The sequence below is a fragment of the Peromyscus californicus genome, unplaced genomic scaffold (assembly GCF_007827085.1).
Source record: "Peromyscus californicus insignis strain IS unplaced genomic scaffold, ASM782708v3 Scaffold_3__1_contigs__length_106647218, whole genome shotgun sequence".
Taxonomy (NCBI): Eukaryota; Metazoa; Chordata; class Mammalia; order Rodentia; family Cricetidae; genus Peromyscus; species Peromyscus californicus.
Window position 1 is genome coordinate 84817685 of NW_026294551.1, and position 576716 is coordinate 85394400.

The 576716-nt window shown below is 37.9% G+C and overlaps 2 protein-coding genes and 1 pseudogene across 13 annotated transcripts in view; all 3 read left to right on the forward strand.

Moving 5' to 3' along the window:
* The first annotated feature begins 38471 nt into the window (after nt 1-38471).
* On the forward strand, nt 38472-39044 carry LOC128122625 (E3 ubiquitin-protein ligase RNF138-like; annotated as a pseudogene).
* Nucleotides 39045-325735: 286691 nt separating this feature from the next.
* On the forward strand, nt 325736-325924 carry LOC128122626 (small nuclear ribonucleoprotein F-like). Its single transcript, XM_052758256.1, has one exon. It carries the CDS (start codon nt 325736-325738, stop codon nt 325922-325924), a length of 189 nt encoding a protein of 62 aa, XP_052614216.1.
* Nucleotides 325925-567094: 241170 nt separating this feature from the next.
* The window catches only part of Tenm2 (teneurin transmembrane protein 2), a 1246916-nt gene continuing 1237294 nt past the window's right edge, over nt 567095-576716 (forward strand). For 3 of the 12 annotated variants that reach the window (XM_052758552.1, XM_052758554.1, XM_052758555.1), the window contains exon 1: nt 567663-568145. The gene's annotated coding sequence lies outside the window, so the exon portion shown is untranslated. Of the gene's footprint in view, nt 567226-567662; nt 568146-576716 lie in introns of those variants that run through there. The other 9 variants (XM_052758548.1, XM_052758553.1, XM_052758558.1 and 6 more) reach the window with 4 other exon arrangements.

Sequence of the window (576716 nt, forward strand, 5' to 3'; positions counted from 1 at the left end):
AGAAAGGAGCATGGGAGACAGAAGGAGGGCGAGGAGAAAGAGAGGGGGAGACAGAAAGAGAGAGAAATAGACAAACAGACACAGAGAGAAAGACATCCAGAGAGAGAGAGACAGACAGAGAGACAGAGACACAGAGAGAGAGAAATAGACAAACAGACACAGAGAGAAAGACATCCAGAGAGAGAGAGAGAGAGAGAGAGAGAGAGAGAGAGAGAGAGAGAGAGAGAGAGAGAGAGAGACAGAGACAGAGACAGAGACAGAGACAGAGACAGAGACAGAGACAGAGAAACAGAGAGAGAGAGAGCCCCTTTGCTGGTGCTGACTGTTGTGTATGGAGAATAGGTGAACTTATGTATAATATCAGAGATTTGTGGAGTTTTCCTGGCCTGAGGCATGGGAAAGATAAAGCATTGATTTGGTTTTAAAGGATTTTGTAAGCAAATGTATACAAAGTGTTTATAAAGGCCCTTGGAGGATGTTGGGAAAAATAGTGCAAAGATACTGCTGACTTTATAAATGCAGCCATTAATAGTAGCCGAGACTACCAGGTTTCTTATGCATGGTGCATTTTTTAGTTCTATTTTTACATGATAAAAAAGCATGCAAGTTCAGCCCCAGTGGCACCAGGTGGGTCTCAGACTTTGTAGAATTTGGAAACATTGATGTATGTCCTTTCCTTGAGTGGGTGACATTGTCTCTTGCGACCTTGAAAATAAAGGGCTTCTGACCTGGTTTTTAAGATTCCACTTAAGATTCCCAGTAAGATTACTCTTCTTATTTAAGAAAAAACTTCTCAGTACCTTGCCTGTATTACACACACACACACACACACACACACACACACACACACACACACACCCCACTTTGGAGTTGCCAGCTGAACTTGCTAATACCAGTGTTAGAGTCTTGACTCAGTGAGAGAGGCAGACCAGAATTCCCAGTAGAGTTATGCTCCAGTTACTCACATAGCTGTCCATGTACACTTCGTCAGCTTCCTTTCCTCTCCTATGGTACTCCTGACATCTCTAGCAGAGTTTCCTGGGATCAGGTTCCATTAAACTACATTTGAACACTTCTTGCTTGACAATGCTTTTAAGCAAATCTGACACATGTTAATGTGATTTCTGAAATGGTTGTAGATTCATAGGGTTAAAACTGATGTGGATAAAGTTTGTACTGAGAAGTAATTCTCTTTACTACACTGTCCTCAACAGAACTAACAAAGAAACCTACTAAAAAAATATTGGCTAAAAAGAAAAGGTCTTACTCATAATTTCTAAATGTGTACTTATTTATATATTTATTTTTATTTTAAAAAGTATATGTGCATGCTTGAGGGCATGTATGTGCCCAACTTGCATTCAGGAACCCACAATGGTCAGAAGAGGGTATTGGATTCCCTGTAACTAAAGTTACAGATAGTTGTGGGGTGCCATGTGGGTGCTGGGAACTGGACTCTGATCTCCTGCAAGGGCAGTAAGTGCTCCTAAGCACTGAGGCATCTCTTTAGCTCCACCCATGTGTTTTGGAAGATCTTGCTGGTCTCTAATACACTCAAATGTAAGCTTATTGAGAAAAAAAAATGAGATTCTCCCATTATTAGCCCTTGTATTTATTTACTCCTGGATTGAGGCTAACTTCATGTTCATAATACATGCCCCAGGGAAGTGATGATCATCTTCTTGAACGTTTTGAAGTAAAAGGAAACTGTGTTCAAACGCGCCTTAGACCTGAGAGTTGTATCACACTCAACATTGGATGTGGACACAATTTGTGAGTCTAATAAAATTTTGAAAAAGAATGCACTTAAATAAAAGAGAAGAAACATGGATTGACTTTCTAGATCCACCTGTCACATAGTATAGATATTAGGTTCTTGAGTGATGATATATTATTTCCCAATAATACCATTATTTCACAACTGATATGCTCAAGGGTAAGGGTATGTCCAACAACTGTTGTGGAGTTCTTCACAGTTGCACATGGATGCTGAAGAACTTTTACAATATTGGCAGTTTAGACTCCTCAAATTTATATGCATTGCCCCAACTTGTGTCCTATGTTGTGTGTGAGACATGCATTGTACAGTAACCACCAGAGAGGCAGTGAATACTACAACCATGGCTGCTCATTCTATAATTATTTTAGAATGTTAACTTGAATTTCAGAAACATGAGCATAGGGTCAAGAGGTAAATCAGTGGGTTAAGGTTCTTGCTGGCGCACCTGATGACCAGAGTTCAATCCCTGGTACACACAATGTAAGGGAGAGATCTCTATCATGCGAATTTGCTCTTTCAAGTTATTCTCTGATTATCCCACATGTTCTGTGACACACATACCTCCCAACCACAACAGATAAATTTTAAAAATCTGACTGATTAAAGTGAGTAAAGCATTGCAGCTCTTTTGAATAATTTTAGTTAAAATTGTAGTATTTTAAAATAAACTATATTTTATTTTTAAATTTGTATTGATCATTCAATAAGGTGGGATAAATGTGAAAAAAACGTGATTACCATTTTTACGTACATTTCCTTTAACTTACACTTTAAAATAAATATTAAATTTGGATTTTATGAATGTTGAACTGAATAATTTTCTTCCTCCACTGCTCTCTGCATCCACTGTAGTAAGTTGTATACTAACAACGTCTATGCAGCTAGCATTTTTGGATTATACATATGAGTGAAATTATGCAACATTTGTCCATCTGTGCATAGCTTATTTCACTTAACACAATTATTTCCAGTTTCATTTATATTTTTACAAATAAAAAAAAACTTTCATTTTTTATGGACAAATAATACCCCATCAATATATGTACCATATTATGTTTTTATTACCATCCATAAGCTGTATAAACACTTAAAATGATCTGCATTTCTTGGTAGTTGTGAATAGCACTATAGAGAACACAAATGTGTAGATGTATCTTCAGTGTACTGATTTGATTTCTTTGCATGTATACTCAGTAGTGGGATTGCTCAACATACCATAGTTCTTTACATTTTCTGAGTTATCTCCATACTATTTTCTAAATCAGTCATATGAGCTTTCATTCCTTCCAATGGTGTACGATGTTTGTCTCTTTACCACATCCTTGTCAGGATATTAATTTTTATTTTATCAACACCTGGTCAGACACATAGCTTGTAAACATGCCATTTAATCTCTTGTCTCTTACCCATAATTGATCATTTTTTACACACTGTAGAAGCTTTTTAGTCTTATGAAATACAATTTGTCTATATTTTAATATGATTTCTGTGTTTTGGAGCTGCTATATATGAAATGAAACAATAACAATAGAAAACCAAACTGCCAATGCCAATGTCCTAAAGCATTTCCTTAAATTTTCAATGAAGCATTGCCTTAATTTGTTCTAGTAGTTCCATATTTTCACATTTTTATTTAAGTCTTTGCAGCACTACGGGTTTACTTTTGTAACTGAAGAGAGATAGGGTCTTATTTTATGCTTTTGTGTGTACATACCCAATTTTTCCAACAATGGATATGAAAATGGCTGTCTTCTTTCAGTATATATTATCAGTACACTTGTCAAATATCAGTTGACTATACCTGTAAGGCTGCGCTTATAAGTTATCTCTTTTCTTCCATTGAGGGATATGTCTGTATTTGTGCCCACACCGTTTGTTGTTGTTATTGTAGATTTGTAGTCTATTTAACATTAGGAAGCATAACATCTCCTTCTTTGTTTATTTTTTTTTCAAGGTAGCTTTGGCTATTTGGATCTTTTATTCTTGTTTATTTGTGATTACCTATAAATCAGGTGTTTTTACCCCCCTCGCTCTTTGAAGAATGCCATTAGGATATTATTAGAGATTGACTCAAATCTATAGGTCACTTTCATTGCTGTGGATTACTTAATATTATCAATTGTTTCAATTCTTAAACACAAAATGTCTTTCCACTTTGTTACTGCCTCTTTACTTTCATCAAATGTGGTTATCTTGAATGTAGAACTGTTTTTCATCCCTTTTAGCAAGATACTTAAACAAGGATACAGTATCTTGATGAGACATATAAGAGCTTTTAGGGAAACTCCTAAAAAATGATGTAATAGAGTCTCCATTCTATTGAAGGAATGAGAATTTAGACAGGCTACAAACTGCAATAAAAGTCATAAATGAAACAAACCAGTAATATTAAACAGTGAGTATATCAAGAGTGTTTGTGGACAATATAGTTTAATTAGAAATTGGCAAAATATGATTTTGAAGAATGATTTCTAAAACTTTACAAGAATCCCTGTATTGATCTGATTGGGCCATATCCCCTTTAAAAGCAACTTCAGTAGGAGTCCAGTCCAAGAGAGAGAAGATGAATTGTGTGAGCAAGTGCATCAAGATCATGATGGGGAAACCTACAGAGAAAGCAAACCTAACTAGTGGGAACTCATGAAATTTAGATCAACAGCTGTGGAGCTTGTATGGAATTGGACTAGACCATCTGCATAAGTCAGACAGTTGGGTAGCTTGATCTGCTTAAGGGGCCCCCTGGCAGTAGGGTCAGAATCCATCCCTGGTGCATGAGCAGGCCTTTGGGAGCCCACTATCTATGATGGGACACCTTGCATAGCCTTGATGCAGGGGGAGGGGTTTGGACCTACCTCTACTAAATGTACCTCCCCATGGAAGGTCTTACCTTCTTGTAGGAGGGAATGGGGGGTGGGTTAGGAGGGTGAGGCTGGAGGGGCAGGAGGAGGGAAGAGGGGGAACTTTGATTGGTATGTAAAATGAATAAAAAATTTTCTTAATAAAAATATTAAGGCAATGGAAAAACTTTAGTTTATAAAGGTTTTTTTAAAAACATTTTTATAAATCAAAAAAGAACATCGAAATATGAAAAATAATTTACATTATATTAAAACATAGGAATATAAGAAGGTAAATGTTATGTGTATTTGAAGAAGTTCCAAATAAATACTGTATCTATAAATACAGAAATAAATTTCTTATTAATGTTAATAAAATGCATATTACTCTAAGAAAAACATAAATAATATATACAATATATTGTTATACCATATAATTTTAGTATATACAATTAAATAACATGTAGTTTTCCATTTCCTTTATAACATTTCAGCAATGTATCAATGAAGTGTTTTAAAGCAAATATAAAAGACACCCTATTGGTCTGCCTTAGGGGTCAGTTCAAGGTGACTCTGAGACTAGTAAGTCTGCTATCTGTTTTTGTAAATAAAGTTTTATTGCAACACAGCTATGCCAAAATGAAAGAATTGCCTGTGGCTATGTTTGCACTTCTAATGGCAGAGTTGAGTCATTGCTACAGAGACCAAATGTCTGATAAAGCCTGAGGTACAGACAGTTGGGTATTTCATAAAAAGGGCCATTAAGTGTCTAGAAAATATTTTAAGATATAATTAAAATTGCTACATAAGCACCTACATTTTATATCGTAAAGGAAAATCTGCCTGGTTTAAAGTGCCTTTTGATAGAACATCCATGCTACAAACATTTGATTGTAAAAATATAATTAGTAAATTTGATAAATGACAGTACAATGATATCAGTACTACAAAACTGTTACCTTTTGTTGTTTATTTAAATAAATTTGTGGATAAGTACCTCGATGCTTTTTGTTCTTTGATCAAACTTGCCTATGTACTTTAACTATATTTAAAAATATAGTGATCCAAATCTTGATTATTTTTCCAAACATTGCTAATCCACCAATGTGAGCCATAAGAAATGCATCAGCATTGTACATTTCTTATGAATTTGTTAGTTGAACACTTATTACAAAACCATTGTCATGTCACTGCTTTCACATTTAGGACATATATTTTTCTCAAAGTAGATCATGGACTATCTAAGAGACTTTAAGCTTGATTTCTTTGTAACTTCAACATGTAGACAGATGACATGTAGCCTCTGCTGGATTTTTAACACAGAGCCTACAAATATTACATCTGGACTTGTCTTTGCTTCCCAATGACCTCTTCTCCAAAGCTCACCACTGCTGCCATTTTCTGAGACATCCATGGAAATATATGTATGCAAATTAAGTTACATTTACTTTTCTAATTTCCCATCGATATAATTCTAAGAATTATAGTGACTGTCTCATCACCATCCCTACTGAGGGTGCCCAAAGGACTATAATAATGCTGGAAGAAGCTATAAATATTAGTGATATACCCCTAGGAGTAAATGAAAATCTTTCTCTTCTGACCTTCTGCACTCTAGAGCATATGTATTTTTTGTTAAAATTGTTTTGTGTCTTAGCTTTGTTTTCATAAATTATGTAATTTTAAGGGATGATGGGTGTTTCTCTTTAGACTAACAATGTGTGTGTTTATTAGTCCAGATGTGAAATTGAGAGAGCATTGAACTGGTGGGTAGTATTATTGAACATTTTTGAAAGATGTAGGGATCAGTGAGATTACATCTAATCTATGAAGCTTAAGTCAGAGCTCCTGCATCTAGAGGGGTGGCAGAGAAGCACTTGCCAGCTCTGTCTACAGTGCACCCCTCCAAGTGGGGGGAAAGGAAAGGATGATATGGTACCTGATGAAAACTTCTTGACCTTTAGAATAAGATGTAGGGTAGAGACCAGTCCTTCATTTCTTCCAAAACCTATAAATTTGTCGCTTCTTGGTATCAGAGATTCTTTTTAGTTTCCACCAGGAGGGATTTAATAGTATATTGAAATTGCAACAGGACAAAATTGGACATAGCATGTGGGACAGCTGACATCTGGATCACATATTTTATATGCTTGTATTTGTTCTGAAATCTGCAAATTTTAGACCACAAGAGAACAAGTCTTATTCTCCCCAGAATAGCTTGTTCTAGAAAGGTACTTTGAATGCAATATTGTTGCCACTAATTATTTACAAATCTTGGATGTACCAGAATCTATATTCTACAAGGAGTGAAGCTGACTGTCCATGCATGCTGAAGACATAATGAAGAACTCTGCAGTTTTAGGTGATATGCTACTCAAGTACTTTCTCCTGAGTCAGAGATGTCATCCATTTTCTAGCTTAGTGCAGTGCTAAGGTGAGAATCAACATTGTGATAGGCAGGTGTCCCTAAGCATCTAATTCTCAGGAAGTGACTTACATGCTGAAAAGATGCTCACTCATTTTACAATTCCTACTCCTTTCCAATATACTAATAAGTACCACTTTGGAAGAATCACACACAATTCACTTAGTCTTCACAATGAATTGAAACTGAGGCATTATGGACTCCTTGCAAGGATTCCTCATTTTTGAATTGGATGCTCTCAGAGTTTAAATGGCACTTCTTGAAAAGATTCATACCTTTTTTCAAAAAAGACCAATTTCAGACTTGTAAAGAAAATATGGAAAAATTAATGCCTCTGAAAGAAATCTTGAAATGCAGGGTAGGTTTATAAAAACAGATCGTGTAGCACAATCTTATTTCTATTCCACTAACCTTTTCTCTGTATCTGGGATTGTTTCTGATAAAACACTTCACTGATGGAAATGTAAACATCCAAGGTAAAATAGATTTTTTTAAATGATCATTTGGGACAGATTTCCTATAAAAAATGGGGTTTACTAAATTTTCAGGCATAGAACTTTCTATTACATGTGAATTTTTTATAAACCATAATTCAGAATAGAGGTTCCATTGGCCTAAAGGGAATATAATGTGTCAGATCATATTAAATGAGTGAGAGATAATAATGGTAATAATAATAGCTGAAATTTATCCTTAGTTTTCCCTTCTGAAGAGCTCAAAGTATTTTATATACCAAGAGATTTATTCTTCACCCTGTAAGAAGAGTATTTTCAGGAGAATGCTGACCCATCAGGAAGCCATGGGGAAATAGTTTCATTATCCTTTGGTGCTAACCTGTGTAGGAAGGATATTTTTCTTTAGGGTTTGCAATGAAGTGAAACATGTGTAGTCATTCTGAGCATATAGCTGTAGGGTCCCTGGAGACCTGTGTCAGGGTCTGTGGAGGACTTAAGTAAAAACACTGCAAATATGAAAATCCTAGGACATTTCTTTGTTCTTGGAGAATTCGCAAGACTTCTTTCTCTTACCCTAACAGCATGTCCACACAATGGGCTTTACTGGAGTTACAATAAACAAAGAGGATGCAGGCTAGCTACTCTGCAAAATTAATTTCATCCTGGATAAGATCCTGAAGAAAATAAATATACATCCAAAGAATCATAGTATAACGCAGTACAGCACAACATGTATGGGGGAGAGTAAACAAACTTACCAAAGGCATCTTTTGTTCAACATCCTTCACATATTTGAGACTCAAATCACAGTAAAAATGTGTCTTCTTTCTCTCCTTTGAGGTAATGGATAGTGGTTTTGACGAATAGCTCCTTTTCCATGTTCACTAAACCACTGATGAGGTGTGCATGGAGTCCAGTCCATCCTGTGGAGGAGTCATGAAGGGCCTTGGGACTGGCACTCTTCTCCAACTCTTCCCTTGCCTGACAAGGGCTTATAGACACACCATTCCCAAAGGGATGGATGGTATTTTTTAACCCGAGGGGGAAACATTATTAGTTACATTAATTTATTTGCTGTCATCACTTTTAACTCTGGAGGATGAAAAGAAGAACTTGTCTTTAATAAAGAGGTAGTTTGTACAAACTGAATTCTTGGGTTTTCTCTAGAATATTCCTAACATGTATTTCTCTTGCTCTATATGAACAGCTTTATGATCAGCATTCTCTCCACTGCAATAAAGTCCTATTAATTTCTAGACAATTCTTAATTTTTAAGCATTTGTCATAGTAATGCACTAATATCTGATGTCATACTAATGTCTGACAGACATGACCTTACATGTAACCATAGACCCAAGTTTTGCCCTTTGGGCTCAAAAGCATTGAATGATACCCTCCTGTGACATTTGCTTTCATGTGTGCTAGCAGCAGACTCATCCCTCTTTTTCATTTATCTGTTCTTCAGGATAAAATCTTTCTAATGAGCAAGAAGAAGGCATTACCCTAAACTCTGAATTAAACTTAGGAAAAGACAACTAAGTCTTCTACATGTGTAGAAGCTCTGTAACAGGGCAGCAGCCTGAACCTTTCAACATGAGACCATAAAGAAGATATAGAATCATCATTCATGGATTTATTTACTGGCTTTAGGATTTAATTGTTTTATTTGTAAGCTCTGAAAAATGGGATAGATGATGCTATCTTTTTCAGTTCTAAATCTTCATCCTTTATTTTCGAAAGCTGTTGGCAAGCTTACTGCTTCTTTGAGATTCTATTCTGTTTAGGTAGTAGTTTAATCCATGCCTGATAAGTAAATGTCCACAGCTGCCTGAAGAGGAATGCTCTGAATAGGCCTTACTAGAAGTTCACTTAACAATTCCAAAATTGAGTAACAGAAACCACATACCAGGTGTTACCCACTTCATGAATTTTAAGCTAATCTGTGGCAAGCAGATTCAGTAGAATTTGAGTCAGTGAATCTCAAAGATCTTACTCCAAATTATCCAATTGATATCCTGTTTTGTGACTGATAGCAATCAATAACAATTGTTTATATATGTGTGTATACTTGTCCTCCATATGTATTATAATGCAATATAACATGTCATATGTAATATACAGTGTATATGTATGTAATGTACAATATATTATATATATATATATCTAAATATATCTAAATATATATATATATATATATGGAGAGGGACAAGTTATATTATTCTCATACTTCCTTATGTAAAGATAACTGTTGATTGTATTCTAAAGAGGACCAAGGGAGGTTAAGTCATAGTAGCAGTTGTCATTCAGTGGATGAATTGTTGATTATAATACAAATGGCCTGGATTCAGGCTAAATTTATAAAAATTTAATAAATTAAGTAAAATTTAAAGTATTTTTAAAGTAACCAATCCAATCATGAACCAAACTATAGAGATCAAATATCCCAAAACTGATTTATCATTTTTTGTTAAAATAATAGGCACATGTCTGGAATCTCTACGTACATTGTGGGATTATTTGTTTCATGAGGCTAAAGTTATAGTTGTATTTCCTTTCTTATGCAGGAATACAAATAGGATCACACTTCGTCTTCCCTGAAGGAACAGTGAATAGTACAGTCAAGGCAGAATAAAGCTGCAGTCTGCTGTCCAACTGGGTGCCTTGGTAGCTCCTACAAGAATTCATTTCTCATTTGGGGTGAGTCTGTGTTTGTATGTCTTTGGATCTTTCCTGCGGCTCTACAAGCAATCTCTTGAGCACTGCACAGCTGTTTTTCCTATACTGTGGCATCCTTATTTTTCAAGTGGCTTCTGAGAGCAGATGTCCCTATGTGTTTTTGAAACTTCTTTTCAGTTGGTGCCTTTGCAGCAGAAGAAAGTATTAAGAGTTGATGTGGGGAGGAGGGTACTAAAACACTGATGCTGTATTGGAGCAGATGGGAAATAAAGAAAATAGATATTTAACTTTTATTATTATTATTGTGAATTTATGAAAGAATCTCCATTCAGTTCATTGGATTTAATAAGTATTTAATGAAAACCTGTACATAGGGCTTTGGCTAAGTTCTGGGGGTTGAAAGCAGGGATGTGTCACAGATGTTGAAGGAATGATATTCAAAACAGAGAGTACATTGACAAAGAATATATGTGAGTGGATTATCTCACTCTAGAGGCAAAAATAAAGTACAAAACTTTAGAATCCATGTGGAGACAAGGGAACAAACACCAACAGAGTATGGGTCTTGCTTCATGGGGCAGTATAATTAGGAATATAGATTTAAAAGTTGAGTTAAGGTTATAAAGAATTATATACACTCCTTTAAAGTATAAAGAGCTGCGACCAAATGACTGAGGAGCTGGTGATTAATTGGATTTGTACCTGTGGCACTTTGAGTAGAATGAAGCAATCAGAGCTGTGTTTCGGAAGGTGTTGTAGAGGACATACTGAAGGACTAGGGGAAATACAATAGAGACGAGACCTCTACTAGCTATTATACTGGTGAAGATATTAAAAGGTAGGATACAATCTGCTAAAACAAGTGTGCAATAAATGAAGAGAAATTGAGGTAAGAAAAATAAACATTGTAGAGAGTGAGCCTTGTGTTTTTCTTTCCCCTCCAAAGGGATGACTTAAAAGGACATCAGGATCAATACTTGTGTTGACCAAAATAAGAATGTCTCAAGGAAATACCATTTTAGGGATAGATATTATGTCTTTGCTTTTCTGGTACTTTAAATGGCTGTTGAAGGGAAACCTAGAGCTAGTATTAGGAAGACAGTTTTGAACTAGAAATAATATTTAGTTCTGAATTAATACTCTATCTGAATAGAAGTGAATGCTTAACAGAAAAAAGAGGTCACAGAAGACGTCAGGGATAACTAAGAACAATATGTTTTCATTTAGTGTGCTCACGCTAGGTGTCTAAGCACACACTCCAAGGTCTCCCAGGAAGTGTCTTGTCATTCAAGTTGAGGTGTAACTCCACAAATGGGAAAGTATCACAAACTCCATAAGCCAACGAGTCGGAGGAATAAGGAGAGACTCATATTTATTATCCAAATTAGAAGGATTTGGATGTGATAGGGTTTTGATGGCAACGTTGGGACATTGGTTGATTGTTGTTACTAAAACGAGAACCTAGAGCAGCTTTGAATTATCTAAACTTCAATAAATAAAGCTTCATATTTCACTTCTATGGAAGAGATGGACCATAGCTTACCGCGACATACAAAGCACTATGTATACAAATGAAGGTAAGAAGAATGCACAATATTTTTTTGGACAAATTTCTCATTTTTTGTTAATCATGCTAGACGGAACTTGGTAGCCTCCCTCCTTGGCCAGAAGGGACTCAACTCCTAAACTTAGTACCAGAAACTTCACAATTTGCCTTTGTCTCCCTGAAAAAGGCCCTCATCACAAACATCAACTGCACTGTCACCTTTCTGCTGATGACACTGTTTGACATTCATCTATGCCAGAGGGTAAACTGTCTATTTCTGTGTGATGGTCTGACTACTCCAATTTCATCTAACTTCAATTACCTTATGTTGAACGGCCATCTCATCCTAGGATAAACTTGCTTTCTAGGCTTGCCATTTATTGATAGCTTCTCTGATTGCTTTGGGATTTATACTTCAGAATGTTGACATTGTCTCACAGCAAGTGAAGTTCTGTCCAATACCCTTGTTGGTTTTAATTATTTAACAACACTCTCATAATATGTTCCATTAAAATAATGAAGAACGATATAATAAGTGAATCTATTGCACATTTTCTAACTCTTAGAAATTTATTTTTTATTATCAGGATGTCTTATCCATAATGTTAATTGATTGGTCTTTTTCTCATAGGGAAAGAATTTAAGAGACTGCAAGAAAGTCACTGAACATATACAGTTATTTATTTTAATCCTGATTGACATATGCCAAAATGGAAAGGGAAATGTTTCATAAAACTGTGAAATGTTAACAAGTTATAATCATACTAATTATCAGTAGGAAAAGAGGCAATTAGAATAAACAAACATATAATGTGATGGCAGAAAGTATAAAAAGCAAAAAGATACTAAAATTTTAAATGTAAAAGTCAATTATGTGACATCATTTAATGACATGCCAAACCATACTAAATAGTCAGTTGTCTATGTTAGTGTTAATCAGTAGTACCTCAGAGTACTTCAACCTGACTGGAATCAATTAATTAGTCTCTATAATACTGGTGTAATATGATACTAATTGCTATACACGTGTAGCATTTGAAATATTGAACCAAATCCATCAATAAAGTGTTCCGTGCTACTCAATTCCTGCTGGAGAATGTATGGATGACTGAAAAGTACTCAGAATTATTTTCAGAAAAATGACAGTATTTTAAAAAAGGCTATTGTGCTACAAATTTAACCTCAGTTACTTGGAATCCCGGGAGAATTTTGGTCAATTTTGGTGGAAATGGTAGGTAAGCCTATCTCTTCAGTTCATTTACTGGACCCGGTCATTCCCCAGGCTTTCTACATAACTCGGAGGAGAGATGGGCAGGCACAACCCTTTAAAGACAAGATTTCTTTCAGCACACTTTACTTCTGCTGGTGTGTTCTTTTTTGTCTATTCATTTCTATTACTTTATTTGAAAACTTTTACATGTCAAATATTTGACCCTTATACATTAGCAAACTTCCAAAATAGGGAACATTCCTTTAGTCACTCAATGAGCATACATGAATCCTGCCTTTGGAAAAGGCATAATTCTCAAAGAGAATTATGGGATACAAAAAGAAAACACATTACTTTCTTGTCCAATAACAGTGATTACTGCGAAGTTTTATGCTGCTGGATTCTTTATAATATATAGAAAGTTGTCTTTTGCAAAATACCCAGTCAGTATGACTTTCAAATGAGGAATCTGAATGCTTAGTCTGTCTTAGAGAAGTTTACCTTAGAGTGGCTTCCCATCTGAAATAATTACATCCCAATGAGCTACTCTGATCCTTAGCAGGGCAGAGCAGTTCCCTTACAGACACGATGCTAAGCCTGAAATCACATTGCAGGATGACTTCTTTCTTTCTGGTGTAATTGGCAAAATCTGTTTCATATCGAAGAAGAGTGTTTCCTAGGTGAAAAACACCATTCCTTTGGTTAGGTAAGTTTCAAACTAGAGGTTACCACGGGAAAGAGAGTAAAATAGGGCCTATGTATCATTTCTTCTGGGTACAAAGAGGACTATATAGCTTATTTAAAGAATAAATGTTAGCAATAAAATAGTTGTAATGAAAAACACATCATTCAAAAACAAGAAGACTGAAGATTCAGCTTTTCTCCCCGGGAGGAGTTGAGGGAGGGGTAACTGTGGTTGGCAGGTAGTGTGTGAGAGAAGAATAAATACATCAAATGAAAAAATCTACTTTTATTTTCTGTGTATGAGGTTTTCCTGAATGTACGTATATGTACTGTGTGCAAGCATGGTCCCCACAGATGTCAGAAGAGTATATCTGATCTCCTGAAACTGTAGCTACATTTGATTGTGAACTGCAATATGGGTGCTGGGAACTGATCCCAGGTCTTCTGCTGGAGCAACAAGTGCTCATAGCTATGGAGCCATCTCTTCAGCTATCTGCTTTTCTTAAGTTTTTATCAAGTTTTAAAAATATCCCTTCCCCTTTGTATTTCTTGGAACCAGATTCTGATATTGGATGCCTAAGTAGACTTCTCCGTGGAGGGTTGTGATTGTTAAAGAGTTTACTAGTCTTCCCTATTCTACATGAATTTCAGTGGCGTAGTCTATTCTGTGAGTTCTGCATATGATAAGGGGATTGGTGTTGATGACTCTACTTTGTGTTATCTTGGCTTTATGGAGGGGAGGGCATAATTGTTTAAAAATTTTGTGTCCTTATTACCTTTTCCTGTAAATATTCAATTTCTTTCACAGACATCTCTAGAAGCACCGTTAGTATACATGTTAACATTTTTATTTTTTCCTTTAAGGAAGGACTTCCATTGTACAGTCGCAACATTACTGGGCTTAATTGAACTAAAACAGTATGCATCATAGCCCATAGTCTGACTTTGCTCTCTCACCCTGATATATTAATTTTGTGTAATATGTTAATAAGACCTTCTCAATGTTTTGAAACCAAAAGGATATGAAATGTTAGGGCAGTGCACATTTCTAAGAGCCAAGTGCCATTCTTTTTCAGAGATGGGACAGGAAAAGGCAAAAAGGACGTGTACAATTGACTGCTGTCTTCAGCCATCCCCGATTTAAAAATAATAAAAGTAAAAATAAAAAAATGTAATACTCACATGAGCAAATATCTCCTCCATTTACTTTATTGGTTAATAACCCCCAAATTTCAAAAATAGTCTATATCCTGAGCAGCTGTATCTCTTTATTTATGTAATGTAAATATATACATTTTACAATAACCTCAAAATTCAGGGAATTTGGATTTCTTTGGAATTTTACTCTTTATACTTTGGTTGCTATTGTTATTTTCTTCATTGCATACCAAAAACTGATTTTCACAAGAGATAAAACTTCAAAATCTAATATGAAAGTTTCCTTTTTGCAGGGAAAATATCTTAATAAGTAGGCTGAGTATTAAAGAGAAACTCTATCACCTTTTTTACCTTCAAACAAAATAAGTAACTGATATTTATACCTGGGAGGTGGTGCTACATTAATTATTTAATAATACTTGAAACTGATTATAATACAGGGAAAGCTTGTTAACTCTAGTTATAATTGATTAAAATAAGCAGAACAATGATAAATCCAGGGTTTAACAAAAGGACAACAGAGATTTATTTTGGAAAAGTACTAAGTAATATATGCACACATGAACAGCCATAGCTGTTCACATTACTAAACGTACTGGTGAATTTGTGTTTCAAATGGATAGAAGAATGGATGTTTTCAATGAAGTCCATCTTGAAGGCACATTGAGTCATGGAAAGCATAAGATTTGCCTTATATCCAGGAAGCAAATTGTGTGCCAAGAGATGGGCACACAATGGGCACATAAGGCTGTGTTGAGAGTGGTGTTTGGGGCTCTTAATCTCTCTGTGCTGCACGTCTTAGAGTCCTCATGCACTTTAAAGGAGCATACTCCATTCTTTGTTTACAGAATGTCATTGATATAAAATAAGACCAGACTGCCAATGACTTAGCAACAGTTTCATTTTTTAAATTATTTAAAAGTAGGACATAACTAATGCCAAAAATCACAGTTATCCCACAGGTTACACACACACACACACACACACACACACACACACACACACACACACACACACCAGAGAGAGAGAGAGAGAGAGAGAGAGAGAGAGAGAGAGAGAGAGAGGGAGAGAGAGAGAGAGAGAGAGAGAAAGAGAGAGAATCATATATCAAATGAGATTTGTTATTTCTTTTATTATTACACTCCTATACTTTCTTGTGACTCTGACTTTCTATGTGATAAACACAGTTTTCTTTACAAGAATCCCTACTTTGTGTGCTATTGACAGAAAGACAAAGAGAGAAATAATGTATATCTTAGGACAATCAGGCTTCTGAGACAAGACAGTTTAGACTGAGTAACAGAAATTAGTTTCCCCAGGTCCTAAAATGGGAAGAATGGAGTCAAGGACTGGAATATGCCAAGTCTGGCCAGGCCTGGCTTTTAGTTACACAGTAAGATGTCTTTTCATTGTGTCCTCCCATCACAGAAGATGTTTCTTTTGTTATGGTTTTAAGAGCCCCAAAGATCTCTTTGCCCTCCAAAAGCCACTGTCTCTAACACCACAATTGGGATTGGTATTAAATTAATGAATGTTGGTGGCACATAAGCATTCAGATTATAGCAGTATGCAATGGAAAGTGCAATAAGATATGAAGTGGTTCCAAAACTCACAATTTCAATTTTAAATTTAAAATGCAAGGTTTCCTGTTAGAATATAGGGGAAGAATAGAAAGAAGAAATTCCTCACAAGTTAATGGAAGCCCACATACTGAGAGGCATGTATTAACTAAATGAGTACATCCCATAGATTTATGCACACACACACACACACACACACACACACACACACACACACACACACAGAGAGAGAGAGAGAGAGAGAGAGAGAGAGAGAGAGAGAGAGAGAGAGAAAGAGAGAGAATCATATATCAAATGAGGTTTGTTATTTCTTTTATTATTACACTCCTATACTTTCTTGTGACTCTGACTTTCTATGTGATAAACACAGTTTATCACTCTTGACTTTACTATTGACTCAGTAAAGAAAAAGCCACTTAAGATTTGTTGGTGTTCTGGCTGATTTTATGTGTCAACTTGACATAAGCTGGAGTCTTCAGAAAGGAAGGAACTTAAGAAATGTCTCCATGAGATCCTGCTATAAGGCATTTTCTTAATTATTGTTCAATAGCAGAGGGGCCAGCACATGGTGGGTGGTGCCATCCCTGGGTTGATGGTCCTGGGTTCTATAAGAAAGCAGGCTGAGCAAACCAGGAGAAGCAGCTCCTCTCCATGGTCTTTGTATCAGCTCCTTCTTCCGGGTTCTATCCCTGCTTGAGTTCCTGTTCTGACTCAATGATGGACTATGATCTGGAAGTGTAAGACAAATAAACCCTTTCCTCTTCACTTGCTCATGGTGTTTCAGCATAACAATAGAAACTCTAAGACAAATTGGCACCAGTGTAGTTGGGTACTGCTTTAGCAGATCTGACCTTTTTTTTAAGGAGGACTGTGCAAGGATTTGAACTTTGAACTAGAAGAGCTATTGAGTATTAAGAATGTTAACATTCTGTGGACAGTTTTGTGGGAACTTGGAAGGTAAGAAGGTTGAGAGCAGTGCAGAGGAAGGAGGCCTGGCTTGCAAAATTTCAGAGGGAAGTTTAAAGACTCTAAAAGGGCCATTTATTATTTTGAATTAAAATTCTGTAGTTCTGGCTAGCTGGGGCTGACGAATCAGCTGTGATTAACAAGATATCAGAACTACTAAAGCAAAACTTTGCTTTGCTGGGATACTTGATGCTAGTCAGCTGGAGCTAAGATATTAGCAGTGATTTAAAAGAGACCAGCATCATTGAAGTGTAATCTGGGAAGTATTTCCTGAGAGTACAGAGAAGCTATGTTCCAGAGGTGGCCAAGGTTGGATCTCATGCTGGAGGCTAGACTTGGTACTATGTAAGAGTCACTCAGGTGATACTTGTTTTGAAGGCATGAAGGCATCATGGATAGCAGCTGAGGCCTGGCACCATGAGAGGCCAGGAGAAGCCATTAGTGAAGGTGCCCTAGTAACAGTTGAAGGCCCAGAACTGAAGGGGTCATGCAAAGAAGTTGAGGCTTGGCACCAGAAAAAGAGCCCATGAGAGGCTATTTGTGAAAGTGCAGCCTAGTCACAGCAGAAGACTCCAGAGTTTTGGAGATGTCAGTACCATGGGAAGATCACCAAGAACAGTAGCAGCAATGGAGCCTGCTGAAGCCTAAAAGACACGCTGTGTGTGCTGCAGAAGGCAGAGTTGGAAAGGTGACCCAAGCCCTTTGGAGGAGTCCATAAGATCATGAGTGAATCCCAAATAATTGGACAGTGATATATTTATACTGATGGAGTTTGATTTTGCTTGGTGCAGATTATGATGATGCCCTGGTTCTTCCCTCTTTAAGAAGGTATTTAATTTTGATTTTTTAAAGGAGCCCAAAGATGAAAGGCTTAACTTTTAAAAGAGCTTGTATATTTTAAAGAGACTGAAAATTTAATGTGTTTGAATTTATAAAGACTGTGGGACTTTAAAAATTGTTTATGATTTTAATGTGAGATCTTGGCAATGAATAAGAAAGAAAGGATTATAGCTTAATAGTGATGTTATATTTTTATGTCAAGTTGACAAGAGGATCAGTTGTCCTGGCTGGTTTTGTATGTCAATATGACACAAGCTAGAGTAATCAGAGAAGGAGGAGCCTCAGTTGAGGAAAGGCCTGCATGAAATCCAGCTGTAAAGCATTTTCTCAATTAGCGATCAATGGGGTGGGCTCAGTCCATGGTGGTTGGTGATATCCCTGGGTTGATGGTCCTTGGTTCTATAAGAAACCTGTCTGAGCAAGCCATAGGAAGCAAGCCAGTAAGCATCTCCTTTTCAAGGCCTCTGCATCAGCTCCTGCCTCTAGGTTGCTGGCCTATGTGAGTTCCTGTCCTGATTTTCTGCAATGATGGACTATGCTCTGGAAGTGTAAGCCAAATAAATTCTTTCCTCTCCAACTTTGCTTTTTGGTCATAGTGTTTTGGCAAAGCTATAGAAACTCTAACTTAGACAGTTAGTATGCTACCAATGACCTAAAGTCCTATTGTTAAGTCCTGCCCCGCTAGATGTCATCACTTCCAGGTCATCCTATAGGCTGGAAACTGAGATTTCAGTACTTGAACCTTTGAACAACACTCCCTGTCTAAAATTAGCAGAAGTCACGGAGAACATCCCTATTCCATTGTTCCTCTGTCTCTGTAGGAATGGTAGGATCTTCTTATCACTACAACTTGGAGGTGCATACTATTGAATTTTCCACAAATGGACAAGTATAAGCTTTAGTTAAATGTCAGTATTTGATTTTTCTCAGTTTTTGAGAAAATCAAATAATATTCATTCTAACTTTTTGAGACCCATTTTGTAAAAATGTAAGTGTACTTTTATTGAAATAGTTAGAGTTCTCAATGCCTTTAAAATTTTATCAGTAATCTTTTTACTTTCCAGGAGAGCAGGGAGGGCTGGGACACGTGGCTCCAGACCAAACCTAGAAAGCCTTGCCAGTAGTTGTCCAAGCACAAGTTAAGATTTATCAACTCAGAGACAGTTATGGGAATCAATGACCTGATGAGATTCTAGTCACCAAAACACTCACCTAAAGAAAGCAAATGAATATGCAACTTCTCTGGAAAAAACAGTAGAGTGATGAGCTCTTCCTGTACTTACGTCCTTAGCTACAAATTATCTTACACTATCATAGCCATATTCCTTGTTGGCTTTTTTCTTTAAGACTTGGAAAACTTAGTGATTGGTGGTTATTTTAGGTGCCTGAGCTGTTACTAGGACAAAGCACCCCTACCCAGGTGCATCCACACAGCTGTGAGAACTAGATGAGGTGACTCATGGCGCTGCCCTGCCTTGCTCCCTTGTCTTTGTTCACATGGATGTGTCATGGCCTGCCCTTTGTCCTACTGTAAGAGAGAGGAAGAGAGCAAGGCACACGAGAAAGGTGAACATTGTCAGTAACTGGGTTTTGTAGCTGCCTCATTAGTGCAAAGCAAAAGCTGGCCAGGAGGAACTGTGAGATAGACACCTAGATTGTGGAAATTTGTCTTCTGAGCTTACATGAGAATTCCTCTTAGTGAGAAAACGCTTTTTGAAGATGTATTAAGGAGTCACACGGAGCAGTTGGCAAGACTGTTTGGGGCTGGCCAGGGTGATACAAGTTCATAACATGATAGCAAAGGTTCTCTGCTTTTGGAGAGGGGAGATAAGAAAAAGGGGTGGTTACAAAACACATCCAAACACATATTGAAATGCTGATATTATGTATTTAATTTACGTCATATTTTGCTGCTAGAATGAAATTCTGTCCCCTCTTTGTCATCTTTAAATAAGGTTTCCATAGCAGAGCTTTTGTGTGACAGTGGTTATATTGATGGTATTTTAAAAGACAAGTGAAACCCCTGGATAACTCATTAACCAGAGAAAATAATTGACCTTACGTTCATGCCACCCGAATTGCACTTAGTGGAAATGGGAATGGGTATGAAGACTTAAGAAAATCATCAACCTCATAGGATGATTGAGACATTTGGGAAATTTGATTGTGTGTGTGTGTATGTGTGTGTGTGTGTGTGTGTGTGTGTGTGTGTGTGTGTGTGTGTGTGTGTGTGTGTCTTTGCACAAGTGCATGCATGCACACATGCATGTGTGAACTAATGAGCATGAGTGAAGATGTGCCTATGCCATAGAGATCAGAGACTGAACTTAGGTGTCAGTACTATCCCTTCACCTTGTTTGAGGCAGTCTCTTGTTTACCAATGCAAATTCTAGGCCAGCTGTCCTGTGAAAATTCAGTAATACCCTGTCTCTGTCCCCATCTCCCCCAATAGCACTGTGATTGGCAGAACACTAGGATTAAAGGTGATGGCCACTATTCCTGGCATCATGTTGGTGTTGGAGATTTGAATTCAGGTCTTCAGACTTACTCAGCAAGTGCTTTATCCACTGAGCAATCTCTCCAGCCTGGATTCTACTTCAAATGGACAAATCACACACACACACACACACACACACACACACACACACACACACACACACACACACATACACATCACTTCTTTGTAAAGAGAACATGCAAATCCTTGCTTTGGATATTTTTGTAAATGTACAATATGTTATTAACAGTAGTTATCTAATTGTACAATACGATATCAGAATTATCCCTCCTTTTCCTGTAACTTTTTAGTCTTTGACTAATGTGTCCTTTTTCCCTTTCCAAATCTCTCACCCACAACTGAGAGCTACCATTCTACTCACCACTTCTATGAGTTTGACAGTTTGAAAGTCCATGTATAAGTGAGTCAGACAGTTTTTTCTCTTTGTGAGTGTTTTATATCTCTTAGCACAATTCTGTCATCATACATGTTTTCAATTAAAGAGTTAGACTTTTTTTTTAAAAAAAAAAAAAAACTACCGGATAGTTTTCTATTCTTAACATGCAGAGTTATTTTATTCTTAAATGCAAAACTCACTCATTCATGGACCATTAGGTCACTTCTAAGTTGGCCATTGTCTATAATGTGACCTGAAGATCAAAGTGAAACTATCCGTGGAATACCAAAGTCTATTCCTCTCCGTAGACATCCGGTAGTATAGTGGTCCTGGAATACACACTATTTCTCATTTAGCTGTACAATACTTCCAACTGTGCCTTTGTGCTCTTTCTGACATATTCTTGCCTGCAGTTATCTATAATTTACTGTTAATAGACACCACCACATCTGTAATGGTATCTTACAGTGGTTTCAATGTAGATTTTTCTGGTGAAAATAGAGGTTGAGTATTTATCCATACACCTATTGGTGATTTCTACATCTTCCATAGAGAAATATGTATTCAAATACTTGACCCATTTTTAATAGCTTGTATTTTTTCTACAGTTATAATATGTTTTAAAGTCAATTGGTCTGACTATTCAGCATTTTTCTTCTTCCTCATTATTTTTCCAGAAAGGGTTTCTGTGTAGCTTTGGCTGTCCTGGAACTCACTTTGTACACCAGGCTGGCCTTGAACTGAGAGATTCAGGTGCCTCTGTCTCCCGAGCATTGGGATTAAAGGCGTGCACCACCATCACCTGCCTCTCATTCTATTTTTTTTTTGTCAAAATTGTATTTAATATTGGTGGCTTTTATATTTCTGTAAGGATTTAGTATTATCTCTTCTATTTAGTGGACAATGTCATAGGGTGTATGGGTGGGATGCTAGAGTGATAGCTCTTTCCACAGACCTAGTTTCTTTCACTGATATTATATAATTTTTGGTATGAAGCTCTTTCACCATTTTGTTTAAAGTTGGTCTTGTTTTATTTTATTTTATTTCAACAATTGTAAATGGGATTATTTTCTTGATTTATTTTTTTTTCAGAGAATTGCTCAGTCTACTACCTTAGTTAAATTTCACATGTTGAATTTTTATCTTATGAACTTACAGATTATTACATGAATTCAGATACTTACATATGTATTGTTTTACATTACCTAGATCCTGTAATCTAATCCATAAATATTGCAATTAAAATTATAATGGGAATGTGTGTAAAGAGAGATGAGTATTGAATTTGGAAAGCTTGGAGAATGAGAGAAATCTAATTCTAGGATTGTTTTTTCTTTTTGGAAAAAGGAGAGTCAAACTCTGTACATCAGACTCTACGCTTTCAAAGGTCATAAAGTGCTTTCTAAATAAAAGAACTGTATTTGATTGTCTGAGTATAGTTATAGACTTTTCATGCTCTGAAGATGGACATAGGAGATGGAAATATAAGAAATCAAAACTGATAGAGGATCTGAGTCAGAGCCAAATTTCATGTTTGCATTCAGGGAATGCTCCACAAAACTTAGCGGTTCATCATTTCAGAGTGGTAGACAAATACATTCCTCAAGCACATCCACAAAATTAATGCCACACACATATTTAACACACTTCCTTGCACACACGTACAGATATACCTCCAATTCTGTATACCTACCACATCATTCCAGGACATCCAGATGAGTAGAAAATCAAGTAGCATATAGATCAGTGGTTCTCAACCTTCCTAGTGCTGCAACACTTTAATACATGTTTCTCATGTGGTGACCCCTAACCATAAAATTATTTCATTGCTACTTCATAACTGCAATTTTGCTACTATTATGAATAATGTAAGTATATGCAGGATTTCTAATATCGATCCCCAAAAGGGTCACAATCCACAGGTTGAGAACCTTTGATGTAGCTATTTAATAAATTGATAATAGATACTAATGTTTTCCATTCATTCTCTCATTTAACAAATATATCTCTTTATGAATATTGGATACTTTATAAGGATAGAAATTTCAGCCAAAGCCAAAGATAGCAAAATGATATAATAGACCATGTGTCAAAAATGGGTTCAGTAGTCAGTTTCTCTATTTTTATATACATTTCTTTCGTCCAAGATTCTAAGCAGCACTAAGAAAATAGGCATTGGGCAAAAAAAATTCTACAGGCCTCATTTGGCTACAAGTACTCTGAATTGTAGAATATTACATCACTGGTCACTATGATGGCATTGGAACAGGATCATGGCGTACATGTGTGTGATCCTCATGGTAGTTTTGAGAGGTGATCATCCAGGGGTGAAAATGCTTAGAAATCCAAGGAACACAGAGCTGTAAAATCAGATAAACAATAAACTACTGGGAAGTCAAGGCAATAGTGCTGCTCCTGGCATTTTATCCTGAATGTTTTATAATGAAGGCTTTATCCATAAAGCATTTTAATGCATCCCTGAAGGGGCCAGGACTTCTTCTTTGGTGTCTGCTTCTTCCGTGGCTTGTGTATGGAGCATGCAGAGAGGGGAGATTTTGGCATCAATTGTTGCTAGTCTTAGGGAAACCAAATCCAAAACCAGGGATAAACATTTTCTGCTATACAGTCTCAAAGGCACTGGTACTTACCATTCTTTGATAAGCAACAAAAGTTCAAGCAGCTCCGATTTTCTCTACAATTTCCTTTTCATTCAAAGATTCTTGATACCATATGCATGATGATGGCATTGCATATTTAAGAGAATATAAGAATTGACTTGAATATGTTTTTAAAATCCATATTTGTCAGTATATATTCTAGTTTGGAATAGTAAAAAGCTTTCCCACTTCTCTATCCTCCTCAGGTTATATCCCCCTACATTCAGACCACTTTTACAATGTCAGTGCTCTGCTATTAAACAGCACTATGGCTGTTCCACACAAAGAAATGTCTACAGACATTTGAGTATACAGTATGACTGCACAGTGCAAAGACCTCCCGAATTACAGTGCCAGCAACAGGCCCAGCCTTGTATTGTAGTCCTGTCTTCACCAAACATGACCATTTCACATACAATTCGGTAGTCAGACATGAAATGTTGAAAGAATGATAAATCAGTGCAGAGCTAAGCCTGACACACTGACCTCTGCTTTCCTCTGACACCTGTGCAGAGTTTTTGTTACTTTCTGTATATATTAAAACAATATTAGAATTCTTCTTGGATATCAGAATAATTCCCCTGTGCCACTCCTCATTCTAACATAAGGAACACGCATATGGGTCTCATGTCTTGAGGAAGGAAGTCCATTCTATAATGTGTGCTGTTCTTGTTTTTTTTGTGTGTGTGAGAGAGTGTGTGCATTTGTCTGACTTTCTCCACTCCACTAAATAATTAAGTTGGGTTGTGGTCCAGGAGTCTTGATGGAATATGCATTTTCCACCAGTGGGTTTGGCTTTTTCACACACAACTTTACAGAGAGTGTAAGCATTTACTGGGATGACCCCTTGCAGGGCATATACTAGAGCATATAGTTAGACATCCTTATTTTCCTCACAAGGAAGAAAGAATGTGTTAGCATTTTTAAAAGATATCTCTTTACGTTTTATTATATAAATCAGTAAATCAGTTGTTTTTTTTTTTGCAGGAGTCAAAGGTCATGACTTCTGCTGCATGACAATACTTTTCAGCTGAGTATTAAAATCTGGCCTCATTTTACTTTGTAATATAAAGCTTCACTTTGGCATTAATATCATTCAAAAGGCAGCTGCCCACATAATAAGTTCCTTTTAAACAAAAATGGAAAAAAACACATTTATCTCACATACTTCTCAGCTATAGCGGCTATGGTTTTGATTGCATTGAAATGAACTCCAGCCAATCAGCTCTCCTTCCTGACAAATGCCAGATCCAGGCATCTGACAGGATATTGAATAGCCAGTGGATTTATTTCTATATAATGTATCCATAGAATCTTTGATAGTGTGGGGGAGGGAAGAATGACTTTAAGTGTTTTCTAAGTTAATGTTAAAAAGGCCTCATCAACACGGGGAAATACTGCTCTAAGAAAAAATTATTGAGTTTTCCTGGACATTCCAACATGACAACTGGCAGAGGCAAAGTTGAATTTAGGCCACTTTGTTTGTGGCACTTGGCCTGTGGAGATTATGTACCTATGATGGCCGATCTGTTTTCTGCTTTGCTTTTTGTGAGTTGGCTGAGTAAATCCACTTTATTTATACATAGTTTAAGTACAACCAGGACAGGAAGTTTTCTATAAGGGTTAGCATGACTTTTAGACCCTGGAAATACTTTATGTTGCACACGTGTCATGAGAACATAGTTTGACTTACGGAGTTATGGAAAGTTTCATTTGGGTGGGTGTACTCACTATTTTGGTTCCCTTTTTCTGATATATTTCCCAAGTATCCACATGTTATAACTTAACTTGTAATTGTTAGGGGTAACATTTTAAAAAATGGTTAAGAACAAACATAACATGGAAATTAAACCATCAATGCCTCCTGTCACAAGATAGGGTTCCTCTTTGATGTTTGGTTGTAAATATGGGCAAGGAATTGATCCTGGTGAATCTTTCCCAGTAGAGGAATCAACAAAAGTCATAGTCAGTTCTATCTGTCAGTATGATTGGTGAGAAAACCTGTGTGTTAATGTCTCAGAGGAATGTCCTCTTGGCCAGAGGACACTGCTGGCACACAGGCAAGAGAAGCAATACTAGTGAAAAGCAACAGCAGCTAAAGATGCGCTTCACTGCTGTTACCACTGGGTTTCATTTTAAGACAAGATCTTATGTTTTCCATGCAGGCTTTTGCCTTACTGTGGAGGCCAGGGGCAAGGAGGATCTTGCTTCTACCTTCCGAGCACTTGACATTACAGGGATCTTGCACTGTACCCAGTCCCATGTAGTACTGAAAAAGCCAGAGCAGTGCTCATGCTTGCTACTTAATAGGCTACATCTTTGAATATGAATGACTTTTATTATTTTGTATTATTTCTCCCACCTTCTCTATTTCCTCTGTCTTATTTTATTCTTATCCTCCCTAAAATATCTTCTTAAAAAACTTATAGCCAAGAAATGGAAGCCCCCAGAGCACTCACACTGTCTCATAAATATCACAAATAGCTTTGCTTGTTAACTATAGAGGGACCTCATTAGATTTTAAGGGGATTCATGCATTAGCTAGGCTGACAGAAGTTTCTTACCCTGATCCTTCATGAGGGTAAGTGCTGTGGGATGTTCTGTATGGCAAATGTGTTGCTCTGATTGGTCAATAAATAAATCACTGATTGGCTAGTGGCCAGGCAGGAAGTATAGGCGGGACAAGGAGGAGAATAAAGCTGGGAAGTGGAAGGCTGAGTCAGAGACACTGCCAGCCATCACGATGACAAACAGCATGTGAAGATGCCAGTAAGCCACGAGCTACGTGGCAAGGTATAGATTTATAGAAATGGATTAATTTAAGCTGTAAGAACAGTTAGCAAGAAGCCTGCCATGGCCATACAGTTTGTAAGCAATTTAAGTCTCTGTGTTTACTTGGTTGGGTCTGAGTGGCTGTGGGACTGGCAGGTGAGAGAGATTTGTCCTGACTGTGGGCCAGGCAGGAAAACTCAAGCTCAGGTAAGCTATGAATCTAGAGTATCCCATGACAGAGAATCTCAGAGCTATTGGTTTGCCAAGATAGTCATGTGCCATAGAGGTTAAAACACAAGATAGTATTTCAGAGAAAGTCCCATCCTCTGACTTTCTTCCTTTAAAAAGAAAGACATACTTCCATTTCAGCATGTGCATATATTTAATGCACACAAATATATACCCTTAAACATAATCCAGTAGTCATAGTATTAACCAAAGCTCCTTTTGAAGAGAGTTTTGGAAGCTAGGACTGTGTCCTACCATATAATCAGAGTCCCAGAGGCTACAGTTATCAGAGACAACCATATCAAATTGATCCTGACCCTGCAGGGAGGGGTCTTCTCTCAGGAACAAAGCCACCTGCTCAGTGTGTTGACTTCTAGTGAGTCACTGGAATGGATCCACATGAGGACTAGGCACCAGTTCTTCCTGGATGCATGGCACTGAAACACTAGTATATTAAGCAACAAAACTGGATCAGAAACTCTTATAATGCTGACAGAATTGTAGCTCATTGGAATACCTAACAGGAAAATGCCGATTGGCTGAGACCCAATCAAATCTAAACAAAGCCACACTGTACTAGTAGAATAATAAGACAGAATGCTTGAGAGAAAGTATTTATTTGTTTCTTCATAAAGGTTCTGATCATTCATCTCATTTGTGTTCTCTGAGCAACTCTCCCTTCTATATTGTTTAATCCAAACCATCTTGAGTTATTTTGTTCACTGTGAAGTGGTACTGGGACACACATCCCCAATGAGAAATTCACATTTAATGAAAGAATAAGGACTTTTTCAACCTTATACAGAGCGTGTGTTAATTCATCCAGGTAAAACAAGGTTAAAAACAAGCTAAACCCAACAATTGCGTATTTGTAGTGAAGCAGAAGATGGCCAACTTTTACAAAAATTCAAGGATTCAATCATTGTTTAGTTATCAAACAAGGGCCCAGAGGAATATGGTTTATGTTTAAATTAAATTTAAAAATTAAAGTTGCTACTATGACAGTGTTAAAATATGTTTATTATATGTGTTCATTAACATGCTAACATTTCTGCTTATTATTCTTAGCAAAGAATGCTAGCCACTTGGCTCATACCAAGTTTCTGCTTGTGTGTGTGTGATTTAACTGCTCTAACATGGCTCCACTTTCACTGCCCCACTGTGTTTGCGTAGCATTAGCTGTGGTTAATAATGCCAGTAGGTAATAGTATAATAGACAAAAGATAAAATGTGTCAATCTTATTACACTATTTTAAAAAAATTGATCATGCATGCAAAAAACCTATCTCTTCAAATTGACATTTATTTATTTATTTATTTATTTATTTATTTATTTATTTATTTATTTATTTAGGGGTGGCGCTAAAGCTCAGAGGACAACTTGGAGGAGATACTTCTTTCCTATAGTGTAGTTCCTAGGGATGGTACTCAGGATGCCGTGACTTTGTGGCCAGTGTCCTCACACAAAGAGCCATCGCAGAGTCCTCTCTTAGGTTGTCAATGATACTGCCTTTGTATTTGGTCATTGACCTCAAAGTTCTCAAGATGCTCTGTATTCATGGTTCTATAGCCATTCCCAGGATCTCGTGATGGTTTAATTGCCAAACATGTTTTGCTAAATATGTTATTAACAACAGAGACATTAGTCATAATCGATTAATCTAATACAAAGTTACATAATTGTTAACAGTGGTTCTTTTTGCCTCATCTTTATTTATAATGAAAATTAATATTTCATAATATATGAAAGAAAAGAACATGGTTGTATGGCTTTTCACTGTATACTTGAAATATGAAAAAAATCACACCAAAAATTTAAATTCTTCCTTTGCTCCTCTAATTTAGTCCTGTCTACCAAAGTGATAACTTTTAATCATTTTTTATAAATACCCAGAATTTTCTCAAAAATATAAAGAGAGAATAAGAAGAGATTGTGTTGAGTTTATTGGTCTACTATGAATAAAATCAGTATGTGGACATTTACAAATGATGTATCTTTGCATTACTCATCGTTGGAGATCTTTCTACGTTAGTACATATGGATGCACTACTTTTCTAAGTGCTCTGTAGGTTTGAAGAGGCTAGAGTGACTCATAACTCATTTAACTGTTTCTATGTTGACATTTTAGAGGGCTTTCAACATTTACTCTTATATAGCTGTAACAAAAATAAGTCCAATTATAACTATTTCTCCCATATCAGAGGCCTAAAATTAAACATCTGTGTACTCAGAAATGGATCCTTTATATTTAGAGTTGTGACCCTCTAATGTAAATAAGAGTACATTATCTCTTATTATTTATCTTTCAGGCAAACTTTAACACCTGAATAGTATTGTAGCCTTCCTTAAGATTTGATTGAAATTTCTGAATCCTTCTCCATACTCTCTGCAATGGGATCGCTCTGTATCACCTAACCACTGCTTTTATTTTTCTTTGTCTACTTGATATGTAATGAATTTGTGTTTAGTTATTCCTTGTCTTGGCTACTCTGTTCTGCGCACTATCATGACTTTGGGAATTCAGATCAATGCCTATTTGCTTCATAATTTCTGTTAAATTGGTGAAAAAGTGAGTAAACAAATGAGCTGTAGTTTCACATATGCCAACAATGAGTATGTGTATTGATTGGGTTTCCTTCTTGAAAGCATAGAGACCTGAAAGATCAACTTACAAAGATTAAACCTATTCTTTTGAATATGCTTAGGGTTTTAGTAAAGTTTTTGTTAAAGACAAATAACAACCAACCAACAAAAACCCATCAAATGCTAGGGAAGTAAACGAAAGCAGCCCTTATTGATGTAAGAAAAACCTTATAATATACTAATCCCAAAAGATAGAAAAGAAGTAGGGATGTTCTGTGATCACTTGAAATATTATCTAAATCCAGCTTTGGGTAATGTTAAGGTCCTAATGGTCTTTTGTTTGTGGTTCTAGAGTCAGGAAGCACAGCCCTGGTGAGCTGAGCAGAAGGGATTTGTTTTCACAGATACATGTGGGGCCAGGAAAGGAGATGCGGAGAACAAATTCAGACTGTGCAAGCCACTTTATTCCTGGAATGTAAAGTCTTCCTTACACTAGCTGAATCTGGCAACAGCTTTTATCTCTCAGACTCCTGATGTCCCAGAAGATAAGATAAACCATCTAGTCTTGATGTGAAGACAGTGACTGATTACAGTTTGATCTGGTGGTGCTAGTGAAGGAGCTCTGTCAAAACCAAGCAGTTTAAATAGATTTCATCTAAATAATTTTCACGAGGTATTTTTTTTCCTGCTTTTTATTAATGACACATAATGGAATAAGCTAGCAGGACTTCTTAGAGGATTCTTGGGGATATTAGGAGTTCTGTTGACTATAATTAATATTGTGATATAAAGACTACTTCCTAGTTCTTACTGGAGTTTGGCTCTGAGTAACTCCCTTCAGTTCACCCATGCACCCTTCTGTTCATCTTTCTCTTGTTCTCCTGAGTTGTCAAACAGCATGTGTATGCAGACTGTAATAATTGCTCTTCTTTATAACTAAACAGGGAATGGGCATTTAAAGCATGTGTCAAACCATCCTCACATTGCTACCTGAAGAGGTCAGTACCCAGATGGTACTTCAGAATGGAAGCTTTGGAAACTCAATCCTTAGATGCTAATGTTCTTTACACAGTTCACTTTTTCAAACTTAACTCCCTATCCAGAATTTTATGAGTTGAAAAACTAATCAACTTGAAGATGCTTCAAATAAAAGTAATTCAGGGATTTCAGCACATTTCTCAAATGAAATAAAATGATAGTCTAGAATATAGTAAGGAGAAACAAATGGAATTTGGGTTTGATTCCTGAAGCAAGATTTATGTCATATTATAAACCTGCAGCCAAATTTAAATTGTGGGGAAAAAAATTAAAACTAGTAAGTAAGGGCTAAAGCTGATGATTAATAGAACATAATTTTAATCTCATCTTTTTATTTTCAAAGGAAATGCAATTCATTGGCATGATTATTTCTAACCAATTATAATGAAAAAAATCCTTCAGGCAATGATCAGTGGGGCTAGAGGAACAGTGAACTAAACTGTCAACCTGTATAGTTAGACAACATTTTGAAAAATTAAATGAGTGATAAGCTGTCATACCTTAGACGATGCAGAAATGCTGCAGATCCAAATGCTTGGGCCGTCACTTGTTGTGAGAGGAAACGCTTATTTTTGCCAACTTCATGCATATTAAACAGATACAAGCCGTGTGTAGCCAAAAGAGGAAAATAAAAATGTTTGGAATGCGAAAGTAACATTTTTTAAGGCTTCTCCTGTATGTCTGCTTTTTTCTTTTAATCTCTGGCATTTTATTGTTGGCACCATTCATTGGGCTTTAAACAAAATCAAATGCTTTTCTCTGAATAAGAATGAGTCACTGTCTTACTTGCATGTTTACCCAGGGTAGCTCAAAAGTTCACGTTGTTTTTCTTAGTGGCAGGAGCTCCAAAGGACACCATCTCTTGGGAAGGCCAATATGTTATATTTTGTAAATTAGTTTAGTTAGTTTTGCAGACAAAGAAGTTAATTGGTTGTGCAATGCACTCTAAAAAAAAGTATCTATTTTATGAGATCTTGATTTTATGTTTTTAGTTAAGAAAAAAATGGAGACTTCTTTTGCATTAGAAGATGACTATCCATGTCAAATGAAATCTTCAAAAATTCTCAATTTGAATCAGTTCTATGGATTCAAATCTAGAGTCTATTTTAAGAATTATTTTTAGTTTTGACCTAAAGACCAATTTGCCTCTAATTGTTTCAAGGATAATAAGTATGTGAGAACTTTAGAATCTTAAACCAAACTACTTGGAACAGATTTTAGGAAATACTGTGATAAATTTTAAATTCATATATTCATACTCAACTATTTGCATATTCAACAGACATTTACTGAGCACCTATTCTGTGCTTACCCTTGTATATAAAGATCAGAACAAACAGACCTGTGGCACAAGCCTTGATCATTGTGTATAAATGTTTTCAGTCAAGACAAGAATCAGTGCTGAAGAAGGCTGTTTTTCATGTACTAGCCGGTAGATGCATGTGAGGCTGTCTTAGAGATTCTGAAAGGTTAATTACAAGAATAATTGCTTGGTTCCATCCATGTTTGCCCTAAAACATACAGATAACAGTGTTGTACCCAAAGTCATAGCATTCTGTCAATCATAGATAGAGACAGACCCTGGTCTGTGTTAAGGATACTTTGCAGTTCAAGAATGACAAGCTTGTGACAGACAAGGACTAGTGTACACCACAGTTGGAAATTCTGCTCACTAGAATCTCACTGTGACTACCAGAAGTCTTTGACCACAAGTTAATTCAGTAAAGAAAATAATTAGAAAGATAAGGATGAAAAGAATCTCAAAGGGTCTTTTTTCTCCTTTTTTCATTATTAAGAATTTTTTTATTCATTTTACATAGCAATCACAGATTCCCCTCTTCCCTCCCCCCACCCCTCCAGCCTTCCCCCCACCAATCCACCCCCTATTCCCTCCAAGAAGAAGGTAAGACCTCCCATGGGGAGTCAGCAGAGCCTGATAAATTCAGTTGAGGCAGGTCCAAGTCCCTCCCCCTACCTCAAGGCTGTCCAAGGTGTCGCACCATAGGTAGTGGGCTCCAAAAAGCCAGCTCATGCACCAGGGATGGCCCCTGATCCTACTGCTAGGGGGACCCTTAATTTTTTGGATTTCTAAAGCAAGAGAAAAAGAAGGCAGGGAGTAGGGGGAGTAAGGAGGATCTGGGAGGAGTTGGGGGAGGAGAAAATACGATCAGAATATAGTGTATGAAAAAAAATTTCCACAAAACTATCAGAAAAAAAAAACTCTTAAAATGTCAAGGTTCGCCGGGCGGTGGTGGCGCACGCCTTTAATCCCAGCACTCGGGAGGCAGAGCCAGGTGGATCTCTGTGAGTTCGAGGCCAGCCTGGGCTACCAAGTGAGTTCCAGGAAAGGCGCAAAGCTACACAGAGAAACCCTGTCTCGAAAAACCAAAAAAAAAAAAAAAAAAAAAAAAAAATGTCAAGGTTCTATTGACAGTCAAGTGACCAGCAAGTGAAATAAGGTAATTCCTTGCTTTATTAAAAAATTAACATTGGCATATTGACACAACCTTAGAAATTATATAGGAAAATAAATTCCCAAATCTAAAAAAGTTGAAAGAGAAGTATTCTTTCTCTTAAAAAATATTTTACAGACAATGGATGGAAAATCTGTAATGAAGGTATTTATGACATGAAAAATAGTCTGAGATCAAGCATTGAGAAAACAAATCTTTCTTATGCTCAATTTCTTCTTTCAAGTTTAAGTGTCATGTTATATACAAGAGCCCAACTCCTCCCATTCACTATATCATGTTCATCCCAAGTGGCATGGGGGAGGGGAAGCAGGGTTTATGAAAAGGTTTGAGAGAAATTGTTTAATTCTCACTGTAGTTGGCTTTCCTAGGAACGATTATGCGCTCCTTATGAATGTGACATTGAAAATCTGTACTTTTTATAGTACGCAGTGGGAAAAAATGTAAGCTGTAAAATGTTGCTTTAAAAACGTGTTTAAAAACAGTGTTCTGACACTTTATTGCACAATGAGCTCTTACATTAAGCATTTATGGCAGCAACAAATTCACAGCATGCTTTTGATGCAGTAATAAAAAGCACCAAAATGGGTCCAACTGACATTTTACAGCCAGAACAAAGGGTTGAAAGTTTAAAGCTTGTCTACAGCTACTCCATGTTAGGTATTAGCTATGTTATCCATAACAAGATTACATATTACCCACCCCAAAACATTTCTAACAGTAAATTACTAAGTGAATCAGTATCTCAACCACTTTCAAGGTTAAAGATGCCCCAATCATAACGGCAAACAGATTTAAAGTAATTAGGAAGGACTTTGGTGTTTGCTTGTGACCAGTGAGAGCATTGCAGAGTTCATCCAAAATCCATGTTTTCTTGAGGAAGTGGTCCAATTCTTGTTTTTACCCTTTCCTGCAGGTCCAGGCAATCCCTAGACTTTCAGCACCCATTAATGGGAGTGAGTCAAGATTCTCTCACCCTTTTTGTAGAGTTCCTCCTTAGGTTTTGGCAAACTATTGAGTATGTGTATAACAGTTAGAATTTGCCAGCACAACCAAAAAGCGTGCAGTTAGCTCTGGTACTCCCTCCGCTGAAGTACCCCCAACCCCTGCAACAAATACTGCCTTCGATGACTATGGCACTTCACCGATATCAGATCAGTGTGGTGGCTGAGTGGCATCTCTCCTAGAGCTTATTCAAAATTCATGAGGATTTCTGAAATGCTAGTCGAAAATCTTAAGAGGCTGCGAGTTTGAAAACAGGTGTTCTGTTTAATTCTGCCAGCTCATGCACTGTCCTAAGTGTTTCCAAGGAGGCTAGAAGACTTAAGAATGTGTGGTTAACTAAATAGGTGTAGCATTAAATAGCATTGCCAAAGGATGGTGAGATAATCTGAGACTTTAGTTGGTTTATGACTTGATCTATGGAAGAGAACTAGAATTATTTTCTTAAGCCAATTTTTTTTTAGTGAAACTTCCACTGCCAAAAGGCTCATGACTTGGACATAGTGCCGTCCAGTGTCTCTGCATTGAAACTGATGCCAAGATGAATTCTTCCCCAAAGGCTCTTCCATTTGCCTGAATTTCATGTTCATAATTTTTGATGTTAGTGATTTGGGGATTGAGTTACATAAAGTTAATTTCCAGCCAATGTACTCTCAAAATTCTGAAAGAATCAAGTGTATGCCATTGATGGTCAAAGTATTTTAAATGTATTTTTATATCGGAGATCATATCTAGAATTCTGCACATGCTAAAAATGTATTCTAGCAATGAGGCATATTCATACCTAGATATTATCTATCCTCTATCATCATCTATCTCTTATATGTATTTTTATCTGATAGAACACAGTATTTCACTTAATTTATTTCTATTTGGTTTTATTGTTGAAGTATTTATCTAAGAGTAAAACATATACTTACAGTCTTTTGGAAAATATATCTTAAAAGGAAACAAAAATGTTAATGCAATTAACATCACCACCTTTAAGATCAAGGAACAATTCCTAAGTTTTTTATTTCCTTCTGAGCTGCATTAGATCCTTTTAATTTTATGGACTGTAATGGTGAATTGTATATATAAAATTGGTCCCAGCTTTAAAAATAGCACAAACCTCTCAGCCATCAGCAGAAAAACTCTTCTTGCAGCAGATAGCCAGTAATTCAGGGACTCATGAGCAGTCAAAGTGCAGAGAATAATTGTCAGTGGTGCGCTTATCCTTAAATGAATGTCTGTATTATACCCTATCCCGCAAGGTTCAGGGTGCATTGTGAAACAGGTCACAGAAAGTCTGTAAGATTCAGGGGTTGGAAATAACCACTATGGATGAGAATCTTCTGGAATTGGCAGGGCTGTTCCATACAGGAACTCAAAACAGCCACAATCATCAGCATAAGATCTGGATAAGCTGGTAACTATTCCAGCACCAACTGGGCTACATGAAGTTCATCCCTAAGTAAGTACCCATTGAGAGGTGACAGGTTCTGGAGGTGGGAGTGTAGGTAGCCCATGCTCCAGGGGATAGCCTCACATTCACCCACATGTGGACAACACCAATAAACCTCAGTGAGTTAATAGGCATGAGGTTGGAAGGGGAAAATTCAAAGTAGCTGAAGGTTGGGTATGCTCAAATTATATTATATACTTTTATGAAATTCTCAAAAAGTATTTAAAATAATTCAAGAGTAAAAAAAGGATGACTCCATCTTAGACTACTAGCAATAGTTGAGAGGGTGCCTGAACTGGCCTACTCCAGTAATCAGATTGGTGAATACCCTAACTGTCATCATAGAGCCTTCATCCAGTAACTGGTGGAAGCAGGTGCAGAGATCCCTGGCCAGGTGCCAGGCCAAGCTCCAGGAGTCCAATCAATGAAAGAGAGGAGGGATTTTATGAACAAGGGACATCAAGAGCATGATGGGGAAATGTACAGAGATGGTCAGCCAAACTAGTGGGAACTCATGAACTGTGGAGCAATAGCTGAGGAGCCCCCATGGGACTGGACTAGGCCCCCTGGATAGGCGAGACAGTTGTTTAGCTTGAACTGTTTAGGGGGCCCCCTGCCAGTGGAATCAGGATCCATTGCTGGTGCATAAGTGGGCTTTTTGGAACCCAGTACCTATGGTGGCACACTTTGTGCAGCCTTGGTGCATGGGGGAGGGGCTTGGACATGCCTCAACTGAATATACTAGGTTCTGCTGATTCCACTTGTCTTGGAGGAGGTGAAAATGGAGGGTAGGATGGAGAGGGTGAAGACGGAGGGGGGGAGGAGAGGGACATCTGTTGTTCGTATGTAAAATGAATAGAAAATTTCTTAATAATAAAGAAAAGAAAAAGGAAATAAAATAGCGCAAGTGGGTATGTTAAGTTGACAATTTAAAAACTGTGACACTATCTTAATGATGTCTCATTATGTCCTATTCTATATTATTGTTCATTTCATAATCTCTGAAAGGCAAGACAAGCTCCTCCTCCTCATGTACAAACAAAGAAAGTATTGTATTGAAAAGTTAAGAGTATATTCAGGAATCATTTACAAACTAGCACAATGGGGCAAATGAGTCATGCTGAAAAGAGGAATAGAGTTGGGAGTTTTGTTACAATTTCCAGTTTTTCTTAATTATAAGGTATATTATTTCTATTGTTAGATTCAAACCTTAGAGGAGTATCTGCTCCCCATTGTAACTGTGTACCCTGACCCACACCACACTCCATCTTACTCCAGTTTAACTTCATTTTTTTTCATATGTCTCTAAACTCTTAAAAACATGGACACTCACTGTTACCCATGAGAATAAGCCACTTGATATGTAAAATTACCACAACAAATTACAGCCCAAATTTGGAAAGAACTTTCTCTCTCCTCCATCCCAAAGACCATCTTAAAAACTCATTTTTAATACTTTTCATCACACCTATTAGTTGTTTTTTAAGGTCAGGCCACCAGTTGAAGAAGCTGTATTATGATAGTATTATCAACTCATTTTTACTTCAAACTGCTTAGACAGAAGTCACAATAGCACACAAAAAGTAACTTAAGCCCTTTGGCTCTGGATTTTAATGACATCAAGTCCCATAGGAAGGAGTAACGTAGGGCCTTGCTTAGGAAAGGCAGTTCAACTTAAATTTAGCCAATTGCCAGTTAGAAGGCTTCCTTTAAACAAGAATCTCTTGACATCCAGAAATGTCAGAAGAATTTGTTTTTAAAAATTCCTAAGTTATAACTTTAAAATGTTTCAAATACATATTCAATCAATTCAATGTGTGTTTCAGTCCAACCATGCTTCGAGAAATCAGTTTAAGGAATGGTAACGACGGAGTATCATTTATTTAGTCAATTAATTCAAGCTAGAAATAACTGCATATTTTTTAAAAATGGTGCAGATGAAATGGTATTGGTGGCAATAGAAAGTCTGTAAAATTTAGCAACTTCAGAAAGTTAATATAGCAACATGAAAATAAATATTAATTCTTGATAATGAAAATGATTAAATATTGAAAATTATTAAATATTGATAATTAAATTCAGTAATTTAGTCATAGTGATCTTTTTTAAATTATGAATTTGGGCTGATCAAATGCCTCAGAGAGAAATAGAGCTTGCTGCCAAGCTTGGTAATTCTGAGTTGGCTCTCTCCCAAGCTGTCCAGTGACCTCCACATACACACTGTGGAGTATAGGGTGTACGCACCATCTCAGAAAATAAGAAAATAAATGAAACTTAAAAGTGCTTTAAAATCATGAATATTTGTTGAAGTAATCACTAAATAAATGAAAATAAAATAGGTATTCAATCAGGTACATGAAAAAGAGAAAATGTAGTTTGAATGGAGTTATGTCCTATGCTTAACTTTTAGAAAATCCCTGAAAATTGTTTGTGGTGAATTCCTTATATTATTATGTTTCTAGAGCTTTTAGCTTAAGGTCTATATAAACAGTCTTTGGGGCACCATAGAGTTCCCCAAAGCATGTGAAATTGTATGCAAAATTTGGTGTCTGTCTGAAGTGATGAAGCATCCTTACAAGTGTTCTGATTGATGTGAAGAAGCCCGACATTGCATTCTAGTCTTAAAGGAATCCATCCCTCACCCTGTAAATTCACAACCAGTGGTCCAGACCTCAGAGGGTACAGGCCCCCTTCGGGGTGATTTATCAGTTCCAGCTTTATAAAATAGAAGCTGTCCTAGGCCTGAGTCCGGACACAGGTTCAGGTGTCTCTATGATCTAGAGAACCACTGTCTGGAAAGATTATTCTTACTAAATGACAGTAACTCTCATATCACATATGCAGTTCAGACTCATAGAAAATACACGATGATGTTACAGATCTTCGGGAGAAGTTAGGTACTTTCCGTAAATAATGTTAGGGGTTCCAGTTATCCTACTTAACCACTGGTGAGTGGAAGTGATGTATCCTGCAAATGATAGACACTCCATTTTAAAGGAGGCACATTATGGAAAATAAAATTTTCCACTATACAACCACAGCTATATGTATTTCTTTGGACCCCAACATGTGAATGCCAATATATGTGAGCCCAGAAACTTATTACTTGGAAATTCTAATTGATTTGGTCTCCTTTAATGCTAATTAATAAGTCACAGAAGAAAGACCCATTAAACAAAAATCAAGCTCTCTCAGGGAGTCGGGTTCAGGGTCTCCACTGCCACATGGGCCACTGTGGATGCCACCACCTTTCCCACCAACCCCTCACCATATCTGAGGAGCTCTTGGTGACCATGTTGTACATGGATGATGATTTCACTGCTGTGTCTGTCAAGAGGTGCTCAAGACACCATGGAGACCACAGCCTGTCAGCACATTTCCTGTAGAAAATGTTTCCTGACTGCAATGAGAAAAAGTGGAATACATTGTCCCCTATGTCACGGAAGTGTGACTAGAAGAGAAAGAGCATGTCCAGAATGGGCCTTATATCTTGAAGAAATCATGAGGAAGTTTTGGAGTAGCTGCTGGTGCCGTTCAAAAAAGATTAAATTCTACTGCACAGGACAGAGACATTCCAAATCTTGTAAGAAGTAACAGGATGAATATGATGCTTCTTCTGTCATTCAAAACTTTCAAGATTTCTCAAGATTCAGCAAGGAGCAATAATAGGAGTGAGGTATCTACATCTGGTAATATAGAAATTTACCAAGAGAATACAAGAATATTCTTGTATACAGCCAGATGAGGAAACTGAGGATCAAACTGCCGTGGAAGAGTCTTTTCAATTAAGCATCTGACGTGTCTAGACATCTCTGCATATTTGTACCTATAAGTGCCATTGTGGGAGACAACAAATAGTCACCATTTCAGTACTTTTCTGTGCATATTAATAAAAATAATAATCTAGTCTACTGTGTTACATTTTAATTTAAAATAAAGGTGGGCCACTCTAAAACAATAAAAAAAATCAAAAAACCAAAGCCAACCAAACAAAAAGCCCACAAATTGATAACACACAAAAATAAACAATTGAAGAAATTACACCTTTCTAACCATCTACTCTATTTAATTTTCTGAATGTTCGTTTCATTTATTGATTGTTTGTGGTGGGATGGGAGGTATGTGCATATGCCATATCATATTTGTGGAAATCAGATGTCAGTTTCCAGGAGTCTGTTCTCTTCCTCTACCATGTGGCTTCTGGGTGACAGACGTAGGTTGTCAGGGTTGGTGGCAAACACCTTTAGCTGCTGAGACATCTTGCCAGTCCTGTGACCACCTATTCTTTAGGAAAAGTGTATTTTTATTTACTTTTCATCTGAAACTTACACTATCCCATCAGCTGAATGTTGGCTAAGTTACCTTATAATGAAGAGAAGGTAAAATACGTGCAAATGTGCCTAATTTTCAGCTATTCACAGTCTTGACTTCTGCCCCTCTGAGTCTCACAAATAGCTACTGGCCAATTTGAAATTTTTTTTCTCTTTGACTCCACATATACCACCTCAAATCCTCAGTGATCTTTAGGATAATAGATGATTTACCAAAACCGTTCTATAAATCTGCAGCTTGTTTTCTTTTGTTTTGATTGCTTGTTTTGTTGTAATTTTTATTATTTTATAATTATTTGCTTTCATTTTTGTGTTACCAATATTTAAATATTTAATTATAATACGGCCACAGTTGTCTTACTATGACACAGTGGCTATGTCTGCTTATACCTGAGCCAAACAGAGTGAGTTTGTTTCTTGTCTCAGACACCCAGAGTGCTGTTTTGAGGAAGATTCCTATCTCTGCTGGAGTTTTGTTGTTGTTGTTGTTGTTGTTTAATCTGTAAGTAGAATATAAAAATACCTGTGCCCAGAGATACTTGTGATGGTAAATGAATAAGTGTGAAAACTCAGACAAGTGAACAAATAGCGATACTAACCTATAAATGTCCCAGTTAATGTCCTCATATGCCATTTACCCAAGGATCAACTCAGGAAGACTATATAGATAGTTGGGTCTCTGTTTCCTGTTTCTGCATCAATTCCTGAAACAAAGAAAACTTTAAACTTATTGATTCAAGTAGCTTTAAATCTTGCTGTCATTGGAAGCATTGTTTATTATTGGGTATTTCAAGAGCACAATCTACCAATACTTAAGCTTCTGAACTCATTACTATAAAGTATTAAAACCCATAGATGCAGCCTAGATGAAGAGACTTGACTGTAGGAGACTTATGTTGCATAGCACGATGCCATCGCATTTGTTGATCCTCCCCAATGCTATGGAGAGCAAGGATAATTAATTAGTCAATCAGTAATTCAGTCCTTAGCTTTTTTATTTTCCTAATGTAGACTTTATTCTTCACTTCTTTCCATGTGAATTACTCATTACTCATATATATTAAGTAATTCTTCTATATTGCTTATATATTGCTGTCATATAAGCCAAATGAGATATTCCGTTACTAAGTGTATTATTACCTACACTGGATTATCAAGTTAAGTCTCCTCTTTATTCTTGTTGCCAGTAACCAAACAAGCATCAGCATAAACAAAGGATCCGAATAAGAAGTAAAAGAGTAAAATATTGTGTTTTAGAGATCACTTAACCTCCTAACGTGAACCTCATGTCATTGCACATGAGACACCTACACATATGAGAAACATCTACCTCTCTTTCTCCTATTCTTCCACTGTCCCAGGCTAGATGCGGAAAGAGATAAAGCTGGACTATCATGCAACTGAGTGTGAGAGAACAGACAGATATTTTATTTTTTATCTTAAAAAAAAAAACTTCTGAATTTCCTTGGTGTCAAACTCGAGTTTCATAAATTATATCATAAATTTATTATATTTTAAACAACCAAGTATATTTTAATGCATAGGAAAATACTTCAAATTTATTTGTTTCAGTTGTGAATAAGCTGGAATTTAGACATATTTAAGATGTTGTTAGGCTGCTTATTCACGTGGCATGAATTGTCCTTTTGACGTCTGTAAGTCCTGGATGAGATCCTGTTTTCATTTCTGATCCTGGTAATTTGTGCTTTCTCCTTTTTCTCTGTTACCAGTTTTATTAGACATAAAAGGACCCAAAAACCTGAGATCCCCATTGTTGATTTTCTCTATGCTCTCCCTATTTCATAAATTCCTTTCTAAGAACTATTCTAGCTATATGCCATAGTCAGCTTCATTTTATTTAAAATATCCTTTGTGGTTTCTTCCTTGACCTATGGATTATTTCATAGTTACATTGTTTTATTTTCCAATTATTCCTGAGTATTTTAATTTTAACTATGTTATGGATTTCTTGTTTAATGATGTTACCAACTCCCCTTTACTATAGTCCATGTTCTTTCTGCTTGTAGGAAGCTGTTTCTGCATTTCAGTCTGTTGATATTCCACAGGCAAATGAGAAGGATGTGCACCCTGTTAATGAGAGTTGGAGCCTTGGTGGGTTGATAGTGGCATTCCGTCCTCTTTATCCCCACTGACATACTTTTCATCTCTTTTCACCAGTTATGAAGAAAGCAGTGCTAAAACCATTAGCATATTACTCACTGTTACCCTTTCATTCTGGCAATGTCCCTTTCACGTATTTGGAAGTTGCTTTATTGAGATTGCACACATCTAGTTTAGAATTTTGCTTTTGTTTAGGATTTTCTTGTTGTCTTCATTATGACTCATAGTTTGAAATGCTTATTTGTGATACTCTTTATCCACAACTGTTAATGTAATCTCACTAGATTTTATACACACACACACACACACACACACACACACACACACACGTATAGATATATATACATATACATATACTTACAAAAATATATACAAATACAGGTATACACACATGCATTATATATATATATATATATATATATATATATATATATATATATATATATATATATATATATATATTTGTATTTTGTATGTGGTGGGGGTGGGGGTGAATTTCCTTGAGGAAAAAAAGTGAAACAAATTTTGGAATGCTTTCTCCATCAAGTCTGACAGAGCTATTTGACTAGAGTTTAGTTCATTGATGTTAGTGTAACTACTGGTTTACATGGATTTAGACTATCTTGAAACTTGATTTCTCCTTGTCTTGCTTGCTCTCTATGCTTCTATTTCTTTTTAGATTTCTTTCACCTACTTCTCTACATCCCATTTTAAAATCATGAATCCTTGTGCTAGGACATCGGTTCCTCTAGAGATATGGATACAATCATTGTTGTCTCAGCCACAAATGTAAACATTCACCACATTGCCAACACGTCATGATCCAGCAACAGTGTGTTGTTGTTTGGTGCCCCTCCTCTTGTAACTGCTTTTCCAGAGATTTTAAACATACATACCCTGGTGATATCATATGACCCTAGCATTACATTTTAATAAACCATAGACCCTGAAAATTTAAAACTCCTGTGTGTCTACTTCTCCTTTCTGTATATGTAATAATTCATTGTATTTGTATGAATTTTAAGTTTCTGATATCCTTTATTCATGTCTGCTCAATTTTCATTCTATTTAGCATTATATTCTTTCAGGCTAACAAGGATTTTTTGTTTTTTGTTTTTGTTTTTGATATTTTCGGAGAATTTCTTTCAGGATTGGACTGCTGGAGACAAATTATCTCATAGACTATCTAAAATGTCTTTAAAAATCAGTAATTACATAATTTAGATTTGAAGTATATTTTTAAGTAGTATGAGATACTCTGTTCACTTTGTCCAGTTCTTTCAAGGTGTAATTTTGTGCTTCTAGTGAGAAATCAGCTGTCTTGTTAATTTTTTACCTATATCAACCTCCTTTACCATGTTGCTTTCACTATTTCTGATTCCTGTTTACTCTTTAGCAATTTTATGTAAGGTCCCATATTTGTCTGTTTCTCTGGTTTGAAAGTGTATCTTGTGGGTCCTCTTCAATCTGAAGAATGACTTCAGAATTATCACTGAAATGTGTCTTTTTCTTCCATCCATTTTCTCCCTCTTTCTTCCATTATACTATTTACACAAAAACTGTATCATTTGATATTGTCATCCAGATCTGGTGGACTCTGTTCATCTACTTGTTTCCATTGATTAGTCTTTACATTTCCTTGGTTATTTGTCTTCTTATATTCCCACATCATCAAAGAAATTTAATTATTCCATTATCATTACCCCTTCCTTTCTTGAACTGTCGTTTAGGTATTATTTACTGTTTCCAACTCTTCACTGGCATTTCACATCTGTTTATGCATTCTATATAGTGTTTCCACTTTACTGTTTCCAACTCTTCACTGGCATTTCACATCTGTTTATGCATTCTATATAGTGTTTCCACTACTGTATCTAACATATTTATCACAATTATTTTCAGCATTCCCACCAAATATTCTAACATATATCCTGTGCCGTGTCTGATAATGTAGTCTATTTTCTCTTTAGTTGATGGATCATATTGTCTTCTCTCTTAACATGTATTGTAATTTTATTTTCAAACATAAGCAAAGACTAAAAGCAAATGGCTTTCAGGTCATATTTTTTTCTTTCTGGTAATTAATATAGAGGTTGTTTCTATTTAATTCAGTGTAGTCTGTATTGGGCATAGTGTTAGCTTTTTTGTTTCTTTAGTTCAAAATTAAATATTTCTTCTGATGGCATCTGTCTGATGGAGTATCTGCCTCTCCTTGGTATTGATGGCTTTTGCTCAGTGGACAGCAAAATGTCCAGACTGCCTGTGCAATTTCTCCCTAGATCTTGTTTTGCTTGCAGATGTCAACAATTTCCATGTGCTTCTGTCTTAGGAATATCTTTTACCTTTTCTGTTTCACATCTAGTTCCATAACTATAAACAGCTGCTTTTTCATACCCATGTAGGGACAAAAGCTCAGGACAACCCTAAAGTTTCCTAGATTCTAGTTTATAAAGTTGTCTGGGCATGTTTCATAGGTAGATGGACAGATGGAAAATGCATTTGCAACTTGTCTGCCTTCCTGCAATGGTAGCCCACAGTTACCACATACACAGTATTCTCTGAGCTCCCTGCTTCACCATCAAATATGAGGAAATCACATGGTGGTTCCTTTTTTCTTTAGAAGGTTTCTCATTCCAAGTTTTGTCAACAATATTTTGTGAAAATCTAGGGGTAGAATATGATTCTAAATTTCTCTTCTTTACCATATAATGTGAAATTTTATAGATCTCCCACCAAACAAGGTATCTTGCACCTCAAGCTGACCTCTAACATGCTCTGCAGCCATGGAAGACATTGAACTTCTGATCCTCCTGCCACTGTCTCCTGAGTGCTGAGATTCCATGCAGGTAATCCCACACCCAGTAACTTAGATTGATAATTTTACCCTAATATGTACTTACACTTTCACATTTTGATAAATTTAGCTACTTTTGTCCACATCTGTTGAAACTCTAGCCCTTTCTGGTATTCTGTCAAGAAGAAAATCAGAATTCCTTGTCTCTTAGAAGGATCTCTCTCTCTCTCTCTCTCTCTCTCTCTCTCTCTCTCTCTCTCTCTCTCTCTCTCTCTCTCTCTCTCTGTTAAACCAAGCTCCATTGTGCTTTCTGCTTGCTCAGGAGCTCTAGTAGACTGTGATCTTTTTGATTTTCCAGTGTGCTACTGGTGAGCAAGAGTGGCTTCTTGTGGCTTTTGATATCCGATGAAACTGCTAGGTGAGAGTTTTTGTATGATTTCACTCTGCTAACATGCCTCATAAACTGGAATTAATCATGGCCAGAATATGTAATAATATGGTTCATTGACTTTTCCATATGCCAGGCAGTGTCTTCAACTTTGTCAATCTATTCATTCCTGTATTCCAAACAGCAATACAATTGCTAGATCCCCATATAGTTTAGGCTTCTGTAGGGGAATTTCTAGTTTCTAGAGGTTTGAGGAAATTGTCTAATATGCAAGGAGATAAGGATTGAGCAAGGTTAAGAAAAGCAACAATGTACCCCCCCAAAAATGAGGAGCAAATAGTGGTGATGCACAAGAAAGAAGGTAAGGAATAAGGTGGTGACAAATGGCTAGGAAATATACAAAAGATGTTTACCCATATTGTTCACATTGCTCTAGAATAATAGCAGATGAGACCTTGCCAGCTTGAAGTATTGTCAATGTAGGTAAGGATGAAGATTCTCATCCAACTGTAATTTGCAGGTTTATTGAAAAACACTTTGGAAATGAATATAATAGCATCAGTTAGTCAAACAGAGCATTTACATATTGTATTTGGTTGGTGCTTTGCAGAAATTCTTGCACAGTTACAACTTAAACTTTCATTTGAAGCATTTTTCAGAACTAGTATTTCGATCTAGACATTTAAATCATCTGAATTTTTGGGCACAGTTATTAGCTCATGCTAAAATAATTAGAAGCTAAACTACAAGTAAGATTTTTCACACTTCCTCACACAAGTAAGACTTTCTGCACGTAAAGTGCTCTGGTCAAATCCACAAGTCGCCTCAGAGAAACAGAAGTGTAGGAAACACATTGGGTATTTGGAGACCCTTAGATTGCTATGTTGATGTCTGCTTCAGGATTCATGTCACTCTCTAGACAGGTAGAGAGATATGACTACCAAGAGAAGAACATTCCTACTAAGAGATAAGGTCCCCATGATCTGTTTAAGGTAACGATGGAGTGAATTTTCCATTGGTAGCAAGTGTTGGTCATAGATGCTAATGTAGTCCTTTTGCCTCAGAAATAGATACTACATCCATACTTTTTAAAATAATAGCTGTTAATTGTACCCTACCTGAAATATGTGCCCAATTACTATAGCATAGACATTACTTATTTGTAGGCATTTCCCAATAGCAACCTCAATGTCTGCAATTAATGGGTCCTCCAATGAGAAACAATCTCTTATAACTAATTAAACACACAGTATTTGTTCAAATTATCCAATTAACGAACCATTTAAAATAGTACCTTAAAACCATTGTGTAGGCTGCAGCAATGGCTCAGTGGGTAATATGCTTGCCATGCAAGCGTGAAGACCAGAGTTTGGATGTTCAGATTCCATGTAAGAGGCAGAGGCAGTAGCCTATTTTTGTAATCTTACTGCTCCTTAGTGATAAAATGAGGATTCCGAGAATCATCTTAGTGTGTAAGCCAGGCATGCGCAGGAGTACATAAGAGATGCTATCTAAATCAAGATAGAAATAGAAGATCAGTACCTGAGGTTGTCCTCTGATCCACACATGTCCGCAGTGGCATGCACACATAGACAATAACCAGCATGAAAATACATGCATGCATGTCATACAGACCCCCCAAAACATTACAAACAAAACAAAAAAAAATGTCTTCCAACTGATGAGTTTATTCAGAGATTACAGAAAATGTCTTGAGGAAGTACCAGCAAGTTTTCTATAAGAGGAGTCCCCATAGAAGTATTATTCACTAATGTCCCTGAACTTGGAATTTTTCAAATATTACTTTTAATGATAAGGTTATGCCCATAGCCAAAATATATTAATTCATTTTTTTTCTAAATTCCTGTGAATTTATTCTAAGAGGCATAGCAATAAGTTGAAATTCATAATGCCAAAAGAAAGCACATAAACTTGATCTTGGATGTGCAGTTTATTTTCAGTGGAATCCATTTCATTGGGTTCTTGTCACATGGCTCCATCATTTGTGGGAATAACTAGGGTCAATAGTCAAACTTAACTCAAAAGTAATACTTTCCTGTGCGGACTGTGTTTGAAAAATGCATTGGGTGATTGTGCCATTTCAGAAGCCCCATCTCAAAATTGATCCACATCTAATGCATGTAGAAAAACATTATTTGTGTTCTGTTCTGCAGGGTCCAGCCAAAGTAGCTTTTCTGATTCACACCAATAGGCTCATGGAGATAAGCTATGATCTCTGACTCTCGCATGATTTTTTTTTTAATTTTCTTTGAGTGTGAAGTGTCAGATTCTGTCAAAATCTCTCAATGCCAGACAGCAAAAGAAAACTCAATTGACCAGATAAAATAAGATTCTTTTAGATCTTTAGGGGCATGATATCCTGTGTTTTGTTGAATAGTGAAGGCAAAGATGCTGTTGTTAACTGCCTGATTTAAACAGTATAAATGGTAAATAAAGGTAACTCTACTACATACCAATTCCGCCAAATGCATTCAGGGCATTGTACCTTCTTGATCTCTTTTCTTATCCATTTTTACACTCAAATTTCTTGTGTCTACTTTCCTTAATAAATTTAAAAGGAACATTTATGCTATTATTTGGTCAAAATGTTAAACTTTTCCCTCACCATCAGGGAATTTAATTTATCCTTCTTTAGTACACAAGTACATGCCCCTTGGGGCACTGATCCATAAACTACATAAAGGAAATTTTTCACATGGCCACCAAGCATGTAGACATATTTGTAAATCCCCTTTTCTCCTCATAGTGATGTACCATGGCAAATGAAATCCACTGATTTCTAGATTGTTCGTTTTCTGCTTTTATTAGCATGGTCATTTGTTGAATCTGCAGGAACACTGCTAGTTCAGAAGTCTCCCTGTTTTGTCAAACATGGACTTTACAGAGACTCTTTACTATTATGGAATCCATTCTGTACTGTGTTTCTTACATGTTTTCATTGTTTGAACCCAACCATATTTTTCCTATGGGCATAGTAAAATGGCAATGCTTAGGTACAATTCCTGTATTTAAAAAATTGTGTGAGACAACATTTGCAAACTATGTTTTTGTGTTACATAAGAAGTACCCATTACTTTGAAATTATTATTTCCTTTATGAAATTAATGCTCCTTGTGAATTTTAAGATATTACACTGAAATAATATGGGAATATCAGGATACCTCTGAGGACAATGGGTGGAGCCTTTCCCTTTTCTTGGAACTAGGGTCTTGATATCCCATGACCATCAAAGCTGCTTCTTATCTCAAAAAGTCTAAGAAGGGAATTCTCAGAAAATGGAGGATGAATTTTAGAGAGGAATTTTCATATGTTCATAAGTGAAAGCTTAAGAGGGTGAAAGAGAAAAGAAAACAAAAAAATGTATAACAGGAGGGCTCCCAGAGAAGGGGTACAATCAAGCTGTTAGACTCGGTACTTCACTTAGGATGGAAAGTAGGATGAGATGTGGGGAAGGAGATGAACTGGGCTGTAAAACTGCCAACACTCAGTCTTCCATTCAGACAGTGTTTTGTAGCATGAATCTTAAAAGATCTTATTAATAAGAACAAACCCAGAGCCAGGTATTGGGGTGGATGCTGAAAGATCAGAGAAGCAGAACAAGCCACAGCTATCTCACCTTGCCAATTCCTCAGCTGATCCTGTTTCCTCAAACTGGAAGCCTCTGTGTCCTCATTCAAATGGATCTCAGCTGAACTGCTGCTCAAAAGCCTAAAAGCTTAACCAGGACCTAGTCCCTGGTTTTCATGCCTTTATATATCTTTCTGCTTTCTGCCATCACTACCTGGGATTAAAGGCATGAGTCACCATGCCTGACTGTTTCCAGTCCGGCTTTGAACTCACAGAGATCTGGATGGATCTGTCTTTAGAATGCTAGGATTAAAGGCGTGTGTGTACCACCATTTTATGACCTCTGTATCTAGTGACTGTTCTGTTCTCTGAACCCAGATAATTTTATTAGGGTGCACAATATTAGGGGGAACACAATATCACCACATTGGGCAGTCCAATAGACCCAGCCACATAGATGTCAAGGTTTCTGTTCTTGGTTTCAGTCATATACTCACATATCGCCTATAGGCAGTGGTGTTCATTCAGGAGAAATCAATAAACAGGAACCAGAGCTGTCTTCTGGTATTGCTGGATCAAGCAAGGACATTACCAGAACAGTTACATGGGTGTCCTCTATTTCATCAATGTTTATCCCCTGTTCCCATCAGAAACATCCTTGTTTGATCATTTATGGAGATTGGAAGAGGTAATATCAAATATCTTCATGCTAGTGTTACAGGGGCATTGAAAGCACATTAAGGGAAATCTAAGTCATAACTAGCCAAATGATTGGAATTTTCTTCTGGATGGAATGCCATTGTCTTGTCTCTAAAGAGTAAAGTTGGCCTGGTGAATAACCTGAGCTAGGGACCAACTCTCATAAAGACAAGTTCACCTTAAGACATGCTAAAAAGATAAAAGAAACAACTAGCCATTTGATTAGATAATACACTTCCCCTTCCCAGAATTCCCACCCTCTGTGGAGTTGCTCAGAGGGTCTGTAGTGTTGGCCTGAATTTCTAAGTCCTGATTCAGAGAGGTCCAGCTTCCCCTTCTGCTCCTTTTCACTGACCCTCTTCCTCCATCTCCTTTTTATACTGACCAAAGCCACCTGAGTGTGCTTCCTTACTCTCTCTGTCCACACTATGTGTCTATTTGCCATGTAGCTGACTGTCAAGTCCATGTGATTCAGATGCTGTAGGGTTTTCTCTTCTGTAACTCCCTCCTTTAGGCAGCTGCTGAGTGCTGTGGATATTTCTCTGTATGCTGTGAATATGTTGCTCTGATTGATTAATAAAATAAATGCTGATTGGCTAGTAGCCAGGGAGGAAGTATAGGTGGAATAAGCAGAGAAGAGAATTCTGAGGAATGGAAGGCTGAGTCAGGAGACATTGCCAGCTGCCTCTGCCATGAGAAGCAAAGTGTAAAGTACTGGTAAGCCACAAGCCACGTGGCAACTTATAGATAAATAGAAATCGGTTAATTTAAGATATAAGAACTAGATAGCAAGAAGCCTGAGCCATTAGGCCAAACAGTTTAAATAATATGAGCATCTGTGTGTTTATTTGAGTCTGAGTTGCTATGGGCCCCGGGCAGGACTGGTATTTACAGAGGGTTTTTTTTTAAATGCTAAATAATTATTCTTGAGCTTATATTTAAATTTTTCTCTTAATTTTTTTATTAACAAAACTAAAAACTTTAAGAAGAGGCATCTATTTTCCAAGTATCATAAACACCCATTTTATACACCTTAAAAAGTCTCTTGCTAACATGGGATAGTCATACCATACCCCTCTGCCCAAGGCTCACGAAACCATGTGGAAGAGGGTATGGAAAGATTGTAGGAGTCCAAGGTGATCAATAAACTCAAGAAAACAGTGTTTTTCAAACACAGCAGAGAAGATGCGCATATGAATTCATATTGCTCTATATATGTTCCAGTCAATAAAATACCTGTAACAGAGGTGGGAAGGTAGGCATAAAACCCTACTGCTAACTGAAGACAGTCATTGGAAGGTTGACCACACATCAGGCAGGCCCTACTCCCCAAAACAGCTCTGTCTGTTACAAACTAGATTCGATGGATAAATTAAATGAAAAAAAAAAATCACAAAGTTGGGTGGGAAGGGATAGGAGAGTAGAGACAGTGGAAATGGAAGGAGACTGGGGGAAGTGAATATGTTAAAATTTTTAGAAAAGAAACACAATTGTTTAGAAATATATATAAATGACCTATCAAAGGGAGTTATTTGAGTTAAACAGATAAAAACATTTTCATGTAAAATCAAGAAATTATTTAAAATAAACCATATCAGCTGTCTAAAAATGTTAACAATTCATGTTGCTGTTTTCTTCAACTTTCTAAAATAACATAAAAGACTAATTAGTACATTATAAAAATACAACTCCCAAATCAACAAAATTGTCAGGTAATTTCTAATTAATTCTTGTCCTCACTGTGTTCCTGGAAAGAATCTTCTGAGATTGGATGTGAGCTTTGAGAAGTTCTCAGTCCACCATTCCATGAGTCTAATGTGTCTGTTTCATCAAACAATGGGTGGCAAGGTGCCCTCCATGGCCCCAATGGTTCACTTACCACTGCTATTCTATTAGATGCCTTGCCAGCTTTTCCAAACTGACCGTAAATAGAGGCAGACAGGTAGTAATTAGAAATTTATGGGAGATTGCATGAATCTGTTGAATAAAACATATATTTAGAGAAGCAAAAAGCCATTTTGGCATTGGAAAAACAATCTTGAAAGATTTTAGATATTTTTATTTTACTAGAAAGTTTTTTTTGAGAGGACAGGTAGGACCGACCCCCCCCCCCCCACCTTGGTTTTGCAGACCGGATTTCTCTGTGTAGCCTTGGCTTTCCTGGAACTCACTCTGGACAAAAGACTGGCATCAAACTTACAGAAATCTGCCTGCCTCTGTCTATTTAGTGCTGGTATTAAAGGCTTGTGTCACCACCACCCCACAGGTAGACCTTTCTTTAGCTATTTCTCTGGTGCACATGATCCTTCCTTGATTTTATTCTGTTATGTATATCTCCATAGAATATTTTAAGACTGTTTCTCCTTATCATTTATTTATATATCCACAAAAGCAGGGTTAAAAGATATTTGAAGGAAAAACTTGTCTGTAAATAACAGTATTTGTCCTCAAATGTTACCATAAATTAAACTATACAATAGAAAGCAAGGCATTAGGGGAAATACTCATTTTTTTAAACTTCTGAAGCACTTAAGGAGCACATACTCATATACAAATAATTGATGTGCTAATTACAAATCATTCTTGTCTGGTTTCTTTCCTCCCCTATCAACACTGGAGCCTCATTAGTGGAATTCTGCTGTAGATCCTGATGTCATTATGATTGCAGAAAACCTAAATCCTATGCCATGTGACTTTTTCAAAAGAAACACAGCATGCATCATAGTGAATTTTACTTTCTGATTTTCTGTGATTTCTGGGATGGAATTTTTATTTATGTTAAGATCAAGGTCAGAGACAAATGATTTTTGCTATATAACCATACTTCTGTGCAAAGAAAAGTTTACAATCTTTTTTTTTTTTTTTTTAACTTTGGTCTTTCTTGAGGAAAGGATCCTTAAAATTGTAGAATAGTGACATTTTCCAATTGGAAAGATCCTTAGAGTGTATCAAGCCCATCCCTTTTGTTTTAACTAGATTTGAACTGTAGGAAATTGAACCCTAGAGAAATTAAGTGCCCTGCAGAAGGCAGCCCATGTTATTAAATGTAGACTTCAGAGCGGCCTTTGAATCTTTGTCTATAACCATCGGTCCAGAGTTCTGGCAATTGCTATATAAAGTTATACAACTTTACATGTCACCTTGCTTTGATTTTATCTCTATGAGCTAAATATTGATACCAATCTTTGTGCTGTCTAATAGCTGATGCATTTGTATCCCTCTTGAAAAAAAAACTATATTCAGTAAAACGCTTATAGAAGTTAAAAAATTTCAGCCATTTAGAATATGCAAATTCACCTTACTTAGCTTCACTGTAATGTTGCATGATAAAATTATCTGAAATCTTTTCCTTGAACTTTAAGTTTTTATCCTATATTATAAAATACTTTTTATTGTTCTTCATTAGACAAAACTTAACCTTTTCCTTTGGTCTGGAAAATACATGTCATTTGTTTCATACATGTTACACACTGGGCACAGCTTTACCACCTCTCCACCTCTCCACCCCCAAATATTCTTATTTAGCATACTCTAGAACTCTGCAAAGTAGGTTTTTCTCTAACAATTTTCCATAAAAGAAACCTCAGGGAAGTTAAGCATCTTGTCAAGAGCTGCTAAGCTCGTGTGTATTAATGCAGAGTTGCAATCCAAGGAAATACCACAATGGAGGTCATGTTTAAAATATGATCATCTATGAGCTCTACAGCATTCAGCAAATGACACTGGTTTCCTTGCTTTTTTATAGAATCTACCATGGTGTTAAAGTGCTAAATGGTGTGGATACAGAATCTAGGATTCTTAAGTCAAATTTCACAAAGGACACAGTCTTGAAAATAATTCTTACAACACTTTCTGTTCAAGTTGTGCTTCAAAATCACATTACGCCCCACCCCCACATACCTCTAGTTTGCTATTAGTGTCTTACTACAGCAGGGCTGAGAAATTACACTAATGTTGTCATTTATAATTTGGGCATCAGCATATCAAGACAATTAGATGCTTCCTAAGAAAAACTAATAGTAATAATGCAGATGCTAATGTGTGTTGCCCCTGCCTCTCAAAGCACTATGTGGATCAAAAGCACATTTGCAGGGCATTTCTTTGAAGAACAGAAGAGGAGAGCACAGACTGAAGGAATTCAGAATAATGGAGTATAGCATACTAGGATGTTAGTCAAATTGGTCACAGAACTCCATGGAGATGGAATTTAACCTCCTCTGTGTCCTTTTGAGCAGCCAGATAAAATACCTCTCATCATTATCTACATGGGATGAGATAAAGGGTGCACTGGACCACCTGCGTTTGCCTCCTATGCTTTTCCTGATTCCGTATGTATGAACACAGGCAATTTTCACAAGTGCTATACTTTGCATTCAGAGAAGCCTTCAGAAGAGCAGCAGAAAGAATACGAATGTGAGCTTAGGCAAAGTCCTTTTTACATTGCATCTGTAGAAAGTCAGTCCGAGCAAGCTCAGAACTGGTCATCAAGGAGCAAGGTGAGGTCACAAGGATATGCAGTGGAAAACAAGAGAGCTCCATTCGAAGGCAGCTTGTACCTGACAATTTTACTCCTCACCATATATTTCAAAAGAGGAAAAAAAAAACATAAAACAGACAGGACATGTTTCTGCAATGTTAAAACAGCAGGTAATTTCAATTTGGAGCATAAATTGCCCACATCAGTTCAAAACTAAGTGCCTGTGTAGTAAAATTAGACATCAATGTCACCAGGAAATGAAGATAACCTTAGGGACTTGTGGGATCATAGAATAGACTGGGTCACAAAATGACATTTAGTCTATATCCTGCCCCAAGCATTAATTTACAACATATTTTATTATCTTGACATTTAAATATAGTTGATTGGCACTACTATTTTCCAGAACAAAGTTTTACCTTCTTGGGATGGCTATCTGTTCTGGCTGGTGGAACCACAATAGTAATTCAAAAAGTCTGTGCCATTCCAATTCTTACTTATAAATGAGGTTACTCTGTTACCAAGAACTCAGCCAACAAGCTTTGGGCAGGAAAAACAGAACACACTTTGTTCAACAAAATGCTTCTGTGATCTTCAGTATGAATAGGATCTCAAGGTAAAATTAGCTGTTTGAGTTTATTTTAAATCTCTAACCTCCATTCAAAAATATGGCAAACATCTTCATTTGTGTTTTGATGAGTTTATGAACACTTCACCAGAAATCTCTTCTAGAAACATTTTACGACCTTTCCTTTAGACTCATGCCCTTGGAAGTTTTGTTTGCATTCCATGGGTCCCAAATGAGGCTGTATCTAACAAAGCACATACATGCTTCCCTGTTTGATATGGTTTTAATACCTACTGGCATTTATAGATCCATATATTATCTCCCTTAAATAGAGTTATAGTTTGAACACAATGTTGAAGTAATAATATCTAGAATTTTCTCCAACACTCCTTCTCCATGGTATTTTAATACCAAGAATTTTATATTTATGTTCCATTAGTCTTAAAAAATAGTGTCCCCAGGAAAAAAATCACAGGAACACTCTAATTAGCTATTTATTCATCTGAAGCCATTCTGTGGCTCAATGGGCTAGGACTTTTACCTCAAAGAAGTAGTCAACTCCTTCCTAATTACACAGACTGACATGGCAGAACCAGTATTCTTTAAAACTACGTATTTCTAAAAGAAGGAATATTGAGACTTGAAAATTAAAACAGGATTCCTTCTTGCCTCTATTAGGATACTAGTGAGTTTTGGAAGTCTGTGCTCCTCTGATTCAGAAGTTCCTAAAGGATAGCCACAGTTTCTTGTTTATGACTTTGTAACTTATCTTTCACAACACTGACACTCATTCCTGATGATAAAGTGAACTCACCTTCTACTTGAAGATATTACATGAATACCACTCAGTTAAGTTTATTTATAATGTAAAACAAGTACTTTAAAACTGTTTCAGGCTAACCCAGCCTGCGCTATGCAAGATAGATCAGTAATAAAGATATCTGCCCAATTGAGAGGGGGGAAAGTCTTAAGATAAATAGAATTAATGGTTCAGAAAAATGTTTCCACTTTATTATTGAAATACTTAGTTATGTCTAGCAATTCTGGCCCAATTTTCATTATATAAATAAAGTTAGTGCATAAATTAATAAGATTCCATTGTGCTTCATTATCAACATTGAATAGCTAAGAAGTCTTCAATGAGATTTACTTCATTTTAAGCATTTCTATGGAAGTAGAAGCCCATTAATATGTAGTCTATGTGTTTTTCCTTTGTGTTTGATATGATCTAGAAAACAAACTGAAATATTGTTAAGTAAAATGAATGCAATTGAGTGTATACACATTTGGACATTTTCTTACCATCTTACCTGTCATTCATACAGGGGATACAATAACGTTTCGTGCTTTAAAAGAAAAATTTCTAAAGTGCTGAAACAATTTTACACAATTCATGGTGAATGTAAAAATAACCGACAATAGGGTCTTATGCCAAATTAGGCAGCACTTTGCAGAGGCAGGGAATAAAGGCTCCAAGTGAGAGGGAGCTGGGAAGGAGCATTCTCCTCCTTGTCAGAATAATTGGTTCATTAAATGGAAGGAGAGAAGGAGAGGAGATAAAAGGAGAGGAGAATTCCCACTATTAAATATGTATTGCACAAGTTCTCAACTTGCTTTGCTGCATCATGGCTGATGTACACAGACCCTAATAAGCAAGAAAGTGAATAGGGAGCTGGACTCCCAATTGTTCAATTCTGTCTATTTTTTTTCCCTCCAGTGATAAAGAGAAGGGTGCACTGGCTTCTCTAATCCCCAGGATCAGGCCCCAAAGCTAAGCAAAAGGAAGAAAGGGCTGATTGAAGTCACAGCAGTCAAGACCTTTGTACAGTTGTGATATGTGGATGTATATAGACACATGCCTGAATCAAAAGAGCACATGTGGTCAAGGGAGTGCTGTGAGCTGGCTTCTGGGATGAATAGTGCCATTATAAACATAAGTCATTATTAGGAGCCAGCATAAATAGGTTGGCCTGTCATGGGGTTAAGATCTATGATCTACTGGGACTTGCTACTCTTTCAGAGCAAGGGGCCACCACAGCTGTGTGACAGCAAAATCTGTCTTGAGAATACATCCAAGGGCCCACAGAAAGGTGGTCGCTCATGGACATGCTCTTTAATTAAAGTGGTTGTTGTAGAGAGAAGGTCGTCAATCTAAGGTGACCCTTGGATCGGGTTTTGATCTCCAACTAACTGTTCAGTTTTATTCAAGGGACAAAGAGTCAGGAGGGGACCAGAGGGAATAATATCAAGGCAGGAGACACATACACTTGTGATGTGCAAAACCATAAAAGGTTCAAAGTTTGGATTTTGGTTCAAATAAAATCCTAAGAGTTCAGATGTTTTTGTAAATGCTCTGAACTTCCCAAATGTAAAGAACCAGCTAAAAGAAGTCTCACAAGAGCACAACGGTCCTGGTCCTCTGAATGTTTGGCTACTTCACTAACAAATTCAGACAGAAAAATAACCATTAACCAAGTTGACATGTCCTATCAGGTGACAAAAGAAAGGCCTTGGGTGTTATGTAAGGTTATTTGTTCATATTTTAGCATATTGATTGTCCAAAGAAAGCAAGAGGGCAAGCAGAAATATAAATGATATGTATATGGTTGGAAATAAGTCTAAAGAGAAAATGAAATACAAGGAATTTTCACAAGCAATAGTTGATGGAGATTAGAAGTCAACTCAAGAATCCCAGAATATCATCTACTTACATTGTCTTTCATAGTACACCTTACCCTCCAAATTTTAAAGATGTTCCTATGCCTACTATAGATGTTTGGAAAGTGTAATGCTCAAATATCTTCTACTAGAAAGGAAGTAGCTGAGTAGCCTTCTATGAAGGATAAGATGCACTTTAATTGTATTCCCAATACATCTGGATAAGTACAAAGCTTGTCCTGAGCAGGACTAAATAGTAGCTAGAGTTTCTTCTGTCCTCAGTGTCTTCTCTGCCATCGTGACATGATGTTCTTTCAGATATCTGGTGCCTTTCTCTTCTGCCCAGAATACCCAGACAACCAACATTTTCTCTAGCCCACCATCTTAGTTCCTTAATCACTCAAAGGATGTTTATCTTTGGAGTTGAGTTTTAGCATAATAGTCTAAATGAATATGACACAAAGACACCCTGGCACTAACTTGAGAGAACAGCCTTATATATTTTCTTTTCTCGGGTAAGTTCCTTTTAGTAAGAGTAATTTATTAGTGGTGTGTCAGATTGGCGAGGGCAAAGGCTGAGGAATGAGGAATGAGGAATATCTTCAAATTCTGTTGTATGTACAGCTGTACTATACACTGATATACCCCACCTGGATCCTTTAAACCAGCCTCCAGCTTTGAGATTATCCATTTTTTGATATTGCATCATGGAGCATGCCTCTAACCTTGAAGATCACCCTCACCTAAGAACTTTCCTGTGGCAAGTTGTGGCCCTCAAATGACTGATACCAGACTTTCTTATATGCAACCATGACAATATTAAACAGTGACCCCCCCCCACTACAGCAGAATATCCCCGTCTTTGCTTCTGATTCAGTTGAAGATTCAGACACACTCACACTGTTAGAGTCCAGTCCTGCCTTCCTCACTGCCTCCTGAGATCATCCCAGTAATTCTCCTGCATGGAGTTCTTTGTACAAAAAGTATTTTGTATAAAACCTCATTTCTTCGTGCATCAGGTCAGCGCCTCCTAAGCTCCACTCTCTAGTCAAATAGTGCTGCAGATAGCTGAGCAGCTACCACCTAGCATGAAAAGAGGAGGATGTTGCCAAGAGGGCTAAAATCAGGCTGCATGGGGAAGAGCGGATAGAGGTCAGAAGGGGCCTTGGCAATTATAGGTGCATAATAATAGGTCTTAGCATAGCAGAGGAAAATCCCCACCTCTGTCAGACAAGCTATCATTCCATTTTCACCTCCAACCTGCAAATTTCAAAATCGATCCTCACTTTCTAGTTCTGCTCTCCATGTTGCAGGTACAAAAACATTTCTGAACAAACGTAATCTGATCATTTTCCTATAAATAGAGATCTTAATTATCACATTTATCCATTTTATTTCTTTTGAAAGGTTTTTGGAGGTTGCATATCAATGACATCTCTTCTGAAGGATTTGCATTTGAAAGGCTGTTGTTCAAATTTAATTCACATTTGACACAATGTTTTCTCCTGCAGAACATTCCCAGGTATCTGAAAATCCATTTTCAGCAGTCTCTAGTCTGCATCCCTCTGATCATTTCCCTTTTTATGACAGGGATATTCTAAGTGAATTCCATGTGTGTTGGGGGAAAAAAATAATCAGAAATGTTCATATCCTTTATTCAGTCTCATTTTTGATTTTTTGAACGGTACTTCCTGTATTGTCTTCCTGGTGGGGAGTGCTGCCAACAGGAATCTGCAGGAGAGTATCTCGGGGTTTCCTGGGGCTTCTGGGGCCAGAACAAGCATTAACCTGATGGGAGCACAGTGCCTAGTTGATGGAAAGGCACGATTAATTTCTAGCTCTGATTCTAGCTCCTCTCTGGTGAGAGCAAGCCTGTATGAAATCACTCCATACACCCCCATGGTTTGTTTTGCATGTCAAGCTCCAGCCAGCCATTCTCAGTGAAAACCCAAGTTACATTCTTTATCCCCAGGTTGGAAAGAAGGCACACTGAGTATTGCCTGGTGTTCTGTTTTGCTGCTGGCTGATCCTAATATTTTAGGAGGAAAAAATGAAAGTTGGCTATTGATAGGAGGGTCCAGCAAAGGCATGAGATGGTCCGAATTAGTGGCTGAGTATGTTGTTCCTGTATTAGAAAATCTTTTGTCCATATAGTTAGACTTTTTTCATCCCCACTAGAGAGGCACCAAATCAGATGCAAATGCTGGGTACAGAGTAAACTGCAGTATGGTGCTGTCATCATTTCATCTCTCATTTTATAGGTCTTGTCAGTTTCTGAAACTTGTTGGAGGATAATTGGCCTGAGATGTAAAGCCACACTCTGCCATTCCAAGGAACAAAGAAAGACAGCTTTCGCCCACAAGGCCGTATTTTGTGAAACATACCCTTCCTTTTTAATAATGAGCTGATACACAGTGCTTCTTCTAGGCTCTGAGAACTCTGCGGGTTTTCCCCCTGCATTGTCGTATAAGCCACTTAAACTGGTGCCATTTGTAATACTGTGGTCGGGCTCACTGAACAAGGAGAGCCTGCACTTGTTATCCGAACTAAAGGCGATTCCCTGCTCCGTTCTGCCCAGGCTGTGTGAGACCTGCAATACCCTTCCCTCATATTCAACCTGAGCATGATGGCATCAGAAACAGTGACAGGGAATAATCAGGACCCCGAGGAGGCTGCCTTCTGAGCAACTACCATGATCTTCTGGGTATATTTAATGTTTTCGATTTAGAAATGGGCAAATATTTGCTAAGAAATATAAATATGGAGATCTGAGCACGTCAGAACAAGGAGCCAGCATAGCCCATGAGACTCAGAAGGATAGGACTACCAGGAAACATTGTTGTTCAGTTTTGGTCGTCTTGTCACACCATTAGCAGTGGTATTGCCCCAGGCTGCTATATGCTAACATGCATGTCTTTTGTTTTAAATGCCTTGTTTGCACTGATAACTACTCAAATGTTCTTTAGAATCCCAGTCACATTACATACCATTTTCATTCTAATGTACTTCCTCCCACCATCTGCTCTGGGTGCAGTAGCTGGAGTACTTCTCTGGATGGTAAGATCCATTTTGCTATCCTTCTTAGGATTCTCCAATGGCTTCCTTGAGTATGTAGATTATAGTCACAGCTCTGCATCTTAGCATTGCCTAGGCATGGTGTTCCTGACCTCTGTGTGGCTGATGGGAGCATCCCCCTCTCCTCCTTCCCTCCTCCCTCTGTTCGAGGAACATAGATTTGCTTTCTTCCCCTGGATTGTCTCAGCATTCTCTTTATCAGCGCCTTTGTTCAAGTTATCCCCTCCTTACTCTTCCCTTAAATTAATTCTTACTCTGCTTCTCACCACACAGAGCAGAGCTTCACTGCCACCATTCAATTGAAGTCTTCATCTACTCAGTGAACCATAAATACCCATCACTCTGTTTTCCTACATCCAAACTTCAAAGATTTTTTTTAATATGACAGGTACCCCACTCATAATTATTCCATGGGTCATTTATCTTCCCTTTCCCTCTACTCTATAGGCGTGTCTTAACATTGAGGATGGTTATCTTCCCTCCCTCCCATTGTCTTTCTTATCTACAGAGCCTGGCAGAGAACTTGACACACTGAGTGGTTAAAAAATATTTACTGAATACTAAACATGTTCCTACATGGCCTGTTACATTTGCAACCCTGTTTTGTATCTGCTTTCATTTGGTCACCTAAAGAGTGGGACTGGGTCAGCATCAGGTGCGAACATTGCCTTGAACATTTTTTTTTTTTTGATGAGCTCATGAAGGCTCTTTGATGCTCTCCCATTACCTTGTACATTTCCATAACAAAGGGCAAAGTCAAAGTAATATCATTGCGCTTCAGAGAGGGCATCCCAGATGGAAAGGAGAGAGAGCATATGATGGAGGGCAGCAGCATGGTTCCGTGTCTTCTCAAAAGGCTGCTGGCAAAGTGAAAGCAGAAACAAGCTAAGCAGATGGTGGGAATCATTTGCTTTTGCAATTCACTTGTTTATGTTGCCTGCCTGCTTTTCTGTCAGCCTCAGCTCTTGAGCCCTTTTAGGCAGTCTTGTCCCCAGTTCTTATGGAAGTATAACCTATGCACACTTGGTATTTTATAAACATTGACTTTTGCAGAGTAAGTTTTATTAGATAGTTCAGGTACCTTGAAAAATTACATATGATAAACTTGACTTGAACCAGTGTTTCAAATTAGCTAGGTGACCTTGAACAGAATTGGCCAGACTTTCCCCATGTACATTTTCTCAAACAGCTTTCTCAGTGCTAATTACTCCAGTGATGTCAGGTGGACTCACCATCTGAATGTGAAAACCAAGCCTTTTTTTTTTGTAGGTGAATAGCATTACATGGCAGCAGTCGGCATTTTTAACATGCAAAGTTCATTTATTCAATTATCATTTATTATAGTGGACATTTTCTGCTAGTTGTACAGAATACAAGGAGGGATTGTCCTTGCTCTTTTACTTTATTCTACCTATATTAGAATTATGAACAAAATGGAAAATACATAACTGTTCAAGACTATAGCACAAACCAATTTACTTATTAAAAGTGCGTGATATCGCCAGGGTGTGGTTAATGTTTTTATTAAGACTACAATGTTGACTGGAATAAGACTTAAATTGATGACAAAATTGTGTTGTTGTTGATTTTAAGCCATCAAAAAAAAAAAAAAAACTTGTGCTTTTACAATCATATAGTGTCCAAACAACTTGACAAAAAAAAATGGTTGTTCCAGAATTTATATTGCTGATATTGTATTTGGGACTTTCTACGTGCTTCTTTTTCTCTGCAATAAAATCAGAGAATGTGTATTTATACTACATTTTTTTCCGTATTCTGAAACAACTTGTTTTAAAGAAAAAAAGAATGTAGAACACCAGCAAGATTTAGAAATAAAGTGGCAAAATAAATCCATGATCAGGACATGCATTTAATTTTAAGTATTATTATCATAGTACTTAGGCATGTTGATTTGACAGTGACATTTTAAAAACCAACTTGTGTGCTACATAAAGTATCCAAATTCTGTAAAATCCATATATTTAGAATTCAGTATATATGCCTGGAGAGATGGTACAGTAGTTAAGAGCATGTACTGAACCTGTAGAAGACTTTAGTTCTATTTCCAGCCATATCAGGTGACCCACAGATGTCCATAACTCCAGCTCTGGGGAATACAGTGCTTTTTTCTGGACTCTACAGGAACTGTGTTTACATGTGGATGTTCTCATACATAATTATACACATAATTAGGCATAAAATAGATCCTTAAAAGAAAATAGAAGAACCACAACAGGTCTCAACGTTTACCTTAATTTGATCACAAAGTAGCCTACCATCCATGTATAGATACAGGAGCTACATGTAACTTCTAGGTTGCACATGTCTTTATTACACATAGCACTACAGGCATATGCATAACTTCCTGCTTGAAACATTTTTTATTGGGCCCTAATTTCTGAGTGATAGAAATGGGCTTGGGTAGATACACTGTGACATGCTAGGTATTATGACTTAAATAACCCAAATCACTTAAAGAAATGCTAGTCAGCATACATATCTCAGAGGTAAGCATTATCTTTATTATTGTTTGGGATTAACAAAGTATCTACCCTTTCCCTCAGAGAGTTATCTTTATTTTTCAAGGTTATTTTGCATTAATTCTCAAAAAGATAATCTGAGACAAGAGATGCCACAAGATGTATGCAAAATCCATGAAGAATAGCCCTGCAGACACGAATACTCAGTTTATTTATTTTTCATTTCTTTCATTGGTGGGGATCAACACCAACTATCTCTTTTGCTAAGGCACTGTTTGCTCTACTCCCAAGCTGTGTCCTCAGCCCTATAATTTACCCTTAAATAGCCAGGCTATAACAATTTCCAGTTTTCAATAAAACATTTTGAACAGTGACTAAAAGCCATACTGGCAGTTTATTTCATAATTAAAATTAAGATTTTTTTAATTACATAAAAAATATCATTTAATCCCAAGTGTTTCAAACATATTTTTAAAAATGGAATCTCTGGCTATGAAGCATGAGAACATCCTAACAGAGGGAGAAATCAACTGTGACTATATTGCTTATTTGGGAATTTTTTTTTTTTTTTTTTTTTTTTTTTTTTTTTTTGGTTTTTCGAGACAGGGTTTCTCTGTGTAGCTTTGCGCCTTTCCTGGAACTCACTCTGTAGCCCAGGCTGGCCTCGAACTCACAGAGATCCGCCTGGCTCTGCCTCCCGAGTGCTGGGATTAAAGGCGTGCGCCACCACCGCCCGGCCCTTATTTGGGAAATTTTATAACAGAAATTTTAATTTCTACCAAGATGCTTCTTTTAGGAAAAAAATGTTAATATTTCAAAATTGGTGAAACTGCAAGTCTTCTAGAAAGTCTGTTCTATCTGAAAGGCTGTTAGGTTCTTTAGCGTGATTTAACTCCTTCCTGTCCTAGCCAGTGAAAAGTTGCAACTAATGGCAGCCCAGAGATTTTTGCCATGAAAATGATCCAAAGAGAGAAGTTCACATGTTGCCAAAGCCTATGAATGGTAAAATGATGCTCTACTTCAACTGGTTTTTGAAATAGAGAAAAATAGAGATGCTTATTTTAAACAAGCTTCAACAACTCAGATATATCCAGTGTGGAATTTTTAGGCTTAATTTATTTCTTATACTCTGTTCAATGACAGTGACTTGGAATTGGGAGAAGAGTGAAATTGGGATGCTATACATGCTCTCTAGGAACTCACAGCCTAAAGGAATAAATAAGAGAAAGCGCAGTGGTCTAGCCATGGGTTCACAGTGCAATTCTTAGGCTGATGTAAATAGTTATGCAAAGCATCTAAGAGGAAGGAAAAATGTGAAAAAACACATTAGAATAAATTCATCATCCCTAGAAATACCAAGGTCATGTTCTTGGATGATAAATAATGGTGAAATTATATAAGAAGCCAAACCCACTTTCAGGGACTGTTTTCTGTGAAATAGAGCTTTGTTATTTTATTTTATTTTATTCCATTTTCTTCTTTGAAACAGCATCACAGGCAGTAGGCCAAGCTGGTCTAGGATTTTGGGTCCCCTTGCCAGTGTCTTCTCAATGCAAGGATTCCAGCTGTATGTCACTATTCCTGGCTTGGGGAAAGTTAATTCTCTTTCCCTCAATGTTTTTTTTTTTTTTTTTTTAACATTTGAAAATTGTCATGATGATATTTTTTAACTAAATGTGTTGCTACAAAATTTTTAGAAAGATTTCAAAACAGGACCAGGCTAGCACTCAAGGTAGCTTAGTTGTCATAATTGTGGTGGTATTGCTAATGATTTTCAAATAAACTGCAATTAATCATAGCAGAACATTTACCCATCATAGATATTTTTAAATTTGTATATATAAAGTGTTACCATATATATGCAAGTCTTAAATATTTTCACTGTTTGGAGCTTTTCCATTAATTTTATTGAAATGTAATCCATAAACCATACATTTGCCCATATATTATACATTTTGATATAGTATGAAACAAACTTGATTATGTTTAGTGCATTCACAGATTGGTGTAACCATGCCACGGTCAATTTGAGGGTGTTTTAACATCTCCAAAAGAAATCCTGGTGCTGAATGTCACTTACCTCGCCTTTTCTCCAAACTTCCTCCACCCAAGTCCAGGTCGCCACAAATGGACATTTTGGCTGTAGGTTTGCCTTTTTTAGTCCAAATGAATAAATGGAAGAATGTTCTATAATACTTTAGGGGACTATCCTTTTTATACCGAGTTAATATTTTCAAGATTCATAGAGATAAAATTGATGTTAAGTTTCTTTTGTGTATCTACTTGGGTTAGTGCACATGCGTGTAGAGACCAGAGTTCAACCTCCAGTGTCTTTCTTTGGGCCATCACCTTTGTTTCCTGAGATAGTCTATCATCGGCCTGGAACTCATGGATCAGTTTAGACCAGCCTGAACACCAAGCCCCAGATAGCCACCAGTTTTCCCATTGCCAGCAATGGAACTACAAACATGGACCACCACACCTGCTTACTTTTGTAAAGCTCTCCTTGTCTCACTGTCAGTCTGCCTCTATGTATCTGTCTCTGTCTCAGTCTCTCCCTATGTCTTTTTTCTCTCTGTTTATATAGGGAGGAAGTGGGTGTGCACATGAGTGGAATAACTGTAACATCCAAAAGAGTGCCTGAGAACCCCTGCAACTGGAGTTACAAGTTGTTCTTAGCTGCCAAGCATGGTTGCTGGGAGCCTAATTCGAGTCTTCTACAAAAGCAGTATGTGCTCTTAACAACCAAGCCATCTATCCAGCCCCACATACTCAATTTTCTCGTGGATTCTCGAAAATAAACTCAGGTCCTCATGCTTGCCTAGAAAGTACTTTACCAGCTGAGCCATCTCCTAGCCCCTAGATTTCTTTGTATTAATAAATAATGGTCCATTTTATGAATAGACCACATTCTCTTTGTCCATTCATCCACTACATCAGTTGCCAGGCATTTGGGCTGTTACAAGTTTATGTCTGAGAGATTCTTGTGCATTGTGCATATCTGTGTATAGTTTTTGTGTGACTGTATATTTTTAGTCCACTTCTACTGAGGAATGGAATAGCTGGGTCATATTGCTTCTCCATGTTTATCCTATGGGGAGGGAGCAGGAAACGTATGGACTCTTCTCCAAGGAGACTACACTTTATCACCAGCAAAGTGTGAAGATGTCAATTAACTCCCCACATCTTTATTCTTTGACCTTCCTCTATGATAGCTGTCCTAGTAGGTGTGAAGTTTTATCTGTGTCATTTGGGTTTGAATTTCCTAATAGATCATGACATTGAGTGTCTTTTATGTGCATGGTAGTGTGTGAATGTTCTTTTGGATTAATGCCTACTCAGATTATTGGCCCTTTTAAAAATTTACACATTTTGATCATATTCTTTGTTTTCTCCCAACTCCTTCCAGATCCTACCCATTTCTCTATCCACCCAACTTCATGTTCTTTCTCTCTAAAACAAAACAAAACAAAACCAAAACAAACAGACAAGAAATCCCCAATAGGACAAAAAGAAATAATAAAAACAAAACAAAATCAAACAGAAAGCCCCAAATTTATAAATATATGGAGTCAGTTTTGTGTTGTCCAACTGCTTCTGGGTATGGGGCCTGTCTTGGAGAGTGTTTGATATACCCAGTGACTCTTTGGAAAAAGACTCATTTGCCTTTTCTGGAAGACAAGGATTGCAAATAGCTTATGGATTATGGGTGGGGCTTTATGTCTACTTTTCCTTCTCAGTGCTAGAATTTTATTTGGTTTGGACCTGTGCAGACCTTGCGCATAGTAATTTAGTCTCTGTGAATTCATATGTGTATCATTTCCATCTAGAAGATACTGTTTCCTTAGAGTCCTCTGGATTTTACAATCTTTCTGCCTTCTCTTCCACGTAAATCCCTGAGACTTGAGTGTAGAGCTTTGATAAAGATGTAGAACTGAGCACTCTAAAATTTCTCACTCTACATATTGTCCAACTGTTAGTCTCTGTGTTAATTACCATATGCTGAAAGAAACTTCTCTAATGAGGGTTGGCATAGCAATATATCCTTGAGTCCATTTTATTGCTATGGTCCTTTAGCAAGCAATGATGTTTGGTTTTCCCTTAGGCCCATGGCCTGTCGAATCTCAGGTTCTTGGCTACTCTATCAGTGTCAGATGTGGGTTTCATCTCACAGACTAGACCTTAAATCCAAAACAAACAAACAAACAAAAGATTGGTTACTCCTATAACTTTTGTGCCACACACCAGTATACCTGGCAGGCTGGTCAGAGGATTTGTAGCTTGGTTATACTGAAGACTACATTTTTTCCTCCAGTATCGTGCAGAATACTTTCCAGCACCATGACCACCAATCAATAGGGGCAGAGATTCTAGTCAGACACCAGTTCACCAGGTCAGTTGCTTTAACTTCAATAACATAATTATGTGTTGTCTTGATATCAGGTGTTAAGAATAGCCAATAACCTTGATAATAGCCTGTGATGCTTGGGGGAATTTGGGGGACCTCCTTTGACATTCAAGCTTTATATCGAATAAAGATAGAAAGAATGACTATCCTTTTCTTGTTCCTGTTCTTAGTGGAGATGTTTTGAGTTTTACTCTTTTTCACATGCTATAGGATGTGCGTTTTTCATACATAGTTATTATGTTGAAATATACCTTGTCCATCTCTAGCTTCTTCAGAACTTTTATCATGAAGGGATGTTGAATTTTGTCAAACGCCTTTTTTAATTTGTTGATCTGATCATTTTATTTCAGTTCTTGAGAACATTTATGTTGTATATTACATCTATTGAGTCATGCATGTTGAAGAGCACTTGCATCTCTGGAGTGAAGCCAACTTTATCAGTATGGATGATATTTTTCTTTGTACTTGACACAGGTTGCAAGGTTGCAAGCATTTTAATGACAATTTTTGTTTCTGTGTTCATCTGAGATATTGGTCTGGGATTTTCTATATTGTTGCTCTTGTATGTTAAACTGTTATGTGTTTATTATTTTTGTATGCATGTGAATGTTTCAAAACAATACTGGCTTGGTAAAAAATAATTTAGAAGCATTCTTTCCTTTTTGATTTTATGAAATAATTTAAGAAGAATTGGCATTAGTTCTTTAAAATCCTGGAAGAATTCTCCAATGAGTCCTTCTGAGTCTTGATCTTTGTAGGGTTTTTTTTTTTAATTTGTATTTTTATTTTGCAATACAATTCAGTTCTGCATATCAGCCTCAGATTCCCTTGTTCTCCCCCCTATGGCCCCCCTCCCCCTCCCCCTAGCCCACCCCCCATTCCCACCTCCTCCAAGGCAAAGCCTCCCCTGTGGACTGAGATCAACCTGGTAGACTCAGTCCAGGTAGGTCCAGTCCCCTCCTCCCAGGCCGAGCCAAGCGATCCTGCATAGGCCCCAGGTTTCTAATAGTCAACTCATGCAATGAGCACAGGACCTGGTCCCACTGCCTGGATGCCTCCCAAATAATCAACTGTCAATCAACTGTCTCACCCATTCAGAGGGCCTGATCCAGTTGGTGACCCCTCAGCCATAGGTTCATAGCCAGGACCCCAAGAAAGACACGGGAATCGCCCAATGACGGAGAAATGGAAGAGATCTACATGAACAGCCTGGTCATGAGTGGGGGTAATGAAGGGCGAGGGTCGAGGGAAAGAGAGCTTGGGGAAGCGGGAGATCCCAGCTGGATCAACAACAGAGAGGGAGAACAAGGAATAGGAGACCATGGTAAATGAAGACCACATGAGAATAGGAAGAAGCAAAGTGCTAGAGAGGCCCACAGAAATCCACAAAGATACCCCCACAACAGACTGCTGGCAATGGTTGAGATACAGCCCGAAGTGACCTACTCTGGTGATGGGATGGCCAAACACCCTAACTGTCGTGCTAGAAACCCCATCCAACTACTGAGGTATCTGGATGCAGAGATCCATGGCTAGTGCCCGGGTGGATCTCTGGGAGTCCAATTAGTGAGAATGAGGAGGGTTTATATGAGCGAGAATTGTTAAGACCAAGGTTGGATAAAGCACAGGGACAAATAGCCAAACAAATGGAAATACATGAACTTTTTTTTTTTTTTTTTGGTATTTTATTTCATTGTTGCTGTGGCTTTGAGTGTTTGAATTACTTCTTTAATCTCAATGATTGTGATCTGTTTAAAGTACTTATGTCAGTTTGGTCTAACTTTGTTAGAGTATATGAATTTAGAAACACATACGTTTCTTTTATATTTTCTAGTTTAGTGGGTTATGGTTTTAATGTGTGTGCAATTTTCTCTATTTCATAGTATCTCTTACAATGTCTCCATCTGTAATACAAGAATACGAATAATAGTGTTTTAACTCTGTCTTTTAGAGATTTGCTAAGGTTTTATTAATCTGTTAACTATTTTGAAAACTTACACTTCATTTCAATGATTTTTTTTGTATTATTTTCTTTTCCATTATATTTATGTTCTGGTGCTTAATTACTTGTTTATGTATAGTATTTTTTAGTTTCTTTTGTGAATTTTTTCTCAAGGCCCTAAGCTGCATAATTACATTACATTTTTTTGTGATCATTCTGATTTTTTTAAATGTAGGCACTTAAAGCAGTGGTCTTCCCACTTACAATTGCTTTCACTATTGCGTCTTCATTTTTTTTTTTCCAATTCTATGCTAGTTTTCTGAATTTCCCTCGTGATTTCTTCAGTGACCCTTTCATTATTTAATTTGGTTTAGTTTAATCTCTATGAATTTGTGAAGTTTCTGTGATTGATCTTGATGTTGATTTCTTGCTTTATTCCCTTTTGGTCAGATAGAATACAAGAACTCAATGTTTGCTATATGCATTGAAATTGGTCTTGTGTTGGCATGTACATTCAAAGTGAGAGAATGTCCATGGACTAACAAGAGGAATGTGTATTCTACAGTGCTTCCGTGTACAATTTTATAAGTGTCTGTGAAGCACATTGATCTGTGATGTCATTTAGCTCCAATGTGTCTTGTTTATTTTTGCTTTAGTTGATGTGCCTATTGTACAGAGTGACGCATTACATTCGCCTTCTCTTTCGGCAACAGGAACAATCTCTAACTTTATATGTAGTAATATCAGTTTTATGAAAATAGGTGTACCTGTGTTCAGTGTGGTATTTGACTTCTTTCCATAACTTCTATACTTTTCATTTGTTTATTAATTTTACTCTGATATTTTATTAGTTTTGAGGCTGCTTTAATTTGAATTATATTGAGTTCATATTCAGATTATTAAATGTTAATATGTATGAATAATAAGTATGTATATAAAAGTCCTATATAATACATCCTTGTAAGAGTCATATATTAGCACTAGGAGTTTCTGAATGATTTTTTACATTTTTCTACCTTCATCATAATATCATTTGTAAGCATAGGTAGTTGTTATTCCAAATTCAAAACTGTATGTTTCCCTGTACATTTCTATGGTCTAGTTGTCCATGTGCATAGACATTATACAAGTAGACGTTGCTTAGAATAAAGAATCATTCTTTCACCTTTAAGAACAATCTTAGCTGAGATTTTTAGTAACTTTTTAAAAATCAGGTTGAACATTTCTTTCTGTATGATATCATTAGGAAATTGTGTTAGCTTTTTGCATGTATTGTAATTATCATGTCGTGTTTTGACATTTATTATACTGGTATAATTCATGACACTAATTGTTTTGGTGGGTAGGCTGTCCTTGGTTTCATGAAATAAATCACATTTGGTCATGTTGACTAACTGTACTTTGGTTATGTTATAATTATTTGGGTAGTATTCGGTTGAACTTTTTTCCAGCTGTACTCTTAAAATATTAGTCTGTGTTTTATCTCTTATGATGTCTGTCTCCTCTTTGTGCAAAGATAATTACTAAGCTTATAGAATAAATGTGGGAGTGTTACTTCTATTTTTTGAACAGTTAATGAATATTGTTATCAACCTTTATTTAAATATTTGATGGAATTCATCAGCAAAGCCATCTGTGTCCTGGATTTTTGTTTTCAGCTGTTATATGAATCTCTTTATAAATTCAGATTTTCTATTCCTACAGTGGCTCCATTTCAATAGTTTGTGTCTTACTGCGGAAGTCATCGTTTGTTCTAATATATTTAATTTGTTGGTATAGACTTTTCTTATTCTCCTTTTTACCTATAAAAGTCCACTAGCCATGACCCTTTGTTTACTCCTGTTTTTATTAATTTCAACATATTTCCCTTTCCTTTTTGTTCAGCATAAAGTTATTCAAATTTCTTGATCTCTTCAAAGGAAATCTTTGCATTTTCTTAATAGTTTCTTTTTTTCCTGTTGTTTTTGATTTTTATTTGAAATTTTACTTCATGTGCTCAAAAACATACTTTAAATGATTTTCGTTGAAGAACATTTTTTTTCGTACAAAAAAATCTGATCATGGTTCCCCCTGCCAACTCCTTCCAGTTCCTAGACCCCCTTTTTATTCCTATTCTTTAATATTTTAATTTCCATTCAAATTTTCATTATTGCTTCTGTCTACTTATTTTATATTTAATATGTGCATCTTTTTCTAGATTCTTTAGGGGGATTTTATAGTATTGTATGAAGAGATTTCTTTTTGAAGATATAATTGATAGTTATACTTATAAATTTCTGTCTGAACAATAATATCACTAAATACTATAAGAGCAGCATGTTTTCTGCTCATTGTAATTAATTATGAAATGCTGTATCTTTATTATTTTTTAATTTTTAATTTTGTTTGTGTTATTTTATGCTATTTGAGGTGAACATATTTGAATTTTCCAAGTCAGTTTGAAGGTCAGAAACACTTTGAATAATTTGATTTATTTTAAATGTATAGAGCCATGTTATAGCGTATGTATCATCTACTGTAGAAAGTTTCCTGTGTGCTTTGCAGAATGTTCTGTAGATGTTGATTAGGTCTAGTTGACTTAAGTAGTAGTCAATAGCTCTCCTATTGTCTTGATGGTACTATAACTAATTATTTTTACCACAGTTGCAAGTAAACTGTCACAATTCACAACTGCTACTGTTGAACCCTTCCTGTTCAAGTCTGTTTTGTGTTCCAGGGATTGAGACAATGACCAAAAATGAATTGCTGGGTTAAGAGTTTTTAGCTTACAGGTTACTGTCTATCATCTAGGGAAGCCAAGACAGGGACTGAGGCAGCTGGTGGAAGTAGACAGGAATCCTGCCTGCTGACTTGTTTAGCTACCTTCCCGACACAGTCCCAAACCTCCTACACACCCCTACATAATCTAACTGGTAAGCAAATATCCCACAGGTTTGCCAACAAACCAGTCTGATGGACACAATTCCTCAGTTGAGATTCTCTCTTACCAGGTATTTCTAGGTTTGTTTCAAGTTGGCAGACATTAACCAGGACAAGGCATTAACTGTCTCTTCCTTCACTTATATCACTTTTTTCCTTCATGTGATCTGGAGCCCTGTTAGCAGTTGTATGTACGTGGTTGTATATTTTTAACTGTTAAATAAATCTCAATTGATTGAGCCATTTTTCATAATTAACATCCATATTTATCTGATAGTGTTTGAGACTTTTTACAAACTATTTTGGTTAATATTGTACCACTCCATGGTTATTACTGGTGATAGTTGCATGATTTTTTCCCAATTTTCTCTTCAGTTTATTTCCATCTCTGAGAGTACAGCATACCTCCTATTAATAGTATATGTCAGATTCAGCATAACTCATGAGAATATAATTCAGTATTAAAGTAATTGAAGAGGGTAATAAAAGGTTACCCCATATAATGCTTAACTTCTTTCCTAGTTTTTCTATTATTATATATAAAATATCTATATATTTCCTAACAGCAATAGTATACCTTTGTAAGTGTACTTACGTAATCTTCTACCTCATAGATGGTGAGAAAAAAATCAAATTTGTATTTGATTACATAACTGAGTAAGTGATATTGATTTCATTATTTGGCATGTCAAGTTATTGATTTCAATTTGTTACTTCAGTAAAGCTTTGTTCCCACTGTTTTCTTGCTATTAATCTCAAACACATTATATAGTTACATGATAAAGCTCAACAATACAACTACATATGATGTTTTACACAAACACTTTTTAAAATATCTTAGGAAAATCATCTAGAAAGAGAAACTAGCTCTCAAAATTACATAATAACATTACTTAAATCCTGCCGTTTTCATTTAAACTTCTTTTACAACATTTAGTTGCCTTCAACCCAAAGAAAAATCTTCAGTCTTTTTGAGGTTTTTTGGTTTGTTTGTTTGTTTTTGGCAGTCAGCTATGCTATCAATGAGTTCTATCTCTGTTCATCTGAGAATGTCTCCATTTCACGTACTTAAAAATCATATGTAGCATATTTGGTCAAAAAGGTTTCTCTTTCAGCACTTGACTCTCATCACACTGACTGTGGTCTTCATTGTCTCTATGGATAGTTGGCCATTAATCTAAATCAGATTTCCATAGATATGTCATTTTCCTCTTTCAGATTCATTTTTTTCTGTCTTTCACCTTCAGAATGACACTTCTATATGTAGCTCTCTTGAAATTCATCCATTTGAACTAATTTCTTATACATTGATTTTTTTTCTTTAATTAGCTTCTTGGATATATGGATAACCCCTCAAGATTAGTAACTTTTTAGCCATTGTTCATTATTACTTCAGTTATTTATACTTAGTTATTTACTCTAGTCTTACAATTTCACCCTGCCTCCCAATGCTGGGATTATAAGCATGTACCATAATTCCTGTCACAATTTCAAATCATTGCAATGTGCTCTATCTAATCTCTGCTGGGTACTCTCTTTATACATAGTCAGCATGTTTAATAAAGTCTCTTACAGCTTTCTGAGGCTCTCCTCATTTTTCTTTGTTCTTTTTTTTCTGCTTTCTTTTCTGATTACACAGTCTCTAACCAACTGTCTTTCAGTTTGCCAATTTTCTTTTCTGCCAGCTAAAGTGTAGCATTTAGCCTAGTGAGATGTTCAATTTTCAACTCAGGCTTTGTATTTTTAAATTTTACTGTCTGATTTTACATACTTTGTAGAATTTCTGTAACTTTGTTATTCTCTAAGAAGAGTTTGACACAATACTTGGCTTTACTGCCTGAAGCCTCACTCCTCCTGATGGTTAGCCTGCACTGGGAAGCCTATCAAGGCAAGTTTTATCTTTTTAAAGTTTTCTTTGTCTTTCTGTTTCTCAATTCTATATTTAGGAGTCACTTTCCTATGTTTATGTTGCTTATAAAATAATATTTTCTAAAAACTGTGCTTTTTAAGAAGTATATTTTAGTAAGTCTAGATGGATGCTAACCCTTCCTTTGGAGTGTTGGTTTTATTGGTGGTGATCTTTTTATCTACCTGTTTATTTAGTAACATTTCTGGAAGCCTCTCTCTCTGTTTGTGTATGTGTGTGTGTGTATTGTTCAGAGTTGAAGAAGCCCAGAGCCCTGCGCTTGTGAGAAAAATGCTCTTCTACAGAGCTACATCATCTTCCCTTGTAACAGATTTTGAAAATGCTTTCAATTACAGTGTACAGCTTCTGATGACATTCTGAAAAGGGTATGATTGTGGGCATGGGCACCATCTCTCTTGAGTTGGTAGTGGCTTTAGAAAGCTCTCTCTCTCTCTCTCTCTCTCTCTCTCTCTCTCTCTCTCTCTCTCTCTCTCTCTCTCTCTCTCTCTGCTTTCTACTTAGCTACCTGGCTTTGTTGACATCACACTCAGCTTTTAGTCTCCATTAATTGTCTATGCATGGATTAATATCAGGTTTTCAGCAAAGCATCATGGCATAAATTGCTTTGGTGTTTGGTCCAGTTAAAAATAATAAAAATTTTGGGGTCCTTTGAGGCTTGTTCCAACCCCTGGAGACCCCTTCATAGTTGTTCCATTCCCTAGTACTTCCTCCTAAACTTCCAATTTGTGTTGAATTTAGCTTATTGCTTTCATAGAATTATGGACCTCCTCTTAACTGTTGCCTCCAAACTCATCAGTCTTTGTAAGGCTACTCATAGGATTAAGTGTTTCTAGATACTGCCCCAAATAAACTCTTAGAGTAGTGCTTCCCAATCCTCCTAATGCTTCGACCCTTCAATGCAGTTCTTCATGTTGTGGTGACCCCCTAATTATAAAATTATTTCATTGTGACTTCATAACTGTAATTTTGATACTATTTTGATTTGTAATATAAATATCTGATATACAGGATTTCTGATATGCAACTCATGAGCTGTGACCCACAGGTTGAGAACCATTTCCTTAAGGGCTGCTTTGAAGTTGTCTGAATTTATAATCTATTTTTCTTCCAGGCAAAATCCCTGCATGTTGCCCAGGTGTATTGAAAGAACCTCTTTGTTGTGCTTTCTAAAATAAGAACAGTGGTAGAGTCTTATTTGCTCCTAGGTTTACAAAACAGTTGTCTTTTTCTCTCAGAATGAAACATAAGCTTTGGCATTAGTAGTCATAGTCTTTTCAGCTTGCTTCTCCTGGGATAGCATCTCCACTCCACTAATTACTACGGCAAGGATGACATGGGTCCCAGTATTCCCATGTTGCCATCTTTAGAGGCATATGGACCGGTGACTCTGGGGACAGAGAGTTGAAGGGAGTTCCAGTCTTCCCAGATGCTAGTAATAGAAATTGTTTGTACAGTAGAGAATCAGGGAAGTTGAAAAATGTTGGTGGCTTGCTCAAAGGGTGTCATAGCTCAAGCCTGGAAGTCAAGAATGGAAATGTCCTTTGCTTTTGGCTGTGCCTACCCTACTCTAAGGAAGCCTTCAACCAGTCAGAGATGTGAAGAAAATAAAGTAATTGTCCCAAATGGCACAAATCCTTGCTGTTTAGAAAACAATTTTCTACATATTGTAATCAGATATTTTATTATTTGCCTTATGGATTTAGAAACTTCTTGGATTTTATATTGTGATAGTTGTTTTGATCAGAATTTTCTGCTTAGGTTATCTTGAAATAGGGTCCACAGAGTTAATTGATATGCTTTTTTCCCCTGGTATTCAACCCATTATACAGATTAAGGCTCTTAGCAGTGTACATTTTGGAAGAAATCAATTAGCTTTTATCTCATTTGTCTCACTGCACCGTCAATGAATACCATTATGATACCTCCCATGAAAAAAACAGGTATATATCCTTATTATTTACTGAAGTTTTAAGTAGCAAATCAACCTTTCAGTTTGCCTTGAAATAGGTATCAGAGCTTTGTGAATGCAGCAGGAAGACTGCTGTAAGTCTATAAGGCCATATTTATAAAGGACACTCGACTTTTCCCATAAATATCTCCTTAATATTACTTCTAGGAAAAGCTCTTCAAGGCATGATGTCTGATCTGTTCCCATCTTTCAGGTTCATGTTTACTTTAGTTCAACAGTCAAGGAGACAAGAAGGTGCCTTTTTCAATCAAAGGAAAAAAAACAAAATTATTAGAAGGCTTAGAATACAGGCATTCAAGTTTTGAAGGCTGCCTTGACATAAAATTCTATTTTCAATTTCATCTGAATGAGTTTCCTGCACTGTATTTTCAGCTGAATTAGAGAAAAAAGAATTTATGACAAGCATTGACTTTTGAACACTTGGGTTAATTACAAGATTTCAGTAATGCCAGATTTTATTTTAACATAATTTTTGAAAAGTCTTAGCTAATTTTTAAATGAGAAATCTAGTCAAAAATATGTATATGCTTGCATCTTGACCAAAGGTGATTTAACTTTACTTCTTGACTGTCTGTTCTTACAACAGGAAAGCATCCAACAATTTCATAGCCATGTTTTCTTGTCACAATGGAAGGGAAGTAGTAATATTATCTAGCAGATTAAGGTGAGGGATATTATTAAACTTCCTGCAGTGCATAAGGGAACCCCTCAATAATACAACTTTAACATGAGAAAGACAAACGATGTCAACAGTGCCAAATTAAAGGACCACTTATTTAGGACTAATCAGTTCCACTGCCTTGTATCATAATACTCTGAACTTTGTTCTTCAGTGTTGAGCATTACTCACCAAGTCCTAATTCCTACAACTCTGACATACCTCAGAGATACATTCTACTGGCATTAATCTGTTTAGTAGTTCTACTGTCCCTTGGTACTTTTCCTTGCTCTTTTTGTAGGATACAAATGAGCAGCTGTGATGTAACAAACCATCAGGATATAACATCACTGTGAGGACATAGCATCACTGTGATGTAACAAACTAGCAGGATGTAACATCACTGTGATGTAACAAACCATCAGGATGTAACATCACTGTGAGGACATAGCATCACTGTGATGTAACAAACCAGCAGGATGTAGCATCACTGTGATGTAACAAACCATCAGGATATAACATCACTGTGAGGACATAGCATCACTGTGATGTAACAAACCATCAGGATATAACATCACTGTGAGGACATAGCATCACTGTGATGTAACAAACCATAAGAATATAACATTACTCTGAGGACATAACATCACTGTGATGTAACAAACTAGCAGGATGTAACATCACTGTGATGTAACAAACCATCAGGAGTGACTTCCTCTTAGAAAACCATAGCTGTCTTGCCCATGGGCTAACACATAATCAGCAGCAAAGTACAGCGTCAGACCCTCTAAGCAGCATCAAGGCTGTTAAAAGCCAGAATCTCAAACTTCATTCTTGATGCTCCCATTCTTTCCAAACTGCCAATAAATATTTTCACTGCTTCCACTATTCAATGAATCTAGTCCCCGAAATGGCCTTTTTGAGTTGCACTTCCTGGCTACTGGTAACTCCCTGTGGTCTGCTCTTGGATTGATTATAATCTGGTGGTCTCTGTGACTCCTTCCTATGAGTCTGTAGATACTTAGGTAACTTATACTGAGCAATCAGAACTCTTCCCAACACCAGAACTAAAGTATATGCTATGCAGTGGAGCCACTTAAGCAACACATTTACCATCTCTATTTAAATCTGAAGCCAAGATGTTTTAAAGTCTCATAAGGTATGCAGCAAAAGAGTCTTTTCCCACCAGGATCAGTTGCTTTTAGAAAGATAAAGAAGATGTATGTGTGAGTATATCTTTAACCCTGAGTAATGATCTATTTCCTACTGTAATGTGAATCTTAAAAGGTCTTATTAATAAAAAAACAAACAAACAAACAAACAAACAAAAACCCAGAGCCAGATATTGGAGTGAAAGCTGAAAGATCAGAGGAATAGAACAAGCCAGCCATAAGTCCTTGCTGCTAGGAAATCCTCAGCCCAAGAGAGAGATTTCCTGTATACTCTTGCCTTATATACCTTTCTATGCCCTGCCATCTTACTTCCTCTCTCTGCTCAGTTATATCACTTCCTCTTTCTGCCGAGCTCTATCATGTCCTGTCTGTCTGTATAGCCCTCCAGACCTCTATGGTTAACTAGTGCTGGGGTTAAAGGCATGTGCCATCATGCCTGGCTCTGTTCCCAGTGTGGCCTAGAACTCACAGAGATCCGGAAGAATCTCTGCCTCCCGAATGCTAGGATTAAAGGCGTGAGCTACCACTGCCTGACCTCTATGTTTAATATAGTGGCTGACTTTTTCCTCTGATCCCCAGGCAAGCTTTATTTGTTAGAGCACAAATAAAATATCACCACACCCATGCCTGGCTTCAACCAGATTTCAAAATATTTATCTTACTGTTTTTTTTTTTTAAATTGTATGTATGCGTATGTGTCTACAGATGCAGATGTACAAAAAGAGTATAGAATCCTCAAGAATACAGATGAGGATTTTTGGATTCCCTGGGCATGGAATTACAGTCAATGACTATGAATCAACTGATGTGGGTGCTAGAAATTGAACTTTGGTCCTCAGCAAGAACAGCATGCACACAGTCTCTTAACCAGTAAGCCATCTCTCCTACCCAGCCAGTGATTTTTAGAAGTGAGTTGTCTGTAAGTTGCAAACAAATGAGCCTGACCTTCCTGTGTTCTGTGTCAGCAGGATACCATGTTTATGGTTAAAACTATTGAGCTATCAATTAACCTCCTATCAATCTAATAAAGTGTTAATGGGCTACGTGTCTATCTCGCCTCAGTGTTTCCTCCTGTTTGGGACCCTCATAAATCTCAATATTATTCAACTTGTCATAATACCCAGGATTTACTTTAGGTAAATAAAAACAGATTTAATTTTTCAGTGAACATGTTGTATAGTGGGAGGAAAAACAGTACCTTGTTGTTATCAGATAAAACAAATAAAATCTGAAGAAATAATGCTTTACCATGCCAAGTACAGTTTTTAACAAATGAGTGGATGAACAAACATTGATATAATTGGCTTTTCTCTTAGGTGTTTTTATTAGTTGGTCTCATTGTTATTTGCTATGGTTATTATGCCATCAGAAATAAAAGGTGATAATTGGGATCATCAGAAAACATATATATTTTTTAATTTATATACTTAATTTATACTATAATTTAACCACAAAGAATCACGGGATATTCTGGTTCTCAGCTTCTTTCACCCATATGTTTACTGAATTGAGGGGGTCCTTGTTAGCAGACCACCTTACACTAAGGCCAGGGATAGAAACAGTGGACGTGCCACTGTGTTCCCTAAGTGTCAGCCTGATTTCTTAAATTTGAATAATTATGCCTCATTAAGAGTTAGTGTGGGAGTTAACTATAATTAAATTAACGCATTCACATTAATAGTACGAAGCCTACCTCATGCTGACCTTCACATACTACCAAATACTACTATGGTCATCAACAGCAGTATACAATGTGAGTAATTTCACTTAAATAGATTAATTCCAGATAATAAGGTTTCTTGTCCCCAAAGCTCTTTAATAGAGACTGGAATTTCACACAGTGTTCTTTTTTCTCTATTGAAGAACCTCAATTAAAATAGATTTCCAGATTTGCCAGTGTGTACAGCTTGCGTAGCACGCCCGGGCTCTGCTGATTGGTTCCACCCTGGGTTAGTGTCTTCTCTTCTGACCAGGGGAATTAGTGAGATGGATTCAGTGCCTGCTGAGTGGTGCTTCAACCTGTGTCCGTCGATACTGTGTAGGGGTTTTTCTGTACGTTTTCCATAAAGACTGCTTTCAGCTGCTAATTCAACCAATCATCCTTTCTACTCTAATAGTTTCTGTTTGCGACTTAAACTGCCCCCATGGAAATGTTGGCTTAAGGCATTATGCTCATCTAAACATTGTTAGTCCATTCAGCCTCCCAGAAGAACAGCAGAGAAACTCATCACAAAACCCTTCTGCCCCATACTGCACATCTAACTCTCACCACTGAGATGCAACATTCGACCATTCCATGCATTCAGATACAAGCAGGGCACAAATTAAACACAAACAAACAACTCTTTGATGTCTGAGAAGCAGTTGAAAAGGTTTGAGTGGAGACAAGTCACGACAGGAGAATGGGTTCAGGGGTAACTTTACAAAGTCATGCCGGTAAAGATGGCTCTGTATTCAGAAGGAGCAGTCCAAGTGAACAGGAGCAGAGGAATTTCAGCTAAAATTTCAATTAAAGGCTATTTCTATACTATGGGGAAAGTCCAAATGGCAAGAATATCATAGTAGAGAGTTTTCAGATTCAGCACAATATGAAAGTGGGCAGTAGGAATCGATTCTTGAACTGCAGAGGCAATACAATAATGCATGTATCCTAATATTCGCACTAGCAGAAAAAATTCAGAGCTGTAGCACCATATCCTTCCATAATGACACTGTGTTGATATTGATATGTGTAAGCACACAGCAACATGGTAATGGTTACAAAATTTGGGCATTTGTGGATCTCTCTCTCTCTCTCTCTCTCTCTCTCTCTCTCTCTCTCTCTCTCGTGTGTGTGTGTGTGTGTGTGTGTGTGTGTGTGTGTGTGTGTGTTTCCCTATTTCCCTTCCCTGAACCCTGAAATTTAAGACAGGGAAGGCAATATGCCTAACTTGCTCTTGACCTTGAGGTTATAAAGATAAAGGTTCTTGTAGTTTAATACATTCTTTCTTTGAATCTAAATCCTCCTTGTCTGCTCTGTAGTGACAACTTGGAAGAAGAATGTCAAATGTCTCCAATTCAGGATGAACTAGAATGCTATACCTAAAAGCCAAGGCTTCTCTTCTTGTAGTAAACATCCTGTAGGAGAGAGAGACTTGCCTTGTTGGAAAGATGATGTTTGGAAAGAAACAAAAGTTTTGATTTTAATCTTTTCCCATTAACTCACATTTTTGTCCTCACTTTTCTGTTGAGACTTTCAATAGCTTCCATATCTGCTAACAACCTGCATCCTCTTGCTAGCTTTCTAAGGATATCCCCATTGTCTTTCTTTTTTTTTTTTTTTTTGTGGATAAAAATTCATCTGTTTTGTCTTCAGTCCTACAAACATAGACATCGTTTACAATTACATTATCAATATAGCTAGGAAACATTACAAGGTTTACCATGTGATAAAATATTTAATTTCCTTACGCTTTATATTCCCATCTGAAAATTTTCAAGCATCGCCTCACAAACCATTATATTCAGTACCACTTCTGAAATTTATTGCTTTTAATTACTTCTTATTCCTACCCAATGTACAAGGTAAGAGCCACCATTCTGAAGTCACTGATTCCTTCATGCCTCCTGCACCTGGATTTAGTGCTGTCTGGGAAGTGGATTCCAGGGTGATTGCTTTGAATCTCCACAGTCCACAATCCAGCCTCTTAAAAAACAACCCGATTAAGGCATAAAGCCACAATCTGGAAAGTTCCAAACCTATCCAAGGAATTTACTGTTTTAACTCCTAATAGTACCATGTTCTTTTCTTAAACATCTGACATTTCCAGCCCACAACTACATAATGCAAATACAATTATCATTTTCTCAAGTAAATCCTTTGTTACACTTCTCTCCTTTTTTCTAAGGCAGGATATAACTAACATGTTGACTAGGCTGGCCTTGAACACAAAGAGATCCAAAGGCTGATATTAAAGGTGTATACTTCCATGCCTGCCACTTAATTACATTTTTTTTTTTATTTTTCTTTTTTTGATTTTTCGAGACAGGGTTTCTCTGTGTAGTTTTGCGCCTTTCCTGGAACTCACTTTGTAGACCAGGCTGGCCTCGAACTCACAGAGATCCACCTGCCTCTGCCTCCCGAGTGCTGGGATTAAAGGCGTGCGCCACCACCGCCCGGCTTTAATTACATTTTTTAAGAAATACTTATTCAGCTTAAATTCATAGTTTTCACTACAGAGAAAAAAATCCAAAGCTTTCCTTGTCTTTCCACCCCAATGAAATCTCATGTGCTCAGATATGTTGGGCTAGGGTGCTCCGTTCTCTTTATTCCCTGTGGGATAATTCTCATTAATCAGGAAAAACATTGCACCTAAAAGTCTGGCAGTAAATGTTCCCATCTGACTTCTCCTAATGAAGGGTTTGGTTTGTTTGTTTGTTTCTTTAACTCCTGTTGTTTGTATATTTGTTTTGATATACATGGATGGTGCAAGTTTTGTTTTCAATTTTTATTTAGCATTTTGCAAAAATATACCCTTACCATTTCAAAGAGATAGGGAATATCCTATCAGCCCTATGCAGAAATTAGAGGATCTCTACAAATTTTAAAAGGGATGCATATGAGTTGAACCTATTAATTCCTTAAATTGTCACAGGAAAAAAAAATCTGTCAAATTATTTTTGACATTCTATACAGTTTATTTTTATAATTAGTACTGCTGTATTCAGGCTGCTGAATTAGGTCCATTTCAGAGTATTTTCTTCTTACAGAACATGAATGATTACAAGTAGAAACTAGCTAGGATGAAGAATTATAATTGGATAAAAATTTTAAAAGGGTGAATTAATTATTAGAAACTATAATTAATCAGGGTTATTCTTCTCAAGGTTAACACTTTCAAATGTATTTCATAGGTAATGTAAAATGCATCACTTAGTTAAAGCCTTTTATAATGGTCATAATCCACCTTAGCACAGAGTCAGAGAGCAATCCTCTTCCCATGAAGTCCCTGTTTTGTTTAATTTTGTTACCTTTGCTCTGTCATCAATCCAGTGGTCAGCCCACAGAACAGAAGGCAGGATAATTACGTCTGGAACATTACCATGTGTTTCTGGGAACTTGGAGAGTTGTGGTCACAAGCAACGCCATTTTAGGCACTGTCATGCAAATTCATAATGGACATCCGGCTACTCTCTCTATGGTACACATCAATCTGCCTATCCAGCAGTTGTTCAACAAAGATAATTAGTAAAGTGTCTAAGTTGTTTTTAAATGAACTTACATTGCATAAGCTAAAATCTCTTTAGTACATTTATACTGATGAAGAATACACATGTACAGAAAGTATAACTGCTGGATTGAATTTACCTACTTATTCCTCAGCTCTCAAGCTATGTCCCCATGTCTCCTTCTAGTCTATCTACATTGTTTTTTTTTTTCCTCTGGAGGACAGGGTTTTTCTTTGTGGCTAAGGCTGGCTTCATAGTTGCCACCCTCTTGCCTCAGTTCCCAAGTGCTATGGTTACAGGTATGTACCCCAACAATTGATTCGGCCTCTGACATCTTCATCTGAATGCATTCTAGATTAATCTGCATAATGGTATATATTATGTAATTTTACCATTAATTATTCTAGCATGTTGCTCTAAGATATAAACCTTTTATTTTATACAACTTTTATCTTATACAACAATAATACTATTATTTTATACAAATAATATATAAAATTAAAAAATTTGCTTAATGTAAGTGTATATACCAGTATACATAAAATTTAATAATTTTTTAATATCACCAAATATTTGAAATACATTCAAAGGAGAATCATATCAATATCTTTATATTTAAATTTTATGTGTGTGTGTGTCTGTAGTACTTCTGTGATACCATTTTTGCAGATTAATTTTATTTTTTATCATGTGTATGTGTGTGTATGCCACATGTGTTACTTTCTGCAGAGGTCAGAGGCATCAGATCCCCTGAAGCTGGAATTATAGGCCCTTTGAGCCAGTAGTCATGGGTGTTGGGAATTGAACTCAAGTCCTCTGGAAGACCAACATGTACTCTTAACTGCTAAGCTAACTCTACAGCTTCTTGTGATACCATAATTATTTTTCTATATATCTGGGTGTCTTTTATTTAGATAGATAGATAGATAGATAGATAGATAGATAGATAGATAGATAGGGAGGGAGAGCCAGGGGAGAGGGAGAAAGCAAGAGTAAAAGAGAAATGAGACACACACACAGTCACACACATGCACACACACACACACACACACACACACACACACACACACACACACACAGAGGGGAGGAGAGATGTGAAATTGTTCTTACTTAAAATTAATGACAATTCTATTTGAGCAATGGGATTCAAGTTCCTTGTTTATCTAAGCATGTAACCATGTGTGGTGTGTGCTCATGCATTTGGAAATTACGTGAATTTCTCATGCTGAATAGATGTCAACACATCATTTTCTTTCAAATATTAAAGTTGTTTTATAGTTATAAATGGAGCTATACATCATTGCTGAATCCAGTGCATATGTATAAATTGGAATTTAAAAGGTATACTTCCTATACTTCCTATGACAAAATGTATATTATCCAAAACTAGTAAACAACTCCAAAAAAAAAAAGTGCCATGACACAGCAATGAGTTGTTTCTTGGCCACATTGCACGTGTTGGGGATGAGAACCCATCAGGACTGTTGACTGATGACATCCAGGATCTAAAGTGATAAAGCAACCAGAGATTGAACATCATCAGTTGCTGTCTAAACTGGAAATAAGAGAGGAGAGGCAGAAAGAATAACTTTGGGCAAGTTAGGTGACTTAATCCTGGCCAGAAACTTCTTTAGAGCTTAACCCCATGGCCATTCCCAATCCCATGGCTCTTCTCAACAATATATGTCCAACCATGAATCCCTAAGTAGGTTAGGATTGGAATATGTGTCAGTCTTCACTGATGCCTACCCCAGTGACTCAGCAACTGTCTACACATGTTGTACCTGAGCCAGGTATACGATTTTCTATTTACGTTATTCTTTCACATTCAAAGTACATCTATTCTTATTCCGTTGAGGTGGAAAATAAAATTTTGTTTAAAAGCACATGCAAAAACACAGTTGCTATGATAAAAACAAAAGCTATGCAATTGCATAGAGAATAAGTTCTACTTAGAGATGACTGGAGCCAAAGAATCCATGAGATAGGTTATCTCCTCAGGAGTCTCTCAGGCTTGTTGTCTATCATAATATATAACAAACACATGTCTACTGTTGCCTCATGCCGTTGCCTGGAATGGCAGATGGTGAGTTATGGTTGAAACTCTCTCAACTCTAGCCAAAATAAAGTCAAAGAATCCTGTAGTCATTTCATTAGTAAAGATTTAATGCTTCTCTTCAATCAAAACAAATAATCAAAACTCACACAACTTACTGGAACTTCAGAAGAATCAGTGATTCAAAGTTTGGCTCTCTTTCATTCCATTTTGGTGACAGCAATGCATAAATCTTCAATATACCTTTTCCAACACACTTCCCTCCACATCTAAAGGAATGCCTGATTATTGTGAGATTATTTAAAAGATATCAATAGAAGTATAACTTAATGCAGAAATGCTGAGACATAACCTTCATCAACCTGAGGCCAGGCATCTGTGTAGTTAAATTTTACACAGTGTGTGATGTCTCCATGGATTAGTCTTGTCATCTAATAACACATGTCTTGACATGTTTAATATACTTTAATTAACTTCATGATGCCACTTTATAATACTTCACAGTGCCTTAAATATGACTTCTTGTCATAGCACTGCACAGACCATTTATAGTGCCTGGATCATGCACAGATTTATTATAGTTATCTTAATCATCTTCATAGTCCTGGGTACTTGTATTGGTTCAGAATTTTAGCATATATCAGCAATATTGAATTCAACATCTCTGTATATGCATAGCATCCTCAGTTTTCTTTGAATAAGTTTTAGTTGAATAATTGCTACATCAGAATGTGTGTGTATGTTTTTTAGACTTGGTGTCTCTTGTTTATTTATCTTCCAATCTGCATGGCAGCTCATACTCATACAAGAAATGGAAGTGGCAACCCCTTACTTTAGAGACACATGCTGATTAGAGAATTGTGTGTGGCTGCCAGTGCAAGGCCTGAAATTGCAACACTTACTTCTCTCACAGTAACAAAAAATTCAAAGCCAGGCTGTGCAGGGAGACATGGCAGCTCTTTGATCTTATCAACAATAGGTGATACTTCTGACCAGCCTCTTGTTTGGTTTGGTGTTCACCTTTTGTTTGTGTGTTTGGTTAGAACATAGCCTCTTACCTGATTTTGTCACACAGCTACAATATAGTTGATATGACACCAGTTACTGTATATATATCCACATCATCGAGAGGAAAATAAATCTGAAAAACAATAGACAGCTGTTTCCCCAAACAATATTTCCTTTGAAGGCTCATTTTAGGAAGCCCCAATAATCAGTTGTTTGTACATTCTTGACCCTACATGTATCTTTTCAGAAAGCCTGGCAATATAAATTTTATCAGATATATTCCTACTTCTGAAGAAGGAATTGTGATGGAACATAAACATAAGATACAAGATGAGAAGTAACAGTTATAGTAAAGATAGTGTGCGTATATAGGCATTTATCCTTATTAATAGATCAAAGTTCTGTCATTGCTGTAGGATAATGCTTTTGTATTAAATACTGGTTTAATAAAAAGGTGACTGGCCAGTATCCAGGCAGGAAGTATAGGTGGGATAAGCAGACAAGGAGAATTCTGGGAAGAGGAAGGCTGAGTGAGGAGATGCCAGCCTGCCATCCAGGGAGCAGCATGTAACGGCACACAGGTAAAGCCACGGAAAACATGGTGACATATAGATTAACAGAATTGGGCTGAGTTTAAGTGTAAGAGCTAGTCAGTAGTAAGCTGGAGCTAATGGCCAAGCAGTTTTAATTAATAAAAGCTTCTGAGTGATTATTTTATAAAAGGCTGTGGGACTGTGGGTGAGAGATTTGTCCCGACTGGGGGCCAGGCGGGACACAGAAAAACTTCTGGCTACAATAGTTGTTACTTTTCAATCAAAATTTACAAGTAAAACCTAGAGTAACTTAATACAAAGATGAATTATAAAGATTTATTTGTAAATTTAAGGGTGGACATATACTTAGATTGTCAAATATATCGTTATTTTCTTTTCAAAAAAAATAAGAAGAGCAATTTGTCTGTTTAGCAATCAAAAAATTAAAATGGAAAAGTTTCAAAGTATTTTGAAAAGTCACTCAGAAAAATGAACCAAAAGCCCTACTGAAAATGATAAATGATCTTTCAAATTATTAAGTCACTTGTGGCAGCTTTCCTAATAGTGTCATCTACTCTCCTAGTACCTCTCATTATCCATTTTAATAATAAAACATCCCTGAAGGTAATTATCCTTTCTATTTCAGGTCTCAGAACCCTATCTCTGATAAACTTTTCTCCTTGTTGCTGACTTTTACAAATAAGCCATCAAACAAGTGTGCTTTGTTTTTTGAACATCTTCAATGTGAAGATTCTCATTATGAGAATCCATGTTATATACTATTTCTATGATATTCAAGCTCATAAGTAGTAGAACAAAGAGTAACAGCAACTGAATGAAATATTTTGAGATGTAAGGGGTTTTTCAGGCTCCATAACTTGTGTAAATTCCTGGAGCCTCCTCAGTCTTGGATTCCCAAAAAAAGGGAACTATCTGATCCATACATTTGGTTACACAAGGACACTTAGATTTAGAAACGTGTTGTGTGGCTAGTGAGCATGTTGAAAGAACTTAGGAAACAGAAATTGCTAGAAGTAAATTATATTTATTCAGTGTGAACAAATCAGAGTGAGGTGGAGGGATGAGGTTGAAGAGAGTTTAACCTGTTCTCTAAAATGTGAAAGAGAAAAGAATCCACCTTTCCTGGATGTCAGATTCCCATCCATCTGGTCCTTCCTAGTGGAGTTGGGCTTCATTCTTTTGATCGTTGCAGAGTGTAAGTCTTTGTATCTTTTCTTCCAGAGTCAGCTTTAAGCTCCAGGTTCCTTTATTTGTATTAAACACACTGATTTTGCAAGCCTCGCCAGAGAGAGAGGTGAAAGGGTCTCTCTTCCTGTATATTTACTCACCCACCAGGTTTTCAGCACAGATTGGATGTAAATCATGGATGGTAATAGACACAAAGAGAGGATTCATGTAACAATTTCATTCGAACATAGTGCAACTTGTATCATATTAGCAGAACACCTGTGAAAGCATTTACCATGTGATACTTGTTTGTCCAGATACAAAGTAGAAAACAATAGCTTTAGTTGTGAGGACATTATAGTTATTTCTAGTGGATCTCTAATTTTCTTGCTTCTACTGAGATACTGAAACATAAAGAAATACACTAGCCAGAACTCCAATCATGGGAGCTTCTGGAACTCAACCATAGGTATTTATAGACTACATTGTTTTTTCATGAAATATCATATATTTCAAGAATATAAGTTTAGGTAATAAGTAATGTCATGCTATTATAGATCTTATACTTTTTTAAATTTTACATGTGCATGTGAGTGTCTGTATTAAGTCATGCATTGGCAGTACTCTTGGAGGTAAGTAAAGGATGCCAGATCCTTTACTTGAGTTCCAGGCACTTAGTTGTGAATCACCCAATGTGAGGCTAAGAACTTGGGTCCTCTGGAAGAGTAGCAGGAGCTCTTCCCTGCTGACCCATCATTACATCTCCCGGAGAGTAATGTTTTTAAGGAGTCATCATCTTAAACTAGTTGTTCTTGACCTGTGGTTCAAGATCCCTTTAAGGGTGGTGTGTCAGATATTTGCATTGTGATTCACAGCAGTAGCAAAATTATAATTATGAAGTAGCAATGAAATAATTTTATGGTAGGGGGTCACCACAACATGAGGAACTGTATTAAAGGGTCACAGTGTTAGGAAGGTTGAGAACCACTGTCTTAGACAGTCCTGGTGTTCATGATTGGGCACAATAAGGCTAGCTTGGCAAGGATTGGGAGCAACTGGAGGTTGGAAACTAATTGCTACTCAAGAGCCAGATTGTCATAGCAGTGTGTGACACATCCTTCTCCTTACTATTGTTATGCAATAGGGTGTTTTGTTTAACTAGTAGCTGTTTTTTTACATTCTACACTACCACCAAACCTTCAATTCCTCAACTGAAGCAAAGTGTCCCCCAGAATGGATCCAGAATCTTTTCTGGTGTTAAATTTGGAGAACAAGTAAGGGTTATAGGCAAGATTTTAGAAGTGTTCAGAGAAAAGAAAAACATTTATTTGGAAAGATTAATTATGTCTACAAGGATAAAAAAAGATTTTTAGAAAACATCAGAAGAATGGAATGAGTGAAGAGGGGTTGAGGTTTCAGGGTTTGAAGACATTTTTTTTAAATTTATTTTATAATTTATTTTAATTTTACATATCAGCCACGGATTCTCCTGTCCTCCCTCCTCCAGCTTCCCTCCTCCAGCCTCCTTCCTCCAGCCCTCCCCACCCTCCTCCCAGCCCACCCCCCATTCCCATCTCCTCCAGGGCAAGGACTCTCCTGGGGATTTAGCTCAGCCTGGTAGATTCAATTGAGATAAATGAAGACCCCATGGGATTAGGAAGAAGCAAAGTGCTAGAGAGGTCCCAAGAAATCCACAAAGATACCTCCACAATAGACCACTGGCAATGGTCGAGAGAAAGCCTGAACTGATCTACTCTGGTGATCGGATGGTCAAACTCCCTAACTGTCGTGGTAGAACTCTCATCCAATGACTGATGGAAGCAGATGCAGAGATCCACGGCCATGCCCCAGGTGGAGCTCCAGGAGTCCAATCGGCGAGAAAGAGGAGGGATTGTATGAGCGAGAACCATTGTTGAGACCATGATTGGAAAAAGCATGGGGACAAATAGCCAAACTAGTGGAAACACATGAACTATAAACCAATAGCTAAGACATTTTAAGAAGTCACTGAGTCAAAACAAATTAGAAGGGTGGGGTGAGGCCTCTGAAAGGACCAGTGTGAGATGAGGGATGCAGATAGGAGAACCTCTTGTTATTCCATTACACAGTGCATACTGTCTGCTCCACTCTGCAGGAACTGAGTCGCTTGGGTCTCAGGGATTACTAGGTTGGCACACCATAGAAGTCGCGTACATTGTTAGGATTCTGTAGAAGATGCCTGTGCATATTCTTCCTGCATCGTACCTTCATGATGTTTCACAATGGTGTTAAATACCAGCAGAAATCTATCTAAAGGAGAACCCTCTTTCATGATATGAGAAAGAAGGTAGTCATGGATCAAAGAAAATGGTAGTCGATAATGAAAAGTAAAACTTTGCTGAAATTCTCTGACAGGTGTGTCTGTATGTGTCCTTCATTTAAGAACATGTTAGCAATTATAACAAATAAATGATAATGACTAAATGTGAGTAGATGTCATAATGATTAATTATGTTGATTATCTCCTACTGATGTCTCAAAAATACATTTTTCTCCCACTGGCATCTCAGGGAAGGAAAACACTCGACTCTATGCTGTTACTTAGAAATAACAAACTCCTTAAAATCTTATATTCTGGAAAAAAAAATACCACATGGTTAACAAGCAGCTTTCAAACTTTGGAAAAGCAACTGAAATATAAAGACATTTGAAGCCAGCTCTTGCTGCCACAGTAGAATCTTTTTCAAACTCCGTTTTGCCTTTGGATTGATTTTTAAAGTATACCTGTGACTGACAAGGCTTTCATCTCTGTACCCTAGCACAAATGTACATTAAAAGTAAAACTGAGCAGGCAAACAATAGTTGTAATTTACTTTCAATCAAAGCGTTTGCCTGGCTTAAAACCTTCTAGGATTCTTGCCACCTCAAATAAGATCTCTCTGAGGAAGCTTGCCATGTCTAGACAGCAAAGCCTATGACAAACTGCAGTAAATTTGGTTAAATGTTTGGATATAGCATTGTATAAAAGGCATCACTCCCATGGTTTAAGTGAACCTTAGCAGACATGACCTTAGAGAGTTATTGACCTTTCCTAAGCAGCAGCTTCTTCACCTGCTAATGAGGAAAACTAATATTGCTTCTGACATGGATTTCCTAAGAAAATTAAGTGAAAAAAGTTTTATTTCTCACCAAAGCATAATGATCGTAACTTAGTAGTTTTATTCTTAGCTATGGTAAAAAGATGATTCCTGGGGTTTGTAAAGCTTTGGGGTTATTTTGTCCAATATCATTTCTGTTATCAAGAATAGTTTGGGCCAGGTGGTGGTGGTGCATGCCTTTAATCCCAGCACTTGGGAGGCAGAGCCAGGCAGATCTCTGTGAGTTCGAGGCCAGCCTAGTCTACAGCGCAAGATCCAGGTCAGCCACCAAAACTACACAGAGAAACCCTGTCTCAAATAAAAAGAATTGTTTGAGGGTATAAAGCTGACTCAGGAGGTAGGCACTCTTATTGTGCAATCATGAAGACCCAACACTCACGTAAGAAGTCACGCATTCTGCAAACGTTTATTACTCTAGCTCCAAGGAACCTGATGGCCTCTTCTGGCTTCCATATGCACTCAGGTACATACATACATACATACACACACACACACACACACACACACACACACACACACACACAAAACACACCCACACACACACCCCACTTTATACATTCGACAGAAATATATACAAACATACATACAAAAATAGAAATTTTAAATATATATGCAAGAATTGTGTTTCCCATCTAAGATCAATTTGTGTATTTTTTAACTTAATAATATTAAAATAAGTTGGAACAAACATATTTTTATGCAATATTAATTATACACACACACACACACACACACACACACACACACACACACACACACACACATATATATATATATATATATATATATATATATATATATATATATATATATATATGTCTGTCCCTGAGAAAAATAAAGTGTCAAGTTGCATATACATGCCCAAATGAAGACCTCTTGGCCTAAATATTATTAGTGTTATGTGGGAGGCCGGCTCCCACCTTTTCCAGTGTTCCTATGAGGAGGAGAGTGGGATAAGAATATATTAGATAGAAAGATAGTGAAGAGGAGAAAGACAGAAACACGAGATAGCTACGGAAGAACCCATATCAAAACCCAATGGCCCCTTCTGTCTCTTCAAAAGTGCTTTTTATAACAATGCCAAGGCACAGGGCAACAGACCTCCCCCTTGCTAGATCAAAGCACACCGCACAACCAAGTGTAGACCCTTCCAAACACCTGGTAACCATGCCCGTGTTCAGTTCATCCCGTTATGCAGCCCTGCTGGGTAAAGCAAGCTCAGATTCTTGGGCCCTGAGTAAGTTCTCACTAGAAAATCTCTGTGAGTCTCTACAGTGTTAATATTCTAATATAATCGTATGTCAAAAATAACATCAATAGAAGTCATTTTAAAACTTTAGAATGTGAAAGTATTCCAGGGAGGTCACCACTTTTACAAAATCTATTAGCTTTTTTTCTTACTTCATCTCCCTTTATGGAAAGCCTTTGTAGCCAATTCAAATATCTTACCTACACAAACTCCTTTTACTATCTACCTCTTGTTTGTTATCATTTTTAAAGTGCGTATTCATGGGGCTTGAGAGAAGGCTTAGCTGTTAAGAGCACTGGCTGCTCTTTCAGAGGAACAGGGTTCAAAACCCAGCACCCACATGGCAGCTCACAACTGTTACTCTAGTTCCAGGGGATCCCATGCCCTCTACTGACCTCCATGTTCACCAGTGATACACATGATGCATATATATATATATACAGACATATATACATTTAGGCAAAACATCAATAAAAATGTATTTTTAAAAATGCACACTCATTTTGGCATTCTGATGTACATATTTAATCCCAAACTTTGAAGGCAGAAGCATGGAAATCAGGAGTTAAAGGCCAGCCTAAGCTCTAAAGTAAGTTCAAGGCTAGGCTGGGCTGGGCTTCATGTGAGACTTGGTTTCAAAAGTCAATTGAAAAAAAAAAAGAACAAATACACTCACTACTGTTTTGAATTTCATTCTTGCAAAGCATGTGCAGAAATGAATGCCTTCATATAACCACCATTGGTCAGTGTGAGTCAGTTCCCACCTATGTATGGAGATCATGAAATAAAAACTCCAGCATGGTTGGTCAAGCCTCAGGGGTCAATCAGGCTGAGGTTCACTCTACTACCTGAAACTTGTCTATAAGTATTCCCAAGGTAGGTCTGTTGAATATTTATGTTATAAATATTGATTGTGCACCTGCTGGCTTCCTGGCCTTCTCCCAGGCACAGGTGATATAGTTGTGAAGGGCTGATGAAATGCCTGTCTTCATACTGCACAGTATTGGAGAACAGATAAGCAAGTAAATATTTAATTGAATGTCAAGGAAAGACAACCTCTGTGTAGGGAAAAATATATCATTTGATGTGGGAGGTCATTTTTATATTGATGAGCACGTGGCCTCTTGTTTCCCACAACCAGGAAAACTGTAAGCATTTTTTCCCAGTGAATCTCGCTGTCATGGTCACCAGTGGAAACAATTCAGTCAAGATCTGCAAAGAACAAGACTGTCACTTAGAAAAGGGACAGAGCTAGATTCGTTTCCTCTGTTGGCATCTGTTTCTCTTGGTTTGAATAGTCCTCCCCACAGCTGATGCAACTGAGTAAGGAGAGCTGTTTCATGCTGCAGAAACAATACTTGACCGTCCTCCAAAAAGACAGATAAAGCCAGTGTCACTTTTTGGCTTCCACACTCTTTTGTACACCATATCTATTGTGAATATCACTCTGTATGTTGTGAATGTGTTGCTCTGATTGGTTAAGAAATAAAGTGCTGATTGGCCAATAGCCAGGCAGGAAGTATAGGTGGGACAAAGAGAGAGGAGAATTCGGGGGAACAGGAAGGCTGAGTCAGGAGTCACAAGCCAGACACAGAGGAAGCATGATGTAAAGATACCAATAAGCCATGAGCCAGGAGGCAAGGTATAGATTTATAGAAATGGGTTAATTTAAGATGTAAGATCTAGCTAGCAAGAAGCCCGAGTCATTAGGCCATACATTAATATAAGCCTCTGTGTGTTTATTTGGGTCTGAGTGGCTACAGTCCCAGGTGGGACTGGAAAAAACTCCAGCTACACATATCTTTGTTGTTTGTGACTGCATAAGCTAGGCAAGTTGTCCCACACGCTTCTGAAGGGTACCCTGAAACTACCTTACGTCTTGCAAAAAGAGCACTGCCTTTCTGCTACCGGCTACCATGCCTGCCTTGTTATGGCTTCTGGTGACTCCAGCTCAACTCTTCACCCTTGCACGAACACTTTATACTCTGAGTTTCTTGTTAATCATTCCAAGATTACATTCTGATCGTGAATGGTTTCCTTACTTTCCTTTTTCAAATGAGTTTAAATGAGAACACAAAAATTAAAATAGTTGCCCCAGTGATACATGTTACATATTTATTAGATTAAATGCTAAAGCCTAATAAGTCTCTACTTGAAGCAGCATTTGACGTGATGTGGGCAGGAAGTTTTACAATGAGCAGAAGGTCAGCCCATGATCATATTCAGAAGATATATGTTTCTGAAGTTGAATGAACTAAATCTGAAGCCTATGAGGTTTATTTTATGTTTTTTAAAAAATATATATTTCAAGTACATATGTAATAGGTCTCACTGCTGGAGATTACATAACTTGCATATCTTCACACAATAATGATTTAAAATGTAGATATCAATTTTAAAATGTGAAAAGACATATGCTTTTGAAAAATTCTTTCAGAGAATGTGTAACTGAGCGTTCTGAAGATTTCTGTGCTACTATTCTTTCAGCTTCAAACTGATCAGTTTTGGGGGGAGCTCAAGACGCCCTGGCATTTATTTTCTACCTACCATATGATCAGTGCGCAAACCCCCTAATGCTAGTTTCTAAATTAATATGGAAAGGGAAGATAGTGAAGAGCTTTTTGTTTCAAGATTTCCAAGTATCCCTCTCTGTTACCCTGCTTCATGGTTTAGAATGCTCTGCCTCAGGGTAAGCAGGGGTTCTCACTAGCCATGCTACTGCCATTTTAGACCACATGACTCTTCTGTGGTGGGCTGTCTTGTTCATTGCTATATGTTTAGTAACATTTCTCAATTCTGTTTACTTAACACAAGTAGCAGTCAATTAAAAGTGGCTCGAGAGAGTTCCAAATGTCCCATAAGGGGCAAAGTCATCTCTGTTTGCAAGTAACTGTGGTATTATAACTGAGTCTGTTAGCTTTCTTCCTGATATAGAAGTCAGGAATCCCTTCCCTTATGCCCCAAACTCAAATCTCACCAAACTCCTCCTCAGTTTACATGCAGTCAAGGGGGAAAAAAAAAGCATTCCTCTCAAGCTCTATTCTCCTGGGGTTGTAGGCAGAGCACCACCATGCTGTGAGATAACTATTTCCTGGGAACTGGTCCTCTGGGAAATTCCCCAGCATTCTCCAACCAGTTAGTTCATTTATTCTTTTCAAGCTGCTTAATTTTACTCAGCATGCAGCTGGCAAACAGATTAGTTGATTGGAATTTAAATCTAAACATTAAGTGTATACAAGCAGGGTAAAAAAAAATAATGACTTAGTTATTCCAAACTGCCACACATATAGACGACTATAGATTGATTTAACTATAGAATATTGGTTTTGTAAATGACAATTTTTTTTTTTGCTGGGAGTTGGACAAATTGCTTTGAGTAGAAGAGATTCACATCAATAGACTGCTTACTATAACTCAGTTTACCAAACTATAAGAAAGTTAGATATAGTCTACCTGAAGGAGAAATTAGACCATGGAAGCAGGGTTTGTGAAGAAGTGTCTCAAAACCAGTTTTGAGAATCATATCAGAAGTTTGAATTTGGATGAACCAAAGATTGACACCAAAGTATGTCTTGACAGGCTTAATAATGATGGAAATGGATTAAGGGTGTTATGTCTTCCCCATACATAATTAGAGAAGCTAAGAGAAGACCCCCCATGGCAATCCTAGAGATTAGACTATGGTCTTCTGGGTGTGGTAAAATCCTGTCTGAATAAGGCCAGCAGAGAAGGCTATGGGCAGAGGATGCTGAAAATGTCAGGTGTCAGCAGAGAGCAAAGAAACAACAGTGGTCCAAATCAAAAAGAGAGAATTCTAATCAACTTTTTCTCACACATCCCTACCCCTTTCCCTTCCCAGCCTTCAGAAGTCATTGTTTCATGCTCAAACTCTACATGACAACTGATAATGTTCTCTGATTGCTGTCTATAGAAGTCCTGATGCTTCCACCTCTCAGTGCCATGCAAGTAAACACCAATACAGTGATAATCCAATTGACAGTTTTATACTATAATGCCGTATCCCTTTCATTTGACTATATGTTACTTACTATGTGCTTCTTCATCACTCAGACAAGGATGCTCTTCTGTTCTCTTTCATCATCCTGGCATGAATGATGTTGAGATGCCGTACAGGATTTATCAGTTTGTAGTTCAAAAGAACCATTGAGAAAAAGGGAAATCACACAGAGAAGCAATTCAGAAATGCTTGTTTTCAGTTATAAATCCTGCCTAACATAGTAAAAATAATTGATTAAGGGAGACATTGACGACTGGAGCTATAATTCAATCTCTCAGCTTTGATTATAGTATAAACCAACTGGATTTTCTCAGCATAAATATATCACTCAAGTCAATCTTGCCTTATTGGTATCCTTTATACCACATATGCAATTATGCAGCTTAAATAAATGTCAGGTTCTAAACATACTGATTTCTCCAATGGATAATCAAGTGGGAAAATTCTCTAGAGAAGGAAAATAGAAATGAATACTTGGTTGGAGGTACATCTCAGTCAGTGTGAAAATGGTACTGAAATATACTCTAAGGAGGTCATTTGCCTTGTAAAGATTTTATAAAGAATTAGTAAACAAGAGTTCCAGATGCAGTTAAGACTCTGAACTTGGGTGTGAATAATTTAAACCTCTTTAGGCTTAGGAAATTAAGGGAGAAGAGTAAGGAAGAAAGGAGGGAGGAGTAAATAGGACAAGGAAGGGCAAGATGGGTGGGGGGAGACAGAAAGTGTGAGAAGAAGCAGGACGAAAAGTTAAAGAATTGGGAAAATGAACAAGAAAGTGAGAATAAAATGAAGAAAAATGTTGAAACTCGTGGCATACAATACACAATCTGAGTATCCTTTCTTCAAAATGCTGAGATCACAAGTGTTTCTGATTTTGGAATCTTTTCATATGCATAATGAGAAACTTTAAAGTTGGGAACCAAGCATCAGCATAAAATACACGTACGTTTCATCTGCACCACCTACACCGTTCCTGGGGGTGATGCTCCATAGGGTTTTCAGTGTGTCTTGAGTTCTGACTGTGACGTCTCACAAAGATCAGGTGTGGAGTTGTTTGCTCATGGCAGCATGTTGGCACAGAAATATTTTTGATTTTTGAAGCATTTTGTATTTCCAAATTTTAGGCATATGCTCAGATTTTTATTTCAAATGCATCTGAGACATTCTTAAGTAGTTGCTCCATTATAGCTCCATCCCGGCACTGAACACAACATGAAATTGTCCCTTTATACTTTGTTTCTTCTGTGTTGTCCTCACCTTATCTTTATTCTGTGTTGATCTATGCAACTAAAGCTTTATATTCCTCCAGCTACAAGTTCGGGCAAGATGAGGGCGCTTCCTTCACTGCCATCCTTATAGGATTAGCACAGAATAAAATTGCTGTGGGTTATTTCTTCATTTTGAACACATCATTGTGACCAAGAGGATGCTATCTGGTGACGAATACATCTGCTGGTAGTGGCGATGGGGAGAACCGGTCTCCAACCAACTGACAGGAGTAGAAATTGTGTAAGAAATAGCCAGCAAACGCCAGCTGGCACTCCGTCTAAGAGAAAATGAAAAACAAAGCTAGGTAGATAAAAAGGACAGATTCCACTTGGATGAGTTATGTAATTTTTCAGAGTGTAATCTCTGAGTCTGTAAATCAAGCACTAATACCCTGAGCTCACCATCCTCCCTAAGCTCATCACTCTGAAATTTAAATGAGATATATCACAGATGTGCAAGTAAATCAAAAGAAATGTTGAATTACTATTTTTTCAAGTATAAGGATATATCATTAGGATTTAAAAAATTAAAATACCATCTATAGGTTGAAATGTACTATTTCCTCTCTGGGGAATTTTGTGATTTCTCTCTCTCTCTCTCTCTCTCTCTCTATATATATATATATATATACCAGTAATTATTAGTTTCCTGGTCTCTGAGATATACAGATTATGTAAGAGGGCAGAATATACCAAGTGGCTGGATTTTTGTCTTATTTATATTAACTCTGGAATATGAATAAACAAGAATGAATTATTGTAATCCAATGAATTCCTTGTCAGCAAAAAGCAAATGTCCCCCACAGAGTATGAAGGGCACCTTTTGTCCTTGAATGGCTGCTTAGTACAATGAAAACATGTATTGGTTTGAGACTTGAATAGAACTACCTTCAAGTTTCTATTTTGCAATTTATCATTATTCAGCTCTCAGCAATTGGACAAGTGACAACTGCTGTGGCCTTTATTTTTTATTCTTTATTCTTGTCTGTGATATAGGGGTGTTACCCAGTTGGTGAGACATTAGTTTGGAAGATAAAATATGGTACAGAACTTTCCACATAGTATGTACTCAATAAACACAGATCTTAATTTTGATTATCAATTTTTTGGATCATTGTCTGAGGAGTTCTGGATAATGAGGAGCTTCCTCAGGACACAGAGATAATGCAAAACTTGAGTTATGGGGAGGAGGTCACTTGATAAATGACCTTTTTTATCATCAAAAATCAATGGTATGAATCAGTTTGATCAGAGAGGCAGAACCGCATTAAATAGTACAGACTAAGGGAAATTTTCAAAATACAGAATATATGTGCTCAATCTTTTGAAATATGTAGAGAGACAACATTATCATCTATAAAGTTGATGCTTGATGTTGCACTCAAGCTACAACAATAAATTTCAGGTTTTTAAAGTAAATTTGTGATTTAATATTAGACCACTTTCATGGAAGTCCTCAGCTCTGTGCACCTGCAGGACGTGCTCTATTCATCGCGTAGACATACCTGGCAGATTGTATGTCTGACTATGTACCACCTGGAAAATGAGATCCCTGAAAGATCATTAAGGGATGGTTGATGTGGTGTGTCTAAGATTCATCACTCTAAAGGAGCATTCCAAACTCAAGTACCTAGTAAGGAAGATCTTCCCATAAGGCCATTTGTAACTCATGTTCAAGAAGATAGAGCAACAGTTAGAAGTGGTGCACCATGTTCTATGGCAGACAAGCACCTCTAACTCTGGTTACAGGAGACCCAGTGCCCTCTCCTGGTCTCCTAAGGCACTCAAACACATGTAGCTTATACTAACACGAACACACTTGCATACACAAACATAACAAATAAAAAAGATATGAGTATACAAATGGATCCATTCTTTCTTTCACTCAAATTACTCCTTTGTTACTAATTCAACAAATGTGCATATTTCCCAATATATAGATATACATTACATACATATATAAATACATGCATATATTCATGAATACACATATTTTTTCCTGAAATGTTTGAGACTAAATGGTACATGTACAGTGCCTTTATTTCAAAAATACCTCTGTCTTCTACACTAAGAATAGCTTCCTCTTGAAAAACTCTTACTGTTCAAAACCAGAAAACTGGCTTTCAAACTATATGATTTTTTAATCTTCAAATTTATGGTCTTGGATAAGAATGCCAAGTCTATATTGGAATCTAAGCCAATCTACTGAATGTCTTTACCCTGGCTCTTTCCTCCATGTTCAGTTTTGACAGTCTCCAAAGTAGCTTTCCCCTTTCTTAGCATGTCCCTTTGGAAAAGCACCAATAGACACGTTTGTTTATTATCCCTTCATTTCATGTCCATTCATTTCATTTCATTTTTTTTCAAAATCAGACTGACAAATTGAGCCAAAAAAAGGAAATAATGTTTCTCGCTCATGCCTTAGGAAATGGCAGGTACTTTCCAGAGTTCGGTTTATATGCCTATACCACCTATGGGCCTCTATGTTATGGACATATGTGTTCTATGATTGACAATAATTCTTCTCATCTCTTAGAGCTGGAAAACTTGTGTAAAAATCTGGAAAATGAATAGTTTTGGTTTTGCTGAGCCAAAAGTCTCTGTCGCAATTACTCAGTGCACTGTAGCATAAAGCACTTGCAGACAAGACATGACAAATGTGTATGGCAATGTTTCAAAAAATACTCTAGACATTGAAATTGAAATGTTCTGAAATATTCATGTGTCATGAAATGTCACATGTAGCCAGGCTAACTTCATACTGAGGATGACCTGACCTTCTGATTTGGTCTTCTTTCCTCTCCTTCCCATGTGATAGAATGAGGGGCTGACATCTGACTGTGTATAGTGCTGAGGAGCCAAGCCTGGACTTCCTGTGTGCTAAGCAAGCACTCAACACACTGGGATGTATCCATATCCCATCTTTTTGATCTTTCTAACTATTTAAAAATGAAAAAGCAATGATTTGCTGCTGTGGGATAATGCTTTTGTACACTGGTTTGATAAAACACTGATTGGTCAGTAGCCAGGCAGGAAGTATAGGCAAGGCAAGCAGACGAGGAGAATTCTAGGAAGAGGAAGGACAGAGTCAGGTGTTGCCGACCATACATAGAGGAGGCAAGATGACAAGGCAGAACTGAGAAAAGGTACCAAGCCACATGGTTAAACATAGATAAGAATTATGGGTTAAGTGCAAGAGCTAGTCAGTAATAAGTCTGAGCTAATGGCCTAGCAGTTATAAATAATATTAAGCCTCTGAATGATTATTTTATAAGTGACTGCAGGTCCACAGGGGGCCAGGTGGGACCTGGCGAATCTTCTGGCTACCAATGGTGCCCAGACATGGTGGCAAGACTTTCCATCTAAAACTTGAGAGAACCTAAAAAGGAATTCTAAAATTGAGCTAAAAACAGCTTTCTACTGCACATCTCATGTGGGCCAAGATTCAGAGACACCAAGGTACGGAGACACAGTGGTGTGCAGACGTGAGCTACAGTATGGCAGGTTCAAGGCATGTGGGCTTGAGTGCAGCATGGCGGATTCCCGCAGCAGTACACAGTGGTGTCTCCAAACTGCAAAGCACACTGCATGGTGGATTTAGCTTTTGCTAGTACAGAAGAATAGAAAAAAAGAAGAGCTTTCTGGGCTACATGCTGCTGGATGGAGGCATGGACCCACTGCCTCCCAGAGTGAGCAGAAAGTATGGCTCCCAGAGTTGGCAGTGAATTACCCCTGCCATGTTGGGAAGCTGAGGTGGGTGGAGTCAGCAGCCAAGGCTGCTGCTTGTGTCCTAACCATGCTGCAGTTTAAAGCAAAAGATTCACAATAAGACAGATGCAGATGGCATAAACCCTAAACAGTTTACAATGTGTGTAAAAATGAATGTAGGCTTGGAAGAGAGACGTAAAGGAGGGTAGACAGTTATATAATGAAATATTTTTTTCTTTTTTAAAAACAAGGTCTTTAAAGAGAAAGTAAAAGTAATATAAAAAATGAGCCATGTAAAGATAGAAATCACACTGAGAGTCTATATTATGTTGTCTTTGGGATTTTTAACTGCAGAAAGACATTTGATTGTAAAGGCTGCTCAGTTAAACCAGTATGTATGTTTTAAAGGTACCTTGACTTCAAAATTTGTGTTTAAGGGTATGTTGCTTTGGAAAAGAGGTTCTGCTTTTGTTTCCACAGAAGATGAGAGCCTGTGGATTGCTTCCAAGCTAATATGGTTTAATCAAGGAAGACCCCCTTAGAGGTCTCTAGATGATCCAACATCCAGAACAGCTTCAGGGCAACTGACTCAGAATATAACATTACAGACTATTCCATTCAGGACTTGACCATAATTCTTTTTTTTTGGGGGGGGGGGGGGGGTTTCGAGACAGGGTTTCTCTGTGTAGCTTTGCGCCTTTCCTGGAACTCACTTGGTAGCCCACGCTGGCCTCGAACTCACAGAGATCCGCCTGGCTCTGCCTCCCGAGTGCTGGGATTAAAGGCGTGTGCCACCACCGCCCGGCGACCATAATTCTTAATTTTCTCAGGATCCCCATAAGATTACCACTGCCCACAACCAGCAGGAAGTAGTATGAGAATCTACGCCCAAATTCCCAAAATAGTGTTTATAAATGTTTATTTTTATTTAAAGAGGGTTGATTATAAATGTAGTCTATTTCTAAAAAAAGGGAGATATGATATAGATATGATAGGGTGAAAGGGTACATTATTGAATTTACTTTTAAAGAGCAACAATTTGTGTAAAATGTTTGACGTTGCTATAGATTTTAGTTTATCACAAATTTAAAGTTAACTTTGTTATACTATATATATTTCTATTCTCATTTAAGGTACCTTGTTTATGTAACTCATTTGAAATTACAATGTATAGTTGAGAAACACAGATTAATAATTAGTCATTTACAATTATCAAACTTATAGTCATGTTAGTTAAGTTTTTTTAGATATACATAGATATATTTCAATTAGGTAGATAATCTTCATACACTTCAAAGACCTACAGAATATGACATTTAAAATGTTTTAAAATGTTTGACTTTCTTGACATTAAGACATGTCTGCTCCTGACAGCACCAATCTACTTTAGAGAAAATAATGGGCATTGAATAAACTCATTATGGAGTTTGCTTTCTTTGTGGCAAAAGTTAGCCACTGGGCAAAAAAGAGCCCTTACAGCGACTGATTGACAGTATGTTGTATAAACTGGACGTGCAGGATCCATTGGAAAATGACCACCTAATTTGTCAAAACAAGGCAAAATGATCCTTCAGGTTTCTGCTTCATAGAGGAGATTGCCAGACATTCTACAGGACACAGAGAGAAGTGACTGAGAGACGCTAGGCCTATAGAATGAAGAAGGGTGCCCCAATGTTGCACAGGAACTTTGGGTGATTGTCCAGGTAGCCAGCTGTCTCTGTCATTCTAGATTTTTGGAAGTTGCTAACAATGCTCTTCCTGTTTACTTAGGTAACATTATATCCTTTTGAGGTCTTTGATGTAGTTGAAGACTACATAGTTATAATTACAATTTTCCTTATTCATGATAAAAGATAAATTAGATATGAAAACTTGGGCTCACAAGTATAGGATAAATAGGATATTTTCTTTGAATTTGACAAATATAAATGGACTGGATATTGTAACTGTGATTCTTGCTTGAAAATTATTCTATTATATATAATTTTACTATGTTAAGTTAAAACCTTCCTTTTTGATTAGACAGAAAAGTGGAAATGTTGTGGAATAATGCTTTTGTACACTGGTTTAATAAAACACTGATTGTCCTGTAGCCAGGCAGGAAGTATAGAGAAGGTGAGCAGATGAGGAGAATTCTGGGAAGAGGAAGGACAAAGTCAGGAGTCACCAGTCAGACACAGAGGAAACAAGATGACAAGGCAGAACTGAGAAAAGGTAACAAGCCACGTGGCTAAACATAGATAAGAATTATGGGTTAATTTAAGTGTAAGAGCTAGTCAGTAATAAGCCTGAGCTAATGTCCTAGCAGTTATAAATAATATTAAGCCTTTGAATGATTATTTTATAAGCGGCTGTGGGTCCACAGGGGGCCAGGAGGGACCTGAGAAATCCTCTGGCTACAGTTTGCTCCTGAGTTGTGCCACAGCAGGTACCAGGCTCTATTCTTACCTTCCTAATGCTCTTGATACTTGAATACAGTTCTCCATGCTGTGGGAAACCCCCAACCATAAAATTATCTCATTGCTACTTCATAACTGTAATTTTGCTACAGTGATGAGTCATAATGTAAATATCTGATATGCAGGATATTTGATATGTGACCCCTGAGAAAGGATTATTTGACCTCCTCGGGGTTATGACATACAAGTTGAGAACCACTGCTCTGTTCACTCACTCTTGCGGTGGACATAGAGATGCTGCTGCTCCATGTTTCTGCTTTTCACTAGCAGTATCTGCATCCTGTAGCTATCTCTGCTGGGAAGATTTTCTTCCCCTATTATCATTGCCCCTGAATGGCCTGATATAAGAGGAGGGAAAGCAGAGCTGTTTAACTTATATTTTATAAGTCTTTTTTTTTCTTTATTACTCCATATTTTCTCTCAGGTTCTCTCTTGTCTGTGAGTATTGTACTTAGAACTAATTGTCATCTATTACACATTATACAATACTATTAGTTTGATTAATTAATGCATAATACATCCTGGAGACTAATTTGTTTATTCCTAGTGGACTCATTAAGGCTTGCTCTATGAATGTGGGATTAGGTTCAGAAAGGAATCACCTCAGAATGATTGACTCACATGTCTGAAAAGAAAAAAAAGAATCCAACAAAGAAAAATAAAATGATCTGTCTACTTCTCTTTAAACATGGAGACTGAGAAAAAGATTTCTGATGCTATGTGCATAGATGTTGGCTTGTGGTGGTGATATTTGAGATATGGCTAACTTTCTAAAATTGATCATACAAAAAGGCAATTAAAGCAGTGTGCTAATATTTTCCTCCATAGGTGAATAGAGCAATGAGAACTTGCATCTGTGCTCTCATTCTGCATGCTGCTGCATATTTTAAGCTCAGTGACTTGCCACCTATGTGCATGTCATTGTTCCTCATAGAGGACCAACACTAATAACAGGGCTATTGGTAGGTGAAACCCAGCTAGCAAACATTTTGAAAAGTGAGATTGAGTATAGATTTCTCTGTTTCTCTTTTCTGTGGGGCTAAGGATCATCGACTCTAGCATTCTGGGGAACCTCTCTACAACTAAACCACCTCCTCAGCTCAAGAATACACTTCTTGGTTAGCTGGTTTTGCACTGTTTTCAGCCTTTTGAGGATAGTTTTTACACCATGGTTAGCTGAGATGGAAGAAAGCAGACTAGATTGTAATTCTTCTCTCCTTGGTTTCTGTAGCATTGAGGCTGAGCTCTTAGGCATTCTGACACAGCCTCTACCAGTACATTCGGGAATGTAAATTCTTAGACACCCATGCGTGAATAGTGTTTCCCCAAATGCTTATCATTCACTCAATACCTCTCTTAAGATTTTGCCTTTCCTAAAAGAGCTTAAATACAGCCATTATTGGGAATTTACTGAGCAGATGTGTGAGCCTGAAGGTTATTTTCATAAAAATCAGTCTGGGTGTTGCAATTAGAAGTCTTGTTGCCATTAGTACACTACTGGATTGAATATGGCTAGTACTTCCTCTTTTATTGAAAACTCTCTGTGGAATATCTGAAGGAGCTGAAGGAAACAATTGTATTGTTGTTATTTAGCCCGTACAGGGTTTGGGTCATCTCAGAATGGCAGTGGCAAAGTTCATAAATAGTTATCATTATTGGCTAGCTTTGGATATTTATGCTTTCAAAAATATAGAGTACACAATTTGTAATCACTTTTCTCTGGCCCAAGGTTATTGGATCTCTTTCACAAGAGTTATTTCAGTTTGGCTAGGAACCCAACTGTAAAGCCTTTGCGGTTTGGATGCAATCACGTCTGTAGGTCTGGGGTTGAAGCAGATGACCTCCATAGATAGACTGGCCTTGGGCAAAATTGTTAAGTAGACAGTTCCCAGTTCCATTTGTCATTTCACCAAAATGCCCCCAGGCTGTCCCATGCCTCCCAAGAGTTACTCTACCCATTACTTCCTTCATCAGGCCTGCTCCAATCTCAACACTCCAAACTTACCTGGTTATTTCTCTGCTCCCACGAGATTTCTGTTTGTAGGAAGTAGTATTTTAAATTAAATTATTTTAATATTTTTATAAGTGATTATAGTTTATTCTCCTTTGCCACTCTCTTCCCTCACCCTTCATTTTAGAAGGATCCCACCAGAACATCATGCATTCCTATGAATGAAGAACCCATACCACAAAGATTTCAATTCTCCTGGCAGAGTCAAGAGGATTACATTTTGAAAATTTTTTCCTGATTTTAAAAATCATTTCCTAAGGAAATAGATCGTACAAGGAGTCACTGCCTTTCCTGATGGTATGAACCTTCCTTGGCTGAAAAGGTTAATAAGTATTAAAGCAGACTTGCAAAAATAATTGGTTGGCAGGCCTCCTTGAAGCCTTGCAAACCAGTGACCAGGAGAGGAGCAGGAGCCATCTTCGAGGAGAAAAATACAGACACAGTTTATAACAGAGAAAGTTGGGAGAAGAGAGGCGTGACAAGAAGTGGGAGGCAGAGTGAAAGCCGAGCTGGATTTAGTTTGGAGAACCTGTTCTCCGCAGCCAGAAAGACAAAGAGTGGCAGATGGGATTTGCTCTTCTAATAATTGTTTTATGTGAAACATTTCCAACAAGCTGTAGACTCAAAGGAAGCTGTAGAACCAAAGGACTTGAGTGTTCGGAAGGAAGCTTTTAGTCCGTTTGTCCAAATCAGACACGGTAGAGGTGAGGAATTTCAAAAGCAATATGAAACTGACTTTAACTGAAGATGAAGAAATGTGAAATACAACATGGGAATGCTAGAGTCCATACTAGATCAACTAACGTGGTGGAATAAAGCTTCACCTTCATTCCAAGCCACTATCACAGTCCAGTTCGCTAATGGGGAGCTCAAAACTGGAAGGGAGAAACAGGGAATCCTGTTTTATAAGTTACTTGACCTTGAAGGAGGCACTCTATTTGCTAAGCCACGCTTGGCACCCTTACCTATAAAATCCAGATTCACACATATCAGGACCAAATGATCTACCTATCTCAGTATAATGCCTGGTATAAAGGGTGCAATCAATATACCTCTTGTTAACAGTGCTATCACTTAAACATCAGTGCCTCCATGGCCACAGAGAACAAAGAAGTCAACTAGCTTCAGAGCAAAGTGAAATTAGGAAATTTTGGCCACTGTGAAAAATCTTTAATGTACCCACATATGGATATTGTCTAAAATTTTCTTGGTAATAAAAGTTACTTTTTTATTTTTTTCTAAATACATTATGAAAAAGAATTACAGATATAGGTTAAAAAACAAGAATAGATTTAAAAGTAGGAGGATGTCTCTGGTCACACAATGTTGAGCGACTTATGGTAGCCGTCTTCAGTCTAGGTATATGAATTCCCAAGTTTACAGGAAGATTTTGCAGAAGGTCTGTAAGCATGTACAGGCCAAAGGGATTTGATTCTAAATCCCTTTCTGATAGATCTCTCCAAAAGTGACTAACCCAACATCATTCTCATGGGCCACTGAGATGGCTCATCAAGCAAGCGTGCTGTAAGACCAAGTGACCGAGTTGTTCCAGGAACCTGTGTGGTAGAAGAAGAGAAGCAACTGCTTCAAGTTGTCCTCTGACCCTCCACAAACTTATCTTAGAAAGTGTGCATCCTTCCTTCACATACATCAATAAATACAGTTCAACCATTTTTATAATTTTCATGTATCCTAATGTCTTACCCTAAATTTATAAAGTTTAAGATGATCTTATCTTTCTCTCACATCTAACTCTATGATGACAAATATGTAGAACTGAAATTGGGAACAAATATAATACTTGACATACAATCTCTTTCACAGGTTGAATTTTAATAAAAACATCTATGTCACAGCATTATTTTTCAGATATCAAATGTTTTTACTTATTGCCTCTTAATTATTATTATTATATATTAATGATAATCATTATGCTATCTAAATACACCTCCAATTAATCATTAGCCTTGCAACCCTAGAAAAAAGCATTTAATTGAAATATATATTTATTTTAGAAAGAGGAAAGAAAAATTGTAAAGTATTACACAATGAGAGATTATTTAAAAAGAGGAGATAGTTTTTAAGCAAAAATAACATTTTGAATATTCATTTTGTGCATGTACATGTGTATGTAACATATGTATGTAAATATGAAGATGCTTATCAAATTGCTGTAGGAATTTTAGCCTTTGGATGCATTTAGAAGAATGATGGATAACAAAATCTATGAATTGTCTACAGACATGCTAGTGAATTCTGTCCAGTGGAGACACTGACCACCTTCTTCTGTACAAAACACAATCTGGACTCCATCTGCCCAGTCATCGCTACACTTCTAATACACAAATGAATGTTCACTCCATCTTCCTTTAAGCCAGCTTTAACTCCATGTCTCCCGAGTTTCCTCTGTAGGGAGTTCAGCAGATCATGGTAATGTGCTCACCTTTACAGCAGTATTTCACAGCTTTATGAGAGTCTTGTGTTTTTTTTTCTTTTGAAAAATCACACTTAATAAATAGAATTATTCTATTGTCTGTATTTTTAATAACCTCAAAGTATATCCTCTGAAGTAACTTAAGTTTATGATGAAAAAATTTAGATGTCAACTTAAAATTTCACATTAACGAATTTCTTCATTTTCTTATGTAAAGGAAGCCATCTGAAAAGTAACATATTGAATGATTTATCATGTATGAGATTCTGGAAAAGGCAAAACTAGAGAGACAGTGAAGAGATTAGTGGTTGCCAAGAGTTGGTAAGGACCCATAGGAAAGTAAGCACACAACAGGAATTTTTAGCAGTGAAATTCTTCTGTGTGATAATAAAATGATGGAAATTTGGCAAAGACCATAGCATACGGATCAGAAAGCATGTACCCTACTCTGATCTGTGGGCTTTGAGTAATACTACTCAGTTGTTGACACAGGCAGAGAAGATGGTGTAGTGGGTTAAATGCTTGTCTTACAAGCAAGAAAACCTGAGTTCAATCCTCACAACCTAGGTTTTTATTTTGTTTCTTAAAGCTTTGAGGAGGCATATTATTTTTTTGTTTTGTTTTTTTAATCACAGCCCTGGGGAAGCAGAGATAGGTAGATCTGTGGGATCCAGACTAACCTATTTTATGAGATCCCTACTTCAAAAGCAATATTTGGTTGGCCCTTGTGAGACAACACCTGGGTTTGTGTTCTTACTTCCTTCCACACATGCCAGCACCCTCACATTTGTACACACAATCTCTCTCTCTCTCTCTCTCTCTCTCTCTCTCTCTCTCTCTCTCTCTCTCTCTCTCACACACACACACACACACACACACACACACACACACACACACACACACACACAAAACAGTTGTAGGACAGAAGAGTTACTCCATGAAGTTCTGCAGGAGATGGAAGTGGTCAAGGGCAGACCTTGGGATTCGTGGCTTTGTGAGAACTGGGGGAAAATCCTAGTTTCAATCTTGTTTTCTGCCTTCCTGAATATAGCAGGCTGTGTTTAGGAACAGCAGGACCTGAACCCTATTAATAGGCTCACTGATGATAACAAGTGGCCCAATGTTGTCTGGGGCAATACTGAACAGGGAAGTTGTTATGCTTGGAGACAGTGAGCAGCTTTCACTCTGCTATGATCCTAAACCTGTGCAGAAAGTGAAATTTATTAATGAAACATTTAGAAGCTGCTAATTAATGACCTCCGATTTTACTACTCTAAAGACTTTTGTTCCTAGAGTTATTTGGATTTTTCCTTTTGGAGAACTGTTTGCCCTCCCTCCATCCCCATCACCAGAGTCCACTGGATTGGGTGAGTGAAGAGGGTGATCTCACACACCCTGTTGTGGGACTGTTATTTGTGGAAACCTTGGTCACAACTGGAGAGAGAAAGCAGACAGAGCTAATACAATCCAGATGAAGTGAAGGATATTTTTGCTCTCTTCCATTCTTAAGCTTTTCCCAAGGCATAATTTTCCCTGTGCTTTATATGAAACCATGGAAGCCTCAATGTTTGTGCTGATGCAAGACAGAAAGACAGTAGATCAGCACCTGTTCCCATCAGTCCTCTGACACTGCCTGCCCAGAGTGACCATAGCAGCTCAACACTGGTAATTATATTAAAGAGTTTCTTCTGCCATGTCACTGTAAGAGATGAATATACTGAAAGATGGGCCTAAAAATCAAATAAAATGAAAACTACAGAGCTGTACTTTTCTGACTTCTGTCTAATAGCTAGTGGCATTGAACACTAGCCATGCAAATAGACACATTTTTACACTACCCATTCAGATGGCACCAACTTCTATAGGAGATATTTTGATTAATATGCATTTTCTAATTTTCTTTTAGTTTTTGTACAAAATATATTTTCAATATGTATCTGTATTTGCTCATGTTCCCTCTATATTACTCTCAGTTGGCCATCTTCTCCCAGGCCCCTGGTCCCTTTGCTATCCACAGGACTCTCCATTATGTATTTATGTCTAGATTCATGTATCTCACAAATGGATGCCCAGACTCCTTATTGTCATTTACCTGCTTCAGACCCAATAGTGATTTCTCAATAAACACTAGCCTTGCTTTTGGGAAATGCACTTTAAAAAGCAGCTGTAAGCATGCTCATCATTGCTAGGTTATTATTACTTCTAGACATTTCAGTGATTTGATATTCAAAGAGGGACATATAAATATTTATTCATAATTGCCTGATAGTCTTAATGCAAATCTAATATTTAATAAATTCATTTGGTTATTTTCCTCTTTCCTTGAAATATTTTTTCCTAAAGTATTGCCTTTTATGTGTGGTTCACTATGTGTAATTGTATCAATAATGCCACTAAAAATAAAACATAATTGTGTAGTTCTTTCTATCCAAGAATATATTAAACATACTTTCATTGGTTCTTTTATTTTTAATTTTGGAGTTATTTCTCTTGATTTACTTGTGTTTTAACAAATAAACCAATTTTATAGTTCACAGGAGCAGCCTGTTTTAAATATTCAGTGAAAGTTTATTTTTCTATGCTATTTATACGTAAATATTTTTATTCATTCTTGCTGCTCTTTCAGTGTTTATTTTTCATATTTCAAGCAAGTTTATGCCTAGGTATATTCATTTCCTCGGCTCTTTAAATACCTCTTTTAATATATACACATACTATCAGTGGCTAGAACTAGCTTTCATTCTTGTAGTTAGCTGTCTGGTATTTCCTTAAATGAAATACAATTGCGTGTTAAAACTGGCCCTAAGGCTGAGAGTTTCAGTGCTTCTGTCCTCCTGCTGTTAGTAATAATTCTGTTATTAATAACCGTTGGCCTTGGTATTTCATACTTGGGTGTTTTTCTTTCTCTATTAGGTGATATCTTTACAATGAGAGCGCCCACATGTGCAATTCTGTAATATTGACATATTCTCCCTCAAAGAAGTCATGCTATCTTGTAGTCATCCCAGCTATGTTGGGGAGGGTCAGTCTCTCCATAGTTTTGAATTCAAAGAACATTGTAAAGGTTTCATATTTCTGCTAACGAATGACAATTCCCATTTGTACATATTAATTTATATTTTTCTTAAGATGAATAAGATTGATTTTTTTTCTCATATGCTTAAGTTGCCTTTACTAAGTGACTACGTAGACTTTTGGAAGGGGAAGATAGGATTTTCATGACATTCTTAATTTTTAGGAACCTTTTCTTTTTTTTCTTTCATTTTTCTTTATTGAGAAATTTTCTACTCACTCCACATACTATCCACAGATCCCCCCTGCTCTCTTCTCCCACCCGCCAGCCCTCTTTCCCAAGCCACCCCATATCCCCACATCCCACAAATCGAGGTCTCCCATGGGGAGTAGGCAGAGCCCAGCACACTGAGCCTAGGCAGGTCCAAGCCCCTTTCCACTGCACTAAGGCTGTGCAAGGTGTCACACCACAGGCACCGGGTTCCAGAAGCCTGCCCATAGACCAGGGACAGATCCCAATCCCCCTGCCTGGGTGCCCCCCAAACAGTTTGAGCCAAACAACTGTCTTCTGTATCCAGAGGGCCTAGTCCAGTCCCATGTGGGCACCAGTCCACAGTTCATGGGCTTCCACTAATGTGGCCAGTCATCTCTACACATCCTCCCATCATGATCTCAACGTCCCTCGCCTGTAGAATCTCTCCTCTCTCTCATCAGTTGGATTCCTGGAGCTCAGCCTGGTGCCTGGCTGTGGATCTCTGTATCTGCCTCCATCAGTCACTGGACAAAGGCTCTATGATGACAGCTAGGTTATTTTCTAGGCTGGTCACTAGAGTAGACCGGTCCAGGCCCCCTCTGGACCACTGCCAGCAGACCACGATGGGGTCAACCTTGTGGAATCCTCAGAGCCTCCCCAGCACCCTGCCTCTTCCTATGATAGAGGAAGGATTTTTTTCTATCATAGAAGGATAAATGTTTTTCTACAGTATTATTTGTAAAATTTCAATTCATAGTCTGGTAATTAACTTTCAGTATATTAGTAAATCTGTCTTGTGTCTTACTTTCAAACGCTGAGGGCTAAAAGGTTGGTTTTCGTCCACTCCTTATGATGTATCCCATCTATATTTTCAGGTAGTAATTAATAAAATAATATAAGAACCCATAATTGATTTGAAATTATTCTAGTGCAGACTGTGGTATCTGTATTTGCTTTTATCTGCTATAAATTACTATACAAATGTTCCATAGTATAGAAAAGCATCCGTACTCTAGTGAGCACAGTTATCACCTACACTTACATGTCCTTATATACTGGCAATGGTGCTGGCTTTTCTGTTCTCCGGGGTTGCTGTGTCCATGCTTCTTGCACCATTAATTCCAACTGGGGACCAAACAAAATAGAGTGTTCAACATGCTTTGACTTTTGGGATGATCTTGTCATCAATTGCTCATCTTTCACATGTTTCTTATAATTATTCCTGTTTGGTACATTTTTTAAAGCATCCACCTTCCCAGAACAGATTGTTGTCTGTAGCGATTGTATTGTGTTTTATTCGCCTGAGATAATTGCCATTTTTATAATAGTGACTCAATCTATCTAAGATTTGAATGGGCATTTCATTTGTCTTACTCTACTTTTGGTCTTTTCTAAAATCTAAACTTTCCTTTTTCTCATTTTTATCTATTTTACTGCTGGAAATTTAGTCTTTCTACTTGATACCCCAAATGGTACTTTTCTCTGCTGCTTTTCTTCTAACACAATGGTTGGAAGGTACATGAAACCAACTGATACTTTGTGTTAATCTTATAAACGTTATTTTAATCATTTTTTGTTTGACATATTTTAAGATATACTTTTAGGGTCCTTCAGATACACTGTCTGAAATTCTGCACATAATTTTATGTATTTTTTTCTTCTGTTATTTTCTAGTCTGGTTACAATGACAATGTCTCCACCAAATAGTAAAGGAGAATGGATTTATTGGACATTTGTGTGATATTTCTGTCTTTAGTGGGAATTGGAATTTGTTACCCCTTTAAGTTACAGGTTGACTGTGGGATGAGCTGTGTATTGATGCAAGTTTTTATGTTGTTGGTTGATTATTGTCTGAAAGATTCAAAGACATGAACAATTGATATAGAATATAGATGTAATAATGAAATATATGTAAATTCCTCTACTGTCAAATGATTTTGAGCACTTGTTTTTTCTGACTACATGGTAGTCATGTGGCTTTTCTACATAGATCTACTCACAAAGCTATCAATGGGTTTGGGGTATTTCCCACCACTTTTAGGCAAACTGAAGTTGGCTTACTGCTTTCCTTATCTAGTGAGAGTTTTCTTACTTGGTTTTCTTCCTGATGGTTCTTGGGCATTATGGAGAAAAGGATTTCAATGTTAGTCTTTATGGTGTGATTACCTTTAATGGTTTAGTTTGTCCCAAATAATACATTTGAACGAACATTCGGAATATATGTATACTTTCTAAGAGATGATTATCTATGGGTTAAATTCATAAAGATAGAGCGGATTTGTAAGAATATTATGTTTTCTTCTTATAAATAATGGAATCATTGTCTTTTTCCATAGGAGAGACTCAGATGCCTTTTTATTTTCTTGGAGGTATCTCTTCTATGTTGCAGTTTCTCTCATAGGTCTTCAATATAAAACCCTAGAAAATATTCCTAAACTTCCTTTGCAACCATTGCCTGAGAATTTAAAATGTCAAACCTTCTCCCTAAATTCTCTGAAGTAGTTTCTCAAAAATATATAAAAACTTTAAAAGAAATTTAAGTACATTTCAATTATTAATCCATTTTGAGGGAGGTCATGAGTGCCATAGCACATGGATGGAATTCAGATGACAACTTATAGGAGATAGTTTTCTCTCCTTCCACCATATGAGTCCTGAGTATTAGCTCAGGTTATCAGGCTTAGAGACATTCTCCATGAAAACTTTTAAATGGTAAGATTAATAGCATCAATTTCATTCTTACTAATGTCTGATACCATAGATCATCCTATTTGTAACTTTACTATGTTAACTCTTCTCTTAAATATGTTTCACAAACAGGCATTTGTCTAAATGTAAAAATTAAAATGTCAAAAATTCATGTACTTCGTACAAATGGCCATTGAACATTCTACACATCTTTGCTCTTTACTAAAATATCTGCTGCTTTAATTCTTTCATAAAAGTGAGAAAAATAGTTCATGTTCCTTTAAAATCATTTTTTGCTTATACCCATAGTTAAAATTGCATTTAAATCTCAAGATTTCCAAGTTACATTTCTTAGAATTGTAATACCAAAAATAATTATCACTCATGAGTATTGAAAAAATGCTAAAGAAGTAGTATTTCTAGAATATTGTGTATTCCCCCTGACAATGTGATTTTTTTTTCTAGAAAAGGCAAGAAGATGTTAACTTATTATGCCACAGCTTCCAAACATTCATTGGAAGCTAAATAAGAGTAGTCAATCCATGTCCTCCAGGAGTAATAAAATAATCTTGTCACAGGTTTTAAGAGTTTGAATGATGTGGACATTTTTGGAAAACTTCTGAGGACCAAGCCTGTTGTCAAGGTTTAATAGAGGACAGAGAATTGAAAGTTGTAAAAGAGAAAAATCAGAATAAGGAGAATGGAATGACTTTGCAGTACTGAGCACACCCATAAACACCACTGATAGCACTCACCATTGCAGCAGGAAGAAGGAAAACTAAAAATATGTTAGCTATTAAAAAATGTATCACGTGGGCAAACATTTTCTTATCCTCATAGGATACACCTTAAGAAAGGATCACATATTTTTAGAACAAATGAGGAAACCTACAGGGGTGAAGGTAACTTAGTGTGCTGGCTGGTTTTATGTCAACTTGACACAAGCGAGAGTTATCAGAAAGAAGGGAACCTCAATTGAGAAAATGCCTCCATAAGGTCCAGGTGTAAGGCATTTTCTTAATTAGTGATTGATAGGGAAGGCCCAGCCAACTGTGGGCAATTCTATTTCTGGGCTTTTAGTCCTGGGTTCTATGTGAGCAAGCCATGGAAAGTAAGCCGATAAGCAGCATCTCTGTGGCTTCTGCATCAGCTCCTGCCTCCAGGTTCCAGCCCTGTTTGCATTCCTGTCCTAACTCCCTTCAATGATGAACAGCAATGTGGAAGTGTAAGCCAAATTAACCATTCCCTCCCCCACTTCCTTTTTGGTCAGGGTGTTTCGTTGCAGCAATAGAAATCCTAACAAAGACAGTGACTTACCTCATTCTACAGTGTGGCTATTGATGATTTTGTGAACAAGACTACCATGTCTGTTCACTAGACAGCATCACTGTTTTTGCCATTGCTCTGCACCAATTATTCATTATTTCATGGTTTTCTCCCTTTTAAATGGACATAACATTGATTTCACTTGTTAAACCCCCACTTCTAAGTTTTGATAGCCATACTTAAATGGAATAGATGAATTTGTGTGTGTGTGTGTGTGTGTGTGTGTGTGTGTGTGTGTGTGTGTGTGCATTTTGTGCCATATATTCTAAAAGTTCAGGATGTAAAGGTCGTGTTATGTTCATCTTTGCATCATCAGAAATAAGTACCCTGCTTTCGTGCTCACCACCCCCTTCAGTAAAATGTATAGGAAATAAATACACTGTCGTGTAGATGGATTTCTCTTTAAGTACATTTGCAGGGTACTGCTATTTCTTTGGAATTGGGCACCAACCTCCCCTGGGCTCTTCCTCCTCTGCAGGAACTATTAAGCAGGATAAAGTAAAAACAGGAATATCAGTAATTTAGTAGAACCTCAAGAGAGTGCCCTTGCAAAGGTGAAACTTGAGCAGGTGGAATACAGCAAGCCTGAGGCAGCAGCTAAGTCAGCTGGAGTAGTTTCTGAGGTCTTGACAGGAGGAGAACTGACCCATGGCTTCCCCGAAGCAAGGAGAAACATGCAGACTTTGCTCATCACTCAAAGGTTCTGATGAATCAGATGGAGCACAAGATCCATGGTTTGCTGTAGAGACCCTAAAACAACATCAAGGTCCTCATGGCTTTGGGCATCCTTCACTTTTAATGATTAGAACATCCAAGAAAAATGTATGGAAATAAATGTGGTTTTGTGTGTTTGTGTGTGTGTGTGTGTGTGTGTGTGTGTGTGTGTGTGTGTGTGTGTGTGTGTTTGTGTGAATGAACGAATGAATATATTCAGAGTGGGTGGATTTAGTAATATTCAATCCCATGTACACACTAACCATTGCAGTTTCTATGGAACTGATTTTAACAGTTCTTAAATGATCTTAAAATATTTATTACAGATCCCCCTGCAGAGAAATCCAGAAAAGGCTATGTTTTCATAAAGCGTATAATTTTCTCACAGTTGTTGACAATCTCCTTCCCCATTCTGAGAAGAATGTCAAAACCAGGAAGGAAGAGAAGTTCATTATTGTGGGGTCCATTTAGAGAACAAAAGTACGGCCTGGGAAGAGGTGGTGGTGGTTGATGACGCTGACATTACTGAGATGAGTGTCCCACAGAAGAGAAAACAGAGGATACATGGTTGTGTCGGGAAAGGAAAGAAAGCCATACATGTGTCTGGTGATTGAGTGAAATGAGAAAAGGACAGAGACAGAGAAGCCCCTGCAAGCTTTAGGAAGAAGGGTCTCCTAAGGTTCTAGGCAGTTCTTGTGCAGATCTGAAGTCAAAGAGCCTTGGATGGAGCATAGCATAAGACAAAATGTTCAGGTTGTCAACCACACTACTTCCCATTTTTCTGAAACATATCACTCACTAGATTTGTGATTGGGGAGCAACTAGCCTCTTTAAACTTCAATTTTCTGTCTCAAATTTATGAGATTTAAAAGTCTCAGACTTATAGATTTCGTTTGATCAAGGAAAGCATGCCCTGGAAGGAATTGAAGGGATGCACTTGTGTTTTCAAGTCATTATAATTCTAGTTGATGCTGTATGTAACTCTATTGAATAATACCATTTGGACCACAGACTCAAAAGGTTGTAAATGGACGTCTGTGGCTCTGTCAGTCAGCTCCTCCTCACTGTAACAGAATGCCTGAATTAACTCATTCATCAGAGAAAAAAGTTTACTTTGGCTCACTCTTTTGGAAGCTTCAGCCCATTATTATGTGTCTCTTTGGCTTTAGGCCTATGGCAATTGTTGACAATAAAGAACAGCTAGTTACCTCATGAAAATCTAGGGAGACTAAGAGCCTAAGGTCCCATCAACCCAGGGACCTCCTATCAAGCCTACTGCTTTAAAGTTGTACATCCCAATAGAACTATCTAGAAGCCAACCTCTGCAACCATGATCTTTTGGTATACTTTCAAAATAGAAGCTACTGTAATAACTCCATTAACTAGAAGAAAACTACGAATTTTTTGAGGTAGCACTTATTTTTCACTATTATAAATAACAGTAATTACTGAAGGAGAAAAGAATAGATTGACTGTGTGCAGATGGTTATGGTTTGTGGAACAGACTATATCTGTCTTTGTAAAGGCAACTCCACTGCCCTGTGAGTAGCAGGAGGTTGTTGAATTACTTTAGTGCTTATAGTACTGATATATGTGTCTATATTCTTTTTCTTCTGTTTGTAAGGTCAGGTGCTTTCTCTTAAATTTTTGGGGCTTAATGTATAATAAAAGACTCAAGACAGTTTGTAACTTTCCAGCATCATACATTCTAATGATCTTGGTCTACTAGGTTATAGTTTTGGGTAATAGTTATGTAATCCAATTAGTTCTCCCTATCTTTACACAGGGTTAATGAACATGCAGAGAGCACATTTGCTCCAGTTGCATAGTTTCTGTTAGCAAAAAAATAAAATAAAAATAAATTAGTGATTTTGGCGTTGTAGCATTACACAATTTAGTATCCTACAACCAACATGCCATGTCCATCTTTAGCCTCAACAGTTGACCTTTGTTGATAGCGGATCTTTGTAGTTATAATTAGTTAAGATGACATCATAATGGAATGGGTTGGGCCTTGAATCTATCAACTGATGCCTTTATGAAAGGAAAGGAAAAGACATGTAGAAAGATAGCCAGAGAGGACTTAGAATCACAGAGGATGTGGTGGAGTCAGAACTGAAATGCAGAAGCTATAAGAACTACCAGGGAATTCTGGGATTCCTGAGAAACTAATGAAATCAAGGAAGAAATTTTCCTTGAGGCTATCAGAGGGGAGAATGGAAGTGGCCAGAACCTTAACTTGAAAACTCCAGCCTCTCAAAATAATCCAGCACATCTGTGGTAATTTGTTACAGCATCTCAGCAAAACTAATACAGAATTTACTGCATCTCAGATCTGCATCTCACAGGTGGGCAGTGAAAGGGAATAAATAATATCACTTGTTTCCAAATAATAAAAATGCTAATTAATCATTATAATTTAAGTCTCAGGATGTCCTGTCTGACTTACTGACTTTCAAGCATATATTAAACCTATTTAATTCCCTTGAGAAATGATGCTGTTTCTTTTGTAAACATTCACTCCATCCTTATATCAGATGATGGCCCTAATTGTTATGCACCTGTTTTCATGTTAAGTGACATTTTGGTCATCTTCCTGTTTTATATATGCAACTGGAGTTAGTGGAAAGAAAACTTTAGATATTTTGTTCGCATTGTGGTAATCCTTTCTGTTTCCCCTAGCTATCTTCTATCAACCCTAATACTCTGATATTTTGTCATTGTGCATCTTTCACAAGGGCAACTTCATAAGATAACGAATAGTCTTAAAAGACAACTGCTTCAATCTTAAAAGATATCTCAGCTTCAAAATTCTCTTTGATGACAAGGATTCTTAGAACATTATCCTCTGTCATCTCCTTTTTCAGGGGCCAAGGTTGGTGGTACTGTCTTTGCAAATTAGGAATAAATTGTTTTTGTTATTTGCTCTACTCTTTTACTTGAAGGACAAAATGATAAATCTTTAAGTAGTAAATAACAAATGGATAAAGAAACATTGTCAGGATACTTCAGTTATGTTAAACTGCAAGTACACATTTTGACAGTAATTTAGTAGGACCCTTTCAGAGGGATCCCAGGAATGGTGTTCTAAGAAATGATGCCAGGTTATTTTGTTGATAGGAGTTTGCTTTTGGGTAAGCTATCAGAGCCTCCGGAGACACCAATCAGGCTGATTTCATGAGAATATGTGTATTATCCTTGGATATATTATCCTTGGAACATGTTTTATATTTCCATACTTAGAGTAAGTAATATGGCTAGATCCAAAGGATATCATTTATACCTACCCTGACTTTTTGGTACATCTGATGTATATTGTCATGTTGACACTTAAGTGGTATTTGTTCATGAATTCTCTGAAGAATCAGCCAATAGAACATCTATGAATTTTCTGAACCCTTTTATCACGCCTCCTGAAATAAGAATGCCATGGATTTTTACATAGTTCATATAACATGTCTTATCACAGGAAAGAATAGGGTGAAAGAGCAGAACTGAAATACCAGTGAGGAGTGCAAACATAGGTCAACCTCCTAAATAGGCTCATCTTTGTAATGCTAAAGAAATCTTTCTTTGTTTCTTTAAGCTCACAAAGATTCTCAGGAAACCTAAATGACTGCCTGCCAGTAATCCTTGTAGTATTTTCCAATTGCTTCTGTTAAAAACCACAAGATACTAAGTGATGTATCATAGCAGAAATGTCTAGTTGTCCCTGTCTACGTGTTGAGGATGTTTGCTAACCTTGTTAGATGTCTGAAGCTACAGATAAAACTGAATGCTACTTAGACCTTCTGCTGATTCTGAATAACCCTCCCAATACAAGCAAATGTCTTGGCATTATCCTGGAGAGTCCTTTGGTGAAGTTTTCACCTTGCCTTGGTGTTCTGGATGGGGCATCATACCATCATTAGGAACATATTGTTCATCTCTTCCACCTTACCTAAAATTTACTATGGTTATAACTTTTACTCTTTGAGGTGTGACAGAAAAACTAGAAAAAAATTCTGTTTGTCTCTTCATAATGTCATAAATAGAAGATTTATTCTTTCTATACATTTTAGAAACCTCAGCATAGACTTGTTTTTCTTTCCTTAAGCAAAAAACTTTCACCTTTTCTTTCATAATACATTCCATAGCTTTTGTTGAACTTGCTTCAATCAAGAGTTTTACTGTTTTTATACCTTGGGATTTTATTAAGAGTTTTTCAATCATGTGTATTCTGATCCATAACAGTGTTCTACTAAATGACTACAGTAGCTAATAGGTGACAAGTTGAGTGGATGGGCATAGAGTGTGGGTGCACTTGGTAAAGAGATGATTCATATTCTGGGAAAAATCAAATAGGATCAGTGGGTGAGTTCATCACCTATTTAGGTGATACAAAATTGAAAACTTAAAATTGTTTCTGAAAATTTCACTTAATATTTTCAGATCACAGTTTACTGAAACTAGAAATTAAAACTAGAAAAGTGAACTGCACAATTTCTTCATAATATTGATAGTTAGAAGTCTTTATTCCTGGAGAGGGAAAGGTTGATTTCTTCTTCACATTCTAAAGGAGAATCCCAGTATGTCTCTTCCTTGACTTCTGGTTATTTCTTCCAATCCCTGGAATCCTATAAAAGATAGAGCACTCAAACCATTGGCTCCACCATCAAATATGCTTCTTCTCCATGTCTAAAGTTCCCTACTCCTTTCTTTTCTTATATAATAATTGTATATTCACCACTCATTGAATATGGGATACCTTGAAATTCAGAATATTCTCATTTTGATGCTTTTAGTTATATCTGTAATGAACCTGACTCTAGATAAGACTGAATTCAAAAAAGAGTATAAGACATTAGGACTCTCTCTCTCTCCCTCCCTCCCTCCCTCTCTCTCTCTCTCTCTCTCTCTCTCTCTCTCTCACACACACACACACACACACACACACACACACACACACACAGAGAAGACATACTCTAGTATTGAATCAGCATATTCTAATTTCTTATGTTGTTAGGAGGTCACATGTACTAACCATCCAATATGAACTATTGGGCTCCTGGTCTATTCTGTGTTCTGAAACATCTTATGTATCTCAAGGTGTCATTTTTCAGTTGGGTACAAAAAAACAAAAGAGATTTATAATACTTTGTTTAATTTTTGGTATTGTAACTTTAGGAACCACAGACTGGACATCTGTGCTCATGTCCTCATCACTGTGCCCAATGGAGTATGTGAATTGCAACTTCAATGGGCTCAAGTGTTGATATACTCTCCAACACTCAAGAATTCACCTGGGCACCCAACTGGAAGTTAAGCCTCCTCCTGCCTAGAAACCTCTGACAGATAATAATATTTAGACCCTCAGCTGTTCATCCTGCTAGTCATTAAAAATAAATGGCTCTTGTAAAGAATATTAATTATAATAAACTTTTCTATTTAATAAAACCCAACCTTTCAGAATGGGACTGTGGCTGAACTCAGAGGCAGAGGTGAAGGGCAGAACAGAGTGAGCATCCTGTATCTCCAATGCTTCACTGAGAGCAGATGGTGTTCAGAATCTGTCCACTTGTGATCACTCCATAATAAAGATTAAAGTTGCATGTCCCCTTATGGAGGTGTGCTCGGCCGGCTGCCAATGTTCTGAAGCTGGTTCTTGGCCCATGTTGTTCCATATGAGGTTTTTCCCCTCTCCATTTATCTAAATCATTTCATAGTTCTAATAACAAATCTGTGCTTTAAAAAGTTAAGATATAAGAAAAAATACTGACTTTATGTTATTATTTTCTGTTATAGGAACCCATTAACAGTGATTGGACATTTTTATTGTTCCAGATCTTAATCTTATAATAATATTTTGAGTTATACACATGTTTGAGCTAGTGTCTATTTTTAAGTTGTGTGAAACTGATAATTAGACAATGAATATAGCTGGCTTTGTAAGTAAAGAAATGTGGTGTATAACAACAAGGTAGTGGCTATAACTAAAGTCCTCACACAGGGCGGGAATCTGTCCCAGGCAGTTCTTTTCCTGTTGTGCTGACTGGAAGCCATTATTTCCAGAGAATTAACCCTGTTTCAATACATACTTGTGAGATTCCACAGACATCCCACACAAGACCTTCAAATGACTGAAAACACACAAAAACAATGACTAAGGGTTGTTTTTTATCCATTTTTTGCAAGCTTGAAGCATAGAGGTGGCTATGAAATTAAAAGCCTATATTTTGAGGAATTACTTCAAACCAGTGATGCGAGTAACCCAATGGAGACTGTTTCGTTTGTCTAATGGTATCTCTTTCTTCACATAGGGACCTAAAGTTGATGATGAGCAACTACTAATCAAAGGCTCCTTTATTTGTCTTTTATCATTTCTCCTAATATTAACTAATTGCTGCTTTAAAACCTTTTTGGTAAAGTTTAATATAATTTCAGAAAATGTATCATGGAAATATCACAATAGTACAATTAGAAGAATTTCAGCAAACATTCTATACAACAGGATATGAGACATGCTCATAAACCCACAGGCCATCTGTTTCACCACAATCCTTCTTACATAACTCTTTTGGCTACTGCCATCATATACATTTGTCTACTTTATATTAATGAATAGTGATTATAAACTCTTTTATTCCTAGAGTCAAGGCATTCCATAGATTGGTAGAGATAACCAGAAGCCATGGAAAAGACATGGAATGATTCTCCTTTAGAACATGAAGGAGCAATCAACCAATTTTTCAGTACCATTCTACTCAGAAGATGATATATTCTTTTCTTGTGAGGTTACAAGTTGCTGACTTTTTGTCAGAGTCTAGCTCCAACCTGTCAAAGCGTTTTTGCAGGGAGGAGAGAGGAATGAGGAAGTATTAGATAGAAATATAGACGGAGACAACAAGAAAGACAGAGACACAGGATAGCTTCAGGAGGGCCCTGGGTCAATAGCCAGCCACCTCGAGATTTCTTCTAATGGGCTTTTTATACACTACCAAGGGGAGAGGCAAAAGACTTCCCTCTTTGAATATCAAAACACAATGTATACCAAGTGTAGACCTTCAAAATACCTGGTGACCACGCCCGTGGCCAAATCATCCCATAGTGCAGCCCTGCTAGGTAAAGCAAGCTCAGATTCTCTGACCTTGAGTAAGGCCTTACTAGGAAGCCTCTGTGGGCCTCCACAAATTTTCACTGGCAAATATGAACCATCTTATTTACAAATAAATATTATATTTTAGGTGGTTTTTACTCGGAGGCAATTATGAATAGAATCTCTTAAGACTACTGGTTCATCTCAGAAGGCAGAGGCAGGTGGATCTCTGTGAGTTTGAGGCCAGATACAGAGTGAGTTCCAGGAAAGGCGGAAAGCTACACAGAGAAACCTGTCTCAAAAAACCAAAAAAAAAAAAAAAAAAAAAAAAAAAAAAAAAAAAAAAAAAGACTACTGGTTCTCAGCCTTCCTAATGCTGAGCCCTTTTAACACAGTTCCTCATTTGTGGTGACCCTCAACCATAAAACTATTTTGATGCTACTTTATAACCATAATTTTGCAACTGTTATGAATCTTAATGTAAATATTTGATAGGCAGGATATCCAATATATGATACCCCAAAGGGGTCATGACCCACAGATTGAGAACTGTCATCTTAAAACATTCCAGTATACATATGTTGGTATCTGTTTATATATAGTTATGTTGGATATTCATAGTCTGTCATAGAGTTTCCTAAATTTCTATTTAACTTCTTCAGAACTCAAGCATAGTTTTAATATGTTTTCCTTTCCTATTTGTACTTATGTGAATATGTAGTGTTTCTTCATGTCAATGCCAACACTCAGAGAGACAGAGGTAATACTTTTAATGATGAGATATAAAATTACTATTTGTAAAGATGATTGCCTCAAGAGTTGAGGCAATAGGTTTTGATAATTCCATGCAATAATGATTATTGCTGTCATGATTATTCACTAGCTCCTTAATGTCCATCAAATCCTTTCCTTGTCTGTTATCCCATTCCATGTCTTTAGTTCACACTCTCTTCTCTTATGACACACATTAGCTACTTAAGTGTTTCATGTTTTTCATCACTGGCAATCAAATTAGTCCTAAAAAATAATCTCCACCATGAGATGGGTATTCAACACCAAATAACCAGACTTGCTTCCATTAAGAGTTACATTGCTCAAATCTGGGACCATATAGATGTGAGTGGCCTGAGCTGCCATCTGAAGCCATAGTGATAACTGGATCTGAGCAGCTGCTTAGTGCCAAGACTGGGTTTGAGGCCCTGGTGCAGCTAAGATCTGTGTTGATGTTCATGGCTAATGTTGCCACCAGAGACCATGCTGATGTCCATGGTCTATGCAGCCATCTGAAGCCATGTTGATGTCCTTGGGCCATGTGGTCACTGGGGCCATACTGATCCAAGTGACCACTGTAACCACTTGAGGCCATAGTGGTGTCTGAGCCTGAGATGCCTCTGAGGGACATGTTGGGGTACATAGTCCTACTGCAGCTGGAGTCTGTATTAATGTCCATGGCTCATGTTACCACTGAGGGCCAAGCAGATGTTCATGGTCTATGCTGCAGCCTGAAGTCATAATGATGACTGTGGTCCCTTTGGCATCCAAGGGCCTTGTCTGGGTATAAGGCCCTACTGAAAATCAAGAGTTCTTCTGTTCATGACCTGTGCTATCACTAGAAATGATATGGAAGACCATGATCCATGTTTGCTCTGACCATAGAGAACAGAGAACTTACTTTGGTGGTGATAGTGATGACTACAGATGTACAGTTGAGAAAGAGAGACGTGGAAGACTTCTGTGACAACTATACACACCCTCACACACCCCAAAAGTAACAGCCTGAATAGGAAAGCCATTGAAGGGAACTCTCAAAAACTATGATAGGAATAAAAGTGTGTGCCACGAGGCAGACAAATTTCTCAGTTCGAGGCCAGCCTGGTCTATAGGGAAAGTTCCAGGTCTGCCAGGATGATATAGAGTAATCCTGTCTCAAAAAGCAAAACAAAACAAAAAACTGTGATAGGATGCTGATATGTAGCTTTCCACACCTGATGGCTTCCAGTCAGGGTACAAGAGAGGAATGACTGAGTGTGATTTAAGGGGCAGGCCACTGGAGAGTTTGACCATGCTCCAGTGAGAATATAGCTAACACATTTTTTTTTTCCAGATTTTTTTCTTTTCTTTTTTTGTTTGGGGTGAGGTCCCAAGGGCAGGGGAAGGAGACAGGAAATGACAGGGAAGCAATTGTGGTGTGGTTCATGATGTGAGATCCCCAAAGAATCAATAGAAATATTACATGGGGATGGGGGAAGAAGGGGCCCAGGATCTAATTTAGTTATGTATGGATCTTGAGCACAGGCAAGGTCTTGAATTTGATCCCCAAATCCAATGGAAAGATGCGAAGGAAGTAATTTAAAAAGAAATAAAACTGTTTATTTTCCATTTCAAAAAAATTAGAAAATAAAAAGTTACTTTGCTCAAATTAGATGTGTGAGTTTTAAAAATTCATTTTATGCTACTGATTTTTGGAACTCCACATACCATGGACAATTACCCTACTGTTGAGCTCTACCCTGTAACCCTTTTTATCTTGGGTTAAGATCATGCTTAAGTTGCCCAGGGAAGCTTCCAAATGGGGATGTTCTTGCCTCATTCAGCCTCCCAAGCAACTGGGACTACAGGTGTGTGCAACCACATCCATTTGCAACATAGTTTTATTGCTTCAGAATGCCACATCTCATCAGGTCTTTTCCTCAGCAAACTTCTTTCACATGAGGTCTACAATTGGCTATTATGCCCTGATCTCAACACAGTCACACTTGCCCATCTAGAGCTTCTTTCTTTCCTTTTTAAAAACTTACTTTATTTTTATTTATATTTTTGGTGTTTTGAGACATCATTTATCTGTGTAGCCTTGGATAACCTAGAACTTGCTCTATAGACCAGGATGTCCCTGAACTCAGAGATTCTCTTGCCTCTGCCTCCTTTAGTGCTGGGATTAAAGGTACAGGCCACCAGCACCTGACTTCTTTCTTGTTTTTAATAGTACCCCCCCCCATTCCATAGGACCTAGGTACTACAGATACTCATCATCATCTTGTTTATGGTAATTTTATAGATTTGAACATTTTTTATAATATTGGACATAATGTCATAAAGCTGACATAATGCCACAGTCAAGAACTGTCTCCAAGACCCCAAATTCCTTGCATAGTCTCTAACACATGACAATCGATAAGTGACACTAAAACAATGGTGGCTGGTACTTGCTGTTTGGAGCATATTTATTTCTAATTAGTGGACCATGTTTTGCTTTTTTTTCCTCCAATAAATGATATGTACACTGAACTCATGTGATGATATTCAAAGGACCGTTTTCAAGCAGACTTGATTCCTGACGGTTTCCTGTGCTACCAGGTATTAATATGCTGTACTTTCGCTCTTGAAGCCAAGTAAGCTGGAAATATCAGCCTCGCCTGTAGAATAAGGCATTATCCAGCTTTTCAGAGGTCACAAAGTTATGTTTATACAATATTCTAATCCCCCGCCTGTCACAATTTAGCCAAGGTAAGAAATACCAGCTTTGTATTACTGATCTAAATCTTTACAAAAATGCAAGGTCTTCCTTCTACAAGCTGGTCAGTGACCTCACCTCCCTCTAGGCATATTGCCAATGCACTGCACATGCTGACTCTGCAGAGAAGCCTCTAGAATGCTCATGTAGCTGCAGGATAAATCATGTTTCCATTTTAGATGTGTATTTTCAAAATGGTTAGCATCTAGTCTTATGTCATGTTCCCTTCCTTCAGTTTTCTTTATACTTTCCGAAAAGAGAGTGGCACATGGGTATCAAATGTGCTAAATTGATGATTTCACTAGCTGCTGTAAAGGACCTGGCATGCTTATCCCATCAAGTCCCAGGGCCTGAATTTACTTCACAGGATTGCAAGAGCTGGAGGTTTGACTGGAGCATCTGCAAAATATTTGTCTTAAACTTGAGAAAATCTGAACTCCCATTCTTCCATGTAGCTATCAATCCTAAATTACAACTCCAGTATTATGACACTGGGAAGGGGATGTTATAAAACACAATTTTTGCGTAGGTTTTATCCTTCCTACAATGAAAAGGAAAAACGTGTGTACTAACCTTCAATAAACATTGAGAAGATTATATTGAAGGCTTTCTAGTCTGGAAGAAACCTGTCAAAAGTATTGCTGAGTCTACAACCTACAGGAGAAAAGTAATATGGCTGCCTTGCTGTGTGGGTGAGTCTCTCAATTCAAGTAAATATTTCTTGCAAAGACAAACAGACAACTGGGAATATAAAGTTAGCCCCAAAATTTTGAGACTCACAACACAAAAATGTCAAGAGTCGAATAAGAGATGTCATCATGTTATGATTCAGAAAATGTAGTGTCTTTGATCACTTGGTGAAGTCCAGGGTTTTGTCAAAGTCATTTGACTTTTGTCTACGGAGTTCTGAAGTTTCCTTAGCCAAGACTACAACTCACATGCCCCTTGAAGTTCACAGAGCAAAGTCTCTTGTCATATATTTGCAAGTGGTTTGTTTTTCCTTGGAAATCCACAAACAATCTCCTTACCAAGTAAAGAATGGTGAAGAATGAAAATGAAAAATCATTATTCTTGTAAAATAATAGCAAACATTCCATTTCAGGAAAACAAAGCATTGCTGGCATTGGCCAGATCTAGTTGAAGCTGAATAAAAACTATAATGAGAAACACTACTTAAAAAGCATCACCAGAAAAGATGGTTCCAGAATGCAAAAAAGGAACTTTTTTTCCGAGATACAGTGATATCATTATTGAAGTGTCAGTTAAATACTCTGAGGATCTTTTTTTCTTTTAAAAATATATTGAAAACATAATTTCCATTGTCATACTGTAGTAAAAATGATATATATTCCAAAGTGGGCATAATTAATTTCATATACCCTTTGACAGTTTTATCATATTTCTGATTGTTACAGGTGTTCTTTTCCCCAAGGAAATTTTAATGAGCATACTCTCCTCCATCCACAATCTGCTTGTGTTTGTGGAGCATAGAAACCTAACTAATATTCAGACTTATTATTACAACTCAAGAAGAGGCTGGATAAAGATACTTCTTCCTGCTTTACAGCTCTTTCACTTTGGAAAAATACCATCGGGGAAATGAGAATACTGATAGTTATAATTTCAAATTTTTTAGAAATGTTTTTACATGATTTTGATACAGTTGAACAACAAGTGGCTTGTTTGAGATGGATGTCTTAGTATTTAAATGTGTCAATTTATTGCTTTCCTTTTAATTAAAATATATTCATCTTTTGAACACAATATATAATTTAGATTTAGGGAGGAAAGAGAGTGGTAGAGGGAGAAGGAGAATGGGAGAGGGAGGACAGAGGAAGGGGAGGGAGACAGAGACAGACAAAGACAGTGATTTCATGCTTCACTCAATTGCTTCTAAAGTGTCATTGGTTTAGTATATTGTATGTCAGGGTTTGGTGATGTCCTTTATATTTGTTTCCACCACCACTTGTATTTTAAATACCCTATCTTACTAAGTACTCCTGGCTAGATTGAAAATTATCAGTTCAAATGATTTGCCACTGAACAGATAAAGAAAATATTATCCAGGAAGATTTAATGCTTGCTCAAGGTCACCAACATAATTCTTGACATATTTGAGATTAGAAAGTAACGCAGGTCAGCCCAGGATTTCCTATATGATTGCAACAGAACACCGCTCTCTATGGTATTCTATCTGCATGAAACTAGGATGGGCTTTCATGCCTGTCAAAATTGACTATAGATGTCAATTTAACACACTGAGAGCAAGGGATGCACTGAAGAACTATCTCTGTCCATTTTGCCTATGAGAATGTTTATGGGGACACACATTGATTGCTAATTGATGTGTAAGAATCTAGCCCCCTGTGGGTAGGAAAATTCCTAGGAAGGTGTGACTGGATGGTGTAAGCAAGCTAGCCAGCTAAATATGAGCCTCAAAGCAAGCCAGTAAACAGTTTTCCTCCGTGTTCTCTTCTTCAGTTTCTGCTTCCAAGTCCCTGCCTTGAGTGTCTGCTGTGGCTCCCTTCTATTATGGACTATACAACCCATAAGGCAAACAAACAAAACAATACAAAGACCTCCCCTTCCCCATGTTGCTTTTGACCCATGTTTTATCACAACAACAGAGAAGTAAGCTAGAAAACTGCCTCCCTTACTGGATAGAGACTCGTGACTTTCATAGTCATCAGGAAAGCACTCTTTTAGGTACTCGCTTTTTTTAAGAATCATGGCCTCCATTGTTAGAGTCTAGCATCTTTTAATCTCTTAATTATGGTAACTTGAACAAAACAAGTATGTTCCTTAAAATGAACCGGGCTTCTCTCCTCTGATTTGCATTTTCTTTTGTTCTATATACCTCTGATCAGCAAGTGATAGCAAAGCTACTTTATTATGAATAGCACTTTGACATCTGAAAGACATATATATGGGGTCCTACTAATTACACAGACTATGTAAAAGAGTCATCAGTTCCTTATATTTTTTTTTAGGTAAGTTGTTGAGTCTCAGACAAGTTCAAGAACATCTAAAAATGACAAAAGTTGCAAATGCAGATAACAGTCTTGTCTCCTTGGAGCAGAGGTTCTCAAAGCTGAGAAAGGAGCCCCACGATGCAACATTGGCAATATCTAGACACCATTATGACTGTTGGAGTGATGACAGCCCTGCTACTCCCATATCTACTCAGTAGAGACCACAGATGCTCTCAGGTATCCTATACATCACAGGGCAGTTGCTCACCACAAAGAATGATTTACTAAATGTCTATAGTGCTTAGGTAGAAAAGCCCTGACTTAAAGCAAGGCCTGCCAGTGTTTATCCTCTCATCTCTGAATGTGCTAAGAATTTAATACTGATTTAAGAATAGCTCATTGAGCAATTTAACTCAATCAAATATAATATGGAAAATACAAGATTAGCAAAAATAAGCATTCAAGTTTTTGAAGTTAGAAAAAGCTGATTATTAACCCTCATACCACTGCTCAATAATAATTTCCCTTTGCACACATTAACATTAAAGTTCATGTAACCTCCTTGTGCTTTAGTTTATAAAACAAATATAGGAATTCCTGTATAATGGGGTTGGAATTTCTGCTTAGTATATATCATCTCTCTTTCTAAGTCTGTCTTTTTTCTATCTTCAGTAGGATATAGTCCATAAGGAGTTTGTAGGTACCTCATTTTGTTGACCAGTGGATTTAGCTGGTTCTCTGGAGTTCAGCATGGTGAACCTAGTCTGCCTTTGTAAATTCTTCTCCTGGTTGATACACTCAGGAGAGGCTGCATCTTTCAGTCAATACTCAGTTTTCACACATCACAAGGATTCCCCTGGATGAGTAGCATAATTGACAGAAATTATGATTTATTGATTCGCTTCACCCTTATTTGTCTTCCTCAGAATGAGAATGAGCTCAGGGTATGGGTTGTAGTCTCCTCTGAGCACCCAGAGGAGAGAGCAAAACCATGCTGAGGAGAGGAGACCTTGTAATTAGTTAGACTCGGGTTCGATCCCATTTGTGTCTTTTTAGCTGTTTATTTCTATGTCTCCCTTAGTGCTTCTGAGTATCTGTTCTCTTTTCCTTAAAACAGTGGTGTCCTTGGAATTAAGACAAACAATACATATAAAGTACTCCTAGTTACATGCTTAACAAGTAGTAGCCAATGTTTTATGGAGATTTCTAACTATGTCTGAAAGGAATATATATCCCAAGACTCCACAGCAGAGCCAAGAGGTATAGGCAGACTGAACTGAGCTGTCTATGAGATGCACTTTACCTCCTCCTATACATAGCAGAGCTACCGAGGATAAAGGTTGATTTATAAGTTAAATCTTATAAGAGATTAATGGCAGCTAGGTATATAAATTGACCATGCATGCATAAAAAACATATAGTGCTCTATAGCTATGAACCTATTGTGTGCAATAACCAGTATCACTATCTGTGCATTTGATGGAGCATTTGAGTAAAAGACAGAATACTTGGGGAAACACACTGATGACAAGATGAATCTCACTGGAGATGGGCTGACCTGTGACTCATGACTAAGTAGCAGTCACAGCATGGATATGCAGAACAAGGAAGTGTTTTGTATCTTCAGCAGGATGAAGAATAGAGTTAGGGAGTCCAAGGTTTGTAGTGCTACCTGGAATGGATCTCAATTTAAAATCATGAATTAGTCCTAGAACATTCTACTTAATATTTTTGGACCATATTTGGACGGCTTTAATTGAGACCTCAGAAAGCAAAATCTTAGACATGGTTGGGTGTAAGAGGTATGTGTACTACGTTATCATAGGAAGGAGTCATGCTTCAACCATGCATTCTAATTTAAAATTCAGTCATGAATCTACATGAACTTCACTAAACATCAAACTCTTTAAAGAAAGGCTTATGAGCAGAATTTCCACAGCATAGTATCTACTTCTTACTATAGATACAAGCTCCCTTTCCCTAGAACTCCCAAATTAACATGGTGTTATTGTTTCATAAAGCATGTTCTTTACTATTTGCAAAGAAATCTTAATTCATATCTATTTCAATCTAAAATTCAGTGTTTGCTTTGATGGTGGGACAGCATTTCGCATTTTGGTTGCTTCTTTGTGATCCTGAAGTAATAAACGTCAGTAGGTTTAGTTGTGGAACCATTAGAGGAGGAGAGAAAAAAAGAACTAGACTCATTTTAAAGGAGAAAGGCATTTTGGTACCATTTTAGACGTCCTTGTTAGGTACATCTCCTCTTGACTTCATCAAGATCTGCTCTGAGCAGATGTGAGAGAAGCATCAGACATGGGAGAAATGAGATTGCTTCTATGATCTGCCCTCTTTCTATTTTTCAGATTTATTTAATTTATTTTAAGTACATTAGAATTTTGCCTGCATATATGTCTATGCACCATGTGCAAGCCTGATGCTTTTGTGTGTCAACAGATGTCCTCAGATCACCTGGATTGAAGTTATGGATAGCTGTGAGCCACCATGTACATGCTAGGAATTGAACCTCGTTCCTCTGCAAAAGTAATTAGTGCTCTTAACTGCTCTAGTCCTGTGATTTTTCCCCTTAACCCAGGAGTTTTTCGCAAGCCACCTTGTGTTCCTCCAATCCTGGAACGACTGTTGAGCATCATCACTGTGGCCTCTAGCCAGCAGAAGTCTGGGGACAGTGCAGAGGCATGGTAGCTTCATAGCCTCTTCTCTGATTGCTGTTTGATCTCTGTGGAATCCCCTCTTGCAGGCACAGATCTCTTCTTCCCTCATTTGAAAATGAAGGACTGTAGAAGGAACAGAAAAAATGAGCTATGAGTCCTTATCAATCCCTTTCATGAAGTGTCTCTAAACACAAACAAGAGTGAAGAGGGCAAGTCATTTTGGGATCATCTTAAAAGAGGAGGGAGAGACAATCTGACAATCTGCTAAAGTTCCTAATTTATTTCAGACTCCCTTTTATCCTGGGAAATGCTGATATACATCATAATGCATCCTTTTTTCTTTTAGAAAAATGACTCTAGTGTCAAAATTCCAGGTTTTAAGTAGAACTGATTTTCCAGAAATGTACAGTATTTTCACTGCCTGGCTTTCTGCCCTCTGAACCCCACAATGAACCTCCTCACAGTTACTTTCAGAAAGTTGTGTCTAAGGATTCAGGCACATACATACATTTTTGCTAGACATTGGATATTCTCATGAAGATAGTTTAAAGAAAATATAATAGGGTGGTGTGGGGCCTAAGAAGATATTTATAGAATAAAGGGAGACAGTAGTAAATATGCAAATATACAAATATGGGGAAAGGCTAATGGCTTGAAAATAAACTTAAACTGTTTACTAGGCTTTCTCCCTTTTCCAGATAGTTCGAGGTGTTTTCCTCAACTGCTGAAAAGCACACATTAAAAATATTATCAGCAAAGGCTATTTTTCATTGTTTTTGATTGTTGTAGGAGAATATACAAGCCTAGAGCAGAGATTCATTGAAAACCTCACTTCCCTTCCTCAGGGAGCTGTTATTTCAATAAAAACAATGGAATCAGTTAGCATAGGTAATAAAATAATTATAGTAATTTATTTTGGCTATTAAATGTTGCATCCCCTTAGCTAATCATCCACTTCAAGCTATTATTCAGAGTGTTCTACTCTTTTTGCCTTTAAGTTAAACATCATGAATTTCTATGCACTGATAAATCCAAATCTAATAAATTCCTGATGTGTTTCCTTGCTCTATGACTACCGACAACTCTCTCTATCTTGTTAATTCAGTGTTACTCAACACTAGTGAAAGATGTTTTCCTGTATCATATAAAAGCAAAGAATTACTTGTTTCCTAACTTTGTACCAAGTTACAAGTATATTTAGCCTTCATTACTGTATAACCACAGAACACTCTGTGTTTATAAACAAAGGCAGTATTTGAGAGGATTTAATCACTAGCCCTTAGAAAGCTGTACTTTGTGAAGCGACCCCAATCATGTCTTGCCAACATGCCATCCATGAAAGGATACCTTTCAGGATTCAGAAAGCCTCGTGTGTGCTTCACCAGAGGACGAAGACGGGTTTCTAATTATTTTCAGTTCTATTCGGTTTCACATCCATTTCACTTTGATAAGGTCTAAGCCAGGCGTATCAAATCATCTGAAAGGCACGGAGTTGTTTTCCTATTCTGCAGGTATGTTACGTGAGTTGCTCAGAGACGAACCATACTGGCATTCCTGACTCTCATTTTCAGACTCCAAGTCATTAAACAAAAGAAGTAGCAGAAATAACTTCAAATGCTCCCCATGGAGGCTGCATATGCAGGGACTAAAACTCAATTTATCTTTGTGCGGATATGAGTACGTTTAGGAAAACTTTCATTTATTTAACCTTCTCTATCCTCCTTACCTTTCTGAACTCAACAGATAAGTCAGGAAAGGTTTGACTAAAATTTTAGGGGAAAAATGCATCTGCTAGCAAACTATACTCTATAGAACTATTTGCAGATGTGATTAATAGTTTGCCAATAGAGAATCTTACATAAATGACTTTAACTTCTAGTCAGGTTTTCGTTGTTAGTAAGGGCCTGCTCATCATTAGCAATCAGACCCTTAAACAGTTTTTCAATTGAAATAGTATTTGGGTTCTAATTGAAATATTTCAATAAGTTTATATTCCAAATGAGCAGTTTCTCATTATTAAGTTACAGAAAAATAATCTGAATGAAAATATAAAGGAACATCTAACTTAAAATGTAGTTAAATACTTGAAATTAGAAACATGCATATTAGTTTGGATTCCAATAAAAAATTCTGTTTTATATCATCTGCCAAAAACTATAGGTTAGAGAAATAGACACCTCTATTGGGAGGTAGGATTTTCAAACAAGTTTGTCACAGTGTCCTGGAATAAATGGGACTTTTCAGTAAACATAGTCACATCAAATACTCATTGAAATGAATGATTCTACTTCCTCAGCTGTATTGCTGTTAGAAGACATTAGACAACACTGCATTTGGTATTATTCATTGCGGCAGGAAGTGAATGTCTTGAAAGCTTTGGGTAATTGTTCTTGTTCAGGCAAACTGACTACAGACTCAGTGTCCTGCCTCCCTCAGTGTATATGATTTCTTTAAGAACATCAGTTTGTGGTAACAGAAAGCAACAACTTGAAGATCATGAATGCACATTTCCATTGGTCCCTCTGAAAGTTCTACTCTATAGTTTCATTCTAAACTATATTTGATAACATTCTTTCTCCCAAATAAAGGAACATGGATGGATTGGTGAACAGCATAATCTGATGATTTTTGCAGGCTCACAAATGTGCAAAAACCAAAACAAACAAACAAAAAAAAAACACTCAGCACATGATCTGCTGAAACAATGGAGGAGATGGGAGAGGAGATGAAAATTTTCAGCAGGCTAAAGCAGGGCTATGGGACCGTTATAGAGGGACAAGAGGTTATATGTATACATCCATCCACTAGACAGTATAGCCACTCTTCAGGTTCAACACCAGAGTGAGTGAAAATTGTCTGTTTATACTAAGCTCATGTCCCTCCAGTGTCCTTTGCTTCATGTCTCTCAGGCTCTCAACTTCTTTGTGAATAATGTTGGTAGTAGATATTATGGTGCAATAACAGTGTGTTTAATGAATGGTTTTCCAACCCCCAAAATCTCTTCTACTCCCAGAATCTTTTTTTTTCTCTTTTTTTTGAGCTTTTATGGCCTCAGTTGCTGAATTAGAATTGGTTTATTGGAAAAGCCATATAAATTAGTTTCTTTTGTTTAAAAAGTTATGTGGTTGAATAGCTGGGAGAGAGGAAGTGAGTTCACAAAGGAAATATAAATGTATTGTGAGGAATTTAAGTAGTACAAAGAACACAAAAGCTTTGCATGTAAATTGACTTTATAAATTAGACACCATAATCTAGTAATAGAACACAGTAATGCCATGGATGAATTCTAGTCAACAGAAAATTCAAGCTCTTTGAAGATACAGCCAAATCTGCTCTCTTAGAAGTAATAGAAATTCTCTGCCAGTAGCAGACTTAACAAGTGGATAACCTTTTCATTAGACAATTATCTCTTTCGGTCGACACAGGACATTCAGCATATATATTTGTTGTACTTTTTTAGATGTCAGTGACCACATTTCATAGAGTTTAAGTCACACTGAGGTTCTTTTAAACATCCAAAGAAAATTGATAGATGATATACTGGAGTATTACATGTTCACTGAATATATATGTTTTCATTCTCTCTTCAAAAGAAAACACATTGTACAGACTGTCTAACCATTAGAAAAAGAAAAATCTGAGTGATAATTACACCGGCTTGGATGTTTTAGGAGAGTGCTTTTGTGTCTTTGTAGTATTTGAAGTTCTAATCCACTTGGTGCAATACCCTAGGAAAGGAGGTGGGGATTGTAAAGCCATTCTAATCCATTGAGCAATATTAAAGGAAGAAAAGGAAGAGAAATGTTATTCTAAGTCAGGCTTTATTATGACCACAGTCAGTAGAAACCAGTCTGTAGTGACATTAATTAAAAATAAAATAGTGTGTAATTAATGTGTAATTCAATTGCAATCCCTAGTTACTTTATTTGGGCTATTAGGAAGTTAATACTTAGGCTTTAAAGAAAATCAAGTAGATTTTGTCTGAGTTTGGTTTAAGATAGTCAGAGAGTTGAGTGCTACCTTTGAGAGCTGACCCCAGACCTCTGAGTACAAGTTGGATGGATCATGAGTTTAATTAGAAAGTTAAAGTATAAGCCTGAGTCAAGGTGAAGGGAGCACCTTTGGATATAAGCAAGGACAGGTGCAGTGATATCCATGTTACTCCCTTAGCGGGAATGCTATAGAACATAGAGGTGCAGGTGTGAATCAGGGGATTCAAGGCTGCTTAAATCATGAACTACTATCTGATGTCTATATCACTGATGCACTTATTGCACCAAGAGTTCTCAGGCATGTTGTATTACCAGAATTTGCTTATGTCAGTTGGGGAAGTTGTAAATGGACACTGTAATCTGCATCTGTAACTTAAAATTAAGCTATATACCTCTTCTTTATTTTCATTGAAAGAGAACACAAAAGAAAATCAGTTAGTGATTTATTAGCACATAACCCTCCATCCCTTATCCTATAAGCTATGCTCTACTCCATTTACTCTCACATCTCCCTCTCTCCCTCTTCCTCTCCTGGTCCATTGCCCTCTTCCTGTCCATCTTCATCTCTGTCTCTGTCTCTGCTTTTGGAGATAAGGTATCACTGTTCAATCTAGGTTGTCTTTCTGCAGGCCAGGCTAGCCTCAATCTGGAAGTTCTGTTCCATCCTCCTGAGACCCAGTATCATAGCATGTACGGCCATACGTACCCCATATCTCATTCTTATCCTTAGAAAATATACAGCAGCAGATAGTAGTGGGGTCTGATAGAAATGCTCAAGCATTTGCCTCTTATCTGCTCTGGGTCTTGGAATTAGAAGGTAGCAACTTCTAAGTGCCATTGCTGTAGACTTGTAATCAGAGAAAGCCGTGCCATGGTGTTTCAGTTCAGCGACTATGGGAATGTCTATTTCAATCAGTTTATTGATGATGCATTCCAGTACAGAAGACGCAAATTGAACACTCAATATAGAAAATGTAAACTACTGCACAAAGCCATCCATTAGAAAGTGAGAGTCATCCCTGTTTAGCTCTTCTGAGAATGAGCTCTTGGGAAGGAGAAAAATGATCAATTTGAGGGATCCCAAAGGATCCTTTTTCATGTACCATGCTGGTTTGAGTAAAGCTGGACTGTCAGACTTACTCTTTCTCTATGGTGCTTCAGATGTCTCTTCTACAAAGTTCTGTTTTTTCTCACTTTTAGGAGATTGAGACGGAAAAAGGATGTGAGCATTTGGTGGTGTGCTGTTTTAAATTTTGTTTTATTTTACCTAGTTAGTGAGTATGAAACACTTTAAAACTTGGAAACTGCTGAATAGCCACACACTAGAAAATACAGGACCTGGGATGCCTCTGATGAACCTAGACAACAGGATTTCTTTATCACTCTAGGGAATTGACTGGACCATGTAGCCTCCCTCTTTTTTCTTACTCTGTTCCTATTCATGGGTCTAAGAGCTCAACTGAGGCTGGTCTTGGTTCCTCCTTTTGTTTAGTGGATGGGTGTGACTAGAGCACATCCTTGCTACCACCCACACCAGTGTCTGCTGGAGCTCTGGGCCAATTCCCTACTAAATTCGTATGCTTTTCTGAAAGAGGGCAGAGGGATGCTGGGCAGGAAAAGCAACTAGCAAATAAACAGGAAAGAAAATAAAAACAAGAACACTTGTCTACCAGTAGGAACAGAAAAATAGGCTTTCAACATTCATTCCACAATTATTGATTGAGTGTCTGCAGAGTGCCTCACGCTCTGCTCACATTAAAACAAGCTTTTCTTTCACACAGCTGCCTGTCAAAGACGGCTGCATTATGAAAAGAGACCCTTAGCTTTTAATGGTCATTCCACATTAAGACTAAGTACGTTCTGTCTATGTTCACAATGCTGTTTTCTGACAGTTGAAGATTTTTTTCTCTCTCATTGGAAATGTCTTTTTTAAAATAGGTTTTTATTTATAGATGATTGTAAATCACAGGAGGCAGAAAGCTTTCATTTCAACTGCAGCCTAAGCTCACTTTCATAATGGCCAGTATAAGGCACCCGGTATATCTCATGTGTGTGTCATGATGGCATCTTAGCAGATGTTAAAATATGTACAAGTCAATATATTCGGAACCTGGCCACTATACATTATTTGTTAATAAAAAATAGAGTCAGACTGGGGGTGGTGCTAGAAATAAAACTCATTCAAATTAAATCAGGTACAAACATGAATAATTTTAGAGGTCTGCAAACGTTCCTTCAGGTCAAGAGCTCAAATGAGTCTCAGGATGGACAAACTAGGTTTGGGAAGGAAAATGAAATCACCTCCAAGTGACATCCACATATTACACTTGTTAGAAAATAAACTCAGATATCATAATGGCTCACAGCAAGTTTATTTCACCCATACATGGTGTACCTTATCACCCACTACACCTTGTATACATAAACTGTGTGCACAAGATCAAATTTCAAATTGGAACCATTTGTAAAGAAATATTGATCAGAACTCTTTCAATTATTTAAACGTTGTAACTTCACTTCCCCAAAGTAGTCACTTCACAGCTTATCCAGAACAGTATAGATTCTACCGAAGGCATCCTTGAGTGAGCAGGAAGAGAGACTTAGCAAGCCAGGGTTGAATCAACAGCTGGCGAAATATTAAGTAATTGGACTTTACACACCAATGAGCTTGTTCCATGTGAAGTGAATAATTGTGATTGGTGTGCTCAAGTTCTGTGCTTTCCCAGTGATTATGTAAGCCTCTTTTCTGCATTATTTATACAAATAAACATGTCACAAGGAAATATTTCATGGCATATGAAATCATGTCTTTGCATACTATATCCTCAGTTACATATTACAGGATTTTTAAAATAATGTTTTTTAGTTGGCATACAGTGGATTTCATCATGACATTTTCACATATACTTGGATCTAATTGAACTTCCTCCTCAATCCTCTCTCCCACTGCCCTCTCCACTCCTGCTGCTTTTCCTCCTCATCCCCAATGTACCTCTGAACTTTGTTCCATATGGGGTTCCATTCTACTACCCTTTCCTTCATTCCTCTGCTCTTCCTGCTACTCTCTTCTGATCACCTTTCCAGTGCCAAGACTCTATATCTATAGATATAGCTTTATTATAAAAACTTATAAATCAAGATACACACCAAAATTAACCAGACCCAAAGTCCATACAACTTAATGAGCTTATATAGACTCAGAGTTGGCATCCAAAATGGAAGATATGAGGCTTTTCTAAATTGTACACTTTCAATATCAAATATGTTTTATACAACTTACCTTTCACAACAACCCCTCCCTAATAAAAACCCATGACAGAATTAGAACTAGATAAATCAATTGGATATTTTCTTTTGTCAACGTTACCTTTTGTCTTGTTACCTTTTCTTCATTATACTGTGACTATATGTGCATTTGTTTACATATATACATATATTACTTGCCAGGTTCTGAATATGAGATGGAACATGTGATTTCTTTCCTTCTGAGATGATGTGTCCTCACTTAATATTATACCTTCTAAGTCCATTTTGCTTCAAAGTTTTAACTTCATTTTTCTCTAGAGCTGAGTAGTATTCCAGTTTATATTTGTTATTTATTTCCCTGTTGATGGACAACAGGGTTGCTCCCAATCTTTTGCTATAGTGAATAACATAGCAGAAAACATAATCTGAGATCTACATATGAGAGATATGCAATGTTATTCTGAGTTTAGCCAACTTTTGACTTTATAGAATGCTTTCTAGTATCCTCAATTTTTCTGTAAATGCCATGATTTCTTTGTTTGTTTTGCTGTGTTATTATGCATACATCTGATGCTGGACATCTATTTAGTCTTGTTCTGTTTCTTAGCTGCTATGGATGCTACAGAAGTAAAAATGAATGGGCAAGTTTTTCTGGGGCATGTTGCCTTAGAGTTCTCCAGTATATATGTAGGAAATCTATTTTAAGTTTTTGAGAAATGTCCATGTTGATTTCCGCAGGGGTTGTACCCATACACTTTCCCACCTGAAGTGACTGTCCTTTTTCTCTTCATGCTTACCCTCCTTTGTTGTCCCTTGTCTCCTTCTTTGTTTGTTTGTGCTTTCTTTGTTAGTCATCTGACTGGGTGAGATGGAATTCATGTCATTTGTATTTTGTTGATTGCTAAGGATGTGGCACTGACTTTAAAGAAACCTGTAGAAAGTCTTACGACTGAAACCTCTATTAACTTTGTTTCATCCAAGTTTTTCCATATTCAAAACTGTATCTTCAGAAACACCAGCCACATAGGACAGTAAATGTTCATACCCTGATGGACTACATGGCCACTAGAAGTGACATTGTTCATAGTATGGAAGATGCCTTCCCCTTCTGGTCAGCCTCTAAATTTGTAGTCTTACATTCATGCATCCTTATTTCTTTGGTGAATGGTATTGTCTCCTTTGTTCTATTCACCATCCATACTATTTATTTGTATTTAAACCCTCCCTGCTGTTAGTTTTACTTTTAGTGGGCTACCTTTTAATCCATAAGCAAACACTGACCCAAGTAGAGTTATCCCTTCTACACTCACAGCTCTGTACAATATCCTCTTTTAATCTACTAGCACACCTCACCTCTTATTATCCTTTCCAATAATATTTCCAAAAAATATCAGTGCAAGTTTACAGTGATCATTAAGGAACAGACATTGTTCCCAGTCACTGTCCACAGAAGCCTGTAGGGTGAGTAATTAGTTACAATGTTCTCATCTGACAGATAAGGAAACTGAACCTTTAAAAATAATCAGCAACTTGACCGTGGCCTCACAGCTAATAAATGCAGTGACAGAACCCTTTTCCAAGTCCTTCAGAATCCAAAAACATACTCAGAAGCACTGCATAATAATTGTTCCACCCTTCTGTGCATGTGTGTCTTTCTACCCCTCTTGATTTTCAGTCCTCAGATGGAAGGATCACTGTGAGTTCATTCTTATATATACTCTGTCTAATAAAGTAGCCTCCAGCTACCTGATGAACATGCTTAGAATAAAATCACTCAAAGCTCTGCCACTTCAGCACGTTGAGGGGACTATATCTCCATCAGAATCATTTGTCTATAACTTCAAGTCACTGGATTTCCTGTGACCCACCTGTCACTTCCTCCATGTATCTCATTATGATGCATCACCTAAGTTGCTCTTAGCGGCGGCATCTAATGCAACATGACTATCACAACTGAGCACATAAGCCCAGGAGAACTGCAGAGCCATAAGGTTGTTTTCTCTACACTGTGGATTAAGGGAACTTACAAAAATATATGTTAAAGGTCAGCGGTGACCCTCTGAGTTAAGAGCCTTGCCATGGAAGGGCTCTATCCTTCTTCAAAGTGCACTGAATTCCCATGGAAATTGAGTTGAATGAGCCAAGCAAGCTGCCCGATTTATTTTTCCAAGAAAATTGCCTTATTAATGTGCATTATGGAAATAATGCTCCACATTCGAACTAACAAGAAGAATTTGGACTGCAGGAGCCCAAGGAAATCACCTCCTGTGATTTCATTCCAATGAATCCCAAGATGTTTTCTGAAGCTCATTTTCAGGCTCTGCCTGCTTTTTCAATAGTCCCTTGCTCTGAGAACAGTACCCTCTGGAATGACCTCCCTCAACAACACCCCAAAAGGCAGGCAAACGTGGCAACCAGCTCAGCAGTTCAGTGACCCTAGATAAATGTTTCATAGGTTCTGGGTCTCCAGGCCAGGAAGAAATCAACCCAAACTAAAAGCAATGTCAAGTAGAGTACAGTAGTTAGATTTTATCACATAGATTGTGAAACCAAAGGATCTGGCCTCATACGTTTACTTCATCCCTTAATAACTGTTACTGTGAAATTAAATAATATTTGTAAATTGACTTACACAGTGTTTATCTAACACCAAATCAATAGCTAGAATAGTAGTTACTAGCAATCATGGGTTTTTTAACTAGTTAGTGGTGCTTGGAGAGGCTGTGGAATGTCACCTTTGAAAAGATACAACATGGGAAATGAGAAGAATCCAGACAAATGAACTATAGAATTTCATAGGTGGAGGACACTGCTGTAAGGGGGTAGATGTTTTTCAACATCAGGGTGTGGTGCTTTCATACCATGAACTACCTACTATCCTGCATAGTATTGTTTGTTTGTTTGATTGATTTCTTACCTTTTTTCTTACCTAAGGCTACAGTGGTTCAGAATAAAAGACAGCTGTGCTGCCGAAACTGAAGGAAACAACTTTGCCAACACAATTTTCTATTGCTATTTTTGGTCTCCTTGGGGCAAGCTTATAGGACCAACCTTGTAAGTTTCAACATCCAGACATGATGGATTTTACTCTCTTCTTTGACAACTCTCCTTTGCCTGCCTCCCATATGGAAACAAGAAAGTCATTAATCACACTTTTATTTAAATGGCACTATCATAAGCAACTTTTAAATACCCCCCAAGGCTCAATTTTGTATACCTGCAAGCATAGGCTTCCACCCAGGTAGTCTAGGTTTGGGTTGTCTCCTTGTTGCTGTTTTACTGATGTACTCTGAATTCTAAGGCTGTCATAATTTTCTAATAATGGTGATTTATCATCCTATAATAAAGTTCTACATCATTCCACTTAAAGATATATGACAGGAGATACATCACGCAGTGTAACTTAAAAATTCCTTAAATTGTTAGCTATGGTTTTACTCTATTGTATCTACTTTCTAATCTGTCTAATGATATGAAAAAATGAAAGACAAAATAGACCAGTAAACATAATAGCATGCAGCTGTTGTAATTGGAAAAAAGAAAACAAGTGGAGGAGGGCAAATACTGAATAGATATAAAGAAATAAACTGCATCGAAATGTATAGAAAATTGCGGGAAACATAACTGACTGATCAACTTGCCATCTAAGTTTTTAGTGCATATCAGGAAAAAGCCTTTACGTTCTTGGGGGCAAAGATCTTCAGCCCCCTTTCTAGTGCTGATCAAGTGAATCTAACAAAATAAGGATGCTTTGGAGCTATTGATTGGTGCAAGTGTGCCTTAGTAGCAGAGTCATTACTTTTTTAATCCTGAAACTGCCAGCTCTGACTCTTCTCAACGGAACTTGAGCGTGTTCGATTGCAGGCTGCCATTTCTAATTGTTTTTAAATTTTGTGGCACATCTCTAGCTCAGGAAGTTTTGTTCTGACTTTTTTTAAGTCCTAGTTTTTAGAACTTTATATGCCAAGGCTTCTTGGGTCTCCTGCTTGGAATGTCTTAATTTTGAAATAGGGAAGGGAGATCTCGGTTGATTAGAAATATCTGAACTCCTTGACTCTTGGGTGAAAATATAATTTGGGTCAGCATCCCCATTTACTCAATAGCATTAGAATGATGCTTTGCATTGGGTTTTCAGGGATTGGTATCCCTGTCTGTCCTACAGTTTTTTTGCCAGATTTGAGCAGAAAAGGTCAAATGGGGGGGTGATATGTCAAAAGGCTGTAATTAAGATTTAGAAAGATTAATACCGATGGTATTTAATGAAATTGGCTTTTAGAGGAATACTCATCTATTACTTTGATATTTAACATTTTTTCTTATTAAAATGTTAGTGCTGAATGGCAGCACATAGTCAGAAATATGACTTTATACAGCCATCCACAGAGGGGTCACAGCTAATAAACAATCAGATTTTTCTTGTGGTATTATGGTAAAATTATCTCTCATTTTCACTTAAAACATATTTTCTCTACCCAGGGCTTGCATTTTTCCTCCTTTGCAGTGAGTAGAAAATTGGCCTAGCTGTGTCAATTTATTGCTCCAATGCAGTTTTTTTAATTAGTCGTTTCAGCTGTTTATAATAATCTCAAATACACAGAGGAAGAATCTATCCTATTTTTGAAAGAGAGGTGTAAGTTTTTTTTTCCTCTAACGGGAATAGGATAGTTAAATTCTACATATTGCACTGGAAAAAAAGAAGAAGAAAAAAACCACTCTGTAGTCTAAAGTAGATGCTGATGCCTTTTGGTGTTTTGAAGAAGGAGCTATTTCAAATTGAAAGGAAATTTCCATTTCAAAAATAGCAACTGAACTATCACAATGGCTGCTTTGCATATATTTTTGGTCACAAAAATACCATTGTTATTTTTTACTATGGCTATGCAAATGAGATGTTGATAGGATTAAGTTCTGTCACCTTCTGAGACAGTCTTATGCTCGCACTATTGAAGTTTTTCTTTGCCTCCCACTATTTCCTTTACATTTAATTAAAGTCATCAAACTCATTCCGATTCCTATTCTGCAGAAGGGTTTCCGTTCTCTACACTTTGCCTTTTTCCTCTGTGGGTTTTTTTTTCTCCCTTAAATCTTAGTCGCTCCTCTTCATGTTTGCTGCAGGTTCTGACTTACTTCAATCTCTGGTATCATGTGTCTTCAGTGAAAAGCATTTTATTTTTCTGCCGCACATTTAAAACACAAGAAAAACTCAATCATTTCTCATCCTGGGCTCATTCTGACTCATTCCTGTTACATTTTCCAGGGGTGTGGGAGCCAAGTAGACAGTCCTGATGTATAGGTAGGAACCCAAATATGAATATGGGGGAGTTTATGATGTAAAAAGGTAAGTTTTCTGAAACTAGTAAGGCTGGTAGGATTAAAAAACTGAACCATTATAACAATTTCAGAATCAATTCTGCTTGCACACACACACACACACACACACACACACACACACACACACACACACATTTGAAATGTACCACACACTATATTCAGTTCTTATAAACTGTTTACTGCCTGTGTTCATAATAAAGGCTGGAGCATCCAACATTTTATAGCCAAAGAGATGTATAATTCATCGCATATTTCCACATTGGGTCTTCAATATACATATCACAGGTTTTATATACATGCTTATGCACATCTGGAAACACATATGTATTACCATAGTCTAGGACAAGTAAGTTTATGCCATCAGCTATTTTGTCTAGTTTTTATAAATATAACAAAAAAGACCTTATGCTTGTCTTTTCCTTATCCAAATTAATAGGGGGAAAAGATTATGAAAATTGTTTTCAAAATTCACGTTATGTGAAAACATGTGAAATTGTATTTAAATGACTGTTGAGTTGGACTGTTGCTCTCACATTGCTTTAGACACATTTATTTTCCATGCTCCTTCATTGGAAGTGGATGTAGTTAATAGTTACAAAATTAATTTGCTTGGAAAGTTCTATTTTTCTCTAAAAAATTGGAACTTATCGGTAAATTATCATTTTAATTAAAGCACCCATATGTATTACTTAAACATTAAAATATCCATGACTAGCTAGGAAAGTGTAGACAGTGCACTTCAATTTTCACTACACAAAGAAAGGCTAAGGATGCTCGGAAAGGCCAACCTTTACCAATTCAAACGAACGTTCAGTCTGAAAATTAAGAAATTATGAATGCTTACTCTCAATTAACATTTTTCCAATTTTGAATATGCATGGACTGTCAGATGATCTTCTCCTTATGCAAAGCAGGGTTCAGCAGGGTGACAAAGGTATTGTTAATATCCCGTATTTTTAGCTTCCAGGTACAGAGGGTGCTTTGTGTAAGATCTACACTCTTCTCCAAATTTTCTGCTTCAGTATTCAGTCACTTCACTAACTTCCACCTTCTGTTTTTTAACTTTTGGAGAAAACAAAAGAAAGTTTCTCTCTTTTGATTTAGTTCTCTTTAGGAATCTGTAAAGCATGTTATAGAAAAGATCTTATTTCAAAAACATTTTTATATGAAGTAAGTAAATGCTTTAAAAAAAGAGTTTGGTCAAGAAAGTTGTTTCGGAGACTCCCACATTACAATAAAATGTTTATAGTTCACATAAATTTCTCCCTTCTTCCCTCATTCCTTTCATCCTCATCCCTCTGTTCTTTATAAAAGTAGGGAAAGTACATAAGAAGGACTAGCACTTAAATAAAAGCTTCCTCCAAGAAGAGTGTAGATCTCACACAGTGTGCCCACTGTATCTTGAAACAAAAAACGAGATATAAACAGTATTTTTATATTAGTTAAAGCTGCTATAAATGTTGCTGACCTACCCAGGCGGTGGTGGCGCATGCCTTTAATCCCAGCACTCCGGAGGCAGAGCCAGGCGGATCTCTGTGAGTTTGAGGCCAGTCTGGTCTACAGAAGGATATCCAGGACAGGCACCAAAACTTCACAGAGAAACCCTGTCTCAAAAACACCAAAAAAAAAAAAAAAAAAAAAAGGGCAGGGGAATGTTGCTGATTTAAATTGAACTAATAAAAGTTATTATATGTTCATGTCACAAAATAGTATGTGTGGCAGAATCACCTTTTGTTTCAAAATACATTTGAAGCTATAGAGTATGTCTGTATTAGATATATGTACACATATGTGCATACGTGTGTGTCTATAAATGATTGAAAGGAAAGAGATCAAGAAAACAAATTACATAAATTCTCCATACTTGGTTGTATTGTTGATGACTTTTTCTTCTATAAGGGTATGTATATTTATGTATGGATGACTGTGGGACAGGGGTTGTTCTTAATTTGGACTAGTTTGATATCAATTATAGTTTGCTTTCTTTAGTCCATTGAGTGACCCTGGCTGAAAAGAAAGAAAATAGCTCTAGAACCATGATTTGTATGTTCAGGAAGATGGCATGGGGTTAAGTTTTGGGGACAGTTTTCCATAGTGTCCACCTTAAATTTCCCTCTAGCAATGTATCTGTGTTCTGTTCCCCTCACTCTTTGCCAACTCTAGCCACCAAAATTTCTATTTAGGCATACAGTAGCTCTGTAATATGCATAGGACATTTAGATTAAATTTCCTGGGCTGACCTGCCTCCAATTTTGCTCATTTAAAGTACAGATTTCCTGGATTTCAACCCAAAAACATTCCGAGTTTACAGGATTAGAGTGGGCCTTGAACCTCAATGTACTTCAAAGCCTGCCAAAGAGATCTTAATGTCCACTTAGACATTTGACCCATAGTTTGAAGACAATGAATTTCAGGACCCAGAAAGGAGTAGACTACCTTGCAGTTGTTTTTTAGTTTTAGTTTTTGTTTTTCAAACTGTTCCCCCTTGGATGTGAACATAAGCATCGGGTGTCAGTGAGGAAGGATGTAAAACTGTAAGGTTCATAGGTCTATTCTATTAAGATATGTATCTGAGAAGGTCTCCATTCAAAGTAACCCACATTTTTAAATGTTAAAGATATATGAAAACATTGAGTTGAATCTGAACAGTATACCATGCTTCACAATTATAAACCTGAGGACAGAATCAGGAAAGTTATGGCAGCTCCTCAAAGGCCTGACTTCCTCATAGTCAGTAAGGATACACCAACAAAACCCACAGAATAAAGGGAAATGAATGGCTATGCCCACAAGCTCTGTGTGGCTTATAGGGTATTTGTAGACCAATAACTAATGAATGGGTTTTCATTAGGTTAGAAGACTCTGTCATCAGATATTGCAAGTTGCCTACATGTCTATCTTATGTTCATGGTATTTCATCCAATAAAGGACCAATTTTGAAGCTCATCCAGTTTGAGAGTGGGGTGGGGCTGTTTTCAGCTCTGTTGTGTGTCCATATGTAATATACACGGAATGACATCAGTGAACTTTATTGGGGGATATTTACCTCAAATTTGGTCCAGGGCATTAAATGTGTGTATTTCTTCTATTAAAGTCCAACATGCTTGTGTGAATGTAATGAAACAGCAGAGTCTGGCACCATCCATCTTTGGTTATGGATTGCTGAACTGATGCTGGAGAGTGTATTTATAGGTAATGCATACTAGTACTGCCAAATATTGACTTTGTTTGCTAACACCATCACATAAAACTTCTGACTGCAACCTAAGTAAAGTTCAGTTGAAGATAAAATATTGCAAAATAAATGCCAAAAATGGAAACCATTTTTCAAAACACTAAATTAGGAAGTTAAGGAATCAGGGCAATTAATCAATATTTCAAAATGATGAATATATTTTATAAAACACCAGTTAAAAAGAAAAGCTCAAAAGGGAGGTTTTTCTGTATGCTTAAAACATGGTATTTATTTTAGGTTTCTGTGGCAGATTTCAGATGAGGCCTTAGAAAAATACTTTACCTAAAATGTTTGCTACAATTATGGTCTTCATCTCAATGATCTGAAAAATATGGAAATCAATTAGTATTTGATGCTAATAATTGTACTTGTCATTTACAGAAACCTATGTCCTGGATGCTGTCCTTACATTTATTCAATCCTTTTCACAAGCCTATAGCATCATTATCCAAATTTCAGAAAACATGTAAAGGTGAAAAGAATATACATGTGTTGTAGTTGGAGTTTTCCTGCCTGGCCCATAGTCAGGATAAATCTCTGCCACCCGCCAGTCCCACAACAGCTCAGACCCGACCAAGGAAACACAGAGACTTATATTGGTTACAAACTGTATGGCCGTGGCAGGCTTCTTGCTAACTGTTCTTACAGCTTAAATTAATCCATTTCCATTAATCTATACCTTGCCACATGGCTCGTGGCTTACCGGCATCTTCACATGCGGCTTGTCATCATGGCGGCTGGCAGTGTCTCTCCGCCTCAGCCTTCCACTTCCCAGCTCTATTCTCCTCCTTGTCCCGCCTATACTTCCTGCCTGGCCACGGGCCAATCAGTGATTTATTTATTGTCCAATCAGCAACACATTTGACCTACAGACCATCCCACAGCAATGTGTTGCAACATTTCGGGAACTATTTGTATTCATGTATACTAGGTATTGCCGGATTTAATAGACAAGTCAAATCTTCTATATTCAAGGGTTTTCATTACTGTGTGGTAGCTAATGTAGAAAGAAAAGGCAATGAGCAAAGTATTAAAGAAGAAAAAAAAGTGTGTCTGAAGAAGACAGACACAGAGAGGTATTTACACCAGGTAGATGGTCGGGGACAATAGAGGGGTGGGGAGGCTTTTAGAAATCTGAATAGTACCCAGGCTTTTCTGAAATGCCAAAGGGAAACACAGAGTAGACAAGACAACCTGACTGGAGCTTAACTCAATATGAAATTAAGGAGATGACTAATATAAAATATTTACGAACCAGATCAAAAGCCCATAGTGGTTTTAGAGACACTGCCTGCCAGTATCTTCACTATTTTATCTTGAGCCCTGTATGATCCAGGGCTTTGCCAAACTTTTTGCCTTTTCTTGAGGAGTTACCAGCTTTCTTAACCTTTGGCATAACCTTTATTCAGCAATATCTTGTCACTCTAGTTTGACCTCATAGAGGAGACCAGGTTTCTAATCTTGTTGAATTGAAAGGACTGACCCTAAAAGATTCCTACCAATTAAGTATTTAGGAAAATATTTTGATTTCTTCAACAAATCATTGAGTATTGGGGGCTGGGCAGATGACTCAGTTGCTAAAGTGTTTGAAGTTCATAAATAAGGACTTGAGTTTAATCTCTAGCATTCATGTACCTGGCTTTGGTGGCTCACAATCACAATTCCAGTACTGAGCAGATAGAAACAAGCATTGGGTTTATTTCATGGTCTCACTGGCCAGCCAGCATAGTATTCATAACTAGTGAATGCTAAGTTCTATTGAGGGACCCTGTCTCAAAAACAAACAAAAGAACAAACAAACACCAAACAACAACAACAACAAACAAAATAAAACAAAAAGCAAAAACAAGGTGACCATTCCTGAGCCGCGATAGAAGAGATTGACCTTGGGCTTCCACATATATTACACACATGTACACATACATCTGCTTGCCCATGAACAGGCACATACATACAAAACAAAGCAACAATAAGAAGTAGTCTGCAGAATCAACACTGAGATCATATTGGGGGGCGAAATTTTCAAATTCCTGTCTTCAACCAGTTTGCTTCTGGTGTGGAAAATAGAAACAGAAAGACAGTGAAATAAACAAATAAAAACCCTCTATGTATGAATATCAAATGCCATGCCAGTTAGTGATGAGTATGTCAGAGAAGAAATGAAAGGAAGGCATAATAGGCATCTCATTATCCCAGGGCAGTGAAAACTTGCAGGGAGTTACTGCGCGCTTAAGGAAGGTTTCCTGAAGAAGGATTCTTGATTCAAGTGAAAAAGGCAGTTGAAACAGCATCTCTAGTGATCTGATAAAGACCTAAGTTACTTTTACACTAAAACATACGCTAAGCTGAACATAAACTACTCCATGTTGTTATTGTTCATGTTCTATGCTACTTTTAGCTGGTCTCAGCTACCTCCACCTCTGCATGTGCAGCTTTGGAAGTACATCAAAGAAAAGAGGCATCCCGAAGCATTTGCTTTAAGATTTCACTCAACTTTTTAATTGGCTAGCAGTAAAGTAGTTAATATAACCACCAATTTAGATATTAAACCCACCAGTATCATTTCAGCCTCCCCTTTCCAATAATCCTCCATGTATTTTTTAATGATAATTAGCCAACCTTTATTATTTAGCAGTTTGTAATTACAAAATAGCTTGCAGTCATCATTTAGTTATTCCTAACAACCTTCCATGGAGTTAATGGGAGTCTACGCTTTGTATGCCACCAAGTAGCTGCTTTTCTTGATGTATTCCTTCCTGGGAGGGAGGCTCTTAGCACCGTGAATGCTACGGACATTAGTGAGTCCGGGAAGCCTAGAAGGTTCCAGGATTCAGGAAGCCTGTCCTCAAAGTTATATAAGTAGTATACACTTGCCAGGAGAGAAAAGACACATTTATAGAATTGTCTGCAAGGTATGTGGGATCCATGGGTACAGTTTCCATGAGTCAGCACCCATGATTGTGGGGGATTTTCAGGTATACAGCTGCTCCTGAGTCTCCCATGTTCCTGTGAGTAATCCTAACAGACTCATTGGCTCACCACACTTAGGCTCCAATGGAATCGCTTCCCTGCTCTGTTGTCAGGACACTGCTTGGATATCAATATTTGCCAGGAAAAGTCATATAATAGATGCTGAGAAAATACAGCATTCCTCCCTCAGATATTCTTTCTTGTTTATTTTCAAATGTTTTATTTGATTATATTTTCATTCTTGTGCTTTATACTCAAGATTTATACTACTTGAATGTCAAATAAATCAAATTGGTGTAAAAATAAGTTTATAATTTGAACTCTGATTAGAAACTTTGAAAAATTGAAAGAATTCTTCTCAGTGTAATTCAACATTTAGATAAGAGTATAATTAGACATGCTTATTTTATAGCACAAGATTTTTATGGAAAGATGAATAGCACATCCCTAGTGCTTTAATTTTGTTTTGATTACCAGTTATACATTTCATAATACACAAGATACCATGATTTAACTAAAAATTTTTTAAAAAGCAACCCTAGGCTAAAAATTGAATCCAACCAATGTGCTTAAAGTTCAGAAGTCTTAAGTATAATTAAAAATTAGACTAGAATAACTTGGGACTTGCTCAGATTTGCTTGTTTGTGGTTACCTTGAAATCGTGACTAATCGATGAAGTTGTGATTCAGAATCTGTTTATTTGACTCACACATGCAGTCTTCTCTGCCTCAGTGTCTTCTGTGGTCCTCAGTATTGTCACTAGCACAATGGGATTCACTCAAGTCAGCCATGGAGAGGCTCATGACTACTAAATAACGTCCCTTTTACACTTCAAGAACTAAAGAAAGGGAAATCCTTTCTCTAGCATAGCTTACCTTTGTAGAGCATGTCTTAGCCATCCATGCTCACGATGAGGAATTACCTGCAGAAATGAACTGAAAGCGAACAGACTCTGAGAACGGCAGCCTGCATGTCAGCCTCTACAAGCCAACACACACTTCTGTATGGCTATGCCTGGAACTGGGCAAGGCTTTAGCCCAGAATTCTCCCAGTTCATTGCATCAGTGACATCTTTATTGTATCCTTAGGCCCTTAAAGCTCTTTGTAATCAGACACTTCTGTCTTTCAACAGCCCCTTCTGTGTGTTGGCAGCGACCCCAAGTGAATGGGCCTATCTGGGGATGGGAAGAAAGGGAGCCACCCAAAGGCCCTCTTTTTGCCTTTGCAAACTGATGGTTTCCAAGCAGTTTTCTGGTGTTTGGAAACACTGTGTAGTAACTGGGGGAAGAGGCAGCTGTGCTTTGGCCCACATGAGGTAATTTGCAGACACATTTTAATTGCCTTTTAGGGAGCATGAAGGAGCTCCAAATAGCCTAATGAGTTCCAGCAAACACCTGTGAAATGCTTTAGACGGCCATGTAATACTGAAATTAAGAATGTAATGCGGCAATTGGAGGCAGGCAGAGGGTTTTTTTTTTTTTCCCTCCACTGAAAACGATAGAGTGAGAGATTTTTAAAAGACTCCTTGCCTCTAGTAGTTCTTTCATCTATCGAATAAGACTTTATCTTTCAATGCTTGATCTCATATAATGTATTTCATAATATTAGGTAGAATCTTTGTGTCAGACTTTATGTTTAAAAAAATCAGAGGCTCTTGATGATCTATATTGAAAGGAAATGGATGTCAGAATGCACTAAAGCTAGTGTTGCATTCTAGTTAGTCAATGCAGTGTATTAGAGAGACAGATCTGAAAAACAGGGAAACAATGATAATCCTGCAGTGATTGGTGATGTAGGAGAGGGACTGTGTTTTCTTGCCCTCTCTACTATTCTGCTTCTTTCCCTCCCGCCCTCCCTCCTTTCCTCCTCCTCTCTCCCTTCCCTTCCTTTTCCCTTTTTCTTTTTTTTTTCCAGTGGTTTCTTTTGAATTCAGTTGATGATGTTCTAAAAGGATAAAGGATATTCTAGTATTTTCTTCTGCCCTTGAGGACAAAGAAATCTCCAACAGAGAGAAAATGAGCATAATTTGCAGAAGACAGAAAAGATAAAGTTCAATGTTTGCATCCTTCTTCCATCATTTCTCAGCCTTTTAGCTAAGATGAAGTGTAGAAACTGTGTCTTTATTCTAGCTGCAGACCTATTTGCCTATCTTGCATGTGTGTTTGTGTGATCCCCATCATCTAAAGGCAACATTGGAGCAACTGAGAAGTAGCAACTATCCATAAATCAGTGTTCACCATTCTAAAGTTATCAATATACACTTTTGCAAACCTTCAACAAAATTATAAGCTATCCAATAAAATCATATACCATCATTCTTCTCTAAGACTCTTTTTTCTTTGTAGAGTTGTAGGATATATTGTTGATAATATATAAATCTATAATCTATGACTATCATGGCTGTCCATTAGTCACTGTAAGAATAGTTGCACTTTTTTTGTTGAAGACATGTAGGTTGTTTCACTCCTTTCACTATTAAATAATGCTTTTATCTTCTGGACTTGTGAAATATTTCCTTAGCTCATTTGGAATGTAGTTTTCTGGATGACAAACTACAGTTGTCTTCAGTTTGACTATGCATGCTGTATTTCTCTATAAAGTGGTTACACCAATTTACTTTCCTACCAGTATGGGTAAAGAATTCCCTGGATCTAACATGTCCATTTCTGTGCATTTTATAAATACAGTTGTTTTGCTTACTAGGTAGGAATTAAAATTATTTTCCATTTCTTGAAGACTGATGTGTTCCTGCATCTTCTTAGATGTGTACTGATACTTCCTATAAACTCTTCTGTGAATGGTCCTGTTTATAAACCTTTTCTATTTGAAATTTCTGGAATTTATTTAATAGTCTCTTAAAAATTTATCTGTCTGTGTACTAACAGACAGAATTAACTTGAAGTAACTAATAGGCTTTACAAGCAGCAATTCTGTACACATTTTCATTTTGTTTATGTTTACTTTTGATTCCCACAAAATTTAAAGTGTAATCTTTATGGTTTTTCTATGTAGGTATTATTTTAGAAAGCATTTCCTACTAAGAAAGAAATGCTATCCTCATACTTTCTTATAAATACCGCCATTTTTAATTTCTATTTTTAATATTTACTTCATTTAGGGATTTCTAGTGTGTGTCACAAGCTAAAGACTCACATCTTTCCTGCCCTGCCAACTCATCTTGCTGATCTGCAGAAACCTTGTTCAATACCAAGTTCCCACACATGCTTCCAGAGATGAACTGTCTAATATCATAATATTCACAACTGCTTCTTAAATTTGATAATTGAAGTAAACATTCAATGTTTTGGCCACACTAGTCATAGTAATACATTGGGTTCTCACAGAACATTGCAAAATTCTCACAGAAAGATTTATTGACTAGTTTCTGTTGGGTAATTCTCCCCATGTCCCAGGGCCACCATGCCATTAGAACATTGTTTCCTTATCTTAATATCTCACAGAACAACTAAGTCTTCCTTATTCTAATTTTTCAGAGGCATCTTCTCTTAGGAGGGGAGTTTCTTTTCTATATAGTATTCAGTCTTTTAGGATAGTTCAATGAGTTTATGAAGAAATTATTGGTATATATATTTATGTTATTATATTTTCAATCTTTGGACAATGTGATATATTCCATTAATTTAAAACTTCTATTTAAAAATATCTTAGGCTTTTCTCCATATGGTGAACATTTTGAATAGCTCTAATAAAAAATGCTTTATAAAGCCAAGTGGTGGTGGTGTATGTCTTTAATCCCAGAACTCGGGAGGCAGAGTCAGGCAGATCTCTATGAGTTTGAGGCCAGCCTGGTCTCAAGATCCACGACAGGCACCAAAACTACACAGAGAAACCCTGTCTCGAAAAACCAAAAAAAAAATGCTCTATAAGTTTGTTATTGTAAATTGTCTTTTTATTTATATGACCTGCTCATAACTGGTAAATAATAACATGTATTTTCATATATATCAGTCTTATAAAGAAACCTCTGAACTCTTACTAAATTTCTCTTTTTCTGTTAAATACTTTAGGTTTCAAATGTAAATAATCGGTATTTTTGAATGAGATGTATTCCAACTTGTGCCACGAATTTTACTTTTTTGTCACATCCCCCGGTTTCATTTTTAAGTTTTAGGGAGCTTTCAAGTAGCAGGTAGACAAAATTGTATGAGAATTAACAGCTTTACAATTAGATGTGATTTCCATTTAGTAGATAATTTTTTTTATCAGATTCTGACATGTTTTGGTTACTAGTTTTCCAGAATCTTACTTTAATGATGAATCACAGATAGAGTGAATCAATCTGGAGATGGACTTCAGAGGTAGAACATTTGACTAATACTTTTGAGGCCCTACATGTGATCCCTGGAACTATAGAGAAAGAGAGATACTAAATTCAGTCACGATATTTTACAGTGTTTTTCTTAGAAGTTTTGTATGTGTCTCTGATAAGTGAAGTTCATAGTACATATTCTGTACTGGAATACTTTGTGACCTGCTGTGAAGTTCCCAATTTGATCATTAATGGCTACAATGATATTTTGCATTGGTTTGTCTAATGTTTATTCAGACTTTATACTTAAAATATGAAATCTCTGTATTTATTATTTAATCGAACCATCGTATTTGTCCTCCCTCCTAAAAGCTCTGCTCGATTGGTTGTTTTGGGACCAGTGAAGTGGTTCAGTGGGCAAAGGCACCTTCCACCAAGCATAATGACTAGACTTTGATTCCCAGGAACAATGTGATCAACGAATAGATACTACCCCTTAAGTTGTATGGATTTGCTTCATAAACACCATCACCATCTTTGCTATTTATGGACATCCTTGTGCTCCAGTCAATAGCTGGTCCTGGAGTATTGATATCTTGCTTTTGGTGATATCTCTTCGTGTATTTTTAAACTACTAATTAAAGCCCTTTAATAATTAAAGGGCTTATTATGCTTTCTACTACCTTTGTCACTTTTGATAGGTTAAACTCCTATAGGAAAGTTTATTTTTATCTCTTTCCTAAAATATCATGTTGTAGTCTTTCAAGCTTAGCTCCAGTGGCTGTCATTCCTAATATTTATTTTGCATTTTAAATTATTTGTTAATTTGATAGTGTTATTATAGTTGAATTCCTTATAAATAGCCAACCTTTTCTTGAGTTGATTATTTCTATCTATCATTCTTTTACCTTTCACACTTTTTATAATTTTTTTATAACTGTCTCTGAAATGCTTTGGATTCATTCTAGTATGCGTTCACCCACTTCTGGAATTACATAAAAGCTTAGATTATCTTTCTACTGGTTCTTCTTTCATCAAATGAACATTAAGTTTCTGGTTTTTCATTTCTATTTGACTTTATCACCATTCTTTATTTCTAAATACTTTACAATTCTGTTTTGATTTTCCACATTGCCATGACATCTTTTGCAAAGTATGTTTAAACTTCCAAATGTTTCAGAAAACTGTTCTTGATTTCATATAGTTACAGAAAATTATAGGATACATTTAATGTAATTTGATGCCTATAAAGATACTTTCTTCTGTGGATTGGAGGGAATATATATATATATATATATATATATATATATATATATATATATATATATATTCTCCTTAGTACAGTTTCCATATCATAGAATTACCCTGGTAAATAGATGGCTCAAATTTTTCTTGTACTAGTTTGTATTTTTATTTTCTTTTCCAATGCTCTAATTAAGAAATGAATTAATAATAGAAATTTATTTAAATATCTCAGTATGAATGTGGATTTGTCCAATTGTATTTTATTTGTATTTTGAGGTTATTTCTAGATTTATATGAGTTTTTTTAACCTTTTTTATGAATTAGCCTATTTAAAAATAATGCTATTTGTAAGAATTTTTTAACCATATCATTTTTGATGTAATGTAAAGTTTATTTTGACTAGCATTTATATATTAAATCTTTACTTATTTCCTATAGTGTTCCACATTCCTAATTATATAATTCATCACTCTATAGAGTTAATATGTTTGTATTGGCTCACTATGACATTCTCTGTATTTTTAACTGCTAATTTAAGTCGCATTCATAGTTACTATGATGGCTTTAAAAAGACTGATTAATTGATACAATCACATTTTCTGCTATTGCCTCCACATTTTATTCTTTGTCTGTTTTCCTTTAACTAATTAACCCTGTGCACTAAACATGCTTTAAGGAGCCAGAGATATTGGTATATGCCTGTGATCATTGCCGTTCACAGGCCTGAGGCAAGAGGATCAAGTTCAAAGCCTGCCTGGGTTGCAGAGCAAGTACATTGTCAGCCTGGGGTACTGGGAAGCTGTCTCAAATGTAAATGAAAACAACTACTAAAAGTAAGTAGAAAAATGAGTCATATTTTCAGTGCATGCCAAATGCTTGCATTGGGAATACTCAATGAAGAGATCACAGCCCTTTCTTCAGAGAGCTTCCTTCAGGAGACTATGAGAAAGAGAAGTCACATGAAGAATGTCAACACAGTTTTTTTTCAAAGTGGGCATGCTAGGAAAAAATTAGAACATGATATTAAGTAATTAAAGAGGTACTATGGCTACCTAACTCAAAGACACCAAGAGCAGTGGTTCATTGCAATAAGCATGGGAACTTCAGGCTAGGGCCCAGACATAGAAAAGACATGTTAGTTCTATCTGCATTTCCCCTAATCTTCCTCTGATTTATGGCACTATGGTCACATGCATTTATTTAGTCCTGCTGTTTAAGCATTTCATGTGGAGGAAAGATAGCTTCCTTCAGTCCTTACTCTGAACATAACTTCAGAATGTATGAGTTAGATTTCCCAAAATATGCCTGGTGTGTATGCTATAGGATGACCAGGAATGCTAGTGAAATGGCACCGATATATGTGGACTCATAAATTTGGATGTTAGAACATGAGAATTTCACATAGGATAACTGCATTCTAGGTATCACAACAAACGTTCAGATTTACTGTATAGTGAAGATACTCTATATATTATAATATTTTTTCCTTTATACTTTTAAAAATGGCAGTGATACAGGTTTTAATTTTACTTGTTCAATGTGACTTTATCTATGTCAAGCATCCAGAAATATTGCTTATTGGTAGGTTACAAAAGGTAAATCCATGCACTACACACACAAAGAATAGTATGATTTTAACAGACAGAAGTTTAAGTTTGACTTTTCGTATTTTGTCACTTGATCTTGCCAGATTGATTTATGATAGACAATAAAGTTGTCAAAGGCCTTTTGTTGTTGGCAGTGTCTTAGTTTTCAAATTATGAAAATGTAAAGTTTTGCTGTACAGAGAAAAGAAGGTACTTCTTTGATTGATATGAGTGAATGACAGTTACTCCTGAGAATAAAGCTTGGTGCTGTGAAACTGGGATGCCACTCTCTCTTTCGCAATGCAAATCCCATTAAAATCACCTCTATCACACATTCATATATAATGTATAGTCAGTTTCACTACCAGGGGCAAGGATGTTTAGAAAATGGAGAAATGAGGAAAAGATTAGTTCAACATAATTTCTGTATAATAAAACCCATTTGCCCTTGTAAAGCGATGATTTAAACCCTTATGTTTTTCTAGACTTTAGAGTCCGGTAACATTATTTTAGTATATATCAGTGTTTCTAACACTTAAAACTTATTTCATTTTCTCCCTTGAGATTATTTTGTCTTCAAGCTGGGCAGACATTTTCTAGCCCCATTGATGAATAATGAATGAATGAATAATAGTATTATACAAACTCCTTTTGCTAGTGATTTTTCACTTGACCCAGAATTTGAAAATCCAAGAAGGATAATGCTCTATCCAGACATCTGGAATAATCAAGGTGTGCTTGTGCACCTGATAGAAATAACAGCTATTTATTAGGTTATTTTTAATTATGGAGCATCAGGCATCATATTAATATTTTTATCATTTATTATAGTAATATTATCTACCTCCCAGTCTGGAGAAATATTAAAGTAACCCCATCTACCTATCTCAAAAAAACAAAGAAGCCATGACTAGGCAGATAAAAGATACATTTATTTTTGGTTTTGCATGTGATTGTTATAGTAAGGTGAATAGTGATGATGGAGGAAAGCAGTTCAGATACTCAGAGTAAGCTGCTTGCTAACATCTTTGGACAGATCCATGACACTTTTTAAAATAACAGAAGTTGAGAATATCAGTTCTTGCATCCTGATTCTTCTCAGTTATCACACTCCATTGTGCCCTTGTAAATTTCTCCTTATGATTTTCAAAATGGATGAAACTTCACCCTGGGAGTCAAAGTATCCTCTGGGTTTTATTTTTACTTCCAGAACAGACTGTATTTTAATAAATCTCAATTACTAGTTGCTTTTTCTCATACTCACCTTTCCAAGCCCTTGAGACAGTAACAGCACCTGACATTGTTTAGATACTGTTACTATGGAAGGATAAAAAAATGTGCTAACATGCTCTAATGGCATAGAAAATTCACTCTAGCCATCAAAGCTAATACCGCATCTACACTCAGAACACAAACAATTCAGTTGATGACATTTACGCCTCGTGTATTGGAACACAATGCATTACTGTTTCCTATCATAGTTCAATGAAGTTCTATGGTGATCTATCTATGCTGTTCAGTTATTCCTTCGGAAAGGAATTCCTTCCTAGTTCATTTGTATTTAATATAATCACTAATAATTAATTAATTTGTTGGGATGAAAACATTTTTATTATTTGTTTTCTGTGCTCAAACTTTTCTCCTCTTTTCACCCTCCTTATCTTGCCCTTTGAAAAGCATGAGCTGTTCACATTATTTTTCTTAATTTTGCATTAACTTTTACTGTATACCTATTGCAACAGAAGCATAAAGGTACTCTTAATTATCAACATCTGCTTTTAAGTAGTACCTTTAAAATTCTCTCTATTCTGTGTGTGTGTTTGTGTAAGTGACTTTTGAAAAAATTGTATATCAGTATTTGCTGCATTTATATGCAACAAGTGTGTGCAGTGCCCATGGAGGCCAGAAGAGGGTGTCTAATCCTCTGGAATTGGAGTGACAGATCATGTGAACTGCGCGAGGGGTTCTAGGAACCAAACTTAAGTCTTCTCCAGGCATAGAAAATGCTCTTAACCACTAAGCCATCTCTTCAGCTCTGATTGTATATTTAAATTAGTAGGCAAAGTAATGTGTTATCATATGACATTTTCAAACATACTTAGTTTTGATTGATCTTTCCAATATTCTTCTAACTCCTCTCCATCCCCTTCTTCCTCACTACTTGTACTCTTCCATCTGTGGTATTGCCTTTTCCATTTTCTTGTCATGAGTATTTATTATAATCCATTCCCTCTTCCTTGGGACCTTGTTTCTTCTGCTTAGGGGCCTCCATATAGTTTTGTGACCTATACTCTCACTCTCCCCAATAAATACAAATACGTAAAAATTTGAGGCTAGAAAATACATGTGAGAAAGAACATGCAGTGTTTGTCATTGTGAGTCTGGGTTCCCCAGTGAACATCTTCTTTTGTAGTTCCACTCATTTGCTTGCGTATTCTTAATTTCTTTTGAAATTATGGTTAAATGAAATATCATTGTGCTTATGAACATCATGCATTTGTACCATACTTTCACTATCCATGATTTTTTTAATGAGCATCTAGGTTGATTTCATTTCCTAGCTATTGTGAATAGAACATCAATATGCATATATATGCAGTGTATTGGTGGTAAACTATGTTTTAGGGGTATATATATATATATATATATATATATATATATATATATATACACACATATCTATCTATATCTATATCTATATCTATCTATCTATATCTATATCTATCTATCTATCTATCTATCTATCTATCTATCTATCTATATATATATATATCCAAGAGTGAAGGCGTGATACATCTGGGTGGTACAGTAGCTTCTCTTTCCCCACATCCTCTCCATCATTTGGTGTTATGTGATTTCTTGATGACCAAGGGTGAACCCTTTAAAAGATATTTTTGACACCGGGCAGTGGTGGCGCATGCCTTTAATCCCAGCACTCGGGAGGCAGAGCCAGGCGGATCTCTGTGAGTTCAGGGCCAGCCTGGTCTACAAAGTGAGTTCCAGGAAAGGCGCAAAGCTACACAGAGACACCCTGTCTCGAAAAACAAACAAGCTAACAAAAAAGCTATTTTTGGCTATTTTTACTTAGGAAACTGTGTGTGTTCAGTTTTTTTTGGTTTTGTTTTGCTTTGTTTTGTTTTTGCTCATTTACTGATTAGCAGTATTGATTTTGTGATATTTGAAATTTGAAATTCTTTGTATAATCTACATATCAGCACTCTATTAATATAGATGGCAGTATTTTACCCTATTAGGTAGGCTGTCGGGCTCAGCCGCAGTTTCCTTTGCTGTGCAGAAGTTTAAAATTTTATGGAGGCCGGGCGGTGGTGGCGCACGCCTTTAATCCCAGCACTCGGGAGGCAGAGCCAGGCGGATCTCTGTGAGTTCGAGGCCAGCCTGGGCTACCAAGTGAGTTCCAGGAAAGGCGCAAAGCTACACAGAGAAACCCTGTCTCGAAAAACCAAAAAAAAAAAAAAAAAAAAAAAAAATTATGTAATCGTATTTGTTAATTCTTAGGGCAATTGCCTGTGCTATTGGGGTTCTAGTAAAAACGTTCTTGCCTATATTTATATCTTGAAGTGCTTTCTATGTTTATATATAGCACTTTCAGCATTTCAGGATCTAAATTCATTTTTTTGATATACTTTGAATTGATTTTTGTGCAAGATGAGGGATAGGGATCTAATTTTCATTGTCAAGTATCTTATTCTATTTCTCCCTCCGCCCAGTGTTTGAAAGAATTCACAGCAGAGGTGTTAACTTCTTGATTAGGTTTATTCCTGAGTATATTTATAAGCCATTGTGCATGAGATTTTTTCATTATCTTTCTAAGCAAGTTTATTATTGGTATATTTTGTGTTGATTTTGTATGCTGCTAAATTACTGATAGATCTAAAAGTTTTCTGGTAGTGTCTATTGGGATTTTTAAGCAGAGAATCATGTCATTTGTTAATAGATATACTTTCACTTCCTCCTTTTTTATATGTAATTCTTTTCTGTTCCTTGATCTTAGCATAGATTTTGAATACACTTTTGAATGTACATAGTACACCTGTTTATCTCATTCCAGATTTTAGAGAAAATTCTGTCGGTTTTTCCCCATTTGCTATGGCATTTCCAATTGGATTGTCAAATTTAGCCTTTATTATGTGTATTCTTTCCAGACCCAGCTTCTTCAGCATGCTTAAATCATAAAACTCCTTCCTCAAATGAGTACATGAGTTCCCTTTCTGTTTTTTGTTTGTTTGTTTGTTTGTTTGGAACAGTTTTGAGAACTGTTGCTTAGACATCTCCTTTGAAGTGTGTTGGAGTTCGGTAGTAATCCACCCATTCCTGGGCTTTTTGTTATAGGAAAATTCAGTTACTGCTTCAGTCTGATTTTTAGAGGTCTGTTAAAATTCTCAATATTTTTTTACATTCATTTTAGAAGGTCATATGCACTTAGAAGTTTATCCATCTCATCTAGGATTCCCAACCTTTTGGAATATTCATTTTTTGAGTATTTTCTAATGATCTTCTGGATTATGTGAGGACCTGCTGTAACGTCTCCCTCTCATCTGCGATTCCATTTATTTGCTTATTTTTTCTATCTCTAGTTTGTGTGGGTTTTATCACTGATGTTAATCTTTTCAGTCAGTTCCTTCATTGATCAGTTTTACATGTTGTTCTTGCAGTCTACATTTCATGTTCTTTTTGTTGTTGTTGTTTTTGTTTTGTTTAGTGCTAATATTTAATAGTTTTTGCTGTCTATTATTTGGGGCCTGTGTTCTTTTTCCCCTTTCTACATCTTTATGATATTTCATTAGTTTCTGAGATTTCTGATTTTACAAAGTGTGTACTTGCAGAATGTTCTCTTAGGATTTCCTTGGCTGTATCTCATGAGTTTTGGGTATTTTGCATTGTAATTTTACTTGTTGTAACTTACAGCTAGTGAAGGGGTTGGTTACAGGATCCAGGAGAGGTGAAGTGCAGTCCAGTGGTGTTCTCTGGAGAACTCTGCTTGGTCTACCATCCAGCATCCAGGATCACCAGGAACCAAGAACACCGCCTGCACATCTGGATCTAGGTTCTTAAGGGCTTGCATCTTGGCCCAGCCTCAGAGGCAGGTCATAGGTAGGCATGATAGTTCCTGGAAGCCTCACTGGGGGTAGTACTTCCAGGCCAAACCTGGAACAGCTACCCACTACAGAGACTTCCTTACCACCGTTGGCTGCAGCCTCCCCAGTCTGTGCTGCTTGGGTTCTATTGGCCCCATTAGAATTCTGCACCATGCCTCATGTTTCACTGAGATCTTCCCACAGTTCTTATCCCTCCCTCCTCTTACCAGTTCCAGGGGTGGAGAATATCATGAGCATTGCACTGTGCCCCACTTTCCTCTCACGGCACACTAAATTCAGCTTCTTGCACATTCAGCTTCTGCAGCACTCTGCACATAATCCCAATTTTGTACTCGTCTGCAGCCTGATGGGGAGGGAATGATTAGCAATGCTAATCTTTCCACTTTAGATTTCTTTTACCCATTTTTTTCTTTTACTCCTCTCTCTCTCTCTCTCTCTCTCTCTCTCTCTCTCTCTCTCTCTCTCTCTCTCTCTCTCTCTTTTTTGGTGCAGCATCTGTGTCTTGTTGTGTTCCATTTTCCGCTTCAGTCACAGAGTTCAGACTCAGATTGGGGTTTCTAGCAGTGTGAACCTCCTCCCCCAGATACCACAGTTCTTGGTGCTGCACTACTTGAAAGTACTACCCTGACAAGACCCAGCTCAGTTCTGGCCAATTTCTATGGGGGAGCTGTCTGGATACTTTATGGAGAGACTCTCGCTTAGTCTTACTTTTGTTTCTAAGTTCTTTCTCTTGTTTCTCAGTCAGTGTCTTTTTATCTTGACTTCCATCTGAACTCCCCATCTTATAGATACTGGCTCTGATCTTCTATCTTCCTACTTTTTAGAGCCTTAAGCTTTACTCCATGTCCCCCTTTCATTTTGGACTATTTTTATCATGCATTTTAATTCTCTGTACTTTTAAAATGCGCTAGAACTTTGGGGCCTGCATGGGTCTGGACCAGGTCCTCTGCTTATATGTTATGACTATTAGCTTGGTTTTCATGGGACTTTTAGCAGTAGGAGCAGGTGTGGCACTTGACTCTTTTTTCCCTGCTCTTGGGACTCTTTTTTTTTTTTCTTGTCCTGTTGTATCTTCTTTCTCCTATTTGACTATTATCTCTTGGAGGTCTGCTCTTTTCTGAAGAGAAAACAGAGGAGGGTTGGATCTGGTGGAGAGAGGAGATGGTAGGGATCTTGGAGGAGTGGAGGGAGAGGAAACTGTAGTCTGGGTGTATTGTAAGAGAGAAGAATCCATTTTCAGAAAAAAATACCAGGAAATTGAAAAACAAAGAGAAAAAGAAAAGTTAGTTTTTAGGTTAAACCAAATTCATTCTGTTTTAATGTTCCTCAATTCTTCTTGCATTAACATGTTTCTTTCTGGGATCATGTTTCTTTTGTTAGTATAAATACCATTTATGTGTGTGTGTGTGTATATTATGCTGTTAGTCACATGATCTCAGACCAGTTTGTTTTAAAATGTTTATATGTTATAATTATGGAATAATATTTTTGTTTGGTAGGTAGTGGTAACTTAACATATATTTAATTTCATTTAGCATTTATAGTAGTCATAACATTGGTACATAATGCCCATCATTTCTCTTAAATATGGGACTGGGGAGAAGGCCCTGTAATTAAGAAAGCTTGCTGTTCTTCTGATGACCCAGCACTCACGTAGGTGGCTCATTACCATCTGTAGTTCAGCATCAGGGAAATAGATGCTATCTTCTGGGTCCCAGGGGAGCCTGTACACATACCGCACACACACACACACACACACACACACACACACACACACACACACACACAATTTTTATATGTACATCTTTAAAGTAATGTATACTTTTTTTCTTCCTTCCATAGCAGTAGATGCAACTCTTCCAACCCCATTATTGTTTTTAAATTTTTTTTCTGTTATTTTGAAGAATTTTTCTTCTGTTCTTTTGAAAGTTAGTAAATGTTTCCAACTATTTATTGTGTTTGTATATATTTTATTTTGTAAGTCCTTACCTAGTGTGTATGTTTATCCAAGAATAAGCAAAAAGAAGTAATTAAGAAAATATATTAAGGAGAATATCAAAAAGAGAAAATGATAAGGATCCAGAAGACAGTTTATGAACCCTCAACCTACAATTAATTTCTGTAGGTAGAGTTTTCCTGCCTGGCCCACAGTCAGGGCAAATCTCTCTCACCTGCCAGTCCCACAGCCGTCAGACCCGACCAAGTAAACACAGAGACTTGTATTGGTTTCAAACTGTATGGCCGTGGCAGGCTTCTTGCTAACTGTTCTTTCAGCTTAAATTAATCCATTTTTATAAATCTATACCTTGCCACATGGCTCGTGGCTTACCGGCATCTTCACATGCTGTTTCTCATCGTGGCGGCTGGCAGTGTCTCTCTGACTCAGCCTTCCACTTCCCAGCTTTATTCTCCTCCTTATCCCGCCTACACTTCCTGCCTAGCCAATGGCCAATCAGTGTTTTAATTATTGACTAATCAGCAACACATTTGACATACAGAACATCCCACAGCACTTCCCCCCTTTTTTTTTTTTAAAAAAAAAGGAAGGTTTTAACCTTAACAAAATAAAATTACATATAATTTGGGAATTTGGGCGTAGCTTCTCTTACTACTTCCTGCTGGAGGGGGGCGCTGTATCTTATGGGGATACAAAGAAAATTTTAGGATCATGGAAAAGTCCATGAGGGTGTATCGTCTGAGCCAGTTGCCTTCAAACCATTCTGGATGTTGGATCATCTGGGCCATGGTGTCATCAGAGACCTTTCAGGGGGTCTTGGCTGGTCAAACCTGATGTATCTTAATCTGGAACAAATCCATAGCCTTTGGCTTTCTGTGGGAACAAAAGCAGAGTCTCCTTTCCAAAGTAACATATCCTTATATCCAAATTTTGAAGTCAAGGTACCTTTAAAATATACATTTTGGCATAACTCAACAGCTTTTACAATCAAATATTTTTCTGCAGTTAAAAGTCCCAAAGACAACACAATGCAGATTCTCTGTGTAATATCCATTTTTACGTGGCTTATTTTTTATACTACCTTTACTGTCTCTTTAAAGACTTTATTTTTTAAAACTATGTATTTATTTCTATAACTCTATATATCATCTTTTTTGTCTCTTTCAAGCCTACGTATCTTTTACACACATTGTAAACTATTACATCTGAATCTGTCTTATTGTAAATCTATTGCCTTAAACTGCAGCAGCTGTGGCTGCTGGATCCACCCACCTCAGCTTCCCAACATGGCCATGGTTTACCGCCAGCTCTGGGAGCTATCCTGGGTCTATGCTTTTATCCAAGCAGCATGTAGTCCAGAAACCTCTTTTTTTTGTTTTGTACCTGCAAAGGCTAAATCCACCATGCTGCTTAATGTGCCACTTGCAGAGGCCTCATTCCCGCCATAGGCAGGTCCAGCGTACAAGCTAGGAACCCACCAGTAGCTCAAACCAGCAGCTGCTGCTCATTTGAGAGAGACAATTAGGAAGCTGTTTTTAGCTCCGTTTTAGAATCTTTTTTCTGTTTTTAGGTGGAAACTCTTGCCACCACGTTGGACGCCATTTGTAGGTAGAGTTTTCCTGCCTGGCCCACAGTCAGGGCAAATCTCTCTCACCTGCCAGTCCCACAGCCGTCAGACCCGACCAAGTAAACACAGAGACTTGTATTGGTTTCAAACTGTATGGCCGTGGCAGGCTTCTTGCTAACTGTTCTTTCAGCTTAAATTAATCCATTTTTATAAATCTATACCTTGCCACATGGCTCGTGGCTTACCGGCATCTTCACATGCTGTTTCTCATCGTGGCGGCTGGCAGTGTCTCTCTGACTCAGCCTTCCACTTCCCAGCTTTATTCTCCTCCTTATCCCGCCTACACTTCCTGCCTAGCCAATGGCCAATCAGTGTTTTAATTATTGACTAATCAGCAACACATTTGACATACAGAACATCCCACAGCAAATTTCCAAAGAAAAAGTTGGGGTACTGAAATATCAAACTGCAGTAAAGCATAAGGAAAGATGACTAAAGCTGTTGGGCAGTTCTTGGTTCAGCACCACCTAGAGAAGACTTTTCTCCTGTGGAAGCATGACCTACTTGGAATTCATGCAGATTTAGATTGCAATCAGCCCATTAGAGATTATTGCCTTGGCACCAAGATCATGATGAACTCCTTAAAGTATATGACTAGTTATACCTCTGCAGAGAGAGACATATTCTAATAGTCTTTCGGTGGTAGACAATCTGTAAGATATTTCCTATTGTTCTATTCTTGACAGTCATTATTCCATATAATTTTATCATTTTGGTATACATGATTCATTATGATTGGCTTCTAATGATTGGAATTTGGAGTTGACTGTGCTGTATGAAGTTGGGCACTTTTACCTTCACTCTAACTCATAGTTGGGTGTTCACTGTCTTCCTCTTTTCATACATTCTCTATCTGCCCTCTTTGTGTGTGATCCTTAAAGAAACCATCTGCCATGAGACAGGCTACCCATGAAGAAATCTATGTAGCAAAGAGCTGAGCAAGGATTCTGGTCAGTAACCAGAAGGTTAACAGAATATTTAGTTGGAAAATCCAGGAGAAATGGAATCCTGCTAACACCCTTGCAAATGAATTTGAAAACATACAGATAACACTGAAGACATACCTGTCAGATGAGAGAAAATGAATTAGAGACCTTGAAGTATAAGCACTCAAGTGATCCACATGCAGAGTTTGATTCATAGAACTGTGATATAATAAATGATTATTATATTAAACTAGCCAGTGCTATAGTAATTTGTTACACAGAAATACATGATCAATATACTCCTCTCCCTTTTGTATTTTCCTTTTACACATTGAATAGTTATTTTACATGTGTCTTATTTATCCCTTTTTCTTTAAGTTATTGTCAATTAATTTCCTACAATTTAATTATGAATATTTTTCTTCCATATATCAGTTTACTGTATCTCTTATTCTATATGTAAGCCATTGCTGAATTATTCCATGTTAGAATTCTGTAATTTCTTTTTAACCATTTTATGTTGAGTCTACCAAGTCAAAATTTCACTATTTAATCTGATTATTAGTCATATTAGTCTTAATAATATGAATTGCATGTCTAATTACCCATAATTCAGTTTTGAGGACATTGAAGTTCTACTTTTTTTAATTAGTTTCCTTAATCAAACTTAATTGGTTCTTGATGATTTTTTAATAGAATGCTGATTCTCTGTAAATGGGCATTTCCTGTCCCAACCACCTGGTCCCAAATAAGCAATCAGAGGCTTAATATTATATAACATGTTCAGCCAATAGCTCCGGCTTGTTACTAGCTAACTTTTATACTTAACCCACATTTCTATTTATGTTTTGCCACATGGTGGTACCTTTATTAGCATGGCACATCCCTGTTCCCTCTGCATCTGGCTGGCAACTGCTGTCTCCACCCTTCTCCTTCCCATCATCCTTAGTTTGGTCATCCCAGCTATAATTTCTGCCTGGCTAAGCCCAATCAGCATTTTATTAAACCAATTTGAGTGACAAAATTTTACAATGTAAAAGAGGATTATTCCACAGCAATTCTTCATGGATAAAATACTTTCTCATACTGTCATTATACATGTGCTTAAGCATAGCATAAGAATGAGCCCCTCTGATGCTGGCAATACCAATGGTCTTGTAACAGCTTGTTTCACATCACTAGAATCATGTTGAGTGTAGATTGATATATATGTATTGAATCAAACGTCTTAACCCTAATGCATAGGCTGTATGATGCAATTTATAATTATGCACATAATAATTACCAACATTTAATTACTATTCATAGCAATATATATATATATATATATATATATATACACATATATATAGCAATTTGAATGTTGTATTTTGAAAAAAATGCAGTGTAAATACCTGTTGTACAGGACTATCCTCCAACTTCAGGACTTCTGTTGGGACTGCTCAAACATGAACATCACAGCTGGGTCTGTTGACTATACCTTCCCTCAAAGAATGAAGGGGTACACATGGTTATAGGACCTTCAGCCCAGTATTTAGTCACCTCTTCCAACCAATTGTATGCAATTCTTCACTAGTTTCAAGAGGTGTTATGAGAGAGGTTAGAGGATATAAGTGGAAAATTTTGAGGGGAGGGAGTTGAAGATATACAGACATTTTTCTTGATGGTGCAGTAGTACAGTTTGGCTACTTTAAGATCACTTGTGTTCCTCTCCATAACCTCTTACCAATGGTTCTGTTAAGTAAGCCTAATAAATCTGTTGGTTCTCCTGATGAACTTTGGGAGACTTGTATCAAAGTTTGTCACTGGGATTTGGGGAGGAGGGGTAGACATTGTTTATGTCTCTCTCCGGGAAGGAATTTTAGGAAGAATGCCACATACCTTGAGATCTGTATCTTTGTCACACTTCTGACATTGTTTTCTCTATTCTTCTATATAATGTAAGATATGTTTTCTATTTGCTTTTCAGTCTTTGATATTACATGCTCTCGTGCAAGTCTTTCAAACTTTTATCATATGACACTGACTTTAAAAGAAAAAAATGAGATAAAAATGGTTTATTGGAGTTAGATCAGGCTAAGAAGATATGTAAAGAGCTTTGAGTTCTTAGGTCTTCTCTTGCCTCAGTTTTCCAGGTGCAGAGATCACATGTATACATCATCATGCCTAGCTTTTCAGTATCTTTTGAACATAAATTTGGTCACATATTGCATTGCGGTCTTGGCCAGTTACTAGAGTCATAAATGCTTTAGATTTCAAATGTTTAGAGTGAAAATAATAAGATATCTGTCTGCGAGGAGCTTGCAGCGAATGAGATAATTCATGCTAATTAAATAAGAATGCCTGAAACATCAAACAACTCATTAATTTTAAAGAACACTGCTATTATTGTTATCAACATTATTATTATTACTGTGTGCTTAAGAATTTCTTAGGCCAAGCAAACTATTGAATATATGTAATTATTTTTAGGAAAAGATTTTCTAAGTTGACAACAGAGGAATGTAAATCTCTATCTCTATATTTTACATTGATTTCATCATTCTAAAGAAAGAAAACAGACCTTGACCAGGCTGTGATGAAAGGGTAATTGAAAAGCTATGCTAAACATTCTCATTATAACATAACTAGACACATGTCTACATCTTAATCATTCTATCCCAAGACAACATGTTCTGTAATGGTTAACAATAACTATAGGTCCAAGCCAAGAAAAGTCCCTTGGATGAATGCTGACTTGTCTATCACATATACTCTCCATTTTCAGGGTGAGATGTCCACAACAGCACAGTACCCACCATTGATTACCTAATTACACAATCATCCCATCAGTAGATCAGTGCAACATCTGTGACCCTGTGTGTCACCATCACAACCCCCTCTGTCGATTCCCCTAGAGCTTCACTGAGGCGGTTCTACTGACATAATATATTCATTATCCATTAGATCTGGCACACGCTCTGCGGTGCTCAATTACGATACAATCGAGCGAAGGGTCTGGTGTCGGCCAATGTAATGACTATCTGATTATCTGTCTTTAAATGATGAATGAAATGAAAATGTACTGCTCAAACCAAATATAAGATTGTTAGGATGCCAAATAAAAATTGTACATAGCCTCCTTTATGGCAGGATGGCAGACGCCTGCTTTTATTCTGCAATCCTGTCTAAAGACAGTTTTCCAAACCATCCCCACCTTTCACTTTCAAGATTATTGTGAGACTATGGAATCTAAGTCATAAATTGACATTTTTAGGTCATTGAAATACTCTTTAAGTGAGGGTTTAATTCATAAGATTGTATAATACTTTCATGTTAGCTTAATATTTCCACTCTACTTGATCAAATAAACTGACCTCCCAGTAATAGATTTATTGCTTCTAGTTTGTCACCTGGATCAAATTATTTTTTAGCTGTTTTTGTCTCATGGAGAGCTGTAAAATAATTAAGCAGATTGATACATAGACAGAATTTTTTAAAAAACATGCCAGGATTATAAATAAGTGGGAGATTCAAAAACATTTTGTTGTTCAAATAATTATGAAGCAGGTGTTTGATAGTACAGTCATTTCTGTTTCTGTTTACATCTTTAGTTATTATTCTGTTAATTATAATTGAAAATCCAAAAGAGCTTCATATTGAAGCACTCAGAGCTCTGACTGAAATTACTGCTTCTCAGCTTATTCCCTTAAATAGAACACATTGGACTTTTGATTATGAAATAAATTTAAAAATCTAATCCCCTTCCCAGCTCTTTAAACTCTATAATAATTGAACATTTTGAAAGACATAGAAAGAGAAGAGTTTCAGGAGTATTAATTTTTGCTTTCAGTATTTGGGGAATTCCTAAAGTAGCTTCATTTCTCTATAGCTATCAGAAATGTGGGCAAATCCCAGCTCCAATAGGCCCTCCCCGGATATAAGGAAGCTAGGGAAAATGTTTTTTCTGAAATTTACTACGTTTTTTTTCTTGCTCTGTTTTTTCCTGTTTGAGACACTGCCACGAATTTGGTCTTCAGGTAAAATGAGGCTGGTTTGAATCTCATTTAACTCGAAACAAGCAGTCATAATGGATTGACAGTTCTACACTCCTGAGAAAAGTGTGAGAACTCATGATCACCATATCTGTACTTTTTTTCAACAGAATTGACTCTCCTCTAGAGTGAAGAAGTGAGGATGTCTTTATGCAATCCTTTACATCACTAACATGATAACCACCTTCTTAGAGTCTACTGTAAAGATGACTGCACAAAATACTGCTTAAATGTCTTGAGACCTTTTAGGTAAAGTAAAAAAAAAAAAAGAGAGAAAATATCTCCAAGGCCATAGTTTAAATGAGCCCACTAATAAATGGGGTGCACTCCAACATTCCTGATCTGCAAACTCTACAAGAAATTTATGAGCCTGTATTTTATAAAACTAGACAGGATAGATATGTGTTATTTTTATTTTTGTTTCCAGTCAGACTATAAAATATCTAAGTATGGATTTATTGGAACAGTAGAGAAATGTGGATTCATTTGAAGGTCATTGTTTCATTTTTATTTCATATTTGTTTATTTCAAACAATATTAATTTAGAGGGTATATTGATTTTTCTTTGTATAAAATGTAGTAGCAAGAAGGTTAACAATTTCTTTAACTTCATAAAGACATAATTTCTTGAAATATTTTGAAAAGGGTCTAGGTTTTAATATAGCATTCTTGTCACTACTCCTCTGTCAGCCTGTTGTTGGCTAAAAATGCAAACAAAATGTTTCAATATAAAATCTTGATTATCATTTTCTTTAATCTCAGTTTATTAGTGAGAGATAATTTATTAATATCAAGAAAATATCTTGAGGTCATATGAACTCTAGCCTTATATCTCTAGGCTAAACTGTATATGGTTATTCCAAAAAGTTATCTGTTTACTGTAGAAAAAAGTCCCATCAACCTCTGTGGGTTTTGGTAGGACACAAGGAGTCCTGTATCAGAGAAACATAATGTCTTATTCTCACAGCAGGGTCCGATGGGGGGTGTGAGCCTCTCTGAAGCCAGTTATGACAGTCTCAAGGCTCAGTACTGTCAGAGGACTACTGCATTATGGGTGTGTGACAGAGCAGTGTCCCTGCTGTTAGGGACCCCAAATATTTTATAAGGGAAAGTAAGCATGTTTAAGTTTTCTCCAATGGGAAGATATTATCACTGTCCTCTAAGGTTCTCAAGAATTCTGCTTTTTGTTCCAGACAAAAAAAAGTCCTCTCTATGATTGCCATGCTGCTTTCTGATCAAATGACCTTGAAGAGAGAGTTCAAAACAAAACTGCTCCCACACAGATGACAATGTGGAAGGTCCACCAATAATTGTCTCCTAATGTTTTTCAGAAAAATAATACTAATGTCTTTTAGTGTTATAGGAGTTTGCCATTTTTTATTTAGATCACACTCATTTTAGTTTTGCATAATTTCTTTCTTTTGTCTTTAATTAAAATTAAATAGTTTTGCATATTATGGCCAGTATGGTTTTGAATACATGTACTCTCCTATATAGTGATCAAATCAGGGCAGTTACTATTTCCATCCAAATCGTTTAGCTCTAGGAAGAGACCTCATCCCTTCTCGTGACAGAAGAGTTTGTGTTCAACTCTCTAGGTACGCATGTTGCTTTGTCTGCCTTATTTTACTTAGGGCACCTTCGGTCACTTCCATCCATTGCCTTCAAATGACAGGGTGTTCTCCCTTCAATTTGTCAATCTGTCTGTCTACATCCTTTTCTTTTAATCCAGTTGTGATCTATTAGTGGCTACATAGGGCAATTCTATGTCTTGGCTATTAGTATTGCTGAAATAACCATGGGATGCTGTTATCTCTTTGATAAGTTTATTTGACTTTCTCTGTATCCAGATCTCAAGAAGTCTAACTATATCATTCAGTGCATGTAGTTTAGTTTTGAGAAACGTTTGTGTTGCACTCCCAAATGGAGTACTGGTTACATTTCCACCTGCACCATGGGGCCTTACTCCACCTCCTCCCCTGTACACTAGTCAGCATTTGTTATTTTTGGCTTGTTTGATAGTAGCCACTTGGGCTGGTGTGAAGTGTGGTTTTGATTCGCACCTCCCAGTGCTTAGTGTTGTTGGACAGTTTTTTTCAAACAGTTGTCTAGTTTAGATTTCTTCTTTTTCAGAAATATTTAGTCTAATCGTTTCACCATTTTAGTTGCTTTTTCTTATTTGTTTGATATTGGAATTTTTCAAAATTCTTTAGATTTGTAATATTATTCTCTTGCCAAGTAAATGGTTTACAAATGATTGCTTCAATTTTTATAAGTTGTCTCTTTACTGTGTTCACTTTTTAAAATTTTTTTCTTTATTAAGAAATTTTGTACTCACTCCTCATGCTATCCACAGACCCCCCCTCCTCCCTCCTTCCACCCCCCAGCCCTCTTTCCCAAGCCACCCCACATCCCCACATCCCCCAAATCGAGGTCTCCCATAGGGAGTCAGCAGAGCCCGGCACACTGAGCCTAGGCAGGTCCAAGCCCCTTCCCACTGCACCCTTTTGATCACGGCTGCATTGATGCTTGTGGTTTTACCTCATCCCATTTGTCTGTTTTATTTTTAACATCTAACCATAGGAAAAAGTCATTTCAAAGGAAGATGCTTAAAGTTCTTGAAGTGTTTCTTCCTATTTCCTATAAGTGGTTTCCTAATATCAGAAGTTGTATTTATGTCTTTGCCACATTTTCAGCTAATTTTTGTTCATGGTAAGGGAATGCTATTAAGTTTCATCCTTCCGTCAGAGAACATCCAGGTTGCCCTGCACAGTACGCCCAACAAGCTACCCTCTCTCTGAACTATGTTCCCATGACTTTGTCAACCAGCAGAGCTAGGTTTGTGGCATCTCTAGTCCATGCGTTGGTTTTGATGCTCACACCCTATGTCTTGGTCTAGATGCCTCCCAGTATCTCTTGAGATTCGGTGCTCTGAGGCCACCAGCTCTGTTCTGTGTAGTCAAGACCTCTTTGCCCATTTGGAATGGTTGTGCTTCCCCACGCATGTCAGCTTTGCCCACTTCCCTTCTGTTGTTTGTTTGCCTGCTTTTTCTCGTTCTTTCTCTTTTTATCTCCTCCTTTCTTTCCTTCTTTCCTTCTTTCTTTCTTTCTTTCTTTCTTTCTTTCTTTCTTTCTTTCTTTCTTTCTTTCTTTCTTTCTTTCTTTCTTTCTTTCTTTTGAAGAAGCCCATTGATATATTTCTAATATTGCCCTGAATCTATGAATTCCTTTGGACAGTAAGAATATTTAAATATTTCTTATTTTCTTTCTTTTTTTTTCTTTAAATCTGACAGGGTCTTGCTGTATCACCCAGGTGACCCTTGGCTCACAATCCTCCAACCTCAGTCCCCTCTAATTGTCTTCCTATAATGGCATGTGCCACCACCAAAGTTCAAATTTAACACTTCCAATCCCCGACTTTAAGAGGTCTTTTTATTTTTTTCTGTCTTTTTTGGATTATTTTTTGTCATTGTTTTGTAACCTTTTCTTCTCAGGATCTTTCTCTTTGGCTAAATTTATATGTATTTCATATATTATTTTTTTTTTTTTTGGCTTTTTCGAGACAGGGTTTCTCTGTGTAACTTTGCGCCTTTCCTGGAACTCGCTCTGTAGCCCAGGCTGGCCTCGAACTCACAGAGATCCGCCTGCCTCTGCCTCCCAAGTGCTGGGATTAAAGGCGTGCGCCACCACCGCCCGACTCATATATTATTTTTTAAAGCTGAAGTCAATATAATTTTTTTCTCAATTTCATCCTTGGAATATTTGTTATTGCATGTACAGAAGAAAAAGAATTAAAAAGTTGCTAAATCTGATAAAAATATTAACACTAGATTCAAGGCATACAAATCCCAAGTAGGAAAGTAGAAAAAAAAATCACTATGTAAATCATTGATAAATCAATAAAACCAATGATAAAAAAGAAAACATTAAAATATCTATAGAGGAAAGGCGTAGTATGCATGGAAAAATGTCAGCCATAAGAAAATGGAATGGCCGGGCGGTGGTGGCGCACGCCTTTAATCCCAGCACTCGGGAGGCAGAGCCAGGTGGATCTCTGTGAGTTCGAGGCCAGCCTGGTCTACAGAGGGAGTTCCAGGAAAAGGCGCAAAGCTACACAGAGAAACCCTGTCTCGAAAAACCAAAAAAAAAAAAAAGAAAAGAAAATTGAATGATGGTTTTCCTTTTTTTTCTTTTTTTTTTTCTTTCCCTCTGTAGACCAGGCTGGCCTCCATCTGGCTTTGCCTCCCAAGTGCTGGGATTAAAGGTGTGTGCTACCATGGTCCGGCAGAATAATGGTTTTCTAGGCATGGTCATTATGGAACCTAGGGTGGCCTTAAACTCTAGATTGTTCTCCTCCTTCCCAGTGCTACATTACAGGTGGATACAACCAAGTCCAGCTCTAGGAACCATCTTAAAGTGCTAGTGACCTTGAATTCTACATCATATAAAAAAATACACTTCAAATCTGAAGGCGAAATAAAGCTATTTACAAATAAATAAAGCAGGTTTTTTTCTTTCTTTTAGGCTGAAGGTAAACTATGTATGCCTAGGAATGAAAAGTGAAATAAGGCTGGAATATAGCTCAATGGTAGAGTGCTTCTGTAACATCCATAGGGTCTTCAATTCAATCCCCAGCAATGTAAAAACAAACAGGCCAAAGTGTAAAATAATAAACTTGCTGATAAATACAAGAAGTTGGGTAGATCTTTTAAAATGTTTTTTTAACATTGGTTTGTTGTGTTTTTAAAACAAATAATAGAAATATTTCATAGCTTTTAATATTGCATTTGTAAGTATATTTCAATGGTATATAAAGATGGGAGATTATATATGGAGTTCTATCATTTTAAGGTTCTCACAGTATTTAAACAGGGGTGCATAATAATATAGAGTAAACTGTGATAAGTTAAGAATACTTACTGTAATCCCCAGAAGAACCACTAAAAATTAAAACTTGGGGTTATAGCTAAAATGCCAATAGAAGGGGTAAAATGGATTGCTACATTTCTTTAACGAGGCTACCCACTTCCTCTATTGGGGACAATGAGGAGAAAACAAAGAGAGCGATATGGATCTTGAAAAAATCTTGGCCTGCTTGCTCTCCAGAACTATGTTGTTTCTCTTTTAATGCAAATGCAAAACACAGTGTTTTAATTTTACAGGAATTTTGCTTATTTTTCATCTAACCCTAATCAGTTTTGATTTTCTGTGGGATATATTTTACATAACTAATCTTGTCACGGTCTTGGAATCTACCATGAATCGTGAAAGAATCAGGTAGTGAAGGGAGATTTTAGGACAAGAAAGGCTGAATGTATTGAATGTGTGTCCCATTTAAATCTTGATCACATATTTCAATTTTCAATGATCCCTTGTGCTAAACAGAACCTTAATCACTTAAAATTTTTTACAACAAGTAAAACTACGTATTTTATTTCTTTAGATGATTAATGTGACCAGATGTCTCAAACACTTGTTTAATTGAGAGCTTCATATTGCCTCCTACAAAAAAATATTTTCCATGAGTCACTCATGTGTGTGTTTACTTGCTTATAATTTCCCAGATGTGAAAATTGGCTGTCTTTGCCATTCTATTTATTGGACACATTTTCATTACATGTTATTTCTAAATTATTCTTTCTATTTAAATAGAGTTCATTACATTACAACCACCAATCCATACTATTAGGTAATGGTGTTGAAGAATTAAGAGCAGGAACAATGCAAAGCCAGTTCTTGAAAGAAGACAGTGACCCAGTGGCTTCACTGTAGGAGATACTTCTATTGGAATATGTTAAGCACATATCCCAAGGTGATAATTCTTTATTAATCCTTAGTGTCATAGAAAAAACCTTCAGAAAACATTTTAGATTTCAGAGGTAATAGACCTTAGGAAAGAAGCCTGATAAATTGCTGTCTGGTTTTAAATAGAGGGTTCTGTGCAGTTATATGGCCAGGACCATTGATGAAATATTAAGGGGCAAACAGCTAAAACTTCAGGGTTTTTCTAATTGGGTAATCACCCTATCGTGTAGAGGTTCAATTACATGATTGCTCAGTGAGGCTTGACATTTCAAGGCTGACTTTGCCATTCAACAAGAGAGAAGGGAGGGCAAGGAGATGGAGTCAACAGGAAAATATCACTGCCTGGCCAAACACTGCCTCCTGAGGGAAGTGGTGGAATCGACCCCAGCTGTGGAGCAGCTCCGGAGTCTTCATTACACCTTGTGATTTTGTGAACAAATCACCAAGGTGAAAAGCCTCTTTACTGTATGAACTTTAGAAAAGTTAACTTTAAACTTCAAGGGAACTCTGCAACAGAAACAATCTCTCTTTCTCTCTCTCTCTCCCTCCCTCCCTCCCTCCCTCCCTCTCTGTCTCTCTCTGTCTCTGTCTCTCTGTCTCTCTGTCTCTCTGTCTCTCTGTCTCTCTCTCTCTCTCTCTCTCTCTCTCACACACACACACACACACACACACACACACACACACACACACACACACTCACTCACTCACTTTATATGAGTCTCTTGCCTCTGCTTCAGTTAAGCCTCCTAATTGTCCTGAATATAATTGATGAGATACTTAGCACCCTTCGCACTATAGAAAATGAGTCCATTGTGTTCTCTCATTTCCTTTCACTTACTTTACCTTTTTGCCTTCCTCTGTCTTCCTAATGACACTCTTCCAACTTCCCACCTCTGCCAGTGAGTTGAAATGAGACACTATGTGTTGATGTTCAGAGTTTTAAGGTCAGATTTCTTTTGGGGGGGTACTTGATTTTTTGAAAAATTTCTTTAGCCTTTTTACTCCATGAACAATTTTATACCTCATTATATAAAATTTACTTTAATCTTTTGAATTTTCAAATAGAATACCATGAACCTTAAGAAAACGGTTGGATTATTAGTCATGAAGAAATAGTTCAATTTAAAAGAATATTTACTTTCCTTTTGAAATTAATACTGAAACACAACTCCTCTCAATTTATTCTCACATCCAGGAGAACTCTAAATTAGAATTTGAGTCTGTTACCAGTGAATGAGGCCTGCATGATACACACTTATCCTTCTGCGTTCTATGAGAAGAAATGTGTTTTTCATACCCATGATTTTATAATCAGTACACAATTTCCTGAGCAAAGCCTATGTTATTTTGTGTGGGCTATCACTTTCTTGGCCTTGTCATAATAAACTTGGAGTCATTAACCTGAGAATATTAGCAGTATCCAACAAAAATTTCTGAGCTGCACAACCAAAAAGCATCACGGGAATTTTAAATAAGAAGCATTTGTTGAACAAACAGGATCAGATCCACTTGGCTTAAACAACAAAGGTGCTTGTGGCTTCAACCTGTGGAAGGAAAGAGAAGACACTGCATCTAGCTGGAGTTTCTCATGTGTCAAGCTTACTCTGCTGTGGTGCTCTTAGCTGTGTTCTCCACATGATGGTATTGTGCTGAGGTCATTCCTTAATGCCAGTCTCAGAGCTATTAATCTCTTTCAGACATGACATTGTCTAGAGGGCTGGGGAAAATCACCAGATCTTCTTCCTTCTCTTTCTCAGCAGCAAAAGGCCAGACTTAATCCCAGTCTCACATAGAACTGAATTTCATGTCTCATCGGCTAGAATTAAGTCATATGCCCAGACCTATATCCTTTATTATAGAAAATGATAGGGTTATCATACAGACCTGCTTACACCAAGAACAATCCCTAGGACCAATGTGAGGATAATTGTCTTGCACTGTCATGGAGGAAGAACAAATGGTTTAAGAACTCAGGATTCCTTAAAAGTTGGGCAAGAGAAGAAATTGTATGCAGATAAGTGGGTTATTTTGAATTTCATTCCTTAGCACATAAATAATGGACTCTTGATCCTGACCCAAATTGTGGCAAATTGTACTCATTATTTTGTTGTTGCTTATGTTTTTTTTCCTTTTGTTTTTACAGAGATAAAGAAAAAAAGGAAAGGGGGGAAGATAAAGGAGAGAGGGGGAGAGAACATAGAGATGGGAGAGAGAGATCATTTGAGTTCTGAATATAGATAGATCTGAAGGCAGTTTTTTATTTTTATTTATTCTTTGAAATTTTCATAAATATATACTATAACACTATGTGTTTTGGTCATAATGATCCTGTACTTCCACCTCCAGTTACTCCTGGATCTCCCCTACCACGGCCCCTTCTAACTCCATTTCTCCATTTTGTTATAACCCAACAAGTACAATGAATGTTGCCTATATGTACTTGAGTGTAGGGCTATGCACTGGAGTTTGGGAAACCCATGAGGAGTGACAACCCTAAAGAAAACTGACTCCGTTTTAAATCTACTCTTCTAGATCCACAAAGGACAGACAATGTTTTATAGCTGGACTCTGGGCTGAAGTTGCATTTCTTCTATGTATTACCCTACCTCCATGCATGCATTCATACTCAATTATTTATTATGTATATAAGATTTAACCATAATAGAAATTATAATGTCCTCTAAACTAGTTCTTAGTCCCTTAACTTTAGGGACATTTGTAAGAAGAATCTATCATGATAAAGTTTAAACATTTGCTGTGATATTGAGAATCAAGTTAGAACTGCCCAGTTCTAGAATAGAAACAAGATCTTTGTACCACTGTCCCTGTTGAGAATTTGAGCATCAGAAACTGTGCAACATATTTATATGTGTTTCATTTTCAAAATAAATTAGAAAAAATGGTGATGAACTTAGGACAGAAAGATAAATAAGACATGGCAGGACCTATGTTTAAATTTCATCTCCATGGATCAAAGGCTATAATAGTAAATGAGCCAAAAATTAAACCTCTGCAAGGATTCCAAGCCAGAGTTCTAGTCCTGCCCTGTTAAGGCATCAGAGGAGCAAATGTGAATTGTAAGTGTGAATATACTAAGGACAATTGAAGCACCTGGCTACTTGAGCAATGAGTAGTTTTCAGTTGTAGTATCTGAGTTTGGTTTAAGAAAACTCAATTTGTAAAATCATTTAAGATTAATTATATTATTAAAAGATTATAAACAGGGAAGCAAATTCAGGGGTTGAATTATTACAACCAAGAATGACTCAAACATGAAGGCAAGATGACCTCATGTCATAACAGTTAACTTTACAAAACTCATAATAATGGTACATGCATCCCAATGATTTCTACATGATTTTGATTTTCTTCTGGTTCTGACAGAGGCTGTATGGTCATAGTCAAATGCACACAGTTAGTAAATATCCATTAAGCTACCAACTTTATGAATTCTTATATTGTGTTCTCCCTGCCTATTATTATCTTCCAATTAGACAATAATTACTATATTTCCTACACAGGAAGCCCTAGCAAGTAAGTCAAATATGACATTGCAATCCACTTCCATTAACAGTAGAAGAACAGAACAAAAGATGTTTAATGTTAGGGAGGAAAGTGCAAAACTACTCAGAAACTTTCAATGTGCTAAGAATAAATGCTTCTAAAATAAAAACACTTAAATGGAAAATAAACCATCAGATGAACTCACTAGCACTACCATATTAATTTTCATCTGTCAAATTTCCAACCAGATGTATCACAGAAGCCAATGTGATACAACTCCATGGAGACTGTTATTTTTAAAAATATTTATTGTTTTCTGATTTTTCTTCAAATGTGAAGTGCATATTCTGGAAGAAAGCAACCATGTGAAAAGTAATTGAATAAAAATATGAGGCATGTGTCTCTTCTTGGCTTCCCGTGAACTATAACTTGTCACCTGATCTCAAGAAACTCAGATGCAATCTAGTATATTTTGGCAGAAGCTGGGCTTCTGCATAGAAGATGGGAAGTCTTAAAAGACAGTCAAATATAGAGTGTAATTAAAAGCTCTGAAGAAAACAGAAGCAAAAATATAAGGCAAGGGCCAAAGTACTTTGACATTTTCCTCATTAAATGGAGAATGCTTGTCTAAAGAAATCTGGTCGAGAGGCCCACAGAAATCCACAAAGATACCCACACAACAGACTGCTGGCAGTGGTCGAGAGACAGCCCGAACTGACCTACTCTGGTGATGGGATGGCCAAACACCCTAATTGTTGTGCTAGAAACCTCATCCAACTACTGAGGAATCTGGATGCAGAGATCCATGACTAGGCCCCGGGTGGATCTCTGGGAGTCCAATCAGCGAGAATGAGGAGGGTTTATATGAGCGAGAATTGTTGAGACCAAGGTTGGATAAAGCACAGGGACAAATAGCCAAATGAATGGAAACACATGAACTGTGAACCAATGGCTGAGGGGTCCCCACTGGATCAGGCCCTCTGAACGGATGAGACAGTTGATTGGCTTGATCTGTTTGGGAGGCACCCAGGCAGTGGGACCAGATCTTATGCTCATTGCATGAGTTGGCTGTTTGAAACCTGGGGCCTATGCAGGATTGTTTGGCTCGGCCTGGGAGGAGGGGACTAGACCTACCTGGACTGAGTCTACCAGGTTGACCTCAGTCTGTGGGGAAGGCTTTGCCCTGGAGGAGATGGGAATGGGGGGGGGGGGGGGTTGGGGGGTAGGTGAGGGGGACGGGAGGGGGGGAGAACAAGGGAATCCGTGGCTGATATGTAGAACTGAATTGTATTGCAAAATAAATTAATAAAAAAAAAAATGTTTTTTAAAAAAAAAAAAAAGAAATCTGGTCTTTTTAAATTAAATTATTAATATGTCACCATCATCTCTATTATACATAAATATTTCCAATGAAGTTGCAATGTTCACATAAATCAGTAACTTCTATTTCAAATTCTTCTCAGTGACTTCCTCACATCCTTTTCAGAATTTATATGTGGGGTGGGGTTATATGAAATAAATACCACTGTTTAAGAGAAGGGATCTCAATATTAAAAAAAAATTAAAATCCAACTTTATGCTGTCTCTGATACAGGAACATAAATGAAAAAGCATTGTATATAAGTAAATAAGTCTCTCATACATATGACATAATAAGTGATTATGACAACTGAAGAAACAAAAGATATAAAGATAACAGGAGGAATGGTCAAATGTGTAGAATTGTGGTCTCCACACATCCAGTTCTTATTAAATGATAAGCTGAAATCAAAACTAGATAGAAATGAGAGATGGAAAGAACCTAGCAATCAGCTGGATGTATTGAACATGCAATCACAACTCTAAAATAATACATTTTATTTTTCAAAAGATGTCTGCAATGAATACTTGAGGATCGCCCATGTCCTAAAAGTCAGTACATTTCAAAAATAACAGAAACTTAATCTGGAATCAGTAATGAAAAATCAACAGCAAGTCCTCAATTTAAAAAAAAAAATTGCTCCTGTATTGTAAATAGCTTGAGGTCAAATAAAAATGCAAATTAGAAAGTATATTAGCTGAGCATGGTGGTTCACATCTTTAATACTAGCAGAGAAAGGTAGGACCTTGAATTTAAGGCCAGCTTGCTCTATGTCATAAATCCCAGGTCAGCCTGCTAAGGATGCATAGTGAGTCTCTGTCTCAGTAAAACTCAAAATTTATTAGCTGAATGATAGTGAACACTGTACAACATACATTATAGAGGAAAAGATAAAGTAGTATGTAAAAGGAAATATATAACTTAAAACCTGTATGATAGATAAGAAAAGATTTTAAACGTCAACGATCTAAATGTTCATGTTGTGAAATTAAAAGAACAAGAGCAGAATATGTCAAAAATAAGGAGAATTATTAAATTAACATATGATAAGAGCAGATATACATGACCTTGTTTACTGTGTATGTCTTATTGACATTACTAATAACGTTATGGTGATAAAATATTTATCACTTTTTTTTCTATTTTTTACGTTGAAAACTTAGCTTCACCCTGCAAAGTTTCTACAGCATTCTTAGAAGAAATCCTTCCCTTAGTTCTTCTATCTCTGAAGACTTTTCTTCCTGGTTTGCTTTCATGACACATTCATTTACTAATGTGAAGTGTGTGTGTTTATGGCCTGTAGATGTCATTTTCATTGTCACCCTGGTGGTAGCAAGAGAAAGACCTCTAGAACTTGGCGGGAGTCTCTGCCATGTTCTCATCTTTTATTCCAGCCCAGTATTTCTCCTACTTAATAGAAATAACTTGTGTCAATAGCTATTGGAATTTGAAATATCCTTATCACACTAATGCATTACAATGGATCCCTCATTGGTCACTAACCAGCATGTAATTATTAACAAAATAAAATAGTCTTGTGTGTTTGATGTGTGGATGTGCATATTTGTGTGTATATGTATTTGCCTGTGTATGTGTATATGGGTTTCACATGAGCATATGCGTTCTTGTGAATATTCATGTGGCGGCCAGAGGTTGACGTGGGGTATTTTTCTCTGTCAATCTCCACTTTAACTCTTAAAATATTTAATGTGTGTGTGTGTGTGTGTGTGTGTGTGTGTGTGTGTGTGTGTGTGTGTGTGTGTGTGTGTGCATACACATGTCCTGGTGTGCATGGGAAGATTAAAAGGCAACTTTTTGCAAGTTGATCCTCTCTTTCCACCACCTTGGTCCTTGAGATTGAACTCAGGTTGCCAGACTTGCCAGTGTGTGCCTTTCTCTGCTGAACCATTGCACAAGTCATCCCTTACTTCTCAAGATCTCTCACTGAACCTGGAGCTGACTAATGGAGCTAACTGAATAGCCAGCAGGCTCCAGTGATCTTCCTATCTTGGTCTCTGCTTCTTAACACATGTTACAAAGGTGTGTGACTGCATCCAGCTCTTGTGGGCTTTCTGGGGATCCAATCATATGTCCCAATGCCTACATGGAAAGTACTTTACAGACTTAGCAGTCTCCCCAGCCCCAATGTTCAATATTTATATTAAATGAAATGGCTGCCATCCAATTTCATTCTTTTGCATCTGTCTACTGATGAATGTCATCCATTTGAATGCTTCTTATGAGTATGTGCATATGTATATATGCATGTTTCCATATGTGTGTATTTATGCATGTCTGTGAATGTGCATGTATATAAAAGATTCTTGCTTTGCCTTTAATATTCATTTCTTGGCACTGCCATAAAAGTACTAAAAACAAGATGGCTTATAACAATAAAATTTTGTTGCCTTTCAATTTGGAAGCTAAAAGGATCAACTGAGACATTGACAGTGCCTTAATAACGCTGATGAGTGTAAGGGCAAATGCTTCTTGTTCCTGGTACAGGCTGGAAATCTATGACATTCTTTGGCTGAAGGATGCCTCAACATGTCGTAGCTGTTTTCTCCCTGTGTGTCTTTAAAACGCCTTCCTTCTCTGTGCAGCAATCTAAGTTTCTCCTTTTATGATAACACCAGTTATATTGGCTTACGGTTCATGGTTGTCACCTTTTCTTAACTAGTCACATCTGTAGAGACCTTATTTCCAAGTTAGGTCACACTCTGAGTTCCTGGAAATGAAGACTCTGACCTGGCTTTATGGGACACAATTGAACCCATAACATCACCTGTCTTTTTGAGCTCTCATTCATCTTAACTCTCTTTCTGGTTTTTGTAGTCTTTGTCATGGTCATAGAAGAAAGCCCTTTCTCTGCTTGCTCTGTATCTAGAGAGAAGTTACCGAGAATTTTAGCATATCTTAGCATATATAATATTCTAGACCCAATGTCCAGAACCAAACACAAACATAGTCAGATTTTTTTAAGTTTAAATAGGATACCCTTGCTGGGTATACCAAGCTGCTATGTGCTTCTAAAACACAAAATAGGGAGAGTGAGATGTACTTAATGAGGTTTACCTCATGATGATAGGAGAGAATAAGCTCGTGTCCCTGTGCAGTGAATACAAAAGCAAATGACTGCTGTGGCTATAATCACGGTCAACAGTAAGAAAATTTACTGTATGTCACTTTACTTCCAGCACTGTTTCCTGTACCCTGTTTTCAGATTTCATTGTTATTCACCTGCAATTTATAGTGAAGTTGTCTCCTTACCTCCAATCTCTCCACATTCTAATCCAGTCGACAGACATTGCCCAGATTAATCATCCTGTACCCTCGCTCTGCTCATTCTCCAGGGCACCATCCTTCACTGACTCCCTATTGTCTACAAAATAAAAGTAAAACTTCTTAGATTGAAATAAAAGGCCCTCTGGTCCCAAACCTCCTTTCCAACCTCATTTTCTACAACCCACCTTCATATATCAAATGCTTCAATGAAACGGAGCTGTTTGACATTCTTCACACGTGCTGCATACTTTGGCACCTGTGTGCTCTTGTTTATGCAGCTCCCCTGCCTCAAACCCAATCTCATTCAAATCTTGACTAGCCTTTCAGGCCCAGGTGAAATGCTGTCTGCTGCAAAAAGCCCTCCTTAATCATGCCGGCAATAAGGAACCCTGCTCTGTTTTGAATCTGAGTAAATTCAGGAGTATCTCTTATCCAGACATTCATCTCCAGAATACTTATTGAATGCCAATTATATAAAGTGGCAGTGAAGGGGGAACTCAGAAACAGTGACTATGAAAATGGTATGTAGCTCTAGGCACTATAGCACCTGCAATTGAAAAGATATATCAAATTAATTGAGAAGAGTCCTAAAATTTTAATCTGGGAAGTATTTTCACAGACTGACTCGTGAAGCATCTTTTTTTATTGTATTGATTATTTTGTGTATCTTGTATTCATGAAAGAATGTTCTTCAATTGATAAGCAATCTATGCTGATTGTATTTAGATCATAGAAAACATCAGGCATATATGTACGTTTGTGACAAATGAAACAATATTTTGTCAATAGCCTCACCTTTTAATCATTTCTACCAAGTAAAAACTTTTGTTTCACTGGAATTTAAATCATTAAGTCCCAATGATTATGCAATCTTCTGATGCATCTTAATGATTGTAAATATAGGCTAAAAACAAGTTCCACTGGAATTCCACACATAGTAGGAGAATAAGTTGCATCATTCTCCTCTGAATAAATACATTTTATAGAAAAAGTATAAGGACAATATAATGGCACATATGTGAAAATGATATATGAAATCTATCACTTTCTGTGCTATCTTAAAATTATTAAAAGTAAAGTAAAAGTTACCACAATTGACCAATCTGAAAATTCAAATACATGGTTTTAATATTTTGGCACCATTTATATAGCCAAGGTGACATCATTCTATCCTTTTGTGTCATGATTTTCACATCCATAACATAAGGGTAATCAGAAAGTATTGAGGGTTTTTCAATTGCATGATTAAATTAAGTGGTTCAGAGAAGAGTAAAATAAACTTCTTCATGTGATTATGTGCATCATTTTTACACTGTTTTAAAAGAATAATTTGAAAGAATTCTTTGGAACTCTGTCATGAGCTATTTTGATACTTACCATAGATTGACTACAACTTACATATTTTATTTCAGAAAAAGTAAAATGGCCTAGGAATAGATTTTGAGATTGTAAGGTAACATTATCCATCTTTAATTAGTTGAAACAGAAGTGTCTTTTGAAACAAAGAGAAAGAGGCATGAGTCTAGGCTAGAGGACATGATTCTTTATTGGACTCCATATGGGCCTCCACTGTAAGTAGGGGGACTTGACTGATCTTCTTACTCTTCAGCACATGCAGACTCTAAGTTCCATGCAGTCTCGGTGTGTCTCATGACTGTACCTTTAACTGTAAGATGGGGTATGATGGCTGCTTAGGCTGAGTTTCCATGTCTAGGTCTATATTAACAATTGTGTAAAAATAAAATAATTGCATTAGGTAAGAGACAGTTCCCCAAATAGAAGCAGAGAATGTTCTTCAGAATGAGGGATGGAGAACCCTGCTGTCAAATTCAGTGGGTATCTATGTCTACTCACCTGCAAATATCAAATATCTCAGCCAAGATAAAATTTCTGGCATTCTTTACATGTGCTTCATGTTCTGGCACCTTTGTGCTCTTCTCTATGTCATTACCCTTCAAATATGTCAGACATCTTTCCTTAGAGTTAAGTTAAAGTTTTTACCAATTAATAGGAAACAGAGGTTGACACTTTATAGAGAAAGGAAAGAATAAATAAATAAATTCAAGATGTGGTTATACACAATTATAATTATCTAGATGAACTACTGACTCATAAGATGTTAGAAGCCCACCTGAGATCGCTGGGTACAAAGTACCTGAAATACACTAAATTCAGAGCCCAGTCGAGGCATGAGTGCTAAGAAGAAACTTCTTAGGACCTTTAGCTTTACTGCATGTGAGCCAGAGGATTCTCAAGATTAAATCTGGACAAAGAACTTGAGAAAGCCCACTGAAGTTACTCAGACCTCCTGCAAGGGTATGGCATAGGTACTCCAAAGTTTTGCATCACAAAATTGAGTGAAGAGCCACCCTCAGGTATAGAAAGTTGGGAAGGGGGTGGAAGAAAGTGAGTATCAACTGCTAACGAGCATTGTGGTGGTTTGAAAGAAAATCACCCCCAAAGGAAGTGACACTATTAGGAGGTGTGGCCTTGTTGGAGGAGGTGTGTCATTGTGGGAGCTGACTTTGAGATCTCTTTTTCTCAAGCTTCCTTCATTGTGGCAATCAGTCAACTTCCTGTTGCCTGCAAGATGTAGCACTCTCAGCTCCAGCACCACAGCTGCCTGCATGCTGCCATGCTACCCATCATGATCATGATGGACTGAACCTCTGAAACTATAAGAAAGCCCCATCAATTAAATGTTTTCTGAATAAGAGTTGCCATGATCATGGTGTCTCCTCATAGCAATAGTAAACCCTAAGACAAGCGTCAAAATATTTAAAAGCCAAAACAACTGAAATCTACTTAAAATAGCAACAAATTCTAGATTTTGACAAAAGATGAGATGGATTTTGGGCCCTTCACTATGACATTAAAGAAGTTTGTCGCTGGGCGATGGTGGCACACACCTTTAATCCCAGCACTCGTGAGGAAGAGGCAGGAGGATCTCTGTGAGTTCAAGGCCAGCCTGGGCTACAGAGTGAGATTCAGGAAAGGCACAAAGCTACACAGAGAAACCCTGTCTCGAAAAAACCAAAACCAAAAAAATAAAAATAAATATAAAAAATAAAAAATAAAGAAGTTTGTAGGCAAATATCATTTATTTAAATATAGGTAATAAAATTTTATGTGTGTTGTACTGGGTATAGAATCTATGACCTTGAACTGGCTATGCAAGTGATATATCCCTGGGGTATATTCCTAGTCTTTATTAACTTTTACCTCCCCTGTCCATAGCTACACAATAAATGTCATGAAAAAAAAAAAAACCACAAACCTGTCAATACAGGTAAAGAAGTGAAAAATATGAGTAATTTTTGCTCAAAATGAGAAAGAAACTTTCAATAGAAACAGACCCAGAAAAGGCCCAGATAGTAAGCTAACCACACAAAAGCTTTACAGTAGCTATAATTATAATTTTAAAAGATCTAATGATTATAAATACATAGAAGAATTTGAGAACAAGGTGAACAACAATGTGCAATGGCAAATGAAAAGTTTCAATATTTTATTAAAGATAATTGACATGAATAAAGACAGTGAAAAAGAACATTCTACAATTGATTCAGGGCAACAACATAAGACTGAACCTCTTGAGAAAGACTGAGAATATAAACATACCCAGTCATATCATAGTCCATCTGTTCAGAGAAAAAAGGATAGAGGACCAATCTGTAAAGCATCTTAAACTAGAAGGTAGAGATAGGTCAGGGGCAAAGATACATTACATAAAGGGGAACAATTCTAAGAGTGACTGGTGAGGGTAACTTCTCATCAGAAGCAAGCCAGCAGACAGGCTGTCTCATCACTAAGAGGAAAAACATGAAAAACTACTACAACAGAATCTCATTATAACCAAATTAGTCTTCACAAATGAAGGTGAAATCAAGGGGAGGGCTTGTCTCTACAAATGCACACTTCAAACATATGTCTAATTTGTTAAGGACAGAGACAAATAATAGTGATGGAGCTCAGATCTCTACAAATGAACTCAGAGCCCTGAAAGGAGCAGCCATATTGGTGGGGATGAAAAGACTCTTTGAAGGATGAAGGTGTTCCCAGCTTATGAAGAAATAAACCACAAGCTAGCTAGCTAGCTAACATCAAGGAGGCTAAGGTATCTCCAAAACATAGACATCCTGGTTTCTACAAGCAAAATCTTAATGGGGACTCATTATAATATTGAACATTCCTCAAGAGAGAACTTCCCCTTATGAATTAATCTAGAAGAAAAGTTGCTCATTTACCCTTTTTTATTTTCCTCATTACTTTTCTGAAACATTTAGTTTCTGATATCCACTTTCTCATTTTCCTATGCTGAATCATATACTGTATAACCGTAAACAATTTGCTAGAATGCATATGCAAATAAATGTACATGCCCTGAGTGGAAGTCAAACTGTACAAAATTCACTGGTCAGTGGGAATTTCGGAGAAACCATGGGGGCAACAGCAATAGCAGCAAGAGAACAGAATTTGATCGCACAGTTTGCTACAGAAGTCTCCTGTGGAAGTGTTAAATCTCTTAGGATCATTAGTTTCTCCCACTGCCGTGAGCTTTGGGTTAGCTTGGTGTAGTCTAGGCCTCCTCTTCCTCTCCCTTACACAGGGCACTGACTATCAAATACCCTCTGTTGTGTTGTTTGACCTACCATCCAATTCCCCTGCAGTCAATCTCCAGTAAAACTGAAAGGCTATGTTAAAAGAGCACCAACCTTCAAAGTTGCATGTGGAAAATATTCATTTTCGCACTCTGTGATTGAAGTCAGAGATGTCTTACTGTCAGAATTCTCAAATGTCACTCCTTCTCTGAGAGAGTAGAGGGCATAGGAAGCGTGTGAAACTTTCCTTTTAAAAGAACTCCAAGTGAATACTTAGTGGCAACAGAAGGTGCCAGGTTGAGAAATGAAAGCAACAGGGCCCTATGAAAGCACAGAACTCCAGAATCACAGCTGGGTTCGTTCTCATAATGATGATACCACTGCATAATGTGGCATTCAACTCCACATTCCCCTTACCAAATTGGAGGTTAAAATGATGACCTGGCTCAAGGGTCAATGTTGAGAGACCTGATGTGGGAAGCACTATCAATTAGAGATGAAAAGTCACAGGGCTGTCAGGAGGCTTTCCTTCTCTCACAAAGGGGCCCTGTGCCTAGAGGTATTTTACATCTCTCAGGTTTTACTGTTACAAAATGAAGGGGTTAGAATTGATAGGGTCCCAGACTCTTCTCAAGACTGGAATTTTAGGAGTAAGTGGTCAATTCCTCTTCAAGTAGATTTACTTTTACATGATAAGTTTTACATAAAGAAAAAAAAGTGGCTTATGAGCCAACATTAACCTTGGAAAGTCCAGGCTGCATGCTAATGCACCATCTATCATTTTTATGTAATTTAAATACAGCCAAGTATTTTTTCAATATCTGTGGGAGCCCTAGCTGACATATTTAGCTTGTTTATAACAACTTTATAGTATGGAAATGCTAATCATTAAACAATTATCCCTAAAATGTACTGATCATCAATTAATTGATTTTTGTATATCCCAGTGACTTTGGAGTACAGAAATACATTTTCATATGTTAACTTTATTTGAATTAATATTCCGTTCACTAGAGACAAGTTTACAAACCTAGTTCATCCTTAAGCTTTTTAATTCAGCATATAAACATTATTATTCTATTTGTAAGTTTAACAAATTCAAGTGATTACCTTTAAGGAAGCCTTTGATTATTGTTTAATCTCATGTAAAAATTTAGTTAAACAAAATCAGACTTTCAAATTACATGTATAAGCTTAATACATCTCTTTTCTGTTTAATTACCTCAATTGTTGGATGAACCCTAACAAGAAGTTAAATGATGCACATATGCTTTATAAATACAATATGTAAATAGAATTATGTTTAAGTTTTTAAACAAAAACTACATGCAATATTTCAATTTGGGGCACACATCTAAATTTTTGGTTTTATATTGTGTATATTGTCAATGATAAAAACCAATTCATTTTCTCTGACAGAAAGTATTAATACCATAAATGTATCCTCTTAAATATTGTCTGCAGTTTCTTGTCCATGGACATGATCAAAGGCAAATAATACCCACTAAGAGATTAACTATGCTGAGTAATGGAATCTGAGAGGCATGTCCTTATCTAGTTGGAAGTAAATAAGTAAAAAGTTACTGACCTTGAGAGATAGTTAGCTGTTTAGATAGACATCCATCTGTGTGATCCTCCAGCTGAGTGTGCAGGTATCCTGACCCATAGACAACCTTTAACCCACTTGGGATTCTGATTTCAATTAATGAATTACTATATGATAGCAATATTTTACCAAGGAAAACAGAGCCTCATCTACAACAATGCACTTTAAATACTGTCATTTTGGAAAGAAGATGGATGCAAATTCTATTTCCTTCAAGTTTGGTCATTTTCATACCAGTGTATCATTCTTGTTAGCATGTAATGGCTTTCATTTTATTATTCTTTCTAAAAATCAGAGAACTCCTTTCACTGATGCCATTCCCACAATCTCCTTCAGCCAGTGATCAGTCACCAGAAAATACTGGGTAGATCATTAGTTTCCAGATGAGCAGTCTTGTAATGCCAGAGTGAATAAAGAATATTATAGATGCTACCAAAGGGCATGGGAGCAACTTGGTAATATTTGATGAAAACAGTGCAGCAGCCATCCTGTCTCTTCTATTTTTTGGTTAAAATGAAGCTCCTTTTTCTTTTTTCATATTGTATAGCTGGGAAGGAGTTTAGATTTTATTTTCATTTGTTAATATTTAATTATCTTTTGAGAATTTCAACCATGAATGTTTCATTAACATCATTTCCACCACATATTCTTCCTGTGCTCAGCCCACTCAACCCTTCTCAGTTGCATGGCCTCTTCTTAAAGACTGTTGTTACATGTATGTATTATTGTAATGAACTCACAAGTGAAATATCATGCAGCTAGATTAAGGTAGCCACTCAAACACTTGCCAAGTCCCAAACTCATCTGTCTCCATGGATATCTATACAATTAGAATTGTATAGATTCTGATGTTGTAGAGCTTCACTTACAGTTTTACACTCTCAATATCAATTACATTTTGATGCACTCATGTACCAAAAATAAAGGGGTGAAATCATCCATCTTTGGATTCTTTTTAAAAATCATTGCAGTGTAGTTATGTGATCACTTGTCAAATATACACAGCTACTGAGTCGTTTCTACCACTCAGTCAAGCACACTGTTAGAACTACTTACAACCAATCCATCTAACACACTGAAGACACACTGTATTCTGTCCTCTTTGGCCTAACATTATATAACTATTTCTAGATGTATTTGTGTCTAACATCTTTAAAATAAATACCTTCCTACATAAATTCTCAAGGGTCTACCAAAGTTAAATTATGCACCACCTACAGTATCTTCTGTGTATAAGCCCTCATCTAGGCTCAACTTGGTTCACATAATTGAGAGCCTGGGCCTGAAAGGAGCTGACTCTAGAGTTGGGCACAAGGTGGTGAGTGGAGATGAGGGCATGTCATCAAATATGTACATCTTCTCGATAAGTCACTGCCTTATTGGGTTCCTTGTTCAGTCTCAGAGCCAGGGATCATAGTTTGCTTTTCCTTAGGGAATAAGTTCATCTTCCTTCAGAAAAGGAGTTCAGAGGGATTTGGATTCATTGTTCTGATTAACCTGTAATTACTCAGAGATCCTCATTTGAATTTTAAGAACTATATTCCCTACTAACCAAGAGGTATTTTCAGAAAAGACATGTTGAAGCTGTAAAAGGAACTTACACTGTAATTCTATAACACAGCGGTTCCTACCTGGGATCTGATTTTTTTTCAGGACTACGGCTCTATGAGAAGACATTCTTTAGGAACCACCACAGAAACTCTCTGCTTATAGTTTGAGGTGATTGACATTTTCACACTTAGCACCTAAAAGTCAAGCCATCTCAGACAATGATGGGATAACCTGAGTCACAGTTCAGTCACTGTATGACATGTACTAGTTTCTCAGTTTTTACGAGAAATAAAACCATGACTGCATTTAGACCCAACCAGATTACATACCAAATCCAGATTCATTTGATTCTGGAGCAACTCTTGGCACAATATTGGTATGCTATAGGAATTCATTACTTGATATCAGTATCCCAAGGAGAAAATTAAAACCATACCAAAAGTTATAAGGAGATAGGGCTTTTCATGTAAAGATCTAGGAGTATTGAGGATCCATTTTTTAAAAAAAAAGGAAGAAAGAAAGAAAAGAGGTTAGGGAAGGAGGAGGTGTGCTATTGCTATTTAACCAGTGAGAAGCTTCTCCACATCTAGCTGGATCCCTGCAGCCTATAAAAGCTGTAGACTTGGTATAGATAAACTATTTTGTTTTTAAAGCTACCTGGTTAGGATTAACGGCGCCTGAATGCCATGACATTGCTGCATGTGCTACATATGCTGTCACCTGTGGTCACATTCTTTGGTTGTCATTTCTACTATTGCCATGAGAAGTTTTGAAATAATCATGAAAAAAAATAGACCTTTTTCCTTTGGCCCCTGAATCTCCAACTGGCATGTCTGTTGCAGTATCCCAAAAGGACACCAGTTGGTAAGGGGTCCTGGGAACAGAGTGTTCAGAAAGTGTCAATGGGAAGCAGGAGACAGCAAACACATTTAACACGACAAGGAATCTTTAGCAGCCGTGTAGGCTTTATCTAGCTGCCTCTGGTTTGAGATCAACCTGCCCTGTTTCACATGTGTAACTATTATTGGATTTAGTTGTCCCAATATTTTTGCATTCCACAGGATATTACCATTGAGCTTTGTTTTATATGTGAGAACTAAACCTTTAACATTATGCTTTTGTGGTAACTGAAGCAATGGATTCATTATAGAAACTCTAGTTGGATTTGTGAAATTCATTTTCCTATTGTAGCCAATCACTAGAACTCTTCAAATGACAGACTTTCACCATTTCAATCCCCTGAGTCATTTATTATGACTGCAAATGAATAAATTGCTTGGGGCCCAATCCTGCTGGTGAAATGTGAAGGAGTCAGACTAGTAAATGTAAATCCCTGAATATTGACTTAAAAAACACAGAAAGAAATAGATCCTGTTTTCCTTCAGCTCTCTGCACTGTTAATCAAAGCTAATTAAAATGTCGGGTCTTTTCAAACACAGCACCAAGCTAGTCTATTATAAGAGAATATGGAGCTGACTATAGAGTATTTAAGTGTATGTGGCCCTAGGATATGATCTTGTTCCAATATGATAGTCTCAACCAACTTGTAAATCATCATGTGCCTACTACGTGCAAAGGAATTACTATTTTCAATAGAACTGGAAACTTTACAGAGCATTAGCTCTGACTCACTAAATCTGTAATTAGTATCAGAAGACAAAAATATAGCAGAAGTAAAAAAATTACAAAGAATATATGCTTTATATTATATATATTATACATATATGCCTTGTAATATATATTATATGTATGCTTTGTAATATGTATTATATACATGTGGAGAGAGAGAGTAGAGGACAGACACAAAAATCTTGTAGGAAAGATATATTTTACATTAATATGGAGGAATATCATATTTTGAGTAATGCGAGGGAAGAATACCATGTGTTCAACAAAATATCCAAGGAAGTTGTACAATATAATTTGAATTTATGTTATTTTATCTTCATTAACCCACAAAATTAGCTTGTTTGGATTTCTCTGGCAAAATTCCAGGTGTTGAGTGGCATAAAGCTGTGGACATGAGTTTTCTCCCCCAGGTTTAGAGATTAGAAGCCAGAATGAAGATATTGACAGGCCATGTGCTCTTTGATGGCTCAATGGAGGCATCCTTCCTTGTTGCTTGGAGCTTCTGGTCTTTGATCACAATTCCAAAGCTCTCTGTACATACAAACACTAATTACTGACCACATCCTCCCTAATGACATCCTTTCATGACATTTTTCCTTTAAGCAAGGATATTCAAATTTTTGTCTTTGTTTCCACATTTCTTTGTTTTATTATCACATCAGTATTCGGATTCAGCTGGCCCCTCATGATCTAAGTTTGATATGGTTGTGTCTTCAAATAATGTTACTTCCCTAGGTACTTGGAAATTATGTTTCAATATGTCATTTGAGTTTAGATGACTTCAGTCCATAATATCTACCTGAAAAAAGCATCAGGGTCATAATTTTTTCCATAGTTGGAAGGAACTAGAAGATATCATCCTGAGTGAGCTAACCCAAACTCAGAAGGACAAAAATGGTATGTACACACTCATAAGTGGATACTAGATGTAAAGCAAAGGATAACCAGACTACAACCCACTGCTCCAAAGTAGCTAGCTAACTAGGAGGACCCTAAGAGGAACTCATGGATCACCCTGGGAAGGGGAAATAGATGAGATCTTCATGAGTAAAGTAGGGAAGAGGGGGGCAATGGAGGATAGAGGATGGGGGATGAGAATATAAGAGGATGGGATGATCGTCCTGGAACAGGGACAGAGTGGGAGAGCAATGAAAGAGATAACATAATAGAGGGAGACATCATGGGGATGGGAAAAAACTAGGTGCTAGTGAAGAAGTTCCCAGGAATCCACAAGGATGACCCCAGCTTAAATTATTAGCAATAGTGGAGAGTGTGCCTGAACTGGCTTATCTCAGTAATCAGACTAGTGAATACACTAACTGTAATCATAGAGCTTTCATCCAGTAACGGATGGAAGCAGATGAAGAGATCCACAGCCAAGCACCAGGCCAAGCTCCAGGAGTCCAGTCGAAGAGAGAGAAGAGGGATTCTATGAGCAAGGGACATCAAGATCATGATGGGGAAGCCTACAGAAACAACCAAACCAAACTAGTGGGAAGTCATGAACTTTAGACCAACAGCTGTGGAGTCTCCATGGGACTGGACTAGGCCCTCTGCATAAGCAAGACAGTTGTGTAGCTTGATCTGCTTAAGGGCCCCCCTGATAGTAGGATCAGAATCCATCCCTGGTACATGAGCTGGCTTTTTGGAGCCCACTACCTATAGTGGGACACCTTGCATAGCCCTGATGCAGAGGGGAGGGGCTTGAACCTGCCTCTACTGAAAATAGGAGGCTCTGCTGACTCCCTATGGGAGGCCATACCCTGTTGGAGGAGGGAATGGGGAGTGGGTTTTGGGGGAAAGGCTGGAAGGGTAGGAGGAGGAAAGAGAGGGGGATCTGTGGTTGGTATGGAAAATGAATAAAAAAATTCCTTAATAAGAAAATAAATTAAAAATATAATTTTCCATAGTCTTTGTCATACAGATTTACATATCACAAACTCAGCAAAGAATATTCTGTATTTCTCTGCATGATATTTTTTTGACATTTGTTTTAGTACTTAAACCTGAGATATCCTTGCCCTGGAACCAAAATGTATTTATAAAGAATGGTATTAATTAAATCACTTGTAACAAATAAAGGGAGCAAAGACTATGCTTCTAGTTGTTATTGGTGTATTTTCAGCATCAAATAGTTTTGTAACCTCTAAGTATAATATCAATGTTAAAAATGTTCTTTATCAGAAGGTGACCATCATTCAATTATGTTTTATAATGTTTGTTAACTATTACAGAGCAAGCATTATTAATCACCATAGGCAGAACACAAACAAATGAAGAGTCTAAACACGTTTAATATTAGTCTCTATTGCCCAATCTGGATAATTCGTTAAGTTTACCCAAATTCTGATCATGGTTTTTGTACCCAATTTCATCTATAATGGAAACTGTTACAGAAGTTAAATAGCAAGGGAGTCAGAAGAGCAAACTGACCATATCTTCTAACTTTACTATCTACCTCAGTTACTAACACTCAACTCCAAAATGCAAGCGATTTTATAAGGGTCCTCACCAACTTCTAGTCTGCAGTCCCTTCCATAGAATAATCAAACAGTTAGGAAAGGTGAGGAAAATAAATTTATATATTTAAAGCAATTGATTTTTGAGGGAACTACATTCATAGCCTATAATGATAGCAATATGGGGTATCACTTTACGTTTAAATTTTCTTAGTTGGATTACTTATTCTCTGAGTTTTCTATACAAACTTAGACTGGTACCATGCCATTAGGGTTTATTTTTAATGAACAAAATACCCATGGCCATATAAAGTCACTAAACACACTCTTCCTTCAATTATTAGAACTTCTGTCCTGTTGAAGGAATAAAAATAATATATTTGATTAAGGGGAAAACTTTCTCTCTCTGTTCCATGTTGAGGCATTTATGGCTTTGAAAGCCTTTAGTGAGAGATGTTGGAGAGAGCAGAGACAGAGGAGGAGAAGAGATGAACACTAGAAAGGTCTTATTTTGCTAACAGAGTTTAGTGGTAGCTCCTACTCTTTGGTTCTTTTCTTTTTTTTTTCCACATAAATTATTGAGTATACTCATTGCCTCTCTGACCTGAAGTTCTCTCATTTTCAGAAATCTGCACTTGGTGCTAGATATCCAGGTTGCCACACATAGCCATTACTCCAGTGTTTGGAACTTTGTGATTCCTAGGACTTGTAGTTAGTTGCCTAGCACGTGCTCTTCTTCATTCCCCTAGAACAATGCATCCTGATTCTCATACTGGCTTTCATACACACTCGCATTTCCTCTGAATAACTGAATAAACCACATAGGCTTTAACTGCTACAGACTGAGGGCATTTTTTTCTCTTTTCTGCCCACTATTTCATGGCAGTCATTGCCATTTTTCAATAGATAGGTTGGTCATGGCCAACTCAGACTCCAGTTCCCATAACTGCAATGGAGTTTTTCATCATGTTCTCTAATGTGGTCTTATTGAGGCATCTCTGCGCCAAACTTGAAGTGAGAGTCATTCCATGTACTTTGTCAATGATATGATTCACATCAAAGACCAAAAGCTATTGAAAAGCTCAAGTCAGAAATACCTCTGCCACATTTAGATCCTGTTAACTAGTAAAATTAATATTAAAAATTATTTTCTTCAACTGTATTACCATGTTATTATACATATCATACTGTGTTGAAGCTGCGCTGGTAGACTCTTACACTCTAGGGGAAGAAACAGTGGGGAAGGATGATGCAGAAAGTGTGGCTAAATGGTTCTTGAACTTAAAAGCACAGAGTTTTCATTTACCCTATGTGATGTTACGTTTTTGTTACTTACTACAAATCCTCCAGAGCTTTATCCTATCTCTATCAGGAGATGAATACCACAAGAGAAAATGCCTCTTTCTCTCCATATATGATTGCTACCAGTATTTCATGAGTGTGGGTAGATGTTTGCCTGTCAACAGTCTTTCAATGCAAAAAATGGAAACTATTAGCAGAAAGCTGTGAGGTGGGATTTTTCAATTAGTTGAGATATTTGACACTATGTACATGAATAATTCTATTTTTATCAAACTTTTATATTTCACTGTATATATTTGAGTATTTTGCTTGTGTGTATATATGAAAATAATATGCCATCCCTCTGAAGTTCAGAAGAGAGTATTGGATAATCTGGAACTGGAGTCACAGATAATTGTGAGTCATGTGATTGCTGGGGAGTCAATCAAGATCCTCTGTGAGAGCAACAGATGTTTTTAACCACTAATGCATATCACCAAGCTCCTAATTCTATTTTCATCATGACACAAATTCATTTTATTTGCTGCTCTTTTTCCACTTATTGTCTGTGAATGCATGTATGCTCACACACACACACACACACACACACACACACACACACACACACACACACACTATCAAGACAGCTGGTATCAGGAGGGAATAGTAGACATTATTTTCCTTAAATACTAGAACAAAGGGTCTGTTTTTGTTTTGTTTTTAAAGTGTTAACAATGTTAAACAATGTTGCATAGAGCAAACTGTGTCCTCTAAAATGATATGCTGAAGACCAAATTTTCGAAACTGGAGAATGAAATTGTTGTTCCAGAGTATTTGATTAACTATGCAAAGAGATGTTGCATTTGTTTAACTATGCAAAATTGAGTTGCATTTGCTTAACTAAGTAAAGATGTGTTGCATTGGTTTAATTATGTAAAGATGTGTTGCTGTTTTACCTTGCCTGCCTAAGGCACCTGATTGGTCTATTAAAAAGCTGAACAGGGGCCAGCCAGACATGGAGAAAACAGGAAAGTAGGACATACAGAATGAAAGAAAGATAAAAAGCCAAAAAGCAAAATGTATATGAATAGAAAAACAGGTTAAATTAAGTTAAAAGAGCACGTGGGACAAGCCTAGGCTAAGGTCAATAATCAATAAATCTGCATATCTTTATTTGGGAGTTTGTTAGTGACACAACAAAAATTCCAACTACATGTAACAATATTTAAAAATTAGAATATTACACATAGTGTAATAGTCAAGATAGGCTCATACTGAAATATGGTGGACTGAAAATTCAAGATACAAGGTTTTAAAAAGGATTAAGACACAGGAAGAAAAGCTCATGAAGATGGTGGCCAAGGTTAACACATCTGCAGCCATGAAACTGAAAGGAAAACCTCTGCATCTGAAGTTGCTAGCCTCGTCTTCAACAGCTTGGATTCAGATATTCTACCTCCAGAACCAGAGAGGGTAGATGATGCTGCATCAAAAAATCTGGTTTGTGGGACATTTTTTTATAGCAGCCTCAGAAAATTAATGCAAATGTCAGTGTTAACACTGTCCCCTATCTCAAAGAGTCACGACGAGATTCATCAAATTTTAGCAAAAAGTTAAATAAGAGTAAATACCAATTCTCCATGCAAATCCATTTTATTTCTTAAACTTGTAGATGTCCTCTCTAATTGAACTCTCATCTTGGACTTGGATGAGAAGAGTAAATGCTGACAGGGAGGATTACATTGAGAGTACTCAGAGTAGATCACTTGAAGACATGCTGCCATAGGTTGGTGATGTTTAAGATGTGTTGTGTGTGCACACCTCAATACATATAGTAGGATATCCTGTCTCCATCAACCACCATCATACGATGGATACCTGTAGCTTTCCTTGTTCACTTTTTCCTCTATGCTGTTGTGACATTCAGTTTTCTCTTACTGTTTCAGAAATACCTCTGGCAGTCAGTAAGAGAAAAGTTTTAATTTTTGCGATGTGGGGTTGGTTGGTCCTTGCATGTGGCAAGGCTTGTGTGGAGTAGAAGGAATGTGTGCTGAAGCAAAACTCATCTGCTCATCTATGGTGTAGCTTGGAAGCAAAACAACCTCAGTTCCAGAGCTCCTTCTGAGATACAACTGCTGTGACCTACCATCCTCCTGTGAAGCCCCAGCTCTTTGAGGTTTTCTACAACATTTGGAAAGCATCATGAGCCTTGAACTCATGGACCTTTGAAGAACATGACAGTTCCAAATGTTGGAAGAATAATTCATATTTCTACTCTAACTCTTAAATCCAAATACCAACTCTAGGCAGCGGGTAAGATCAGTTTTTTTTTTTTTTCTCATTGTTACCTCCCTGATGCATAATATACAGTCCATCTGGGATATCATAGAGCTGTGCTATGGCATTGCACATATGTCAGGTTAAATCTTCAGATACAAGAGAGAAATGATTTTTCACGTTTCAAAATTTTATAAATGACTTATTTACAAAATTAAATTAACAAGATGTTTATTTTTAATGAAGAAGGAAACATAAATCAACAAATGCTTAGTTTTTAGGTACTGTTTTTTATTTTAGTGTCCAGTATTGACCAGCATACACCACTTGCCCCATATTTTTCTCCACACTTCAAATACCTAGGATTGCTATTATGCATTCCTGGCCTGTCAGCTTTGGCTGAATTACAGAGTGCTCAATTATACGCTAATCGAATAGCTGCCCAATGCAGGCCACGTAATGACTTCCTGATTATCTGCCTTTAAATGATGAATGAAATGAATATGTAACATTCTGTTCAAATATAGCATACTTAGCATGCCAAATGAAAACTGATTTTGTGCTCCTCTCTCTGAAAAATGTACATTTTATTGTAATTCAGTTCAATGGCTGTTTGGTTGCTTGTTTTCTAGTCATCAAGCTAAACATTGAATGAGCTATCTAGGAGAACATTAGTCTTCATTTTTGCTTCCCAACAGATGCTAAAGGTGTTAACTATTGTTTAGATTATCTGAGTCCTTTTCCTACATCATCTCATCAGGAGAAAACAGGGAATGTCCATGGTTTATTCTTAAACATTTGTTTCAAATATTCCTGTTATTGGGGGAAAAAAAAACTTTCCCTCAAACCAAAGAACAGAAGCACACTGTCATGTGTGTGCTGCAAAGACAATACTAAAATAAAGGCAAAATATTTATTGTCTCAAGTTTTGATAAAACAGGATATTTTACCTGAGCTTTAAAAAAAGGGGCCTCTTGCCGGGCGGTGGTGGCGCACGCCTTTAATCCCAGCACTCGGGAGGCAGAGCCAGGCGGATCTCTGTGAGTTCGAGGCCAGCCTGGTCTCCAAAGCGAGTACCAGGAAAGGCGCAAAGCTACACAGAGAAACCCTGTCTCGAAAAACCAAAAAAAAAAAAAAAAAAAAAAAAAAGGGGGCCTCTGATTTCAAAGGTGATTGTGTATCTATCTGGTCTATAATAATAGTATCCATAGGTATCAGAGATTGTTATGTTATCCTTTATATTGAGTTATCCTACATATAATAACTTAAAAAGCAATCTCAAGAGATTATATAGGAAAATCATTGTATATAATATTCAGGCTCACTAGAGAGAAGATAGGAAGTAAGCAAAGAAGGCAAGAGGATGCCACTACACACACACACACACACACACACACACACACACACACACACACACACGTACACACACACACACACATACACCACACACGTCTGATTTCCAAAATTAAATAAAGACATTTTATAACAAAAAAGGAAAGGTAAATCAACAAATGCTTAGCTTTTAAGTTAATGTCTTTTATTCTGGTGGCCAGTATTGATCAGCAAACACAACTTGCCCTATAATTTTCACCACACTTCAAATACCTTGGATGGCTGTTATGCAAATATAAATATATGCATATACACAGTGGATTAGCTTTAATGCTGCCCTAGATACAAAGGAGAACCTCCTGTTGCCCTCTGAAATTTTGTATTGATTTCCCCTTTCTAAAAGGAAGATTTAAAATAAATAAATATTTAAAATTATGGTATTTCAGGAAGTTAATTGTTTTACATTTTCCTTACAATCACATTTTAACCTTTTTTCAACTTTCTGTGTCCTTTTGCCTATTCCTTCTCACCTTCTTATCATACTTCTATTTTTCCAGAGGTGTGTGTATGTATGAATGTGTGTGTATGTGTATGTGTGCATATGTGTGTGTTTGTTTTGTTCGTTTGTTTTGCTTTCCTCTTCTTTTACATGTCTTATTTTTTTAGTGCTATAAAATATCAACTGGCCCTCTGATGAATAAATCCACCACAGTAACACACACACACACACACACACACACACACACACACACACACACACACTCAAATTTAGAGTCATTAAATTAGATGTAACTACATGGATCTTCATTTTATTTCTCAGGCCAAATGCATGTAATGCGCACCTTCTGTGTGTAATATATTTACATATATTTATTAATATATGTATATCTAATGTGTACTTTGATTACTTTACTATCTCCTATATTGTTTCTACATTTAGTGTGGCAGGTTTTGTCCAGTGGTCCAAGAAAGTATAGAAACCTCAGAATTCTTGTGTCTAACAGCTTAAAACACAGCAATGTGCCTTCGTGATAAAAAGGTGTTATATGAAAAATAGAACCAGGATAATATGATGGTTAAGTGATTCCCTGCTTTAGTCTTAGGGTTGATACAGAAGGCCTAAGAGTACAGTCATTGCCAAATGAAAAAGATAGGTTCTCTAAATATATCACAAACCTCAATTATTCCATGACCTTCCTGGGACACCAAGCATTTTCTCTGCTTCATTTGCCAGGGGGTAGAGGTGGGGTGGGGTGGTGTTTTCTTCTTTGTTGTCATTGGATTCATAGACATCGGCCCTCTCAATTATGGCCAATGAAGTTCATGTGCTATTGGCCCAAAGGAAGCACTTCTTACTTGCCATCAATTTCCACAGACCAAACGACAGTTTCCCCAGGATAACCCAGGCTCTCCGTTCTTGAGCTCTATTACCTTCCAAGACAATCTCTGTCACTCAGTGAGTGTCCATTGTGAACTTCTGATTTTTATTCATAGATATTCCTGGCTTCTGTATATAAGAAACATATCTCATGACTCTAAGCTTGTCTTTTGAATGGACGCATATTCATCCCATTTAGTAAAACTAAATGGAAGGGAAAGTGAAAAACAAAAACAAACAAACAAACAAAACACACATCAAAGCAACATCAGTTGGAAGCTTGTGACTAAGATCTGAAACTCCTATAATAGGAAGGTATTACCTTAAATGGAGGTGTCTCCTGAACAAGCACTAATCACGTGAAAAACAAAACAAAACAAAAACAAAAACAAACAAACAAACAAAAAACCTGGTTTCTATTTGTCATCTCACATACTCTGACAAACTTGTTGACTCCAGCAAAGACAGCTGTCTAGTTCCCACTATGTGAATGGCCCTCTTTACTCCTATTTCTTAACTGTGCCCTGGGAAGTTCGATTTGCTACTTGCAGGAGTGAGTACATCTGCTGACAGTATGACAATTACTGCCACACCATGCTCCTTAGCATGTCATCTTTGTTGTTGTGAAGATCCACAGCCTCCAGTTCTTCCCACGCTGCACTCTTCATACCTGTCACTCTGAGGATGCTGTTTTCTTTAGTGTTAATAGATTCACTGGGACATTCAAGTCTGGGATTTAGTTGTGCCTTTTGGGGACAATTGTAGATGGTGTCTAGTGACTCTTCTTGTGATTCTTCTCTTTATGTTAATTAAGTGACATCTAGATTGTGATGAACCAATAAATTAAGATGACCAAATAAGAAGTTTATTAAACTTTCACTTTCATTAAAAGAACATTCAGAAAAGATTTATAACCCACCATGACAGTGGCAATTCTCCCTTGAACTCCATGCTTTGCTGGGTACTTTGTGTGTTATTTGATGCCTGACATCATCATTATGCTCTCTATGAATGTTATTTTGATAATGCAGGTTTAAAAAATTATACATTGGGATATAGTATTATGATATATCATTTAATGCACCGCTGTCTGAATTTTGTTTTAGTACACACTAGATAATATGTGTTCAGAACACTTGAAAGATAGAAAGTACCACAGTGCAACTGTGATAACCATGATTGTATTAGTAATGTTCTCCGTCACTCTTATTCAATAGATGAAGAACTTAAGCTTCACAGAAATTAACTTGTTTAAAAAATTCCAGCTAAGATAGCCACTTATTCATGGATAAAAAAAATATGTAGCATATCTATAAAATGGAATTTTGTTCCTCTGTAAAGAAACAAACAAACAAACAAAACTAAAGACATTTGAGGAAGAGTAGATGGAACCATAAGTCACTGTGTTATGTGAAAGAACCCAGACTTGGAAGAAGGCCTATGGTTTTTCTCCTATTCTGAACATAGATTTAAAATTGTGTGGTGTGTGGGGAGGCGGTCAAGACAGTACATAGAGACACAGAAACACAAGGGGAACTCATGCGAGGAGATGACAGGGAGGTGGAGAGTAGGCAGAAGGTCTGAGGTAGAGCAAAGTTGGGGAGTGGGAGTTAGAAAAGCATGTTATCAGGTACAGGCACATAGGAAAGATAATGAAACTTCAAAAAAGATAAGGTAACTTCAAAAAATAATAGTCAAAAAAAAAAAGGAACATCAGTTAATATGACAGGCCTGGGGTTTGAATCAAGAGCTTAATCCCCTAACTTACCAAACCATTTTCTTCCCATGTTGCCTCTGGGGAATTGGATGGTGCAGTGTCCTATGGCCCTAACCGATTTATTGCATTCCTTAATTTATCAATATTGTACTTCCTTCTGTTTTCTTCCACCTCTCCACCTGTTTCTTCTTAGCATCCTTTCTAAATGTTACACTTTGCTTTTTACCTCACTGTCTCGTCGGGATGGAGGTGAGGTTCAGGTAAAGTCTAGGAACCTTTGCCAGTTCTGAGGTACCTCAGATGCAGTCCTGAACGGATCCCATCCTTTCCGTATTAGTGAGCAGCCCCCATGTCTTGAAGAGGGCCTCTTTGAATATGACTCCTGGGAGCTTGCTTGCTTCACTCTGCCTCAAGTGTTGGAAGGAATATCCAGCTGTTTTCCCTAGATCCAGAGGGTTTTTTTTTTTTCTTCTTCTGTCATTCTCAGATTCAAGAGGATTCTTTGTTACTTTGCTTTAATAAATGGGCTTTACCTGGTGGCCCTGTTGGAATTCTCTGTGGCGTGATAACAAGTTTAAAATCAGACAATGTTCTGGTAGAGGCCAGGTGTTCAAAGTATAGTAAACAGCTCCCTAAAGATTAGAAAATGAATATTTAACTAGACGACTACATTTGATTTCCTTCATTCATTTTTTATTATTTCAGTGAAAACCTTTTTGATGGAAATCACATTGACAGGGTTTTAATATCTTCTGGTAAATGAAAGCTGTCACTCCAGTGGGGTTAGTATTTCTTTACAGTGACATTTGGTAAACTCTGGTAGCCAGCAATTTTTTTTTCATAGTTACAACTTAGTCAGTTCTGTCCAGACTATACATCAAGGAACACAATTTGTCCTAAGACGTTGATAATTATAATGAAACTGGTTACATTAATTAGGTTCTGTTCATAATGAGCTTGGTGATTGTTTCTAAGAAGAAGAAGAGAAAAAATAGCCTTGTCTGTAGAAGCTTTCAGTGCATAACTCTACTTCTTACAAGAGGCTGAAGCTACCATAGCATCCCTTTTAAGTTGAATTCCATGAGCTCCGTTTTAGGACCTTTCTTGAAAAAGTTAGATTCAAAATGTAGAACTCTGTGGGGTTGATAGTTATTAAAAATTTAATGGTTAGTACAGTTACCTTAGAAATGGAGGCTGAAACATCTGCCTTTACATTTCTGCTCCTTCTTGTAACTGTGACTCCAGAAACAATAATGTGAACCAAGTAAGAAGCGTTTGGGAGCCCTGACATCAGAATGTACTAAGTAAATATTTTCCAGTTATCACAATTGACAGTTTTCATTTGATCACCTGTTGGACTTCCAAGAACAGTCCCAGCGCAGTGCAGGAAGGTGAGAAAATCAGTGAGTTGTTCTGCACGTGTTCAAATTCCTTAACAATGCTTTGTCACCTTTACTCTGCCCACCCCCCACCCCCACTGCTTGGAGAAGGCCCAAATGTACTTCTCTTGTTCTTTTAGACTTGTGCTGACAGGACCCAAGCAAATCCTTAAGTGCAAAAGTTAGTGTTGTGTGTTGTAAATTCTCTAAGATTCTCACAGAAGTTTGAATCCAAGGCTTTACTTGAGAGACAGTAACCAGAGTATTTGGTGTCCCCACATTGTAGGCTCCTCCTGGTGTTCCAATGGAGTTCAGTTAAGTCCACACTTAAGACGAATAATGACTTTTTGTGATCTCTCTCTCGGAACAATGGAATGGAGTGAAAACTTATACCCCACACAGAGGCAATCAATAGCTTGAGTACAATTGTTCAAAGTGGAAGTGGTTCTTTTTGAGTTTTTAGCCTTTGTTTTGTTTCTGCAGGGTTTTTTTTTATTTAATTTTTTTTATTTTTATTTTGCAATACAATTCAGTTCTACATATCAGCCACGGATTCCCTTGTTCTCCCTCCTCCCGCCCTCCTCACCTTCCCCCCAGGCCACCCCCCATTCCCACCTCCTCCAGGGCAAAGCCTTCCCCGCAGACTGAGATCAACCTGGTAAACTCAGTCCAGGTAGGTCCAGTCCCCTCCTCCCAGGCCGAGCCAAGCGATCCTGCATAAGCCCCAGGTTTCAAATAGCCGACTCATGCTATGAGCACAGGACCCGGTCCCACTGCCTGGATGCCTCCCAAACAGATCAAGCCAATCAACTGTCTCACCCATTCAGAGGGCCTGATCCAGTTGGTGACCCCTCAGCCATTGGTTCAGAATTCATGTGTTTCCATTCGTTTGGCTATTTGTCCCTGTGCTTTATCCAACCTTGGTCTCAACAATTCTCGCTCATATAAACCCTCCTCATTCTCGCTAATTGGACTCCCAGAGATCCACCAGGGGCCTAGCCATGGATCTCTGTATCCAGATCCCTCAGTAGTTGGATGGGGTTTCTAGCACGACATTTAGGGTGTTTGGTCATCCCATCACCAGAGTAGGTCAGTTCGGACTGTATCTCAACCTATGTACTCACTCATAGGAGGATACTAGATGTGGAACAAGGATGACTGGACTGCTACTCACATCACCAGGGAGGCTACCTGGAAAACAGGACCCCAAGAAAGACACGGGGATCGCCCAATGACAGAGAAATGAAATGAGATCTACATGAACAGCCTGGACATGAGTGGGGGTAGTGAAGGGCGAGGGTCGAGGGAAAGAGAGCTTGGGGGAGCGGGAGATCCCAGCTGGATCAACAACAGAGAGGGAGAACAAGGAATAGGAGACCAAGGTAAATGAAGACCACATGAGAATAGGAAGAAGCAAAGTGCTAGAGAGGCCCACAGAATTCCACAAAAATACCCCCACAACAGACTGCTGGCAATGGTTTCTGCAGGTTTTATGTTCATTGTCTCGTCATGTTTGTTAATGGCTCTGGTGAGAGGCGTTGCATTTCAGGATCCGCTCAATCCCCCAAGGAACTGAGACTGAAGGAAAACTGCCTTTGTCAGGTTAATCTAGGATTTCCAACCTGGGTTTAGATCAAAATGAAAACCAAGTTTGCCCAGTGAATGGGGCCCTAGGCTTATTCATATAAAGCTTTTCTATCACCCACTCTAGCATGCTGCTTCTGATATGCAGAAACCTGTCACTTCTGAGATAAACCCACTAATCCACTGCTGTCCTTGGCATTCTGTGTTCTGTGGGCAGATCTTTCCGGTGTGTGGATATTTCCTATCACTTATGCTCAGCTCTACCTTTGTATCTTAAGCTGATAGCTTTACCTGATGCTTTTTCTGTCTTCCAGATTCAAGAATGGCATCCAGATGGCCCTGTGTGATGTTCTGAGTACAGCTCCAGGTGAAGCACTTCTGTAGGTAATCCCTGGAGATGACAGCACATGTGTCATAAACCTCAAGAGTTGTTACTGTGTTTCCCCATCATCACAGCATCTAACTGAATGTGTAGACTAACAGTAGCCATTATAAGCTCCCTTCCTTGTTCTTAAGAGACTAACCTTTCTTGGGACTCACATGCATGGAAAAGAAAATGCATGGTTTTATCAAAACAAACAATGAACTGTTCCTCTTACCTTCTATTCTAAATTAGTTATCTGAATCCCTCATGATTCTCTTGTTCCATCACTAGTAATAATTCTCTTAAATCATTGATTTCACCTCTCTATCAGAAGCTTCTGTTGACAATGGAGCTTCCTATTCTCATATTTACTTTACTTACTTCACTTGCTTAACGTTAAGTTGCTTAAAGAAAGTTACTTTGATAAATGAACTAATCTCATAAACTAATACTAACATAGATTTAGAAAGCTAAACAATTAGATGGATATCCACAAAAAAAACCCTGGATACAAAATCTTTTATTGACGACTAGATCACTTCTAGCCTCACTGTCATACAATTTGTGTTTTATTCTTACAATCATATTCTTTGTTTTTGTTTTTGTTTTTTACTTGCACAGCACACATGACTAATGCCTTGGGTATTCTGATTAGGGAGCCCATGTTGCTATCCCTGTCCCTCTGCTTTATATATTGTTCTAGAGGAAGATAGCCCATACAGGAGGGAGTCCTGATGCACTATAGTGAGGCTGCCTGTCTCAGAGTTGGCAGCTCTCACCCCAAGGGTTCTTCCTGTCACTCCGTGTGCCTCCTCCGAAGTGTTAACCAGTTGGTGAATTAGATATTGGAAGAGTTCCAAACTATAATTATTTATCTGCTTCTTTGAGACTTGACAGTTTTCACCATTTTCACAGATGCCTATTCTCTATTTAGTAAACTCTTAGTTTTGTTTTTGCATGTCTGACCTTGTACAGTTTTCTCCCATAAAACAGAAACATGACATAGCATCAAGGCAGGTCACACAGTGTGTTAAATGTTTTAAAAACTTTTAAGAAGGCAATCATGGAAACTGTAAAGAATCTTGCAGCCAAAAGTAATGTTCATATCTATTTTTTAAATTACAAATCACTTAATTTAGTAAAACCAGGGGAATATCTTTTAGGTGTGGGGTATAAAATATTTCTGCCTTTTATGTGGGAGATTCATGAGTATTTAAATTAATTTTATTTTATTTTCCATACCAAATAGATTGCTTTTGTGTCAATGCAGCTTCTAAAGACCTTCCCCCTCGTGTGTGTGTGTGTGTGTGTGTGTGTGTGTGTGTATGTGTGTGTTAACTTGTGCACTCGTGAGTATGTGCTCCAACATACCCCTTTCATCTTGCTTTCCTGTGCTTTTCCCTACAGAAAATAAACTTTAGATAATCCTGATACTTCAACTTTAAAAATGACAAGTCCATGGGATTTTTAGGGATGAGAGTAGATGGTCAGGAAAAAAGAACAAGCTGAGAAAAAGCTAAATAGTTCCCAAAGAGCATTTTACTTACTGAAATATAATCCCAAAGGAAGCTGATCTAATGTGGAAAAACTTACAATGGAGATCTTGATATTAGATCCAGGTAAGGTATGGTCAGAGGACCTGAGAAATTGATGAGTTGCAGGTATTGACCGACCGGTGTGTTTGAAGACAACCCAGGAGTGAATTCTGAAATGGAGCCCTCTGTTGCATAGATGCTTTGGAAGCTTTAGTGTTATTGATCTATTGAAGACAAAGAGGAAACTGTTCTGATCGGTATGCTAAGAAGTTCGCTTCCTAGGGAAGGCTCTCTCACGCTTCCTAACTTTCACTGTAGTTGCAAAGCACACCTAGGAAGACAGAGGTTTGAATTATTAAAGAAACCAAGTTTTCCAGCCTTGAAGCAGAATGTTTTCAGTACTCTAAAATTTTTACAGCATCTTGTTTGGAAATATACATTTCCCATCTTCTTTGTGATAGAGAAAAATGAAAGAGAGAGAGAGAGAGAGAGAGAGAGAGAGAGAGAGAGAGAGAGAGAGAGAGAGAATGTTCCCAAGAATGAGAAAAGTTAGCTATAACACTAAAATTTCATTGAATATATTATGATGTATCTTGGAGTTTACACAAGTATAATGAATTGGTATTTTAGAATTTGAATGGCTGCCTTGCTGTTTGATATTATGTCAATGCCAAAATAATCTGAAGAAAATTAATTTTGTGAACATTTCAAATTTTTTTTGTCTAGATAAGCTGGTATAATAGTTAATTTAAACTGATACAATAATTAATATTATTAAAGCATCCTATTTTCTTAATTTGACATGAATTGAGCCTTTTTAAAAAACAATATTACAGCATATATTATAGCAAAGAAGAATGAGTGTTTGGGTGTCTTGGAAGATGCTCTTGCTGCAAATGATGGTGAGGGCTTTGCAATAATACAAGCCTTAGTTCTGTCCTGCCTTGATCATCTTTTCTACTTGTAAAATTTTGGTAATATACATTTCCCATCTCCTTTGTGATAGAGAAAAACCATAAGTTATGGTTTCTCATCCTGCAAAATGAAAATAAAGTTAGAACTCATTTGGTAACTTTCTTATAAACTTTCCCAAAGGAGTAAGAAGCACATAAACATGTCTAAAACAGATAGTCCAGATCTGTTGAGGGTATGTATTGTTGGAACAAAGATATATAAAGGATACAGTACAAAATAGCTGTGTATTGAACCCAAATGCTACAGGATCTTGCTCAGTTGACCAGATGTATCTTCCATGGACTTTATTTTCCCGATAGCAAGACTGTTAATGAATATGATCCCACTTTTCTTTGGAGGGTTAGTCAGACCTGACCGCATATTAATTGCAAGAGATAGAAGTGTGACAAGACTTTTTTTCTATTTTAACTGGAGCTTTCACTAGTGATTGCTAATGAGAAAAAGAAGTTCCCCGGAATCCCCAAGGATGACCCCGGTTTATACTACTACAAATAGTGAAGAGGGTGCCTGAACTGAACTGGCTTCTCCCAGTGATCAGGTCAGTGAATACCCTAACTATCATCTTAGAGCTTTCTCCAGTAACTGATGGAAGCAGATGCAGAGATCCACAGCCAAACACCAGGCAGAGCGCCAAGAGTCCAGTCAAAGAGAGAGAAGAGGGATTCTATGAGCAAGGGACATCAAGATCATGATGGGGAAATCTGCAGAGATGACCAAACCAAACTAGTGGGAACTCATAAAATTTGAATCAACAGCTGTGGAGACTGCATAGGACTGAGCTAGGGCCTCTGCATAGTGAGACAGTTGTGTAACTTGATCTGCTTAAGGGCCCCCCTGGCAGTAGGATCAGAATCCATCCCTGGTGCATGAGCAGGCTTTTTGGAGCCCATTACCTATGATGGGACACCTTGCACAGCCTTGGGGCAGGAGGAGGGGCTTGGACTTGCCTTTACTAAATGTACCTCCCCATGAGAGGCCTTATCTTCTTATAGGAGGGAATGGGGGGTGGGTTGGGAGGGGGAGGCTGGAGGGGCAGGAGGAGGGAAGAGGGTGATTTTGGAATGGTATGTAAAATGAATAAAAAAATTCTTAATAAAAAAAAAGAAATAAAGATCAGACAGAGGGTAGCCCCATGTAAAAAATAGAAGAGGTCAAAGGGCAAGGTTAAAAAAAAAAAGCAACTCAAACCCTGGCCACAGAAGAGGGCACGCAGATGGAGGAGAAGAGTATGAGTAGTCACAGCAGACATGAATTAGAAGTTGGTCCTAGACGTTAGGTGACAAATCAGCAGCAGGATTTGCTTTCGTGTTGTGGCAAAAGAACAAATAAGCCGAGACATCAACATTTTTTACCCGAGTAATAGAAATCATTGCATTCAAAGCAGTATGGGCCTCATAATATGTAAGTATTAGTCTGACAACATGGGAACTACAACTAGGCTCAAGGTGTAAATTGTCATTCAAATTAAGGTTTTGTTTGGAAATGGATGCTGTGTAATCTGCCCACAAATGCTGCAGGTCTTGTTATTCACAAATATCTCAGTTCATATCGGGCATTGACTGATTTATTTCTTGTTCACTTGTTCATTCATTTACTTTCTATTTTTGCTTAGACAAAATAATTATTATATGCCTTTTTCTGTCAACTTTCATATTACCACCTTAGTATGTTGACATATTTGCTCCATTACATTTCTTGTTCTCTCATAGTCAATACAGAGATCCTTTCTTTATCCAAGACAATCATCCACTGATGTTGCATCTATATTCACATGTTAAGGCTTGCCCAAAATCAACTGACTTTCTACCAATCATTCAGAAAGACTTTTTACTTTCTACGAATAATTCAGAAAGACTTTTTAAGCATTTATCCAAAAGTGTGTCTTTTCTTCCCTTCCCCAAAAACTTCCTTCATTCTTCCAGAAAGAAAGAGAGAGGGAGGGAGGGAGGGAGGGAGGGAGGGAGGGAGGGAGAGAGAGAGAGAGAGAGAGAGAGAGAGAGAGAGAGAGAGAGAGAGAAAGAGAGAAAGAAAGAAAGAAAGGGAAGGGAAAGGAAAGAAGAAAAACATTGAACCTCTTTATACAGCATGTCATTGCTGTTGGCTAACTCTCCAGGACTATGATACAGTGTTCTCACTGTTACTAACCACTGCCTAGCCAGCATGAGCCTCTTTCTCTCCATGGGATATTCTAGTCCTTTCCTTAACTTAGTATCTCTGGATCTGACTTCATTACCTGCGTTTTCCAAATTGAATTTACATTCATCCTTTGTCTATATCTAAACTCATAAATAACCCAATTTGAAATGACTTTTCTGACTCATAAATATTACTCTGCCATCTTTCCATTTTTATTGTCTAGAAAAGCATTTCTTACTACATGCTGTTTATGATTTTTTACTTCATCATTATAATATGGCCCTTTTGAGCTGAATAATATGTAAATTGACGTGATTAGTGATCATTTCTGGGGCTACCTCCAAGAAATAAGAAAAGGTTTGGCCATTGGAAGGTTCCCAATATGAACCTTGTGATGGTTCTTGCTTGTCTCTCATGCTTTGACCTATTCTATGTAGAATGAAGACCCAGCATAAGAAAGAACATAAATTCTCCATAACAGAGTCTACAAATGTGCTGTTTCCTTCTTGGTAGACCATGTATGGAACCATTTCTCCACCTGTGAGAGGCTGTTCACCATCCAGTTCAGGGAGGAGGTAATATTCATGTCATGGACCTACCATGTCTATAAGCTGAAAAGACAAATATTTTCAAAATGCTTTTATGTGCTCCTTTGTAAGACCTTTGGATATGCCATGCTGCCTTTAGCCAAAAGGTTTTGGCTAGCCACTGCCTTTCTTCCCTCCCTTACAGAGCTCCCTTGATGATAGCCATCCTTTTAGCTTTCCTTAATAACATCCTCTTCTTCTAACCTTCAAATGCTGGCTCCATCTGCACCTTTCTGAAACTACACTAATTCGACTACTATATTCTGCTAATAATCTCCCATCCTCACTCCAGATTCCCCTTCATAGCACTTGGTGTTATCACGAGTGTACGTGCAACCATGCCATTTGATGATTTATGTCTATATGTCTGGATTGCAGCCTCAAAAAGGACTTTTTTTTTTAACCTCTACTCCCATCTGGCCCTTTTTCTTTTTCTTTTTTTTTTTTTTTTTTTTTTTTTTTTTTTTTTTTTTTTTTTTTTTTTTTTTTTTTGGTTTTATGAGACAGGGTTTCTCTGTGTAGTTTTAGTTTTGGTGCCTATGCTGAATCTTGCTCTGTAGACCAGGCTGGGCTTGAACTCACATTGCCTGGCTCTGCCTCCTGAGTGCTGGGATTAAAGGCATGTGCCACCACCTCTCAGTTCAGCTGCCCCATTTTCAATATCAGCTATTTGAGATTGTAGCATTTCTCTTGGAGGCACCCTATTCATTTTTTATTGCCTTAATCCTGGAGTTTGAAATTCTGGAGTTAGACTGTAACCTTCTAACATCATTCTCAATGATGGAGATACATTCTCAGTGCAGAGGTTCTGTGTTAGAATACAGACTGATGGTTTATCCAATATAAAACATTTTAATCTACCATAATAAAGGAATATGGCAGTGCTAAATAGTTAAATTGACAAATAGATATTTGTACCACATAGAAACAAGTGAGACTTTAGTAAAGCCTAGGAAGTTTCTAGTTGTTGTTAGAAACTGTTATAGCTGCATTGGATATAGATAGATAGATAAATAGATAGATAGATAGATAGATAGATAGATAGATAGATAGATAGATAAACATAGATATAGATAAATAGATAAAAAATGACAAACAAAACAAACAAAAACACTCAATTCTATTATTTCCATCATACAGGAAAGATGTGAGAGTCCTATCTCATAAGTAGAGTTATTCAAGGCTTTTATTAGTGTTGGTAGAATCTGTTGGGTGCACCACTCAATAATTTGACTTACAGTATTCACTATAAATTTTCAAATTTATTTTAAGTCTTATATCATGGATATTTGCAGTTAAAGCAGTCCCTATATGGATAGACAGACATAATAAATAGCTTTTTCCCCCAGTCATAATTACATATGTCTTCTCTTCCTCAAGTTCTTTTATCTGTATTTAAAAGAAGTTTGTGTATTGATTGACTTGATTTACTTAGCTGATTTTACTGAGCTTGTTTTAAAAATAGATTCCAAAATCTCCTTCCTACTTTTAAAAAGTGAATATGTGAATATGAACAAGCTACTTACACTTCTAGAGCCGGCTACTTATATTTATAACCTTGAGGTTACCTTTGATCCTAAATCAGCTTTTAATTACCATAGTAGTTACATTGGGTGAAAAAATGATTCTATTATTTCCAGAACACAGCAAGGATGTGACCAGCACTATCTCATGAGTACAGTTATTTTAAGGCTTTTATTACTAATTACAGTTGGTTTATTATAATTCATTGTTCACTGGCCTTCTAGGCTATTTACTTAAGGTTCTATTCAGCACTGCAGCTGCTTCTGCAGCTGCTATTCCTCTGAGATCCCATGCCTTCATGAGAGTAACAGGGATTCTATTTGGAAGAGGGTATAATTGGGCTCAAGGCAGGCACTTAACTTGGTGTCCCCTGGAAGGTGGTATGAGTATATATTATTCCCAGCTCCAAAAGGTTAAGAATGTAAGTGCAAAGGTAGATGAATACTTTGAGCAATACAAAAGGACATCACAACAATGAAGCCATTTGTGTATCTTTCTCCTCACCGAGCTCTCTCTCCATACTCTCTTTCCCCGTTGTATTAGATACTCATTTTATGATTACAATTTCCTGATTGCATAGTTTCAAGTCAAATTTCTCTTCCTATATAGCAAATGGGAAATAATGTGACTTCGAGGGTTTTATTGTATTTATTTATTTCATAAGAATTACTGATTATCTACTATGCACTTTGAACAAATTTTGCTGTGTGATCAAGTATTTACTCTCCAGGGATACAGAAAGAAAGCAGTCAGGATCTTTTTGTAAGTTCAAGGAGTTCCAAGTCTCTTCAAGAAGCACCTGAAGAAAATTTTGTCAAAACAGTCTGATACATGAGCAGCTGATTTTCTAGTGCAAATAGGTGACAGAATCATCCAACAAATTTGAGATGTAGAGATTGCAAGGGCATAAGAACGGTTGTAGTATAGCATGGACTGAAGATAGTTCTCAAAATGCTTTACAATCCTAGAGCTATCATATATGTTGTCTACGTAATTCAATTGTTGTGACAAAACACCATTAACAAGACAACTTACAAAATAAGGCATTTAATTTGGAGCTCACAGTTCCAGAAGGTTTCATGAATATCATGGTGGGGAGCATAGCAGCACACAAGCAGGCATAGTGCTGAAGCAGTAGCTGCGATCTTACATCATGATCTACAAGAACAACGTAGAGAGAGACACACACACTGAGAAAGGAATGTTGTGGGCTTTTGTAACCAACAAGGCCAAGCCTCCTAATTCTTCCCAAACAGCTTTACCAACTGGGGCTAAGTACTCAGACAGAGGAGCCTATAGGAGCCATTCTCACTCAAACCACACCGGAGACTATCTATCCTACTCTCAGGACTCCATAGTCATCTATAGTTTCTGTGTGCAGGGGTGGGGAATATTGAGGCCTACGCCCTCTAGGAAGACTTAGGAAAGTATATTGAAATTAGTTGTATTCAACATCTGACAGTCTCTGATTGAACTCTTCAAATGCTAGCTAACTAACGTTTTGACTATCAATTTCTTATTGGACTAGATCATGAGCAAATTACCTTTTCAAGCACGCTTTCAGTTGCCCACATCATTATATCCAACTGTCTATCCTCAAGTACATTAAACTAAATTAAAAGCAATATTAAAGGAAAGCTAACATCTCACTCCCTGTCTGAATATCTACTGAACTAGAGTCAGTAGTACTGCTTCAGGGATCCAGCAGGTGATCAACCAAATTGCTATAGGGATGAAGATCTTGGAAAACACAGTAAAACAACACATACCCACCCAGATCAAGTCAGGCAATATGGGTAGCATCTGCTCACCAGAATCAAATGAATCACTCCATTAAACAAACCCTCACAATTCTGTCCTTCTTGCTTCTAGGCATGAAAAGAGGATAGGAGACCCAGAAGAAAACAATCACACTGACAAACGTAGCATATCTGCCTTACACCAGAAACCCTTAGGATCTTAAGTTTGAGATTTACTTAGTGACAAAGAAAAGTGAATAACTCAAGAGTTAAACTGGTCTGAAATGAGGTTGTTTTACTGCTTATTTTGTTGAGATCTTGCTAGATTTTTTCTGGGGGAAAAGGAGAAGACAGAGAGAAAAAAAAATAGATTCTAAGCCCAAGTTGATTAACCAATGAATTTACTGGGCCTACTTACAGAGGCATAGGTGATTTTCAGTGAGCTCCAGCTCCTAGAAAATATCATCTCAGTTTGTTGGTGACTGAAGTTTAGGAGTGATGATGTCATGGAGGCTTCATGAGAAGTATTTTGAATATTGTGAGTGTCATGGCTCTCTCCCTTCCCATTACAGAGAATGTTAATTAAACCGGAGAATTAGAGGATTTTATCATTTCTGGAAGAATACTACATGAAGAAAAACACATGCAATGTGAAATGTACCAATTTTAGATCTACAGTTAGTTCAGTAGTAAAAATAATTCATGCCATTATATAATACCAACCTCTAACTTCAGAACGTTTTTTCTTGTCCTCCACAACTGCAGCTTCATATCTATTAAATACTAATGAACATCGAAGTCCTTGCCGGCCACCCTTCTATCAACCTTTATGATAGTGACTTACTTAGTGTACGTGGAATCATACACTGTTGTTTATTCTGTGGAGGACTTATTTCACTTAGCAAAATGTTTTTAATGGTCAGCAATATCATAACGTGTCAGAATTCCCTTCCTTATGAGAGATTTATAGCATTCTGTATAGTACCTTGTACATCTATGCCATGTTTTTATTTTCCACCCATCTGTTGATGAAGAGATGCTTGGATAGAGCGTTTCTATGTTGCTTCTGGTTCTGCAGCTGGGGTCCCGCTGTCTCTGATCCCAGGATGAGAGTGATCAGACGCAGAGTAAGTGGCACAGACTCTGGGAAGTTTGCAAGCAATATCGTTTATTAAACAAAGGGCTGAGGTATTTATGTGTGTGCTGTTTGGCAGATTTTGCTTCTATGGCTATTGTGGCATTTTTTGATTTGGCCCTGGGTCTTACATCAGCAGTTGTCATCTTGGGAGTCCTGTTTCAGCCTCCTCTGGATCAAGGCACTACTGCTCATGTCACAGTTTTGTTTTGTTTTTTTTTTTTTTTTTGCTTGAGGCTTAGCCCATTCATATGGCATGTGGACCTTATCTGCCTCACTATGTTTTATTTCTTGTGGATAATGGTGCTATCGACAGTGTATAATTTGTTTTAGTCTCTGCTTTCAACTCTTTTGGGTACATATTCAAAAGTATACATTCTGCAATGTATAATAGTTTACATTTAATGATTTAAAGAACTATGGTACCATTTCCACATCAACTTCCCATAGCAATTCTGCCTTCCCACTAGCAATGCCCAAAGGTTCCATTTTCCCCACATCCTTATCAAGACTTACTTCTCTTCACTCTATTCCCCATTTCCTTTCTATCTCTCTCTCTCCCTTCCTTTTTTAATCCATCTTTCCTTCATGACTGCCTGCCATCCTAGTGAGTATTGATATCACACGATAATTTTGATTTGTTCTACCCTGATGATTAGAAACATTGAAAACTTTTTCATACTTATGGTCCATTCATCTGTCTTCTTATGGGAAATGTCAATTCCAGGTATTTACTCTAGTTTTATCATGGTTACGTGGACTTGTTGTGTTGTCAGTGCTGTTACACTGTGTAGAAACCCTTAATATAATCAATCAATTTCTTGTCATATATGTGATTTTCCAAAATGTTTGTCTATTTTGGGAAAGGCCTTTTGACGCTGTTGGTAATTTCCTTTTTTATGAGAGTTGTATGTGTTATATTTTTTGGAAAAAGGGGTTATTTTTGATGAAATCTAGTTTATATTTTGTTCTTGCTGCTTGTGATTTTGATATTATATCTAAGAAATCATTTCCAAATCCAGTGTCATGAATCATTCCCATTATATTCTTTTCTAGGAATCTCATAGTTTCACTCTTTTATTTGGGAATTTGAGCCATGTCAAATTGTTTTTTATATGGCATAAAATAAGGCTATAACTCTATTTCTTTCATGTAGCTATTGTTTTCAACACCATTAGTCTAATGGTCTGTTCCATTCTTTCTTGATTATGCTTGGCAATATTGTTGAAAAATCATTTGAATATGTATATGAAAGTTAAATATCTAGGCTCCCTTATCTATGTGTTTTTGTCCTTTGATGTGTGGGGGGGGGAGGGGCAGGGATTGTTCCCTTTTTTGAAAACATGAAGAGAATGGGTACAGAATTTCATCATATCTGTTATGGAACAGGATAATGGTCAAGAAATATTGAGTAGTAAGGTCAGGGGCAAGGGTTATTTTCAATAGTTAATGTTTTTAGATGAAATACACTTAATGGCCCAAGAGACTCAGACTGTGTGCTGACCATGTTTCCTTGTTTACTACACTGTGACAATCAAACACAAATCTCCATGACATTAAGCATTGAGCACGTAGTTGGCAAACAGCTCTACAGTTTGGCAGGGAATGGCAGGGGCTGTGTCGCTACTTATTCTTTTAGTCCATTTGTTTCCACTCATCCTCTTAATTTTTTCCAGTCCACAAGAATATCGCCTTTAGCTTTCTGGTTTCAGGGAATGAGTGACACATGATCAGAGTCACCAGAACTCACTAGGCCACTGCCTTGCCATGACAACCTGTAGAGGTGCTTAAAGTTGTGGCCTATAGTTGTCAGGCTGCCATTTCTAACTCTTGCTTTTGATTAATGGAAGCCTCATGGCCAGGCCAATAGCTGTGAGGGAAAATGTATTCTGTCATTTTAACTGAAAGAATGAAAAGTCACATGGCAAAGGAAGTGGATGAAAGTCACCTACACCAAGGCACTTTTCAGCCTTAAAGTCAAACTTATTTTCTCATGTTACCCTTTTTATTTCACTTATTTTTTTTTCTTTATGAGAAAATGAAGACTAAACTCTAACTTGTTTCATGTGTGGGAAAGTGAATTTTTCTTCTTTTTTAAGATCTCTCTCTCTCTCTCTCCCCCACCCCTTCCCCTGGTAAATTATTAGATGCATTTTAATTAATGTCCAGTTGTTGCTGCTTCCCAAGAAACACATACCAGGTTCCTTGGCTAATTGTGAGCTACCTAAGATTCTATACCATGCTTTATCATAAAAAAATACTACCAGTGATACAGAGATTTTATAATGTATACACGATAGGCCTAAAATAGCACAAACATTAGGTAGTTCTCCATGTAACATTCTGAAGTAGATAACAGACTTCATTACAAAGAAGAAAAATCAAGTCACTGGACAAGGTCACAAAGCTTGCATTCTTGGGAGGCAGCACTGAATAACAGATGTATGAGTGAAGAATAGGTCATTTTATATATATAAATCAAGCATTATGCAGACGAATGTGGCAAGATTTCTTTCAATTTTCTTCAAACAAATTTTAGAAAGGAAGACAAAGCATTTACTAAAAGACTATACTATTAAAGAGGGCTGTAAAAGCAATTATAAACAAAGTGAAGTAGATTATTGAAATGATTCAGTTTGTCCTTTAATATCAGAAGTGCACAAAATATCTCTTCATATCAAAGTGAAATAGTTTATATAGACTCCCTGAGAGAGAACTACCATGCTAATAAGTACTTCCAAAATACCAAACTCTCACATTTTCCTTTTAATTATATTTGGGTTTTGCTTATTTTCTTGATGTCCTTCTTGTCTCCAAAAGCTTTGAGTGCTTAGTAAATCAGGAGTTAATGAGTGCATGCAATGTATAACTTAAGTGATTAACAAATTTCCTTGTTAAAATATAAAAAAAACTCTTATAAACTAATGTCCTCACTTTTTTCATTAAAGTGTATTTATAATTGCTTTGTCTTCTGTTATAATTGAAATTGAAGACTTTCTAAAATGCAATGATGATTCTTTGGCCATTTTGGGCCTAGCTTATAGTTATTTAAATTCAGAATAAGATACAAGAGTTTTAACATTTATTATGAAAATAATATGATGAAATAGAAGAGCATGAACTGAATGATTAATTTCATATGGCCAGAACATAGTGCAAATGTAATTGGTATTAATGCTTTCATTTTTTTGTAGTCAATATTTGCATTTCTTAATAGTGAAAATCTGCTAAAATTAAAACGAATTAAGATCCCAGGGCCATGATCAACTGAGGACTGTAAAAGAAAATTTCAGCCTTAGATACACTTACCTTGGTCAAGGTCAGAATCATGGACACTGGGATATGGGAGGTCTCACATTTCTGCTCACACTTTCTAACAAGTTTGAGTGTTAGCAATCATCACTCGAAGAACCAATAAGACATAGATCTGTGAGTTATTCATAATGGTCTCTGGTATGCAGAAGAACAGCATCTTTTGGTAGGCTTTTAAAAGGGCTATTTACTTATTTATTTATTTGTTTATTTATTTATTTATTTTGGTGTGAATTATTTACATAGCAAAACTTTTGACTTGGTATTCTTCTACCTATCTAAAGACACATAGATCTGCTTTAACAAATTAATCATATAGAAGTCTCTCTACACATTAAATCTTCAACAGAAGTCTATTTTTTTTTTTTTGTTTTTTGTTTTTCGAGACAGGGTTTCTCTGTGTAGCTTTGCGCCTTTCCTGGGACTCACTTGGTAGCCCAGGCTGGCCTCGAACTCACAGAGATCCGCCTGCCTCTGCCTCCCGAGTGCTGGGATTAAAGGCGTGCGCCACCACCGCCCGGCTAGAAGTCTATTTTTTTTAAAAAAGCATCAATTCTGTGATTTCTAGCACTGATCATACTTATAAAATTCTTTATGAAACCACAATTTCTTATTAGAAAAGAGCAAAGCAGACAAGCAGACCTATGTCCTGGGCAGGGGCTACAAGTCAAAACAACCACCACTCAGTATTTTTCTGTATCTCAAAAATAATCACAGAATTCATATGGAATCAAAAATCAAAAATTTAACTCAATTTTCTTTGAACCATAGATGGAGTTGATTCCTCACTCTGTGATCTGATTATTTTTCCCTTATAGAATAACTGCTGAAGTCAACCTTTGTAAGAAATTAGTGAAGGCTTCTTTTGTGCCCTGCAGAACTTTAATAAATCACTCAATTTTCTTTCCTACTTCTTCAATTCTGTCCCAGGCATTCAAGGTTGCTGCATGGCACAAAACCAGAGTGTGGTCATTATACAGAAATTGCCAATTCTACATTAGCATAATCTCCCTCTCCAAGAAGTTAGTCTTGGGAGATTTCCATACTTCTAGTCCTATTCTGTTGTTCAATGGCCTTAGCCTCATCTTTCTACCAAGTCCTCCATTGTAATTGAGGACCAGCCTCCAAGACTGCTGTAACCAAATCTCTCCTGTCTTGAGGGATAATTCTATTACAAGTTGACCATGAGTTTAACATCTGCTTCACAAAAGGTGAATGCATGCCATTTGAGACTGTTGCTTCCTTCAATCTCCTCAGATCTAACATTTGCACAGTAGTCCATTCAGCTCTTCCACAGCCTTGAGGATATCTATCATTTGGCAGTTCCTGTAAGGTTACTAGATAAATTAAGGTTAGCTGTTTGAAACCTTAGGCTGTCCCTTTGTTACCTTATAATGCAATGCTCCTTTAAATTGCTCTGTCTGTGTCTGAATATGTTTACAATCTGTTTTAATAAATAGAAGTCCCCAGAAATCCACAAAGATACCTCCTCTATAGACTACTATCAATGGTCGAGAGAGTGCCTAAGCTGATCTACTCTAGTGATTGGGTGACTGAACACCCTAACTGTCATGATAGAACTCTGATCCAGTGACTGGTGGAAGCAGATGCAGAGATCCACAGCCAACCCCAGGTGGAGCTCCAGGAGTCCAACTGTCAAGAGAGAGGAGGGATTATATGAGCAAGAGATATGGAGACTATAATTGTGAAAAAGCACAGGGACAAATGGACAAACTAGTGGAACCACATGAACTGTGAACCAATAGCTGAGGAGCCCCCATTAAACTGGACCAGGCCCTCTGGATAAGTGAGACAGTTGATTAGCTTGAACTGTCCTGGAGGCCACCAGTCAGTGGGACTGGGACCTGTCCTTGATGCATGAGCTGGCTTTTTGGAACCTAGGGCCTATGCTGAGACACTTTGCTCAACCTTGGTGCAGGGAAGAGGGTACTGGACTTGCCTCAACTTAATCTATCAGGCTGGGCTGAATCCCCAGGGAAGACCTTGCTTTGGAGGAGGTGGAAATGGGGCTGGATTTGGGAGGGAAGACTGGGGGGTGGGAGGAGGGAGGACAGAGGAATCTGTGGGTGATATGTAAAATTAAATTAATTATAAAATAAAAATATTTATAAAAAACCCTTCTATCTTGGCACTCATGTTAACCAACTTTTTTAATGATAAAACGAAAATTATCAAACATAATATTTATAATTGACATTATGTAAATCCCATCTAAGTTAATTATCCCCTCATTTAACGGTTCCATTTTCAAACCATCCAGCATATTATCCATCAGAGACCTAACTCCCTCCGTTGTAATAGTATTTCCCATTTTTTTAATGTGAAAAAAAAACACTCTTTTAACTAATTCCTCCCTTTAAGAATTTCCAGTTGTCTCACCAAATCTGTCACAATGACAATTCAGATGTGAGGCAGAAGCATCTGCATAGAACACTAGAAGCCGGAGCAGTTTTCAAAGCAGCTGCATAGTGTGATAGCATCCTGAGGAGGGGGTCCAGCGAGAGCCCACAACCCACCAGGAGAGAAGAAGCCTAAGAGCCAGCAGTCCACCTGGGGGAACATGCAAACATGGCTAACTCCTGTGGTGTTTGGAGCCCAAACAACTATGGAATTTGCTGCAGAGAAACTACAACAGAAACTTAGCTAGTAGGGCAATGACTCCAGCCACTTGCAGCTCCAGCCTGTGTCAGTGGCTGCAAAACCACGGGCAAGTGGCATTTTTGTGAATTCATGCCCCACATTGGGTGCCAAATGTAGCACAAATTCTAATTGGTCTTAATAATAAAAACCCATAGCCAACCAGGTGGTGGTGGTGCACACCTTTAATCCCAGCACTCAGGAGGAAGAGGCAGGTGGATCTCTGTGAGTTCGAGGCCAGCCTGGGCTACAGAGTGAGTTCCAGGAAAGGCACAAAGCTACACAGAGAAACTTTGTCTCGACAAACCAAAAAAAACAAAAAAACAAAAAACATAGCCAGATGTCGGTTGTAAATCCTGAAAGATCAGCAAAGGAGTCAGCCACTAGAGAGACTTCTTACCTCTACTGAATTCTCAGCCTGAAAGGGCTAAGCTCCTGTCTCCACCCTTCCTTATCACTTCCTCTCTCTGCCCAGCCATCTCACTTCCTGTTTCTTCCTTCCAAGTGCTGGGATTAAAGGTGTGTGCCACCACTGCCTGGCCTCTAGTGGCTAGCTCCACAGTCTGATCTCTAGGCAAGCTTTATTTGTGAGAGCACAAACAAAGTATACCAAAACATAGGAAAGCCACACAGACTAGGTCCTGGGACAACATAATTCATAATTTTGATCCTGAGAGCATGGATTTGAGCAATCTCATTGAAAATTATATAAAGCTCAATTTGGCCCATTCAAGTGTTTATCATTTCCTTCCCTTTAACAACCTAAGGCTTTTTATTTCAGTCTTAACCAAATCATCAAGACTACTCTCCAGCTTTTCTTAACTCTACCCTTGAGAAGATTGGTTGACTTATAACTAATCTATATGCAGTTTGTGCTTATTACTCTAATTTTAGATAATTACATTTATATTTCAAGAATATTATTTTATGTGATACTCCTTTAAAAAAAATCCTCAGTACTTTTCATTGGCACAGAAACCAAAGGCCCAACAGAATTTTCTTCTAAAGAATCACAAGATTCCTGGCTTGTTTTTTCACATCAGGAGAGAGTCTATAGATCCAGGTAAACCACAGCTTCCATGTCTGATATCACCTCAGAAGCCTTCCCTTGATGCTCTAGTAGAGTTCATCACTTTCTATCTTTGATTCTGATTATATGAGTGCTGGGTTGCCATAGATTACAACTCTGATAGTGTCAATGGTTACCTATCATAGATTATAGCTTTGATGATATGAGTATTTGCCTCTCATCAATGATGTATTTCTGTACAAATTTCATCTTCATATTAGATAATAAAGTTCTTAAAACTTGGGCTAGTTAATACTCACTTTTATTGTTCCCTAACTGGCCCTAAACATAAAAGCATGCTCATAATACATATTTATTGACAAAATGTCGTTAGATATTTGGCTTTATTTTCATGACTTTTTCCAAACCCTCACACTTATATTCACAGAGGTGAGACTTCATATATATTTTATTTACTATTGCGAGTCACATCCTTCACTGTGTCCCATATATAGTTAGCCTGCAAGGGATATTTAATAAATGAGCAGATAAATTATAATTAGCATAATAGTCATAAATATTGCTTCAAATGCTTAAAAGAGTTTCTGGATAAAAAATGTTAATTCATATTAATAAAATTTTGATAAAAATTTGGTATCATACTGAAGATAATTTTATGATTCAACTCTGGTATTTGAAATTTAGCTTGTGACTCTAGGTATCTGACTTGCTCTCAACTTAATTGATTCTGACCAGCATTTTAATAATAAGAAAATATGAAATTTGATTGAAGTAATTTTTATTGCTGTGTAATAATAGTTATAAACTTAACAGTTTACCACAAATTGGTTATCTTAAAGATTCAATGGTTGGCTGATGGGTCTTCTGAGTAGGTTTTGAAGGATATGGTGAAGATGTGGACTTGGGTTGGGTCTTTTTGTCTTAGTCTTAGATTTCCCTGTAAAGCTCATGATGTTAGTGACATGATTTACTTTCTTGAAGAATCAATTCTATCTTCCTTTTTTTGAGGACAGCGGGAAGTGTCTGCCACCTCTTCAGGCCCTTTCCTACAAGATTCTTCTAAATGGCTTATTGCTTAGGCCCAGGCCCATTACGACAATCTCATTTTTGGTTAATTTGCTTAATATGCTTTGAGGCTAGTTCATTAATCACAAGTGAAAAGTCTTATTTTTTCATACTATGGTACCTAATCAAAGAGTAGCCACATAACTTGTCCACAGCTATTGCCCCCTCCAAGCATAGAAGACTACAAAAGAGAATCATTGAGAGTCACTTTTGTATTTACCTACCATAGGTATATCATAAGGACAAGTATTGTTAAGTATTTGTTTCAATGATATGTAGGATATGTTTGAATTCATGTCTGTATGTAAAAGTTGTTTTGTCTACAAAATGTGTTTTGCACTTTGAGTTAGACTAGAACCTCATCAGAGCATTCTTGACTCATGGACCCAATTCCATTGTCTTTCATGTTTCCACACATAAGGAAATGTCCAATCATGGACATTGCTAAGCCATTTTAGAAATTAATTCTCCAATATTCAGTACCAGAAACAGTGATTTTTGTATTTTTTTCATCCAATCAAGGAATGTTTGTTATATTTCCATTATATGCAAGGCTTTGCATTAAACAGCAATGGGCTATTGATTCCCTGGGGTTAGCCATTGTCAGAGAAGATACGTGAAACTTCAATAAAGCAGCAAAATGCCAGGTAGAAAGTGGGAGAAAACTCTCAAGAAATTTCCAAAAGGAAAACAGAGTCTAAAACTTTAAGATACTTTTGTATTAATATATTTGATAAAAGACCACATTTTCTTCCCAGTTATCTAAAATGTAACCTCATGTTGAATAAGAGGAGAAATAAGACAAGTAATTAAAAAGAAAAAGAAAGAAAAAGATTAAAGATGAATTTATAAAGAATCCAATGTCTGGAATATGCTTCTCACACATTTAAAAGAAATGAATTCACTCTACCAAGTAATTAAAATAGAAACATTAAAGAATTTTTAAAGATCTTGTGCTTTATGTCATTTTATTATTTGCCTCAAGAGACTTCAAGTCTTTGGGACATGGACTGCCACCCACTCACATTGCTGGGAGCGAGGCTTGAGAGCCCCTGCGTGTGCTGAGTTGGCAATTGGTTTGGAACAAGCTGTGAATACCCCCTAATCAAGCACAAATCCATCTTTCATCTGTCACTGCCACCAAGCAGAGGCCAGTGGCCATGAGGAGATCATACATATTATCCTTTGATTGTTGTTTGGACCCGCAGACTCCCTAAATTGCTCATAAGTGGATGTAAATTCCCCTAACCCAGAGATATTTTGATCAGCCATTTTCATTGTGATTCATGAACCATTCTTAATGTGCTGGAATTACATTATACTTCAGAGTTTCGGTTGAAATGTTAATGCTTTAGGTGTTCTCTTTTAATGTGCTCAATATCATCTATGGCTCTTTTGTCTTTAACATCAAGGCATTGCTTACAAGGAAATATTTATCCTTAGCACCTTGAGACTTTCAGTTTCCACATGAGCTCACCTTTAGGGCTCATACCCAATAATAACTTCCTTGGCCATTAGATAAGGAATATATTCAGTTTAATAATTTAGAACCATTTCTCAGAGCTTGCTATCTGCCTTTGCCATCAAGGGTCATTATTGCCTAGGAATTTGCATCAATGTCGTTGCTTTCCATGATCCATTGACATTTCACTCAGCACATTGATAATATTTTTCTTTAAAAGATCTCAAAGAATTTAATGAATTTGTCTCCATTTCTATTTTATTAATGTGGTTGGTTAGATTTATGGATTTGTAGATTCACAATTTGGGCTCATGAAAGATTTGTTCCCCTTGAGACAGAAAGCCCATGAGATTAATTAAACCCTCTATCTTTACTGTTCCTTCATGTTTTACCTCTATTAAGAAAAACAAGCATGGAATATAAAACAAAAGAAGGAATTGCTGTTGTTACTAATTGATTGTTTTTCAACAATGATGCATAGTGTATAATTATCCAAAATTATGTTAAAATCCATAATCTTACATAAAATATATATATGAGCTTCATCCAAAAGATAATCTAAATATTATATATGTTGCTGAGTCTACTAGAGTACCTGTGCTGATAAACTTGAAATACTTGAGTCAGACCCTTTGTCTCCTGCTCATGAGTTCTGTAAAGATGACTAAAAATAAATTGTTTACTTTTTTCTCTTTGACAGAGATTTGATTGTTTGTGCAGGCTTTCTTGGTGATGTTACAGCTATTTCCACTTCTCTGTTTATTAACAGAAAGGGAGTTCAAGGGACAATGTCCTTCAGATAATTCAAAATACATGTTATAGTTGCAAAAGTTCAGCCTCAAATGAATAACCTGCACTTAGTGCACAGTGATATTTAACTGAGATGTTTAGGAGTATGGATTATTGGTTCTTGGGGTTATACCTTGGCCAGTAATGAATGCAAAACTGACATATGACTGATGTTATTATTTGCAAATTATTGTACTGCCAGTGAAGGTAACTATTAAAGACAATCAAATACAGCCCAGCTGTATATTGAAAACATTACTCTCTGCAAATATCTTGTGATTTATTCAAAAGCTTTTGCATTATGGAGGGCCAACAAATTTGAGGAACTACCTACTAAAATTCAAGGAGGTTGTGGCCTCACAGATTCAGTGAAATGATGAGTTTCTGTTGTTACCACTACATTGCCTAGAAGACACAGATTTGGCTGTTAGAAGGTCAGCTTGATGGGATTAATGCAATGGCTGGATTTACATAACATTTGAAGAACTTGTGTATTATTTTCGTTGTCAAGTAAAATATTGACTTCTTTCAGATTGATTTCCTGGTGAAAATATTCATTTCTAATGTATGATAAAATTCTGAAAAACATTTACCCTATTAATGGCTCCTATTCTTCAAATATTTTTAAGAGCAGTTTCTATTTGGCTAGGCTACAGTTCCATCTTCTGGGCTTGTAGAGTATGGGGACTGCTTACCATGGTAATGCTCCCTTACCTGGCCCCCCTTTCCTCTTCCAGACACCACCTTCAATAAATAACTTACCAAGAGTGGTGATAGGCAACTTTAACAATGATCTCAGATTTTCAAATGCCCATTACTGGTGTAATTTAGCTCTTTGCTAGTAGTGTTCATCAAGGCTGAGTAGGTTGACTCATCAAAACAATAAATAAATAAACAAATACCTCCAATTCTCCTGCCAGCATTTCATGAGAAGGATTAATGGCATATTTAAATTTTCAGCTTTCCAACCGTGCTCTTTCATTGTTCTGTATCCTACCACAGTGCTGAGTTTGTGTTTAAATGTTTCATTTTGTGCATTTCAAACTGTCAGGCTGAAGAAATACCAATAAGTGTGTTAGGTTTAGATAATCGAAAATTCCCTTTACTCAGCTTCTTCGTCTATATTTATCTGTCTGGCTGTGAAATCTATTCCAAGAGTATTCATCTACCACCCAAATCTATTCACTGAGCATCAAGACTCATCAGTGAGATGGAATAATGCCATTTAATTAGTCTTTGATATACAGCTTAATTAGGTCTTAATAAGGGGTAGTGCATCCTAAAATCAATTATCTTGCTCTTTTTAATAAGAGCAACTAATTAGTAGGAAAATCACCACAGTTCTCTTTTTATCCTGAAGCTTTCCATGGTGTGAAGAAGGTTATGAAAAAGAAAAAAAAATATTCTCCAAAATATTTGGAAGAAATGTCAAATTGAACCTAAAAGGATATATTCAAAATAGTTGCAATAGGTTAGAAATACTGCAAAGAAAATGCAACACTACCAATTCTGTGTATTTGAATATTTCATAGTTTTTAGTTGATGCAATAGGGAAAAGTCTAAGCTTCCTTCTCTGTGTAGCTCTTGCTTCTTGTTGGCATAAAATATCTTAGACATAGGCCCATTGCGACTACTTCTACAGTGGTCAGAGGACCACATTTACTACCCATCTTTATTAATAGTTCTCCTCTCAATAAAGAAGGGTACCATAAACATGAATGCAATTACTACATGCTGGATACATATTCCAGATCTCAGTAGTATTTATTTTGGTCTCTTTGCTCCAACATGGTAGATCGCACTTGGCTATGGCATTATAGTAGAGTGTAACTGCATGTGGTGGGGGAGCGGTGTAAGGGGATGTGTTTTTAACATAAAAATAGAGGGGGAGAGGTTTCTGATGATGTGCACTTTAGCTGAAACTAGAGGAGGAGAAAAAAATGGTCTACCAGAATAACGAAAGTAACATCCCCTGGTCATGGAGAAGATTTACATGTTTGAAGAATATGAGAATGACTGTGTAGATACCAGCAATGGAGAAAAGGGGTAAGAAATGAGGTCATGGGGAAGCTAGAAATCTACTGCCCACTAGACTGTAGCAAAGAATGTGGCTGGTTTCCAGAACCATGGTAAGATGTTGTGTCTAGGGCAGTGGTGTAATTCATTAAATTGGAAGTTTTAAAGGTATCTGTATAAATATTAGTTGTAGAATCCAAACAGTGGGTAAGTAGATTTTTTACTGCATAATCATTTCAGCTTTGTGTATGTGTGAAAATATTCAGAGCTGGGGATACAGCACAATTGGTAGTATGATTGCTTAGCATGCACAAAGTTCAGTTCAGTTCCCAGACCTCACAAATTTGATATTGGGTGTGTACCTATAATTCTAGAACTCAGGTAGTAGACACAGTGGGATAAGAAATTCAAGGTCATTCTTGTGTGTGTAGCAAGTTCAAGATGAGTTGAGGATACTTGAGACATAAACTCTGTGCGGTGCATGCGTGTGCACAGGTGTGTGTGATGTATTTTAAATTATCTGAAGGACATCCACCCTTGAATTCCTTTTGCATTAATACACAGAGAAGTAGAGATGGCTTTAACGTCACAAAGAAAGGCTGCACAAATAGAGAGGCATATCTCTATCAAAGAAAAATGAGTAAAAGATTTATTTTTAGCTATCTTGACAGAACTCATGAGCTGGCAATAAGGGGTACGATTCAAGTATTTCAAGGTTTTTAGCATGTGTACTTAGGAATAATATTTATAGATGATTATACAAAGAATGATAGGGAAAATTATCAAAATGGCAGCAATAGAAACCATGTGTGCAGGAAAAATGATGGCAGTTTAAATTAGGACTTTAATGAGATAAACATCAAGAGGGTTTTTTTTCATCCAAATTAGGAGAATGTTTTCAAAAGATAAGTCAACTTTTATTGTTCCTCGAAATATATATATATATATTCTCTAGTGAGTAGTTCATTGAACTTAAGAGTAAAATGGAAATTTTTGTTTTGGGCCACCCAGTGAAATGGTCCCTCATTAATCACCACACAACTAACTGTGAAGCATGTCAGCAAGAGAATACTTTGTGGGGTAAGAGTGTTCTTTACTTAGAAATGAAGCAGGCAGCATTATCTTCTCAGCTATGTGTGACTCATTTTCTTTCAGGCATTCTGAAGGATAGAGGAAGGAATGGAATGAGGAAGCCATGTTAGTGCTTAGCTTTGTTCCCACTGGGACAGTTATTCACCTCAGCAGGTGACTGGCTTCCAGGAAAATCCTTCAAAGAGTAGATTAATAACAGCTGCTTGATGCTAACTATTTCCTGGGAGCAGATACTTCATAGCAGGGACAACAAATGAGAAACCTTTTTGAAGAGCCTAGTAATGAAGCTCAAGAACGTAGAGGTCGTGGACTTTGTGCTTGGCCCCAGACACAACCATGTATAATTGGTACTTAGTAAAAACAACTGTGATGATAAGAGCACCTGGACTAGCGAGAGCGAGCACATTTAGAAGTTTCTTTGGCACTAAAGGCTCTAAGCATCCTCTCCTCTTTGCTTACCTCAGCAGTATGCAATCAAAAGATGCACTCGTACACATATGGCTTATGCATACATTAGACTTGAGCTGAGCGGTCCTTACCTAAGTCCTTCAATATATATATATATATATATATATATTTATCTTGAACCCTTTAAGATAGCATCATCATTTCTCTCAAAGAATTCATTTGTTCTTGCCTAGAAGATTCTAGGCAACAAAACAAAAAGTGCCTGTGGTTTTACCTCCTTATTCAGAGTCCAAGAGAGTATAATAAAGATGAGCAGCTGTGTACTAGTTCGAGCTCCCCAAACTTGATACCGCATCATTATATCTGGCTTCCCCCTAACAGTCATTGCTCACAGCACACCCCTGCTACTTAACAAGTCCAACCTGCTCTGTACTTCGTGCTTTGCCCCTTCAACATGTTAGTCATGCTTCTTTGAGAGAAGCATTATTCAGAAAGCCAGCTCCCCTCACGGGGCCTGGTAAGTGGTTGTCTTTCTTTGATGGCTAATCCTGATTCAAATGTTGATCCTGACAGTTCAGGTCTCAGTTTAACATGCTCCTGAGCTGTAACTGCTGGCTCAGAAAAGCAATAGCTACAGCCACACTAACTAGTTTAGGGATGCCACAGAATAGGAGATCAAATGTTTTGGCCTTGTTTAATCCAAACCAAATGAGATTTGGGGAGGGCAGAGGAAGGAGCTTAGAGAGGAGAAGGCAAAGGATGTGTAATTGAAAGAAATGGGCAAACAGCTCTACATCTAAGGAAATGATACAATTGAACATGGAATTTATACTTTCAGAAGAAACGAGATATTGGACCTATGCCCAAGCCAAGGACTTAGGGGAAATATTTGATGTAGTTTTAAAATTGAAATATTGATAAAATGAGATGTACAGCTAACAAGCTTACGTTTATTTGGAACATATCAGCGTATACACATAAATGTTCTCAAAGTTCAGAACCCAAATACAGAGTTCTGCACATAAGGATTGGTGGATGAGTAGTAGATGAATGGATTAAAGCAGAAGTAAAAGGGGATCTTTAGGATAGAATAAACAATTACAAGTTTTGATTCTCCATACTACTATTGGTATATTCTAGAATGGCAAGTCAGAATTCCACTTTATTTTCAAGGCCATATGTAGGAATGCAAGATTTAGAGCCCAAATTTCCAACTCCATCTCTTCCAAGGAAACTTGGTGAAATGTCACATTTGCTTTGTTCAGAAGAATCCAAGGAGGTGCTGATACTAGAAACAGAAAAAAAAAATTAACACTTGGCAGTGGCCTGGAGAAACTTGGTTCTACTGACAAACTTGTGGGGCTCTTGGTTAATGAGGTCTTAAAGGCTGGCTCTGGCTAAGCTCCTTCTGTTGCAAGTGTCATTGAGCCCCTCTGAGCATCCTCTTATTATTTCCTAGGATGTCAGTCACCATGGTGGACTAGCTTTCATGCATGACAGCCTGTTTTCCTAGCTGAGCATCTTACCTTTGATACGATGTAGAGAAGTTGCAATTAAGCATGCAGAATGAGCTGCAAGCTTTCAGGTTTGAGTTCCTTTGTTTTTCCTTCCTTCCTTCCTTCCTTCCTTCCTTTCTTCCTTCCTTCCTCCCTCCCTCCCTCCTTCCCTTTCTTTCTTCCTTCCTTTCTTTCTTTCTTTTTCCTTCTTTTTTCTTTCTCTCTCTCTTTCTCTTTTTCTTCCTTTTTTTTTTAAACTTATGACTCTGAGAAAAGAAGTTGAATTATCCATCCTCAGCTTCTTCAAGAACAGTGCTAGGGAACAAAAGAATTTCCAGAAACCTCTTTAGAATAATGCTTGGCAACAGTAAGCCCTCAGATGGGTAGGATCCTTATTTTAAGATTTCAAAGAATACTTTCCCTCTCTTTGTATTATTGTATTCTATAGCTAAGCAATGTTAAGGATTTAGATGCTGTGGCCCCTTTTCTATTTCTTTTGAAAAGTACTGTTTCCATTTCTTATTATCTTCCTTTATAAATTTTACTCTTTTGATTTTTTTTTCAGTGCTCAAACACGAACCTTGAAAATTAATATATAATAGTGGTACTTTCACTGAAATCTTCCCTTCCCACCCCCATATCATGTGATTATAGCTAATTACATTGACATTGTATTTCCCTGCAATTCACCAAGTTAACACACTTCAATGGCATCATGTCCAAGAAACTTTGCCATTGTGACAAATAATTACATAGTTTTAGATGTCCATTTGAGCCTTTGTGTGCTCACAAATACAGTATTATTTCATGCAAGACTAAACTAATGTTGACTGCAATGATTATGAATAAGTTAAGAATGCCCCTTCCATGGTTTAATTAACTTCCTTATAGACATACATGAGAATTGGAAGCAAAGGAAGACATTTCTGTCTATGGCTTGCTTCTTCATAGTTCATGTAGCCATTTATGGCTTCTTTCGCTATTCTCTTTAATTGATTTCTTATTCAGTGAATAGAACCAAGATACAATTAACCTTGCGAATCGTTCTTTAGGGGGGACATATTTAGATTTGATTGGGTCTCAGTTGGGTCACTCTCATTGACCTGAAGGTCAACAAAAGAGCATGCTGGCTGCTTTTGGGTAAGTAATATTGAATTAAATCTCTTCAGAGACTAGTTTAAAGCCTGGGAAAGTCTTCTGGCTTAAACAGTGAGAGATAATTGGAGTGTCTTGTGGCATCAAGTGTTTGAGTGCAAATTAATATTTTGGTGTGATCGCTTGCAGTATGTTTTGAAAGGATTCCCATTGAAAGTCCATTTACTTTACACAGGAGCCTCCCAGTTATCTACTGAAAACAGTTGCAAGTAACAGTTACAACACTAATTACTGGATGCCCATTCTTTCAGAAAGTGGAAACCAGGTTATGCTCATTTGACACTTTAAACAAGCATTACATGCATCCGGGTGTTCCAAAAGTTAAATGCCTCTGAAGACATATTTAATTATAACTCTACCCGAGAGTATATCCATTTTTCTCTTGTTTGGGGGTAAAGATTTCGTTCCTGTGACTGAACGATGAGTCATGAAATTAAGGGTTGAAAGAGCGGCAGACAACAAGAGAGATCCTTGTGAATTCTGGACACTGAGATGGCTATGAAATGCCCACTTTCAGAATGGCTTTCGGTAAGGCTTGTAGACTGTCAATCACCCTGCCTTATTTCCTCTGTGCGCTGAGTTTCCTAATTTGATTAAAGGTTTTAGTTTTATAAATGAAAGAGTTTCTCTGGTCATTTTCTTGACCCTAACATATATTTTAAATTTAAAATCATTCTTTTCCTCAAGGTAATAGTCTAGGACAAGACGGACCCTTTCTAAGTCCATTTATGTTCTCACATCTTGTATTAAAACCCAGAGGCTTACATTTTTTACATAGTTTTAAAAGTGGAAATTTTTGATCCTCAGTTATAGGCTTATGACCTCTGATCTTATTAAATGCTTTAGAAATGCCTAAGATATTAAAACGTCTCAAAATACAAGGAAAAATAAGACTGAAATAATGCATTTTTGATTTAATGTCTGTATCTTTGCATACCATCTCCCTTAGTTTCATTCAGTATCATCAAGTTTTTCTGTCATTTCAAAATAAGGCTTGGTAGCTTTCTTTTATAAGTTTTGAGAGTGGCCAGGGGCAGTTGAGAAGTCCCAGCCAAGCACAGATTAAGTTAATAAGGCATAGCCAACTTAAGTTCAAAAGTAAAATTACACCCAGTGACTCTTTGCTAGTTAATACTATTTTCATGGCCTAGTATGGGTATATGTTCCTATTTTCAAAACATCAGAAATCACCGCTAAAGGAGCACCTGAGCACCTGCAGCCTGTAGGAAAGAATGTAAGTGGCTGCATTTAGCCCCTAGCAGACAGAAACATTCTCTACTTGTCTCTTAATACAAAGTGAGTGTTTGCATTAAGTATTCAAAATGAGAGGGGTTTTGCTGTTGTTGTTGTTGTTTTGTTTTATTTTGTTTGTTTGTTTTTGTTGTTATTTTTTGTTTGTTTACTTGCTTTTTGGTAGAGTCTTACTCCAGCCCAGGATGACCCAGAATTCACTCTATAGCCCATGCTATCCTCAAATTTATAGTAATCCTCATACCTCAAACTCATTCATCTTGAATTAGAGCTTGATACAACAGCTGTCCATGTACAGTTCATTTCTTGTACATCTCCCACCAAGACACAAATAAGATCAACCTTTTCTTTGTGATGTAATGATCTAGGATGGGACCACATGCTGTTAAATTAAGTTCAGAATTCTTAAGGATGGCATCCAGGTGCTTCCGAATTGGTCTCCTCTGCCTCTCTAGTTCCTGTTCCAATTACTTGTTCAAATGGACTCTATGTTACCAGGTTTAAGGTGCCATAATCTTTCTCATGTCTTGTCCTTTTCCAAAGCTGTGTCCTCTGCTCATTTCCTGTTGGCTTAAATGCTGGTTTAAAATATAACAATGAAGAAATATTTTTGTACATTGGTTTTCATGAGAGCATTGTATACCTCAATCAACAATTGTGTACAGTTGGCACTTTAGTGAACAAATATGTTAAGTATTTACTGAGGGATATGGCTAGCACATCTAAAACATTACATATATGATATCATGGATAGATCTTGAGGACATTGTGTCAATGAAATAGTCAGTCAGAATAAGACAACTGCTGAGTTATACCATTCATATGAAAAGTATCCAATGGTCAGTTTGTATGACAGAATATGATGGTACTGGTACTTTGTGAACATGATGAAGTGTGAAGTATTAAAAAATATCAATTTCCTATTGCAGAGGTGAAAAATATAGAAATGACTGGTCACATTGTGAATGTATTTTTACTTATATGTGAATATATAGTTTATTTCTTATTTATCTATACTGATATATATTTAATATATGTAGTATACAATATATTTATATCATTATACCAATGAACTATATACTTAAAATGCTTCAAATAGTCAATTCTATCTCCTTGTCACAATTTGAGAAAGTGTTTGTATTATTCAAATTCATTCACTCCTCATTTTATTACTAGGATCACGCTATCTCAAAGAATGTATTGATAACAAAATAAGTTTCTCCTTTTCTTTTATCTTAGTTTGCCTAAAATAATGTGAAGAAAATCATCAAAATTTTGCCATGTTATATCTCAAACTTGTATAGTTTAAAATTCATTTTAAAGGGAAAAATAAAGATGGTTCAGAGGTTTCCCATAAGTTTGCCTTGCTTATTGCTATAGAAGTACATAAAGAAGTACAGCATCAGCTAGCAAATTGCTTATGACTAACTCTTGCATAAAGGTTAAAATGAGTCTGTACCCTTACATCTTATAGTTCCTTTGCTTTTGTGAATTCTTCTTCCCATGGCATATCAGGAATGACTGTTAGACCTGAACTTGGGAGAAATATGTCATGCATGTTTCAAATCTACCCTGTGTCCTTTTCTCATCAACCCACAATAAAAATTAACATGACATGTCTAACATAATTAGAATGTAAATGCAAGCTAGCATTTAAGTAATGCTATAGTATGTAGCTATACATACTCAACTTAATTACTTCAAATATGGCTAAATTTCATTAGGTTACTCTACCATTGCAGTAAAAACATAGCGTCAAAATACTTTCCAAAGAATTCAAAGATACACCAGAATCCAGGCCTAGGAAACTGAGTTGTAATATAGCATGAGAAGAGGTAGAATAGAGAGCAGTGCAAAGTTATATTGAAGTAGAAGATTGCCCCATACAAGATAACACAATAAGGTGAATTCTGAAATGATACTAGAATATATGGTTGTTTACCCTGCACTTAGAAGAATCAATGAAGACTGTGGAGTAAAATGACAATGAGTATTCAGACTGGATGTTATTAGCTAAGAATGAAATGCCAGTGGGATAAATATCCTAGGATGAATGTTTGTATGTTACCTGAACAGGAAATGTGAAGAGGACACAGCTTTTGAAAAGCACATGACATGAGAAAAATTATGGCCACCTTGAAGCTGGTAACGTAGAGTCCATTTGAACAAGTAACTGGAGCAGAAACTAGAGAGGTGGAGGGGGCCAATCCGGGAAGCTCCTGGATGCCATCTTTAAGAATTCAGATCTTTATTTAATAGTATGTGGTTCCATCCTATATCATTGCAACACAAAGAAAAAGGTTGATCTTATTTGTGTTTTGATGGGAGATGTACAAGAAAAGAACCATACACGGACAGCTGTTGTATCAAGAAAAACAACAACAAAAAACCCAGCTCTCATCAGGAGTTCCCAATCATCCCACACACTTTGTCAAGGCTGAAACTAAAAGAACTTAAAGAAAATTACTTTGTTTAATGTCAAGGAGATACTGAAAATACTTTTATTTTAGGGGAAAGCTAAAGTGATTAAAGAAATACGTGTCCTGCTGTCACTAAGATTTTTAGAACACAGCATACCCCATTCCCCCAAAAAAGGCTCTTTAAGAAGATAAGCTGGAATTTAGAACATGGAAAAGAAAAGGATTCTGATATTCATCAATGCATTTCAAGGGAAAACAGGCCACTTGAGAGCATATTGGGAGACTAGGAATTTTTAAGATACCCATACTGTGTTTTTTCCCAATGAGTATGACCCACACATCACTCAAGAAGTGAGGTTAGAAGACCTTAAGTAGAGAAAAGTGGAAACATGGGAACTTAGTTCTGGGAAATAATAAACTGATGGCTTGTACCATGAACTGAAAGAACAGCTAAGAGAGAAAATAAGATATCCATTCAATTTTTAGTATGATGAGGTATCATGTAGAAGTTGAAGCCTTGATTAAAAATCTGTCATTCAAGGTTGTAAGTCCTCCTGTGGATGATTGATTGATAAATAAAACACCGATTGGCCAGTAGCCAGGCAGGAAGTATAGGCGGGACTAGCAGAGAGGAGAATTGGGAGAACAAGAAGGCAAAGTGGGAGGAGCCACCAGCCTGCCATCCAGGGAGCAACATGTAAAGGCAGCAGGTAAAGCCACGGAACACGTGGCAACATATAGAAATGGGTTAATTTAAGATAGAAGAAATTGATAACAAGAAGCCTGCCATGGCCATACAGTTTGTAAGCAATATAAGTCTCTGTGTGTTTACTCAGTTGGGTCTGAGCGGCTGTGGGACTGCCGGGTGAGAGAGATTTGTCCTGATCATGGGCCAGGCAGGACTGGAGAAAACTTCAGCTACAAAGTCCTTCCCACACATTGTGTCTCTGTTCTCTTTCAATGGACGAGTTAAGTGGTAGCCTAGGCCCCATCTCATTTCTTCCTACTCCCTGGACCTATCACCTTAAAAGTAATCCTAGAAGCCTAGCTATTCTGTGTTCTCTTGCCTAGTTTTCCTTGTTTATGTATTTGTGGAGTTCTTGTGTTCTGCTCTGAACTCACTGTAAATATTTTCTTCCACTTAATTTTGAATTGTCACCAGTCCATGTTCGTACCTTTTTCTCCTTTCTTACCTTGTTCACTTCTCAATTAAACCTTCCCAAATACACCTCATTAGGAGAACAACATCATTCCTTTGCAATATATTGGACAAATATTTTTACTGTCTCTGAGTGTCAAGTAATGTTTTTAAATATCAAATGAAGTACTAATTGGATGAGGGACGGGAGACAGTATTATTCATTTTCCAAGGTCCAGTTTCTCTCATAAGAAACTTGTGAGGTTCAGTTACCACAATATATTTATTGGAGCTATATGATTGATGATAAGCTATAAATGCTCAATAATATCCTTTTCTCTTTGTTCTTTTTCCCCAGGCTCCCCATATCCATCTTTAGAAAATCCAAAAGAATGTCAAGGTCTTTCTAATCTGGCCACTGTAAACCCTTCATACCTTTTCTTTCTCCTACCATGTTACAAAAGGTAGACTCAAAATATGTAAGGAAAATTCTGTTACCAAAGTGTACTATACTTAGTCATTTCTCTGAACACCCACCCACCCACACACACACACACACACACACACATATATATATATGACCCACATATATATGAACATTTAGTGTTATAAAAGTTCTCTTTATATGAAATTCTTTGTCCTATAAAATGAAGTCATTTTAATTCTACCCTGTTAATACAGAGGCTGTATTCTCCCTAAGAAATTCTTATGATCCAAAAGAACACACCTGTGCTAACACAAGTCCATTCAATACCACATAGGTACCCCATCACTGGACTTCTTATAGTGTTTGTTTTCTTGCCTCCTGTCAACTAGGCTGGATTCCCTCAGACCAAGAAGTTGTCTTATTCGTTTCTCAAACCTCATTAGATAGGCTAAATAGATCAATATATGAGTGATTTGGATTATACAAATATCATTCCTAATTTAGAGGAGATCTTCTGGAAAGAATACAACTATTTTAGCAACAGACTTGTTCATTTATGCCACCCAAATTGATAAATTTCATAAACATCAGCTTCTTAGAGTTATCTTACCTACTTTCATGTCTTGTCACTTAAGTCTTCAAATTGCTTCCTGCACTATCAATAGATTGAAGTAGTTAAATGTAACTGAAGAAAGTATATAGTGTTTAAATCAGAAAATATAGGTTTGTAGTTTGAAAGGATGATAGCCATACAACATTTGATCACAAAGGAAATTTGAATCAGAGCTCTCATGAAAGTAAACCAAACCAAACGAAACCAAACAAAACAAAAAAAACCAAACCAAAACAAAACAAAAACAAAATATTCTGGTAACAGGAACAGATGATATTAGGTAAACTAATTCATAGATCTCCTTTCTCAACTTGGTGGGTCACTACTTTTGTCCAGTTGACAAAGTAGGGGTGTTTTGTTTTGTTTTGTTTTGTTTTGCAGTTACCAAGAAAGCATTGTATTGATGTTGTCAAGGAAAAGCAGTTGGGAAAGCAAATTTGATTATGGAAATATTACTCTGATGATGTACCTCCCTTAATCCAGTGTAGGGGATTTCTGTTTGTCCATTTTTCTTTCCTCCATGGTTTATCAATTTCTTCATAGCTTTTTTTTATATGTATTTTGTTTAACCTGTTTTACTCAGTGAATTTCTAACAGAGTCTATACTCAAAGAATACTGCTTGCTTCTAAAGAAAGGTCCTACATTCTGCGGACAGATTATAAGAACCAGAAGATGAGGGCATTTGCTGTCAGATTAAGTCTCAGCAATATGACCTCCCAAAATGTGAGCTAAACTAGGATGATACCAATGAACATGCTGAAGTGAATGGGGAAAAGCCCACAAGTCCTCTATCCTAGACAAACAGGAGACCGAATGAAGTTGAGAGCTAGAGAGGTGGTCTTCCCCAGGGGAAGTACACAAATTTGGTGTTTCAGGGCCAGTCAACCCTGAAAACATACATAAGAGTAATATTATATAAACCGAACATGTTTTAATTGCACAAGCCAATAAATGCTGATTATTCTGTTGCTCACAACTAAAGAAAGCCCCTCTGAGAGATGAGTATTAGATGCATCAATACATATACATACACAAATTACCTATATGGTTTTAATAACAATGGAAAAAGAAGCCATGAATCTGAAGGAGATAGAGGCAAGTTATATGGGAGGGTTTGCAGGAGAGAAGGCAAGGAAGAAATATTACAATTAAATTACAAAGGGAACAGGATGATAGAGCTGGAACAGGGGCAGAGTGGGAGAGCAATGGAAGAGATACCTTGATAGAGGAAGACAGCATGGGGATAGAGAGAAACTTGGTACTAGGGAAGTTTCCAGGAATTCACAAGGATGACCCCAGCTTAGACTACTAACAATTGTGGAGAGGGTGCCTGAGCTGGCTTACCTCAGTAATCAGATTGGTGAATACCCTAACTGTCATCATAGAGCCTTTCTCCAGTACCTGATGGAAGTAGATACAGACACCTACAGGCAAGCACCAGGCCAAGCTCCAGGAGTCCAGTCAAAGAGAGAGAAGAGGGATTCTATGAGCAAGGAGCATCAAGATCATGATGGGGAAACCTACAGAGCCAACTGAACCAAACTAGTGGGTACTTGTGAACATTAGACCAACAGCTGTGGAGCCTCCATAGGACTGAACTAGGCCCTCTGCATAAGCGAGACAGTTGTGTAGCTTGATCTGCTTAAGGCACCCCCCTGGCAGTAGGATCAGGATCCATTCCTGGTGTGTGAGCAGGCTTTTTGGAGCCCACAACCTATGGTGGGACACCTTGCACAGTCTTGATGCAGGAGGAGGGGCTTGGACCTTCCTCAACTCAATGTACCAGGTTCTGCTGACTCCCCATGGGAGGCCTTACCTTTTCGGGGGAGGGAATGGGGGATAGGTTGGAATGAGAAGGCTGGGGGTGGGGGACAGAAGGAGGAAAGAGAGGAGGATCTGTGGTTGGTATGTAAAATGAATAAAAAATTTCTTAACTAAAAAAATAAAAACAAAAAAGTAGGGATGATGCCATAGATTCTTTGCTTTAAACCAATCCTCAAGCTAATTCTAATCCAGTGGTTTTCAAACTTCCTAATGCTGTGACCCTTTAACACAGTTCCTCATGTTGCATTGACCACCCCCCCAACCATAAAATTATTTTGTTGTTACTTCATAACTGTAATTTTGCTATTGTAATGAATCATAGTGTAAATATTTTTGGAAATAGAGTTTTGTCAAAAGGTCCAAGACCTACAGGTTGAGAACCACTGTAATCATTTATAAACTCTTTAGAAGGATGCCATTTGAAAGATGGGATTGAATTTTTCTTTTTTATTATATTTTTATTATTTACATTTACATATATTTTTATCATATTCTTCTCCTCCCTCAAGTTGTTCCAGACCCACGTCATAGTCCCCCTCCCTCCCTACCCAGCTTACTACAACTTAATATGCCATGTTTTGCCAGTATCTGTAGGAGACCTGCCCTTTTCTGAATAGAAGAAACAGAGGAGGAGTGGATGGGGGGAGGCAAAGGGGAGGGGAAGGGAGGTGTGGGGAAGGGCTTGGAGGAAAGAAGAGAGGAGAAACCACCACATCAGGTCGTCAAACAAACAAACAAACAAATAAATAAATAAATAAATAAATAAATAAATAAATAAATAAATAAATAAATAAATAAATAAATAAATGAAGGGAAAAAAGAAAGAAAGAAAGAAGAAAAAAAACCAAAGAAACTATGGAGTCCATTATTTGTTGGTCAACTACTCCAGAACTCTATACCTGACCTGAAGTGGTTGATATATCCAATTTCACTCTGTTGGAGTGTGGGGGACCAGCCCCCACCTTTATCCCCAGGTTACTCTTGAGGAGTGAAGGATAAGACATTTAGATAGAAATATAGAGGGGAGAGAGACAGATAGAAACACAGGAGAGCCTCTGGAAGGCCTGGATATTTATCCATGGGCCCACAACTTAATTCAAAAGGTCTATTTATAACAATGCCAAGGGGCAAGGCAAAAGGTCTCCTCCTTGCTAGATACAACCAAGTATAGACCCTTCCAAACACCTTTTACCCAGGTCTGTGGTCCAATCATCCTCTTATGCAGTCCTGCTGGGTAAAGCAAGCTTAGATTTCCCTAGGAAACCTCTTTGGGCTCCCACATTGGATAAAACTGATTTTCCCTCTCTGAGCATATATAAATGACAATTCAGCTGTTAACCTTTACCCTAGTAGCTTGGTTTTCTCTCTTTCTTTCATTCGTGATTCATTTGTTCCTTCTTTCCTTCCTTCCTTCTTTCTTTCCTTCCTTCCTACCCTAATGGTTTGGTTTTCCTTCCTTCTTTATTTTTAACATAACAAAATAAAATAAGATAAAACAAAAACTAACACATTGAAATTGGACAAGACAAACCAACAGAAGGAAAAGAACCAAAGAGAAAGTACTAGAATCAAAAACCCACTCAGGACCCTCATTATTTCGGCCTCATCTTTCACAGTGTTCCTTGACCCTGAGGGGAGGGATTTGTTTATAATTCCAGAACTCTTAAGTGAGATGGGAGGTGGAGACAACCAAATCCCTTGGAAACTCATGAGCCTGAATTATCCAGCAGAATACCAAACAATGAGAGACACTGACTCAAAAATAAGGTAGAAGGCAAAGGTCATTATCTAAGCCTGTTCTCTGACCTCCACATGTACATGCTCACACATAAATATGCTCCCATATACACATTATACACACACATACACAAAATAATAAAAATGTGATCAAGGAACATAAGTTTGAATGATTTTTCCTTCAGCTTTAATATTAATCTAAAATGTCATATGAGTAGAGATTTTAGTCAATTCTGAAAATTAAAGTAGGACAGCATTGCCATGGTTTTACCCAATATTTGATATATAGTCAACTACTAATAGACTAATTGAGGACATGTTCAAAAGTAAACCCAAGAGGTTTTCTTCCTGCCTCACTCCTTTCCCAAGTGAACCAAAGTCATGGTAGTTAAAAATGAAAAATCTATGTTTCTGAGAGATTCTTAAGTACCTCTTACAAGTTCAAAGCTTTTAGAATCCATGGAGGCATCCAATACTCCTCTGTCAGAGTGGCTTCCCTTCATTGTGAGCAAAAGAATATTTAGCATCCATTGACTTGTGTAATTGAAATATCAAATTTGATTTTTGCTGCTGTGAGGTGTTGACATGACTCACAAAGATCCTGGTTTTTTGCTCTCTGTGATTCAATTTCCTCATATCAATTGTTTCTACTCTTAACCAAGCTCTTCCCTTGTAGGGGATCCCTGGCTACATCTCTTCCACAGTGATCATATTCTCATACAAAGTGAAGTGGTGAAAATAAAAATATAACAAAATGATCCAATAAAAGCTCATTGAACCCATAGGCACCCTTAAATTATCTAACCCAAGCTATCTGGTGACCTGTATTTATTTACACAGGAAAACTATGTCAAAGAGCACACTACTTCAAATAAATATATTGATCTCTTGAAAAGAGAATTAAATGTGTGATGATAGGGTCTTATTCATGTACATATATACATATGTAAACACCTGAACAAATAAATATTATGGTGAGAGAGAGAGAGAGAGAGAGAGAGAGAGAGAGAGAGAGAGAGAGAGAGAGAGAGAGATGCAAGCTAGTAAAAGAAGTACTAGAGGTATTGAGGATCATTAAAGAGATCTATGTTAATTTTTTTCCTCTGAAGATAATTGTCCGTCACTTGTCACCAAAGGAAACTTCCAGTACTGGGATTGGGTACACCTAATTGAGTTGCTTGCCAAAGGAAACCCCCCCATGGGAACCCTAAAAATTCAGGCTGGTGATAAGATTCTAGTTTGCTCTCCACAAACTGACAACAAGGCCCCATTGCTAAAGACAACACCTCCACAACTCATTGAACTTGGAGAGGTCAAACTGGTACCTACATGGAACCTTCACTCCTATTTTTGAGTGTCTTTGGTCCAGGGAATTACCATGAATCCCACCAAAGGGGAAATGAAAATACTAACCCAGCTACAAACCCTTTGTTCTACAATGTGGTTCTACCTGCAAAAGAGGCTAGGGCAATGGTGGCACAAACTTCTGGGAGTCATCAAGCAATAAATGATTTGACTTAAAGCCCACCCCATGAGAGGGAACCCATACCCAACATTGCTTGGGTGATAAAGAACCAGGTACTGCATTGCCCAAAGATATAGGAGAAAACCAATTACTTATTGGTGTGGTGATATATTATGTGCCCTAATAAATTTATCTGGGGATGGGGATCAGAGGATAGAGCCAGCCACTAGTTTAGACATAGAAGCCAGACAGTGGTGGCACACACCCTTAATCCTATCACTCAGGAGTCAGGGAGCCATCTGGATCTTTGTGAATTCAAAGCCATATTGGAAACAGCCAGGTAGTGGTGGCACACACTTTTAATCCCAGTACTGGGAAGCACACAACCTTTAATCCCAGGAAGTGATGTCTGGGCAGAGAAAGGTATTTAAGGCCTAAGGAAACAGGAACTCATTTTCTTGAGAAGGAGGATTTCGTAAAGGTAAGAACTTGTAACTGGCTTGCTCTGTTTCTCTGATCTTTCAGCTTTCATGCCAATATTTGGCTCCGGGTTTTTTATTTATACGACCATTTAGCAATTCATGTCACATGTTGGTCTAAAAACAATGACAAAAACAATAACAAAACATAGCAATAAATTGACCGCTAATGATATCCTGTTATACACATAGATCCATGCCTTCTTCAGCATCATCAGAAGACCTTCCTCCTGTAGAAGGTGCTAACAAATATAGAGACCCACAGCCAGACCTTGCAGAGAGAGAGAGAGAGAGAGAGAGAGAGAGAGAGAGAGAGAGAGAGAGAGAGAGACTGTTGAACACACAGTCCTAAATGGGATTTCTCCATCACTCCTTCCATTCATTGTTCAAGGAGCCTCACAGAGGAGTTTGAAACAGCGTAAGAACCAGAGGAGATAGAGGACACAAAGAAAACAAGGTTCTCTAAATCAACAGGAGCAAAGCTCATATGAACTCACAGAGACTGAGACAGTATACACATAGCCTGCACAGGTCTGCACCAGGTCCTCTGTGTATACAATATTTTGCCTTCCAGTTTAGTGTTCTTATGGGATACTCTTTTTGTGTCTTCTCTTGGGCTCTTTCACTTCTGTTTATTTGTTTTGTCCAATTCTGATGTGTTAGTTTGTGTTTTATCTTATTTTATTTTATTATTACCCCTTAGAAACCTATTTATTTTCTAAGGAGAGACTGAAAGGAAGTGGATCCAGATGGGGGGATATGAGAGGGGACAGAACTGGGAGCACTAGAGGGAGGAGAAGAGGGGAAACCATAAACAGGACATATTATGTGAAACAAATCTATTTGTAATAAAATAAATAATGACTTAAAAAAACAAACAAATACACGTCTGTCCTTTTAAACAAGGACCCCAACCTGGGTCATGCTTTTTTATTTTGTATTTCCATGCTATTCTTTTAGATCATATTACTTCATTTCCAAAGGAACTGGGGGATTTTAGTGTACTAGTAACTATTCTATAAATTATAAAAATTACATGTAGTGATGATGTGATTAAACATAATCTAAAATTTCAGCATTATATATATATATATATATATATATATTAGATAGATATAGATATGGGCAATTTTGAGAGCAACTAAGCAATTCCTCAGAATTCTAACTTTGCTTGGACGTGTATGTGTTCAACCGATTAGCACACCCTTTTAAATTAGCAGAGCTATGATTGATCATTCATTCAAAGAGGAGGAGGAGGAACAGGAGAGGAGAGTGGCTGGGGCCAGTTACAGCAGTGCTTGCACTCTGGAGTCTGAGGCAGGAAGAACATGAGTGTAAGACCAGCCTGGGTTACATAGAAAGACTCTATCTAAAAATGAAAAATAAAAAAAGATGAAGGAAAGAAGGAAGGGAGGACAGAATGGGGAAGAAGAAAGAAAGGAAGACAGGCAGGACAGAAAGAAGGGAAGGAGAGAGCGAGGGAAGGAAGCAATTGATAGTGAAAACGTGAATCCCCTGAATAATATTCAGTGTAATCACTCCTGAAGCTACTGAGAAAGATACAAAGATTTTTGTACTAGTTCAGAGGTGGTAATTTTATTGATTTGAATTTTCATTAATGAGTATCTGCAGTATTAACTGTGTTCAAAGAATTAAACTTGAATATATATATATATATCCACTTTGGAATAGTTAGTAGCTGAGAAGAAAATATATGTTCAGTATGTAGTTCACACTTGTTCAGCATTGTACTGTATATTTGGTTAGAAAATGGGACTTCTTGTGTGCTGGAAAAGTGACCTGTGACTTTTAAGGTTTATTGCAGACTGCCTGATGTGTATGGGCGCCTTTCCACTTCTGATTGAGCACTGGGTATTGTGCATGCAATCATTCCTTTTGAACCGTTCCTTCCCTTACCACAGCGAGTCTCTCTGCCTTTACACATGGATCACTGCTCTGCCAAATGCTTGAGGGGAACATGCACCAGACTTGCGGGGGTTCCTTTCTTTTGCCATCCCTGACTTCCTTAATTGCCTTGTACTCTTGGAAAGGCAAACCTCTATAACTCAGGGCATAAATTGGGCTTGGCCTGGTTCCCCTACTTTAGGTTCAGCCTAGCAACTCTTACAGGGTGCTGAATTAGGGGACTTTTTAAGGCTCACTTTACTTTGAGAAATCACTTCACCACATTTCCTTAAATTCAATTCCTACATCTTTCTCCCATTCTCCATGCAAATGATAATTCTGGTCTCAATCACTGCACCTTGGCTGGAAAGGGAAGCTTCCTGAGTGAAAATTTTTAAATTTTAAAGCAAATTTTCTGAGGATTTAACAGAGCATAATCTTGTATTTCACATGTTTGAAGACAAAGCACTTTCAAGTTCTAATGAGAGAGAGCTGATAAAGGGAAACCTTATTGTAACGATAGAACGAAGGAGAAAGCAACAGCATAATGGTTGGTGGCTTGTGTGAAATTGCTTCTTACCAAAAATACCTGACATTTTCGGGAATGTCAGGAAAAGCTTGAGTTTTGCACAGTCCCTTGCTGGGTGCTGGGACTGACTGCTTCGTGTTCTACCTCTCATGTGGTCCATTCCTACTGTATCTGAGGACAGTGTGCTCCAGTATAGCATAGCCCTTTATGAGTTATCATACATCTAAATGAGTAAAAATAGCTTATCTTTTATCAGGAGATGAAATTTGTTAGAATACATTACATTTCACTGATGGTTGAAAATTAAAAAACTAACCATTAAACTCACCCAGGATATTTATTTTCAAATTTTCATAAGATAGTTACTTTTATTAGAATCTTGCAATAAATTATTGACTTAAGCTGGGAGAATTTAGAATTAAATTGAACATGGTTTTATGTTTTACATGTATACCTGGGTATATATGGATAGCTTATTGAAGAACTAAAATATATTTATAAAATTTAAAGTATAAATACCTCCATTCTTTGTGTCCATACTCCTACCTAACATTGTGTGTTCTGGATAATACAATTTGTTTCAGAGTATCTTTATTGATGGCACTCATCCCTCTGATTTTTCTCACCTGTATTTAAAGGCTTAAAACACATCCTTCTCATATACCTTTGCAACACTGTACAAATATTTCTATTGAATATTTTTATAAACTAGAAATATAAAAGACATAGAGTAAGTACAGTTTTTCTGTTCTAATTGACAGGTTGCCTTTTCCAAATAATTGTGGAGTCCTGAATTATAGGTTATATCCTAAATCACATAAAATTATAATAATGAAAAATAATATGATACTTGCTTCTTGGCTCTGTCACAGCTAGTCTGAAAGTATTTACATGATATAAAGTTAAAATACACAGCATAATCCAATATAGATTTTAGTTATTTAGTACTACTAGTAAATATATAAGAATACAGTATCAATTACTAACAGAACTATTCAATGAAATTGGCAATTTAATAATAACTATTATTTATAAATTTGTAATTATATATAATTAATCTAATATAAAGTAGATAAATGGATCTCTCAAGAGGCCTAATGACAATATTTATGCTCAAAGGTTATGAACTATTGTTTAGTAAATATCACATTACTTACAGTTTTGTGTTGAAAGCTAACATCATAGATAATTCCTTCCATGTTGAGATACCAAGCCTCTATGTATGTGGGTTTCTGCATACACCCCTTTCCATATTTGTGTCAGGAAAAATAAAATGAAACAAAATTGTTCTGTGTACACTTAAGAAAGGAAGCTTGTAGAAATGGTGTGAACAGTGGTGATGCATATAAATAATGTTTCCTTTTTGTTCATGTGAGAAGAATGTGGGCCATATGCCTTTTCTGTTTAAGTGCAGGAAATCATCCCGACTAACCATAAAGATAAAGTATATCATGAAGAATTCATGACAGTATTGCATGCTCTTCTGAGGTTGTAACTCAAGAAGCTTTTCGGTTAGTATTAGTGAGTTTCTCTAACTACTGTGTGGACAATGCCTTCAATGGCTGTGTCTTTATTTGCATCTGTTGATCAAGGGAATAGTAAATAGAGAAAGATGAAGATAGACTCATTTGTGGTTATTCTTTGAGAGTGTTACCCATAATGATATAGTTGGTAATCTTAAGAAGATGGGGTGTGGTAATTCACAAAACCTGTTTCTGTGGAACTTCCTATGGGCATGAAGTGAAATAAACCATCACCCTGCATCATAAATATTGAGTTTTGCTAGTAATGGCAGATGTGAACATATGGATCATATTTTCTTACATCTTTGGAACCCACTGTAGAAGAACTTGTTAAACTGAGATTGTGATAGCAGAAGGCTACCTCAATGTTAAAGTTACTGTTTCTCTTCACTGAGTGAACCAGTTATGTGCAGTATTGTTTACCTCATTTCAAAAGAGAAGAATTTCCTGCCATATAATCTTCATCTGATCACTTTCATGTAGTAGTAAAATTATATGAAGAGTCTGACTTTCCACATTCTGAGATGTTTCTTAGAGTTAGCATGAGGAAGATTTTCAGGTGCCTCCCAAGTATCAGTCATTATAAGCCTTCTTCAAGAAGCCAGGGTCACCATGACAGACACAGCATATGCTGGAAAAGGAATACATTTCAACCTAAAATTGGAAAGTGAGCTTACCACACCAAGAGTTGATCAGCAAACTGAATGACAGTGTTCTGAAAATTATTAGAGTCAGGAAAAGGATATAGGACACTTTTGGAAATGTTCATCAAGCCTTGTCATCAACATATTCAAATAAGGGTGTGAGGGCACAAATTCACTCCCTACCTATCTCCAGACAACATTTGCTATGAAAATATTAATAGAACTTCATGTTTATTTAAAACACTATATATTTGATTTAGAGAAACATATTGTTTTAAATATTAAGGCAACTTCACATAGTTAAAAGGGAGGTTTATTTTGTGGAGTAACTTACAAGTGAAGGGATAGGTTACAGGGTCTGGGAAAGGTGTAGCGCAGTCCAGCAGTGTTCTCTGGAGAACTCTGCTCATCTACCTACAGCGTCTAGGATCCAGGAACAAAGAGAGCTTGCCCATCCAGATCGTGGGTCTTCAGGGGTTCTCTCTCGGCTCCGCCTTGTAGCCGTAACAGTTACCGAAGCCTAAAAGTGGGTGGTACTTCCAGGTCAAAGCTGGAATGGCTACCCACTACAGAAACACGCTTCTGTTTTTTCATGAACTATCCAATTTAGATTTGATGGTCTGTTGTTTTCTTTTGAAGAATATCAAGATGGAAATAGATAGCAAGTAGAGTATTAGATTTTATGATATTGGCTTTTTAATTCAAGAGAAATTAAAACCTTGCTTCAAGTATAGAATTGTTGATTGACCTTTCCCCATATTGGTTGGCATCATTCATACTAATACAATAGACATGGATGAAAAGTACAGAGTTTTCAAATGCATTTTCAGTTTGGATTGTAAGTCAGTCTTAAATTTCATCCTTAGATGCCTTGCAAATATCTTTCACAGGACCAGACCTCCTATTTCTTTTGCAAATGAACAATGAAAGCCCACAGAAGCATGAATTTCAGACATCCAGAGGATGCTGTCTGTTGCTCAAGTGCCATTTTGCTTTTCTCTCCATACAGTAATCTCTTTTGCCTAATTCTCATTTGTGATGGTAAGTAGATATCCAGAATAATTTTTGACCTACCAAGACGTGTCTTTGCAATATGCTGATGTTTCTATGAATATAAAAAGACATCCTTCTGCAGGCGGTTGTATTGGCTTTAGAACGCTGGAACTATCCATTTTGAATGTAATTATGCAAAATAAATGAAAGAAATCTGCCCTGCTGATATTTATGTAACAACTTCTAGAATAATTCTTCTGATTTACAAATATACTGGGACCATTAGCGAGAAGCCACACCACATCATTATTTCACAGAACTTTAGGCAATTGTGATGACTTTTTTCATATCAGCATTATTTTGCAAAGTAAAATATAACACAGAAAACCAATTGACATTTTCCACAGCATTTTTGAAGAAGAAATAAAGCTACTTAAAAATCAATGCAGGCTTCACTTTCAGAAATAATTTTAGGCATGTGTTTTTTTGAAACTGTGACCCTTCTTGTACAATTCATTTTTTTTGCAGCAACTTAATACTTGTGAACTGTATTTAACTTCCATGGAAAAATATAAAGAGTAGGTTGAAACTCATAATTGTATTAAACCTGTGGTCTCAGTATCAGTAGCTATGACATAGGTGCTAGCAAATGCCTTGATATACAGTATCAAGCAAAGAGAAAATTAGGGTTTTTTTTCTTCCTGCTTGCATTTATATAGTACTAAACTTGAAAGAAAGGTTGGAGGACTTCAGGAAAGATAATGATGGGGAGGAAGGGGTTTTCTGTCCAGAGAAATCTTGTCAGTAGTCCCTGGACATTTGGCTGTAACACAAATTGCTAAACAATCTTATTAATAAAAAACCTGGAGCTAGTTATTGGGGCGAAAACTGAAAGATCAGAGAGACAGAACAAGCCACAACCAACTTCACCTCACTAACTCCTCAGCTGATCCTGTTTCCTCAGACTTAAAGCCTCTGAGTCCTCACCCGGAAGGGATCTCAGCTGAACTGCTTAAAAGCCTCTAATTCATGCACTAAAGACAGGTCCCGGTCCCACTGCCTGGGGGCCTCCCAAACAGTTCAAGCTAATCGACTATCTAACTTATCCAGAGGGCCTGATCCAGTTGGGGGCTCCTCAGCTATTAGTTCATAGTTCATGTGTTTCCACTAGTTTGGCTATTTGTCCCTGTGCTTTTTCCAATCATGGTCTCAACATCTCTCGCTCATAAAATCCCTCCTCTCTCTCGCTGATTGGACTCCAAGAGCTCCACCTGGGGCCTGGGGCCTGTGCTGGGACACTTTGCTCAGGCTGGGTGAAGGGAGGAGGGGACTGGACCTGCCTCAATTGAATCTACCAGGCTGAGCTGAATCCCCAAGGGAGTCCTTGCCCTGGAGGAGATGAGAATGAGGGGTGGATTGGGGAGAAGGCGGGGGGCGGGGGCAGGAGAAGGGAGGACAGGGGAATCCGTGGCTGATATGTAAAATTAAATTATAAAATTAAAAAAAAATAAGCCTCTAGTTCCTGGTCTTCACACCTTATATACCTTTCTGCTTTCTGCCATCACTTCCTGGGATTAAAGGCATGTGTCCTTCTAAAGCAAAGGCATCAGATCTCAAGTGCTAGGATTAAAGCTGTGTGCCACCATGCCTGGCTCTGTTCCCAGTGTTGCCTTGAACTCACAGAAATCCAGATGGATCTCTGCCTTCCAAGTGATGGGATTGAAGGCGCGTGTGCCACCACTGTCTGGCCTCTATGTCTAATTAGTTGCTGTTCTGTTCTCTGACCCCCAGATAAGTTTATTAGGGTACACAATATATTAACCACATTTGACCACAAATACTTTACAATCTCCTGTCTCAGCCACCTTGGGGAGATGATACCCACAGTAGATATGCACCATGTTCCAGCTCCTTTTACACAACAAGCCACTTTACTATATCCCATTCTTTTGGAATCTTATTTCTATCACAGTTGCCCAATATTTTAATGTATTGAACAGTGATACTCCTTCAATTAGTGGATTGCACACTAGAAATTTTTAATGAAAGCAATGACTTTCTTGACTAAAAAGAATGCTCCCAGGGCTGTAAATCCCAAATGCAAATTCACAGATAAGAAATCCACATGGGTGAAGCATTTTGTAAACACATTTTTCTCTCATAGATGAAGGTATCCCCTGACCATGACTTGATGGCTACAGAGGGTAAGGGAAAGATTACAGGAAGGGGAAAGGGACATGTTTTTACAACAAAGACTGTCTGGTGAAGAGAGTAAAATTTTATAATCATTTTTTTAAAAATCTGTTCTTGAGCAGCTGTGGATTTGATGCTTGTGATTCCACCTGAGTGGAATCTCAGTGACAGGTGTTCCAGCAAGAAGGAGAGCTTGGAAAATATTTTTATCATTACTCAAAAAAAAAACAAAAACAAAAATAACAAAAAAAAAACCACCTCATTTGGTTTTAGTTTTTTTTTGAGACAGGATTTTACTCTGTAGCCCAGGCTAGTCAGGAATTTATTGTGAAATGAACTCAAACTCTTAGCAAGAGTCTTATCAAGCTAGAATCATAAGTTTGAGCTACCATGTCTGGCTTTGAGGGAATCATTTGAAATAATGTGGTTTCTACTTAAGGCAAATCCTTTATCCAGCATGTTCCTGAAGGGATGACAGTATGGTGTGATTACCTAATGTCTCATTTTCTTCATCTTGTAAAATGTAGTTCCCTTTTTAAAATTTTAAATGTATTTAGGAGTAGAGTGAGTCAGTGTTTGGTGTCCTAAAGAGACATTAGAAGTGCTTTCCTATAGATTAATACAGCATTACTTATGAGTAATAAACACTGACTTGCCTTCGTTATTGTTGTTTTTATTTTTTTTATCTACCTCTTCCAACACAATGTGCAAGCCAGTGTGAGTTGTTCTATCTCCCCCCTAGAGCTGAGTAGATTTGATTTTAGCCAAGATACGTCATTCACTCAATGACTAGTACTTCAGGCAAGGATAAGATCTGCTTCTCAGTCCTGAAAACAAGTGTATGAAGAGCTCAGGCAGGACTTTTAATTCATACATTAAATAAATATATGGATAAAATGTAACCTAAGTTCCAAATTGCATTACTTTTCCTTACATTTTTATCAAGACCCAGATTTCCTCTGTCTTCTGTCACTGATTGTTTGTATCCCCAAGTATTCCTGGGATGGCTTGACAAACTACCTCTGTATTTGTCCCATTGTATTAAAACAAAAACAAAAATAAACTATGTCTCCCTCTAGCAAAGCTATTCTGTACCGATAACTCCTGGGGCTCCACCAGGCACTTGAGGGAGCCTGACTCCACCTCATTCCTCTGTGTTCCACGTTGCCCTACCCGAGCCTTTACCACATGTATATCAGGATTTTGCAGGAAACGGCTGCTTACACTTAGAGCTCAAGGCTCACAAATTTTGTTGCTGGATGTAGTGGCTTTGGGGAACCAGTGGGTTGAGGATTCATGGAAGAGCTAGCTAGCTCTTTTGCTTCTTGCTAAAGGCATCTGCTCTTTGCTTCTGGGGCCCAAGAACATGATCAGGAGGCTGCAATAAAGACTGAGTCATATCCATCAAAAAGAAAATACTGCTATGTGACAAGACCTTGCCTCAAAAAAATAAATATATTCTGGATATCAGACCTCAGTCTGCGGGGAAGGCTTTGCCCTGGAGGAGATGGGAATGGGGGGGGGCATTGGGGGGAAGGTGAGGGGGACGGGAGGGGGGAGAACAAGGGAATCCGTGACCGATATGTAGAACTGAATTGTATTGCAAAATAAATTAAAATAAATTTAAAAAATAAATAAATAAATAAATAAATAAATAAATAAATAAATAAATAAATAAATAAAACCAAACAACAAAAAAGCTCTACTTACACTTGAAGGCACTCAAAGAAGTAAACAGCCCAGAAATTAGACAACGTATTGATAAAATGACCATGAAAATATAACATACTAAACTTTATTAGATACAGTAAAAAGAAAGAGGAATTCAAAATATAGAATGCAACATTATACCTCACAGAACAAGAAAAATGACCCCAAAACACAAAATGAGCAGGAATATAGAAATGATAAATATTAGAGCAAAGATAAATAAAATGAAAAACAGAAAAAAAATTTTAAAAAAAACCTAGAGGTTGGGTCTTTTGAGGGGAAAAATTAGGTAGGCTTCCAAAAAGAGTACTAAGATAAATAAACGGTTTTTTTTTAATTTTTAAATTCATTTTACATACCACAGAGCTCTGTCTCATCCCTCCTCTCGATCCCCTCCCCAGCCAATGTCCCATCCCCTCTTCCAAAAGGGTTATTTCTCCCATGGGGGGACAGCAAGGTCTGGTACATTCAGTTGAGGCAGGTCCAAGCCCCTCCTCGCTGCATCAAAGCTGAGCAAGGTGGTAATGGGATCCAGAAAGCCAAATCAAGCACCAGGGATAGATCCTGATCATACTGCCAGGGGCCCCTCATACAAACTCAGCTACACAACTGTCTGCCGAAAGCAGAGAGTCTAGTCTGGTCCCATGCAGGTTCCACAGCTTTTGATCTAAAGCTCATGAGTTTCCATGAGCTTGGTTCAGTTGTCTCTGTAGATTTCCCCATCATGATTTTGACCCCACCCCCTGCTCATATAATCCCTATTCCCTCTCTTAAACTGGACTCCCAGAGCTTGGCCTGGTGCTTGGCTGTGGATCTCTGCATCTGCTTACATCAGTTACTGGATGAAGGCTTTATGATGATAGTTAGGGTATTCACCAATCTGATTACCAGTTCAGGCACTGTGACCACTATTGCTAGTAGTCTAAGCTGGGGCCATTCTTGTGGATTCCTGGGAATTTCCCTAGCACTAGGTTTCTCCCTTACCCCACAATGTCTCCCTCTATCAAGTTATGTCTTTCATTGCTCTTGCACTCTGTCCCTCCTCCAGCTCGACCACCCTGTTCACTCATGCTCTCATCTCCCATCTGCTCCCCTCTATTGCCCCCCTTATCTCCAGTTTATTCATGGAGATTTCCTCTGTTTCCCCTTCCCAGGGTGATCCATGGGTCCCTCGCAGGGTCCTCCTTGTTTCCTAGCGTCTCTGGAGCTGTGGGTGGTAGTCTGATTATCATTTGCTTTGCATCTAGTATCCACTTACGAGTGAGCACAAACCATGTTCATCTTTCTGAGTCTTGGTTACCTCACTCACGATGATATTTTCTAGTTCGATCCATTTGCCTGCAAATTTCACGATGTCATTTTTTTTTAAAGCTGAGTAATACTCCATTGTGTATATGTACCACATATTCATAATAGTCATAACCTAGAAACAAAAGTATTTTAAAAATCTGTTTTTGTAATATATATTACTTGTTAAATTTAAACAAGATTCTACTCTTGTGTTTTGAATAAAATATATAAGTTCATATAGTTATACATATAGATAGGTATGCCAAAGTTTAAAAATCATCCCTAAAATTCCTCCCAAACATAACAGCAAGTGTATCTAATATAAAGAATAAATTTGTTAGAACTATGTGTTCTCCTTAATCATAATAAGGAAAAAACGGAAATGATAGTGACTATCTAAGGAAATGAATTCTATGGTTAGTGAGGCAGTAAGTACAGACACTTTGGAAATTGTGCATTTATTCCCTGTGTCACTGGGTGGTGGTTACATGCCCTTATTATGTGCCAGTTATATTTTGACTGGTTTATAGTGGTCCTTGAGGTGCTTCCTGAAACAAACCTTAGGAAAATCCTCATGAAATAGGGACCATTACTGTTTTCTTTTTGTGAATGAACAGATAGATACTCAGAGAGCTTAGTCGATTTATCCAAGGTCCCACGATTGGAAAATAGTGGAACCAGGATTCAAATTTGAGCACCATACCATCTGATACATAGCTGTGTTCTTCATTCTTGAACTTCAGCATACCCAAAAACAGCCCTAGAGTTTGTCAAAGTACAGGTTTCCCCATGCTCTGGTTCAGTAGGTAGTATTGTATTCCTAAGAAGCACCTCCTCTGCAGATGCACTGTGGGTAGTAATGGGTTTCAGAACTCTCCAAACAGGCAGAAAGAAACAGACTTTCTAGTGGTTTACAAGATTCTGGGCTCAATGCTTTGGGAGGATCTTACAGTCACAGACTTCTTTTGTTGGTGTCCATGAACATGACAGCTTTCTGTGATTACAGGGTGGCTCTAAATGCCTTCTTAAACCACTGACATTTCTCTTGTTATTGTTTAACATCTGACATCTTGTCATTGGATTGGCTAGCTTAGGGATGGACACTTTTCCTGTGATAGTTGGGAAATCCTGTTCTGGCAGGGACAACACTTGTTTTCATCTTTAACACTTTCTCTCATCTCTAAGGATGCTAAGTGGCCTGTAATTTTAGCAATGCAAACTTAAAACGTGTGTGTGTGTGTGTGTGTGTGTGTGCGTGTGTTTTGTGTGTCTGCATCCTATACCTTACCTAAGTCCATGGTAAACTTGTAAGAAACACTTTGTTCCAAATTTTTCCACATACTACATAAAACAGGCAGAATTTTGTGAAAATGTTTGCTCTTATCGATAGGATTCATTATCAGGTTGGATATAGTCTGTAGGATGTTTAAAACAATAAAATTAAAATGATCTCTCTAAAGTGATGAAAGTAATATGCTTAGTATGGAGAGGAATTTTAAAAAATTACAATTAGCCGGGTGGTGGTGGCGCACGCCTTTAATCCCAGCACTCGGGAGGCAGAGCCAGGCGGATCTCTGTGAGTTCGAGGCCAGCCTGGTCTCCAAAGCGAGTTCCAGGAAAGGCGCAAAGCTACACAGAGAAACCCTGTCTCGAAAAAAACAAAAAAAACAAACAAAAAAAAAATTACAATTAATTGATCTCTCTTAACCCTTTTAAAAGGAAAATATACAGATGCCATTGTTACAAATAATTAAAATTATACTTTAAGAACTTCAACAGTCTTGAAGAAAATGTACAGATTCTATCCCAGGGAGAATTTTTTATTGTGTTAAATTAAATCTAGTGGGCAGCAGCTAGAAGCCATGCACAATTTTGCTCTATTGAAAACCATCAGTGTCTTAGTCCCTATTCTTAAAGCGATAAATTCTCATACTGGTATCTGACTCACCTGCTCCTTGATTAGTCTCTAAAAATAATCAAAGTAAGAGTATCTCCTATTGAAAAAAAAATGTTCAAAAGTAGCATTTATTTTTGTGCACTTATATAATCAATAGTAATTCAAGAAAGAAATTTTGAAATTGTCACAGTATTTTAGAAAAGAAGAAAAAACCTGCCAGTGTAAATAAAATGTGTTTGGGGAAGGGATTCTCAGTTTAAATTAGTATATGTGCTTCCTGAACAGCCTCCTCCCAGTGTAAAAATACTACTTTTATTATGAAAACAAATCAAATTAACCAGTAATACGTCCATGTATTTTTGTGTATCGCCATTGTTAAAATACAGTTTGCCATCTCCAAGTTGAAAAATTGTGCATCCTTTGCTGAATTCAGGTTCAACAATTTGTTTTATATCTAATGAAAATGGTGACCACATTACCCCCATCAGACACTGTCTGTTTTCATTCATAAGATTCTAATCACTGTATGTGATCAGTGGATCATCCCTAAAATTTCTGTGCAAACCTCACTTCATTCTTTTCGTTAAATGTGCATAGAACATCACCATTGTGAATGCCTTAATTCACTCACTTATCCATCCATTCAGGCTCATAGTGAAGAATGTGCCTTGCCTGGCCTATGTTAGCCACATGCAAAATGCAGAAGCAAACAATGACCTGTAGCTGGAAGTTTTCCTGTGTTCTGCCTGGTCCACAGCCGCTCAGACCCAAGTAAACACACAGAGGCTTATATTAATTAAAACTGCTTGGCCATTAGCTCAGGCTCACTACTGTCTAGCCCTTACACTTAAACTCAGCCCACTTCTGTTAATCTATAGGTCATCACGTGTTCTGTGGCTTTACCTGTAAGTCATTACATGCTGCTCCCTGGATAGTGGGCTAATGTCTCCTCACTCAGCCTTCCTCTTCCCAGAATTCTCCTTGCCTTCTTATCCTACCTATACTTCCTGCCTGGCTACTGGCCAATCAGCATTTTATTAAACCAGTGTAAAAAAACATTATCCCACAGCAATGATCCTCTTTAATAAGTCTTCACTTACTAAAATTAAAATGCCACATTCCCTATCCCATCCTAATCTAAATATTCTTCTTTTCCCTTCAGTGAATTCTACCCATGATCTTCTGGGGTACACAACTTCCTGATCTATAGATTGTAATGGTTCTTGATAATTTTAAAGTACAGTCCAGCACTCAAGTGAAGAACAAATATTTATACAGTGTTTGTATCTAAAGGAATACTCTACACACCCTCTTTGCCCATTTAGTGTCCTAATACTCTTCCAGATACCCAGGGAAATATTGGGGACATAGTGTTTGAGATATTGACAAAATGATTAACATCGAACAAGGATGTTCTTTATATATTTCAAGTTACATCTCACAATAACTGATTACATCTCACAATAACTGATTAAACTAGTTCTGTCCACTTTGTGTTTCTCCTCTTTTAGTAGCTATCAGGGAGAAAAAGGAAAGACATATAAAATTTATATAAAGCAAATTCAATACACAAGTACTAATGGATTGAGTAACATTTAATACTGGCAAATTGCTGAGAATTTGTCAGGTAATATGATTTTGTTTTCAATTTATGCTACTGAAAAGTAATGTATTATCTAATGTGAAGAAAAAAGAAAGAAACCCACATACCATAAAACCGCATCACTGCATATGGGTTGGCATTTGAGAAGCAAATGAGAGCAAGCTGCCCTTTTCTCTATTTCTTAAACAGTGTGTAAAGTTGTTAGATTATACGGTAACATTTTAAGCAATCCATTGTGCTATAAGCAAATTGCCTTTGAGAGCCTGGTGATGTGATCCAAATGTGAAGCAAGTGAGTGAGAATTCAAATGGCATCATCGGAGGGAAAGTTGGAGCTACCTTTAGGGACCAGAGAGATCTAGTCTTCAATCAGTGTGGTGACCTAGGACCCAAACATCCAGGCAAAAGGGGAATATTAAAATTCCTATTTTCAATGAACTCTTTAGTAATGTGCATTGAATCAACTATCTGTAAGACTGTCATTTAAAACTTGCTGAATATAGATCTCTCAAACAAAAATGTTAAATGTTTATCTGTATTTTTAGATTTTTGGTAATGTCTCACTATGTAGCCCAAGCTAGTTCTCAACCCTATCCCTTCTGCCTTAGTCCCTCTAGTACTGAGATTATATGGCATATATAACAGGCCTGATGTTCTACTTAATAACTGAATACATTGCACTTAGATAAGATTGGGTCAGTACAGGGTGCACAATATTTGAGAGGATTGTATTTGAAAGTTTTAGAGGGATATGTAGGCTTTAAGCTGTTACGTACTTCACTAACTTAAATAGTTTTCTTAACTCCTTGAACCTATATTCTTGACAGAATATGAAAATAATAAGAACAAGACGTTGTCTACATTTCTCACCAGATGGAGAAATCTTGTTTTCTGTGGACATTTGTGTCCAGAGTTAAAGCTCAATGTGTGGTCTTCACAGTGTAGCCTGGCTTTCTCTGTATGAAATAGAGTAAGTGAAGAAATGAACATCAAGCCATCACAGAGCCACACTTACTTAAATCAGTGGTTCTCAACCTGTGAGCCATGACCCTTCTGGGGGTCAAAAGACACTTTTACAGGTGTTGCATATCAGATGCCCTACATATCAGATATTTACATTATGATTCATAACAGTAGCAAAATTACAGTTATAAAGTAGCAACAAAATTAATTTTATTGTTGGGAGTCACCACAACGTGAGGAACTGTATTAAAGGGTCTCAGCATTAGGAAGGTTGAGAACCACTGCTTAAATAACGATGGTAATGTCCTTAGACCCAACCCCTCAAGAGAATTGTAAAACACAATGCATGAGTTCACCTACTTTTGCTTTCTTTAGAGCTCATGAAATTACAAGGTACACTGTTGTTAGTTTTTCTGAGCCCTGTGGTGAATGTGGATTCTTCATTCTGTTGATTAACTCACACTCATTGCCTAACAACTGAATGACATTGTTTAAGGAGCACCCCAAAAGTTATCCCAAGGATGAATTTTTTATCCTCAAACTTGCCAAAGACATTTATTTCAATGATGATTCAGCTTCTCATTTTCTCCTGACCTTGTGTGGTCTTTCTTTAGGTAGCTTTCTAAGAATTTATCTAAAAGATTTCAAAATGTTAACTTTCCAAATTTGTTTTGGTATGTCCAAAACGATACATAAAGAACTCTGACTGGAACTGCAAAAACTTCATGATTGCATGGTCTGGACTCCTGCTGAACATCATTCCTGCATGTTCTCTATAGTAACTGTCTCTAAGGGTTTTATTGGCCCTTTATTTATCAATATCTTTGACTTAAGATTTCATTAAGTAAAAATGAGCTCTCACCCTAATATGCTGTTTAGACTTCTAATGTGCTTTGTGTTATCCATTTTAGTTTATATAAAGGTCCTATTTGATACTATTTCTACACATTAGAAAATAAGAATGTAAAGTCCAGTCATGTTTACATGGTTAAAGCTGGGTCTTTGAAGTAGCCTGAAAAATATTAAAGTGCAAAACATCAACAAAATATTTTATTCTATGTTTTGAACAGCCAGTGTGTGATAAGAACATCTGGCATTATCTGTGACTTGTTGGTACAAATTTCTGCTTCTCTCATGTTTCACCGATTAATTTGGAATCTCTGCATGTTTTATGTTAAAATACAGATATAAAATTATGCATATATATATGCTTTTGCATGTTATTTTCTGAAATTTAGTTATTTATAGCATTCAGAAATCTTTAAACTTTCAAATCATGTTTATGTTGTTTCCAGTTTTCTAGTTTCTTCCCACAGGCCCCTGATCACAACTTTCAGATAAATGAGAAACCTCCCTTCAGACTTTCCTTCACTCAGTACACCTTCTCCCCTCTGTTCCTTTCAGCTTTTTCTGGGTGTTTTATCTTTTCAAAGGCATTTCTTCAATTTCTGGATGCCTCTGACCTGCCATTACAGCAAGCATTTGTTTCCATGTGTTTCTTTTCGGCATTTGAGTGAGATATTTATCTCGCCGTATTCAGCTTTAAAAAAAAAATCTTTCTGAAGCGTTCCTTTCCTCATTTTCTTTTTAGACTTCAGTCATGTGTTCTTATTTATGTCTCAGCTGATAAGCATGCATTGTTAATTCTCCAGCATCACCCCGAATCTTTTCATCTCTCTCGAGGTGTTTAACCATTTAGGGGCTCTCCCCTTCTGTCATTTGCCTTTTCAGAATTTCATATTATCCGTTTGCCATGTTTCAATTTCATGCTACACTGAAGTTGTGGCTCCTCTCGGTTCCCTTTTCTTCCTGTCATTATTTACTCTCCTTTATCTATTCCTGTTCTATTTTCAGCTTTTCATTTTGTATCATTCCAAAACTGCACGGACATCTTCACCATTGTAGAAGTTTTTGTGACCTTTTTTATTTCACCTTCTTCTTCCTTTTGTTCTTGATAACAGTCGAACGGCCGCTTTGCTGACTGTGTAACCCAAAATTGTATGGAAATTACACTTAGTTTTATACTTGAAAAACATAGCTTCACTTGCTTGCAATTTTAATTTTACATGCATATCGTCAAATCAAATTTTATCTCCTTGTATTTTATTTCCACCCTACTTTACTGCTTTATATTCTTTTTACATTTTTCTATGTCTTTTAAACTAATTTTCTTATCTTGAAAATTTCCATTTCATTTACTTTTTAAAACATATAACATTTAGCCCCAATCTCAATCTTGTTCAAAATCTTTCTGCTTTGATTCTATCTATATCTACCTTCCCATATTTTAGTACACTCATAAGAATAAGTATATAGTTTAGGATTAAATTTATCTACACCATTTATGTGCACAATATTGAATCATTTTCACCTCCAGTGTCACTAAAAACATCCCTGAGAGACAGCATACTTGTTTCATATGTCATTCCAAATTGTATCTGTATCTATGTCTTTTGTTAACTTCACCCACAAGAATAGCAATTTGTAATCTACTAACCACTTAACGTCCTGTAGCATAATAGTAAAACAAATTGGTTGAACATGAGTTAGCATTATGAAGTATTTATGGAACTCATCCTGGGAAAGAATTTTTTGTAAAAAATGTTTCGTAATTACATATTCCATGTCAAGATATTGATTTTGTTTCTAAAGAAAGAGTCAAAATTTCAAGACATTCATTTGATTTCATAGTACTCTCTCAAGTCTTAACTGTGTGATCTTTCTTTTTGTAAAATAAATGTCCTCATTTTTTAAAAATGATCCTTTACTTTTATTGATAATTCTGCCATAATTAAAATATTTGTTTTTTTATGAATAATTTTGAACTTTACAAAATATCATGTTGGATGTATTTTCTTCCTTGTTTATTTTTCTCTAAACAGTGTATCTATAATCCATCTTTATTCATTTACTTGTCAATAGATGATTTGTCTTGCCGGGTATGTGGTATTCCATTGGGTAGAAATACATATGTGTTTGATGTTCCTCTGATTTATTTTATTAGAATACATTTATAGGAGTAGTATTGCTAAGTTGAATGGGCTAATTGTAAGGATTATCTTATGTATTGAAGATTTTCTCTTTAGAAATTGAGCTGGAATTAGACATTTCAGCTCTTTTTTAGACAATGTATTTCTGCTCTATATTTCCATGTTCTTGCATCCTGTCTATCATCTTTCATGGTCAGTTTCAAAGTCTTTCCTTTGAAAATTACAGGAATGTATGTCATTTCATGTTATGCACATGGGTATAAAGGTTCTGATGGTGTTCAACTGTTTCCATAGTTTCTGACTGAGAATTCTAGCTCTCACATGAGGCCGATGAAACAGGAAATCTTGAACACTAGCATCGAAAGAATGCTAGACTGCAGCATCTCTGCTGGGAACTCTTTCCACACTTCTAATTTGGAAAGTGCCAGCTTGGTTCAATTCAAAACCTGTGTATATGACATGCCATTGCAGACTGGCGTCCTTTCAGAGGAAATGACCAAGTCAAAAGGCTGCTTTGAAATTAAAACTACTCAAAATAAAGCTTACCATTCCTGTTATAAGCAAAGAGGAAAAAAAATCAACAAAAGACATAAATCTTGTTGATGACAAATGCAGAATTTAGAGTCCTAATAGAATTTTTTCCTCAGAAAATCAGTTTTGCAATGCAACTTCAAAATGACCATTTTGAGCTTATAAATACGCTTTCTCCTCAGTTTTCCTTCCTTTTGTAACATTTAATTATTTTCCAATTGCAGTTATGATCATCTTTCTTTAGCTTCTAAAAGTTTGATATAGTGTTATTTTTATTATTATACCTGATACATTTTTTTCATTTTTAGTCTTTCATCTATAATCTCAAGGTCAAGATAAATTCTATGAGAAAGGAGATTCCCAGAATTTGGCAAGATACTGATTAATTTTTTTATCTTATTAAAAATCTCACAAACAAATAAAAGATGTTGGCATAGCAATTCCCTTAAACTTCCCAACATGAGGATAAACCCAGCTGAGGATTTGATCATCTGCTTCAAATACGTGACTGACTGCTTCCTTGATTTAAGATAAACGTGAATAAAAACCATGGTGACTTTGTCATTTATTATTTTCTTCTTGAACAATGCATCTATAACCACAAAAAAGCATTAGCAACAAATGACAAACAAAACAAAACAGTAGATGCTCTAGATGTAGTCTTCCTCACAAAAGTCAATATAGCTGTTCTGATGAATGTCCTTTCTTGTGACGTCATATCTTTGAGCCAGACTTAATCTGGAGAGGACTACAAACAGTGAAATATTATTTTCCAGTGACCTTTGGAAACAGGGACCAATACAACCAGGTTTGAGAGATATGTATTTATATACATATTATATTACAATAATATAATGTATTACATTACAGATTTTGACTCTCAATTTTAATCTTAGCTACCCTTCCTGCAAGCAAACAGCAACAACAAAAAGATTGGTATATATATAAGATAATCACATTTTTTTTAGCACAAGTGAAGAATGCTCAAATTTATTAAACAGTAAAAAAAAAATGTATTGATTAAGTACACTAAGAGTTAGGGTTGATCCATTAATTCAAGAGTTCAGCTTTTAAAAACATTTCTGTAGTTTTTCTTCTACAGAATCAACTCCTCTAAGGTAAACTTCCTTCTTTGTCAAAGATGGAATGAATCATAAAAACCACTTAATTTGGCATTCAAAGCCATCATCACATACAGAGTCCATTGATGCATGCTTTGTCCTCATCACCTTCTCAGCTGCAGAAAAGTCTGACATCTCATGAGCTTAATGCACCTGCAGTTCCCCAGAAGATGCCTCTATGATCTTGGACAGTAGGGATTGCAGCAAAACAAGCTGTCATGATTCTCATTTATTTCTACCAAGAGAGAAAGCAATTTTTTTATTTAAACATAGAATCCCTTTATATACTCCATTCTAATTTAACCACTGCTGTACTCAACCCAGAAACCAGAACAGTGGCCAGGGAATTCTGTATTTATTGACTGAGGCCTGATTAGTACTAGCATTTTTAAGCTAAAGTTGTGCTGGAGATGGTGGAATATACCAACTGTAATCAACTATGACCAACAAAAGTATTCTCCCTACAGCTGCAGATGCATCCAAGCCTAAAGATGCCATTACTGCTATACATTTGAGAACATAAACTAAGACACAGGCAAAGCAAGCTTATCAGTGCATGGTGTGGGAATGCCATACATGCAGACAGCTTATCATTCATCGGAGCATTTCATCTACCATTTTACTGATTTGTGTGGGGCTCCTGGACAGAAGTGGGCAGAAATTAACTACTGCCTCTGCTTTACTTAAAACCAAAAATTCATGTTACTCAAGAATTAGAAACTATGTTTCTTGAAGTGATATTATGACCAGAGTATAAGTCAATTGCTGATAGTAGTAAAAAGTTGACATTTGGAGGAATGGTAAAAATAGTAGCTACCATTACTCCATGTTCTAGACAATAAATAATTCATGTGATGTTGCCCTATAATTTTCTTAATTTGTGATATTGGTTTTTCCTCATGAAATAGAGATCTGGAGATTGGAGAGTTGGTTCAATGATTAAAAGCAATTGTTGCTCCTGCAGAGCATCTGAGTTTGATTCCCAGAACCTACAAGGTGGCTCCCAACCATCTCTAACTCCAGTTCTATGAGACTCCACACCCACTTCTGATCTTCTATGGCACCAGGAACCTACACAGAAGCACACACAGGCAAAACACTGCTACATGTAAAATAAATAAATCTAAAGACGTATTAATAAGAGAAAAAAGAAGAAGTTTAACAAGCAAGTAATTTGACAAAACTGGTGTCAGATTCATGGTTCACAGGGAAGTCTATAAACAACCTGTAAACATAGAAATGTCCAAAACATAATGTATACCTGGTGCTAGCCTCCCATTTTAAGGGGAATGAGGCAAACTAAACCATATTCTTGGTGCAATGTGATTTTAAGAATCAATAGTTAAAGGAAACTATTTTTTTATTTTTGATATTACAATATAATTACATCATTTCCCTCTTCCCCTATCTCCCTCCAAACCCTCACATATACTCTCCCTTGATCTCCATCAAAGGCATGTCTCTTCTTTCATTAATTGTTGTTATATGCATAAATATATGTTATACATACACACATGTATTATGTATGTTATATATATATATATATATATATATATATATATATAATCATCTTAGTCTGTATAATGTTACTTGTATGTCTTTGTTCAGCTGACCATTTGATATGGGATAACCAATTGGTGTGGTCTTCCCTGGGCAAGACTAGTTTTCCCATTCTCAGCAATCATTAGTTGCTTGTAGTTCTTGGTGTAGGGTTGAGTCCTAATGGGTTTTCTCCAGTATATTTTTGGTGTGGCTATTCATGTTGTCCTTGTTCCACTCATTTTTTAGTCAGTTATTTTAGTGAGACTTTATGCATGTAGCTCCTGACATGACTAGGAGACAGAGTTGCACAGCAAACTCACTGATCTTCTGCCCTGTCTTCTACCACAATGTTTCCTTAGCCTTAAGTGTGAGAATTGTTTTTTGGTTTTTTTTTTTTTTCTAAATGTGTCTACTGGAAATAGGTTTGACAACTCTGTATTGTGATTGGTGGTGCTTTTAGTAACAGTCTCCATCTGTTGCAGAAAAGATTCCTTAAAGAGAGGTGAGGACTATAATTACCTATGGATATTAGGACAAATATTTAGAATGTAGTTAGGGATTATGCTGGCTCAGTAAAGTGGTGATTGTGGGCTCTTATCTAAGATCTGTGACTTTGCTTGCCCTGGGTAGTTGGCTAACTTTCCAGTACTAGGCATGGTTGTTCTGTTGTTGAGCAGGTCTTAACTCTTATAACTGTTGTTTATTAATAAGATACACATGATACTATTGTACCCTTCGACTTATCATAGGTGCCATAGCTGGATAGGACTTTTGGTTGCTTCTCTCCTTTGGAAACTTGCATAGTACAAGTCTCCAGATCCTTGATTTGGGTTTTTTTTTTTTTTTAGATGGCTTTGGCTCTTAGAGTTTTGCCAGCCCAGAGGAGAAATTTTCATTTAATATATCTCTATATATACTTCTTATATGTATTATTTTATGTTTTTGTTTTGTTTTGTAGATAGTTAACAGTATGACTTCTTATGACTTTGCCTTTTTCAGATATCATTACTGTTAAGACTCACACAGAGAACTTAAGAATATTGATAGTGTCCTCTGGATAAGACAAGACTTTGGTACTCACAAACTCACGATAGCCTTGACTGCCTGCACAAGACTTGCACAAGATCAAGCTATTTAAGACTCTAGTATGGGTGGTGGTGTAGGGGCACAGGGTTGTGCCCCAGGGTGAGGAGTGAGGGAGGAGAACATAGGGAAATGGGAGGGTCGAGCTGGAACAGGGACAGAGTGGGAGGGCAGGGAAGGAGATACCATGATAGATGAGGACATCATGGGAATAGGAAGAGGCAGGGTGCTGGGGAGGCTCTCAGGAATCCACAAGGATGACCCCACCTGGGAGTGTTGGCAGTGGTCTAGAGGGTGCCTGGACCGGTCTACTCTGGTGACCAGTCTAGCAAATAACCTAGCTGTCATCATAGAGCCTTTGTCCAGTGACTGATGGAGGCAGATGCAGAAATCCATGGCCAGGCTGAGCTCTGGGAATCCAATAGATGAGAGAGAGGAGAGATTCTGCAGGCACAGGACATTGAGATCATGATGGGAAGACCTGCAGAGATGACCGGCCACACTGGTGGAAGCCCATGAACTGTAGACTAGTGGCTGTGGAGCCCACCATGGGACTGGACTAGACCCTCTGGATATGGAAGATGGTTGTTTGGCTCGAATTGTTTGGGGGGCACCCAATCAGGGGGATCAGAGGGATCGGGATCCATCCCTGGTGCATGGGCAGGCTTTTGGGAATCTGGTGCCTGTGGTGTGATGCCTTGCACAGCCTTGGTGCAGCAGGAAGGGGCTTGGGCCTGCCTAGGTTCAGTGTGATGGGCTCTGCTGACTCCCCATGGGAGACCTTGATTTGGGGAAATGTGGAGATGTGAGGTGGCTTGGGAGGGAGGGCGGTGGGTGGGAGAAGAGAGGAGATGAGATCTGTGGGTGGTATGTAGAGTGAGTAGAAATTTTTTTTAATAAAGAAAAATGAAAAAAAAGACTCTAGTATGGTTGAAGGAATTGCACAGGAAGCCACACCCCTGGTTGAATAGCTACAGGTGATTGATGGCTGCTGAGGGCTGGACAGTCGTACATTTTTATCTTCTGGAGGGTCATGCCTGCTATGTTGCTCATGCTGCAGTAGATAGCCTGGATTGACTGAACTCATTAGTTCAAAAATAAGAAGGACATAAAGTTGTGAAGGAGACTGTGGGTTGGTACCAGCAGGAGAGATGAGTAGAGCTTGATATAATCAGAATGCATTATATACATCTATGAAATCCTCCATGGATAAATCTAAATATTACTTAGGAATATGTATTTATGATTTCTATGTAATTTTCAAAAGTGTGCCTGAATATTATTTATTATTGGTTCTTAGCAGACAGACATTTCTAACACTTTAAAATGATGGCGTTGACCATTAATTAGGAAAGTGAGATACATTGGATCCAAGTCAGGAGATAAGAAGAAGTTTTCTGTGTATTAGTCATCACTTTCTTGAAGGAGGCTGATGGGTGCTATCATATGATCTTGAAACACTCTACTCATTTATTTTGATTGCAGAAAACTTTGGAATTCTTGAAAAACTCCATGTAGGTAGTGCTTTTTAAAATTGAGTGGTGCATGAAATTTAACCTAGAATCATAAAAATAATGGATACTGGCAAAAATAGCCTTGAAACTCTTCTTCACCATTAGTAGCTCTGATCTGGAAAGCTCCTTTCAAGGAAAATGTTAAGGAGTCATCCTGTCTATCGTGTGCTCATTTGGACTTCATGCCCAGTACATGTCAGCATTTAAAGCCAGAAATAGGCTAGAGGTACATTAGGAGAGAGATACAAAATACTTAAAATATTATAAATTAATGACATGATTGAACAGTGGCAAACTATGGAATCTGGAGTCCACTACCACATATTGGTTATGTCAGCTTATACTTCACTAAAATGTATATTTAGTTTTTATAAGCACCCCAACTCATATTTTTAAAGGATTTTACTCAGTTATTAAAGCTTGGTAAGGCATCATATATGACTCATATTCTCTTGGCTTTTAAAATGAAGGTACTGTTTATAACAAAAGACCCATATGCATACATTAAAAATAGATTTACAATTTCTGATGATTTGATTTCTCTGCTCAGAAATTTGGAATGAAAAGAACTCATTTGCTTGCAACCCCACTTCTCCTTTGAAGCAAAATGGTTGTTAGAGTGAGCACCCCTATGTTACTGAATATGGAGCTCAATGAAACTTTTCTTTTTTAATTCTTCTGGACTGATTTCTTTTTCTTCTAATCTTTGCTCTCTAAAGTATTTTAGCTACCATTTGTTTGAATGGCTTTTGACTCTTTACATTTTCCAAGTTTGAATGTGTCTATAAACACAACCTTCAGTAAAGTGGACTGAAATTAAAATTAGAATTACATATTTTTTAAGAGTCATTTAGAGGGTCAAAGGTTTGGATTTAATGTTGAACACTCTCTAGGTGTCAGATGCCTGGCTAAATGGTATGAAGGCATCACAGTGAAATAGTGAAAGTTTAGCTGGATACCAGAAGCTTGGATCTACATGGCATTCTGATGACTGTGCTGACTCTCTGACTTTGGCCTTGAGCACTCACAGCCTGTCTCTCTCATATAAATACAATAAGTCTTCCATTACCAAGTGTCAATCTGGAGCCTCTCATGAATAATAAGTTGTGTACTTGTAGAGGTCAATAGGATAAACTGTTACTTTATTTTTTAACAAGGTTGTAACTCTGAAACCGCTAATAAGACTCATAATCATGTAAGTGGATACAGTGCTGACCATAACACAATCTTATGTTTATGGTAGATTATAGTTATAGTGTCCTACTATATGTCTTTGCTTCTATGTATAGCTACTATGGCAACAGAAAACTAAAAATACCCAAATATATAACAGACCTGTACTGGAGAGTTAGATTTCTATTTTTCTTCTTCAACTGAGTTTTTCAAATCTGTTAATGGATTCTGTCATAGGCTGAAAATATCAGAGTTACTGACTATAGTCACAAATGTACCTGGAAGACAGACTTCTAAGAATCGTCAGCTTTGATAAGCCTGCTGATTTATAAATTATCCACCTTGGCTTGTTACTCAGATCCCAAAGCTTTTAGCCATGAAATTAGTCAAAAGGAAAAAAAAAATCTGGTGTGCAAGCCTACTCTGTGATATACAGAGGGCTTCCTACTCTGTTCAGTTTTCTTGCCCTTCAGAATATGTCTCATTTATCGAATGGTTGAGGTCATCCTCCAGTAACAGAAGAAATACAATGAACAACAAAAACAAGGAGTTTTCACTTTTTAGGCACTTCTTTTGTCTACTTGTTTTCTGTGAGAAAACAAAACAAAACAAAAAACACCTAACATAGTGATTAAAGGTCCTGATTAGTTTTATGACCTAATGATCATCACTTAGTCTGTTTCTCTGTACTCCAAAATGATGGCACTGCCAGTACACAAGGCACTGAACTATTAGAATAAAGATCAGCACATACTCAGTGCTTAGTAAACATAATTAGCATGTGATGTTAAAATTTTGAATTTTCCCAGTAACATTGCTGGCAGGTATTATTATAGGTGAAGATTGGGTGACCTAAATAGAACCAAAGCAGGCTTATAACTCCATCTGTCCTTGGCAGATATCTGAGCACACCTGTTGTTCTTAGATCACATGAAAACAAAGTCGAGAATGTCCTTGTCTTCCTTTCTTTTGAGCTTCCTGTGTTTCTCATGATAGTTGTGCTTAACCCTATGTTAAAATATCTTTATTAAACCAAAATTCTTCTTTATAAGAAAAAGCTAAGAAAACAGGAGCCTACCTGCATAATTCCCTAGATAAGCATGTTGGAACTAGGTTAAAAAAAAAAAGTAGCTGTTTACTGATTCAAAGTTCCCCTTGCTTTCCTTCTGTACATAAATATGTCAGTTTATCCTAACACAAAAAGTTAATAGTTGAGTAAAAAACTTGCAATGTGCTGGGAATTTTTCTAAAAGTTTGTGTATATTAATTATTGAATCTTTACTAAAGAGTAGCTAGTTAAATTGTCCATAATTACAAAGGAAGAAAAGACCAGGCTCCTCAACTACCACAATTCCATTTTAAATAACTGAAGGAAGTTAAGTTCTTACATGTGATAATTCAATAGGAAAAAGAATCTTCAGATTGCATGCAATCCCAATCAATATGTCAACCCAAGTTCCTACAACAGTGAGACTTGACAAGATGCTTTTAACATTTATCAAAAGTAGGAATGTTTAAGAATAAAAGGAATTTAAAGAAAAAAAACTACAGTGAGGCTTGTCATAACCAATAGTGAATATAAAAATGTTGTGACAATCCAAACAGTCCAGCCCTGGCCTGGGCACAGACCAACAGACATCAGTAAAAGAGCAATGTGCTCCGTAAACCTGTGTAATTGTGACTATCTGTGATGTGGTCAAATTAGCATTGCAAGTGACATTATCTTGCAGATGGAGGGCACAGTAAGAACTCTTCAATGCAAAGCCTTGGATCAACAGCATAATACTGAAAATGGTTTCTCATTTACATGGCACAAGAACATATTTCTGAAGAATTAAGAAAACTAAACATAAAAACACAAATCAGTGAGAGATTGGGAATTTTATAATGTTTAAAGAAAATGTTATATAATATATAAAAGCTGTTAAGGACAACCATAAATTTTGTGGTGTGTGTGTGTGTACGTGTGTGTGTATGTGTGTATGTGTGTGTGTGTGTGTGTGTGTGTATTTATGACCAAGCATCCATTTACAATGTTTGCACAGGGTTTGATTTGGACTTTTTAGACATTTCCTGTGCAGACTTCTTTTATATTTATCCTGTTTATCTGAATACAATTGTACTCAAAGTAATAAATACTAGAATAATAGCTTTATTAGCGATAAAATTTAGACATTCCAAATCTTTATTTTAAACTAAAATAAACAACATAATGAGTTTGAGTCTAATGAAGGGTCATTGGATTTCCACTTGGGGAAGAAATTTTCGAGACCCACAATATGTAAGATGAAGGCACAGCCATCTAGTCTAGTCATATTTCTGTATCGCTCCGATTCTGTGTAGTTTCTTCTCATGGTTTGAAGTGATTATTTAGTAATCTTCCTTTTCAGACTGAAGAAAGTTAGGTAGCATTTTATATATGGGGGGTACTTCAGCAAAGACACCCTTCTTTTATCTTTCATTTTGTAAAAGATGGTATTGTGGGGTATTGTATTCTCAGCAGACAACTTCTTTTCCAATTAGCACTTTGAAAGTGTTCTCTCATCATTCCCTTGCCTCCATGATCAGATGAAATATCCACTGTCAGTCTTACTGAAGCTCCATTGTGTATGAGAAGTCACTTCTTACTGCTTTCAAGATTCTTTGTCTCTCGGCATTTAGACTGTTTGTAATCTGTCTGAAATATTTCTCTTTGCATTTTTCCTTCTCAGAGTGTATCAAAATTAAATATGTACTAACATAGTAAAGTTCATTTTTGTCATTATTTTTCTGATTCATTTTTGTGTTTGTCTCCTTCTTTCCCCCTTTGAAATTCATATTGTGAGTATGTATATTTAATGGAATCCCACAAGTCTCTTAAGTTCTTCTCATTTTTTGTTCATTTGTTTTCTTCCTAAGGTTGAATGATTTCCACTGCTCTTCAGAGTCAGAGTTCTTTGCTTCTTTGGTTGGTTTTGTGTTTGTTTTGTATATGTATATCTAACTTGTCAAATTTACTGTGGAAAGTATCTTGTGAATTTTTAGTACTGGCTATTATTATTGTCAGACCTAGATTTTCTGTTCAAATATTATTTTAAAATATTTTATTTTTGATTGAAAATGCAGTTCATCAATCACTTGTAATAATCTGGTTCAGTATAGTATTTCAGATAAGTATAGTGAACACTGATCAAATCTGATCTCCTTTTTTCCTCTCTGTCTACTCCCATACACCTTTCCTAACCTCTAATAATCACTATTTCACACTCAGGCATGTCCATGTTTTCATTAACATGAAAGAGAATGCATGGTACTTGTCTTTATGAATATGAATTGGTATGATTTCCTCTTCTTTCTTCACTTTTTAATAAGTGTTGTGATTTCACTGCTGTTTATGGATAAATAATATTCCCTGCATGTGTATATGTATGTTTGTATGCATATGTCATGTCTTTGTGACTTGTGTGTTCATTAACACCCTAGGCTATCTTTTCAGTGTTTGTAAGTAAATGTTGCATTGAATGTTAGAACACAAGTATCGATTTTGTTTTCTTTGACCAAATAACCATAGTAGGATTTCTGAATCATAAAATAATTCTGGTTAGTATTGTGAGGAATTCCCATGATATTTTCCATAGTAGTGTAACATTCTTTGGAACAGTGAATGATGGCCCCCTTTTCTCACCACCCTGTCAAGTTTGTTATAACTATTTGCTATCATTGTCATTTAATTGGGCGAGATAGATATCAGTGTAGTTTTTATTTTCATTTTTCTAATCTTAAGATTCCCATCACAAGCCGGGCGGTGGTGGCGCACGCCTTTAATCCCAGCACTCGGGAGGCAGAGCCAGGTGGATCTCTGTGAGTTCGAGGTCAGCCTGGGCTACCAAGTGAGTTCCAGGAAAGGTGCAAAGCTACACAGAGAAACCCTGTCTCGGAAAAAAAAAAAAAAAAAAAAAAAAAAGATTCCCATCACATAGTCACATATTTACTACAGAAGCTTTTAATTTGTTGTAACAAATTTGTTTAGTTTCATGTTCAGTTCCTATACTTTTAGAGTCATGTCCACCATGTTATTGCCTATATTAATGTTATAATGTGTTCTTTTCGTGTGTGTGTATGTGTGTGTGTGTGTGTGTGTGTGTGTGTGTGTGTGTGTGTGCCTTACACTTAGTCCTTGCATCCATTTCAAGTGAGTTTTAGACATGGTGAAGGGTAGGATTCCAGCTTCAGTTGTCTACACATGGTTACCCAGTCTTCCCAGCACCACATATGGAAGGGGTTGTCTCCTCTCCAGAGTATGGTTGCAGTGCCTTTGCTGGCCACTGACTGGCCGAGGCTGTGTGAGTGTTTCCTGAGATCCCTGTTCTATTCGTGTGGTTGATTTCAATGTTTTTATACTGGTACTTGCCGTTTGGGTTAGTGTCTGCCACAAGGGTTCTGTTTGGTTTCCTCTAATACTTGTTAGCTGCTTGCTCATTTTCTCCCCGGTGTTCTCCGTGCATGTGTGCATCATCTTCCTGTTGCTCTGGGTCTGCCTGTGGCCCTCTTTGCTTCATCATGTGTATTTGACATACTGGATTTAGAATTTTGTTTACTAAGTTTAGGATATGCACTTTCTCAGGGATGTATTTATTCCATTTCTTCTGTAAATTCAGCACAGTTTCTTGGAAACTGACCATTTTGAATATTAAATATTTTATTTAGAAATATTTTTTCTTTCAATTGTAATTTTTTTCTATAGTTCTGCAATGTAGCTGTTTATATGTTAAATGACTTTTCTAGAATGTTTTGAATTATCTCTCTTATTAGTTTAAAATATTTGATAATGCAGCTTATGGTCAATCATTACTTACCCAAAGGAATAATATTTCTCAGTCGAAAGAAATATTTTGATTTAGTTAGAAAAATTATTTGAGATAAAATTATTTTAAGAATTCTACTGAGATTTTTTTCAAAAGTGAAAATGTGACTCACTTATCCTATAAAGTGTATATTTTCAGGGACTCTGTTTCTTTCCTCTCTCCATGGTTAATCAACATTGAATAAATACAATCACAATATGCTTTCAGTTTGGTTATGCCTATATTTCCATATTAAGTAAGTTGTTTCCATATGTAAGTTGTTGTAGACTTCATGCTGACATTGTTAGAAACATGATTCATACTAGGCTTAGAACAAATAATAAAAATTAGACCTGAATAATTCTGCATTGAGAGTTTTCTTTAAGATTATACTTCTTCAGAACATGCACTTACTCATAGACACTTGAGCATGTAGTATGGTTTTTTATGTTTCGAATAATAGAATTGGGATCCAGAGAAAGCATTTTTCTTTTGTCTGACTTTGGCTGTTCAGTCTTTCACTTGTGGTTACCTAGTTTTCCCAGCATCACATCTGGAAGGGGCAGTAGTTTGAATGGTTATAGTGCTTTTGTGGGCAACTACTTGGTGGAAGCTGTGTGAGATTTTCCTGGGGTCCCTGTCTTATTCCTGTGGTTAATTTCTATGATTTTATGCTTGTATCTGCCATTTGGGTTAGTGTAAGTCACAGGGGTTCTGTTTAGTTTCATTTAATAGTTGTTAGTGTCTTGTGCTTTTTCTCCTTGATATTATCCATGTATGTGCTCATCACTTTCCTGTTCCTCTAGGTCTGCTTATGGCCCCCTTTGTTTCATGGCATGTATTCGAGATACTTTATGAGAGGAATTGACTGACTTAGGCTGTTCTACAACTGAGTCCATAGTATCAATAGACCAATGCTAACTGCTAGAATTTAATTACTCAAATCTTAGTAGACTCAGGATGATAGATTAAAAACACAACATATGAAGTTCAAAGCAGGTTAAAAAAATCAAGCAAACAAGTACTGTTTTCATAGATTGAAAGCAGCAGTTTCCTTACAACAGTTACACATCAAGGGGGTTAAGTTCGAAAATTCTAGGATCCTTTGAGGACCTATTGAAGGTTGGGAGATTAATAAGCTCAGCAAATGTTTCACTAAGACCTTGTAATATCAGACTAAAAACACCTTTTTTTCTTATAATCACTAGACTGGCAGCTAGAGTGAATTCCCTTTGGGGATTCTTGGAGACTAGATAGAAGAATGAGTACTGTGTGCTGTGGATTATAACTTTAGAGATAAAAGTTGCAGAGTAAATCTGAACAGTATTATGAGGAGAAAGTCATGAACTTCTGTCATGTGTGCATTAGCTCAGGCCACTTTTTTTTTTTTTTTTTAAGAAAAAGGAGTTTGGAAGAATAAAAAAAAATGTAGGAAGAGAAGTAAGTCAAAGAAAGGTGAGATATCAACTGAAATCTGTCAAGGTACTTGGCCTGAACCCCACAGGGGTTCTCTGAAGAATGCATTGATCACACCCAGAGCTATCTCTAGGAGGAATATGGAAAGGCTTCTCTCTACCTCTGGCTTAGTTGTTCCTGGGTTTAAACAAATAATGTGGTTAAAATCAGTCTGGGTTAAGAATATAAAGATGGAGTTTAAATGTACAACTGTTTCCATTTTTTTTTTTCTTGGCTTGTTTTGCTTTGAATTTTTTTCTCATGAGGACCAAAGTGTGCAAGGTTAGAGGTTCCTCCTTGACCAAGACTGGAAATGAGGAAGGGTAACCATGAGACATGTCATGTAATCAGGAGAAACTATTCAAAACTACACTAGCAGAACAGATAAAAGCTGAGATCACTCTGGGCAATTTTTTCTAAAAATTAAAGTGTACATGCATAGGCAATTGATATTAAATGCTCTATAACTCAAAATGTAAATACAACCAAATTTTTGGTTTTCCCAATACAGTTCTGATCCCTTATTTTTTTTTAAAAAAATAATTATTTTCTGAACAAGATATATGTACCAGAAAAGAGGAGCAAGTGCATATCGTGACTGTAGAGAACAGTGATTATTAAAAAACAAAAAAAGTATAGAGATGAGAAGAAAATGGACAGGGTCTGTCTATTGGTCTATTTTACCGTTCTTTTTTATCTCAGAAAGAAAATTAATGAAATGTAGAGTATTTTATAAAATGTGACACTAGCTAGGTAAATTATAAAACACTCAGTTAACTACTTGTTTTTAACAACCATTGAGACAATGTTTTAAAATATCTCAATGAAAGGAATAAGACCATCCCTAGGATGCCATTTTGTTTAAAGATCTGATAACTATAGCAAACTTTTGTAATACCCATTGAAAAGAAGTGGCTTTAATGAGATGTTCGGTAGGTATTTGCTTAACTGAACTAGAATACATATAGGCTCCGTATCTAATTATCCATTTACACGAGATGATCTTTTTTTTTTAGTTCTTCTCTCATATATTACATCCCAACAGCAGTTTTCCCTCCTTCCTCTCCTCCTGTCCCCCCTGCCACCCGCTCAGATTTCTCCTCCTCTGCTTCTCCTCAGAAAATGGCAGACCCTCAGGGATATCAACCAAGTGTGGAATATCAGGTTGCTATAAGACTAGGCACCTCCTTTCATATTAAGGCTGGATGAGGTCATAACCCAGTAGGAAGAAAATGGCCCCCAAAGCAGGAAAAAGACTCAGACAGTCCCCAGTCCCACTGTTTGGAGTCCCACAAGAAGACTAAGCTACACAATCATAACATATATGCAGAGTCAGACCCATGCAGGCTCCCTGGTTTTCGGTTTAGTCTCTGTGAGCCTCTGTGAGCCTCTATGGGCCTCTATGAGCCCAGGGATTGATTCAGTGGGTTTTCTTGTGATGCCCTTGAACCCTCTGGCTCCTACAATTCTTCTTATCCACATATCACAGGGTTTCCTGTACTCTGCCTAATGGTTTGCTGCATCTGCTTCCATCAGTTGCTGGATGAAGCCTCTCTGATGACAACTGGGCTAGGCTCTGGTTTACAAATATAACAGAGTTTTATTAGGAATCATTTCATTTAATTTTTTTCTTGCCAGTCGTATTTGGTTCTATCCTCGGTCTCTGGACTATCCAGCCTCTGATTACTGGCCCTGCAGGCAGTGTCAGGGGTGGGCTCTTTCCTGTGGTGTGGGTCCCAAGCTGGACAAGTCATTGGTTGGCCATTCCCAGAAGTTCTGCACCACCTTTACTCCCAGTACATCTTGCAGATAGGACAAATTGTAGATCAAAAATTTTGTGGCTGGGTTGGTGTTTTGAGGAGTGCTCCACTGGAAGCTTTGCTTGGTTATAAAAGATGGCCAGTTTACAAGGGTAACCCTAGCTAAGACTCCTAGTAATGGAGGATACATGAAATGATCTTGACAAAGCTAAATATAACCACCTCTACATGGTTTCTTGGATGACCTGCTACCACGATCCCATACCCCTGCCAATGCCCAAGTACAGAAGTAGAGATAAATATTCACTAACTATCCTATAAGTGAGTGAATAGCATGTGTGATCTGCCAAATAAATCTGTGAGAGTCATTAATTACACATTGTGCAATATACCTTTATCTTCATTGAATCTGTCAGATAAAACTTGGGTGTCTCGCAGCAGTTGAAAAGGAACATTCACCAATTAAAATATACTCTGCTAATAGTGTTTAGATCGGCTATGTGACCTTGATAAGTGGTGATTGTCCAAATGTCAGATTATGGGAGAGGCTTCCTCTGATCATCATATACAGAGCTATCACATTTTATACATTCTACTTCCCCAATGTATGCAGTCATTGAACCGGTTATCTTGCTTTATTTTCTCAGTGGGCACTTATCATCGTCAGGCCTGCCTTACATTTATAAGCATCATTTTCTTCTGACTTTTTCTTTCACTAGTTGTAAGCATCTTGAGAACAAAGGTGGTATCCACCTTGTTCCCTGCTTTATCTCCAGAACCTTTCAAGCATCACTACCATGTGGTAGGAAGATATTCTGAATAATGGCATAATTGACTCTATCTGAATATACATCAAACATGATACTTTCTATAGAGTTAAATTGGTGGGGTACACACATATGAAGAAATACTATAGTGTATAAAACATGACTATGACCATGGCTTGAAGCTGTGCAGAGGACACGGGGAATCAGAGAGGGAAGAAAGGGAAGCAAGGGGAGTTCTAAAGAACTGCTATGCCATCTCTGTTAGATAATTTAAGAGCTCAGAGAGTAGGGAGTCGGTCTGGGAAAGATACATTCAAAAGCAGCATGTGCAAAGGCCCTAAAATATGGATCTGGTAGCAGGTTGTTCAGCCTAAATGTGAATTATACAAGATGTTAGAAAATGTTAGCAGAGTTAGATTGTAAAGTCTTTGACTATCATTCTTAGATGTTCAGAACTATTCTGTTCCAAAGGCAATAAGTACGCCCAAAGGAATGATAAGTAAGTGATGAGGTCAGAGTTCTGCATGACAAAGAGAAGCATAGAGTATGTTGGGTTCTCAATAAAAATTTGTAGTAGCTGCCATGGTGACAAGTTAGACCTGGCATCATAGAAAGAAAACTGGGATGAAAATGATAAATGGAGCATTTAATTCTGATTTTGTGAATTTGAGGTGAATTTTACTTGTAGAAAGAGATGGACAATAGGTAATAATAAATGTGGGCATGCCTATGAGAAACTTCAGTGTAACAGTGACTGGATTTGACCTAGAAAGACATGCAGTGAGAAATACAGGCAAAGGAGCAAACATTGAAAAACTTGGAGTTTTACCCAGAGAAGGTAAGAATCACAAAGGTTTATCATCAGCTGACAATTACAAAACTATGCAAAGGGGATCTCGTTTATTTGCAAAGTCTTCAATGGGTGTGCCAAAAATAACAAAAAAAATCTTCAATGCATTTGATATTAGTCATTTGCATATTATTTAAGAATATGCTACATAGAAAATTATTGCAAATTGAACAGTCTGAAACAATAGCAGGCATTAATTATCTCACAGTGTCTGGGGTCACAGTCAGTTGAAGTTTAGCTGAATGGCTCTGCCTTGTTATTGCTGACAAACTTGCAGTCAGGTTGTTGGGTAAGACTGTGGTTGTCTGAAGGCTTGACTAAGAAGGAATGGCCCATTTCCAAAGTGGCCAGTTCTCGTGATTGGCACACAGCTCCTGGTTACTGGAGGACCTGTGTTGTCTCTCCACATTTGGTTCCCCACATAGGATCTTTTTTTGTGGAGCTGTTAAGAGTATTGACATCAACGGCGCTGGCTTTTTCCAAAGAATTCATGATTCAGGACACAGCATGGGGATAAGCCATGTCTGCAAAGTCACACACTCTCACTTCTCTGTGTCCTCTTAGTTATATAGGCAAGTCCTACATAGTGTCTGGAGGTAGAGACTCCCATTTTATGTGAGAACATGGCTAGTAGATGGAGATTATCCTGAAACCCTCTTGGATGCTGGCTTTCATGGTGTGTTTGTCAACGGACAGAGAAAGCAAGTGCATGAGATGCTAAATGTCTCTTCACTGGAGGTGTGAAGACAAAGTATGGATTAAAACTGAGGAAGGAGGAAAACTAGACAAGCTTCCACCAATTGTCATAGTTCTCTTATGAGGATTTAAGCTGACATTGAAAAAAATGACAGAGAGAAACTTAGTGAGTTGAAAACACCCAAACAGTTTTCATTTACACAGTAAAAAGATTTGGTAAGAGGGTTGTTAGAGGGTTACATTTATTAATTGAGCCTGGAGGTGAGGGCAAACCAGAGCAATCCCCCAAGATGAAATGATTGGCAGCATGCCCTGGAGAAGGAGCAAGAATTTAAACACTGAGAATTGTTTAATTAGTCTAACTTCATTCAGGACCTCTCAGCCTAATTTTCATTGTTTGTATTACATACCATAACATCTTGCAGTATCAGCCCATCTTTTTGCAGTATCAAGCCCCAAGACTCCAAAACACTGTTTTAAGATAACCTACTAGGCATTTCATTCTCTAAAGAAACCAATTATATATGAAATTAATAATTAAAAATTATAAATAGAAAGAACAAGAAAACATGCATACTCCATGTCCTGCGGGTAGATTTTTTGCATGGTGTGTAGGGAATTAGGTGCAAAAATAAAATCCATTTATGTTAATGGGCATTGCATGTCTAATTTCTCATGTTCCACACTGCTGGCTTCCCCCTTGTGTCTTCGTCAGAACATGGGACTATTGGAGGGGGGAAGAAAAGTGAATGATTTATTTGATGGTCTGTCAATCATAACAGCAATCAGGGAAATTCCAAAGCTGTTTTTAACCTCTATAGAAACAGTTAGTTGGACCATATGCTTTTTCTCTCTGCCAGATGCTGCCATTCGTCAATTTCCTGTTAAGAAAATGGGATTCTGCAAAAACCACCAAAGGTTTATTTCTTTCTCTATCTTTTCCTCATTTGTAATAGATAGTCCACAAAAATCAGATTGAAAACATATTTTGCCACTTCTGCAAAATAACTTCAGACACCTGGTCATCTCCATATTAATTTTCCTTGACCTCTGCAGCTGTCTTGTTTGTAAGGACAGCTCACCATTGGGAAACACTGTCAGAGAATTGTCTTTACCCTGACTTTAAGCCTGAAAGTTAAAGTTATTTGCTTGTGAGCATATGATCTTTAGAAAAGGTGGAAATGAAATAACTGTTTAAAGCTATCAAGGATCTAATGAATTTACCCCTCAGTAAGGAAAAGGAGATAATTCAGGGTTTGAGGATTAAAGTAAACAGCATGGGCTGAATGCTGATTACCTAAAGATAAAGAAACAACCCTCCCCCAAATGTGTGTTTTCCCCTCCATCAATTAGAAGGATGATTTTGTTTAAGTGGAAGAAATACTTAATTGCTATGGAATCTTCCATGTATCTGTCTGCTTGTCTGTTTATTATCAAGAATGAAAACACCTAGGAAACCTAAAAGCTCCTTGTCTTGGGGACAATAAAATCCTTTCATCCCACACATAGCCGCAGCATGTCTTTAGGGTTTGGTTCAAAGCTCTAACAGCACTCATATTTTGGTTTTTAAATTTGAACGCTCTAGGTAGCCGGAATACATTGACACTTGCCATCATTTCCAATGCACATTTTCTTGAAGTATGCTTGCGATAACACCCCTGGCTTCAAGTGTTTGCTTTGCATTCTGTATCATTCTGTATCCATGTAGCTGACCAAGGAACGTGGAAGCTTGAGGAAGAGAAAAGATGTTTGCATGGCTGAAGATAGGCAGTATTTTGTATCAACCTATTAATAGGAACCGGCCCTGACAATCCCAGCAAATAGCTTATGAGAGGAATGTTCTGAAACACAGGACAAGTTTCCTGTAATAGCTAGGCACCAATCAAAATTTTGGACTTTCTCTGGCCGTCAGCCAACAGGGAACATGCGGGGTGTGCTTATTGTTTAAGATTTTGGAAAGCCACTCAGGGAAAGAAAAATAAATCTCTAACTTTAGAGCTGTCAGACTTTGTTGTATCCACTCCAGCCCAGCATTCTCAAGTCTAATTTTTTCCTTAAAGGTCACCAATGAGCTATAATATAGTTTTTAACATTTTAATTTTCCCTTTTCTTCCCCTGCTGTTTTTTTTTTTTTTTTTTTCCTTCTCCTGCTGGGACTCTCCACTCATGAAGGTCAGGAGAATGATAATGCTGAGATGGCTCTGCCTTTTTATTCATAGACCAGGTAGAGAGCGCGTACGGCCATAAACGGTTACCTCCATCACGGGGCCAGGCTATTGACCCCTGCCCTGAGCTGAAGATTGTACCTTCTCCCGGGGATAACAAATGACTCACTTTGCAGGTACGCAGAGGCTGGAAGAGTGCTTAGCTAGACTCTGCCATTTCCCCTGAATGATACTGTGATTGGTTTTCTCATATGAATAGAGTATTTGTGAGGGCACGGCTGAAGTCTGTTTATTCAGGAATTTGTTTTTGACCACAGCCATCCTAGAGTTGAGATGGTTAGTTCTTTATCTGCGAATGCAGGGTTTGCTTTAGCTGTTGGCTAGAAACACATTTTCATTCTGGGAAAATATTGCTGTCATTTTTTTTGGGCACCAAAACAAATTTCTGATGTTTGATCAAGTTCAGACATTATTAAAAACAAAGCTCCCAAATCCAGATTTAAGGTCATTGTGGATTGACCTCTAAACTTCCCACTAAAGTTCCAGCTCTAAGAGGTGACCCAGAAGGAAGGACAAGCTTACTAAGTCTAGATGTCTGTCAAGTGTCCTCCTTCCTCAAATTCAGTTTCATTTAGAGCATTGTTAAAATTAGGACAGAAATGAGCACAAAGCGGTCCAGCTGATGCCTATGACCTCAGGAGAGGCTTAGGGAAACAATTTTTCACATGGTCCACTGTGGATGAAGGAAGGTGCAGCAAGTCACTGACAACAGTGTTCTCTACTCTGGAGCCAACATTCTTTAAGACTCCATGTTTACACATGGTGTTATCTTCAAACACAGTTGCACAAATGCACGGTCTATTAAATAAAATGTGAAAAGCAATTACCCCTTTAAAATAGGACTTTACAATCTCCTTAAGTGTGCTTATGTGCCTTAAATACTTGTACCTTGCAGAGACCTCTGAAAGAGCACTGGATCCAAAGTGTTCTCAAAAAACAGGAGTTAAAGAATTGGTCCCCTGCTTGGTGCAATCGGGAGACGGTGGGAATGTTTAAGAGGTGAGACCTAGCAGGAGGTTTTAGAGACAGACCTTCAGAGGGAATTATGAGACCTTGGGCTCTCTCTTCCTTTACTTCTCCTTGTTTCAACCCTGGTCTTCAGAAGAATTAGCCTCCTTCTCTAGTCACTCGCCATCACACAGTTCTCCTTGATGGGCCAGCATGAGCCCAGGGTAGCGGAGCAGATCAGTCATGGATGAAAACAGCCAAAACTCCAGACCAAGATAGACATTCCCTCTAAAAACTGATTATCTCATATATTCTATTACAGTAATAAAGAGTAGACTAGCATGCCCTAATTTTAAAGATCAGCTTCAAATATGCTGAGGTCATCTGCACAGGGTATAGATCTTAGACCATGCCTGAACAGCTGAACTTAAGAAGAGCTTTTTCCCCCGCTCCACCCTGTTCTTTGTCTGAATTATTTTTCTGAGGCTACAAATTCTGGAGTAACTTTTAATCATCAAGTCAGGATCTTCCATCTGTGACACATTGGCTATGATTTTACCTCGTCATTGTTACCAGGTATATGTTACAAATCATTTATTTAAATGTGCATTTTGTGTTCCCTAAAATTAATCACTTTTATTCATTTGTGCTTATGGCGTCCAAGTCCTGGGAACTTTGCATCTGGCGTACCTTCAGTAAAGAACTGTGTTTATTCTTAGGTGTATCCAAGACAGGCCATGTTTGTACCCTGGGATGTTTCATCAAATTCCAGGGCTGTTGTCTCAAATTGTCTAATACTGTGTGGGAGAACTTAAAACAAACAAACAACAGGAACACACACACACACACACACACACACACACACACACACACACACACACACACAAACATTATTTGGTTGCTCTTGAGGTTAGAAGTCTGAAACCAAGGAACGGCAAAAGCCACTCTGAAAGAACCAGGAAATTTGCCTGTCCTAGCCTCTCAGTACTTCTGGGCACTCTGAGGTGCGGTTATTCCTTAAACTGTCATAATTTCTTCTGAGTGTCTTTGCCTTGTGTGTGTCCATATCTCTTGTATGTTCTCTGTCCTTCCAATGAATAACACAGACCATTGGATGTACAATCTATTATGATTCAGCATTGTTTCATTTAACCAAGGAGACCTGCAAAGATCATACTTCATATTCAAAAGATATCCTTTTAGGGTTCTGGATAGGCTTGGACTTTAGGTGGACACTACAAGTTTCTGTAGTATTTTAATGTCACTTTTCCTCAGACATTTGATGGTCACCAGTGTAAATGAGAAGAACAGGAGGCTCCATGGCTGATCTTTCACGTGTTAGTGGTATTTTGATGACAGTTATAAAAACCACAGAAAAGGCACATGAATAAGTAATACAAAAATAAGACAGAGAGCCACTGTAGAAAGTGGTCTCTGAATTTCATTTGTATAGTCCTTGTACTTTCCCAACCAAAGACTTGTCTACAGTATATATCTGTATACTGTAAAAATATAACCTTCCTTGTGTCCTGGCACAGAGAAATATGTCAAACAGAGTCTGGAGGCTACCATAAAAATATGATCCATCAGTTATATTTGATTCAGATAACATAAATATAGGCACCATTTTGTGAGGAAGGATTTACCATGGATTGAAAACAGTACTTTGTGCATGATAGACAAGTGCTCTACCACTGAACTCCATGTCTAGTCACGAACTTGAAGACTTCTAAAACATCTTTCAGGTTTAACTTTCCAATGACAGAATCACAGAATTCATAAATACCCATTGATTCTCTTCTGACACCAAAATGATTTCATCGAGAAATTTTATCCATTTTGTATTATCGCAATCACATTAGTCTCAACATGCTTGCCATGTAGTAAAATGGGCTTCTTAGATGAAAAAACTAAGAAAATGCTCTGATTCTTCAGACTGTTAACAGTTCCAGAGCTCCTCAGTTTTTGTAGAGTTTCGTGACCCCTTTTTGATAGCTAAGACTCCTTTATGCTCATCTGCCCATCACTGCCCCTGACCTTCTTTTACTCTACTTTTCAAACCAAAAGACAGCGAAGCACTTTAACTCTGAAGTGATCCTTTCTCCAGAGAACTTGAACCCAATACATAGAAAACAGTCTACCAGTAGCAATGACCTTAAAGCATCATTGAGTAGAATTGATTTTATCATTTTCTCATTGGTCCTTAGTCCTTCTGTGTCCTCTTTACAAAGAGATTATAATAAAAATTAACTGGACATGGTGGCTTCCCAAATGAGTCACCATCAGTATCACCGCCTGACATCAATCTTTTCTTTCTTGTCTTTAATCTAGGAAGAGTGTTTCTTCCTAATCTTTCAAAACAGAAACCTGCATATTCCAAGACCATTTCATTTATCCCATTTAATAGTTTTTATGCTATTGGATTAGTTGATATGCTTGATTCTTGCAACTTACAGCATCATTTCCTTCTCCTGGCTCCTTCTTCTATACTGATCTTTTAGACAAACCAACAAATATTAGCAGCAAGTTTATCCCTACATCCTTTACTGTTGATGGAACAGCTTACAAGTGCAGTGTTTGCAGCATTACATAGGTTTTATTTATTTGTACTACATCAGTGTAGAGATAGATGGGTTGTTTGAGAAGTTTCAGTAGTGTAAGATCATTTTACAGCCTAGGTGAGTACTCTACTGCCTCCTTTGGCTGCTTGCTGTAGAGGGAGACCATGTCTTTTTTTCAGCCTTTTGGATGGAGAGAAAGAGGAATGATGACATACAAATTACTTTTAAAACTTGAGGTAGAGGTTCCATAAATTCATGTTAGTAGCCGAGACACTTGAGTTACCCTTAGGTTTAAGGAAAATACTGTCTACCTGAGACTCTCATGTTTAAACTTAGAAGGGAGAGAGAGGTAGGATCCAGGAAGCAGGGCACAGTGCTTGCTTGTTTCTTCTTCTTTAGGACAATGCCAATCTCATCTCAATGCATCGGGAGTTTCCCTGATGACATCAGCAATTATACACACCCTTCATTTGTTCTTTACTGTACAGCTCATTTAATTATCAATTAAAAGGTATATCCTAATACTTAATTCTCAAATGCAATTTAAAAACTGGCCATTTCATACACTTTGGAGAAATTAACACACAGTAGGCACTCAAATACTTTGTGGTTCAAAAAATGTGTTGGAATAGAATTGGGGCTATTTAACATCCTTGATTGCTTTTTCTAGCACTTACCCTAATGTGTTTAAAACTTGGGCTTCTTCATTAATATTCAAGACAGAGAACTATTATCTTAAAGCACACTAAACTTTGCTAGCTTCAAAAGCAGAGATAATAAACTACAGAGCCCACTAAGGGCGAGTGTCTTTGAAGTGATATGTAGGAATGGGGAATTAATCACCAGCATTAACTGTTTCTTGGAGGCTTAGAGGTAGCGCTGTGTTTTCAGAAAAGAATCATTTACTTACTGGAATGATAGAAAGACTGAGTGAGGGAACCACGCAGGTCAGTGGCTCACATAGCCATATCTGGATATCGTGGTGTAGGAGGGTATGCCCAGAAGAACTACAGGTTGGGGGATTAAAGAACCACTGCACAGGAAATGAAGACTAAGAGGCGAGAGGTGATAGGCCTTCATCAGCTTGAACAATGAGAGTTAGGTCAAGTAATTAGAGCCTTTTATTTCAGCTAATTCATTTTTATTCTCTTCTCACTTGGGGCCTTTCTGAGTCAGCCTTGCTCAAGTTTCTTTATGGTTACGCAGATGGAACACCATGCTTTCTAGTCTTCAAAAGAGCATTTGTATTCAATGACAAAACCTACCCTTTGTTTCTGATAAGGGGAAGCTTCTGTGAGATGTGAATGCATCAGAAAAACAATCTATAGAGTTGGATTGTTTTCATTTACTCATTGACCACCACGTGGAGATGATGTCCTAGTAGTATTGATAGTATTTCCTAGATACTGATGCTGCTGCCACCATGTCTTTCTCTGTGGGATTTGATGTGCTTCTTGGCAGAAAAGGGATTCATCCTGACAAGTGGAAATGGTTCTTTTTCCTGTCCCACATACAAGAGTCAGGAAGGAAGAATAAGGATTCTAGAATCATATCAATGAGATTCTGATCATTTCTGCCAACTGCTTAGTTTTGGGATGCTGGGCAAGCCACTTTGGCTTCAACAACAAAATCAGAATAACAATAGCACTTACTTTCAAAGTATTATACAATCATTTATTCCCATTTCACGAGAATGCTTGAATTGGTACTTAGCTCCCTAGCTTACATTTTTACAAGACGTATTTTATTATTTATAGATGACGGTCTGCCTGTATATGGGCCCTCACAGGACAGCAAGGGACTTCAGATCTGGATCTGGAATCACAGATGGTTGTGGGCTGCCCAGAGTCAGTGCTTGGCATAGAATCCTGATCATCTGAAATAGCAGCAAGGACTCCTAACTACTAAGTCATCTCTCTGGGCCATCATCTTTCATTTCTGTCAGGTTTTGAACCTGCCTTGTAGCCCCACTGAAATGCCCAAACACCTCTGAAACAGCATGTTCCACTGTGTCATTCATGAACACAGGATTTTGTGTTGTTTTCCTACTTACTCTTTAGAATAGGCCCTGAATCCCCATCTAGTTCAATAAGACTCCAGAATTATGTGATGTGATGGTCCCTCCTCCTTCTAAGACCCAGCTCCACATCTGCACTGATTTTCCTACGATGCTCTAAACATCATTTTCACCAGATTGCTCTGTCTAAGCCCCCTGCTCTCCTCTTCCAATGGCTGGTTTCTTAAAACTATTTGACTTGTGCTCAGATATTGCCACAAAAAATGAATTTTTCAGACCATCCTTTGGGACTGATACCTCCTTTAATTTCTCTCAGAGCCTGTGTGCTTATCTTAAATTATCTTCTCAACTTGTCTGCATTTTTGTTTTCTGTCTCTTTGCCTAGGAGGCAAGCAAAGCCCTCGTCTGTCTGTTCCCTTGTTCCTATGCTTGGGAGAGTACTTAGATCATAGTAGCTACCTGGAATTTATTCCAAGAAGGACTGAGCAATGGAAGAGATAAGCATTTCGTTGGCTTTGTACAGTGATTTCACTTAAACGCATCTGCAGTGGTGTCAGACCCAGGCAAGTACCCAAGACATGCTAGGGACTTTTGCCGTTCTAAACCATCATCAGCACAGTTCCTCCTACCCAGCATGCAGCCAGGGCGCTTTACATCCCTCTCCATAGCTCTTTGTGATCCTCCTGACAGCAATCATTCTCTGATCTTAGGAATTCATGTAATTAAATTCAGTTGAAAGCGTTTCAATGTATAGGCATTAAATAGCAGTTGTACTCATCACTGCTTATTAAATCAGCGGTGGGAGAGAAGTGGCACCTGTGACAGTAACTACTATAGGGAGAGACATGGTGAGGGAGGTAAGGGTGCTGCTTTGTAGTAATTTGGACATAAATCCTAATCCTGGCTGTCTCTGTATTCTCTGTATTTATTTTTAACTATGGGTTCTAGAAACAACATCAGTCTTCAAAACGACCCCTCTTGGGTTTGTTTTAAAGGATTAACTTCCAAGCACTCTTGGAGAAACAGCATCACAGCACTCAGTTGAAGCCAGCCCAATGTATGTGGCAAGTCCTAGCGTTAAGTAGTGATATTCATCTGTTTAACTCTAAGTCCACGTTTTGTGACATGGATGTTATCCCCATGCCTTTCCAGCTAACAGCAACAGACAGGGAACAAAAAAACTTGAAACAATGTAAGTTTTTATTTGACATGAAGTCCCTGCAGAAGCAGTCTTTACAAAGAGCCCCCTATCCACATGCAGGCTGGGATAGTTATGGAGAAGAAAGGGAAGGAGGTTGAAATGTTTCCCTTTGGCCCAAGACTAGATGTCTCTAGGTGTGACCTTAGAATGGTAAAGAGTGAGTAACAGAATGTCAGGTGACAGCTGCTTAGCTCTTACGGCCAGCCATTATCAGAGGGTCTGCAGTGTCACAGAGGGGGTGGCAGGAAGATAGACAAACATGTTAGTTTATTTAGTCCTAGAATGATTACTGTGGTTACGCCCAACCAATTGGGAGTCGGTACAATACAGCATTACGGCTGACCAGGTTTCTAAATGGTGGCAAATGATGCTGTTGCCTTTTTCAGTAGAGAATTATGCTCCTGGCTGTGCAGAGAGAATAATAATTGAGCGAGTGCATACAATGCAACAATCATCCCTTATGTCTCCATGTCTCCATTGTATACAGTTTACTATAGGCTTGGGTTTTACTCTTTAGGGTAAAATGTACTGAACAGAATCAGAAGCTGAGGTTTTTAACTCACTATGTACCATTCTCTGGTCACACCTAGAAATATCCGGTCTTGAGAGAAAAGGGAAACTTTACAATGTGGCCATATTGTAGAGGATGTAGACTGATTTTAAGCAGGATTTTTCCCAGGGACTAAGGATATGTTCATACTAGATCTGTTCTGAGAGAGGTACTGAGTTCTGTATTTACACTGAGTTTTACTTTATGTGTGCATTCCACCTGAGGAGACTTCGAGATTTTAAATCACTGTGTCTTAAGACACCTGAGGACATCATTCTATGGCAAAATGAGCATTTGTCATTGATATGACTAAGAGGTGAACAGGAATGGGGGACTCAGTCAATGGCAGTGATGACAGTCGAGAGAAGAAAACTAATAAATATCAATTTTACTAAAATAAACATCAAAAGCACATACTTTGTAAGTCTCTATCACAGTGATTCACATAATAAATTGTGAGAACTGAGGATAATCACACAGTTGTTGGTAGCGATGAGAAGTAAGCGATCAAAAGAACAAGCACAGGCCCTATTGAAGGCTCAGTAGGTGAAATTATTCACTGTAAGTCTGAGGGCCTGAGTCTGAGCCCCAGCACCTACATGGCGGAAGGAGAATCCACTCCAGCAAGCTGTCCTCTTACTTCTAACAGCTGCAGCACACACAGCCTCCACCCCAACACACACACACACACACACACACACACACACACACACGCACACACACACGCACACACACACGCACACGCACACGCGCGCACGCACACACACGCGCGCACGCACATGCGCACGCATGCGCACGCACACACACGCGCACACGCGCACACACACACACACACGCACGCACATGCGCACGCATGCGCGCGCACACACACGCGCACACACACACGCACACGCACACACGCACACGCACACACGCACACACACGAATAGATGTCATACAAATTTTGAGGGAAAAAAAGGTGTCTTAGTCTGATGGAGAAAGAGTGATGACTAGGCCCAAACAGGAAACCCTGCCTCCTACATGCTCTCTTCAGCCCTACTCATTTTACATAAGAAAGGAAAAACCTAGTCTAAGGTAATTATTTTTTTTCTCTAGATGCCAAAAGTTGATGAGCTTTTTTCCTTTTCTTTTTTTTTTCCTTGAAAACTCATGGTTAATACAATTAGACACACTTATATTTTTAAAAGATATTTCTATTCAATATCACCTACATTTCTAAGTATTCTCCAGCTATTCAGTTTTAAATTTATCCTTTTTTTCAATTGAATCTTTTCTTAGATAGGCAGTTAAGGAATGGGGTAGAAGAGGCGTTTGAAACCCACTGTATTTTTTTTTTTTCAAAATCCTATTCATCATCCCCCCAGCTAATGTGTGAGTGGCATTTAATTTTTTTTTTTTTTTTAAATGGCCTTGCTGGTTGTACATGATACCAAGATCAGGCAGAAACTGGCGTTCTGAAAGGCAGCACACCATGTCATCAAATGCTCCTTTCCATTCTGGATGGCATTGCTTACATCATGCAAGTATGTGATACACAATAATCTGAAAACTGATTCTGCAACTCTGCCTTGGGTTCATACAATATTCATTGAAAGTTTTACAAAAAAAAGAAATTGCTTGAGTATTTAAAAAAAAAGAAATCAAGTACTTTCAAATGTTCCTGGATATCAGTGCGAGCCCATTCCAGTGGAGACCGGGGAAAAGCAGGGAGACACTCAGAGCTTAGCTTCCATGTTTCCTTTGGTTGCATGTGTGTGCATGTGCATAGGTGGGTTTCCCGCACTCACAGTTCATACACAAATTTGCACATGAAAACTTGAGATTCCAGCCAGTTTTCTTGTCTTGAGCCAGTCCCAGATACAGTTCACTTTTCTATTATTTAAATTATACTATTAGTGCCAGTTACTTCAAAGGGGTTGTTTTTAAAAGATGAAATAAAAATGGGATTGGATGATAAAAGTAGATTTTAAAAATGAGGAAACTGTTACACAACAATTAAAGAAAAAGAGGTCATGATTTTGAGAAGGAGCAAGGAAAGTTGTCAGTGGTGGGGAGAGGTTGGTGGAGAAAGTATGTGTGTGTTGGGGGGAGGATTGGTTATTTCTTAATTTTAAAAAACTTACTTAAAACAGTTAATAACCTGATAAATTCCTAACTCATTCAGTTTATCATGAATCAACTTCTCCTGGAGGATTTGGTAAAATACTTATATTATGAATGAAGACAAAACAAATCATAGAAAGTTTGGGCCCCTGTGTATTAGAGACTGGAATGTTGTCATTTTGACTAGGCAAGAGACAGTAGTTAATCTTTTCATTTATACGCGATAAAGTACATTTCCTAAAACTTCTGCAAAGTTTGGGGTTTTTCTCCCCTTATAATTTATCTGACAAGCAAGCAGGCTCCAAAATCTTCCATAATTTTAATATTGGAGACTTGTAAGCTTTATATTTCTGATGTTGCAATTATACGGATTAGAAAGCATTACATGACTGTGCGCCTTCTTATGTAAGCAAGTTTTTATATGAATTTTCATTGTGTATTTTATCTTATAATCCTGTGCTTCAAAATTACATCAGATGCTTCATCTTTGGGGAAGAGATTTTACATTATTAATCTCTCATGTAAATTATGAAATGGACCATTTTTTTCATTTCCCATTAAAGCTGCTTTGCTCATTGACTTTTATACTTTGCAAGTTAGCTTCTATACAATTTCATTTTTTTATCACTTGATGAAATCACATTTTTGTTCAAAGTCTCATTGAATGTCATTAAATGTTCATCCCACTGGGAACTTGTATAGACCCTATAACTTCTTTTCTAGGATCTGATTTCTTCCTAAAGGGATATCCTGCCCTCTGGCAATTAGACATAATTTAGGCTGAATGCAAGCTTGTCATAAAGTAAGCAAACATTACTAATCAACTGTGCTTTATTTGTATCAACATTTCTTTGTGTCAACTGATGATGTGACTAATATAAGCATGTAGCAATAAGTTTTCTTGTTCAATATATTTATAGTGTGATAAAGTGAATTAAACTCTTGAGATTGGAGGAAGGGATTGCAGTGGGAAACTAAATGTTTTACAATACTGTCTGAATTTATGTGGTTTCTTTGTTGTTGTTTTTAATCAACCCATGAAATTTTCTTTCCTGAAGACTGCACTTATGTATGTATTTATTTAGGTCATTAATTGGTACTCATTTACACATGATTTAACAGTTGTATGAATTGTGGCTAAAGGAAAGGCAGTAATCCTTATGCCCCAGGTACCAGACTACCTAATTGAAATGCACTACAAGGAAAAGTCAAGTTTATTACCCTTGCCTACAACTTGCAGTGTGACATTTTGCTTTATAGCATTCAGAGTCTTTCGCCTCCCAAGAACAATGAACTTCAAAAGCATAATACAAGTGGGAAAATTGCCTTAAAATGTAATTTTAGAAACGATTCTTTGAAAACACTGTTAAATGAGAAAGTTTGGTGAGAAGATGAAACTAATATTCCATTCGTCTTCTATTGATTCATATTTAAGTCCAATGTAAAGTTCAGATGTTTAGGGGAAAGAGGAAATATAAATTGATTGAAAGAAATAAGTCAGAATGACTTCTCAAAGTTAAGCTCAGATATTGTCGTTTAGGTCTTTGGTAAGAAACTTACTACATTTGCCCTTTACTTTTTGTTGTTATTTTGTCTTATTCTCACCCCAAGTATGACAAGTTTTCCAAGAAAATCCATAATTTCTACAGCTGGCTCCACTTGCTTCTCATGTGGTGCATTTTATTCAAACACATGGTTTTGGACTAAATTATGTTTAAGTGGGGCATTAAGTCCTGGGAACAGAGCAGTAATGAGCTTAGATGTTATCTGCGAGCCACACATGGATCCATCTTCATAACACAGGAATCAAAGTGGGTGGTAGGAAGTTAATGTCTAAGTAAATATATTGCATGTACTCAATAAGTTTATCATTGGGGGTGGGCCTAATTATCCTTCCCTTTTGCACATGGTGATACTGTGTTTTACACTGTGACTATGCTTTGGGTCTTAGCTCGAGTTCTTTCTAGAAGGTATATATATACCCTAAACAAACTTATAATAAACTCTCTCAAATAAACATGTAACCCAAGTTAAAAAAAAAAAAAAACAGCTTGTTCTCTATGCAGGCACTATTTTAAAACTCCCACACTCCTTGTGGCTCCCACCTACCTCAACAAACGCCAACTTCCAATCAAGTCTCTTTTCAATCTTTTCACATATTCACATTATGGAGTCAGAACCAAAGTTAAGCCAGCTAATGTTTCTATTTCCAAGGCAACTACAAGCTCCATATCTTCCATGGGGTCAGTTTCCATTTTTTTTTTCTGTAACAAATTTTTTTTTCTTCTTATTTTCTCCTTAACTAAGAATAGAGGGAGAAACCAACATTCTGAAGCCTATTTCAGTGATGACAAGGATATACCCAGAATACTGCACCAGGTCAGAGTTCTAAGGAACACACGATTTATGAAACTGCTGCCCTGTAACTCCAAAGTCCCAAACTATTTCCATCTATTAATTATTTATCAATAAACAAACAACAAATGCTCTAGAAACCTGCTAGCTTACTTCAGAAGATGCTGACTGTCTTCCCTTTTCTCCCATCATTTTATTTCTCAATGTGAAATTGAAAAATAAAACGAATTCTGAAAATGCCCACAGCAAATTTTCAATGCACTCAATATACAGAGACCACCCCTCTGTCCTTACTGTACAAGGACATAGCTAATGATGCTACTACTTCATAGAAGATCTTCTTAAAAGTTTCATGAGATCAAAGACAAGTGAAATGCTATAAATAAATCAAAGAACCAGGCTGAATAATCTCACTATTTTTATTGTTGTAACCTCAAAAAAAAAATAAAGTGTAAGTCACCAGTAAGCTCATAAAACAGTTAATAAATTATAGGAAATTCATCCAGAGTTTGATTTCTAATCTTAAGCCAATAACCCAAGAGAGGACTACCCATAATTATCTTGTAATTAAATGGGATTCATCACTTCTATAGGCTAAAAAATATAGTTCCATAACTTTAAAAAAAATTATAGAGTACCTGAAAAATCTTTCAGGATAAAAGAATAGCAAAAATTTTAAAAAAATCTAAAAATGTTTTACTAAAATTAAACTTCTAGGAGGATGCTTTATGTAGTTAAGGACTGACATATGTGTGCCTATGAAATGTTCAGAGTGAACAAAAGTAGCATTCCATGCAGGTTACAGTTCACCTCAGAGCCTTGCTTGCCAATGCTAAAGCTCCTTTCTGAGGCAACAAATACTCAAGAGGTCAGTAGGTAGCACACATTTCTTAGCACAGAGGCCGTAAAAATATGCTTAGAGACAAACATTCATTTATACAAACAAATGGACTGTATCAATAATGTCTCCCAACAGCAGCTCACTGATTCAAGCAGCAGATGTCACATTGCAAAGAGAACAATATCACCCACTGATTCAGGTGTTTGCACTCAACTTGGAGCCGTACATCTTCCAGCAAAGGATTCATTCTGTTTTGAAGACAATGGAGTTCTGAAAGAGTATATCCTGCATGTCATTATATGAAATGCCACCTACTTCCCTGCCACTGATTGAGGCTCTTCTCTGCGAGCTCCCAAAACATTAGGACAAAGAAACAGTGAAGGACTGGTAATTCACATGGGAAGCATTATAAAGAAATGTTTAGTCAGGGATCGCCTTGAAATGCAGTGGTAGCTTTCGGAGAGTGGACATTTTAACTCAGTTCTGAATGACAGGATAGAGGTAAGAAGAGATCCAGGGAAAGTATGTCAGGCAGAGAGATTTGCAGAAAAAAAATATATGTATACATCCATATATTATATATCAAGAAACACTCACTTGGAAATGGGAAATAGGGACACTTTTGTTCTGGCCACCCTTATCTTTGACTAATTATTAAATTAACATTCATATAAGGGTACTATGATAAGAAAAATCAGATCCCAATGTGTCCTAGAAGGGATTGGCTTTTGTTCTCTTTGAAAACATGGGTTAACAATGATAATGCCCTCCTCAACTTTCCCTGGAGGGGACACTGTAATTCAAAGGACAGAATATCAATAAAACCAGGGTGTACAGGAATGTAAACAAGCTTTAAAAAAAATAGTCCAAGTGTTTGTTAAATAGACCACAACAGGGCAGGTCCATTATCATGGCAGAAAGCTCTGTACTTAGTATGTCCAATTATCTAAATAGCTCAAAACATAATCAATCCATCAGTAGTATTCAGCTCTCCTGCTCTGATATCTGATTGTGAATTCTCTGTGTTTATTCATATTTCTGCCAAATGTCGATCCAGAAATGTATTAGCATCTGCCTGAGATGAATAAACTGAAGACTGTGTTCCTCCTGCAAGTCTTAGTGGGAAGCATGGACTACAGGCTCATCCAGTCTATACCCTGTGGTTGTTTCTGTACATCATAGAACTGTGTTCTTTTCTTTAATAGAGTCCGCATAGTCAAGAATGATTCTAACCCTGAATCCTGCCTTTAGCAGCAGCCCAGCTCTTTTTTTTTTTTTTTTTTTTTTTCTCGCTCAGACTACACTGAGTTATGCATTTTAAAAGACCAGCGCTGGTTGCTTTCTTGTCCTTCAGTTTTCTTAACAGACAAATACTTGTGGGGTTCCAGAGATATTGGTTCTGAAAACCTCTGTGGGTTGAGAGCACCCAGCAGAGCCTGGGCAAAGAGAAGCATGAAGGGCGAGGCTGCCGGGATACCCAGCAGCCCCAGGCTTCTGACTGTGAACATGATCAACAGCTCTGAGAGCCTTTCATAGCTTGTGTGACATGCAGTGTTGTATGCTGAATGCCTGCTAATTAGTCTCTTCTGTATGTCTATTGCTGGATCCAATTGTTCTTCTGACCATGCAGTGAGAGACAGACAACTTTGGTCGAGATGAAAATGTTGCTGTGTGGATGTGCCAATGTCATTTATTTTCTAGAAACTGTTTACATCGTGAATAGCAGCAACTTCCCATAGGCCCCCCAGTTCCTGTTATTTGCTCTGATAAAGGAAACTAAGCCCTGACCCCTCATTGATCTCAGCATTACTGTTTCTATAGTGTATGCTGTAGTCTAGATGAAAGTATGTCCGAGAGCGTACAACACAGTTTCCATCTACTGGCATTTTCCAGTCTGTACAGACAAAGGGATTCTCAAAATTTACATCCAAGTATGTGCCACAAGGGCTACTTGAGTTCATGACTCAATAATGACTACTCAATAGGATAAGACCTAATATCCAGATTGAGAAAGGAGTACTGTTTATAGAATTTCTTCTTGGGTTTAAGTGCATTCAGAAGGAGCATGTACGTGTGTGTGTGTGTGTGTGTGTGTGTGTGTGTGTGTGTGTGTGTGTGTGTGTGAGCTGTTTGGAGGGGTATTTGAGCTTTGTCATTGTCATTTATCCTGTCAGTATCTAGTGAACTGAGTGACCTGCCATACTTATTGAAAGAGTATCAAAGCATTATCCATGGTCATATCCCTGTTTCTCTAATCTCAGTGCAGACTTGGATCTCCTGGCATCCTAGGTTCTTATGCTCTATCTCGGTTGTCCCTTCAGCAAGCAATGGACTTGTTTTTGAAAGCCAGGTCCAATATCACATGTTTATAAAATGTTTTCCAGATCTCTGACATTGGCAGGCTTTTTCCACAGGGTCTCCAACAACTTTTTATATACATTACTGAAGCATTTAATGGCCATCTGTTTATATATCTCACTTATTTATGGAGCACCAGTTCCAAAGTCAGATAAGAGACTGATTATTAAAAGGCCATTCAGAAACATTCTATAATGTTACACTCTTTACTCAGAAATTTTATAAATCATTGAAATTATTTTCTAGCTTATTTAATTTCCATTGCACTTCCATGTCTCCAAGTTCTAATACTGCATCTTTTTTGTTTTCTCATGTCTTCCGAACCTGGAAACAGATAAGATGTGTTTAGTGTTCAGTAGTATTTGTTAAATGAATGAATATATAGCTGCCACTCTTCCATTGAAAAGAACACTACAGCACTATATTACATGTTGGGAAATACCAAGGATTTTATACTCCTTATAATCATAGATTAAACCAGAAATGTGCTAACCTGGAAATGAAAATACTATCTGTACTTTTACTATTTATGAGACAATGTCTACCTTTTCTCTTAGACACAGATCAGAGTGTCTCTGTGTATCCTCACTGGATATTTGAAGGTTAAAAGCTTTAGAATATCATGTTCTCTCTCTCTCTCTCTCACTCTCTCTCTCTCTCTCTCTCTCTCTCTCTCTCTCTCTCTCTCTCTCTCTCTCCCTCCCTCCCTCCCTCCCTCCCTCTCTCTCTCTCTCTCTCTCTCTCTCTCTCTCTCTCTCTCTCTCTCTCTCTCTCTCTCTCTCTCCCCTCACATAATTCATTCAATGTTCTTTAATCATAGAACTTCTCATACTATATCACAAATATGTGGGGACATAATATTCTCTGCTGAGGCAGGGGCTTTCAATCAGGACCAATTCCTTCAGTTACTACAGCATCTTCAGTTATTATAACTGTTTGTGGTGGAGAGGGGCAAGGGTTGTGTACTATTAGAATCAAGTGAATAAGGGCTAAAAACAATCCTAAACATTCTCCTAGAAGGACAGACCCTCATGACTAGTAATGAGCCATCTGCAAGACTGAAGAATGAAAATGTACTATGAACTTTCTCAAGGCAAGTCCTGCCTTAGTTCAATGTTCTTTTTAATTTAATGCAGGTTGGTCCCATATCTATACTCAGATGCTTATTAAAATATTTCTTTATTTTTATTTTATGTCTATGAGTATTTGTATGTATGTGTATGGTGTGAATTCACTTCCAAAAGAGACCTTAAGAAGGCATCAGATCCCCTGGAACTGGAGTTATAGAAAGTTGTGAGCCTTCATGTGGGTGCTGGGAACTGAACCCACAGACGGGGGAAGAGTAGTTAAGTGCTCTTAATTGGTGAGCCATTTCTCTGCCCCCAGATAACATTTAATAAGTGAAGAGCTGAATGAAAGAAGGAAGAAAAAAAGGGTTGTTGGATAGGTGGATTGACGCATGACTCAGGCAGATGGACAAATACAGGAGCTAATCATTCTGAGAAGTCTTTCTAGCCCTTTCTGTTCTTGGCAGTATTTTCGTTTCAAGTCAGAACTGCTATTTATTATCCGAATTACAATCTAATCAAGACACCAACAAAGATGTTGACCTGGGCAGCTCTCACTTTAAGCATGTGCTTGACCAGCTAGCTGATGACTTCTTAGAAATATGAGTAGCCCTTTGCTGGTTGTTGGGTAACAGGGTCATTTGTATTCTGCCCCATTGTGCTGAGCACATGCCGCTCGCTTTCTCATCCATCCTGCTGCCTTAATGCTTTTTCTAACTGCATTATTCTCCAAGGCTGTTGACGAACCTGATGTGACTCTCACTTGAAAAACTCTCTGAAGGGTTTGGTCTCCTGTTTTCTCTGAGGCAGCCGAACTTCTCCTAATCTGTGAGGTGGAAAGCAGATGTACTTTCTGTTGGTCGGCCTCGCCGCCGCCTTTTTCAATCAGCTGCCACGTGTCTTGGTTTGTGATGTTTTTGAAAATATCAACTGTATCTGGACTCGAGGAAATGTGGCTCGGAAAGACGATCCCTCCAACAAAAGGCACCCATGTGTTAGCAAGTCTTTAGTGCTCCTTCCCTTGTATTATTCCTGTGCTTGCAAGTGCCCTCTGAATTCAGGTAAAGGGATATGTGAGATGCATGTGATTTTTCTGTCAGGCTTCTGAAGTGGTTCCCATCTGTGCACAGGCTTGCTGAATTATGAGCTGGAGCTGGTCAGTGAGCAGCAGCAGTAGCATCCTCTGCCTGAAGTATGACCCTTTGCTCATGCTAGAGGGGGACAGTTAAAACAACAAAAATTATTTTTTTTTGAAAAAAGTTAAACATTAAGGAAAACTAATATAAAGCACACCACAAACTTATCTCACAAATAAATAAATCTCCAGAAATACATTTAGTTACTTAGAAGGTACATTGCCCAATAAAAATCCTGGGGAAAATTCCAAGGGACCAGATGTCTAGATTGAGAAAACATGAACTAATTATACTGGTAATCATTTTTTAAATTATATTAATAAAATATTGGTGCTTAAATATAGTGACTAGTTTACATACTTTAAACATGGCATGACATGTTCTCCCCAAATTCTTCATTTTGAGATATAGTGTACACCCTTTTGCATGAAAGTGTATGCATGTTATTTAAAGGACAAAATGATATTATACTGCACCCAGTACAAGAACGAGAACTTGAGCATTATCACATATAAAAGATTTCAATGTGTCTTCTCTCTCCTCCATGATTTCCCCTATTATCAACCATTCTGAACTTTATATCTGACAATCCTTGGATTTTATTTTTAATCTTCCCTCTAGGTGTGCTTCCTTAATGATAACACCCTTCAGTCTCCCCTTCAATAAGAAGTACTTAAAACTTACAAGTGAGATTTCCCCTGTGCCTTAGTTCTTTCTTCCAACATTCTATTGCTGACTTCTCAGTTCTGTGATGCGTAGCTGTGGGTCACTTATCCCATCATGTAAATGTGCCACATGGTCCTATGTCTTACTCTTGATGAAGATTTTGATTGTTTCTATTTTTCACGGATTTCTCTTGCAAACAGAGTTGCTATCAACATTTTAAAATACAATTCCTGACTCACAAGTTTTTCGTGGCTATATGTTTAGTAAAAGAACTATAGGTTTGAAGATTGCATGTACATACATCAGGGATATGAAATGTATAACTGGATGCCTGTAACTGTAGTGAATCCCCCACATATAGAGAGGTCTCCCCATTACCTGTGCATGTATGTTTACTTAACTATTATCTTCTAAATACTATGCTTTTTTCCCTTTCATGTCTAGGCTGTTGAACTGATTTGACACTGAGCTGTGTATTTAGGATCCATTTTTTTTTTCAATTTTTCCACATGTTTTCTGTGTGTAATAAAGTGACGGAAATGTTACTTTTTTCACTAGCGTCTGGTGTGTCGTTAGGCCCTCTGTTCTGTTCTGTCAGCCTAATTGCCAATTCTTGTCCCATACAAGGCCATACTATCTTTATTAATGGAGAGAAGACAGGGTGGGAACGGAAAATGAAGAGTCCCCATCATTAAATGAATATTAGAGGATTGGACCATGGTCAGGAGTGTCCAAACTAGGCTGAATATGGCTGATCTGGTCAGCCATTCATGGTTCCTTCAGCTAGCACTTTTAAATACATCTTGCTAGGCATAAGGAAATCACCCCCTTCAATCTCTGTCATCTTTGACCTCAGAATTTTGTTCATTACATAAGAATCTACAAGTATCAAATGGACAGATATTACCTCCTAAAAGCCCGTGTCTCACTCTGGTGGTAAGCTCTTTCACCAGTGTGTTTTTTTTTTTCCAGGATTGCTTTTGTTTGGTGTCTAAAACATTGATTGTTTTAAAGTTCCAAAGACAAGTCGCAAATCAAGGTGCTTGCACGGTTCCTTCTTATACCCATCCTTGTTCTCCCAGCTTCCAGGTATGCCCATGGATATTGGCATTCTTTAGGCTATAGTGGCATTACCTCAGTATCTGTTCTTGACCTCACATATACTTTACTTAGGTGTCTCTTTAAATAGCTATCTGTCTGTGAAGACACCAGGCATGTAGATCCTTACCTATCCTAATCCAGTGGGGCTTAATTTTGACTGATTTCATTTGAATAGACACTTTAATCAAATAGGATCATGTTTGGAGGTACTAGGGGTTAAAACTCCAGCATATTTTTTTTAAGCTAGAGAAATATATAAAACTCAGCTTTATATTAGCTACTTTTGGTTACTGTGATCAAAATAACTGACATGGACAATTTAAGACAGGAAACATTGATCTTGGCTCATGATTTCAGAGACATCAGTCTGTGTAATTTCAGGGAAGGACATGATGGAACACAGCAGTTCATGCAATGGTGGACAGGGAGCAAGAAAGATAATGCTGAAGCTCAGATAACTTTTTCCTTTGTCCTTTTCATCCCTCTCCATTGGAGGGTATTGTCCACATTCAGGGGAAATCTTCCATCCTTGGTGAATTATTTCTGGAAATGCCCTTCACAGACACAAGCATATATGTACATCATCACCTGGTGAATCTAAATTTAATCAAGTTGATGATGCAAATGGACTGTTATAAATTATATCAAATACCCTGTAGTTCAGATTTAGAGAACTGTTCAACCTATACAACTGTAGATTCTTCCCTTTCATTGGCATTATCCTCTTCTAACCCCTGTAACTACCACACAGTTGACAGCTTCTAAGATTCTCATAGAAGTGACATCATGCAGTATTTTTTCTTCTATGTCTGGCTTTTTTTAACCTAGTTAGATGTCCTTTACAAAAGAATATCCTGCTGTTTGTGACATGGTGGATGAATCTAGAAGGTGTGCTGTATATGACTTCATTCTTTAAAAGATAAAATTCAAGGTAGTTGACTCTACACTGAGAAATGATAGCCATCAGATCATCTCCATCCCCTCAATGGAATTGGTGGAGAGATTGTCAAGTTTGTGAAGCAATCAGAGGACACCGCAAAGACCATTTCTGTTCTTACTTATGGTTCACCTATATCTAATCTTATAATTCTGTCCATCATTTACTTTGTGTGGGTGCATCTTTCTTATAATTCCCTTCAGTTTCTTTGTTGGCTTGTTTATTAATGGGTGGTTTTAGTAAAATGATTGGATATTTAAGCGTCTTACAAGTAAATATGGTGGTACTGTACCACACAAAACTTACTGACTTTAAATTCCATTTGAAAAGGGACATTGTGATAGCTATTTTTTGCAGATTCTTGAAGATAAACTGCCTGGATCTATAAACATGCTGAACTGTTTTTTAAACACTGTAACTGCCTTAGGTCTCAGTTTCCCTGGAGCTTAAAATGAGAATTATAGTCATATTGATTTCTAGTGCCTGACACATAGTATTCTATGAGTATGGACTGTCATTGAATAGTGTTATATACATACTTTGCTTAACAACAATGGGCATAATACGTTTTACACAATACCAGGTATAATCGTTGCATCAAATTGAGGAAAAATGACTTGTTAGTTTATTTGTTCTTTAGTTACCTATTGAATGCCTAGTCAGTCTGGGATATTTTCCTTGGTACTTTTTTCTGTTTTCTAATCCTAGAAGCCAGTACACCATATATGTTCAGCTAATAAATGCTTAAAAACAATGTCTCTGCCATGATAGAGCTTTTGGTCTAACTGGAGAAGGAAGGCATTGGGGTAAATATGCAAATTGCAAATCCCCCAGGTAAAGTAGACTACAGAACGTAAGTTGAGGGGAGAGATGGAGTTGAGATGCGAAGGTATTTTGGAAAGCATCTTTACTGGATGCATTGCTGACTGGAGGAGATTGGGGGAAGAGTCCTGAATGGCCTCACTGCCTCACAAGCCCCAGAGATAAAGAGTGTAAAAAAAAGCTCTGAGGTGGGAATGTGGCTTGGTAAGTTTGGGAAATAGACGTGGCCATTAAGTTAGTAAGATAAAGAGCTCCTTCCATTTGAAGTGTCTGCTAATGCCTGATATCATTATATATGATACACACAAAGGGAGCACATTGTGCAGCAAAAGGGTTCAGAGAAGGGAGAAAGAATTTGTCACATTTGAAATGACCAGCGAGAACCCTGTGAAACAGGAAGGGTCTCAAGTAGAGAGTAGTCCACTGGTATTCTTCACAATTTGTCAGGAGAACAGTGTCACCATCCTTGGGGCTTTACAGACATGCAAACCTCTCTCTGGTTGCATCTCCCCCTGCCTCTTACAGGTGGGACCCCAGAGGCAGTGCCTTCGTGCTCCAACATCACTTGTTGGACTTTCACAGACACGTGCTCCACCCAGGGACCAAGTACATGCAGGTCCTCATCTGTAGGTGGCAGACAGGTCATGAGGTTTTACATTTCTGACAAGCTCCCAATACATCAGACAACTGTCCACTCACAGACTGCACACTAGGCCCTTGCAGTAGAGGTCAGCCGACCTCTTCTCCGAAGGGCCCTGGAAATATTTTAGGCAATCCAGGCCTTACAGTCCCTGCTGTGTCATTATCGTGTGAAACAGTCATGTGTATAAATGAATGACCACATTTTTGTAAAACTTTATTTCTGGTACACTGGAATTAGAATTTCATAAAATTTTTATGTATCTTGAAATATTATTCTTCTTTTGATTTTTTTTCAACCATTTAAAAATGTAAAAGCTATTCTTAACTCATAGGCCATAGTTGGCTAACCCCAGCCTAAAATAAAGTTGTTGGGAGCACATTGCCTCTATGTTCTTGCTTCCCATTTGTGCAACTAGGATATATATAAAAGACAGTTAAAAATATAAATATCTCTAAAAAAGAAAATAATAAAACAGTCTTAGAAAATATTTTCTTGATATTAATAGCATATAATGAATCAGAATGTGTCATTATTTATTAAAACACATATTACTGTATTTATCAAAATATAATACAGACTATGTTCATGCATAAAATATAGTTTATAGTTTATAGTCTACATATATATTAAAATGGTTGAAGAGACAGAAATGATAATAAAGGATGAAAATGAGAACCAGTTTTGAATATGATGGCTTCTGGGCACAATTGGCTGTACTGTTTGCTTTTCTACTAGACAGTCTCGGGCTGCAGAAATCAGGGAATCAGATCCAGTTCAACCTGAGATGGAGCCTTCCTGGAAGGAGAAATGGTTAGCCAGACACCTGGTTTCCCTAGGAGGTCGGTTTCCCACTCATGTGCATTCTATTAGAAACTTGATTTTAACAAGCATGGTTAAAAGGGTTCTGATGGCCAGTTCCACGTTTAAGATTCCTCTTGACTCTATTCTCTGTTACAGTCTATCCAGTCATACCTTTGTTAAGTTTATGTGTCCATTCTGCTTAAAGATTTAAGAACCTCCTAACTGGCTTTTCTCCCTGAGTTCTACCAACTCATTCCAATCCAATTATCCAGTGTCAAAGAAACCCTTTGAAATCACAGCTCTGATTGGGTCAATTTCTTGACCCCCAAAGCACCCATGGTTCAGCTGACCCATTCAACGTTTTTTTTTTTCCTCTGTCATTCTAACCTTTTCATAGCGCTGTTAAGCTTCATATTCTCTAATTTCTGATCATTGAGTTATGACAAAGCACTCTTTGGTCACAGAGGAACCTACCTTCCACAGCTAAACCAATCTTCCTGTGCATGGGTTTCTTTACCACAGATGTGGTCCCCTTCCACCTATTTTTACTACTATATTTACTCTGTCTAAATCTTAGCATTTTTTCAAAACCCATTGTAATTATCACCTATTTTGTGAAGGTAGTTATTTACACACACCCACACACTCATGCACACAAACACATGCATGCACTCACGAGCACACACACACACACACACACACACACACACACACACACACACACACGTGTACACTAGTAGCGTTTTCAACTGTCTTCACAAATTTTAATTATGATCAGTTTCTCTGAGATACATTTCATTTTTGTTTTTGTTTTTCATCAAAAACCAAAAGGTATCCCCAATGGCTTCTAGAAACCAATCTATCCCTAGCTGGCTTCTTTGGTGTTTCCTCAGGTTATGCAACCATTGTCTCAAGAAGTGTTCAGCATTGTGTAACTTGGGGGTTTCTACTTCAACAGTATGTCCATGGACTGATCCTCATGTTCCCCCACATCTAGTAATCCAATAAACCATCCTATCATTCAAAATTATTTCCCAATTCAAGCTTATGAAAGACAGGACGTTCCCTAACTGTCACAGTTAGTCTCTTCCACCAGGCCATGTTCAATGTCCTCATCAGCATGCTTAACCATGGCCTTTCTCTTCCTTTTCGCTAAAGGTCAGACCTGAGGGGTATCTTTTATTACTCCCACTTTGTTTTTGGTTTCTTCCCTTATCATTGGCCTCTCCTCCATGTTTTACCATTTTGGATTTCAAGAAGGGCAATTTAACAAAAACATGAGTTACATTCTCCTTACCTTTGGGGGGCCCCAGATATTAGAGGTAACAAGGCAATACTTCTCTCTCATCCTCACTTTTATTTTTTTCCCATGTCAGAGGCTAACATGAAGGCTAGCAGCCACATTCCATTATGCAGTCGAAATTTCTCCCTTAATCAAGCAAGTTCTTCCATAGAAGGGAGATGAACCTCCATTGTATATCTTACCTCCCATAGCAGGGGTCTTCACACCTGCTATCACAGCCTGCTTAGGAAACCATCATCTTATCTATGTTTCTTTTAGGAACTGTAATACATTATTAAACCCCTCAGCTGTTGGGAATATCCTGTAGTCATGAGGTGATCTCCACTCCTCAAGGTGATAAGCCACCTCATCATAATTAAAAAGAGTTGGCCAGCCTGAGATTCCAAACACAGGTTTCCTTCTCAAACATCTCAACCTTTATTGCATGTCCTCTTATCCATCCCAGGGAGATACAACCACAACTACAGTTAGGAGGCAACTCACTTCATATCACATGGGACAGGTAGCCATACCCTGATTTCTCCCGCAGATGCCCCACCCTTGTACAGACCAGATTTGTGTCTCAGCACCTCTTTCAGGGGTCATATAACCAATCATTCTCAATTTAACTTTGATTCTCTCCACTCCTGTACCAGTACCAACTGTGCTGTGTGACACTGTTCCTGAGGAGATGTGCACAAACATCTGCCCACCCCAAATAAGTAACTAAGGTCAGAAGAAAATAACAGTATTACTAAACTACAAGGTGGTGAGCCAATGAATTTAGGGGGCTTTATTGTAGGAGTATAGGTAAGGAACAAAGATGATTCAAAGGGAGCTACATGACCAAACTCCCATTCCCAGCATGGGTGACAACTCACAAAAACTGGATGACCAGAGTTTTTGCATGCCTTATTGACAATTCAACAGATCAGAGTATCTTCTTCTCTTTAACAGTCCTTCCTGCGCTTATACAACCTGTGGAGAGAGAAGCCTTGTGGGTCATAGAAAATCTCAAGGCTTTCCTGAGATTTGCAAATTGTTTATATCTTGGGTTCTAACAAGAGTCCTTTTAGAACTTCCTGAATGTTAACAAACTTAAACTTCTTTAGAGAGAGAATGTTTCAGTTAAGAGGAATTTGCTGCAAATCTCTCTCTTAGACCCTTGAAAGACCCCAAAGACCCTTCCCGAAGTCTACAATTTTCATAGAGGTTCATCACTTAGCTCTTGGTTCATGTGCTCACCAAGCCTCTGTTTTATTTTTCATTTTCTTGGAAGCATGCATGATTCACTGACATTTGTTTATGATCATCTCTTTTGCAATATTGTTGTATTGACTATTTACAATTGACTTTATTAAGAAAATCCCATAAAGGATGAGACTGGAGATAAGTATTAGGAGCATAGTAGACATGGAATGGCTGGCTGAGAGAATTAGCTTAGAATAGGTATGCTTTAAGAGAAGATACATGATCTGTTTTTATCTTTCCTTCCACTCACACATAGGCTTTATTGGTTGAGAGTGCTCTATGTAGGCATCTCAGTGTCATGAAAAGACTCTGTTACATGAGATGTTGTCATCAGAGTTCATCTACCAAAGCAATGAGGATTGATGGGAAGGAGTCAAATAGCAGTTGAGGTGAGAGAGACTCAGTAAGAAAGGCTTATGGGACTAATGCAAGATGTGTATCTTTGTATAAAAAGGCATTGGTTTGAGTGTGTGCAGATGTGTGCAAGCATGGCAAGAGCATGCAGTCTGAAGTAAGTGTGTGTGTGTGTGTGTGTGTGTGCCGGCGCTGGCGAGCACGTGCTGTTGTCCTTTTTGGTTTTGCTAAAATAAAAAAAGTCTAAAATTTAATCCTATTGAAAATGTACATGTCAAATTATTTTAGCAAAGACAGGAATCAACAGTAATATAAGATGAGAAAGGGCAAAAGAATAGTTAAAAAAAAAAATAGACCCATTCTAGCAAATGAAAGCACTTTTGAGTGGCCCATAGGAAAAGAAAAATCAGAGTTTTCCATAATACAAGGACAAAGGTTAGGTTATGTGATGGCTAGAGGTTAACATAAATCTAACATTAGGAGCATAGGTCTAATCAAGAGACTGTGGAGTAGGCTTGAATTTTTCCAGTACTCATCTGATTTGATGTTTCCCAATAATATATCAGTGATACTGGGGCAGAAATTACATGGCTGGACATCTGCTTCTGCTGAGCTTAACTGCCCTGGCAGGAAGAATAGCTCTCCTGATGTGCCTTCTGAAAAGTTATGATGAAAGTCATGGCTAGAGAATAAATAAGGAGAGCTAGCCGGCTGCTTTTCAAGAGTCTCTTTCCTGATTACTCTGGCAATTTTTAAGTACAGGAAAGGAGTTTTAGAAAAAAGGGAAATACTATCAGGAGCAAAAAGCTGTATTTAAAATATAATAGAGACTCCTCCTTGCAGATCTCCATTACAAGTCATCTGAGGCCATGGGCCTTTGCCAAAATCCTAAGGGCTCTCAAACTTGAGAGGCAAACGCAATGTCCACATCCATTCCTATGGCAAGCATATCAAGCACTCTCAGCAAAGGCCCAGTGGATGGCACATGCCCGGAAAACAAGGAGCCATCCACATTATCTCTAATTGCATACCATGTGCTTTGAAAACCACCCACAAAAATATCACACTGGAATTACAAAAGGAACCGTCCTCATTATCCTTATTATCTTCTTCTTATGGAATTAAAGAAATAACAGTCTGCACAGTAATTTACAATTTTCTTTAGCGTTATAAACACATCAAAAACAAGCTTTGTTGAATCAAGGCAAGTTCAAAAAACAAAGGCAGTAGACAAACCTGCAGGTACTTGCATTTTGCTCTGCTTTAATGTAGTGCTATGTGGTTAAAAGTGGATGCCTTGCAGCTAGGTGATGTGGCTTCGTGGTAGAGTACTTTCCTGACATGCACAAGGCCCTGAGTTTAAGCTGAGCACCATGCATTATTATTTTTTTTTTTAAACAGACTTAATTGTGGGTCTGGGGACATGGCTTAGGGGACAATGTGCTTGTTGCACAAATGAAGACCTGAGCTCAGATCCCCAGAATCAAAAGAATCAATGCAAAAAAAAAAAAAGGCCAGGTTTGCTAGTGTTTAGCTATATCCTGAGCTTGGGGCATATACAGGTAGATAGATTCCAGGGGTTTCTGGCTAGTTAGTCTAGAAAAAATTGTGATCTTCTGTTTAATGGGAGATCCCGTCTCAAAAAAATAAGATGTAGAAGTGGATTGAGAAAACTTCCCAACACCAAAATCTGGCCCTATACAATTGAGTACACCTACATACACACACACAGCACACACACACACACACACACACAGCACACACACACACACACGCACACGCACACGCACACGCACACGCACACTGCGCGCGCACACACACACACACACACACACACACACACACACCCATGAATGCACATATGGTGGGGGGCAGATGTTCTAGATACACAGAACCTGTTTGGAAAAGTGTGTGTTATAAAGCAGGGATATTCATGTTTTTAATCTTAGATAGCCCCTTATAAAACATGCACAATACAGTACACACATCAGTGAAGTGTTGTTAGGGATGATATGAAAGGACTGTGTATAAACTCTTCATAAATGCTAAGCACATGATAAGCAATAGATGTTACCTGTCCTCATTGTTCCCTCATTGTGCAGAACAGCACTCATTTTTGTTGAGCTGGCTGGATAGTTAATGCCTTTCAGGAAGGCTGAAATGTGTGTGCCAGGCAGTCTCATTTTATGCCAAGGGTATATTCTTGAAAATGTCTCAATAATTCAAAACTGACATAATTCGAGATTAATTTTGCCATTGTAACAAACAGAAAGTAATTGGAGTGAATTCTCAAGGTGCTTAAATCTCTAATAGCTCTAGCTTGGGGAGTTGATTCTGTGGCCATGTCACCTCCATTTTTCCCACTTTATTTGACTTGTCATCTATGACAAGGCTGCAAACTGAAAGTGTAGCTGGCTTAGGGATGCTTTTGTTCCCTCAGAATCATCTTCAGTAGCTCACAGATTATCCGATCCTTAATTAATAGCACACCTAGGTTGTTGTTTAGCGTCAGCAACATTCATCAAACTTAAACTCTTTTCCACCTTATTACTTTCTACCTGGAACACTCCCATTACAAGAAAGTTACTTCTTTAATTTCTTAAAAGTAAAGTTATAGTAAAAGTAAATGCTGAAGTGAGTGGTCAGCTGAATCGTTCACAAGGTCTGCAATTTGTAAATGGAAAGCTTAAGTACTTTATGTTGATAAGGATAGTAGGTACAGCCCATGCCAGCAATAAATAATTTATAGCCCACTCTACAGTTTCAAAGTTATATAATGAATTGACCAATTTTAAAAATCTGACAGAATTTATTTTTGATTTTATATGGAGTACTTGATTCCAACTGTATTAGAATTTATTTAAATATACCGATTCACTGCTTTTGATTTATTAAATTTTATTTGCTTTATACATGCTGTATAATATGTTTGGATTCAGTCTACCTCCCATTGTCTCCCTTCCAATTCTTGACATCACCTGTCCCGCTTTCCCCTGTCACCTTAATATCTCCCTCTCTTTCTGTTATGTAATGCTCAGTCTATTTAGTGCTGTTGATGTGTGCATTGGTGCTGTGACCATCTACTGGATCATGGGTAGCCTAGTGCCCAAATCTCTGAAGAGAAATCACTTCCCCTCTCCCAGTGGCCAATAGGGATGGAAGAGGGGCTCATGAAGTCTTACTCAATGTTCTTTTAATAATAAGCTGGTATATCAGTCAAATTCTCGTGACTTCAATGAAATGTCTAAGGATTGTTTGGTTGTCAGTTTGAAAGTGCCTTTCGCATGTCAGGAAAGACCTTCATTGTTTCAGACCTCTGTTGAGAGAAACAGATGGCAATGATGGGAAGGTTTATGTCACAGCTAACCATTTACATTACATCCAACAGGGAGAGAGGGATGGGGAGATACTGGATAGGATACCACAGTTTCCTTTGCAAGCATACCTTCAGTGACATAATGATGTCTAACCGTCTCATGTAAATACTCACAGCACTTATCAGTGCTGCCTTCCTGGGGACCAAGACTTTACATACGGACCTTTGAAGGTTACTCATTCAGTCCCAGCAGCGACCACACTCTAATAGCTCACCAAACCAAATCAATAGCTGTACCTACAGAGACTTACCACAATAAATACAGGCCCATGTACTGGCTGGTTTTGTGTCAACTGTACACAAGCTAGAGTCATCAGAGAGGAAGGACCCTAAATTGAGGAGATGCACCCATGAGATGCAGATGTAGGGCATTTTCTCAAACAGTGATTAATGGGGGAGGGGCCAGCCTATGATGGGTAGGGTACCATCCCTGGGCTGGTTGTCCTGGGTTCTGTAAGAAGACAGGCTGAGGCAAGCCAGGGGAGCAAGCCCGTCAGCAGCTCCTCTCCATCATCTTTCGCCTCTGGGATCCTGACCTGTTGGAGTTCCTGTCCTGACTTACTTCAGTGACAAACAGCAATGTTGGAGTGAAAGCCTAATAAACCCTTTCCTCCACAAATTGTTTTTTGGTCATGGTGTTTAATCAGAGCAATAGAAACCCTAACTAAGACAAATTGTTACCAGGAGTGGGGTATTGCTATAGCCAACATGACCATGTTTTGGGGAAGATTGTGGAAGGATATTGAAACATTTGGATAGAAGAACCACTGATTATTAGGAGCTCTGTGTAATGTTCTTTAGGAGCATGGAACATAAGAATATTAATAGTGGTACAGGAGATGGAGGCCTAGCTTGTGAAGCTTCAGAGGGAAGTTTAAAGACTATCAGGGCCCATGTGCTATTTTGAATTAAGAGTCTGTCATTCTGGTCAGCTGGGGCAGAAATCAGCTGTGATTAACAAGATATTAGGACCATCGAAGTGAAATGTTTGCATTACTGGGACAATTGATGCTGGTTAGCCTGGATCTTAAGAAATTAGCAGTAATTGAGAAAAGGCTAGCATCCTTGAGGTGAAATTCTTCTGGGAAGTATTTCCTGAGAGCACAGAGAAGTTATGTTTTCCAGAACTGGCTGAGGTTGTGTCTCATACTGGCAGCCAGACTTGGTAATGTGTAAGAGTCACCCAGTTGGTACTGATTTTGAAGGCATGAAGGGATCCTGAAAAGAAGCTGAGGCTTGGTACTCTGAGAAGCCAGGAGAAGCCATTAGTGAAGGTGCAGCCTCAGTGGCAATTGATAGACCCAGGAGTGAAAGGGGTCATTCAGGGAAGTTGAGACATAGCACCATGAAGAGAGCTGTTGGTGAAAGTCCAGGCCAGTTGCTTCAGAAGACCCCGGTGTTTTGGAGATGCCACCACCATGGGATGACCACCAAGAACAACAGCAGCAGTAGAGTGGAGCCAGCTGCAGCCTAGAAAACAAGCTGTGGGGCTGGAGAGATGGCTCAGTGGTTAAGAGCACTGGCTGCTCTTCCAGAGGTCCTGAGTTCAGTTCCCAGCAACCACATGGTGGCTCACAACCACCTGTAATGAGGTCTGGTGCCCTCTTCTGGCCTACAAGGACACATGCAGACAGAACACTATGTATAATAATAATAAATAAATAAATAAATAAATAAATAAATAAATAAATAAATAAAACAAGCTGTGTGTGCTGCAGAGGGCAGAGCTAGAGAAGTGACCCAAGCTCCTTGATCATGAGTGGATCCGAGACATTGGATGATTGGAGATTGGTTTAGTTTTGATTTTACTGTGAGTGCGCCCTGATTTTTTTCCTCTTGAAGTGAGAAAGTATTTAATTTAATTTTTTTTTCAGGAGCCCAAATATGAAAGACTTTGATCTTTTAAAAGAGATTTGGATTTTTTTAAAGAGAGATTGGGTATTTTAAAGAGACTGAAATTTTAATGGGCACAAACCTGTAGAGACTGTGGGACTTTTTAAGTTATTTACATTTTTTAATGTGAGATCTTGGGAATGAATAAGAAAGGAAGGGTTGTAACATAATAGTGATGTGTTTGTGTGTCAAGCTGACAAGGGGTCCAGTTGTACTGGCTGGTTTTGTACGCAACCTGACACAAGCTAGAGTCATCAGAGAGGAAGGAGGCTTCAATTGAGGAAATGCCTCCATGAGATCCAGGTGTAAGGCATTTTCTCATTTAGTAAAAAAATGAGGGAGGGCCCAGTTCATTACAGATGGTGCCATCCGTGCATCTGGTGGTCCTGGGTTCTAGAAAAAAACAGTCTGAGCAAGCCAAGGGAGCAAGCTATTAAGCAGCTCCCTTCCATGGCCTCTGCATCATATCCTGCCTCAAGGATCCTGCCCTGCTTGACTTCCTGTCCTAACTTCCTTCAATAAAGAACAGCAATACTAAAGTGTAAGCCAAATAAACTCTTTCCTCCCCAACTTGCTTTTTGGTGATGATATTTCATCATAGCAATAGAAACCCTAACTAAGACAGCTCGTATGATCTTATTTGGCTGGAATTGCTGCTGATAACATCCTCAAATATAGCCTTACTATGGTGATAATGTAACACCAACCCCAAAGAATTATTTTATGTTATTTAGAGATGTGACTATTGTCATAGCTATGTTCTGAGTAGAGTTCTTACTATATAAGTATTCTTCATCTGTGAATCTTCATGGAGGCAAAATAGTTGAAAGTCTCTACTTTGTGACTGATGTGCTTGGATGTCAGTGAGATGACTTCTATTCCTATTGCTCTTTGCACACAACGGCCTTAGGGTTTTGCTAAATGTGCCTTTCACACTCAGAAATGATGAAATTTCCCATAACATGTCATCTTTGATATTTTCTTACTGCTTCAGATTCCTCAAATTGTGTTGTCTGGTCAATCTATTATGGCTAATCATTAGAGGTGTTTCCTCCTGCAACAGATGGGAGCAAATACAGAGACCCCCCACTATGCATAGAGTGAGCGACCTTGCAAAGGTCAGCTTTAAATGGGATGTCTCCATCAAATCCCTCCCATCAGAGCTCATAAAACCCCATGGAAGAGGAGACTGAAGGAGTTTAAGAGCCAGAGAGAATGGAGGACACCAAGAAAACAAGAGCCTCTAAATCAGTGTAATCCAAGCTCATATGAACACATAAAGAATGAAACAGCATGCACATGGCTTGCATAGGTCTGCCCCAGGTCCTTTGCATATATATTATGGCTTCCAATTCAGAATTTTTGCGTGATTCCCGAGTGTGCAAATGAGTGAATCTCTGATTCTTGTGCTTTCTCTTGAGTCTTTTCTTTTTGTTCCTTTTACTCAACTCTGATGTGATAGTTTTTGTTTTAGCTTACTATATTTTTTTTGTTAAATTTTATTATCTCTTAGAAGCTTGATCTTTTGTAATGAAAGGGAATGGATATGGATGGGAGGGGAGATGGGGGAGAAAATGAAAGGAGAAAAAGATGAGGAAACCATAGTCAGGATGTATTATGTGAAAAAAGAATCTATTTTCAATAAAAGGGGAAAAAAGAATTAATGGCTAAAGTAGGCTTGAAGTGAGATAAGATTTCACACGATTAGTCACAGTCTTTACTAAATATGGAACAGGGATCAGGCTTTAACCTGACCAGCAATACTCTGGAACATTTGTAGGTTGTTGACAAATCTCTATCTTAAGTGATACTACCTAAGGCTTAAACTCGGGCAAATGTCAAATGTCCCTGAGTATGGGTTTCTTTCTCTTTTCCTTTTCTTGCTTGGATACTATGTCTCTCTGAGTTCTCTCCTATCCCTATTCTCTCAGAGGACACCCTCTGTCCTCCATAAGACTACATATTGGCTCTCCCCAACTTAATTCAAAGTGAACAATTCTACAGATATCTTTGCCCTTCCTGAGTTTTAATTTTTGTTATTCCCATTGGTTGGTAAAACATATATTTTGATAAAACAGAATTTCCCAAAATTTATTATCAAGAACACAAATTTTCCAAAGATGTCATGTTAAAATTAAAATAATTGAAAGCCCTCCATTGTTTCACTAATACAAACATTCTTGATGCTACCTAGTGTCTGGAGCTAAGAATTAACATTGTCATATGCAAAGTTCTGAATGTTGTGAGACCCTTGCTAACTTTGCTTGTCTGAGTATTTCCCAGAATTTATCCTTGCCACCATCCATTCCTACCACTCAGAGACACCAAGAAGAGTCCTTCCTAAGATACCGGCCAATCAGATCTAGGGAAATAAAATATGCAAGCTAACATGTACGTAATGGGTAATTCATAACTGTCTTTATCTTCAGCCCCAAATTAGCAATTGTCAGATAAGTGCTTGAGTGTGTTTGTGTCCACACATGTGTGTTTATCTAAGACAGGTACCTCACATCCTTTACACCCTAGGTTTTATCTTTGCAATTGCCTGGTCAATATTAAGGTACCATGTCAGTAGCTGCTAAATTACAAGTGTTTGTCTTTATTTTTCACACTTCATATTATGCCTCTTATTTTATTTTTGTTATATTAATTGTCTAAAGATGGCTCTGTGTTTTTTATTGGCTGGCTGCCAGAATTCTGAGATGCGAATGTTTTAATTGTTATTGTTTTTAGGATCCACATGCAGAAAACACTCACCAAAAATGTTCCTGTTAAAGCTGGCTCTGTTTTGCTTTTCAAGAACAGGTTCAAGTTGAGTGAATCAGCAACATTTATATCTCCTGGGCCTGTCTTTCAGCTTTCTATCTGGGAGAACCCTCATCCCTTCATATCCAAACATAAACTTCTTCCTAGCAAATTAGAACACAAACCACATTTTCTCACAGTATCACACAGTGATTTCAGAAATCTGGACTTGTACACATTTCAGGAATGATGGCAAGACTCCCCAAGTTTGAGTGGTGCTAGAATCTACATGGGTGATCTTGTTTCTCTTTTATACCTCATCGTCCATTTTTCTTTCTGTTCTTCATTCTTGCAGAAATCTCTTCTCCCTCCTCCTTTCCTAATACACACACACACACACACACACACACACACACACAGCCGAGTCACACAGAGGCCAAGGGGGAAAAAGTGAAAGGTCATCTTCACAATGGGTTTTCCAGGATTATTTAGATGTAATGAATAAAATTGCAAATTCTATTGAGGCTTTTAGAACTAATGAAAATTATCAATGTGTTACACAGCTGCATCTCAGTTTTGTTTGTCTGAGCCTGGAACAGAATAGATTTTATAAATAGAACTTAAATGTGACCACAGAGCATGCATACTAATCAGTTCATTTTAAGACATTGTTTTGCAGTACTTTTAAGATACGCACATGCTGGGAAAATTCCTTGTCAGAGCAACAATGTGGAGCAATTTCTTCCCAAAATTGCTAATGGAAATACTTTTCTCTTTCTCTCTCTTCTCTTTTCTGTTTTCTTTTAAAGGCAAAATATCTGTCATTGTCCATCTTTTCTTTTAGTTAAATGTTAGAGTGTGAAGGGTTTACAGGGTGGGGAAGCCCGTGATCCTCAAATTTATATAGCAAATGGGGCTCATTTGTGAAAAACCTCCTGTTAATCTGGAGAGGTCAAAATGAAAGCAATCAGAATACCTAGGTTACCACATGCTGAGGCGTGTCCTCTGGACATGCACTTTCTGCTCATGTGAGCCTGTCGGGTGAGTTCCCTCGGCTGTAACGAGGCTGGAGGAAGGTGGGATGGAGTGCTAAGTGGTTCCCCACTGAAAAGAATTCTCTAGAAGCCACTAATTTCCTCTGAGTAGGCAACCCTATCTGAATAGTTGGCATATGTGGGTAAGTCCACTCCTCTTTGACAGCAGCCCCCCTGTGAAGGAAGCATTGTTTCACTTGTTTGAAGGTGGAAATCCCAGGGTTGGGTTTTGATGTGGGATGAAGCGCTGAGCCCCGAGCTTCCCTGAAAGGTGAAATCCACACACTCTTTTAGAAGAGGAAAGGGGACTAAATGAAAGCCTCTCTTCCCCAGTCATTAGCAGGAATGAATGTGAAATCTTTAACACTCAAAAGTATTGTAAAAGGCCAAGTATGGCCTGTGGTACAGTGAGTCTCAACCACTTCCCATGGGGCCTTGTGGAGGCTTTTGGAAGATGGGGGGTACCAATGACAACAAGGAACACCCCCATAAATGTTGAGAAATATTTCATATGATGGGAGGGTGCCTGAAAATAACCTGGGAAATTAAAACACACGGAAACCTGAACCATCATAACGCCATCCGGTCTCTATCCAAACATTCTCTAAGCCACCATTAAATAGGAGAAAATCAACTATCAAATTTCTGTCTGGGTCAGTCCACCAAAGAATTATTTCATGCTCACAATATTATGCTATGAACAAAGTTCCACGTGTTTACCAGGCTCTGCTGTGAAGCCACTGTGTTGCCCCTGGGAGTGCACGTTGTGAGCTGGAGGTTAAAACTAGCCCATGAACACCTCTTCTACAGTTTCATAACACAGAATAGTTTTTATTTTTTTTACCATGATATAATTTTAGAGGAGGATCGGGAAAACAATGGAATCAGGGGGAGGAATAGAAAGAAAATGAGGTAAGAAAGGAGAGGAAAGACAGACACTTTGCCATCCCCCTTTCTGCCTGGTCTTTGACCAAAATATACTACCATTTCACTATAAAGTACTAGAACCAGCCTGCAAAAACACACCGTCCATAAATAATGCTCCCAGGCATTTGCACAAACAGGATATTAGAGCCCATTCAAGGAAGTAATGTATGACTGTCTTCTTCCTAGGCTTATTTTTTGGGGGAAAGGAAGGGACCTGGAGCTCACTACCACACCTGGGATTAGATGTTCTGTAGATATTTTTACCCTCAAAGTGCAGCTCCCACAAGAGTGGGTAAACTGATAGCAAGTGTGTGTGGAAGGATGACTTTTGTTGTAATGAGCTAGCATACCAAACACATTGTTGTAGCTAGAGTTTTCCTGCCTGGCCCACAGTCAGGACAAATCTCTCTCACCTGCCAGTCCCACAGCCACTCAGACCCAACCAAGTAAACACAGAGACTTATATTGCTTACAAACTGTATGGCCGTGGCAGGCTTCTTGCTAACTGTTCTTACAGCTTAAATTAATCCATTTCCATAAATCTATACCTTGCCACGTGGTTCGTGGCTTACTGGCATCTTCATATGCTGTTTGTCATCGTGGCGGCTGGCAGTGTCTCTGACTCAGCCTTCCACTTCCCAGCTTTATTCTCCTCCTTGTCCCACCTATACTTCCTGCCTGGCCACTGGCCAATCAGTGATTTATTTATTGACCAATCAGCAACACACTTGACATACAGACCATCCCACAGCACATTGTTTCCCATATTTAATTGCTTGGAACAAGGCTAAAGTGTTAAGGAAAAAGTGGCACAAACTGTAGTGGGTATCTTACATCATAGTAAAGAATTATAGGAACTGTGGACGAGTACTGTCTACTAGGCAGAGTCCCAATCTCCTGAGAGGTTCTCATTGTCATGGGTAGATTAAGACCACACTTACATCTTAATGCAAAATAAAAAAGCAACACATTCTGGCCTTGCTCAATTATTAAGCAGCATATACTTATAACATATAGGTTGTAATTCAAAGATTTCCAAGGCTAATCTTGAGTGTAAGTTTGACATATATAGAAAACAAGAGCCTTAAATGAGGAATGGCCTCCCCCAGACTCACCTATGGACATGGCTTTGGGACATTCTCTTGATGACTAGTTGATGGAGGAGGACCCAGCCCCATTTGAGCATTGTCATCCCTGAGGATATTGCCCAGGATTGTGTAAGAAGCCATGGAAGTAAGCCAGTTAGCCATACTCTGGCATGGTCTCTGCTTTGGTTCTTGCCCCCAGGCTCCTGCCTTGAGTTTCTTTCCACTTTTACTTTTCTCAATGTTAGACTGTTACATGTAAGCCAAAGAAACTCTATCCTTCTGCAACGTGGTTGTGGTCAGTGCCCTGTCACAGCCACAAAGAAGCAAGTGGAAACAAGTACAAATTAAACACAATATGGAAATGAAAATGTTACTAATCACTTTGACTGGATTATGCACCATTAATAATTTACTATATATCTTTGCAATTCTAATTATCCAGGTACAAAATAATATGCTTAGTAGCTGTTCTATCTGCCTCATGACTTCTTTTAAGCTTCTAATATGTCTGACCTATGAATTATTATTGGCCCTAGCATCAGCTTCAGATATTTGAAAAGGAAAAAAGAAAAAAAAAGGATGTTGCCTGGAATACTAGTTGCAGTCCAGCTAAGTAAATAGTGAAAGGTAGTGTGCACACTGGGAAGGCTGTTGTTCACTACATACAGACACGGACAAGGTTGGTGTGCTCAATGAGGAATAGTGAACAGCTCATGTGGCCCGTCCCTACATTCCTCACTTTTGTCCAAACTTCAAGTTAACCTCTGAGTTGAACATAACTGCTGACAGCTTGCAGACCATGGAGGTGGTAAAATGCACCACCTCTTCCAGAGCCTTCCCTCTCTGCTTCAGTTCCTCTCACTTTTTTTTCTGCCTAGCTTTATGTCAACTTGACAAAAGCTAGAGTCATCTGAGAGGAGGGAGCATCAATTGAGAAAATGATTCCAGAAGATCCAGTTGTAAAGCATGTTCTTAATTAGTGATTGATGGGCAAGGGCCCAGCCTACAGTGGGTGGTGCTATCCCTGTGCTGGTGGTCCTGAGTGTTTTAAGAAAGCAGGCTGAGCAAGCCAGTAAGCAGCACTGCTCCAAGGCTTCTGCATCAACTCCTGCCTTCAGGTTCTTGCCCTGTTTGAGTTCCTGTCCTGACTTCCTTCAATGATGAACTGTGGTGTGGAAGTATAAGCTGAAAAAAATGCTTTCCTCCCCAAGTTGTTTTGGTCATGGTGTTTCATCACAGTAATAATAACCCTAATGAAGACAGACTTCACATTCAAGCTTTTGAAATCTGGATTCATTTTGCAGCGTGGAAGCTCACCCTCCTCACTGATTGACTCTTCCACTCCTCCTGGTATTTTTTTTTTTTTTTTACAAAGGTCAACTTGATGCACAATTAGTGCCAAGGCACTAGGTCCCTAATCCTGTTTAGGTTTCTCACTTGAGCTCTGTCCTCTTACAGTCTTTATGGTTCCACTTCCACCGGCGTGGCAGACCCTATGTTTCTGTAATATGCTAGGGATGCCTCACTTAAAGCACGGATCCTTCTGTGTTTTAATTTGGGGGCTTACTTATCTGCCTTTCTCACAAGGCTGTGAGCTCTTAAGAGTGTGACGATAACTTCCTCGGTGCAATATTGCTCAAATTTAGCACAGCTTTGGCACCAGGCAGATTAGCAATAATTGCTGGGTTTGATAAATGATCCCTTTGCATGGCAGTTTAAAGAGGCAATAGGACTGGACGTAGCCTGCCTCACAATCAAAACCATACTGTTTATGAGGTGGCCGTGAACACTATCTCAGGTAAACCTTAAAACCACCTGTAAATGCTCATGCTTTTAGAGGTGATATGATTAGTTCAAGTTCACAAAGTAGTGAAAAGCAGATCTGGGCTTTTGTCCTTGGTTGGTATGACTGCATTCCTCATGTGCTTCTGCTCTAGGCAAACTCTATAGTCTCTTCTTTCTTTGCCACTCACAGCAGCCATTGATGGTCCTTCAAAATTCAGATGCTGCCCATGTGATATTATTGAGAAACAAAGTGTTTCAGAGATAATTAAGCAGTGGTGGCTCCTCCCTTGTTAACAAGATTAGGGAGTTTTTTTAAAAGGCTTCATAAGGCATCTAATTCGCTCTTTCTTCCATCCTCCCCCACACGAGGACACGGTACTCCCCTGCTCCATAGACTGTAGTCCTCACCCCATAGGCAAATTTGCCTATAAGCTATCCTGCCTACAATCAACCCTCCTGACAATTTGACCTTGGGCCGTACCACCTCTTAGCTGTGAGGAATAACTTCCTTTTCTTTATAAATTACGTGTTCTGCTATATTCTGCTATAGCAGAACAAAGAGACCAAGGAAATCACTGAGTTTTAACACGTGCAGTCTAAAATAACGTATGTAGACATACCATACCTGTGAGACAGGGAGCATCAACTCCTAACAGTCCCAATGATGCACTTTGTGGGGCAGACCTTTGAATGAGATTGGGAATATTTATATGTGTCTGTCTGTTCAGTTTGTCCCTAAATAGTAGAATATACCTCACTTAGAGGAGATCTAAGCAATTATGCTATTACTTCAAAGTTGCCACCTAGTAAATGTGAGACTGATTAGCTATAAAACGTTTTTATTGATAAGTCTTTGGGGTGTCTATATTTTAATCAGCTTTATGTTACTATAATGAAATACCTGAGGCTACTAACTTAGGAAGAAACAGGTTTATTTTGTTCAAAATATTGGCATATCAAGGACATGATGCTGGTATTGTTTCTCAGTTGTATCTTAGCATGTTAGAAAGCAAAGGTGGACCTTTGGGGAAGGAAGCAAATGATTTTTTTTCTTTAAACCAGGAACATCGAGAGAAGATTAGCTGGAACCAACATCAGATATTTATCACAACCCTTTTGAGAGAACAACCTTCTGAGAGGCCACCCCTAATACTCAAAAGACCTTGACTGTGTTAAATCTCTCATACCTTCAACAATACCTCCCAATATTGGACCCTAGACATCAAGGCCTTAATTACATTAAATCCTCACATGACAAACTATAGTAGATCATTAATAATGCCTTTTCCAGTTTTAGGCTAATCAAATTCAAAATAAATATTTATTATTAGAGTACAGACATTATTTTAGTTACCAAAATCTTCACTCCAGCTCAGACTGTGAAAAGCAATTCTTCACCACAACTGTAACCAGGCTAGACTCTTGAGTTCCTTCTCTCAGATCTTGTCCTGTGGATTACATTGTGACCAGGTCTTACAAACCAATTTCCCCAATTTCAGTTCTACTCACTCTTAGGACATTTCCTTTCTTTCTAATTTTAAAATTAGAAAATTTGCTTATTTATTTGTGTGTATGCCTATGTTTATGTATGTGAATATTGGTGTGGGGGGTACTCGTGGGTGGACCCAAGCAGATGGAAGCTGAATGTTGACATCTGGTGTCTTCTTCAGTTGCTTCTCACATTGTTGTTGTTATTGCTTTTGTCACAATTATGGTTTTAGCTCTTTTAGATCTTTCTTTAAGATATATATTACAGAATATATGCCTGATGAACTGCTAGAGGTAATAATAGAACCTGAAGCAAGCTTTTTTCCATAGGGTAATGGTTAGTAATTTTTAATTGTTAGGTTGTAGTTATGATGACTAATCACATGAAGAAGTTCAGGAATTCCCACCTTCCTCCTAACAACCCACAAATAAAAAGTTGAAAGGAAAAGGACAGAATAAACTGAATGAAGTTGTATCTTTGGCACATTTTACATGCATGTGTATATGGCTTGCTTGCATCAGGAACCTTAAAAATCAATCACTCTGTCAGTATCTTTGAAGTCAGGTGGTAGAAGCAGGGGGTGGGAAGCTGTAGCAATCCTGCTGGTATTCACACCCAAATAAAATATAATTCATAAATACATTTCTGAAAGTTAGAATGATTTTTGGAATCTGAGTACAAAGTGACAGTTGGTTCAGATTTAACTTTTCATCAATATATGTGTTTTTCCGTTTCTGCTGTGAGACCATAATAGTTATTAATCTCAATATTTCTAATGTTTTTTTATTCTTGGCTACTTTTCTGACATATTAGTTCTTAGTGAGAAAAAACGGCTTAGTAATAGTAGACATGAACGGCCCTATCTCTTCACAGCTCACTAGGTTCCGTAATAGATAATGGCGTAATTACTTTTTTGAGTTTAAAAAAAAAAAATCCAATTGGAATGCCTGCAGGTGTATGTACATTTATTTGGTTTGGAACTTATTTTTTAGCATAATTCATTTACTATATTTGGTATGACGGGTCCAAATGAAACCAAGCATCCAGAGGAAATTATTTTTTAATACAGACTCATAACCCAGGTATTAAGAATGCTTCTCTTTCTCGCACCCACAGGCAGTAAGGCAGTTTTTCTTCTCAAACCCATTAACTTCATCTATAAGGGATATTTATTCTCTTTCTCCTAAGATTTACTCAGTTGCTGTGGTGGTGTTCTGTGCCTTGAAACACTGCAGAAGGAGAAGGCTGTCCATACTGGTCAGACATTCACTCACTGAAAACACCCAGTTCTTACTTGGTACCAGGCATGACTTTAAGTACTGGGGATACAGCTGTGAATACAGGCAAATGAACATCCCCTATCCTCTGGGAACTGTCATTCTAGTGACACTGCAAAAGCGGAAATGCATATGGTCTTTCTCATATTGTGCTTAATGGAACTCATCTCGGTGGCCAGAACTTTGCTGACCACCCTGTCTAAAGTATGCCGCATTATTTCATGTGTGTTACTTAAGAAGTGTGCAGGTGTGAGGAGTCAAGAATTGGTGTCAGAGGCAGAGGTAAGTTTTTTTTACTTTTCTTTACCTTTCCTGTTCTTTTTTCTTTTTTCCTTCTCAAGTGAAGTACCAAATAGATAAGGTCATAATATTGTAGTAGTTCTCAGAACCCCAATTCCTCAGCACAGCATAATGAACCCCAGAGAGTACCTGCATGTGCAATGGATTGCATCATGAGATAATACCACCATCTCTGTGAGTTCATATGGTCATTGGCCCTGCTGTGTCAAGAAGACACTTTCCTCAGAGTCATCCACCACCTCCAGCTCATACAATCTTTCCACTCCATCTTCTCCATAGATCCCTGAGTCTTGAGGAAATAAGTTTGATGGCAACATTCCATTTAGGGCTGTGTGTTCAAAAATCTCCTACTCTCTGTACACTGTCCAGTTGTGGGTCTCTTTGTTAATTCTCACCTACTGCAAGAAGAGGCTTCTCTGATGTGGACCAAGTGAGACATTAATATGGGTATAGGAGAATGCAAAACCTGCACGGATTCAAGCCAGACTGGGCCCCAGCACTGAGAGAGGAAAGTGGTCCCAGGGTCCCAGTACTAACTAAGAAGGTATCTTCTGTTGATACCCGCTGGCAAAGAAAACGTAAGTTTTCTCCAATGGAGTGTCACTGGGTATAATACAAAACAAATGTCACAACACAAATGACTTCAATGGTATTTTTGTGGACATTTGTTTCATTTTCCTTTTATTTGACATTTTTGTCTTACTGATCTTTTGCCTTTTCTGATTTTCATTTTGTGGGATGTTTTATTTATTTTTGTTGGTGTTTGTTGGGTTTTTGTTTTGATGGATTTTTGTTTTTTGTTTTGTTTTGTTGTGCTTTTTTTTTTGAAAGAGTGAGACAGACAGAGAGCATAAATTTGAGTGAGGAGGGAGGTAGGAAAGATTTAAGAGGAGCTGTGGGAGGGAAAACATGATCAAACTATATTGTATGAAAAAAATTAATTAAAAAAAAAAGGATTATCGGGGAGGTTGGCAGCTAATGGGGTGCAGTGCTCATGGGTGTTTGCCATGAGTTTACCCCTCAGTCCCAAGCCTTTTCTCCCTGGACTGACAGGAAAGTCAGGGATGGTGAAACTTAAGTGGGAAATTGAATATAAGGACTACCTGGTCTCTGTAGATGGCTACATGAACATGCAGCTTGCAAATCCAGAAGAATACATAGATGGTGGTTTATCTGGACATCCAGGTGAAGTTTAAGAGGAGAAAGATGAGAAAATGAGAGAATAGTGTATTTGGGAGATATACATACATGCACACACACACACACACACACACACACACACACACACACACACATATATATATGTATATCTTAATGTATACATTAAGTTTTTTTCAAAGAATCTGAGTGCCTGCTGCAATAACCTAGAGTCTCCCCTATACTGCACTTATTCTTTTGTTTGCTTTTTAATATAATATTTTTATTCTTTGAGAATTTAATACAATACATTTTGATCAGAGTCACCCAGCCTTCTCCTCTCACTCCTTCCAGATCCATGCCCTTCTCCTTACCCTCCCTTTTTGTAAAATAACACACCCTGTCCAGTTTGGGCTACTTACATACCCCTAGATGTGAGGCTCTTTGAGAGAGCATGATTGACCCATGCACAGTCACACCCTTAGTAAAAACTGACTCTTCCTTCCCCAGACACCAACTGTCCGTAGCTACCCAGTGGTAGGAGGCGTATAAGTGTCTCCCTCCTCCATCATAACATCCTAACCAGGTTGATTTTGTCCACGTCTTATGCAGAGAACTAAAGCTGCTATGAATTCATGAGTCTAGAGGTTCTCTAATGCCCAGAAGACACTGTAATAGTATAGGCAGTCCTGTCCTACCTCTGACTCTTATAATCTTTCTAATCACTGTTCTATAATGGTCCCCAAGCCTTGAGAGGGAGTGTGTTATAGATATATCACTGTGGCTGAGCACCCAACAGATACTGATTTCATGTACTTTAACCAATTATGGGTTTCTGTGTTGACCACTGTTCTCTGTGTGAAGAAACATCTCTGGTGAGGTCTGAGTATATCTTACTTCTTAAGGCTTTCATCTTTCTCCACCTAAGGAGCAAGCCTTTTACAGATGGCATTTACGAACACACTGGTCATAGAAACTTGAGCATCTTCACTATCAGTGAAGAAAACATCTTTACTGAAAGATATCTTTCATCTCTAAATCTGTTTTGTTGAAACCATTTACCACCCTCATTCTTTGTAAGATGTTCTGCTTATGCAAACATTCTTTAAGCTATGCCTGGAACATGTGAGCCAATATTTATTAAATGAGTATGAATGCATAAATTCATGTTCCAGTAATGTGAGTCTTCATTTAGAATAATAAGAGGGATGCTGTTTTTGTTACTCTCCTGCAGTGTGTTGGCTTAGAGCAGAAGCTCTAACTATTGGTTGAACGTTTGGATAAGGTTAGCTTTAAAGATGATGGTGATAATGTGGTCATGATTTTGCCCCTGTTTTCTGAAGATAGTCATTTGGAAACTGAGGGCATGATGCTCCAGAGACATCCTGGATTAGCCTACACACCATGTCTTCTCAAAGTCTGTTTTAGGCTAAAACAAGGTTTTGTTTTGTATTTTTTCTTGAATATCTAAAAAATATTGCTTTCTAAATCCATGGCAAAGTTTTCTTACTGTGCTTTTGGTTTTGCTTTGTGTGATGATTAATGTCAGAATTATAAAATATTCAGATGTAATAATAAAGTCAGAAAAACTAGAATACACTAAGTATTAACTGGAGATGGACAAGTACATTGACTTTCAAACTAGAGAATCCTGTAGGAAAACAATAAAATCGACAGCAATAACAAACAACTGAAAACAAATGACCTGCTAACCCACTTTCCCCAGATGTACTTCTTTTAATCTATTTTATGCTTACTAACATCTTATAGAATGTAGACATGGGAGAGCGCATTTTAAAAATAACATTTCCTTTTACAGTCCTAGATTCTCATGTTGTGTTTCTACTTTCATGGAACAATCCTGGTTTTAGAAGCTTACACTTCCCTAAAGGTCTTGTATCAGGAAAAAGTTTTCACAAAAGTATAGTGGGAATCAGAGAGATTTTCATCAAAGCCATCCATGGGGACCCACCGAGGTATCATATTCCTAGAAGGAAGAAATTGAAGGAGTTGGAGCATATGTATAGAACTGAGCACCCCAGGGGCAAGACTTTCTGTGCAGCCACACAGTATTGGCAGTTGGTACTGCCTCTTTGTACAAACCAGGACATTTCCTTAAAAGATTCATTTTAAGATTGTACTGGATAATTTTATGTTAACTTGATGTGAGCTGAAGTCACCTGAGAGTTAAGAAAATGCTTTCATGAGATCAGTTTGTAAATAAGCATATAGAGCATTTTCTGAATTGATGATTGATGGGGGAAGGGCCAGCCCATAGTGGGTGGTCTTATCCCTGGGATGGTGATCCTAGATTTTTTAAGAAAATCCCCTTAATCTGTAACAGTCTCCAACTTGTACAATATAGAATATAGAATCAATATTAGTGCCTATTTAATAGTCCAAAGTTCAAAGTCTCTTCTGAGATTTATACAGTCTCTTCACTTTAAAACCCTATAAAATCAAAGTCAAAGAGCAGATCACATATTTGCAACATACAGGGGCTCAGGATATACATTACCATTCCAGAATGGAGGAAAGAGTGCATAGTGAGGAAATACTTGTCCAAAGCAAGACCAAAAACCAGCTGGCCAAGCTCCAAACTCTGTATCTCCATGTCTGATGTCAAAGCTGTCTTCAAATCTTCAATTTCTTTCAGCTTTGTTGACTGCAACACACTTCTTTCTCTTGGGCTGGTTCCACTCTCTGTTAGCAGCTTTCTCTGGCAGGTATGCCATGGCTCTGGCATCTCCAATATCTTAGAGTCTCCAAGGCAATCCAGGCTTCACCTTCACAGCTTCACACTGTCACCTTTTTTGACCTCCATGCAGGGACATCCCTGACACATGCCTGGCTTCAGTGACTTTCCTTAATCATTGAGGAAGATTCCATAACCCTTTTCTTGTATCCTTCACTCTAAAACCAAAAACCCCCTGCCCAAGCTGCCAAGTTCTGCAGATTGCTGGAACAGGAACGTGGCCCCATCATTCCACTGCATCTTCACCAGCTTTCTCTTTTCATAAGTTGGAAGCTTGGCTGGTGGGTTCTTACCCTAGTGTCACCACTCCCTTTATTTCATTTAACTTAAGATTTTTCTTTAGTCTGTTTGTAACCGAAAGTTTTCCTGTATCCTGCCTGGCCTGTGATCAGGATAGTTCTCTCTCACCTGCCAGTCCCACAAGTAAACACACAGAGGTTTATATTAATTAAAACTGCTTGGCCATTAGCTCAGGCTTACTACTTTTAAGTTCTTACACTTAAACTCAGACCATTTTTGTTAATCTATATGTTGACACATGTTCCATGGCTTTACCTGTGTGCCATTACACGCTTCTCTCTGGATGGTGGGCTGGTGTTTCCTGACTCATTCTTCCTCTTCCCAGAATTCTCCTTGTCTGCTTATCCACCTATACTTCCTGCCTGGCTATTGGCCAATCAGAATTTTATTTATCAACCAATCATTGCAACACATTCACAACATACAAAGTGATATCACCCATCATCTGTTTATCTCCTTGAACATAGGACTTAGTTGCCTTCCACTTCCTGGTGTCCCTTTTCTCCTCAAATTGTATATCTTGTATTTTTACTTTCATAGCTTGCTCCTTTTCATTATAAATCTTCATTAGAATTGACACTAATAACCACATAACAGAGTCTTTACTGGGCTCCTTTGAGATTTCCTCTGCCAAAACTCTTCACTTTACCCTCAGGCAGACTTTTTGGACAAGGGCAAAAAATTAGCTACAGTCTTCATCAAAATATCTCAGGAATAGTCTCTAGGCCACATACTAACATTCTCCTCTGAAACCTCTTGAGTCAGGGCCCCACAGTTCAAATTACTCTCACCCCCACTGTCTTCATTTTCCTACTAGTGCGGCCAATTAAGCAGTGCTTAAAGCATTCCACTGCTTTCCTTATCCAAAAGTCCCCAAATCTACATTCCTCCAAATAAATTATAGTCAGGCCTATCACAGAAAAACCTCACCCCTGATACCAACTTCTGTCTTAATTAGGGCTTCTATTGATGTGAAGAGACAAAATGACCTCAGCAACTCTTATAAAGGAAAACATTTAATTGGGGCTGGCTTATAGTTTTCAGAGGTTTATTCTATTTTATTCATGATGGGGTGCAGGCAGACATGGTTCTGGAGAAGTAGCCAAGAGTTCTACATCTTGATCCATAGGTAGCAGAAGCAACTGTGTAATGGGCATAGCTTGAGCATATATGAGACCTCAAAGCCTACCATCCACAGTGACACACTTCCTCCAACAAGGCATACCTCTTAATAATGCCACTCTATGGGCCAGGCATTCAAACACATGAGTCTATGGGGGACGTACCTAGTCAAACCACCCCAATGGGTGATTAGGTTAGGCTGGGCATCCTTGGGGCTTCACTTTCTGTTAATAACTTCTTTCTTGTTTTATCAGCCAAGAAAGAAGACAATGGGCTTTAAAAGGAGATGAGAATGAATGGCACATGTCCTGAAAAAAAGAAGTCAGGGTTGGGGTTTCCACATTTTCAAATTAATTCATATAAAACTCCATCTTGTCACAATAGATGCCACTTCTGACAAGCAACTGTTTCCATCAACTGCTTCTAAGGCTTGGAGGTCTTTAGCAAAGTAGGCATTTTAGAAGGGGAAAGACCCAGGTACCATTGGCCATGGTTTGTTCCCCCCTCCCATATCCTATAAGTACACAATTCCTAAAATTCAGATGCCTAATCTAGAGCCTCTCAAACCCTAACCTTCCTGCTCCTGTGGAGTCCTCTTTGTGTTTTAGAAGCTTGATTATCAGAGGAAGGGCTCAGGGCTGGAGGCAGGGCAAGGGTTCCTCTTGCTAAGCAGGAATCGCATTTATAAATAGCCACCTGCATGTGCTCATGAAATTACCCAATGGTTTCAGACGAAGAGTCCAAGCTGATGGCAGCATGTGCTAGCAGGGTGAGCACCTGGACCCAAGCCAGCCCTTCCAGCTAGCAGGCCAGTGTGAAATAAAAGCACTCCTCATGTTGACGGCTCTGACAGAAGGTGCCACGTACAAATTAGAGTTAGTTCAGAAATTAACTGCCAGATTATTAATTTGAAAGGAGCATTCACGATGCAGTTTTCCATTTCTCGGCTTCAGGCTGAGCTTTCTTGTCTGTTGATACTGAACTCTCTGCTTCCTCTGGCTCCTCTGCACAACCCTGGAGACTTTGAAAATCCTTGCGGGGAGATAGTCAGAAGGGAGAGACAACCAAGCAGGATTTTGCTCTTTTGAGTTTCTAGTGTGCGTTAGCTATTTCTCTGCCTTTCTGAACAGCTAAATTGTCAGTCACCGGATCTCAGATAGCTGATTTGTAAGTGAATGGCTGGGGGAAAAAATGGAATAAATAGATTAGGACTGCTAATATATTAAAATCTTTATAACATAGTCTTTTTATGTTAAAACTAATTACTAAATAAACTAAACATTAAAGCATATATTTGACTACCAAAGGTTCCTATAACTCTATTTCATTCAGAAGTTACATGTCAGTATTTTGTTTGATAATCATTAAAATTGGACTTTTTTACATTCTGCTGTGTTTGTGTTTTATGACTCATATATGCTATTATTAAATTTTTTTAAGCCTACTAATTAGTAAATTTTCATATCAATAACCTAGATATAACATATAGGTCTTTCTTTTTAATGACTGTATAGTATTCCATTGGGTGGTTATATTATTATTTATTCATATACTGTTTTATCAGTATTTATTTGTATTATTTACAATTATTCACTTTTAGAAAAAGAGCTATAGTAAATGCCTTTCTACTCACATCTTTATACTCTGATCTATATGTTTCTACCAGACAAATTCTTTGAAAAAGGAATCTCTGAGCAAAAGGCCCAGGATCTTTTTCAACAACTACTTAAGATGCAGGGTCACCTAGGCAACAACCTCAAACCAGATCTTGTCTGGGAGTGAGAATTTTTTTCTGTCTGTGATGGCCTGAAAATTAGGGAATTTCCAGAACTGCACTTCTGATGGGTCTCTTTGCTTCTTATCCAACAGGCAGGCCTAAAATGACTCCTTTCTTGCTCATTTTTATGGGTGATAATGTGTACCTCCCACCCGGCACTTCTTTTTATTTCGCTACAGCTATAACAAGCACTTATAAGAACAGCAAATCTAGGTTACCTGAAAACCTTTTCCTTGTTAACTTGCCTCAGAAAAGTAAGAGTAGGAACGGAATTGGACAGCAGACGTTCAATCGTGGTTATATAAAGCTGTGCTTGGGCATATTGTTAATGTTCACTCTTGGGTTTACTGTTCAGAAAGTGTGAAGCAGCACGTTTGTAAGATTTCTGAGGACAGCTCATAGGCCTCGTTAGGATGAACACATTTCATCGATCTCCCTTTCCACAAACGTGCTGTAGTCTACTTTCGAAAAGTATTCTGTGACGCGGATGCTTAGTCATAATGAACAAGTATCTTAACACTCACTGATTAGCCCCAGTAGGAAAGAGGGTTTAGACTGTCCTGTTTCTGTCAAAAATCCATTTTATCAGACACGGAAATGGTCTAAATTATTTGATATGCATTATCTCCCCAGAAGACCTCATACAGCACTAGATATTACAGCCTGTGACCCTTGTAAGCTGGAGCAGCAATTAGGCGGGCTCTCATCCATTCTAAACCAAAAAGGGAAAGATTCAATGCCAGCAACACAAAGCACCGTACTTTCAAACCCAAGGTCTTTTCCTTTCAGTATTGATTCCTATGACGTCCCACCAGCCCTGAAACCCCTCTGCCTGCTATTACCCTCCAACTTGCTGGTGTCTCTCAAAGACCCTGCGGGGTGCCCTGTGGTATTCCAACAATCAACCAGCATGGTTCAGTAAGAATCTAGCCTACCTTACCTGAGAAATGCAGGCTTAGGAGCGGCAGGTTTTCTTAAGTATGCCCTAGATAATTTGAATGTACTTTAAGATTTTTGAAGACCTCCAACCTCCTCGACCATGTGTCTGAAATAGTTACAAGTCTGCGGTATATGCAGGCAAGTTAATAATTTTATTCCTAATTCAGAAGACTGGGGCTGGAGACTGATACCAAGAGGTCTCTCGGGCTGTGGGGCAACACCCTGAGCAATGAGGCCTTACTGTTGGCACCTGGAAGGCACAGCTCTCTCACAAACCTGGGTCACCTTAGAGTATCATATGGGACTTGAGTCTAGGGCAGGTTTATTGACTGAACAAAGGATCAACCGATGACAAACCTAGAATGGTGCAAACTCCAAACATCACTGGGAAATTCTATGATGTTCAAGACAGATCTATTGATGAAATATTACAGAAGGACATAGAATAGCCTGCAATTTGAGGTTTCAGACTACCATGTAATTAAGTCTTCTAACTCTGTGGTCAGTCACATCCTATTAAAAGTACCAACTTTCACTTCATGGTGTTTGCAAGGTGTACTTGGAGTACTGGTGGATGTGGAGGGCTTGCTGAAGCATCTGCAGCTGCTCTGTGCCTGTATGGGACTGAATGCCCTTATATAGGACTGTCTTTTCTCTGGTATGTTTTTCCCTCTAACAGTCAAAAAAATATATGAAGGCAATTAGTACCTCACATCTAAACATAACAAAGGTAAGAAGCCAAGCAGACAGTAGGAAGTATTTGGGTTCAGATCCATTGCCAGCTTTATATTTGATCTGTCTGTGTGCATTTAAAATAAAGTGACTCCTGCAAAGTTATATAGCAAACATGGGTAGTGCTAATTGAAATGTACACCCGTGCAGTACCCTTTCTCGGGGTAGTCAATCCACTTCACAGAAAGGTAAATGATTTGCAAAATACTTAAAATTTGCATTTAGAACATTTTCCCTGGGCATTTCAAATTTGCTCAGGCATAAGCAAAAAGGGAGAAGAGCTGTCTGTGGCCAAATTATACCACTTATGTGTCTTCCTACGACTGGAGATTTATTATGGGACTAGCAACCATAAATGTGAAAGAGACAACATATTGAGGTAGTGATCTGGGCTCTGCCTTGGCCTACTCTTTCCAGCCAATTAGGATCTAGTAGATGTCTTCTGTAATGAAAACTTGCATCTGAAAGACAAATATTGGCATCCTGTCAGTCTTCTGTAGCAGCATATTCTAAGGAAATGATCACTATAATAGTGTTATAGTGCCTAGACTATATGAGTGTGTTTGTGTGTGTGTTTGTGTGTGTGTGTGTGTGTGTGTGTGAGAGAGAGAGAGAGAGAGAGAGAGAGAGAGAGAGAGAGAGAGAGAGAGAGTGAGTGTGTATGCTTATAATATACAAAAGCTTAGGTAGTGAAATACAAGATGAGGTGTTGTTAACATGCTTTATTAAATGCCTTGTATTACAGACACATCTTTCTCATTCAACTCTGGCTGACAAGTGAAGTGAAACTTAAGACCCTGAACCCCAAGGTAAGAATCTGCAAAATTTCTTTCAATTCTGTTTGAAAAACAAAAGCAAAGATCCTATGTGTCTTTAAGCTATTCCATGGTTTAGAATGGGGACAAATGCTCCTGGTCTAGAAGTCTACTTTAACTTCGTACTTGAAAGTAAGATCTTGTGGAGACGTTTTCTTTCCTTCTGGAGATTCAGATGATGTGTGAGTGGAGCACAGAGAAGGCCAAAACAGGAATGCTAATGTCACAGCACAACTGGATGGATGGCTTCCCCAAGTTTACGCAGCTGTAAAATAGACGTTAGAGGAGTGAAGGGAGGTGAATGTGTTATGATCTTCAAAGTGTGAGCAAGTGATTGGAGAGATGGGTCAACAGTTGAAAGCACGTACTGATCTTGCTGAGAACCAACACTCCTTTCCCAGCATGCATACAGTGGTTCACAACTGTCTGTAACTCCAGTTCCAAAGGATCTGATGTCCTTTGAGAGAACCAATAACAAACATGTGGTACCTGTGCATATACTCAGGTCAACACTCATGTACATAAAATAAAAATAAATAAATAAAACAGAATGAAAATTAGCATCAACAAGTGTTAAGCTAAACTTGGATGCCACTCAAGTGTAATCAGTGGTTGGTGTGAAGGAGTCTGGGCTTGGAAGAGGAGGAAGGGAAGACACTGCTGCTTCCTGTGCCTCTTCTGAAAGGATTTCTCATTCTTTAATTAAATTGTGCCACTGTGTAATTTAGGCCATTCTTGTTTCATTAGCCAGATGAGAGAGGCCCAAAGTGGTATCATAGACAATGGAATAGTGTCTTTAGGGATGTAGGCCAAGTTCTGCAATAGGGATTGGGCATTACTATTTCTGTAAGTGATCTAAGTTGTACAGATGTGAGTCATTGTGAGCATTCTAGTCCCTGTCACAGCTACTTCACTGACCCAGTGTAGCACAAAACCAGCAACAAACTATATTAAACAAATGGGTATGTGTAAATATATTGGTGAAATTATTAAGGCCACTCCACGTAGATAAAAGGAGATTTATTTAATGGCGTAACTTACAAATTAAGGGATAGGTAGGTCGCGGAGTCTGGGGAAGGTGTATCGCAGTCCAGCGGTGTTCTCTGGAGCTCTGCTTGGTACACCTCTCTAGTCCAGGGTCCCGCAACAGAGAGAGCGCCAGCCGATCCAGATCTCGGGTCCCCAGGCGCCTCCTTTCGCCCCGCCTTGTAGGCGTGACAGTTGCCGAAGTCTCAATGGGGGTTGGAACTTACAGATCAAAGCTGGAATGGCTACCCACTACATCTCCCCCTTTTTGTCTAAATAAGAAAGTTCTAACCTAATACAAGACTATATACAAATGAATGGTTATCAAATATAGTCCAGGAATAATGAGGGATAATGACCTAGATAAGATGGAACTACAACCAATGCAAACAATATCAAGCAAGAAACACATACTATTATCCAGAGAAGTATAGAGCATAGGTAAATGGCATGTTACAAAGATCATTCCAAAAGGTGTCCTATCCTAAAGAACCTGAATCTAATACTTAATATGTTCTATCTACTAGGTTGTAACTATAACTGCTAGTCTTCAATCCCATCAAAGACCTGAGAAGGAATATAATGGTACCTGAGAAATGGTAGATGGATGCAAGCAACTTTCGGGAATCTTGCGAGAGTAGACGGAGACAGCTGGCAGCCTGGACAGTCACCTAATGTTTCTCAGCATTGTTGGTGCATTCAAATTGGCTACAGGCCTAAAGTATCTGACAGACCATTTTCAGAAGCAGGAATTCTGAAAGACCATCTTACCCTGTCTTGGCAGAGTACAGTGGTCGCTTTCCTTGTGTCCCGCTTGTCCAGAAAGGATAGCATTGCATTAGTACTGTCAGCCGTCGAGGCAAGGGCAGTTCTTTGCCCAGTAGGCCATTTTGTGCCAAGAAGACAAACTTCCAAATGGAAATGTCTTAGAAGCCCAACATTCTCTCGGGATCAAATTGGTGCAGCCAGGAGCAATTATGTCTCACATCAACAGAATTCTAAGTTATTTAAATGCCATATTCTCTAGGTCTATGAAGTGTTTGAAGATTACCTGTCCATCTGACCTATGTATCTGTAAATCTGGATAACCTAACTAACGTAACTATAGAGATGACAAGCATAGGTGACTATAAATCTATAAGTCTTATCTACCGAAATAACCTAAGGACTAAGGCTTCACGTAAACAAGGTAAACAGTCTATAAGCAAGTGTATGGTAAAGAACGATGACTTCAAAATTGTGACAATACACAAGATGTTATAACAGAGGTAGGAGTATATAGTGCAATATGCAATATGACAATAATCTTAATTATATATCGATATTTATAACAGAGGTAGGAGTATGTAGTGTGATATGCAATATGACAATAATCTTAAATACATATCAATATACCGAATATCCTAAACAGAAGTAGAACCTACATAAAGTATGACAGATATAAATTTACATTTGTATCAATATACAAGTATTTCAAATAAGAGTAGAAATATATGTACATTATAACAAATATAGTTCTGTATTTGTATCAATATACAAATTATCTTAGACAGGAATATAAAAATAGTTTACATTTGTATCAACATATAAGAATCCATAACAGTGCAAATTACAGTGCAAATTATTTAAGGCTGCTATTTTACTAAATTTGTTTACTAGTATACATAATAATCTACCATAATACCTTATACCTATTCATTCCATTTCTTCTTTTCATTTTTTTTTTTTTTTTTTTTTTTTTTTTTTTTTTAGAATACTGAGTTTAATATTTCCTTCCACCCCCAACCCTATAACCATCATCCATAACCCTGAGAATTATGAAACCTAAGGGAGAAGGGGCGTCGTTTTCTTAGAATTAGTTCCTGCTGTTTAGGGGGTGATGTTATCTCTGTTGGGTACTGTGAGAAAGCTCAGATAGTTAAATCTCAGTTAGACTAACTGTAGGTTCTGCAGCAAGTCTTAGAGTAATGGGTAAGATTGTCTGAAATTCTGGTAAGAAGTGTCGTATGATGATGATTACCATGGCATCATTCTGGATTGGGTAGAGTTGTTGTCGGGGCCCCGTCTTCCTTCTGGAGACTTCTGAGATTGCTATTAGAAAAACTTATTTGTTATCAAAATGGAAGGTTTGGATTTAAAGAGGACATAGCATGTAAGAAAGGATTCTGAGAAATCAAGAGTAAGCATGGAGAGAGTTAGACTCTAGAAGACAATGGTCCTTTTTTATTGGTTTTCTTCTGTCCCACACCAGAGGGCTCTTCTGATATGGGACTGAAGAATCTCTCAAACTTCCTTTTAGCAATATGCTTGGGTTTAGAGAAGGAGTGAGCCAATTCCATCTCCAAAGTCAGCTTGGCTTATAATTGAATTGGAACCACAGCTTTTCTAGATTGATAGAGAGATAGATATTAGACAGTGAGATTTTACCGTGTGTAGATTGGTACCAATAGATTCTTTCTTTCTGCTGTAAACATCCGGATATCCAAGGCCTTATGACTTCTGTAAGATGGGTATTTCCATCATCCTGGAAAGACAAAAACAGAACCCTACCCCAACCTTTGATTGTTAAATTTTTCTTACAACTTGTAGAGATGTCACATTGGTGGATGATCTTTTACTTCTCCTCATCAAGGGGTTTTTCCTGTTCGAATCGAATTTTTATTAATTTTGTTGGTATCCATAGCTTTTCTTCTCCTGCAGAAACAAAGGCAAAACCCCTTCCCCAACGTAGAACATATCCAGGTTTCCATTCTGAGGTCAGCACATCCTTGAAATAAACTGGTTGGTTTAGCTCAGGAGTTTTGTCTGTCGTCCAATGTCTCTCTGCAGCTGTTGTTCCTTTCTCATCAGCATTGAGAAAATTCAAGGTTAATAAAGCACTATGCAATCTATTTCTAGGAGTCATTGTTACCCGTTGCTGTTTATTTAGCATATCTTTTAAAGTTCGATTGGATCTTTCTATGACTGCTTGGCCTGTGGGATTGTGTGGTATACCTGTAACATGCTTTATATTGTAATAGGCAAAGAATTGTCTCATTTTATTGGAGACATATGCTGGGGCATTGTCTGTCTTAATTTGTACAGGTATTCCCATGATGGCCATAACTTCTAATAGGTGTGTAATCACAGAATCAGCCTTTTCAGAACTCATAGGAGTTGCCCACTGAAATCCTGAATAGGTGTCAATGGTATGATGTACATACTTTAATCTTCCAAATTCTGCAAAATGAAACACATCCATCTGCCAAATTTCATTTCTTTGTATACCTTTTGGATTGCTCCCTGCAGGTAATGGAAGTTGGTTATAGATGGAACAAGTAGGACATTTTTTCACAATATCCTTAGCCTGTTGCCAAGTGATGGAGAAATCCTTCTTCAAACCTTTGCTATTTACATGGCATTTCTTATGAAATTCTGAAGCTTCTAGCACATTACCTATTAGTAACTGATCAATCTCATCATTACCTTGTGCTAGAGGTCCTGGCAGACCTGTATGGGATCTGATATGTGTTATATATATAGGATGTTCCCTTTTTCTGATGATTTCCTGCAATTGTATGAATAATGAAGTTAATTCTGTATTATCAGGAATAAATTCAGCAGTTTCAATATGTAAAACAACTCTCTCTGCATATTGAGAGTCAGTGACTATATTGAGGGGTTCTGTGAAGTCCATCAGTACCATAAGAATGGCATACAGTTCTGCCTTTTGTACAGAGCTGTATGGACTTTGTTCCACTTTACTTAAGTCTCCTGATTTATATCCTGCTTTCCCTGATTTATTTGCATCAGTATAGAATGTGAGGACTCCAGAAATTGGCTTTTGTCGTACAATGTGAGGAAGGACCCATTCAGTCTTCTTTATGAATTCTATTCTCTTGCTTTTGGGATAGTGGTTGTTAATCTCTCCCAAAAAGTTACTGCAGGCTCTCTGCCAGTATTCATTATCTTTCCATAGTGATGAAATTTCTTCATTAGTTAAAGGTACTACAATTTCTGCTGGGTCCATTCCTGTCAACTGGCGAAGTCTTAGTTTACCTTTTTGAATCAAATCAGAGATCTTTTCTATATAAGTCTTTAATTTCTTATTTGGTTTACGTGGTAGGAATATCCATTCCAATATAATATCTTCCCTCTGCATCAAAATACCTGTTGGGGAATGTCTGGAGGGGAATATGACAAGAATGCATTTAAATTCTGGATCCACACGATCCACATGTGCTTCTCGAATTGTCTTTTCTACTAGAGCCAATTCCTTCTCAGCTTCGGCTGATAATTCTCTTGGACTATTTAATTCTTTGTCCCCTTCTAGGGTATTAGCCAAATTTTGTAGTCCATCTTTGGGTATTCCCATGATGCCCAGTAAGTTGGAAATGCTTCCTAATAACTTTTGAAAATCATTAAGAGTCTTCAACCGATCTCTCCTTAGCTGTACCTTTTGGGGTCTAATTTTTTGTAGCTCTATCTTATATCCTAAGTAGTTAATAGAATCTCCTCTTTGTATTTTTTCAGGAGCAATTTGCAGTCCCCAGCGAGGCAAAACTTTTTTTACTTCTTCAAACATGCTTTCTAATGTATCTAACTTTGGATCAGCTAATAGGATATCATCCATATAGTGATAAATTATGGATTGTGGAAACTTTACACGAATTATCTCCAATGGTTTCTGCACAAAGTATTGGCACAAGGTAGGGCTGTTTAACATTCCCTGTGGGAGGACCTTCCATTGATATCTCTTGACTGGCTGAGAATTGTTATAATTAGGTACTGTGAAGGCAAATTTTTCTCTATCATTTTCTTGTAAGGGTATGGTAAAGAAACAGTCTTTTAAGTCAATGACTATTATAGGCCATTCTTTAGGTAGCAGAGAGGGCAAGGGCATCCCAGTCTGTAGGGAGCCCATTGGCTGAATTACTTTATTAATAGCTCTCAGATCTGTCAGCATTCTCCAATTACCAGACTTTTTTTTAATAACAAATACAGGAGAATTCCAAGGGCTGGTAGATTCTTCAATGTGTTGAGCATTTAACTGCTCTTGAACCAGCTGTTCTAAAGCTTGTAGCTTGTCTTTTGTCAAAGGCCATTGTCCAACCCAGACAGGTTTATTAGTTAGCCATTTTAAAGGTAAGGCAGTTGGTACTTCTGAGGGTTCAATAGCAGTTGTGCTCTGTTTGTGAACAGCCTGAATGGTTGGTGCCTGATTTTTATAGCATGTGATGATATTATTCCTAGAAACATGCATTTGTCTGTATTCTTTTTCTGAAAGTGTAGGAATTTTAATCTGGGTATTCCACTGTTGTAACAGATCTCGGCCCCAAAGATTTACTGCTACATTTGCTACATATGGCTTCAGCCTTCCTCTCTGTCCTTCTGGCCCTATGCATTCAACCCATCTCGAACTCTGTTTTATCTGAGATAGGGTGCCAATCCCTAAAAGTTGGACATCTACCTCTTGAAGAGGCCAATTTGGATGCCATGATTTTGGTGTAATTATAGTCACATCTGCACCTGTGTCTACCAGTCCCTCCATAACCAGGCCATTAATTCGAATTCTAAGCTTTGGTCTTTGATCATTTATGGAAGTCTGCCAAAATATTTGTTTTATAGTGTTCTTTGTAAACTGTGATCCATCCATCAGAGCTGTTTTATCATCCATTGCAGTATCGGTTTTTACATTAAGCATTGGTTTATTCAGTTGTCTTGGAGAGGAATTTCTTCCACAGTGGCTGGGAATGTTCGTACTACATTGGATTTGGGGGCCTGCAAGAGGCCCCCTGAGGCGTTTCCCGCCAGTAAAGGGTTACCTCGTATATCTATTTTTGATCTGCACTCACTGGTCCAATGTCGGCCTTTGCCACACCTTCTACATAATCCGGGAGGTGGTTGGGGTCTCCTGTTTAGGCTATTCCTAAAAGGAATATTACTCCTGGGAGTACCCCACGTACAGTTTTTACTTATATGACCTGGTGTACCACATGTAAAACATTTGGTAACACGGGGCCTTCTTTCACCTCTGGGATTTGTCTCTCCTGTCCAAGCCTCATTACTGTAGTTACGAGACTCAACACCATTAGTATACTGAATCCATTCTTCCAAAGGAGCTGATCTGATCTTTAATGGTGTAAGTATTCTTCTGCATTCTGCATTAGCATTGTCGAATGCCAAGGACTCAGTTAATACTTTTCTTAATTCTTTATCTGATACAGCTCTTGTTATAGCTGTGTTCAGTCTTTGTAAAAAATCAGTGAAGGGTTCGTGTGGTCCCTGAAATATCTTTGTGTATACCTCAGTTGGTTTTCCAGGTTCTGGAATTTTTTCCCAAGCATTTAGAGCTGCTGTACGGCATAGGGATATTGTATGCTCATCATAAATGGCTTGTACATTCCTGTCAGCAAAACATCCCTCACCAAGTATTTGATCTTGGGAGATCACGAAACCTCTGAGTTTACCTTGTTGTTCTAAAATTTTTGCCTCTTCTCTCAACCAGCTTTTCCACTGTAGCTGCTGGCTATATTCTAGAACAGCTGAAATTAACTGATGCCAGTCATCTGGGATGATTCTATGTGAGGTAGACCACGAATTTAACATCTGTTTTACGTACGTGGAGTGTATCCCATATGTAACTACTGCTTCCTTTATATTTTTAAAGTCCCTTGTGGAAATTGGTTGTAATGTATATGTAGTATATGGCTCGGGGTGTGTGTCATCCGCTGGCTTCTCATGGATGATAACAGGATAAGCCATTGTGTGAGAGCCATTTGGAGATGTTACAACCTCTATGGTCTTGCCCTTCTGCTTATTAGGTCCCTTGTCATGTTTACTGAGAGTTTCTTCTAAGGCCTGCAAACGAGCACCTAGGGTCTGTTCTATGGAGTGAGCCTCCTCTCTGGCAAGGGACTCCAGATTCCTCATGGAATCATAGAAGTTTTTATGTTCCTCAGAAACACATGATTCCATGGACCTTATCATATCAATTAATGATAATCTTTCTTCCTTATATAGTGTCTGGAGAGTTAGTGTTCTGTCCATTAAATATTCACATTTATTGTCAATAAGATCAATTTTTGGTACAAGCCTGTTTTGTAAATCCTGATCAGCAGATTCCAGAGAAAGAATCTTTCTCTCTAAGGTCTCATGGCTATCCCTTAAAGCAGATTCCAGAGATAGAATCTTTTTCTGTAAGCCTTCATTGCTCTCGCTTAAAGCCTGTATCAGTCCCAATAATGACTCATCTTTGTTCTTGTTATTAAACCAGTGTTTGAACACTGTGTGGATTATTACAATGAATGCCAAAATGGTACAGGCCAGATATGCCTTAGGAAGGTCGTATATTTCCAGTAAGATGTCATTCATCATACAAGCAAAAAGGTTTTCGAATTCTTGTGAGGTAATGTTGTCAGCCATATTACAAGAATTACTCAAAATTTGTTAGTCAATTTTAAGGTGTAAAATTATCAGGTGCCTTTGCTTACCTTTCGTGGTTTTTGGGGGGTGTAGTAGTACTTTTCAGCCAGCAGGTGGCGTTGGTACAGCTCCAAAGCAGGGCCTGCTGGTGATCGTGGCTGACTGCAGCTCGCTGGAGTCAAGATGGCGGGAGCCGGAGCCGGCGCCGGCACTGGAAGCCGGGGAGTGCCTCTTTCGCTGGTCTCGGGGCTAAGCTAGGGAACTGAGACCGGACTAGCTGCTCCCTCTTTAGGGAATGGAACCCTGTAGGCGTTCCCTGGTTATATGGAACTTTGCAGGCGGGTTTAGGTACCCGCTAGCCGGGGAAGAGGCTGAGGGTGGGAGCCACCCAGGCCTTTGGAATTTGCCCCACGTGAGCGCCAGATATTGGTGAAATTATTAAGGCCACTCCACGTAGATAAAAGGAGATTTATTTAATGGCGTAACTTACAAATTAAGGGATAGGTAGGTCGCGGAGTCTGGGGAAGGTGTATCGCAGTCCAGCGGTGTTCTCTGGAGCTCTGCTTGGTACACCTCTCTAGTCCAGGGTCCCGCAACAGAGAGAGCGCCAGCCGATCCAGATCTCGGGTCCCCAGGCGCCTCCTTTCGCCCCGCCTTGTAGGCGTGACAGTTGCCGAAGTCTCAATGGGGGTTGGAACTTACAGATCAAAGCTGGAATGGCTACCCACTACATAAATAATGTTCTACATTGCAAAACAGATATGGGAAGTTGTGGGTCCATCATGCATGGCATTGCACTTCCCATGTCTTTGACTTACTTTGCCTGTAACAAAATGCCCCTCCTCATAGCCTTGTCTCTTCTGATTATTACCAGTTAATAGTATTCCTTTATTTATAGTATGTAGACTATACTACACTAGGTATGAGAAGACAGAAGAGCAGCTTAGAAAGGGACAGAAGGAAGGATATGTAACATCATTTGTTCTCTGGAGTGGCTTGTGTTTCCTTAGTTAACTTGGGCCCATGGATAAAGACAGTCGCCAAGAAGAGGCAGTAAGTTCAATATAGAAGCATCTAGGTACATGTTAGAAATAGTCATGTCTCTTGGCATGCCCTGTGGCCTCAAGGAGTTTATGGATCAATCAAAATTATCCTACATATGATAAGTACCACATGGACTAGAGAGCTTATGTATTCACCTCTGAAATGCAGTGCCTTGGCTGAGACTCTCTACTTCATCCTCTTATAAGCAAAGTCACTGATCACTAAGGATCCTGCAAAAATGCAGAATTGGGTCTAGTAGGACAAAGCACAGGTTCTGCATTGGCAGTTGTCCTTGTTGTTGCTGTGATACAGCCCATACTGAGAACAGCAAGGCTGAGAGGATGCCTGGTGACTGTATAAACCCCATCTGCATTAGAAGAGGAAGTTAGCATCCCAAACATCAGGTGCTTCCTACAAGATGAACTTCAAGAGGTAAATGGTGAAAGCCTGTTTGCCTAAATACTTAAAATGTCTTTTCAGCTTCCCTCCCACATCCATCTATCTGTCTATCTATCTGTCTGTCTGTCTGTCTGTCTTCAATCTATAATTTATCTATCCCTCTTTCTATCTGTCTACCTTGGCTACTTATGGCTCCCTTTTAAAATGTGAAGCTGTTATAAAAAGACAGTTGGGTTATCTGAGTTAACTGCAGACTGCAGATGGATGTAAAACTTTGTATCAGGGCTGTAAAAAACAATGGGATGGAGGGAGAGAAATTTTACTGAAGAAATAGAGTCACAAACATTTAAGTTGTAGCTAGAAGCTGCCCATGACAATAAGAGGCTAGTTTAAAATGGAATGGAGAAGAGTGGGACACTTATATGGGAGGGAGGAAAGAAAAGGGAGAAATGTAATTAAAATACAATCTTATAAACAAACAACAACAAATAAATAATCTGAGAATGTTTTAGATACAAGGAACTCCAGAAAGTCAAGAAGGGGAAGACAGGTAAAGGTATATAGATTAAAAAAAAAAAATGTCTCTGGGGAAAGTGGATAAGAAGGATACCAGCATTCCATCCAGATCACAGGCAGAGACATCTGAGGAGCCACATAGTTCTCTGTTTTTCAACTTTCTGGAGTTTAGACCACTGTCCAGAGTGGCTCATCAAGGGGGTCACTCTGAATCTGAGGACACCAATCAAGCCCTTCACTTTCTCTATGAACAAAACCTGGAGCAGATATATCACAAGGTAAGAGAGGCAGTTGGGAATTCTGACACTGAAAAGAGCCCCTGTTTAGACTCCATGATGTTCCCTTACTTTATATATTAAAGACTCAAACACTAAGACCATTGGCTCATCTACTTTAGCTACACTTCAAACTGCCATCTCTACTTCCAAGCTGATGTCCTTGTATCAGTCAGTTGATGTGGTGTTGTTAGAAGCTCCATGCATGGTCTGGGACCTGTCTTAGCTAGTTATAACGTGAATTTTCAACATGATACAGATGTTTCTCACAATGGGTTGAAAATATTGGTAGATAGTAGGATTCATGCTTTTAATTATAGTCCTCTTTTCCATTTATCCTCATAAGTTCACCTGAATTATTGATTGCAAGATCTCAATAAAGGTTTGATGAATTGATTGTGACTATCTAGCCCACTTTGTGCTCTCTGGTACAGGGCTCAGCAAAAGGAACCTCATCCAATCAACTCCATCAGTTACTCTGTATTATTAAGGCTTTGTTGGAAACAGGTTAATATTTATTTATGTATCTACCATTGGCTGCCTTTGTGAAATATACTTACTGAAAGCATTGCGGCAGAGGCTACATAATGTTCTGAGACTAAAATATTTACTTTCTGATCCTCTCTAGATAGAAAAAAAAGGATATTTTAGTCACAGTGACTCAATTTTGGGAATGAGATGAACAATTAATCAATTAAAAGTGTACACTAATTTTGAGGTAGATGTTGTACATATTACAGGGTATAAAATGTAGCTGGGCTGCCCAGTTTTTTAAAATTGCACTCCTAGGTAGCATAAGGGTAAAATTTCACTATAAATTTCTATTTTTCTGTTCTTTTGGTGAGTGTATGGCTGTGTGATAACCATCTGTGGCTAGCTCTTGCTGTATAGTGTAGCTATTCTCATAGTGGGCTTAGGGTGTATTAGAAAGTTAGTTTTACAGGATCACCATTTTAAGGTATATTCTTAAACAGATTATAAAATATTCACTGCTTTGAAATCTAATGAAATTTTGCTAGTATTATTTTTGGATAATAACTTCAAAATATATTTGGTTATTTTTATTATAATTTCTTATGAAGTTCTATTTTAGAAGCTACAGAGATACATACATTGTAAAATTGCTAATAAATTGTGGAGGTGCTGTGAAGCATATTTTTCTTGCTAATTTTAAGGAGGAGTTTTTCAACATTATTGTGAATCATAATTATGTCATTATATGTTATAAATATATTACATGTATTTACACTACATAATTAGACCTAATTCTAATTATGTAGATTCATGGTAATCAGCTAAAATTTGTTTTAAAAAACTACGATAATTCATCTAACAGATGCTACCTTAATAGAATATTAAGTTTGAGAAAATCCCATGAAAATAAGAAAATTAATAAGTAATGATTGAACCTTAACATCCAAAAAGAACATCATATCATGTCGCCAGTTCTCTCAAAGCTTTCCAATAAGAAAAAAAAAAGTGTTTGTCCTGAGATATACTTGAAAATTTTGTAAATACTGTTTTTGAGAAAATATCTGTTAAATTTAAGAAGAAAGCAATTCGATAAAGAGACCTCCAAGTTGTAAAGATTTGTTTTGGTTATTGCATAAATACTCTCTTTTCAAAGCTCCTCTACAAAAACCTTTTTAAAAGAAACATTCTAGTAACAAAGAGGTAAATAAAAACACTATTTCCCACTGGAATCTTGCTCTCTGGATGTTAAACCCGGCATAGTTGCTGTAAATTGCTAGTTGTAGTCTTTGATTGACATGTTTACCCAGATAATGTAACAGTTTTTGTGAAAGAAATCTACTTAGTGTCTGGATGACATGAAACATGTTTCTAGTGGAAGGAAAAGCCCCAAAGTGTTCTTTCAAATGGGAGTCTTTCCTCTCGAAATCTCTCAAGCTGATAAGAATCCTGTGATTTATTTTACTCTCTCATTTACCCAACATTAGTTGTTCAAATTGCAGTGTGCCTCTAAATATGCTTTAAACCCCCCTTAGTGGCTCTGTCCTTGACTTTATATCAGCTTCCCTTTTAGCTCTGCATTATAGGAAGTCCCATTCTCTACCATGACATTTGGCCAGGGAGCCCAGATGTGATGTCTCCAGCACTCGGTCTTTTCTATTGGATTTAAAAGTTAGGTTTGTTTGGTAAATAAACACACACAGTGCTACAACATCTTCATTCATTGTTTCTGTTCATTTCTCCACTAAATGCAATATATTTTCTTTTTCATTACATACCACACAACATACAAACACACACACACACACACACACACACACACACACACACACACACACACACACACATTCTTCTCTTTGAAGCTTTCACAGATGACTAATTAAGATGGAGATGGAAAATATGTCTAAAGCACCTTGACCTTGAGTAGGTAAACTTGAACTTTGGAAATATAAAAGCACAAATACTACAACACTAGCAGCAGAGAAAAAAATACCTTTTTCTTAGAAAATTGGTCAGAGGGAGTAAAGAGCTGTGTGAATGATAGTCTGTTCACATGGTAGATTAAGGTTCACTGGCCTGTGTGGAAATATCCAGTAGCTGATTAGTCTGGAAGTGATCAACCAATGAACGGTTCCTTTAAACTGGTCAATGAGTTCTCTGTGAGCTCCTCTGGCCTCTAGAAACCATCCCTTTCGGCCTTCTTCCCAAGGGGCTGTTCTTATCTTTTTATATCCACATGCTAGTCAATTCCCAAGCTTTAATCTTCTCTGAGTTAATATCCCTTTGACAATCTGAAAGCCACAATCCACAAATCCTAATCCTTGCATTGGCATGGCTATTCTGTGCCTTGAAAGGGAACAGAAATTTAGCTGCGAGTTCGCTTTGCCTGTGTCTTCATTTTGCATTTACCAGAAAAAAAAAATAAATCCTGAAACAAAGAAAGAAAATCAACCAAGTTTTATGTCAACCTTACCTACAGAATAACTTTAGAAGTCAAGGAATTAATCAGTGGCTTTTGGGTTACTCATACACAGTTCTCAAGTTTGGGGCTATGATGCAAATAGAGATTTCAGGCTGTCCTGTCCTTACCTGAATGGTGAAGGCGCCTGGAACTTTTATTTCAGAAGTGCTTGTGTTCATTCTCACTTTGTGCTGTTTACAGCAATTAAACAAGCATTAGCAGAGTCCCTGTCCCCACCCCACCCTGAGTGCCCACTTTGATTTTTAAAAAAGAGCCTTGCTATGTACCCAGGGATTATAGCTTGTGTTAACACACCCAATTAAAAAAATATTTTTTTGTTGCAAACACCGGCTAGTTGTAAAATAAAGTAACTATTAGTCCAAACCTAGTTAGCCTGAAAGGAGTTTTAAAAAGGGATAGTTTGGAAATTGGAAAGCATTCTGTAAATGATTATGGTTGTTATTATGTGGGTAGTATTAGCTCCAAAGGGATTCTTTGGTCACATCTTAATCTTGTGAAGGAGATCACAATGCAGTATTATTTGTTGGGGACCTCCAAAGAGGTCTTTGATCCCTCCTGCACAAGACTGGTTTCTCCAATCTAATCTTACAGCTCTCTTACGTAGTACTGTTTTTGGTCTTAGAGAAATGGAGTTTGTCTTGTCAACAATCCTTTATAAAGTGGCATTAGAAATTGAGGTCACAGCCGGGTGGTGGTGGCGCATGCCTTTAATCCCAGCACTCGGGAGGCAGAGCCAGGCGAATCTCTGTGAGTTCAAGGCCAGCCTGGGCTACCAAGTGAGTTCCAGGAAAAGGCACAGAGCTACACAGAGAAACCCTGTCTCGAAAAACCAAAAAAAAAAAAAAAAAAAAATTGAGGTCACACTGTAGATTTGATGCAAGGTGAAGCTAGCCTAATATTTGATCTTGCTGTGTCACATATTTGAGCAAACCTGGAGAATGCAAAACAACCAGGCCTATGCGGTTTATACGAGACTATGTACTTCTGTAAAGTCAAGGCTTCATGACTGTTTTTGTTATTGTTTGTTTTTAACTGAGTGATTTATCTCTGTTGCCTTGGAAGGCAGACCACTAGAACACAATTTGGTACAAGAGGCTATATTTGATTCAGTAGTATGTTCAAAGAGCCTAATGTGATCCCTACTGAGGAAATGATTCTTAGTCAATATTGAGGAGTGATTTTTATTTCACTTTATTTCTTTGCGTATTTACATGTACAATACAAATACATCATGCCACCATGTCAATATGTGTTTAAAATGCTCTGAACCCCGAATCATTCCAAATGACTAGGAGAGAATGGACCAATATGTGAAATCTGTCCCATGCTCACTTTTGCTCTGTCCAGGTAGACATCACTAATCCATCACAGCTCCCTTTCCTGCTGTGCCTGGATGCAACATGCGAATCCTTCTCCATACAGGATTTCCATCAGCCACTACCACTCAGCTGGAGTTGGCAGCTTTTTATGAACCACTTGCCATAGTTGGACAAGACTGTGTCTCTCTAGAACCTCCAACAGAAGGTAGCAGCTTACTGTCCTCACCATTGGTTGCTTTTGTCAAAACACTACTGTGAGCATCTTTTCCTCAGTGTTTTATATAGTCAATTAAGCTCATGAATTTCAAATGCTGGCCTAGATAAAGATGATTTTTTTGTGGCTATAATGTATGTCAAGGTGACTTCTCAGACTTCAGGTTCATAATACAAGTTTCATTATTCTATTTCTATGCTTTAGAGTAAAACAGAAATTTTATTGGATAATTATTTGAGATGTCTCATTATTGAGAGTGTAGAGGATCTCTATTGAGGAGATTTTATCCACGTGGGGAAATTTAGCAATGTCTGCAGACATTTTCAGTTGTCAAAAATGTTGGGGAGAAGGTGCTACTAGGTAGAGGACAGTATTACCACTAAAATATCCAAGACAGAGCCTAGGGACAGACAGTCACGGGGCTGTCAAAATTGGCTCTGATCTAAGCTATTAAAATAAGGAATTTTATGTAGATCCTAGGAAAGATCATGTTGAAATTAGATTGTATATATATAAAGTATAATCACATTCATGTTTATCTTGGGGCCAGTGTCACATTTTGGTGGATAAGATGCCTCACAGGGGGTGCTAGGACCCCAGGAGACCACAACTGAAGCTCTATGCCATGCTTTCCCACCCTCAGTGAATGACCAGAGAATGAGATCCTTAGAGTTTCACACTATATTGAATCTCAAACTGAGAAACTGCTCTTGTAATACAAGATGGATTTCAAGGGTTCTCCATTTTTTAAGTGTTGAGTTTAGTCTGGCAAGATTTTATTTTTTTTCCTTAAAAAAAGGGTGGTTCTGTCTAGCCAGCAGACACGCTGCTCATTTATGAAATGTTTCTGTTACCGGATCTGGTTAAGTTTTGCTGAAGTGATGGGAGTGGAAGGCTTTTTCACTTAGACCTGCCTCCCTGAGACCTTTGCTTGGGGAGGATTAGAGCCACCACTTCTCCCCCTCCCATTGCTGAGGGGAGACAGCAAGTGCCTTTTAAACGGAAAGATACTTGAGACACACTGGCTGAGAACATTTCATATTAACTCAAATATATAAGCCTTAATAAGCCAATTTCCCATTCAGTTTAATCTATTTTCAGCAGATCAAAATAATTAAAAATGCTAACAGTTATGGTAATTTTCAATACACTGTGAGAGAAGCAATTTAGATAGCACCTTCCCGACAAATCTATATTTGTATAAATGCTGATCAAGAATATTTGTTCAATTTTATACAAATCAAACATGAATAATTTCTTCCATATTACTCCTTCCATTGTTGTGTTTCCCTTCTATCTCGTTATCCGTTTGCCGTTGGCATGCTGCTGGAGGAAGATTTGATTAAAATCAATAAGTTATTGGGAAGATGGCAATTAGCAGTCTTTCACCTATAATAGCATTGTCTGTTAAGCTTCCTTTGTGTTAATCACAATATTTTAGCATGGCTCTCCTACCCAGCCAGACCATTTAATGAAATGAAAGGTTTAAAAAGCATCCTTAATTTGGGGCACTGGAAATAGGCTCCTGTTTTTCGCTGTTTTGATATGGGCATTTCTGCAGTATATCAAAATCTTCATCTCCTCTGAGAATTTCACAATTTTAAGAACTCAGGATATCCACACAGACATTTATTCTGCATAGACTCCAAGTCTGCCCAATGTTGCATACAAATATGCCTGTAAATATCAATGTACATAATTTGTTGAACTATTTCAAAAGGACTTGATAGTTTGTTTGTAATAAGTAATGGATGGGCAGAAGCTCTTCGTTTGGGTATATGATCTTGAGTGGCAAATGCCTGGCTAAACACAGAGCTTGACTAATGTTTCTGTACAGCAAGGGCTAATTCCCTAAGTCATTAAACAGAACGAGGCCCTGCTCTCTCTCTCTTTTCACATGCATTATCACTTGTTTCTTTATTCTGAAGACTCAATCCATTTTAGTTTCTGACTTTGGAGGAGATATGCACATGAATGGGCCTACCTGATAAAGTTCTTGTTATTAAATAATGGATTACAAAGGACAATTGTGGAGCCAACGAGGTGCCTCAGTGGACAAAGGTGCCTGCCACCAGGACTAGTGTCATAGATTTGATCCCTAGAAACCACATGGTAAATGGATCAACCCTACTCTCACCACAGTCCTTAGGCTTACATGAATTGTGGCACACACACACACACACACACACACACACACACACACACACACATACACACAAATGAATGTATAAATAAATAATTGAATCTAATAAAACGCAGGACCAGTTTTATACATAATTGTTACATAATGACAAATGCTATAAAAATTGACACTTTAGTTCATAAGTGAATAATGTCCATTTTAGAGTTTTAACTAAAATTCCAGTTCAAAAATTGACTAATAATTGTTACAAGGAGAACTAACATTTAAGGGAATTAATTTGGAAATAGATTTGAGTGGGCCATTACAGACATGTTGATTTCTTTTGCATTGGCTGTGAAATTCTAATCCTATGAAATTTGCCACTTTTTCAGCTATTGCTCTAAAGATACAAACTTCAAACTAAAAAGCACAAAAGTAATGTAAGAGAAATATGAAAAAAGGGGTCTTATCATCAAAGTATTGCTGATGTGAAGAGCCAAGAGTATAAGGATAACAAAAGATCATTTGGAGCAACTCATTTTTGTAGGAATAGAAAAATGAACTAATTACTCAGTTCTGCCCATCTACCACATCCTAATTCTCTGGCTGGAGAATACTCCACTGCAGTTGCCCCATAGACACATAAAAAGTGAAACAATTACAGATATTCAAGTCTCAACACTTCTTGCGCTTTCTATATAGTGATTTTTATCTTTAAACCAGGGAGATTTCTGGCACTTGATGTCATTTTATGCATCTAATAAGTTTAGATGACTTTTTTTTTAATAGTAATAGGTTTCTTGTTAGACTCAAAAAAATTGAAAGGTTTTTTTTTTCCTGGCTCATCTCTGAATTTCTTATTGTAAAATTTCTTCTTGCAGCAATTTCAGGCTGTAATAAGCATTTCCTAGAAGCCAACAGCACCTGCAAGATAACACATAGATTGTAATGGAAACAATGAATTCATTTTGCCCCTTAATAATTTGGAATATGTAACTTCTCTGAAATATATGCTAAGGAAATATGTTGGGAAATGGCAAGACCACGTGTCTTTTAACAGACTGTTTATTGTTAATTTAAAATTTAAGTATTTAGTGATTTTCAGGATTACTTAAAAGGAATTGTTGGTATTTTTAAGAGTTTATTTTTTTATTTGTAAATTGTGGTGTGTGTATGTGTGTGTGTGTGTGTGTGTGTGTGTGTGTGTGTGTGTGTGTGTGTGTACATGTGCACATGCATGGGTACAATGACCTCAGGGACCAAAAGACTGCATTTCATCTCTTGGAGTTGGAGTTACAGGTGGTTGTGAGTTCCCTATGTGATGTGGTTTTTGAGGACTAAACTCAGTTCCTCTCAAGAACACTTAAGCACTAAGTAATCTCTCCAGGTCCTACATGATCTTTTGATGACAATGAGCAAAAGAATCAAAAAGAGCTAGCATGCCTCGACACTCAAAACATTTAGTGTTTTGTTTTTTTTTAATATGAAAGATCTATTGTTTTCTACTTTTTCTAAGATTTGGTCTCAAACCTATCTACTCTTATCCATGCAAGATTTAGAAGTAAACAATACAGTGAATCATTTTATTATTACCCATGTGTGTTGCATTGTTGAAAGAGTTATTTAAAAATACATGTGTTCTTACAGTGTTGAAAAAGTAAAAGACTATAATACTAAAAAATAAATAAGAGGAACTGGCCATGCCCACACCTTTATGGTCCACATGGGGCAATGTAGTGATAGTACCAGGCAGCAGTAGACACTGAATGACTAGAGTTTGTCTGCAAGTGAGCACAGCTGCCCAATGAAATGTGAAAAGACACCAAATAAAATGTTGACTCAATTAGCATCTTCCCATGAGCTCCAGTGGGGTTTTTGGACATGAAAAAAAAAAAAAAAGAGTGAGATTCCTCTAGAAGATGCTTGTGATGGAAGCTGAGGAAAGTGTATTTTAACAAATATCTTGATTGGTTGATTCATATGCAGGTGATTCTGAAAGCCCAGGGCTTAATAAACTGTAGTTGAGGGAAAATGAACATCCCTGTCTTCTTAATTCCACCCAGGTCACAGTTAAACATCACTTTGTGAACATTATGACTCAGAAAAGACTGGAATTCTCAATGCATCTTGGTATAATTTGCTTGATCCACTGGAACTCTTAAACGATTCTAGGGTATTTTGGGTGTGGGTCTTGTTAGTGATTATTATGTGGTGCTGTGTTATTCATTAAGTGGTGCTGTTTACCATTCGAGAAAAGTCATGAGGCACAACAAAACCCACTACAAGAGTTTATTAGGGGAAAGAGAATGGGGGGTGGCGTGGGGGGGGTGCTTAGGCCTATAAGAAATGATACAGGAAGAGAGAGGAAGAAGAGGGGGGAGGAGTCTGTGACCCATTTTTTATGGATCCTCGCCTACATGAGCGCATGGGCTTAACGTAGCTATGCCACACGTGCACATAGATTACGTGATCACGCTGCATGCAAATTAAGTGACCATGCAGCACACAGATTACGCAGGACGCAGGACGTAAGGCTTCCGGATGACTAAGCCTCTTGCTCGGCTACTGGACAGCGCATGTTCAGGCATGTAGCTGGGGGAGTGGCCAGGAATTCCAACAGGTCTGCCACTGAAATTTGAGGGTCATCAGAGAGAAACTGGATGAAGATCCAGGCAGCATGGCAGTTGTTCGGCTCTCTTGTTTGTAAGGTTCAATAAGGTACTAGTAGAAGCTGGTGGGGTAGAGTGTCTGTAGTTTGCAGGGCCTCCCTTTGAGACCAGTGATGCAATAAGTGCTTGGGGGAAATGGCTGACATCAAGAGCAGACAAGATCTTCCAAGGCAACATGATTCACTATGGCAGGAACATCAATAACAACCCCGAAAAGGAGGAACTGCTTAGCTGAGGTTTTAGTTCATTGGATCTACAGCAGAGCTAAGCCTTTGGGAGGAATCAGAGCTACTTCCCATTTATAACAATAGAGCACTTTCTAGAGCACTTGGGGTTTGCAGGGAATAATACATATGAAAGGAGTTTTAGTTTCAATCACCTCTCTTGGAACTTGAGCGATTGGAACTTGGCGTTTAAGTAGTTTCTTATATAAATTTTTTAAAAAATATTCTATTTTATGTGTATGGGTATTTTGCCTGCATGTATGTCAGTGTACCACATGCATGGAGTGCCTGATGAGGCCAGAAGAGGGTGATGGATGTTCTGGAACAGGAGTATAGATGTTTGAGAGCTGAAGTGTAGGTGCTGGGAATCCAATTAGATCCTCCAAAAGAATAGCCAGTGTGAGCAATCTTAATCTCTGAGCTATCTCTCCAGTACCTCAGAAAAGCTTCTTGTTCTTCAGTGTTCAATGTCAAGTTGGAAAACTGGCAGATACTTTGTTTTAAACTTACCCAGTGCAGTAGAAGCCTGTGGGAATCTGGGATTGTAGTGTGATGTGTCTCAGAAGGCTTCAGATTGTAATAATGTGAGCAGACAAGATCATAGCAGTTTGACATGAGAAAACATAGCATTCTTAGAAGTGGGAACAATATTTGCAAAGGCAATGTGGAAGACACAAAGAATGTTCAAGGAATGGTAATGTTTTCTGAGAAAGTGAGGGAATTGCTGAGCTGTTGATTAATAGCTAAGGAAGTTCTAAGCTTTATGCTAAGTATTGAGATTTTATTGTCTAGGTCAAAAAAAAGGACAATAAAAATCTGAATTTTCACAAGTTTTTCAGGTAAATGTTACTGAAATTGAAATAATCTGATGTTCAATGCTTAGAAGCCTTTAAGGTGTTTCAGCCAGGTGGTGGTGGTGGCGGCGGCGGCGGCGGCGGCGGCGGCGGCGGCGGTGGCGGCGGCGGCGCACGCCTTTAATCCCAGCACTCTGGAGGCAAAGGCAGGTGGGTCTCTGAGTTTGAGGCCAGCCTGGGCTACAGAGTGAGTTCCAGGAAAGACACAAAGTTACACAGAGAAACCCTGTCTCCAAAGGTGTTTCTAACTAGACATGGACATGGTGGTTTTGACACAAAAGTTTCTTCTGAAGCAATGTGGAAAATGAAGTGATGAAGTGAAAGGAGCAATACTAAAAGTCCCAGGCACAGGGCAGGAAAGTGGTGGTTGTTCATTACATAAATAAGAGGAGGAATAGAAAGAAAATGGAGAAAAGAACAGATTCCATGGAAAGAAATATGTTTCTGTTGACCTAACAACTGATGTGCTAGGAGAGGCAAGACAGAAAGCAGCTATGGGAGCAGCCACATTAGAAACGGTTTCAAAGTGTCAGGTAAGTTAAGATGAGAAGGAATTACTTTTAATTGACAATGTAGCTTTTGAGGAAAGTGAGATAGTATAACTTCTTGTAAGTATGTTAAACTGAGTAAATACCCTTGAACTTAACCTGGCCTATATTCACGCAGTAAACAGATTTAGCTGACAAAGTCTGAACATGAGATTTTTAAGTTTTAAAACTTTTCTTATCTTTATTTGCTCTAATTATCCCCACAAGGTTATTATTAAGGAAAGATACTAGGTAATGGACAGTTGTGAGGTTTTTTTTCTTAGATCATCAGAGCAAACCCTTTGATAATAGAGATAAACCTATCTAAGGTACCATACCTCAGGCACCCTTCACCAGGACAAAGCACAGTTGAGTCACCAAGGGTAGTTTTCTGGATAAGAGTTATTTTCCAAAGTAAATGCCAATGCAGAGAAACAATTACAGAAGAGGTGAAGAGTGGCCCAAAAGGATCTGAAGGGATGAAGACACATTCTGCTTCATAAGTCTATCTCTAGAATATTCTTGATCTCCTTTTACTCTGAACTTTGGTCTATAGAACCCTTCTTAATTCTATTGAATTTGCTGTCATAGTTTAATTACACATTTTACGAAGGCAGAAGTTAGGGTTGTCTTGGTTATAGTATAGAGCTCTGGGTTTGTCAGAAAAACAGGTGTGTGTGTGTGTGTGTGTGTGTGTGTGTGTGTGTGTGTGTGTGTGAAGTATTAAGGGGTTTCCTGTAGATATTTGGCTTTGAGTATGGGACCTGTTAAGGAGGTTGGAGAGGGAGGTGTTCCTTACATCTGATGCTGAAGCTTATAGTCTCCAGATAAACTAGTGGGGAGGGAAGATGCCTATCAGAGAGACCATTGGGACCCATGTTGTAAGACAGAACCCCACAAGAGTGAATTGGGGTCCATGGCAGTTGTTGGTTACCGTGATGGTGGTGGTATGAATATTCTAGAGCTAGGAAACTGCTTTATCAGTCTGGCCTGTCAGTCAAGGAAGAGAAACTTAGATGCCAGGTGAAGGGGAAGCTATTAGTCAAGAGATCCAAAGCTCATTAACATTAGACACTGGCTTCAAAACGTGTTTAATGTTAAGGGTTCTAAATCTCCCACAGGAAGCAGCCCAATGTAGCCAGAAATATTTAGGGAAGGAGATTGTGGGAAATGTAGTTCAGCCCTACGATGTAATCTATTACAAACTCTCTATACAGTAGGCACTTCACTAGCATTTATCTAATGAATGAGTAGATGAAGACCATGTCAGGGTGAAGGCTTAGCAAAGGCTGAAATAAATTTCAAAAGAGAAGATAATCTAAGTGTTAATTAATCACCTTTGTCTCACAAGATAGTATGCTAAGCCAAATTAGAAAACATACAGCTATGTGCCTACTCTGTTTCCCTCTCTCTGAGCCTCTCTTACACATGTAAACACACAGGTAAGCACACACACTGAGCTCATAAATACAGGCCTTTTACTCTTTAAAAAGTGTGAAGTGTATGTAATGAATTAGTTGGAACAGCCCTGTCCTAGTTTCCAGGCGATAAACTCGCTCCTGTAATAACTACAAAGCCTTTACAGTAATGGCATACGAGTCGGAATTTGTAAGATGAAATTTTTGGCAGTTCATTAGTAAATTTGGGCTTTGCCTCAGCCTTAGGGAACAGAAGGGATCCCAGAAGGTACGGCAATCAGCAGATGAACTAACCCTCCCCTCGGTAATGTGAAATGCTATTTTAGCGGAATTAAACAATGAGAAATAAAGCCTGGGAAATGAAATAATAGCTCATTAAAAATAATCTTTTTGAGTTATGTGGGATGGGAGAGAATATGTTCTAACCACCACTATGATTCAAATGTGCGAGGTAGTTGTTTCAAGGGGGTTTTACTGTGTTCTCCCCAAAAGTCCTGTAACACTTTACAGCTAAATGTTGCAAAGCCCACATCACACTTTAATTCATCTTTGTGTCCCTGGCACGTATGAAGGCTAGCATGTCCTGGTCTTCAAAGTAGTTGTTGGAGGAATAAATAAGAAAATGAATGAAGAGCATTTTAGACAAGGCATGGGACTATCTACTCCATCCATCTGATACAGTGGGAAGAAGATAATAGATGATTAGCTTGACACAATGTAAATAAGAACATAACAAAATGGGAGCTTGCTGGGTGTACAGACTAGCCAAGTAGAGCGCTTCCACCAGCAGCCCAAGCCCCAAAGACACTTAAAATCTAGAGGAAAACATCGAATGAGGACTGACCAAGAAGATATCCAGGAACTTTGAGCAGTCTACAGTCAGCTCTACTTGCTTGGTGGCTTTGACTGTGCAATATTTGGATAACAGAGAAGCAGAGGGCACACATTCTTTTTTTTTTTTTTTTTTTTTAATTCTCCTCTCTTCTCCCCTGTCCCACCCTGGCCTCGGCCTCTATTTTCAGAAAAGAATAAAGACAAGAAGGCAAGAGTGGGCTAAAAGAAGGGCGTATACTGGTGTTAGTTAATAAACGTTAACAGCCAGCTTGGTGTATTTAGCTTTTCATTCTTCAACTCAGGAGGCACTGATGAAGGATTAGGACCTCAGAGCCATGCCTTCTGTTAGTGTTTCTGCATCACAAGAGGTTAACAATAATCCAAGGATGAAAGGACGTGATGGTGCACCCTGTATGAGTACCCTGTCTAAGGAGTTCCCCTCTCTCCAAAAAAAATGTTGCCTGGTGGATTGCAAATATGAAGATGAGCTTAGCAACATTTTTATTATTTCTTGGATTCTGTGCATAGGATCTTTCCCTTAAACTCTGTTGGATCCCTTGAAGTAGTACCAACTGGGGCCTGGAGCTCTTCTGCTACTGTTCTAGGCACAGAAACAGGTACTGAAAACAACCAGTCGCTAGAAGAGAAGCATCTACAAAGAGAATACACCTTCTACTGGATGCAGGACTTCTTTTGAGAAGAAAGGAAGAATTCAAAATCAATGTGATAATGTATTAGAAGACAAAAGACGATGTTTAATTCTCTTTTATGAAAAGAGGATCTGAGACATATTAACAAAGAAAAGAAAGTCATAAAAAAGAAGCATTTGGAAACCTAGCAATAAAAGACGATGAGAGAAAGAACTGATTATCAATCAAACCTTAAGGCAGAGAGAGAGAGAGAGAGAGAGAGAGAGAGAGAGAGAGAGAGAGAGAGAGAGGGAGGGAGGGAGGGAGGGAGGGAGGGGAGGGAGGGAGGGAGGGAGAGAGAGAGAGAGAGAGAGAGAGAGAGGAGAGAGAGAGAGAGAGAGAGAGAGAGAATGAGAACTGTGAGGTAAACCCTGGCTAAAGACAGTCAAACCTGGAAAGAGCTAGAAAACACAGAAAGAGCTCCAGTGATTAGAGATTTTGGAAAATAAAAACCACCCCTATCTAGCAGTGGGAATACAAGCAAGAAAGAAGAAGAAAACCCCAAACCAGGAAAATTCAAACATGGCTAACAGAACTTTCTGAATTATCAATACAGTGTTGGAAGTGGATCAATAAAAGGCAACAAATCTGGGACAACAAGAAAATGAGATAAATAAGAACAGTGTGTCACTGGACATAGTGATTCAGAGGGAAAAAGTTAAAGTAAACATACTAAAAAGAACATATTGTACAAAGACTGGAACAAGATGGACACTGTTTTTTGAACAACACTGGAAGGGATTGAAGAAATAGTTTTTCAAGACACACACACACACACATACACACACACACAAATAACTCAACCTGTATATCCAGTCAAATCTTCAGTCAAACTTGAGGATGTGCAGAAAAGCACTGTTAGGCTAGACATCTGGCAATTTGAGAGCATACTTTGGAAATAGATGTGAAAAGTATAGATATAAAATGAACCAAATAGGAATAAGAAGCAATTTCAGGAAAAAACGTGATATATACAGGAAAAAAAAAAAAATTTAATCAAGAGCTTTAGAAAAGAAAAGAAAAACTTGAGAATCCCAAAAGGAAAAGGATATTCAAACAACACTCAGAACATTCTAGAATTAAAAATATAGGCAGTAAATGAGGAGATAAATAGATAAAGTTGGGAAATTATTAATCATGAATATATCTTAGGTCTCATCATAAAAGAACACATAGTGAATAGGACATGTCATGTAGTTTTTATATCTGAAGAAAAAACTTGTTTATAATGTCTATAATAAGGCAGGAAAAGGTGGAGAATAGTAAAGAAAATTTAAAATGTAAAATAAAACAGCAGCAATCCCCTACTATCAATATTAAAATAATTAAGACAAATACCAAAGCATCATAGACTATATTTAACAGTATAAAAATGTTTCAACCAAAAATGTTGTACAAATAAATTACAACAAAATTATTCAGAAATATTAAAAACAAAAAGCAGAAACTATAGATGAGGTAAATATGAGCCAAAACTAAGATGAGATAGTATTCTAAGAATCTGTCAAAATATAATGTGAAGAAAAATATGGTGTAGTGATGAGCAGATTTGTTCAAGATTTCACTTTGGGTTACCTAGAAAATGAGCCAGCTGGAGTCAGTGCCAATAACCTCTTTTCTGCCAGGAGGGGAAACTGTATGGCAGCTCAGCTTCCTGTGGGACCACAGCCCCTCCCCTACAATCAAAGGACATCTGATAGTAGATAGCTGCTATAAAGAGTGATAGCATCATTCCAAAATGCCTGGGAACCACATGGTCTGCATCTCCTCTCATTCATAAATCTGCATGCACAATTCCCTGTGGAAGAGCACAATGAGGGTTTCAGCTGATCTCCCAGAGAAATAGGCTCCCGCTGAGGTCAGGGCCCTTGCACGCCTTTCTATAAAAGGCGATCTTAGCCGGGCGGTGGTGGCGCACGCCTTTAATCCCAGCACTCAGGAGGCAGAGCCAGGCGGATCTCTGTGAGTTCGAGGCCAGCCTGGTCTACAAAGCGAGTTCCAGGAAAGGCGCAAAGCTACACAGAGAAACCCTGTCTCGAAAAACCAAAAAAAAAAAAAAAAAAAAAAAAAAAAAAAAAAAAAAAAGGCGATCTTCTCATTCTTTATAATTGGCTCCTGCCTTCAGGAGATATGCCTTGGTGCTTACCATGAACCAGATGGTCCAACAGAACATGCTCAGAGCACTGCAGCTATAGCATTGGGGATGGGTTAGGGAGGCTACTCATGGATCTAGCTTGCCTAAAAGAGGAAATGGTACCCAAATGATGTTATATACTTAGAAGAACAGTGCCAGTGCAAGATAATATTAAGAATCTATGATTCTGACATAGAGGAGTAAGGAAGTTGGTTCCTGTAAATGATTTCTGGTTGTTTTTTTATATTATTATTATTAGTATTGTTTTGTTGTTTTTCTTTTGGCAATGTAGCAACAGGAGATGGGGTAAGACTAGATTTTATAGACAAACTATACATTTTAAAAAGAGAAAAAATAGCCACAGTAAAAATAGAATTTATTTTTAAATTAAATGATCAAAAACAACCATAGCTGAATATATTTTAATACATATATAAAATGGTTAAATTGTCAGAAATATCTAATATATCACAATCAATGACAAGTTGGATGAATGAATATTTTATTTGAATTTTAAATGGTAGTCAACATTCTCTCTTTTCATCAAATATCATCCTCTAATGTCTTTAGAGTGAAGTTATAGATAACATGCTTTATGATATTCTCCATCCCAAATAGATAGAGGGTAAAAATATCCAACTTAATACATACATACATACATATATATATATTTCTAAAACAACATAGTCAGCTGAAGCTGACATAGTATCCACAGTATCAATGAATAGCTGCTGAGATGGACCAAAATCATTCTGTGTCTGACTGTTGCCAGCAGACAGAAGCTTACCTCTCCTAATGCCTTGTTGCTCAAGCATGGCTCCCAAAACAGAGGGATGATTTGGAAGAATGCAGACAAGCGGTGCCTGTTTCCAGAGATCTGACTCAGCAGGGCTGGGATGGAGGCAGAGAATTTGTTTTCTAGTAAGTTCTCAGAAGACATTGATGCTTCTGGTACAGGGAATCACTCTTGCAAATGTAAGTTAATTAATATTGTCAGCACTGTGTCTGTTGCAATGCTTTTCCACCCTGTCTTAGACACTATGTCACTCACTCCAGACGTTATCATCACATTATTCTTTGCAATAACCTCCCTTTACTCCATTTAGGGAATTGAAACTTTGTCATATGAATGCTTGTCTTGGCACGACTTTTCAATGATGAGAATAAGATTCCAATGTAGGATCTTCTCACTTAAGAGCCCATACTATTATCATCGTGTATCATCATTATTCCATGACTTATAGGAGGAGAGGTCACTTTGCCCCTGACTACAAATAAACTGTAGAGATGAAGGAGAAAATTCCATCATAATCCCTGTTCCCCAAAGAGTCAATCCAAATGCTTTGTCTGACTATTAGCGTTCCTAGGACTGGCTTTAAAGGCATTCCTTCTTATGAACTTACAGAATAGTGTGCAGCTCCTAGGATATTGGTGATGCCACCATGTAACTCTTACTCCACTGTAAAACATCTTTTCATGTAAAACATTATGTACAATTGCAATAAATAATTTACTTAGCAGTCAAGCCTTAAATGGCTTCCCTATAATGCTGTAAATAAAGGAATCACATCTGTTTTCTCTTCCAACAAAACTTTGGAAGACTTAACTAATGCTATCAGAACAGAAAAATAATTATTTACTGTTTTAATTATCGGTCAACAGACAAAATGCTAAAACTGAAAAGGACATTCAATGCGTTACTTAGATAAAATCATATAACATTTATCCCCATCATCGACTTAGTAGAAAACCAAATAAATGAGCCTCCATTCCTAATAAACCTGAGAATCAGAAAGATGCTATGCATGAATATAACCAAAACTATCTATGCCAGTCATGGATGACATTTTAAATTCTAATAAAGCACAAGGAAGACAGGAAGAAATAAATATAGCATGTCCTTAGTTGATTAAAAAAATAGAGTCAATAATGCTCAAATTGTCTAGGTCAGGGCAATCCTCTTAAAGTTGTCAGTGAAGTATTTGAGAAACTTGGTGAGCTTAACAAATTTATGTGGAAACATTAAAAGGCCATATGTACCTAAATGAATAATGAAAAGAAAGGCGAGAGAAAAGGAGCCTGCCATTCCAAATGTGCAAAGATGCTTCAAAGCTGCATCAGCAAAGATATTGTTAATGGCCTTGAAACATATACATAGATTAGCTAATAATGTAAGAAAATTATGCAATTGGCTGATGGTAAATCATACACTTGCTTAAAATAAATATGGAGAGTAGACTAGATGAGAATGAATGGATGATGTAACGGATTGGGTCAAGAAACTGCCAGAAGAGAAGCATATATAAAGGGAATTTGAGATGGATTAAGAACTTCAGTGATAAATTTAAATAAATCAAAACACAAACCTATTCTAAGAACATGATAAACACATTTAGTAGATGAGAACTGAGAGAAGATATTTGCAATATGTAATCATGGCAAGGGATTGATTCCTAGAATTCACAAGGAGCTCCAAGAAGTCAACAAAACATCATAATTCTTAAGAAAAATGGAAAAGGATAAGAATAAGCAGTTTCAGCAAATCAATCCTCCATTCTACAAGCTAGCAAGTATATGAAGAGTTCCTCAAGTATGAAAACAGAGGAGATGATTCAGTCTGTACAGTGCCAGACTTGAAGGCATAAAGACCTGACTTTCACCCCTAGAATCCCTGTAAAAAAAAAAAAAAAGACACAGTGGCATGTTTCTGTAATTCCAGCAGTAAGGAGGCGGAGAAAAAAGAATCCTTGAGGCTTGCTGGCCAGACAGACAGACTTACTCGGTGAGTTCCAGACCTGTGTGAGACCCTGTCCCCCCCCCAAAAAAAATAGGTGGCTGGCCCCTGAAAATGACATCTGAGGATGTTCTTTGGCCTCCACAAATGCACTTGCAAACACACACACACACACACACACACACACACACACACATCTGCACATACGTAAAAGAGATCCTGAATTGTGTTAATTATTAGGAATATATGATAGTTAACTTTTATCTTATACTTACTATGTTAGTAGAATTTTATAATACTGGAAGCAATAAATATGTTTAGGATGAAGGAGATTGCTGTTACTCTTCTAAAGAAGACTGGGCAATTGTTATTGAAATGATAGTGTGTGAATATTCAGTCCACACACACACACACACACACACACACACACACACACACACACACACATATTTGCATAAATGCATGTAGACTATCAATCAATCTACCTATTTATATCTCTGTCTCTCTATCTATGTATCTATGTATCTATCTATCTATGTATCTATCTATCTATGTATTTGTCTATGTATCTGTCTATCTATCTATCTATCTGTCTGTCTATCTATCTATCATATATCTATCTAGTCTTACTATAATTTTTTTCCTGATATTACATTCTGAGGATTTTGTCACATAGGGAACAAGGAACATTTAGGATGGTGCTATTTGCAATACTGTTCATTAAGGTTAGATATTAAATATCTATCCCAATCTAAGTATATGTAACTGAGACCCCAGTAGTTCTGAGCTGTAGGAATTTAAAGTAATGTGAGTGGACTGCCCACAGGCATGGATTATCTACAGGTAGTGTTGTGAGGTATTTCTTACAAACTGAAGAATAGAGGCTCCCAAGACTAAGAATGTAATAGGACTTTCAAAGCTAAGGAACCTCTAAAATTTATTAGATTCACAAGTAATTCCCAAAATTATCTAAGTAGTAAGAATTTGGGGGAAAGGAAGTTCTCAAACCTACCCCCAGATGTCTGAAGGCATGAAGCTACAGGGACACAGTCTCATGAGCCATCTATGTTGGTTTGAGGGTTTGGGTGAAGGAAGGGAGGAAGGGGAGGAGGGAGAGAGCAGAGAGGAGAGAGAGAATGAGAGAGAGAACACAAGCATATTATCTGTTAACTACGAAAGTACATCAAGATAATAAATACCTGAAGACATAAGATACTGATTATACCAAACTATGTTTCTATGATTCCTAGACCTAGCAAATAACAATCCTACTTGATGAGTCAAATCTAAATTTCAAACAACAAATAACTTTTGGCACAAATATACATTATGTGTTTAGTACAAGAACATTCTATACAATATTTGAGGCATACTGTAGAATCATTCAAGTGTGTGATGGCTGTAGGTTTTATTCTGACTCTGTGTTTTATGTCCCCACCTGACACCAAACAAAAGATAACCATCTTAAAGTGGTTTACCTTTTGAGAGGAGAAAGACCAGAGATCATAAATAAGATGGATGAGACTAAACAGACAAACTAAGAAATCAAAGCAAAATAGGGCCAGCCATGACCAGTGGTGATAAAAGCTATGTAGTGAGCACAATTAATAGTTCCTTTTGAGAGTAACAAGGGGAAAGTATAGGGTAGTCCTTGTGTACAAAAGATTCTGCCACCAATAAAGAGGAACTTTGTGGATATTGTGATATGAAACATTACTGGCAGTGATATTTCTAGTAAATTAAAAATAATATTTTCACAATGCTGACTATGGTTTTCAGATAAGCAAATAAATCATTTTCATTCTAAAATGTCCATTGTTAATAAATTAAAAATATTTAACAAACAGTTCAGATGTATAGTTCAATTAAAAACCACACTGTGTTTTAACATATAAGGTAAGACGGGAAGGACATATGAGCTGGGCGGTGGTGGCGCATGCCTTTAATCCCAGCACTCGGGAGGCAGAGCTAGGCAGATCTTTGTGAGTTTGAGGCCAGCCTGGTCTATAGAACGAGATCCAGGAAAGGCGCAAAGCTACACAGAGAAACCCTGTTGCGAAAAAAAAAAAAAAAAGAAAGAAAGAAAGAAAGAAGGAAAGACATATGAGCAGTAGAGAGAGCTGGATCCTCATAGTCAGTGTCCTGTAGTCACCACTTAGAGAAAATTCTCCCAGCCTAAATAAACAAGGCTCTTGAGTGATGAAGTCTTGAGCACATCACAAAACCCTGTCAAAGGATGACTGTCAGCCTCATCATTTGATTTGATCACAAACACAGTTTATTTAAGTGCAACATGACAAATAAAACATTATTAGTAAGTTGCGAGTGTTGGCTTCGTACGCTCTTAGAAGCAGATGAATTCAACTGCATTAACTCATTCACAGGAAGAGCCAACTGAACAAACTACAGGAATCCTGGTGAGATGTTAGCTTCTTTTACTTAATTAAAATAATACCTAGGTACCAGGTGTCAAGTCTGGTGGTACAATGCTTTCCTACCAAGCACAAGACCCAAGATTCAATGCTCAGCAACACCAGAGAAAAACACAAAAGAATTGGACCTAACTATGAAGCATCTCTGTTCATTTGTTATGAACTGAAATGTTGTTCTTAGTGAGAAATGAGAGAAAAAGCCATGACTCCTAAAATGACAGTCCCTTAAATCACTCCCATCATTCTCAGTGAAGACCTGTTGCTTTTCTCTTACTGATTTTTTTCCTTTGCTCTTTCTTTACCTTGCCAATTGTTCGTAAGCTTATTCTAAAACAGATCAGCATAAGACACAGTTCCACTTTGCCCCACTTTCTTAACTGTCAAGGTTTCTACTGCTTGGGTCCTACTTTGCTTTCTGTTGCTATGATACACTCCATGACCAAAGGCAACTTAAAGGAGGAAAAGGTTTACTTGGCTTACACCTTCAGGTCATAGACTACCATTAAATGAAGTCAAGCAGGAGCTGAAACAGAACCCATAGGGGGAATTCTGCTTACTGGCTCACTCAATGGATCACTCTCAGGCTTATGTTTGGCTCACTTCTTTATACATTCCAGGGCCACCTTCCTAAAGATAGTACTGTCCACAATGGGCTGAACCCTCCCACATCAACCATCAAATTCCTACGGTCTCGCACAGACATGGCCACAGGCCAATCTGATCTGGGCAATCAATCTCTCTATTGAGACACCCTCAGAGGTGTCACATTGACAGGTGAAGTTAACCAGAACACTCCACTCCTTGTCAACTTGACACACAACACATCACTTTAAGCCATAACCTTTCATTTCTTGTCTCCAAGATCTCATGTTGATATCATAATATAAAACACAGTATAACTTTGAAAATCTCAATGCTTTCGAAGTTCAGTATCTGTTATAAAAACTCCAAAGTCTTTTATCTGTGGGCTCCTGAAAAACAATAAAATAAAAGTTACATATTTTTTTGTTCCAAGTAAGGAACCATTGCATAGGAACAATCAGATTAACAAATGTCCAAACCCAGCAGTGTAAACCAAATGCTACATTGTCTCACATCTGGACCTCCCTCGTGATCTAGGTTCCAAAGGCAGGCCCATTATGAAGTTCTACCTTCTACAGAACACACAGCTTGTCTCATAGGCTGACTCCTCCAGCCACTGTCCTTAGTGTATGTCCTATGCCTTGGCATCTTCAATATCCTGATGTCTCCACCACAACTGTGGCTGCACATTCACCAATGATCTTGCTTGGCTTCTCTTCAAGGAATCTGACCCTTACACAGGCTTCCAGACTTCAGCTGCTCACCATGACCACCTCAATTTTGTATTATTCATGCCTCCAAGAGCAGTACCAAGTAGGTGACCAATAAACATTGCCAAGTTAGGCAACCAGTTTGAGATGCAACCTTGGCTACCACTAGACTACAGCTTCTGTATACTGACCCTGAGGAAATATTACCTGAAATAGTTTACCTTAATGATGGTGATCTCTTAGTAATCAGAGTTGATTCTTTAGCCCCAGATAACTAGCATCCATTGTCTCAGGGAAGGACATGTTTAACTCTTGTTGATTAGAGATTCTTTACCCACTAGCTGACCAACAGCCATAGACTATTAACACAAAATCTCAGACAAATGTTCCTATTAGTTTTTACTTCCATCTGAAACTTCACAAGCCAGGCTTTCATTGTTTGCATTTCTCTTCTCATTCTTGTTTTCCAAGCTTCAGTAACATTAAGCTCTAAGCACTCAATGAATTCTTCAGCTTCAAGTTTCAAATGCTTCCACAGACCTCCCCAAATACAACATGGTCAGGTACATCTTAGTAACATCCCACTTCTGGAAGCAACTTATGTTCTAGTTTACATTTCTGTTGCTGTAGTAAACACCATGACCCAAAGCAACTTAGGTTAGAAAGGATTTATTTTAACTTTTACTTCCAGGTCATGGTCCTTAATTGATGGCAGAAATTCAGCTAAGAAAGGTACCATAGAGGGATGCTGACAGTGGCTTATTCTCTGGCTTGCTATCAGGTTTATGCTCAGATAGCGTTCTTATATAACTCAAGCCCAGTTCCCTAGAGATGGTGCTGTTTGCAATGCACTGGACCCTCTTACTTCAACCATCAGTCAAGACAGTATGTCACAGATACAGCTCTAAGCCAGTCTGGGAAATCCCTCAGTCAAGACACCCTCAGATGGCTCTAGGCTGTGTCAAACTGGTAGCTGAGTCTAACTATGACAGCTTATAAGGTCTATTTCTAGAATGCGTGAATTCTTCGTTTGTTTTCTGACTTATACTCCAGAATTTATCACTAGATTTTTTTATGCAAATCAGAAGGAAAATGAAGATCTTTGAGTCAGTTTCATAGTTTCATAATAAACAGTAAGTTGGCCCTCTGCAATGTCAGTTATTATTATAGCTTCTCAGAATTTAGTGACTTTAGTGAAGGAATGAGTCATTGTGTTGATTGCTTTGAGATCCAAGCTCTGATTATCCAGAGCTGCACATAGATGGTAAGTTCTTAACTTCCCTAAACTACATCTTCCCACATGCCAATAATATGATGTTTGCTTCTTACAATGAGTGAAGGGATCTTCTCAAACTTTTCTACAATAGCTCTTCTAAGGAAGATCATAAAATGATTCACTGGGCAGTAGAAAATATTTTAAATTCATTTCATTTCATTAGCTCAATGCCTTGTGTCTTTATTGTCTCCAGTGTGTAACATCAACAAACAAGGTAGTTTTGAGATTCTGAGAATTTATACTGCAGGGTGGAGATAAAGATAATGAGTAGACAAAATTCACACAAGGTCAAATATCAATAAATAAGTGATCCCTTTGAAACATTTTTTGAAATAAGAAAAAATAAGTAAATAAAAAGAATGTTGAAATTGTTAATGTGAAGACAGGAAGAAAGGTCTTTCAATATACAAAACAAACCACTACAGAGCTTATCCCTTGCCCTGGGACGAGATGAATGACACTATTTTCTCTTTAAAGTTCTGTTTTGCTTCATTTACTTTAGATAAATATTATTTATAGAATTATTTTTAAAAATACATAATTTAGACTAAATGAAACCAAATTGAGCACAATCACAGGTAGGTTCTTAAGAAGCTACTAAACTGGTATGTATTTTAGAAATAATTGCCAGCCTATGAAATATACTCAAGACTGGTAAAAGAAAGTTGGAATAGACAGAGTACATAGTCAACACCCCTACACTCATAGACATATCTCAAAGGAAAAATAAAAACACATAATGCTTCTAAGGCTTGGAATAGAACGTTTGTATTTTTATCCTTTGTATTTTTCATAGGTTCAAAGTTTTCCACTGTAAATGGGTATTATTCCCATACCAGAAAAGAAGATAATAGCTTTTATACAAGCTGAGGAAATGAATAAGAAATTAGAGTATGCCAATATTATCTCTCATTGCTTTCCATGAGGCATGGCCTAGTCAGTCAATAGACATGCACAGGTCTTTGGCCTTGAGGGGACTGGGTAGTACTATTACTGTCAAAGTCAGAAAATTTCCAGGCAAGCCTAAGTTTAGGAGGAAGTCAAAATATTCACCTAAGACTAGATGACTACACAAAACAGGGATGTAACTGCCCTCCAGTGAGAATGGGAGGCACCTATTCTTGTTCAATTTAAGCAGCATAATAAGAGACATACTAAAAAGACAATGTTTAAAAGATGGATATCATGACTCTGGATGAGTCTAGAGCATCTCCTCAGTAGTCAGGCTTCACATTAGTGATATTCAGGGCACATAGTACTTACATTGTGCTTGCTTAGAGAGCTTCTGCACCATGGCTATGTTTGTCCTCCATGAAACCACATGGAAAAATGATAAGGTACCTACCTGATCCTATGAGGACGCTCAGTCCCACCCCTCTGCCTGGGGAAGGACTTGGTCCTATTCATGACAGTACCTACATTTGAGTACAGGGGGATTTTTTTAAAGCTTTTCCCTTGTCTGACTTAATCCTCCCATCATCATCTGGTGGAGGAGATGGGCAGTGTCTCCTAAAACACAATTTGGAGTGAAGTAGTCCCATCCCCTGCCTATGCACCCAACCCATAAATAGTAGAGTGTCCAATAGACGTTGAGTCATTTCTTGGCCTAATTCTCTTTGCAATTGACCTCACTGTTGATTTTGCAGAGGGAATAAACATGGAGCCAGTTGACAGACAACTAGATTTGTTAGGACATTTCACTTTGTCTCAAGTTAAAATTCTTCATAGTTGTTTGGATCCAACATTGAATCCATTATAAATGAAGCAGGAACTGAAGTAAACTAGGACACATTTAGCCCTGATGTTATATGTCAAAATACCATTTGGATCTGTCTATTTAAATCTACATTCTAGGATTTTTCACAACAAAGAATAAATAAATACCAGTATTCTTGAGCACAGTGTTTCATGAACTTGGAAGTTGTATTTTTGTGATTTTGTATTCTGATTACTCTTCCAACCTTATCTTTTGATCTTCTAAGATTAATGCTATTTTTCCTAAGAAATTGCTGTTGAAGTTGCTACTGTATTATGACTTTGATATGTTACTTTATTCAGATTTCCTGGCTGGTTTTTATTTTCCTAGTATATATTGCATTTCAGTGTCTTTGAGAAATAATCATTTGCAAAATTCCAATTACAGGGTTTTAATAAAAAGGGGTGTGGTCAGACTTATTTGTTATTGTAGATTGAGTAAAGATCCATTAGTAAATTAATCTGAAATTACTTTCCTCACAAAGAAAGAGTTATAAATCAAGAAACCCAAGGTTTCCATAGCAATATGTGGCATCAAAAGATTAGAAGCAGAGGACTATATTTTACTTTCTAAAAACACTTCATTAGAGGAAAGATATATGATATGACTTCTGGGTAGAACTTGACAATAAAAGTAGGTCCTCACTTAGCAAAAATACTCTCATTTTCCCCCAACTGAAAATAATGCAGAGTGATTTGGACAATTTTTATCATAAATGTGCATAACATTTCTATTTGATATTTATTCAATAAGAGGAGTTGAAGAGGATTGCATTTTAAGCTAACTCTATTTAATTCAAATAACCATATTTGTGACAGAAATATGGAGAAATCTGGGCAAAGGAAGATAAAGTTTTTTTTTTTTTTTAACACAAAGGAAAAGTATAAAGGGGACAAACCAGACAACTCTGAGGTGACTTCACCCTAGGAATGAGCACAAAATAGTGTGTGTGCTAGTGTATGTGTCTTTGCCTGATTGCTGGGCGTTTGGCTCATCAGAGATATCCCAAATAGACCCACTGCAGTGGACATCTGTTGTTTTTGCTGCCCAGCATCCAATCCTCCTTCTTTTGGTGACAGCATTTTAAATTTTCTTTGAATATTTACATTTGGCACAATGTGTATGATCTGTGTGTTTTATCCAGTCAAGATCTCCTGCTTTCTTATGGGTAATGGGTCGGCCCATGACCTCAAACAGGCCAGCCAGCTTGTCCCTTGGCCAGCTGGACCTTTTATGAATGGTATAAAGGCAAGCTTCATTTGGTGGAGTTCCATCTCCGTCTCAACAATTACTATTTAGAGACTGTACCTTATACCTGAAATTTTGATAGTCAGAATAGCTCACTTACCGTCTTCTAAATGGCCTGGTTGCTCAGGCTTTTCTTCAGTTAAGAATTGTAAATTTTTTTTATCTATTTATTTAAATTAATTCAAGTAAGCTGGAATTAATTGCTATTACTTATAACCAAACCCTAATTGATATTCATGCCAAATTGAGCATAAGACATTTTCAAATCACTAGAGTGTACCTTTTACAGTTTTCAATTTTTTAATCAAGCATCATTTGGAAAGCATGATCCAGATAGCAACATTTTCTGGGGATTGGATTCTATGCTTTTTACTATGGTCTTCATCCGCAGAACACCTGCCAGTATCCTATTTAACTCAGCCAATGTGAGATTCAGATACGGAGAGGAAAAGAAAGGCTGGTGAATTTTATAAACAAGTAGCTGAGCCTGGTTGATTCAGCTCAGAAGAAAAAGGCAGCAAGTGCCAGCCTTCCGGATGCTAATACACCCACGGATAGAACTCCATGTGCCAAAGACAACAAGGGATTTTCACCACAGCCTGGGAGTCAATGAGACAAGGGGGCCCAGAGCAGAAGAGAAACATTAGTCAATCATCGTAGTATTTTATATAAATAGGCTCTTTCATAATGTGTCTTAAAAAGAGTTTAGTGGACCTAGCATCATGCACAACAGCTAAAATATGGAAGTAATTCATGTCCTTGAATGGATGAAAAGTAAAGAAATATGGTATATACATTAAAAAGGAAGGAAATCTTTAGACATACCACACAGCATGAATGACCTTTGAGGATATTAAGATAGTCACTGAATAACAAGCTCATATTATATAAATCCACTTACATGAGGCATATATAGTCATCTCAATGTTTGAAGTAGGGATGGTGGTTGGAGCTTAATGATTATTCTCAGTTTTAAAGATGGAAATCATTGGTGGCTGGAAACTGGAAATAGTTGTGCATTATGAATGTGTTCAGTACCATTGAACTGCACACTTACAGAAGGTTAAAGTGATCAATTTAACCACGTGCACCAGTTTTGCCACACTAAGAAATGACTGAACACAAAGGAGCTAGGTGGAAGGAAAGATCATCATCAATTTTGTGAGGAACAAGAGGACAAAAGGTAGGGCTGTGATTTGATGAGGTTTCCGCACACCACGTGCTACTGAGAGACTCGACTTTTTTTTTTTTTTTTTAATTTTCAGTTTTTCAGAATCCATCTCTGGCAGTTCTGGAAACAAGTTGATTTTCCCCAGATGACAAAAAAATAATATGTTGGCCCAGGCGTAGAGGCACATGCTTTAAATCCTAGCACAACAGATGCAGAGGAGGGCAGATTTCCATGTGTTCAAGACCAGCCTGGTCTACCTAGTAGGTTCCAGGCTAGTTATGGCTGCATAGTAAAACAAGAGTGAAAAGGAAGCTAAATTAAATTCTTGAGCATCAGGTACCACTCTTTCTTTTTCTGGATAGCAATACCTAATTCAGAAGTGCTATGGCAAACTTCCTTCTCATAGAGTCCCCTAGATAACTAACTTTTCTACTGTTTATATTACAACCCAACAAAGTCTGCCTTGACTTCCCTAACAGTTAGGCACTTCTTCTTCTGTTCTCTTATAGGACACATGGTAATTAAATTTGAATTCAGGGACTGTGCAGCTGTATTACTCATTAGACGGTGAATTACTCTAAATTAGAAACTTGGATTGTTCATCACTGTATCCCCAGAGCCCAACACCCTACCGGGCACTTGGTAGCACTTCTCTGGTAAGCGTCCCTGAATAAATGATCCCATGAAGCATTTGTTTGAAATCTCAATTGACCTTCTCTGCAAGTACATTTTTAAAAACAGCGCTCCCAACACTTTATGTCCTCCCCCTTCCCTTGATTTCAATTATTTACATCAGAATTACTTAATCATGTGGCAGATAATTAAGGAATACATTATTTATGCTAAATAAATTAACCCACCATCACTTCCTCTCTCCTTCCCCTTGGCTGTGGAGTCTGAGTTCCAGGAGTCTCACAGCAGCCTGGGCATCATGGTGCAGAATCCGTAGTACCATAATGGTGTCATACATTGCTGGGCTGCTTGGAAAGTATGTCTTATTTGCCACTGATCTCTCTACTTTTTAAAGCCCTACCAGAAGCTGAATAGCTATGAAATAGCCTTACCTAATATGAGCCCTAGGTTTCTTCATCTGTTAATAGTTAATGAAATTGTGGCAATAAATTAATAGTGGCAAGTCCTGGCCCCTTTAGAAATTAAAATGCAAATGTAACCATGGTAAGTCCACAAATGTGTGAATATCCTGTTATGTGTCTGTAGGATATCTATACCTACCAACAAGAAACTGGAATTACAGAATTATGGAATGCTAGAACTGAAAGTATTTTGTCATCATAATCTGTCCAAGTCTTTCTGTTGCAAATGAAATAGGCTTAAAATACATAAATAATTTTCCCAAGCTTACTGAACTATTAGTAGTGATGATGAACATTTATTAATAATAACTAACATTTAATGAATCAGTGCCAGACATCATACTAAGCACTTAGGATACTTCAATGTATTTGATTACTGCTGTACCTTTCACAGTGATATCCTTTCCCATTTAACCAATAGGAAAAACTAAGCCATGGAATATAGTTAGTGCCTATGTCAATACACACCCCCAGGCTGATCTTAGAGTAAAAGTCTGGGTCCTTGCTCATTATGTTAAATTATTCTCTAGAAAGATTAGCTCATTAGTGTGGAGCACATACTGCAGCCCTACAACCCTGGCCTTTTTCCAGGTCAGCTGTTTGTTAGGAAATGATTCCCTAGCCTGTCCAGCCTCCTTGCTGTACACCTCAAGATATGGAACCCATCTTAAAAGTAATGTCTCCTTACTGCAGACACAGTCACCCAGGTCCCTGATAACATCTTACTGGGGCTTTCAAGGCTCTAGCTTCTGGCATCTATGCATCTATTTAGATATTAGAGGTCTACTGCACATGAGTATTTGTGCTTATGGAGTTCCAGCATTGGTAAGAGCACTCTCCCTGTGGTAAACGCTCCCTGAAATATATCTATAAGACTTTCCTACCTAATGGATCCATGCAAGCATATTGGTTAATAGCAGACATTTGATCTATGGACAGTGGCTATTTCCTGTGATTCAGATGGGCACTTACTGATGTGTGATATGACACTCAAGTGTTCTCTCAGCCCCAAACAGGGCTTTTGTGATTTTAGATGTCAAATATAACCATTTATTCTGGCTCAGCGGTGTTCCATTTTCTATACAGTGTTTACATGGAAGCAGTTGAAGTCATTGGAAAATTTACCTAGCATCTTAGAATTTGGCTTCACATGAGGGAAAATACTGCATCTGTATTCACTGCATGGACATTATGTTTTAGCAAATGAGTAATGGTAGTTGGAAGTGCTGTTTGCACAGAAGATAATGTGATTCCCAAAGAAGAGGCCCTGTGACTGACTGACAGAGCAGGTGACCAGAAGGTCAAGGTTGCTTAGTGGTATCAGCCATCTGTTAGCTTGGCAAGCATTTGACTGGAGGGCATTAATGTGTTGGTAATTTCCCACTTGACCTGACAATAGGGTTTAAACAGACATGATCACCATTGAGAAGATCTGCACCAGGAGCCCACAGTCTAGCTTTCTGCTCAGGATGGTCTGGGCTGAACTCAGACTGCCTGTTAAGATTCCATTCCCTGACAAATCACTGAGAGGACTATCCATTCCATCAAGCTACGTGTGGACAAAAGAAGAAAGGAGCCCAACTATAATAAACTATCCTAAATCACTCTGAGGAGTCTTGATCATTATAAGCCTCTTGTAAAACAAAGCAGCCATCTCCTGGGTAGAGAGCAGCGACATCTCAGTGGTTTCTCATTGCCACATTGAACAGTGAATGAAGCAGTCTTTGCCTATTCCTGTGTTATGGGGGAGACCAAAAGTCTCAGCTCTGGAGGATCTCTAGAAAATAGAAATTTCCTTGCTCCTTCACAATGAAATATTTTCAACAATGAAAAGCTTGCAGAAGAAAATGATCTCATTGGACAGCATAGGGCAGCCTCACTTCCAGGAAACAGGATCATCAAATCTTCTGAATGCATTGGTGCACCCTACTATCTATTGATCTCCTATGTGAAGCAGCTCTTCCTCTCCAACCGACACAGAGACTAAAAGCAGACTATAAGTGAATCAAGAAAATGCTCACATTTTCAGACAGTGTACTATAAGAAAGAATAATCACACAAAGAGATAAGGGAATTTATCAAGAAGACTCATTGCTGAAGCTTAACTTATAGTTGGCAACTTCAATGTCTTAGAAATTTTCCTTTATCAGAGTACCAATATGTGCATGTTAAATTTTCAGAAGGTATCTGAAAACTTCAACGTATTATAAAGATAAATCTAAATCTCTCTTTCCCAATGAGTTTTATCTGTGTCCAACTCATGGCTGAAAATACCCAAGCAGATATATAGACCTTAAACCAGTAATATTTTGTAAAAGATACCTTTTGGTTTTTGCTAAAAAAAATAAATTTTCTAGATTGTCATATCTTTGCAAGATGTAGAGATTAAGGGACTGTTGGGATAGAGGAAGAATATAGCTATTTTGACTATGATGACAACACTGCTTTGCTTCTGATTGATGGGAAAAAATCATTCTGCCAAATCTTTGAGGTCCTTATATTTCTGAAAACGTATTCAGCTTCTTTTCTGTGTCATTTGTTAACTTACCTTTAATTTAAAACAACGATTTATTAAGATACTGACAACTGAATATCATTTGAAAATAATCATTTACCTTGCATGCCTAATCCCTGAGTAAATGGTTATGGTCATAGAGTCAGCTAAAATTCCCACATGGGAAAAACATTCATTATTCACTCATTAATGTCAATGTAGATAAATACATAGAAAGACAGACAGACAGACACACGGACAGGCATGCATGCAGGCAAATAGACAGACAGATAGATAGACAGACAGACAGAGGAATAGATTACCTTACCTGGTCTACAGAGTTTCATAGACTTTTTTATACAAAGGTTGAAAAAAATATCTGATAACGAAAATTGGAAAATCAAATGACCAAATACAAATTGCTTTGCTTTCTGAAAGTGTTAGTCTCAGCAGTTTATTTTTGGCCATGAATTATCATAGTTTATCTTCTTCTGAGCATGTATATAAATATATATATATATATGCATGTGTGTATGTATATGCATATGCATGTATATGAGAATATCTCAGTATATCTGAGGATATATACACATATGCATACACATATACATACACATATACGTGTGTGTGTGATACATAATAGCCTTCCTCACATCCAGCAATTTAAGATGGTTTACGCTTCCTTCTAGATTTCATAGTTAATGAAAAGAAATGTGAAGTCATTGAATTCACAGTTACCTCTATATAGCATATTGTTACAGAGGTTTTTTTTTTTTCTTTGTGCTTATTTTTTAGCAGTTAAGTTGCAGAACTTCTGGTCCTAGATTTCTTTGATTTGAAGATTTAAAATGTTTAAATTGTGTATATGTGAGGGATGGGTACATTGTGCAGGTGATTGCACTGTGTGCAGAGGACAGTAGAGGACATGAGATCATCTGGAGCTGGAGTTACAGATTGTGAGCTACCTGATGTGAGAGCTGGGGACTGAACTCAGGTCAGCTGAACCAACTCTCTAGTCCCTTGTTCTGGAGTTCCTAGAGCTTACCTAGTTTAGTAATTACCAATCTTGAATCTGTAGACTGAAGTTTTTCACCAAACTTTGGAAGTTTTCAGCCATTATTTCTAAGAACGCTTTTATCTTCTGGTAACAGGATTGAGCCCAGGGCCTTAAGCTTGCGAGTAAAGTATTCTACCCCTGAACTAAATACTAACCCCTCCAAATGCACTTTATTTAATGCTTAATTTATATCTATATTCTAGGAGAAAATGAGAAGAATTCAATTATTTTACAATATATACTACATTTTTTAAAGCCTATTTTGTTTTTCTGATCAGTCAGTTTTCATCTTTCTATATTCAGATTCAGTATTCCCACTGAATCTGCACTCTGCTATTGAGCCATCCAGGAATACTTTTATCTTACTTGTTGCATTTTTACAATTAATTCCCATTGATATTTTCTTCCTTCTACTCCTCCTCCTGTATCTCTTCCTCCTCTCCTCCCCTTCTCTTCTTCCTTCTGTCCTTCCTCTTCACCCTTTTCCTTCCCCTTCTTTAGTCTCCTTTTCAGTTTCTCAAGGTGGAGTTACTACATAGACTAGGGTGGACTGGAAACCATAGGAGTTTTGCCTTAGCCTCTGGTATGCTGAGGTTGCAGGCATGTGCCACCCTGCCTGATCTGATGTGAATGTCTTTTTCTATGTCTGGTTGGTTTTGTTTGTTTTGTTAGAGCTGGGAAATTATTTAGCAATTCTTTTCCTTTGAGATTTTTATTTTTCTGCTGTTTGGGGTGTCATTGCACTGGGTTTTTGTTTGAGAATTGTTATGGTTTAAATTCCTTATCAAATAATTCTGGTATTTCTGTCATCTAAGTATTGTAAACCCGTGTCTTTTCCCATGTATGTGAGGTCTTTCATGATCTTTCATATGTTGAATTAAATCATAGATATTTAAATATTCTGAAACCTTGAGTCTTTAAAAATCCTTTTAAGAATTCTTAATTCTCTTCTTCTTCCTCCTCCTCCTCCTCCTCCTCCTTCTTCTTCTTATCCTCCTCCTCCCTCTCCTCCTCCCCCTCCTGCTCCTTCTCCTCCCTCTCCTCCTTCCCCTCCTGCTCCTCCTCTTCCCTCTCCTTCCCCCCCTCCTGTTCCTCCTCCTCCCTCTCCTCCTCCCCCTCCTGCTCCTCCCCCTTCCTCTCCTCCTCCCCCCCTGTTCCTCCCCCTCCCTCTTCTCCTCCCCCTCCTGCTCCTCCTCCCTCTCCTCCTCCCCCTCCTGCTCCTCCTCCCTCCTTCTCTTCCTCCTCCCTCTCCTCCTCCCTCTCCTGCTCCTCCCCTCCCTCTCTTCCTCCCACTCCTGCTCCTCCTCCTCATCATCATCCTCTGAAAATCAGGTTCAAGTTGTAAACTACATTGTACATTCTGTATGCTGTGGCTTCATTGCCATTTCCAGTGAGGTGTCACTCACATGTGCATTACCAGTATGCTGTGCAGTGGCACTAATGCTGGGAACTGGCGTTAAAATCTAACAAGCTATTTAATTTTAATATCTAACCCATATATGCAGAGTTAGGAGATGAGTCCAGAAATGCAAGGTGGGCATCTCTGAGCTTTCTCCATAATCTCCCTGATATCTTCCCAGGTTTTTCTGGAGAACTCCCATTCCACTTCTCTGTTGAGAATACTAGGACTGGACAACTACACTGGGCTATATTCTTCTATGCCTATGATTGTATCCAGAGTCATGCTACAAGAGGAGAGGACTGAAGGGGAAAGTGATATTCTCATTATACTCTTGGAATAATGGCTTCATACAGGGGAGAAAGATGTTCCTCTCTCATGGCTTTGGGTCCCATCTACTCTCCTTTTTTTGCCAACACTACTGGACACATAAGAGCTCATGGCCTAAGTATGTATAAGAAGGAGGAATAATAATGGAAGAAGAAACGTCTACTTTTGTCTCTGAGTGTCAGGAGTTCCCATTCTTGCAGCCAAATTGACAAGACACAGTGCCTGTGTACATAAATGTCTACCTTTGAATTTTACATTAAGTTAGAATCAGGTTGCAGGAAACCAGAAGAAGAAAAATTGTCTCTTCAGCTTTGATTCTTTAATGTTATCACTTTTCTTCCCATTTCTCAATCTACTGGTTACTATTAATTGGTGAGAGCCTCAAGAATTGTCCAGTGTGCTGTTCCTGGGCTTTATGGCTGTGTTCAGTGTGAGAAGTAGGGTGCAACATTCGATACAATCTGGCAATGGATCCAGTTTGTATATTTGTTAAGGGCTAGCCTTATATAGAGCTTTTTAAATACTTAACATAGTTCTTCAAATTAGCAATGTAGCTGCCATTCGTTTACCTTTACTTTTCTCCTTTTCTCACAGATATGAAACACTACAATTATTCTTTAGTGAATTTTAGGGATTAGTGATCTGAGTACTGTCTGTTGAGTATGTGAAGCATGCTCTCATCAGGTTGTCTTTTCTTTAAGCCCCAACTCATCTTGAAGAAACTTGCTAGCTGTTGTCATAAGTACTCCAGCAGAAAATCATAGTAGGACTCGGGCTTATCTTGTTTTTCTTTTTGGTGTCATAAAAGAAATGGTAACCCTAAACAACTCTTGAAAATATCTACTGTATTTGTTAAAGAAAGCAAAGTGAAAAATCGCAGACTGGGTGACTGGGAAGACAATTACAGTTGTGTGTCAGGGACCATCTTACTCTTCCATGACTCGACAATATGAGTAAATGGCCCTTTCTTATCTTATGGTGTCTATCCTATGTCCCTCTATTGCCCTTAAAGCATCATCATTCATAGAACAGGAAAAGGTCAATGATGTATGCAAGCACTACATGAAAGTGTAATTCAGTTAACTGCTTATTAACGAATTACTAGGTGAGAACAATTCCTTTAACAAACAGCAATTGGTAACTGTGGGTGTCTTTTGCTTTAGTACTTTTTGTTCTGAGATAAAAATACTCTACTTCTAAAGAAGATGACTCAGTATTAAATACTATCTTACTTGTAAACTAAGATTGCAAATGTTAAGAGAATGGATCCTTCATTTAGAAGTTTGCAATCACCCAGGTTCCCATGCAGAAAAAAAAATCATTTGCTTTACCAATGAAATAGTAATACTGAGCTGAAATCAACAAATCTTTCTATGCACCAAGCATCATGTCACTCACACATTTGCCACCCAACATCTGTTTGTATTTATATTTTATAAATGTAAAAACTGCTGGTTGGAGAGGTGAAGTGTATTTCTCAGAACAGTTCAGGGAGCAAATATCTTGGTTGAGTTTTAAATCCTGATACGTCTCACATCATGGCTAGGGCCATATCTACTATGCTATAAACAAATAAGAAATAATTATGGCTCTTCATCTTTTATTTTGTGTTTTCCTTTCTTTTGCTATCTAGTAGATTCCTCTTAGTCTATACCACAGTTAGTAAAAAGATCTTAGAATCTCTAAGTCATGCCTTCCAGGGATCCTAAAAAATAGTATTGTCAGCAACTGTATATGATGGAGATCTTATTTTCTGACTTCCATGGAGCTACAGGGGAGTGTCTACTGGTGTCTCCACTGTAGCGTCTCTCACTGCCTCTTTGCATCCTCCACCGCCTCCTTACTGCTATTCCTTGAAGAGTTAGCTTGTCTAAAGTGGTACCCTCATAGAGGATGCTGACTCTCCCTCACTCATTATGATTTAGCTCTATTTGTTCATTATCAGACTTAGGCTCTTCTTTATTTTCAAACATTGTCTTCTCTCATTAGCTTCATCTACTAAGCCTTCTTTGATCATTTCATCTAAATTATATATATATATATATATATATATATATATATATATATATATATATATATCACTTCATTTTCCATCACGGTACTGTTGCTGTCTGCTTTGTGATGCTCTAACAAAATCCCATAAGCTAGACAGCTTATAGAAAGAAAGAGGCTTAAATTCACATGGTTCTGCATTAAGATACCAGCATCTGATAAGAGCAAGTCTCTGCTTCCAGGATGGTCCCTGAAGGATGTCTCCTGAAGAAGAGAATACTAGATTCTCTTCTGGCAGAAATCAGATGGCCAACAAAAAAATGGATTCTCCTCCTCAACCCCTTCTATAAGAACATGTCATTTCCTTCCTGAGGGAGGAGATTTATGGCCTAATAACCACCTATAGAGCACATTGACAATAAAGTTTCAACACATGAATTTTGGGACACATTCAAATCGTAGCAGATACAAATCATAGTTAGTAAATATGTGTGTGTTAATTTGGGAGAGATTAACACACAATTACTTTACATACTTATGAGGTAAGGTGTGATGGTTTGATTCAAATACACATTAAGTAAACTGTTGTTCAAATCTTAGATGGTCTTTTAATAAGAAATCCAGAGCCAGATATCAGGGTGAAAGCTTAAATATCAGAGAAGCAGAGCAGCCAGTCACTAATTCTTACCTCTATGAAATCCTCAGCCTAAAGAGAGTGAGTTCCTGTTTCCTCACGCCTTATATACCTTTCTCTGCCCTGACATATTACTTCCTGGGATTAAAGGCATGTGTGCTTCCCAAGCAAAGGCATGAGATCTCAAGTGCTAGGATTAGAGATGTGTGTCACCACTGCCTGCCTCTGTGTCTAATCTAGTGGCTGACTCGGTCGTCTGATCCTCAGACAAATTTATTAGGGTACACAATATATCACCACATTGATAGCGAACCTATCACTTTGAGCTTTCATCATTTCTTTACAAGTCCTGTCAACTCTTCCCTTGTAGCTGTTCTGAGTTACACAATGAATTCTGTTAACCATATTCAGTGGACTGTTGCTCAGAACACTGAGAGTTACTTTTGTATCTACTTGCAATATTTCATTCAATGACTAACTACCCCTGACCAACTTGTGTGGGGTAGCTGCAACTGTGTCAACCACTAGAGTCTATGTGTGAGTCCTGGTGGTACAATGCTTTTCTTTCTTTGCCTTCCTTGTTTAATATAATATCTGTCATGTCCCTCTGCTTTGTGACAAATGACAAGACTTCATCATCTCTGGGTTTCATAGCATTTGGATTTATACACCTGCAGCATTTCTTCTATCTATTCATCTTTTGATGTACATTTGACTTGATTCTAATGCCTTTTTGACCTGTGCTTCATTAAACACACTATATTCAGGTGAGGCTTTGCTTTGATGCTTTAATTTACCTTGGGCATATACCTAGTAGTAGAATCTTGGGTTCTATGGCATTTCTAATCTTAGTCTGCTGAGGAGCATCCATACTGTTTCCCATAAATGCATTCTCAACACAGAATATGATAGCCCTCCTTTCTCTGTGCCCTTGATATGTTTTGTGGTTGTTGTCATGTCTTTTGATGATAATTTGTTTGATATATTGTACTGTCCCATCATGGTTTTATTTATATTTCCCTGATGGTTAGTTAATTGTGAACATTTTTTTCAGATATCTTTTTCTATTTGTCTTATTTTGAGAAATTACTAAAGAGTCATCAGTCCGTATTTTATATTGGATTGCGTGTGGGATTTTGCTGCTGCTAAGTTGTTTAAATTTCTTATCAATTCTAGGTGTTAAACCTTTATTAAATGCATGACTTGAAAATATTTTGTTCTATACTTTGGGTTGTCCCTTAGTTTTAATCAGTGTTTCATTTGCTGTGTCAGAGCATTTCAATTTGTCACTTCTTGCTATTGTTACTTAGACTTATGGACACACATAACACACACATTCACCCATACACTCTTTTCACAGTAAGTGCAAAACTATGAAAACTTAGACAAAAGGAGAAGAAATGCTGCAAGGCATTGGCCTGGACAGCATATATGTAGTTGATATTTCACTTAGTTTGCTTTTCATCCAGTAAAAAGTGAGTTCAGTAAAAATGGATCTTCTATTTGGTGATAGCTTTGGTTTTAATTGTCCGAGTGGTTAGTTCTAAGTGAGGTGAGTGAAACATTGATTAAGCCCCTTGTGTCACCTGAGTTAGGATGATTTAAACTGATTATGGAGATCAGTATAATCAAAACATAAAGATACCTTCAATACTCCCAACAAATAGGAGATAAAAATTGGAAGTTACATTTATGTTTACTATTCATTGACTCTAAGAATATTTTATAATTGAATAGTCCTAAATTATCCTGAAGGAAGAATGGGAAATCCACACAAAGGCATGGCAACAAAGGTCCCTTACTCTGATACCTGCTTTGAATAGATTGAGGTACATTGTGTCTTGCATGTGTCTATTCAATGAATTGGCCAAGTACATAACAGAACAAATGAAAATGGAAAAATAAGCATAGAATTCCTCATAAAATTTTAGATTGTCCATAATAACATACTCACAAGTGAAGAAAGTACAAAGAACAATTGAAAATTGAACTAATATTTCTAGAGGATTCTTAAAAGCCACAAAACCAGGTAAAAAACAAACATTATTTAATCGGATTTGCCCCATTGAAAAGCTGGTGCCACGTGTCTAAATCAAAGAACATCTGATAACAGAGTGGATATTTACTGTTGCCAAGGATCATCTTTGCCCTAAGTGTGTGTTGTGTCTTGAGATATTAACTAATTCTAGTAGAATGAAGCCATTGCAATTAGTCAGACATTTAAAATCTAAACTCTTGGAACCTGAAGGCAAAATTCTGCAGTGATTTCTGGGACAAAATAAAATATTAGTGTTCATTTCAGTATGTGACAAAATTTTATTACCCTTAATGATTAAATTTTAGAAGGCTATTTTGTGGTTTTTATTACATAGAAGAAATAAACAGCCACATATTTTTTTTTTTTTCTGCTACTGTAAAAACTAGTTTTAAGGCGGGCGGTGGTGGCACACGCCTTTAATCTCAGCACTTGGGAGGCAGAGGCAGGTGGATCTCTGTGGGTTCGAGGCCAACCTTGACTACCAGGTGAGTTCCAAGAAAGGCGAAAAGCTACACAGAGAAACCCTGTCTCGAAAAACAAAAAACAAACAAACAAAAACCTAGATTTAAAAATATATCTCAAATGTTTGCACTCATCAAAAAATACAATAATATGATACTTTGAGGAAAAACTGACAAAAGTCTGAAAAACCTGCCACAATAAATTATGACAAAATGAACTTACATCTTTAAGAAATGTACACTCGTCATAACTGTTTTCAATTTGGAGTGTTAGAGAGAATTTGTTCAATAACATTCAAAGAGGGTTTTTGATTGCTTGGTTCATTTATGTTTTGTTTTTTACTTTAGCAGCTAAAAGAAAGATATTCCAAAGAGGTTACATTCTTCATAATCGGTACAATTTCTCTTGTCTAAAATGTGTTTTTAAAAAAATAAGAATAATTCTATCAATAAGTGGAATTAGTAGCAGCACCGCTTTGTTAAAAGAATACAAAACAAGATGCCAAGTTAAGGTTATTCTTATGTAATGGAAAAGTAAGAGATGTGCAGTGCATATAAAATCTCAGTCTGGAGCAAGCTAGGAATACATATATCACACATTTTAACAGTAGTGTCACTAATAAAGTAAGACTATAAAAACATAGGGGTAGCTGGGCAGTGGTGGCTCATACCTGTATTCCCAGCACTGAGGAGGCAGAGACAAGACGATCTCTGAGTTCAAGGCCAGACTGGTCTACAGAGCAAGTTCCAGAACATCCAGGGCTTCACAGAGAAACCCTGTCTTGAAAACCAACAAAAGAAAATAAAAACAAACAAACAATCAAAATGGAAAATTTTGTACCCTATATTATAAAATGAAGATTGATTATGAAGACTTTTTGTCCATCATATAGATGATCCCATTTTCCTACTGGCAGAATTTTTCAAATACTTCTTGTATTCAAAGACATGTTGGAGTACGTTATTTATAAGGTGCATGTTTTTTTAAGCTGTACTTAAAGAGTCTCTGTGAAGTAAAGGTGATATTTTCACACTCAGCGTGGAAGAAGCATTTATTTTACAAAGGCCCTTTCTTTGGGAACTCACTTTGAAGTAAGATACATAGAAAACTTCCCTGTTGATGCACAGTTTTGTCGCTGAAACTAGTGTGTGTCCCATGGGAAAAGTAAGGGAGACAACTCGAAGTACTTGATAGTTTTGAAATGGTTTGCTCCAACCCACTTTTAAAGGACGCCTAATGACGGTTTTAAGCTGGGCTTTGAATTAACCTTTTATCATCATAATAACTGGGATACTTTATGAATAGTTTACAAGAATAGCTGAATGGCATTAAAGAAGACAGAAATTTATGAGCTGCACCTAAGCAGAAAGTATCTCTGCGTAATTAGTGGATGAGACTGAAACATAAATACCATGATTTAGTATGCACAGCCAATGATTTGTGAGGTTTCCTTTTTTATCAATGACAATGATTAAAAACACCTGTTTAAGAAAAAAATTATAAAATTAATCTTGGGAACAGACTGTGAATCACTGTAGCACCAGGTAAACATCCAACTACATCACCTTCTCTCAAAATATATCAAAGATGATGATAAACATGATGATGTTCTCGTGGCCCTTCTAGAGGGAAAGGTGGAAGGAAATCGCAGCTAGAATAAGAATTGAATAGATATGTGGCTTTGGTTGACTTTGGTTGACTTACATAGAATCAGAACTATTTCTGTGTTCCTAAGCTTAAGATTTATTCATCTATCTGTGGTTAATTATTTGATTTTGTGTTATGATTAGGGCCTAGGGCATACTACACAAGTGCTTTAACTTTGAGCTATGTCCCAACACTATTGTTTAATATTTCTGTCTATCTTTGAGACTGGGTCACATTCAGTTCTAGGCCAGCAATGAACTAGTGCATAGGTCAGGTGGGCTTTAGATTGGACCATCCTACTGTAGGCCACCAAGGAACTGGGATTTTACGGAGCCAGTACTGGGCTCCATTCCTGAGTGTCCAGTCAACACTCAAAGCCATACTGTGCCTCTTTACTACATAGGATGCTGTTTGCAAACAAATGCAATGCAGGCAGTAGTAATTAGTATTACATTTTAGAAACAAATATGTCATGTACCACTAAAGAGAGGAATTCAAAAAACGGTACTTCACCTTTCTCCTTTGTCTCATCCTTTAAAGTTTCTGAGTTTGTAATTAGAACACCCATATGAGGGCCTAGAGATATAGCTCAATGGTATAGCACTTTACTAGTACATATATAAATATATATATGTATATATATAAACAAACAGAGATAAATATAAACAAAAATATTAACACGACCATTGCTTGTAATTGTATCAAACATGGAAACTTTAGCTAAGTTTAGAGAACATAGTCAAATAGTGTTTTATTTCTTCAAGGAGAGACTATATGAAATTAAAGCAAATGTATTAACATAACTAATAATGCACTAACATGATGAAAATTTAATTTAAAATAATGAGATTAAGAAAAGTGAGTTATTATAACACAACACTTATAAAAAAGTGTGGAAGCTAAAACAATGTAGTACATACTATATAACAAACACACACACACACACAAACATGTGTGTTGTATAGAATATACATGTGTGTTATATATAATATACACTATATATATGCAAGGAGATATAATGAGAGCTTTGAGAATTATAGACAGGTAACTTGGGATACTGGTTACCTCTGAGTGCATAGAGAATGATGGTTATGAGCACACACACACACATTTCAACAGGAGTAATAATGATTTTTTCCTTAAAACATTGCAATAGAAATTTGCATGGTCACTCAGTGCACTCTTTTATGTTTCTAATACTGCATTTTTTAGAAGTTAATAAAAGCCAGACAGAAAAGATGTCCTATAAGAAGTAGTGAACAGCTGACCATTTGAGACTGCTGTCTCAGAAGGTAGAAAATAAGAGAGAGAGGGATAAGAGATGGAGGGAGGGAGGACAGGAAGAAGCAAAAAGATGGCAGGGACAGAGAGAAGGGAGAGAGGAAAGGAGGGAGGGGGAGGGAGGCAGGGAGGGAGGGAGGGAGGGAGGAGGCAGGGTAAGAAAGGAGAAAAGAGAAACGTTCAGTAAAGGCAATTTTCTTGGCATCTTTCAAAAGACACTTTGGAAAAGTGATCCCCCACAATACAGAAAGGTAGCAGAGAGTCAAGGATGTGTTTGGGCTGGCATCTAGTTCTTAATTATTCACTTTGACACAAGGCCATGCCTTAACATCTTGAACATCCAGGTAGCTGCTCTTGTTTGAAGACTGAGTGAGAAAAGGAAACACATTGTTAGTCTCTATACCTTTCTTCTTTTCATTTTAATAAGGAATGGTATCATTGTAGGCAGACAATTTGATGTCATATTTTCTATGATATTTTCACAGTGCGCACCAGGGTGTCTGTACTCTGCAGTTATATGACATGCAGCATTTTTTTTTTTCCTTTCTGCACATCAGATCCTCAAAAAACAAGCTCCATGACTCCAGGCACAAAGACTACCAATAAACATTCCATCTTTTCATTTTTTTTCCTTTGTGATTTAATAAAGAAAAGACAGGGCCATGATTTTTGACTATTAGACAGCACATGCTTCGGAAGTAATTTCTCTTCTCACCTTTCTTTGATGACCAAAGAGCCCTTCCCACCCCAGCCTCTCTGCTCTGTCCGTGGATGAGCTGACAGCTCAGTAGGGATTGTCATGAAGAAACCTGCTAAGCACAGTCATTGGCCCCCCAGGAGATTACAATGAAGGGCACAGGCAGCTACTGTAGCCCTGGCATCTGTGTGCTGGCCCTCCCCCTCATCTGCTGTGTGTGGGTGTGGCTTGGGGACACACCTGGCAGACTGCAGGCCACTCATATCCACATACCAGCAATGCAGCCCGGTTGCTAGGAAGCTGCCCTGTGAGCATCCCTTGATCTATTTTTAAATTTCCACGCTTGTTTCCTTTCTGAAAAGAAGCAAAGAATGAAACCGGTTGGCTTTCTCCTCCTTTCAGAGACAAAGTAACCAACAAGGCTAAGACCTGTTGTGAAGTTAAAAAGCATTTGCTAATTAAGCTTCAGAATGTTATGGTATTTGTGCCCATCTAGTTTCTGCTTAATTAATTTCCAAATAAGGCAGGTCTCAGTAGAGGTGGAAGCCAGCGTCTATAAGCAATGTAGGTGAAATTTTCTGGTACTTTTTTTTTTTTTAATCCATTATGACATTCTTGAACCATTATCTTCCAAGCATTTAACAATAACCCATTGTAAGGCCCCGGAATCTTCTAGCATGGGGACTAAATGGGAAATTTGGAGGGCTATTGAACAGTGTGAGCTTTCGCAGCTGATACACAGAAAACTATTTAGCACAGGTGTTCCGGTAACTGTGAAATGCTGGGAAAACTCAGTCTTCCCAAGGCTTAGATTCACTGTCTTGTGTGGGATGGAGGCTTACGGAACTTGTGAAATGTATGCAATATAAATAAAAGAAAAGCAAAATTAGCTTTTCGCAGAACTCTAGAAATTGTTTCTTGTATGGAAGACTCTTCCTTTTTGGCCACTGGTAGCTAGCAGTTTTCTTGGTATTTTTTTTTTCCAACTTAAAATGAATTCAATTTCAAATGTTGTGAGTGAATTTTGAAAATGATGTGTTATATGCATGCAGGTGTGAAGAAATCTGGGGGAGTCACAAGTGTGCTAGTCCTCACATGTCATTCTTTCCCTCCAAAGACTATAAAAAAAAGAAAAAAGAAAGATTTTTCTTTCCCTCCATGGACCTCTTCCACCCACCAACATCAATTGATAACAAGATCAGCCGCTGGCTGCTGTTGGAATTTGAATGTTAGGGCTGTTACAGTTTCAAGAATCCAAACTAAGTATTTAGCATTCCTGTTGGGGAAGTTGTGGTAGTTTGAATGTAATAGGTCCCCACAATCTCACAGCGAGTGGCACTGTTAGGAGGTGTGGCGTTGTTAGGGTACGGCCTTGTTGGAGGAAGTGTGTCACTATCAGGGTGGGCTTTGAGGATTCCTATGCTCAGGATACTGCCCAATGTCTCAGTGGACTTTCTGTTGCCTGAAAGATGTGGGACTCTCAGCTACTCCTCCAGCACCATGTCTGCCTGCATGCTGCCATTATGATAATGGATAGAACCTCTGAAACTGTAAGGGAGTTCCCTCAATTAAATATTTTCCATGTAAGAGAGACTGTGGTCATGGTGTCTCTTCACAGCAATAGAAACCCTAACTAAGACAAAAGTTGGTACTAGGTACTGAGGTATTGATGTGATAGGCTGGACCATGTTTTTATTTGGAGGAATTTGGACTTTGGTATTTTGGGTTATGAAAGCAGTGGAATGCCCTGAGCACTACGTAATGGGCCATACTGGTAGGAGAATGGAAGACAGAGGCGCTAAGAGTTATTTGAACTGTCAAGGGCTCACTCAAGAGGTTTCAGAGGAGGAGAATTTTAGTATGTTACCTAGAGATTGCTCTTTTTGCCCTTGTCTGGAGAGTCTGCCTGAGGATAAAATGAAGAGTTTTGGATTAATCCATTGACAGAAGAAATCTCAAAACAGCCTAGTCTAGACGCTGTCATGTAGTTATTAGTGGTAACTCTAATGAAGATTTATAATGAAAAGAAGCAAGCTGAGCAGGGTAAATTACAAAATGTAAAATTGAAGGAGAAAAGAAACACCAAAAAGTAGAGTAGAACTAAGTCCTGTATTCAAGGAGATAAATGGATTAAGAAACGGAATACATGGCAAGATCCTACCTAGCTAAATTTCTAAATAGTGAAAAGGAACTAAAGAAAATCTTAGAGCCAGGTGTGGTGGGGCACACCTATAATCCCAACACTAGGAAGGCAGAGGCTGGTGGATCTCTGAGTTTGAGGCTATCCAGGTCTACAGAGCAAGTTTCAGAACATCAAGCTTAAGTAAGCAGTGAAGGACAGAAAGCTGGTGAAGATGTAATTGAACAAGGGGGCAATGTTCCATACCCAGCAAACAGTATAACTTGGCAGCTTGGGCCATATGTTTCTGACTTTAAACTTAAGGATAGAAGAAAGGAGTTGTGGAATAAAGCAACTGAGGCCAGACATGTCTTAGGGGTGTCCCTGAACAGAGGCCTAGTATAGAGGCCATTGCATAATGCTGTGAAGTTGAAGCCAGAATTGTCTTGGAGAACCGAAGATGTTAGAGATGCCAGAGTCGTGGGATACCTGACTAAGAGAGCTGATAACAGGGAGTGGAACCAAGCCAAGAGAAAGAAATGTGTTGCTGTCAACAAAGCTGAACGGAGTTGGAGGCCTGAAGAGTTTTTTGACATCAGATGTGGAGATGCAGAGTTTGGAGTTTCCCTAGCTGATCTTCAGTCTTGTTTTGGTCCAGTATTTCCTCACTATGCTCCCTTCCCTGCATTTTGGAATGGTAATGTATATCCTGCACCATTATATGTTGGAAGTGTGTGATCTGCATTTTGATTTTTAAAGGTGATTGCAGTTAAAAGATTTCATGAATCAGAAGAGACTTTGAACTTTGGACTTTAAAACATTGTTGAGACTGTGAGACTATGATAGAGTATGGGGACCTTTGAAGTTGGACTAAATGAATTTTGCATTATGATATTGTTACAAGCTTATGGGGGCTAGGCAATGGAATGTGTAGTTTGAATGTGATTGGCTTGCATAATCCCACAGGGAGTGGGACTATTAGGAGGTGTGATTTTATTGGAGTAGATATAGCTTTGTTGGAGGAAGTGTGTCACTGTAGGGGTGGGCTTTGAGGTTTCCTATGCTCAGGAAAATGCCCAGTATTTCAGTGGACTTCCTGTTGCCTAAAAGATGTAGGACCCTCAGCTTCTCCTGCAGCATCATGTCTGCCTGCATGCTGCCATGCTCCCTGTCATGATGAGAATGAACTGAACCCCTGAAACTTTAAGATAGCCCCCTCATTAAATATTTTCCTTACAAGAGTTGTGATCATGGTGTATCTTCATAGCAGTAGAAACCCTAACTAAGACAGAAGTCATGAGTTACAGTATTGCGGTTTCTCTAGATTTCCATGGAGGGTTTGTGGAAATGGACTTGTTAGAAAAATATTTATCTTTAATTTTTTGTGAGTACTTGTTGGGGCTCGGGTTTATGTAGATATACCACCTACATGTAGGTATACACAGAGGCATTAGAGTCCCTGAAAATGGAGTTATAGGTAGTTATGAGCCACTCCATGTGGGTGCTGAGAACTGAACCTGGGTCCAGTCCAACAGTAGCAAAGATTTCTTTAATGACTAATGCATCTCTCTAGTTCTAAAGTGTTTGTGACTTGAGGAAACCAAGAGTTGACATGTTTCCATACAGGCTTTAGTTTCTTCTTACACCTTTCATTTACTGCATTTGACCAGAGAGAGGAGTTAGTGTGAAAATACAAACATTCCTAGAAAATTTCATATAGAACCTGCTGGAATTATAAATGTCATTTATTAAAATCCAATTTAATTTCATGTTGATCCTATGGTAAGGACAAATAATTTTTCCAATTTTTTTTCATTAGCATTCAAAAATGATACATAAGAAGCATTATGATGATTACTGTTGTAGTAGATGAATCAGGATTCTGAAGTTATTTGTTTTAAGCCACAAAGTCTAAGAGACACTGAATCACAGAACCTGTACACCAAAATACTGTTTTATGTCATCTCTCTTCCACAGACTATGTTATTCAGCTTTCCATCACTCTGACAAAATGCCTGAGGGCAATCAGTTATAGGAAGGAAAGATTTATTTTGGTTTCAGAGATTGATTCAACCGATGGTCAGTTGGTCATGTTGCCTTTGGGCCTATGGGGAGGCAGTGCATGATGGTAAGGAGAATGGGCACAGAATGCCTGGTGATCTCATGCTTGGAAGGAAATGAGGAGAGAGGAGACCTGCTTCCAATAATCCCCATGGAGGCATACACCCACTGTTCTAAGATCCCCCATGGGTCCTCTAGTTATGGTTGGAATTTGAAATGTGGCTCACAGGCTCATGTTCTGAACACATGATTCCCAGCTCATGAAGAAAGTTTGAATGGTCCTGATGTTGGTGAGAATAGGTCACTAGGAGGAGGACTTTGATGCTTTGACCTTACCCTTGGAACTGGCTTTTTTCTCTGCTTCCTCTCTGGTGCTAAGTAAATCAGTCTCTAACACAGCCCTTGGCACCAAGAGTGCTAGCATACTTTCTCCAATAGGAGGGACTGAGACCCTCTGGAGCCATGACTCAAAATACCCTCCCCAAATTGTTTCAGTTAGCTATTTTGTCATAGTGATAAAACCTACCTCTTAAAGATTCTACCATCTTGTAATGGTAACAAGCTGGAGACCAGGTATTTCACAGACAGATCTTTGGGGGACAGTCAAGTTTTGAATGAGTTATATAAACTAGAATTTTGGAAACAGTCTCTAGACTAGTCAGTGGAGACTTCTCCTAGTAAGGAAGTCTCAAAAGGAGCACAAAGGAAAGATCACTCTTAAGACATCATGTAGAAAGAGGCAGGATAGCATGTGATACTGGAGTTGAGACAAAAAGAAATTCTAATCCTGGACTCTTTTCGGATCACCTTTACATAGGTAGGGTGCCAAAATGTGATCTATCCACCTCACTTGGTTGTTATGAGCCTCAAATGAACTCCCATGCACAAAACACCTGACTAAAAATTAAGATATTCCTTATCAGAGTTCAGCGTGGAGTACCTTTGAACCTAAGGGTTCAGGCTGACTCATCCTGGTTTAGTTCCCACCACTTAGTTGTGATCTCTGAGCCAGCCCACAGCTCAGGCATCACAGCTCGAACCACAGCACATGTGCATGTTTTCAGTGCCATGTGGAAGAGCATAGCACCAATCTTAGAAAGAAGAAACCAGAAAATCAGAATACTTACCAAGACAAAACGTGAGGAACATTTGATGTTTGCCCACTGTTTTATAGGTAACAATACTCCTATGGAGATAATACTTATTGCCTCTTTGCCTTCTGGAACATTTAATGACTGAGAAATCCTCTGATATCATAAAGTGGCACCATTAGTGAGAGATTGGTTTTTATTTCTTAGATCTCCAGCATCGTTGAGAGCCTGTGATGGACATTCACTAATCTGATACTAATCACTTACCATTTGTTTCATAGGCACATGGTAAAATAGGTCTTGGTGCAACATGCTCTGGGTTTGGTACAGAACTATCAAGGAGTATAACCTGTAATAGTCTGAGGACTCTAATGTCACTGCTGAGTTGATAAAAGTACAACAGGCTAAGACGATGCAAGAAGTTACTAATGTTAATTCACTGTCCTAGTATCTACAACATTCTTAATACACAGTGTTGTATACTGTGTATCACAAACCACTAGAGAATAAGGCTACCACACCTGATGACTCTACTCTGGCTCACCTGTGTGAGAAAATATATAGATGATCAGGAGAAAGAGTTTGCTAAGAGGATAGTTGAGGGGGAATAAAGGGACATGAGGTAAATTTTCAAGACATGGTTACTCATTCATTTATTCCCTTTGACTTCCAAACCTATGGGGAAATGAATGGTAAAGGAACTGACATGTTGAATTAGAAAATGGAGCTGTGGTAGGAGGCTGTGGTTTCCTCTATATCTGGACTTACCATTTTTACTAGCCTTTCCAAACTCAGGAGTTTGAGAAGTCAAACTACTTCGCCTTCCCTCTGGGTTTGAACTCACTTTAAAGGCTCCAAGAAGTTATACAGGTGTGAGGCTCCAGGTGGTTAGCATTGGAGAAATATTCAGACAAGACAGGAATACACAGCAGCATACTTCCCCTTATCACAAAAGTAAGGTCAACAGCCTTCCAAAAACATTAATGCGAAACAGGGCTAGAAAATACGTGAATTATTCAGTCTGGTGGTATACAATTATAAATCCAGGTACTGAAGAGGTTGAAGAAAGAGGATCACAATTTCCAGGTCTGTCAATACTACAGAGTTAGTTCAAGGCCAGCTTAAATAACTTAGTAAGCTTTCATGCAAGGTCCTCATGAATCTTCCTCCTTGCCTATGCAGTGTTGTTTGCCTGGAATTCCTTTCCCTCATTTCTGCTAAAATATTTTTCAAAAGAAAAAGTCAGATTAGGGTAGGGATATAGTCATGTGGTAGACCACTGGCCTAGTACATACAAAGTCCTACGTTCACCAGTAGTGAAATTAAAAAGAACAGAACAATAGGATGAGCCCATTTTCTTACCTGAGAAGCAAAAGGAAACCATATTTTAATTCAACAAGGGAAAAATCTGTTCCCTAAAACACCTTGTAGCTGAATCATGAAGGATGAAGAGGTGTCTACAGAAGTGAGAGAAGGGGATTCTAGGCAAACAACACTGCCCAGGTAAGGGGGAAGATTCATGAGGGCCTTGCATGAAATCCAGGCAAATAAAATAAAATCAGACTGCCCTTTGCAATGTTTACAACACTCTTTGTGCTATCCTATCCATGTTTTTTTTTTTTTATTTTGACTTTCACAACAATGGTGAAAGTTGAAATTCTGATGGCAATTGGTATTTTTATTTCACATGCAATTGAGGAGGAGGAAGGTAAATAGGGTAATCACTGCATGTAGCATCTAGACAGCAATGACCTATGATTAGCTATTGGTGTTACCCATACAATTGTGTCTATCAATCTCATTGCTAGTGTTTAAATTGCTACTGTTACTGACAACTAATGATCGCAAGTAAGTAGCATAAGCAGTAGAAGGACCAAGCTAGTATGCAGTAAAGTTAGTCCTATCACCTTTAAGTGACAGAACTAAGTCTTGGTGACACAGTGTCTAGAGAGTCCAGAACCTCAGTAAACTCTTTCGTGAACTGTAAAGGTTGTCCTACAATGCAAACATGTTAGCTGGTCACTATCTGGCAGGCACTGGCAAACAGGACTCTGGGCTGAGATAAAAAGTAACTTCATGACCCATAGCCCAGCAGGATGTGTATGATCCTTATTCCCATTTGTTTCTCTTGGCCCCAAAGTCTCATAGGGGTGATCTGGAGTGACCCAGATGGATGTGCCATGCACAGTGGGTCACCTCACAGTGGGGGAATCAAAAGTTTAGAGAACCTTGAATTTTACAAAGAGTGGATATTCCCCAAACTTTGTCTGAAGTGAGATAATACGTTTATCATCCTCGTCAGGAAGCAGATCTGCTTGTCACTGGAGTGGGAGGCAGGACCTCTACCTGCTGAGGTCATGTCTGTACAGGCATCTTTGGAAATAGAAGCCTCAAACAAAAAGCATATAAACATGCAGAAAAACACAACTGGTTCCCTACAAGCATATTGCTAGAAAGGTACTCACAGCTTACTTTTTCCAATAATAGCCCCTAGAGAAAACACATGGATACACATAGCAAGCACATAGCAAGGGGATCATTGATAAGCTTGGTAAGCAGGACCCTTTCCTATGGAATTATGTACAGCAGAAACAACAACAACAACAACAACACACACACACACACACACACACACACACACACACACACACACACACACACACACATACACATCATTTTTGTGGCAGAGAAATCCAACAAGGTCTGTCCCCTGACATTAGGGATGCAGAGAACCTGGAGTGACAGGTCTTTTAGATCAACCCAGTACTTAGAGTTTCTCCAGTGTAAACTCTGTAATTTCCAGAAGGCAAGGATTAAGAAGTAGGTATTACAAGATGGAGACAAGAAGCAGTCACTGACTTTAGAGCATGCAGCTGGGAGTGCTGCACTTCCAGGGTGGAAAAGAAGATTTGAGCCTTGGCTTTATTCTTCCCTCCTGATATACAGTGTGTGTGTGTGTGTGTGTGTGTGTGTGTGTGTGTGTGTGTGTGTGTGTGTGTGTGTCTGTGATATATATATCACAGTTCACTAGAATATATATATATATATATATATATATATATATATATATATATATTCTGTTTAGAGTTTAAAACTGTTTAGAGTTTAAAAATGGGTCCAGTTCTTACCACAGAATTCCTCTTTCTGCATGGTGGAGGAGACCCTGTTTTGAAAATCCTTCCCAGGTGATTAATACAATATCACAGGTACTGGGGGCTGCTCTTCAGGGAACATTTTAATGTTTGGTTTCACAAGCCAGTGAGATAAACGATTTGTAAATAACTATTATATAAGCTTACTAGTTAAGGATTCTGTTTAAAAAGCCCCCTCCCAAACAAAGTAAGGAGAATTAAATAGTAATCTTCTAAATCCTTTCTCCTATGTGGAATTAAGAAGGGTTGTTTCATTAAGTATCTACTCCTGGAAACACAAAATGTTTCCTCTTACAAGCAAATATATTAACACAGTAAAAAACTTGTGCTTGACGCTGTATTTGGATCTATTTCTCAGCTGTGGAAATATTAGGCCTTTGGAATACATGGCAGGAGGAAAATTCATGTGAAAATTCACTCATTTGTGCCAACCCTCACATGCACAATTCATCTTGTATCTGCGAATTCCGCAGTCCAATCTCTAATCAAAAAAGGTGCTAGGTGAGCCTGGTTGATTGTCTGCATAAGCACATGCTAATTTTAAATTTCAGTTTTTCCTAACACCATCATACAATGTCAAGACTCTTCATAACTCCCTTCCACCATTCAGTGTTTTCCCAGAGCTCTGACCCATCAGCCAGAGGCCACACAATCATCTCCATGTTCTCCAAGGACACAGATCAGATCGATGCAGTAGCTCCAAGATATCCTCGCACAGGCAATTTCACCTGCACATTGAACTATGTAGGGCTGATCCCTCTACTCCAAATATGAACGCTGGAATCCAATGAATGCTTAACATAATATTTGATCCCAGGAAGGCTAGATCATAGTGGGATATTCATGTAAAAAAAAGTTGTGAAATTAGATTTCTGTTTGCACATGAGGATGAGACTAAGATTCTAGAATGGAAAGTCAATTACATTCTATATGAGAATGTTAACTCAATTCAGAATTAATAATTGAATAATTTTTAGGAGCACACCATGATAATTGGTGCCAAGAAATAGAAAGCATGACAATCCCATTACTTTCTATAGGATTGGCATTGAAAGTATCTCATTGATGTTTATTGTCTTATTTTATGATGATGGGCATCATGGAAGTCTGGCAAATCTGAAATTCCCAGACTTAAAAATATAATATGATCTCTTACACAAAATAAAATGCAGCCTTGGAATTTATTTTGACTGATAATTCACAAAGATCCAAATCTATCAGGGCAAGTACACTCCAATTATGGGCTTAAGTGCCACTGTGAAGACAGCTTCTCCTTCAGATTATAAGTGGTGTTGGCAAACATTGTCTAACTAGTTTTTTTTGATTCTCAAATGACCTCTGGACTTAATCCTTTAGATAGCAGGGGATATATTCCTGCTCAGAGATAATTCAAATGCCCATCAGAAGACAGAGCACTGAGACCCCAATATCAACTATCAACTTTGCATCCCAAACATGCTATAAATGTCACTAAAAGGAATTGGGGAGTCTGTAATAGTGAGACAGATTCTACTGCTACAGTTTCTACTGTGATGAAGAAGGTACAGTTTCTCTAATGATGAAAAATACCTGTGAAAAGCATTTGAAAAGGTCAATTAAACACATTTTTTTTAAAGTATGTTTAGTTCTCGGTTGTTGCATATCATGTTACCTCCCAATCATTTCAACTGATAGCCAAAAGCGTTCATTGCTGTAGGTTTTTATGGGTCACATATCCAGGGTACAGGAGACAGTGCCTTCAGTTTATAGTCTCAGAAAGCTGTAGAGTTGGCCAGAGCTTCCAGCATCTGTGACTTGACTGGGGACAGGTCATTTCCTGGTTTTCATTGCCATTGACAAGACTCTGGATCTGGGGAGATGTTATCAAGGGATATCAGTTCCATGGCATGTGGCAATTGCCTAGGACTCATCACTATTTGAGAGAACATGAGTGAGAGTCAAAGAGATATTATAGCTTATATTATATTAAATGAATTATGCATATATTTTAGCTTACTGCAAAAGCCTCATATTCACTTGTATTCCATTTTCTTTGCAGGTAGGACCATTGGGGACATTTAGAGGTTGTCTGCTTTAAACAGAGATAGTGTAATCTTCTTTTCTCACTATATAGCCAAGGAAACTGAGTTGCAAAGTGGCTAATTACCTTGTCCAATGTACCATAACCTGATGCAGTATTGCAAGGGCCTGACTCTCCTCACTGAACTCTCTGCAAAGAGAAAGGCAAGAATGGACAGACAGGACTTGAGAAGACCCATCTAGTTCTTCATTTAGACCAGCTATATTTCCATTAGTTTTGTGTATTAGCTTTCCTTGCTGGATATCTTTGAATGAAATGGTTCTGCTGGTCGGAAGTAATGTGAAAATGATTGCCTTTAATAAATTTTGTTTGATAAAGTTCTTCAGGTTTAATCTTGAGCTGAAAAGATATTCTGACCACAGTTATGCATTCTTTCCTGACCTTATATCATTTTATCTAAAAATTATTTTTGTTACTTATAAATAGATAAAGGTTTTAATAATGAGTTTTTCTGTCTCGGTGTTTGAAAATGTCAGTTTTAATCCTTTTATCAATAACTTAATTAAACCAATTCAAAATATCGCCTCATTGAAATCTTCTTTCTCATTCATTACAGTTGAAAGAGAGGAGGATTTGTGGACCAGCAATATATACCTTTGAAAAAAATTATCATCTAGTGATGATGGTAGATACAAAGTTTGTTTGAGGGGCTTGAGTCTTTCACGTGTTTCCATCAAAGTCATCTCCTGCCACATCCACACAATGAAACAACAGCACAGTTCAGGAAGACATGTAGAGAAAAGAGAAAGCCCTTCCTGGGAGGTCTGTTTATTCTTTGGCTAGTTTTCTGAAACTTGCTTGGAGATTTTGAATTTTCTTTAAATATCATCTTTAAGAGTCTGTTTCTCTACTGGCCTTAGTTTACTTGCTTGAAATTTTATAAATCTCCTCTGGCTTTTATAAAAGAATCTTTATATCTGCTGAACCCTTCACTGTTGTTCAGAATCTTGCCACCTTCCATTAATGAATATTACCATCTTCAAACATGTATTATTAACATCCATGTGGAAATGACCCATGTGTGTTTCATTTATTTTGCTTCTCTGAGTCTATCCATCTGATGTGACCAAAAAGGTGGGCACATTTTAGATAGATAGGTAGAGATGTAAATAGAAATGTAGATGTGTAGATAAAACTCAACAAATTGCCCTTGAGAAATATGACAGTCCAAGAACAGACTAGAAAAATAGGGGTATTGAAATACAGGTTCCTACAAAACTTTCCTTTGTTGTCCTTTTTCTTATCTTTTTTATTCACCCCTTCCCTAAGAAAGGAGGCAGACAGCATTCCTGAGAGGGAAGGTCACTTGCATAGTACGAAAACATGCACCAGGTTTGCGCCTCTACTTCTACCAACGCATTCTCCCACTTCTTTTCTGCATTTTACCTGGAAAAGGTAGAACTCAACTGTGTTCAGTCTCCACTATCTGCTCCTCCATCACATCACTTTAGGAAGTACTAAAAAACATATCACAAACATTTAAATGGGAGAAGGGGAACTCAATTGATTTTTCTGAAAGCAATTTGTTAATTAACATCAAAGGAATGAATTCTGACTTGCATAGCCTAGTGAGTGGCATTTTTCCATAGTCCTGGTTGCTATGGCAATGAAGGAAACTCGTTTGTTCTGGGTCATTCCTAAATTTGTGCATGAAAGCAGAAGAGATTATTCCTGTCTAATCAAGTTATATGGAAAAGTTGAAGGGGAGGTGCTATGTTTTATAGCCATCAACCTTCAACATAATAAAACACAATGACAGAGAAAAAGGGATTGTATCTTCCTTTAAAAAAAAAAAAAAGCAGAGACTTTCTAACTGACCCCAGAGCCTCTTCTAGCAAAATATCCTTTTTTCCCCCTTGCACTAATATGAAGAATGTGGAAGCACGTTTCTTAAAGGGAATTAGAGTACATATTGAAAAACTCTACAGCCCGACTTTGCATAATGAATAAGGAGTAGGGTGTGCATTCATTAAACAATTTTACTTTTGAACTTAAATTCTACAGCATGTCAAATGCCTCACTAGCTCTGCATTCTCAGGAAGCCAAGTTCTATTACAATTAACATAATTGGGAGAGCCAGCATGGTGAGCCAGTGGTTCACCTCTTCTTTACCAGATGTCCTGGGCCCGGTGGTGGACAGATTTAAGCATCTTTGCCCATCACTCTTCTGCCCAACACCTCTGCTATTCCTGGAGCAGATGGCAGTACTGCATGTCATTACTGGACTTCCTGTGTTAACCCAAACATTATTTATATAAAACATTGCAGCTATACTATATTTTGATTTTGATTTGTATAATGCCCGCCCCCAAACATTCATGTAGATGTGAACACCACTCTTTATTCTGCCATTTATTAGGCATATGCTTTTATAAAAATCCTTTAATATATTTGATTCTTCAGAACTTTTACCTATAAAATTCAGGTAATAGGTTTATCTACTGTGGAATTTCAGAATGTCATCAAACAATATATAACTATGTATAGACAATGGGTAGCGGTATGCTCTGTGGTGTTTTGAATGAGAATGGCCCTCCATAGGGCCATATGTTTGAACTCTTGATCCACAGTTAGTTGATCTGTTTGTAAAGGATTAGGAGGTGTGGCCTCGTTGTATCAGATGTTACCTAGTTGGAGAAAGTTATCACTAAGTTGGGCTTTGTGGTTTGAAAAGTCCACACCATGCCTGTGTATTTCTCTCTACCTACTGCCTGTTGATTAGGATGAAAAGCCCTCAGCTACTGCTCTAGTTCCTACTCCTTTCTGTGATGATAATGGACTAACCCTCTGAAACTGTAAGCAACCCCCAGTTAAAGGCTTTCTTTTATAATAGCTGTCTTGGTCATGTTGTCTGTTCACAGCAATAGGACAGTAACAAAGGCATGCTGCTACAAGTGTTTATTCTTTTATGCAATTCAAGTAGTTAGGAGCATGGAACAGTGTAACTAGTCTAGTTCAAGACTCATAAGGTGTGGTGATATATTGTGTACCCTAATAAACTTGCCTAGGGATCAAAGGACAGATCCAGGCCCTAGATTAGACATAGAGGCCAGACAGTGGTGGCACACACCCTTAATCCTATCATTTGGGAGGTAGAGCTCCATCTGTATCTCTCTGAGTTCAAGGCCATACAAGGAACAGAGCCAGGCATGGTGGCATACACCTTCAATCCCAGCACTTGAAATCTCATTCTTTTGCTTGGGAAACACACATGCCTTTAATCTCAGGAAGTGATGTTTGGGCAGAGAAATGTTTCAGCTTTCAGAGTGTGAGTTCCTGTTTCCTCACACCTTATATACCTTTCTCTGTCCAAACATCACTTCCTGAGATTAAAGGCGTGTGTGCTTCCCAAGCAAAGGCATGAGATCTCAAATGCTGGGATTAAAGGCATGTACCACCACTGCCTGACTCTGTTCCCAGTGTGGCCTTGAACTCACAGAGATACAGACAGATCTCTGCCTCCCAAGTGATAGGATTAAGGGTGTGTGCCACCACTGCCTGGCCTCTATGTCTAATGTAGTGGCTGGCTCTGTTCTCTGATCCCCAGGCAAGTTTATTAGGGTAAACAATATATCACCACAATAAGGTTCTACTTAGGTATCAGTTACAGCTCTTCACCTAGGTTTTCCATTGAGGCAAGGCACCTGCTTCCAAGCTCATCCATGTGTGCTGGAAGGCCACATTTCTATGCTTGCTGAAGTCAGGAGGCCTCATTGTGTGATTTCTTCATGTAATTGGCTCTCTGGAGAGTGAGTTCTCTGTGGAGAAAGAGTGACAGAACAAGAAAAGGTACCCTAGAAAAGGAGGGGAAATTTTTATATACTAATTTTGGAAGTGGCAATGGTTACCCTTGCCTGTTTTATTTAGAAGCACATAGCTAACACCCAAAAAGCCAAATAAGGCCACACTCAAAATAAGGAGAGCTAAGCTCAATCAGTTAAAGATAGGAACTTCGTAGAACTTATGAACACATCTGTGCAACCAGAGTGTTCCTGAGATCCACAATTCTCATCATGTCACATCAAAAGACACAGCCTTCCCAAGTCAGCCAAAGCCACATCTTGTACTGTCACCTCAAAGTCCAGAATTTCATCATCTCAGTGGAGTCCCAGTGTGAGTAAGACTCCTTATTTAGATCCCATCCCTTAAGTGTAGCTTGTTGAGTTTCTGTGAAAATAAAGTAATACGTTATCTGTCTGCAATACACAGTACACATAAACAGACACATACACATATGCACATAGACACACAGATACAGACACACACACACACATGCTGTCCAGGTATATGGTAGCTAGAAATTTATGAACTGAACGTGGAAAGATAGGAACATAAATTTCATTGCTCTTTAGCCACTGTGAAATCCAGCCATGCAATGGTGGTATGAGGAGGTCTCCTCCTGAGAATAATTCTCCATGGCTTTTACTTCTATTCCTGGCCTTCTTCTTCCCTTTTTAAAAGAGCATGTCTTGAAGAACACAGTTATAACTGAGCAGAGTTTTTTTTTTTTTTTTTTCAGCCTGTTTTCTACCAGTAGAATTTCTGAGGTCCAAAGGCCTCTTTTTGTTTTACATTATTTCTTTTCTTTTGATTTCATGTTGGCAAAGTCACTGCATACATAATTGCTAAAAAAAAATTAAATAAATAAATTAAAAAATGTGGCCTTCTGCGAATTGTTAGGCTGTGTTTTATTACACAAAAACTATATCCTTGATTCGCTTAAAACAAGCCATCTTCTACTTCGGAACTCCCCTGAGCTGGTCAAGGGCCAATGCCCTGAACATTCCTAACGAGCCTGCTGCTTGATTTCAGGGCTCTATAAGATTCATAGTGGTACCTGCAGTCAGTCTTTTGTCTCAACTGAAAATCCTAAGCTCCCCCCCTCCCCAAAGCTCTTTGGAACTCTGATGAAATGATTTTGAAGTCACCTTTTACATCATCTGTAGACTAAATTTCATGACAGCACCCTGTAAACATGGCTTATTTGATGGCCCTATGTATCATCTTAAAGTTCTGAGAATTTTCACAACCATCCTTGAAGTTCGAGTCTCTATTTTTCTTCCCTTTTTACTGTAAGTAGCAAGAAAAAGCCAGGCGGTACTTGGAAAGATTTTTCTTAGAAACTGTTTGTTGGAAGTCCCCTACTCACTTATCCTGCCATGTGGGTAGAGCAGAAAGACCCAGCTTGAAGGTCATGCTGATACTTAGCATGGGAGCTTGGTACTGGCTCTTGATGACATGTGCACTCTTTGCACTTTATTTCCATTACAGCAAATGAACTAGAGAGGGAGACCTGATGCATAAGAGTAAGGAAGAGCATGCAAGCTCAAGCTACAGCCCTCTTTACCCTGGAACTGAAGTAGCCCCCTAGGAGGACTGCCATGTTCTCTTCACCATCACTTAGTTCAACCTACACTTGAGAGGAGGGGATGTTGTGTAATTTCTTGATAAGATGTTTATAGAAGAACTAAGATACATATTTGAAAACCATTCTACTCATTCTGTGTTTGTAAAATCCATATAAATGTTATAAGGAAATGCCAACTAACATTGTTCTCAATCTTATATTGTACTCATGTAGAATACAAAAAAAATATACTTATTACACAGAGTAGACAAATAGTAATTAGTTTTATGTTAAAGATAGGCATTTTGCTATATATTATCCCAGTCTTCCTAAAAATCTTGCAACGAATGACACTACCTTCCTGACTTTAATGATGGGAAACTTGGGCTCAGAAAGGGCATGGTTGTGCTCCATGTTAGCATGTCTAGTAAGTAAGAAAACTGGAATTACACAGCCACAAACAGTTCTTTTTTTTTTTTTTTTTTTTTTTTTTTTTTGTGCTGTACTGGCTGGTTTTATGTGTCAACTTGACACAAGCTCGAGTCATCAGAGAGGATGGAGCCTCAGTTGAGGAAATGCCTCCATGAGATCCAGCAGTAAGACCTTTTCTCAATTAGTGATCAATGAGGGAGGGGCCAGCCCCTGGTGGGTGGTGCCATCCCTGGGATGGTAGTCCTGGGTTCAATAATTAAGCAAGCCGAGCAAGCCATTGGAAGCAAACCAGTAAGTAGCACCCCTCCATGGCTTCTGCATCAGCTCTTTCCTCCAGGATCCTTCCATGTTTGAGTTCCTGTCCTGACTTCCTTTGGTGATGAACAGCAATGTGGAAGTGTATGCTGAATAAGCCCTTCCCTCCCCAACTTGCCTTTTGGTCATGGTGGTTTGTCACAGCGATAGAAACCCTAACTAAGACAAGCACAAAGGTGGTTTCCAGGCTTCTCTTTTTGGAAAAATAGCCCTTTTAAATGGGAACACATAAGGATCCTTCAGAGTCAGACATTAGGAATATAAAATATGGTGTAAATTATTTCATGATACAGACTCTGAGATTCCTGTGTTTTTATTACAAAAACATCAAGCCTACTTACCACTTCAAGAAAGAGAAAATATGTCTGTTCAACATTGTTTGAGCACACATTCCAAAGGTGTGTGCATTATGACTGGCACCTAAAGACAGTTGCAAAGCCTCTGAGTGTAGACTATATGACCTGTTGAGGGAAATTAAGGATGAGCACTAAGAGTTATTATAAGCCTATCATTGGACACTTGCTATAGTAGATACTGCCTAACCAACTACTCTGGGAGTCAGGGGCCCACACTAGGATTTCCCCACTACCCTTTGTTTCGCTTTGTTGGCTCTCTACTGGCCTTGGTGCAAAGCAGGAGTTAACTTCAGGGTCTCCAAATATAACTCATGTTCTTCACTGATCCAGGGTGGTAGCCAAAGTACCTCATTTTTTAAGGAGATAGGGATGTATAAGAAGAACCCATAAAAGCCTCTTATGGCTCTTAAAGGCTAAACTCTGAGCAGACAACTACTTACCCTGCCTTCCACTGCCACAACCTGTAGATGGCCATCTCAGAACTAATGCAATGAGAATATAAACTCAGCCATCAATGGAAAGACTAAAACATTATAAAGAAAAAACATGACTACAGGAAAGGGTAATAAATTCAGAGTAATAACAGTCATAGAATATATCAAATTCCTTATGACACATCAAGAAACAGAGAGTAAACAATTAGGGGACCTGAAGTAAGAGATATCCTTCCTAGCTAAATTGGAAAGTACTTGTTTAGTAATTGCTTGGCACCTCAGCTTCCTCATCTTAAAAACAATATTTGGAAAGATTAAAAGTGACTACATACATGAGAGTAAAAACCAGTGTCTTTCACATAACAATGACTCAGTCAAAGCAAAGGAAATAAATGCTTGCTAGAGAATTCATATCCTACTGGAGGAGGCTGGAAATCTATTTCCAAAACAACTAGAAAATGCTTATTGGTCAACCTGTAAGCTAGGATAAGCAGCACACAAAATACTGACCTGAGTAGAGAGGCTCCTAGCTAGGAAAGTTTTCCCTCTATGTACAAGAGCACTTAGCAAGCAAAACCTCAGTTTCCTCTCCTTCATTTCTTCACAATTAATTTCAGGAGAGCATGCACATATTTCCACTCATCTTAACTGTTTATAAGATATTCTGGCAGTGAAATGACATGGTTGTCATGGAAGCAATCAAGAATCAGGCATCAGAACTCAGGAGAGGATATGCAGCTGACCATGATGCTCATTTTTGCAATACAAAAGATAGTTCTTACAGCAAGTCATTTGTTAAGGCCGATGCCCATCAACATTTCCATTTTATAATATCAATTCAAATCCATTAAGGGGGATGGTATTACCAGAGACCAAATACGGGCATAAATATGTGTATATTAGTGATGGCTATGTGCTTTTGTGTATTTTAGGCATGGCTTATTCTCATCCATCATTGCTTGGTTGAGTTTAGAATTTCCCTACCCTCAAGATATCTAGACTCTACGATCCTTTTGTTTTATTCAATATGCAGTGGGTATAAACCCTACCTTTGAAGGGATTTCAAATCATTTGAACAAATTAAAAATGTTAAAAAAGTAATAAAGAAAGCAGGTCATATTAGATCTAGGAGGTATAATCAAGTACACACACACACACACACACACACACACACACACACACACACACATACACACACACACACCAGGGACTGTACCTACTTTCTTTGGTTTTCTAGCTGAACCCTCCTCATTTTAACAAACTATTTTTAAGGTGTCATCTCATGTTTTTCTGTGCAGAAGTTTCCTTTTAGTATAATTTAGCAGTGATCAAGTCTGTCTGTAGAAAGATTGTCTGTAGAAAGATTCTATGACTACTTTGGAACAGGGATAAATAGTTAAGACTCTTGGTCATTCAGAGAACTCCTAGAACATGCAGAAGGTGGGTTAGGCAAACATCGTTTTGCATGTTGAAAGGAAGAATAGCATGTTGAGTATTCTTCACTCTAAGTGAAACAGAATTAAAAAAAAAACTAGATGACATTTGAGCAACTCATAAAAAGTTTGTGAGTTCACACAAGCTTGGTTCAGGTGTCTCTGTAGATTTCTCCATCATGATCTTGATCCCCCCCCCCCCCTTGCTCATGCAATCCCTCCTCTCTCTCCTCAACTGGCTAACTTTTTGGAGCCCATTACCTATGGTGGGATGCCTTGCTCAGCCTTGATGCAGGAGGGTGGGGCTTGGATCTGACTGAATGCACCAGGCTTTGCTGACTCCCCATGGGAGGCCTAACCCTTTCAGAGGAGGAGATAGAGAGTGGATGAGGAGGGAGGCTGAGGGAAGCAGGGGGAGATGTGAGAAGGGAATCTGTGGTTGGTATGTAAAATGAATAAAAAACTACTTAAATAAAAACAAAAAAAATGCAAAGTTGGAACAACGTACTTCGGAAATAAAAACAAGGATATGTCAAGAGTGGCGAGTTGGCTCAGTAGTCAAGAATATTTGCTGCTCTTCCAGAGGACCAGGGTTTGGTTCTCACAACCCACAGAATGGCTCACAGCATCTTTAACTTCATTTCCAGGGCATCTGCCATACCCTTTTCTGAACTCTGGGGTAAAAACACACATACATAAAATAAATAAGTCTTAAAAATTTTTTTAAAAGCATTTGTTTTGCAGACCTTTGTGACTTATTGATCTTCAACTTAAGAAAAACATTAAAGCTGGAGATTTAGCTATGGAAATGGTAAGAATATTAATAATGTATAAAACCATGGAGAAAGCAAGAAATTCATAGAGAAACTAAGAGTAGAGAAAATAAAGCCAAAAATAATAGAAAATAAGAATGAAAACAGCAAAGGAGAGTAAGAAATTATCACAATTACCAATAAAAGAAGTGCAGTGTCAGCAGGCATGAGAGTATCAAGCTCAAAAGAAAGACATCAATCAGGAGATGCATCATGTCCAAGAAGAAAACACTGGTGAAAGTGAATTTGCTAGAGAAGGGAATTTTATTAGGAATGGGAAAATAAGAAGGAAAGAGCAAGTGAACAGATAGAAATTTTTAAGATGAATGAGGCAGGAGTTTAGGTCAAATCCATACAAAGTTCTTGAGTTTACTGTTTTGCTGATGGATACTCACAGAATGATGCCAGATGCTAACTGGGTCCTTCTTTCCTTTAACTAGTTACCTAGAACAACTGTGAGTTTATCTAGCAGGAACTTCAGCAAGATACCTGTTCTGGTTTGAATAGATAAGGCTCCCATAGACTCAGGTGTTTGAATCCTTGGCCCATAGGGAGTGGCACTATTAGGAGGTTCGGCCTTATTGGAGTAGGTGTGGCCTTGTTGGAGGTGGACTTTGAGGTTTTATATGCTCAAGCCATACCCAGGGTGACAGTCTACCTGTGGATCAAGATGTAGACCTCTCAACGCCTTCTTCAGCACCATGTCGGCCTGCATGCCACCATGTTCCGACATGATGATAGTGGACTAAACTGCTGAAACTGTAAACCAGCCCCAAAGAAATGTTTTCCTTTGTAAGAGTTGTGGTGGTCATGCTGTGTCTTCCCAGTAATAGAAATCTTAAGATAGTGCCCAAGGTTTTTCTTTGTTTGTTTTATTAACTCTTTAATTTCTGAGATCAGTCTTGTTATTTTACTAATTGAATAGTGTCAGCCAATGTGCTCCTTCAAAAGTATTCCAATTAAGGACCCTCTCTGCTTTCCTCAACTCTGGCTTGCCTCAGGCTCAGAAGCTGTCAATGGGAGATGGATGGGGTTCAATTTGCTTTTTCTTCTTTTCACTGTTTCCCCTTTCTACTTTTTACCCCTCCAGAAGATCATTAAGGAATAGGCTATGGAGGGAGGCAATTGCCCAACTGATATAAATTGATGTGACTAAAACAATTGTCATCCATTGTCCTTATACATGACTGAGATCTAAATTTCAGATTCTGCTCTCAGTTCCACTCTCGTCCTCTGATCTTCTATGCCCATGCTGTTCTGGGTCACTTCATGCTACCATGAAATTTGTTAAGAAATTCATAAGACTACTCTGTGCTTCTGGAGTCATAAGCCATGTAATACTGATTGTTTTCAATAAATTATGGAGAGCATTTCTGCAAACCAGCCTCTTTCCTGCCATCTTATAGAGCAGACCACTCCAACTATCAGCTTTTGCCTTCAGACATTCCTCTCCAAGAAATATTTACCAGGACATATATTCCTAACCCAAGGTATACCCATATATCACTCTCTAGGGTCCTTTGTTTGAAGCCTTTTTGTTTTTGTTTTATTACAGTGTTGGGGTTGGATCCAAGTACATTCTAGATAAATACTCTACTGAGCTGTGTCTTCGGGGCTCCTTTTGAAAAGTATTTCACTTGGCATAAAGTGAACAGCTGAGTTATGATGCCACAGACTTTAATGTGTCTTTCTTATACATATCAATCCTCCAGCTTATATATTCAATAGGTAGGGATGGGCCCATGCTATACAACTGGATTTTAGTAATCTCCTTTGAGAGTTGTGTAGTTAGTTTAGCATCTCTTTTCAGAACGGAGGAAACTTGGCAACTGTTGCCTTGTTCTCAGCCAAAGACCTATGCAGAAATTACAAGATAACAGGAAGAGTTCAATTTAGCATCCTGGTACATTAGTAAAGTGGGACATTAGATCATTTCTTGAGACTGATTGAGGGCATTTAGGAATTTTTGTGGTTAATAAAAGAGAAAACATGACTCTGGTAAGTGGAGCAGGTAGTCAATTAGCAATGAGGAAAGATTTTAGGAAAAGCATTTGTGAGTCTCAATAACATCACTAAGAAGAAGCCATAAATAGTTATGGGAATAGTGCTGTCAAATTCAATAGTATGATAAATAGAAGAAGAAAAAAAAAAACAGAACAGTCCACCCCAGTGATAATCATCAGCAAATATTTTAAGGCATTGATTTTTAATAGTAGGTCTACAGGAAGAGTGTAAGCAGGATGGGAATAAAAGTATCAGCTGTAACATCTGGTAAAATTCTTATGTGTAGAGGGAGCTACAATCTTGACTCATGTGTCTTGAAACATTGTCTTGGTTTTGAAAAATAAAGGAGATTTTTAGGTGACCCGCCTTTCCCAAAACTCATTGTAGCTGTAAAGGATGGGGAATTGAAATAAGGTCTGCCCCATAGAGTAGGCATTTGAGTGAAGAAAAGGATGAAGTAGGTTGGAAAATGAATGAGTATAGATGTGAATGAAAGACAAAGTTGAAGTTCTCATGAGGTTGAATGATGAGAGCCTATAAAGCAAGATCAGAAGTTCAGAGAAACGAACATTGATTACTTAAGATGTACAAGTGTGGCTGGACCATGTGATGCTCAGGTGGACAGAGCTGAGGTCAGTGGGAGAGTAACAACCCAAAGGTATGATTTGAGTGGCACTCCATCTTTTCAACTCCGTGTTTAATCAAGGGGAATAAGAAAGCCTGGATGGAAACTAGGAAATCTGATTTAAGGAATGAAGCTATTTTCAAAGAACTAAGAAGAAATGACATGGAGGTTTATAAACATTAAAAAAAAAAAAACAGCTTAAAGTAAGTGGGTTTTATAAAGCTTCATAATTGGTTGACTATAAAGAAGGACCAATATGGTGAGATTCTCGTAGAAAGAACTGACTTTCCATTCCTAATTTCTAACTCTTTGGTGTGAGAACATGAAATACATCTAAAAGAAACTGAGGAGGATTTGGGCTTTTCAAGAATGGAAAGGATGGGACTGTACTCCCAGATTTCCATGTTCCCAGAGAAGCATTTTCCTGCTAGCTAGTTCAAAGTAAACCTGTGTCCAGTCAGTATTAGGTTAGCCTCTTGAATTTATTTCATAGTAATATTTATTATTACTCTAAACTACTCATGCTTGTTTTTAATGCCCTAATGTTTAGCATATCAAATAATGGGCTTCATTATGACTTCGCATAAGCACATCATATACGGTTTTCATGTTCACCTCTGTTGCTCCCTCCTCCCTCCCTCTTGCTGTACTTCCTGCTGAAGAGCTTCCCACTACACACAGGTCTTCTTTTGTTCCTTAGTCTAGACTCTCTGTATGAGAAGACACATATCATGTTGCTTTAACAACTTCCCCATCCCTAGAACATGAGTTCTATGACAGCAAGAACTCTGTTAAGCAGTATAAACCCATCATGGAGAACAGAGACTGAATACTCACTAAATTTGTTTCCGATGAATACATGAGTTAAATGTGAAGAAAAGGCTCAGGAATCTGTCCAAGCTTTCTAATAACATGTAGAAGCAGTAAAAGTGATGATACAATGTCAGAGTAATGGGCCTGAACTACATGCAGAATGTGTTTAGTGAAATGGAAAATATATATAAACAGCAACATTTAACCTTCACTTATATGGATTGTGGAGGTAGAGACTTAAGAGAAGCTGGGAGTTTCTGTGTGGGAAAATAACAGGCCTTTGTGTCATTGTATTTCTCCTTGGAAACCTACTCATAAATGGAAGCTTCTTGGAACTTTCATAAGCTCTGGTTTCTTTACCACATGTGACTACCCAGCTGCAGTGATTGAGGAGGAAGTTTAGGGCATGTAAGATGAGTCTTGTTCCTGTCTATTTTATGATCATCTTTAAGTCATAAATAACTATTAATAGCTGGGCAATAACAGATTGTATTTTCTAGGTAGAATGCCAATGGAATTCCTTCAGTAAGAAGAGAACTACTATTGGAGAGAGTTCTCCCAAAGAGTTTTCATGAGCTCCTGGGCTTCAAATGACAGAGGAAGGACAAAAGGAAAATGTAAGCTGTATCTCCCAATGATAAAATCTAACACAGGGGAGCCAGAGTCTGCCAATAGGCAATGGGCACTAGAAAGAGAAGATGGAAACTTTGATTTTGTTTTTCATTCTCACAGAATGGGTTTACTCTAACCTTACATTTTTTTTTCCATCATGAAGGGGAAACCAGGACAGGAAATTAAGGCAGGAACCAGGAGGCAGAAAATGAAGCAAAGACCATGGGGGAGTACTGCTCACTGGATTGCTCTTTGTGACTTGCTTGGCCTTCTTTCTTGTTTTTCATGAAAGGAACCTAAATTTGGATTAAATCAACAGTGTGTTTGTCAGATTCTGTAGGTTTCCTTAAGTTTCTGTGAAGAGTTATCCAGAAACAGAGCAGGAACTGAACCTTCTATTTCCAGAGAAGGAGATGGTTTGACGAATCCTACAAACTCCTTATTCACAGAAACTTTCAGAAGAATCAGTCATCCTTCTGGTTATTTTTTTTTAATAAAGCAAAATGACAAGCTCCTGAGGTTTCTATTTGAAGCTTATTTAGACCTGAGCTGACTAAAGTAAAGAGAATCATCCAAATGCTTAAAAACGTGCATTCTCTAAATTCTGACCAAATAGTTTGGAATGGATGTTTATACTAACACATTAGGGCTCATTAGGGAAAACACAGGAGCTGTCAGGGAGGATTAGTGGGGGTTCTTCCTGTTTGTTTGTTTACATTTGCTTACTGGGGTTTCTACAGTCAGGCTGAGTTAGGAGCGACGCAGCAGTGACTGATCTGAAGAGAAATTAATTAAAATATAGGAAAACGAGGGATTTTGTAAATGACTCAGATTAAAACTTTAAACAAACACTGGAGAAATTCAGAGTACAGACAGAATTTTAAAACATGACAAGGTAGGGACTTTGTAGTCTTCTCACAGGATCCTGGAAAGAGAAGACTTACAAAACCAGGAGCCCAGGTTATCCCACAGTGTGTTGTGACCTTGGACACTGTAGTACCACATGGTGAAGTTTGGTGGGTAGAGGGTTTCCTGGTTTCATCACCCACTCATTTTACACTTAGGAGATTTGGGCAGATTATTTCACTTCTCTGACCTATTTAATATCTCTTAACTCCTATTTCCTCCTCTGTGAAATGAAGATAACATTAGAATCCATTGTATAAGGTTGTTGGATAGATTAACTGAAGGTATTCATGGAATAAAATCTTACTCTTCCTCAATCTCCATTATTAATCGCATCCTCATCATCACCATGACTACTGTCGCATTATCAATGTCAACATGTCTGGTGCATAGTACAGTGACTGAGGAATGGCAGATATTCAGTAAATCTATAAGGACCCAGTGGCTCAGTGAATGAATGCTAGCTATCAGCCACTTCCCGTTAAAGCTCACCACGAGAGACTAATATTGGGCTGCACCTTTAGAGCTAACATAATAAATGTCATAGTTTGCTTTCTATTGTTATCAGAAACACCAGGATCAAATCAACTTGGGGAAGAAAGGGTGCATTTCACCTTACAGTTTACAGTTCATCATGAAGGGAAGTTAAGGCAGGAACTCAATGCAGGAACCAGGAGGCTGGAACTGAAGCAGAGCCCATGGAGGAATGCTGTTTCCTGGCTTGTTCAGACTGCTTTCTTATACATCCCAGGATCACCTACCCAGGGATAGCACCACCCACAATGGCCTGGGCCCTCCCATGTCAATCATTAATCAAGAAATTGATCTGACAAACTTGCCAACAGATTAATCTCACGGGGGCATTTTCTACATAGAAATGCCTTCTTCTGAAATGACCCTTGTTTGTGCCAAGTTAACAAAAAGTAATCAGCACACTAGGCCAAGTGAGGATATGAACAAAGCGCATTCAGTGTCTCTAAAGTAAGTCTCCTAGTATACTTTATTGTTTTCTTGCTTTGGACAAATATCTGAACATGGAAATAATTCTGTATTCAGTGAAACCAAAGTTCATCCCTGATAAAAAATGAATGACTATTTCCCTATATCAAGGGTACTACAGAGAGTGATTGGGATGGTGGCTTACCCGTATCACAACCAGGGACAGACAGCCTCTAGGCAGTTCTACCTGATTACCATAGTTGATTGCGGCATTTCAAAATACTATTGTCTCAAACCATTAGTGCATTTGGAAGTTTGGTGCTTCCGATTCTGATTTTTTTTTTTTTGTTTTCAGAATAATTGGGAGACTTTTGAGACATAGTTTTGTTTGGAAAAGCAGCCTCCATTGTTTTTGTTTCCTGCTTTGTTTGTTTGCTTTGCAGTTAGTGCTTGCCTTTCAAGCACTGCGCAAACAAAATACTATCTGACTGATCACTGGTGATCCAGTGCTGAGGCCTCTAGGTGGGAAAGAAACCTATTAAAATGCAAATCCCCCTGGAGTGATAGCCCCTAACAGCACTGTTATCAGCAGTTGTCACCAAAGAGGGGACCAGGAGGGTGGGTGCTGTGTGAACATCTGCAGGAGGTGAGATAAAGGAAGAGGTGGGAGGCAGCCAGAGGCAAAGCTTGTCTATCCCATTCTTTTAGCAAAAACTGGTCATAATGCAGAGAACCAGAAGAAAATGAGAGGTGAATTTTTGAGCTGTGATGAAGGAATAGACCGATATGGTGAATATTTTTAAATAAGAGTGCTTGAAGGGAAAAATAAGTAAATTAAGAAATTACGAAGAAGTCTCCACTCAACATAACAAACAAACCAGAAGTTTTAAAACCACCCACTTAGAAACACAGTGCTTTCATTTTCTTTCCTCCATTTATTTTGGATTGGTTTCTGGAAGACCCACACACTTCTGTGCTTTGTGATGCTGAAGTATTTTTGAAAGGGAAGGGTTCTGCTTGTTTCACCTCTGAGTACATTTCTGATTTTCTAGAGTTTGCTGCTTTTATAAGTGATAATGTTCTTGATTATATATCTGTAATGTGGTTCTGCTTTTAATTCATATTTTTAATGTATTTGTTTTAATTTATATTTGTAAATGTCTTTCTTTGATATTAGTCACAAACAGTGAAATGCTCCTCTAGAAGCCGGTCATCCTGTTGCCTAGGGATGTTCTGTCATCCACATCAATGATAGAGGATCCAGTACATTGGATTCACTGACCAAAGATAGTCAGGCTTTAAATTAGGAGTGGAGATCACGACTTTTGGAGTTTAAATCTAGTAGAGGAAAAATAATAGTCACATAACATAGGTGGATGACAGGCTCTACAGCATGCTATTATCATACTGGACTCAGCAGCCAGCTCTCTTTGGGTTTATCTATGAAATGGGTTAATGGCATCTCCTTCCGATAGCTGGAAGTTTTCCTTAAAATTACTTCTTTATATAAATTTCTATCCTCCTTTTCTTCTCTCTTTTATCCCACATGTATTTTTACATATATTGTAAATCATTTAGAGTTGTATTTCATCTGAATCTGTTTTATTGTGAATCTATAATCTTTCTCTGACAAGGAGAGATTTTAAATTGCTAAATTGTGTGGTTAGGACCAATATGGCAGCCTTGGCTGCTGACCCCCGCCCATCTCAGCTTCCCAACATGACAGAAGTATGTCTATTGCCAACTCTAGGAAGCAGTGTGTCTATGTCTCCAAGAAGCAGTGTGTTGCCTAGAAACTTTTTTTTTTTTGTCTGTGGGATGTCTTTCTATACACTATGAATATGTATTGCTCTGATTGGTTGATAAATAAAGTCATTTAATAAAAATGGACTGAGTTTAGTTATAAGAGCTAGTTAGCAAGAAGCTTGGGCCATAGGCCATGGCCATACAGTTTGTGATTAATATAAGCCTCTGTGTGTTTATTTGGGTCTGAGCAGCTGCGGGACCAGGCAGGACATGGAAAAACTTCTGGCTACACCTTCCTGAATGTTGGACAGTGAAAAAGGAAAAAATGGGGCTTTAATCATCAGTATATACACAGCCTGCAGGAAGTGCTCCAGATCCTACATCTGCCTTGCATTTAGGTTGCTTATCTATCTATAGACAAAATATATATCACATGAAAATTAAATATAGGACAGTAATAACATATCTCTCCACTTGATAGCTAAGGACTCACATATGATGATAAAGCCATTGATAGAGGTGGCTTTCAGGAATGTCATAGGTGGTGTGTGTGTGTGTGTGTGTGTGTGTGTGTGTGTGTATGTGTTGAGTTTATTGAGGTATTTCACATACCTTAAGTTTGTGGATCAATGGAATTTTTCAGGCACATGAATTTGTGCAACCACCATTCACAGAAATATGGAAGATATCCATAAATTCGATAATTAAATTTTTTCCTACATCTGTTCTCCACTGCCATTAAGTACTGTACTGACTTCATTTATTGTTTACTAATTTTCTTAATGTCTATACATGTGACTGTTTCCTATGTTGCATTTATATCTGGACTTGTGTTTCCCACTTTAATCTGTGACAGTCATCTGTAACCAGTATGTGAGAGTTCCATTTTTTTCACACATATTCTTCAACAATTGGGAGAGCTGTGGTTTCCACAAGGTGTCCATGCATGTGTGTGCGTCACTCTGTGTGTGTGTGGTGTCTGTGGAGGCCAGAGGATAACCTGAAGTGGTATTCCTCAGGCATTGTCTCATTGGTTTTGGTTGTTGTTTGTTTGCTGGTTTGTTTTGTTTTGTCTTCTAGAGACAGAGTTTCTCACTGGACTGGAACACACCAAGTAGTCCAGATTGGCTGACCTACTAGCTCAATGGATCTGCCTGGTTTTGCCTAATCAGACCTGGCTTTTTAAATAACGTGAATCTGGGGATCAAACTCAAGCCTTCATGTCAGGCAATAAGTTTGTGGAATGAGCTGTCTACCCATCCCTTCAGTTATTCATATTTTGTATTAAAATTTGGATTTCCTGTGTTCTTTGCCTCCCTCTCCCATTAGGTCTCTTGCCCATTGGTCATTTGATTAATCAATTTTTTTCTATGGATTTGCTTCCTTATAGATAGAGTCGAGAGTATCTTTCATTAATCTATGACCTGCCTTTCCAATTTCTTAATGGCATCTTGATAAAAGGAAACTCCATGTTATTGAATTCTAATTTATCAAAATTTTCTTTGATGGTTACTCTTTCCTGTGAACTGAAGAAATCTTTGCCAATCAAAGTGGTCCAGATGATATTTCAATTCTTTTGAGATGTTGACTTGGAAATACAGAGGATTAGAGGCCTGTCAAAATTTTGCAGCTCAGTGTAATTTCCAAGGAGAAGGTTTTCCTAAAGTGCTGCAGCTTTGGTCACTGCTGTTTTTAGCATCTTCATTTGCATGCGAGAGCCTGAGTCAACCAGAAAGCATCCAGCCTTCAGATCTCATGGTCATTCAGTGCCTCCAGACCAGACTCAGAAGTCCATAGTTCATCTCCAGCACACAGCCCAGGACTCAGACTGGATCAACACTGGCCATGACAGCTACAAGGCCTGAATAGGAGCTTCTAACTCTTGTTTTTGTTCAGTGACTACATTTACCTCCCTATTAGATTTGGCCCCAAGATTAAATATCGAGACTGTGCCCTTCTGTCCCATTGTTCAGAGCTCCTAAATATTTGATAAATTTCAATGATCAGAAAGATTCTACCTTTTCACTAGGGAGAAAATAGCCCAGTTATAAACTGATATTTGTTTTGTTTTTAAGTTATATGGAACACAAAGGGCAAATTTTCTCCTAATCCATAGAATAGGAATAAAAATAAGTTGCTTACTATAAAGTTGAGGAGAGGAGGGAGGGGAAACTGCAGTCAGCATGTATATAAATTAAAAATCTTAATTAAAAAAAGAAGTTGCTGAGCAGTGGTGGAGCATGCCTTTAATCCCAGCACTTGGGAGGCAGAGGCAGGCACATCTCTGTGAGTTCAAGGCCAGCCTGGTCTACAGAGTGAGATCCAGGACAGGCACCAAACTACACAGAGAAACCCTGTCTTGAAAAACCAAAATAAAGAAAGAAGTTAGATTCAATATATTTGAAGACTTACATGTTCTGACTTATAGCTTAACTTTCATGGAGGAGTGACAGCTACACATATATGAGGCTGATGAATGTATTGTAACAAAATAACTGAAACTGTGGTTTACATGTTAGAAACTTGCTTTCTTACATTTCTGGGGGCTTCACATTTTTGGCAGGTTTGATGCCCCTTGAGACTGCTCTCTGGCGTACAAATAACTCCCTTCTCTCTGGATCTTCAGATAGACCTTTCTTTTGTGCTCATGAAAAAAAAAAGTAGCAAGTACTTATATATAAAATTCCTATTCTTGACAAAACATCATCGTATTGAATGAGGACCCTGTGATGGTTAGTATGTCATTTTCAACTTGACAGAGATTACAATCACCTGGAAAATGAGTCTCTGGACACTTCTATGGGGGTGATTATCTCTAAGTGGGGAAACATGCCCACTCTGGGTGGCACCATTTCCTAGGCAGGGGATCGTGGGTTGCACAAGAGCGGAGAAAATGATCAGAGCATTAGCACACATACTTGTATTGTTTTCTGGGGGTTTGTCCTGCTTATGGATCATGTAGGTAGCTCTTTAAATCTCTTCTCATGATGAACTAGGAAACCTGGAACTATCAGCCAAATGAATGCCTTTTCCCTTAAGTTGATTTGGTCAGAATATTTTATCAGAGCAAAAAGAAAAAAAAAATACGGCAGCAGAACCAAACTAGCATCCTTATTTTAACTTTGTCTTATTTTTGAAGTTCTTTTCTTTAACTGTGTAGTATTTTGAGGTACAAGGGTGGACTTAAAGATTAGAAACTTAACATACAAATTGCTTTTGGTGGAGACTGAGTACAGTTCATTCAGCTCAAGAGGATGGCTTATGGGCATCAGAAGAGGATGCTGAGGGAAGGCACCCCACATCAGAAAATAAAGCATGTTTTCTGCAAGAATGCAATTGTCACAGAACCCAAGGGCTCAAGAAGTAGAGTGCACATGGAAATCATAACGAACACTTCCCCAGATATATGCATGAGATGAGAAGATTGATTAGGCAATGCTGATGATAGTAGCTTGGGGGAACTTGACACACTGAGCACAGAAAGGCCATGAAGGGAGATTGTCTCATTGAGGATATTGGAAACCTGGTTTTGAAAGTGAAGATTATGGGTTTTCTAGCAGATGGAAGATATTATCTCAGAGAAGAACATTAAGTACACAGGCCAAGGCTGTCAACCAGACTTAAAGGGGTATGTAGGACATAGACGATAAGATCATAGGCTATATTTATTTGGTTCTTCTTAGGTCTGGTCTTAGAACTCACTTTGATATAAAAAGTCCTCTTGTCTATATAAAAAATATATTTTAAAGATTTGTTTTATTTTTAATTATGTTCATGTGTGTGTGTGTGTGTGTGTGAGAGAGAGAGAGAGAGAGAGAGAGAGAGAGAGAGAGAGAGAGAGAGAGAGAGAGAGAGATACTACTAGAGTCTAGAAGAGGGTATTTGACCCATTGGAACTAGAGTTATAGGTGAGTCTCCTGATGTGAAACAGGTACTAGGAACCAAACTTAGGTCTTTTGGAAGAAAAGAAAATGCTCTTAAATGCTGAGCCATCTCTCTAGCCTCAAGAAATCATTATTAAAACCCTTGCAATCACATTCTCATGATATATAAACCCTTGTTTCCCAAAGGAAAAAAAGATATCTAATCTGTGTACACACAATCTCTACCCATGACTATATATGCCTGTAATGTCTCCACATTTTAAGACTCTGGAATTTTGTAGGAGGCATTAAGTTCTGCAGACAATTCGCACCTGTGTTATTATCTAATAGTTCATGTCCAAGATAAGTAGAGGAGACAAAGATAGAAACATGGCCAGGTATTTGTTGGCATTACACCCATCTCAGTTTGTTTCCTGTCTTCAAATGTCCAAGGAAGGTAGCAAAGGCACATGATATTTGCATAGGGGAGAAATGGAAATGAATTGCCTAGTGAGCTACATGCTAAAAGCACATTCTGATATTCTCTCCATCTAACACAGGAGTTTGTTGTAGAATATTTTTTAAGAGCTGTTACATTTGTTTATGCTGTGATGTTTAGTGATGCAAAGATGGGTTGCATTCCTCTATATTGTATTTGTTTAACTCTGTGAAGCTGTATTACTTTGCCTATCTAAAACACCTGATGGTCTAATAAAGAGCTGAATGGCTAATAACAAACATGAGAAAGGATAGGCAGGACTGGCAGGGAGAGAGAATAAATAGAAGGAGAAATCTTGGAGGAAAATAAGAACGAGCAAGAGAACAAGAAGAGGCAGATACTAGGGGCCAACCCAGCCACACAGCCAGCCACAGAGTAAGAGCAAATGTAAGACACATAGAAGTAAGAAAAGGAAAAAGCCAAGAGGCAAAAGGGAGGTGGGATAATTTAAGGAAAGCTGGCAAGAAACAAGCCAAGCTAAGGCTGGGTGTTTATAATTAAGAATAAGCCTCTGTGTGTGATTTATTTGGGAGCTGGGTGGTAGGCCTCCCCAAAGAGCAAAATCAACCAACAACAGGAGTTTCAGCTTTAAAATTAAAAATGAAGCGGATTTATTTTTTTTCTCTGTACAACATCATGCTCACAATCTAAAGTTGATCATACAAAACCACCGACTATAAAGAATAAAACAAACCACCAGAAAATCGCCTGTAAGTGTTATCTTTGTGATGGCTATTATGTTTAGCTTCCCTCTTTGGGGATGGGGGTTGTCAAATTTTACATAACCAAGTCCATAACATATTTAGTATTGCCAACATGGTTTTGTTACTTATACTGTCATTATTGTCATGTACACCTTTTAATTACAAGATGTTCATCTACCTCATTATTTGTAATAGCTGCATGGTACTCCTTTGTATGGATAAACCATCATTTTTGACACTCCTTTTTCTTTGAACAATCATGAACCCATTTCAAATGTTTTTGCAATTGTAACTGGACTTAATGAATGCCCTATCCACCACTATCCACTTTGCCTATTATTTTCTTTAGATACACCTCTAGACTCTATAGACATTTCTTGAAATGGTATTTTTGAAAAAGACATAAGCCTACCCCCAAATATGCCAGTCTCTTTTTGTATTTTAAAGCACTTTTCAGTAGAATATTTATAGCTGTTTAAGTGTTTTTTCCATTTTATCTTCAATGACAGTACACTGCAACCTTCAGACCTGCTAGGTGGTTTGGAAGTCGGGAGCATTCATTGCTCTTTGTACTTCTATGGTCAAGGTAGCAAGGCCATTTCTAAAGGACGAGAGTAATACAAACTCCTATGACAGTTTAGTGAAATGTAAAATAAGTATGAGATAGGTGAGGGTTTTTTTTTTTCAATTCAATTAAAGTAGACAATATAAGCAAAGCAGTGAAGGGTGGGAAGGCTGAAGAGAAAATAGACAAAACAATTGCAATAAACTTGGTGTAGTTGGAAGATTTCCTGTGTGCCAGCCTGCCGGTGCTTGGGACAAATCTTTCCCACTGCGTCCCCCAAGTAAACACACAGAGGCATTTATTAATTATAACTGCATGGCTATGGCTCAAGCCTTTTGCTAGCTAGCTCTGTATCTCAAATTAGCCCCTAACTATTAATCTATGTATCGCCACATGTTCTGTGGCTTTACCTGCATCCCATTACATGTTGCTCCACCTTCTTCCTGTCTCTCTCTTTTAATTTCTTGCCTGCCTCTAAGCTGCTTTGCCATAGGCCAAAGGGCTTTATTTATCAACCAATCAGAGCAACACATATTTGCAGTGTACAAAAAGACATTCCCCCATCAGCTTGGTGATTTGGAAAACAGTAATTGGAATGTCTTGATCTAGTGTCTGCTCTTTTCACTTGCCAGGAATATCTTTCACAATTTCCTTCCTTGACCTAAGCATCATCTAAGGAGTGTCTTTCACTCTTTGTTGAGAGCAAGTTCTCTTGTTTCTGCATGTCACTTCCTCTTCCAGGTGCCATGAATACCCTGTGCTCTCATTACTCTCCCTAAAAGACACACCTAAGTGACCAAGAAATTTCTTTCCAGGTGTTTATCTTTCATTTGATTTTGGAGGATGCTCTCCCAGGATATCCTGAATCCTAGCAGCGGAGTCCCTTCTATTTGCCTCTAATTTTGCTTCAAACATTGTATCAATTTCATTGAATTTATGTTTCATTTTAATTGTCTGTTGTTCTCTATCCAAGGATGACATTCTTGAGTGTAAGTGACTATGTCTGTCATATTCTTCCTTCTGTCATTAGGGTCTAATTCAGTCTTGGCAAATTATGGACATGGATGAATGTTTTTAATGAATTAATAATTCAAGCTGCAAACTGTGGCTGAAGAGACACTTTGCAAACGGGATGGGAATGAAGATGGTGGAGCTTGCACTTATGTTATGGAGGATCTAGGCAATGAAATGTTCTTTTCTGATGTATGTGTATATGTATGTTCTATATGCATGTGTTATGTAGGTATGTACACATTAGTGTAGGTACCTACAGAAACCAGAAGAGGGCATACAATCCCCTAGAATTCGAGCCAGTTCACATAGGTGCTGGGAAACAAATACAGATCCTCTGCAAGAGCAGTATGTGTTCTTAACTGCTGTTTCAGCTCTCCAGCTCCTAGGCAATTGAAAGCTTTAAAATCATCTGGCTTCCAAAATCTTAGTAGAAAGGTATCCACAAAGCTCTAGAAAAGGAAACAGCAACTACAAACGTCCCCCAAATCTTGAATAAATGATGTAATTCATAATTTCTCCTTGCCATATAACTGGAGGCTGACTTCATGGACATGCAGCTGCTGCAAACAACTGATTTGGAGAGTAAGACATGGAAACTAAAAATGAATATGAAAAAGACTACACATTCCACATGATTTTATATTCTACCATGATTAATTAGAAAAAATATTTGCCAAATTGGTTTTAGAAAACATATTTTTGAATGCAAATTTACTGTCTATAAACTATAACTTTTTTCTCAAAGAAACAATTATTTAGCTGCTTCTAACCTCTTGTTTTTCAAATGTCATGTGACACACAATTTTTCTTTAAAGCATACTTCTTAGGGGTTGGATCTTAAATGTCCTCTAATGTTGCAGTGATGAAAGGCCTAATCCCCAGTCTGCAATGACAGCAGGAGATAGTGAAATCTCTCATAGGTTGGATCAAGGAAAAGCAAGTTAGGTCACTGGGGATGTGACATCAAAAGGCACACTGGAATCCTGTCTGCTTCCACTTTCTTTTTTTCCCCTTCTGTCAAAAGGTAAGTAGCCAGTAGGAGAACTGGTCCTACTCCTAGCTGTAGGCTGCACTGGCTGAGCTAGCTGAGGCAATGCTGGAGAGCTCATCTAGGTAGTGATGATGAGGGAAAGATGGTAGGCTATCTAACCCAGTTACCACCAGGTCCAGAACCAGGGTTATTAGTTGGTCTACCCCAATATCCACTGAATCTATGAACTGTTGGAGCATGTGAAGAGGTCTAACCTAGAGATCCAAAACAGCAGGATCTCCATGACACAGGACAACAACAGGCTATCCAAGAGGAGTCCTAGTGAGAGGCCATTATGGGTGGTGTAGCAGAAACCAGAGACGTTGAGCCAGACCAATGACTTGTGGCAATGAACACTTGCAAGTAAAGATAAACAGACTAAAGGGTAAACTGTGTGTCTCAATGGACCAGACCACAGCTTTATAGCTTTCATGATAAAATGATTCTTCTCCTTCTTCTCCTTCTTCTCCTTCTTCTCCTTCTCCTCCTCCTCCTCCTCCTCCTCCTCCTCCTCCTCCTCTTTTTTTTTCCTTGATTTTGGTTTTGGGGTTGTTTGGTTTGGTTTTTGGTTTTTCTTTTAAATTTTGTTTTGTTTTGCAGGGAGGTTGCAGGGGCAGAGGGGAGATGCCAGGGAATGGGGAAGTAAGTCAGACCAGAATGCATGATGTGAAATCCACAACAGTCAATAAAAAGTTAAAAAAAAAAGAGTTAAGTAGCCTCCTTTATCAAATGTCCTCCACCAGAGTGCCCTTTATTGTCACTAGCTCAATATAGCAGAGGTCAGTCACCATGAACTAAAACATCTGATGCCACAAGACCAAATAAAGGGATCTGTCAAGCATGGTGGCTCATGCCTATAATCAAACACCAAGAGTAATGAAGCAGGAGGATATCCATAAGTTCAAGGCTATCTTGGGTTATATTAGAAGTTCCAAGTCCAATCTGGGCTACAGAATTAGATCCTGTCTCTATAACCTCAAATCAATTAATTGATAATCCAGTTGATCAAATCTTTCCTTCTTCTAAGCATACTCTCTCAGCCATCACCCCAGTGAATAAAAGCTAATATAAAATCTACTCATAATTATATAAAGTGAGAAATATTGTCTGAAGAATTGAGAAAAAATGAGTTCTAAGATTGTTCCAGAATAATATGTTTGGTATCCATTGTCATGATGACTCATAAGGCTCTTATGGTTTTATGTGTCCTGAGTTTATTTGAGCTGTTTATTTAAAATGCTTAAACACTTCTAAGATTCATCAGTTAAGACAAATGTACAGAGATAAAATCTATAAGCCCGTGTTATCACTGATTAAATATGTTTATTATCATTCAGTCTACATGAGGTTCAAATATATTAAATAGAAGTGTTTTTAAAAATAGCCGGTCGGTGGTGGCGCACGCCTTTAATCCCAGCACTCGGGAGGCAGAGCCAGGTGGATCTCTGTGAGTTCGAGGCCAGCCTGGGCTACCAAGTGAGTTCCAGGAAAGGCGCAAAGCTACACAGAGAAACCCTGTCTCGAAAAACCAAAAAAAAAAAAAAGATGTAGAAGACATTTCAGTTAGATAGACTGTTTGTAAACAGCTATAAGATTTCTGCTTGTTTTAAGTGCCTCAAATGTGTTTCCCCAAAGAGAATAAATATTCCCAGTTTATTTCTACTTATCTTCCTAATTTGCTCATCTCTAAAATTCTATAAGTCAATGAATTTCAAATTGGCAGCATTTGAATTAATGTGATCTAAAGATCACAGATCAAAGGCTTGGCATTTTAAATGAAAATACATTTTCTATTGTGCTCTGTCACAGAGCTCTCTGGAGTGGATGAGCACACTTCAGGTGAATAAGCACCTCCAAGAATTACCTGCTCCATTCATTTTTGAACTTCTTTTTGAGAAAAAAAAATTCTGGTAGTATGAAGTTTTTCCATGTGTAAATACCACCCCCCACAAAAAAAGACAGACTATTTTAAGTAGGGATCATCATCACCCAACACTGACCCAAAGAGAGGATGAAGAAAAGTTTTGAAATATGATATGAGCAAATGTTAATGATGAAGAGAGCAAGGTCACACAGGACTATGTTGCAGTGATTGTATCTGCATCACAGGGGCAAATCCCCATCCCTAAATGGGGAAAAATTACAGCATGTCCTCATTTTTAATTGTAGTAATAGATGACTGAGTTAATAGATAAACATTCCTTAGCTCATGCCAGGTAATTGATCATAAAGTATTCTCTATTATAATACTGATAAGATGAGGAGACAATTTAGTTGTAATCCTTCAACCTCATTAGTGTTGCTTTTTAAAAAGAATATTAAAATCTTTAAGTGTGTGTGTGTGTGTGTGTGTGTGTGTGTGTGTGTGTGTGTGTGTGTGTGTGTAATCCCAAGGAGAGCATCAGATCTCCTATACCTGGAGTTACAGGTGACTGCAAATCACCAGACATGGGTGATGAAGACAAAACTCTAGTCCTCTCCAAGAGAGGTACATGCTCTTAACCAGTGCATCATCTGTGAAGCTCTGTTAGCCCTGGTTTGAAATGTTTCAGGAAGCAGCTGCTGGGTTTGTTACTTCTCATCATTCAACAAACCACTCGACAGAAGCAAGGGAGGGAGGACTTGGTCCAGCTCACAGTTTGCTGTAGTTTAATCCATGGTGGTTGGTTCCGTGTGCTTGGGACACATCACAGCAGCAGGAACTTGGAAGGAGCTGATGGGGTGTGGGACAAGGAACCCATGCTGAGCTGCCTTTCAGCTGCCTTTTTTCTTCCCCATTTTGTTCCATCCTGCCTCCTCCAAGGTGGGTCCCTTCCCTCAGTTATACCTCTCTGGAAATGTCCTCATAAGCATACCTAAAGGGGTTCCTCACCAGCTGCCTAGGAGATCTAAAGCACAGTTGTGGGAACAAAGAAGATGGATCATTACAAGAGCTAACTTTGGCACCATCTCTCATTTGGGTGATGTGGCACAATCCAACTTGTTTTGTGCATATCAAACAGTTTTTACTTTGAATTTTAAAAGATCCCATTTTAAAGAGCCCAATCAGTGAACACTTCCTTGTTTGATGGTTTGTCAACATTTTAAGTAAAAACATTTTGAAGACTATGAGGATTCCAAGGCATCCGCTTGATACATCATCTAATTTTAACCTCCAATTAGCATTATATTTGAAGTGTGACACAGGGTAAATGAACAAGAACAAATTATATGTTTGTGTTTGTGTGTATCACTATATAGCACATATTCTCCTCTTTCTTTAGGTGGAGATACAGCATAGTTGCAGCCAAAAAAATTATTTCTGTGATATGAAACAGAGGCCACCATGAGTATAAATTCATTAAAATATTCGCTTGCTGATGTGAGCATACAACAAGCCGGAGTGGAGAACTTTGACTTTGGAGGTGTCCAAACCTGGTTCAAGCTGTCTTTGCCATACTCTGGCTTTGTGCTCATACTCAAGCATAAGAAGCTCTGATGATCACTATTTTCATGGAAATGTGAGCATCTACTCTGTAAGAGGCTTATAAAGAATAAGCTAGAAAACAAATACTTGCATTGTGGTGGCAGTTCTTGCATTGCTGTTAAAACTCATACATCCTGTAACAGTGTTTTGGTCAGAGATAGACCACATGCATGATAGGAGTGTGGTAGTAGCCTATACCATCTAGGTGTGTAAGTATGTTCTATGCTATGTGTACAGGAAGATGAAATTGTCTAAGGATATATTTCTTAAAATGTGTTCCCATCACTGAATGACACATGGCAATTCCTTTATCACAGGAACTCAAAGTATATGTGTGAAATGGTTATATAAAACAACAGTTAAGAGCTGGAGAAGAAGGCTCAGTGGTTAAGAGCATGCATTGGTTCTGTAGCGGACCTGAGTTTGGTTACAAGCACCCATATCTGGCAGCTCATAAGCCACTATAACTCCGCTCCAAAGGATCCGCTGCTTTCTTCTGACTGCCATGGCCACCAGGGACGCAAGTGGTATGCAGACATACATGTAGTCAAAATTTCTATGCCCATGAGAAATAATGAAAATAATAACGTGACTCTTCAAAGAAAGACAAATAAGAAATGGCCCTTGTGCTTCTAGAGGTTCCAGCCTGTTGCTTCGGGGACAGTGGGCTGAGAAAGAGCTGGAAGTTGTAGTGACTAATGCTGCTCTGAGCATACCCACTTTGTTCACTTGATCTATTAGCCAAAGCAGAAGTTGAAAATTGGTTTGCACTGGTAATTCCTAGCTTGGCTAAGGATTAACCTCAGGATTTGGGGTAAAATGTTTCTCCCACTTTGGCTTTGGTTTCATCACACATAAAAAGGAGTAAGGACAATTGGAACACATACCTGTCTGCCCGATTCCCTTTACTATAACACATCTCAGTAAATCAGCTTATAAGGAAAAAGGTTTATTTTGGTTCAAGGTTTTGAAAACTGCAAAAACCAACCTTTTGTCCTTGGCTCTTTGGGTTCTGTGGTGAGGCCGCTCATCTTGGCAGCAACGCCACAAGGGATGTAGCAGAAGCCCTTCCCTTTTTACTCTGAAAAGAAAGAGGATAAAGTTAAGTCCCACAGTAGTGTCATTTGAGGGCTTGTTCCCAGTAACCAGAAGACACCAAGATACCCCAATTCTTAAAGTTCCCGTCATCTTCCAACATGCCAAGCTAGGGACCAAAGCTCTCATGTATTGAAATGTGGGGGCCACAAATACAATCCTAGCAATACATGCTATATATTTGTATAAATGTTTAATGATCCAGTAAAGTTCAGTATTATTACTATTTCTTATGCTGATGTGAAACAGAAGTCACACTTATTTTATTTTTAATTTTTGAAAAGGTTTCTTCCAGTTATCAGGAACTTTGGGAGAGCTCAGAAGGAAATTAAGCAAATGTAGGCAGGAAGGATTCTATCTTTTCCCTTCCCTTAGCTCATGGATTCTCATTTACTATCACTTTGAGGGCATTGAAGTTAATATTAATAAGAAGAACAATGACCCCTCTGCAGCCTCGGAGAAAAGAAAAAGTCATCACTCTTTTAATGCTCTTCTCAAGGAGGCCTTCCTTGAGTGCTTAGGACGTCAGATTGCCATGGATCTTGCCACCCCGTGGCAGAGTCTTTATCATCGTGGTATCTCTAATCATAACACACTGCGAATCAGATATTTTACTCTAATGAGTGTCATCTTAAAGAGTGTGCTGTGATGAATATATGTAAATATCTCATGAATCTAACCATGCCTTCAGCTCTGAACTCTGGCTTCCAGGAGCCAGTAAGAACTAATTGAATAATAGAAAACTCACAATTTAATACCCATAAGGAAGCTGAAAGTGTCCTGTAAAGTCAGTGCAAGTGGGTCAGGATGCATGACCATCACTAGCATGGAATTTGAAATAATTCTACAGCTTCCATGTGTCTTGCAGATATCAGCTAAATATGTTAAATTGCAAAGAAGGACATGCTATGGATTAGCATGTTGCATTAGATATGCAACATTCCTTTTAGAGAAAACTCCATTGGTCTCCAGTATAAAATGTACTTCTTAGACCCTCAGTGGGTGCTCTACAAGTGCTTGTTAACCACAAGGAAAACTCTGGAAGGTCACAGAGGAAATGCCTAGGACTCTACTGAGTTCTTTTTTGGGGGGTTGTATTGCTGTATAACCCCAGGCAATGCCCTGGATTTCTATCTTTTAGCTTAGAGTGAGAACAGTCATGTCTCCTCTCTCCCCTAAGGCCAGACCTTCATCAATTTAAACTGCAGAAACAGTGTCCTAGTGTGTTTCTCTCACCCTGAATATGTGTGGCAAACTATTCTCCCTAACATATGGCTCTGAGCATATTCCTTTCTTAAAGGACACTGAAACACTGTTTAGTAGCACTCACCTGGTCAGGTAATATACAGCTCAAGATAGGATCATAAACAAAGGTTACAGGTATAAAGATTGGTGGTAATGCTGTGATAAGCATTGAAAAAGTCCCAAGTTTAATGGTCTTTAAGATTTCTTCTGAAGAAATCTGTAAAATAAAGGAGGACGTTTGGCTCTAAGTGTATCAGGCTTTAGACTTTAGGAAGGTCTAATGCCTTCTAGTCTCTGGGTCTTGCCTTCTATGAATGTGCATTTCTCCCGTGGTTACACAGCTGGCCAGAGGCACACACATCCTGAGCATGTACTCATTCAAGAGAAACAAAAGACTCTTCTGTTCTAAGGAAGGAAAGGGAATGGGGAAAGGGAGGGAGTAGGAGGGAGGGAGAGAAGGGGGAGGGGGGAGGGAAGAACAGATAGAGGGAAGGAGGGACACACACAAAGAGGGAGGGCCCACTGGCTTTTTAGAAGGTGAAAAAAAAAATAATCTGACAAGGAATTAGAAGCCTCTGTTCAAAGAGAAAATAATCTCTGTAAAGTGTAGTGTTGTGTCTTTGGAGACAAACGTGTTAATCAAGATGAAATGAGGATGAAAGAAAGCAGGGTTCCACAGTTAATCTCCAGAGTTCCATGGTCACTCTCAACTGATGAATTCTAGAGTCACTTAGAAGATGATCTCAACCTGCCTGAGAGGGACTCTGGCTTAGGGTAACTGTATCTGGAAGAGCCGTGTTAATTGTGAGTGGCGCTATTTGATGGTTTGGGGTCCTGGATTGAATAAAGAGGAGTTAATGAAGTGAGCAGCAGCCTTCATCCATCTCTTCTTCCTGATGGAGACTGCATTGTGATCAGCGACCTCGAGCTCCTGATGCCATGCCATCCCCTTCACAATGAACGTGTATTCAAACTGTGAGCCAAAGTAAACCCTTCACTTTTTATGTTGCTTCTTTCCAGTTTTTTTCATCACAGCAATGAGAAAACAGAGTAATATATGCAGTAGTTTATTGATGAATCATCATGTAATTCAAGAGATATATTTTGATAAGAAGTTTAATATGTGAGCTTGAGAGATATCTCATTTGCTAAACTGTTTGCCTTGTTCACATGTGGACCTGAGTTTGACTCCCAAAATCCTATACAAAAAGCTGTGTGTGGTTTCAGCAGTACATGGCCATAACCCAGGTAGTTAGAAGGCTGAGGCTGGAGAATAACTGGGGCATACTGGACAGCATCTGGATCTGTGAGCCTATCAGGATCTGTGAATGCCAGGCCAGTGAAAGTCACTATCTCACATGAGGTGAACACTCAGCTTTACTTTCTGACCTCCACACATTTACCCAGAGACACATGAAAGCACACGCACGTGAAGAGAATGGTTTAATGTATAATACCTAGAAGCTTAACTTATTTGAAAGTCATGAAATGTATTCAGTTTCTAATAGTTGAGCGAATTCTTGCCATTTTGGTGCATTAAGGCAAAGACTTTCAGTACCACAGGGAAGTTGTAAGGAGGACAAAATAAAAACCAAACCTTTATTAGTTCATAGTATGGTAAGAACTGGTTCTTCTACAAGGAAGTTCTTTGGCCCCATCGCTGAATGGAGTGTGATTTCATGTTTCTCATAGGGTTATTGGACACTGAATACTGTGCTCCCAACATCCCACACCCCTACATGTTGTTGTGTATGAAATCAATCACATCCTAACAGTAGTCCTGGTAATTACAGAGCAGATTGTGATTTTTCAAATTCCCCTCCAGGTGAAAGTTGTCAGCTTTTCCATCCTCTCCCATGAAGAAGGCTCGTGCTGGCATAACCTACATGAAGTGGACTGTGCAGGTTAGATATGAAAGCATCCCGTATCCAGCTGACTATGTTTGAAGTATTGCCACTCTATCATGGCAGGTGATGTTTTAAATCAAAGGAACAGAAAGCACCATAGAGGGAACAGTCTTTTATTATTTTTTTTTTTCCTGGAGGTTTGTATTCCTGGTGACACTGCTTGGAAGCCAAGCTTTTCCCTCCAAAAATTTGACTTCCTGACAGTGAATGAATAGCTCGTCTCACTTGTAGAGAATCAAGAGGGATAATAAGATGGAACCATGGCATAAGTTATGTGTAGGATATTTTTTTACTGTAGTTATACAATAGGAAGAAGAGACAGAGCAAAGGAGGGGGTGTTAAAATTTAGAGATCCAGAGAGAACTATCAGAAACAGATCCATGAGAGAGAAAGAATGTTAGAGATGTATAAAGATCCACAGAGAAATAAATAGAGACAAAATAGGGACAGAGGGGGATAAGTATCATCTTCAGGTTTAGATTGGAGATTAGCAATAACTACAAGATAAAAAGAAAAGCATAGTATGGTAAGATGCAAGAATAATATAGTATAGGGTACATTTTGAAAAATTCTGTCCCATTGGCAAATAAATCTACCACCTGTGAGCGAAGAACAATTTTTATATTGTTAAATATTGGGGAACAAGACCATGTTATAACACATAAAACTTTATGAAATTCTAATTTCTTCATGAACAATGATTTATTGGTGCTTGATTACCCTCACTCATGAATTTGTAGAAAGCTGATTTTTCTTACTACAACCACAGTGAGTAATCATGCCTAGATACTGTGCAAACTTTCTTACTTTAGCTGGCCCTTTGTAGAAATTTCTTGGAGAGTGAATAGAGAAAATGGGAAATAAATGGACAATGCAAATGACTGAGATGCTGTATTGTTTTTATAGCACTAAAATTATACAGTAAATTGACATTGGTTGAATGCCAATCAAAAAACTCCATGCATTTGTTATTATTTACTGCAGAAATATAAGACATTGAAGAGGCTATAGCTAGGTCAGAGTGGATAATGCTTTGTTTAATCTTGGAAAACTTCTACCTGTGTAGTGAGGAGGATGGCATCCTTGAAAGTGGATAGTCTTCTGTGTTTTCATCTTCCGGGTGGAGAGTAGACCAGAGATGCTCATCTTCTTTTCTACACTAGATGGACCTGGTTCTCTGAGACTAGGCACCCTTGATTCTGTGCCCTGGCTTCTGGCTTGGTAAAGAGAGGACTTACCCTATGAAGTTGAACATCTGAGGTAGATAGGTAGGGGTGTGTGTGTGTGTGTGTGTGTGTGTGTGTGTGTGTGCGCGCGTGCGTTTGCGTGTGCGTGTGTGTGTGTGTGTGTGTGTGTGTGTGTTTGCGTGTGCGTGTGTGCGTGTGTGTGTGTGTGCGCGCGCATGCTCTCGTGTACCTCTGAGCTGGTGAAGTATACATTTTGGATGGTTCATGGCTCTTCATTTTGTTCTTTCTTGTTTGCCTTTTGCAGTACCAGGAGTTAAACAGGTCCTAGCATGCTCAGCAGAAATTCTACTGCAGAGAAGTACCCCTAGTCTTTACCTTTCTTTTGACTTTTTATTTTGAGACAAAAATCTCATCAAACTGCCCAATCCGAACCCCAAGATCTGCTTCTTTTGCCTCTCCATTGGTTGGGATTACAGGTCTGTGTTATCATGCCTTGTTGGCTTTTGGATTTGAAGTAAGTCAATTTGAGATTTTTGGTACAGGAATATAATTTAGGTTTGAATAGCAGAGATCCAGATGCCATGTCTATTCACATATTATTGTATGATGAGTCTAAAAACTAATGTGTACTGGAGTGGGGACACTACTTATGTTTTTGTATAACAATCTAGTAAAATTACTAAATTATTTTCATTTGCAATAAAGAAATGTACATGTCTTATTTTATCAAATATGTTTTGGCTGATGATTGCAGATGCAAATAGTTGCATGTAATTGGATATCCTCAGAGTATGTACAAATATAAGGACTTTTTAAATTTATCTTTACAGAATCATTTAATTTTAGTATGTGAACACACACATGAAGACGATTTGTTTTAGTCTACCATTTCCAGTGTTTACAAAAGGTTTCCTAATTGCTCATCACTGAAAGCTCTAAACGTAAATTTTCTACTCCAATAAGATGGACATGAACAAGCTACCTAAAATAGAAATATAAATGGATGTGTGAATGAACTTCTTGCTTTTATTCAGAAGTTTTATAATGGTTCATAATGTCCTATAATTTACAATTTTAAAATTGATGAAATTCCCAGTAATGTAAAATTAGAAATAGCGGTGGATAAAATTTGTTTCAGGTATTACTTACTAAAAATGCAAAGTAGGGAGCAATCTGACTTCATTTACATTTCTAGGTTTGATAAATGTTGAGACTGTTAAATGCAAAGAGAATTTAGTCCCAAGAATGCTAAGCATTAATAAACACAATGCAGTACATGATATAATTTAGGCATCACAAACAATTATATAGATCTAGAATAACTATTAAGTCACTATGTTATGAAAGGTAAACATATAAACTTTGCCACCAGTCATCATGATCTCTAAGCTGTATGAAGATTTGCATCTAGATTTAACTATATCAAAACTTAACTTGTTCAAAAAATTGCAAAAAAGTTAGTTTAAAAGCATGGAGCATCACGTTTTAATCATAATGTGAACAAGTGTACCACTAGATGACAGGGAATAGGTGTATCACTGGATATGCTTCATTAATATTATAAAGCAGAATGTGGAAGGGATGCACGTAATTCTACCCTGATAAGATAAATCAAAGTATTCTGTGTGGTACTGTAAGAAACGTTGAATACAGAATCGGGCCACAGTGGTACTTTACTCATTTCAAATAGTACACACAAAGCAATAGAAAAATTTATTCTGTCTAAAAATAGGTGTTGACGAACTATAGTCCATGGGCCAAATCTGGTCCAGATGCTCTCTAGTAAATAAGGTTAAACTGGCACATAGTTGGGTCTAGCCCTTAGTATATTATATATGGATGATTTAACAGTTTGAGGAGAGTTGTTGCAATGAAGATCCTATATCCTTCAACCAAGAGTATTCATTATCTGGACTTTTATAGAAAAAAAAAATCCTTGGCTCTTGTTATAAACATCCACCTAGCTATCTTTTCTTTAAGTTTATTTTATTAAAAATTTTTTTTACATACCAAACACAGATCTCCCTCACATCCCTCCTCCTGCTCCACCTCCCTCTGCCTTACCCCCATCTATCCACCTTCCATCCCCTCCTCCAAAAGGATAAGGGCTTCAATGGGGGGACAGTAAAGCCTGGTATATTCAGTTGAGGCAGGACCAAGCCCCTCTTCCCTACATCAAGGGTGAGCAAGGTGTCCAGCCATAGGTAATGGGATCCAGAAAGCCAGCTCATGCACCAGGAATATATCCTGATCACACTGTCAGGGACTCCTCAAACAGATCCAGCTACACAACTGTCTCCCGTATGCAGAGGATCTAGTCTGGTCCCATGTAGGTTCCACAGCTGTCAGTCTAAAGTTTGTGAGTTCCTATGAGCTTGGTTCGGTTGTCGCTGTAGATTTTCCCATCATGCTTTTGACCCCCTCTTGCTCATATAACTCCTCTTCCCTCTCTTCGACTGGCCTCCAGGAGCTCAGCCTGGTACTTGGTTGTGGATCTCTGCATCTGCTTCCATCAGTTACTGGATGAAGGCTCTATGATGACAGTTAGGGTAGTCACCAATCTGTTTATCAGGGTAGGCCAGTTCAGGCACCCTCTCCACTATTGCTCGTAGTCTAATCTGGGTGTTATCTTTTGGGATTAAATGGGAAATGTTGAACTTTCTATCTTTACATACATTATCTCCAGTGAATTATCCATATCACTGTCTTTGGGACACATAAAAATGTTGCAGAGATCTAAAGAGGAAACCATGTTGTTCCAAAGGAGCAAGGGGCATAAAACATACTCAGTTATCACTCAAGTGATAACCTGTCATATCTGTGGAAAAACTCTCAGCATCTTTAGAAATCAGAAGTTGTAAAAAAAAAAAAAGGAAAGGAAGGAAGGAAGAAAAAGGGAGGAAGAAAAAGAAAAGAGAAACCACAGTCATTAGACTGACTAGCGTAGAAAGCAGGACACTATTAAGTGTGGGAGAGGATACTGGGATACAACCTTCACTTTTTGTTTATGAATATTTTTAGTCCTCCTTTATCTTTGTGTATGAACTGTCACTCAGTTTTTCCTGCAATCATTCTAAGCTTTGAAAAAAGAAATTCCTATGGGTGCTAGAGACATGATGACTCGGTAGTTAAGAGCACTTGCTGCTCTTTCAGATGACCCAGGTTTAGTTGGTCTAGCATCCACATGGCAACTCATAGCCAGCTTAAACTCTAGATCCAGGGGACTGAGAACTTCTCTGGCCCCCATGAACAGTGCATACATGTTGTGCATATACAGACATACATGCAAGTGCAGTGGGAAAATATTATGACCCAGTTTGAGTGGTCTGTTAGCCTTAGAGCCTGTTTTTCCTTCCCTTACGTTAATTCGTAATAAACTTACTTGGCACTGTCTAGGCAGAGATGATCATGGTTGACTGGCTATATCTGTCTCCATTTGATTCATAAAGTGTCCCACAGGTGCACACATGCTGACATGCTCTTCTGAATGAAAAGCCTCCCTTTTACATAGACAGAAGTACTTACTTAAAGCAGAGTCTCATTGGCCCACCTTCCCTAGTTTCAAGGTTAATCTGACTCTGCTAACCTTATACCTCCTAATGATCACTCTGTGTGCTGGATGTTCTCCTTAGCAACTCTCCTGTCGGTTCCGCTTGGTGAACTCAGCCTTTTCCACAGTATGCAGCAGAGGCCTCTTGAGTCGTGACGGTTGCCCTTCTTGCATAGAGTTTCAGAAATAAGTATTATTGGGTTGATGCTATTGAAAGCAAGGACAAACATCTGGACATGATGAAGAGAGGCATCAGAGAGAAGTCAGATTACTCAAGGACTCATACTTCCCCAAATCTAAAGATACATTCTGGAGTGCTCAGAAAGGATATTAGTGTTAATGGGGTTCTCTTGGGAGGGTTTGGGTACAGACTTAATGGTTTTATTTTTTGTTACTTTAAAAAGAAATGCAAAGGAAATTAGTTTATACACACATACATACATATATGTATATAAATATATAAAATATAGTATGTGTGTTTTTTTTAATCACCTTTAAAACTCATGAGCAGGTTATGCTTAGGGGCCTTCTATTAATTAATGTCTTATTTAAAGCATAATAATTAAGTTCATTGAGAAGAAGCAAAGTGACAGTTGTGCACAGGTAACAATTGGAGAAATGGTTGCAGCTTCCCATTTTATTCGATTTCTTTGCTTTCCTACGTTAACCCTGTTTTATGAGAAGTCACATCCATGTAATTGCAAATGTGACTGGCTTGCATTTCTAAGTGGTTCCATGGGGCATTTTCTACTTTTCTGTGTCTTGAAAACTTAAACATAGCTGACAAGGTTATCATTTCATAGCTGTTGAAATGGTGCCATTCATCTGCTGTGATGTAATTTTACATAGTCAGTCCAAACCGTAGCTGTGCATAACAATTCCATTGATATTCTGTCAAATGTCACAAGCTTTCAAGTTCAGTACCTACACATTTATTGCATTGAAGCCAGAGATTACCTGAAAATCATCTTGTCGGGTGCTTCTTTCCATTAGATCAGAAGAAGATATAGAGGTCATGAGAAGAGGCCCCTGCTGGCTTCATGCATATGGTGAAATGGTACAAAGTGTTTGCTGAATGCTGCAATAATGATTTCTGAGTACTTATCTTGGTAGCTCAGTGCCTAGAAGAATTCTAGTTTCAATCTCTCATAGGACAGGCTATGAAGCAAACAAAATGAATTAAATGTTTGTTGTCTGTTCCCGAAACTGTGCTTAGCAATTGTTAGTCTCTATGGCCTCTACCAAGCATCATTTAGGTATAAATATCAAAAGACAAGAAGAAGAGAAAGAGGAGAAGAAGTTTTATGTTTGTTTTATTTTGTTTTTCTGAGCAATACATGACAGGGCTTAGAATACAAACTTTGGTATCAGGCAGAAGAGAATTTTGAGTGCTAGTCATACTGTTCTCCTGCCATATGACTTGAAAGAACAGTAATGACCCTTTCTGAACTCTCATAAAGGGAAATACTGAGGGGACTCACCCTTTACACAATTTTACAGTCCTCACAACAGTAATTCTGACATACATTCATTGTGAGTAGCAGATAGCTGTCATCAGCATTTCCATTTTGTACAAATGGAAGGGAGAGTATCAATAGTTTTCTCCGTTAACAAGTGTTAAACCCAATCTTATACACATACCTGTGGAGTAATTATACTGACTCTGTAGGCTTCATGTAAAAAATAAAAATCATCTGATTCACAATGAACAAAATATCTCCAAGATTCCAGGAACTTTTCATGTCTTTTTTTTAAACTTAATTTGTTAATCAGGACTCCTGTCTAAAGATGAAGAAATCATTTTTCTCCTACTGCCCATCAGAAGGTTCTCAGTTCTTTGCTGTTTGACTGCATGAACCTGTGTAGTGGGTAGAGTGTGACAGCATTTCTGCCAAGATATTGTCTCTAGGTATGTTTCTACAGCCTTGAGTCATTCAGGTAGGGAAGGCTGCATTCCCAAACAGGAAGTGCCCACCAACCATAGTCATCCTCCCAAATGGTGCTTCTGGTGATCAGTGATGCATCCACTGAGGAAAAATGGTAAAGATACTTTCTGTTCTGCTTCATGATCTCCTGGGTTCTCCAGAGAATGTACATATAGCACAATCCTGCCCCATCAGCATTCTGTTAGAAAACGACGCTCTTTGTGTAGCTCTATTGATTTAGCAGACCATATAGGTCTTTGCTGCACTGATCAGTCATCAGAAGATGCATTGAAGTGAATTTAAATTCTTTTCAAATACATCCAGATCAAATATACACAAAAAAGTACTGTTAATATTAATCCATTTTCTCCAAGGTTATTAGTCCAAGAAATAATCTAAGGTTAGCACTCACAAGCCTTTTATTTCTAGTAGTTTCCTTTTACAAAACATAAGTTTAGAAAATAAATAGAAATAAGTAAAGTCAGAGGGTTTTCCCTCAGTATCATAAAGAAAAGATAGATATACCTGGTCTTTTCAGAGTTTGAAGTAAAGGAGATGAAAAGGTATAAAATAAGTTAAGAAAAGTTGCAACAACAACAAAATTTATACAAATAAATGGAGAACAAATATGGATTTAAAGAAAGTGGCTGCATTTAGATTTCTGGGGAAGTGGCTGGAGTCATAATAAGATGTCATATATTGTGTGTCTCTGGAGGCAAGAAATCTGATATCAAGGTGATGGGAAACTTGGTTCCTTCAGAGGTCACTCTCCTTTGTACATGGCAGTCTTCCTGTCCCCACAGGGCCTTCCTCTGTATGTATGTATTGATCATTTCTTCTAAGGTCATCTTAACATCATCTTTTAATTCATTTAATTCTTTAATGACTTCATCTGCAAATACAGTCATGTTTCGAAGGAATAAGTAATTAAAAGTCCAACATATGTATGGTGTGATAATGGTGGGGATTCAGCCCACCCCAGAAACCATCAACAATAACTCTGGCGGGTTGCCTTGTGCAGACTTAAAATGAAACTCTACTAGAATCATATGGGAATACAATATAGCATCTTGGGCTACACTTCGGAGGGTTTGGGGGACAAAGAACTGATACAATATAGATTCCCAGGTAATTCATATGTAGATGCACACTTGGAGATTCAGCTATAATCAGAAAGACCTATCATGGAGCAGGGCTGGAGTTGCACAGTGGATAATGGGAAAACTCTGACTATAAGAAGTTCTCTACCTTTATTCCCTCTTCAAAATGCTTTGAGAATGTTAAACTTTGTATGTCTTTCAGTTATATCTATCTATTGTACTCCACTGAAATTAAAATTGAGACCTCTTAAATATATTCATCTACTTATAGGCAAAAGTAATTAACCATTTTATGTTGCTATGGAAGGCAAAAATAAGGCTAAAATCAGCATCTATATTTTCTAAAACAAAAAGTAAACTCTGCAAAGGGTATCATTGTTTTGATATTGCAATTCTCTTCAATACCAACTTGTTATAGGAGATGGAATTTCTGGTTCTGTGTTTAAGCTATGGTAAAAATCACATTTTTGAAGGCTCTAGAAAACCCCAGTTTTCTCATGGAAGAATGAATGTGAAAAGGCTAATGATATCTCAGTAACATTAGGAAAATAGTTTGACCTCACAAGTGCCTAAAAACCTGAGCATACTTTATGAGTCAGGATGGATCAGAAGATTTTATTGTTAGCTGACTCATGTAAGAGTCACACATCATAACTGGAATGCCTATCACCTTTTTACGAATGACATGCTTATATTCACCACAGAACAGCACAGGATTTTTGTGACATAAATCAGGTCATTGCTTTTAGGTTTCGGTTTTTCATATATCAATGTAATTTTGTTGATTTTAGGTACATGAGTTTGTCTGCCTTGTATAGCTTCTATTTTTTCCTTTTATTAAACATAGATTCTTTTCTCATATCATATAATGTGAATACAGTTTCTTCTCCCTCTATTTCTCTGGGTTCCTCCCACCTCCGCTCCTGTACAGATCCACTTCCTTTCCATCCTTCATTAGAAAATTACAGGCTTCTAGGATATAACAACAACACACAACAAAGTAGACTATAGTAGATAAAGTGAAAACCATCATTTTGAAATTGGACAAGTCAACAGAAAAACAAAAGAGCCCCAAGTGAAGATGCAAGAATCAGAGCCCCATTTGTTTACGTATTCAGGAGTCCCATAAAAGTCCTCAACTGAAAGCTATAGCATATATGAAGAGGACCTGGGGCAGACATGCATGGGCCCTGTGAAAGCTTTAGTTTTTTTTTTTTTTCTTTAAGCTTTTATTATTTATTCAGTTGTTTTTTCTTTCCTACTCTTTGACAATTTAATACTTGTATTTAATAAATTAGGTCCTCATTACTCTCTCCATTTCCTTTCCTTATGCTACCCAGAAATTCTTCTTCCTGAGGCCTCCCTGCCCTACTTTCCCATGTGTTTCTGCGTGTGTGTGACCCACTGGGTGTAAATTAGGGTTGCCTGCATGAGCATGGGTGGGAGATGTTTATTGGAGCATGGGCAGTGTATCTGTGGCTACACACCATTAACTGTCAGCAGTCCCTAAGTGAAAGGTGGAGCCCTTCCTCCTTCCAGGATGTCATGTTAATGAGTCAGTCTGGTGAAAGTAGCCACAGCTGCATTGAGTTCATGCTGTGCCATGTCCACAAGACACATTTCACAGCAGTCTTCCCCAACTTCAGGTTCTTAGATTATTTTTGTTTTCTCTTCCACCATGTTCCCTGAGCCTTGGAGGTGGGGAGGAAGATGTGATACAGATGTCCTAATTAGGGCCACGTAGCTTCAACTTTGACTTTATTTATTCCCTTGTTGTTTTCTTTCTCATTTTTGGTTTGCGAAGCAGTATAGCATAATGATTAACACTAGGGGCACATGGGCTCTTTCCATAGCGGGCCAAGAGATAAATCTTTCAGGTTTTGCTGCCATTGTGGTTTCACTTATTAACAATGACACGATAAAACAGTTGCATGTGCACAAACGGGTATGGCTATGCTCCAATTACACTTCATTTGCAGAAACTGAAATTTAGTATAATTTTCATGTGTTATCCAGTGTTCTTCTTGGTCAACGTTTTAAACATTCAAAAATGGAAACATTCTTAATTCTAAGCAGAACCAAAACAGACAGTGAGAAAGAGTGACTCTTGTGATAGGCTTCTGACTCAGGGTCAAAGGTGTGGGCTTTGCAGTGAGGTGAGAGCTCAGCAGTGATGGGCAGGTAGACCCTAGGAGCCTCTCTAGACCCATATGCAAAAGAGAAACAGTAGTGAAAGTTTCATGAAGGTGCCTGAGTTTAATATGCACAACCAATATGGCAGATGTCTAAGCGGTCTCTTACTAGCCAGAACTACTACAGGTGACTAGTGCTCTTATCAACAAATGGAGCATTCTAGATTAATTTTACCATGAGCTTATTTTTTCATCTTCTACTGGGAAGAATTCAGTTCATTTTAGAGAAAAAGAAAAACCTAAATGTGCATAAGTTTTAGCAAAGCATTTTTTCTCTCTAGGTCTCATTTTTTTTTTCATCTTTGATAGCAAGTTGGGGGGTGGTCCACTAAAATCTCTGAAGACTCTGAATCCAGAAATGCTAATTGGCTTGCTTGCATCCTTATTTCCCCATTGAAAAATGAGAGTGAAGCAATATGGTCATTCCCCTGGGAAGTATAGGAATTTAAAATTATCCCCCAGAGAAAGAAGGTTCAACACTTCAGGTCATTTTAATTAACCAACAAATAAAAGGTCCCATGGGGGATGATTGACTTTTCTTCCATTTTGAATTGCTTACTCATGCTGGTTGCAAATTTCCACTTTTTGGAAATTAAATTTCACATCTGGGTGAATGGAATATAACATTTATTTTGTTTTCTCTCAGCATTCCACTTATCCTGAGTTTAAACAGAGTCCTGGAATGACTAGATTAAACTTGTAGTATGTAAGCCCCATTAGAATACAGATTCAGTCAGGACAGTGTAATTAAATAAGAATACACAGTTTGGGTAGCCATGAGAAGCTTCTGTCATTCAAAAGCTTGTTTCCTGCTATCCATTCATCACATCTTGGTTTAGTGTTAACGTCCTTTCAATTCCCCCACTAAATTACATTAGAATTGTGCCTCTGTGCTCTTTAGAAGACTTGGCCATATTTATATGGAGTTGGAGAATATTAGGCAGTCATACAATGGTAAACTTGATATTAACTGAGAATATACAAAGGTTTCTACTAAGCAGTGGAGATATAATATTAAACATAACAAGAAGATCATAGTCTATGAAGGGAGGTAAAAAGGAAATGGAAAATACATGAGATAAAATTTATAGTGACAACTAGAAGAAAATGGTTTGGGAACCAATTTAGATGGTCTGAGTAGTGTCAACCATTCTGAGCAACTGCCATCTGAACTTGTGGATGTGCCAAAGCTGGTCAGGTAAAGGTAGAGATGATGGTGAGGGTGAACGGGAAAGAACTGCATGCATAGTTAAAGCCACTGTAGAGACTGCTCACAGCATACTCAGAGTTTTCCTATAAGGAGGGTTGTATTAATCATCGTACACAACAGGAGTCTGAGACACATAGCACTTCGGTCATTTGCTGAACATGAGGGTTTATGAGTATCAGCACTAGCATTTGAAGCTGAAACTCAGGTTTTAGGACAATATATTGTTTCTTAAAAAGAGCAATCCACACAGACTGGATAAAGAAGGCTGTGTCTGTTTTGAGGTCAGTTTTACATCCTCACAGTCAGCAGTTTCCATGAACTAGAAACCACTGAACCAAGTTCAAGAAAAGAGGGGCAATGAGTGGATATACTCCATCCAGTATGCTTGCAAAGAATCTGAAAGATGTGTTTGTGAAAATATGATGGTTCGATGTTATTCAGAGTTAGCTTCAGGGGGAAAAAAGTGATTTGACTAATTATTTCTAAATCAATTTGATCAGTTTCAGTCCAAATGTAGGAGCTATGGGATATGTGAAATAAGTTGCATAACATTATTTTATTTTGCCATGTGGCGTTTGCTTCTGAAACCACTTTGTTCACGTGCTAGATGAAATGTGGTACTCCTTTCCTCCTTTAGTGGATATCCCAGGTAATAACAGAGCTTGAATCAACACAGAAACAAAAGATAACCCCCAAATTAATATTTTCACAGGAGATATTTTTTTTTATTCCTACATCATCCGAACAACTACAGGACACTGTTTTGACATGTCTTAAGTGTCATTGAGAGGAATATAGCAGCTACATAATTCTGTGGCCTTGGCTGCACACTGACTTAATAATACCAACCACAGTAGAATTCAATGAAGGAGAGGGAAATGAATTCATTCAAGTGACTATTTTTAGAACAGCAGTTAATGATGAAAATAATACATTTTAATTTACAAGTTCTTTTTAAAGTGTTTATAAACCATCTATTAACTGTGGGAATTCATACACTGAAAAATGAGTTGTGGATGAAAGACATAGGCTGAGTTTTCATTGATCTGCCAAGAAGTGTCATGTCTTCAAGTCTGATGGGCTCATTACAATGACACCACATAATGGAGACCAATTTCAGTAATTCATCCTTTCCTGTAGTTCATCCCTCTGATGTATATATCATTCATTTATCCCAGTATCATTGGAATAAAATTGTACAAGACACTCTACCTGGATAGTCATGGAAATTTAAAAACAGTCTGTAATATGGTCTGTGAAAGATGCATGAATAAATAATTATTATACAGTAATAATGATGATGACTCTGAGGCTTCTAACATTTATAGTGTTCTTACTGTGTACCTGGTGCCACATGAAGCAATTCCTTTGCACTCTTACTAATCCTCAAAAGATGGCTCTGAGATACTTGTTACTACAGATGAAGGAGAAGAAGCTTGGAGACTAGCTTGCCCACAGAGCTAGTAAGTGGTAAATCAAGATTTCATCAGGTTGGTCAGACTCCAAAAACATGCTTTTTACATTTTGATGACATTTCCCTGAGTGTTCAGCTGGTTTTTATTCAAAATGATGAGCTAAAAGTTTATAAGGTCAAGTCAGTTTGGGGATAGTGGGTCAAAACGAGTTTAAACAGGTTTATTAACCGAAGGGCTTTCCAAGCCTTTGATATGATAATATTGAGTCATCTCCAAGAAAACAGCATGAATTTTAACCATGTATATTTAATTATATCAAAATTATATAACCAATCCCCTACATAAGCATGTGTGAACACACACACACACACACACACACACAATGTGGGGGAATAAAAGAACACTTTTGAAAGGCCTGCTCCACCCAATATTTAATGTATTTTTTAAGTTGAGTATATAAAAATGTTTTGGTTAGAATAGAGAGACGTGTCCCTCAGGATTTACAAAGAAGTATTTTGTGGAAGCAGCTAAGGTCAGAACAAAATGGAGGAGGAAAAAAAAAGAACAACCATCAACTCTTCCAATTAACAAATTGTCAGTGAACCTTGAGAGAGCAGGTTCCTTTGAGCAGTGAGGGCTGAAACCCTATTAGATGGAGGTTAAGAAAAGTGAAGGTAAAGATTGTAGAATAGTCTTCTTTTATTGGCAGATAGCTGTGGGAGCAGTGGCAGTGGCAGGGGCAGCTTCATTTAAAGAGGAAAATCTGAAAAAGATTTGAAGGTAGAAAGCAGAGTCATGGTTAAGTGATGAGGGTGAATTGAAGGATAATTAAGAACCAATATTTCGGCGAGATTTTAGGATTTCAAAATCAAAGATGTGAGTGGTTCTTACTGCACGTGAAGCCGGTGGAACTCTACTGATACCAGAAGAAATATGAGAGGAGGCTAAAAGAGGGGAAATTCTTCAAAATATAAGAAGCAAAGGCAAAAAGTAAAAGAATTTCTTTCTTGCGATCACCTGACCCATTCAATGAAACAGAAAAAAAAATCTATTCCCTACAACTTTGTAGTTGATTAGAAGATAGTGGAAACACATGATTGGGGCTAAAAGTTAATTCAGCCAAACTTTGTAACATCGTTTTGTCTGGGCCATTTGTGCTTACACATGCATTTTAAATTTCAACTTGCGCCGGGCGGTGGTGGCCTTTAATCCCAGCACTCGGCAGGCAGAGCCAGGCGGATCTCTGTGAGTTCGAGGCCAGCCTGGGCTACCAAGTGAGTTCCAGGAAAGGCGCAAAGCTACACAGAGAAACCCTGTCTCGAAAAAACCAAAAAAAAAAAAAAAAAAAAAAAAAAAAAAATTCAACTTGCAAAGTTTCCATGCAGTTTGACCTACACTCATAGATGGAGTCTAACTGAGGTTGAGTACCCTGGGACTGAAGTGTATAAATATTCTCTGCATTTATCCCTTTAGGAAAAACAGTGACCAAGTGCAAAAAGAAAACACCAGGAAATGAGCCTGGGAAGACCAATGAAAATATTAGTCATTTGTGGTGATAAGGAAAATTTGCAAACAAATGATCAATAACCAATAAAGCAGGTGGAGCTAAGTAGGTTGTCTCAAGGCAGCAGAATGCGTGTGAAGAAAGGGTATAAATTTAGAAATAGACAATGAAATAGGTTCAAGAAAATTTACATGGCACCAATATCTCCTGGGCCAGTGATAACGTTGTCTGTGGTCCTGAAATATGTGTTAACTTTCAAAAACAGTGATTATCTCCATTTCCATTGTGGATAGTGTTCATACTTGGAATACAAAGATGGAGAATCAATGCCATCTAAAATAACGCCAGCAGCACACTGAATTAAATAAAGAACATTGAAAACAGCCCTGCATTGGGGTTCTATTTGGTGCTCTAAAAACACCCCAAAGCTAGTACATGGAAGCAGCACATTTTCCTACCAAACAACAGATTTAAAGGAATGCCCACATATTCTTGCAGGTTCTATGGGAAATCTCATATGACACCCCTGTGAGAGAGCCTCCTATATAAAGACCCTTGTGTAAAGTGCTTAGTATAGTGTTTTGGTTTGGGGGAGTTGTTTGTTTGTTTGTTTGTTTTGGGTTCTTTGTTTTTGTGTTGCTTTTCACATGATATATCATGATGTTGTTTTTATGTTCTTTCTCATCCAAGGAAATAGTGATTTCAGGAAGAAAGGATTTATCCCAGGTCTAACAAACCCAAAGGATGTGAACATACACAATACACCTCCACCAAAGTTAGACATTACTGTCTGAAACAGAATACTCTGTGATATTATTTTAAATCTTTCAAACTAAAGAAAAGAAAAATGGGAGGAAAGATGCTAGCATTTATGGAGGAGCCATTTAGGCTCAATTTCTACAAGATATTTATTGAACAACTACACCACACCAGGCTTCATTGTAAGAGAAAACAATACTGAACAAGGCAGGCAAATTTCAGACTTTTATGGGAACTGTACTCTAGCAGCTTTCTGTATGTTTATGTGTGTGTTTTTTTGTAGGTACATTTTATTGTTGTTGTTGTTATTATTATTATTATTATTATTATTATTAGAAGTGAGAAAAATGTAGGAAATAGAATACATGGCCAAACAAGTCATATAATTGCTGATTTGAGGTTTGAGAGTCTGTGTAGTGGGTGGAAAAACATCACACACTGTTTTCAATAATATTCCCTTCCTAACCCCCATAAACTGTGACTAGGATATCTTTTATAACAAAAAGACTCCATAAATATGTTAGAAGTAAGATCTTTTACATGAAGATATTATCCTGGGTTATCTGGGAACATTTAATGTATTCATGTGTTTCTTAAAAATGAAAGAAGAGGCGGAGGGTGGACTAGGTGTTAGTACTATGAAAAAGATCCCACTGTCTTTGAAGGTTACTCACTGTCTTTGAAAGGGACTATGCCAAGGAGCATAGTCAGCTGCCAGGAGCTAGAATCTCCAAAATGAAACGATGTTCTATTAATATTATGGGCTTAGTAAGCCATTAAGTCATATTAGACTTTTGACCTTCTGACATCTAAGCTAGAAGTATGTATATTCGTTTAAGCTACTAATTTTATGGTAATTTGTTATATGAGCAATAGACAATGATACAGGAAAGGAGAGAAGACAGAGAGCACATTCCTGACAACGTCTTCCCTAAGACATATGAAGCCTGACCATACCTTCTTATTTTGAAACCACAAGGAACCATCCATGATAAATAACAAAGGAACCTGAGCTAGATAATACAGACTAGATAGTGTTAATGATAAGAACAAAGAATACCTTATGATTCTGAAAAGGAACAAGGGAGTTAAATTCTTAAAATATTTCTGAATCCAACATGAGGAACAACAGTGAATGTTCTATCTACTGGGCACTTTCTTCTCTGCAGCTCTGTCTTGGAATAATTCTATTACTGTCTTCATGTCTTCAGTCTACAGGGTTGGCTGTGACAGAATTGCAAGGTACAGCTACAAGACCAGCCACCCAAATGTAACAACAACTCTTTTCTTGTCTAGACTCATCTCTCCCAGCTTCATGTGGAGAAATACATTCTCATTGTTCCAGCTTAGGTCAAGTGTCTTATTTTACACTTAGCACATACAGCCAAAGACTCTGCATTATATAAAATGTCTGCTCAAGAAAATGGAGATTGTTATAAGCTGTCCATCAAAAACAATATATTTTACTATTTCTGTTTTACAACAAGGGTAATAATTTTAGTCCTGTCTAGTTCATGTGGTTTAGAACTTGCATAACAAAGAATTGTGTGAGGCAATGTGAAAGATACGTGGATGAACATTCTTTAAAAGTTTGATTTTATGCTTAGAATTCTTGCCGTACAACATTGTCATATTTAGGGTTCACATTTAATAAACACTATGACTGTGAACAACTTGGTGAGGAAAGGGTTTATTTCAGCTTATACCTCTCAAGTCACACTCTATTGCCAAGGGAAGTCAGGTCAGGAACTCCTACATGGTGGGAACCTGGAGACAGGAGCTGATGCAGAGGCCATGGAGGAGTGCTGCTTACTGGCTTGGTTGTTGATTTTTTTTATTAAATTTTTTATTTTTTATTCATTTTACATACCAACCACAGATTCCCCCTCTTCCCTTCTCCCACCCCTCCAGCCTCCCCTTCTCCAACCCACCCCACATTCCCTCCTGCAAGTAGGTAAGGCTTCTCTTGGGGAGTCAGCAGAGCCTGGAACATTCAGTAGAGATAGGTCCAAGGCTCTCCCCCTGACTCAAAGCTGTGCAAGGTGTCTCACCATAGGTAATGGGCTCCAAAAAAGATGGCTCCTGCACCAGGGATGGATCCTGATCCTACTGCCAGGAGGCCCCTTAAGCAGATCAAGCTACATAACTGTCTAGCTTATGCAGAGGGCCTAGTCCAGTCCTGTCGGAGGCTCCACAGGTGTTCATATAAATTTCATGAGTTCCCACTAGTTTGGTTTGGTTGTCTCTGTAGGCTTCCCCATCATGATCCTGATGCCCCTTGCTCATAGAATCGCTCTTCTCTCTCTTTAACTGGGCTCCTGAAGCTCTACCTGGTGTTTGGCTGTGAATTTCTGCATCTGCTTCCATCAGTTACTGGAGAAAGACTCTATGATGACAGTAAGGGTATTCACCAATCTGATTACTGGGATAAGCCAGTTCAGGTACCCTCTCCACCATTGCTAGTAGTCTAAGCTGGGGTCATCCCTGTGAATTCCTAGGAACTTCCCTAGCACCCGGTTCCTCCCTATCCCCATGATGTCTCCCTCTATCATGGTGTCTCTTTCATTGTTCTCCTACTCCATCCCTGTTCCAGATTGACCATCCTGTTCCCTTATGTTCTCATATCCCATCTTCTACCCTCCCTTGACCCCCACCTAATCCCCAGTTTATTCATGAAGATCTCACTATTTCCCCTTCCCAGGGAGATCCATTGGTCCCTCTTTGGGTCCTTCTTGCTAGCTAGCTTCTCCGGAGTTGTGAGTTGTAGTCTGGTCATCCTTTACTTTACATCTAGTATCCATGTATGAGTGAGTACATACCATATTCTCCTTCTGAGTCTGGGTTACCTCACTCAGGATGATATTTTCTAGTTCCATCCATCTGGGTGCAAATTTCATGATGCTATTGTTTTTTTCCTGCTGAGTAGTACTCCATTGTGTATATGTACCACATTTTCTTAATCCAGTCATTGGTTGAGGGGCATCTAGGTTGTTTCCACATTCTAGCTATTGTGAATAATGCTGCTATGAACATAGTTGAGCAAGTGTCCTTGTAGTATGATTGAGCATTCCTTGGGTATATTCCTAAGAATTTTATAGCTAGGTCTTGAGGAAGATTGTTTCCTAATTTTCTGAGAAACCACCATACTGATTTCCAAAGTGGCTGTACAAGTTTACACTTCCACCAACAGTGGAGGAGTGTTTCCCTTGCTCCATATCCTCTCCAACATAAGCTATTATCAGTGTTTTTGATATTAGCTATTTTGACAGGTGTAAGATGGTAGGTACCTCAGAGTCACTTTGATTTGCATTTCCCTGATAACTAAGGATATTGAGCCATTCCTTAAATGTCTTACAGCCATTTGAGCTTCTTCTGTTGAGAATTCTCTGTTTGCTCTGTAGCCCATTTTTTTAATTGGATTGTTCCATATTTTGATGTCTAGTTTCTTGAACTCTTTATATATTTTGAAGATCAGCCCTCTGTCAAATGTGGGGTTGGTGAAGATCTTTTCACATTCTGTAGGCTGCCGTTTTGTCTTATTGACTGTGTCCTTTGCCTTACAGAAGCTTCTCAGTTTCAGAAGGTCCCTTTGTCAAAAATCAGGTGTTCATAGGTGTGTGGGTTAATGTCAGGTCTTCAATTCGATTCCATTGGCCCACAGGTCAGTTTTTATGCCAATATCAAGCTGTTTTTCATCTCGTTTTCTTATAGCACCCCAGGGCCATCAGTACCTGGAAGGCACCACCCACAATGGACTGGGCCCTCCAACATCAATCAGTAATTAAGAAAATGAACTATAGAGTTGCCTACAGGAAAATTGTATAGAGGCTTCTCTCCACCCCACAAATTGACAGTCTTTCTTCCCAAATAACTCTAAGTTTGTCAAGTTGGCACAAAAACTAACTAGGACAGACATAGAAAGCAGTAGGCTTAAGGTATGAAAGAAAACATCTTAAAATATGATGGGATCTGGGGTGAATAGAAGGTGTGTGCAAAGGGATATGAACACACACACACACACACACACACACACACACACACACACACACACACACACACAGTGGACCATAGAGTCCTGTTTAGTAGTCTGGGGTAGGGTGGGACTAAAGGAAACTCCCAGAGGAGGCAATTAGAAATTCCAGGCAAACAAAAGAGGATGAAAGAAAGCATCTAAGCACTTGGAGCCATGAAAATAATCAGCAAGGACTGGACCCAGCATGCAGTTCAGGTGACAGGGCTTTGTAAGAAGAGAAAACCCAGCTATTTAAGGCTCACATTCTAGCATTGAAGTGCAGTTGAGTAATAAATAATGATTACAAGGCTTGAACGCATCAGTAGTCACAAAATAGCATACTTTGAGAGTTTGCCTGGTAAGCTTGGGGATACAAGGTCAAGTTCAAATTGGATTTATAAGACTAGAAATGTTCCTAGGATAAACTGGCTTTTAAACAGTTTCATAAATAGTCAAAGGTTGACAGTTCCGACAAAACAGAACTTGAGATTAATTAAAATGCTCCTCTTTGGTTTCAAAGCACACAAACATTATGCAAGCGAGTTACTGCCCTGTGCATCACCATAGTTCTGGCTTCATACCTACTCCCCAAGGTGAAGTGGTTTCCATGAAACTGACTCTGTAATGATCTCTATCATCTTCCTCTTTTTTGTTCTTTACTTCTTCTTTCGGTTTTCTTTTTTAAAGAATTGTCTGGCTTCTTTAGTGAAGATAGCTGAACTATGCTAGGCAAAATGTAGGAGACCATGTTGAATACCGAGTGGCAGGGAAGACCCTGGAGGGAAAGAATTTCCATCACAAAGTGCTCCCTTCTTGTGAAATCTTTGAAGTAGGCCACTGGCTTGCACATACCAAATTCCTTTTGCTTTGTTTCTTTTTTAAAATTAATCATTTGAACATGTTGTGGCTTCAAATGTTTACTGGGTGATTATAAACACCATGAAGGGCCAAAGGAAAGCTCCCAGGGACACCATATACATCCTCATCATCATTTTAGATTTTATTTTGATGCATCATCAATTGGAATTTTTAATCTCAACTACTCTCAAGTGTCCCAGCAATTTTAGAAAGTATATTATCAAAGTTCTATGTTCTTTGATAAGGGTAATTAAACATGCCAAGTTTGTTTGTGGAGCTCTGAGTACAGTCAGTCCTCTAGCAGCTCTGATAGCATATTTAGTTTACTACTTTCTGGGTTTTAATTTTGTGGTGCTACAGTAACTTACTCCCTTTCAATTCCTTATAAATCTTGCACTAAAGGTAGAGAAAAGGAACGTGATCAGTGGTAGACTAGAGACATTCTTCTTTGTTTTATTTAGTTTCCTCCTGAAGAGAAGCCTTCATCAGCTAGAAATCAAATATTAATTATATCATTTCTTTGACATAATCCCACACTTCTTATGCAGACAAAAACACCATTGATTTTTATAAACCAGTAGCAAGTCTGACTTTTTTTTCTGACACTGAAAGTTTTGTTTGGAAAAAGGAGAATGAAAGCCAGTTCAAAGTAATCTATCTTTCTACATAAGTATTTCTGTGGCACTTATCACAGCGGTACCTGGGCACTCAAAAGCACTATTAAACTAAAACACATACACCAGAGGGAAGGGGGAAAAGCTAGAAGCTAAGAAAACAGAAAGTTTAAAACATCAACAGAAAAGGGGAAAAAATGTCCCTTTCTTAGGGACAAACAATAGAATTTTAAAGAAATCCTTGGGAATAATAATATATACATACTCCTTTTCCCCTCACTCATCGCTTATTTAAAGGCTTGTGGAAGACTATTCTGGGTCTTTGATTTCAGTACAAAATATTTCTGAGACTTGATGTGGAAAATTAAGTTTGGAATATGACTCTTTCTATAGCACCCTGGGTAGAAGAACAGAGAAAACACACACACACACACACACACACACACACACACACACACACACACACTTGGACTATGGGGTATTTAGCATTCTCTAGTAGAGCAGGCCTTTTTTGGAGGGGATATTAAAAAATGATGATGTTCAAATTGGATTTAGATTGTCTAGGTTAACCCCCGACTTAGCATTTCTACCAGGAGATACACATATGAAAGAGGCTGTTTGATGCTGACCATTGAAAAACTAAATGAAGGGGCCAAGTCATAAATCAGATCCTAAACTGACTTTGTAAGTTTGCTATCTTTTACCCCTTTTTATAAAATTTAAAAAAAAAAAAACTATAATATTAAATCCCTGTGTTAATCAGGAGGGTAGAACCGTTTGTAGTATCAAAGGCTATTTATTCTATTATCTTGTCATATGAGAGGGAAATTGCTCAATAATTGCCTGATTTTATATAAAATATAATCTGTTGTAGAATTATTACATATGAAAATTCAAATGTGAAAATGAGCCAATTTCCCTTAGCACGTGTAATTTACAGAATTATATTACAACCCAGCTCAACATATTGAGAAAAGCCATGTTAATGGGAAAGGAATAAATATCTAATTTACAGGGTAGTAACCACCATAAAGTTTTATTTGTATGATGAAGTAATTTCTGTGTGAGAATATTTCCTGCTTCATTTCATGGTGGGTAACCTGCTGAATCTTATGATTTTCCTTCCTATTTTAACAAAAATGGTTCAATTTTTATGTGACCTTGTTATATCATCAGAAACACTACTGATAGAAATTATATTTCAAAGAATAAAGCCATCTTCACTCCAGATTTACGTACAAGTTGGCAAATTAAAAGTATTTTAATAAGGCCAGCAGTGATAGTTGAGGAATAAGATTTAAGCTGAGCTTCTGTGCCAACGAGTGCATTAACTTTATTCAAAAATAGTGTATGTAAAATGGCATACAACTGACATGAGCTGATTATGATAATGTCTCAGTGCAAATTTTTGAAAATCAGGTACTATAAAAATATACCATTAACTTTATGTTAATAAAATATTTTGCTTGATGCCTTTTAAATTATTCATTTGAAGTAGTCTAAAAATATAAAAGAACTCTTATTATCATTCAATTTACATGATTACTTTTAAGTTCACTTTTTTGGTTTAACATAAACAGAGTGTAAAATTCACATCAAGCTTTTGGTATTTAAAATGTGCAATTTTTATGCAAAAGTTGAATGCTGTGTTACATTTTTAAGGTTGTCATTAGTATAAATATAATTTTGACTTCTGATTTGAAACAATTTAACCCTTAGGAGAAATTATCATGTTTCCCAGGTTGACTCATTATGGCTGCTTTGATTATAGATGGAAACCTTTGTAAAAACACTTTTTAAGGAATCTAAGCACTGACTTGCAGCCCCAGGGGTTTCCACAGATGCATGTGAAGCAATGTAAAAAATTACCAGGAAAAGAGACTCTTCTCTGCCCCTTCCACAAGAGCTCAGCTTTGATTTTAATTATTAATCAACCACTGTGTGCCAAGGAATGCATGGGGCTCTTTATGGGTTTACCCAAAGGGCACATCCCTGGCAGTCTCTCTTTGCTAAATATCAAATCAAATCAAACCATGAATTAACAACATTCTGTCAACAGTGTTGGACACAATGGAACCAGGAAAGTAGATAGACATAGTCCAAAGAAGGAAAGGTGTCAACAGAGATTAAAATAGGTCAACAGAAAGTAAAATAGGTCAAGAGGCTTGACTTGAACAGAGGGGATACTATTTAGATTTATTTTATTGCCTTTTCATATTTGTTTTTATTTTATGTCTATAATTCTTTGGGCTGCATATATATTTGTTCACCATATATGTGCCTGGTGCTCACAGAGTCCAGAAGAGGGCATCAGATCTCTTAGAATTGCATTAACAGATGCTTGTGAGCTCACCATGTGGTTCACAACCATCTCTGCAAGACCAGTAAGTCTTGTTGGAAGACCTTGCTGGCTGATCAGAGGTTGCAGGCTATCATGGCAGCTTTTTCCAAAAGCTCAGCACCTGAATTCTCCTTCCCTCCCCAGAGAAACTTCCTGCTTTCTTCCTGCCCTTATCTGGAGAATGCCCCTGGGCCTTGGAGGACTGACCTTTTCTGAAAGCTGTCTCTAAACAAGATGCTGCTTTATCTTTAGCTTGACCCTTGCCACAGGTTCCTGCTAGAAGAGTTGTGCTAAGAGCTCTGCTACAGAACCCTACTGCCATAAATGAAGCCTTGTGATAGGACCTTCCCCCTTAATGTAAATTAGGGCTTTGTCCCCAGGTCCCCCAATCCTATTTATTCCCTAAACTCTGGAATAAAGTTGGGCTGAGTCACCAAAGTCTGTCTTCCCGAGGACTGTTTCCATCATACTCACAGACATCCTAATCTTGTTCCCTGCCTCTGCTCCCTCCTCTCACATGAACCAAAGCAGCCAATGATCCTGAAGAGAAAGCAAAGCCAAGTTCATAACCACTAATCCATCTCTCAGATCCAGCACCCCTACCATACAGATTTTTAAAGAAGAAGAAATGCTGATATCAAAATGAGAGGGATTTGAACGAACGGCCAGAGTCATTTCCTTTGAAGTATAAACAGCATATGAAGCCTAGTCCCTGAAATATGATGGAATATTTATATTACAACATTTATAAAAAAACAGTTCTGTAAAGGATTCCTTCAAGCTACATATAATTCTAAAAATATACACAAAAATAATCTCCAAATGCCAGACACACCACACTTATTTGAAAGGGTTTTTCTAGAACTATCCCTGTGGAGGAGAAAAGGGGAGAAGAATAAAGCAGGAACTTGACCTATACAATTGCTGAGTTAATGGGTCTGATACTTTGGACTCCATGTGTCCAAGTCATTCTTACTTTTACCCTTGTGTATTTAAGAGTATGCGAGTGTTGTGTTTTACTAGACACCAGTTTTGGGGAGTAAAGTTTCATGTTTCTGTGCATTTCTGACTTTTGCATAGCTTAGTCAAACTTCATCTCCCCCGAATAGCATGGCTGGACAGAGTAAGTGAGGTTGCCAGGAACTTGGTTGTCTGTGCTTATCCCAGTCTATGCTAGCAGACATTGTTAGAGCCCTTATGCAAACTTCCAGCTTGCCACTCAACCTCCCACAAAACTGAAACTCTCTAGGTGGCATCCTCAAGTGAGAATCATCTCAAGTCAGTATAGTTAGCTAAGGAAAAGGAGAACACTATTATGTAAGCACTGTTCATGCATCCACAAGCCTTTGAGAACTTTAAAGATACATACTATAGTATTTCAACATACTACTCCACACAAAATATGTGAGTTCCTTCATCTCTTTCTGTTAAGATATCTGTGGCACCTTTAATCTCAGCTCTTGGGAGACAGAAACAGGCAGATTTATGTGAGTTCAAGACCAGCCTGGTCTACAAAGTGAGTTTCAGAACAGCTAGGACTACACAATAGCTACCCAGGCTACCCTGTCTCAAAACAAACAAACAAACAAACAAATAAATAAATAAATGGATAAAAATAAAAAAAGAAAGAAAGAAAAAGAAAAATAGATATCTTGAGTTTCCAAAGTGTTTTGTCTTCCAGTTTCTTGATTGATCTTCAGGGTATTTTCAGGTCTATTTAATTTTCTTCCTATAAAATATATTCTTTGATTTTACCATGTGGTAATCCAGTGCTGTGCACCACTCCCTCTCTCATTCTCTCTAACACACACACACACACACACACACACACACACACACACACACACACACCCCTTTAATTATAAAGGCTCCACATATGAGAGCAAACATGGCATTTGACTTTTTGAGTCTAATATAATACTGCAGCCTAAAATTTCCTTTATCAGTAACTTTTTGGTTAATCTGGTAGCTAACTGAAATTTCTGAAGGTTTTATTTCTTCCAAATTAACTACTGTTCTGCCAAGTTTCCTTGACACTGTATTTATATAACTGATATTTGACCATCACATACCTTATGTATGCAAAATTCCATCATCTAGATGTTGGTCAACTGATCTAATATGGTAAGGTCATATTTGTGTCATTATTAAGGCATTCAGCATCAAAAAGCACTCAGAAATTAAGTACACTCTTGTATCAACCAAAAGTATCATAAATATCAACTCAATGAAATCAGTAAATCACTAAATGAAAGGCAAAACCCAAGAGTATATATCAGTGTTCACCTAGCTGACATAATGATCCATGAACAAAAATCTTCCCACATTTAACTACATGTTTTAAGCATCCACTGATGTTCAACATTCATTTTTTTCTTCTCCATCTAGCAATAGATGGTTGTATGAGAATAGTGTGTGTATTGCAATGTCACTTTGTATGATTTTGAGTGTGCATTCTACACTGGTTCCGTGTCATATAACCAAATGTGGTCAATGGGAATATGAACTTCCACTGACTACATGTTTGGGCACATACCCTAAGATAGCTTAGTGAGATTAGAGTCAAGACCTTGGTAGACTTGTTAGCAGGACTCTGGCTGAAACAGAAACTGGGGAAACAGAGTGGCACAGAAAGGTACCAGACATGGAGGTCCTGGCTAGGCATGCTAACATTGGAGGCAAGAATGGAGACACAACATAAAGAAAGACTATGTCTCCTGCATGCTGTCTGTCTATTCCGGAGTCAGAGCTGGGCCCAGACTGTTACATAATAGTAGTTCTTGTGCTTCAGCCAGTTGGCACTAGTCTTAGGTCCTTTGCCAAAAGAATCCTAATGGATGCACCACAGTATTATCTAGTCCACATTTTCCTTTTGGTGACCAGAATATCATGGTGTCTTTGTCATCTGTTTTATTGAAATCCAGATACAGCCTCTCTGCAGTGCTTCACTGCTCAATCAGTCTAGTGGCTCTTTTTTTTGTCAAAGGATATTAGATTTGTTTGTCATGATTTGTTTGTTGTATATTCATGGAGGTTGACAATGATTGTCTCTTTTCTAAAGCCATCTGTGTTAATGATCTACTTTTAGAACTAGTTTAGAAGATAAATTCCACAGCTCTTTGTGTCATTTACCCTAAGATAATGTGTGGTTTTTTTATTCTGACCTTTTGGATATTTTCTTTTGTTTTTTTTTTTTCAATTCTTAATTTTTTGCTTATTATTGTGCATGCATGTGGATGATGTGGGGGCCAAACATATGCCCTGGTGCTTATGTAGAGAGAGGTAGGAAGCAAAGTTGGTGGGGTCAGCTCTGCTCTTTCACCTTCACGTGACTTCTGGAACTTGAACTCGGGTCAGTGGGCTTGAGTGTCAAGTTCCTTCACCCACTGACCCCTTCGCTGGCTCCCTCCGACTTAATTGTTTGGATTTGGATTTTTAGATATCCCTTTTAAATATGAAAGAAAATATCTTTAAATTCTAAGGATGCCTTCTTAATTACTATTTATTTACAAAATACACAAAGAAAGAAAAGTTGAGAATCAATTACAATATTTAAGTGAAATTGACTTAGTTACAGAATGTCTGTACATTTGACAAGTAGTCTTACTTATGTGGAAGAAATAGTATTCATTCAGTCTATGTATCTCATTCCATCTGGGCTCAGGGAGAAAGAAGTAGTCCAAATGAAGAAGTCCCTCTGATAGAAATTTATTTGACCATGCCTGTCGTTTTCATCCCTGGCCCCTTTCAAATAAGTGTCAGACTCTACTGTCCCTTTCTTCCCAATCCCCCTGCCCCCATCAACCACTATGGAGGCTGCTCTTTTGACTCTGCTCAATGGGAATCTCAAAATGAAAAGATGACCCGATGTGGAAGAACATTTGGACTCCTACGCCCTCAAAAGCACTGGGGCATGAGCTGACACCAGAAAAATTTTACTGAGAACCAGAAAGTGGGGTTGTGCATGGGGCATATCCCTTGACTTTCCCTAGCACAAAAAAGGAGACTGCAGTCCAAAATTCTCAGAGGATAATTTCCTGACAAACTGACCCTAATGACAAAGCATCGCACAGAAACTCCTTCAGCTTTTGGCATATGGTTTTTCAGATAGTGGTCCTCAAATGTGGACAACTGATAATGCCCAAATTTTCTTTCTGTCTACTTTCAGCCATTTATTTATAAAATGAGGTTAAGCAAACTGCAGTTTAGAGGAAAGCACATTTATTTTTTACCTTAGTAAACTGATTGGCACTTTGACATATCACCTTTATAGTTGACACAACCTTGAAAATGTGACACGATAACTCAGAGGGTAGAAATAAAAAAGAGGAAGGGAGAGAAAAGATGAGAAAAAGGGAAGGTTTTTCAAAATGAGATCTTTAAAACTCAGGCATCAATATTTTTGTTTAAGCATGACGCTGTTAGAGTTGACATGGGTCGAAGCCTGTCATGCCATATTATTGGTTGGTTGGTAAGTAGTAGATAGATATGAAACCCTGTTGCTTTTGCCTCTGAAACAATAAGATGAATATATTGTCCAGTTCCTGCCTTAATTTTTAGATGCTGGAACAGAGTAGATGCAAAGTGCTCAATGTGTCTAATCACTCTAACTGGTTGTGGATTGAAACCCTGATAGAGGTTGTCCCCAAACAGCAAAGCATAAACTACTTGAATAAAGAATTAGTAGAGTGCATTTTTAATTCAAGTTTACTATAGGAGGGTCAGAAATTAGAGTTAAAGGATGTTAGAGAGAGGTTCTTTTGATTTTTGATTGTAGTGAATTGCTGAGAGCTGCCACATGTCAAGTAGCATAGCCAGCTTTTTGGTGTCGGGATGGACAAATATGCAGTTCTTTGATTTTGTTCTTAAACATCCTCCTAGCAAAATGGTTGGATGGAGAATTAGATTAGGAATATAACTATCTTTGTACAAATATATCAGCTCTGTGAGACTTTAACATATTATTATCCATGTATTCTTCTTGTTCCTGGCCCACAGGAAAATCCTTTTCACAAAAATATTCCTAAAATATTCCAAGTAGCACATTTTTTCCCTGCTATTCTGCATTTACATTTCAGGTCTACAGCCTAAGAGGAAATAAGCAGCCTTCTCCATGCCATTGATTACAAGTCTCAAATGAAAAGTGACGGGGAAAAGTCCCTTCCTCTTTGTGATGTTCTTGTCCTCTCACTGACCTTCCCGCTTCACTCCATCCATTGTGTGTATTCTGTGCTGCACAGCACAATGAGAGACTAGTGTGACAGAATAGAAGGCTCCCAATTTAGGACAGGATCAGAAACTTTATCTGCAAAAGCCAGGAGGCAAATATTTTAGTTTTTGTTCACAAGACAGTCCTTGTCATAGCTATTCAACTCTACTGGTGCCTGGCAGAAGCAGCCATAGGCAATATCTAAGTGTGCAAACATGTTTCAATAAAGTTTTATTTATGGGCACAGTAGTGGGAAATCCTTTACTGTTTATGAGTCTTTAAATTATCTATTATAATTTTCCATTTTTTATTTATTCTTCTCTCATACAGTATATCCCAACCACAGTTTCTTCTCCCTCTACTCCTCCCAGTTCCCCATGCATATCTAACCTCTTCCCCAGATCCACTCCTCCTCCATTTCCCTTCAGAAAAGAGCAAACCTCCCAGGGATGTCAACTGAACATGGCATAAGACATTACAATAAGTCTAGGCACAAATCCCCGTATCAGTAGGAGAAAAGGGTCCCAAGAGCTGGAAAAGAGTCAGAGACACCCCCCCTTGACACATACATACACACACACTGTTAGGAGTCCCACAAGAACACCAAGCTACATATCCATAACATATATGAAGAGGAGACTGTAGTGCAGACCCTACAGGCTCCATGATTGCCACTTGAATCTCTGTGAGCTCCTGTGAACCCTGCATAGTTGATTCTGTGAGCTGTATTCTCCTGATATCCTTGACACCTCTGTCTCCAAGTTCCACCTAATGTTTGGCTATGGGTCTCTGCATCTGCTCCCATCATTTACTGAATGATATCTCTCTGACAACAATTAGAAAAATACAAAAACTTCCTAGTTCATGGGCCATACTCACACCAGCTGTGTTGAGCTTTGACTTCTATGCTCCATCTTGTTAATGCATAATACAGGAGACAGGTTGATGTGGACAGGAATTCTGGGTCTTCCCTGTTTGTAATCTTGGATAGAGGCTTTCTAGGTTTTCTCAACCTAATTTTATTTGGAGTTGTGTCTGTATTCATATGTACAGGGAGAAGAAGGAGAAAGTGAAATACAGACATAGAGTGAGTCTTAGAATCTACTTGCAAGGGTATGTGACATTTGATGGGTTGTTATGAGAGCAGCTAGCTTGGTGCCTTAATCTAAATTCATGACTGTTCTGGGAACTCCATTAACAAGTCTCTGCTATGTAACCTAAGATTACCATCAGCTAAGATTCACTCACTAATTACACTAACATGGAAAAGATTTGATTACAGTTTGAGAGTTAACTGAAGTTCTGAGGTCAGATGGCTCTTATTTACATTCTGCTTATGACCTGAGATATTGCCTAAAATTGTATCGTAAAAAATAAAAATAATACATTTTTATCACATAAAGGCACTGTGAAAATTATATGAAATAGTATTTATAAAATGCATAGTGCTTATCTTTTAAGAATTTCTCTTTTAAAATGTTGTTAGTAATATGACTGTTACTAATACTATCAAATGGCTTCAGAAACCCTACTGAACAAGAGCTCAGCCCATACAACTTTATTTGAACAATCTGATCAACTACCCTGTCTGGATATTTTAAAGTCTCCTCTGTGTGTGTGATGTGCTTATCTTTGTCTTTCTGTTTTACCTTATCCTCTTCCCACCTTGCTCATTTCCACTTAAATGTCTTTGCTCATGAGCTTCTCCTTATCCAAAGATCTTTGCAGTGACTTTCCTTCAGTGAAGTGCTGTCACAACTTCCAGAGTCATTTAAGTTCTGGCTTCATGTGGCCTTCCCAAAGCATCTCGTAGATGTCTCCTTCACTTTCAACACAAATGACATGTGTATAGTAGCAGGTATAATTTTGTACCTAGGTGTATGTGATACCATTTCATCCTGTAATTGTCTTATATTTTAAATTCTTTGGTCTCCTATAAAATAAGGGATGGGCCTATCCGCTTGTGTGCCCTACTTGTCTATACAATATATTCTATGACTCTGAGCACCCATATTTTCACAGATAGTTTCTGGACCACACTAGATCTACCTAGACCCTAGTCTGTGCTGATCCTAATCATAAAGACCTCCATATGACTAAATATCCTTTTTTCAGTGTGTTATACTCTTCCCTGTCTTACCTTCACTTTTATCATTGTTCAAGCTCTAGCATCTCCTACGGTGTCAAGTACCAAAGATGATATCCTTAACAGCAGCTTATTTGTGGGATTTTTAAGTGAATATTCAATGTAGTCCTAAATTAAACTATGTTCCATTATATTGAATCCTTGGGCTTTCTTTTGAGAGTTTTGTGTGATTCAGACTTACTCTCCACACAATGCCTGTGTTCTTCATTGGAGTTTATTAAGATTCCAGGTAATTGTGTTTCATTGGGTAGTATCTGGAAATGCTGGTTGCAGTAATTCAGACACATTTCCTACTTCTGCACACACTATCTTCTATGGCATTCAGTATTAAAATAGAAATGTAGTCTCCTCTTTCCTTATCCATCTTGTCAAATGCTTCATTGTAGATGTGGTTGTGGCCTCCCTCCCCATTGGAAGGAGAGGCAAAATCCAGAGAGTTGGATCTGAAGGAAAGAGAATATAATAACATTGATACTTTCTGCCAGAGAGAGAGACCCTTTTTTTTCTCATGCATCTAGCCAAGGAGGATTCAAGTAAATGTCCTTCCAAGATTGTGAGTTCCCAGCCCTCTCAGCCAGAGGATACTCAGCAGGGAAACACATGTTGACACTGCCTTGCAGACTAGACATTCTGGTCTCACAGTTCTCTAGCCATGCTAGGCAGAGAAGAAAAGCTGTGTTAGTGTTGAGGAGCAGAGAAGAAAGAATAGGAAGACACTTAAAATAAAAATACTTAAAAAAATACTTGAATACTTAAGTACTGAAAATACTAAAATATACTTAAAAAATAAATAATTTGCCAACTCCTCTGCTGACCTTCTTTTGTCTGCTTCGTAAGAGATGATACCAGGCTACCAAAATTTCAAATGTACAAAAGTCAAAATCTGCATCTTTCAGAATATAATTACTTCCTCTGGATCATGGAAAAGAATGACATTGAACCACAGTGATAGTCAGAAAGACTGAGCACTTTTCTGAAACCTCTGAGTCTACAAAACGAGTCAAGAAAGAGTCAGTTCTTATTATAACCAAAGAAATGAGGGAAGACATTTGTCAGTGAGATCTACATCCTACCTTGCTTCACCCATTTGTTTGGGTAGCACTTGCATACCTATATGTTAAGTGGTCAAAGGTATTTTTCAAAAGGGTTTATCTTCTTGGGAAATGTCTGGGCTTGTTTTATTGGCAATAATTAAATCACCACTGGCTCTGCCCTCTGCAGATGGTGTGATTGGTGGTTTGTTTATATGGTAGGAATTCTCTCTTTGGACTCTAGTCTTGATTTACAAGATTCATACACTACTTGTCTTGACCTTTTTTAAAAAAGAAAATTTCTCAGACTTCTACCCTGGAGACAAGTTGTAATTTGGAGGAGTTTGAGGCAAACAAGTAAGGCACAAAGCAGTGGCAGCGTCCAGTATCTGAGGTGCAAAAGGAGGGTCTCTCCATGGAGCCACTCTGACCAGTTCTAGGGTTGCCGTGAGACAGGTGAGCTCCCCATCCACAGTGCTGCAGAAACCAGCGTCCAACGAAGCTCCAAATCACCTAGGGAATTTCCCCTACAGCCAGATGGCAACAGCTCCATCACCATCATACACTCTTACTTCTCATCCTCTTCCCCCAAACCACCACAATTACACATGCAGTTCATGCCAGGGACATTTGCATGTGTCCAAGAGCGTGCAGTCCTTTTAGATACACTTATTTCTCCATTATCACTTCAAAAATCGGATGCAAACATCTACAAAAGAACATCCTGTTGTGCAGGGCAGAAAAGTTACACTCTAACTTTTTAAAAATACTTTGGTTCTTTTCACTTCTTCAGGAGCCCAAGTGTTCCAAAACCAACCACCCTTTAACAGACCAAGGGAAGGACCCACTGTTATGTCATATAATTGCTTTTTTTGTAGCAATACAGAAAAGGATTTAAATGTCTGCAGCATTGCTTTGGAACTGAAACTATGGCAGAGTATTTTATGTTCCTGAATATATTTGTCCATTTGTAAAATGGGGATAATAGGTACTTACGAACTGCTTTTACTTAGAAAAAGGCACTGACTTCTCACTTGAGCCCACATGATAACTAGACACAGGATAAAAGCTGGGCATCTCTGAATGCATTTTCTATCATCTTCTTTACTTTGGATCAGTCACCTGCTTAACTTTGCACATAGGCCTGTTAATCACTCAGGAAGTGTAGGACTACAAACCTGTGCTACCCAGCCTATTTCATCCCTCTCCAAGGTGGAGGGCACAAAGATGAGAGTACCTGAGGTGTCTCGGTGTCAACTTTTATAATGTTTTGTTCCAGAATCCCCCAAAATACCTTCTTTTTTTTTTTTTTTTTGGTTTTTTTTTTCGAGACAGAGTTTCTCTGTGTAGCTTTGGTACCTGTCCTGGATCTCACTCTGTAGACCAGGGTGGCCTCAAACTCACAGAGATCTGCCTGGCTCTGCCTTCCTAGTGCTGGGATTGAAGGTGTGCACCACCAAAGTCCAGCCTTTTTTTTTTTCTTGATTTTTGCCTACAGCCTTCTTATCACTGTCTTAAGCCTGCAAGTTACCTTAAATTTCAGGACCATCTAAAGCTCATGGGACAGACTATCTCCAAATAAGGAAAATGACTTAGGATGGTGAGGGTGTGTGCTTTTGAATGGGAGTAATCACCTTATAGGAACATTTTTTTTTTCTTTCAGGTAATAGGGACTTCTTTGGGACATCTTGTAGAATAAGAATCAAGACAGTGATCAATCAGACCACACTTGGAACATGAATTCTGGGTTATGTATACTACATGCCCCATGGGAACCCTGTCTCTTTTCTTCAAGTTTCCCTTCTTAATAGGCCACTTTGGGAAAATGTCTACATGATCAGTTGCCCTATTGCTTTGGGGCCTGTGACGGGGCAGACTATCACAACAGGCAGTATATACAGTATGTCAATACTCTTTACCTCCTGAATGTTGGTAAATGAGAAAGGAAGTGGCTGTGGTTTCAAAATCCCTTTTAGGGGGCTGTTGACTTGCTTTCTCCCAATGAAGTCCTACCTTTTAAAGATCCTGCCATCTCCCAATAGTGCCACAGGCTGATGACCAAACCTTCCACACAGAGGTGTTTGGAGGGTACTTACCCAAGTCACAGCAAAAATATTAACAACAGATACTATCTGGCACATTCAGATCTCATCTATTGCAAGTGTTTTCTTTGTTACCATCTGCTTATTTTGTGTGTCATAAGTCAATTAATTTTCATAGTAATCTTGCATGCCAACTAAAATTAGCATCCCATTGCTCAGATGAGGAAATAGAAGAAAAAATGAACTTAACATCCAAGGCAACAAGGGGAACAACCAATTTTAATTGATTTGAGTCTATGGTCTTTATTGTCACACCTTCACCTCTTTATATAATTTAGAGTGGATCAGATATTTTAAGCTCTCTTCTCCTTCCTACGTTGTCTGTGCCCTTCTTTTCCTTGTTTAAAAGTTCAGTGACACTTTATAAAGATGTATATTCAAAATATGTGGAGAACATTTACAAAAATCCCACAACTGAGCAGACTTTCCATGGTTCCAGTGTTGTATACTAGTGTTTATTTACTTAGGGACTTAGAATATGATTTATTCTGATTCAAAGCTCCAGGAAGGTAATGAGGTAGACAACAAATCACTCTTCACCACCTGTTACCCAAAAGTTTTCATCAATTCTGAGGCAGGTGATGATGTCTGCATGTGAGGTGTGTCAGTGTCTCCTCCCAGAGTATCACGAATGGCAAGATATGGTCATTGCTCTCCCTGACATTTTGCCACCTGGATTGCCATTGTAAGTGACTTTGGAACTTAAAAGATATTCACATAGCGGTGACTTGCCTTTTGTCGTTTAAACAGTTCTCACTACAGCAATGTGCTGGGCATCAGCCTCCCCTGTTGATGGCAGGAATATAATAAAGGCTTTTAAACTACTCTTAGCAGAGGCACCCCCATGCTGCTTTCTTTCTGGGTATGTCTTTGCCTTCACTGTTAGCCATTATAAAAGACTGTATGTTGTTATTAGCCTTCGTCTCAACTGAACGTAAGTTGTGATCAAACGCCTCAGTACTCATAAATGGGATATAATTTTTATAATATTGGAAGGAAAAAAATAAACTCAAGTTCACTGCATCTAAAAAACCCATCCAAACGCTTCTCTTTCTTATTGTGTTAACCAGCTTATGCATTCACCCTTTATGGTGCACACACCGTTTCCCATTTGAAGCAGCTGAGTAGTGTCTGAAGACCTAGGATGGGCAACAGACAGTGTGTGTGTGTGTGTGTGTGTGTGTGTGTGTGTGTGTGTGTGTGTGTGTGTAAACACTGTTGCTATGAAAAAAATCATTGAGAACCTGACAAGACACTCTAACTATATGAGTGTCTAATATCAAATATTATTGGAAAATGAAAACCTGCAAATGACTGCTTTTCAAAGTTATTTCTTATACAGAAGGGAATAAAAAGAGCTTTGAGGAATATGCAACAATTAAAGTTTTAAGTATTTAAGGTAGAAGGAATGCACACATTGTTGTACAAGCATTATCCTAAATGCTTCCCTCTGTGATGTCTAATGGCCATTCCAAGCCTCTAGAACAGGTGCTTTCATCATTTCTATATATCGGGTGATAACAATGATTCTCAGAGATACTGAGACGCTAGTTCTAGGTTGAACTCTGAAGTAGTGGAGTGAAGACTGAATCCTATTCCCAGCCTGAGCATTCTATACCGGTGGGCCATAGTCTCATAAGTTGACAAACCTGTAGCTCTAAGTCCAAACAGCCAACTGTTAGGAGAACACAGATGCTTATCTGACTCAAAGCAAGCTTTGGAGTAAGCTACCTCTACTGTGAAAGTCAAGTTACTCAGTCAAAAGGCTGAGAATCAAGGGAGAAGCAGGGAAAAGGCTTAGAAGGGAGACTAAAAAGCAGTAAAGAAGAGGGGCTATAAGTTGTTGAAGCAGCTATGAAGAGATGAAGGAACTTGGCCAGGTAGATGTATAGCAAAGAATTCTAGCCTGAAGGACAGGAAAAAGGACAGCTCTTTAACAAGCCACCTAAATCTCCATAGCCCCACAGGGCTCTTGGATACCACATTAAAAGCACATCCATCACTGGACAGATCTGCGATAGGAGCAGGTGCTGGGACATTAATGAAAGGGCTGGCCAGGTCCTACTTTCTGCCTTAGCCTCTGAGCACATGAATCATCATTTTCACCTAATCCCACTTTGCACTAATCAGGACAGATAATAGGAGGGCTTAATTGGGAATGACATGAAGTCATTCATTCTACTACAATGGAAAGCACAACTGTGCTAGTGTAGAATATACAAGTCATCACTCAAAACATATAAAAATAGCTTAATATGCATCCCCAAGTGTATAGTTCAAATATAAAGAGAAATATTAAAATCTACCTCTAAGAAAATCAATTCCTATTTTACTTTTTAACAGCTCAGGCAAGATATATATAACTAACAAAATGGGAGGAAATGAAGAGTAACAAAAAATGGAAAGAGCAGTGAGGAAGGAAAAGGAAATGGAACGCCTGTGTAAATAACAGTAATTAGATGAACATTGTATTCCGGTTAACTGTAAAGCTTTCAAATGAGACGGAATAGGAAACTAAACACAGCTAGCAGAAATCAATCAATAAGGCATACAGCTACAAAACTATTTTATGGTGAGTTTAAAGCAAAGACTTCTGAATACAGCCAAAAGTTGGACAGTTTTAAGTGACTGATTAAATGCATATGTTTTATTTTAAGCCAGTCAAATTGCACCTCTGTTAATCTTCCATTCATTTTAGATTTCCATAAATGATAACAAATAGGGTGCTATCATTATCCCTCAGCTCGCTAACATACCAAGTATTCAACAGAGCGAGTTAAAATATGCTTTTGTGGGCAATTCATGGATAGGATATCCTTTGGAGATGGCAGAATCAATTGAGCATGGTGAAGCAAATTCACTATGTGGCCCAGGGAAATTTTACCAGGAAGGGCCAGAGATGGTGCCAGGAAATGGTTTTGTATTTTTTTTTTTTTTGCTTTAATTTTGTAAATAATTGTTTATCCTACATTACTCTCCCAGTATCACTAGAATCTTATATGGAAGTATTCTGTCAGAAGAATGTTAGATCATGCAGCTTCAAAGGACAAAGGTTTATGTTTCTCATGCCTTGTATTTCTTGAATACATCAGTATCTTTTGTTGCAATGTGACTGTGCATTCCACCTGTGTTACTAATGTCTGGTCATAAGCACCTGCACGATTTGAAGCTTTTTTTCTTTAAAAATCATCTAGAAACACATGCTCTATCCACACCAGTGGAGCACAGGTGGGTAAGTGAACAAAGCAGGCCTGATCTTTCTCTTCAGGTTCTTGTATTACTGGTACAAGGATACTCCATTGCAAGCCAGACAGTGTTGGCACAGGCCTTTAATCCCAGCACGTGGGAGGCAGAGGCAGGCAGATCTCTGTGAGTTTGAGGCCAGCCTGAGCTAGACAGGGAGTTCCAAGAAAGGCTCCAAAGCTACACAGAGAAACCCTGTCTTGAAAAAAAAAAAGAATACTACATTGCTCATGGGGACTCTGGGTAAGTCAGGGAAGAGTAAGAGGACCCTGAAACAAGGCCATTCTTTAGAGGAGGGGGAAATGGCTTGGAAGATTGCTATGTTGCATTCTGATCTGTTATTATATTTTTTAGAAAGCTGTCTGTGTTGTGGCTTTTTTAAAGTCTGACATGTAAACATTCTTTTCAAGGTTTAAAGAAAAAAACAATAAATATTTTAAATGAAGTCAGTTAATATTAAAGAAGATTTCTTCAAGGAAATAAATGCCTGGTGCAGGGATGGTATTCATTTAACCTGAAACCTACTGGGTTTCCCACCTGTGAAATGGTACAATGAATGATGTAGAGAATTAAGACCTTATGCTATCAAGAAAATGTAAAGGATTATCGATGTGTGCACTAAAGAAAGAGGAGGGCCATGTCATGCATTCAGGAAGAGTTCTGTTCTCCAACAATTACCAATTTTAAGATCTGCTTTCCTAGAGTGTTGTATTAATTACTTTTGATGCCTAGTGAACTAATATATTGCTGGCCAAGCAAATGATCTGCTCTAACATGTAGAGTGAATTCTGGAGGGAGTTGCAGTCTTGGCTTTGCCATTTCCAAGTTGTATGCCCTTTAACAGGCTACCCAATCTCTTTGCATACCAACTCTTCCCAAATAGAAAGCAGGGAGAACAGGAACTTTTGGGGTGCTGCAGATAATATGAATCCATGGCACAGAACTGAGCCTACTTGATGCACTTAATAAAAGATACATATTTTTTCTTTAAGTGTCAAATTTACTTGGAAACAATACATGAGTTTAGAAACATTAACTAATTGCAATATATTTTTCAGAAACTTTGAAGTCATGCCCTCCACGTATAATTAGCATGAAGCTTTCAGCACAAGGGTGTAAGTTCATCCACAGTCATTAGTCCTGCTGTGTCCCCTCATGATCTCCAGCAGCCTTGTGTCCAAAAGCCCCACCTGCCAGAAGATTATATTCCATAGTCAAGTGTTAGGGTCACCTTATTGTCCTCTGCCTAGGCCAAATTCATGCATAAGCAGCTTCAATCCATCTTAGCAAGATTATTCCAGCCAAGAAGGACCTGAAAGTTTAAGATCAGCAAATAAACAATGAAAAAATTTCATTTACTGAGCACATATTAGGATCTAGGAATGATTATGAATGTTATTTCTGTGTGATTTCACTTATTGTGGTATTTATGAAAACAGATCTTAAATCAGATAGCTTTAGGTTGAACTCTTGGCTCTGGCTCTCAGCTGAATGACCTTGATACCTTTTCTTTTCCTTAGTTTGCGAATGTTGGTGACAGTAGTCGCTCTTTGGAGGTCTGTTGTAGGGGTCAGTGGAGCAGTGCACGGGGTATTTGATGCATTGTACACTTAGTGAATCACTTCTTTCTATGGGCTACTATGAGAACTCTAGGTTTCCTGGAGATCTTAGATACATACTGAACCTTCTTAGTCTCACTGGAGTCCTCAACTGTTTGAGAAAAAGAGAAAGACTAAAAATTCTAATCTTTGCCTTCATCTTTTTCTGACTCTCCAGTTGCTAAAGGTGGCTTCCTACAGTCTCTACCACATTCCCTGTCTCCCAATGAAAGCTCCTGTTTAGGTCTCATTTGACTTGAGTAGTTGAGAAAGTAGAGGAAGTCAACTCAGTTGTGCTGTCAGTTGTCAAGACAGCACAAAACCAAGCTCTGTCTGACCTGGATGGTCAAGCTGTTGCAAATGAATTGGGACTATTGGAGGAGTTACGTAAACCCAAGTAGACCCCAACATCATCTCAGTGTTTATTTAGGTTGTGACATCTTATGAAATCATGCCGAGTCCCCTACGATTGTATAGTTTACCACTTAATTAAAAATTTAAAAACAATTTTTGAAGGTTAAGGGTTCCATCTAAAACTTCAAATCATTTTCAAGGAAAATTAATGAAAATTATTAATTGTTATAGCTCACTTATAAGAAGCTAGATGAGAACATTATGAAAAATTAGTGAAATTATTATCAGATGGAATAATTAAAGATCAATTGTGAAATAATCACATAATTCTAGCTATACGCTATATCGCTCTTCATTAATCAAAGATAATCTGGAATTGCAATATTTAATTAAATGCAAGAAAGTGTTTGTGTGTTCTGGCTCTGAAAGGGGATAATTGGAGAGTGCCAAAGCTGTGCAGTAGTCAGCTTGTGCTGATTTTTGAGAGTTGAGAGCTGGAGATTCTACAGTGTGGGGGCGGGTCACTTTGTGGACAGCTGATGAAAGTCTGGAGCTGGAGATTCTACAGTGTGGGGGCGGGTCACTTTAAATCTGCTGAAATCTGTTCTAAAATAGATGCCAATGCCTTCCAGGGGATACTAATCACTCTTTCATCAGAGATTTGTTTTTCTCGTAATTCTGAAAAATGGGGCTATTAATTCATCAATCATAAGATAGTCACACACGTGATTCAGGCATTTGCATCTGATCTCAAAGCCCCATCAACAAATTTCACCTGGCTTTTCTTTCTTTTCCACCTCAGAGCAGCCTTACTGATTGATGCCCACCATGATCCCCCAAAAGGAAAGTTACACTGCTCTCTTTCCCATTCTTAAATTAAGTGCATATCTAAAATTCACTAGGAAGCCACACATTTATTTAAAATACAGTATTTTAAAAGATTTACTAATTTATTGTTAATGATTTTAATTGAAATAGCATTATCTCACTTTCTCTCTTCCTTTTTCTCCCTATGGCCCCTCCCGGCTATGCTCTCTCAAACCCATCCCATGCACCCCCACTCTCTTGTTGATATTCTCTTTCTCTTTGATTATATTTGTAACATGTCACATATATACATATACATACACACAGAGTCTACTGAATCTATTTTTGTCATATGTCGGAATATGGTTTTAAGCTGACCACTCAGCATTGGACAGCCAGTAAAGGGACTCATCTGTAGGAGAGTTTAATTCTTTCTTTCCTCAGCAGTCATTAGCTGCCTGTAGTTCTTTGTCTAGGAGTGGGACCCTGTTAAATTTCCCTCCTTCCACATTAACGTGTCCACTGATATTACTATTGTTCAGGTCCCGTTTTATGCAGCCCTTTTTAGGCAAGACTGTTTCTCAGTAGATTTCTTGGTATTCTACTTCATACAATATTGTTATCCCCCTCTTCCACAGTGTTCCCTGAGCCATACATGCAGGAGCTGTGATACTGTTATGTCTGTTGGGGCTGAGATCCTCATGATCCATTGATCTCCGCATTGTGTTCAACTGTGGTTTTCTGGGATATTCTCTATCTACTGTAAAAAGAATCTTCTTTGTTGAGGGGTAATAGCTACACTTATCAATGGATATAAGGATAAGATTTAGAATGTTGTAAGAAATTGTACTGGTCTGACAAAATGACAGTAGTTGTTTTTGTTTTTTTTTCCCCTAAGGTCCATGACCTGATTAGCTCTGGAAAGCTCACTGTTTCCAATACTAGGCATGATTTTCCTCCTGTACAGTGGACCTTAAAGTCCAGTTAGATAGCTATTAGTTGAGAACAACATGTGAATTCCTCTGCTTGCATCCTTATGAATATCTTGCCATGCTGGTAATTGTTGTGGTTAATCAGTGTTGAGTTTTCACTTCTATCACTTGGCAGCTTGCATAGCATCTTCTGGAACCATGAAAAATAGACCAAGCAGAGAGACTTTTAGGTGAGATCTAGCTCAGTCATCCAAGTCTTGTATCCTAACTTTGCGCTCTCTTCAGCAAGTAAAGGCTATATTGGTATTCTATATTGTTTTGGAAGTTATTTGGACTATCCTGATCAACCATTCCAAGGGAAGTTTCTCTCGTCTGGTACTGGAGTTTTTGGTAGTCTTTGGTTTTTGCTGGGAGCATTGTCAAACCAAGTGGCTCAACTTTCTTTATATCTTAAAGACATGTGTGTATTTGGATATCTATACTTCAATTGTTATAGTGATCACATTGTTCTCAGTTGTAAGTATACAGCATGGAGTAACCACAGAAACCCATATGTGGGAGGGTGGCTTTGGAGGATAATAGTGGAATATATGTGATATTAATAGGGAAACAGAATAACAGGTATGGGGCTCCAACTGGAGAGGGAAGTAAGGAGATCAATACAGCAGCAGGAGGGGCAAATAAAGCTAAATTTGTTTGATAAATCCTCAAAGAATATTACTTTTTTATATTCACGAAAAATTATACATAATTTTTATATGTGATGATATTTTGTTTGTGCTCTAACAATTAAAGCTTGCCCGAAGATCAGGGGCAGAGCTAGCCACTAATAACTATAGAGGCCAGGCAGTGGCGACACACACCTTTAATCCCAGCACTTGGAAGGAGGAAGCAGGAAGATCAGGAGTTAAAGGCCACCCTGAGCTGCACATGATTGATCCAGTCTAAAAGAGAAACAGAGCCAGGCAGTGGTGGCACACACCTTTGATCCTAGCACTTGGGATCTCATGTCTCTAATCCCAGCACTAGGGAGGTGGAGACAGGAAATGATATGGCTGGGCAGAGAGAGGAATATAAGGTGGGAGGAGACAAGATCTCACCCCCTTTCAGTCTGAGGATTCCTAGAGGTTAGATGTCTTTCTAGTGGCTGGCTGCTCTGCTTCTCTGATCTTTCACTTTTCACCCTGATGTCTGACTCCTAGTTTTTATTATTAAAACCAATTAGAATTCATGCTACAAATATATAAATGTGTGATTGTATATATGTGTGTGTAAAGACTTATTTTTTATTTAAATTACATGTATGTGTGTTTGTATATGAGTGCAGGTACCCACAGAGTCAGGAAGAGGGCATCAGATTCCCCTGAGCTGGAGTTATAGGTGGTTTATAAGCTAGCTCATGTGGGTGATGGGAACCAAACTTAGATCCTCTGAAAGAGCAGGAAGTGCTCATAACCATTGAATATCTCTCCATCTCGGAGTGGTTTTTAAATAAACACTTAAAAGTAAAATGCAAACAACACACAATAAAATACATTTATTTCATTCTAGGGTGATCCTTTGCACACCAGTCAATCACCATGCACACTGACTTCTGTTGTTCACTGTGATATTTTGCAGTTCCTGCTTTTTAGTTCATTCCTTTTTCTTTTTCTTTTTTTTTTCATACAGAACCCTAAGCCCCATCACACTGGATGAATAGAACACAATTTTACTTATCAATTAGGCTGCTAACAAATTGTTAGTTTGCTTCCAGTTTTAGATATTATAAATACAGTAAGTGTGGATCATTGTGAATAAGCCTTCTTGTTCATAATGTGATTTACTTTTTATAATTGTTTTGAGACATTTTCTTACTCTTCTTCACACAGTCAAGTAAGCAACATAGTACTTAGGAAGCAGAGGAGGCTCTGTTGCCTTACTCTCTATGAAAAAGCAGATGAGTGTAGGAATGTCTTATTTCAAATGGTAATATTTTAGATAAACTGTTACTATTCCTTTTTCATGGGATGTCTTCATAAGGAATAGGGGAGATACTATTATTACTCTGAGTTTACAAGTTTTCGATCTGGGTCTCAGATAGGTTAACATGATTTGACTAACTCCATGCTTCTAGAAAGAGCAAAAGTCAAGACCACACTCTGCAATATACACATGTCTAATCCAGGACTCTATTCTATTATGAAGAGTTTTTACTTCCTACAGTATGCATTTATTAGAACACATACTGTTTAGCTGGTGCTGTGTTGAGATATCTATATTCATGTGAGATTTCAAATTTTCCTGTTCCCTGAAGAGCTTGTAATTTGATTGAGATGTTAATATATTTACATTTAAAAAAATGAGAACAATTATAAGGCAATAAAGTAAGTACTACGTTAGATGCTTGTGTTCTGTACTGTGCTGGATGCTAGTGTTGGATTAATAGGTATTTAATAATAAAGGAAGTTATTTAGAAGATGTTCATTAAAGAAATGTCATTGTAACAGACATTAAGAAAGACACAGAGTGATTATAGATAGGGAAGGATCAAGAACAAGTCTTAGGTGATTCTATACGTCTCGGTGACTGGGGGAATCTGGAATCAGCAGCAATGGGAAGACTTACAGTCAAGTTGAACATAGAGGGTGGGACCTATTTAATGTTATGTCGAGTGGTGTGGCACTGGCTTAATGGATAGTACAGAAACAATGTAAAACTTTAAGAGTGACTGACTTGGTACAAGTGTTGTTTTATAAAGAATTAATTGGTCTTACAGAATGGTATAGGCAAGAGGAAGGCCATGCCAACCTACTATGGCCTAGATAGAAAGTGAAGACCAGGAAAAGACAAATCCAACTGCTGTTACACACATAAAACAAGCTCTTTCAGCCCTTCATTGACTGGCATTGTAATTTAGAGGCATTCAAACAGAATTCCTCCAGAAACTACATATCCTTAGGTGAACAGAACTAGATTTCACAGACACAGAAATGGTTATAAAGCTAGGATGCTTCAGAAGACTTAATTTTGGCCTGGAGCTTAATTCCCTTTTTGCTACAATTCACTGCCTGTCAACTTACCAAAGGATGCACTGACTTGCTTATTTCAGCTTCTCTTTGGAGTATAGTTTAAAATAGCACCCATCAGTCTTAATCTCCACTATTTTCCAAAATGTTTCCCAAATTAATAAGTGCAGGATAGGAGGCAGTGACCCTGGAGGGGAATATGACAAAAATAGCTCACCCATAATTAGAAATGAAATCTCCTTTCATTGAGCAATAGGAAACTGGCAAAACCCAGCAGCTTTGAATACCATACAGTTCCAAGGGGTCCTTAAGGCAAGTACTTCCCGTCCTCTGTCCTGCTGCCCAGTAGTCCAGGGGTTGCTTTCATTCTCATGCCTGCTTTCACTCTGCCAGCTTTACACATATTCACCATACCCCGGGCACACATGTAGGTTGGATGCTGGTCATTAAGTGAACAATTCTTGTAAGCAGACCTCAATTAAACTAGTATGTGGGTCATAGCAACCCACAAACATACATGCTCTGCAACACAGGCTAAAGAGACAGCTCTTGACTGACTTGGAAGCTGAAGAAAGCAGTTGAACAGAGCTTGATGGTCATGAACTCCAATGCCTCCAGTCTTTCTGAAATGAGTGTCTTTGGTTTGCAGCCCTGCGATTGTTGCTGTTTGCTAGATGGGAAAGACATTGTGGACTTAAGGAGAAGATGAACTCCTAATTCCATTTGAAGTGTGCTTTGTACATAAGTCATTGGATCTTGGAAATGTGACCTCCCTCCCTGCTGCTAGATCTACATCTGTTAAATTAGAATCATAGTTGTACTTTGGAGATAGTAAATGAGATGATGATCCGAGGATGCCAAGCATTCTACAAGTTCTACAGCACACACGTCAACATCAATGTTTGTGTTCCATGCTTCTGCTTCTGCTATTGTTGGTATTTTGTGAGAGTTGTTACTTTTGGTGCTACTAGGGCTATTGTTTCAGACCCAAAGTTTAGTCATTCCCCTGGAGGTCTTTGCAGACTTATGAAAAAAAAAACAACTAAATATAAGCACATAAGGCATAATTGAAGATGATGCATGTATAGGTACAGGCAACACATGTTGAAACAGCAGAAGAAAGAACAATTCTGCAGAGGCAGGCAGAAAGCAGTGTATGTGAACCATGTATTTAAGCATTATAGCTGAGCTATGAATGGTAGATAGAATTTCTAGTTTGCTCCTCTGTGAAGGAGTGATATGAATTTTTTGAGGAGAAAACCCAACCATTGTTTTAGAAAGTGTGCCCTGGTAACAGTGTGAACTGGAGCCACAAGAAAGAAAAGTTATGGGCACAAAGAGAGTCACAAACTGGAAGTGAGTATGTTTTATTATTTTAGTCTGCAAGAGATCGTGAGGCAAAAGCAGGGTGGGGGGAGTGTGCAGAGAAGGAGGAAGGGAGCTGGAGTGGTGAGAAGGAATCTGGCAGCTCTCAGCAGTCCTCAACCAGTCTGTCAATGGATAGTACTGAATACCCTTCAGAACCCAAGCTTAACATTTTCTCCCTTTTAATTCTATTGATCCCTGTCCAATATTTCTCACACAAGACACCTGCCAGCTCCTTACCCTCCCCTTTTCTCTTGATGCACACAATGACTATGCTTGTCCCTTACCTCCTATGACTTTCCTGACATTTCCTTTCCTAAAAGAAAATGGTTTAATTTGATTTCATGTATGACTATTTATCTGTTTATATGTATTGTATAACATGCATGCCTAGTGCCCACAGAATTCAGAAAGGGTTTCTGATCTTAGAGAACTAGAGTTAACAGGTGATTTTGAGCTGCCATGTGGATACTGGAACAGAACCTGAGTCCTCTATAAGAACACAACTACTCTTGACTGCCAAGTGACCTTTCCATTACATTTTTCCTGGAGACTTTTGAATACATCCTTTGAACATTGCTGATTTCCCAGTGGCTGTCATACTGTCATAGTTTCATCTCTTTTGCTCATTTTCAAGTTATAACAACCACAAGAATATTATAAAAGTAATATTTCACTTTCCAAAATGGCTATTTCCTGAGTTTCTCCAGCACATAAGTTGTTCTACATCCATCTAGGTACTGGATCAAAATTCATTTTCAACTGTGAGTATATCTTGGGATAAAATGTGTCTAACTTCTTTTATTTTGAGACAGGGTTTCTTTGTGTAGCTTTGTGCCTTTCCTGGAACTCACTTTGTAGACCAGGCTGGTCTCGAACTCACAGAGATCCGCCTACCTTTGCCTCCTGAGTGCTGGGATTAAAGGCGTGCACCACCACTGCCCGGCTAATGTGTCTGACTTGTAAGGAGCTCTGAATTCTATCAGCACCAAGAATGAAAATGGAAGAAAACAAAAAAGCCAGCTTAAACAAGATGATTTTCATTATTGCATCTCTTTCCTTCAACTTCCATATTGAATATATTAGTAGGGAATGTAAAGAGTACCTCCAAAGTCCCCTAGATGTCAATCTTCCTTTGCTGTGCCAACCTGCCTTTAGTACCATATGCAAATATAGAGATTGCAAACTGGTAAATACATATATATATATTATAATATATCTATTCTAAACTCTATTTCACAGCAAAGACATGCAGTCAGTGATCTGTTGAAAACTTGATTGCAGTCATATTTTTTCTTTTCCTTCACCTTCATGTAAAATGTAAACTCTTCGTCAACTTAAGTGGTCATTTTGATCCGACTTCATCAACTTTTGTTCTTCCATCTCCTATTCTGTTCCAATCACACGTGTTTCTCTTTTCTTAGGTCTAGAAAAACTCATGACAAATGTCTAGCCAAATTAACCAGGAAAAAATGCAGATCCAAGTTAATGAAATTAGAGATTCAAAGGGAGACATTACAACAGACACTGAGGAAATTCAGAGAATCATAAAGACATTTTTTTTTAAAAAAAATCTATGTTCTACCAAACTGGAAAACAAAAATATAGATGGGTTTCTTGATATATACAACCTACCAAAAAATCAAGTTGAAATAAACAATTTTAAAAGACCCATAACTGTTAGTGAAATAGAAGCAACAATTAAAAATCTCCCAACAAGACAAAAAGAAACCCAAGAGCCAGATCATTATAACCTAGAATTCCACCAGCCCATTGTAACCTAGAATTCTACCAGCCCTTCAAAGAACTAATGCCAATACTCCTGGATTTATTCTGCAAAATAGAAATTTAACATACACTTCTACATTAGTTTTATGATGTCACTATTATTCTGAAACTAAAACCACACAAATGCTCAACAAAAATTAAAATTATAGACCAATATCCCTTACGAATATAAATGCAAAAATTCTCAATAACACACTTGCAAATCAAATTCAAGAACACATAAAAAGATTACACAACATGATCAAGTTGGCTTCATCCCAGAGATGCTGGAATAGCTTAATATAGGCAGATCAATAAATGTAATCCCCCACATAAACAGACTATAATACAGAAACCACATGATCAGCTCATTAGATGCAGAAAAGGCCTTTGACAAAATCCAGTATCAGTTCATAATAAGTGTCCTGGAAACACTAGGTGAACAAGGGACATATTTCACCATAATAAAGGCAATTTACATCAAGTTCACAGCCAGCTTCATTCTAACAGGAGAGAAACTCAAATCATTTCCACTAAAATTAGGAACAAGTCATGAATGTCCACTCTCTCCATACATATTCAATATTGTACTTGAATTCTTAGCTACAGCAATAAGACAACTCAAGGAGAATAAGAGGATACAAACAGCAAAGCAAGTAGTCAAAGTATCTTATTTTTTAGACATAAAAGATGTTCAAAGCTCTACCAGAAAACTTCTACAGCTGATAAACACTTTAATAAAAGTATTAGAATACAGAATTAACAAGCAAACATCAATATCCTTCCTATTTCCCTATGACAAACAAGATTGGGAAAGAAATCAGGAAAAGAAAGACCTTTCATAGTAGCCTCAAACAATATTGCAATAAATCAGATCAATCAAGTAAACAATGTATATAGTAAAAAGTTCAAGACATTGAAGGTATAAATTGAAGCTATCATCTCTGCTTAGCATAACTTGTGACTGGTTTACTCTTAACTGCTGGAGCTCTGTTTAGTCTTCTCTTTAGATATCCCTTCTCTCATAATGTCCCAGTCATAAGCTCTTTTCATCTCTCCATTAATTTTCTCATCCCCAAATAACTTGACTGGTTTTTATTATTTATTTTTGATTTCCCGGAATTCCATCATTTTTAAAGTATGCTTTATGGAATAGCACTATTATTATTATTATTATTATTATTATTATTATTATTATTATTATTATTATTATTATTTATTGTTTGTTATTATTTTGTCTGTGTTAGGATGATAAGGGGGATATATATGCAGCATAGCATATATGTGGAGATCAGAGGATAACTGTGGAGTTGGTTCTCCTTTGATGAACCACATGTCAGAAGACATTCACATTAAGCATCATTACCCATGGAGCCTTCTAACTGGTCCCTAAACTGGTTTGTCACTGTGGCTCTATACCATCATTTGAGATCATATATTCTGCTACTTCCAGCTTGCTTTTTTTTATTTGGAATTGGTTTGGCTACTCCAGGACTTTATGATTCCAAATGAATTTTAGGATTGTTTATTTGCTCGCTGTGTAAGGAACATCATTGGAATGTTAATGGGAATTAACATGGACCTATAATTTGGATCTGTGGATTGTTTTTAGTAGTACAACAATCCTCGTACCTCATATTAAGGATTTTTTCTTACTGTCTGTAGTAAGCCTTAATATATTGTCACTGCTCAAATGAAATATTATTTCAATGAATAATTCTCATATACCACCATCCTAAACCTTAGTTGCCGTTCTTTCTTGCTTAGACTATGACAAGCAACCTTACTTAATAAAAACACATCTTTAATAATCACCCCTCTTATTCATTCTGTACCTGTTGCTAAGCATCTTTTAAAACTGTGGTTTGACTGTGTGTGACATACCTTCTGCCCTATAGATAGGTACGGTATAAAGCCTGGCCTTATCTGCTGTTCTTCTTGCCTTCTCATTTCTTCATTTCTCTCATAGCTCCCTGTGCTATTACTACATTTTTTTTCTTTATGATAAACCCACAAAGACTAGAGGATGGCTATGTTTCCACTTTATTTTTAGTCATCAGTATTCAAGGCGGCTGGGAGCTTTCTACTCTTACAACCTTACTGTATTACCTGTGCACCTTGCACCAGGATGTTTTTGCAGACTTCTTTTTAATTTGTGAAGAGAAGGAACGGGGGCCCAAAGGTGATTACCAGTCAGAACAGTTCATCATTAAAAAGGTCTGAGACTTGTGGCAAGTTGATGACTGTCAGATACAGGTCAAATGGATTTTGCACTATTCAGGCTCAGGGTGAATTACAAAAATTAAATAGCACTCTAATTAACCAGAGTAGTTAGCACATAATTCAGATCTCTGGAGCTCCAGCTGGTTAAGGATTTTTTTTTAATGTGTTGTATAATGTAAAAGTAACCAAGGAAAAAAAAGTAACAGAGTTTTCTAGTTGGTCTTCCGTCTACAGTTTCAAGGGTAAGAAAACATTGCAGATTTTTGCAAAAAAAAAAAAAAAAGAAAAGAAATTTTCTTGCAACTCTCGACAGGATAAGAAGGTGAGTTCTTTTGTTTTTCAAAGAGAATAAAGGATTAACCTATGGGAAGATGAAAGCAGTTTTGCATTTGGTTAAGTGCTGCACGTAGCCTGACTCTTAGAGCTACACAACATGAATGAAAAGGGTGGGGGGAAGGTGAAAACTGCATCACATGCAGGGTTATTAGAAAACATAGGCTTGACAGTCACTTTAGGAAGAAAGATACGGGGCAGTGTTTTCTACCACATATTAGTTAACACAGTAGAAGACAACGTAGACAAACCCAAGATTTGCTATAAAAAGAAAATGATGCACTGGGGATACAGCTCCACACAGAGCAAGCTTGCTCAGGAAATGCAAAGCTCTACATTTGATCCTTTAGCACTTAGAAAAAATAATAATGGTGCCAACAAAAATTATTTAAATATCTGATAAATGAAGTAATCTTTTTAATGAGGTACTAAAAATGATGAGTTATGAGAAGGCTCCATTTAAATATTGGAATCATTTTGGAATTATAAACCTCTGTACAGAAAAATAAAATAAAATACCAGATTTTACTATTGCACAAAAGAAAAACTGAGAGACACCCCCTTGATATGTTAGCAAATATCCATGATGAGCTAGAAGCTGGGTATGGTGTTCCACACCTCTAATCCTAGCACTCAGCAGTGAAGATTGGAGGATCAGGCATTCAAAGCCAGCCTAGTCTGCGTACCAAATTCAAGACTAGCCTGGGCAGCATAGGTCCTATCTCAACAAACATCAATAATTAAAGTTTTAAGATATAGAGGATTTGATTATTTAAAAACTACAGAAATCAATAACAATGTATATAAACCAGTTATTCTGTTTTCAGATATCTAACATTTAAGGTCCAACTAACGTATTTCATTCTAAATTTAAATCTGTACTTTTTACAGGGTCACTTCCATTTGTGGTTTTCACATAAAATTAGCCTGGCTAATATTACTAGCTAATGTGTTTTGACCTTACACAGCCTCAGCACTATGCTAAACAAATACACTGCCCCATTTATTCCCACATCTATTTCTCCTCCGTATGCTTTCTAGATGAGGAAACTGTGATTTACCTACTCAAAACAAATTGCCAGAAGTCAGATGCTAGCAAAGCGAGTCATGAGGAGAAGGCTTATTGAACTGAATATCCATATTTGAATGCTCTCATTATCAATGTAAATAAAATGTAAAATAAATGATAGGTATGAATTTTGCTTCTGTGCATCTTTATGGTTGCCTCTAATGTAGCACTCATTACTTCATAGAAGTAACCTTTGTGGAAGTGTCACAAGTGACATTCAGTTTTGTCCACATGAACAATAATAATAAGCTCTGGTTCTTATGTGGACAAAGTATTTTCGGGTCCTCCTCCTTTGTGTCAAGGTTGTAATACAACAATATTGTCACTGGTACAATCTAATTTATTCTTTGCAAGAAATGAGGCAGAATGACGTCCTTCATGTTGTATTTTTTTTCTCTATAGTCAGTATGGTTAAATATATTTAATGGTCAATTTAAAAACAAACAAACAAACAAAACAAAAAAAACTTGCTTAGGTTTAAAATATTAAGGAATAGAGTAGTGGAAGACAACCATTCAAAGCCTTGTACTCATTGGCTCTTTTATCAGGCAAAGCCTACTTTTTACAAATCTTTCTTAAAAGCAAGTGTTTTTTAGGGGGAGCAGGAAAACAAGGAGTTTATGCACTGTTTCCTATCTTTCAAGAACAACTATATGTAGCAGAAGACTTATAGTTAATATCTACACCACTAAAACTTGGATACATTGTAACCTTATAGCCTCTAAGTTTTTGTTACAAATAACCATGTATATAGCATCTGTTAATTTAAATAACCATCTACTAATGCCATATTGACCAGTTCATGCTGCTTGGGGTCAAAGAGTGTGAGGCCCCCAAGATTTGTGTTCTTGTTTCTGGTTGACTTGGTTTGGCTTATTGTATTTACTTGGCTCATAGTTCTTTGTGTTTTCAGGGACTTTGATACTTTTAGCCAATGTTAGGATTTTTTCTCTGTTTTTATAAAATATTTTTGAGAATTATTTCCAAATATTCAGATCACATTTGGTGGTAGAGATATTTTAACTATATTAAATTTCTCTGGTCCATGAACATAGGACACCTTTCCATTTATTATGGTTACTTTAGCTTCTTTCGTCAGTATTTTATTCTTCCTGGTGTGTCCATCTTTAACTTGTTTGCTTTAATATATTAGTAAGGATTTTCTTTCTCTTTTTTTTCCCTTTTTTCTTTCCTTTGTTTCTCTCTCTATATATACATATATATGTATATATACATATATAATCTAATATATATATACACATATAGATATAATCTAATATATATGTATATATAGGAACAATGAACACAAATACTACCAAGCTTTTATAATGATTTTGTATTCTATAACTGTACTTAAATTTGTCCATAGTTTTCATTCTTGATGGAGTTTAGAGGAGTTTTTGTACATGTGATCCAGTCAGGGCTGGAGAGACGGTTCAGAACCTAAGAGCACTGATTGCTTACTCACATGGCAGCTCAAAACTGTCTATAACTCCAGTGTTTTTTTTCTAGTCTCCATGAGCACTGAGCACATGAGGTGCACAGACATATCTGCACGCAAACCATGCATACACACGTAACATAAAATGAAAATATATGATATTTTTTAAAGATCCTGTCAAATATGTTTGATATGTTACTGACATTGACAAAAGAAATAAGAAATAGAGACCAATGAAAGAGAATATGCATGCCCAAGTGAAATCCACACATGTATAGTCAACTGATTTTCATCCAAGATGCCAGCAGTATGTAGTGAGATGGGGAAGTTTTAATACACATTCTTAGTCAACTTTGATGCCCACATGCAGAAGAATGATATCACAGTGTGTTTCAAGCCATATATAGGAATAATTTCAAAATGTGTTTAAGATTTAGAAGAGCTGAAACTTTAAAGCTTATATAATAAACATAAGAAAGCATGTCTTTATTGTTTGAGTACATGCATTCATTTATCTATTTAGTGCATATATACATGTGTACATATGCGAGTACCTGGGTCTTATTATATGGGCAGAGCAATCAGAGAGCAGATTGAAGAGACTGGTTCTCTCTTTCCTCTACATTGGTCCTAGGGATCAAACTCAGGCAGTTGTCTTTATACTGAGCCATCTCATTGGCCCAGGAAATATTCCTTGATATTGGTCTACACAAGGACATTTTGATATGACCATAAAAGTAAAGGCATAAACAGCCCTGCCCATCACCTGGACATCACAGTAGAGTGGACCATGTTGGCAGGCCTAAGGTGGGCTGGCCCATGAGAGCACTAGCCCTGTATCTCACCTGGGCAACACAGTAGAGCTGACCCTGTTGACAGTGGCATGGGTAAGCTAGAACCTGAGTGCAGGAGATCTGGCCATACCCCTCATTTGCCATAAAGTGCAAAAGGATATCTAAGAGGGGTCCCAGTGAGGGCCTGGTATTGATAGAGTAGCAGAAACTGAAGGCCTCAACCTAGACCAATGACTCTTTGCAATGAACACTTTTAAATAAATATACATGGACTAAAGGGCATACTGTGTGATTCACTGTGTCACACTTCAACTTCCACAATGAGATTTTTCTTTTTCTTTTTTTTTTCATCTTTTATGTTCTCTTAAATTGTATTTTGTTTTATTTGTGGCAGGGAGATTTTGCAAGGGTGGTGGGTGGATACAAAGAAACATGGAGATAATTGAGATAGAGATGTATCATATGAAAGCAACAAAGAATAAATAAGAAGTTTTAAAAAATGGACAGATATGAGTGCATCAAGCTGAACAGCTCCAACACATAAACAGCAATATAAATAGAACACTTCTGAAAAAGTAGGAAAAATATAAACCCTGTGCCTAACAAAGGGCTAGTATTCAAAATAAATAATAGACTCAAATTAGTAGCAAGCAAATAAGTGCCTAGTACAGCAATGGGCAAAGATAGATTAGATATTTTTTTAAATGAAGATTTCCAATGTCCAACAGCTTTGTGAAAAGGATAAATAAGTTAAATGTCATTGAATATGAAGGAAGTGTCAATATATAACAAAATGAGACACATCTAGGAAACTGAGATGATCCGAGTTTCCACTTTTAAAATGAGGAAGAGTAGCTTTACAATGTAAAGTGCTTAGCACAGTGTCTGTATGTGATTCTAACAAGCATTGACAGGAACATGCATGGTGCGACTTCAGATAATAGATTATTAATGGATATATAATACTATATTCACAAGTTACAAGGTTTTCTTTTCCTGTCTTAAGTGTCTTCTGGTTTTGTTTCTCATCTATTTTCTTATCTCTGAAATGCTCCAGGGGAAATGTTCTAAATCTATAAAAGATGCACAAGTGCACTGTGGAGCATGGGCACTGTACCTGCTTGCAGTCTGGCTGATGTGCTGGCATATGCAGAACACTCTTGCACTGATGAGCAAAGTAATTTTATTTATTTTATAGAGTTTACACATCTGTTGAGTTAATGGAAGAAAAGACACAGGAGGAAATTCTCATATAATCTGAACTTTTTAATAAGAAATAGATAATATAAAGATAGTTAGATAAGTAGATGGATAGATAGGTAGGTAGAGAGATGATAGATAGATAGATAGATAGATAGATAGATAGATAGATAGATAGATAGGATAGATAGACGATATAGACAGACAGAAATAGAGAGAAAGAGAGATAGATGATTGATAAATAGATAGATGATAGATTGATGATTGATATATAAATGATAAAGACATTTAAATAAGATAGTCCAAGAACCCCTCATAGAAGCCATGATATCTTTCAATCTCACAGGTTTTTAAAGAATGAGCCATGTAAAGTCATGACAAGAGGGAATTCTGATAGAGAAAGCAAAAGAGAAAGTACTAAGGAAAAACAAACAAGCAAGCAAACAAAAACCTTTAGTATATTTGAACTACTGAATGCTAGCCAATGTAGTTAGTGCATGGCAAACGAGATTAATGTTGAGATGAAATCAGAGTAAAGGGGACAGCGGATCTGGGTGAGAACTGAAGATTTAATTGGAATAAGGAACTGTGGGAGGATGTCTGTATGTTGAAGTTGAATTGTCACTAAAGGCAATGGTATAAGGATACTGCATTTTGTTTCTTGGGGATTTCTCTTTGTTCTGCATGCTTTAGGTCAAAGGAACTATGAGCACTCCCTCAGCTATGCACAGTGCATATTTAACAGCATGAGAATGTATTTTCTCCCTTCTTATTTTTCTCTTCTAGGTTATTTAGACCTTAGCTGAACTACCTCCGATGAACTTCAGTTGACCACCTGTATTAGGCTGGTTGACTGTGTTTTCTCATATTAACCACCACAGTAATATGCCATGGTAAATCCTACCTGGCATTTTTTTAAAGCTAACCTTTGCAGTGCTAAATGGCTAAGAGCAGATCTTGATTTCAGTTGTAATTCCCCCACAATACTCTATAATTATTCAACATTGGCCCTTAACAAAAAGTCTGTAATCTGTTGAGTCAGTGAATAAATAAGTAATTTGTAGCCATTGTTCAGGGCATGTTGTAACTATTTGACTATTTGTTTTTATTTTCTGGCCATATTAAGTGTGTACGTGTTGTGGGTTTCTTTCATATCTTAGACTTTTCCAGTCTCTTGATTTCTATTTTGATGATTGTCTTCAATTTTATATCATTTAAAACTTAGTTTGTTACTTTAGAACAGTATGGCTTTTCAGTCAATTGTGGAAAAGCGAAAGAACTCAAAGGGTCATTGGTCTGAATTTACACCAGGACCCACTTCTCATGAAAAGAAGAGGATCTGAGAGCATGTAGTGTCATTTTAAAACCAAGAACAGGATGTTTCCACATCCAATTTCATTCCTCTGATATTGTAGCTCGAAAAACTTCTTACTGAATTGTTAACAAACATGTGAGGACTGTGTTCTCTGCTGTCCTTATTTGGGACATCTGTGTGGCTGGACGAGGAGTGAGGAATGGTGCTTTTGTCTTCTGAATAAAACCTCTGTATCCTGATGCTACAGACAAGTGACTGAAGTTGCTAAGCCAATTTATAGACTCCCAGGGAAATATAAGTGAACAAGAGAGATCTCCCTCCTCTTTCTTTTCCTCCCATATCTCTTCTCCAGTGTACAACCCAAGGAACCAGGAACTGAGGAGGAAGGAAGTAATTGACATTCAAAGCCTCTATTTTTAGACACCTTTACACTTCCCTTTGCTTCTAACTAGCAAGGATTTTTCCAAACAAGCTTTTAATTAGCAGGTGAGTTTAATTGATATGTGGTTTTTCAGAAGGGGAAAGGACCTCAGTGTGGAGAAGGAGGAGGGAGGGACTCCATCATTCTCCCTTACAATGGAAGACCATTAATTCATTTGCACCTGGGTGTTTTAAAGGATCAATTTACTGTAGCAAAGAAAGAAAGCAGAGAATCAAAAGGTTGGAATCTGTCAGAGAAGAAAGAGAGGCACTATAATTTAACATGCTATGTGGATAATTTAAAAACTTGGAAAAATATTGCTGCCAACATCCAAATAGAGAAACGAACCCATTTGCATATAGTCAGGGTCTGTCCAATTGCTAAAAAAAAAAAGATCAATGTTTCTAAATCTATAAAGTTAATTTTTAAAAAGTTTTTATTTTGTAGGAAAGGAAAAAAATGAAATAAAACACAAATTCACACAATTTCCATTTCTGTTAGAGGGGTATCTTATTAGTTCTCTTGAATGGTAATCCTTTACACATTTTTAAAAGTTAAATTAAAAGTAAATGATTTTGTTTCTGATAGGGGCAGGAAAGGACTTATGTGCTCTGTACATTTTTATAAAAGTGGAGTTTATAGAAAGCATGAAAATCTATATGCCAAAAGATTCAGACAATATGGTTGTATGCAATAGATGTATTGAGGAATGTAAGTAGGGAAACGGGAGTGAACTGAGTCTGAAATATAGGTCTTACAAGATCAAATGAAGAGCTAAATGATTGAGCCTCACAACTGCACCAGCAGCAGGAAGGTTTTAAAATATGGGTAGAAGAAACTAGTCATAGGTCTTTGTAGAATCTGCTGTACCAATGACTCAAGTCTTAGCTATTCCTTTCTATTTTTCTTTTGCTTTTGAGTACAATGCTTTTTGATAATACCCACTCTTCCCTAGCCTCCTCCAACTATTCCCATATCCCCTCAATACCTCTTCTCAAATTTATATTTTCTTCAATTGCATATAATTTTTCTATATATTATATTGAGTCTTATTAGGGTTGTCCATATTTTTGTGGATTTATAGGTAACGACTGGAGTATAGGCCTTATCCTTGAAGAAAACTTTCTTTCTCACTTTCAGTAAGTGATTCTTGTGATCCCTTCCCCCATCCATGCTGGATTGTTGATTGGTGTTGACTTGTGGAGGTCTTCTGCAGACAGCCATAGCTATTGAGAATTCATAAATGCAACATCCCCAACATGTCCAGAGATGCTATTTCTCAGCATTTCTCCTGGTCCTCTGGCTCTGACATGTTTTCCGCCCCTCTTTCTCAGTGTCCCCTAAGCCTTTGCTGTAGGGGTTGTGTTATAGATGTTCCAAAAGCACACCACAGTTTCTTAGTCTCTGAAATTTGACCAGTTGTTGTTCTCTGTAAACTCCCCCATCTGCTGCAAAAAGAAGCTTCCTTGATGCAGGGTAAGCTCTTGGGACATGATCAGTTAGACTGGTACTTATAGTGGCATTCTCTATCTACTGGTGCTTACATCAAAGTCAGAGGCTTTGATCAGTATAGCTTGTTTTGTATGCCCACCCGACAGTCAAGGAGGTGAGCTGTTTCAGTTTTACCAATATCTTCTATGAGAGGGGAAAAAATCATCCAGAAAAATGTTCATGCTGCTGACTCACCTTTGCTTTGCTCTACACATTTTGAGCATACATGTATAATTTATAACCTATCCAGATACATGGAGGTATACATTGGTGCAAAATTACAGCTATCCAATTAGCTTCTAAAACTCCCAGCCTGAGTCAAAATGTTGGATGGCATAAGAGTTGGACGGCTTACTGAAACTCCATACTCCAACAAAACATTGCTAACATGCATATTCTCCATTAGCGATAGGAGAAGCCTGCAGTCCCAAGAAAGAAAATTCTCCTTTGATTCTCCAGTTAGTAGCAATAAAAAATGGTTATACTTTCACCCTTCGAGATGCCTTTTCAGATTATTTGATATTTATTCCTTTAAATGCCTTAAATAATAACTTGTATCCTGCTGAGTTCACCATAGAACTGTCAGAGACTTATATTTATTAGACAAATGGTAGTTACATAGAACACAGAGTCCTGGAAGAGAAGCAAGCAACACAAACATCTCCTCCCTCTAAATTTTTGCTTTATTGATGGGCCCAAACTGAGACTCTTAGTTAACATTATGGCAATATAAAATAATTTTAGTTATAATAACAAGGGACCTTTTATTATTTAAGAGTAAACTATGCTCTTGGGGATGCAATTTGCAGATTTCTAACACATTTTTTCTAAGTACTATCTTCTTTTATGATTTTTAAGAAACAGAATGAATAAGAATGTTTTGAAAAAGAAACTCTTCACTGACCTCATGATTAGTCCTAATATTTTCTGGTAGAAATACATGCGGATCATGGGCATAATATTTAGGTCAATAATTTGGGAGCCTGAGCTTATGTATTGGGACTTGGGATATAGATAAGAGAAATCTGAGGAGAATTTTGTGTCTGATTAGAGTTCTGCTTTGTGTGATTTGTAGTCCTTTCTTTATGTCCCTCTCTAGAATGTTAGCAATGCAAACTCTCATTACAAGCAGCAAGCTTGGTCTAGTGTGCATCAGCACTGGGTAATGAAAATAAGAACTCTTGAATGCTCTAATTGGTGATCCAGCCTCCTAGACTACTAAAAATTAATTGGCCAGATGTTCCCTACCAACTGTAATGGGGGAGAATGTAGAAGCCTGAGTTTTCAGCCTTGCCCAGGTGTGCACATTTGAGCAGAGAAAAGCGATCATGACTGACATGATGACAGGTGCAGTGCCCATGTTCCACAGTGCCCTTGTGTGTCTGGTATATATTTAGGACTTTCCCCCTGAGGCATTTCAGAGATATGAAAATAGACAAGGAACAAAACGAGAAGACCTTTAAAATAGAAAAAAATTTCTTGGAAGTTGTGAATATTATATTAGGCATATATTGATTGTATTATTATTTTAGGCTGCACCTGTGCCTGTCATTGTTAGTTCTTGTTACAATTATGTGCCCAGCACTGTACTAGAATCATTTTAACCTTCCCAACTTTAGAGGTGGGCACTTACATCAGCTCCACTTTTGAGATTTCAGAGTTGACCTTCAGAGAGATAGTAGATCTCTTATGGTTACAGAGAAAGTAGGAGACAAGATCTTGAGATTCTGATATCGTAGTGCATGGGCTTATCGCTTAAGCTGCACAGGCCCCTAGAAAGCAGGCCTGCTCACCTCTCCACACCACAGTCAGTGTGATAAGCCCATTCTTTGCATTAACTTATTACCTCCTCAACCAAAGAGGTACAAATTAATATTTTCATTTCACAGGCAGAGAGATAGATTTTATAAGAGTTTAATGAACCTACCCAAGGTCACATACTGCATGGGAACAGAGACACTACTCAAATTCGGGTTTCTCTAACTCTAAGGGTGAGGTCTTAACCAAATAAAACAGTACTACAGAAATGATGTATCTTCTGGAAAGAAAATGTAGTTTCATTGCCTTTCATCTGATTATCTTCTCTGTCAGTGTTCACATGCTTATGTTCCCATACACAACAGAGACTCAGATACAGATATTCTGAAATCTATGTAGCACTTCCTTGGGCATCAATTTTGACTAGAACCTAAAGTGTCCCCTGATTCTTCTCTGTGATGCCCTGAAGGACTATTTAGGAAGAAAATGTTGTTCTTCTGATGAAACAGCACAGATGTCTCAAAGAGTTTTTAATCCATCTTTTTAAAAGATGTGGACTTTCTAAAATAATGTCGCCCCCATTTGTCTTCCAGGAAAGAAGATATTTCAAAGCCAAGAACACCTATCATAATAAACCATTAAGAAGAGTCTAGCATTTCAGTATATTTTTAGAATTTCATATTTCACCAAATGCTGCTATATATAATTCATGGTAGTGGGATATGATGGGGTATGACAGTTATCTCATTTGTGATGAAGGACCAAATAACTCATTGTCCCACAGCCACAAATAAATTATTCTTTTCCTGGAGCACAAGTTCTGTTTGCTATTTTCCTCACCTTAATGGGTTTTCTTTTCCTCATAATACATTTTGCAGAAGACTATGAGCCTTAATATCAATTTGGCTACTATGAGGGAAGAAAATTTCCTAGGAATTAGCTTCATTGATCTAAACATGGAGAATTAGCAAAACAGTTCCTGCTTCTAGAAGTAAAAAGAGGCATCAAGTAGTTATTCCTTGGTAGAATATTATTATTACACTTAAGTATGTGTGTGTTTGTGTGTGTATGTGTGTGAGCATGTACACATATGTAGGCTATAACATGTGTAGCAATCAGAGGACAATTTGTGAGGGTCAGTTATCATTTTTTACCATGTAAGTTCCAGGATCAAATTTAGGTCTTAAAGCCCGAAGGCAATCACCTTTACCAGCTAAGCCATCTCACTGTTTTATAGAATGTTCTTCAATGCTTCTGTGACCCTCCAAACATGTGAGGAGAAAGCATAAGTTTTTGTGTACTTTTGGGACCCTGTTTTAGCCACGACTCTTCTTTTCTAACTTTCATCCATTTCTAATGGTCCTACATTTGAATCTATCATTAGCGTACTACAGTTGATTACTCTATGACTTCCATATAATGCTATAGTTCATAGGACATTTAAAATGTAATGAAAAACTTCCCTAATTACATTACATCAATATGTTGAACATATGCTCAGTGAATCTTGACTCTATTTTCATCATTTCTTCTCCTTCAGAATCATGCATATTCCTTATGGTTCTTAAACTTACCTAAGTATGAATTATAGCATGTAATGTACTAGTTGATCAACTTCCTGGAGGACAGATGTTTCCTTTTCCCAGTTTATTGCACCTTCACAAAAACACTTTATAACTCTTTTGGAATTTGATATAAAATTAATGTAACTATATTTAAGAAACAGAACCAGTCTGTGATGTCTTCTTAAGGGTAAAGGTTAAATCTAGAAGAAGGCTAAGTAAGGAAAAATTTGAGTGGAGCAATAATTTATGTCTGTTATATTTTTTTGCTCAAAATGTTTCCATGGGAACTCATGGCATGTTGCATTTTTAAACCTCTTATCTTTATGAAAGATTTCAAGCACATGGTTATAGATTGGCTAAAGTTTTGAATTTGTGCTTTTTTCTATAAATAAGCAATATATACTACATAACCAATGACTAGATAGCACCTAAACATATATATATGTACATACATACATACATACATATATTTGTAAAATAAGCTAGCTTGGTGAAGATATTATCATGTATTTCTTGTTTTGTGTCATTATATTTATTAATCCATTGATAATAGAGAGATCTAGCTCATGTATTTCTTCCTATTGCCAAGTGTTCTAGTCAGCATTAATTGTCAACTTTATAAAACGCAAAGTCATCTGAGAGGAACGCCTCAATAAAGGAATTGCCTAGATCAGATTGACCTTGGGGACAAGTCTTTAGAGCATTGTTCTTCATAGTTAACTGATATAGGAGGGCCCAGTTCTCTCCTATAGGTGTAGATAGCACCTTTCTCTAAGCAACTGGTCATGGGCTATACAAGACATGTATTGATGTATGTGTTCACACATGTACACATGAGTGTAGTTTTTATAAGCAGTGAATGCCCATTGCACCAGCCTTCAAAGATAACTTAGCTCTACTCTTTTATGATGATGTATGTAGAGCAAATGAAAACAAAACAAACAAAACCGTGAACCTGACCTGGTAACTGCAGTAGCCACACCTAAGCCAGTGCAAAGCTAATGCTGTTTCTGAATATAAGCTCATTACTAGTCTTCACTAAGAGTTCCCGGAAGAGCCTTTAGAAAGCACACTATCATGGGCATCCTAAAGAGACCAGGAGATTCTAGCAATGTCCTTTAACTTATATTCTTTGAGACTGTCACATTGTAAACTATCATTGTGCCTTAATTTGGGTTGTTTTCATTAATCAGATAATTAGACCAAATACATAAGTAGAAGTTCTTCAAAAGGTTCCTTGGACATTGCTTACTTGAAAATGAAGCAGGTAATAGGATTGTTATACTGGCTTTCACTATGCAGTGTATACAATGAAAGGTAAGATGAGGCAATGACAGAACAGGCATCAGACCTTCTAGAGAAAAAAGGAACCGAACATACCTTCTCTGTGTTCTGCATGCCAATTTCCCTGCCCATTGTGCTATGCTCTTGATCATACTGTGTTGCTAGAGTTTTCCTGCCTGGCCCACAGTCAGGACAAATCTCTGTCACCCACCAGTCCCACAGCCGCTCAGACCCAACCAAGTAAACACAGAGACTTATATTGCTTACAAACTGTATGGCCATGGCAGGCTTCTTGCTAACTGTTCTTATAGCTTAAATTAATCCATTTCTATTAATCTATACCTTGCCACGTGGCTCGTGGCTTACCAGCATCTTTACATGCTGTTTGTCATCGTGGCGGCTGGCAGTGTCTCTGACTCAGCCTTCCACTTCCCAGCTTTATTCTCCTCCTTGTCCCGCCTATACTTCCTGCCTGACCACTGGCCAATCAATGATTTATTTATTGACCAATCAGCAACACACTTGACATACAGACCATCCCACAGCAATACTGAACCCTGACAACCATACTGGAGACAGATTGGTTATCTCTTTTCCAGTTGAGGAAATGGACATTCAGAAGGTGGTATTGGCAATTCACTTGACACCAGGCAGCCTTCTTTTTTTCATCAGAGATGGAGACAATTATCTCTGCAATATAATAAAGATAATAATATAATAATAATATAATTAAATAATACTTGTTTAATGCCTCCTTCTCCATTGAATTTAACCTCCATGAGGATGAGCAATTTGTTTAACGTATTCAATATCAGAACCCAATATATTCATTAGATTTCTTCAATAAATATTTATCCATAGCCAAACATATGCCAAATGCTAATGAATAGATATAATTAATAATTAACAAATATAAACAACATGCCTATTTTTGGAGAGCTGACATTCTGGTGGATGGAGACCAAAAATATATATATATATAAAGATGAGTTAAACTTCTACAGATAATTAGACAAGAAAGGCATTGTAGAAAATAAGAGCGCAGGAAACGGATAGGGAGAGAGAGGTCAGGGGAGTTTTCACAGAGGTGTTTATATTTGGACATAAACCTGAAGGTGACGTTGATAGGATTAAGGAGATCCATTAAAGGGAAGAACGTTGTAGGCAGAGGAAGTTTATAGGTATCAGTAGGAAATGAGGTGGCATGTATGTGAATAGTAAGATATCTAGTAAAGCTAGACAGAGCACATGCAACCAAGTGAGAAGATGTCCATTTTGCCTCTGATGCTGTGATAAAACATTGGCCAAACCCTATTTTGTGAGGTACAGGTTTATTTTAACATACATATTACATTCTATCATGGAGGGAAGTCAGGTCAGAGGCTCAGGCAGGATCCTAGAGGCAGGAACTGAAGCAGAGAACATGGAGGGATGCTTGCTGGCTTGCTTCCAATGGCTTGCTCAGTTTGCTTTCTTATAAAACACAGGATCACCTCCCCAGGGGTAGCACTACTCTCAGTATCCTGGGCTCTCCCAAATGTATTATTAATCAATGAAATGCCCATAGATACACCCACAAGCCATTCTGATGGTGACAATTCCTCAGCTGAGGTATCCTCTTCCCAAGGGACTCTATTTTGTGTAAAGTCGACAAAACTAAGCATTACAGGTAAGATATCATACCAGAGAAAAAGCAGGAAAAAGAAAGGGGAAAACAAAACAAAACAAAAAACCTCTAGACTCTTGTAGGCTAGCCTATGGCCATAATTCTTTCTGTGGGGAAAATGAGAAATCAATGAGTTTTAATGGAGGGACAATAGGACTTTATTTATATCTTCCTAGAATGGTCACAGATGGTTGAGAGAGTACAGACAAAAGGAGACCAAGAATGGAAGTAGATAATGTTTAGAAAGCACTATCATAATTCTGGAAAACATACAGCATTCATAGAGGCTAAGAAAGAAGTGATGAGCATCTGTATTTATTTCAAAGGTAAATCTTAACAGCTAGAGTGCAATGTGGAGCCTGAAAATGAGAAAGGAGTGAAGAAGGAGAACCTGCGGTTTTTAGCCTGAGCAGTTAGAGAGAATTAAACATTAGTAACTGACCCCATATGTTTGGGGGAGAAAGTCTAAAGTTAAGTTTTGAGCATGGTAAATTGAAGATGTCTATAACATGCCTACTTGAGATCTTAGCCTAACAGTTGCACGTTGAAGTCATCTGGAGCCTGGGGTACAGTTTGAAGCTTGGCATGCATAGAGTAGCAGTAGCATAAAGGGTGTATTGGGAGATATGGAAGTGAATGTGATCTCCAAGGGAACAGGTGAGTGACAGCACCACTGAAATACATTTAAATTATCAGTTGAGGAGTGAATGAGTGCTCACAACAAGGGTAAGATTGGAAGTGTAGTTTCTTTGACACTAGAATCATCATGTTTCTTATATTTTGTTTAAATCATGGTTTATTTGTCATCAACAAAATGTATCTCTAGCTATTTTAGCAACTCCTGAATAACAGAAAATACAACATCAAAAATGGGATTTATACAAAATGACATAGGAAGAACTGAAATAATATTTATTGAAAGTTGTAAAATCAGGCTTAAGTCTTACATAGATATGGCCTACTCCAACATGGCCAGCTGTAGCCACAGAAGGATGATAGTAACAGCATCATTAGAACTCATTTTTATCATTGGCCTATTATATGACAGATAATAACTTAGAATTATGATAAAGAATTCATATTAACAAATGTCTACTCTGTTAGCTTACAATTTTTATACCACATATATAAGACATGTTATTCTTAGGTGAAGAAACATGTGGTCAAAGGTATTAGGCATTTCGCCTAGGTTACAGAGATGGTAGGTACTAGAGCCTGGATAGCAATACAGATTTGTCTCATTCTGAGCACACATTTCCCCATGTGTTAATGGTTTTCCCAAAGCAACAACTAAGCTCCACCATTGTGAAAAACTGCTCAAAAGACTGTGAAATGAGCAGAGTAATGGCTATTTATGCCAATTAAATGGGAAAGCTAGAGCTGAATGAATGACTCCAGACAGTATCAGCAGTACCAAGAAGCAGGTGAGAACTGAATTCCGAACTGAGTTTTGCAAAACAGTGATGAGTTAATAAAAATCTCTCCACCTTGTTGCTTTGCAAGAAGACTTTTACAGACTATTGATGACTTTCACTCAACAAAATATGTAACAGGTCTAAACAGTTGTATTTGTTGATTATACAGTTGACTTTCTTTAAAGAGATAATGATGTCTCTTCATGTGTTTCCAACCATCTTAGACCCTAATTGTGACAGTATTTCCCCCTAGTCACACATAATGACTCTAGAGTCTAATAATACTCATTTTTCAATTGATTTTTATTTGATTATTTTCCTTAATTGCTTTTGTTCTCCCTCAGACCACTCCTGTTTGGAAACAAGGACCCCACTCTACACCCCACCCCCAACACTCACACATGCTCCTCACTCCAGCTCTTGTTCTGCTGTGGAGAATCAATCTTTCTTGTCAATACAATATTTCTCTGGCTGCTTTGTCATTTATTTTTGTATTGGATTGTCTTTCACTTTATTTCTCTGGTCCTCTCTCTTTTGAATCTTTAAAAAATTTATTTCTCCCAACTGAATCATTTCAGTTCTGTGGAATGAGATTTCAGTTGCTTTTGCTCTCTCCTTGTTATGTTTATCGAGAGATTAACATCTTCCTCTTTGGACTATGAAGTCCCTTGAACATTTTCTCAGTCACTTTTTTCCCCTTCTTATTACTGAGGCATTATGTTGTGACACTCCTCAGCAGTCTGTCTTTTACCTTTTCCTAGTCTCTCTTGCTTTCTACATTAGTTTCTTGGCATATTTGACATGATACTATCAGATATCTTGGCTACCAAGCTGGAGAGATTGCTCAGTGAATAAACTTGGTGGTCATATAAACAAGGGGACCTGGGTTCAAATCCTCAGAACCCATATAAAAGCCAGAGACAATGGCACCAGCATTTGTAATTCCAGCATTTTTTTCAGAAAGAGGGGAGGCAGGAACAGGGATATCCTAGGTTAATATAGGTTATTCAGAGGAAAACCCATGAGACCCTGTCTCAAACAAGGTAGAAGGTTACGACTATTACCCAAGGATATCCTTTACAGAATTCTATGTGTACAACATGGCATGCATACACCCACACCCACATATACACATACACACACACAACTTCATATGCATATGCACACATACACATATGCAGGCAAACACACATACACACACACCCCAATAATAATTTAAAAATATTTCTAGATTTTTTTCTATGTGTCTTGTCTACATGTATGTATACACACCATGAACATGCCTGGTGCCTGAAGGTGTGAGAAGAAAGCATCAGATCCCATGAGACTAGAGTTGAGGATGTTTTTAAGCCACCATGTGGGTGTTAGGAACCAAACCTGGAACCTCTACAAGAGTAACAGGTACTCGTCCACTAAACCACTTCTCTAGCCCTCTAAAAACTAATTTTAAAAAGAGAATAATAATAAAAACCCCTTTACTACCCAGTGTAAGTGTCCTGTTCTATTCCCTTCTTTGAACATATTCAATAGTTAGTGGATGGAATCAGAAACCACCCCTCTATCAGGCTTTTCTAAACTTGTACTTATTTTAAAAATCCCTTAAGTCTACTTCAGAATATGGTTCAGATTTATAGAAAGTCACTGAGTGATGTCCATGTGGCCTTGGGGGCCTGTGACAAATCCTCTTCAGCATGACTGCTTCACCTTGTGTGGCTCTGACTTGAATTAATGTTTTAAAATGAAATGTGTAATTATTCGAGAGAATAAGTAATTTTTAGTTTATATTTTCTTTCACGGTAATGATGAATCTGGAGCCTAGTTGCATACAGAAGGGATGAGTTTTAATCCTGCTTTTACCCAGTTCCAACACAGATTTTTTTACCCTCAAGTCTCTCCTTCTAACTTTGTCCAAAACGATACTTGTATTTGTCTTATATTCAATTTATAGGATTTAGGGTAATGTGTCTTCATCTGTTAGAGCTGCCAAACAAATTTGTACAAATTGAATGGCTCACAAAATTAATTAAGTAATTAATTAACAGCCTAAAAGCCCAGGTCAGAGGTCAGGGCTAGTTTCTCCGGAGACTTCTTTACTTAGTTTATAGATAGCCACCTTCTGGATCAGGATATTTGCATCACACCCCTCCGAGAACAGCACAACTGTACTGAATTAAGGGCCAACCTTGCAAACACATTTTGACTTAACTACACCCTTCAAGCTCCTTCTACAGACAGCACATCCTTATTCTGACATTAAGATTTCAGAGAATGAAATAGATGAACATCATTCTTTCTGTAACACCACTTGCTTGTGGCTACTGGTTTTATATTCTTTTTAATTTTTTCTTATTTTATATATAAGGGTGTTTTATCTGCATTTACATGTGCATGGTCATATGGAGGCCAGAAAAGGGCTTGGGCCTAGAGTTACACATAGTTGTAAAATGCCATGTAGGTGCTGGGAATTGAAACCCGGTCCTCTGGGGAAGCAGCCAGTGCTCTTAAATGCTGAGCCATCTCTGCAGTTCCTGGTTTTATTTTGTATATGAAATGTCAACATGTTCATTCTTTTCTTTTTAAATTTTGAATTATTTCCAGAATTAACAATGTTCTTTGCCTCATATATTCACTTTCAAAAACATTTTTCTATTAATTCTTCTTTTATTATTAATTTTTCAAAATTTGTTTTACATACCAACCACAGTTTCCCTTCCCTCCTCTCTTCCCGTCCCCTCCTCCCACCTTCCTTTTACCCCTCCCATCCATTCTTTCCTCTCCATTCAGAGAGGGTAAGGCCTCCCATAAGAGTGAACAAAGCACCGCATATCAAGGTGAGGCAGGACCAAGCTTCTCTCCACCCCTTCAAGGTAAAGTGAGGCATCCCACAATAGGAAATAGGTTGCAAAAGCCAGCTTGTGTGCCAGGAACAGGTCTTGGTTCCACTGCTTGGGGCCCCACCAACAGACCAAGCTACGCAATTGTCACCCACATGCAGAGGGCCTAGGTCAGTCCCATGCAGGCTCCCTATCTGTCAGTCTAGAGTCTCTAAGTTACCATGAGCTCAGGTCAGCTGTCTCTGTGGGTTTCCCCATCATGATCTTGACCCTCTTGCTCATATAATCCCTCCTCCCTCTCTTCAACTAGACTCAGCCCAGTGCTTGACTGTGGATCTCTGCCATAAAGGTTCTTTGATGACAATTAGGGTAGTCACCAATCTGATTACAAGAGAAGGCCAGTTCAGGCACCCTCTCCACTATTGCCAGTAGTCTTAGCTGGGGTCATCCTTGTGAATTCCTGGGAGTTTTCTTGTCACCAGATTTCTGCCTAATCCCATAATTGCCCCCTCTATCAAAATATCTCTTTCATTGTTCTTCCTCTCCATCCCTCCCCAAACTCGACCATCCCTATCCCTCATATTGCCATCCCCATACCCTCCCCTGTACTCCCCAAACCTAGCCCCCAGTTTACCTAAGAGATCTCATCTATTTCCCCTTCCCAGTGCGATCCATGCATCCCTCTTAGGGTCCTCCTTATCACCTAGTTTCTCTGGGGCTGTGGATTGTAGCCTGGTTATCCTTTTCTTTATATCTAATATCCACTTGTGAGTGAATACACACTGGCTTTGTCTTTCTAGGTCTGGGTTACCTCATTCAGGATGATTTTTTTCTAGTTTCATCCATCTTTATTTTATGAATGGATAGATTTTTTACTAATAAGAAAGATCCACAAGAAGCTAGAGAATAAAACATGATAGGTATGTCAAGAAAATCTCTGCAGAATAAAGCTTTATGAAATGCTAAATATTTCTGAATTATGTCTTCACAAAGTTGGAGAAATTATAATTGATAGTCTGATGAAGCACCTTTCAATATAGTTGTCAATGAACACCTCCTCAGGGATTTCAACTAAAAATACATAGTTTTAGAATTCCTCTTCCCTCTCTTTGACTGGACTCCCGGAGCTCAGCCTGGTGCCTGGCTGTGAATCTCTGCATCTGATTCTGTCAGTTACTGGATGAAGGCTCTATGGTGATAGTTAGGGTATTTACCAAACTGATTACTAGGGTAAGCCAGTTCAGGCACCCTCTCCACTATTGCTAGTAGTCTAAGCTGGGATCATCCTTGTGGATTCCTGGAAATTTTCCTAGCACCCAGTCTCTAGCTATCTCCATGATGTGTCCCTCTATCATGGTATCTGTTTCATTGCTCTCCCACTCCATCCCTGTTCCAGCTTGTTTTCCTTAGGTTCTCATCCCCCATCCCCTACCCCCCATTGCCCCCCCCATCTCCAGTTTACTCATGGAGATCTCATCTATTTCCCCTTCCCAGGGTGATTCATGTGACCTTCTTAGGGTCCTCCTTGTTAGCAAGTGGCATTAAGATCATGATGATGAAACCTACAGAAACAACCAAATCAAACTAATGGGAACTCATGAACTTTGGACCAACAGGTTTGGAGCCTCCATGGGACTGGACTACCCTATGCATAAGCAAGACAGTTGTGTAGCTTGATTTGCTCAAGGGACCCCCTGGCAGTGAGATTAGGATTCATCCCTGGTGCATGAGCTGGCTTTTGGAGCCTACTACCTATGGTGGGACACCTTGCATAGCCTTGACACAGGGGGAGGGGCTTGGGCCTGCCTCTACTGAATGGACCAGGCTCTGCTGACTCCCTATGGGAGGCCTTACCTTGTTGGAGGAGGGAATGGAGTGGGGGTAGGAGAAGGCTGGAGGGTCAGGAGGAGGGAAGAGAGCAGGATCTGTGGTTGGTATCTAAAATGAATAAAAAACCCCTTTAAAAAAGTAAATAAATAGATAGATAGATAGATAGATAGATAGATAGATAGATAGATAGATAGCAAATAAAATATCTAGTTTTAAACATGACACAAGGGCCTCACTCTCATATGTAAAGGCTTCATTGGATGAGAATCCCGTTCTAACTTGGAGAGTGCTTGACTTCCAGTCATTTCCAACTACATCTAAAATGTTTTCTTCTCTGGCCTGACCTTGATATGCAGATCTGTGCCTCTTGTAGCTAGCTGAAACCTGACATACGCCATTACCTCAGTTTGCACGAGTCAAGACTTCTCCAGTCCTTTCTGGCTGTTTATCAGCCAAAGCAAGCTCCTCACTTTTTCTCTCAGGTCCCTAAGACCTCCTTTATTCCATCTGCCAATCACACATTTGATGTGGAATTTTATCAGGCAGTCTCTGATCCTACATTTGCATCCTCTCAATTCTTTAAACTTTCATCTAAAAACTTCCCAGAAGCATTTGCTGGGATTCTACTTTCTTTAGTGCCAATAAGCTTCCGATGGTGCTTTGTGCTAAAGCTCGTGATCAAATTGTAAATAAATCTATTAACATGGATAAAAACTTGAATGGCTTAATGTTAGCATCAACTGGTACAAAACCAGGAAGTCTGCAGTAGCTGTCTGCACCTCTAACTCTATTCCATGGTAAGACTCATTAGAAACTTCTTGAAGATGAAATGTGATAGAGACTTTGGACCATCTCTATGTAGTCTTTCGATTATTCCTTCTTTAGGCAGTTTGGTGGTTTTAAAAATTAATTCATTTAAATAATCAATTATTCAAGATCTTGTCTACAACATCTCACAAGATACATCTCCCTTGTGCAGTAGGTTACATGAGATTTTTTTTCCTGGCTAATTTTGTCCTGGATTTTTTGAGCTTGCATGTTACTTTAAAATACTGTTTAATTTGGGACTCCACAGTCCCATTTCTCACCCACTTAGGTGGCCCTTTACTCACTAAAGAATATTGTACTTTCATAGCTTACCCAGTCCTTCAACCTCATCTTTTATCTCAGCACCGACCTCCAAGTGTAGCGCATCAGGCCTGCTCATTTGCTCCCTGCTGCAGACAGTGTTTCTGCCTTACAAATGTTGCCCTGTCCCCTTTATCTGCAATAATCTCCCCCGATTTCCACCCGGAGACAGCCCACCTGTCTAGTAACGTTCAGTTAATCACCCGCAGCTGGAAAGGGGTTTCTCTTTCTCTGAACTGGAACACTTGGTTTCCGACATGCTTTCATCACATTTTCCCACCATGTTCGCTGCAGAAAAATGAGCAATGCAGAGACACAGAACCAAGGAGGAAGAAGGAATAAAAGACTCATTATTTCATCCCACTTCGCCATTAATATTCAATCATATTCCTTTCTGTATTCTTTTCTCCATGTAGTGGCACTACCACCTCTCCTCATGGTTCAAGGAAGAAATGTAGGAAAGACTATTACTACATTGTGTGCCCAATACTACTGGAGGGTTTTACAACCATTGACTGATTTGATGGTCAAAATGTTTATATGCTTATTTTATTTTTATTGCCATTTGGTGGAAGAGAACTCAAAGCTTGAAAATTTTAGGCATTTCCCAGGTCGTAAAAATACAAAGAGGTAGAAACTACTGAATGACAACACAATACTGCCTAGTTATATGGAGATGTTCAGGTACAAATAACAGCAACATCATTTTTCTTATGTAAATATAAAAGCAATAAACTCTTTTGGAAGACAATGGAAAAAGAATATGCTAACAAAAAGTTAATAAAATGACTCTAGAAATCATCTTAATGTAGTCATGGGTGGCACACGCCTTTAATCCCAGCACTCAGGAGGCAGAGGCAGGTGGATCTCTGTGAGTTCCAGGCCAGCCTGGTCTACAAAGCAAGTTCCAGGAAAGGCGCAAAGCTACACAGAGAAAACCTGTCTCGAAAAACCAAAAAAAAAAAAAAAAAGTATCCATAAGAGTATACAGTGTGTACCTCTGCAGAGTTCTGGCCAAATACCCAAGATAAACAACTTAAAGGGACAGAAGATTTATTTCTGCTCATAGTTTCTGAGGGTCCAGTCTATAGTTTCTTTGTTTCTGTGTGGGTGGGTGAGGAGGAACATCACTGTGGCAGGAGAATGTGGTGAACTGGTGTCTTTGCCTCATGGTAGACAGGAAAGAATAGGAATAGGAATAGGCAAAGGGCAGGAACAATGTCCCTTCCAAGAGCCACACCTGATCTGCTTCCTCCAGCTGTGGTTCACCTCTCAAAGTTTCTGTAAACTCTCCCAAATGGTGTCATTAGCTGGGGACCTATGCTGCTAGACATGAGCCTCTCGGGAAAATTCTGTAGGACGAATTGTAACTACAGTTCATGTCTATACAATGCTTTCCCTCGGCTAGGCAGGGTTCAAGTGTTACAGTCACTAGCTCACCTTCCCAGTAAATCCATAGAAGGACTTTCATTGTCATCATTGAACAGGTGTTTAAAATGAAGCATAGACAGTTTTTATAATGTATCCAAAAATTATAATCCACTTTGGATTCCTCAGCTTTGTGAGAGATCACCATGCTTTCTTCTATCCAGGCTTTCCCACCTATTTTTAATTTTACCTCTTGCTTTCTGGTTTTGGACCTTTTCTTTAATGTAACCTCAGTGTGTACTTACCGTGCTGTGAGTGAGCTATTTAATTGTAATCAGCAGCTAAAAACTGGGGGTTGAATCTTGTGCCGGTTGTCCTGGCAGAAAAAAAGGACACTAACTTTAATTAACTTTAACTAGGACTGTTGTAGCTCCACGTGAGAAAAGATACAAAAAGGCCCATTAACTCCGCACATCATTTCTGTGGGTTTTGCTCTGTGTGCCCTCAAGATAGTACTTTCCCCCTGCTGTTCTTTGATTTTTTTTTTTGCCTTTTTAACATTTTTTAAAATGTATTAAGAAAGGGTGTTACTCTAAAATTAGTCAGGATCCACAGTAGCCTCTCAGTTCATCTAAACACATTATTTCCGAGGAAACTGGAGAAGCAGAGGATTATTACCTTTTAAGGCTTGAAAACCCTTCTTGTTTAAGAACCTCTTCATCCAATTCAAGAGTAAATTATTTGGTCCTGAGTTTTATCTGAATGCCTCTGTGTGTGTGTGTGTGTGTGTGTGTGTGTGTGTGTGTGTGTGTGTGTGTGTGCGCGTGCGCGTGCGCGCATGTCTAGCCAGGCATGATGGAGTATGCACTGGGGAGACTGAGACAGGAGGATTGTAACCATGTTCCAGGCTCCTTGCGATATATAACCAATTGTAAGTCACCCTGGGCTACAGAGTATGATGTATATTGAAAGAAGCAAAATCAGAAAAAAAAATATATATTCTCAGAAAATTAGGCTTCAAGAACAATAATTTTGAACATACTTAGATTCTTCCTCTCCTTGTGAAACATAAAGTCCTGGCTTTACCTCCAGATGAATAGTACTAAATGGAAGCTGTTAACTTCCAAACAGTCAATGTGTAGGTGTAAAAACGTGCCCCATGACCCCACACCCAAACACTTTCTGGAAACTAGCATTCAAACATGACTTTTAAACTGTTTTCATGATTGCAGACTTCAAAGGAATGCTTCAGGGACAGCTGAAGTGAGACATTCAGCAGCTTCTCCCACTGCTCTTTTTGTATTCCGTGCCAGGCACAAGGAGGCCTTTCCTCTTGAAAGTTTTATCATGTCCAAGGCTATTAACATTATGCGGATAGGCTGAAGCATGAATAAATTCTGAGACTTACTGATGATGTCATTACATTGGTCAATAAAATACATAGAGGCAAGGCTTCCCATCTACCAAGCTCCACTAACTAAATCAGGATACACGAGCAATTAACTCTTTAATTAAGATGAATGGGTGACATTAGCCCTCCTTAAACTCTGCTCGTCAGCATTTACAAATAGAAAAAGACGGATGCTTCCTCCCCAAGAAATGTAGGTTTTATTTTTCATTCGTCAATGCAATCTCATTCTTTCTACACTGTAAACAGAGTCGTTAAAATATCATGGTGGTCACGGATATTTGTAGAAGGTTCATTTAATCAATCAATCTCTCACTGGTTAAGCATCTAGATGGGAATGTGTTAGTTCTTTTATGAAGCTAGGTTTGTTGCTGTTGTTGTTGTTGTTGTTGTTGTTGTTGTTGTTGTTGCAGAACACAATATGCTTTGCCTTTCCTCCCACAGTACGCAGGAAGTTGAGTCCATCTCATAGTCTCTGAGCAAAAATATGTCCGCAGCACAGCATAGAGATACTGTGTGTACTTCTTCCTTGGATGGCTGCTCATTGGTGTCTGCTGCTTAGGACTGCCAGTCAGTAGATCACTGCTCCAGCTCAGTCTCAGATCAGGCATTGTTATGACCTTAGGGAGGATGTTTCTCAACTTTGTGTCTAACATCTGGTTAGTGGAGGTTTTTTTATTTGCTTTTAGTAATATGTAACCCAGTGAGACACAAAAACAATCACATAGCCGGGCGGTGGTGGCACACGCCTTTAGTCCCAGCACTTGGGAGGCAGAGCCAGGCGGATCTTTGTAAGTTCAAGGCCAGCCTGGTCTACTCAGCGAGATCCAGGAAAGGCACAAAGCTACACAGAGAAACTCTGTCTCGAAAAAACAAAACAAAAAACAAAACAAAACAAAAAAACCCAAACATGTGGATCATTCTTTGAAATTTTTAGATAAACTCTGAAAGGCATGCCGAGTGACCTATACACACAGCTTAAAATTTTTAATAGCCACGTTAAAAAAAGGAAAAGAAATGGGCAGAATTAGTTTTAACATTCAACAACATACACTCAACTGGCAGTTATATAATCTATTTTTGACACTACCTTTCATCTTTATTTTTTTATTACATGTGAGATCTTAGAGTACACTTCAATGCAAAGCAGCACATATCGAGTGATTAAAATCCACCAGTGGCAAGTTGTTCCTTTATTGACTAGTACAGTTGTGTTTAAAACAGCTTGAACACGGTGGTGTACACCTTTAATTCCAGCACTTGAAGGGTAGAGGTAGGCAGGGCTCTGTGAGTTCAAGATCAGTGAGGTCTACAAAGTAAGTTACAGGACATAAATCTTTAATACTTGCCAAGTTTGGGTAATTTTTAAATTAAAATTTTCATTATATATGTAATCACAACACTTAGTAATCATATAATATGCCAATAAGAAGTTCCGGTTGCAGAGGGTTGTCTGAGACAAGGCCTTGCTGTGTAGCCCAGACTGGTTTCAAACTTGTGGTTTTCCTCTGTCAGCCTCTTCAGTGCTGAAAGTATAGGAGCACACCATCACATTTAGCTGATACCTATTGATGATTAAATTTTGTTATATTATATGTAGTGGCAAGGTACCGTGTTGTGTTCTGATTTTATATAATGAATATAGTTTGGATTTAAAGCTAACTGAAAATTGACATCTCTGAATCTGTCTCCATGAAAATTCCCCCGTAAGTAAAGAACATGGACTTTAGAGATAACAACGTTGTCTATATCCCCGAGTACATGCTATTGAGTTACATGACCCAGAGAAGGAGCTGGAATTCAGAAAGAATTTTTCAGCTAATATTTGTTGAAGAAATTATTAAAATAAATCAGGTTTTTGAATAAGACATGTGCTCAGGAAGTATCTACTTGTTGTGTGATACACCCTTTTCAGAGTGAAGGAAACAAACATTGAAGGATTGACATGATCTTTCTATGTAAGGGACTCTTACAAATGAAAGAAGGGTCAAAGAAAGTTCCTCATCTTCTAGGATGGCACAAGTTAGTAGGAGAGGCTGATCTTCAGCAGGGTGATCCCTCCTCCATATTTTACATTGGCGAGGAGGAAGGGCTCCTCTTGCAGAGGACTGTAGAAAAGATAGGAAATGGAGCCTTCAGGCTGGACATGGAAATAAAGAATAGTTCTAAACAGCAAAACAGAGGGTTGTAACAAGACAAATAAACAATAAAATTATCCTTTTAAAACCCTTTTCCAAGTAAAGGGGCAATAAAAGGGTCAGTTCAAGGAAAGGTAGGAATGGTTAGCTCTGTATGTGGTAGGAATTTTAAAATAAGTCACCATAATGTTCCTTATGACCGCATGATACTAAATGCAGGAGTGGGGGTGGGGGTGGGGGTGGGGGCGGGGTGGGGGTGGGGGTGGGGGTGGGGGCGGGGTGGGGGTGGGGGTGGAAATAGCAGGTGGTTGGTCACATGACTCTATGTAGTTGCAAGAAATATCAACCAATGGTTCTCACTTGAGAGCCATTTCCTTCTAGGAGACACTTGAGGTTTGTCTTTGTCATGACTGAGTTTGGTTTCTTCCACCTATACAGCTGTGACCATGGATTCTGTAGACACATTATCATGCATAGGACAGTCTGGTCCACCATCAGCCAAAATTTCTGACCTAAAGCACAAATAGTAGTGAATAAGCTGAAATTTTCTGAGATGGGTCTGGTACACTTCTCAGGAGTATCTGAGATGTTCTGTCATAACGTATAGAGAGTGTCTAATATTTTAAATTAAAACATAATCAAGTGTGGCAATTCATGAATTAACTGCTCTGACACACTGAAATGGAAGATGGAAATACAAAGTCTATGTTGTTTCATATTCTCTACCAATAATCATGTTTTTCCCTGTGCATAGAACCAATTCTATTTGAAGTCATTCATATGCCATTTAGCATTTTCTCTGAGAAATTGCTTCTCAGAAAAAATTCAAAGTGAAGTTATAATATTGTTGAAAACTGAATGCAGAAGAAGTTGGGATTGTTTTCTTCTGGGGAGTGGCATCATCTAGCTTTGTCTGTTCATACCTGCTTGGGAAAGAGAACCTAGCATTATAACTAGGGTTACAAAATTAAATGCCTAAGGCAAGGCTGATGTCCAATCAGGTCCATGTCAGCTGGCTTCCAACTCCCAAAGCTACCTCATGTATATCAGGCTGTTCCTGGTCCCTCAAGCTGTTCTGTTTGCAATCCCACAAAGAGAGGGTGAAGTCACAACATAGAAGGCAGCCACTAACCTTGCCCACAGGTTGTAAAATAAGCATCTATAATACCTCTGATTGGCTGGTACCCAAACCATACTTGCAGAAAATATTTAGCCCAGGAAGCAAATGATGAACCTTCCCAGTTCTGAAATGCTATAGGGATGATGACATTGAACCTCATTGAAGAATAAAGCCTCTGGAGTTGTGGTGACAGCAGGGTGCAGGATAGCACATGCCCCTGTAAGTAAGAGCAGCCCGACTCAGCTCCAGCAGATGGTCTCTATGTGGGGACACTGACTGAGTTGCCAGGTTTTTCAAGGGAAGCAGTGAAATCTAATGATTTCTAAACATTGACAATTAATTCAAATGTAAAACACAATTCAGCCACTACCACAGTCTATATAATTTCTTCTGGGGTTGACCAGCGAGTGAGCCAGCAGTTTGCTAATTCTATCTCAGGATGAAAAGAGAAATGTGTTCATTCCCAATTTGAAGATGGAATCATTTCTCAGACTAGCTGGTTCCTCTCTCCTGCACTGCAAAGGATTTTTATGAAACACCTTTCCAGGCGATTTCAATCTGGAGCTGATGGTTGAGACTACAGTGGTCCTGATGGGGGAAAAATCAGACAATTGACATTTTTGATTGGGCATATTAAGCCATAAAGTGTCTGTGTGACTGCAGACAGAGAGCCTCCACATAGTCACAGGTGGAGTTTTCAGAAAAACATTCCCCATGGATGGCATAAATATGAGCTTCATGTTATGCTCAGGTGACTATGAAATTTTGGGACTATATTCATGTTTTTACCTAAGAAAATGCATCAAGTTAAAATAGACACGACACACTTTCTCTGAAAAGACGTTACTAATGAAAATGCTTCATGAAACTGAACACAGATGAGAGGACAGAAAGATTTCACTCAGGTCTAGGGAGCTGAAATAATTCCACAATTCTTTTTTTTTAATGCAATTGATCTTTATTTTTAATTTCTCTGCTTTTCTAACACAGAGTTACATCCCACACCATGATTCCCTCAGTCTGTTGACAAAGCACTAATGTTTTAAGTGACTCCCCTTTCATTTTATCTTTTCTCAATCTTTCATTCATCTAATGTTTATGCATCTGGAGACATGTGGACCACATAAGGACATTGTTGTCCCATTCATCACCTGAGCCTGTAGCTCAGTGTTTAAGCGCTTGACGGGCATATGTGATGCCCTATGTTTAATCCCTAATAGTGTCAACTATGGTAAGTAAAAGGAAAATACAAAGAACATCATTAGAAAAAAATCAGAATCTCCTGTTATCAATTTTAAGGCTACTGTTCAAAATTATATATGTGATTGGAGGACAAATTTAAACAAAAAAATACTGAAAGAATTTTTTTAAGTATTGTTTTTGTCACAGTAGGAAGGTCTTTTCATGCTGTAGGTAAACTGCCTGGGAGGCAGGAGACATGCAGGACAGCCGGGAAAGGGTGACTTATTCTCCTTGGCCAGGTATGATAATAAAATAACTTTTAAAAACCAGTGTAACAGTCACCAATAAGGCTACTCAATTGACAGAAACAGGGATATCAAGGGCAGGAACTCTGGAAAAGTTCTTTAGAAGAAATAACCTTAACTTTTCCTGATCACAGCACAGGAAAATGAGCCCCAAGAAAGGCAGTGCCATGGGAGCGTCCTACAGTGGACCGTTCTGTGAATTATTTCCCTCTGTTATGGCTAGTGTCAGCGTTCTGTTACCCTTTCATATGATGGCAGAGAAAAAGAGAAGCAAAAGAAGTGTGTGTGTGTGTGTGTGTGTGTGTGTGTGTGTGTGCGTGTGCGTGTGCGTGTGCGTGTGCGTGTGCGTGTGCGTGTGTGTGTGTGTGTGTGTGTGTGTGTGTGTTTAAACTCACATGAGCGCAGGTTACTTCTGGTAACTCTGACATGTGTTCAAAGGGAATGAAGCTGTACCTAGGGACTGTAATAGTGTCCCTTTATCCATACGTTTGCTCTGCATTGTTTCAGTTACCCATGGTCAACTGATAACCAAAAATATTAAATGGAAAGTTCTGGGAATGAAAAAAATATTTTGTTTTTAATTGTAAAGCATTCTCTATAGTATCTTTAAATCTTGTGCAGCCTTCCTCCACCTCCACGGGGATGAGAATCACTCCTTTGTCAGTTGTGTCTACAGTATATAGGCTGCCTGCATGTTAGTCCACAGTAGCTACCTCAGTTATCAAATGGACATTTATGGTGTAACAGTACTTGTGTTCAAGTGTTATATAGACACAATTATTCAATTTCATTAGTATTTATGGTATATTTTTACTATACATAATTTTAAATCAAATTTAATCATAAATATGTAAATATAAGAAAACAATACTAGCAAGGAAATTGGTTTAATAATTTCTTATTTTCCAGCATCTGAAAGAGATCTTCAAATTTCTGAGTGGGAATGACCTTATCCTAACAGTTTTCCATTCTTCCTAATGCTGAAAAGGGTTAATATTCACTGTAACACAGCTGGTCATGGGAGCTGGAAGCTTTTAAGGGAAAATTAGGAACTTTTACTGGCATACTATCCTGTGTTCTGTTTAGCAGGCGTTGTCTAATTGTAAGCTTCCAAAAGCTTTTCCATGTATCTAAGTAGTCCGAGTCTCTTGGAATGGTCCTGCTAACCACCGGCAAAGCCTGTCAGTGGGACAGAGTGGGGGACATGCCTGTGTATCCCACTACTTGGATTGGAACCCTGGTTCCAACATTCCTGAGGTAGAAGCCTTTCCCTGACCTGCACAAATCTCTCGATGCAAGTTTCTTGTCAATAAGATGGGGATAATAATAGTTCTTACACCACTTTAAAAAACAAGAGTGAAATTTTATAGTATTAAGTCATGAGGTTATTTGAAAAACTATAGTAAAATAATCCATGTAACTAAGTGAGATCATATTTAGCCCATAACAAATGCTCAGGAAATATTGACTCTGACTATTATTTTCTTATTCTGAGGGCTTTGGGGTATGTATCTTTTGCACATTCTTTTTCTGTCCTAGGCATAGTTTGTCACTCTCATCTACATTGACATATTAAATTTTATAATGAATATTTCCTTTTTTTAACAAGCTATAGGCATTTTAGCTACAGTTCATCTTCTTAATGGGCTTCTAATGAAGAAAATATTAGCTGCACTTACTTGAAAATTATTCTATGTGATTAAACCCAGCGTTCTTGAAAGCTTCCCCCACCCTTTTCCTCATCATGAACACCTTGGCCACTTTTCTAATGTGATGCATGCAGGGTAAGCCCTTTGTTTATTGATTGGCCAAATATATGCAGGGGGAATGTATGCTACTTCATCCTTGGCTCTTCTGAGGGAGAGTGTTACCATGGTAACAAAGGCATCCTTTGACTCCTATTTCTACACAGAGTTATAGAAATGCTTCTTTTTAAAAGAACGACAATATTTAATGTTGAATCTAAAGTAATTTTTCTCATTGTTTGGGGAGTAAAATTGATTTTCTCTGGACAAAGTTTGTTTGACTGCCCAAATGCACTGTTTATAGTAATGTGTTCCACCAAATTTCTTTAAAAGCCAGTTAAACGCATTTTGTCTTAACTTCTAATCTAATTCCATCATTTGGAAGTGCTTCTTGCTGCACCATGCCTGTTTTCATTTATGAAAGAGTCCACATTCCGTCTTTGCTGTGTCAGTGTATGGTAGAGGGGAACAGAATGAGACATCATGGCTCTTCTATCTGGGTGGGAGGGAGAGCACACACTCTGGGGTTTTGAAGAGTGTGTGGCTTGTTCGAAAGCTGAGATTTCTCGGTGGCAGCTGGTGGCTGCTCTATGAATCCAGTGGTTCAGAGCCCATTCTTTCCCAAGAGGCATCTGTTTTAATTCTTTTCTCAGAATTAAAAATAATTTTGTTATTCTCATGGTAAAAACAATGCATGATCATTTCAGATGGTTCAGAAAAAGTAGACCAACAAAAAGAAAGATAGCCATAGGCACGCTTTTTAGATATAACCTTCATTGTTATTTGATAGCAGATATATTTGTAGGATTTTGTATTGATACATACATTTTATTTTACAAGGTAAGTCTGTTAATTTATTGTTATGTAACTTGCGTTATGCAGATATCCATGTGCTAAACTGCTGCTGTGTTGAGAAATCCCTTCTAATGCATGAGGTTTGATAGATGTGAGAGTTTAGAATGGCAGTTACTTTAACTTATATTCATTTCCTGGGCATTTGGGGAGTCTTTAGACTTTTCCTTAGTTGAAGCAGAATGCTAATGAATTTTTTAATTTGTTAACCATTTTATACACACATCATGAGACAGGATAAAGTGAGATTCACGTGTCTTACTTAAATGGAAGGGAGGTGAAGAAATAGCTGAGGTTGTTCCTCAGTAGCCTCTACTCGCCTTTATAGAAGGGCATCTGAGCTCCCCACATCTCCATCAAGGAGTAAGGGCATTGAACTTGACAGCAGCTCATCCTCTCTGATCCTGAGCCTTCGCATGCTCAAATCTAGCTCCTGCTTTCTAGAATCTTAAGAGGTTTCTATCTTTTCTCTTTTCCAGCCATATTTCCTGAGAATCAGTTACCTCCTAACTGTCTGTGCTTGTTATGTTTTATATCATCTACCTGCACCCTAGCCTCAATCCCCTGATTCATCAACCTGAGCACACGTGTTCAAGTTACTGAATGAAAAAAACCACATGGGATTTCACACAGGAGAGGTCCCAGGCCTCAGAGTTTATTGTGAGTTAATACTTCAGAGATTCAGTTTCTTCCTTTTAAAAATGGTAAAAATGAAATATATTTCAAGTTCCTTCCCTTCAAAATTTGGTGACATATATACATATTCTCTAGCCAAAGTAGTTGACATGTATTAAGGTAATGGCAGTGGTGATACAGAATGGGAGGTGAAAGCTGGGAACAGAGAATACTCATCCTCCCCAGGGTGGGGATGGGAGCAGCCCTCCAACCTTCTCTTCTGTGAGAATAGACTAGGCACAAGGCTAAAAGTTTAAAACTTCACATCCAAGTGCAAGCTCTCCTTGACTCACCGCTTAACCCAGAGTCAACCACTTCATCTTTCTCTCTCTTTACCTTTGTTTTCCTCTCTGTAATAAATCCTTTGGGTATGAAGTGCACCGATATTGGAAAGCATTCTTAGTATTAACTGCTTTCATAATTTCTAAACAGGCATGCCAGGCTCTGGTGGATGGAGGACTGTAGACAAGACCCTCATCCTACATCATTGTCAATGATCTTGTTCCACTAGCACTGCCTCTGTGAATATCACTATTTCTCTCACTCTAGTATTTACTCCTCAGCAACTGCAATCAATTTACTGCATATACCTAAGTGCCCAGAGCCACCTGTAACCTGTACCCAGGAGAAATGTTCATTCCCTCAAGAAATAGGTATTGAACAGTTGAAACATGTTCTGTTGGATACTGGATGGTGAATCCAGGGTGCGTAATTATCAGTGTGGTCCCTACTTTCTCCATAGCTCCTGAGATTCTAGATGCACACAATCCAATTGTAGTGTGTCAGGCACATAGAAACACATAGTCAGTAAATTATTCTACAGGAGGTGAAATCTATCTGAGAAGCAATCTATAGCCGTGGAGATATATGGGGGAAGGAGTGGAAAAGAAGGAATTGTAGGGAGAAGAGAAATTACTATCAAGGCCCCACGGTGAGTGAGAGCAAGACAAACAGGAAACTTCAGGATGATAGCATACAAGCTACAGAGGGGAAGCATCTCCAACACTGTCTAGTGATGTTGTTTGATCAAGATCATCCTTGTGATCTCAGTGCTGATGTTCTTGATTTGACATAGTGTCTAGCCTGGTCTCTGGATCCTATCTAGTCTGGACATCAGAAGTAATTGCTCCATCAGATGCTCAGGCCTTTGGCTTCTAAGTAGTTGCACTACCAAAGGTGTGTCCAGCTACGTGGTATTTTATATCCCCTCTTGGTTTCACTTGCAGTTGTCCTAATTTTCAAAAGAAGTGTCAGTCAAATGGTGTTGGTATAAATATGGAGCACAAATTCTAAAAGAAAGCATTAACTGTGCGTGTGAAATGTTAACGACATGACAACAACAAATCAGAGAGGCACACACACGCCATTGTTGACGTTGAACCTCTCTGTTGCCTGTGTATAACTAGAAAGAGGTTCCCTTTATCCAATGTTCATTGTACATTAATTTCACGAACATGCAATCGAAAACAGTGCTAGCAAGTGCACATCTCAAAACCTAAGTGGAGTAGAAAAACCTTAGGTGGTGAGAATTACATTAAAGGAACTAGACCCTCCCCTAAAGGGAAAAGAAAATAGAAACTTGTTGGTGATAAGAACATAGAATAAAACTTTAATCAGCATCAGAGTTAATCACCTCATTTGGTAACTGACAGTTCAATGAAGTTTCTGTTTTAAAAGCATGGGCAAAACAGGCTGCCTACTTTGATTTGTCATCTTCTATAAGTTGAGCTATAGTCTGAGATGGTAGAAAACCTTTCTTGTTGGATTTTACCTCTTTAATCTCAAATGAGAACTGGCACTCCATCTGGATAATGTCCAATGTGACACATTTGGGGAGCCATTGACTACCTAGCCTCACAAATCAAGAACAATGATTAAATAATTAAGATTTCTGAAAAGCCTTGAGGGAGCCACGCGGGTTTTGCATGAGTGATGGTTGCTCTGTTTGTAGTGCAGTGCAGGGGCCTTTGGAGCTCTGGGTGGGAACTTGAGTTTGACAAAAGTGGCATCGGACATTTTCTTTGTGGGTTAGCCGAGTTTGACATCCTTAGAAATGTGATAGCAGATATGTAAATTTGGGGGATTTAAAAAATGTCTTAAACTAATGAAATTTGTCACTGAGAAGATGAAACTGCATAAGTAATTACTTGGGTGTTTGTTTGGAGGAGAGAGTAAAGATAATGATGTTTTGCTGAGCATCCATTAAAATACAAGAGGTTATTGTTTCTCAGGTGTGTAATAGACAACAAATATCTACATAATTATTAATTCCCCATATAGAAATTAAAAAGTCACTTCTTATAATAGACAAATATATGAAGATAGAGAATTCTTGAGACATGGTTCAAATACACCTTTATGGTGATTTGAAATAGCCACTGCCCAAAATAGGAAGATACTGAACAGAACAACAACCGCTTTTTCAAAATTACATGCAAAAATGTAACAATCCTTTCATTAGAAATGTCAAAAGCCATCTAGAGATATCAATGGACATTATTATTGTTGCAATCTTCTTTATCCTTGGAAAAAAATCTTAATTTGGTGATGTTATCATTGGTCATTTCTCCATATCCTTTGAAGGATTTCATTCAAGGTAATATTCATTCATGTAAACATTCCAACAACTTTCATTGAGATCTTACTTGGTGGCAGGGATAATCATGGTGCTTAGAGCTATCCCTGTGAAGGAGAGAAATATCTAGGCAAATGCAGTTTACATTCTGAAAATTAGAATAGTGTCAGACAGTAAAATGCATAACTAAATACAACTATAAAGAACATGCTCAGATACTAGTAAATGCAATGATCCTAACGTGAAATGTTATGCTTGTGAATATCTGGGATGACTCTTAGTTTAGTGGCCAGTGAAGTCCTCTTTAGTAAGTGACCTCTCAAATGACCTTTAGGATAATTCTAGGGAAATATGAGGAGTAGCATTACAAATTTTTCATTAGCTGAAAAACACACAGCATGCAAGGCATTGTAACTGAGACCAGGAGCACACATGAAAATAGATAGATGGGCAAGAATGGCCAGTGAGGCTGGAGTGTAATGAATAAGGGAAAGCTGTTAAAAGTGAGGCAGGAGAGCCAGGCAGGGGTTGGGTGCTCTCAGGGTCTCTAGCAGACTCAGATAAAAAGTGTGTCTTCTATCTGATGAGAGTGTATTACAGTTTTAGCATCTCTCTTTCCCTCTGTGTTCCATTACAACTTCCACCGCTTTTGAGAGTCTCATACTGTTGTGGCTCTCCTGTTGGACCCTGGCCTAAGACATGTTTTTTCTTAAAAAAATAAAAAATATAAAAAAATGGCCTTCCAGTATCTTACTCTCTCAAGAAACTCCCAGACTTGTGCATCTAATCTGATAATCCAGAGTAAATTTGAACATCCATGTTTCATGTGACTTATAATGAGACCCTTCTGAAATGGAATACTTTCTTTCAAATACTCTGCATTGCTTAGATTTCAAAGAACCCTTAGAAACTACAGCTACTTGACAGAATTGGAAACACAGGTGAAGAAGTTTGCATCCACACCTACTCATGTCCAAAGGCGTTGAATGAGCCTTTCACTAGGGTCACATATCAGATATTTATATTACAATTCTTAATTAACAGTAGCAAAATTACAGTTATGAAGTAACAATGATAATAATTTTCTAGTTGGGGGGGTCACCACAACATGAACTGTATTAAAGGGTCACAGCATTAGGAAGGTTGAGAAGACTTTATAGTATAAATCCTCAACTTATAGGTAATAGCAGAGTCAAAAGATTTATCTGCTTTGCTCTTTCTCCTAAACCTGTGATAAAAGTTGTGTGGAGAGATATCGGTTATAGCAAATAATTTGCATGGTTTTAAAAAACATGTGAGCTAGTTAATCAAAATGGCTGTTCAGCCTAGCTGAAGTCAGTAGGTGAGGAATGATGGAGTTTAGCCCTCACTAATTCTGAAGCTCTCTCTTTTATGACAATGCCTTCCTCATGGATTGTATAACGGGCTGGTTCTCTGATTCACACTCATAGGTAATTCATCTGAAATGAAGAGACAACAAACTCAGGCGGCAGATAAGGGAGCGTGTCCTCATCATCCCTATTCATTTTCTCTGTGCCCAGGGAGCATTTTGCTATATCCTCTTGGGAAATCATACTGACTGGATGACAAAATATTGATAATAATGTTATTAATAAAAACTAAGGTGTGCCCAAGGGCCCTTTCAAGATGCATGATTGCACACGCATACATACATGCACACACTGACTATATTGGGAACACCACACGGTGACCAGGAGGGTGTAAACTCTTGAATCCACTCTATAACCAAATAAACTTGTTTTGCTAAAGAGTAATATTCCAACTTTGCCATTTACATAGAAAACACTACTACGGTATCTGTGAATTGTATTTATGTGACTTTATTTACTTAGTACATCCCATGCATTTGCTTAGCTATCCCATTACTAATTTGGTTATAAGACACAATAATCAGTCTATGGAAGAGCTATGGGATAGCTAAGGGATAGCTTTTGGGAAGTACTAAAAACTTTAAGTAACTCAATTTTTAAGGTAAAGTTTGCTTGTGAGCATACAGCTGTTCTGAGCTCTAGTGACTTGAGGGCTAACACATGAGCTTGTAACGGAGAAACATCTCTGATGATATGGCACAGTTACCTCTGGCTCTTAACTGCAGGCAGTAAAAGGCAGCAGGTGGGAACCCAGCTGTAAGTTCCCACCAGCACTTATTACACAGCCAACATGACTTTGTGTGGCACTGCAGTTCTCCGAAGCCAACCTCTACACAACACTTAACTCAGTGGAATCCATGGTGATGATGTAAACAGTCTGCTTAACAGTGTGCTGGGAAAGCAGTAAGTACTCACTCAGTAAGAGAGCTTTTCTTTTTTCTTCTCCGATCTGCTCATACACCTATACATAATCCTCCACATCCCTTCACAGAGCCCCCTTCATGTCAGGTTATGCATTTGTACAAAGATGAAGTGGATATTAACTGTCTCATGTACAGAGCTCATTAGTGTCATTCACAGACCAAGACTACCAGGTAGGTTATGGACACAGATTTCAGAATCATTCCTCCCAATGTTGCCCACACTCTTCTTCAGTTGCACTGTTAAGTTGTCCTTTGAAAAGCTATCAGCATAAAATTGGTCATTAAAACTACTTTTAACATGAAAAAAAGACGATAAAAATCAGTTTTCTATAAAAACCTATGAATGTACTTTATGCTGTCACTATAACAGTGTGTGTATGTCTCCTTAAAAACTAGAATGGGTCTCATAAAATAATCTCCCAGGGAAATTGGTAGTTTGAGATCATAGATTGATGTTTACCATGCAGTCCAGCAATCGCCAAACAAACATTTGTGTTTTCAGATACACAAGTCATTGGTAGACCTACAAACAAGTATTTTAACTTATCTACAGAATCATTTGCTGCTCACACATCTGTAACTGACATTCATAACGAAAAGATTCCACTGCAGGTATATAAAAAGACTTTGCGCTTAAGTTCATAATGATTTCAGTAGGGTTCCTATGCTATATGCTAGGTTTATTATTTATTTTTCAGGCAGAACATGACAACACTTATGAATATTTCAACGTGACTATATATTATTAATCGTGTTATTCCTCTGCTCCATTCCGAAGGGGTCCCATCTCATTCAGAATAAAAGTAAAAGTCCTTGAAATGGGTTTCAAGGGTCTTTGATCCTTTCTAAGCTATCTTTGTACCACTTGTTCCGTCTGCTGTAACCACACTGCTCTGCTTGTCCTGGGGGTGTCCCTGCCTTCAGCCTTTATGCTGTCATTTCTTTCTCCCTCACATTATCTTCTTCCAGATTTTCACGAAATTAGGTTCCCACTGCCTTCAAGTCTCGGCTCACAGGTTACCTGGCTGCTTTTGGAAAGTAGTATGACCCACTCCCAGCCCCAGCATTCTTTCTCATAGCCCCTTGCTGACATTTCTCTGTGATGCATGTTGTCTGACATAATCACACCTCCTCATGGGAGTCAATTGCTATATTTTGAAGATTTTTCTAGGAAATGCTAAATGACTAACCATTGAAACCACCCATTTTCGAAATATTTACAGTCTGGCATTGGCAAAAGCTACCAACTTAAGCATTTATTGTTTTGAAGAGCTAGTTTACCTGACCACCAAAAGACACATTGTAAATTGACTTGTTTAGATAGTTACTGTTTTCACTGGTAGTGCAAGTTCAATCCTCAAGAGATTGTCTTGTTTATCTGATGTCATAGATGATGTTTAACAAAAAAATTTACATGTTGAATGAGCAATTGATGAGAATAATACATATTAGAGTTGGATGACATTCATGAAGGGTATGATTAATCTTTCAATAAATTCACAAAGTTACTGAATCAGAGAATATATTTGAGAACTCATATATCAGGCCTTAGAAATATTTTAATGACAAAGGTCCCAGCCTTCCTGGAGTTTATACTTTTGTAGGGAAGATGGGGAAAAAATGATGAAGTATAGCAGACAAACAAAAATATTAAAAAACTGTGTTCTGATATTGCTCATTGTTGGTGAAAAACAAAATTCTTAGTTCCATCATATACAGAGGGGGGGGTCTAATAGATGGGTTATTATCCTAGTTTGCTTTTTATTGGTGTGATAAACACCACAATCAAAAGCAAATTGAGAAAGAAAGAGTTTATTTGCCATCCATATATAACAATCATAGTCCATTATTGAAGGAAGTCAGGACAGGGACTCAAGGAGAAACATGGAGGCAGGCAATGATTTAAACAGAGGCCAGAGAAGAACACTGCTTGATAGCTTGCTTTGTAGTCTCATGTTCAGTTGCCTTTCTCACACCTCACAGGTTCACCTGCCCCATGGTGACACACAGTCCCACATCATCATTAATCAAGAAAGTGCCTGCAAAGACTTTCCTATAGGCCAATCTGATAGAAGCATTTAAATGGAAGAGGTATGTAAGGCTAGGATAGAGAAGGAATTTGAGAGATAAACAATTTCTAGTATGTTTGAAAAGGCCACATGAGTACTGACAATTTATATGCTTCCTAAGCACACCACACACACACACACACACACACACACACACACACACACACACTTTTTAATTTGATATACCCTAATATTCTGGGGCTAATGCTCCTATCAGAAGCCATAGGCTCTCAGATGAAATGCCCAATGTCTTTCTCCTCAACTTGTTGGTTAGAGGTATCCCATAGACTCCCAAAACAATTCTACCTGTTCTTGACTGCACTCTCAAACTCAATGTAAGTCTCTGTTGCTGAACATATTACATACTTTGGTGACAGGACACAGAGAAGCCAAGTTGGTGCTGATCAGGTAGATATTTTCATACTATGTAGGTTGCCGTGAAAAACAAATATATATATATATATATATATATATATATATATATATATATATATATATATATTTAATAAACTGACCCATCTGTGAACCTTGTGAACTGCAATATTTACCAGCATGCCTATGGATTCAATAGTGTCATGGATATTAGAGAATAACCAATTCTTTCTAACTAGATAGAAACTTACTCCACATAAGTAAATGGAAACCTGGTACTGACCAAGAATTCATGGTTTGGAGTTCACAGTTTCCAAGGTTAAACCTACTACTATTTATTTTGTTAAATGAACATAATTTCAAAATGCCCTCTGAACTCATATCAGTGTATCTATAAGTTAGTGCAGCTCTCAGACCTCATTAAACAAGTATTTTCAATCATGGGCAGAAGTTAACTTAGAAACAAACAACTGTTCAAGTTGCCAGTATGTCACCTTGAATAAGTATCAGTGGAGTGTCCAACCCAAAACAGGACAACTGTATCAACCCCTTTTCTCAAGGATTTGGGGCCATAGTGGAAGACTGGGCAGAAAGAATGTAAGAGCCAGAGGCCAATGGAAAACAGAAGTGAAACAGTGCCTTCTAGGTATGATAAGGGCACTACACTCATGAATTCAAAGCAGCTGAGTTTGCCTGGGCAAGACGTGCATAAGATCAAGCCAGTCAACATCCCAGCATGGAGTTGAGAGGGTCGTATGAACAGGAAATCCTTACCAAGGAGCTTTTGAGAGTGGTTGGCTTGAGGAGAAGGAAATCACTTTTAAGGATGTAGTCTCTACAAGGTCAAATGTGTTCTAGTTGATGGTCCCATACCCAGAAGTATATGAACATCATATATTGGACTTGATGGGATGTTTTTTAAGGACAGGAAATTGGGAAAGAGTATGGGGTAAATATGATCAAAATGAATACATTATGTCAAGTTCTCAAAAAATAATAAAAGTATATTTTTAAAGTTAGAAATATTTGTTGTAGAGAAAAAATCAACTATGTCTTTCTGTGCTTTTCTATTGCATTGTATAAAGATCTTAACTAATACAAAAGGAGAAGAAAAAACTGTACACGTGGAATAGAAATGGAAAATAAAACAGTTATTGAAAATTTAACAGAATCTAAGGGCAAACCACCAGAAATCAGCATAAGTGCAAATAAAACCTAATGATATTCCCATTCGCCACCACCACTACCACCAAAAAATCTAGGAGAGATGACGATTGAATCCATTTAGTATGCATGAATGGATATTGAAAGAACTTCAGTTTCATTAAAAAAATATTAACATCCACAAAATATAAAGAATTAAATGAAATATTTAAAATTTAGTTGTATTAAAATAAAAACGTGTGTATCATAAGGTATATATAAACAAAGTAAAAGAGATGTTAGACTGAGAGAATTTTGTTCCACATGTAATTCTCAATGGATTAGAATCCCTACTATAGTAAGATCTTTGGCAGTATTTTAGCTGCACCAGTACAAACCCCAGCCCCTTCTTCTCTTCTCTGTAACTTTTCCACTTGCTGATTTCACTCATCTCAGGCAAACTGGGCCTTGCTGAGTAAAAGGCACATCTCAAACTGGTCCATACCTAACCTTCCACAACTCAGATGATATACCTCTGTTTAGCAAGAGACCCATGGGAAATTCTAGGTAGAGCAATCATTAACTCTCTCTCTTTTTTTTCTTCTCTTTCAAACATACTTAATATCTCTTCTCCCCGTTTTAAAAATCTGACCACTTGTTTTCATACACATTGCTAGTACACAGTCCAAGCTAACAGCGTATTTTTTGTGTCCGAAAGCTAGCCTTCTGATTGGTCTCCTTTCTCCTTTCTTCCAGTTTTTTAGTAGGGATTTTTTTTTTTTTTAACATACACAACTTTTACATGGTGAAATACACAATGGAGTTTGAAGATAAGCATATATCTATAAAACAAGTATAATCTATGCCATGAGCCCACTTATCACAATGCCAAGATTCCTCCCACTCTCTTCTCTAGTATTATCTAGTATGTTTTGTAATAGGAACACTTAACATAAGATATCATCTTACTAATCTTTTCTGTGTACAATTCAGAATTGTATAACTCAGCTCCTAGCAACCATCGTTCTGCACCTGCTCCTGAGTTTGACGGTTTTAGATGCATCATGTAGCATTTGTTCTTCTGTGTCTGAAGCATTTCATTTAGTAGGATGACTGCCAGATTTACCCACATTGTCATCCAAATGCCAATATCCCCCCCCACTTTTTTTTACTAGTTATTCTTTTAAGTTACCTTACAAAATAGCGGCATTAATGAAATCTTTCACCACATGTGTATGATTATACCGTGCCCATATTTGCTCCCTCGCTATGTTATCTTTTACTGTACCCTCTCCTTGGTGGTTCCCTTCTCTTCCTCCCCTACAATAGCCTCACTTCTACTTTCGTGTGTGTGTGTGTGTGTGTGTGTGTGTGTGTGTGTGTGTGTCTAGATTTTACACATGAAAGACAACATCAATCATTGTCTCCTCCTTCCCACATTACACTTGCTTGTTCTTTGTGTCCCCATTTAGACCCCTTGTTTCCTCCTGATAGTCAGTTTTTGACTTTCATATCACGTGAATCTATTCAGATCTAGATTCTGCAATGGGGGGAATGGACTTATTTAATAGTTACCTATACACCCATATTTTTCTAGAAATAGCATAATTTCATTTACCTTTATGGCTGACTAAAATAATAAGTGTATTCCCAGAAGCTGTATAGCTGGCTCACGCTGTAGCTCTTTTTTTCAATAATTTTGAGGAACCTTCATACTGATTTCCATCATAGCTACACCAGTTTACATTCCCACCAGTAATGAAAAATGATTCCTCTTTACCAACATCTGCATAGCTGTTTTCATTTGTTTCCTTTCTGATAGCCATTCAGATTGGGGTGAGTTGGGATCTGTATATAATATTAATTTGCATTTCCTTAAGAGCTAAGGATTTTGACATGTTTTTTTTTTTCAGATATTTGTTGGCTATTTGCATTTCTTCATTTGGAACTATATATTCAATTTATTAGCTTATTTACTGACTGGTTTGTTTTCCTGATGATTTTGTTTCATCCTGTAAAGTCTCTTTTCAATTCAGTCATTATTCCTTTTGCTATGCGGACATGCTCTAATGTTACATAATGCTACTTGACAATTCTCATAATTATTTCTTAAGCTCTTTGAATTATTTTCAGAAAATCTTTGCTTAGGCCTACATCTTGAAGTCTCTGCCCTTTGTTTTTTCCTAGAAATTTCAGAGTTTCATGTCTTACTTTAAGGTATTTTATCTGCTTTTGTACACAGTGAGAGATATGGATGTAATTTTATTCTTATACATGTGAATGTCCAGTTTTAACCACTCCCTTTGCTGAAAAGGCTGTCATCCATGTGGTATATGTTTCTTTGAATATATTATTTATTTATTCTTTGAGTATTTCATACATGTACACAGTGTTTAGGACACATCCACCCTTCACTTAACACATCCAGCCCCTCACAGACATCTCCACTGCATCCACCTCTCAATTCTACGTCCTTTTTTGTTTGTGTTTTAATGATTCACTGAGTACTCTTAGTGTTGCCTGTAGGTGTAAGGCTGCCCATGGAAGCATGGGCAACCTACCAGGGGCCACACCCCTGAAGAAAACTGATTCTTCCTCCTCCAGCAGCCATTAACTGCCAATAGCTCAAAGGCTGTGGATGGGTGGGACCTCATGAGCCCTTCTCCTATCCAGGTTGGAATTTTGACTGACTTGATTTTGTACAGGCAACCACAGTGTCTATGAGTTAAAGTGTGCAACAGCCATGTCATGTCTATATGACACTGTTTCGAGAGAGACAATCATGTGATTCTTTTTCTTTCATCAGGTAGTTCACCACTGCTAGTAACTTCAGTTCCAGGTGATCTAAATCTCTTCTCTGGGCTTCATGAGCACCTTCATGCATGTGCACATAACTCCATATAGAATACACATGCATACAAATAACTAAAAAACACAAAATAGGAAAATTTAAATGGTGGTTATTTAGAGAGCAATTTGATAGATATACATGCTGTCCATGTAGTATAATAACAAAAATAACCTCCAGTCTAGAGCCTATGCCCTCCCCACCATGAGCTTTTGACTAGGCTTACAGTACCAGACAAATTCCTTCCTGTGGAGTGAGTGTCTAATCTAATCAGGAAGACATTGTTTACTCCATAACAAACTTGCCAATATTCCACCAGTGGGCATATCTTGCCTGGATAATCAGTATCATTGCCCAAAGGATTCATCGCGTAGTAAGGCTACTGATGACAATTCCCCCTCGGCCACAAGAGCGGGTTTGGGTTTTTTTTTATTTTTGTTTGTTTTTTGCATTATTATTTTTAGCAAAATAAACCAGATGAAAATAGTGGGCCTTCAATAAGTACTGAATGAATGAAAATTAATGATTAAATAGAAAGTGGGCAAGTGGTAGTAGTAACAGTTCATTGAGCACAACACCCAAATGAGCAATCAACCCAGGAAATTCTGTTCAGACTAGTTTATAATCATCAAAAAGAAAAGCTAAATCAAGTCCACATTTGTTCCTAGATTATGGGAATAACAAATTAAATTTGATAAAAGAAATCGTTGGCTACAGTCAATATAAATAGTGACAGTTCATCTTGTTTAAATACAAATTTGGACAAATACTTTCAAGTTCATTTTAGTAATACTGTATAAAATGATGCATGCTCTTCAACCCAGCTGTCTGATTTCCAGGTGCCTTCCCCAAATAATCAGTCTTCCATGGTGATAAAGATATTGTTCACACAGTTAGTAATGGTGAAAAATAAAAAAGAAAGAAGTGGAAGCTGTCTAAAACTTTCAGTAGGAAAACTATAAATAAACTAGGGTTTGGTTTATTCATACAATGAAGTTTTATAAATCTATTAAACTTAAGAAACCAGAACTACATTTATTAGCATGCATTTTAAAACACAGTGTGAAGTGAAAACAAATGGAAGGTTATATATACTGTGCAACCCTATTTGAATTTTTTTCAAGACACTGCAAAAAGTATTTATATTTCATATAGCTTTACATATATGTATGAAAATATAAAAATGTATGGAACTGTCATTGCTTAAGTAGAGTGACATTTGAAGTGCAATAAAGAAATATTTGGGCAGTATGTCTTTTGTGCTATCACATATTAGTAGCTTAAAATATTTTAATTCAATATGATAACTTGATATTTATTTAATCTGTTATGGGAATCTTTTACATTTTCTGTTTTATACATGCAAATTATAAAGCAAATTTTTTAAAATAATCTTTCAGCAAACAAGAATAAGAGGTTGGATAATAATGTACAGAAGCAACAAGGAAAATATCCAATTCTGGGAGAGGTGAAATCTATGTTTGTAAGATGGGTGGAAGGCCTTTGAACAAAGTGGAAACAGACAATGTAAGAGAAAAGATAGCAGAGTAAAATTTTGATGATATTTGTAGGAAGTCAAAACAAGGACAAAGAGGCAACTGTTAGGACAGGGAGTCACACCTTCTAAGCTAGTCTTTTTCTCAGAAAAGAGAGATACTGAGATCTGGATGGGAACAATAAAGGCAACTCAAGCAAATAATGTTCTCGGTAAAATGGAAGACAACATGACATGGGAGTACTTCCAGCCAGCAAGGTCATCAATTATTTCTGTAATTTGGGTAGATCAGAGAAGCTCAACATTTCCATGTGTATATAAGAAACTAACTCAGGATGATATTTTCTAGTTCCATCCATTTGCCTGCAAACTTCACGATGTCATTGTTTCTTTACTGCTGAGTAGTACTCCATTGTGTATATGTACCACATTTTCTTTATCTATTCTTCAGTTGAGGGGCACCTATGGTGGAACACCTTACACAGCCTTGATGCAGGGGGAGGGGTTTGGACCTGCTTCTATTGAATGTACCAGGCTCTAAGGACTCCCCATGGGAGACCTTGCTTTGTTGGAGGAGGGAAATGGGGGGTGGGTTGGTGAGGGGAGGTGGGAGGAGGAAGGAGAGGGGAATTTGTGATTGTTATGTAAAATGAATTAAAAAATTCCTTAATTAAAAAGCAAAACTAAGCCGTTAAGTGGCTGCTTTCCCATGCAGGCTCATCAACCTGTAACCATTGTTACATGCCGCTTGTGATGTGGCCAACCCTCTAGTTTCCTGTACATCTCGGTAATGCTATCAAGTTATAAATCCACCAATAGATAAATCACGTATTTTATTAGTCCTCAGGAGCCAGTGACCTCTGATCCAGCAACTAGAGACCAAGACTTTCACATATGTTCCATCTCAAGGAGACATTTCATATAAAAACCATAATAAAGAAATCATTTAGGTTGAAAATCAGCTGATTTGTGAAAGCAAAAAAGAAATTAGAAGCCACAAATGTGTAGTATTTATGAAAACATCAACAAGATTGCTAAATCTGACATGAAGACTTAGAAATTAGAGATTCCAAGATTCAATGGAATAAGGTAAAAATAAAAAAGTTAAAGATACCAAGGAGGTGACGTCATGATAAGTAAAAAATAACAATATCTGTGCTAGGTCTGTACAAGAGCAGGCCTGTCAACAGTCCGAGGCAGGTGGAAGAGGGGCTGAAAGATCCCCACTCTTCACTGCCAGACAGTTTGCTACCCATAAATTTGGAGAGAGAGCAGTGTTGCCTCCAGTTGTGTGCCCACTGATGACCACACCAGGCTCAAAGGATGCTTCCGATGAGATGATCGCATTGATGGCTGTTGTTAAACCAAATGGCTCTAAACAAGCCCAATGTGGTTGATATATTGTACACCCCAATAAACTTATCTGGGGGTCAGAGAACAGAACAGCCACAGTATTAAAAATAGAAGTTAGGCAGTGTTAGCACATGCCTTTAATCCTAGCATTCCAGAGGTAGAGATCCATCTGGATCTCTGTGAGTTCAAAGCCACACTGGAAACAGCCAGGCATGGTGACTCATGCCTTTAATCCCAGGAAGTGATGGCAGAAAGCAGAAAGGTATATAAGGCGTGAGGACCAGGAACTAGAGCTGGTTAAGCTTTTTGCTTTTAGCAGCAGTTCAGCTGAGATTCATTCTGGATGAGGACTCAGAGGCATCCAGTCTGAGGAAACAGGATCAGCTGAGGAATTGGCGAGGTGAGGAAGTTGTGGCTTGTTCTGTTTCTCTGATCTTCCAGCGTTCACCCCAATACCTGGCTCCAGGTTTGTTTTTATTAATAAGACCTTCTAACAACTCATGCTACAGCCCAAAAGTCATTGAAAGGACCTTGTATTAATGGAGAGTTGATGAGCTGGGAGGGAATTAAAGGGAGAGGAGAGAAATCAGTTGTTGTTTTTTTTACAGGAAAATTAATATCCTGATTGTTGTAATATATTTAAAAAATATACAACACTCATACAATAACACACTAAGGTTATTTTACAAGTACTATTTAGACTGACACTTAAAACATTCAAAAAGAAACTTGAGGCTTTAAATTTTGGACAAGTTGTAAGAAATGAAAATATTGTGTTAAGAAATGACAATATATGTGTTAAGTTTAAGGTTAAGATAGTAAAGAGCGTCGGAAGTGATGGGACAGAAAGAATCATAGGATTCTTATCAATTCACTCAAAAGAGAAGGTTATTGGTATTTTTAGTAACAAGAATAAATAGTAGCTATTAATTCATTTAATGGCTTTACAATTATTCTACACTATACAATATTGAGATTTATCTACATTGATAATTTACAAATCTAATTAATTTGTTGGAAATTTTCTTTGGTGTTTCTCTGTGTACATATTTTCATTATTTTCTACTAACTTATAGTTGTTTTAGTTATTTTTACTATCACAAAATAATGCAAATACTTGTGTTAAAACACATTTTGTTATGCACATATTGGAAAATATCTCTAGGGCATTTATGTGAAAGAGAGGGCCCTGGGTTGCAAGTTATATTTTTAACGTGAAAGTGCAAGTTGAACTATATATATATATATGTATAAAATATACATGATATATAACATATAAATATATAAATGAAACAAATTTCACAAATTTTAAGCATATGAACTATATATACACATATAAACTAAATATAAAATCTCTTTATCAAATACGAATAAATATGAAGAATGGTGCTATTCTAAAAAGTTAGAACTAGATACTTACTCATTTCTTTATCCATATTTGATATCCTTCACAATTAAAGGGTAGGGAAGTATGTTCTTACAGTGGTGTAGTTCATTGTGTCAAGCTTGGAAAACACATAGATCAAAAACAAAAATTTACTTTCTACCCCATCACTCAGAGAAGAGATTTATTGTTACTTTGTTACATGTTTTCCATTTCATATATAAAATGCATAAGTACACATAAACAGCTTATGTTTTCCATCATATTTTAAGACTTACTTTAGTTTTACTTACAAGCCCATGGTAAAAATTCTTTTACTCTTTTGGGGTTCAGTTCAATGTGTTTTGTAAAAACTTGGGGAGTCATTGATCTCATCCCTAAATAAGAAAAAATGGAATAATCTGAATATTACTGATTTTCCTTTGGCTTATCAGTGAACTGAGTTTTTAAGACAAATGATCCTCACAAAGTCTAAAGTGAGAAGAAGCTTTAAAAAGCCACAGGGTATTAAACATGTTCAAGCTGAAGCTGCTATGACCTAAAACATGTGGGGACACTTAAACAGCCATTTTAACACAGTTTGGGAGGCTGAACATGGATTAACATGAGAGTGGGAAGCTCTGCACATCAGTGAGTCTTTCCTTCCTGATGAACACCACCAGGCAACTGAAGAAAGGAAAAATGAACAATGCCCCAATTCTGACAGAAAAAAAAAAAAGGAGACATGTACCCATGGAGAAATATGCCCAGTGCATTCTCCACAGCGAAGATCCGTACCCCATTTAATATCAGGAAAGACTTCTCCAATAAAGTTCTTTGGACTAACGAGAGGAGACTCTAAGAAAAACATTGCAATCTAACTCAACATGACCATTAAAAGACCAAGATTTAGCACTGTACTTACTGTTTGCCCTCTCTGTGACTGGCCACTACAGAGACATATTCCTAGTGGGACAGTTGTGGACTAAAGTGAAAGAGCCACAAGACACATTTTTTTTTTCTGATTAGAAGTTAGGAAATTCTGGGCTGGAGAGATGGCTCAGAGGTTAAGAGCACTGATTGCTCTTCCAGAGGTCCTGAGTTCAATTCCTAGCAACCACATGGTGGCTCATAACCATCTGTAATGAGATCTGGTGCCCTCTTCTGGCCGGCAGGCATACATGCAAGCAGAAAGCGGTATATATAATAAATAAATCTTAAAAAAAAATAAAAACAACATAATCTTAGGAAAATCCAAAAATAAATAACACATGAATCAGAACCAAGGAATTAGAAGAATTGTGAGGTTCTGATACCTATTGCTATAGCAAACATAAAGCAAAGCCCGCTCCTAACCAAGAACACAAAACTTCACAATCAAGGCTTGCTTACCTTTGTTTTCAAAGAATTTATTATTTTTCACTCCTCATAGGCCATGATTTGGAGAAGCTCTACTGCCTAATGTATAATACAATTCTGATAAAAATCTGTTTCCCAGGAAAACAACTCTCTCTCTCTCTCTCTCTCTCTCTCTCTCTCTCTCTCTCTCTCTCTCTCTCTCTCTTTTGAGAATACACTGGAGATACTTCAAAATGGCTGCTCATAGACACTGTATATCGTGACCAAAGCAAACAGTCCGAAAACATGGTCAAAGAAAGATAAGGCATAATCTAAACAGACAAGTCATTTAAACCAGACTCAGATTATGTGACAGATTTTAGAGTTATCAAGTGGAATTTAAAATAACTACTTACAATATGCTGAGCGCTGTCGTGGGAAAAGCAGACAATATGCAAGGACAGATGGCCAGTGTCATACAGAAGACAGTAAGCCTAACAGAGAACAAAACACTAGAAATGGAAAATACCACAACAGAAATAAAAGATGCCTCTGAGAGTCTTAGACTGGATAGGAGGTGACTAAGGAAGGAACTGGGAAGCTTGAAGATAGTCTGATAGAAACTTTCCAAACTGAAAGAGAAGGATGAAAAATTAGGAGAAAGTAGAACAGAGCAGAAACTTAAAACTAAAACTTCTTCAAAATATTTGACATGTTGATTACACTGGCAGGAAAGAGAAGAAGTATGGATCAGCATAAATTCTGGAGATGAAAGCATCAAGAATTCCCAAAAATTAACGAAAATATCAAAACACAGGTACAGGAGGCTCAGAGAACATCAATCAGGGTAAATATACAGACATTTACATCCAGCTGCATTGTATGGGAGATGTAGGCAAAGAAAAACAGAGACAAGATGATGAAATTTGCTGGGCAGTGGGTGAGCAGTACAGAACATTGTCCAGAAAGAATAAGAATTTAGAGGACTTTTCATGAGAGCTGTGCAAGGCAGAAATAAGTCAAAAGAAACATTTAAAGTATTGAAATAAAATACCAAGAAAATAATTCTGTCTTTTAAAATTGAGAAAAGAAAATTGAGGGATCTATTTCCAGACCCATAAGTGTCTCACAAGAGTTGTTCATAAATAGATGAATGGATAAAGGTATGTATACATACCCAAACATACGCACGCGCGCGCGCGCGCGCACACACACACACACACACACACACACACACACACACACACACACGTACACACTCAAACACGTGTACACACTCAAACACGTACAAATGGGAGCTCTACTATACCAGCTTGAATAAAAGAAGAACTTATGTCATTTGATGAAAAATAGAAGGAACCAGACATCTTCATATTAAGAATAATAAACCAAATTCAGAACAGAAAGATAAATATCACACATTTTCCACACAGTTATGTTGGGCGGTGTGAAAGAAGAGAGATTATTTGTAGGATGGAAGGGGACCAAATGGAAGACAGGAGGAGGAAGAAAAAGGGAGTAATGCAATGTGAAAAATGAAGTGCATGCGAGAGATATGATAAGGAAACCTATGGTTTACAGTCAGCTTTTGAAACAACAGCAATGCCAAGTGAACATTCTAAGTAGAAGGAAAAGGTTATAGGTCAGAATCTCTGACCCATACTCCATCCCCCCCAAAGAAAACTGTTGGAGAAAGGATGTATTATTACAAATAAAGTATCTTGAGGATTTCAGATGGAAATCAGAACATAATTAAACAACCAAGTGTTTTCTAAATCTTTGAAATATTTTTATTGTATCTATAGCAGAAAACATGCTGACCTAAAGAACTAAGCATAATCTATAAAATTAAAATCAAAGCCAAGTTCACATAAGCACCCTATACTAATTGTTAAAGTTGATTCTCCAAGGAATGAGTATATGTTGCAGTATAAGAAACTATGTGTAGATTCTAGAATGAAAGAATTGAATAAATGGATAGCATAGAATAGAAGCCAGTTTTCTCAAGTGTCTAAACAGGAGCTTACACAAAGTCAGTAAGGGGAATGGGAGTTAGTATGATTCATATAGCAATGGATATGAGTTGGAAAAATCACTGTGAACTCACATGTAATTTAATACAGTTATGGGTCATTAAATATGACAACATTTACCAATATGAATAGATATACTAAGTCAAAAGAAATTTCATTTCTCACCCAGGTCCAGAAGCAAAGGCCCTTCAGTGGCAATGAACAGCATTAATGCCTAGATCTTGTTTTATTTCCCTTGTAATTTTTATTTTATTTTATGAGATCTTGGTTTTAATATGTGTCTTTAGTAAGAGAAATTATGATTCCTTCAGCGGGGGAGTGAGTTTAAGATTAGATAAAAATTAACCAACATGAATTTAGAGTGACTGGCAATGCTCAAATGAAAGAGCACACAATGGACAAAGTTTGAGAGAATTTAGACAGCAAACATAAAATAATGCATAAAATTAACTTATGCCGAATAAAAATTATCTATAGATGTACAGTATACATTGGTGAATAAGTAAACACATGGGAAATAAGAGACAATTTCCATGCATAGGAATGCTAAACAATTTCTGTAGCTACTCTACCCACGAGGAGTTGAAACAGAATTCCTTACTGAGTGTTAAACTGCATATAGTAATCATTAACAGAATCCAGTATGAAGTATAGTAAAGTGAAGTCCTACTTTAGCCAGCCAAATGGCTGAATTCACTGTCAACAGAGATCAGTCTTCATTGATATGGTTGACATAAATGATACTTTATGGATTTTTCCCAAATCCACAACAGCAGTGGGTTCCTGAAAAAATCTCAATTAAAGGACAATCTACCACATACTACCCATGACACCTCAAAACTGCCAAAGTCATTGAATACAGGGAATTCTGAGACATCATCACATCATGAGGGATCTCAGGGGACAACTAAATGTAGAATCTAAACGGAACCCTGAAATGGGATTGCAAAAAACACCCACTAAGAAACGTGAACAAGTAACAATTTGTCATGCTTGGTTCATTGATTTTAATCCATGCCGTCCCTCTCCCCGAAACCAGCCACGTAAGAAGTGCATGATGCAGGCAATTGGCTGTGGATACCTATGAAATATTGTCATGATTTTTGGAAAGCAGCCATTAATGTAATAGTTTGTTTGTTTTTAATTCTTCAAAATATTTGAATGACTAATATAGATGCTTTGCATAGCTTATTAATTTAAATTTATATTGTAGATTTTTCATTCTTTTTGTCTACTGTAGGCCATGCTATATTGAGGTTCTGTTGTAATTTTTTTCCACACAGGAGATTTCTGATTAAAGAGACATGTCTGTGATTCATTCTAAGAAGCTTGTGTCCATTTACATGCTCACAGTAGCACACGAAAGAACAATTTTCCTACAGTACCAGCAACACTGAACATTATCCTCTATTTAATTTTGGCTAATTAAGTAGATGAAGAATCATACCTCATTTTACTTTGAAAGGCAGAATTTTTAAAATAATTTCATTGGCTATTTAAATTTATCCCTTTATAATTTTAAGTTGGTTTTAAATATAGATTTAATGAACTCCCACTATGTTCCAGGGAACCTTCAAATGCATGCTCTTACATTATCTTTATTATCCCTTGCATCTGGCTGCAAGTAATGGGAAACTCAATTAAATCTGGCTTAAACAACAAGAAGAAGCTATTATCTCCCACAAGAAGAAGCCCAGAGGGAAGGTGGTTACTGGAATAATCTACCTGCTGAAGAATGCCAAGGTTCTAAAATTCTTTCCAAGACTTGCCCTTCATCTGTATCAGGCATCTATGGAAACTCCAAAAATCAAGAAAAGAAGAAAACAATGGCCCTGTCAATATGATAGTTTTCCATTTTAAGAACAAGAAAAACTCTCCTAAAACCATCCTGTCTCAGACAAATGAATGAGTCTTCATAGTTTACATTCCCCTCCTGCTCAGATACGCTTTGCACACATGCTGAAATCAAACAGGCACTCACTTGGTCAATGGAGAGAGCCAAGAATAAATTAGCAAGTTAAGACTTCTCTCCGTGTCATGGTTTGAATGAGAATGTCTCCCATAGACAAAGATCAAGAATATTTGATTCCCCAGTTGGCAGTGATGTTTGAATAGGTTTAGGTGTAGCCTTGCTGGTGCCTGGCTCTAAGGTTTCTAAGTCATAAGCCATGCCCAATCTTCTCTCTCTATTTCCTGCATAGTATCAGAGATGTGATATTAAACTATTCCTGCCCTTGTGTCTGCTGCTTGCTACTACAATTCCCTGACAGAAAGGACTCTTATCTTTCTAGAACCAAAAGTCCAATAAACCCTTCCTTTTAAAAGTCATGTTGGCCATGGTGTTTTATCACAGCAATAGAGAAGCAATGGCTACATCCCACTTCCACTTTCTAATTGGATGCAGAGAAGATCAGGTGTCCCTGACAACTGGTGCAGAATGGAAAAGAGTGAACAAAATTACAAAGGAAAAAAATAAAAGGAAAGGATACAGGATAAGCAGCCAACATCACAGTGGTTCACTGTTAGTTTAGGATTCTTATGTGTCTTTAGCAGTAGCAATGTTGAGCTTCATAGAACGTAAGCAACTTGTAAGACTACCTAGCAGTATGTAACACCAGTCTGCATTCAACATATCTAACCATAACCATAGAACCATTTCGTATTTTAAAACATTTTTAATATAGATAATTGGTATAAAGTACATACATTACACAATTATGACCAGCACCGAGAATGAAGCATAGAATTTGTGGCATTTATGTAGAGGAGCTAGTAAGAAAATTCTTTGTATGAGTTGAGCACTAAATCTTGGGTGCTAGCTCCAAGAATTAAGTGCCTTTTATAGTGGTAACATCTGGTGAGAGTACCATTTTGCATGAATGTGACCTCTCTATCCCATAGATACAACCACAGATCATCAAAGTACTATATGCCAAGATCAGGGTGCAGGGAAGGCACCAAGAAGTTCCTAATGTTACATGGGTGCTGCTGATCATCTAGGAGATCACCAAGCTCATTCCCTGGCACAAAGAACAAACTTCAGGGAAGGCAGAAGACTATGGCATGGACAATAGGAAGCTAACATTGTTATCTCATCAGGATGGAGAGGCCTAAACCTGGCAGTCCACTCAAGGACAGTGGAATAGGCATGATAGGGTACCTGGCTCCCCTTCTTTTCTCTTTTGGTCATGATTATATACACAACCATATACTTATCCTCAGTCACTCTTAGCAATGTCTTCTGGGAACCAGAAGGCACCATCTCAGGAAGCCCACTTTCGCTTTTTTTTTTTTGTCTGCCTATGTCTCTCCAAATTTCCTTCACTAGGAAACAGAAGGAAGTTCTTCAGTATAGCTCATGAGCTTCTTGGGGATGGACTGAGTGAGCTGGACAGTATTGTAATGTCAGGTCATAGGAACTGTCACTTCCACAACACTCTGTTCATGAGGCTATAACAGGATTTCTTCATCCCTGTGGGACAGCTGCTTAGAATTCCTCTAAATGCTCTGCTCTTGGTTTTAAACATGAGATTTGGCATCATATGGTGCAAATGAAAAGTAGAACACAGATATCTGTGTACTTGGTGGGTGAATAAGTGGCTACAAAAAAAAAAAAGGAAAGAAAGGAGTAGGTGCTATTAGGCAAACTGTAATTGCTGCCTTGTGTAGCTGGAGTTTTCTCTCTGGGTCCCACCGCCAAGCCCCGGCAGTCCCTTAGCCCACTTATAAAATAAATATACAGATGCTTATATTATTTAAACTGCTTGGCCATTAGCTCAGGCCTATCATTGTCTAGCTCTTACTCTTATATTTAGCCCATTTCTATTAATCTATACTTTGCCACATGGCTCGTGGCTTACTGGTACCTTACATCTTCCTTGTCCTGGCGGCGGTTCCAGGCAGCAGTCTCCTCTGTCTTCCTGTTCCCTCAATTCTCCTCTCTGTTAGCCCTGCCTATACTTCCTGTCTGGCTACTGGCCAATCAGTGTTTAATTATACAGAGCAATATCCACAGCAGCCTTGGGGTTCTCAGTTCTTGTAAATAAAAGAATTTAGAAACAGATGTGGAACAAACTGGGGACAATTTTCTTAGAGCTTCAGAGAAAAATGACAGGGTGGGCACATGCCAGGAGAATGGAAAAGGGAAAGAAGAAGAGAAAAAGTCATGCCATGTTACTTAGGCTGCTGTGTTCGGCAATGGATGTCAGCAAACAACCAGACAGATAGCAGTATAGGAGAAGGGAGAGGTTCGCTTCAGAGGACGGAAAAAGCCCAGTTTCAGGAAAAGCATGCCTAGGCTTTGACTGGTCTCTGAAAGAAAAAAAAATGAGAGGAAGGAAAAAGAAAGCTGAAGTTTTTTGGTTTCTTTGTTTTTGTTTTTGTCTTAGTAACTCAGAAAAGCAGTCAGGCCCTGCTGGGCTGTGATAGAGGCTCTGAAAATGTCTGACCCCCACGGAAGGGTTTCGGGGACAGACAATACAATATCATATTAAAGTGAAAATTAGTCTTTCCCTCTCTTTAACTTGTGCTCAAGTGAGTCTCATTTGGATGAGTGGGTGTAGACTCCTAGACGATTGATTGACAGGCCTGCTTGGATTAACTCTTGAAGAGGAGGAGTCAGTACTACTTAATTGGCTAGCTTGGGATGTCTAGTTTGGGGTAGCTTAGATTGTCGGGTTTTCACCCATGGTAAGAGGTAGAATTTAGGCCGGGCTGTGGTGGCACACACCTTTAATGCCAGCACTTGGGAGGCAGAGCCAGGCAGATCTCTGTGAGTTCGAGGCCAGCCTGGTCTACAGACCAAGATCCAAGACAGGCACCAAAACTACAAAGAAAAACTCCGTCTTGAAAAGCCAAAAAAAAAAAAAAAAATTCTATTCTTAGGAGGAAATAGCTTTGCCTTAATGGACTTCAAAATAATCCAGGTATTTGGCCCATTTTGTGTTAATTTAAATCATAAAGAGTAGCAAAACTGATGTTTATATTTCTAGTGTTACCTGGAAAATGGGAGTTGCGGCTCAAAGTTGATCATAGTGAGAGTTCATGCTCACTGGTCTTCTTCAAAGTTGTCAATCCCTGCAGAAGAAGGAAGAAGAAAGGGAAGGAGGAAGGAAAAAAAGGCAAATAAGAATTCCAACTTGGAGCCCAGTGGGTAAGGTGCTTACTGTGCAAACCTGAGAACTGAGTTTGAGTCTCCAGGACCCATGTCAAAGCTGGGTGCAGAGGCTGTGTGCCTGTAATGGCCATGCCGGGGAGGTTCATGCAGGTAAGTCACTGAAGTTTGATATTTTCCCAGCCCAGCTGAACTGGTAAACTTCAGGTTCAGCTAGACATGCCATCTCAAAAGGTCGCAAGTAATCAACACCCAACATTGAGCCCATGCTTTCCACATGCATGTACGCACAAATGCATATACCCATATGAACATGTTAATGGGCCCTACACACACACACACACACACACACACACACACACACACACACACACACACACAGAAATAATTGCAACTTATTTTAATAAGTTTTGTTATTAATTAGTTATAACGTTATTAGTAGATTAAGAAATGGCTGACATTTGAAAGACAGTTCATTTATTCACAAGTTGGTCAATCATTTATTCTCCTAGAATAGTTTCTTGGGGGCTGGGTATGGTGGCCCAGGCCTGTAATGTCAGTCATTAGAAGCCTGAAGCAAACAGATTGCACGAGTTCAAGACTAGCCTTTGCCATGGAATGAGGCTCTGCCTCAAAAGATGAAAAACAAACAAACCAATGCCAGAAACAAAAATCCCCCAAACAAAATGCTTCCTTCTGTTCATAATAGAGTGTATACGTGATTCCTGAAGGGAGCAGGGAATGCGCACGCAGAACATCATGGCGTCTATCACATGGAAGAGGGAGGGGAGACAACTGTGTGAAGGTCCTTTGTCAGGGTTTCCCTTACAAGAGAGTAGGAGGCAAGGCAAGCAAAAGGTTTGCATTGGCTAGCTTAAATTACACCACCGGTGGAGATCATAGGCGCTATCCCCCAGTCCTTTGTTAGCCAGTTGTGAAGGTGAGTGAGTGTGTGTGTGTGTGTGGGGGGGGGGGGGGCGTTGTGGTACAGAAAGTGAGAACTTAAGAAAGGTGGGAAGACTTGAAACTCTCAACTGGCTGTTCAAGAAAGGAATCTTGACTTTGGGTTTCCACACTGGGTAAGACAGCGTTTTATGAGACAGTATTATTACACAAAGTACCACCAGCTATAGTGGAGCAATCCCTTTATTCCATCCTCAATTAAGCAGTGAGGAGGAGTATTCTCCATTTTAGCCACTGATTTATTTTTAGATGATTGAACAAACACAAAACCCAAACTAAAAATAGAGACGTTCACAGAAAATGTTTTTGTAACACTTTGCATATTAAAAGAACAAAAATTACAACATACTAATTAAAGCATCATTACTTTAAACAGGTATGAGTCAGGATTTATCTGACAGAAAGATAGCAGAATTACTCTCCACCAGTTCCATTAATGCTTGGTTTAGCGCTGTTCACAGGTTGGAGGCTCAGTGAGCTGTTCTATTTACCAACAGTATTTTACTTGAAAAATGACTACTTTTCATCTGCTGCTACTGATGTCCATGCAGCTTTCATGAAATGGAAGTGAATGAATTTGTGTGCTGATCTACAGATGCCACAGCAAAGTCTATGATGTCAGAATGCACCAGGCCTGTTAGTTCTTAGTTTTACTAATAAAAATGCTATTTGAATGCATTGGGAAAACAAAAACATATATTTAAGATTTGTAGTTGCATATATAACACTTCCTAGGTAAAAATGGAACATTATTTCTTAAATGAAGAAAATGTAACTAAGATTAATATTTTGTGTATGTCCCTACTAAAATGGGGCATACACAACTAAAATGTGATGATACTTTATCAACCGTAGTATTTATTTGATCAAAGTCTTTCTGGTTACTCAATCTATTTAACAAAAAAGCATTAATATTTTGCTGAAAATTAAATTATGGCTTCAAAAGCAAGGCAATATTCTTTCTGAAAGCATTTTGGCAGGAATCATTCATTTCAATAGGGATAACTTTATCTAATGATATCAAGCAGTTTTTATTTTCCAAGTGTTTCACTAACACCAATTAATTAATTTTCATCTTATTATAACAAAATAGGTACAAGTGAAAGGAGAAGTTATTTTTTTCCTAGACCAGATGGTGGAAAATCCATGTCAAAATTCTTTTTTTTTCTTTTAATATTTTGTTTGTTTGGTTGGTTGGGTTGGTTTGGTTTTTCAAGACAGGGTTTCTCTGTGAGCCATGGCCGCCCTGGAACTCACTCTGTAGACCAGGCTGGACTTGAACTTGCAGAGATCTGCCTGTTTCTGGCTCCCTCCTGAGTGTGGGGGTTACAAAGGTCAGTGCGGCCACTGCCCTGCTAAATTCTTTATTTTTAGTTATGTGTATGTATGTGTTTGTGTATGACTATGTATGTAGGGGGTGCAAGTGCCAGAAGAGGGCATATTTTCTCCTGGAGATGGAATTAACATGAAATTGTTAGCCACAAGATTATGTGTGCTGGGAGAAGTCAGAGCCTACGCAAGACTGAGCCATGTCTCCTCTACTTTTGCTTTTTTTTCTGATCCTTAACTAACAACAGCAGAAAAAAATAAAACACAAACACACAAAAAAACAAAGTCACATGCCTGAGCACTGTCAAGTAATGTGAAATCATTAACAACATTTTTTAGAAGGTCATAAAATTAGGAGGGAGACACTGTGTGGGTCTCTAGAGGGAGTTGAAGGGAGGCAGTGGTGGATAAACATGATCAAAATATGTTTTGTAAATGTATGAAAATTTAAAAGTATAAGTAAAAATATCATTTTTAAGAAATAGTAAAAAGAAAAAACAAATAAGAAAAATTAGGAGACAAATACTCAACCACCAAATATATGCAAAGAAACAAAAAAAAAGAAAAAAAAGAAAAAGAAAGAGGGGAAAGGGAGATAGAAAGCTCAGAAAAAAATCTTTTCCTCTTCTTAAAAACATCTGCTATTTCCCTGCTAATGTCAAACTGCAGTCTTTACAATGTAAGTGTGGTCGTTCTCAAGTGATCTTAGAAATAACAGACTGTATTTCATGAAAGTGTTGGTGAGAAAATACTGAAAAGAATCAGATGTGCAAACTATTTGTTGCAGCTCAGGGTTGTCTGCATAACAATGTGAGGGAAAGAATTCTTTTCAAATACACTTACACTGAAGGTATCCTTACATACCTGAGACTTACAAAAAAATTATTGCAAGTCTGAATAATGCATACATTCTTTTGTCACGAGATAGCATTCTTTAAATAAATAATAAATATCGTACAGTGCTAGCCTTAAAAAAAATGAAGATTTCAAACTATGGTTAACTAAAATGAATTCACTGTCTTTGCTGCCATGGCAGAAAGAGAGGTGGAATTTTATAGATGCTAAGTAGATACCCAGTTTTCTGAGTCACAGCCATATACCAGAGCAAGAGGAACCTCAAAGAAAGCCTCTTGGCTGTGTAAGGCACCTCAACCTGAAGTTGCTTTTCACAGGTTGGCAAATATTTCCCAAAGGCCAAATTCAGCCACCCTCCTGGTTTTATGAATAAAGCTTTATTGTAACTGTATCCTATTCATTTGTTTACACATCACCTGTTCCCATACTGCTTTGGAACTTCAGCAGCAGGATTGCATAGTTATATCAAAAAAAAAAAAAATATGACTCACAAAGCTACTTAGTATCTGGTCTGTTACAAAAACATTTGCCAACCTTCTCTTGTACTTCAGAAGGTAACACACTGAATCCCTGAGAGGAGTCAGACTACATTCATTTAGGCAAGAGAGAAGCTACTAAATATGGAGAGTAAACCCCTTTAAATTTATTTCTGTGTAGGAAATAGTAATTTCAGAAACACTTAGGACCCAAAATTCATTCATAGATATCAGTTATTCTCTCATTCTGCCATATTCGTTAAATTAGAGTGTATGCAGCTTTCTAGTATAAGGTATGTTGTGTTTATGATCCAGACCATGAATATTTAAAGCATGTCCTGCAGCAATCTCAAGAAAACCCATGCAGGCATCTTAAAGTTACCTAGATACAAATAAGACACATCCTAGTCAGGGCTTCATGTCCTTAAGAATCCAGGAGACTCCAAGGGGCATATGTGCTATGACATACGTGTCTTAACTTGTTTCAAAGGAATACATTTCATTTCACAGGTCAGTCAGGATCAGAAAGTGGTGTCTTCACAATGGACAGCAAGAAAGCCATTTCGGAGATCTATCATTTATGGTGTTTTGTTTTATATGGTATTCGTCTAAAATAGTGCCTCCTGATATTTGTGGTTTTCTCAGATTCTCTCATGCCCAGTCTTCCAAGGTGTCTAGCATTTGGTGATGATGGTGGTTGGTGATGTGATTGCTCATCTACAACTGTGCTGAAACAGGATAATCATGTTTTTGCCATTGTTTTACATTTTTGTATTCATAGAACAATCTTCATAACATTACTATGAAGTAGAACTGTTTTTATCTTTATTGCCTAGACACAGATGATTAATTTGTAAAATGTTATACATCTAACAAGTAATAGGGAGGAAAATAGGTCTCTATCATGACTTAAAGGTCAACAAATTTCTCTAAGCCTCAGAAGAACTAAAAATATATTTATATGTAATCTTAATTAGTGAGCTATACATGGTTATAAATATTAGTTTTTCTATGTTGTTTGACTATTAAGTTTAGCACTTAGGTCAGTCAGTTACAGTAATATTAATGCTGCAATTATTCAAAGTTCTTTACCCTCTTTCTAGACCTTATCATTTAGAATGTGCAACTCTATTTTTGTCACCTTTCTTTAATGATAAAATATAAATTTAAAATCTTTCTTTTATGTCCTAAATGATACAATATTATATTACTGTGGAAGTATATTTATTATGTTGTTATAAATGTTATAGGAATTTAACTCCTAGCAATAAAAACATTGAGTAATGAAGATCAAACTTTCCAATGAAGTCAGCTAGAATATCTTGAAAAAATTAAAGTAAATGTCCATTTAAAGCAATAGAAAAGAGGAGACAATGCCGAAACAGGCTCTGTAAGTTGGTGACAGTCCGGAGAAGAGTCCTGCTCTCAGCATTTGTTTGCTCTGTTGTGTCTTCTGATTATTAACGAGATTGCTAGGAGCTGAATATTCAGCAGCAATGTGAGAGAGCTAGGAGGCTGAGACACAGGCAGTGAAGCTCACAAAAGGAAGAAGTGGGGAGACTGTTGCACTGAAGTCACGTGGTCTGTGACAGTGAGGGGCTGGATCCATAGTACATTGAAATCCAGGTAAATTCTCACAAGGACATCAGATCAGCTCCAAACTCACACAAACTTAACAATGGACAGATCAATCACAGGTTAACTGTGATTCTGAGTGTCAGAAAGATTCTTTTTTTTTTTTTTTTTCCATGTAAGAAGAAAAACATCGCTGGGCGACGGTGGCGTACGCCTTTAATCCCAGCACTTGGGAGGCAGAGTCAGGCAGATCTCTGTGAGTTCAAGGCCAGCCTGGGCTACCAAGTGAGTCCAGGAAAAGCACAAAGTTACACAGAGAAACCCTGTCTCGAAAAACAAAAAAACAAAAACAAAAAAAAGAGGGGGGAATGTTAGAAGGAAGATGATGTGCCTTTTGCTTGCTAGGTTTTCCTTCTTGCTGTCAAGCTGATATGCTGCTGTTGTTCATTTTACTGATACAGAACAGAGTTTGTGAGGTTCCATCCTTGCCTGAGGACCAAGGCTCTCCAGGAACCTCTCAGGTTTTCAATGCCACATTGGGACTGCTGGGCACCCAAGCTCAAGTACTAAGCAACTATTCAACCTCTCTGGTTTAAGTAACTGTTATTACTATTTTAACAGAAAATGTGTGTGTGAGCACGCTCGTGTGTGTGTGTGTGTGTGTGTGTGTGTGTGTGTGTGCGTGTGCATGCATGCATGTGCATACATGTGCGTATTCATTCTACATCCTATCAGTTCTGTTCCTCTAGGTCACCCTGACCAATACAGTTGGTAAAATTGATTAATACTTTGGATTCATCAGGTGGATATAATAACTCTAAATTTCTCTGTATGACACATATACATATGTATAAATTTACAAATATATATATAAATATAGAACATATAGAAAAATAATAGGAGATATCCAATTATAGACTATTTTATACCTCTCGAAATAGTTAAAACCAAACTCTGTAAGGTGATACATTTTTATTGCTTGATGGGTAAACTTGATGTAGCTATACATATACCAGACCATACCTAGTAAAACCAAAGTGCATATCTAACATCACAGAAGGAACACTTGAAAGGTCCACAAGCTGCCCTCAACAGTGTTTTCAAATCATAAAGGATATGCTTTTTCACACCAAAGAGTTTAGTTAAGAAGCATCACAGTTCCTGTGGTAGAGTGTAGTGGTTAGTACGCTTGCCTAGCATGCTATATGACTTTGCTTCAATCTCCATCCCAAAATTAGATCACATGATAATAACTTATGGGACAGCTGTAGTCTGTATTGAGGTAATTTAAAAGAATATCACAGATTCTGTAGTTTATAAACATAATTCTTGACATTAAAAAGTCACAATATAGAGAGGATGGATCTGGTAAAGACATTTTTGTGTTTCCTATGGCATTATAACATGGTATGAGCAAGAGAGAGAACTGGAAAGGAAGAGAGAGAAGGAGAGAGAGCGAAAAGGAGATATCTTTGTAATAACCAACAGGATACAGAATGATCATGACCTAAACACATCTTATAGATTATGCCCACTGATACTAGGTATTAAGCCCCCTATATGTGGAATTTAATGGACATAATCAAACCACAATATATATAAACTGATAAGTATTCTTGTGGAAGATTCATGGGATACAAGAGAATATCAAGAAAGGAATTAAAACACTTTAGAATTGAGTAATGATGATGAAGATGTGGGTTGCAAGAGAGTCCGTTTTACATATTAATTAATGTCAGTAAATGTGCTTATTAGAAGGTAAGATAATGCTTAAAAACAACTATTCCAAAATATAGAAAATAATATCAAATTGAACATAAAATGGAAAAATTTTAAAAGATCAAAACCAAATGAACTATAAAATAGAGGCATTAGTAATGCCAGCCGGTCTTTGAGAGAATCAAAAGATTGATAACTTTATGTTGATAGTAATCAAGAAAAAAAGACTGAAGTAGCAAATAGCTGATGCCAGGAGTGGAAAGGGGTCAATATTACATGTCTGTATGCAGAAAGTGATTAAAATTATAGCAATATTATGCCAATAAAGATAAATATATAGATTAGGCAGATGTATATTTGAGAAGGAATAGAAGATATGATGATGTCAGTAATTACTAAAGACATTCAATCATAAATTAAGGTCTTCAAAATTTTTCAAAACCCAGAAAATTCTATCAAATGTTTCATGAATAAATGAGGATAGTTCAGCACCATCTCCTCCCAAGCTTAGAAAAAGGAGCAACTATTTTTACACTTGTGAGTCCAGCGTAGCCCTTGTAACAAAAACATAAAAAGGTTTTAAGGAGAAAAGGGAATTGATGGCTGATATCAGCCATAAAAATAGATGAAAACAACCTTAATTATTAGCAATTCAAATCTAGCGTTTTAACAAAGAATAATGCCTGATGAGATGACTTAAGTCATTAAGTCAAGGTTTATTTAATGCTTGGAAATCAATATGCAATGTATTAATAGAGAAAAGCACGCAATCATGATAAGAGATGCTAAAGTTTTTTTTTTTTTTTTTTTTAATAAAATGTACCTTTATTGATGAGAAGCTTAGCAACCTGGAAGTACTTTCCACTTTTGGAAAAGTTATACACAAGTATAAATAAATGAGTCACAGCCCACTTTTCTATAGTGTAAAATATGGCAAGCATGCCTCTGAAGTCGGACATAATAAGAAAAGCACAGGGCTTCAATATTGTACTAAGCGTTCTAGCCAAAAAAATAAAGCAAGAAAAGTCTAGTATTGGTATACTGATTGGGAAGAAAGAAGTGAAACTGTATACTCACAAGAAAAAAGGATATCTATATGAAATGTTAAAAAAGTAACTTCATAAATGTTGACTAACAGTACTGTGGAGAAATAATTTGTACTTAAACTTTCTCAGCACAGTAGAATATAGTGATGGATCCATAGTTTTACAAAGTAAGGATGATACAAAATATTTTGTTATTTAATTAATTTAAAAATTAAGACAAGCAAGTTATAGAGTTTAGGGCATACATGTACAAAAACCGCAAAGAACAGTGAGGAAGTGATTATTCCAAATGTCTTCAGGATAAATACTGAGAGCAGAGGAAGAGGGTGGTAGAGATGTCCTAACATTTCATGATGAAAGACTTAACTAGACATTGCCAAACGCCCTAGGAGAATATTCTAAAACAATAGGAGTTCAAATAAAATGATGTTAACAGTACAAATATGTCACATGTTAAAGAGAGGATTAGTCTCTAAATGAGTTTTTATCAGAGATTAGCTTGGCACAGTTGATTTATTATGAATCCTTTCTCCTCAAGAAGAACCAAGTCTCAAGTAATTTATGTTTTAGCCGTGCCAATTTGTTCCACAACTATTTTACTCACTCAGCGAATGTTGAAAGTTTGTTAAGTACAATACACTTTCCTGGGCTCTAAGTTTCAACCCTAAGCATATCCATCAATCCATGCACTCTTAGAGCTTAAAACATAGTAAGAGGGATAAAAAGTAAATAGAGCTAAGTGAGAAAAAGTAAGTGATCATAAGTGCTTAAGAGAAAAATGAGGCAGAAATAGTAGATCTTTTAGTGCTTCTGAAATGGGGTTACAATTGCAGATGTGACCTCTGAAATGCAATGACAGTTCAGCAAGTGAGGGATCCAGCCACATGGATATTGGGAAATGGTACCCCAGGCAGAAATGGCAAAATGGTGGGTAAACAGAGTATAGAGATTATCTGAGTCAAAGCAACTTCTGAATTCTTACAGATATCAACTTATCAACTTAGGCAACCAAGGAAATAGGGAGACAAAGAAACTCTACTCAAAGTTAGTAATCATTGCTGTAGTTTGACTTCACACTTGAGAATATTGGATTCTTATGTTAAAAAAAACATGCAACAGAGCAACAGAGATGGCACAAAGTAAGTGGTTGCATCTTGAGATTATAGATAGGAAATCTTGAGATAACTGAGAATAAAAGCAAACAATGAATCCAGATGTTAACTTCAAGAGCTCTTAAGGATTGAGATAAATTTTCTAAGAATGTCATAATATACAGATTTGAGAAATTTTATATTTCCAGGAAACTAAAATAAAAGAAAAGTTGATATTCTCTGGGTAGGAGTTATATCTCACAAAAGTGAGTTTTCCATTTTTAATGATTAATGTGAAGGTACCTGTGAAGACTTTGAGTAAAATATTTTTCAGAAAACGTAAATATATAAAAAAAAATTCATATACATATATATACATACATATATACATACACACACATATAAAATCCTGAGTATGGAGCCAAACAAAACTAAACATAAATATGTATAGTGTTATTATACATGGCAGCCCAAAGTTTTAAACAACTCAACAATCCACCACTGAGGGACATCACATAACCAAAAATGTGGTATTCACATACCATGGAATACTACCTGGCCATAGGACAAATGGAGCACCAATATGTACTGTGACGTGGATGAAGTTGAAGCCATGCTAAGTGAAATAACCCAACAATCCCATGCATCTGAGATACACACGGAAGTCTACACAGGATCAAATGAATGTGACCTAAAGCTGGGAATAAGTATGATGGGATGAGAAGACATTAGCCAAAAGCTCAGATTTCTTTTCAAAACTCCATGAATTTGCTACAAACAAAGTGAAGTGAATAACATAGAGTGTACATTATAGGCAAATAAAGTGTTTAAATTGCAACACTTTGTTAGGGATCTATGAATGATTAATAAAAGTAACATAAGTAGTTGATTGATGATTTCAGCTACCACTCTGCATGTGTTCATGTCACACTAATGACAAGTTCTTGGATAATCTTTCTGGAAAAGAAGAAGGCCACTCCACAGACTTGTGAAAATGTTTACTTATTTGGTAAGATGTAGAATGAAAAGCATGGTCTATGTGAATGCAGATGAATTGAAATATTTTCCCAATTGTTAATGCCTTAGTCTTCTCCTCCATTGATGATCTCCACTCTTACCTGTCACGGGGTCCCTGCTTTTCCCTTGTCAAAGTTCGAATATCAAAAGATGAGGACAGGGGTAGATTAGGACCCTGATTTTTATAAGAAAATGCCCATATTTCTAACATATATATATATATATATATATATATATATATATATAAAATTCAAAGTAAGAGAAAATTATAAGAACAATAAATACAAATTACACAGAGGTAGAAAATATTACAGCTTCCCAGCAATATTGTTAGGTATGTTTATCTGAACTGCCTTCTTGATCAATCTATATGTGGGGGTGGGGGTGTGTCTGTCTGTCTGTCTGTCTGTCTCTGTCTCTGCTTCTCTCTCTGTTACCTTGATGACATATTGTACCATGGTTCTAATACCTAAGTAATGTTTTGTCTGTCTGTGGAGTAAGTTAGCAGAAACATTAGCTTCACCATTGATGTGAGAATATAACCATATTGTGATTTTACCATTTCCATAGTAGACATATTCTTCTTTTTTCTTTAGGAAATTAATTTGCTTGTGCTCTAAATCCATGACTTAACTCTCTTGTCTTTAATTGTGTAAAAGATAAAAAAAAAGTTGTGAGGGAGAAGGCCAAAGAGTTTGACTAGGTCTAGGGAAAAAGTGGCAAGAATTTGTGTCAAGTTGAAAAAACTTTGTTTTCCTGTAGGTTCCTATAAAAATGAAACAGAAACAAGCTGATGGAAAAACACAATCAGCGCACGCAGGCAAGCGTAGACCTTGTCTGCCTGTGTTCTCTGATGATGGAATCATTACTGCTGCCATTTTGTATTCGTATCTCTTACAGTGCCTTAGGCATGACAGTCGGAATGTGCCTAGTGCATCTATTGACAGGTTGACAGTTTCTACCTGAATCAAAATCCCACAGAGAATTTGCCACTTCAGAAAGTCACTAGCATCAGAGGATTAAATCTAAAATAATTTACAACTGCATCAGCGCTTATTTTTTGGCAGTTGCTACAATTAGCATTTTACTAGGTCTGGTTAAAAAGGGTTTTATTTGCTTGTTTATTGTTCCTTCTTTTCACACAGTGTGTGTTAAAAGACCCTTCTCTGCATAATGAAAAGCAAATTTTAGTAATGTGAAATGCCGGAAAGGCAAGCATTTCAACATGGGGAAATGTTACAATATATAATGTGTTAAGTATAATACCAAAAAGAGAGGAGAGAGGGAGGGAGAGAGAGACAGAGAAAGAGAAAGAGGGAGACAGAGAGAGAGAGAGAGAGAGACAGAGACAGAGACAGAGACAGAGAGAGACCCCACTGGGAAAAATAAGCAATGTTTAGGGATTTTAATCTGCTTGGTGCATATGTTTGATACGACAGAAATGCAGCCTCAATTTTATATTTCTGGAAGCTTTTCAATATTCTTTCTCCAGCAACTAACCTGTATTTACTTAGAATATCAATCAGCTGCATTTTTTGGAGTGCATAAAACACTGTCTAATTAAGCTTTATTTAATTTGTTTTAACTTGGAGTGCGGAGGAGATGGCACAATGTGAATTACTTATTATGGTAACCTCTCCTCAGAACCACAAATGGGGATAAAGTGGTGTGTCCCTGTGTGTTTTTGCACTGTGACATCGCTCACAGAAGCTGTTCCTCAGAAAGACAGTAACAATGCTTAGCATTTATATGGCATTTTCAATCTCCAGAATGCTTTATAAACCTTAACTAAATAATGGTACTTGCAGGAATGAGGTTACAACATCAATGAATCAGCACGTGCCTTGCTGTAGCATTAGTCCTTTGAAATGTCACCTCCCAGTGTCACTTCCTGGGGGATAGATTGCCCCTCATGATGGATGAAAACCAGATACAATTGATTGGCTGATCTCGGCCTGCACTCTGAAGGAACCTCAGTAGCCTTTTACATGTTTATACTGATTAACTCAAGCTGCAGCATCTTTGTTTGTGGTCTTAAACAAGCCCTCCATGGACAGAGTCAAGAAGATTCTCCAGTTTAAGGTAATTATCTAGACAATTCATTTCTAAATTACTGCTCATTAGTCATCAAGGTAGTTCTACACCTGTGTTTCTCATAACCAGCTCAGTATTGATTTTTGGAGAAGGAACATTCATGTTGTGGAACATTCAGCAGCATTCTTGATTTCTGTAACTTGGTAGGTTTTCTGGAAATAGTAGGTGGCATTAGTACCCACCTACCCTGATCCTGTCACATTTAAACCCCCAAATATCTCCAGACAGCATCAAGGCTCCTCAGGGAGAAAAATTTCTATGAGAGAGAGCTAGAGGTCTGTCTGCCCTTTGCTAATGGTTAGCCTTAGTTGAGTGGTTCTCAACCTTCCTAATACTGTGACTCTTGAACACAGGTCCTCAAGTTGTGGTAACCCCAACCATAAAAAATTTCCATGGCTACTTCATAACTGTAATTTTACTACTGTTATGAATGGTAATATAAACATCTGATATGTAGGATTCTGATTTGTGATCCCTGTGAAAGGGTCATTAGACCCTTAAAAGGGTCACGACCCACAGGTTGAGAATAATTGAACTTACTGTATTGTAACAATGCAAACTGGCTTCCAGAAACACCTCCTTAGACCATGGTGTCTCCTTGCAGGCTGCCTCACAAGGGAGGCAACCCCAATGAGTTCCTTTACAAACCTTTGATTTCGATTTCAAGCTGGTTTGGGTGACATGGTGGCTCCCTCCCCAAGCCTCCCTCCCGCAGCACCCAGAGTAAGAAATTCTTCCACATGGAGCACAAAACAGCTGTGTAAACATACCCTGAAAATCAGTTTAGCATTACAGTTAAGAAAAACTTATTTCACAGGGTTTTGAGATAAGTTGACAGGGGCTAGTTTGAAAGCCCAGCCTTACACATTTGGCTTCTCAGCTGGGCTTAGGAAATTGTTGCAACTGTAGTTGTAAGGAAAATACTACCTCAAGGCCTAATCATAAAAGCTTCTAGCAGACAGATGTCTGCAGTTATTTTGGGTTGTGAATTCAGTTAGTTTTATAAGGACCTAAATCTGAGAAAAAGCTCCCCCAGTCTATTTACAGGGGCAGGGTAAACTCCCTGTGTTTTCTTGTATCCCTAGTGTGACCTGCTAATTATCCATTGACTGCTGGGACATCTCAGGTAACTGGTGGACACTTTAGATACTGTGCATATCCTCAATATCTCTAGGATCCTCTTGGGTCAAAATTATTCAATATGAAAACCTTTGATATTACAAGTTGTATTTAACATTTCAAGCCTCATTTACATCCATTGAGGTCTGTGAGTTGCCAGACACACAGGACAATGTATGACAGAGAAAAGAAAGAAAGGAAGGAAGAGAGGGAGGGAGGGAGGAAGGAAGGAATGAAAGAAGGGAGGGAAGGAATGAAGGAAGGGAGAAGAAAACAAAACAAAAACTACAGTTGCACTCAGTAGCCCAATGTGTACCACACAGAGTAATAAAGGCAGACTGCTAAAGAAGTACCTAATCTTCATCAGCATAGGGCATATTCATCTTGGCAACTGAATACCATACAGAATTTTTTTTCTACTCAGGTAAATAATTAAAACAATGAGTGATCATGAAAATGGGTAAGAATCCCATGCTATACAAATTATAGTCAATACACATTTGACATTTCTCTTGTGAGCCGATTATCCAAGCACAAGTACACCAATTCCTCCCTTGATCTAAATGTGACTGTGTAAAATTTCTGCCATTGTTTTGGTTGCTCTCTGCAAATCACTAAAGACTTTGACAATTTCCACGTGGGCTCGAACTAGCCGAGCAGTTAAACAGTTACTGCACAAGGAGGGGTCTTACTAATCTCTGTCGCCCAAACACCTGGTAACCTACTAGTGTAAGCATTTATCCGCTGTTTGCCTGAGGCAGAAAGAAATGAATAAATAAACTCTCACCAGTCATATTACATGAGTTAATGCATTATAGCATTATGTAAAGCAGCAAAGCACATTCTTCTGGGGGCTTTTTAAAAATCATTATTTGTGGCAGGCTAGAACATATCTGCCAGTTCCTCAGCTCCATTTTCCTCACTTAAGTTTCTGTCGGAGCCCTCACCAATACAGGGTGAGTTGGCCTTTGCTCTCAGAAGAATCCCTTTGAGAAAATTGCCTTCCTAATCCTCAAAGAGTTTTAAAATGGCATTACAAAGAGGATGGATATATTAAACACCTCAGCTGTCAATGAGCCAAATCAATAACTGTGGGTACAGGGCTTACATTATGTCTACTGACACAGGGCTTGCGATATTTAGAAAGGACGGCTTTGCTTTTGACAAGTTGCCCCCAGCTGTTTCAAGAAATAACACAGCTGTACATCCCTAACACACCTGCCATATCCTCTATGATTGTGGGGGGTGGTGGGAGGTATAAATTGAGGACCAGAGAGGGCAGACCACTGCTCGAAGCCTGATTCACAATAGGGGTTTTATTAGCATGTTTTATGAGGATTAAGGCTAGGTTACCAAATAGAGTTAAAAGCAAGAATCTGGACTTGGTTAGTCTACTTAAGCTATAAGGGTACAGTAATAGATGAGTCAATGTGATATAGAACATACATTCCTAAAGCCACACTGTCATTAAAGAGAACTACAGTGAATATCACCACTGAGCATAACATAACAAGAAGGCTTCAAAATGTGTTGTCGATAGATTTTTCACTATTTATGCCTTGAAAGATATGTATTTCAAATACATATATTTAAAAGAAAAAATATATATTCACATAATCTAAAATATATTTCTGCTCCAATATATTATTTTTTACTTCTGTTTGTGTGTGTGTGGGGGGGGGGTGTGGGGGGGTCCTGTGTCTGTGTGTCTTTGTGTGTGTGTCTGTGTGGAAGGAGGAGGAGTGTGCTTGTGGAGACCCGAAAAGGAAGTCAGAGTCTCCTGAAGTTGGGAGTTACAGGTAATTGTGTGCTGCCCACTGTGAGTGCTGGGAACGAAATTCTGTCCTCTGGATGAGTAGTAAAGCACTCTAGATGCTAAGCCATCTCCCCTGCTCCATGCTCCAATTTTTAAATATCTCTTTCCTTTTCTAATTCACAAATCCCGTAAAGAAGATTATGTGTGTCTGAGCCTAATATGAGAGTGTGCTTCTAGGAATAAGTGCTCCCTAAAATAAAGGGAGTAGAGAGTTCAGCCCTCATTAGTTTTAGAATCCTCTACCCTTTTCTCCCTTGTGAAAGAGATGGCCCTAACCTCACTCCCCCAGTGCCATTGCCTAAATTTCTGATGGACCACAGTAATACAATAGTAGAAATGGAACCAGAACCATGTCCTTGGTGCTCTCTGAGTCTGCAAAACATGATCACATGTAACACATTTCCTTGCAGCATAATTGTCTAAATTGTTCATAATTAAAGTATTAAATTTTTAATGTTGCTATTGTTTGGATCTTAAATGTCACCCTTCCCCAAAGATCCACATATTTAAGGCCTAATCGTCAGACTCTGGGAATATTAGGAGGTGGTAGAGAGCTTTTAAGAGATAAGCCCACCAAGCCAGGCATGATGTTGCTTGCTCTTAATCCCAGGACTCGGGAGGCAGAGGCAAGCAGGACTCTGTGAGTTTGAGGCCAGCATGGTCTACAGGGTGAGATCCAGGACAGAGAGGGCTATTACACAGAGAAATCCTGTCTTGGAAAAACAAAAGACAAACGAACAAAAAAAAAAAAACAGAGAGGGGGTGTTCTTTCCTTGGGAAAATGTCTGCCAAAAGGATGTAGAGTTCTCCTCTCCTTTTAGTTCCATGGGCACTATGAGATGAACACTATTGCATCACAGTTTTTGCTATAAAATGATGCCTCATTACCAACCCAAAGCAATAAAACCAACTGACCATAGAGATAAACCTCTATAACTTTGAGCCAAAATAAGCCTTTCCCTCTTTACTTCTTAAGTTGTCTTGGGAATTGTTTTTTATGATAAAGGAAAACTAACAAGAATATTAACAACTTTTTGCACCCCCCCCATAATGAGTTTCTCCACTGACAAAGTAAGCCAGATCAAGCCAAATTAAAATATAACTACGGCCGGGCGGTGGTGGCGCACGCCTTTAATCCCAGCACTCGGGAGGCAGAGGCAGGTGGATCTCTGTGAGTTCGAGGCCAGCCTGGTCTCCAAAGCGAGTACCAGGAAAGGTGCAAAGCTACACAGAGAAACCCTGTCTTGAAAAAAACCAAAAAATAAAAAAATAAAATATAACTACAAGTTTATTAAGAGCAACTACTGAGCAGGTCCCCCAGGAGTCACGCCTGCAAACTGAAACAGGAAGATTTTATGGGTTGTAGGCGAGGGGTGATAACATGCCCAGCACAAACTGGGTTTCTGACCAGTATGGTCAAAACTTAATGTTTAGGCGAGACTTGGACAGTTGGCAATTTTTAGGGATGGAAGATACAGTACCAGCCAAGAATGCAGAACTGGGGATGCTCTCTGAGAGCTGGGTTTGGTAGGTGGGGGAGGTGCTATCTGGACTATGTAGGGGCAAGCCAGAGGCTCCACCCAAACAAATATATTCACAAGAAGGAAGTTAGTGAAGCGAGTCCAGGACCAATGGTTATTAAAACTGAGATAGTTGGATATTAGCAAATGAATAGTAAAGCATGCATACAGCACAGCAAAACCCAATATTCAAAGATGAAAGCATCAGGGAGTGAATGGAAAGACTTGTGGTGGTCATGGCACCTCTCTTTGGTATCAGTGTCTTTGACAGTATCAGGTCTCAATGCTTTTCTGTGCCTCTGACTGAAAATGTGCACTGGCTGATAATCCTAACCAACAGAAAACTCATTACCTTACCATTTACATATAGGAAATCCCTCTGAATATTTGTTTTCAATGAGTGAGAAGTGCTAAGTTTTGAACGAAGCTCCTACTAAAACTGAGTGTTGTTGCACAAATAGCATTTACAAAGATAAGCAAGTCACTAAGTGCACCTGCTTATTAAAAAAAAAAAAAAAACAACTTTGCCTTGAACTGCTCAGTGAACCAGATGACCATTAGACCCAGGGTCTCCACATTTCGAATGGTGTTTTGTGAAAACATTTGCCAAACAACTAAACAAATGAAACAATAATTACATAAAGATGGTTCTTTACCACCAAGGACAAAATAAAGAATAATGGGATAAGGAGCATCTGGGGGATAAGGAAAGAATCATGAGTTCCCTGAAAAGAGATGTCTGGGTAAGTATAGGGAAAGAGAAATGCACCTGTTGTTAGGGACAGAAAGAGAATCATGCAACTGCTTTGCAGGGATCCAGGGAGGGTGAGAGGTCAAATGCTTAGGAGAGGCTCCATGAGTTGTGGTCTTGCAATACCACAAGGAATCTGAGTTTTATTCAAAGTACAATAAGAAGTCATTCGACAGTGCCATGATCAGATAGAATTCTTAAAATCCTATTGATTGTGTAGGAAGAGAGTGGAGGGCAGAGAGACCCGAGAGCTTCTCCTCAGGTAAAGTTCAATGATGTTGTGGACTAGGATGGCAGTCTGCGCATTAGTGAAAGGGGCTTGGATACAAGTGACTTAAGACATTTCTATTTCTGTGTGATTTTATTCTTGTGGGATGTAAGGATATCGAACATGTTGTTTAGAGTTTAAAAGTGAATTTCTGACTGATTATCTAGCCTTGCCAAAATGAAAGGCACACAATGGCATCTGAGTATTTTCCTGGGCAGCTCTCGACACCTCTACCTCAATACTCAGGGTGTAATCAATAAACAGAACAGAGGCTATTCATCCCACCAGGATGGATTCCAATAAAAAGGCTCTATTCATGCTGGTAATAGTCAGACTTCACCCATTCCATCACATTATGTAGTGTAGCTACAGTCTCTCCCAATTTTGCAGTTATTAATAGTGATTAAATGCTCTGCTGGCATAAGAGTGAATATACGGCTGGAAAGTGTACACTTCAGATGATGTTAACCATGTCCCTTCAGTGGAGGGCGAGGCCATGCTCATTAAAGCAAAGGTATTTATGCGTTCTCAAGATAATGAAATATAGTCCTCACTGGCATTGAGTTAAATTTGAAATGTATCCCCTAGATAATAGCATGATCAAAGCAGCTCTCCCAGCAATATGAACAGTTTTGTGAGTTTCAGTGGATACATACTAAAGAGAATGAAACCTGGAGAGATGGCCATTGCCTTCCTCAGATGTTGTCTTTTGAAGAAGTCATCTGCCTTCACTCCAATCTGAAGTCACAAAGACACTGGCCACAACGATGCCAGCAAGCACTTGTAAATAGTTAACATACATTAACTGGAATGTTGCAGTAGAAGACTGGCTGCTATGGGTTTATTTTAGAGCAATTAAGTATGATTTATTCTCCATCATTTATTGACTTATTCATCCAGCAAATGATTATTGACTGCTTACTGCTATATTATACAACGTGAAACATACAAAGAAGGCTAATTAATAATAATAATGGTTAGCATTTGTTGAGTAGACACTGAGCCAGCACTCAGTACTTTATATCATTCATCTCATATAACCATTAAACATACCTCATCATATAGCTGAAATTATTTCCAGTTAATAGATAAGAAAACTAAGGCCCAAGGAAGCTCCAAAAACAAACCTAAGGAGACCCAGGTATACAAAGCAAGATGGTACATGGTAAATCTGAAAATTGAATAGGGACTCGTACTTAACTCCCTGCACAAGTGTTAAGACCTTTATCAAGCCAAGAGATGAGAAACAATCTGTCCTCAAAATACGGGCAGGGTAGCAAGAGACAGAACACAGCCCCAAAGACAAGAATACTTTACAGCAAACTCAAATCAAACACAGGTTTAAGAAAAAGGTTTTGAAATAATACATGAATTTATCCAAAATCCAGTGGTTCTCAAACTTGGCTGCAGGTTGTTTTCTCAAACTTTCCTCAATCGTCTAAAGATTTTTGAGGAAAAGAAATATGCTGATGTCTTCTTTGTCCCAAACCCAGTGTCTGACTTAATTGACCTGGCATTTACTTGTGCAACTGGATTTTAATGACTGCCCCCCCTACTCCACCCCCCCCCCCCCCAGGTTGTTGCAGTGTTCAGCCAAGTTGAAAACTACAGAGCTAGAAGGACTAGGGCAAATGTTAGCAAGGAGAGAGACTCAGAATTAATGTTTAAAGAATAAGCAGAAATCTTAAAGGCCGTAAATGTCAGGATGGGAAAAGGAGGTGAATGGTCATATTGAGATGAACATTCCATCCCTAGTCTTCAGATTGGGGTTTTGTGATCTTCAGCGCTGGCATCATCAAATCTGTTAGCAAGATGGAAGCTCAGGTCTGGCCCTACACTCCTTAACCAAAATCTCCATGCCTGGGAAACCACAGAGCTTGTTTGAACCTGCAAAACGGTATCCAGGCTAGCAGGTGAAGATGAAAACATAGCAATTGAAACAGGGTAGCCTAGCTACCCACTGTCTCCACTGTTAAAATAAGGAGGTAGACTGTATTCTGCAGAAGGATGAACGTCTACAAACTTCCAGGTAAAAGTGATATGTGCTGCCATGGTAAAGACGATAATCTAAGGACCATCTGCAGAACAGATTAGGGAAAAGAAAGGGCAGACATGGGGCAGTTCTCAGAGGTTTCAGAGTGAATCCTCGCTCACAGATAGGCAGAGTGAAACTCAGACTCCAGTGAGATTCAGTAGGCAAGTTCTTATCTTCAAAACATTTTGTTTTACTTTCAGGAAGTCTTATCTCCTGCAGCAGCCTGACTTTGGAGTCACATTATGTATCTGAATAGAGATATAGGCTACATTTTCTTCAGAGTGGCAGGCAGTGTACGCAGAATGGCTTTTCTTATTTCATCTATAATATACTTTCCAAAGTATTGGAAGACAGAGTAGAGAAACTAAAAGGGAATTCTAATGGTGCAAGGAAGATATGTAGGATTATCTGGCAGCTTTATAATAGCTATCATGTCATATCATGTCACTGTTTTCCATGTGGCCATGGACAACAGTATTGTGTTTGATAAAAATATTCTGGTTGAGAAAGGTTACTATTAAGTCTTGAGAAATGATATCTTCATATGTTGTACCAAATAATTATGCTTAATCCTGAATCTATATTGAATGTAGAATTAAAATGTATAGCAACTACTATATGTAAGTATTATTTTGATGAGAGACACTAACTACCTTAATCTTATAAATGTGCTAGCTTTGTAGATAGTTAGATTAGCTATATTCTGGACATGTGCATTAATCTAAGAAAATTATAATGCTGTGTCTAGTACATTGTCCTCATTTGGTAGATTCATTAGTTAAGCAGTAAGTGCAGGAACTCTATATGAAAAGAAATTGTATTATCAATAAGGTTTTAAAACTTGGGAACTTACGCAAGAGAAAATGCATCCAATTATAAGTATAGGAATCAATTCTTTCAATTCTGAACACAGTGGGAGAAACTGAATAACCGAACCAAGTGGAAATATCTCTGAGGTTATCTGCTACCCGTCAGTATCGGAATCTGTTACCAAAATGATCACAAATGAGTAACTCCTTTTTGTCATCCTTGTTTTGAAACTCAAGTTTTCAGATGGCAATTTCCAAAATCATGTCTTACATCTTTATACTGGAATTTGCGGATGTTGCCACCAGGCAGCGATGTGGGCTTTAGTCCCAATCACATGACCTCAATCCTTAACATCTTTTAACAGGCTAGGTGAACTGACACCAGAAAGATGAATAACTCAGTCCTTTGTGACTATGAAAACAATAATGAATTACATTATATAGGCAATGATTTATCAGACAAATCAGAATTTAACAGGGGTCTAATCCTTGAAATAATTCAACACTTCAGCGAGCTATTGGAAAAATAAGATATGAGATCAGAAATTATTCAGAGAAAAAATTGTTTCATAGTATATAATGAGATGTGAAGAAGTACAGAAGAGAGAATTCTGAATTCATCAGGGAGAAATATGCAATTTCTGAATAATGTTATTCTCATAAGCAAAGCTTTGAAAGAAGAAAAGAAAAACAAACAAACAAACAAACAATAACCAGAGCTTTGAAAGAAGAAGAAACAAGTATGCCTTGCCAGTGAGTCCTTAAGCTCAGAATGGCATGCTTGTGACTAGGAACTGGGAGAGCACAGTACTCAGTGACTGGTTTAAACCAGTCAAGGTCAAAGTAATGCTGTACCTATAGATTTGAACCTTTTATTAAAGACAACGGGGCCCCTTCAGGAAGACTGAGAAAAACAATATAATAACATGTCTGAGTAACTTGAAGAGCACCTAAGTAAATAAACACACGGTGACAATTTTTGTCTGGGGGGAATGTGGCTTCTAAGGAGATACTTGGAGAGGAGGCAGGGGTTTTCACTCAGGCCATCAAATCAATTTCCAGTGCAGACTTTTGTCTGTTCTATTTATGTATCTATTTACCTATTTATCTAGTGAACTCCATGAGCACTGACATGTAGGATAGTCCCTCCTTAGAACCAGTCTGCTGACTTTTCACTCCCTTTTCTCCAGTTGAAATGTGACTAGAAGTATGTTACTGGCCTCGTTCCCTTCTGCTCCCTGCCTCCCTGTGGCTATGGCTGTACCCTGAACCATTTGAGCTCTCTGAAAGCGTTGGAACCCGTTTGGAATTCAGTTGGGGGTAAGAATGGGGCAATTACATATCCTAATCTAAATCCCTTAATGGCTACTTTGTTTATGGCTTGCCTTGACTTTGTATGTCTGGTCTTTATCACAGAATAAAAGGGAAGGCAATGTGCCCTCTCTCTGGTCTGTCCTAAGAATAGGTCTGTTCATATGGGGTGCTAAATGCTGCCTAAGCCCAGTCACCCTGGGATGAAGGCCACTTCTCTATTTGCCTTAGAACCAGATTCTTGGAGCTGGCTTTGCTTTCAGTGTGGTTTGCCAGGAGACCGAAGGCTCACAGCTTGGTCACCGATCACACTAATCCTCTCTGACAATTATCTGGCACCTTTCCCTATTTTGGCATCTTCAACGTGCTCCTGGGTGGGGGTGGGGTACAGTTGGGGCTGTCAGGGAATCACACAAGGCTCTTAATCTCAGAACCAAATCCTTGTTTCTCAAATGTCATTTCACTATGGAAGGCATGCTTCTCCTCTGGTTCGCTATGACATAATCACAGAATACTTTCAAATGTTCTTGGAAGCTGTGTGGTGGAGACTGTCAAGTTTAGCACAGAAGGTCAGGACAGTATAGTTTATTGGACATTCTTCTAACCAGCCTCCTCACAGGTTCACAGGCAGAGTGTTAACCCACCCTTCACCTGATACTTCTCTGAGGATGCTTCCTGATTCCTACAAACTCCTCGAAGGATGTGAGGTGGAAGGGGGAAAGGAAAATGAATAGCGGACTTCCAACCCATTCAATATCCAATACTTACCATTTGAGCCAGCAGGCAGTACACTTTGCCTCTCAGAGAGTAGAGTGTGCAAGGGGGCACAGCAAGGAAGAGTCTGAGGCCTCTTGAAAACTCGTGCATGTCAAGCCCGCTTCTCAACACATTTGCTGCTCATTCACAGAACTGTGTACCACAGAGAACGATTTGCTGCTGCTGTCCCTTCATTCTCCACCTGCAGCCCATCTTGCCATGGACAGCTTGCCTTGTGATAACACCATTTCTCGGGAAGGGGGTTAACTGGGGGCTTTAAGCATCACTGCTCTGAGTCTTTTCTTGGGGTGAACTTGTTTTCTTCTGCCATCCAATGCCAGTGAGGTTAGCAGCCATTTCTCTGATGAGACAGACTGAGCCATAAAGAGGCCACAGCCTGGGCTTGAGATCACCAAGTCAATGGAGTCAGAGAGAAGTGCTCTGCCACATCCCTGTCTTGATTTTATGGCTGCAGCGTCTTTGTATCTCATATCTGCAAAGAGATTTGTTAATTATACTCACTTTAATGAGAACCCTGCAGCCAAAATGGCCAATAAATTATGCACTTCTGTCTTACTTTTCCCCTTTGTCCTTGTGCTAGATACTTGTTCACAGTATTCTGAGATGCTTACCCATCTCAGAAACTCAAATCTCTCCATTCCATTGAGATTTTAATGTGTGTGGTGGTGCAGATTAGATATCACATTTTTTTCTCCAACTATGTTTTTTAGCAGCCTGGACTCTTGCTTGCAAATTAGTTAGTATGTCTGCAAATAGGCGTACCCATGGGTATTTGAGAGGAAAAAGAGGTGGGGGACTGTGAGGATTGCTACCTTTTAATCTAGGTATTTGTTTTGTTTTGTCTTTCTTTGTTGTTTTTTTGTAGAGTAGGAAAGGGTAATGCCATTCTTCACTCATCATAAGAGCCGTAGCTAACACCACCATAACAAATAACAGACTAGTAAGAGAAAGGCATGGCAAATGAATTAATTATAGTTTATATGACCTGGAAGCCTTCATATGAAGATCTAAAACCAAAAATTGAATGTCTGCTTATGCTTAGAGTTGATAAAGAGAGCAAAAACTCTCTCTGATTGAACAGAAAGAGTCTATCTCAACTGTAGGATGCTAAGTGGTAAAACCTACTGAGTTCCTTCCTCTGAGGTGTAGGCCTGGAGCCCTCTGGAATGAGGGTCTTAGGGCCTCTTATACATTGATGGGTCAGAAATGTCCTTAATGGCCAGCTCTTAAACAGGCAAAGTGAGATCAGAATAACTTGTTTTTGATGTGGTGTGGCTTTTTTTAGGGGAAACAGTTCTAGTTTCCATTAGTCACCTTGGGGAAGAGGAATTCTGGCTTCTAGGCCTCTCTTCTGTGTTGAACAGAGGAGGTGGGAGATGAGAGGGGTGGATATGTTAGGAGAGACCTTGGTGCAGAGACTGCTGCTTGCTCCTGACCCTTCTGCGTGTTCTTTGATGCAAAGTAGTCAGCATGCCATGGGGTAGCCCTGGCAAGTCAGTGTTTGAGTCACAGTACTTCCCAAGTATTTTGACAAAGAGAATTTTCAGGGAGATTTCGGATTGTTTTGTCCCATTTTACAACAAGGCTGATTGAGATTCAGCGGGATGTTAAGTGATGGGAACAGACCACACAGCTAGTTGAAGGATGAGATGGCTCCCTCTTAATTCTGTCAGAAACCTTTGTAGAAATACCAGATGACATTACTTTAGCCAAAAGAAAATCAGAGGTCCAGGATCCAGGACCTTGTTGTCACCAAGATGTCATGTCATGTGGTGGTAATGAGGATCCTGGGCAAAATGGAAGGTGACACTGCATTGAGTAAAGACCTCTTTGGGAAATGGACTAACTTATCCTTGCCATGTCGATTGGTTTTTCCAACATGAGAGGTTGGTCACATTTACTTTCTGTTCATTATCTATTAGTGTCTCTTTTACTTTTCTTCCCGGTGTGATCATATACTTGCCAAAAGCAACTTCCAGCAGGGTTTATCTGGACTGGCAGTTTGAGGAGACAGTCCGTCCTGGTTGTCATGGCACCATGGGTGGCAGGGGCTCTGTAAGGTAGCTGGTCACATTGTATCTGCAGCTGGGAGACAGAAAGAGAGGAATGATGGTACTGTGCTTACTTTTTGCTTTTTATTCAGGCCAGGATTCATTCTGCTACATCCAGAGCAGGTGTTCTGATTCAGGTAAACATTTCTAGAAATGCCTTTACAGACAATCTTAGAAGTAGGTCCACCAGGTGGACCTACATTACATCAAGTTACAATGAAGACTCACGGTGAGACAGGGGACTTCACATGTTATGAAGGGAGGGCATGGTCAGAACTGCTAACACTAACAATGGAATTGTTTCCTCCCTCTCTCTCTCTCTCTCTCTCTCTCTCTCTCTCTCTCTCTCTCTCTCTCTCATCTATTTTCCTTCTTTTACCTTCCTTCTTCTTTCCTCAGACCCTCACTCACTCCCTTCCTCCTCCTACCCTTCATTTTTTTCCTTCCTCCCTATATCATAGCTCAGCATTGGAGTGTGCCACTTAAAAGCTACCCATGGCGGATGTGAGTGAATTCTCTTCTCTGGTCTTCATTTTCTCCATCCGTGAATGCTTCTAATAATAGTATCTCAAATGATTGTTGGAGAGAAAAAATATTGTTTAATACATGCAGAATCCTAGAACACAACCCAGACTATACTAAGCAATTAGTAAAAGTTGGTTATCACCATTCCTTAAACATACAGCTATCAATCCAGGCTTTGTGCAAAATAAATTGGGCTGGTAAATAATATGATTAGATTTCAGCATGGCAGCTCTCTCCATTTGCTTAGGTGATTGTATTTCAAACATAAGTTTAAATATATTTGAAGAGTTTTGTTGTTTTTTCTCCGCCCGCTCACTGCCAGCCTAACTCCCTTCCTATTCCCTTGGCATATTCCACACCATGCCTCTGTGAGGGTCCGCAGCTTGGTGAGCAACCCAAGAGAAAAACAAACCCAGTAATGTGGAAAACTGATGTACATGGGAAAAATAAAAATTATGGAGCTCTCGTGAAATGTTTTTCATCTTGAAAGTGCTTTGAAAACATTAACTAATTAATTAATCAAAAAGAATTTCTACCAATCAGTAAAAATGCTCTTTACAATGTATTAAAGCCTCTTGAAAGGTATTATTTATTCAGCGATGTTTTCTCTTTCTCTGAAGGGAATCGTCAGTTTCTTTTTTTGGAGACATTTCAGCTCTTGTAGAAACTCTGCACACCCCTCACACTCTGTGCACCCCAGCAAGCATGCACACATGTAAGCACACATGCACCAACAAACACCGATACTCCTTTAGGGTTGTGCTCATTGTTACTAAATGCATTTCAATGTTATTTAAGATTATTGAATCCACTTTGCTTATCTGCTTTTTTATTGACCCCATAACAAATTCATGACAAGGTTTTCCTGCTCTTTGAGTGTCAATGTCACTGTCTGCCCCCATCTATTGTCCTACGAGAATCACTCAAGCTGGTGTTTTATGTCATGTCCTTAAAGCCTAGCTACTCACAGAACCTCCAAAACATTAGGCCTATTTTCCAACCTACAAAACATAACTTAATCTCCGTGTGCCACATCAGAGGAGTAGTGACAATAATCTTATGTTCATTAATTCAGCAAATATTGAGCACCACCATTCATGTATTTATACATTCTTACAGCACACACTTTATCCAGTGTAAGGCTTTCTGTGAATCACAGTGATGGATTCAAAGATGATCCAGATGGAATTGTTGCAGTCAAGAAGTCTCTTGTCCATCAGGGAAGAGAGAGCAAGAACACAAGTAATATTCATGTAAGGGAGTTGTGGACTACGGTTGTAAGGGAGGATCTGCAGAAAGCAGGAGAAGGCTGTATGGGTGGGATGCTAGGGAAAGGCTTCATGGAGCAAATGGATCATCAATGGGATATTGAAAGAGAAAGTGGCCGGTGGGGATGAGGAAGAGAAATACAAGATGGCATCAAAATAAGATGGGGAAAGAAGACCAAGGAAAGTACAGTTGTGTTGGAGCCAGTGACTTTGACTAGGAGGAAGAAGGATACAGGATGTGGTTAAGGGAATGTGACTGGGCTGCATGTTCTGGGAATACATGACTTTTATAGTATTATACCTCTTCCTATCATTATTAGTCATTGCTGATCAATATCATTAGTCAATACAATGTCAATCATCCACTGATAATGGTCTCTAAACCTTTTCTGAGACATCACTCCATGCAAACACATTCTGTACAGGTCACTGGACCAGGCAGTACTTGTTAGGAGAGGAAATACACATGTGACTTTGGCCATCTCATAGACAGCCTGAGTGACAGGCCAAAGAATCCACCCTTTATTTTTGTCACATGCTATAGCTATTGAAAGTCAACATCATTGATATTGTGGGATATTCTGTGGTATTATAACCTCAGGTACCCAAAAGTTCTATAGAATTGTGGTATGTTGGAGGTTTTCTGCTTATGAGTTAAAACTTTTGAATGCCTTATAGAATATTTAAATTTGGTCTTCTTAGTCTCAGTTTCTTCATGTTATTAATTTTCTAATAATAAGGGTTTACCATTTGTTTTCTAATTCCCCATGGGCTTGTAACTTGTTAGGATGCTGCATAAAATTAAAATAATAGGTTCTGGGTAAAGTTATGGAAACTTTTCAGAATTGAAAGCAGATGTTTTATGTTTATATGATCTGCTTAGATATGAGTGTAGTTGTTGTGTTTTTTTTTTTTTTACCAGAATGATTTCTTGGGAAAAAATATGGTTATCATAAAGGAGACTATACACTATCTCTACCTTAAGCTTCATGGCCAATACTCATCATCCATATCTTACATCATCTATCATTATCTTTTGTTCAAGGTACTCTGAACAAAAGTGTAAATTCTATGTTGGTGTCTGAGTGCCACACTGCCCTGGGAGCCATGTCGATCTGAGTGGCCTGTGCATGCTGCTCACCAGGGCCATGGTGACATCCAAGCCTGGGCTGCTGCCTAGGATCATGTCTGGGTCCATGGTCCCATCACAGTCTAAGTCTGCGATGTCTGTGGCTCATGATACCACCAAAGGTCACATGGATGCCCAGGGTCTAGACCACATCCTGTGGCCATGTTGGTGTCAGAGGGCTGTGCTACCACCGGGGCCATGGTGTTGACTGGGCCAGCACTGCTGCTGAGGGCCATGTCTGGGTCTGTAGCTCTACGGCAATCAAGGGCTGTGTTGATGTCCTTGGTTCCTGATGCCATCAAAGGCAATGCCAGGGGTGTGGTCCATGAGGCAGATTTCACAAGCCTGGACTTGCATCCTGGCTTGATTTCTTATGACTCGTATTACTTGACTTTCTTGGTACACTCTTTCCAATCCTCTGATTCCTCATCAATAAAATGTAGACAAATTGTATCTTGAATAACTATGGTGATCTTTATTAACATGCTGAGCTTTAGAATGTCTTATAATATGCAATAGTTACTATCCTCCATGCCTCAACAAAAAAGAGGACCAGAGCAACATAGGGAAGGAAGTGTTCATTTTGGCTCAGAGTTTGAGGATGCAGTTCATCACGGTAGGGACATCGGGTTAGAGGGATCTTGATGAGGCTTGGTGACATTTCATCAATGAGCAGGATGCAGAGAGTGATAGCTATCCTGCTGAGGTCCTTTCGCCTTTTGTCTACTCCACAAGCACATGAAATGGTGCCACCCACATCTGGGATGTGTCTTCCTACCTCAATTAACTTAATCAAGAGAACCCCTCACAAACATTACCAGAGGATAATTCAGTCTAGGTAATACCTCACAGTTGTTTAGATACTTCTCTTCTAGGGTATTCTAGATGCCGTCAATTTGACAATATTAACCATTACTAATGACTTTTTTAAAAAAAGCTTGAAAATCTATATATTTGTGCCAGAATGCAGTACTGAGAAACACTTCAAGTGTTCAGGAAGGTTTCCTTGCAGGCTGCCCTTCATGGTTTTCTTAATGAATTATTCTCAGCACGAATAAATCTTCTGCTGCCCCATGACAAAAATCAACCTAACATATACACAGGAAGGGAGTTATCAGGAATCCCAGGGACCTTACTGTCCATTGAAGCATTCTGTTGTGAATATATTTATTCTGAGAAAGAAGGAAAGAAGGGTTTGTGTTTACTCAATTCTTTTGGACCCATCTTATTCATGGTGCTTCAGCAAAGGGCAAGGTAGAAGTTAAACAATTGCAACAGAAGAATCCATGGTTAAAGATTGATATGTATGTATAGTCACGTGCACGCATAAGTAGCTCTGAAGTATGTAAATAGAGTGGATACAATTTGTGGGTGTGTGGTTTGGGTACCTACACGATTGAAAACAAGGAGATAGACACTAGAGAGGTAGGAGAGAATAGAAAGGATGGAGATACATTTCCAGATCTAAGAATCTTATTCTTAAGATTGATTTACATAGGTTTGTAACCCCTGTGGAGGCCCATACACCAATCCCTTTATGTAGTAACACTCCAAAACTGCAAAGGTATTTAACAAAAGCCTGTTTGTAATCAAACCTTCCCCTTGTCACTGAGGATGTTCAACATTTCGCTGCCAGCAAAACTATACAAAATGCACCTTTTCCTTTCCTGTGATCTGTGGCCATTGCTGTTAGTGCAAGTGACCATCAAACCAGTGAGACTTTGTGTTCTTATTTGCAAAGTCAGAGCGACAGGGCAAAATAGAGGTGGAACCTGGGAGTGATAGCAGCTGGGAGGGATGGTGCACAGGGCTGGCCTGGTTCTCTGAAGCACCTCCTCTCAGAGGGAGGACTCCCCTGTTCTCCAGCCAGTGGTCTCTGAACATGCTGACCATTGCCTCTGCCACTCAGGACAATGGGAGCCACAAATCTGAATGGAGTAAGAAGAGGCCTGCATTTCAAACCTAACTCAGAATTATCAGATAGCTATGGCCCCTGTGAAACAACTTAAGTCTCCGAGTCTCTGGCTCTTTAAGGCTTTAATGCCAAAAGGACGGTACCACTGGGGATCTTCCTGTTGATAAACATACACAGGTCTCCTCCAGTCCAGAGCACTCTTGACTCTTTGTGCAACCCCAGTCAACTGTGAGGTTCTGAAGATACATAAACTTCAGTTCAAATCCCACCTCTCCACTTACTCGTGTTTGGCAAATGGGTTTGGCCCGGAAGGGGGAGGGGAGCAGAGATGCTCTGTGGGTGAGATTAATGTCTGTCATGTACCTTTGGGGTTTCCAATCTAGTACCTTGGCCTTCATAGGGCCATTTGATTTCTTCATCTATCAAATGAGAGTATTAGCACCTATGCAGAATTGTAGATAAGTTAATATGGAAGATCCCGGAGTTTGGTGGAAGCACAGAAGTAAGTTACAATTACCTCAATGCATGCCTTATTAACGCTTACTATATCGAATTGTTTGCTTCAGCATTTTACTATAATGCCATCCTGGATGTCTTACTTCCCTACTTCCCATAAGCCCCTCTCATGTAATTTAATTAGCTACTGAGTAACAGGTGCAGGGTGGCCTGGGCCTAAGCCCTGTGGACTTTAGCACCAGGCAGATCTGAGTGAGAGTCTATGTCACTTACCTGGATTTGGACAACCTGCTCAGCCTTTCTCTGTTAGATGGCAATAAAAAAATGGTCATACCTCAGGAATGATTCTTCTTCTGAGAGTGGTGTGGTGGTTGTGGGGGGTGACACCTGCCATTTTCTGGAGCATAAAAGTTGCTTCGTTCCTTCCCGGATGAAGCTTACAGTCTGGAGAGTTTGTGTTTGAGGACTTTAAAGATACATCACAAGTGGAAATTTTCACGTGCGGGACAATTTTAAAAGAAAACATACATGATACCAAGAAAACTTATAGTAAGGGAAATTTGCCCAAGCAAGAGAGATCACAGGTCCCTGCAGAGCATGAAGGATAGATACACGTTTTCAAGATGAATACAGGGAAGGAAAGAGACTCCTAACAAGCTTTCTGCTTCTGTCCCTCATTAGCATCACAAGCATATGATCACCTCTTGCTAGAATGTGAACTCAAAAAATACAGGCAAGGTGTCTGTCATCTTCTGTAACCTCCAACACAGAAGCCTTGAAGAGACTAAATACTGGTCGATGTCACCGTGTTTGCTGAATGGCATTAAAACACTGTGCCTGCATCTCACGGCTTTATCTGGGATGCAATTAAGAAAGAAACATATTTCAGCCAAAATAGCATGGACCTTGGATTTTGGCAAACCACATCCTTGTTCCTGTCGTTGAAAGGAGGTAAACCCTCTCCGGGTTTTGGTCTCTGCTTGTGTACAGTGTGGGGAAAGACTCACAGTATTCAGCCAAGCCATAAGTAGCGTTCATGTCATTGCTATGAAAACATTGGCAAAAATCAGCCATGAAGTTTTTCAAGGTCTGTGGGTTGTTGGAGGCTAGCCAGGTTCAGCTAGGGGCCAGGGGATGCTATCTATCCCCAGCCTTCCACCAGGCCTTCCCCTTGGTGGAAATGCCCAGGGCTTGTAAATGCACTGCATTCTGTCTCCAGGGGCTGAGTCGGACCCTGAGTTTAAATTTAGGAAGCATCAGTTGTAATTGACTGGCATTTGGTATGGTATACTGGGGCCCCATTTCCATTTGAGTTAACCATACAGTATCTGGATAGAATAAAATCAAATAATTCACGGGCAGCACACAGCATGAACCTGCACATGGCAACCAGGCAATATACATTTAGCTGTTGTTATTACAATAACTGCCAGGCCCTGCTGGGTTGTTGTTGTTGTTGTTGTTTGTTTGTTTGTTTGTTTGTTCCTCCCAATTATTCCAAAACTGAACCAGTTGTTTCTTTTGGAATTCTCTTTCTGAAAGACAGAAAAGGAACTGTTTTCTGAGGCTTGGAAGCCTCACTTCCCTATTTCCGCGCACTTGGGGGCAGGTTTAGGGCCACCACCTGGCAATCCAGGGGAGGTAGGTCTGCAGCTGGGAAGGCTCAGGAAACCCTGCCTTCCCTAGGCTCTGCCCTCTCTGCTGCGCTCTGCATTCCTAACCCTGGAAGGAACCGTCTGGGTCCAGCCGAGCACTGGGCATGCTCGCGAGCCGGGGCAGGCTCCGGTCGCCAGCAGGATGCGTAGGCTGGCGATGCTCCCTAGTTCGCAGAGCCCCGGGTGCAGCCGTGGTGCATCGGGTTTAGCAAAGCAGAGTTCTCGGTGCGTGCAGCTAGGGAACTGGGCCTGCCCGGGACAAGCCCTGAGCCGAACTGAACTCTACGCGGCCCGGGCTTGGCGCGCTCAGTTTCTGCTCTTGGAAACGCCCGGCTGGAAGGAGGAGGGGGGTGTCTCTGCAGACAAAGGGGTACACGTGCCCCTAGCGCCCCTTTTTCCCAGCCGAGAGCCCCTCCTGGAGCTCGCTACCCGGTAGACCCAGAGGCACCAACCCAGCTGGGGCTACTGGGCCCTGTGCGCGCGCTCGGGGCCGGGGATTGGCTCTCACTTCCCACAGAGGGACAGCGCGGGAGGGCGGGCGGGCGGGCGGGCGGGCGGTGAGCGGAGCTCCGCGCCTCTGTGTGTGCGTGTGTGCGCGTGTTTGCATGTGTGTATGTGCGCGCTCGCGCGTGTGCATATGTGTGTGCGCGCGTGTGTGTCTGTGCGGCGCGCGGGCGGGCGCGTGTGTGCGCGTGCAGGAGCCACTGGGTGTGCGTTGCGTGTGTTATGGGTTTGATTCCAGAGCAGGTTGCACATTGGTCCTGGGTGGCTCGCAGGCTCAGGTCGTGCTTGGGCGTCCTCCTCCTAATCGTTTCTGAAGTAGCAGTTCCAGCAGCAGCAGCAGCGGCAGCCGCGGCAGCAGCGGCAGCGGCGCCTCCGCAGCAAAGCCTGAACTGTGCAGAAGCAGCGAGCACCGTTTGGGGAGTCTGGGGGGCGGGTAAGAGGGAGGAGGGAGAAAGCCTGGCTAGGTCTTTGGGATTATTTTTTTTTCCCCTTCTTTCCCTCTCTCTCTTTCTGGAGGGTGTGTGTTGCCCCCTCGAAGTGAAGGAATTTTGCTCCAAAGCGAGCTGGGACCGAAGACTCTAGGCTAAGTTCTCTCTCTATGTAGATGGTGTCAGGGAGCGAAGCTACTGACCGAGCTGCTGGTAAATGTTTTTCACTTCTTACTCTTTAATGCTTAAGGCTTTTTTCCCCCTCTTTTTTCTTTCTTCCTCGTTTCCGTTCTGTTGCTCTTCATTCTGCAATCGCTCCTGAATCGCTGCAGTTTTCTCTCCCTCGCCTTGCGTTTGTGCAGTTTGCAACTTGTTTCATGGTTTTCTGTGTATTTTTTTTTCTTATTTTTTTTTCTTTCTCCCTTCATCCTCAGATGAATGCTGGAACATTTAAATTCGGCACTTCGGGAGGTCATCATTAGTTGCATGAGTTTGGGGGCGGGGAGGGGAAAGATTGGTAGAGCCGGCTGTTATTTCCCTGCAGAAGGACTTGCCGCTTTCTCTCTAATGTTCATCGCAATTATAGGGATTCTTTTAGGATTCATTTTAACATTGCATTCATGTTTAAGGTTATCGCTCTCCGGGATTACAATGCGTTTTGACTCAGTTTTAACAGCATGACCGATGCCAGTGATTCCAGACCTACTGTATGGTACACGCTGGCTAAAATATTCAAAATTGCAGGAAGAATCCTTTGCATTCCGAAAGAGAATTTCTTTAAAAATGCTGTTTTGCATTACATTGCTGCAGATTTGCAGGAAGCAATAATAGACACGGCTTTTCATGTGGCTTGCAAAGATAATAAACAGATAAGTGGCTCAGTGCATCCTCCACTCCACTGACTGAGCTATGGTTAAATTTACTTAATAATAAATTTGGGGTTTTGAAGAAGCAGGGAGGATGCTGGTATTGTTTTATTCACAATTGTGAGACATACAGAGCTTGCTAACCTCAGACCAGCCCTCTCTCAGCTCTTACTTGAAGTGGTGTCTTGTCAATTGGGGAGAAGGAGAGTAGTTTCTGCTATACACATGGAATGAAATTATTTAAAATAGCCAGTGTAATGCATGCAAATTGGACCCTTACTCTTTCTTAAAAACAGAATTCACTCCATCACCCTTGCTGCCAGGGTCCATTTTAAACATTATTTTTAATATCACATATAATAGTTCTTTAATGCCATCAAATAATTTGAGTCCTTTAGAGGGTTCTGGGTAGTTACGATATTTCATTTGTCTTTTTTGTTCCTCCTCAAGTTCCCAGTTCCAGTTCAGTAGAAAAATTGAAGGGTCAGTAAGTAAAGGCAAATCAGCGATTTAGAAGGAAATGGGTTTAGGGTTGGAAATTTTCTGCTAAGCCATGTAGAAATGCATTGGTGGTATTGTGGGAGCTGTACAGTAGAGAGGAGAGCTGTGCTTGTACATTATCACCTCCAAATGCACGGGGCTCTAAACTCAGATGAGGAGACCCAGGTTAGGAATGCTCCGAGGCACATGTGCTTTTGCACAGGGAGAATATTATTCTGTAAAGAAGACTGCCTCTACGGTGTAGTAGCCACCTCAAGAGCAGCAGGCTGCCTGGGTGTAGGGAGCATGGCTTGCCGTAATACTGTTAAACTTCACTTTAATGTAAACTTAGCTGGTGTTGGGAGAACTGCAGAAGGTAGCATAGTGTATTCAGGACTGAAGAATAAAACCAGCTGTAAATTAACTCAAGTAGTCAGGTTCTGCTGTATGTTAGAGCAAATCTCCCTTAAACCACCTTGCAGGTTCACCTGTTCTGTTTCCCCTAGGGTTGACAAAAGCCATTCTTAAAATTCCTGAGATCTAAACCTTATTTCTGCCTTTGTATCCTACTAATAAAAAACCGAGGCATCTTATTTGGAAAGAGAGTGCTGTTTATTCAGGACTCTCTTGAGATGGCAATGTTGCCGTTTTAAAATATTTTCATGGACCCTTGAGTTTACCATTTTGATTAAATTGGAGGAGCAAAACACTCCGCTTCTATTCATTTAGAACAGTTTTTGACTGAAGGATTTGCTTGTATGAATCATAAAGAAACAAAAATGTATTCACATAGTAACCCCCAATCCTCTGAAACTAAGGCATCCAAAACATCTTAGTATTCTCCTTCTAAGACCAAACCCAGGGCAGTGCACCCCATGCTGAGCAGCTACAGTAGTAGTCCACAACACCCACAACCATGGGCACTAAGAGAGAGCTGACCACCACATTGAGGACTCTTTTGATGGGCCCATGGGGCAAGCCATCTAATTGGAACATATTCAAAGCACACCTTTATATACAAACATCACAATTAGCTTCCTTCTTAGCATCTTTACTGTAGAGGAAGACCAGGACTGTGCTTTTTTTTTAAGAACACATTTCTTTCCTGCTGAGGTTGTTTTCTGTTTTGTTTTGTTTCCCTCCACCCCACCCCTCTGTGGACTTCTAGTTTCCTGGCAACTTCTAAAACGCTCTGATATTTTGTGTTAAAATATTCAACACCTCCATGTTTTCAACTCAATGGCAAGCTATACCACTGTTCAATTAACTGGATTTTCAATTGCTCTAATGTGGTTTCTCTATGGTAGCATGTCTGTGGCTTGTTGGTGTAGTTGATGGGTTTATTATTATCATTAAGTTTATTATTAAATCTTCACTAAGAGCCTTTAACTCATGTGCCTGATGTTGATTTCAAGTTAATGTATCAAAATAGTATCATCATCTTGACAGGCTTGTTGGTAAATTAGAGAGTTTACTTTCAGTTGGTATTCCTGTGGCATTTCAGTATGTGCAAAAGCTTTGCACTTCCTGGAGAAAGTAACTTCTTTTTTGGCAAGGGAGCTGTGTAGAAGGACAGGTGTCTGAGACTGGATTCACAGACCTTGACAATCATGTCTGACTCTATTGTTAGAGTTCCTGCTTGCATCTTTATAGGAATGGAGGTTTTTCTGCATGTCCAACGTGTTGATTATGCTAGAGCTACTGAATGTTTCTTAAAATTAATTGCAATTCCCTTTCCTTGTGTGAGTGAAAGGAACTTTGAACTAACTGTGTGCTTTTCAGGAGCACCTGCATCGCCTAGCTCCTTCCTAGTTTTCCCTTTTGTGCAGACTGATTTTGAGAAGTGATTTCTGGTGAAATATGATCAAGGTCATTTCCAAGGGCTTTTTTTTTTTTAAATCCCTCCCCATCTGAGGGCTGCAAGTTAATCTGATAGTGAGATTTGGAGAGGGAAAACTTACTATCAAACTGCTTACCTCACACAAGGTTGTGGACAAAGCATCTTTTCTTTTCCTCATTACTTTGCATGGAGCAACAGTTTTATTCTTTGATCTGCTGCTGACTCCTGGTAACCCTTATGTGTTCACACTCTCCATTCCACTCTCTGAAGAGGTGGAGCAGAGGACTTTCAGCCATCAGATAGCACCTAAATACTTGCAGTTTTAATATGCATTTTCAGTGAAAAGATACGTAATGGTATTTGATTAAATGAGATAAATTTTGTGAGTAGGGAATAATGAATTTAATGTTTTTTTTTAAATATATTAGTAATTTTATGGAATTCCTTCTGCTGAGAGTCAATAGCAGCTTTGCTAAAGTATTCTTTGTATTTCTTGGTTTTAGTTTGATTTATATAAGAAATAGTCGCATTGTTTCATAATATGTACAACCAGCAACATACAGTTATTTCTACTATCTTGGTCTCTTTTCCCAGGTAAGAAAGACAAAACACTTCTTAATGTAATTATTTTAGATGAACTAAGAGTTGTGCTGCTAATTTTTTCAAAAGGCCCTAGAAGCTATAGAAGCATACATCCATTTCTTTAAAACATATGTGTCCCTGCACAATGTAGTATATTGTATATACTACCTTGTTATTCTGAACTTGAAGTAGTGCAGCTCTCAAAAACCAGTTGCTGCATAGCAAAACATGAAGAACTCTGAGAACTAGTCCACAAATGAAGTTCCTTTAGTTTTTTTCCCTAAAACTCTTTCATTGGTCCATTAGCCCCGGGCATAAAATTGCAATCTTCATAGGCAAAAGGAATTCTCAGGATGGGGGAGGGGGGGAGTGGTTGGCTGTGCTATGAGTGAAAAGAGAGCAGGTGTTTTAACTCAGTAAGCTTAATAAAGAGAAATCCAAACAAAACAATGCCAGTGGTATGTTAAAGTAAAATCTATTTCTCTTGGTAAAGAGTTCCACAACTCCTCCCCTGAAACAATGTGACTTGAACCGACCAGTTGACAGCATCCCTCATATTACTAACAGTGTGGGCCCCTGCTAGAGTGTGCATGCATGAGAAGTGCTAAACAGTCAAGTCTGTCTTGAAGAAATACAGTGCTGTGTGTTTGGGAAGAGACTTGGTTCCTCTGAGGTGCCCAGTTCTGGACTGGCCTGCAGTTGGGAAGGGGACTGTGTCTGCCTGCAGATCTCCCGGTTTGGGGAACTGTCCCTCCTGCTGCTCTGTCTTCGCTGAGGTAGCTCTGTCACATATTTTGAGACACAAATACAAAATACGAAGTTTTTCTGCTTGTTCGTTCTTTTCAATGCAGTAGAATAGAAGGTAGATTTACAAAAGTTTAAAACTCAGCTTCCAGAAAGTACATTTTATTGCTTTAATCAGTAAGCTACTTAGTGCTTTATAAGCTTTGGCTTGTTTTGTTTTGTTTTTTTTATAAGTTTAGACATTTTGCATTATACATCGTCATTGGAAATGTCCTTTGTGCTTACTGGAAGTTTATAGAAAAAGGAGTTTTGTACCCTGTCAAATGATATAGTTGGGAATATGGTTCAAAAGAATAAGCAATAAATTTATTAACTTATTTATGTTCCTTAATGTTTACCTACTAGAAGGTAAAGCTAAAGTCGGAGAGTATTAGTTATATCAAAGCAATAAAGTTGATACTCAGGGTGATATCCCAATTCTAAATTTTAGAGGGGACAGGGTTCTTTTGGTAGGAACTTATATTTAAATGCTGTTTTTTGGTTGTTATTGCTTAGGGCTTAACTGATATCCAATGTTTTGATATCTCTCCTGCTTTAAGAGGAGGAATAAGAGCATATATGGGAAAAGTATACTGAAATAGACCTCATTTGGGCAGAGATTAAGAAAATCCAGTTGTGTAAAATAACCATTTAAAAAATGTAAGCATTTAGTATCATTTTTTAAAGCTACATCGAAATTCCATTCTAAATGTTGAAAAAAATTTAAGTTTTTAAATTATTTCTAATGATGAGACAGTATTATAGAAGCTATCTATATCTATGCCTATAGTAATCTGTATATTTGTACATCCAAAATCATACTTATTACTACAGACTCTTTGCAGCTCATTTTTAAATATTAACCATGCTCATTTTGAAGGCATCGGGGACATTAGGGCATTTGAATATATACTACATTTTCAGCAGAGATTACTTAGAAGACACACAGAAAAATGAAAACTGTACCAGAGTACATTTTAGTCTTTACCTTAGTTTATTCCTTCAATATTCAATATTAGGATTCCAGAGACAAGTCAGGTACTGTGCCTGTGGTGGCAAGAGCAATCTGCTCTCAAAATGATATCCAAGAAATCAAATGGGAATGGAAGTGGGCACTTTCTTTACTATGCAGGAAAATGCCCTTTTCTTTGGGTGTGCAGGGTGTATGGGAAAAATGATTTCATTTCGTGTCACTGTAGCATTTGCACAGGCAGTAATTGTGCACAAATGTCTGGGTACCTTTTTGTCTCCTAGTCTATCCAAGTCCTTTCTATTCACGTAGCCCTGTCTGATGTGATAACTTTACTTGGAGACCTCAGTCAAGGTCTGGAACTATCAGTACTAGTTTAGTGATGGAACAAGGGAAGGATAGTGGGTGTTGGGGGAAGAGGGCACTTAAGAAAGGAAAAGAAGCTCTGTAGTTGGTTAACCTTTTCTTACACTAATGCTCTTGCCTCCAGTTTTATTTTTAACTTCACTGAAATGTCTTGGGAAAAGATAACCTGCTTCTCTCTATTTTAACCCCAAGAATAACATAGATATTACAGAGACATTTCACAGTGGTTAGGGCTGTACAATTCATATGACCCAGCATCTAATTTTTCTCTTTCCTAATCCTGTTTATATATCCCTACATGCCATCAGACTCAGTCAGATGAAACCAATTACTAAGAGGGGAAAAATCAAATTTATTTATTATATTTATTGGATGTGTCTGCTGCTTAATTACCCATTGGCAAATTTACATGTGGCTACAAAAAAGGCTGTGGGTGAGTGTGGAAAAACGATCAATCATCAATCTCACAGCTACATGAGGCAGCCAAGAAAATAAACAGGAGGCAAAATCAACGTGTCCTTTCCCCTTGCAGTATGGTGAGAATCCAAAACCTGAAAGATATCATTTGAAAATCAAGGTGTGTCTGTGTTGACATAGGAAAGGTCAGGAAATCTGAAAGCAGTAACTTTCCTAAACAATCGCTATCCTTAAGAAGTCTAGCATGCTTTATACTCTTAGAAACACGTAGTGATTTAGATGTTGAAAGTGTAGATTGGAAAACAGACTCAATTTTCTAACCAAGCAGGTGATCAAGCCCATCCTGGAGAGGGATTGTGAGTTGGGGACAAAGGCAGGGAGTGTTAGTAATATAAGGGTCTGAATAGGTACGAAGAATAAGGTGAACTCAATGGCAGAGCACTTGTCCAGCAAGCACAAGACGCTGCATTTGCTTTTCAGTTCCAGGATGGGAGAAACAGAGAGAATAAGGTGGTACTAAAGAGGGGAATAAGATGGTGTGTGCAAAGTTTTATTGTGGTTGTGAATTGCTCAAATAGGCCAATGCTAAGACAGCATTGCTACATTTAAAGGAGGTGCTTGTATTTGGCCTTTGATGGTACAGATACATGTAAGCAGGCTTTTATTATTTCTCTTGTGTATTTTCACTTAAGATTCCCTCTGCAACTAACCCTGGTTATTTCTCTTGTTTTACCCTATCAGTCTAACGGCATAAATCTTCAGTGTGGTTTCTCTCTTATTCTGCCGCCCCCAATTCTCATCATATTTTTGGAAATCTACTAAGGTGGAAGGAAATGGCTCTTCAAAGTAGGCAGTGGCTGAACTATTCACTGTTTCACAGAGATTTGGCAAAACCAAATTGATAGGAGGAATGTTATTGATAATCACTCTTCACCCAAAAGGACTGGTAAATTGTTATGTCTGGCCCATTCTGGTCTCCCAAGGTAGGAAGTGAATATGAACTTCAGGGAAGAAAACAGCACTTTGGAACTTGAGACATTCGAAAGCTTTCTTCCAGGATGCAGGATGAGGTGTGTTTTCAGGAGTTCAGTGCACTATGAATGTGTCGTTTTGTGAAAATGATGGTTAGATTTGTGATGTATTACTAATTTCCATTTGTTTGGGAAAGCTTCTATTGAAGAACTATTTCAGCATTAGAGATTACAATTTTTTTCTTTACTTTTTTTTCTGCAAAGAAATTAAAATGGCAACATGAATCTTGAGACTTGAAAGGAAGGGTGGGTGATCCTTGTAGACTCTGTGAGAAACGTGTTAAAGATTGAGCACAGCTTTGTATTTCTTCTAATCTTAATGTTAAACCTGATCTTATAATACCTTTTATTACAGAATAAACGTTGCTTGTAGCTGGATTCGCTGTAGAAGCCAAACAGTAAATAGATACAGAGGCTGAACTCTCTTTCCTACAGCAGCGATTTTTCACTAAGCTATTCCCTAAGGCCAGTCTAGGTATATGAGGGGCACCACTTCTTTTTTATATGATTTGTGTATGTTCCCATAGATTGTGAAGTCTATTTCTGGGCAATTTTCAAGTTAAAATTGTGTTACGGCTACCCTGAAGGTTGTCATTTCTTGGTTTTTCTCTTGTCAGTCAATTCATAAGTGTTTATTAAGCCCCCATGGGGTACACACAGAATCATACACAGTTTAGGGCATGTGTGTATGAGGATTACTGGTTTGTGTGCTAGACGTTTATAGTTTATAGGTGAAAATACCTTATGTTGATGTATGTGTATATGTTTAAAATACGATTTTAATTAGGAACATTCAGAAGTTTTTGCCACTATGCTCCTTTCCTTTTCCGTTTTATTTATTTACCGATTTGTTTTGGTGTATGTGTACAGCACACATTGAAGCCCTTCCTTGCAACTTCAAATGTATTTATTCTACGAAAAGCATAGCTTTAGGCGAGGTCAGGGATCTTTTCCTTCCATTTCTTTGTTTGGAAACATTCAGCTATCTGGTCACGGGCATGCTTACCCACAGGGTGAAGCCAGAAGGTGAGTATTCAACGGTGTGTCTCTAGCTGCAGAAGTCAGGTCCTCCTCAACTTCTGGGTTTCCGAATAAGAAGAAATCCTAATACTGGAGCTTTTCAGAGTCTGTGCCTCTTACCTGTGTGACATGAATCAGTGAGTGAGTGGCTAAGTCACTTCATACCCCAAGCTATCCATTTGCATTGTTCATAAGTGATACTTATGATTTCCTGAAAAAAGAAAAAAAAGAGAGATCAAGAAGATAATTTTGACAATTCCAGAAACTGCTAATTCATTCCTCACATCCCAAGGGTGAAAACTCGTCTCTGAAGATCTCTTTCCTCAACATGAAATCACAGGGTTAATATGCAAGTTCTGGGGTTTACTTTTCATGTGATGATGCTCGTAAATTTATCTCTTATCAGTCATTTGCAGGAAAGGTAATGTT

What these genes read in the sequence shown, in the direction of transcription:
- LOC128122626 (XM_052758256.1), top strand. Translation starts at nt 325,736, where the DNA reads ATGAGTTTACCCCTCAGTCCCAAGCCTTTTCTCCCTGGACTGACAGGA.